Source organism: Panthera pardus, unplaced genomic scaffold, assembly GCF_024362965.1.
Source record: "Panthera pardus isolate Hobbes unplaced genomic scaffold, ASM2436296v1 HiC_scaffold_26, whole genome shotgun sequence".
Taxonomy (NCBI): Eukaryota; Metazoa; Chordata; class Mammalia; order Carnivora; family Felidae; genus Panthera; species Panthera pardus.
The window spans coordinates 7631918-8119504 of record NW_026526832.1 but is presented as its reverse complement, the minus strand read 5'-3'; the positions used below and the strand labels follow the sequence as shown (position 1 = coordinate 8119504).

Here is a 487587-nt window from a genome sequence, read left to right as displayed (position 1 = left end):
AGAGATGACAGCAATAAGTAATAAAAACTTGAATAACCATGACGATGTACTGTAATGCAAGTCATGTGAATGGAGTCTCTCTTTCTGTCAAAGTATCTTATTATACCATACTCACCTTTCCTCTTCTTGTGATGATGTCAGATGATAAAATGCCCACGTGATGCGATGACGTGAGGTGAATGACGCAGACATTGTGACATAGCGTTAGGCTACTATCGACCTTCTGATGATACATCAGGAGGATCATCTGCGTTTGGGCTGCAGTTGACCGTGGGTAATAGAAACTGAAAAGTGAAACCACAGAAAAAGGAGGACTACTGTATTCTTTTATTTTTTTTTCAAAAGTATTAAAGCAGCAGTGATTTCTTTCTTAATAAGAAGAGTTGATCATCGTTTTTACATGTTTAGTAGAAGTGCAATGGTAGGGGTTGGGTTCACAATCTTATAAAGTAAGAGCACCCTATGGCCTCATACTACAGACACGCATAAAGCTTAGATAGTTTAATAATTGGGAATCAAATCCAGGTCCCATGTCTCCAGATCCTATGCTCTAAGCCAGTGCTTTTAAAACTACTGATGCCCAGATCCACCCACCAGAGACTTGGCTCAATCGCCTCAAGTGAAGCTCAGGCATTGGTCCTAAAGCTCCCCTGGCAATTCTAATTGTGGCCAGAGATGCAAACCGTTGCTTCCCATCTCATTACTTTACTGCCTTCTGTTTTGGAAGATGCCACCACATCACACTATTTCGATGGCTCCCCCTGGAGCTCAGTGCAGATAGTGCCCCACGGAGATGGCAGCTGTGTCTCAACACATATTCATTCTCTGGAAAAAAAATAATAAACCCTTCAAATCCAAGACTTTTAATAAGTATAATTAATCGGAATCCTTTGTGTATGTGAAGACAATCGGAGCCTGGAAAGATTTTCTAACTCTTTTAGCTTTATGTGGTAGTTTTTAACAACTTCAGAGATCCTACATATGTGTCAAGAATTACCATAATCGATATATTTATTTGATTAAAAATATAATCAATAGGGGCACCAGGGTGGCTCAGTCGGTTGGGCGTCCAGCTTCTGCTCAGGTCATGATCTCACAGTTCGTCGGGCTCTGTGCTGACAGCTCAGTCTGGAGCCGGCTTTGAATTCTCTGTCTCCGTCTGTCTCTTCCCTGTCTCTACTTGCACTTTGTTTGTCTTTCTGTCTCTCTCTCAAAAAGAAATAAACATTAAAAAAACTTTTTACAAATATGATCAGGATCACAAACACAAAACTGGGTAAAATGCTTTAGCTTCTAGATAGAGCACCATGTCACGTATTACTATTCAGAGCGTTCAGAGTGACGTTGCTAGGAAAAGGTAGGAATGTGGCCATCGAAGTAGGGAAGTTACAATAAGCCGCCATTCTCAATTCTTACAGTTTTCTTAACATTTTTGAAAACTTTCGGCTTCATTTACTCTTGTGAGGACTGCACAGAGCTCCTTACCAACTAAAATTGGTCTGATCTATTGGAAAACCACAACAAAATCAGGACAGAGGTAGGCCAACAGTTTAGACGGAGTAAGCTTTGCTGTGATCCTGGGTGGGTGATAGTGTCATCAGATGCCATCCAGAAGATTCCCGAATACAGGCAATGGGAATGGAACCAGAGCAATACAAACATTAGATCTTATAGAAAGAGAATGGGCACTGGAGACAGTCCAGCCCATTCTTTTTTAACGTTTATTTATTTTTGAGACAGAGAGAGACAGAGCATGAATGGGGGAGGGTCAGAGAGAGGGAGACACAGAATCTGAAACAGGCTCCAGGCTCTGAGCTGTCAGCACAGAGCCCGACACGGGGCTCGAACTCACGGACCGTGAGATCATGACCTGAGCCGAAGTTGGCCGCCTAACCGACTGAGCCACCCAGGTGCCCCCAGTCCAGCCCATTCTTGCCTGATACTTCACTAGCTGTGTGACAATGGGCAAAATAATTAACCTCTCTGAGTTTCAGTTTGCTCTTCTACAAAAGGAGATAGTGATGCTTTCCTTACAGGATTTACGTGAACTCCTAAATATGAAAGGACCTAGCTCAGGGTCTCTTTATTCATTCTTCCTCCACACTGGCCTTGGCTGAAGGACAGCGGTAGCAAAAGCAGAAAGTGCCAGGGAGTGGCAGCCATGGTGGTGGTAAGTCAACGACGATGAGGTGACAATGAGGCGGGTTGGACACGGAGCACAGCTGCAGGATTTGAAGCCTCCATATGGCCACAGACACAATCAATTCCATTTGTTTGCAAAAAAAAAAAAAAAAAAAAGGAACGACCATTGTAATGTTGTAGCCTCCTACCCATCAGGGAATAATTCAGCTCGCCCTGCTTTCGACAGGGTCAGCTGGATACCCTGTAGGGTCTCCTCAGAAAGAGCACAGGCTATGGTCATTTCATTTTATAATGCTGCCGCCTGAGTTTTCATTTAATTAAGAAGCCTGACCTTTAGAAAAAGAGTTTATTTTTTTTTTCTTGCTTTAGCTTAGCTTACTGTGATCCTAATGGAAGCTGAAAATCTGACGGTAAAGAGTGCCACGTTTGCACTGATAAGGCTAACACATTGTTCCTCTTCGCACAGAGAAATTAAATAAGCATAATTATAGATGCATACGCCAAAATCCCTTTCAGAGGAACCTGATCTCAAGTAGATGAGAAGGTGGGAAGAGTAGGAAATGAAAGATCATCCCTAGAGGAATGTATACCTATATATATATATATATATATATACATCCCAAAGAACTGAGGCCCCCAAGAACACATATCCTTGTAACTAGCCTTTACCCAAAGCAAATTAAAGTCAGATTCTTACCCAATCCTTTAAACATCTGGATATGGAAAAGTAGCCACATGAAGCCTCCGTTGTATACAGCATTTGTGGCACTTTTTCGATAAAATGGCCACATGAACCAGTGAGAAAGGAGACTGTGACCTGTCAGAGGGACCACAACAGGACCACATCACCACACATGCTGCATGTGCCAATGGTTGATGATGTCGTGCTCTACAAGGGAAGCAAGCAGATGGAGACCTTCAAGCTTTGATGGAGTCTGGAGAAGTCTCTGGCATTTGCCCTGCCCTGGGTTTATCCCCAAACTCCCCTGAGTCAGTCTCTGCTCAGGAGGACCCATGGGCCTCTGTCCTGACCCGAAAATAGCAGCTACAGCTACTGTGTGTGTGTTCTTCATTTTTGGTGCCCTTTTTTCTTTCCAGTAGAGAATGCATTTTGTCTGGCCTTCACAGAGACTGTTGTCCTGGATAGAATGACATTGTGTTACCAACATAGACTACCTGGCTCTCAACTGAGTCATAGTCATCATTAAAAGCACAACCCCGACACCAGTGACAACTCTTTCGGGTGGTGATGGGCTTGTGCCCCTGGAGTTAGCAGTGCCCTGCTTCCCAGTTTCATCCAATCAGCAAGCAAGTTTTCTTTAATCGGCTACCATTGATTTATTGACAGATGAAACAAAAACAATGCAATGTCGACTCAAACTGAAGCTTTGGTCCCAAGAAATTCTGGTTTGTGTCTCCCCAGCTGTGAGCACTTTTACTTCTGTTCCTTAAGAGTAACAAGGGAATATTAGAGCTGGAGTGTCTGTTTCCCTCTTTTTAAAGGTTGTAAAATATCACTCAACGCCAAATGGAGCAAAGAGATAAAGAGACAAAATATGAATGAGATATTTGAATAAACGCTGCTAGGTTAAGTCCTAAATCCCATCATTATACCCCCTAGTTTTCTTTGTCAGGGTTCATATAGTCAGTAAATCAGCCTCACTTTCCCAGGCATGTTTGCGCTGCATGAAAAGAGAGACTTATCACGTTGCTAATTTAATAGCCTTGCTTCGGAGATTGGCATCACCTTAAATGAAGAAAAGGTCAAGAAAGTATGCGACAATAAACAGTGCTCCACTCACAGCATCTTTCTACCTTCCCAATGGCCTTCCTGCCCTTGAATATTTACAGTCCATTATACGTAAACTCATTGCTGGTCACATAATTTACCACATGCATGAATGAGCTCGAGGAAAGGAGCTGGAAACCAATAAACAAAATTGGTTTTGTGTACCTATTAGTGTCTATTGTTAGACACGAACATACACATGAACGCATGCATAGCCCTCATGTTAACATACCCCCCCCCCCAAAATAAAGGTCGTTGTTCAACTTGAAGCTCTAGTATATAACAGATCCCTTCTCAAGTCAGCTCATTATATACCTTAAGGGAAATTTAAAGCCAAACAGCAAACCTTATGGTACGCTATTCCTTTCTTCCAACAGCAGAGTCTATTTTTATTTGAGCCAGCATGGCATTTAAATGTATTCTCCTAGGAGCACCTGGCTGGCTCGGTCGGTTAAGCGTCTGACTCTTGGTTTTGGCTCAGGTCCTGATCCCAGGGTCGTGGGATCAAGCCCTGCGTTGGGCTTCACTCTAAGCGTGGAGCTTGCTTAAAATGTATCCTCACATATGATAATAGTGGTCATTGCACACATCACAGTGGAAATAAAGTCCATCCACAAGGAGAGTACTAGGTGGAGGGGAAGCATGTCCTTAATAAAGGCTGTGGGGGGAATCCCACAAAGGCTTTAACTTCTATTTTTGGTACGACAGATATTCTCTGATAGAAGGATTTTTCTTTCTCACCTATATTTTTTTCAGGTGTTTGACAACATCTGCAATATTTTCTCCAGTTGATGATATGATCCATGTGGCAGATTTACACGGTGCCGGTCAGTTTGCCTAAGTCCTCCCAGGGAAAAGCGGTTTTGCAAACACGGCCTCATGTACCAGGTAGCAACTATCACAGCTCTCCTGAATGAGTGACACTAGACCCCCTCCCTCCCCAGGGAGCCAGCTGTATCTATTTGAAACACACTTTTAGGTGAGTCTGTGGGACATCTTTGCTGCATAGAAGGGCTCTTAGTAGGATGCAGAAGTTTCTGTTTTAAGTTTTATTTATTTTGAGAGAGAGTGTGCAGATGTGAGCAGGGGAGGGGCAGAGAGAGAGAGAGAGAGAGAGAGAGAGAGAGAAGGAGAGAATCCTAAGTAGGCTGTGTGCTGTCAGTGCAGAGCCTGATGCAGGGCTCAATCACATAAACCGTGAGATCATGACCTGAGCTGAAATCAAGAGACGCTTAACCGACTGAGCCACCCAGGGGTCCCAGGATGCAGAAGTTTCTGAAAAATATAATATTGGCCTTGAATGTACAGGACAAAATTGGGGTTTGTGCATCACTGTAAATGAAGGTCAAGATGATCTAATGTGGAAATACAGTAACATTATTTTCTTTAGCATTTTACTATTAGTAGATGAAGAATATCCAGGGAGAAGGGAAAAGGCTGAAAAGGGTCTATTTTCCTTTCTTGGTAATGGCCACTTGTGACCTTGAATGTGTGTAGATGGACACACAGCTGCAAATCTCATTTTAAAATAAATTTTTTGATTATTTTTTTGAATTAGAAACCTGAATTATTCTTTTATAAATATAAATATTCCATTCTCAATCTCCTTTCTCTTCTCTAATCATTTTTGCTTAAAAAAAAAATCACCGTGGCTTCATCTCTTAATCCAATTCATACCACTCCTCTTGACAAAGAGAGAAAAATAGAAAAAAAAGACCAGGGGCAGAATGTCAAATGTGACAATATGACACCATCATAAGGTACAGTGACCAGGAGAGGGCAAGAAAGGCCCATGGTCAAAGGGAGACATAGCTAAGGAGAATGACAGGATGCAAGAGAGCACAAAAGGTGGCACAGGTGCTTTTGTCTGGCAAGTTTGCATCAAATGGTTGGCAGCTACCGTCTTCAATGCTGTGCTTTCTAATGCTATTTATAACCTACTCACGGACCTTACAAACTGCTGGTGTTTCCGTTGCATCACTTAGGTAATAGCGTATGCAGTTGCCTATCTTCCCCAGTAGGCCACTGGAGCAAATGGTCTTGGCTTTCTCACCTCTATCTCCCCAGAGCCAGCAGAGAGCCCGACACACAATAATCACCTAACAAATGTTTATTAAATTTGTGTTTTTGAAAATCCAGTCAAAACTAGTGTTGACTAATAGAACTCTAGAGGTAAGAAAACATAGATCAAGACCCCAAGTTCCCAGGCCTGGGGCTAATGCCCAAAAGGTCCTTGAATTTGATGAGAATGATTTCTGTGTGATCGGGCAGGGGGTCTGGGAAGAAAGTTTACTTGTTATTCGACATCGGGAAATAGAAACGAGATGTTAAAGAGAAAACACAGGAATTCGTGCAGCAAGATGGCGAAGAAGAGAGGACCCCTAGGAGAGTAGAGGCGTCTGCTTCTTGTGCAAAGTTTTCGGGAAAGACACGTGCAAGAAGACCACGATAAGAAGGGAGATCCCGAGAAACTCACAAAGATTCTGAAGTGAGAGGATAATCTGGGGTGTACAAATGTGTAGCCATCAGTTTCAGAGGGCAAAAACACTGTCTACGTATCCATGGCCACTTATATTGTAGAAATCGCCTAAAAGGGAAAAAAAGGGAAAGGAAAGAAAGCAACTAATGGGGTTGAAGTGGATGCCTGCCATTTGTATAATCTGTGATAGCGAATGGGTGAACAGTGCATACAGGTGGACATAAAGAGGGTGTTGAGAGAGGGAAATTTAAGTTGGGTCCATATATTTTACAATGCAGCGCCATATCTTTTATTACTTCAAATATTTCATCCAGTCTTGCCAGTGTCTATACATTTACTTTTAGATGCATTCAGTTACAATCTTTAATTTATGCCCTGTTGCTATTTTACCACCTATGCCGTATTTTAAAAAGTCTCCCCCTCATTTTCTGAAATACAGATTTGAGCTAACACGAAACTATAAAAGCGTATGTCTGGATTTTTCTAATATAGAGACTTTTATTTGCTAATTTGTAGAGTTTTATTTCCTTGTTTTTCGGAAGTTGTTCTTTCTTCATCATATAACACTAAAATCGTTTCATTACCCTCCTTTTATGATATAATTATAAAGGTTTGACTTTGGTTGGGAAAGTCACAACTCCACTGCAAGCAGCCTGAACCACATTATCTCTTTATCATTAACTTACCTTTTTAACCATATAGACCAGTGGGAGACCAAATATCAAAATAAATTTTTCCTGGAGCACCTGAATGGTTCAGTCGGTTGAGCGTCCAACTTTGGCTCAGGTCTTGATCTCATGGTATGTGAGTTTGAGCCCCGTGTTGGGCTCTGTGCTGACAGCTCAAAGTCTGAAGCCTGCCTCAGATTCTGTGTCTCCCTCTTTCTCTGCCCCTACCCTGCTCACGCTCTCTGTCTCTCTCAAAAACAAATAAACATAAATAAATAAATAAATAAATAAATTCTTCCTTTCCTCAAGAGAAGTTAGTAGCCAGTATTCCTATAACGCAATCGGGATGGTGAAAGAAAATGGAATGTAGTATTGTGGACTGATGTTAGATCCGGTACAGCTAAGTTTTGGGGAGAATTAAGTAATCCATAACCACACATTAAGTAGGGATAGCATTATTTTAGCTACTCTGACTTTATCCTTCTTCCTCAGCTCCGTTGGTTTCATAAGTAGAGCATTTTACTTGTAGTGCAATCTTATCATCTTATTTATGCTTATCTTACAGAGCACAGATAGTCGAATGAGCTCTGGCCATTTTGCTATCACCCTGCACCGGGAGAACAATAAAATGGTTAATGGAGTTTTGGCATTGTCCATGGATTTGCCTAATATTCTGGTTACTTTCTGGATCACAATTTCAGAAAATGAGATAGCTCTTCGTTTTAGAGGCACAAATTTGTTCTTTACCCTAACTCCATTCATTTCATCAAGTTGTTCATTATCAATTGGCTTCTGATCGAAAAGTAAGACTTGGAAAATATTAAGTTTATTTTCTCCCTGTTAATTTGTGCACTGTCTTGTTTTAGTTTTTAGGAAATAAAAAGTTTGAAAATTATTTCACATTTCATTAATATTCTTTCTCAAAGTGAAACAGAAAACTATTCTCTTTGGCTTAGGGCAGATTTTTAACTTTTTAACAATGGAATTTAACTTCAGAGTGAATATTTTGAGTGAATGATTTTTATTCCTAGTTTTTCTCATAGGTAATATTACACATTTTATTAAACATCTTTAAAAAGACAGAACACAGTTCAGCAAATATTTACATTTTTTAAAATGAAAATACAATTTCCTTAAATAGTTGTTCTCTTCTTCTTTTTTTTTTTTTTTTTTTGGTATGGTCTATTTGACACAAATCTTTCCTTTCTTCCTTTCTCTTCATTTGTGAGATGATCATTACTATTGCCATTAGTATTTTTAATTTATTTCCATGGGAAAGCTCCGATCGATTCTCACAGGATCCAAGACTCTTACATTTTGTGAACAGAAATGAAAGAGTACATCAATATGCATTTACTCAATTTAATATTAAAAAAATTGTTGAGAGCATCTCTCTGAGTGTCAGCATTTCTGATGAGTATCTGTTCGGCACTGAGGCCAGAACGTCACTGTAGCCCTGATTTCGGAATCAGGGAGTGAATAAAAACAATTTTGCCTTTTCTACACCTATAGTTATTTAGGACAAAGCTCTGTGCTGGTGTGTGATGCCTTATTTGAACAATATTAAAGTCAGTAGAACTGATGTTTAAAAATTTTTTTAAACTGCTAGATTTTAGTCTTGAGAAGCCAATACCTAATCTAATTATGGCATCAGAATCAACTCAAGCACATTCTGTGTTAAATTTGAATACAGAAAAGTAAACTGATGGAAAGAAGAACCACTGTAAAGAGTTTAAAAGCCCAGGAAAAATAATGTATCAGAAGAAGTAGTTCTCTTCTGAATCCTCAACAAGTTGGTTCTAGTTTAGTATTTTTTTTTCTTTATAAAGATCTGGCATGTGTTCGCTGTTGCTGGATACTCAGTTTGTGACTGTGTTGATTTTCAGGGTAAAGTCTGAATGTTACAATCTTGCAACAGACGAATACACTCTACAACTGATAATTTGAGAAGTCACCAATTTATAATGGGTTTTATTAATAGGATATAGGTGTAAATATAGGCATATTTACAGATCTATATTAGGTATCATGTAATATATAAAATATATAGCCAATGGTCTTTGTCTGAAGAAGCTGCTCATTTTGAGAAGAGAAAGTTCGTTTGCCTGGAATATAACCCAAAGCAATGTCAAGAACAACAATGTTTAGGTCCAGGGCAGGCAAGATCTACGTTGTGCCCGAAATGACGAGGCAAGCAGTGGAACTTGCATTGCATCTCTAAGAAGAAATAAGCTTTGTATAGATGGCGACTGGGGTGGAGAACATTTTAGCCTAAAAGAATAGTATGAATAAGGGCAGAGTGGTATGAATGTGGCCGATGGGTTTTGGGGACTGTTTGCATTAGTATCCTCTGAGCAGAGGATGTAACGTGCATACATACGTGTAGAGGAAGATGGGAGTACAGTGGAGTATTGGAAATAGGCAGTGGATGATTTTGAAAGTCAGAAGGGTCAGGTGGACCTTGAATTTTATTCTGAACTTTATTCTATACATAGTACTTTAAACTCTAAAGGACTTCTGAGCTAAATGATCGGCTCATGTGAAACAGTTTTTTGGAATATTAATCTGACAGTGTTTTGCAGATTGCTTTTGAAAAGGAAGAAAAGACCTCAGCGAGGAAAGCATTTAATAATCCAGGCACAATAGCTACAAACCAAAAATAGTATGGTGGAGAGGAAAAGATAAAATTGCTAAGCGGTGGTTTTAGTTTCTCAGTTCAAGGCGAAGCAGAGAGCTACCTTATGAGATTTGTCTGCTGTTTTTAAAGGTAGCTTCCCCATTTTCTTTCTGCCCATCTACCTGTTTATATTCTGACCTGATACTCTGATAGAGGATGTATTTTGGGATTGTTCTCTGTCTTTCATCCTCATTACAAAGGACTGGCCCAGTGATTGTGATGCCTATAAAACTCTTAGCCAGGCTGAGGACAAAGAATCTAGCTCAGATGAAGAAAAATAGATCTGTCTGTCTGGATGTTGCAAAACATTCCATTTCTAGTGATCTTTAAACCCATTGGGCCACATATATTATAACTGACTTCCAAAAGTTTGGGAAAGTCAAGAGCTCTGAAGTGAGGCTACCTTGTTTAATCCTAGATTTATCCTATTTTATGGATGACTTTGCATAAATGAGAATTTATTACTCTTTGACTTTGAACTTCTAGCTTCTGTCACGGTCTCATCTGATAGTGTTTGAGGACAGACACAAAGGCACGTATAGTAAAGAGAATTCTTTCTTTAGCATGTCATTAAACCTTAAAGAAGACCTGTAATAATCCATCTTTCCCACCCCAAACCTTTCCATAATTCACCAACATCTAAGTAGGAGCCAGCAGGTACTTGCTGATACAACAAAGCGTGTGTTGACAGGAAAAGCTAGGTTTCAGCTGATAATGGGAAAAAGTACTCAACTCTGCTTGCTTCTTCCAGGCATTTGACGGTAGAGCCAGTGGTGGCGGCCTGTGTGAATGGCTTCAAGATGCACAAGGCCTTCAGGCAACCGTTTGGTAGGGTCAGTGGAAAATATGGGACATCATAGGATACTTGTACCTGAAATCAATGTACAGGAAATAGAGGCTAAGTAGTTCCACCCACAGAGTCTGTAGAGAACGGTCTGAAATCTTGTTACAGTGATTTTGGAGTGTAAATCTATAATATTTGATACTTGTGTTTTTGAAAGATACGTCTTAAGCAGCAATAGCTCAAAAAACACAAATGCATGCAAAACTTGAAAATAAGTACTACATTTGCATTTCTTTAGAAACTTAATGATTAGTGCTGAATTGCACAAACTTTTGTCCATGTTTATCATTCTTCACGAGGGCTGTGGTGGTGTCCCTTGACACTTAAAAAAAGACAAATCCGCTGAATGAGCATTTGCATCTACTTCAAAGGCTAACGATTATTTTAAGAAGACCTTACAAAAGAATAATTTTACACGTAGAGCCGCAGGAATCAGTGTTATCTGATTCAAAAACATAATTCAATTTTTAACCCAATTCATAGAATTCAAGTAATGCTTTGGAACTTCATTTAATAAAAGGTGAAATAATTCACAATTATAGATTCTACTGCTAATTTTTGAAAATGAAACTCCTGATTTTGATAGCATTTGTTTTGCAATTTTGGAAATCTTTAGCTAAAGGATTCGATTAATAGAGTGCCAACACTTTTCAGTGTTTGAAGCCTTAGCGAATTGCAAGTTATTGAAAATAAAGCAAGCAAAAACATATTGAAACATTTCCCTACAAAAACAAAGAGGAATGGAAGAATTTAAACACAGAGAGTAAACAGTATATAAGACTGAACATTAAAGTTACATAATTGGGTTCTGGGATAGCTTGACTTTGGGAAAAATCTTCGAGAGAATCTCTTAGTTTTAATTGGATTCATGTCTACTTTGAGAAGACCTTTCACTTTTGTGGCAACTACATTTTGCTAAGTGTTCAAATAAATCATGAATAAAAACCATTTGATGAGTTTTGACTTATAAACATATTTGTCCAAGAAAGTATGTTGAATGGAGGTAAATGATTGTACTTGTGAAAAAATTTGACCTAAAATATTTATGCATTTCAGCTGAAAATTGAATCAAGGCTATTTTTTTCACACAGTTTGCTCTGAGCTTATCAAGTATCTCAACCCCTGCGGCAAGGGGATTTACAATGAAACTGTTATGTTCTACAGAAAGGCGTCAACTAAAGATGCCAACAAACAATTTCACATTCATTAGCTATAAAATAAATCCTTGAAAGGAAGATTGTACCAATTTTATCAAAAATTAGAAGAAGTAAAACAATATTAAGAATGCATTCTTTAGGAAAAAAAATCCCAATGTTACAACGTAAGATACAGCTAAGAAATTTATTTATGGGACACCTGGGTGGTTCAGTAGGTTAAGCATCTGACTTTGGCTCAGGTCATGATCTCCTGGTTCCAGGGTTCGAACCTGTGTCAGGCTCTGTGCTGACAGATCAGAGCCTGAAGCCTGCTTTGGATTCTGTGTCTGTCTCTCTCTCTCTGCCCCTCACCCACTCAAGTTCTGTCTTTGTCCCTCTCAAAATTAAATAAATAGGGAGATGAGGAAGAAGAAGAAGAAGAAGAAGAAGAAGAAGAAGAAGAAGAAGAAGAAGAAGAAGAAGAAATTTATTTATAAGCCTTTTGGAGTAAGTGCCAAAATTAATTATCCTTCTTATATATTTAAAAAATTTTTGACGGGGGGGTTGCCTCGCTGGCTCAGTCAGTAGAGTGTGTAACACTTTTCTATTTATTTTTTTTAAGTTTATTTATTTTTGAGAGACAGAGAGTGCAAGCAGGGGAGGGGCAGAGAGAGAGGGAGACAGAGCATCCAAAGTGGGCTCCAAGCTGACAGCAGAGAGCTTAACCCAGGGCTGGAACTCATGAACTGCAAGATCATGACTTGAGCTAAAGTCACAGATGCTTAACTGACTGAGCCACCCGGGTTCCCTAAGCATGCAATTCTTGATCTCAGAGTTGTAAATTTAAGCCCCATATTGGGTGTAAAGATTACTTAAAAGTATGATGTTAAAAAAGTATGATGTTAAAGTATATATACACATATTTATTTATCAATATAAGTTCCAGTTTTGTTTTGTTATATATGCTATTTTTATTTTCAGAAAGAATTTTGTCTTCAAAAATCGTTGAATACATCGTTTTATGTCCGTGAACATAATAAAACCAATTTGATGTCACAAATATATCAACATGTTGAACAATTTTCATTACTTTTAATGCACCTTTGACTTTAAAAACTGTACTAGTTTGAAAAGATAAATCTCTGGAGCCCAGCTTTCTGGCCCTAACATCTTGCTCTGATCTCACTACCTTTGAGAAGTTAAATACTTATATTAACTATTTCAATGGCCTCAATTTCCTCATTTATAAAAATGGAGATAATAAGAACACAAGTGTCCTGGGGGCATGAGAATTAAATGAGTAACTAATTGAATGACGATCATCAGTCATCATCATCACCATCATTGTCTTCTAAGATTTTTGCCTACGGAGCCTAGTTTTATTCCCTATTTAGAATTACCAAAATTCAAAGTATCTGATAGGTATTGCAAAAAAAGAGAAAGAGGGAAAAAAAAAGGATGCTAAATAAGGAGTAACAAGTTGTAGATAAAATATGGAAAGAATCATTTGGTGATTATTATAACAGGTGGGGTTTTTCAAAAATATGAGCGCTTCTTATTTAACAATGAATGTATAGGGGTGCCTGGGTGGCTAGGTCGGTTAAGCGTCCAACTTCGGCTCAGGTCGTGATCTCACGTTCCGTGAGTTCGAGCCCCGCGTCGGGCTCTGTGCTGACAGCTCAGAGCCTGGAGCCTGTTTCAGATTCTGTGTCTCCCTCTCTCTCTCTGCCCCTCCCCTGTTCATGCTCTGCCTTTCTCTGTCACAAAAATAAATAAACGTTAAAAAAAATAATAATGAATGTGTAAATTTAGGAGCTATTTTTTTCCTTATGTGTGCCGAATGCATGTTTTTAAATCAAAATATTATGTAACTATAATAGATACATCCAATGCTGTAAGATAATTCAGATATTTGAAGAACTACTTTAAAGTACTATTTCTTAAAACAAGAAAAAGAAAAATAGCAAATCACACGTGGTACTTCATAGTCTTTGCCTAAAGGAGGATTGTTTGACTAACAGAGATTTTGGGCAATAGTTACTATTATGAATAGTTGCTTCATAAGAGGCATAAGATATGGGAGTCATATTTCTTCTTTGTACATGTAACAGTTAAGAACACGGATTACTGTTTGCAGTAGAAAGGAACACTTTGCAAAATTACTCCTCACTTCAGAGTTAGTTTCTTTTTGCTTAGTTGCTGTTTCTCTTGTTCAATGGCTAAATGAAATGGTATATGCATTTTACAACTCTAATTAAAATGTACCAGTTTCATATTTCATTTTACAAATCTAAGATTCCTAAACACTTACATGAACTAAATTTTAAATCAAGGTCTTAATTAAATCTTTAAATAATTAGTGTTCAAAGCAACAGTGTGAACAGAATTACTGTTAATTAGATTGTTCGTTTATCTATTCTGTTATAGACAGAGATACACATTTGGATCTTAACCGTAAGTGTTTACAGAGAAGAGACAGATAGTGGAAATTATTTATAAATCTATAGTAAAATATAGCTTTTTTCTGCTAGGACTGGGTGGGGGAGGGCGTGTGTGCCCGTATGTGTGTGTATGGTGTTAAATTTCAATTTTAGAAAAACAAGTTGTAAGTTTTGGGTATGTTCCAATCTTCTGCATCTTGAATATACATTTATTAAGGCACCTTGGATTTCTAACCTAAAAATCTTTCAATATAATGTAATGTCCTCCAAGATTACTTTAGTTCAGTATCTACTTCTTAGTAAAAAAATTGGGAGGGGGTAGGTTAGAAAACTAGAGTTTTTTTATGGACCACAAAAACTGTTCCACTGTAATTTTAAAAGGCTGAAGACTTCAGGTTAATAAGCTCACAGATTTCTCATATGGGAAGGAAACAGAAAAATTATTACATTGAGAACATAATGAAAACAAAGAAAGCCTTTATAAGCTAATGCTGAATTTCAATTCTTCAAAACTTGAGAGAAAATATCTTTTGACAAAATTAAAGTATGATAATTTATATATTTCCATTTATGAGCATAATGTTAGAATAAATTAAAAATAAAGAAAATCACAAAGGGCTGTCTTTTCCAATTTCTTCACGATTAAGATCTTTGTTTCTTCCAATTGATTAGTATACAGTATGTTTATATAACAACAAATCTAATTGCTAAGTGAAATATAGGTGCCATCTATAAAGTAAAACAGTTTTCAAATGAGCATCCAATAGCGTGTTCAAATGAAGGTTGATTCAAGATTCACGCATTTTGTTAACTGATTTGAATTTAGCATAAATTGATTCATACAGTATACTCTTTTGCCACTTTAATTTGATAGAATATCTGTTAGATCCATCTATCGCATATAGTTGTACTTCTTTTCTTTTCTCTATAATCTTCCACTGAATGTGTCTACTCATTCTGTCATTGGAGGATATTTGGTTTGTTTCCGACTTGGGGCTCTTACAAGTAGTGCTGGGATTGCTGGGTCATAGTCTATTCGTATTTTCAGCTTTTGTAGAGAATTGCCAGACTCTCTTGCTGGAGGATTAAACCAGTTAATACTGCCATAAACATTGCATGAATATCTTCATTTTTCCAAAATTTTAGGATATGTATCACACTATGATTTTAATTTGCATTTATGTAGTGATTAATCATTAGTAAATCATACACTTAGTAGTCACTAGTGCATACATCTTATGAAGTGTCTATTCAAGTACTTTGTCCGTTTTTATAATTAATTATATTTTTCACATCAGTTTTTGAGAGTTTAAAAATATATATATTTTGTGTGTGTGACCCCCTATTAAGCATATATGTTTTAGATATTTTCGTCCACTTGCCTTTTTACTCTGTGATGTTTTTGATAAAGTTTTAACATAGCCCAATTTATTAATTTTTCTTTATGTATAATGGTCTTGTGTCCCACATAAGAAAATTTTCTGTACAATAATTTTATAAGATAGTTTTCTGTTTTATGGCCTAGGGGCACTTGCCTGTTATGTTTATTTTTTTGCCATTCATCACTAACTGATTTTGTGATAGTGTGAAATAGGGGTCAAACTTCATTTTTTCCTACGTGGTTATCCAATTAATCCAGCTCCACTAATTGAAAAAACTCCTCTGGGGGCACCTGGGTGGCTCAGTTGATTAAGCGTCCGACTTCAGCTCAGGTCATGAGCCTCTCGGTTCTTAAGTTCAAGCCCCACGTCGGGCTCTGTGCTGACAGCTCGGAGCCTGGAGGCTGCTTCGGATTCTGTGTCTCCCTCTCTGTTCCTTCCCTGCTCATGCGCTGTCTCTCAAAAATAAATAAAGATTTTAAAAAATTGAAAAGACTGCTTTAAATCAAATTCCCACATGTTTGTAAACTTGCTTGTAGATTCTCTATTTTGGTCCACTGACCTATTTTTCTAACCTTGAACCAACAACACATGGTCTTAATTACTGAAGGTCTGTAGTATGTCTTCATGTCTGATAAAATAAGTCATCATATCTGTTTTTTTCTGCAGGGTTCTTGGTAATTTTTTGTTTTTGCATTTCCATATAAATTTTAGAATCAACCTTGTCTACACACACACACACACACACACACACACATCTTTTCAGATTTTGATGGGGAATGCACCGAATTCTACAGAGTGATTCGACCTAGTTAAACTTTTGAGATTTTAAATCTAGGAACCATGTATATTATTCCATTTTTGAAGTTTTTCTTGATAATGTTTTATAGGATGCTTACAAAGCGGTCTTATGCATCTGTCATTAGATTGATATTTTATCTAAATACGGATTTATATAAAATATTTCACATTTTTGATGTTATTTAAAAGACCTTATTTTTTTAATTTTTAATTTTTTAAAGAGTTTTTGTTAAAACATTTTTTAAATGTTTATTTATTTTTGAGAGAGGGAGAGACAGAGCATGAGCAGGGGAGGGGCAGAGAGAGAGAGAGGGAGACCTAGAATCCAAAACAGGCTTCAGGCTCTGAGCTGTCAGCACAGAGCCCAGTACGGGACCGGAACCCATGAACCGAGAGATCATGACCTAAGCCAAAGTCAGAAGCTTAACTGACTGAGCCACCCAGGTGCCCCCTTTTTTTATTTTTTAAAAAATATTTATTTATTTTGAAAGAGAGAGAGCAGGGGCGGGGGAGAGAGAGGGAGAATTCCAAGTAGGCCTTGCGCTGTAGGAGCCTGAAGCGGGGCTCAATCTCAGGAACAGCGAGATAATGACCTGAGCCGAAATCAAGAGTCAGACACTTAACTGGCTGAGCCACCCAGGTGCCCCCAAAATGGCATATTTTCAAATATCTTCATAACTGTTTACTGCTAGTATATAGAAGAACTCTATTTGTTTTGTTTTTCATTACAGTATCCAGCAGCCTTGAAAAATCACTTACTATATATAATAATTCATTATAGTTTCTTTTAGATTTTCTTTTTTTTTTTATTTTTTTATTTTTTATTTTTTTATTTTTTTTTTTATTTTTTAATATATGAAATTTACTGTCAAATTGGTTTCCATACAACACCCAGTGCTCATCCCAAAAGGTGCCCTCCTCAATACCCATCACCCACCCTGCCCTCCCTCCCACCCCCCATCAACCCTCAGTTTGTTCTCAGTCTTTAACAGTCTCCTATGCTTTGGCTCTCTCCCACTCTAACCTCTTTTTTTTTTTTTTTTTTTTTTTTTTTTCCTTCCCCTCCCCCATGGGTTTCTGTTATGTTTCTCAGGATCCACATAAGAGTGAAACCATATGGTATCTGTCTTTCTCTGTATGGCTTATTTCACTTAGCATCACACTCTCCAGTTCCATCCATGTTGCTACAAAAGGCCATATTTCATTTTTTCTCATTGCCACGTAGTATTCCATTGTGTATATAAACCACAATTTCTTTATCCATTCATCAGTTGATGGACATTTAGGCTCTTTCCATAATTTGGCTATTGTTGAGAGTGCCGCTATAAACATTGGGGTACAGGTGCCCCTATGCATCAGTACTCCTGTATCCCTTGGATAAATTCCTAGCAGTGCTATTGCTGGGTCATAGGGTAGGTCTATTTTTAATTTTCTGAGGAACCTCCACACTGCTTTCCAGAGCGGCTGCACCAATTTGCATTCCCACCAACAGTGCAAGAGGGTTCCTGTTTCTCCACATCCTCTCCAGCATCTATAGTCTCCTGATTTCTTCATTTTGGCCACTCTGACTGGCGTGAGGTGGTATCTGAGTGTGGTTTTGATTTGTATTTCCCTGATAAGGAGCGACGTTGAACATCTTTTCATGTGCCTGTTGGCCATCCGGATGTCTTCTTTAGAGAAGTGTCTATTCATGTTTTCTGCCCATTTCCTCACTGGGTTATTTGTTTTTCGGGTGTGGAGTTTGATGAGCTCTTTATAGATTTTGGATACTAGCCCTTTGTCCGATGTGTCATTTGCAAATATCTTTTCCCATTCCGTTGGTTGCCTTTTAGTTTTGTTGGTTGTTTCCTTTGCTGTGCAGAAGCTTTTTATCTTCATAAGGTCCCAGTAATTCACTTTTGCTTTTAATTCCCTTGCCTTTGGGGATGTGCCGAGTAAGAGATTGCTACGGCTGAGGTCAGAGAGGTCTTTTCCTGCTTTCTCCTCTAAGGTTTTGATGGTTTCCTGTCTCACATTCAGGTCCTTTATCCATTTTGAGTTTATTTTTGTGAATGGTGTGAGAAAGTGGTCTAGTTTCAACCTTCTGCATGTTGCTGTCCAGTTCTCCCAGCACCATTTGTTAAAGAGACTGTCTTTTTTCCATTGGATGTTCTTTCCTGCTTTGTCAAAGATGAGTTGGCCATACGTTTGTGGGTCTAGTTCTGGGGTTTCTATTCTATTCCATTGGTCTATGTGTCTGTTTTTATGCCAATACCATGCTGTCTTGATGATGACAGCTTTGTAGTAGAGGCTAAAGTCTGGGATTGTGATGCCTCCTGCTTTGGTCTTCTTCTTCAAAATTACTTTGGCTATTCGGGGCCTTTTGTGGTTCCATATGAATTTTAGGATTGCTTGTTCTAGTTTCGAGAAGAATGCTGGTGCAATTTTGATTGGGATTGCATTGAATGTGTAGATAGCTTTGGGTAGTATTGACATTTTGACAATATTTATTCTTCCAATCCATGAGCAGGGAATGTCTTTCCATTTCTTTATATCTTCTTCAATTACCTGCATAAGCTTTCTATAGTTTTCAGCATACAGATCTTTTACATCTTTGGTTAGATTTATTCCTAGGTATTTTATGCTTCTTGGTGCAATTGTGAATGGGATCAGTTTCTTCATTTGTCTTTCTGTTGCTTCATTGTTAGTGTATAAGAATGCAACTGATTTCTGCACATTGATTTTGTATCCTGCAACTTTGCTGAATTCATGTATCAGTTCTAGCAGACTTTTGGTGGAGTCTATCGGATTTTCCATGTATAATATCATGTCATCTGCAAAAAGCGAAAGCTTGACTTCATCTTTGCCAATTTTGATGCCTTTGATTTCCTTTTGTTGTCTGATTGCTGATGCTAGAACTTCCAGCACTATATTAAATAGCAGTGGTGACAGTGGGCATCCCTGTCGTGTTCCTGATCTCAGGGAAAAAGCTCTCAGTTTTTCCCCGTTGAGGATGATGTTAGCTGTGGGCTTTTCATAAATGGCCTTTATGATCTTTAAGTATGTTCCTTCTATCCCGACTTTCTCAAGGGTTTTTATTAAGAAAGGGTGCTGGATTTTGTCAAAGGCCTTTTCTGCATCGATTGACAGGATCATATGGTTCTTCTCTTTTTTTTTGTTAATGTGATGTATCACGTTGATCGATTTGCGAATGTTGAACCAGCCCTGCATCCCAGGAATGAATCCCACTTGATCATGGTGAATAATTCTTTTTATATGCTGTTGAATTCGATTTGCTAGTATCTTATTAAGAATTTTTGCATCCATATTCATCAGGGATATTGGCCTGTAGTTCTCTTTTTTTACTGGGTCTCTGTCTGGTTTAGGAATCAAAGTAATACTGGCTTCATAGAATGAGTCTGGAAGTTTTCCTTCCCTTTCTATTTCTTGGAATAGCTTGAGAAGGATAGGTATTATCTCTGCTTTAAACGTCTGGTAGAACTCCCCTGGGAAGCCATCTGGTCCTGGACTCTTATTTGTTGGGAGATTTTTGATAACCGATTCAATTTCTTCGCTGGTTATGGGTCTGTTCAAGCTTTCTATTTCCTCCTGATTGAGTTTTGGAAGAGTGTGAGTGTTTAGAAATTTGTCCATTTCTTCCAGGTTGTCCAATTTGCTGGCATATAATTTTTCATAGTATTCCCTGATAATTGTTTGTATCTCTGAGGGATTGGTTGTAATCATTCCATTTTCATTCATGATTTTATCTATTTGGGTCATCTCCCTTTTCTTTTTGAGAAGCCTGGCTAGAGGTTTGTCAATTTTGTTTATTTTTTCAAAAAACCAACTCTTGGTTTCGTTGATCTGCTCTACAGTTTTTTTAGATTCTATATTGTTTATTTCTGCTCTGATCTTTATTATTTCTCTTCTTCTGCTGGGTTTAGGCTGCCTTTGCTGTTCTGCTTCTATTTCCTTTAGGTGTGCTGTTAGATTTTGTATTTGGGATTTTTCTTGTTTCTTGAGATAGGCCTGGATTGCAATGTATTTTCCTCTCAGGACTGCCTTCGCTGCATCCCAAAGCGTTTGGATTGTTGTATTTTCATTTTCGTTTGTTTCCATATATGTTTTAATTTCTTCTCTAATTGCCTGGTTGACCCACTCATTCGTTAGTAGGGTGTTCTTTAACCTCCATGCTTTTGGAGGTTTTCCAGACTTTTTCCTGTGGTTGATTTCAAGCTTCATAGCATTGTGGTCTGAAAGTATGCATGGTATAATTTCAATTCTTGTAAACTTATGAAGGGCTGTTTTGTGACCCAGTATATGATCTATCTTGGAGAATGTTCCATGTGCACTCGAGAAGAAAGTATATTCTGTTGCTTTGGGATGCAGAGTTCTAAATATATCTGTCAAGTCCATCTGATCCAATGTATCATTCAGGGCCCTTGTTTCTTTATTGACTGTGTGTCTAGATGATCTATCCATTTCTGTAAGTGGGGTATTAAAGTCCCCTGCAATGACCACATTCTTATCAATAAGGTTGCTTATGTTTATGAGTAATTGTTTTATATATCTGGGGGCTCGGGTATTTGGCGCATAGACATTTATAATAGTTAGCTCTTCCTGGTGGATAGACCCTGTGATTATTATATAATGCCCTTCTTCATCTCTTGTTACAGCCTTTAATTTAAAGTCTAGTTTGTCTGATATAAGTATGGCTACTCCAGCTTTCTTTTGGCTTCCAGGAGCATGATAAATAGTTCTCCATCCCCTCACTCTCAATCTAAAGGTGTCCTCAGATCTAAAATGAGTCTCTTGTAGACAGCAAATAGATGGGTCTTGTTTTTTTATCCATTCTGATACCCTATGTCTTTTAGTTGGCGCATTTAATCCATTTACATTCAGTGTTATTATAGAAAGATACGGGTTTAGAGTCATTGTGATGTCTGTATGTTTTATGCTTGTAGTGATGTCTCTGGTACTTTGTCTCACAGGATCCCCCTTAGGATCTCTTGTAGGGCTGGTTTCGTGGTGACAAATTCCTTCAGTTTTTGTTTGTTTGGGAAGACCTTTATCTCTCCTTCTATTCTAAATGACAGACTTGCTGGATAAAGGATTCTCGGCTGCATATTTTTCCTGTTTAGCACACTGTAGATATCGTGCCAAGCCTTTCTGGCCTGCCAAGTTTCAAAGGAGAGATCAGTCACGAGTCTTATAGGTCTCCCTTTATATGTGAGGGCACGTTTATCCCTTGCTGCTTTCAGAATTTTCTCTTTATCCTTGTATTTTGCCAGTTTCACTATGATATGTCGTGCAGAAGATCGATTCAAGTTACGTCTGAAGGGAGTTCTCTGTGCCTCTTGGATTTCAATGCCTTTTTCCTTCCCCAGTTCAGGGAAGTTCTCAGCTATAATTTGTTCAAGTACCCCTTCAGCACCCTTCCCTCTCTCTTCCTCCTCTGGGATACCAATTATGCGTATATTATTTTTTTTTAGTGTATCACTTAGTTCTCTAATTTTCCCCTCATACTCCTGGATTTTTTTATCTCTCTTTCTTTCAGCTTCCTCTTTCTCCATAACTTTATCTTCTAGTTCACCTATTCTCTCCTCTGCCTCTTCAAGCCGAGCCATCGTGGATTCCATTTTGTTTTGCAATTCGTTTAAAGCGTTTTTCAACTCCTCGTGACTGTTCCTTAGTCCCTCGATCTTTGTGGCAAGAGATTCTCTGCTGTCCTGTATACTGTTTTCAAGCCCAGCGATTAATTTTATGACTATTATTCTAAATTCACTTTCTGTTATATTATTTAAATCCTTTTTGATCAGTTCATTAGCTGTTGTTATTTCCTGGAGATTCTTCTGAGGGGAATTCTTCCGTTTGGTCATTTTGGAGAGTCCCTGGCGTGGTGAGGACCTGCAGTGCACTTCCCCTGTGCTGTGGTGTATAACTGGAGTTAGTGGGCGGGGCCGCAGTCCGACCCGATGTCTGCCCCCAGCCCACTGCTGGGGCCACAGTCAGACTGGTGTGTGCCTTCTCTTCCCCTCTCCTAGGGGCGGGATTCACTGTGGGGTGGCGTGTCCCGTCTGGGCTACTTGCACACTGCCAGGCTTGTGTTGCTGGGGATCTGGCGTATTAGCTGGGGTGGGTAGGCAAGGTGCACGGGGGCTGGAGGGGCAGGCTTAGCTTGCTTCTCCTTAGGTGATCCACTTCAGGAGGAGCCCTGTGGCAGCGGGAGGGAGTCAGATCCGCTGCCGGAGGTTTGGCTCCGCAGAAGCACAGAGTTGGGTGTTTGCGCGGAGCGAGCAAGTTCCCTGGCAGGAACTGGTTCCCTTTGGGATTTTGGCTGGGGGATGGGCGGGGGAGATGGCGCTGGTGAGCGCCTTTGTTCCCCACCAAGCTGAGCTCTGCCGTCCGGGGGCTCAGCAGCTCTCCCTCCCTTTGTCCTCCAGCCTTCCCGCTTTCCGAGCAGAGCTGTTAACTTCTGACCTCCCAGACGCTAAGTCGCGCTTGCTGTCGGAACACAGTCCGTCCGGCCCCTCCGCTTTTGCCAGCCAGACTCGGGGACTCTGCTTGGCCGGCGAGCCGCCCCTCCGCCCCGGCTCCCTCCCGCCAGTCCGTGGAGCGCGCACCGCCTCGCCGCCCTTCCTACCCTCTTCCGTGGGCCTCTGGTCTGCGCTTGACTCCGGAGACTCCCTTCTGCTAATCCTCTGGCGGTTTTCTGTGTTCTTTAGGCAGGTGTAGGTGGAATCTAAGTGATCGGCAGGACGCGCTGTGAGCCCCGCGTCCTCCTACGCCGCCATCTTCCGGAACCCTAGATTTTCAATATTCATGTGCACGTCGACTGTGCATAATGGCGTTTTTACCTCTTTCTTTTCAATCCTTATATTTTCTTTTTTCTTACTGTTCTGGCTAAGACTTTTAGCAAACTGTCAAATGGATTTGTGAATAATGAGCATTTGTGCCTCACTCCTCATTTCAGGCAAAGAACAATTTATCGTTTATCATTAGTCATATGCTCCAATGTGCTCCAAGTTCTTACCAATTCCTTTTTATCAGATTAAGGACATTCCTAGATATTTCTAATTTCCACAAAAGGAAGTTCAGTTTTCTCGAATGCTTTCTCTGCCTATGTTAAAATGTTGACATGAGTTTTCTTTTTATAAGTGTTACTTTATGGTTGAAATATATTGATCTGGTTGTATTCCTAGCATAAACCTACCTTGATAATGATGTCTTATTATTTTCTAATGTATTCTGATAAAGACTTGTTGTTTTTTATTTTTATATTTTAGGATACATCTATGTGTCTATGTCCACAAGAAACATCACCCTGTAGTTTTCCTATCAACTTTTGATATCAAAATTATTTTGGCCACATAAAATGAGTTGGGGATGTTTTCTTTTTTTTTCTGTTATCTGGAAGAATTTATGTAAGATTAATATATTTCTTTTTTAAGTGTTTGTAAGAGTTAACTTGTGAGGCTGTAACATTGTGGAGTTTCCATTAAAGAAAAGTGCTATTTACTAATTAAATTTCATTGATTGTTATGAGATTTTTCCATTTTTTCCTTAAAAAATTTGTTTTATATTTTATCTATTTTTGAGAGAGAAAGAGAGAGAGAGAGAGAGAGAGAGAGAGAGAGAGAGAGAAAGCACGGGAGGGACAGGGAGAGAGAGGGGGAGACACAGAATCCAAACACAGGCTCCAGGCTCTGAGCTGTCAGCACAGAGCCCGACGCGGAGCTCGAACGCACGAACCGTGAGATCATGACCTGAGCCAAAGTCGGACTCTTAACCAACTGAGCCACCCAGGCGCCTCTATTTGAGTCCCACTTCTTACAGCAGCTCCTCACTACCAGGTTTCCTGCCACGTTGCACACCGCCATCTCTCCCCAATGACTGAAGTTCTACTAGTTTCCTCAAGCACGCCAAGAAATCATGGCAAGGATATTTTCTAAGTCTTTGTATGTTCATAATTAGCCTGGTTAAATATCCTTAAAATTGCATTCTACCCTGTTGTCCTTTGACCAAAGAAAACGAGCCAAAAAAGGCCAGAATTGGACTTGCTATGCATACATTTGCATTGATTTAAATACATTACATACAAGGTCTACCGCGCAATGTAAGAACAACACAGGCAGCAGCATTCTCCCAGCCCGGCTTCTCCTCCCTGACACAGGGACAGGGCCTGGGGCTGGCAGAGGGCTGGGCTGTTCCATGAGTGCCACCCACAAGCCCGCCTTGGCAGTTTGGGTGCCTGGTTCTCCCCAAGTTCACAGTCAAGGCAGCCTTGAAGGAGAACGGCTTCAAGGACAATGGACACATGCCACAAAAGGATCCCCCACACTCTTGCCTGCCAGGACTAGGTCCAGCCCCCTCATACGTTGAACCCAATTTCCTTCTCATCACAGAACTGGTCTGGATGAGGGATAGTCTAGTTAAATATAAAACTCTTAGCTCACACTTTCTTTTCTCATATTGACCCAAACAGCCTGATTTTTCCCCTCAGTCTGACTAAATTTTAAACATGTTTCTTCCTGATGATAGCCTCCTGAATTCCCTTCTCTTAGAGCATTTACTTTAAAGACTTTCAATTGTAGGTTCTTTCTCTGCTCCTTTGACCTGTAAATGTTCTCCTAGCCTCTTTCCAGTTTTATAACCCAGAAATGACCTTCTCAAGGACCTGGGAGCCATCCTTTTGAAATGTGATCATTGGGAAACATAGAGCCTCTATCTCCCTGCCTTTGTGGACAGGTTAGGAGCCTACCTTCATTGCATGTAGACTAGCGAACACAGAAGCCTATGCCTTCACATTGAACATCTTCCTCCCTGATGCCCTTCGGTACTTTTCTGCTGGCTTAGCCTAGTGCTAAAAAACAATCCGACCTCTTGTTTCAATCTCTCTTCCCTGTGGTAATAGTATTGAATAATGTTTTCTTTGCCAATTTAACTATGTCTGGTGAAATGTTTCTTTGACAATGTGTCTTGTAAGTGTTGTTCCACTGTCTCTGTTATCATCTATTTCTGTGAAGAAATCTGAGGTCAGCTTGACTATTCTCCCGTTAGAAATGTCCTGAGGGACATGTGGGTGGCTCAGCCGGCTAAGTGTCCGACTTTGGCTCAAGTCATGATCTCACGGTTCGTGAGTTCAAGCGCCGCATCGGGCTCTGTGCTGACAACTCAGAGGTTGGGGCCTGTTTCAGATTCTGTGTCTCCCTCTCTCTCTCTGCCCCTCCCCCACTTGCGTTGTGTCTCTTTCTCTCAAAAATAAATACACATTTAAAACAACTTAAAAAAATTAAAAATTTAAAAAAATTAAAATGTCTTGAATTTTTACCTGGCTATCCTAATATAAATCTCAATAACTTTACCAAGGCATGTCTCTTGAACCTTTACAGTTCAGTATTCACTGTAGAAAAGTAAATGTATCGTGGAAAAGTTTTCTTAATGCATGGCTTAAATATTTGTTTGGTTATTGCTTTGGTTGTTATCATGATCTCCAATCACATCTACATTTGATCTTGTTTATCTGTTTCCTATTTACCACATGCTCCCTAGTCCTTTTTCCATCTTTATTTCTGTTTTATTTTGCTCTGTTTTTCCATTTTCATACTTCCCTCTCCATGGTAGTTCCCTACAACTTTTTATACATTTATGTGTCCGTTTGTTTTCCTTTCTATTTCACTTTTTGCCGACTTACATTTCAATTTCTTCTATTTTTTTTTTTTTTTTCATCACATTTACCCTGACCTCTTGCACTTTTTGCTTGGGTGGTCTTCTTCTAAAGCCATGATTTCTTCTTTAGTTGAACACATTTTGTGTCAAGATGTTTCATTATGATTCATCTATTCTCTTTCACAATTTCAATTAATTCTACGAGTGATAAAACTATACAAGAATATGTACAACAATTTCAATTTTTATCAGTCAGGGTCCTTGTTTGAAGCATCAGTATTTCATTCTGCCTAAGTTAGGCAGAATGGATTGATTCAAAGGATCTTAGGTGACTAATAGGAAGACTGGAGGTCAGGGATGAGGAAACAGGCAGAAATCAAAGGGAGTTTTAGGGCCAGAGGCACCCTTGCTGTCATACCACAGAACTCATGTATTTAGCACAGTGACACTAATCTTGCAAACAGAAACTGGGGCTATCATTGTCCCAGCTGCCACTGGACACCAGACTTCACCATCAACTGACACAATGAACTGTAATGTATACCTATTTCCTGTTTCCATTCAATGTCCCAGGCAAAAACATATAATTAGTTGAACGTGGATCACTTGCCTGCCCCTGGTTGCCAGAGTACAGGAAGAACAACTATTTCTTTTTTTTTTTTTTTTTTTTTTTTTTTTGAATCCAGGAAGACTCACACATCGAAAGAATCTCTAATTATTTGGTGGGGCTTCAGATTCTAGGCAGTCAAGTTAATATTGGTATATGACCGTTTAAAAAGTTACATACTGGAATGATAAAGATGTGACTTAAAGGGCCAAGCTATTAAAGGAAAATGAAGATGTAAGTTATAAAGAAATGGGAAAGACATACATGAGAAGGTACCATGGGGTGATGAGCATGTATTGTTTTTGACCACTGGCATCAGTTTTTCCTTATTCTGGTAATAGCATCTGGATTTTACTTTGAGAACCACGTCACCACTTCTAGTCTCTATAGGGCAGGTAGGGATAACCCAACTCATTTGGTGGTAGGTCCAGGCCTGGACTTGATCAGTCAAGGCAATCTACCTCACTGGTGACAGACTAGTTCGGAGCTGGGCATGTTACTCACACAAGGCAAAGGAGATCTCTGAAAAGGAAATCATGACAGATCATTTCAGGAACTATTGGAACAGAGATACTTCCTTTTTAGAATGGCTGCTTGTTTGTAACAGAATCTTCAAGCTTCTGGTAGCCATGTTGACTCTTTGTGAGACAGTATCATAGATGGCTACACTGAGGCCAATGAGAGGAAAACTGGCTACAGGTGGGTAGATTTCCTGACCACATTTGTTGTAGTTCATTGCAGTCCTGGCTGAAGTGTGTAAGACTCCTAAGAAGAAAACTCTATTAACTTACTGAAAAATATATAAAAGGCGGCTCGAATTTCCAGTACACATTTTCATTTCATAAGTGAAATCTTACAAATTCTAAAGTTGATTTCCAAGATAATTTGGATAAAAAAACGGCCAGAAAATTTTAATACCCATAAGATGATTAACAAATGCCAAAGCATACAGTAATGCTCCAGAAGTTAAAAAAATGTGACTCTGGTGCTGAAACTTATTAATTAATGGAATAGAAGAAAGTCAAGATAATTCATGCATCCATTGAATCATTTTATAATACTGATATTTCATATTAGTGAGAAAAGAATGGGATTCAATACATAATATTGGGAAAGTTATATCACATGGAAAAATAAGTTAGATCCATGTTTCAGAAAACTAATTTTGTGTAGATGTAAAAATAAAATTCCAGAAGAATTAAATACCTGTTTAAAAGAACCAGAAGAACGCCTTTTTGTAATTGCTATGGACTGGATTGTGTCCCCCACAGATTTGTATGTTGAAGCCCGGGGCATTTAGAAGGTAATTAAGATTAAATGAGGTCATAAGGGTGAGGTCCTAATACACCAGCATTGTTAGCCTTATAAGGAGTGGAAGAGAGAGATCTCTCTTCATGCACAGGCATTGAGGAAAGACCATGTAAGGATAGGGTGAGAAGGTAGTCTTCTGAAAGCCAGGAAGAGAGCTCTCACCAGAAATTGAGCATGGTGGCACCCAGATCTCAGACTTACAGCCTCCAGAAACTGTGAGGAAGGAAATTTCTGTTGTTAACCACAGGCTGAGGCATTTTGTTATGGTGGCCTGAGCTGACTAATGCAGTAAACTGAAATTGAAGATCTTTCAAACAGGTCATAAAGACTGAAAATCAAAAATTTAAGAAGTTTTACAAATTTGATTACATGAAATTTTAAAACTTCTGTATCATGAAACTACCACATTTCAGGTAAAAAGAAGCAATAGACAGACATGGACAAAATAGTATTCATTTTCTCTATATAATAAAATCAATAGCAATCATCTAAGGAGTTTCTAAAATAAAGAAGAAAATGACAGTTCAATAGAAAAATGGACAATTAATGTAAACAGAAAATTTGCAGAAGAAAAAATGGATTAACAAATATAAGACACACTGCTTGACCTCATTTGTTTTTTAAATCTTTTTTTTTAATGTTTATTTATTTTTGAGAGAGAGAGGGACATTTGGGTGGCTCAGTTGGTTAAGCGCCCAACTTTGGCTCAGGTCATGATCTCATGGTTCATGGGCTCGAGCCCCACATCGAGCCTGGAGCCTTCTTCGAATTCTGTGTCTCCCTCTCTCTTTGCCCCTTCCCAGCTCATGCTCTCTCTCAACATTAAAAAAATTAAAAAGAGAGAGAGAGAGAGACAGAGTACGAGTGGGGGAGGGGCAAAGAGAGAGATGCACAGAATCCAAAGCAGGCTCCAGGCTCTGAGCTGTCAGCACAGAGCCCACCGTGGGGTTCAAACCCACGAACTCGGGGATCATGACCTGAGCCAAAGTTGGATGCTTAACTGACTGAGCCATCCAGGCACCCCTGACTTCATTTGTGATCAAAGTAATACATAAGGAAATAATAAAATGCTTTTCCTTGTCAATTTATAAAGAAAGAGTTGAGTGTCAGTATCTACTATTGGCCAGGTGGAACAAAATAGCACTGTTATGTACCATGAATTGTGGTATCTGTTATGCCCAGAATTCACGATCCCCAAAGACCACCAGGGAGCCAAGTCCGATGCAAAAGCAAAGAGCCTTTATTCGAGCTAGTAGCTCGAGCTCAATCCCCTACCTGCACCCATGCAGCAGTGAGATGCCGGAGGGAGCCAGCGAGTTTCAAAAGCACAAAGGTTTTACAGGGGTCTAGGGGCAGTTGGTGAGGTAATGGCTGTGGCCTTGGCCGATTGGCTGGGGAAGGATCGGAGTCCCGTTAGGCAGGTTGCCGGGCGTGTTTTGATCGGGAAGTTTGAACCGGTGAGCGGGAAGTTACTCAAGGGGAGGAGGCGTGGTCTGAGGTTTCTGCGGTTTTCCCGGAAAGGGGGCCAAGTCGGGGACATAGTCACTCAAGATGGAGGACACAGAACACGATGGAGTCGGCCGGGGTAGGTCTGCTCTTCCAGTATCCATATGCTGATATAATGCTTCAGTATCTATTACATTTAAAATATGTATCCCACTGATCCAGCAAACCTCCTGTTCAGAGAGTATTTGACAGAAATGACCTTACTGTGAACAAATATATATTCATTGGAGCATTGTTTATAACAGCACAAATAAATTAAAAAAAAAAAAAAAAACTGAACATCCACCAAAGAAGGTTTAGATAAATTAGGATACATGCCAATATGAACTATTATGCATGGGTAAAAATAATATTCTTTTTTGTATATATGAGGGGAAGTTCCAGTAGGAATTGCAAAGCCTAAAAGTTATTCACAAATACGTGTAGAGTGTGATTCTAAAACCTGTGTGTGTGTGTGTGTGTGTGTGTGTGTGTGTATGCGCACCAAAGGAAAAAAGAACAGAAAGAGAAATGCCAAACATTCAGGTGTTTACCCTAGAGAGGGGAGTAGTATGATGGAAATACTTTTGCTCTTTTAGTCTCTACTGCTTAGCTGTATTACAATGAATAAGAGTTTAATTTTTTAATGTTCATTTGTTTTGAGAGAGTGTGTGCATATGAACGGGGATGGGGGGGACAGAGGATCTGAAACAGGCTCTGTGCAGACAGCAGACAGCATTATGCATGGCTCTTAACCCATGAACCGCGAGATCATGACCTGAGCTGAGGTCACACACTTAACTGATTGAGGCACCCCGGCGCCCCCACATACTAATAGAGTTTAAAACATAGAATTAGCACTTATTCTGGAAAAGTTATGGTAAAAAAAAATGAAAATGTTGGTACCATCATCAAATACTTCTTTTTTGGAAACAATTGATATAGTAAAAACCACAAACTTACTCACATCTGGTTATAAAATAGAAGGAATAGGGTTTTACATATCTTGTTACGTCACTTCAATTCTACTGACAAATTGATATTAAAACTCTGTTTTATCAATGAAAACGACTTAGGCTCAAACATTGACTTCAGTAGGAAGTTAGAGCAGTGCAGGTGGGCACAGGTGTATCCCTATAAAACCTCTTCAGTATATCTGTTCCAGGTTCAGAGTCACAGCCTATGGGAGGGAGGTGGGGAAAGGGGATTAAGTAATCTGACCTTATTGTCCTCTGTGCTCCATGCCTGCCACGCCTCCCACTGGGAGACTCCAACTAGAAAATGGAGGGCTAGGAGCCTGGATGAGACAATCCCTAATGTAACCCAAAGGCAGTTCTGGGCCACAGAGCAGGGAGGGGAAGGGACATCTATGGCTTTGCAGCAGCACAAGGAGAAGAGCCACCCTAAACACCATACACCCAGATGGTCTCCACCACTCAGGCCTTTTCTACTTTCTCTCTTCTAGGAAGGCTCTTCACAGACCACACCTACATCTAATTGTCTTTCAAAGTTGAACTCAGCCAGTCTTTTAAATTGCTAAGGTCAGGTGCAGCACTCCCCAAAGAAGTAGCGTTCCAGGCGTTGGTGTATTTTTCCTATTGCTTCACACCTGGAACCAGCAGCATCCATTACAGCTCCAGGAAGACATGCAGGTACCAAATGAAAACCCTGGAATTTGTGTTCTGAGAACTATGACACAAGAGAAAACTGGTGGACTGTTACCAGTAACCTCAAAATTAAAATAAAAGTAGCCAGCCTCTATGTTTTGTCAAACAAAATTTGCAGGTAATCTTGCAATTATTAAAGACAAGAAGGGGGATTGCAAAGGATTAAAGTCCTCACACAGTTCCGATAGATACATTTTAAAAGAAACTCTACAAGGGGCGCCTGGGTGGCTCAGTAGGTTACGCGTTGGACTTAGGCTCAGGTCCCGACCTTGCAGTTTGGGAGTTCGGGCTCTGTGCCGACAGCCCAGAGCCTGGAGCTTGCTTCAGACTCTACCTCCGTTTCTATCTGCCCCTCCCCTGCTCAAGCTCTGTCTCTCTCTCAGAAATAAATAAACATTAAATTTTTTTTCAAAAACAAAATAATAGATATTCTACGGAAGGCAAAAAAGACTTTTTCTCAAACATATACTCTAGAAAGCTTGAGTATTTATATATAGCTACCGGCCTGCACTATGTCATTATTCTTGTGGGTTTCCCTCTTTTTAATGATGCATGTGCACTTAGTATATTAGCAGGCTTCCCCTTGTTTTTAAAGGGAGAACCCAGCATCCAAAAATAGATTGATTTTATGCTTAAATACTGAAGTAATAGTTCTGGGAATAAGAGCCTTCAGAGTCTCTTAAGTTTCTTTATATCCCTTATTTTATTTGCTAAGAATATTATGGAAACTCTGCCAATACCCTTTGGTAAGGAGCTAATTAACAATGAATGAGTATAGTCAATTGAGGTATTGTTATGTAAGCAAATAGAACAATGCCAGGCTACATCGTTTATTATAAAACATGCCTCAATTAAAATTTCATGTGATATAGTGCATGCAGATTTTCTAGGATAAATAGCAATGTTTTAGAGACTAAAACCCTTTTATAGTGCTCTACTAAACCCTGAGACAGCAAATCAATAGACTATTCAAGTCAAGCAAGACAGTTTCAGAGAAGGACAAACTATTAACCTTAAATGTGAATGCATTTGCATTTATAAATTTAGCTTAAATCAATTTGTGTCTAATCTCCTTGTAATTATATCCTGTTATTTAGAAATGATAAGTATATTTTTAAAACTTTTTAATTGACATTGTAATGATCCAAATGTAACTCAGAGCGGCCTTTATTATATTCTTAGGGAGATAATATCAAATCTGCACATGATGACTGCAACTTGTTCCAACTACCTGGTAAGTATCAGTGATGAAAATTGCTTATAAAATTTTGAGCTCCCTGGATTCAGCTTTTCATGCTTGGTTGTCTGAAGACATTCCCTTCGGTCTTTTATTCCTGGAGATAAAATTCACATATCGTAACATTTATATCCTTTTAGTGTTTTAGTATATCCACGATGTTGTGCCATCATCACTACTGTTTAATTGCGGAATGTTCTCAACATCTCCAAAGAAAGCCCATACCAATGGGTGGTCACTCTCGATTACCCCTCACCCCAATCCCTGGTAACCAGAGCTGATACTCTATCTCCATGGATTTACCAATTCTGGACATGGTATATACATGGAGTCATATAATATGTGGCCTTTTGTCTTTGACTTTTTCAACTTAGCATAATGTATTCAAGGTCATCCATGTCGTGGCACCAATCATTAGTTTATTTCTTTATACGGCTGAATAATATTCCATTATATGGATATATCACATTTTGTTTAACTATTCATCAGTTGATGAACATTTGGGTTGTTTGCATTTTTTTGCTATTATGAATAACTCCACAATGAATACTTGTGTACAAGTTGTGGTCATATGTCTTCAGTTCTCTTGGATATATATCTAGAAGTGGAATTGCTGGGCTGTGTGGTCACTCAATGCAGAATTAAGTTCTGTGGGATCCCTGAAGAATTTCACTGCATCTTTTTAGGTTCTCACCAGCGAGGTATGAGGGTTCCAACTTCTCTACATCGTCACCAACACTGGTTGTTGTCTGTGTTTTTGTTTATATCAATCCTTTCCTTCATGCCTTTTTTTTAAAGTTTAATTATTTATTCGGAGAGAGACAGAGACAGCGTGAGCAGGGGAGGGGCAGAGAGAGAGGGAGAGAGAGAGAATTCCAAGCAGGCTCTGCACTGGCATCGCAGAGCCCCATGCGGGGCTTGAACTCACAAAACCACGACATCAAGACCTGAGCTGAAACCAAGAGTTGGATGCTTATCCAGCTGAGCCACCCAGGCACCCCTTTTTCTTCATTCTTAAATAAAAAATCCAATTAATCCCTAGAATACCTTTTTATATTGACACTGACTATCCTAAATAACTCAGCGATTAAAGCTTTTCTTTCAACTACTGTTTTCATCATTTTGAGCAGAAATATTTTTGATATCTGTGAAATGGAGAAAATGCTACACACTTGAAATGAATTTGTGGAAATTTCATGAGTATATTGGTTTCCTAATGATGCTGTGACAATACAAATTTGGTGATTTAAACAAGATAAATTTATTACCTTATCGTTCTAAAGGTGACTATTCTGACATGAAACTCGGCTGAAATCAAGGTGTTGGCAGGGCGGCATTCCTCTCTGTAGGTCTATTTCCTTGCTTTTTCAAGTTTCTAAAAACCACCCCCATTCCTTGACTCATGGCTTTCTCTCTCTTACCTTCAAAGCCAAGAAGGGCGAGTAGAGTCCTCTGCCTGTTTCCATCTCTTCACCTAGAAAAGATTCCTCACTTGTAAGGATGCAGGATTAGAATGGACCCACACAGACAACCCAGGATAATCTTTCCTTCTCCAGGCCCTTAAACTTTAAAACAATTTTTTTATGTTCATTTATTTTTGGGAGAGAAAGAGACAGAGCACAAGCAGGGGAGGGGCAGAAAGAGAAGGGAGACACAGAATCCGAAGCAGGTTCCAGGCTCTGAGCTGTCAGCACAGAGCCCGATGTGGGGCTTGAACTCACAAACCGTGAGATCATGACCTGAGCTGAAGTCAGTCACTTAACTGACTGAACCACCCACGGGCCCCTCCAGGCCCTTAATTGAACCATATCTGCAAAATGCCTTTTGCCACGTAAGGTAACATGTTCAAAGAGTCTATGAATTATGGCATAGACATCTTTGTGGGACCATTGTTTTCCCATCACAATGAGACAACGTATGTCTCGTCACAGGTACAGAACTGGCACACAATGCTGGATAACCATCTTTTTTTAATTGTTTATAATAGGTACTATATGGTAAAATGGCAATTTAGTACATTTCTACTGTGTCAAGAAGATGGATGGCCAAATCTGAGACAGCTGTACGTAAAGACTTAAAGTTCATACACTACTGTTACTCCCACAGAATAATTCTTGTCATGGGATATTTGGCAGATGAGTATCGTGGCATTAACCACCGGCCACAACTGCCTCATCTTTCCTCTGGCCTGGCAGCCAAGACATCTCAGGGCCATTTGGAGATATTTTGTTTTTGTGATGTGATCATCACAGTCCTTTACTTAAAACTGAGCGGACACTGAAGGGACCTTGAGAGAGGAAAAGAATGTTGCCAGAATTCTAAAAAGTGGACTGTTGGTTCTGTCACCTGTAATGAGTGACGTTTTTCCTTCATTTATTCACATCAGTATCACTAATTTCTGGGTCTTCTAATGCTTGATATGTACCCATAGCTTACTTTTAAAATGGGGAGAGTGGTCACAATAGTGTTTAGCGAGCAAAGACATTATTAGCCGGATAGTTGCTAAAATTCCCTATGATGAAGAAAGTCATTTCCAATATCTCTCTTGTGTCTTTGCTACACACACACACACACACACACACACCAATATTTTCTTCCAAATACCTGGTTCTATGGCAAGAGTTCCACTCCCTGACAACTTTGGGGTTTGAAAGAAGATTGGGTAGCATTAACATAGTAAATGTTCACATTTCATAGTAACATTAATACAGTAATTGTCAATTATCTTAAAAACAACAACCACTACCACCATCACAACCACCACAGGAAATAGACCTCTGTTAATAAAATGAAATAAATTTCTAGCTCCACAGGGAAACAAAATGTTGTGTCATTGGTGGAGACCAGAACCAAAACAAATCACTTTATTCATAATAACTGGAAATGTCATTTTCTCCCTTAGGATTAGCTTTTCTCTTCTGTAACCACAATCACTTTTTGCCTAAAGGAATTGATTCTGAAATTAAGACTAGCTATTTTGTATTACTTCTTGTTTCTTTGATCAAAAAAAGGCAATTACAGACTTATTGAGTTAAAAATAATTCTTGATTTTTTTAAAGCAATTGTTGCCCTGGATAAGATAGGAGTTTCAGTCCAATGCCACCAAATTTTTAAATTAAAAAAAATTTTTAAGATTATTTATTTATTTTGAGAGAAGGGAGAGAGAGAGAGAGAGAGAGATGACAAGCAGGGGAGGGACAGAGAGAAGGAGAGACAGAATCCCAAGCCAATCCCAACTCGAGGCTCGAACTCATGAATATGAGATCATGATCAAGAGTCGGACGTTTAACAGACCACACCACCCAGGCGCCCAATGCCATCAAATTTTTAGTAAAATCATTGCATTGTCAAATGGCTACAAAAGAAATAACGTTTTCTGTATTTTGTGGACATTCCCTAAATGTCTCTAAAAGCTTTGCCAATATTTGCCAGTTTGAAAATATGTTCTAGTAGAAATTCAGCTAGTGGTATTTTAAGCAAATTCCAATTAGAAAGCATTTAGATGTCAGTGATCAAAACATAGGAGGGAGAGTTGGTATCTAACGATGATAATGCACATTTATAGAATACCTTTCCCTGAGAAGATCAGAACAGGTAAGCTCAAGTACTTGTATCTGTTTAACACTGATGCTTGGAGTTGGGCACATACGCTGACTTTTCCAGGTGGGGCTAAGGAGGAGAGCTGTGTATTTACCTTGCACATCTGACAGCACAGGAACAGGCTTGTTTTATTTAGTGGGGAAAGAGCGGATAGCCAGGGGTGAATTGACACAGAGGAACAGATAGCCTCGGTTCAAGCACTGTTTGCCTCTGACATCAGTGTTACTGTTGACATCTTCTGTCCTTTGTTGTCAATCCCTAAACTAAATTACGGATTTTGTTCCCCCATAAAAAGAAAGCTGTAATTCATTGCTTCATGTACGTTAGCAAAAATGCTTCTGCCAAAGGCTGTTTCTGAAATACTGCAATAAAATGACCTAAATCAATAGAGGAGAAAAATGAAAATGATAAATAATAATAAATGAGAGAAAAATTTTAAGATGTCTGGCAATGACATATTCTATTTAAGGGTCAAGCTAAAGGATGTTGATGCAGACCTTAGAAAGGTCTGAATGTGCTCCGGTGCCCACGACTTTTTCAGCTGGTGATTTGCAACATACTTTTAATAAAGAATGTGGGTAAAATAAGAGAAAAGAAAGCAAGTAAAAAACACCTACACTCCTAGTACCTGCACAAACTACCATTCATCTTTTGGTGTATTTATTTTCTTTTTCTGCAAATTATTATACTTTTGTTTGTAAATTTTTATTTTGAGATGATTTCAAATTCACGGAATATTTTCAAGATGCGTACTATAAATTCCCTGATACTTTTAACCCAGATGTAACAACCGTTCAGTTTTGCCTCCTTAGCCGTATCAGGTTCTCTCTCTTCACCTGTGTGCATGTGCACACACACACACACACATACGCACACACACATCTACCTGTGTCTGCGTAAATATTTGTAACCAGATACATATGAAAAAAATTTTCCTGAATCATTTAGGGATATTATATCTTTACTCCTAAATACCTCTAAAAATCAAGAACTTGAACATTGTTGTAATACGTTATCTAATCCATGTATTTAACTTTTTCTAGTTGTCCCTGTAAGGTATCTTATAGTTTTGTCCCCTTAGTACAGCATCTAATCTAGATCACATGTTATGTTTACTTATTATGTCTGGTTGGCTCTATTAATCTGAAGAAGATTCTCAGCCTTTCTGTTTTGTTGACCTTGACATTTTTAAGAGACAAGATAATACTAATACTAATAATACTACAAATAATAAACTCGTAGAATGTGCTGCACCTTGAGTGTTTCTGGTGTTTCCTCATGATGCAATATGAGTTCTATATATATGTTTTGCAAGAATATCATAGATATGGTGATGAGCTCTTTTCACTTAATGAGGCACATATTGACTACTTGCTCCAACATGAGTAACATGAACTTTGGTCATGGGGTTAGGCCGTGCCTGCCAAGAATCTCCACTGTAATTTAATTATGTTTCTATTTATAATGAAGCTGTAATTTGTGGATGGGCACTTTGAGACTATGTAAATGCCCTATTCCTCATCAAACTTTAGCCATTAAATTTAGCAAACACTATTGATTTCTAACTCTATCATTCCTTCCATATTTTATTAGCTGGCATTGCTAGAGATTTCTTATCTCCTCTATTATTGATTCATGTATGTATGTATGTGTGTGTGTGTGTGTGTATCTTCACATAGATTCATGGATTCCTATTTTATTCAGTTACAATTCATTGTTATTGTATTATTATTATTATTATTATTATGCTCAAGTGGCCCTAATTTTGGCCGGTGGGAACCTTTATAATCTTTTTGACTCAGCTCCAAGATTTCTTGAGCATTCTTTTAATTTATGGTGAAAATGTTCCAGACTCATGTTGGATTTTCTCTGCCCCAGGCTTGGCATTAGTATTTACTTCAATGAGTCCTGATTTCTTTACAGTAGAGAATGGCATTTAGAAACTAAAGTCTAGGGAATAATGTACTCATTGCTACTGGGGTGTCATTTCCTCTAGGCCCGCCCGGTAGACAGGGCTAGAAAATATACACATGGACACACACACACACACACACACACACACACCTCTCTATATAAACAGATATACCTATGTATGCCTCTATTTATCTGTTTAGTAGTAGACAGTAACAGTTATATGAGTTGATACTAATTCCAATACCACACCACAGGAGCATGTTAGTCTTTCCCCTTTCCATACTTGTAACTCCCTTTTTCCAAAGTGGAAAAAAAACTGGCTCTCATTATCCTTTATATATATTACATTAAATATTACATATATACTACGCATGCACATATACATTATAAATATAATGGTGGCCGGGCACATGGGTCATGTTCCCATCATCTCAGAGGGGCACTGGATAGTTGTAGGTCATGGCCGGGTTGGTGATGGTGGCTACTTGGCGAAGGGGCTCGGTGGGGGCAAAATTCTAGCGTGGCCTCTGATGGTGCAGGACACATCCAGCACTGGCTCCCTGGTCCAGGTATTCTTGTGGAAATCGTGAGTCCCCACCGGTCATCTTGATCTCAGTGGCAGTGGCAGCCATCATCATCACCGCTAATCCAGAGTTTATCAACCTCTCTCAAAAAAAAAGCCCACACTCATTAGTAGTCACTCCCCATTATCCCTCGTCTAGCCCCCGGAAAAATGAATCTTCAGGTAAATAATAGGTAAAGAATATACCAGCCGCACTTCCAATTACTGCAGAAACAATGGAAAGAAAGAAAGAACGGTATTCATGTCCTGGAAAATGCAGAGGCTTCTTGAAGTGCGCAGGATAGGGGAAAGGGATCCAGCTGGATTCAAGTTTCTGCAGCATCCCAAGCAGCTCCTGTCAATCTAATGAGAGTGAGTTTTCCAGTTGAAAAAAAAAAATATAAAGACCAGATGCGAACCTTCCTTCAGGGCAAGTTTCAGAGCTGAAGTAATTTCATAGTAGAGGTAGTCACTGTGAAACAAGAATGAGAAATCTACTCATGAGAGATAAGAGCAGCTGTGATGGAGCAAATTTCTGAGTATTTAAGAAGATGCAATGCCTCAACTACTAGTCCTGAGCTAGGGGATGGGATGCCTCTAGGGATTCACATACGATGAATGCCAAGTGCCCAGATGCCCCGATGGATTTGGATTTCCCCACACGAGGGGAATGGCTACCCTGCTGCCTGGCCCTTTTCTTAGTGGCTAAGTCTGAAGGAAAAATGGAACAAAAGGATTGTAAATAAATGTTCGGTGGGGCACACTTCTTCCCCAAGACTGATGTTTTCCTCCAGGGAGAGGAAGTTCTGCTAGGATGAAACTCCTGTGCTTCCTCCGTCCCAGGGTTGGAGGAAGGCATCGGTTGGTGAATTTTGGACCAGGAAACTAGAACGCATATTTTGTTGTTCTTTGAGAGCAGGCTTACACATAAAACGAGAATTTTGCAATGCTCTTTCATGCTGAGCAAAGGGAACGTTTTAGAAAGAATTTCTGCCTGGTGTGGTGCCCCATACTGCCTCAGTGATGGTCATTTGACCATTGAATTCTGAGAATCAATATTTGGAGCCCCTTTTCTTAAAAATATAAGCCGAATTCTTCACAGTTCGTCAACATTAGGTGATTCTTTTCTTCTCATTTCCCAACCGGTTTAGTACTTTTGTAGACAAGAGTTTATTACTCGGCCACCCCAACACCTATTTTCACTCATTAGTATCCCGGTGTTGAACCCTCTGAGGCCCAAGTTACTGCGATATCTCTAACTTCAGCTCATTTACTTTTCATTTTTCAGAATTATGCCCAGGATTCCTATAATATTGTCTTTCAAAGTGGCTGTGTATCTCTGTGTTAATGATATCTCTGTATCATTGGGGCGCCTGGGTGGGTCAGTCGGTTAAGCATCCGAATCTTGATTTTGGCTCATGATCTCATGGTCATGAGACTGAGTCCCACGTCAGGCTCTACACTGGGCATGGAGCCTGATTAAGATTCCCTCTCTCTCCTGGGGCACCTGGGTGGCTCAGTCGGTTAAGCATCCGACTTCGACTCAGGTCATGATCTCACAGTTCGTGAGTTTGAGCCCCACGTCGGGCTCTGTGCTGACAGCTCAGAGCCTGGAGCCTGCTTCACATTCTGTGTCTCCCTCTCTCTCTGACCCTTCCCTGCTCATGCTGTGTCTCTCTCTGTCTCAAAAATAAATAAACATTAAAAAAATTTAAAAATTAAGAAAAAAAAAAGATTCTCTCTCTCCTCTCTCTTCCTCAGCTCCTACCCTACTCGCACTCTCTCACCCTCTCTCAAAATAAGTAAATAAACATTTTAATAAAAATAAAAATACTTTATTGTTGCAATGGTTTTGGTGCAGTGCTATCAGCTTGCAGTACAACATGGTCAAAACTAGATTTCCCACCTGGTTTCTGTTGTTGTTTGGCTTTCTTTCAATATTTTAATATTAAAAATGATCGGTTTCTTATTTTTACCAAAATAATTAAATTTCTTTGGTTTTGTTTTTACTTATATTCTATCCTGAGTTACAAAACATACTTACGTGGAGATTTTGTTCAGTACACTAAAATACTTTCTTGCGTTATATAATATATATTATATATGTATATATATAACCCATATATTTAAAACATTCATTACAGCAATGTATCAGTGTAGTATATTCCTTTCAAACTTCTGACTTTTTTCTTTATTCTCTATGTCTCTTTCACTTATTCTTTCTTTCTTAAAATGGGGAAATGGTAGTGATAGGCAAAGGCATAAAAAGATAGGGTTTACTATTGCTTTCTATTGGTTTTTTGGACTATATTTTTGACAACTGAATGTATTCACAGGACAACCCATCAGTGTATGATATTGACAACATACCATTGTGTGTAAAGCAAGATACACAAAATATTCAGCAGTACGAAAAAATGAGAGTATTTCTTGTTTTGAGAGAGATTTTAAAAGTTCCTAAGACCCTTGGGGCACCTGGGTGGCTCAGTCGGTTGAGCATCCAACTTCCACTCAGGTCATGACCTCACCGTTCATGGGTTCAAACCCCGTATCAGGCTCTGTGCTGACAGCTCAGAGCCTGAAGCCTGCTTCTCTCTCCCTCTCCTTCCTTCTCTCGCTCCCTCTCCCTCTCTCCCTCCCTCTCTCTCAAAAATAAGTCAACATTAAAAAAAAAAAGTCAGACACTCAACCAACTGAGCCACCCCAGCACCCATGAATTGTACACTTGAAATAGGTAAATTGGGGGCACCTGGGTGGCTCAGTCGGTTGAACGTGCAACTTCGGTTCAGGTCATGATCTCATGGTCCATGAGTTTGAACCCCGTGTCAAGCTCTGTGCTGACAGCTCGGATCCTGGAGCCTGCTTCAGATTCTGTGTCTCCCTCTCTCTCTCCCCCCACCCCCCACTCATACTCTGTCTCTCTGTCTCTCTCTCTCAAAAATAAACATCAAAATAAATAAATAAATAAATGAATAAATAAATAAATAAATAAATAAATAATTTCCTAAGGGCCTTAAAAATCAATATGCAAAATGAAATAAGCTCATCCATGTAGATTAATTAAATGGGCATAATCATTTTAGAAAGCAATTTGGAGACATATACTAAGATCTTTAAAACATGCACATGCTTTTTTCATTTCTGGGGCATTGTTGTAAATAAAACATTTTTAATTCTTTAAAGAAGACTTTATGCACAACGGTTTTTATAATACTCTTATCTATAACAGTAAACTATGTAAAACAACTAAGCAGTTTAATTAATATAATGATAAATAAAGCATGCTCTATAAACATAATAGAATATAACAGATTGTGTTCCTGAGTCCATTTTAATATGCAGGATATATAAGCCAGAAGAAGAAGAAATTGTACAGTCACTATGAGGACAACAATATAAAACTGAAAAAAATCCAACTCTATGATTACAGAAATACTGAGAAAGAAATAAGGTGAAATATTTATAGGGATGGTCTTTGAATGAATAGATATAATACTTTTCTGGAATCTTTTGTCATCACCATTTCAACGGTTGTGAACTGTCTTGTAACATTCCTAATAAAAAAGAACTTTGTAGTTTAAAAAGGAATGTACGAATAATAGCAAGTGTACAGATTTCAAGATGACTATATGATTTCTTGTACTGGGTTGATCCAAGAAACTTCTCTACAGAGTTGAGTTTAACTTAAAATTTGGAAGTGGGGATACAGAGGGCTGAAAAAAAAAAAAGACATCGTAAGTTCTTATTTGATGCGTGTGTAGTGATTGTCGCTCACAGGACCGTGAGGGGGGCAGTATGGGTTGACTGGCTTTATTCTTTCATATGGATTAAAAATAAATAAATAAAAAACTTCTGTAGCTCAGGAATCTTCCTGTCATAACTATCAGCTTTTATTTGCTGTTGTAAAATGCTGTTTATGGCCCTTACCTATATTTTTCTCTTGATTTTTAAATGCTATACCTCCAAAGCATGGCCAAATACAAACAATACAGTACAAATAATACCACAATTTCTGAAATGGCAAAGAGAATACCTTATATTCTCATACTCCAGGGATAATCTTTTCATGATACATTAATCCTATATGATAATATGTATATATATGCACATGCAATATATAATGCAACTCATTATAGTTAATTTAAAATATCAATAGCACTGCAGCATACCTACTTTTCTCTAAAACATTTTTTATTAAACATTTCCTGCTTTTATTTTCCCATGTCAAAGTATAAGGGGCATCTTCACTGTCCTTAAAAATTATCTTGTGTTTTATTGTGAGAACGAACCATAACTAGTTTCTTTGATTTCCTACCGATGATCATTTAGATCATTTGTAAATTATGGCTTTTTCCTCCATAGTAAACAATTCTGCAATCACTATCCTGGTATATATGTCTTTGCTTTGATTACATTTTCAAAGCAGGAACATTAAATATAATGGAGAGGTAGTTGCTATTGATTTAAGCTTGTGCTATACAAATAAGGAATAGGCAATATATCAAATGACAGCGGAATCAGAGCAGTACAAATCGTTTTATCTTTAGACTTGCCCTTACAGGGATTAGATCATAAGACAATAGTCCAATCAGAGAACTAAGAGATATCTCTGTGATCATCAATCAAGAGAATACAGGTAATCATTATAATGATAACTTGTATTAGAAGATTATGACATCCCAGTCAGTGAATTAAACCATCTTACACAATTCCTACAAAGTCCTTATTAGGAAGATGATGTTATTATGCCCATTTTTTCAATGAAGCATTTAAGGTAGATTAATTTGACCTAGGTCACATAGTGAAATCTATCTTCAGGGCAAGAATTCGGTTTGCATTATGTATAATGGCACTCACAAGCCAATTAATTCTATCAAAATAGTCTGTGAGAAAGTCCCTTACTCATATATAAGTACAGAAAGGCTGAAATATAAGGGAAGTGGGAGAAAATCTATAGAATAACTGAATCATTACTCAATCTTTCTTTAATTATGCATATATAAATATTATCTAACGATGGCTATTTTTTACTAGCTCAGATATTATTTTGGCCACTTAAACAATTTTGCAATGAACCAATAGTGACTGAAGTCATTTTTAAAAAGCAACGTGCAAAAAAAATAGTAAGGATAAATAAATAAAAAGCAAAGTGCATATATTGTAAACTTCCACAACAACCACTTAGGTATTAAGCCAAAACATTTGATTCACTGTTGTTGATTTCCTTCTTCTCTCTTACCTCCCACAACCATAGCGTCAAGTTTGATTGATTTTTCACTTCAAAAGGATCACTTACATCTGTCCCTTCTTTTCTGCTATGATTAAGAATGCTATCTTGATGACAGAAGATGAAGAATGTTCTCCCACTCTGGAGTGGGACCCATGGAAACCAGATAATTTGCACTGAGGTAGAAATGAGGTAAAGGACATGTTTCCTAAATAAGGAACACGAATAGTTGAAGTTGGTAGAGAGAGATTTTAGGGAGGATCAGAAAGAAGCTTCCCTGAGCAACTTCTCAGATCCCTCCCCCTGGTTCCCAGGCAAAGAGTCAAAAAGTAATAGGCATGTGTGTGTATGAAATTAACATGCTTCAAATTCTTAATACTTGTTACTATTAACATTATATTTATGTGGACTCTTTATAACAATACATCTGATTCAGGGCCCTTTGAAGAGAATTTGCCCTGGAATACAAATAAAAAGTTGGATCTCTGTCTCCACATATATCTATATATTTCTATCTATCTATCTATCTATCTATCTACCTATCATCTATCTACTTATCTATCTATCTATCTATCATCTAGTTATCTTTTGTTGGGCTTTTTGTTGTTGTTTTATTTGTTTGATGCTGCTATAGTGATAACATATGTTTCTACTTTGAGCTGCAATGTTTTTGGAGCTAAGGAATAGGGGGTAACATCACAGAACTGGTAAGAGCAAAGTAAATGATCACACTTATTCTTTGGCTCATTTCCATCATTCAAGCAAGGAAAGCAAGCCCTTTAAAGGACGAGAAGCAAAAACATTATGACTAGAGGAAACTTTCCATGACTCTTCTTATCGGCCATGTTTTATCTGTTGGCTGTTTATATTTCTACCCCTTGTGGCATCAGCAATCTGCAGCTTGGGGAAATGAATGTTTTTAAAATGCTTTTGAGGCTCCTCAAACTTGATTTTCCATGTGGAAATGTAGACAGGTTTATCAGGGAAGGACAAATGAATACCAGTACCAAAGTAATAATAACAGTAACCTCCGAATCGATTGTTGGGAATGACTCCTTAACTTTGGATTTTCCTGTGGTCGGAGATGTGATCTTCTCCAGTGTGTGGACCTTCTCTGAGTTGCGGTGGCTGCATCTGGCATTCCATTTTGTGTGCCAGCTAAATTCTCTTCCAGGAGCTTAGGAATGCTTGTTAGGAGAGTATGCATAGGAGTAACAGAAAAGAAGAGAGACAAAGAAGATAGAGGGGAAGGTGGAGGAGGAAGAAAATCTGCGTCTCAAATATTCTCATAACTTTTTCATTGGGGGAAAAAATAGTTTCATTTGAATTACTTTTCAAGTGAAAATTTATCATTAAAAAATGGACTGTCTCCGGGCGCCTGGGTGGCTCAGTCGGTTAAGCCTCTGATTTCAGCTCAGGTCATGATCTCGTGATCCATGATTTCAATCCCCATATCAGGCTCTGTGCTGACAGCTCGGAGCCTGGAGCCTGCTTCAGATTCTGTGTGTTCTTCTCCCTCTGCCCCTCCCCCACTCATGCTCTTTCCCTCCCCCCTTCTCTCTCAAAACTAAATAAATAATTTTAAAAAATGGACTGTCTCAAATATGTACAGACAAAGGAAAGGAACATGATTTGGTTTTATTGTTTTTGGCTAATTTAATTATCCCGGAAGTAATTTAAAAAAAATTTTTTTTTAATGTTTTTATTTATTTTTGAAGGAGAGAGAGAGCATGAGCAGGGGAGGAGCTGAGAGGGAGACATAGAAATTGAAGCAGGCTCCAGGCTCTAAGCTGTCAGCACAAAGCCCGATGCGGGGCTCGAACTCACGAACTGTGAGATCATGACCTGAGCAGAAGTCGGACGCTTAACCGACTGAGCCACCCAGGCTCCCCACCTGGAAGCAATTTTAAACATGTGATGAATTCCATTGATTATTTAAGATATTGTTTTCATTAGGTATACAAAAGTACCGTTTAAATATCCAGAGTGAGTCTACAGATCTCATTTATTCTGTTTTCCTGTTTTAGTAAGATGATACTCTTAAGGGTATCTAGTACAAGTTTCTTCCTTGATTTCTCTCCTTCATTTCCCACAAAGGGTACTCATTTCCATTGTCTTTTATTCTCTTCCTACTGGCATTAAACTTGACTGGAGTTCTGGCAGAAGCATGCCCAAGGTTAGGAGATGCTTAGACAATCCTGCAGCAGCCGCTCTGGGGCATCCCAGGCAATCTGTCATGAGATAACAAGAGTCATTCAACTAGGAACCTAGGGACTTAATGAGTCTGTCACTAGGAGAGTGTGCTACAAAGTATAGGGCATTCCACTTCCACAAAAAACATAATTTGATTTATGAGAAGGCAATAAAATAAGTACATGGTAATCTTTAGATTGTGTCTCTTCCCTATAATGCCTATTAGGTACCTGTTACCAGCCCAAATTAGAATAAAAAGGCTGTAATTCTGTGTCATCATTCTTAGCTGTCTTGTATATTAAAAATGAAGACAGAGCTCAAAAAAAAAAAAAAAGGCTGTGCCCAGGTCTGTTCATAGTCTTTAATTGGAGACACTCTTCTGTTTGTGCCCCCCTAAAACCAGGAGGCATCTTCAGTCTTGGTCATATGGCTGAAGGAATTAAAAAAGAAGAGGCCAACAGAAATTAAGGAAGAGAATAAGGTTATGGGCAAAGCACGGAAGAACACAGAAAGGTAGTTTCTGATAATCCCTTAATTTTGTCTAAGTTGAAATTAAGAGATTTTACTGAAAGATCTTTTTAACTCATGTTGTACTCTTAAGAGTTCTGAACCTTTCACCTTCATTGACTTTGAAAAAGACCCATTCGTTAATTTGGGACATAGTAAGGAGCAGAATTCTCTAACAATAGAGGCATATGTACGTACCTATTGAGTGGCCCAAACCTGGAATACTGACAATGCCAAATGCTGGCAAAGAAAACGAGGAAGTTTAAATGAGCTCCTTTTAAGCAGAATATACGTGTGTGTGTGTGTGTGTGTGTGTGTGTGTGTGCTGAACTTCCTCTTGTTTTCTCCACTGGGCCTTGCTTTACAGGCAAGGCAGGCAAATATCACCATGAATATAATGGAATCAATCTACTGGACCTATCTGTCAGGGACAGCTGCTCATGTCTGAGTTCCAGGCAAGGACCACACTTAGGAAAGGTCTGTTATTTTAGAAAACCGCCTAGTGACACTTGTTTCTGAGGGCAGTGTTTTTGCACTGAAAAATGAAACTATAAATTAAGTTTAGACTGAGTCAAAGACATATGCTTGACCCCAGGCATATATAGTTTGTCATCTAACACACGTGAACTATGAATTTTGGTATACTTAAAAGAGGTGTAATTTGAAATTTTACTTTGTTCCTCAAATGTTACAGAATTGGGAGATTAATTAGTGATCTTGACCATGTGGCAACTTGTCAGCTATGCTTGTAGGGTGGTCAGCATGTAAAGGTGACATGGCTGGAATAATGCAGGCTATTATGAAAGGCGTGCATTGATTCAATGGCCACATCCTGGTTCTCACCCATTTCCCCATAGGTCCTGTGACTAAGTCAGAGTCCACAACATCACGGCCATTAGCAGAGGATTCTCTGACTGATTATTGCTGCCTTTTCAACTTTAATAGATTTTTTTTTTTACCATCAATACCACAGACATTATAGGATCTGCTTGGGGGTAGAAATGCCTACGTGTTACTAAATTGGTGGACGACCCTTACAGAGATGAGTGAGGAAAGAAAAAAACCTCTGGAGTTTGAAAGTGGTTGACATTTGACCCAATTGCCTTCGAAGAATGGCAAATTTTCCCTTAGGAGAGAGTTTCACTTTTATTTAGGATATCACCTTTTCGAGTCTGAAAAGGTCGTGCCTTAGGGCACTGTGCAGAGAAGGGAAAAAGAGAAACAGAAAAAGAAACAGCTTGCTCAGCAAAAGCAAGAAATAATAGTTTTCAGGCTTTGGCTGGTAGGCCAGAGGACTGCAGGAATCAGGAATCCAAAAGAGGAGGCCTGGACGAAGGGTCTATAAACAGTAATTTTCAACCTGGCTGCACGCTAGAATTAACAAGGGGAACTTTTAGAAAATACCCGTTTCTCATTTCCACTCCCCAAAGGTTCTAATTCCTTGGTGGGGAGGGGGGGGGGGTGCTGAGCAACAACAGTTTCATAAAGTCTCTCCAGAAATTCTAATTCTCAGCTGGGGAAAGAATCTGTGGGAAGAAGGTGACCACGTCCCGGGATGGAATTTATGGCAGAAGATAAGACAGTAAGAACCCCAAAGAGTGGCCAGAGCAAAAAAGCTTGGAAATGAGAGCTGGGGGCACCTGGGTGGCTCAGTCGGTTAAGTGTTCGGCTCTTGATTTCAGCTCAGGTCATGATCTTGCAGTTCGGGAGTTCGAGTCCCACATGGGGATCCGTGGTGGCAACATAAAGCCTGCTTGGGATTCTCCCTCTCCCTCTTTCTTTGCCTCTCCCTCACTCATGTTCTGTCTCTCTCAAAATTAAAAAAAAAAAAAAATTAAAAAAATGAAAAGAAGAACTGGATAATATTTAATCTTAAAATTATTTGTTCTCCTAGGTGTTCTATGCTGCCCCTGTGCTAATACTCTTATCTTTGGTGAAATGTACATGCACAATCTTGTATTGATGAGGTTTTAGGGAATGGGAATGAGAGTCCAGTTCTGGTTAGAACCGGTACCAAAAAAGAGAAGCAACTCTGAGAGCTGAAACAAGAGTTCTGCAGAGATCAATCACAGAACAAGAGCTAATTAGAAGACGGGACGGTGTAGGATACACTTCAGAAATCTCTGGGGTTTGGGGCTTCCCACCATATGTGGCATGGAATCTTAGGATTCATTATTTAGAAATATTATCCCAAACAGAGGGAGGAGGTAGAGTTAACCTTTTAATAGTATCAAGAGTCAATTTGAGTTTAATAAGTTTTTAATGTGCTCGTTAGATGTTAGCAACCATTTTGACTAGTCCTTGTTTGAACCATCTTGACTAATCCTTGTTGGAATCCAGATCTCATCCCTTTTAATAGGTGTGCGATTTAGAATTTTACTTATTTTTTCTTGAGTAACATGGGGATAAGTGGTGCAGTTTTGAAGTGTAGGCATGTCTGCAGGGCAAGCATGTTTCGGAAATTAAAATTTAGGCCATCACTTTTCCTTTTAGAAATTTATCTTGAGGGAATAAGCATACAGGTATACACAGGTATTTGGATGATATTTTTGATGGCAAAAAATAAGAAATATTTTAAATATTCAACAATAGGAAATATGTTAAATTAAATGTAGGGCAACCATGTAATGAAATGCTCTGTATTTATTATAAATGACTACACATGTTTATATTTACTGACAAAATGTCCATATTGTTTTCCATATTACAGTTACGTGAAAAAAGTGTGTGAAATAGTCCACTTCTGTGTGTGTGTGTGTGTGTGTGTGCACATGTCTGTATGTATGGGCAAGTTCCTAGAACAATGTCTGGACAGATACATACAGACATGGAAGTCTAATCATTTTGTCAGTTTTATATCATCTTTCTTTTTAAAATGTAATAGGCTGTTTAAGGCAGCAGAACAACAATCTTGCAACAAAACCATTCACACACACTTGTAACACACAGATAGACAGTGTGTTTTTTGAGAAGGTGTGATTGTTGGGGCGCCTGGGTGGCTCAGTCAGTTAAGCATCCAACTTCGGCTCAGGTCATGACCTCACGGTTCATGAGTTCGAGCCCCGCGTTGGGCTCTGTGCTGACAGCTCAGAGCCTGGAGCCTGTTTCGGATTCTGTGTCTCCCTCTCTCTCTGGCCCTCCCCCATTCATGCTCTGTCTCTCTCTGTCTCAAAAATAAATAAATGTTAAAAAAAAATTTAAAAAAAACTGAGAACAAACTGAGGGTTGATGGGAGGTGGGAGGGAGTGGAGGGTGGGTGATGGGTATTGAGGAGGGCACCTGTTGGGATGAGCACTGGGTGTTGTATAGAAACCAATTAGACAATAAATTTCATGTAAAAAAAAAACATAGAAGCAATAATGTTGACTTAGCTTATGGAGTTTAAGGGTGTGCTAACAAACTATATTTCACCTATAAAGTTTAAATAAGTAGATACTACTTAAGTAGTTCAAATAGTGTTTGTTTGCATTTCCTTTTGTCTGGAAAAATCATGTAAGAATTTTATTTGCACTGTACTGAAAGAGAGATGGTAAAATACCTTCCAAAACATCCTAACATTATCCCATAAATAATATATTGTCACGTTGTATCCCAATGATAGAATTTTCCAGAGGCATTATAAGAGTTGCTGTCATGATCACAATGCTCTCAGGCACTCAATAATTCACGATCGCAGGTGCTGCATACCCTGTATGTGAGACCTGTGTGCTCTTTTTGGGACTGAGCTCCACATGTACTCACTGAAGAACCAGCTTAATAAGAGCAAACAAAGCCTCTCTGTGCTTGTCACGTGGTTCCCACATACTCTGCAAATGCATGGGGAAGAGAGTTGGGAGACACGGTGTCTCTCTTAACTGCGTGCACGGCTAAGACTGAAGAGGCATGAAACTCAGAGAAGGGAGCTCGCTGTTCCCCCATCTTCAAGGGGCTCTCTTCCTAGGCCTGGATCCCAAATGGAGGCTTTGCAAACACTGGCCACTTTTTTTTTCAGAACAGCCTCTCTGGGCAGGAGGCCCACTGCCTGATTAATCCTGCATTCCTCAAAACAGCAGGCAACCAGAAAAACATTCCCTGTGGAATTTGAGCTCACCTGCCCTCTGGGGGGGTCAGAGAGCAGGTAGACTGAGGGCTGTGTATGGGAGCATTTGTCCTAAAGTGGATGACACCCCGATGTTGCCTTCTAGAAGTTCTCTTGCTTTGAAGTAAACAGTGAAAGCTGCCTAAGGTAATTTAAAAGATACCAGTTAAGGATCTTCAGGTCTAACTGCAAATAATTATCACATGAGAATCTTTTTAAAAACACAGACTTTTAAAACTGCTGATTTTCATGGCCTTTGTAAAGCCTTCTTGAGTCAGAATCCCCTGGGGTGGGGCCCAGAAATAATTACTTTAATAAAAAGTTCCACTGATTCTGATGTACAGTCAGGTTTGGAAATCATTTCTTAAGTCTGAGCTAAATAAACAAAAAATCAGTAGAAGATTAACAAACCCAAGGGCATAGAGGAAACTAAGAGGGGGTGTGAGGAAGAGAATAGGAAAAAAAAATCACTGCTAAAAAAATAGTGATGGGAAAGAGTGAGAGACATCAACATTTGACAGAAGGTAGTATTAAACTGGCAGCAAGCCGAGCCAACAGTGGTTTGCGCCGGTCTAGAAGGACGGACATGGAGAACGATGTCTCCTCATCTGTAAGAACTGCAATTACCCTTGCATTCATCATTTGTACACTAAAGTCAATAAATTGTAATAAGGCTTTGTCACCCAACAAATGTCTCCTGCTTGGAAAATCAGTGCTTCTGCCCTGCGCCCCCATTTATGCTCCAGCAGGAGAGCTGAAGGTGATCTTGAAACAATGCTCTATTCTCCTGATATTATCATTTAATTGTAGCTCCCTCACACCCAACCTTCTGAGTTTTTAATGAAATATTTTCTAAAACTACATGCCTTTAATAGGAACGTGTGAAATAGAAAAGGAGAAATGTTTCAAATCCAGATGACTAAACACACCATCATAGGTCATGGGACACCCCCCCCCCCCACCTCCCCGCCATGGGGGCTTGGGGGAAGTCATCATGTGGACTCCTATTGAACCAAATCTAGTCAACACTTCAGTCTGAAAATGGTGGGAAATGGAAAACAAATGGGTTTTTAAGATAGAAAACAAAAACCAGAGGTGCTCTCATGTTAAACATCAAAATGAGAAACAATATAAATGAAGCTAAAATTACTTTTATACAGATGATCAGGCAATTCACATATAAGAAATAAAACGGACTAATTCGACTTTCGAACATCCATTTGTGTTGAAAGTTTTGCTTTCTCTCACATCAAAACTCTATCTTTGGCTCTAGTGTTGTCCTTGCAAAGAAATCTGTATTCATTTCTTCCTTAAAATCAAGACCGTCCACCTTTGAGTTTCATTCATGGTCTCTAGGACAAGATAATAATGTAGACTATCCTCGTTAGTAAAACAGGCAAAATAATAATATCTCCTACGTGAGAACTGAGTGAAGTAATGTGTAAAGCATTTGGAAAAACATCTGGCTTTTTGTAAACACTATGCAAGTGTCTATATATTATAAAAGTAAGATTCTTCTATGGACTTTTAAGCTCCATGAACAATTTTTCCCTCCATGTTTCCATATTTCTTCTGTTGATTGCCTTCTAGCAATGCATCTTAGGTGGCATAATAGCTTATATAGTAATAGGTGACCCAGTGGTGTGTCCGGGGTCGTTCCAGAGACCAGCAGTCTCTTATTCCTAAAGTCCCCTGGTGCATTTATGACAAAAAGTATTAAGTAGAAATCTCGTCAACCTTCAGAACATTAAAGATAACAATGGAAAGTCAAACAAAGGGGAAAATGAGTTGAGAGGGACCCAAAGGAAACGTGTCCCTACTGAAAGAACGGCTCTCCTCAGACAAGGTGGAAAGCATCACAGAAGGGAGAGAAGGCGAGGGGCTTCTCATTCACATCAGCCAAATCAACCCCATTGCAGGAGAGGGACAGATACTGCCACCAAACTGCTCTCCTCTCCGAGCTGTGGGGCTCTTTTTAGACTTCCTCCATCCTTTATATGTGTTTTTGTCTCCTTTACTGTTCTCTACAGACTTCCCTTAATATCACCCGTTTGGTAACATTACTTTTTACTATCTATAGCACCCGTAGATTTCTATTAAAAAAAAATTTTTTTTTACATTTATTTATTTTTGAGGGACAGAGAGAGACAAAGCACAAGGGGGGGGGGAGGGGCAGAGAGAGAAGGAGACACAGCATCAGAAGCAGGCTCCAGGCTCTGAGATGTCAGCACAGGGCCCCACGCAGGGCTTGAACTCAATGAACAGTGATATCATGACCTGAGCCAAAGTGGGGCGCTCAACCGACTGAGCCACACAGGCATCCCTGATTTCTATTTTTTTAAATGTTTATTTATTTGTGTGAGAGAGAGAGCAGGGGAGGGGAATAGAGAGAGGCAGACACAGGCTCCAAAGCAGGCTCCAGGCTCCAGAGCAGTCAGCGCAGAGCCCCACTTGGGGCTCGAACTCACGAATCGTGAGATGGTGACCCGAGATGCTTAACCAACAGAAACACCCAGATTTCCCGATTTCTCTCTTAAACTGTTGCTATATCGTCTAACTGACCCCTGGCCTCTGTCCTGTCATAATTAATTGACCTTACTGTTTTGTGGCATCAGAAACAGTGGATGCAGTACGTTTAGTGAAACTGTAGTCAGAACATTGATAATTATGTGCCTCCAATATAATGAACACCACGCTTCCTGATGACACCAATTGTTTCCAAGTAATGTGTGCCTTGCTTTTTAATGTTTTATCTTTAAAAAAACTTAATTATTGGGGCTCATGGATGGCTCAGTCGGTTGAGTGTCCGACTTCAGCTCAGGTCACCATCTCGCGGTTCGTGGGTTCAAGCCCGCATGGGGCTGTGTGTGGACATCTCAGAGCCTGGAGCCTGCTTCAGATTCTGTGCCTCCCTCTCTCTCTTCCCCAACCCACTCGCATTCTGTCTCTGTCTCTCTCAAAAATAAGTAAACATTAAAAAAAATTTTTAATAAAAAAATAAAAAAACTAATTATTATTGCCCCCCCAACATAAATAAGCTTAAAAAACAAAAAAAGAGTTTTTGAAATAGAATATTAAATATTAGGATTGGAAAAAAACCTTAAAGATTATCTAGTCCAACTGCCATTTGATTTTTAAAATCTTATCTATAATTTCCACATAATATGTGAATTTAATTAATCCAGGGTTTCAATTCCTCCAATCATGGGGGACTTAGAACTTACTGAAATAGTTCATTCTGACTATTAAAAGTTACATTAGAAATGTCTTTCTAATTCAGAGCTGGAATGTCTCCTGGTATTTCTAAATACAAAGACACTGGGTATGTATATACAGGTTGTGCACTGTACAAGGGTGCTGCTTGATAGGACATTGTTCCGATCCAACTGTTGTGGGTTTGTCTCTTTATTAAAGTAATTTGGCCAATGTAACAATATAAATTAAGAAAGAAATGCCATTTAAAAATTATTGCAAGGATACAATTTGAGCTAACAGCAGTTCTGCTTTATCATTTGTAGTCAAATTGATAAAAGCCCATCCCTCCTCTCATGGTGACCCTTGGGATATTTTATTTTGATTAGTAGAGTTCCAAGAGCCTGTGGACTCTGTCTCTGAGAGGGACTCAGGATTTCCGTGTCTAAAGCTCAAGCTACTTGCTGGCCAATATAAAAATAAAGGTAACAATTGTCAAAGCATCTACCTACTTAGGACAACAGTGTAATATTTTCTTTTCTCCATCTTTACTGTGAAGTTGCATGTGGAATTGTAACATGTCACAATATTTTTGAAGAATTGGATTATCAATAATACATTTTAAATATAGTAACCTCTTACGAAATTTCTAATATTATCCAGGTAAAACATAAAAGCACTTCTTAGAACATTCCCATGTTGTCACCTACAGTATCATGGAGGTTTCCGTTGTCTGTTAAGAAGAAATTCAAAATAGTGCCTTCTGAAAGATGCTCTTATCCAATGTGTGCATATCAGTAACAATTTAATGTAACTTAGATAAACTCATATTGTTAAAAAAAAAAAAGCTGTTATGATATTAAAATAGAACCTCTCTATATCTTGCTTGTGAATCTCACCCATCTGGCTTTAAAGACACAATGCATATAGTTGATCAATAAAATTTTATCTAACATTTATAGCATAAGGGAAGGAGGATGGGTTAGAAAGTATGGTCACTAACAAATATTTTATTGCACTCTGCCCACCTGTCTTTGGCTAAACCATTTCCAAGTCTTATATTTTCTCTCTAGTAATCTGTATCTGACTTTTTTTTTTCTAGAAGAGGGCTTACAACTTGTAAAATCTTTATGTGTTTATTAAACAAGAAAAAATGAGGCAGTTTTTATTGCAAGAGTTAACTTAGTTCCATAGCATTGTGAACATAGCACATAACTAAAAGTGCAGGTTCACCTCCTTGCCAGGTCATCCATCCAATTTCCCAGAGCCAGTCACATTGTTTTGTTGATCTTCTTTTTTTTACATTTATTTATTTATTTTTGAGAGACAGAGAGAGACAGCACGAGCGGGGGAGGGGCAGAGAGAGAGGGAGACACAGAATCCGAAGCAGGCTCCGGGCTCTGAGCTGTCAGCACAGAGCTCGACGCGGGGCTTGAACTCGCAAACTGAGAGATCATGACCTGAGCCCAAGTCAGACGCTCAACCAACTGAGCCACCCAGGCGCCCCCGTTTATCTTTAAGTCATTTTTTTGTACCTATGTAAGATCTATATTTAAGACACACTAACATTTAAAAAAATTGAATTCATTCATTCATTCATTCGACAAAAATAGAATCTACTCTTTCTAGGCAGCGTTTATTCTTATACTTGGGAATAGATGGATACTAAAGCAAAGAAGAAAATATCAGATAGTTATATGAGGCCAATAAAGTAAGTAAAAGAGGGCAGTGTGATGCTGATGGATGGGATGGTGTTTCCTCAGACTGGTGTGTAGGGAAGGCCTCTCTGACCAGCGGCATGGGGACAGAGTATTCCAGGACAATGAAATAGCTCATTCAAATGAGCTTAGGCAAACACACATTTAGCAATGACAAGGAACAAAATCAAGGCCTCGAGTGGACGCATCAGAGTGATGAAAGAGAAAATGGAAGGAAAAATAATGTCAGAGAAGTAGTATCAACAGGGACTTCTAGGTAGGGTGGGGATCCTGGATTCTATTTTTAAGTGTGATGTAAGCCATTGGAGGGTGTTAAGAAGGGAGATCACATGATCTTATTTTCACAATTTTTATTGAAGTGTAACTGACCTACAGTGTCCTATTAGTTTCAGGTGTACATCATAGTGATTTGATGTTTTTATACGCTACGAAATGATCCCCCAGTAAGTCGAGTTACCGTCAGTCACCAAAGTTATTACAATATTATGAAATGTATTCCTCGAGCTGTATGTTGCATCTGCGTGACTTACTGGTTTTATAACTGGAAGTTTAAAATGATCACTCTGGCCATGATGTGGAGAGTGGATTGTAGATGGAAGTAGAAGTCCATTGGGATTTATCGTGGTGGCAAAATGGCGGTGGTGCTTGGACTGTGAACAGTGGATAGGTAAGAGTACAGGAAGGGAGATGTGACATGAGGGGGAGATGGGCTTCTGGACAGTTGTTCAGATAGAATCACACAGAACTGGTATATGTTTTATGGTAAGAGCACTGGGGTATGGGTGAGATGAGGGAAAGAGTAGGATATTTTAAGGATAAATCTTAGGATGGGGGCTTGGGCAAATAAGAAATGGTGCATTTTATTGAGATCAAAGATTAGGAAAGAGGCACATTTGGCCGTGTTAAATTGAAGCCGCCTCTTAGAAACACAAGTGAAAATTCAAGTTTGTGGTTGGATATAAGAACAACTGGAGGTTAGGGAAATTCAGAGAGTATGGGTTAGAGGCATAACTTAGTCAACATCATTATCAGTACTTAAAACCAAGGGTGTGGCTAAGGAATCCTAGCATATATTTTACTTTTATTTCAGTCTCTTAATTTTTGCTTTATATTTTGTAATTTCTTTCCTCTTCATCTCTTCTTATTTGCTGGTTTTGGGGGAAGTTGAGTCAAGAATTTATTCTTGGCGTTTTTGTCGTTTTGGCATATTTTCATCTATAAATAAGACATATATGTGGTAAAAGAAGTGTGTTTCTAGAAGTACAAATGTACGTAGAGGGAAAGGCAAGCCCCTTTGCCTAACTCTTCCCGCTTGACCCTCACTTCCTCTCAGGAGGAGCAATACAGTCTCCAGCTGTGTTACCCAAATGGGAGTTGATTAAATATATTCTATTATACCTTGTTTATTCACTGGAAGTAGCTGTTGAAAAAATTTCTGCTTGGTGTTCTACTATATGGTGTATCATGAGTTACTTAACTGGTCTACTGAAGAGCATTTAGGTTCCTTTTTATTCTTTTGCTCTTCTCCCTTATTTCCTGCATGTTACTCATTTTTCTGTTTCTTTACTGTCTGTTTACCTCTAGCTACTACTCCATTTTTGGGTTCCATTATATAGCAAATTCCTTAGGTGTGTGAATCACAATCACTAAAATCCTTTTCATTTTCTCTGTCTTATTACAGGCAACATCTTCGTTGTTCATTTCTGGAACGATGGCATCGCTACCTTGAATTCTTCCCTGATCTCTGCCTCTTCAATTGCCTTTCGCTTGCTGTGTTCCTTTTCTCCGGTTTGCTTTACGTCAACGCTGACAACTCCCTTTTATAATCCTTCGTGAACTTTCTCTGTGTGTGAATGGCGGCTGTAGAGTTCTGGTCTGCTCTTTGTACAAGTGAAGATGGCAAGAGGCAGTCCGAACTCTCCAGCTGGGAATGTCTTCTCAGAACATTTCCCAAACAGAGATGTTGTTTCCTGTCCTGGAGACACACATTCCCGAGTCACTCCTCCAGAGGGAGCCGATGCCACAGACGCCAGCGTAGCTCTTTTCTAACATGTCTCACCTGGATTTCTCAGGGCAACTTAGTGTTTACGTCTGCTCCAATTTTGCTAGCAGATGCAAGGTGATGTCTGCTTTCCCTTTCTATCCTGCCTCATTTGCCATTTACTTCTCCCATGAGGAGTGTCTCCAATGGGACATGGTTGACGTCACTTCTTTCTCACCTTTCCTGAAGCTCTGTGCCACGGAATCAAATTCCCACGTTACTCTTCTCCTGGTCAGCCTCACCCCCAGCCCTCATCATCCGGAGAAATGAATCACAGTTCCCTCGGGATCGTATCATTATTTTTCAGAGCAATACAGCTCTCTGCTTGAGAACTAGCGATATGTTTTACACTGTTGGAGGCTTTCTTGAATCGAGACGGATTTGGGCAGATAATATTCTTAGCTTTTTCCTACTTTGTTTATTAAAGGGATTTTCAAAGTTACTTTTGTTTCTTATGTCCATATAGGTTATTTTCACAGAAGAGAGAAAACAAAAGCTTATATTTTTCTTCAGACTTCTGCTGGTGGTCCAGTAACCCACTAATTATTCACGGTATTCTTTCTCAGCAGATTAGCTCATCTGCTATGCAGAGGAAACTGATTTTAATTTCCCTCTCTCCTACCTACATAAGTATCAGTGCTTGTTTCTCCCTCTACAGAATCTGTGCTAACGTTTTGTATGTATCACTTTATTTCATCGTTACCCATTTTGGAGCAGAGCTTATTCTAACTGAGGCACAGATCAGGGAACGGAGGCTCCAATAAATGAAGTATCCAGAAGTTACACCAACAGTTAGTGGTGGAACAGTAAATTGAGCCCAGATTTGATTCCTCACCATTATGTTCCAAGAACCATAAAGACCATATAAATAAAATTATTAGATCTGGGGGCACCTGGGTGCCTCAGTCCATTAAGCACCCAACTCTTGACTTCTGCTCTGGTCATGATCTCACGGTTTATGAGTTTGAGTCCTGAATTGGGCTCTGTGCTGACAGTGCAGAGCCTGCATGGGATCCTCTGGCTCTCCTCTCTCTCTCCCTGCCCCACTCTCCCTCCCTCTCTCAAATCAACTAAAAAAATTATTAGATTTCCCTGATGTTTTAAAATTCAACTGATTATTGTACAGACCACTTACTGGGACCTATCATTGGGAGGCATTTCAAACTTATACACTAAATATGCATGGTTTCTATCATGCAATCATACCTCTATAAGGCGGTTTAAAAATTATGCCATGGTTGGGGGTGGGAAACAGAGATTACCATGTCATGTATGGAGGACAGGGATCAATATCTGAATTGTGAAAATCAGCACGGCATCATGGACATAATAAGAATTTGGGATTAGATACATAGGAGTTTGAATTCCACATTTGCCATAATTAGTTGTTTGGGAAAAATGCTTTGCTTCTCTGAGCTCTTTGTAAATTCTGATTGTAAGGGTAAAATTTAAAAACTTACAAGATTGGGGCGCCTGGGTGGCTCAGTCGGTTGGGCGGCCGATTTCGGCTCAGGTCATGATCTCACGGTCCGTGGGTTCGAGCCCCACGTCGGGCTCTGTGCTGACAGCTCAGAGCCTGAAGCCTGTTTCGGATTCTGTGTCTCCCTCTCTCTGACCCTGCCCCGTTCATGCTCTGTCTCTCTCTGTCTCAAAAATAAATAAACGTTAAAAAAAATTAAAAAAAAAAAACTTACAAGATCAAAAAGAGAATTAAGTTGTATAAGGTGAGGCAAGTATGTGCACAAAGTAGACTTCACCCAATTTCCATTTCTTTCCTAAATACTCATACTGCATCTTTTGCCACCCAAGCTAATAGTTTTTTTTGGTTGTTGTTGTTTTAATCTCTGACACCCAATAAGCTGATATAACACTTGGGATTTTACTGCCATTAAATATAATAGGGGATTTTAAAAGACTAAGAAAATATGATACAAGAAACGTTTTAGTCTCCAGCAAGTGCAACGAGGACTATGCATTGTGCAAAGGGCTTCTGAAAACCTTCTGATAAAATTGTAACAATAAAGCAACTCTGTAAGCACACGTTCAAATACTAACATATTCCACATAAATATATATTAATTTAGCTAATAATTCAACCAAAATGTCCAATAAGAGATTTCTGAAAGCAGAAGAGAAAAAGAAGATAGCATTAGGAATACTTTTTCAAGAAAATAGGAAATTTGCTTAGAGCATTTCAAAGGGCAAATCTTATCAAGGAAAGCTACTTCACTGCTTGAGGATTTGTTATAAGCCCAGTCAAGGAGAAATGAAAGGAAGTGTTAATACATATGGTCTTGAAAGAAAATCTGTGAGATAAAGCACATTTCAATTTTTCATTTAGTATTTAACTGAAAGCTATGTCATATTCATAACCTTAACATGACGGAAATAAAAGAGTGTCTCAGCTAGCCTAGAAGTCTGCCATTTATGGTTTTGCACTTTTATGTAGCAGAGAGTGACAGCATTTAGTCTGCCGGGGGGTCCCAATTCTCTTAGTGCCAATCTCTCATGGACATTGGAGGAAATGCTCCACTGGATCTACCAGTCAGCTCACACTAATTCTGTACTCGCAAGTCCCCGGTGCACAGGATAGCAGATAGAAGTTGCCTTAACACAAAGAAAGCCCACTGAAGACATTCTTCATCAAGGGAAAATTCGTTTTAGTATTCCCATGGTTCATGTTAAACATCCCCCAATCCACAAACACATCTCTTGCTGGAGACCTTCCGTGGGTCTCACGACATTTGCTACTAGATTCTGTCTTGGCATCTCAGATGTTTGGAAAGATCCTTTCAATTACAGCTTCTGAAGGACCTTGAGTAATGCTTTAATGTGATGAGGTATAGGTTATGTCAATGTGATAAAAATCAGAAGCCCACACGGTGTCCTCTTTCTCCCTCTCCCTGGCCAGAGAACGTGAAAGTCAAGGTAGTATATTCCTTCCCGGAAAAATAATATGCTGCACAGACTAAGGTAACTTCTCAGCTTTCTAAAATAGCACCCCTATACTCATGATGAATGAATTAGCTTGGGTTTTCCATATTTTAGTTTATGTTAACTTGAATAAGTTTTATTTTGACCTGTCACTATAAAACAGTGAGAAAGCACATGATGGGGAATTTACCTAATACAACTGCAGTCTCCCGATGACATTGGGAAATATATAGCCATTGAAACGCCAAAAGTATTTGTAATTGCCTATTAGACCACTGTGTTCTTGCTTATAGAGTGGCTCACTGTGGGGATGGGGCTCTCTCTGGTACTTGAAATTTGGGAGGATAGTCCATTCTACCACCTCCCATCAGAACCCAGGCATCTGAATTCCACTTGCTGGATATTGTCTGGATTAGATGCTGTACTGTCAACATTTGTATGTTCAATGTCAATTACAGCATTGACATGGCATTGAGATTCTGTTGCGGCCCCGACTAGCTGGTGCCCCTATTGGCTGACACTTTGAATATATAGTGTAGAGACTTCTGCATTAATTGTATGCTTTGGGCAAGTTATTTCAACTTTCTGTGCCTCAGTAACCCCTTTTTTTCATACTGTTTTAACATATTGTTTTGCATTGCTTTTCACAGGGCTGGGCACATACTAAGAAAGCTTATACACATAGGTATTTTAATTATATACACCATCTATAATGTTTATAAAAAATGGATAGCTTTCAATACACACACACACACACACACACACACACACTATGAAATTCAGTTAAGAAAGTTATTTAAGAACGCATAAACATGTGGCCAAAACCAATTTTTTAAATATAGCACCATAGTTATTTTTACAGTCTTACAAATATGTGCCCTTTAGGTTAGTGTTCAAAAGGCCACATTGATCCTGTGCCTTCTAACCACGTGAGGGAAAAGTGACACTAAATCACATGGTGTGATGTCTGGGGATCTGGGTGGCTCTTGTGCTCAAGGCATGTTAATGTATTTAATGTTACGAACAGTCTCCTGCACAGTATAGCAGTGTGGAAGACATTCGTGAAGGAACCCCAGACCCTGTGATGTGGATGAGGTGGTCTCTTCCTACCAGAAAACAGACCTGTCAGAGACTTCCTCTATCATTCCACCACTAGCTCTAAATTTATTACCATTGTCACTGTGTCCTCTAAAATTAAGAAAAAAAATGGAACAATGATTTACTTGCAAGAAAGACATTAACTTCCTGTAAATCCCTTATGTGTTCTGTAGTCACAGAACCCAATTTAACAAATTCCAACACAATAACAGAGAAAATTAGAATTCGAAGAGTAATTCTATAGTTTGGTGCCTACTGCATGCCCACATAGAAGATTCATTCTGAATAATACATGTTGAAAGTTAATTTATAAATATATAATGAATAACCATTCCATTCAGAATAGTTACCTGTTGTTCAAGTAGTATATTTTTTGACATTTTCGCTTTGTTTCTGAAAAACCAATAGGAAGAAACAGAATCCATATAACCTGGTGAAGGTGCTGGGTCAAATTCTGAGTTCTGGGTCTCACCCTTGATAGTTGGGCAGGAATTGGGAAGAAGGCCTATCTATGTTGGCAAACAGGACAACAGGTGACTAGATTTCCATGGGGGTCACAAATGAATATGGCATTGTGTTGCTATGTACAAACAAGGGTGGTCATGTATGAGGGGAGACAGTTTGGACAAAAATAAGACAGATAAAACTGACCTGGGAAGTTTGAAGATTCAAGGGTCACTTGGCCACTTAGAAGTAGGGCCAGGGGTTTGAGAATGAGCACTCAAAAGAAAACCATCATCGGGAAATTGTATATTTTCCTTCATGTCTCATACAATCCACTTAAAATTCAATGAAAATGTAGCAAAGAGCAGCCATGGACTTTACTACTGGTTCAGAAAGAATTGTCTCTTCCTTCACTCTTCAGCACTGTTTGAAGACGACAAAATAATATTGAAACCCTCTTTCTATTTTCATACCCAATCACAAACCTTATATCACCCCTTTCTTCTCCCCACATCAATTAGCTTATATTTTTTACTATCTGCAGTCGTTCCCAGTTTCCTATTTACAATGTACATTTTCGTATTATTCATTTTGCACTTTATTAGTTAAAATGAGCCTAGGTGGGGCTTCGATCTTGCCCGAAGAGTTCTATGGTTAGGACCATCTTATCCCTTTTCTTTCTTTGGCATTCCTCAGCCCGGTGCTTTCAGCTCCAGCTGTTTCTTATCATATCCCTGAAGCCAATTTGCTGGCCTTGTCTGAGCCGTAAAACAATCCTCCAGATGCTTATGAAAATGTACTTATTGCTTGCTTTGCTCACCCACAGCAATGTTCATAATTCTAAGTTGCAGTCAGAATTTCAGTCTCGGTTGGTTTTCAAACCATGTGTCACAATTTCAAGAACTGCCTCACATGCTGCTTTTGAGATGCTTTTGTTCTTAATTTTGTTAGAATTGAGTTTTGCTTTCAAGAATTTCTGGTATGCTGCTTCATTTCCCTCTTAGTTCACATAAGCTGCCATTGGTTGCAGAGGGCGTTATAATTATATTAAGTATTTAGTGTTCGTGGGTAATGAATACTACCAGTGTATGTGGCAGTTTCAGCAGTTGTGGACTCTTTTCTACCTTCTGTTCCACAGGGTGGGACTCTCAGACCAGTTCAGGCTAAGGGATTTCCATTAGTCATCCCAATACTTCATTCCTCATCTATCCCTTTTCATGGGTGGCTAAATAATTCTCTTTTCAGCCATGGTTTAAACAGGCTTAAACAGGGGTTTACCACATCACATTTAAGCTCTATCTTGTCTAAACCACGATATCATCAGACTTTGATAAAGACTTAAAACATTGATTATTTCTAGGGCACCTGGGTGGTTCAGTCAGTTAAGTGTCCAATTCCTGATTTCAGCTCAGGTCATGATCTCACAGTTCGTGAGCTCAAACCCCGTGTCAGGCTCCGTGCTCACTGCTCGGAGCCTGCTTGAGATTCTCTCGCTCTCCCTCTGCCACTCTCTTCTGCTCATGCAGGTTCTCTCTCTCTAAAATAATAGAAAGTTAAAATAGAAAAAAAAAAAAAAACATTGATTATGTCTGCTGATCTTTCTGATTAGAAAGCCTGTCCCAAAATTGAGAAGTCAACATAAGAAAAAGACAGTCTCTCCGAGCTTCCTCCCACCCATCCTTCCTGTTACTGGGATTATATTTTATATAAATCTTAGGGTTGCCATATTATAACAGTAAGTACTCATCCTATGGGGACCCAGAGGTTTGAATACACCAAGAGAGGGAGGTCAATTCTGATATCAAGTTATCCCGGAAAATCAGGAAACCAATGGAGAAACGTAAGCTAAGAGACTATTACTTTCATGCCCTGGACTTGAACATGGTGAAGGCTAACTGGGGGTCCTATCTAGTGGAAGCCAGAGCTTGGCAGGAGGAAGCCATGGGGTAAACGATAGACTGGAAATAGAACAAAGTACACAATGCAAAGCAGATATTCTAGCAGATATTTTGCCTTGGCTATTCTTCACTTTCAGCAAATTCTTTAAATGACCCCTTTACCCCAACAAAATGCTTTGATTTTAAGCCTCATGTATGCCTAAGCTTGGACTGACATGTTTAAATAAAAGAACAAGCCCAAGAGGTCCATGAGACAGAGTTTGTAGGAACCAGTGAGCATTCACCAGGAGACAGTGAATGTTCAGAGAGAAATTGGGATCGTGTGGCCTAGCTGTCCCTCTCTAAATGGCAATTCCACTTCTAATGTGCATTCTAAAAGTTCTGGGACTCATTTTTACTAAGAAAAGAACTGTAACTTGTAGAAAGACAAAAATATTTTTTTTAATGAAAAGGAGAACAGGTTAGAGAGAGAGAGAGAGAATGGGTTGCAGCAGGATGAATATGCAGCAGCCATATGAATTTCCAGGATATTCTTAGAAGACCAAGCCCTTGTTGCCTTTAACATGCATTCCCCAGCACCAAGAAAATGCTCATGAATGTCTGATGACCTGCTTCTGAAAATTTTTTACTGTCTCTTTGGCTGACCCTTGCTCTTCCATTTGCTTTGCAGTAACTTTCTTCGAATAGAACCTTCCTCTGGAAACCAGCACCTGATGGGAGAACAGTGGAGTCTGACCCTAACAGTCAATTCTCCAAGATGTAAGGACGTATTTCTAGTTTGTGGCTTTGCCTCCAATGATCCGGTCAGTTAGAGGCAACCCTCCTGGGAAGTATCTTTCCAATGAGGATTGCTATAAACATTCCTAGAGCAGTCTGCTTGCCAGAATATTTAGGCAAATCTGAAAAAATAAAGATCAATAAATAAAAAAATCAAAACAAGCTCGTTGTTTGGTGACATACACAAATATGTTTTTTTCACATCTTTTGTATAGTTTCACCTCTTCTTAATAGCCATGGAATTCTAATAATCAATTATTTTAACATTAGATGAGATATAAATGGTAATTTTTAATTCTGGCTTGATATAAACAAATCTGAAATCATACTCTAGAATATTCCTAAACAAATCTCTGAAGTCAGCATAGTGGTTAAAAATGCTGACCGTGGTGTTAGTTCTTCCCCCACCCCATTTCTACTATTTAATCGCTGTAATTTTGTGCAAGGTATTTAAACCTCTGTGTTTTGTTTTCCTCTACTACTTATTTCACACATTAATACAGGTAATTAGGTTAGAAAATGGCAGGTACATGGTAAGTGCCCAATAAATATTGGCTCATATCATTTTAATAGCAGTTTAATTTCATGTCATTATTTTTCCTCATATATATGACTTCATTGTAGCTATCCAATAAAGCTATATTTATAGGTATCTGTCAGATAAAACACTTAAAATAATCTATTCTTGAACCTTATTTCATATGAAGACATAAAATTAAATTTCAGTATATTTGTGTGTTATTCCATGTGAAACGGGTATTTGGGGTCATTTGAAAATTAAAAAAAAAAACATAAGCCCACAGGGACTATACAAAGTTACCTTTCCCTTAGACAACCTAGCTATGTGATGTCCGCTTTTGGAATAGTTGAAAGTGAGTACAGCAAGGTGCCATCTATTCAGAGAGATACATACTAGATATGGGAGCCATAAATCAAAATCTTACATGCAGATGCTTTGGTTGTTTTTGAAATCTGTTTCTCAAAGGGGCAACTCTCAATATAGAACATTCCAGGTGGAGCTGCAGTGGGTGGCCATTGATTAGACATTAGTTAAGTAGTGATTTTCTCAAAAGACACTACTTACAGATGCTATCGGTAAAGAATCTTTAGTAGTGCATGGATTTGCTTTAGCACTATCATCAGGAAAGGTAGGAAGACATCCTTAAATTCTAAGAAATAGAATAATAAAAGTAAGAGCAATATGAATATTTTCAGGTAGGAAATATGACTACCAAATAGGAAAAAAAAAAATGTATGCCAAAAGAAGAAAGACCAGTCACAATGGGGGTGAATATCATAGTCACAGGGGATTTTTCTGTTTCATGACTGCCTTTCTTAGGTTTTCTCCTCATGAAAACTGGCTCAATGTTGTAGAAAAATAAAACTGCTGAAAATAAGAACCTTAGAAAACTTCCTTTGTGCTTTTTTTAGGTATTCAAAGAGAGGCTGAAGAATTTTGGACAGCAAAATTTCATTAACATTTTTCTTATGCATTTATAAATACTGATATTTTCTCAGAGTGTCATTTTTTAATTTTCCTCTTTCTTTCACAACCTAACCCACAAAGCAATAAATATACTTTAATAGAAAAAAAGGAAAGGGTTAAAACAAAATTTTCACAGAAGACCCCAAAAATATATTTAAAAAATTGCCTGTGGTGCCTGGGTGGCCCATCTTGCGGTTTGTGAGTTCAAGCCCCGTGTCGGGCTCTGTGCTGACAGCTCAGAGCCTGGAGCCTGCTTCAGATTCTGTGTCTCCCTCTCTCTGCTCCTGCCCTCTGCATCCCCCCACTCATGCTCTGTTTCTCTCTCAAAAATAAAATAAACACTAATAAAAAAATGTTTTTAATTTCCCAATATCAAAAATAATCAGAGAAATATATAACACTAATATGTTTTCTATTTACCACGTTAATGAATATTTGAGAAAATAGCATTTAATGTTAATAGAGACACAGACATTTATAAATCTTCTGCAGGATAGCAAATTGATACATACTTTCTGGAAATCAGTATGAGGACATGTGTGAATAATCTGAAAAATAGCTTTACCTTTCATTTAGAAAATTAATATTTATCCACATCCATAAAAATTCCTATTTATTTATACATAGAAATAACCAGAATGATGTCAAAGTTTCTTCCACAAAGATGATCATGATAACTTTGTATTAGTATTTGTCTTTTTTTTTTTTTCTGAGAGAGAGAGAGAAAGAGAGTGCATACACATGAGGTGGGGGCAGAGGAAGAGAGAGAGAGAGAGAGAGAGAGAGAGAGAGAGAGAGAGAGAATGAATCTCAAGCAGGCTCCATGCCCAAAGCAGAGCCTGATGTGGGGCTCAATCTCATGACTGTGAGATTATGACCTGAGCCAAAAATCAAAAGGCAGATGCTTAACCAAATGAACCTCCCACATGCCCCTATATTAGTATTTGGATATAATCTAAAAGGTAATGATTAAATTTTATATTTATTAATTTTTTGTGATATCTTATTCTAGGAGGTATTTAAGGCCAACAAATAACTAAATTAAACATAGCTCATGTAATGAATAGTATTCATCCTGAAATGGTATTAAAATGCATAAACATTAATGTTGGAAAATGTTTTTATTGTTAACTGAAAACATCAAGAATCACAGTTCAGTGTATTGTTAACTACAAAATAAATAGATAGTAGAAAAGAATAAATGAAAGAATAAATGAAAGGGAACCAAAGCTGTTCCCTTTGGATGAAGAGATAAGGAATGATCATGTAAAGAACACTCCACACAGCAATAGCATAATACATGCTATCTATACTTTTTAATGGAATATTTACCAAGATAGACCATATTCTGGGCTTTCTAAAAAATGTCACTAAATTGAAAATGACTTAAAGTATACAAGAATAGCATACAAAAATTGTTATATAATAAAAGTGGAATAAAATTAGAAGTCAGTCAAAGAAATGTATCTGTATAATTCATAAATTTTGGAAACTAAATAATATCTTTACAAATAACCTATAGATCAAAGGGGGAAAAAAGTAAAATTAGTAAATAGTTGATATTAAACACAAAAACTCATGGTATACAGTAATTAAAGGGAAATTTATAGCACATAAAGCCTACATTAAAAGCCAATTTAACTACTGGAGAAACCAGTTTAAAAAGGCAAATAATATATAACACAAAATATAGCATAAGCCAAAGAAATGACATAATAAAGACCAGAGTGAAAATAAATGACCATCAAACAGAAAAACAGTAAAGAAAATTGTCAAAAGGTGATTTTTTGAGAATATTGATAAAACTAACAAACCTTTAGCCTAACTGATCAGGAGGAACAAAGAAAACACAAGTGACTAATATCAAGAATGACAGAGGTGACATCACTACAGATTCTACAGATATTTAAAGAAGGACTTAAATAAATAGAAAGATATAACATGATCATTGATCATAAAATTCAATTTTCTTAAGCAATTAATTCTCCCCAAATTGATCTATAGATCTGATTCAATCATAATCAAAATCCAAGTAAGATTTTTTGACATGAATTAATATGCTGATTCTAAAATTAACATGGAAGTGCAAAGGACCTAGAATAGTTAAAACAATTTTGATTTTAAAAGTTGGAGAATTAAGCCTCTCTGACTGACTCCAAGCCTTATTATAAAACTATAGTAATCAAGAAAGTATGGCATTGATATCAAGATAGACAAAGAGATCTATTGGGACAAATGGAGAATACCAGAAATAGATCTACACATAAAACATCAACTGGGTTATTTTACGAAGGTGCAAAGGCCATTGGTGGAGAAAGGACAATCTCCTTGCAAAAAAAATAAACATCTATCTATACTTTGCACTGTATACAAAAACTAAGTAAAAATGAACCACGGATATCCATGTAAAACCTAAAATTATAAAACATAGAAGAAACATAGAGAAACATAGACTCAGAAAATTAAGAACCTCTGTTCTTCAAAAAATCCTGTTAAGAGAATGAAGACAAGCTGTAGTGCAAGAGAAAATATTTGTAAATCACATACCTGATGAAGAATTTGAATGAAAAATATATATAAAAAATTCTCAAAATAGTAAGAAAACAAGCAATCCAATTGAAAAAAATGGGTGAAACATTTGAACACTTGCCAAAGTAGCTCTATGGACGGCAGATGAGCCAATAAAAAGATACTCCACATTAATGGTTTAGAAAATGCAAGCTGAAACCACAATGAGATACCACAACAAACCAATATGAATGTCAAAAAGATTGGCTGTACACAATGTTGTTGAGGGTGTGGCACAGCGGCAACTTCCCATTGGTTTTAGGAATGTGATAAATGGTACAACCACTTTGAAACAAGTTTGATGGCTTTTTTGCAGAGTTGAATATATTGCTACTATATTACCCAGCCATTTCACTACTCAGTATATACATCCACATAAAAACTCACACTTGAATGTTTACAGAAACTTCACTTATAATAGGCAAACACTCAATACAAACATATGAACAAAATCTCATCAACAAATGGACACAAGAAAACTTTTTTTTATTATGGATATAGTCATTACCCTGACTCTGATTATGTTTTTATGGGTGTATACGTATGCTGAAATGATCAGGTTGATACTTTAAATATGAGCAGTTCACTGTAACTCAATTATACCTCAATAAATCTGTTAAAAAAATTTTTTTTAAGTAGCCATAATATTCCTGGAGAAGAACAAACTGAGTGGGCTTGTTCCAACCAGACTTTTTATAATTCTGCTCTAAATAAGATAGTGTGATATTCATGTAAAGATAGACAAATAGAGCAGCAGAATAAAATAGAAATCCCAGAAAAAGACCCAAGCATATGTAGAGTCTTAATTTATAAAGAGAGTGCTACTCCAGAGCTGGGAAAGGAAAATATTTTTCAATAAATCATGCTGGGGCATTTTTGTATCCATAAAAATAAAAATGAAAATTGGCTCCTACTTCATGTCACACACAAAACTCTCTTTTATGTAGAAAATAAATCAAAATGTGAAAAGCAAAACAATAAAGAATCTGTGGAAGACAATCACGAAGAATATCTTTATGACCTTAGATAAGTAAAATATGTCTCAAACAAACCAAAAGCTCTAATCAAGACATTAAGATGAATAAACTTGAGTACATTCAAGTTTGTTCATCAAAAGACTCCATGAAGAGAGTGAAAAGGCAAGCTATGGTCTTGGTAAGGAAATTTTCAACACATAAAACATGGCTATATCCAAAATACTTAAGATCTAAAATAAGTTAAAAAAAAAAAAAAGGTAAGCAGAAAATAAGCAAATGAGTTGAAGAGCCATGAGAATATTGAAATGTCATAAATCCATGAAAAAGTGAGGCAGTGCATTGGTAATCAGGGAAATGGAAAATAAGACCACAAAGACATATTACCATGTACGTCTAGAATGACTCAAATTTACAGTCTGACGTCTGACACACAATGGGGACTCCCATGCACTGCTGTAAGGGTGTACATTCGTGCTATTACTTTGATAAACTATTTGGCATTATTCACCACGGTCGATCATGTACGTAGTTTATAATCTAGCAGTTCCATATATACAGGGAAGTGAGTGAAAAGTTCAAATCAGCTAGTCTGGCTCAGAAAGCCAGTTGTTAAATTTTCAGAAACTTTATAATCTGACTCTTAGAACAGTGGTTGCTTGAAAATGGTCACAGTGATCGTAGTTACATTAGAATCTTGTTGAATGCCGTAAATTGGGTCTTTTTTTTTTTCCTCTGGAGCACCAGTACCTGTGTGCAAAGCAACATAACGTGTAAAGCAATGCTTACGGTAGTATTATTTGCAATCGCCTCAAACTGGAAACAACCTAAATGTCCATCTAAGGCATAAACGATAAATTTTCGTATATCTATACAGTAGAATATTTTATGGCAATAAAAATAGATGAAGTACAGCTACATGCAGCCATAACAATGGTTATCATCAGAAAAAGTGCTAGTAATATCAGATACTTAGTATGTGCCGGGCCATCTCTCTCTCTCTGTCTCTTTCTCCCTCTTTTTAATATACTTAGGAGTTTGCGTCCTTAGAAAAATAATGAGACTACATACTGAAGTGCTATCTTTGTGTGATGGCATTATAGGTTATTGCCTTTTTTCTTTATACTTTATTGCTTTTCTATAATCAGGAAAAGGCGATAGAATTACCTTGGTTTTAAAAATAAAATATAGAATGGTGGTCATGGTGAGATATAATTTCTTACATTGCTCAGATAGTATCACTGTAGATGTTGGAGGCAGATTGGATTTCAAATCTGGTGTATCTCTTATGAGATGTGTGACTCTGTAGAAGTGATTTAACCTTACTGAGATTTGTTTCCTTCAACTGTAAAATTGGAATAATGGCATAGCCTGACTCATAAGGTATTTGTGAAAATAAAAATGAGATATATGTGCATCCAAGTGACCAGCACAGGTGTGCATTATGTTTTATTGAGTATATTAATGTCTCCTTACTTCCAGTTCTTTTAAATAGGTCTTAATCTACGAGCAGTGCCTCTAAAATCATGTATTTGTGGGGCACCTGGGTGGCTCAGTTGGTTAAGCATCCGACTTCAGCTCAAGTCATGATCTCAAGGTTCTGGGTTCCAGCCCTGCATGGGGCTGTGTGCTGACAGCTCTGAGCCTGGAACCTGCTTTGGATTCTGTCTCTCTCTGCCCCTCCCCTGCTTGTGTGCACGCATGCGCATGTGCACTCTCTCTCTCTGTCTCTCAGAAATAAACATTTAAAAAAGAAAGAAATAGAATCATGTATTTGGACTGTGATCAAGATAGAACACCTTTGTAATTAATAGGGTACCGTTGCCATTTAGCTCATAGACACAGATGATTGAAACTCAATAGTAGGATTCTGAAGGTATCAAAAGAGGAGGGTTTAGTTGAAAAAGTAACTTGTGCCTGAGTTTATTCAGAGAATGTTTACAATTGTGTGTGTGTGTGTGTGTGTGTGTGTGTGTGTGTGTTTGATTGATTTCCCTGTGTTAAGTCATTGAAATATGAAAGCATTATGTTCACTGACACGTTCAGCCCTTGGGGGACTGACACATTTCTTTATCAGCTGGGCCATATTGGCTAATTCTCTCCTCTTTCAATGTTCTCTCTAGCTTTCCATTTTGGACAGACACAGCCCGTTGAGCGAGTTTACTGTGAAGGGATTGTTACTATCACTGTGTGTGCAATTTAGTTTCCGTAAGTGTAGGCTCTGACTCATTAAATGCTACACCCTTGCTTTAACTGAGAGAGTGCATTTAACTTTGATTCAGTCAACGAATTGTTAATTAAACGTCCTTGATCTTTGTCAAAAAAACATCCTACCAGGGTACATAAACGGTTTAGTTATTTCAAGGCTTTTACATTTCTTTTAAATTATGTACAGCACTCTGCTAACCACATTAAAAGAGGAAAAAGAAGTATTCCAATGAATATTTACCTATCCATGTGTGCTCATCATCTAAATGAGAATTCTGAAATCCTGGAGTAGAAGTAGATTTGAGGGGATTCACACAGGAAATGTGGTTTGAGTTTTTGTTTTGTCGTTGTTGTCTTTGCTTTAAAAGCAATTAGAACTTCAATTACTGTATTTTAAAGAGTGCAAAATTTAGGGTATACTATAATTTAAAAAAACAAGTGTTGGCAAGGATGTGGAGAAATTAGAATTCTCATACATTGCTGGTGGAGTACGAAACTGTGCAGCCATTTTGGAAGACAACTTGTTGATTCTTTCAGAGTTATACAAAATTACCATGTTACCTTGCAATCCTATTCCTACATTTTGTTTTTGTTTTTTTTTGGGGGGGGGGTTGCAAATACATATGGCTTTATTTAGTGTTTTTCTGCATTGCAGAAGTGTCAATAGTGGACCTCAGAGGACTGCAGAGGCAATTAGGCAGCCCCCAGGCCCTCTGGGGAGGGTGTGGGGGGAGTAGCAGAAAGAGGTGATATCCCTTCAGCCTTCAAGACCAGTCCCTTCTCCAAGCTCCCAGGACAGGGAGAGGATCAGGGGCCAGTGAGGGCCATACATCCTTGAATTTGGGGCCAAAGTATATGGGCAGGCTCTTGGTTATACTAAGGCATGAAGTCAGGCAGGAGCACTCCTCCCACCTAGTGACCCCCCAAAGTGATTGCTGGTCAGGGAGCCATATGCACCCTTAACCCTTGAGCCTGTTTCATGGGGTCCCTTGTGTCTGGGAAAGGCAGTGAGTCATGCTGAGGGAAGGGCTACATTTCCAGTTTTGCCCCAACTTGCTGGATGAAGGGTAAGTCTCTTCTTCTCTTTGGGCCTCTATCTCCTGCTCTGTCACACCAGGAACCAAGACTAGATGATTTCTCAGTGCCTTCCAAATTCTATGGTCTAAGACTCCTTCCCTAACTTCAGGATGCCCTCTGCCTGGGACAATGATATAGAAAGGGAATTTTTAAGGCAAGAAGAAGGGCAGACAAGGGTGGTCTCAGCCCCCAGGGAGATGTTGGGGTAGGCAGTTCTTTACCTTCCAAAAATTGAAAACGGGTACTGAAACAAAGGCATGTGTGTGCATGTTCATAGCAGCACTATTCACAATAGCTAAAAGGTGGATACAGCCATAAGTGTTCATCAAGGATGAATGAAAACATAAACCGTGTTATATACATACAACAGAATATTATTTAGCCATAAGAAATGAACTGCGGATACATGCTACAACATGAATGAACCTCAAAACCCTTATGGTGTCCGAGAGAAGCCAAACACAAATGGTCATGGAAAATACGGTTCAATTTGTATGAGATGTCTAGAATGAACTGTTCAATTTATATGAGATGTCTAGAATAAACAAAAACATAGAGACAGAATGCAGATTGGCGGTGGTCAGTGACTGGGAAAAGGGAGGAAATGGGATAGAACTGTCTGATGTGTATGGAACTTTCCTCTAGAGAATGGAAATACTTTGAAACTAGAAACAAGGTGTTCCACAACATTGTAGGCGTATTCAATGCCACTGAATTGTTCATGTAAAATAATTAATTTTATGTTATGTGAATTTCACCACAATAAATTATTTTTAAAAATTTTCAGAGGCTAGGCACACCTGGGTGGCTCATTGGTTAAGGGACCAATTCTTGATTTCTGCTCAGGTCATGATCTCACAGTTCATGGGATCAAGCCCCATGTCAGGCTCTATACTGACAGATCCTTGGGATTCTTTCTCCCTCTATCTCTGCCCCTCCACCATTCTCTCTCTTGCAGAATGAATAAATAAACTTTAAAAAAAATTCAGAGGATACAAAATATAGGTAGGATTGTAGATATAGAAAAGTGTTCCTCCCCATCAAGCAATTTATTAAGTAACTAAGCATTTATATGGTAATAAGAATACCTGAGTAAGATGCCAAGGAACAGAAGGTAGAATCAGACAAAATGACTTTAATATTCAAATTATATTTTGTTTAATTTTTTTTATTTTTGAGAGAGAGAGAGAGGGAGAGAATGAGTGGGGGAGGGGCAGAAAGAGAGGTAGAGAACCGAGGCAGGCTCTGCATTGTCAGGCAAAGCCCGATAAAGAGGGCATGACGGGGAGGGGGGGGGGGGGCGCGGAGCGTTATTCAAACCCACAAACCCTGACGTCATGACCTGAGCCACCCAGGCACTACTCAAATTATTTTTATTCAATTTATTTAAACTAAAAAAACCCAAAACAGTCCCACCCATTTCTACCACCCCTCACCCCTCACCTATAGCAACCACCACACTGTTATCTATGAGCTTATTATATATACATATATATACACACACACACATATACATATATATTTAAATTCTATTTGATCTTGGTGTACAATCTTTTCAATGTATTGTTGAATTTGGTTGTCAGCATTTAAAAAATTTTTTTTAATGTTTATTTATTTTTGCTAGAGAGGCAGAGTGGGAGACGGTAGGGGCAGAGAGAGAGGGAGACACAGAATCCAAAGCAGGCTCCAGGCTCTGAGCGGTCAGCACAGATCCCCACGTGGGGCTCGAACCCACGATCCAGGAGATCATGACCTGAGCCAAAGTCAGACACGTAACCAACTGAGTCACCCGGATGCCCCTGGTTGCCAGTATTTTTTTTTTTTTAAAGAATTTCACATTTATGTTCATGGCCTGTAATTTTCTTTTCCCGTGGCGTCCTTGTCTGGTTGCAGTATCAGAGTAATGTTGGCCTTGTGAAAAAAGTTTGGAAGATTTCCCTTCACTTCTATATTTTGGAAGAGTTTAAGAAGGATTGGCATTAATTCTTTGAATTCTTGGTGGAATTCATCAGTGAAGCTGTCTCATCCTGTTATTTGTTGGAAGGTTTTTGATTACTGATTCAATCTCCTTACTAAATTTAGTATACTAAAAATTGGTCTGTTCATATTTTCTGCTTCATCATGACTCAGTCTTGATAGGTTGCATGTTCCTAGGGATTTTCCCATTACTCCTCAGTTGTCCAATTTGTAGCTTATAATTATTCATAGTAGTCTCTTTGGATCCTTTGTATTTCTGTGGTATTACCTGCAACATCTCTTTCATTTCCGATTTTACTATTTGAGTCTCATCTCTTTTTTTTCTTGGTGAGTCTAGCTAAAAATTTGTCAATTTTGTTCACTTTTCAAATAACCAGCTTTTCGTTTCACTGATCTCTTCTATTGTCTTTTTAGTCTCTATATCATTGTATTGCTATGTTCCAACTAAAGAAGACCCAAAATAGAAAATTTCTAAATTATGAAGCAAATGAAAACACACAAAATTTGAGTTTATTATGACTATTTTCATTTGTGACAGGCTTATAGCATTACTTATTAATAATTTTAAGCAGAACATCTAACTTTGAGTTGTAGTGTTGAGCTTATAGTAAGTTCATCATTTGCACATGAGTTTCTTGAGGAATCAACTCTGAATTGCTACAGAGAATGACATATAGCAATGGCTGATAATAAATATTTTAAAATAAATCAATTGATCCTCTTAATGTAAAGCATGAAGAATTATAAAAGAATAAACATAAATAAAGTTAAAGTTAAAAATTTTTTCTGTGGTACCCGTCAGTGGATAGTGTTTTTCAATTTATATAAACGTTGTGTTTAGGGGAAAGAGCTGATATTATATAATATATATGATGATGCACCAATGAAATATGCCTAATTATTTAGATGGTCATTTAACAGTGAATAAAAATACAAGCCTTTCTCTGGTCTCCCATCAGGCCAGTCATAGAATATTTTCCACATTGGAAATAGATAAGAATCTGACTGAATATAGCCCTTCATATTTTTTAGTATTGTTAAGGTACTTTCCTGGGCAGTGACTTAATGAGGTGGGCTTAGAATGACTACACAAGCAATGGAAAAAGATACTTTTACTCACTTGGGTGGTAAAATCATTTTACTGAGAGAATAATGTTAGAACATCAGGATTTATGTCTACAGGGTATCTGATTCACAGATCCTGAATTTTTCTTCTATACAGCATGAATCAATGCATCTTTAAAACTTTCATGTTTAAACTGCCTATTAATTATATTCCACTCATGAAATGCAGTAAAGTTGCTTTTTCATCGTTTGATATGCCCATGACTCAGAAAAGAGATCTTAGCAATGGCCCTTAGAACACAGACTATAGCCATACATTCTAATATCACTTACCTTTGTTGAAACAATTTCTCTCTAGGACATTTTACTTCTAATGTGACAATGACGATTGTGTTTGGGGATTTAGCAGAAAACAAGGGTTGAATTGTCACTTACACCACGAAAAGTTGCTAAGACATGTGATGAATCCCTTTTTATGTCTTTGTCTTAGTTTCCACAAATGTACTATGGAAATAATATTAGTCATCTCATAACGTCTTTTTTTTTTTGAGATGTTAGGGGATACACGCATATTTTTTAAGCATCTGGGAGTAAAGGAAATGATATGCAATTTAAGTCCACATAGTAAGAGTAAGACAGTAATAGTAAAAGCTACAACAAACTGCAGGTGGCTTTTAAATTTGCTCTCACTTCTCAGAAAATTTAAAATTGGTGACAAAGAAATTCTTGGCAATTTATAAAAGGAAAATTAATCTTAATGTTTTGCTCCTTGAAGGTAATATTCAATAATAAAAACCAGCCAATATCCAAACTTTTCCACCATGATCTAACTGCCAGAAAATAGCTTGTGAGGTTTTGCTCTGCTAGTTCTTTTAGAAGTGAATTTGCTTATAGGTCTGTGGAAACCTTTTTGAATATAGCCTCTTGCCGGAAGCTCAAAATTATTTAGTGCTGACTGTAATTGCATCTTGGAGGAGGTAAGTGACGGCATGTTGACTAGTATTGCCAAAAATAAGCCTTTTAGGTTTCCTGAGAACACATTTTAAAATACTGGTTTTTGCTTGAAGATTATCTTGCCTGCCAAAGGATCCGTTGGTTTTTTAAAATAAGAAATTATATTTATAAATGTGAGGTGTTGAATTTTCTTTAAAAAATTTTCCAATAACTTGGAAGCTACAAAAATGAGAAGGAAAATGGTTTAAGGTAGTTCAAACCTGTTTCTGTTAATGCTGCGATGTTAATTTCCCTTCGACATCATTTGTAACAATTTCTTTTGCAAACAACACTTGCAAAGTTATCAGGGTATTCAGATCTCTGCAAATATAAAAACAATGGCAGTTTCTTATTTTTGTCATATTATGTCCGATATTCTTTACTACACAATAGTAAAAATCATAATCCATTTTTTTTTCTGATGGCTGATCTGTTTTTGTCTCAGGAAACCTATTCATGTCTGATGTTACCTACGTCCTGGTTATGGTTAGCATTGCATACCCATATAGAAAAATAATCCGCATAATCCTATAGAGTATACAGCAATGGGTTTATCGTATTTCATTTTTATTAACAAGGCCAATTATACACTTAGGAACTAGTAAGAAAATGAATCATCTGCCATCATCACTTTCATGGAAATGAGTGTATTTCCATCTTGAATCCATTTATTCAGTCTAGTTATGAATCATTCCTGGTAATTTTTTGGTGGGTAAGAAATCACAAACATAGGCTGAGCTTGGAAACATAATTTTTATATAAAGCTAGGTCTGGAACTGACCTACCTAGATGAAGTTAATCTAATGAAGTTAATCATTAGGGAGCCATGCTATATTCTATACTTCAGATTCATATCAAATCATGAAATTTATTTTATTTTATTTTATTTTATTTTATTTTATTTTATTTTACTATGTTGGTTCTGTCTGCTGTCTCAGTAGCATACATGACTTACGCATACATGACTTATGCACTATCAGAAATCAGCAGAAGGGCACCTGGGTGGCTCAGTCAGTTGAGCAGCCAACTCTGGATTTTGGCCCAGGTCATGATCCCAGTGTCATGGGATAAAGCCCTGTGTCAGGCTCTGCATGGAGCATGGAGCCTGCTTAAGATTTTCTCTCTCTCTCCCTCTGCTTCTCTCCCCTGTTGCATGCCCTCTTTCTCTCTAAAATACAAAATACTAATACTAATACTAATACTACTAATAATAGTGATAATAATAAAGAAATAAATAGAAAACCTTGAGATTATGTTTTCTAAATTTCTAAGAAGTATTTTGGGTAGTCGTCAATATATCATGCATGGATTATTCACGAAATAAATTAACCCCATTGTATTGTGTTTGTGTGTGCATAAGTATCATTCTTCTCTATTATCTACCAACTATTCCTACTGCCCATTTTAGTGTGCTTAAGGGAATAGAGTAGTAGAAATAGAGACACAAAGAATGAGAAGATACACTGCAAAATATTAGTAATATTATCCTAAACAAAGAGGAAATATGCTGTGTGTGATACTGGCCCTATCATTTATATGATATATTGCTAATTTAGAATTTTAATATTAATGCAAAATTGCCACCTATATGTTCAGAGGAAAACATTATTTTCTGATAACAAACCTTTATCTAAACTCAAATTTGGAAATTATTGTTCCAGTGATAAAAGTTCCAGACGAAAGTTTGCAAAACATCTGCATTTTTACTTTTTACTGGAGTCTCTTGCCATCACACTGACATTGCTACATTTTGAGCTTGAGAAACCACACTGAGTCGGTGAGACTCATATTTTACCTCTGCTGGATGAGTGAATACCATCAATCCTTAACTAGATCACAAAGATAATAATGTGAGAAAGATCATTTCCGTTAATGCAACTTAGTGCTTTTCAAAGAGAAGTATAATGTTAAATGAATCCCCGACTCTGGCCTCAATCCCATGACCCTGGGATCATGACCTGATCCAAAATCAAGAGTCAGACACTCAACTGACTGAGCCACCCAGGTGCCCCAATTTGTTTTTTATTTTTTATTATTGAGTTATATGAGCTCCTTGTATATTTTGGTTATTTGTCCCTTATTGGATGTGTTGTTTGTAAATATTTTCTCCTCCATAATTTGCCTTTTCCTTATATCACTTTTTCATTTTGTTGATGGTTTCCTTTGCTATACAGAAACTTTTTAGTTTAGTGTAGTTCCCCTTGATGATTTTTGCTTTTGTTATCTTTGCTTTTGTTGTCAAATCCAAAAATCACTGCCAAGACCAATGTCAAGGAGTTTACTGCCAGAGTTTTCTTCTGGGTGTTTCATGGTTTCATGTTTTAAATTTAAGTCTTTAATCCATTTTGAGTTTATTTTTGTGTATTGCATAAGATAAGAGTGATCTTTAAAGAGAAAGAGACAGACAGGAGAGATTTTTTGAATCAACCAGTGAGTGGCACTAAATATCACCAATAAGTCCTTAAATATCAAAGTAATATGATAGATGATAAAACACCATCTAAATAACCTATTGTTTTATATGAACTTTGCTCTGCTATATAGTCTTATGACTTATTTTTTTAAGTTAAAAAATGCTTTCACATTTCGAAGCTTTCACATTTCGAACAATTGAGTACATGCCAGGAGTTCATCATTAAATGCCATCATCTTCCCAAGAAATATAGTATTTTTGTTGAAGAATTTTGCTGCATGTTAAAATTGAAGAGCAATTCTAAAAGAGGTAAAGGTAACTCTCAATTTATCAAGGAAGGGTACATAGATGTAAGAACAACAAGACAGAATTTTAAATTAAGCAGAAGGATATATGGTTATGTAAAAAATTAGCTCTTTTATCCAATACATGTATGGCTCAAATTTTAGCCATTATGCACTAAGATTAAAGGTCCCATGGTAAATGTCCCATTTGATTAATATTACATTAACTTGTCTATCGTCTTCAATGGGCTATGCAGTCCTCAAGGACAGGCAGCATATTCTATTTATCTTTATGTACTTCTAGTAAAAAGAGCAATATATTAGGAGAAATAAATTAGACCTTAATTGAGGACAATCCTGTGTCTACAGCCGTCAGACATGGCTACAGAGGAGACACTAGTAGGATGCTCGAAATGTCACTGAACATTTGTTGAGGAAATGTGAAAATCCCCAGTAAAATTAGTTAGGCTAATGTCTATGTAAAATGATGACTGTTATCCAAAGACAAAGAATGGCAAAGTTTCAACAGCTGACATTTCTTTTTGCCTCTAAAACCAAACCAACCAAAGACAATTGCATAAAAACATACATTCACTTAATGGGCTTTCATTTCATCATAACACTATACTAAGAGAATTAAATAACTATGTTCTCTCCCTTTTAGAAGTTCATAAGTGATGGTGCATATCAACTTATAAACAAATGATTGAAGATATACAAATGTAACACAGAATAACACACATTCCTCTTGAGCTTTGTGTCCAGACAAACTTGAATCAGTTAACCTTTGCTCTTATGGTTTTTTTAATCTAAGAGGAGAATGAAACACACACATTTAAGTTATACTAGATTCATCACTTCATGGCAACAGAATTATCCATGTAATCTAAGTGCCTGATGGAGTGCTGAATAAATGAAGGAGTTAACACATAACTGATTTTTCTGTAGATTTCTATATGGCTTATATCCCCTTTTGATCCAGGTATAGTTTTCCACATAGTTTTCCTCTCCAGTGTACCCTGGCTAGCAAAGATGGCCTATAGTTTGAAAAAGACCTTTAAAGGATACTAAGAAGTAATGTGTGAAATGATCACGTACTTTAGATTCGAGAACTCTCCTTGTAGGAGATCTGCTGCATGTAATTTGGATTGCCCTGCATATAAGAGGCGGCACCTTAATGACTTTTAAGGTTCCCAGCTTTAATTATCAACAGTTCTAAGATAGAAATCTTTCAGATAAGTTTGCCAATTTGTCTCATTTTTGATACCAACTAAAATTATTTTGCAACATTTTTTTTTGTTCCAAACAAATTGTGCTTCATATGTCTAAATTTCCTTCCCGAGTACCATTCTGTCAACACAGTCTGTCCTTGTGAATTTTTATTGCAGATTGGTATTGGCATAGTGCAGGACATATTGGAGAGAAGTCAGAATGTTAGTATGCGTTTCTATAAAATATTTCCTTATAGTGCCTCACATCAGCTATAATATTCTATGACTCCAACAGTATTGCAGTCAAGGAAAATAAAATACATGGATATTATTTTTGTAAAACATAATCGTGCTTCTTTAAATGAACGATGTTTCCACGCTTAACCTTTGTATGAATAATACAGAATTAATTTTAAAGAACAAAAAACCCATGGAATAACTTTTGTTTACACAAACGGATTTCAAAAATGAGTCAGCTCTCAGAAACCTCACTTTTTCCCCATATGCCGGTTTGTCGATTAGATCTGTTATTTTTTCCTTTAAGAACTAATTCTCCAGACTTGGTAAGACAATTTTTTGGTAGTAAATAAAAATATTTCCTCCTTGTACTTGCTTTATTCCTTTCCCATATGTGTCTGTGATCTTTATACATTTATTTGTACTCCCTATTTAAACAATGTTCTAAATTGTATTGGAGGAAAGAAAGAAAGGGGCCAGGGATGTGGTAATTTACTATTTCCTTTGTTTTGTTTTCATTGCAATTTCTTTTCCCACTCAGAAACATTTTCCCAGAGTATGATGTTTGCCTAGTTTAAAAAAAAAGTTACGGAACTGAATAATGTAGGCATAGGGAATGATGAAGACAATGTCTCATGGAGAATCCTAACTACCTATTTGAACAATTTGAAGGATTTAAATATTTTCTTATTGAGTAAAATTAGCTCTATATATCTATTGCTAGAAATGTTTATTTTAAACTCATAAAAAGTTCTGCTTTGTTTGTAAAAGTAATACCTGCTGGGCTTCACTGCAATTTTCCTTAAATACCCACAGTTGTTTTGTATATATTATCAGAGTATAAGATTAATTATTTATAAGAGAAATGAAATTTATGGAAAAGTGACAAAAGAAACCAACACTCCCCTATTCAACAGAGCTATGGGGCAGAGGGGAAAAAAATAACAAGCAAGAAATAGGAACGTATAGGGCCCAAAAAGGGAAGAAAAAGGATGAGGCCAATTCCCAGTGAGCTAGAAATCTAAACAGAGGATTGATGGAAATTAAGGTGGGTGGATCAGGGTAAAGACTGGTGTGGGGGAAAAGTTTTTAACAGAATCACTAAGGGAGAGTGGAAATTACAAAACACTGGAAGTGAATGTGGTCACATGGCATAGGGAGCTGGTGCGTAGCATCTTTCGGACAGTAAAATATTTCTCCAGGAATAGTTGTGTGCCTTGCAAGGGTCCTTGCAGACTGCCTTGAATGGGTATTTGTTTTCTGTTGTTGTACAGAACAGTACCCAAATTTAGTGGCTTAAAACACAACCTGTTTATTAGTTCAAGTTCTGTAGGTCAGAAGTCTGGGTAGGCTCACGTGGGGTTCCCTGCTCCGGTTCTCACAAGGTTGAAATCAAAATTGCGGCCAGATTAGGTTCTTATGTGGAGGCTCTGGGGGAAGAGTCCATTACCAGGCTCATTCAGATTGTTGACAGAACCCAATTCCTTGGGCCCGCAGGTCTGAAGTCCTTTTTTCCTCGCTGGTTGTGAGCCGGGGGACACTTTTGGCTCTGTGATGCCATCAGCATCCCTTCTCACATAGCCCCCCTCCATCTTCCAACCAGTAATGGTCCATCAAGTCCTTTTCATGACTGAAATCTCTCTGACTTCCTATTCGGCCACCAGCCACAGAAAAAATCTATTTTTAAGGGCTTACCTCATTAGACCTGGCCCACCCAGGTCTAACCTCCCTATCTTAAGGAAACTGGGACAATTGATCTATAACTTTAATTATATCTGTAAAATCCCTTTTCCAGGTAACATATATAGTCATGGGAGAGATGTTCCATTGTGTCACAGAGGAGAGAATTATAAAAAGTAAGGGCTATCGAGACTCATTCTCAGAAGCCTGACTACCACATCCCTTCTGGAATTTAGATGACTGGATGTTGTCAGACATTTATACTGAACTCCAAAAAAGCACGATTTTGAAAGTTGACGTAACGCAATGATGCTTCTATATGATCAAGTAAGGCTAAATTGTAGATTCTCCTTCAAAATTAAAAAAAAGTAAAATAATAATTACTCTGAACCAGCAATCAACAAAAGAAAGAAAATAGCTCCATACTATAGTCTTTGAAAAATGGTTTTCCAGGAAAAAAAAAAAAATGACCGATGTGTTTACTACTCTTTGTAGCAAAAAAATGACCGATGTGTTTACAGTGGTTACTACTCTTTGCCCATATTTCTTCTCAAAGAAAGAATACATGGTGGAGGTGAAGATAAGTGGGCACAATTTAAAAATCTCACTAACGATTACCCAGTTTGGAGACCAGCTGAAAGGCAGGGTGTATAGAAAAGCTTGGAGAAAATATGCAGATGATTCGCTTAGTGCAAAAGCCGTGCTAGGTCAACTCAGCAGCTTCCCAGAGTCAGAAAATCGCTGTGGCTTGCCATCAGCTTTTTCCAGAATGGGAAGCTGGCTAGAGGGAGCTAACTATGAATCCTAATTGCCCAGAGCTAATTATTCCCGGTAGGAATAAAAGACCTGGCAAAAAGAAAGGAGGAGAGGGAGAATGACTATTATAAATAAGATCCTTCTCCACCATGGAAGAAGAACCTCATATAACCAAAACCCACATGCTTACCTATCATTTCATCATCACGTACCTGGGAAAGGACTGGGGAAAGCTCCCGGAGAGGGAGAGGCAGGTAGTGAAGGAAATTGAGCTTCTGAGGCTGATTATCTCTGTCTGGAGAAGGTTCCATGCATGTCATTGTCATCCTGAATTGGAAAGGATTACAGGAAGTCTGTGGGAAATACCCATACAAACACAACAAATAGGTCTACTGAACACCCTTGCAAAGTTTTAAAACAATTTCAGAAGGAAAAGCAAACACCAAGCCCATCAACCACAACTACTCAGAGCCCTAGCTCCAGTTCCTCTCTTTGTACCGTCAGCAAAGGAAATGCATACAGACCCCAGTCTTCAACCTGAAGATAATCTAAGATAATGAGAAGAGAGGCAGGGGCAATTAATTCTTAAATAAGTAACTCAAGGTCTTAAAGCAGTTTTCATGTTAATCACCAGTAGGATAAAGAATCTGATAGCATTAACAGTGCAAAGTAAGGCAAGTTTTACAGGTTTGTGGCTGAACTAAATACAGTGCATGTGCCCTGTTCTACCCCAGATCTGTTATATACTCAGCAACCTCCTCAGCTGGTCATGGAATTCTGGGGCATTAACAAATGCAACCAACTGAGGTCCTGAAGCCAGTGTCAAATGTGAGAAACAGATCATTCTGCATAATTTCCCTGTGATATTGTATGTGAAAAATGTCCAGCAAATACTTTGCAAATTACCTCACAGCCTTCTCAGCACATGCTTGTTTTCAACCTATCATTATAGTCTGTTGAACAAAAAAATTTTGCCTAACCCTGTAAATCTACAAACATTCATTCTAAAGCATTCACAAACTTAGATTACAGTCAGTGGGAATGAGCAAGATTGGGGGGGGGGGGGCGGGAAGAGAAGCTGTTAATTACTAAAATTAATAAGGTTTGCCTCAAAGACATGTATAAAACTCTGTAACATAACATGTTTTTCTGAGGCACATGTGAAATATTTTCAAGTGTTTATTCTATATCAGGTTTCAAAAAAATCCCAAATTCATAAAAGAGCATTGCTATAGTTAATGCATGCTTTGAAGAAATTTCTTTTCCACTTGATTATTTTGAAGAGAGATTAAGCCCTATATCCATTTCTCAAGTGGTGTTTTCACAGGCATTTGCTTTATAAATTTTCTTAAACTATATATCTGTTTCTTATGCATGTGTCTGTGTAAAATCTTTTGTATATTGTAATTCACAAGTAAAAAAAGAGTGTACAAATGAAATAAATTACAAACAGAATACTTCCAAGTCCGTCACAATTTCACTCCAGATTTAAAGCACATTTATGGAACAGTCTGGAGGAAAAAAAGTTTTTTTTTTTTTTAAATCAGTCTTTCAGATGCTGTAAAAGATAAATGAAGGAGTGATCTTCACCCCAAAGCCAAGAAACATACATTACAAACACAAGAAAAGGTAGACTAGGACCGATTTCTCTCTCTCTCTCTCTCTCTCTCTCAAAAAAGAAGAATATTCTAAATTTTAATCAGTGAATAGTTAGGAACCTTCCTAAAAAGAGCAGACTCTGTCATAGAACATATTTTAGATTTCAAGTAATCAAAAGTGTGTTTTCTTGGTTTATAAAAAGAAGAAAATGATGTTTGGCTACAAATCACACAGTGACACAAGGAAAAAAAAACAAGGCAAAATGACATGATATATAATAATGCTATCTATTTTAAACCTTTCAAGACGATTCTAAGTGTTTCATTTAAAAATTTTTTTAATGTGGGGCACCTGGGTGGCTCAGTTGGTTAAGCATCCGACTTTGGCTCAGGTCATGATCTCGTGGTCCGTGGGTTCGTGCCCAAATAGGGGCTCTGTGCTGACAGCTCAGAGCCTGGGGCCTGCTTGGGATTCTATGTCTCCTTCTCTGTCTCAGAACGTGAGGGGGCAGGGAGAGGGCCAGAGAGAGAGGGAGACACAGAATCTGAAGCAGGCTCCAGGCTCTGAGCTGTCAGCACAGAGTTGAACATGGGCTCGAACCCATGAACAGAGAGATGATGGCCTGAGCCGAACTCGAATGCCTAACCGACCGAGCCACCCAGGCTCGCCTCTAAGTGTTTCATTTTAACAACTTCAACATTCTTAGTGGTATTACAAACATTTAAATTAATGCTGTTAAAAATAAATAACTTGGTTTAGGAGAATGTTGGAACCAATTAGATGATAAATGAGTTGAAGTAATAATACATTCTTAACTTGAAACTTTTACCTTCCCAAGAAAGGTAAATGCAGGACATTTCCTTAGCAAAGGGAGGGACAGTTTGGGAAGCAGGAATGAGTGAGAATAACACTCATGTATTTTGATTCATGTCTTCTATTTACATGATCATATTTTTCTGTTTTGTTTGGAATACATATATAATAAATTATATTGATCAATTTCTTATTGTTTCACCCAGTAACATTTCTGGAACTAGCCTTTCCTGATCTTACTGCAATGATCTGTAGATACTTTGCAAGATTCTATTTGAAATTAAAAAAAAAAAAGTTTCTATTTCTGTATTCACAAGAGATGTAGGTAAATAGCACTTTTTGGTACTCTAATAAGTTTTTAATCTGATGTATGTTGGCTTTATAAAATGAATTGAACAGCTTTCCATTCACTTTTGACTGGAAGTTTTAATACCTTTGGAATGATTTTTTATTTACCAGTTAAACGAAGTTCAATTGTGAACATATCTTGTCCTGGGGTCTTTTACATGTTTAGAATGTTGATGATCTTTCCAAGTTTTTCATGGGAATTAACATATTCAAGTTCTTTCACTTCTTGAGTTAATTTGGATAATTTATGTTTTGCCGTGAAATCACCTATTTCCTTTAGATTTTCAAATAGATTTACAGATAATGAGATCCCCTAGTTCTACTGCTTTCATTAGGATATGTGTTACACCTTTAAGAAAATATTTACACACTTGTCTATTTTTCTATCCCTGTATTTTCTTTAATCAGATTTTAAAGAGGTTTATATAATTCATATATTTAATTCAAATATTCAAAAATCAATGTTTAATTGACTTGCTCATTTTCTGTTTATTTCAGGTCCTATCTTTAATTTTTTTTAATTTTTACTTATTTTTGAGAGAGAGAGACAGAGACAGAGACAGAATGCAAGCAGGGGAGGGGCAGAGAGAGAGGGAGACACAGAATCCAAAGCAGGCTCCAGGCTCTGAGCTGTCAGCACAGAGCCCCACACAGGGCTCGAACTCACAAACTATGAGATCATGACCCTCGCCGAAGTCAGACCCTTAACCGATTGAGCCACCCAGGTACCGCTCAGTTCTTATCTTTATCAACTCTTTCTTCTTAATTTTTTTTGTATCATTTTTCTGTTTTTCTTTACTGCTGAAGCCTGTTACTATTTTCTCTGTAATTTTTAACATGAAGTATGAACCTATATTTATTCTTTTAATTGATTTATAGATGCTTTAAAATTTCACATTTGATTTCCTTTCTGACTCAAGAGCTATCACAAATATTTCTTAATTTCCAAGTACTACTCTTGTTAATTTTTAATTATTTTTAAACTTACTGAATCGTAAGACAAAACCACCTATAGACTCTTCACTTCTTAAGTTTTATCAAGACTTAATCTCCATCTAAACTTTTCTTTCTCTGAGTTGTCTATCTTGCCTGCAGGAGCCCCTGCCCCATCACATGACCCCTCTAGAACTGTAGATTGAATTCATCTCCTTGGTTTATTTAAGGAATTAGATCTGGCCTTGCTGCCTGTGACTAGTCCCTGCCCCTAAAAATCACTCTACTGGTTTCCTGCTAAAACTCAGTCCAAAATCCCAACATTCTTTTAGAGTCTACTAAAACCAAAACTCTCCCTATTGCTTGATTTCTTCACATTCCCACATCTTTTGACAAGTCACTTTATTATTCTGTGGCTGACCGATCACTGGGTTTAATACTCTTCAGGAGACTGGCTCCATTCCTAACAGGTCAACCCTGGGATAAGACCCGAGCATGGGTCCAGCAACTATAACTAGGAGGATGCTCTCTAGAAGAGAAAGGAAATGTTCGTTTTTTTCTGCCATTTTACAGCAATTGCTTATTATCTTCATTCTTGGCTACCAACTTCTTCAGCGGGGTGATAATGAAGCAAGATGCAATTAACTTGAAATCTTTATTTTACTTTTCGATGAGTCGTTCTCTGAACTCATTTTTTTCCAGGCACATGTTGATCTTACTATCTCTGTACTTCATGAATTTGTGATTTTGACCAATGAGGGGAAAAATCCACAAACAAAACAGATTGCCTTGATATATCAGATTTCATCATAAGGCCAAAAAACACAGGAAAACTTCAGTGTTGTTTTGTCCTAAGATTTTAAACATGGACATAGTTACCTTGAGACTAAGTGATTTTGATGGGAATTTATTTTTCCTTATGTCTCTTTTTCTTCAAATCCTGTGGGTTCAGTAATTACTTTTTTTTAAAGAGAGAAGGTAGTTTCAACTGTTATTTTAAACCACTTTGCTTCATTTTGTATATAATGCTTTAATTTAAAAATATTTTTCAAAATATCCAAACTCTGGCCTAGTTCAATGCACATTTTCTGATTCAGAAAACCTTCCCCTGCCACGATAATAAACTGCATTGATAAAAAGGACTTGCAGCGAGCTTAAAAAACACGGCCATATGGTTAACCTGACCTGGTTTTATATGATCAGAGGTTTCCCAAAGTAATATAATACATGTTTTGCTCTGATTCAGAGCGAATCAAGGCTTATTCCTGATTTGGGTCCAGCTCATGTGGGAGTCTTAATGTGGGGGAAGGTAGAGAGATGAGCTGCATTCTAGAAGGCCATAATAAAATGTACATCTTGGGATACTGGTGGCATAATTTTACATCCTTTATTTGTCTAATTTGCTGTAGTTTTCAAAAGTATCTGCTCTTGGGTCGCAATTATACAGCCTTCCTTCCCACTCCTTCAATTTTTATTAAAAAAGTCCTTTATAAATACGGTTTGCACCTGTAAATAACTTATATAACCAATGAAGTAAATGGTGATATATGTATATAATCAAATACGCTGTAATTTTACATTATTATACCTGTGTTTAGAATTACCGGTAATTTTTACTTTTCTTCATTGCAATTTTTTTACTTCCCAAATTATCAATAATTGGCATGTGTTATTTTTGTAGTCAGAACGCATCGTGCTTTGAAACACACTTCATGAGAAATATAGGGTTTAATTTGTTTCCAAATACTCCTACTTGCAAATAGCATGTAAGGGAATATATGAGAAAATGATATACAGTTAATACATTAAAAGCAGTTTATTTGGCTTGTAAATTACTATAGAGCCAAATTTTAAAAGTAATCATTAAGTATGCATTTATACAAATCATTTATTTTTTTACCCTCACAGTAATGATCATTAATATTTTACAGAGTAGATTATATAAATATGTTTAAGAATAAATTATTGTCAAAAATTATCATAAGGTTTATTGATCTTGTGGGCACTTGTTTAAAAATCATATGTCCTCATTGGTTAGAAAATAACATTTAAATGCTTTTTTTATGCCATTTGCTATCTGAATCTAAATTATGTTCCCCCAGCACACCATCTCAAATGGAATCCTAGCATTGCGTTTCAATTTCATCACATTTCCCTGGCAATTTACAAGCCCTCATTCCAGGATCACAATCCAATAAATCATGTATTAATGATACACATACACCATTTCTTACCTTCTCTTCCCTCCTTTGGCCTCCTCTGCCAACAGTCCCCTCCTCTCTCCTTGTTCTTATGTGGTGACTTATCTGGTTTCACTCAGCAACTAGAAGACATCAGAAGAGAATCCCCTTATCTTCCCATGACCACATCCTCTTATGGTCTGCATTGGTGTTCTCTCCTTTCCTAAGTCCTTGCTCCTTTCTACTTTTCACCTTTCTACTGGACCCCATCTGTTCTTGGACACACAATCATTTCTCCTGCAATTATCCACTCCTGTTACAAACACATCATGAGTCTTTCCCTCTTTAGAGTAGGTATTGTTTTCAATAGAAACAAGCAGGAATGGCTTTTATTTACACATGCCTCTCTGGAGGGCCGATTTCTCTTCAGTTACTGCCACATTTCTATTGCCAAGGGAAAAACTAGTTGAAGTAACTCAAGTAAAGGTTAAAGACACACCTGCTGCACATCAGGTTGCATGACCAGGCTACTCAGAGTCAAAGCAGGATTTTGTAGGGAAAGGATAAGAGAGGGGGAGGGCCATGTGGTTTGGCTCAGGTAGCAGCTTTCATTTCCAACACCTGTAAAACTTGCTGTTGGGACAGTGGAAGATTGTTCCAGTTTGTCATTCCTACTAGCTGGTGTGGTTGGCACAATGACATCCCAATAACTGTCAGAACAGTTTTTTTCAAGAGCTGTTCGGTAAGCCTGTGGTTTGTTGATTAGACAAGGTTCGGGGGTGAGAGGTTTAACAAAATGGAGGAAAGGGAAAAAAAAAACCAACACCAGAAAACGGAAGCAATGGTTGAAACCAGGGAAACTGGGGACCCTCTGTCTTATCTTTTTGAATCTTTGCACTCTCTTCTCCCCTGTAGGAGAATCCATGAAATTATTTTCCATTCTCTTTATTGTCTTTAGGGCCTCACCTCCTATTTTGTCTTAAACTAATCAAGCTTTCTTTCTCAACACTCTAGTGAAAATCCCCTTGTCAATGTCCTCAATGACAGCAATTTTATCAAATCCAATATTAAACACTCTAAATTTATTTTCAATATCATTTGATGCTCTACAATTTCTGCCTTGTTTAGAGAATAAGATCCCTCTGGAAAGTGATTTTATTTAAAATTATATATATAAAGTCCACCAAAATAAATCTTTAGGTCACTAATGACCTCATCATTGCTAAATCCAATGGTAAATTCTCTGTCCTTGTCTCACTTGATAAACTCACATTTGACTCCATCGGTCTCTCCCTCTTTCTTGAAACATTTCTTCATCTGTCTTCTGGGATTCCTCATGGTCATGGTTTTCCCGGACATTTCCTAAGGTTATTCATTGACCGTTTCTTCTCAGTCTCTACACCTTTGTCTTTTCTTCTTAACTTTTACATCTCTGAGGTTCACGTTTTCTCCCTTTTCTCCTTCTGCTTTCCCTCACTTTCTAGATGAGCTTACCTAGTGCTGTGGTTTTAAGTAAAAATCTTTGTGCTGATGTGTCACTCTCAAAGTTATACATCTAGATCAAAAATTAACCGTGAGTTCCAGACTCCAGACTTTCTCTCTCACTCCAGAAGGCAGGGCTTTCATTATCTGGTTCACAGCTCTGTTAGTAATGTCTGGAATAGTGTCTGACATATGACATGTATTCTATATATTTTTGTGGAAGAAATGACTGAATGACTCTTCTGTTATTCCTCCAGCACACGACCTATTATCTATTCATAATAGTTTCATTGTGGAACATCCTATCTCTTACCAATAAAGTAGTAATTTAAGACTCTCTCTTTCTGAGAAGTCTTCTGTGCGGGTCAAAGTTAATTGATCATTAATTGAATTGACCATTCCTCTGCCTTTCCACACCACTTTGCATCATTCCATTCCTTTGTCATTCCAAATATCATTATTGGGCTGGAATGTTAGAGTAGTCACTGGTGTATATGTTAAGTATGTCATATCAGGATGCAAGCCATTTGAGAAGTGGAATCATGTCTTATGTACATTTTTGTTCCTGCCACCTAATGTCATGTTTGGCGTATTATAGAGACAATGACACTTTTGTTGACACCATAAATACCATTTTTTTCAGTTTGCATAAGCAGATTTCAAATCTGTTTCAAAATTTCTTAAAGCTTTTCTTTCCCTGGTTTATTAGTGCACTGAGCTAGCTATTTTTCCAGATTCCACAGCCAATTCTTTTTTGTCGATTTGATACTACAAGATGTTTATCCCATCATCCTATCAGCCATAAGAGTCCCATTATAGCCATTTCCGTCTCCTCATAAGAGAAGAAGAATAATCGTTCTGTCTTGGGTTCCATTCTGATTTGAAGACTTGGGTAGAAACCACCACAGAAATCAAAATAGAAAACAAATGTGCATTGGAAGGTTTTAGACTTCTTTGTAAATACAAATTAATTTCTCTTTAGGGTCTGTGGTATTTTTCCCTACAAGGTGCTATCTCCCCACTGGGAAAAGAAAAAAAAATCAGAAAAGCAGGCAAAAATATTTATTTATATATAAATATAAAATACAGAATACCTTGAGGGAGGTGGTTTGAAATTTTGGCCAAATGAGACATAATGTATATATTATTTTTAAATATTTTTAAACTGCAGAAAGCCATGGAAAAATGTTTATGACCAAAGCTAAAGGAAAGAATGAATATATAAAATTGTTTTCCAGTATCGTCTGTTATTTATAGGTTTGCACATGTATAGATGAATAAACATCTTCACATGTACTTATGGGAAAAGAATGCAAGAGAAAACTAGAAAGAACTACATCAAAATGCTAGTTGTTCGCTCTGGGAGGTGATTTTATTTATGTATATTTTTTCCGTATTTATTTTTTCTGTTTTTTTATGTATTTTCCAATTAGTCCAATCATCCTATATGTGTTGTCATAAAAATATATTACCCTATAACGAACTATAGAGTAGACGAACTATAGAGTTCCTATATCTTTACATTTAACTTAGTTAGCTGTTTTAATTTAACACCAACGTTTGCGTTTTCATTTAGAAATTTTTCTCCTGGTTCTCAAAAGTGATACAACTAATAGAGTATCAATGGAAGGCATAGTGAACAGAATTCACTCAGAAAACCTTGACTTTGGTCCATGCTCTGCCACAAACTGAGTGTCATTCAGAAGAGACTGAACCTTTTTTGGCCATCAGTTCCTCCATCTGTGACGGAGAAGGCTAGGGCAGATGACCTCCAAAACCTGTCTTCTCACGCACCTAAGTGCTCATTATATAAATACGATTCTATGAACAATTTTGTACTATGTTACTTAACTCACAATGAGGAGACTATTTCCATGCATTTTTGGGTGCTGTTTGAAATAATGATCTCAGAGTGTCTGGAATTTAGAAAAATCCAATTCTACTTAAATTGTTTTTTTTAATGTTTTATTTTATTTTTGAGACAGAGACAGAGTATGAATGAGGGAGGGTCAGAGAGAGAAGGAGACACAGAATCTGAAGCAGGCTCCAGGCTCTGAGCTGTCAGCACAGAGCCCGACACAGGGCTCGAACTCACAGACCATGAGATCATGACCTGAGCTGAAGTCAGAAGCTCAACTGACTGAGCCACCCAGGCGCCCCTAGAAAAATCCAATTCTAAAAACTGTAGTGTGACAAATATGGCAGAGTTCAACATCAATCTTGAATCTTTGGTTGAGAATTTCTCCTTCCAGATATTCTTATGGAAACCAATCCTACCGGCATAATTTTTTTCAATGTCCATATATGCTTCCGCTATGATTCTGAACTTCCTAGGTACAAGCTACAATTAAAATATGTGTGGGAGGACGTTAAATTGTGGACATCCATAACTGTAATTTCAAACACTTATTTTAAAAGAGACAAAAAACCCAAAAGACTCCAAAAATGTTTCTATAAGATGGACTGCCTTAGGTATACAGGAATTGCACACGTGCCAAAACATACGTGAATAAATGGAGATGGGCTACAATTGATCAGGGCTCATCCATTGCCCACGGCAGGTGGTTAGAAGGTAGCTGCAGGAACTGTAAGGATGCCTGAGGAAGATTTAAACTCCTTGCCAGCTGACACCTTTGGGCTCCTGCAGCGTGGGGGAGAGACGTACAGTAATGAATACGTGCACCAGGCAAACTCTCTTAAAAAAAAAGTGATCATGGGCTAAATCCAGCTATTTTTACTAACATTGCTACTGTGATTTGTTCTTCTGAGATTTCCTGCCTGATTGGCTCCCTCCCTGGGGATTGACCTTCTGTGAGAAGCGGGAGGGTGAGCTCCCTGAGGAAGCAAGGGAACTAAAAACAACAGAAGTGAGATGCCCTGCTTGGAGGGAAGTAAGGAGGAGGTTAAGCGCCTCTGGCAGGACAGTAGAGTGGGTTGCTGCCCACCCACTACCTCCAGGAACACATCAGTGAAAACCAGGGCTCGGCTTTCATAATAGCTTGAATAATAACAGTATTTATAAAACATAGCTCTCTAAAGAACTCAAAGCACTTCCCACTCACAGTCTTACTGTGTCTGGGTGGCCCCAGATCGTCGACCCCAGTTAGGCAGGAAGCATAAGGAAGAGAGTCCCGAGTCCTAGCTTTGGAGGACTTTTTTTTTCCTCCACTGCTGTAGCATCTAGAGTCCAGGGAAGCCGAGGCACTTCGGTGACTTTCTCCTCATGATGACCTTACTTCCTCACAGCTTTCCATTTTTCTTCCCCTTAGGTACAAAAACAAACATTAAAAAGAGACATGTACATTTTCGAAAATTTTGTCTTAATTTTGAAACCTTGTTTCTTAGCCTATTTCTCCCCTTCCCAATGTAACTTCTCTTTTCTCTTTTCCTGGGTATAATTATGCATTGCCTTTTTTTTTTTTTTTAAATATACGTTGCCTTTTGAATGGCCTCAGACACACAAGCTGGGCCCTATAGAGTCTATATTAAAAAGTCACTGTGGAGTGCCTGGGTGGCTCAGTCGGTTAAGTATCTGACTTTGGCTCAGGTCATGATCTCACGGTTTGTGAGTTCAAGCCCCGCTTCGGGCTTTGTGCTGACAGTTCAGAGCCTGGAGCCGGCTTTGGATTCTGTGTTCCCTTGTTCTCTGCCCCTCTGCTCGCACTCTGCCTCCCTCTCTCAAATATAAATAAACATCAAAATTAAAAAAAAAGTTACTCTGATTTTTAATTTTGGTTTTTAAATCTCTTCATTCTCATGCATGCTACACCACATCAACCGCTTTTCAAGAATGAGAGAGACTGATAGAATCCAAGAAAAGATCAATGTTTAAAAATTTTCATAATAAACATGAGCATTACCAATAGCATAGATATAAATAAGACTTCTGGCTTCTTTTTGCAATATTCACACAATCTTCAAAAAATAGTCATCAATAATTTTTTTAGACTTCCATAACCTGACACTCATTAATGTGCTATTCTATTTCTTTGAAATCCAATTTATTCTACTTATTTTCTGCCACCGAAGTGTTGTTTTACTCCCCCATTTGCCCACCTTGACAGTGTAGAAGCAAAGACTACCAAAGAATGGAAATCAGTTCAGGGACTCATTTTCCAAATTCTCCAAATATGCGTCAAGGCATGAATACATCCAGTGAAGAATGTTGGCTAAAAGACGATGCGTGCAAGATGATTAACTTTTTTCTTTAATTTGGCATGTATATATGGCTTAGTAGAAGAGCTCCTATCAATGAGAGGCTTGGAAAAGAAATCATGACAAGTACGGGACACTGCCTGATGGTTTCATTTGTTCTGAGCTCGCAAGTAAAACATTGGGGAACATACAGTATAAATAAGATGTGAAAATGTGCCCACTCACAAATAGCTCATGCCTGTTACTCACCGATTTTCAAATTATGGATGCTGTCTATAAATAGGATTTAAGTTTATGTAAAAATGAAAATACTATCTGTTTATCTAATTAAAGGACACGCCATTTTGGACCCAGAAGTGGTTTTGAAGAGCTCATCAAATGGCCTAATTTTATGGAAATTTAAATGTCTGGCACAGAAAATTACCCTTGTGATAGAAATGTCACTCTCAGCACACATCAAGCTTTATCCCCACAATGTTCTGCCGTTCGTGCGACCACAGGAATGTTGGTGTGAAAATACATAGTTATATAACATATCATGTACTGAGCCATCTTGGAGAATTTTATAACGCACCATTTATTTATTTCTGAACATTTTCCTGGATGCTTTTCAGAAGTCACTGTTAGAGCCAAAGTTGTCCTTGTCCCTAGACAGACCTTGCCCAGTATTCAATAAATAATCATCTAAATGTGAGCATGATTTTTAAAGTTCTAATGCCTATTTCCTTGAATCAATCTGGATGGAAGAAGAAAGTGAACAAAATTGTTCCAGCATGTTATTAACATTCTCATCTTCATGTGGAAATTCTTATTTAAAAATCCTGGAGCCATATTTTTGGCCAAAAAAAAAAAAAAAAAAGAAAGAAAGTAAAAGGGAGCAGATGTATCCAAATTCTCTCATCCTGGAATATGGTATTAGAAAATACAAATAGCTTAAAAATAAAAACTGGAACTTTACATTATGATTCTTTAATTGGGATTAGCAAAATAGTTTTTAGAACTCAAAAAGAAAAAAAAACACGTGGTATTTTTTCCTTCTTGACAATAATATGCAGTATTCAATGTGATTTTCCAAACAAGATCACAACTTCTTGGCTTTCATCACATTAATATCTCTGTATCTATAATAACAGCATGTTCCAGGCATTGTTTTCACAGCAGGGTTTTTCCAAAATATTTGCTTTGCTAGTAACTTAAGAGAGTGTCTGTATTACCCCTTCCTTCTTATCTACCATTCCCTCAATTTACCTGGCTCCCGGGCACACAGCAAGACAGGCTTTTCACTAATGTCTTTCTTCTCTTTGCCTCTCTCTCTCTCTCTATTTCTTTCTATATCTAACATATGACTTATACGCAGGTGTATCTATAAATGTTATAATTACATTGTAACTTGTATATATTATCAGGCATTAGATTATATTATTTAATTATTTAATAATAATTAAAATAGTTTTAATTTTCTTAGCCAAAATGAATCATCTTTTTAGAATTAAGTTGCCATGGCAGTTTTGAAAAAGTTTGATTTGCTTTATTGAAACACGTAATTTTTATGCTTTCACAGCTGGTAGTTTTCAGGCTAGCCATGTGAAATTTCAAAATTAAATTATGCATCTTGCAAGGAAGACAGCTTTGAGTTAAGACCAAGCTATATCCTGAAAATCAATGCCACAATTCATGCAGTTTATTGATTTAAATATGTATTATCATGCTGTGTGTTATTTCTGGTCTGGAATCATGACCTCAAATATTTATCTTTGAAAATAATCTCAGGAAACGCTTCAGGAGAAATCCAAGCAAACTCCAGAATTAGATCACCAAATCATTCATATACATATATCCCAGATTGGGCCAAACAGACTATATAATACAACTGTGAACAAAATATACTGACTGCTCCTTCAGTTAGGTACTAATTTTTTTTGAATTTTGACACTTCCAACTGTGAAAATAATTTTTAAAACACAAGTAAATATTTTAAAATTATAAAAAGTTTTTAGCCCCCTTATTAATATTCTCAATAAGCACTTATTAAATATTAATACAGTTTGAGATGGAAAACTATCCATTTAATCTTGTTTTTAAAACTTTCTCTGAGAGCAACTTTATTTATCAATATTATAAAATACAATTAAATTACTCTGTAAATTAGTATACCATAAAATTAAATAAAAAGTTGTGCTAGATGGCAACCAATTCCTTGACAGTTGAATGCATGCTGGCTTCTTCACTTAGAACTGAATTTTAACAACCACAGAAAATAAGCAAGAAAAAGAACTACAGAAGAGAATGGAAAAACCACCCTGTCTTCATTGTGAGGCAAGCTTTACAATATGCATTGAATAGCAAATGTAGCCGTAATCTTACAAATATATATTGTATAATAAATCTGAATGCTATGAATAATCTCCATTTCAGTAAAAGATTCTCACAAATTTTATAACGTAACCTCTGATGTAAGATGGCAGGTTGAACACAAATATTTATTCCCTCTAGAAATGTCACTTTAGTGTCAGCCAAGGAGAGGATTTTTACAAAATGAACAAATAATCAAAGATAAAAAAATGGGAGAGGACTTAAGGCTCATAAAGTTTCCAAAGCTAAAAAGCAGGTGGCCAAAATGGTCTTGACTCAAGAAGCTTTGGAAATCTGATCCGGCCAGCAGGAGAGTAAACCAAGAAGCAACCAATTAAATACCATGTAACAACACAAACATGCAAAAGTTGATAGCACCTGTTAACTTTGGAAATGGCAATGAAACTGGGATTAAAAATAGGGGGATCGATAAAAAAAAAAACGCTTAAGTAAGAAGAAATTAAAATGGAGCTAAGAAGAAATGTTCAGATTTTCTTCCACACTAAGCAGTGAAGCCAAAGCAGCAGAAAACTGAAGGTTTAGCTTCTGGAAAACGTGAATAGCATATCTGCTTCTGTGGACAGCGCACAGAACTGTGTAGAGACACATTCTGAAAGCTGGGCTATCGACTGACTACCGAGAACCCCCCGCCTTCTTTCCCAGTTATTATGGGCTGAATTTTGTCCCTCCCTCACTACCTCATACTTCATGTGTTGAAGTCCTAACCCTCGTGTCTCAAAATGTGACAGTATTTGGAGATAGGGTTTTAAAGAGGTGATTAACTTAAAGCCATTAGGATAGGACCTAATCAATTTGACTGGTGGTCTGATAGGCAGAGGAGACTGGGACACACAGAGAGATATTAGGGATGTGGAGAATGGCTAATGTGAGAGCAGAACAAGAAGACAGTCATCTGCAAGCTAAGGAGAGAGCCCTCAGGAGAAGCCAAACCTGCTGACACCTTGATATTTGATTTCTAGCCTCCAGAACTGTGAGTAATAAATTTATGTTGCTTAAGCCACCCAGTCTATGGTATTTTGTTGTGGCTGCCCTAGGGAACAAGTACACCAGTTAACTTCAAGAACACTGGCAACTTCTGGGCAAAAAACTGTATGAACTTTCCACAGGGACAATGTTTATTACTGCAACCTCTTAATTCTAATTAAAAAAAAAAAATAGAAAAAGAGTGATATATTTGTCATAACTTGGATAATATGCTCCATTATCTTTTTAAAGTAGTAGATACAGGGGCACCTGGGTGGCTCAGGTGGTGGAGCGTCCAACTCTTGATTTCAGCTCAGGTCATGATCCCAGGGTTGTGGGATCGAGCCCCACATCAGGCTCTGCACTGAGCATCAGGCTTCCTTAAGATTCTCTCTCTCTCTCCCTCTGCCTCTCTCCCTTGCTCACACTCTTCCTCTAAAGTTAAAAAAAGTAAAGTGATAGATACATAATAAATGTATTAGCTAATAAAATTAAGAAAATTCAATTTTGATCAAGTTGCTGATCACTAAATCACTGATTCTTTTATTTCTTTCTTAACATTTTTGTGTTGTATATAAAATTTCTTATGAAATTCTTATGTTATATTCATTTAAACACTTTATTACATTATTTTTATGTATATTTTAGAAATTAAGTTTTGAAACATACTAGAACTTTAAGAATTCCATGTGTCTTTGATAATCTATCAGATATCAGGGTTGTTTGATTAGAAACATTATTTTTTTTTAATTTTTTTAAATGTTTACTTATTTTTGACAGAGAGACAGAGCATGAGCAGGGGAGGGGCAGACAGAGAGGGAGACATAGAATCCGAAGCAGGCTCCAGGCTCTGAGCTCTCAGCTCAGAGCCTGACGCGGGGCTCGAACTCACACTCACAGACTGCAAGATCGTGACCTGAGCCGATGTCAGACGCTCAACCGACTGAGCCACCCAGGCGCCCCTAGAAACATTATTAAAAGAAGTATTTACAGAGCACATTTTAACTCAGAGCTCTGTAGGTCATCTAAACTAAAATGCTGGTCCAACTCTCAATTTAAAGATAAGAAAACTAGGATCAAGAGAAGCATGCAGGCAGAAAGTGGTAGAACAAAATCTAGAATTCAAGTCTTTGGAATGTTAATAAATGGTGGTCTGGTCATATAGAAAAAGAAGTACTCTGTATTTTATCAAAGTGTCTCTTAGTCTTTGTGCATAATGGGTCTGATGTAAATTTCATATGTTTATGTGATTTTTGTTTTTTAAGGATTTATGACTTCCAAAATGTTAAAGATGTTAAAAATAAAAATATACAAAAACTTCATTGTTGGATAGGAATTCTCTGTACCTAAGCACACAAATGTCCACCATTTTCATCTTTGTCTGTTATTCTTCCAGAAATTTATGTACGTTTGTGTCTCCACATATTTTGTGCACTGCTCTATTAAAATTTGCTTTGTTTTTACTTAGTGCTCTCCTCACTAAAATACATTTATTTGTATGTATATCTTATTATGTGCACTATCGCAAACACTTAATCAGAAAAGATATCTAGTCTTATTCATAATTGCTCTCTCAACAGTTTTAGTAGAGTGTTGTTCATAAATTATTCATACAATAGATTACTATATACAATTAAGAAGTAGGCAGATGAGATTACTTGAAGATACGTTATGGACCAGATGAATGACATTATAGTTTAAGGCACCTGGGTGCTGTAGCTGTAACTATTTAAACTAAGGCAGTCAGATTCAATTCATCTCTAGGTGGCCAGACAAATGTCAGCTTTCACTGTCTGAGATGCATGGATGCATGAGAGATGCATCGAGGGCAGGACCATGGAGAGCTCTATGGTTTGCAGTACATTTTTTTCAAGCTGCAATTGCGTTCTTTACCCTTCCAGAGTTAGGTTCTACAGGCTTAAATGTATTCCAGCTAATTAACACAAATACTGGGCCTAATTAAACAGCTAACAAATCCAGGAATCTTTTCTTAAATATCCCAAAACCACCTCTTTTTAGAGAACTTAAGTGTAAAATCAGTTTAGGGAGATGGGTGTTGACAGTCAGAATGCAATTAAGCCTATTTAAAATCTTAACAATGTGTGTGTGTATGTGTGTGTGTGTGTGTACATGTATATGTGTCTATGTGCAGTTTTAATTTAAATAGAAAAATAAAATTACACATAATACACTGAAGGCAACTTATATACCTAAAGATTAAAAAATAAGAGTAAATACAAAACTGATTTCACCCCTTGCTTCCTCAAAAATTTTTAGTATGTCCCTTCTTTCCCGGTTATAGTAGATGATTTAAATCCATTCTGTGTTCTGGGGAAAATATTGTATTATGAGACATTTGTATGTGGCTTAGATCCTCTCTCTCTCTCTCTCTCTCTCTCTCTCTCTCTCTATATATATATATATATATATATATATATATATATCCAGAAAACATGAAGAACTTAAAGAATGTGGATATCAGCCTCCCTTATACATGACCTTTATTTGTAGATGCTTAATGAATGATTTGTTCTGGCTTTCAACTCATGGAACATTTAGTGAGAATCTGCTCTTAGTAGTCTTTGGGAATAACATAGCAATCTTTGACATGGAGATGACAATCACATTTATTAAATACATATTGTGTGCTTGGCTCTGTGGAAGACATGCTTCTTTTATGATATCCTTATAAAGACTGGATTTTAGCAAGAGTGAGATGGAAGCCATTTGGAGAACTTCAAAAAGGAGAATGGTATGTTCAGAGAACATTGTGGTAGTACTTAGTGGTATGAGCTGTAGTAGTGTTAGACTGCCTGGGTATGAAATACCAGGTGTTTTGGGCACCTGGTGGCTCAGTCAGTTAAGCATCCAGCTCTTGATTTCGGCTCAGGTCATGATCTCATGGTTCACGGGATCGAGCCCTGCCTCAGGCTGCGTGCTGACAGAGAGGAGCCTGCTTGGGATTCTCTCTCTCCCTCTCTCTCTGCCCCTCCCCCCTCAAGATAAATAAACATTGAAATACCAATTGTTGAATTTGGGCAACTGTTGAACCTTTACATAGTTCAGTTTCCACGTATGTAAAATGGGACTTAAGATTGGTGTTGTTTTGAGGAGAAAATTTTTATTTATTTTTATTTCTTTCTTTTATGATTTTTGAAAAGTTTGTTTATTTTTGAGAGAGACAGAGCATGAGCAGGGGAGGGGCAGAAAGAGAGGGAGACACAGAATCCAAAGCAGGCTCCAGGCTCCAAAGCCCCATGCCTGGTTTGAACTCATGAACCATGAGATCATGACCTGAGCTGAAGTTGGACACTTAACCAGTTCAGCCACCTAGGTACCCCTGAGGAGAGAAAAAATTTTAAAGTAAAATGCTTACAACAGTGTTATCACATAGTAAACTCTCAATGATTATTTAATATTATAATGTAATCTAAATTTTAATACATTATTCTGACTATTGTGTGCAGCGTAGATTACATGGGAAAGAGTAAAGCAGAAAGATCAGTTCAGAAAGCATCATATGAGTCCCATCCCAGATGTTAGTGGCTTGGGAGCATAGTGAAGAGACAAAAGTGACCTGACTCAAAATGTACTTTTGAGGTAGAACCCACAAGACTTGCTTATGAACTGGATAGGAGTTGAGGGAAGAAGAGAGAGAGATCAAGGTTGACCACTATATTGCCTGCAAGAAGTGTGTGGGTGATGGTATTATTTTCTGAAACAGGAAAGACTGTGGAAGGAACAGGTTTTAGGGAGAAACCAAACTTTCCTTTGGACAAGATAATGGTGAGATGTCCATTAGGCATCCAAGGGGAGATAATACCACCAACCAGAGATTTCAACTGTACAAATAACATCTCACTAAACAAAAGTATTGAGTGTGTTTAGCTTTTAGAAAAAAATTCAGAAATGACTTTTATAATTTACATCTCTGTGTGTGTCTACAACTATTTTTCACAGAGGATAGGAAAAATGGGAAGATTTTTTAAGTCTTAATTAAAATTAATATTTTTATGGTTACAAAATCGGCCTTTAAGAAAAACTCAGAATCATTTACATCAGCATACTATTTTCTAACCATAATTAGTTTCCACAGAAATCATTATTTTATGATGTAGGTAACGTTTACCAAAGTTTGAAGCAACAAAAGAATATGAAGTGTCAATACGTATTTAAAAGCTACCAAATTTATTAACACTAGAAAAAGTCTTATTCGTTTTGGTTTTCAGGAGCATGAGAACAATAAGATCAGGGGACAAAAAAGCTGACTTCCATTCTTAAAGGCAACATTCATAGTCTGGAATTCTCCTTATATAGAGAGGCTGATATTATTTTTTTCCCTGGAAAATGAGATTCAAACCCAGGATACAAAGATGATGGCCATACTAATTTTGAAGCAGACTGTTGTTTGCAAGAACGTTACTGCTGGACACAGGAGGGGAAGGTTGGAAACCACTACACCCTAGTTATTAACACACCAAAATTACCACCTTTCTCATAACTGATTTGCTCCCAGATTTGTCTTATGACAAATGGGAGATCCTCATGAGATCATGTTGGGAAGATGTGACATCTTGATGTTCAGCATAGGAGGGAAATGTGAACCTTACAAATTACCCAGTTTCAAGGAGTCTTTGAAAGGAGTGCTGATAAGATGTCTTTGAAAGAAGGTGAGGGGGCACCTGGGTGGTTCAGTCAGTTAAGCATCTGACTTTGGCTTACTTCCTGATCTCACAGTTCATGAGTTTAAGTCCCGTGTCGGGCTCTGTGCTGACAGCTGAGCATGGAGCCTGCTTCGGATTCTGTGTCTCCCACTCATTCTCTCTCTGTCTCTCTCTTGAAAATAAATAGACATTAAAAGAAAGTGAAAGAGTGTTAAATAAACATGTGTTGAACAGAAGAATGACAGCATTTATCAAGAAAAATGGGAAAGTATTATATTAAAGATCTCTGAAAAGGTCATGATATTTGTTTGAAGGAGTAAAACATTAAAAAAAATTCTGTTAGACTTTGAAATTTTAGATTGTATGTTATGCAACTGTTTTAGATTGGCAGTGATGGAGGAACTGATTTTACCCTCAAAACCTACTGGACACAGATACTTTAAGAAATACTTCCAAATTTTATTGTTATGAATGTTTTGGTATATGGAAGGTTTTTAAATTTTTCTGTATATTTCAGTATATCAATATCCCCCTTGTGGAGGCCAAGGCACAGTAATAAATGTGAGTGCGTGGTTCTGTGGTTGGACAAAGCAATAGGTAATAATGTGTAGACTTGAGTTCTGCTATGTTCTTGCTCCCAGGCATTCACATCAAAGGTCATGAGGGAGGATCATGCCCTTTCTACCTGGTGCACATCTCACTCTGGGCCAGAAGCATGGCCCACTGGCTGCACACACGTCTCCATGAGAAACCAAGAGAGACAATGCAGAGCTATATCCATACACCCCTAGCTTGAACTGAATCCACACCAGCCTCCGAGGCCTGTCCTAGCTCATCGTCTTGATATCTGTATATTGTTTTGAGAATACTTACCAAATCTATACCTGAAGATAACAAAAGTAATCAGCCATGTTATCCCTGGCACTTTTATAGTTTTGTTTTTTAGCCTTTATATTTTTAATACATCTGGGATTTATTTTGCTGTAGAGTATACAAGTCTAACACTTTTTTTCTTTAATGGCTAGACAATTGTTCTAACATAATTTGTTGAAAACTTATTTTTTGCCTTTTATGTGAAATAATTTATTTAATTTTAAATCTGTATTCATTCTTTGTCATTGGGGACTTTATACTCTGTCCCACTGATCTATTATTATATCTGCACCTCACAGTGTTTTGATTGTACTTTTAATATATGTTAGGACACAAACGAAGTTATTAAAAAAGGTTAAGGTCCTATATTGACATGTACTGAACTCTTTGTCATAGAGAGGATTTCTTTATAGCATAGAGATGATTAATTCCTGTGGTGTTCAAATGTTAGCTTTTTTGCATGCTTGTATATTCATTTTCAATACAGAAGAGTTGGCAATGGGGCCCCTGGGTGGCTCAGTAGGTTGAGCGTCCAACTTAGGACCAGGTCAGGATCTCACGGTTTGTGAGTTCGAGTACCACAACAGCTCACAGCTGTCAATGTGGAGCCTGCTTTGGGTCCTCTTTCCCACTCTCTCCCTGCCCCTCCCCCTGCTGGTACTCTGTATCTCAAAATAATAATGATATAGCATACTCTCTAGCTATATCAGTACTTTTAAAACATGTTAATTTAGGTTAAAATGCTTTGCCTTCTAAAGCACGTAAGGTATTAGTATTATTACTGGTGACATGTTGAATTGGGTTCGCTAACTGGCATAATGAAAATCTGACCTCTTTCAGTGCCGATTGCCACCTTGCAGATTTTGGCAGAGCTTCCTTTTCACCTCGTATGAATCTAGATGTTGAAACAAACACCTACAAAAAATGGGGGGAATAAACTTCTGCAATTAGATTTTGGTAAGAATTTGGTAAGTTACAACACAGGTCCAAAATCTACGGACTAGAACTGCAAACAAGTTCTGCCTTATTACAGGAAGAAAATGTACTCATTACCATAGGTAATTTTCAAGTATTTATTGAAGACATTTGAGTTCTTAGGTGCAGGGGAGTAAGATACATCCAGGTTTAAATTTCTACTCCTTATTATCTTGAACAATTTTCTTAATCGGTCTAATTTCGGTCATCCATAAAATGAGGACAGGTATACCCAGCCTATACAGTCATTGTAGGGATAAATGAGAAAATACACATGAAAGGGTGTTGTCCATAATAAGTTCTCATCACTTATATGTTCGATTCCTCCATGCACCCTCATTCTCTCCAGGAAGATGTGTCAGAAGGCCTGTTTGCAATCCCTCTGAGATAACTCAGGTTGCAAGGTAGCCTTTGAGAATGTGAATGAGTCCTTTCAGGGCACCGGGTTGGGCTTACAAAATACTATAGAGCATGTAAAATTTGTTTCCGTTTCCCTCTGTGCCACAATTCTGTGTCCTCACACGACACAACCTGTTCTCTCCTCAAGCATCCACTGGTGAACTCCATTTTCCATCCCTGGTATCTACATGGGTGTATTATTGCAAAATGGTGAAAGTAGGACCTAGTGATGTCTCCATTTATCTGCCATATTGACATTCTAATAGGAAGGGAGTTGTCATGACTCCATCTGTAATCGATACCTATTATTCCCAACAGGCCTCCATTTCCTCATTATTAGAAAACATTAACACATAGTTGGGAGGTGGAGGCATGGTTACATTATGTTTCATTTTCCTTAATGGAAAACAAATACGGTTATTTAAAAGAATTGAAGAGAAATGTGGAGAATTGATAATGACACATTAACTGATAGTAGCAACTAATAAAATGTGATATCATTCCCTTAATGTCCATATATTTCATTAGATTATATAACCTCTTCCATGGCAGGGTTTGGGTCTATTTTACTCTCACAATTTTAATTCTCTACGTCAGACATGTAGGCACAAGATAAGCATTTGTGGAATGAATAAATGTGTTCATAGACACTTTATATTAGGAGTGAATATATATAGTTAGTAAAATGAAACACAAAATAAAAATAATGTGGGATAATGGGTGTCTTGATCTTTCAGCCAAATTTAAAGTGCTGCATGTCTTTTAATATTTTTAAAGATGGTAATAAAATACGAGATGAAATCTAAAATCGATTCTGGCTCTAAATACCAGGTTGAGAAATTGTGGAGAATAGAGGTCTCTTTCTGTAACTTCTAAAATCACATTGTTAGTAATCCCTCAAAGAACTTGCCCTAATAGAGAAAAAGTGGCTTGTCCCACCGTTTCCACAGCTGTAAAAGTGGCTTGTCCCACCGTTTCCACAGCTGTCTTCCAGGTGACATGATGCGAGACCCATCTCGCAACACTCAGGATGTACTTTCCCCCAAGATTGTTTCCACTATGAACTTACAGTTCTAATTTGTTTTCTTATATCAACATCTTCAAAATCTCAGCCTTGATGTTTCTTTCCATTATGGCTTTGCTGATGCAATCTGCCTCTTGTTTTATATGGCAATAAAATCAGCACATTTAGATTGCCATTAATCCTTTTTAAAAGTTGAGGAATACCAGGGAGAACACTTTTATTTTTGTCTCATTTGGTATGTTGTTTGGGCCCAGGAATTTCCTGAATGTTTCTACAGTAACATATCACCAAAAAAGGAAAGAAGCATAGATGTAAACCTTGCCTCTTGCCATTGAGTTACTGACCCTGTTAAAATGGTTGATTCTTTGAAATTAGATTCAAGTTTACAAAGACTTTATCATTCTTCGTTTTAGAAAATTACTCAACAAATAAAGACTCTCCAAAAATAAGAAAATTAGAATTCATTAGGAAAGCTAATTTGTAAATTTGTAAGACTAATTCTTAAAACTATTAGTGTCAAATAAGCTCATCTTTCTGTAAGTGTCTTTGAGTCAAAAATCATTGTTTCTAAATAATTCATTTCAGTGTATTAAAAATCAAAAGTTAAAATTTTTTTTATGGACAACCATTTATTTTAAAGAATTCTATTTTAAAAAGTAAGGTCATCTGAAAATAAGACATTAACTAACATGATTAAAATTAAAATGTGTCTGATTTAGGAGTAAAATAGAAGATGTCAATTCGTGTTGTATCCAATAATTACGTATTATATTAAAAAAATTTTTTTTAACATTTATTCATTTTTGAGAGACAGAGAGAGACAGAGCATAAGTGGGGAAGGGGCAGAGAGAGGGAGACAGAATCCCAAGTAGGCTCCAGGCGGGGCTCAAACCCACAAACCACAGACCATGACCTGAGCTGAAGTCGGACACTCAACTGACTGAGCCACCCAGGTGCCCCTGTCCTTTTAGTTTTTAAACTGCCTTCTCCATCTAAAGAAATGGGGGGGGAATATTATTTAGTAGACCACAAACTTTTTTTTTTATAGGAAAGCACAACTTATGCCATGTCTATGTTTTCTTACTGTATATAGAATTATAAAACAAGTTGAAAAAAACAAAATAAATAATGTAAAGTATTTATTTTATTTTTTTAAATGTATCACTATGGAGTAAGCAAGAGCTATGAAATCTTTATTGCTTAGAAGACAAATTAGGGGCACCTGGGTGGCTCAGTCAGTTAAGCATCAACTTCATCTCAGGTCATGATCTCCTGGTCTGTGAGTTCCCTTGCGTTGGGCTCTGTGCTGACAGCTCAGAGCCTGGAGCCTGCTTTCTGTGTCTTCCTCTCTCTCTACCTCTCCTCCACTCGCACTCTGTCTCTCAAAAATAAACATTTAAAAAAAGAAGACAAATTGTATTGCAAAAAATTATAAAGCCTCTATTTTTTAATCATATCTCTTCACCATGAAAATATTTACATAAAGTCATTCAATCAGTACTACTTTGCTGCTGCAAAGTATTATTTTTCCATAATAACTATAGAGAAAACTAAAGGGACCCTAAGAGTTAAGTTAACTGAAGTTTATTTATAACAATAACAAAGCAAAATTTATACATATTTTTATTACATCAATTGGATGGGTGGGGACATTATTTTTGCACTATGAACTTCATAAGTAATTGTTTTATTATCCCCAAAGTGGGCTTTTAATCTATGGTACCCTATCCATTTTAAGGTAGGTATTAATACATATCTTGATATAAAAATAAGAGTGTATGGTTTTACATTTTTCACATGATCCATATGAAAAATTCAAATATTCCATTATAAGGAAGGTGAGAACAAGCTAGGCAGACTGAAGATGTATGTAAAGGTAGGATAAAGAGAAAAGAACAAAGAAAGTGGAAACAGGAATCTCAGAATGCAATGGGAATAATACATTCAGAAGCAAATCCAATACTGGCCGCGATGTTCTATGGTCAGAAACTCCATCTCATGGACCACATCCAAAGATGAAGTTTTTTGTTGGCCCTTTCCTTGGGAGCTTAAAGGTACCATTTGAATGTTTTCTCTATTGTGGCCTCCTGCCTGAAGCAGAATCTGGTATCATCTCGGCAACATTACCAAGTTATGCTGCTGGCCAAGCCCTCCCAGAACTAGAAAGATAAATTGTGAACCCCTTTATTCTGCTACTGGCAACAATAATATGTGAAATGTGTTAGTCACACAAATGCAAAAGTTTCTAAGGGAGGTCACATATATGAGATGTATTATTTCCTTAACAATTTTAGTGAAATAAAGTTGAGGTTTGATACTTATAAATGAGTATTAGTATACCTTTATATATTCATGAATTGCATTTTATCTACATTTCTGATTGGAACTGGAAAGCTAGAAATAATGAACAAAGGGAGAGGAAGGTCTGTGCTGATTTCTGTGAGAAGGAGGCAGTAAGAACGCTTTTCCTTGTTCCTTTTTTTTTTAATTTAAATTCAGGTTAGTTAACATAGAATGTCTTTTCCTTATTTTCTTACTCTCTTACAACTTTCTTACTAAAGAACTTGTCTCTACATAAGTATTACGCTCTCAGATTCTGAGAACTGCAAAGAGATTAAGTGTTGTCCATGAGATGGAAAGAGCTGGTAATTCAAATCTTGCTTATTTATTTCTTCCTTGACTCATTTATTTGGGGACATCTTAAATCCAACAACAATTAACACTGGAAAATCAGTGCTTATTCTTAGGTACACAGAGGACTAGAATATAGGACATACTTATATGAAAACACATTGTTCCTGTACTTGGAATTTACATTTTCATTTGGTGCCAGAGATACAATTTGAGTAAGATAAAGTCCCTGCTTTCAAGGAACTTGACAGATTTCTGAAGTAGATAGGCAATTAAATTTACAGTAAAAACTGGCAATTACTGGCTATGTGCTAAGGAAAGATAGAATAGGGACATTTTTATTTTTAATAATAGGGACAGAAGTATTTTTCTAACACACAGCTGGGATTATTAATTTGTATTTGTATCTGTGATCAGCAAAATTCCACAAATAGAAGTTGCCAGAATATACCTAATTTTTGTAAGTTAAACTCTATCATCCCATGAAATTTTATTATGAAATGTATAATATAATTGCAGAGAAAGCCAAGTGGGTGACTTGAACTCAGTATACAAGAGGGTTTTCATAGTAATTTAACCCAGTGAATGTGTGTGCACTTTCTATATGTTCTTAGTTCAGGCACCTTAAAAAAAAAAAAAAGTTTATTCATTTTGAGAGAGACAGACAGAGAGAGAGAGAGAGAGAGAGAGAGAGAGAGAGAACATGGGGGCAGGGGGCAGAGGGAGAGGGAGAGAGAGAATCCCAAGCAGGTTCCCCACCATCAGCGCAGAGCCCTACACAGGGCTCGGTTTCAAGAACCGTGAAATCACGACCTGGGTCAAAATGAAGAGTTGGACGCTTAACTGACCGAGCTACACAGGTGCCCCCAGGCACCTTTAAAGCCTATGGTTTTTTTCTACTCCAGCTTGTGGAAACTATCGTGGCGTATATTTGAATATTTGCAGGACACAGTGCTTACAGTATAATTCCCCTCATTCTTAAGCCTGGGTTCAGAAAGAGGCCATGTGGCATTTGTCATATTCTTGTGACCAAAACAAGTCACAAGGCCAGTCCAGATTCAGGTTATAGAGAAATACATACTACCTCTTGATACGAGGGGCTGTGAGGTTCTACTGCCAAAAATGGTGTATACAGGGAAAAGAATGGTTACAGCCATTTGTGCATACAATCTATCACGATTAAATTTTAGACTCAAACTTTCACTTTTCTCAATATAATGTGTGACAAACAATTCTGGGTAAAAATGAAGATCAGCTGTTTTCCCATCTTTCAAGAGAACATGTCATGAGAATATATACAACTGTAATACTAACTCATTGAATACTGTAGTTATTTGAATTCCCACTGACATAGACAGTGAACTCAATTGTTTAAAATTGTTGATTAATAGCTCCTACTTTTTGGATATTGTTAAATTATCTAAGTCCTGAATTAAGGACTGGCTATTGGCTACGAATACAACCAAGGAAAGAATCTGTCTCTAATTTCTTGAGAAGCAAAAAGGCAAAAAAAAATGGATGAAACAAAAAAATATACGTGTTTGACAAATGTAACAATTTTCATAAGCGTCTTTGTGGTACGATTGCATTAAGAGAAACATTTCTGAGGCGCCTGGGTGGCTCAGTCGGTTAAGCGTCCGGCTTCGGCTCAGGTCATGATCTCACGGTCCGTGAGTTCAAGCCCCGCGTCAGGCTCTGTGCTGACAGCTCAGAGCCTGGAGCCTGCTTCAGATTCTGTGTCTCCCTCTCTCTCTGACCCTCCCCCCTTCATGTTCTGTCTCTCTCTGTCTCAAAAATAATTAAAAATTTAAAAAAATTAAAAAAAAAGAGAAACATTTCTGGATTTGCTGTTAATATCTAAATTAATCACAAACTTGTTTGGAATATTTTATTTGGAAGGAGGTAAGACTCTTGAAAGAGAAATTGCCTAAACACTCTTGTGAGTTCAGAGTGTTGTGTAAGCTCAAAACACGTTATTCTGTTCAGCTGAATAGCTGAAGCATGCATGAAAGTATCAGCACACATTGCTAATTGCTTGACAGATTAAAACCTATTTAATGGGTAATATGAAAAATACTAGGGAATACGTGTGTTCGCTCAGTGGGCCCAATTTAGCATTAGTTTTATTTGCTACAGTTTTAATTCCCAGGGCGGGAAATGAAACACATTGTTCCCTTGAAGGCTTTTGACCTTGCCTTTTTCTAGACCCTGGAGAAACCATTACTTGTTGAACTACATTAAAGACAATTTCCTGAAATTGATACAAATTTACATGTGTCTTTTTGAAAGGGCACCGTTTATAGAACCTGTATCTCACAGTGGTGCCACTTGGCATATCAGTGCTGACAGAGCTCAGTGGAGAGCAATTACAGATGTTGGTCTCGACGTAACGTGAATTCCCATCCTCTGGAGTTGCTGTTTCTCTCTTAGAGAAGCCTCTCAAGGGCACACATGTGTAAAATACAGACCTGATTCTCCTCCGTTTCTATTACATTTGTTAGTTGTTTTCACTTAAAAGCTGTTAAGCCAACAAATTAATATTTAAACATAGAAGTGTCAAAACTTCTTTGAAGAGCCTTCTTTAGTTACCTTCTTTAGTTCCTCCAGAGGTAATTTGAAGCCAGGCCGTGTGCTTCAGTATATTTGCACACTGTCTAAGCACAGCCCCTACAGATCTTGAATATCAAGTGATTCTTTCAGATCAGGAAAAAATTGAGAAATAACAAAATGGATTACATACAGAGGTTTGGTACTTTGCTTACACAATGCCATTACTCTTAATTTTCGAAAATTTCAGCTTCTTGGTTAGCCTAATACTTTTAAAACTTGCGTAACTATTTTCTACTCAGCCATCCTTATTTTTTCTTCGTATGAAAATAATCCTTTGACATGAGCGATGGGATCAGCAGAAGGGGACAACTGGCACAGACAGACTCAATTACATCAAAATTGAATCACTTGGATCTTAGGGTGCCAATCAACCTTGGGATGTCCTTGGATTAACAGGACTAAAATTGCTGCTCTTCCAAATTGCCCGAAGAATATTAAAATGGAATAAGAGGCCAGGATTATTTTTTTCATATCCTGATTACCTGACTTAAATGTTTAAAAAATCAGAGCTCACTTATATAACGAATGAGCTGGATTCCAGAAAAGTTTTTGTAAACCACTTATCATTTCAATCATCCCTACTTTTCATTTGATTGCATTTTAAAATAATAAATAAAAGATTTGATCTCTGGATGTAATAAAATTATACAGACAAGGTGCAAAAAAACATATAACTTTCTGATACATATTGGCTATACTTGTCAATAAGATGCCCATATCCACAATAATAGTTGTAGTGATAATTATCTGCTCCTTTCAAAATCTAACAAGATCACAATACTGAAAATGAAGCGCTGTAGAAGACAGGGAAGTCTACCTGTTTTGTATCTTTTGTTCTCACTTTAGAGACTGTAAATCTTTAAGGCCATAGGGATGTGGGAAATTATTTTTACCAATCTTAGGTATCTTAAGACTTCTAGTTTTACTTCTATCCAAGCAATGGAGCATGATGGAAAGAGCAAGGATTTAGGAACCAAAAAGACAATTTGAAGCTCAATCTAAGACTAGTAACTTTTCTGAGCCTCGGTTTTCTTACCTTTAAAATAGAATAGTACCTATCTTGCAGGGTTACTGTCAAGGTTGAAAAAGATAATGCATGTAAAGCCCTCTGAACAGAAGCCATGGCATAACAGATGTTAATTAAATTTACTATTTTATCTACGTGTGGACGTGTGTGTTGTCAGCAACGGATTCCATAGGCAACATAAGACTTTCTGGTACTTCCTATAGTCTTTGAGTGCCAATATTTTCCTTCTTGTCAGGGAACAACATGTACTTTGTAAATAATTTTATTTTCATCTTTCATTTATCACTAAATTCTATTGAGTGCCTAACTGGAATTAAAGTTAGCACACACATGAATGAGTCTGAGTATCTACCTTGACAGAATTTATAGTACAGTAAAATACATATGTACAAATATACCTATCAAACCAAATGTGATATTATAAGCTTACATAGTCACCAGCAGGGAGATGGTACCTGCCATTTGGGGAAGGGATGGAAGGTGTCAGAGTGCATGGATGAAGGCATTTGAGGGTGACTTTGAAATGAAGCTAAGATTTAAGCCTGTGTCTTTGGAAAAAATGGGGATTCCAGACAGTGAGCATAACATGAGTAAAACAAAATAACAAGTATGCTTGACTTGCCTGGATATGAGAATGTAAGGGAAAAATTAAAAGGTTGCAACAGAAGGCTGAGGACAAATAGTAGAAAACCTTGAATACCAGGTAAGGAGTACTGACTTTTTCTTTTGATTGACTACACACAGCGCCTCCTCTTGTTTTTTTTTGAGTTCTCTCTCTAATACTAAAAATGATTCAGGCTCTCCCCTGGGCCGCCTCACTGATGCAATATGCCAATGCTGGCTCTGACTTAGCTTCCTTTGACTATTCTTTGTGTTATCTTTCCTGGTCCCCTCTTGTTTTAGCTCATAGGCTTATTGTGTAGGCACAAAACCAAGGTTGGAGAGAAATATCAACCATCTCTCTTGGTCTCAGAATGAGTCAGGGCCAATTTGTCTCCTTCTTTCTGGATATCCCATAAATGTCATGTCATTGGAACCCGTTAGTCCAACAGGCAGAAGGACAGAGATTATGAAAGGTGTCCAGGAACACACTGTTCTCAGCACAACAAAAGGTAGGGGAATGTTTGGTTGGAGAAATCAAAACAAAATGCATTTGTCCACCTCAGTGCTTTTGTTTTGCTTCCCAGAAGGGAACGATGTGATCTTTTGTCAGTTTCAAATGCCTCCAGTCACACTTGAGGTTAAGGCAGAAAGAATTTTTTTACCAAAAGCAATAAGGTCATATGTGCATAAAGCTTAATAAAGTTTCTCTGCACATGAAACTTCAGAAGGTCACAAAGGACAGAGTGAGAACACCAAGGGTCTGTCATACCTTCACCTGCTGCAGGGGAGCTCAACCTGACTGGTCATTGAAACCACATGGGAGGCCTTCAGACCCACTGACACTAGGGCCTTACCCCCAGATTGGTTTCGTGAATTTTAACCCCACACATCATTGTAAAGACCAGCTGGAGCCGAGAGCCATTCAAACATTCTAAAGCCTCTTGTTTTCCTGTTTGGAAACTGCAGAATCGGAGACATTGAGGTATTTGCTCTCAGCTTATTAATAAGACACCTAGGCCTAGATCACATTTCTCCAGAATACCAGGGTTCTTCCTTCAGAGTTTGTTGTTTCCTCATACATCATGGAATTCAGGGATTTATTATCTATTTATTTCTAATACTAAATTACTCATTGAGGCAGTCCACAAATTTTCCATCCAGTAGTCCAAAATACCATCCACTATTCAAGGAAAAAGGAATATGGCAGAGAACAAAATCCCTGCATGCAATGAGGTAACCTTGGTGATGAAAAGCAAGAAAAGACACCTATCATTAACATGAATGAGAAGGTGAGGAAATAACTTCAGAGTAATATGGGGTGTAGGGATGGTGAATTTGGGTAGCTTTTGTGCTGGGCGCTGTGGTAAATCTTTGATGCTTACTAAACACTAAGGATGTAGTGATTCAAAATAACTCCCCAATGCCAAATAACTGGCCTTGAAGGTTCAATTAAAAACTGCCAGGTAATAAACACAGAAAGGAATTTAAAGCTGAAAGATCATTTTGTGCAAAGATATAAGTTTTTGAGAGACAATGATACCTTGAGAGGGTTACATATTGATTCAACAGTGCAGGAACAAATAATGAAAGAGATTAAGAAAAAATAATCAGATAATGAAGGGCAATATATGCCTTGCAAGTAGATTGGTTGCTTTCCTTCTAGGAGAATGTTTCGCAAACTGAATTGTGTGTTATGTTATTACCTGACAAATTTATACAACTGAAAATTCCTGGCCTATCTCCAGTATCTCTGATCTGGTGATTCTGTCGGTGATGGTCTATACCGCTTTGAGAAATGATGCTCTGTATGATGGGGAAGCATTTAAAGAAATTTAATGTGGGAAAAACATGTCTGGATTTTCATGTTGTTAACAATTAACACTGGAAAAGTATAGAGGATATACTGGGGGCAGAATGACACATTTGATTAAAAATTTATGACAGTACTCTAAGAAGGAGATAATGAGGGCCTTCACTAGGGCAGTGGTATAAATGAAAAAAAAGCAGAAAATGCACATTTAAAATATTTAAGAGGTAAAATGGACAGGTGACAGGATTTAGGAGCAGAGTTAATAAAGTAAGGAAGAGGGTGATTTGAGTAATTGAATGGGAAAATATTATCAGCAAAAAGGTGAGTTCAGATTTGGCCATGGTCAGGATCACCTCGGCAGTCAACTATACGTATCAATGTGCATCTCAGGAGAGAAGGATGCCCAAAGACATTGACTTGAAAACTGTCAATAAACATGTAACCATTGGATTTCCTAAAGATCAAGAAGAAACTACGAGAGAGGTAGAAAGTACAAAAACAGGAGAGAATTTCAAATAAGTGTTCAATTGTGCTAAATACCCTAAGAGGCTAAGTAAGATATTTTGAAATTGGCAATTTAAAAACCATTGGTGAACTTAGTGAGAAGTAAGAATGATAATCTATATTTTGTGAATTAACACTAAAGGGGAAGGTTAGTGGTGGTGGCAACAAATATATCTATATCCAAGAATGAGGGCTGTATACATGCACACGCACACACACACACACACACACACACACACACCTATGCACACATCTTTCTGTTACCTATCATAAAAATTGTTCTTTCTTTGTGTACACTTAGCAAATCGAAGTATGAAGAATGCAAGTAGCATAAAGAAAAGAAAATTCAGATAATGGTGCTAATCCTCATCATCCAATAGAATAGTAAATATTTCTGTAAGAAATTAATGGACTCACAAAAGTGGGTTGACATGTTTTAAGAATCATCTGAAATTTTTGGAATAGGGAAAGCATAAAATTATATACATTAAGTGTTTCAGGAAGAACAAATATCAATATTCAGAATATGCCTAAATTTCCATAAACTTTGGCATGACAAATATTTTCACATCTTAACTCTAGTTCATTACAATACACTTCAGGAAAGCTTTACTTTTCTGTCTGATCCTTTCAATTTCTTCTTGAGGATAGGGGCAAACTTTTCTATACACTGTTTAACATTTCTCCATTTTAATAACGGAATGTATCCTAAAAGGACTTAGTGAAATGCTGTTCAATAGAAATACAATGCAAACCACATATTTAATTTTACATATTCTAGAAGGCACATTTAAATGTCAAAAGCACATAAAAACAGGTAAAACTAATTTTAGTAGTGCATTTTATTTATCATAATATATCCAAGATATTATCATTTCAATATGAAATCAATATGAAAATTATTAATATGATACTATACCTTGTCCCCCTAAATCTTCAAAATCTGGTGTGTCTTTTACTCTTACAACATATCTCCATTAGGATTATCCACAGGTCAAGTGCATGATGGCCATCTGTGGATAATGGCTGCCATACTGGATAGTCAAACTTAAGGAATTCACTGTACAGACTGTGTCTATTATATGTCACCAAACTGAATCTTATAATTACATAGTTAATTTTCACCCAAGTTACAATTTTCTTTGCTATTTTACTGTAAAATTTCCCAGTGTGAGTAGCTGATGTGGGAAGATAAGTACTTGTCAATTAATTAATTATTTCAAAACACTTATTTCGTATCTGTGACAGTATCTTGACAGCTTTTGGAATACAGGGGTAAATAAGACAGCTATGACCTAGAAAAGCACATTTTTCCTAGCAAAGAAGATAAAACCTATGTACAAAACTTGATGTGACAAAGAAATTTGAAATAGCACCTCGTTAAGTTATTGCTCCCATAATGACACAGTAGCGGTTTACGTTCAAGTGCTCTGGATATTCAGCAAATAAAAGGCTCAAATGTGATAGGATTAGAATAATGTTTGTGACTATGACAGACCTTGAGCTAAGCTTCAAAGTTTGGGTAAATTATGGTTTGGTAGAAAATGGAAAATCCTGATACAGGGAACAAAGTTAATAAAATCATGGAAATGGGAATGAGTATGACAGTGAAGAGGAACAGGAAAGTAGTCAGCTGCCTGGAGAGGACGGTTAACAAATGAAAAGTAAGATATAAAAAATGATTGGGGCTTGGACAAAGTAGGCATTTTCCCTTGCCTTGAATGGAAACCTATTATAATACTGTTTATAAAACACTGCTTAGAAGATTACAATGTGGAAATTTTCATGCACTGTTGCCTTGAATAAACCCTTGATGGAAAAATCTCACGCCAAAGACAATATACTTTAAAACAAATAAATATCTTTCGGAACTTCTTGAGTACAGCATGGGACAACTCCATATTTATCACAAATCCTTCGGCTTTATATTGTTGTACAGAAGATAACCTAGAGATTAGAGTAATCCTCCGCAGCATCAACTCTCTAGAGGGCAATTTGTTATTTATACCAAGTATGAAGTACCATACCAACAATCTCTGAAAAATTGTTCCTAACTGTTATATCTTTCCACTGCTAGGATTTTATGAGAAGGAAATAAACAGAGAAATCCACACTGAAGTAGGCACAGGGATCTACTCCATTTATAACAATAACAAATTTGAAACAATGTCCAAATTCAGTTATGAATTCAATATATTTTGGTCCACTAACACTATGTGCTATTAGGAAAATAAATACCATGTTCTCCAGGATTATTGGATTATATCAGGAAATACTCATGATGTAAATTTCACTGAAATTCAGACACTTAAAATTTTTAAATCATGAGGACACAACTGCATGATTTTTTATAACATTAAAACTTGTATAACCGGTGTCCATATCAATAAATAAAATAATATCAGCTCACCAGAAGCTCCTTCTATGCTCCCTTCACCCTTACTTCTAACAGCATGAATTAGTTTTTCTTTTTTTTAATTTTTCTTTTTCTTTTAATTTTTAAATGTTTATATATTTTTGAGAGAGACAGAGAGACAGAGCATGAGCAGGGAAGGCTCAGAGAGAGAGGGAGACACAGAATCTGAAGCAGGCTCGAGGCTCCGAGCTGTCAGCACAGAGCCCGATGGGGGGCTTGAACCTATAAACCATGAGATCATGACCTGGGCGAAGTCAGACGCCTAACCGACTGAGCCACCCAGGCACCCCTCACATTTTTCTAACTGAAATCATGGAGAATGTATTCTTTTGCATCTGGCTTTTGATTTAATATTATCTTTGGCAGATTTAACCCACGCTGTTGTATGTGGTTTAAATTTTTAATTATCATTGATATATAGTAGTGCATTATATGCATGTATAAAACTTTACCCGATTTGCTGTTGAAGGATATTCAGGATATTTTCAGTTTGAACTATTTAGAATAGCTTTTTTAGGGGTGCCTGGATGGCTTATTCAGCCAAGCATCCAATTCTGGATTTTGGCTCAGGTCATGATCTCATGGTCCTGAGATGAAGCCCAGCTCTGGGCTCTGCACTGGGCGTGCACCCTACTTAAAATACTCTCTCCCTCTGTCTCTGCCCCTCTCTTGCACATGTGCTCTCTCTCTCTCTTTCTCTCTTGCCCTCTCTCTCCAAAAAATAAATTAATTTTTAAAAAGAATAGCACTTTTAGAGACTTCTTTTTTTAGTGTGACTTTGTGTAACTTTTAGGAAAGATGTACACATTTCTATTGGACACATATACTACAATTAAACTGCTAGATCATCGGGTCTGAATAGGTTCAACTTTCACAGTTATTGACAGCAATTTTCAAAAGTGATTATTATACAAGCCGTGTTATTCCTACAAGCAGTACAATTTTAGTGGGAAGAACAAGTATTACATTTTGGTTTTCGTTTGAATTTCCCCTAAAGTCTAAGGAATTTGATCACCTTTCCGTAACTGTATTAGTCATTATGAAATCAGCCATGTGAAATTCATGCCCAAGTTCTTTGCACGTTTTTCTTTTTGTGTCTGCTTTTCCCCTTAGTGACATACATTCTGAATATTAGTCTCTTGTTGGATGTATGCATCGCAACGGTTTTTCTTTCTGGAGCTTCTCCTACCACTTCAATGGTATTCTTTCGCATCGGTTACACAGGATTGGATAACGGAAAGTACTGACAAGACTCTTGAGGGGTTACTCATCTAAGGCTTTAATAAAGGTAGAGGCTATGGTTGATCAGGGGAAAGAAAGCACTGGTGAGCAATGGTGTCCCAAGAGTCTTTCAGATTCATTTCTTCAGGGTCCTTTTTGAGTCACACAGGATGTGGGTGGCCTTCAGGTCATGAACCACTAATGTATGTATGAGGAACTTTGTTAAGTGTCAGGCATTACGCTCAGAGCTATAGACACAGTATTAATCAAAGCAGACAAATTCCTTACTTTCATAGAGCTTATTTATATTTCAGTTGGTGACAAGGAAACAAATGTATTAACAATATGATGTAAACTTGTGTGAACAGATCATGTCTGCTAGTAGGAAGAGGAGGAAGAAATAAAAGTTGCTCGATAACATGAGGTGTGAGTAGAGACCTTAAGAAAATGATAGAATAAGCAGTGTAATTATATGTGGGAAGACTTTTCCAGGCTGAATAAATAGAAAGTAAAAATATTCAGTCAAGAGTAAGTATGAACTTTTTAAGACCAGCAAGTGTAGTAGAAATAGAATGAGCTGGAGTAGGGTAAGAGAATCATGAGAGATAAGTCTGGAGGGATGGCAAAATCTAGTAAGGCACAGTAGTCATGGCAATAGCTCATTGAGATGGAAAAGAATCATTGCAGTGTATTAAACCGAAGAGTAACATGATCAGACATATGCTTTGATGGCTGCTGTTTGGAGAATAAATTGTAGGATGGCAATGGAGGAGACAAGGTGTTTTCCTAGGATACCACATTGATAATGTATAATTCAGGAGAGAGATGATGGTGGTTTGGATGAGGAAGGAGTGTAAAGATGTAGTTTGAAGACAGAACATGTATGGTTTGATGATGAATTGGAATCACATCAGAGAGCAGTCAGTGATGAGTTCTAGGTTCTGTTCTATTTTACTGGTTACTGGAAGAATGCAGTCACCATTTCTTGAGATGGGAAGGACTGGGGTGAAGAGGTTTTAAGAGGTTGGGCTAGTTGGTGAAAAGTAATTGAAGTGTAAGAAAAGTGATGCTATTTAAGTTTACAGGTAGGCTACAAATTCAAAAGCGTTAAAGGTGACCTGGATTATCTTGACCAGAAATGAAGTTTAGGAAATTTCCTGGGAATAACTCATATTAAAGAATTCAATGTCAGTTAAAAGGACTATGCTTTCTAAGTTTTTAAAAAATATCCTCTTTTGTATAGAAGACTCCTAAAACATACTTAAAAATGATTCTAAAATTGCCAACTTTTTTTCTCTTTGGAAATGCAATTACTCTGGATTGTATTCACTTTGGTGTCTTCCACATTTTTGACAGGTATGTGGAACTGCCATATCATATAATTTATAATAGTTAATATTTCATGAAAACACACGTTTCTTCCTTTTTATTTCTTGTCTTTTATATGTATCATATTTTATTATAGAATTTTTTTACTGTTGCTATATTTAGTACTTAGAAAAAACATATTTAAAGGATGATATGATGAATAAATGTGTTATTTATTCAGTGATCTCTAATCTCTCAAACTTTTAACACAACTCTGGCAGAAATGTAGTTGTTCATCTACTGGCTGCTAACCACCATTCACTTGGTGAATGGGTAATCATAATTGTAGGCAGAGTACCATAAAGGAAAAGAAAGAAAGAAAGAAAGTTATAGCAAAACAGCAATTCAAAAATAACCCCATTATCTCTAGTCACCAAGAGGGTTGCTGGCTGACTCAAATAGGTCTCTATGTCCTATATTATTTATTTTTAGCATTTCTCAAAATCATTGTACACTTTTAAAGATACGGAGTTCCCTAATTATGAAAGAGCCCAAATGTCCATTGACCAAAGAACAGAGAAAGAAGATAGGGTATGTACCTACAACAGAATATTAGTTGTCCATAAAAAAATGAATCTTGCCATTTGCAGTGATGTGGATGGAACTAGAGTAGTATGCTAAACGAAATAAGTCAGTCAGGGAAAGACAAATCCCATATGATTTCACTCATATGTAGAATTCAAATGAGCTAAGGGAGCAGAAAGAGAGAGAGAGGCAAACCAAGAAACAGACTCTTAACTATAGAGAATAAGTTGATGGTTACCAGAGGGGAGGTGGGTGGCAGGGATGGGTTAAATAGCGATAGGGATTTACATTTATTCATCTATCAATGCAACCACACATTTCACAAAATTTAGTGGGAATCTAATCTGTGCTATGTGCTCTTCTGGGTGTTGGGAATATCACAAGTAATAGAACAGATAAATATCCATACCTGTATGGAACTTACATTCTGGGGTAAGGATAGAGAATAAAAATGGTCAAGTAAATAAGTTCCAGTACAATATGTCCTATATGATAAATGCTATTTTAAGGGAAGAGAAGAGAAGAAATGCCATCATGGGGCACAGATGGGTGTTGACTCCAGTATTAGTATTAGAAACCAATGAGAACTAGATTCCTAGTTGCATACCATATGGTTTTGTATGAAATCATAGGGATAAAGAAAGACAACCTGAGATTAGTCCTAATGGTCTCAGGTGGAGAGCGGAAGCAATGCTGTAAGTGCTATGGAAAAGGAAGGGACAAACGTCTTGCCAGGAATTTGCAAAATTCTGAACGTCACCTCTTTTGTTTTGCCAGGGATACAGAGGCCAGAAAGATGTTCTCTAATTCAGAGCTCACAGATTTTCCCAGCTCCCTTTTGACTCCTGTGAGGAGAAGTAGGGGTCGCAACAATATATTTTCCAATATCCAGACTTTTCACTTCGTTTATATAATCTTTCTTTCCTATTAATTTTTTTTCTGTTCCATGTGCACACAAAAACATTGGAGTTCATCTATGCCCTGAATTTTCTTCCAAATTATGGAGCTCAAGGGACGCATAAACTTTTAGTTCTTTTAGCGAAATACAGTAGATGCCAACAAAATCCTCAGATTAAAATCTCCGTGGAGGAAATTTATCCTTATCAGTGGAGCAGAGAGAAGAACTGCAGTAAGTAAACCAAATGGGAGAAACATTTAGAAACCATGCATGATATTTACACAAAGGTGCACTGCATTTTGGAAAGAGATTGTGATAGTCATCTATGTACAAAATATTTCCCAATTGTACAAAATGCTCCCAATTTTTCGGGTTTATGGTACATGTTCTAGCTTTTTTTATGGCTGCATGGCAAATAATCCTAAAAGTTAGTGGGGTAAGCCAACAACGATTTCATTATATTTTCTATTATGTGGGTCAGATAGTAAAGAAGGACACAGTGGGGACGGCTCATTTTACCGCTGCCACTTTAGTTGGGGTGGCTTCAGTGGCTGGACATAGCTGGGTGATTTGACTGAAGCCATATAGGGGGGGCCTTAGATCAGGGTGTTGGATGGGCTCTTTAGTTCTCCAGATTATGCCTGATGGCCAGGCAACTTTCTCCATACTTCCTCTCCATGGATCTCTCTGTGGCTAGGGGCTCACAGCAGGGCCAGGGAGGTCAGAAATATTACAGGGCAACTGGTTTCTGCCAAAGTGAGTATCCCGAATAGGAAGTGAAAACTGCTCATCTGTTAAAAGCTGGACCTGAACATTGATATAAGGTCATTTCCTTCTATCCTATGTGTAAAAGTAGTCATAAAACCTTACCGGAATCAAAGACAGAGGTCATAGAAACAACATCTCAAAGAGGGAGTGCCAAAGAAAGTATGGCCCCATCAGAACCACAATTTTTGACCCCCTGAGTGGGTACTTGTGACTAATACTGGCCAGTGACTTGTGGGCAGAATGGCCTGTGTCACTTTAAAACTGGAGCATTCATCTCAAATTTAAAACTTTGAACAGTCTCTTTCCCTTAGACATAGAACCTGATAGCATTTGAGATATTAAATTGAGCCAAAATTGAAGATCATGGAGCAGAGGCCTCTGTCAACCTGCAATGGGGATGTGATATAATTGAGAAATATACTGTACCTTATTAACTTAAAGTACTAAGATTTGAGAGTCATTTGTACGTATACAATAACCTAATCCATCCTGACTGATACACAGCTGTGCCTCTGCTTTCCATATTATTCTCCCTAACTACTGAGATATGCTAACCATATTATCAGATGGAACCTCTAATCATTTTTATATGTGGAAACAGATTTATTCAAAGAAATTATTGCTTCCTTGACATATCACATATGGCAAAACAACCAGGGAATAATTCAAATATTTATTCCATCCTCTCTTAAAGCTAAACAGAGAAAAATTGTTTCAGGCAGTATTTATTTTTCCCTAAATAGAAAGCATCTCAAGCAGCATTTATCTCTATTAAATTCTCCTTGTTTTCTTGGCATTGTCATATTCCTGTCAATGTTTGCTAATTCATTTTCCATCTCGTTTTTTCCCATTTGTTGCATCTACTTAAGTTTGCTTAGTGTAGGAATCAATTTCCAATGTTTTCTATTTCAGGATAGCTTCCTGTACTTTTAGGAACTTCAAATGACAAGGAATTTAGTTCAGTTTTACATTTAAAAGTCATTTGGCTGAACAAGAAGAAAACAGTATGTTTTTCAGAGCCACTTTTTTGTGCTTTAAGTATTTAATTTCAGGGGGGTGAAGTGCACAATGACCTCTCTTCCCATATTTTTGCAGCTGAACTTCTTGCACAAGATTGATTTAAATTGTACGTTTTGATCTTTAGGTCAAAAGGGCACCTACCAGATGACAACACTCATTAGATTTGCATTTTTGTTAATGGCCTAAATTTGTAATCCTTAAAGCAGAAGTGAGAAACTAACAAGTAAGCCAAGGCTTCAAATCCTGAACAAGGAATGGCACGTCCTCAGCAAAGATTTGATGCTCATGTAGCGATCAGAAGAATGTTCAGGATGAGTTTTATCAGGTCAGTCAAGCATGGTTGGAAGAGAAACCTTGAATTACAAAATTATAGAATGTCAAAATTGGAATTTACAAAAGTCATATCTCCAGCCAAATCACACATTCGTTGCATAGTTCTGAGTGATGGTTATCCAGAACCTCCTTGAATTCTCAGGTGACAGGAAGATCAAAGGACCAGAAGCAACTCATTTTCTGTATGGGTTTCTTGAGGCGTTAGAAAGTACATTCTTCATTGGTATGGAGTTTGTATCTCTGTCAACAGGTTCTCTAGTTTACAATTTCTGACTCTTATGCAATCTAGAACAACTACATCTTCTCGTGTTTTTAACATTTGAAATGATCACTGCTTTGTCTCCATGGTCCCTAATTATAGCACCAATACAGAAGAGTGTACTGAATGATTCAAAAGTGGGCATAAAAGTAACCACCATATGAAATCAAGACATGGAACCCTCTCAGCACCCAAAAGATATGTATGTGTTCCTCCAATCCCACCCCGTCCTTCATCTGTAGTTACTTACTATTCTGACTGGATATGTAAGAATTCCCTTGTCTTTCTTTGTAATTTTAACACTTACATGGTAAGTGGTTCTTGCACTCAGTTTTATAGTTGTAAGACTTGACCATGCTGCTGTTTATTAGTAATTTGTTCATTTTTGGTACATAACAGTATGCCTTTGTATAAATACACCACCACAATTTATTTGTTTTTATTCCTGAAGCCATTAACCATCATTGTACGTGTTTCTTGAATACATACGTATATAATTCCGGTGGGATATATACCCATGAGTGTAATTTCTCTGCGATAGGATACATGAATCTTACATTTTACTAGGTATTGCCAAAATGTTCTCTAAAGTACTTATTCCAATTTATTCTCCCACCAAGCAGTGCACAAAAGTTCCTTTTCCTTTATATCCTTCCAACATTTATACTATCAGATTTAAAACTGTTGCCCAATATGGTGGGTGTAGTTTCAATTTGCACATCCTGAGCAATTATTGAAGTTGATTATATTTTCCTCTGTTTATTGGCTATTTGAATTTTCTTTTTTGTAATATGCCTTTTTTCTTCTATATGACAGCATTTTAAAATACGGTCAACTTTTAGATTTTTGCTTAGCTCTGTTCTTTAATGTTCATTAAATTATAGTTTCTTGGATCAATTCTTCTATAGGTACTTTAGATAGGCTTCTTCCTTATAATAATGCAACACTGAGAATGAAGCTCAATATTTTTTTTAAAAAATTTTTTAACGTTTATTTATTTTTGAGACAGAGAGAGACAGAGCATGGACAGGGGAGGGGCAGAGAGAGAGGGAGACACAGAATCTGAAACGGGCTCCAGGCTCTGAGCTGTCAGCACAGAGCCCGATGCGGGGCTCGAACTCACGGACCGTGAGATCATGACCTGAGCCGAAGTCGGACGCTTAACCAACTGAGCCATCCAGGCACCCCTGAAACTCAATATTCTTTATGTGACCTGAACATTGAAGAATAAATCATAGTTCTAATCCCCTTAATCTGAAGACTATACTTAGACTATGCTTTGCATTAGCAATTTTAGCTGTTTTGTTAACAAGTCATAATTTATCCCACAGCATTGAAAGCCAGTGTTCTGTTGAGCTTGGTGGTATTCTTATAGAATGATCTGAACAGGTGGGTGAATTTCTCCTATTCACCAAGGTCAATTAATAGTCGTTATAATCTACCTACACACTGAGCACAATTGTCTTTCCCTTTTACTGGAGAGACATATTTGAGTCATGGGTAATTTTTCTCCTGGGTCAAGAAGGGTAGTGAGGTAAAGGCAACAATTTTCTTGTGTTCAAAAGGTGAACAAATTTTAATAGGAAGGAAATTGAGCCTTGATAAGAAATTTTTCAGACAACGTTTCATATGCCAAAAATACAAGTATTTTATATAGAAACGATTATACTAAGAGCATAGTGTCTTGGTTGTCAATGAATATGTAATAATAACATTGGGTAACTGGGTTTCACGGGATGTAATTATTAGCAGCTTCATTATTTTATCCAACTAATACTTACTGAGTATCAATGATGTCAGGCACTATTTTAGAATCTGGGATCACATTTTGGAAACAAAACAAAAAAAAAATCTGTGTCATTACAGAGTTTGTATTCTAGTTTAGATGAAGAAATGACAAGGCAAATAAGTAATGTATATAGCATGTTAGATGATATTAAATGCTAAGACAAGAAAATGTTAATGAACAGAATAAGGAAGAGGACACAGTCAGCAGGAGATGTTATAGTTTTAGACAGAGCAGCCAGGGGAGATCTTACAAGAAGCTGATGTTTGAATACAGACCTGAAGAAGTTGAAAGAATGAAACATATAGTTGTTATGTGAAGAAGATTCCAGGTAAGGTGACCATATTGAACAATTGCCCTGAAGTGGGAATACATCTGGCTTGTGTAAGGTAAGGAGGGAGGCCAATATATTTGGAGGAGACTGAACCAGGAGAAAAATAGTAGGAGACACAGTTAGAGAGGAAAACAGAAGAAAATGCTACATTGTTCAGGTCCTATAAGTGACTGAGAGGAGACGGACTTTTGCTCCAAGTAGAACTTGGAATTACTGGAGGATTTTGATCAGAAGAAAGACATCAGCTGGGTTACATTTTAGTAAGATTATTCTGCTTCTATGTGGAACATATGCTATGGGGCAGGGACACTGGCAAAAACCAGCGACGATTTAGGAGGCTACTAGAATCACCCCAGGCAGAGACGATGATGTCTTAAAAAGAGTGCATAATGAAGGAAGTGGTAAGAGGCAGTCAGAATTTAAATGGATTTGAAAATGAGTTGATGGGTATTCCTGATGAATCAGAAAAAGGATTAAAAATTAGAGATGAGTCAAGGATGAATACAGGTTTTTAGCCTGAGAAACTAGAAGAGAAGATGTGTCTTTTACTGAGGTGAGGAAGGCTGAGGAAGAAGCACATTGGAAAGAGAAAGCAGATTAGGGGTTCAGTTCGGGACATTTTAAGTTGGAGATGCTACCCGCATTTAGGTAGAAACGTCAAGGAAACTTTTGGTTACAAAGTGTGAGGTTCAGTGGAGACTCGAGGCCGAAGATATAAATTATATCCCTGTAAAGTAAAATCCTATATTGATTTAATTTTGTGGTTTTTTAAAACTTTTTTTTATTAATGATGACAATGAACAATAATGAGAAGTTATCTTATACTGTTATTTCTAATAAGTGTTGTGCTTGGAAATACCTAAGAAGCATTCACAATATTAAAACATGAATATCTGAAGAACAAAAATAATCCTGAAAACACAACCCATGAATGCAAAATTCAAGCAACTTCCAGAAGCGTACATCAGCTTGAAGGCTAAGGGCAAAAAAATACTCCTTACTGGCTTCTTCTTTCACTCTTTCATTACTGAGTGCCAGGCCCTGTGCCGTTGAATGGGATTCAAAGATGGGTAACGTGGTTCATGTCCTAAGGGAATTCATACTCAAGGAAACAGACAAAGAAATATCTATGAAGTAATGTGCTAAGAGTTAGAATAGAATAGGTACCCCCAAATGCTACATTAGGCTGATGGGAAGGAAGTCATCTCTAAGAGTGTCTGGAAAGTGTCACAGAAGAAATAATGGGTCTTAATGGCCCATTAGTATTTCAGCAAGCAGAGACAAGAATATTATTATTTTAGACAGAGGCAACTATGAAGCCATGGTATACAAGGACATGCCATTCAGAGAGCAGAAAGGAGCTTGGCATGCTGGAATACAATGATTGAGTTGGAGAAAGAAAAAAAGAGATGCTAGAATAGCTTGGAGACAAATGGTGAGTTATCTTTCTTCTAAAGGGAGATATTGAATCCTGAAATCTAAAAACACCTTTGAATTGTTGGGAGCTGGGACTAAAACCTTCCACTCAGTTGGTGCCCACTTAATATCGCTCATTGCTGATGATAAGGAGACCTGTGCTCTTAAGGTCTCTATTCTTTAGCTTAATTCTTTAGGCTCTCTGAACCTTCTATTCTTCAGCTCTTATAAAACCCTTGAGTTGAGTATGAAAGTCAAGCTGAATAAATGTGCAGTAGATAACATGGGGTAAAAATTGCTTCGGCCAACTCAATTTCGACCGTAGTTGTAGGGAAGTCAGTGCTCCTAGCCGGGGACCCAGGAAATTCTGTGGCACTTGAGGTTGTTGATCGTCTTTTCAAGGTGGAAAGTGTTACTTGCAGGGAATGGAGATCCTGTAGAAGCTTGTTTAATGTGACGCATTCCTATAAAATTCAAGCACCTTAGGGACCTGTAATGCTGCCCCTCTGAGATAGCTTCTGCATGAAAGGAGATACATAGAAAGATAGTAAAGTTGAAGCCCAGGGACAGTAGAAACTTCCCAGGTAGGCTCCCCAGTGCCACTCACAAGATGGTTTGCACCTTGCTTCTTGAAAATAAAGTTTCTGGGGTGGTGGGCCTTGGCCAAGTTAAAAGCCAGTGAAGTTCAAGGTGAAGTGCCACTGAGGAAAAAAACAAAATGCAAAAGGTAGTAATCTCATTTTTGAAATTGTTTTTTTTTTTTTTTAATTTTTTTTTCAACGTTTTTTATTTATTTTTGGGACAGAGAGAGACAGAGCATGAATGGGGGAGGGTCAGAGAGAGAGGGAGACACAGAATCGGAAACAGGCTCCAGGCTCCGAGCCATCAGCCCAGAGCCTGACGCGGGGCTCGAACTCACGGACCGCGAGATCATCGCGGGGCTCGAACTCACGGACCACGAGATCGTGACCTGGCTGAAGTCGGACGCTTAACCGACTGCGCCACCCAGGCGCCCCCATTTTTGAAATTGTTAATTCGGTCTTGCATTATTTAGTTTTGCAATTCAGTTCAAGTGTGGCATTTCTGGAAGTGAAAGATTGATTCAGGATTGACATAGCTATATTTCCATTGAATAAGAAATATTTCAATCACCACATTAAATTGGTTCAGCTGCCTTATTTTGAGTTATTCCTTAATTTATTTAGCTTACTTGTGATATGGATTTTGATGGACCATATATTCAAAAATTATCCTGAAGAGAAAATTCCCTTATTATGTTACTTTTAGTTGGCAGATTGCTTTATTTTTCTAATTGTAGGAAGTTTATATCTGGCAATAATAAGAAACAGATCAAATTTACTACATTCCCTTTAAACTGAGCGTGTGCATGGTGTCATGGCCAATATCACTCCTAAAATTACACTAGTTATTTGTATTTTAAAAAGAGTGCACATAAACACACACACCTACACACAAGTGCTCCTTTTGTTAAATCCATATATATTCATGCTCATATATGGGTGGACAGTGAGTAACATTATTTGGCCTCCGCTGGGTTGTTTAAACACTTTTTGAAGAAGAAATTATCCCCAGACTGGTGCTGTACCTTATTCTAAATGTCATTTTGGCCACCACTGGTTCTTTCATTGTTTTCTACATAGCAATCGCTGCTCTAGTGCACATAAGTCATGGCTATTAATAAATCAAAAACGTCCAGTGGAGCTGGTCTTCTCCTGAGGCAACTTGTACTCTCTCAGGGATGGCCTTTTGCTGTCTGTAATCAAAGTACAAACTGTTCCCTCAGGAGAACAATGGCCAGAAGAAATAGAATACACAGAAAATTACATGCTTGAAAATGCGGAACAATACTAACCGGTACCTATGAGAAACACACGCCTGTCTATACTCCCACACATCCAGAGATGTGAAATAATTAGATCTTGTGGCATCATAGAATCTCAGAGTTCAAAGGAATATGAGAAGTCTTTCTGGCCACAGAGAAGAAAACTGAGAAGGTAAGTGATTTTCACAGTTTCTCAGAACTGGTTTCCAGCAGAACTAAGAGTTAGATGTTGTTTCTGGCCCTCCAAGTCAATGTTTTTAAAACTGTAATTTATTAGTCTTCTCTCTCAAATTTCCAAACTCTAAGGTTAAGGGCAGAAATTATTTGAACAAATGTACAGTGACATGTATACACCATTGTATTATCATACAGAGTAGTTTCATTGCCCTAAAAATCCTGTTTTCATTCCTCCCTTCCTTTTCCAACCCCTGGCAGCCACTGATTTTTTTTTTTACTGTCTCCATGGTTTTCCTTTCTCCAAAATGTCATATAGTTGGAATTATACATTATGTAGCCTTTAAAAACATTTTTTTAATGTTTATTTATTTTTGAGAGAGACAGAGACAGAATGCGAAGTGGGTTGAGACAGAAAGAGAGGGAGACACAGAATTTGAAACAGGATCCAGTCTCTGAGCTGTCAGCACAGAGCCTGATACAGGGCTCGAACTCACGAGCTGCGAGATCATGACCTGAGCTGAAGCCAGACGCTCAACCGACTGAGCCACCCAGGCGCCCCTATGTAGCCTTTTCATATTGGCTTCTTTCACTTAAGTTCTCTGAATCTTTTCTCATTTCTTTTAGCACTGAATAATATTCCATTGTTTGGATGTACCACAGTTTATTTACCCATTCACCTACTGAGGCTGCTATAAACATTTGTGTATAGGAGTTTGTGTGGAGGACATGTTTTAAGACCCTTTGGGCACACCAAGGAGTGCGATTGATGGATTGTATGGTAGGAGTATGGTTAGCTTTGTAAGAAAGTGCCAAACTGTCTTCCACAGTGGTTGTACCATTTTGCTTTCCCATCAGCAATGGATGACAGTTGTCCCTTCACATCCTCATCAGCATTTGGTGTTGTCAGTGTTTTGGATTTTGGCCATTCTATCAGCTTTATAGTACTATCTTGTTGTTTTAATTTGTATTTTTCTGATGACACATGAGTATCTCTTCATGTTTTTTCTTTTTCTTTTTTTTTTTTGCCATGTGTCTACCTTCTTTGGTGAAGCATCTATTAATGTCTTTGGCCCATTATTTGTGTTGAATGATTTCTTATATGAGTTTTAAGAATGCTTTGTATATTGTAGATAATGATCCTTTACCAGATGTGTCTTTTGCAAAGATTTTCTCTAAGTCAATGAGTTGTCTTCTCATTGTCCTAACATTGCTGTTTTGCAGAAGGGAAGATTTTTTATTTTAATAAAGTACAACTTATCAAAGATTTCTTTCATGGATCTTGCCTTTAGTGTTGTATCCAAAATGTAATCTCCATACCCATTGCCATCTAGGCTTTCTCTAATGTTTATCTTCTAGGAATTTAATAGTTTTGCATTTTGCTCTTAGGTCTATAATCCATTTTGAATTAATTTTTGTGAAGGATACAAGGTCTGAATCTAGATTTGTTTCTTTGTATGTGGATGACCAGCTTTTCTGGTACCATTTCTTGACTATTTTTGCTTCATTTTCCTTTGTTCCCTTGTCAAAGATAAGTTGGTATATTTATGTAGCTCTATTTCTGTGCTCTCTATTCTGTTCCATCGATCTATTTACCTATGCCATATTGTCTTGATTACTGTAGCTTTATGGTAAACTTTGAAGCCATGTGCTACCAAGCCTCCAACTTCGTTCTTCTCTTTCAACATTGTGCTGGCTATTCTGGGTCTTTTGCCTTTCCATATGAATGTTAGATTCAGTTTGTCAATATCCACCAAATAACTTGCTGAGATTTTGTTTGAATTGAGAAGAGCTAACATCTTGACAATATTTAGTCTTCCTAATCGTGAGCATGAAAATTTTCCCCATTTATTTAGTTCTTCTTTGATTTTATTTATCAGGGTTATTGTAGTTCCCCTCAAATAGATCTTGTACATACTTTGTTAGGTTTATGCCTAAGTAGTTCATTTTTTGGGTGCTAATTAAATGGTATGCATTTTTCACTTCAAATCCTACTTCTTCATTGCTGCTGTATCAGAAAGCAATTGGCTTTTATATTTTAACTTTATATCCTGCAACCTTGCCATAATCACTCTTTAATTAAAAAAATTGTCAATTCTTTTAAACTTTCTGCTGTTATTGGCAAACAATTTTGTTTCTTCTTTCCTAATCTGAGAACGGGTGTTAAAATACTTCCTAACTGATTCTATGAAGCCAGCATTATCCTAATATCAAAATCCAATTAAAAAAATATAAGACACCAAAGTCCTCAACAAAATATTAGGAAACCAATCCAACAATGTATACAAGAATTATACAATACAACCAGGTAGGATTTATCCAAGATAAACAAGCCTGGCTCAATATTTGAAAATCAATTAGTGTGGGGCACAAGCATGGCTCAGTTGATTAACCGTCCAACTTCTGCTCAGGTCATGATCTCACAGTTTGTGAGTTCAAGCCCCGTGTGTCAGGCTCTGTGCTGACAGCTCAGAGCCTGGAGCCTGCTTCAGATTATGTATCTCTTCCCTGTTCGTGCTCTCTCTCTCTCCCTCTCTCTATGTCTCTCAAAAATAAATAAACATTAAAAATTTTTTAAATAAAAAAATTAGTGACTCCATTACAACAACAGACTAAAAAAGAAAACTCGCATGATCATATCATTAGATACTGAAAAAAAAAGCATTTAACAAAATCCAACACCCATTTATGATGAAAACTCTCATTAAACTAGGATGAGAGTGGAAATTCTTCAAGTTGATAAAGAATATCTGCAAAAAAACAAACAAAAAAAACTATAGCTAACAACTTACTAAGATCAAGAAGAAGGCAACAATGCCCACTCTTCCCTATTTCTTTTCAACATCATACTGGAAATCCCAGACAATGCAATAGAAAAGAAAGGAAATAAAAAAGTATATAGATTAGGATTCTACAGAGTCTAATTAACTATAATTCATAATATTTCATGTCTCATTCCCCTATAACTGAAGAAAGTCCCATAAAAACTTTCTTAGACACAAAATGTATGCCTTATTTCTCCAAAAGTTTATAATTAGAAGAGAGAAAACAATATTAGCCTAGATGTAAAAAGAAAATGTAGAAAAGAATGTTAATGGTAGAGACAATATGTTGTCCTTTTCATTAGGTATTTGATTTCACAAAGAATAAATATTAGATGAATAATTTTTGAAAGAACGTAAGCAAAGGTAGGAGTGAAAAACTAGGTTACATCTTTTGTTAAGGAAGTGTTAGGCTATATGGTAAACTTTTCAGTGAATTCAAATAGGAGTAAGATACAGAATAGACCAAATGAGACCGTTTTTATTTGTTTTGTTTGTTTGTTTGGAAGGGAGGTCATATTTGTCACAGAATTGTCATATTGAGTGTCATTTATATTTGTCTAGGAAATAAAGTGATTCATATGCCATAGTCCTTATTAAGTTTTTTGCTGTAAAAAGTATGATTTTTGTATAACAAACCAATAAATTTGGAATTTTTTACTGAGATACAGATATATACTGGCCATCAAATACTAAGTTAAGTGTTGTCGAAAGCAGCTTGGGGCACAGGAGCAAAGGGTTATGTCTTGGGAGTACCCTTATTTCCTCCCCTCTGACCCTTCTGTAGGGTCAAAGCTACATAAAATCTAGGGATCAAACTTATGGTAGCAGTGGGGACCTGTGACCACTTAAAATCTTACCCAAGCAACTATCTAGGAGAGTGAAGGGCCATGGGCAGAGAAAAAGCATTTGGCATGGACCCTGGAAAACCCAGAAATCCAAGAAGTTGTTTGCCCTCTTGATAGAAAGGCTGGTAGAGGGGTCAGCAAGGGAGTTGCCAAATAACTAGCAGAAATGTCTAAGAAAGATCTGCTTAAAAATCTAGCTATCCTTCACAGAGTAAAGGCCCCTTATAATCGTACCAGCTACAACTGATCTTTTCAATATATGTTTTGCCTCTCTTCTTCTTTCCATTCTAACAGGATGGAAAGTCTTGTTAGCCAGCTTCAGAGGGAGGAAAGAAGCAGAATTTGGGAGAAGAGTGAGGGAATACCACATTCCCTTCTCTCATTGAGAGCAGCCAGCTCATAGGCAGACCCCAGCTGCAGAGGGGAAAAAACTAAACCCAACAAGTTTCAAACTTATTATTTTTTTAAAATTTTTTTAATGTTTATTTATTTTTGAGACAGAGAGACAGAGCATGAATGGGGGGAGGGTTAGAGAAAGGGAGACAAAGAATCTGAAGCAGGGTCCAGGCTCCGAGCTGTCAGCACAGAGCCCGATGCGGGGCTCGAACTCATGGACTGTGAGATCATGACCTGAGCCGAAGTCGGACGCTTAACCGACTGAGCCACCCAGGCGCCCCTCAAACTTACTATTATTAATTATTATTATTTTTATTAGCACTGGAGGTTATGTTTACTGAATTTAGTTTGTGTCTGCTTATTCTAATTAAGTAGAGAATGTCTTATTATTACCTGTGAGTAAATGTCATGAGACAGCTTGAGTTGAGAAAGAACTATTACTCATTTCTTGCTCATTGTTACTGTTAAACAGTGGGAGACAACTATTAACCTGATGTGATGGCATCATGTAAAACTGATTTCTCAACAATGGCGCCGTACATACATGCACAAAGAAATGGAATTAGCTAGCTTTTTGAAATTTAACTTGAAGACAGGTCAACTGAATACATCTCCTTAGGAGGATTAGTTGATTTTACCAGCTCACTGGCTACCTACATTTTGCACCTCTGTGGTGCTTCTAATGGAAGTTAAGCCCTTTGACCAGTCACAATGTATAAAAAGTTTGTGTATTGGAGTTGGAGGTCTTACTGTCCGAAATCCATGAGCACCTTCCTAAAAGACTTGCTAGCATGAAAATTCCAAAGAAAGGGATTTACCTAATATTCACTTGAATGAAACCAAGAGTGGCCAACAGGAGATCATGCTTTGAAAGAATAATCCTCAGGCCACTTGTTAAAATGCATGTTCCAGCTCCATACCCTGTAAGTAGGTGCCCTGTGCTTACCAAGCTTCCCTAGGGACGCTTATGCACATTAAGCAGTCCAAAGCTACTGCATTACTGGAAAGCCCTACTTCTTTTATTCCTCTCTAGACCAAGTAAATTAAAAATATCACTTCCGGAATTTTATTGAACAGGAATAGACAGCAGTGGAACTCCTCTGACTTTTGTCCACAATTCTTCAGGAAGAGGCAAATTTTGTTATAAATTATTCAGAGGATTTTTTTTCTCCCCTTACCTCTGTTTTATTGTGAATGCATTTGCAGGATAAACCCCTACCAAAACAAGGATAAAGGCACATGGTTAGGGTCACAATTGTGTGGGTTTACTCAGCAATTCCTTAGAGAGAATAGTTAAAATTAACTTTTCAGGTTACCATGACCTATAGAAACACAGAAGCAAACACAGAGAAAAGAAGTTTCATGTTGAGTAGCAGTTCTTGACAGCGAGCTGAACACTGTCTCTTAACTTGATATCTTTTCTTAAATTCTAGGTCACTGCAATAGCGCATAGAAGCTAAATTACTTTTACATTCCAAATAAGATTATTGCTCAATCAAGCATTTCTCCACCTACATAATTCTCTACAACATAACTTATTTAGAGTTCTCAAAATGTAGAGAGAATCAGTAGACTTGTTTTTGTTATTATTCAGTTGGCCATTGTTTTCTCAATTCTGCTGAGCTAAAACAGGTGTAAAAACATTGGCCAAGAGCCATGATATTGAAAAAATGACTAGGCTCTGAGAACTTTAATTAATATATTATTTTTATTCACTTATCTGTTAGGACTCATCGAGTTATTGAATTTTTTTATGGAGTCTCATACCTTTCCGTTTTAGGCAGAGAGAGAAAATGATGGGCCACGTGTAACAAAAGGCAGCGGTGCCATAAGTGGAAGCCAAAGCCGCCAATGCTGTTGCACCACATTTTCCCATCAGCCGCGCCCCCAGGCTGAGCAGAGAAGGACAGGAACTACAGCTTGACACCAGGAAAGAAATATGAAGCTTCTTTGTCAAAGACTAGTAGGAACGAGAGCAACTTTTTTTACACATTAAGTTTATTTTACGCATTGTATTTTATTTTGTTTACACTGGCGTTGACATTTCTGTTGACTGAATGTTGAATTTTGCCTAGATTGCATTTGATACAATAAATGTTTACCCAGAACTGGGTCAATAATGATACTGAATAAATACCACAGGAATGGAGTACATACAGTGGAATAGATCACATGCGAGCATATGCTTAACTTCCTGGGTACCACCAAATTGTTTTCCAAGGGTGTATACTTTGGAATATTCTTACTTTTGGAATGCCTACCATTTTATATACCAAACAGCAGTGCTTGAGAGTTCTAGTTGCTCACATCCTCACCAACACTGGGTATAATTAATCTTTCTTTCTTTTTTTTTTTTTTAAGTTTATTTATGCTGAGCGAGAAAGAGCGGGGGAGGGGCAGAGAGTGAAAGGGAGAGAGAAAAATCCAAGTAGGTTCCATGCTGTCAGTGCAGAACCCGACACGGGGCTCAAACCCAGGAACTGTGAGATCATGACCTGAGCCTAACCCAAGAATTGGAAGCTTAACTGACTGAGCCACCCAGGTACTCCTAATCTTTCTAATTGTAGCCATTCTGGTCGGTATGTCAACAGTAGCTCATTGTAAGCATAGTTTGCCTTTCCGTAAATTACTAATAATACTGGGTGGATATCTTTCCATGTGCTTATTTACTATTCAGGTATCTACGTTGGTGTAATGTCTATTCAAATATTTCCTCATTTTTAATTTTTTTCTTTTTTGCCTCTTATGATTAAGTTATAAGAATTCTTTATCTATTCTATAGATAAATTCTTTGTCACATGTCGACTTTCTCAATATTTTCCCCACGCTGTGACTTGCCTTTTTTTAATGTGTCTTTTGAAGAGCAAACATTTTTCCTCTGAATGAAGTTCAAGTTATGTTTTTTCTTTCATAATTCATGATTTTTGTGTTGGCTTAAAGAAATCTTTGCCAAGTCTAAGGTCACTAAGGTTTTATGTTTTCTGCTAAAATGTTTAGGTTTATTTTTGATAATTAGGTCCATGATCTATTCTGAATTAATTTTTACATACAATTTAAAGTAAGAGTCAAAGTTCATTTTCACATATGTTTATCCAATTGCTCCAAAACCACTTGCTGAAAAGATTATCCACACCATCATTTTGAGACTCCAACAGCAAGTATACTAGGCTGTTTCACATAGTTCCACCTAACATGGATACATCATTAATATTTTTTAATGTTTGTGTGTGTGTGTGTGTGTGTGTGTGTGTGTGTGTGTGTGTGTTTCCTTTTCATAGTTTCTATTGCTTGGACTTCAAGCACACTGATATTTTCCTTTATAGTGTCTAAACTGCTACATTCCCAACATTGCCATCCAGTATATTTTTCACCACAGACGTATTTTTTTTTTTGCCCAGAAGTTTGATTTGTATATTTTTTAACATCTTCCATATCTCTGTGTAACCTGCTTGATTTTCTTCTACCTTCTTGGACATATGATGTTAATAATAATTCTTTTTATCTCATTGTTTAGTGGTTCTATATCATTTACTGCATAGTTTTGAAGTGTGGCTAGTGGAATTGAATGCTTACTAATTTAAATCGTATATCCACATGCTACTTATGGCTACTTTATTGGACAGGGAAGGCATAGGGGTCTGAGCTGTAAGGGCTTTAAGACTTTATAACTAGTGTCTATAATTTTTATTTTGTCCATTCAAGAAGGTTCCACACAGTTAACTGATAGTGCTTGACCCTGGCAAATTTCCAAACTGCTTTCTATTTTTGTTTCTAATAAAAACTTTAAAAAAATATATAGTTTTTTTTAAAATAGAACCCTATTAAGAGAAGCCAATTTTCGTGAAATCAAGAAATTCTTCCTTTATAAGAAGCTACATGTGCTATTGCAACAGTGCTTTTGTAAAAAGACATTCCAAATCAAGTTCAATGTTAGCTGTGCAAAGGGATTTTTGGTCCCTGCCATGCATCACAGAGTTAGTTTACTGGATAAATTCTTCAAATAAAGGAGTATATTTATGAAAATCTTTTGTAAGCCACTCTGCATTTAATTATAGTTGGTATTAAAAACCCATAAAGTTAGATAGTTGCTGACTTTTATTACTTTTATTGCTATTAATATAATTAAAGTAAATGTTTAAAAAAAAACCAGTCTGACAGAGTCTGAGACAGAGACCAGTTCTTGTCAGTAGGAATCATATTAAGGTATATTAATCCAGGCTGAGATAAAAGAAAGATTGTAATTGTACATGGGTAATGCAAAACATCTTCAAACCAGAAGAAGTTATAGTCAATCATATGATTCTAAGTAAGAACAACTTGTAAAACTGTTCTTCTCAGTCATTAGGTCCCAGTTGCACTACTTAGTATTTACTAATCCTGGTGACCAAGTAACACAACCAACCCATCTCAAAGTTATAGCTGATTCAGTTGTATTCATGTAGAAATAAAATAAGACATCAGCCAATATCGGGAAGATGAGAAACCTCTACCTCCTGAAAAAGTCATAAAAAAGAAAATGAAAACATAAATATAGGAAGCCAAGAGGCAAAAGCAGTGACTTTTTTAAAGCACTTGTGTCAAAACTTCTAACACACACTTTCTCTAAATAGCACATGCCATGTTATAAAAAATGCATAAAACATGCAGCAAAACAACACATCAGTCAAAGGTTTTGACACAAGAAAGTGCATATACAACAAAAAAGAAAAAAAATATGTGAAGATAATGGTTTACAGACATTGTATGTTAGATAATGCAGGACAGTGATTCTTCAAAGAAGGGAGTCAAACGAGATGAGCCCTATAATTGACTCAGCTTACTACCTAGAGATAACTTCCAAGTCACAGCAAGGAGGACTGGGGTGGGGTGGATGGGGGGAATTAGACCATCTCTCTGAATTGAAGAGACGAAGCTGGGTATCTAGGGGAGCCAATGTGGCCAAGAGTCTCCCTCTAGTCTTCAATGAGAACTAATGAATGTGTATGATAAAAATACCCGAGGTCAAGACAAAAACCATCCAAAAGAAACAGACAACCAGAAGTCTTACACAGGACGAGAAATGGTTTGTGTCTTCTTAGCCAGAGTGAAAACTCCTATAACTTAATGCAAAAATTACTCAGAGTAGAGCTTTTATAGAATCAACTGTTGTTGGTGGTGTTTTTTTTTAAAACTATGTCCCAGAACAAAGCTCAATGATATTTATAAGAATAAAAATGTACCAGATATTCAACAAATTTACAATGTCCATATCCAATAATGAATTGTCACATATATGGGGCACCTGGATGGCTTAGTTGGTTGAGGGTACAGCTCTTGATTTTGGCTCAGGTTATGATCCCAGGGTTGTGGGATCGAGCCCCGCCTCAGGCTCTGTGCTGAGCATGGAGCCTGCTTAAGATTCTCACTGTTTCCCTCTGCCCCTCTCCCCAACTAGCGCGCTCTCTCTCTCTCTCTCTGAATTATATATATATATATATATATATATATATATATATATATATATATGGATTACAAAGTATATAAAAACAGGACAACACAACTTATGATGAGAAAAATCAACTGATAAAATAGACCCGGAAATGTCGCAGATACATGATATAGAAACACTAGACGGTGATATCAAAAAAGCTATTATTATTACTCAAAACCATATTTCCAAAAAGGTAGAAGAAAATCAAGCATATTACATAGAGATATGGAAGATGTTAAAACATGGGTACAGAAATATGTCTGAGGTAAAAAAAAAAAAATGTAATAAATGGGAATGTAGCATATTAGACACTGCAGTGCAAAATATCAGTGTGCTTGAGTCCAAGCAATAGAAACTATGCAAACAGACAAAAAACATTTAAACACTGATAGTGCATCCATGTTGGGTGGAACAGCATCAAGCAGCCTAGTATACCCTTGGACCAGGATCACTGAGAGCTTGCAGAGGGTTTCTGTGTGAGCTAGGACAGAGAAACATTTGATAATCAACTATATCAATATGGGTATAGTCTAGCAAACATTTAAGGTTATTATTATAATATGGTAGTTTGGCCCAGCAAGTACGGTAAAATTCTCCATCTTGCTCAGCCCCCTCTATCCTGAATACCCAATCTGTAGCCTACATATGGTGCTTATTTAGGCACACCTGGGACCACTGTGCCCCTGGGAATCACTGTGCCCCTAGTATTACTGTTCACACAAGCCTCCGTTGACTTTTCCACCCAGGGAAGAAATGCTTGGCCTGGTTGCTTTCTTCCCATCCTCTAAAGGAGGACAAGACTGCCAAAATGGAGCTGAGAGCGAATGAAAATAAAGATGGCTGGAGACGCTTTGCATTTAAAGATATTGTGGATCCTCTCTTTCTCTCCTCTCATCTTCCCTTGGGAAAATAGTATTTCAGTGAAAATGGTAGATAAACATCTACCAAATTGGGAGAGTCTTCTGTGTTCCAGAAGAAATTAAGTATGGATTTCCAGGCTAAATTTCCCTCTTTCTTTGACAGTGATACCTGGTGATAATAATGCTTACTCCTTCTTCTCCTTTATCTGGTCAACGTGTAGGAACTACAAGATCTCGTCATTCTTGTGGATGTGGCAAAAAACTCAAACAGCAGAAGTTCAGTCGAGTCCCTTGGTGTTGCTGGCTGGTTTTGAAATATATGTGTTGGCAAAATCTCATAAAGAGATGGGTAGTATATTTCCAGGGGCAAATACCTTTCTTCTGTTTCTCTTTGTAACGACCCCTACCAACCACGTCACATCTTCTCTTTGTCCCTATCATATCACATTGGTGCAGCAGTGAGCTACGTGAGGCGATATACAGAGTGAAAAAAATTTCCTCTGACCTATATATATAAAACATGCATATACCTTTGTTAAATATTTGGGGGACCATTTGTGTATCTTCACTGGGCACAAGGATGATAAAGTCTCTGAAGTTACTGGAAGCCAGGACAGTGTGTGCATATATATATACGCATGTGTGTATATGTACATATATATATGTATATATATGTGAGTTTTAATACCCAAGACCTCAACAAGTCTTTGAAAAGGAAGCCTTGAAATTAACTCAAGTAAGAAAAGCTATCGCTGCTCCTCTCCCCTAACCCTTAGACCCACATATGCAGGCAGTGCCAACAAACACACACACAATGGCATTTTTATTGACTATGAATAGAATGAGCAGGGCACTCGTCCACCGTTCATTACCGCACGGCAGCCTGCAACACGCAATGCTGACAAAAATTTTGATCAAAGCTTAGGCCTCATGACACTGGGAAAAACCATGGTCAAAGCAAGGACTCAAATTTTCTATCTGCTTCATGGGAAACAAACAAAAGCCACTCTGTTTGATGATAGAGAAGAGAAACATAATCATAAAACCAACAGAGAGAAACTTCTTATCCAAAAAAATAAACTCGCTGAAAAATGTTTCTCAGGGAAGGCTCTGTGCTTAAGTCTGAATTCCTATTCTTTTAAAGGCTTAATGCTTGTTTTTCACTCTATCACCAGCCTTTCTAAGAACATTCTTACTGTGTGCCACATGAAATCACTATAGGCCTCTGTACCAGTTAGGACTGACTTTAGCTAGCAGCATAGAATGCAACACCCAAAAATAAAGGGGCTTAAAGGGAGGGAAGCTTAATTTTGTCTCACAGAAATGGTGAACATAAGGACTCCGGCCCGGGTATGGCAGCTTCACCGGCATTAGGGAATACTGTCCCTCTTTATTTTTCTACTCTTCCTTTCCCAGCATGTGTTTTCCATCACTGAGGTTGCCTCATGACACAAAACGACTTGCAGTTCCAGACACGACATCTCTAATCCAAAAAGGAAGGTTGAGGAAACAGGGAAAGGGAAAGGGACAAATCTCTCTCTTTAAAAAAGTTTCCTAGAGGAGCACCCGGGTAGCTCAGTCAGCTAAGGCTCTGACTTCAGCTCAGGTCATGATCTCGTAGTTTGTGAGTTCGAGCCCCGCGTTGGGCTCTGTGCTGACAGCTCAGGGCCTGGAGCCTGCTTCCGATTCTGTGTCTCCCTCTCTTTCTGTTCCTCCTCCACTTACACTCTGTCTCTCTCTCAAAAATAAAGAAAGATTACAAAAAAAAAATTTTTTTTTAAGTTTCTTAGAGAGGCGCCTGTCTGGATCAGGGGAGCTTGAGGCTGTCCATGTCAGGGTTGTGAGTTTGAGCCCCATATCAGGTGTGTAGAGATTACCTAAAGAAATAAAAGTTTAAAAAAAAAAAAACCCTTCCTAGATACCCTCTCTGATGGGTTCTGCTTATATTTCATTGGATCCAAAGAAGACTGGGAAATGTAACCTTTTATTCAGTTATTTTGTTGCAGTGGATGTGGTCTGGATCTCTTAGTAAGGAGAGGTGCAGCATTGACAATGGATGAGCAACTAGCAACCAGTCTCTCTGCCTTGGCATCAGTTTGCTGCTGTGGTAATAATTACCTTTAAAAAATCTTTATTTGATAATATTCTAGTCCCCAGCTCTCAGTAGGTGTTCGGAAGTGATCAACGTAACAGAACTTAGACATAGCAATAAGAGTCTGAAATTTCTTCTTTTTGATAGATCATCTACTTACATTCCATCCTTTACCCTCACCTACTTTAGTTACAATGAGCAGATTTCTTCTTTTTAATTACACGCAGAGTTTGTATTATGTTTCTCATTTTTGTTCACCTTGCCTTTGAGCAAATTTCAAAAGAAACGTGGCGATAATCTGTTTTCACCACCTTACTTTGGAAATTCTACTCCTGTTATATGTTGGGGACTCTGTAAGGAAGCATCTGCCCCCCGTCACCAAAATTGTCACCCTCAAAAACACCACTCCCCGGCTGTTCTGTACAGAATGCAGAGCACCCAGCACCAATCATCTGTTATTTAAGACTGCAGTATCGCCGATACCCATGTTTGCACATTTCACAGTGTCACAGTGTTAGAAAGTTTTCTTCTGTCATCCATGGGTAGATGCAAATTTAGCCGTGTGTCTTCTAAAGTTGGACCCCAAAATATTAGCAATATTGCACTGAAAGAGAATACTGGTAAGAAAACAACAAAATTTACTGTCTTCATTAACAGTCATCAAAGGGCAACTTTGAACAGAATTGGAGTAGTTATGAGCAGTGTATTCTCACTCAAAAATAATAATCGAACTCTCTGGCTTGAAATGATAATGCAATTTTCTTTGGTGTTGCGGCATCTACTTTAGGTTCCTGTTTCTTCCTTAATTTCTCTCTTGGTACTAAAAAGTTTTCTATTTCTTTTTTTTTTTCATTTTTTTTAATGTTTATTTATTTTTGAGAGAGACAGAGACAGAGACGGAGAGTGAGCGGAGGAGGTGCAGAGAAAGGGAGACACAGAATCAGAAGCAGGCTCCTGTGAGCTGTCAGCACAGAGCCCAACATGGGGTTCAAACTCATGAACCGTGAGATCATGACCTGAGCTGAAGTCAGAGGCTGAACTGACTGAGCCACCCAGGTGCCCCAAAAGTTTTCTGTATCTTGTCATCTAAAGAAAACAGTTGATAAAGTTATTTACCCTAAGGTTTTCGTTATTCATGATTTTTTTTTCTAAAACAATTTTCATTTAAAAAGATAATCTGGAGAGAAAAGGTAATGATGGGTAAGATGATGTACATATACATATACCTTGCCCCCCTCCCCCCGACTATTTCTCATGTTATGTGTCCTTTGTGGGTTGGTCACAGTCTGCTTTATGTCGTCTTCATATCAGGACCCAAGCTGAAAGAAGGCAGGATCTTTCTATAAATCCTTGGTTTGAGAGCAGGAGAAAAGACACATGATGGCGACTACACAATGGCTCTCAGAGCTTCTCAGAAGTTTACATACACCAATTCTACTCATATTCCATTGGCCATATTAAGCCATATGGCCAAGACTTAAGTCAATGGATAGGGATGTGCTAATTTGCTATCAAAGGAGGGTAAGAAAATAAGTTTAAACAAAAATACAATCTACCACTCTCTTACACTTATTTTGGCATGTAAATTTTCTTTTCCTTGGTTTGGCATTGTAATGGGCCTCTGTGGCATGCTGGAATCTGATACTAAATATAGTTCTGGAGGAAATTAGATAGCAGTGATAGAGCATGAAGATAATTGGTATCCCCCTCCAAGGTGACCTCTGAGATCATTTCAGCTCTCCAATAAAGCAGACCTTTATTCAGGAGATGAGTGGATGTTTCCGCTTCCCTGTGAGGCTCTTTGGGGTTTGGGCTTTTAAAAATCTTGCCCTTAGAAAATCATTCAAACATCACATTCTGTTTTGGGGGTTATCATTTTCTCCTCAATCAACTTTGACACAAGGGACCAGTGAGTCTGTGAATTCAGTGTCTTTTGCAATTTAGCATCTCACAGGGTCGGATTTTGTTTGATCTTTGTCTATATCAGCCCTCCAGCTAATTCAGGAAAGAAATTAATTTAGAGGGATCACCGACATTTCCTGGTTCTCTGAGTGTGCTTGAGCCAAGAATTTAAAAACTTGTCTCTATTATCTTCATTTGTATATTATTCAGTATTGTTAGAAACAGCCTATGTCACAGACTTTCAATTTGGTGTGGCTGTCACACTACACTAAGGAAGCCACCACGTAATCTGCCAGAATCATGCATTCAGAGGCGAAACATTTAGCAATGCTTTTAACACTGAGCACCATGAACCATGCATGTGCCATTCTGCAGGGGAAAAAGTGGTATATCTTGCTTTTAAATCATGTCAGAGAAGCAATCACTTTGCCATCCTTAAGAATCTATTACCTGCAGCTGCTTTTACTACCAAATACTTTACCAGGTAAGACTTGGTTTCAGGTAACAAAATCCTCTAGCAATCTTAAGCAGAAGAATATTTATTTGATACGGGGAAATGAGTATTTATAAAATTACTGGAAGGCCTAGAGAAGCAAGTTCCATGCTGGGCCTTCAAAATGACTCCTAAATAGCACTTCAGCACTGGACCACCAGTAGAAAATTTCCTTTGCCGGAATCTGGAAATAGCCATCACTTTTGGTCCCAGGATCATGGTATCTTAGCTGTGTACAAGGATTAGGAAACCACCACTGGGGGCACCCGGGTAGCTCGGTCCCTTAAGCGCCCAACTCTTGATTTCTGCCCAGGTCATGATCTCACGGTTCATGAGATCTGGACTCGTGTCAGACTCTGTGTTGACAGTGCAGACTCTGCTTGAGGTTCTCTCTCTCCCTCTCTCTCTCTCTGCGTTTCCCTTGCTTGCTCGCACATGTGCAAGTGGGCTCTCTCTCTCAAAATAAATAAGTTAATTATTAAAAAAAAAAAAAAAAAAAAGGAAGCCATCTCTGGAACCATTGACTCAAGCTCATGGCCAGAACCAGGAAAGAGCACCTCTCATTCTACTACCTCGGACTCCATTTAATGAGGTTCTAAATCCAAGGCCTGTATGTGCCCATCTGAGTTGTAGGATCTAAACCACATCTGTAACTCTGCAAGAAAGTCTGAGGAGCCATGTACTTTGAGTTCTAATAAAGGAAGGAGCTTAAGAGTAAATGTTAGAAAAAATAATAAATATAAATAAATAAAAAAGATAAAAAATAAGTAAATAAAAAATATTGAAAAGGTCTATCTTTAGTATGTATAGCATTATTCTATTGTATTTTCTTTTAAATATATTTTTTATGTTTATTTTTGAGAGACAGAGAGGGACAGCATGAGCATGAGTGGAGCAGAGAGAGACAGAGAGAGAGAGAGAGAAACTCAGAATCGGAAGCAGGCTCCAAACTCTGAGCTGTCAGCACAGAGCCCGACATGGGGCTCAAACCCACAAGCTATGAGATCATGACCTGAGCTAAAGTCGGACGCCCAACCGACTGAGCCACCCAGGGGCCCTTATTGTATTTTCTTTTAAATTGTTTCTGTTGAGAAGTCTGTTTTCAACTTGTAGATTAAAAAAAAATACAATTTGGTCTGTGGTTGTACTTCATATCTTCTCTTTTTATTTGTTGTGTTGAAGATTTGCTGTCATTTCGACACATGGATTAATTTTTATGTACTCTTGTTGAGACTCATTTTGATTCCTGAAAGAAGGATTTATGCACTTCAATAATTCTTGAAAACTCTCATTATATATTCTCTCTCCCAGTCATTCTGGTATCTCCAGAAAGTTCTATTATGTGTATGTACATACATATATATACACATACATATATATGTATGTACATACATATATACATACATACGTATGTATGTACATACATATATACATACATATATGTATGTACGTACATACATATATATATAAACGCACATATACATATACATATACAAACGAACATATATATATCTGTACATACATATATATATAAACGCACAAAACTTTCTTATAGCCTTTATGTCTTTTAACCTTATTACTATGCGATTTTTGTACGATTTTTTTCATATATGTAAAAAGATAACCAATGAGCTCGGCAGCTGTTCAATTTGCTGTGTAATTCATTCACTGATTTATTTTATCTCAATGGCTCTATGATTTACAACCTGAAGTTCTGCTTTGGTCTTGCAAAACTCGTAGGTATTTTTCCATAGTGTCATATTAGTGCCTCTTTTATCAAAGAATACGATTATTTTAAATAAACATACAATAACTTCTCTGCTGGTTCTATCATCTGAAATTCTTTAGACAGCATAGTGAGTTGAATGGTGGACCCCCCAAAAGATATGCTCTTGTTGTAATCCCCAGAACCTGCCAAGATTACCTTATTTGGAAAAAGGGTCTTTGCAGATGTAATGAAATTGAGGATCTCAAGATGAGATCACCCTGGATTATTTGAGTGGAGCCAACGACGAGTGGTTTATAAGAGCCATACAGAGGAGTTACAGAGAAGAGGAGATGAAGGAGGCAGAGACTGGGGTGATGGAGCCACCAGCTAAGAAGTGCCCGACAGCCACCGGAAGCTGAAAGAGGCAATGAACAGGGTCTCCTCCAGAGCCTCTGAAGACTGCCACCCTGCTGACACCTTGACTTCAGATGTCTCTCTCTGGGAGAATACACTTCTGTCATTTTAAGCCTCTAACTTCATGGCAATTTGTTAAGGCATCCCTTGAAAATTAATATAGAATACAATCTCACTTTTGTTCTCTGCTCACCCTTGCTCATGGCTGATTTGTTCCTTAGGCCAAGGTACTTTGTGCACATCTAATTATTCTAGAAGCCCAAGGAGTATCACTAGCCTGGACCAATTAAAAACAATTTTTTTATGTTAGTTTTTTATAACTTAGAGGCTCTCAGTGGATCCATAGAGTAAAACATGTGATCCGCACCACCCCCCCCCACCCCGACTGTGGGTATGCGCGCAGTTGATTGTGAATAAACTGAGAAGCATTCCTTTCCTGTCCTGGCCATCCCTCCTGTATTGGTTAATTTTTAGTCTATGCTTTCACTGAGGGCATAGCCACTCTCCATCGTTTGAGGAATGAAGGTCATGTCTCCAGGTCCTTCTGTAGCTGCAGTAAAATCCACTTTCATCACTAAAAGAGACTAGTACCTCCCACCTCCACCCCAGCCCTGCTCCATTTCAGCCTGAGAATGTCAAACTCTAGTTTTTATTTTAATCTCCGATAATTCTTCAATTTTATGTAAGAATTATAATTTGAAAAAAAAAATTAATGTTTATTTATTTTTGAGAAAGAGACAGCGCGTGAGCAGGGGAGGGGCAGAGAGAGAGGGAGACACAGAATCTGAAGCAGGCTCCAGGCTCTGAGCTGTCAGCACAAGTCCCGAGGCCGGGCTCGAACCCTTGAACCCTCGAACGAAGAGATCATGACCTGAGACGAAATCAGACGCTTAACCAACTGAGCCATCCAGACACCCCATGAGCAATTATAATTTTTAAAGGACTTTAAAATATTTAACCCAGTATTTATTTCTAAGTAATCTGTAGCATGAAGTATAACAGCTAGGACATATGTTTGCCTTCAGTTTGTGACAGAGACTTGAATGTTGCGTATTCCAAATAAATATTAATTCACGAAGTAAGGTTGTAACTAAAACACACAATAAAATTGTACATTTTCTCGTTGTGATTATGTCACCACTGAAGGAAAATGGCTGAAGGGTTTATAAGATAGCGCTGTATTAATTTGTACAACCGGATGTGAACCTCTAATGGCCTCAAAACAAACCATTTTAAAACTAAAGATGGTTAAGCCATGAACAAGTTTCTATTTCACATAAGAAAAAAGCTAAATCTAGATGGCGGCCGTTTAGGGTTTTATGCTTATTGAGGATTTGGGCTGTTTTCAGCTTTCTGCTCTATAATATCTATATTAGAGCTCTTGGCCTCAAGTCTCAAATTGTACTTGGGTTGCCACATTCTGTTCTGTTCCCAGAGAAGACTGGAGACAGGCAAGAAAGAGGGCATACCTTTCCTTTCAAGAATATACCCCCAAAGCTTCATTTCTTACTTTTTTTTGCCAGAGGTTAGTTATATGACCATACTCTTCAGAAGTTTCCTGAGAATTGTAGCCTTTACTCTTAGTGGCCTGTTACCTATATCAAAATTGGGAGCTTTTCAGGGTATGTTGTCCACATATCATATAGTGCAAAAATCTGTTAGTACCTTTTGGGTTGTTGCTGTTGTTGTTATTTTTCATTTTGGTTTCTTCGGTTTCGTTTTTATTTTTTTTAATTTTTTTGAGAGGAGACTTTTTCAATTTATTTTGAGAGAGACAGAGACAGTGTGAGTGGAGGAGGGGCAGAGAGAAAGGGAGACAGAGAATCCCAAGCAGGGTCTGGACCACCAGCACAGAGCCTGATGTGGGGCTTGAACCCAGGAAACCGTGAGATCACGACCTGAGCCGAAACCAAGAGTCAGTTGCTTAACCAACTGAGCCACCCATGCGCCCCTGGTTTTGTTTTTAAATATAGGGACTTATTTTAATCACTTCAAGTAAGGGAATACTTTTTTTTTTAAATTAAGCTCTACCCCCAACGTGGGGCTCAAACTCACCACCTCAAGATCAAGAGTTGCATGCTCTACCAACTAAGCCTGCGAGGTAACCAACCCAGTATCTTTTTTGTTACAGCAGATCATAGAAGGGAATATTATCAAGCTGTATATATGTGTTTGCTTCAAAACAAAAACTAGACTTCCAACATATATATAAATTTCCTGAAAGAATATCCATAAAATCAAATTATACATTTGTCAGGGTATTAGGAGGCATTAAACTAGCTGGCATCTGCAGAATTTCTAAGTCATATTTATAATTTATTTTTATTATTATTATATTTGGAATGGGTTTTGGGAATGGGCAAACACTGATGTGGTTATATAGTTAGGAATGTAATTTCTATAATGCATTGTTTATAAAATATTAAATCAGCCAGAAAGTTTTATAAAAAAAAATCTATATGGAGCACCTGGGTTGCTCAGTCAGTTAAGCGTCCGATTCTTGGTTTCAGCTCAGGTCATGATCTCGTGGTTTCGTGGGTTTGAATCCTGCATCGGGCTCTGTGCTGGTGGCTCGAGGCCTGCTTGGAATTCTCTCTCCCCCTCTCTCTGACCCTCCTCTGCTCACACTGTCTCTGTCTCTCTCAAATAAAATTAAAAAAAAAATTAAAAATACTATTTAAAAATCTTCAGTAAAAGAGTTTTGCATGCATGCTCCAGGAAATCATAATGATCAGATTCCTGAAAGCTTCAAAATACTAGATTGTGTATACTGCTTTTTCTTCAGAATTCAATGTTTGGTTTAAAAAGAAAGAAACCTTTTTCCTTCATGGAACCTTAGCAATCTGTGCTGCCACTCACTATGGCAACTGAAAAGGAAACAATGGCGGACAGCGAAGTTTGGCATTCTGGGGCCAACACAGAGGGTGTGGGTGCATTTTCTTTCTCTCACAGAGCCAATGCAGTTATTGTTCTAGTTCAAGTGAATTTGTTAAGTACGTTTTTAAATAATGCGAGTGTGGTGCCCTAACATTTAGCAGTTTCTTGAGAGAAACTCATTAGTCACTGGAGACATTGCTTAATCTCCCCCAGCCTTAAACATGATTTTAATTCAAACAAATATCATCCAAACATACCAAACATGGTTACATGTTTTCTCTTTGGTGGGTGAGAAGTAGTAACATGCACAAATCTCTTCATTAGCTAAGTTTTATATTCTTGAAAGACTTATATAGAAATGAATATGTGTTGCACCTGATAATATCCTGTTTAAAACCATCCAGTTTTAAACATACTCTACACATTTGATGTATCAAAGTAACTAAATATGTACAAAAACATGATGCCATTAAGGCAGAAAAAATTCAGCAATGCATTTTCAGCACTAAGCATCTTTTATTTTAATAGATTATCTATCCCATGTGATTGAAATGCCACTTTATTTGATCAGTTCAAGCCTCACTGACTTGATTTAATGCATGAAATATAGTCTTTATTGAGTAGTCTAAATTATTTTCTATATAGACTATGGGAAACCACACAGCTAATTCTATTACTTGTAAAATAAGATTTGGAACTCATTAGATTTTCATCTAGGTATATTCTGGGTATGATGTTTCTAAATGGACAAAAATTCAGTCTCATACTTTTCTTTGAAATACAGCTCTTTTATAAAATACTTTCAGGCTAGTTTCTTAAGAAAAACAACTTACAATTTTAGTAGTGCTTTAGATTTCACAATACAAGTCCATATATATTATTTTTAGTTAAAACAACATTAAGGGGTGCCTGGGTGGCTCAGTCAGTTAAGTGTACGACTCCTGCTCAGGTTATGATCTCACATGTCAGCGGTGCTGACAGCTCAGAGCCTGGAGCCTATTTTGGATTCTGTGTCTCTCTCTTTCTGCCCCTCCCCTGCTCTCTCTCTCTCTCTCTCTCAAAAACAAACATTAAAAAAATAACATTAAAAATCTGAAGAATTTAGTGAAATGAGCATAAGTTTTATACTTCAGGTTACATACAGTGAAGTATAAATGGGCGAAGGGGAACAGAATTTGTCACCCAAAATATGATTTTTGGCATAAGGATGATTTTAGGCAGATTATTTTTAAGAAACAAGAGACATAGGAGAAGCTCTGAAAACTGAGTAGAAGTTATCTTTTTTTTTTTTTAAGTTTGTTTATATATTTTGAGGAAGGGCGAGGAAGGGCGGAGAGAAGGAGAAAATTCCAAGCAAGCGCTGTGCTGACAGCACAGAAATGGGGCTTGATCTTGTGACTGTGAGATCATGACCTGAGCTAAAATCAATAGTCAGACATTTAACTGACTGAGATACCCAGGCATTCCTAGAACTTACCCTTTTGTAAGAAACATTTACATTTATGGGGGAAATCTCTATGTGTAAAGGTATCTTTCTCTCTGTACTAGCATATAATAAATATTCAATAATTATTTGTGAAATTAAAAACTATATATGTGTGTGCATGTGTGTGTGTGTGTATAATATATATATATATATTTGTATATATATAAATATATATATAAATATATATATATATATATATATATATATATATATATATATATATAAATATATATATATGCACATTGGGGAAACCAGGATAAGGCAGCAATCCTACTAAAAGTTCATTGAAATAATCAACACTTTTTTAAAGGACAAATTTTGGAACCTGAAAATAGAAGGACTTCAGCTAAGTATAGATTCAGGTAAATAAAGAAGATATGTAAGACAAACTGATAAATATGTCTCCTATGAAGAGACAGGCTTTTCAGAAAGTAGGCAAAAGCTCACTTAACATCCCATTCTAGTCCCTAATTTGGAGTGATGAGAATAGGGAGACACTTACACGCACTTTTGCCTTATCAAATGTGTTTTTAAGAGATTGGAACGAGATGTCCATGTTACTAAGAAGTGAATATGGTGAACTCATATAAGTGAAGATCCCCAAATTAAAGTGGCTGAAACATAAGGCTACTTCTCTTATTTATTTATTAATTTAATTAATTTATTTATTTAGAGACTACTTCACTTTAACATAAAGAAGTCCGGAAGTAAAAAGTCCAGGGCTTAGCATGAGGACTCCATGGTGATCATGCTCATCCTTTGTGCTCTGGCACTCTAAATGTGTGTAAGATCACCCAATGGCCCATGATGGGTGCTGGGGCCACAGTCATCCCATTTGTACTGTGGACCCATAAAAGGACGAAACAAGAAAAGGACATGGGGGACTTTCTATTTGGGTCAATGCCTTTTAACCAGTCATCCTTAAAGGATGTAAGGCATTCTTCTCATGCATCCCATTGGCCAGCACTCCGTCACGAGGCCACACCTACTTTCAGGAGAGGCTAGCAAATGGTAGTTTTTATTCATGTGTTCTCTTAATCGCTAAAATTTTGGCTTGGTTACTGAGAAGGCAAATTTCTTAATTTACTTTTTGAGACAGATCTATGAGACTGGTGTTACACTGAGACATCTACCCCAAGTGTCTTTAAGTGACTTTTTATTGCTGGCAAAAGCTAGAAAACTAACCTAAATTTCTAAGACTGCCTGAAACCAGGGTTCTTGACATGATCAGGTTTGCAGATCACATTTGACATTTGAATTCCCAAGATGTGAATTCGAGACGGAATCACACAGAAACGGAGATAGGTTTGAGGCCACTATTTTGCTGGTAAAAAACTTATCGGCGACGGTACGATTCTGTATCCAACAGTGGATTGATTCTTCAGCTTTTTGGTCTCAGTGATGCAACAGCTTCACGGGCAGCCCATTTCTGTGACATCATTTCTGGAAGCTTATTCTAGAGTCATTTTCTGCATCCCTCTACATAAGTCTTTGTCCGTGCTCTGCTAACCCCCAAATTGGGAGATTCAATATTTTAAAGATATCAATTCTTCCCTAAACTGATCTACATACGTAAACATCAAAAAAGCACACAGAAGATACCAGGTCCCTGGGTGGCTCAGTCAGTTAAGTGTCCGACTTCAGCTCAGGTCATGATCTCACAGTTCGTGCGTTCGAGCCCAGCGTCAGGCTCTGTGCTGACAGCTTGGAGCCCAGAGCCTGCTTCAGATTCTGTGTCTCCCTCTCTCTCTCTCTGCCCCTCCCCTGGTCACTCTCTCTTTCTCTCTCTCTCTCTCAAAAATAAATAAACATTTTTTAAAAAGGCACAGAGAAGTAGTCATTAGGAAATTACAAATTAAAACCACAGACAAAATATCTATCACCTATTAGAATGGCTAAAATGTTTTTTAAAACTGACAGTATAAGTGTCAGTAGATGTAGAGCAATTGGGACTTTCATATATTGTTGGTAGGAATGCAAATTGAAACAGCTACTTTTTTTTGACAAAGGTAATAAGTCAATTTAATGGGAAGAATGATTTTTTTCTACAAAGCCATAACAACTGAACATCTACATAAAACTCATAAATCTCAATCCTTACCTTACACCATATATAAAAATTAACTCAATACGGATCATAGATCTAAAAAGAAACTAAAACTAAAATTTCTAGAAGGAAAGAGGATGAATCCTAAGTGGTCTTGGAGTGAGCAAGGACATCATCAGTATGATATAGAAAGAACAAACGTAACAAAAAACTTGGTAAGTTGGCCTTCTTCAAAATTAAAAAAGAAAAAAAGTCTGCTCTTTGAAAAGACACTGTCAATAAAATGAACAAATAACCCAAACACTGGGAGAATATTTTGCAAAACACCTATCAAATTAATAATTTCTATGCGAGGGGTGCCTGGTTGGCTCAGTCACTAGAGCATGTAACTCTTGATCTCGAGGTTGTGAGTTTGAGCCCCATGTTGGGTACAGAGATTCCTTGAATAAATAAACAACAACAACAACAAAAACTTAAAACAATAACATAAAAGGGAGGACACGTGGGTGGTCCAGTTGGTTGAGCGTCCAGCTCTTAATTTCGGCTCAGGTCACGACCCCAGGGTTGTGGGATGGAGCCCCACATTGGGTCCATGCTGGGCATAGAGCCTGCTTGGGATTCTCTCTCTCTATCTTTCTCTGTCTCTGTCTTCCTCTACCCCTCCCCCACTGTGCATATCCTCTCTCTCTCTCAATTAAAAAAAAAAAAGAATTTCTATTCAAAATATATAAAAAACTCAATACTAAGATTAACAACCCAATTAAAACATGGAGGACAGATTTGAAGAGAGAGTTCACCAAGGAAGAGATACAGATGTTAAATAAACATAAGAAAATATGCACAACATTATGTGCAAAATACAAATTAATACCCAAACGAAATAGCACTCGATTCTTATGAGAATGTCTAAAAATTTTTAAAAATCTGACATTTTCAAGCCAGAACTTGACGAGGTAAAGAACTAAGATGACTTGAGATCTCATTTGTAGAACAGAAGAAATGTGGAAGAAATAGGTAGAGACGTAAAATAAGTTGAGAAAAGAGTTTAGCAATTTCTCATAAAGTTAAACAGGAAATACTGTATGATTCAGCATTTTACTCCTAGGTGTTCACCAAGAGAAAACAAAGCATATCTCTTGATAAAGACTTGTGTACAAATATTTATGGCAAATTTTTTTTTCATAATGGCCCTAAATTGGAAGCAATACTAATGTCCATCAACTTGTGAATGATGAGACAGAAGGTAGTATATCCCTAAAATGGAATGCCACTCAGCACTAAGACAAGGATGTGCTGACCCAATGCTGTAACGTGGATGAATCTCAAAACCTTTTGTGAAATGAAAATCCAGACACCAAAGAATTAATGATTCCATTTATATTAAATCTAGAAAGTCAAAGTCATAGTGAAAGATGGCTATTTTCTAGGGGCCATGGGCTTGTGGGGGAGGACTGACTGACTGGTAAGAGGCAGGAGGGGACTTGTGGCAACAGACGTTTTCTAAATGTTGATTTCAGTGGCAGTCACACAACTGCGTGTTTGTCAAAACGCGTTGAATCCTATACCTAGAAGTAATGAGCTTGATTGTAAGTAGAATATACTTCAATGGCTGATTAAAATACAAACACTAAAAAACCTTGAAGGAAATTATAAATAAAAATAACAATTGTTGACATACTATAGAAACAATTTTACCTGACTTTTTGGGTGTGGGCTTTATAAGCACTAAATGAGATTATGTATGTAAAATCAGAACAATGCCAGAGAAACACTGAGTGCTCAGTGAATGCTGGCAGTTAATACTATTAATATTAAAACTATTAAAAAATGCAAAACGGGGGCACCTGGGTGGCTCAGCCAAGTAAGTGTCCGACTCTTGGTTTGGGATCAGGTCATGATCTCGCAGTTTGTGAGTTGGAGCCCCGCGTCAGGTTCTGCATGGACAGCGAGGAGCCTGCTTGAGATTCTCTTTCTCCCTCTCTCTCTGCCCCCCCCACTTGCTCTCTCTGTCTCTCTCTCTTAAAAATAAATAAACAAAAAAATGCAAAACCTTCTAATATATTTCAAAGAATTGAAAAAAATTGCAAAATTCAAATATCATAAATGTTGTTTTTCCTTATGTGTATATATTAATTTAAGACAGGGCCCATGAAGCATTATGAAGCATTCACATCTGAATGTAATCTCAGAGAGATTACATAACTCTGGCCTCCTAATGTGAAAGCAAGATTTCTGATGTGGAACACACCCAGCCACCATGCCTAGGAACTCTGGAAGATTTGAGAACCTAAGAAAGTCCTACTTTTATTGTGGATTTTGCCAAAAAATAATCATGGGACAAATGGCCTGAATGGTACAAAACTCCTGAAAGACTGTTTACAGATGGAATAAATATGCCAGGATGCTCCTATTTCTGAGTATTTGTACTGGCTGTTCCCTATACCTGGAATGCTTTTCCCTCTAATATTAGGGAAATATGTGTCATTCCCTTGCCTCCTTCAAGTCTTTATTAAATATTACCTGGGTGAGGGGTATCCTGACCATCATGTGCAAAACCGTGATTCCCAATCTAGCAAGGCATTCCACATTCTGTTTTGTTCCATCAACACTTAGTAACTCCTAACACATCAAATAATGTGATTCTTGATTAGATCTATTCACTTTCCCCTTTGCTAGAATTAGACTTCTATCAGAGCAAGGAAATTTGTCATTTGTCTATTTATTGTTGTTGTTCATTCTTATACCACTAGTCCCTGGCACGTGGTAGGTATTCAGTAAATATCTGTAGATTTAAAAAGAGAGAGAGAGAGAGAGAGAGAACATGGACAAAGAACCTTGTCAATATTAAACACTGTAGACCAATAAAGAAGAAAATAAGTTTACACTCCAAGTAAAGAAGGCATATACCTCCAGTCAAACAGGATTTTCTCACATGCCCAGGAAAGGACAGTACTTTAGATTATGCTTGTTTTTTGCACAATATGAGTCTCTAGTCATATCATTGGACATGAGAACCCCATTTCTTTCTCCGTTTCTCTTTTTACGTGGTTGGCTTAATTTACTCAGGATATGGAAGGGAATGCAATGACTATTCTTCAAAGTTGACTGAACATAAAAGCAGCAGAGTTGCTTGGAGAAGAGAAACGTGTCATCTGAACTGGCAGTGATTAAAACGGCATGACCTTTCTCATTCTAGAGAAGGGCATTTTGAATCAGTTGATCGATACACAACATTTTCCTCACCATTCCAACATTGCTGTTTATATAAAAGTACACCTTAAACTGAAGTACAAGGCGTTAGGCTGATCTGAGTCATAATCAACAGTTCAATGCACAAAATACAGACAGCACCTTTCAACACCCGACTACATACCCCTGCGATACTGATCACCTAATGTTACTGCATTGACTGAAATTTCAGGCCACCTTTTTGCCTTCAAGGCAGAGTTTAAGATCATAAGAGAGCAAAGGGCCCAGGCCATTGTTTGGAATTTGTTGGAGGGGTGTAACACACAGGAAATCTACTATGGAGATAAGCTGGGCAAGAGGCCTGCTACCTTTTTCCCTGAAGAATCTGGGAGGAGTTGTTTTGAGAACCCGATACAATTTTACCCTGGGGTTTTTTAAAGAAGAAACCTTATGGATCAATGAGATAATCGAGCACTTAGACTGATGGGGAAGATGAGAGTGGCCAAATCCATTCAGTCACTTTTTTACTTTCCTACCTTTTCTGAGCTCCTGGGAAAAAACACACGCACTTGGAAATGTGTACTTAATAAGTGATAGGATTTAACGCAGAGAGGTATTTCACACCAACAATTGTTCCTCTGATGACCGTCTTAGTTCCATTATTACACAAGAAGAGTAATTTATAATTCAACTTTTTGGTCAACTGGATAAAAAAATAAGAGTTGCCAAATCCATTCAATCAGTTTTTTATATCTTTCTACCTTCCCCTCTGTGCTTCTGGAAATAAACAAGCCCATATATTTGTAAATGTATATTTAATAACTGAAAGTGTTTAAAATTCATGTTGCCTAACACCACGTAGAATGTAGAAGGACTAACCTGCGACCCAGTCCAAATTAGGACTAAATTATTTACATCCATGTCTTCACATCTACGAGTATTCTCATATTCCTTTTGTCTCCTATTAATTTTTATACCAGTTCAAATCCTCCATTAGACTTTCATTATGTCTACTTACAAAGTCTAGCAAAGATGGGCATAGAAATCCATGCATTATGGTGCTTGCTTAAATCCTTCAGTTTTCCACTCTCTTTCTTTGGTCAGCATAGCCCTCCTAAGAAGATTTTTCCTGCCGTGTAGACTTGTATTACAGAAGTCATGAACACCTGATTTTTTTTTTTCCCCACAGCTGGCTACATATTCAGTAGATGTGATTATTTTTGAGGCTAACGTGATTATACTTCCTGGAGACACTAGGCACACTGATGAATTATGTCTCGTAAATACCAGTTAAGTGTAGGCGAGGAAAAACGTTTTCCTTCTTCTCTTTTGGGTTCTTTGGCTGATCCAGTAATCAAATTGACGTAAGACAGATTAACAGGAGAAGAGTCCAATTCCATATGTATGGGAGCTCATTAAAATATGAAACTCAAAGAAGTGACCAAAGCACTATATGTACTTTTGAGACAAGGAAACAATAAACTTGTGAGGAATTGACAAGATAGTGAAGTTTCGGCTTGGAGTATATATTGGTGAAGAAGTTTATGCAGCCTTCTTGGCCCTAAATTCTCTATCTGTGGTGATAAGGACGTGCCTCTACCTCCTAGTACAGGGAGGGTAACATTCACACAAGATTTATTTCCTGCTTTCAGGGGGGCAAAGATCAGAGTATGCATCTTGCACCAGCTGCTTCTTAAGTAACTTTAATTCAAAATAATCAATATGCCAAAGTGGCATATTGGGGGCAGCGTGCCTTGAACCCCATTATAAGCTAATCAATACAGTCCTGCTGTGTCTCTGTAAACACATTACATTGTTTCTTTGTACCTTCGCCAGAGAAAAAGGAAATAAATAATATTTACCACTTTCTCCCATCAAGGGTATTGCAGGAGTTAATAAGCATGCAGAACGTTCAAGGAAAGATACAGTGCTTAGAGTTCTGTGGACAAACACTTGTATATAAATGCAATATATCACTGTTGTAATGTCTCCTAGAGCCTAATGAAATGAACCCAATGCACTCTACAAACACATTTCTTACTCGGGTTACATCCAACTCACCAAATGCAATTAGTACACAAAACTTTGTCATGACTAAACAACCCAAAATTCTGTATAATGTAGGCCATTTTGGACTCTGTCCACTTAGATATTTAAAGTCCTATAAGGCTTCATTATAAGTCTATAGGGCTGACTTTATCATCAGGTTGCAATGTGTTATTCAGGACTCCGGAGGGGGGGGAGCAGAATTTGCCACCCCAAAATATGCCTTTGTGGCATAAAGATTATTTCTAGCTGATTATTTTTAAGAGACACCAAACAGAGGAAAAACTGAAATGAGAGGTTGTCCTTTTGTAAAAGGCATCTATGTTTATAAGGGAAACCCCTATTTGAAAGGATGTCTCCATCTCTGTACCAGGCAGAGAAGGATGACTAAGTCTCTATAAACTCTCATCCAAGGAGAAGGCAATGATCTAAATCTGCCTAACAATCCTACCCTTGTTTGCTGTGTTTATCCTGATAGCCTCCCATAACTGGCTTCCCTATCCCCAACATCTTCTTTTGTCTTTAGCTTTAGATGGTATTTAAGGTGACGGCTTGGGACATTTTGGGAGTTATTCAGTTTTCCTGAGTCTGCCCTACGTGTACAGGAGGCATGTGCTATTAAACTTGTTTCTCTCCTGGGGGTCTCAGCCAAGAACCTAGAAGAGTAGAGGGAAAATTTATTTTTCCTCCCCCACACTCCAAACACAAAGAGTTTTGTTTGTGTTTCTATTTTAGTTTCGGTTTTGGCTACGTTTTTTTCTAAAACAAATTCAAGTTAAATTCTTGAGGCATTTAACACACATCTTACCAATGACTGGATCCAAGTTTCATAAATGTTCTCTTTCTCATCTAAAAATGTTACCCACTCTGCAGTCTTCTTTCTCTCCTTCCTTTTAATTTCAAACTTGTGAAAAAGTAGTCTTCACCTGTCACTTTCATTTCCTTTCCTCCCACTTCCAATTTAAAAAGAGAAATACCCAATTTACAGTTTCAATTTTTCAGAAGGTTACAAATAATATGCATCGATCCAGAATTCTCTTATTTGTTTGTCTTAGCATCCTCATTCTCTTTCTTATGTCTTGTTTGCATTTTGTAGCATTAATTCAGGTATGCTTCTTGATAACATTCTCCTTCTTTATCTTCCATTCTACCATATTCCTTTCCACTTAGCTCTCATTGTTTCTCTCTACCCTTCGTATTTTTTGTTAAATACTATCATCTTGAGTAATATCTTCCCAGAAGTCCTAAAATTCTACCCTGTCTAAAATTTAGATCTAAAATTATACACAGACTGTGTCTTAATCCATGAGGATTTGCCTTAAATACTCCTTTTATTATGCCAATTACTTTCCTTGCACTGCATTATATGTTTCCATTTATAAAGTCTAGCTGAGTACATGGTGTAAAGTGAGCATTCAAGAAATATTTATTGAATAGGTCAACATTTGCCTGATATCTAGGTTTGTATTATTGCCATTTTTCTGTGTTGTTTGCCCCATTTGGTGTCTCAAATTCTACACTAGTATTACACTATACCTGAGGACTACATCCTAAGCCACTTTTGTAGATAGCACTTAGATGTTTTTCTTTTCTCCAATTAAATGGAAGCCTTGCTCAGGGGTGAGATAACTGGTCACAGATTCTTCTCCAAATGTGTCAATGCGTCAACCCACCTCTGCACCTGCTCCTGGCTCTCTGCTGTCCTCTAGTGGCTATATGCTGTATCCCCCTACCTGGAGTATTACAAATAAGAAAACATTTTTAAATATAGTTAAAAGTCTAGATAAAGATCTAGAATGTCCTGTTCTCAAAACTGAATTAGTTTGGCTGAGCTAAGAGGTAAGAACTGATGTGTCCTATCGCAGGAAGACTAGATCCAGATCATTATGGGCTTGGAACCCCATTAATGTTCTTTCATTGCTATTCAAGGCAAGCTGCCTACAGGCAATAGCCTCCATATTACCCCCTTGGTCTTTCAACATCTACGCACTTCTGTGCATTTCAAGATTGCAATCAACCAAATCCCAAATATGCCTTGTGAACAGTCTCTTTTCAATTGCTCAGCACATTTATACCTTCTACTAAAAGAGAGGGGAGGGTGCTAAACCTGCAGGGTGAAGGACGATGTTGATAGGGAAGAAAGCTCATGGAGTCAGTACTTACACGTGACTGAGCAGAACCGTCTCAACTGCTCTATTTACAAAATTCTGATCAATTCTAGGACACAGTCGCAACTGAGAGTGATAACATTTTAAACTATGTGTCATGGAAAGATTAACCCCCACCCACACCCTTTTGTTCCAGAAGACATATATGCCATGTAATGGAAGCATGTTAAATTTTGAAGTTTCATTTCTAAATGAAAACATGGAGACAACAGTCTCATTCCTCTACAGCTCAGTTATTGTGGGACTAGCTTTAATTAACCTTACTTGGTTTATAAAGTGTATAATTTTATGCAAACAGAAGGGGTTATCAGATGATGCACCGAAACACATTTACTGGTAAGTATTCAGGCAGTTATATATCTCCTTTGCGTGTAGTCCTAAGAAGCTTGACATTGTGAGAAGTAACATTCTTGGATTATTTGACTTACTATGGATTTGTAAGATCTCTTTATATGTTCTGTATACAAATCTTTATGTATATTTATATATATGAAAGAAAGCAAAAACATCACCCCTTGTCTTTACATGTATAACCCACTAGCAGTGGAAAAAGTGAAGTTTGACTTTTCTGCCCTCCAAGGCATGTGGCAAGGTGCAGAGAATCAGAGATATGGGACTCTGTGTCTAGAATACCTCTTTCTGAATGGTAGTTTAGAGTAAGAAAGTTTATTGGATGGGCCGAGAAAAAAAAAATCTGAAAGCAAAGATGTTTCAGTTTGTCCACTATTTGGCCACGTGGAAAGAGACTGTGTCATTCAGAGTGTCACGTGCCAACATGGAGATGAAACGAAGCAGCTAAACGACAGAGGAGCCTAGGCTGACATTTCCAAGCTGTCTTCTGTAGTCACGCGCCCTGGCATGGACCCAGAAATTCCTATATTCTCCAGGAGAGAGGGAAAAATAGTAGCTGTGCATCTGGTTATTGCTGTGGGGGCAAAGTATCTCTGTCATCAAGGGCTACTGAGCAGGGTACTTTGGGCACCAAACTGGGGTGACAGTCATGGCTCAGGAAGATACAGATTTCCTTAGGCTTCCATGGGAATGAGTCAGCAGCACGGGCGAACTGGAGGGTTATGACTAGATCGGGAGGATAAAGCTCATTAATGCATACTAGTAGGATACTTGTGTATCAGAACAGACTAACCCCACCTCAAGAAACTCCCGACTGCACACAGCCGGTGGAGACTAGCCCAAAGACCAGGATAAAACAGGAATAGCCACTAATCCTAATCTCCCAGTAAACACTGTGCCACGGGAGCCACAAGACTTCTCTTATTCGAAGGTGCTAGCTTAAGAAGGAAAAGGGGCATGATAAACAGCCTTAAGAGGACTTGCAATTTTAAACTGTCTCTGTAGTGTCTGAATAGGGATGGTTTGAAACCCAAGGAAATTTTAAAACGAAAAATGGATATCATATCAGAATATCTAAAATTTCCTTTGCTCCTATTTCCAGTGAGTTCTATAAGTGAAGCAGATATATCCTCTCTCCACGTCGAACTAGTGATTTAAATTCTAAACACTGCTATACAGCTGGTAACGGGCAGAGCTAGGTTTCAAACTATGCACTGAAACTATTTGTATAGGGTTGACCCTAAGGTACCACTGAATATCAGTAAAATGTCACTGAGTATTACAAAGCTTCACATGAACCACAGATCAAATCTTATCACCAATAACATACCAACTACGTACAAGTTTGTAGATGCATGGAATTCTAGGCCTAACAAATTACTTTATTTGGTTGAGGGATGTTTTTGTTCAGTAACCACATGACACGTGTCAGGTGAAATGGGACAAATTAAATCATGAAGAGGGCTTTTATACATTTTCTGTCAGAGCCACACAGAACTTGATGTCTCCTGGGGCAAGCGGGTTTCTGGCTAAAATTCAGCCTGTCTTTTCTGTTAGTGTGCCCCAAATGATCCCACAGATCTCCTTTCTGGAGAAATATTGCTATAGGGAGCACATTAGGAAGTAGTCAACTGTGTTAGGTTTCTAATTTATCAAGATGTTCTGGGAAACCACATGACTTCTTACAGCTGCAAATTCCTTACCTGAAAATTCAACACAGACCGTTCTTACAGGTGGTCGGAAGCAACTCATGGAAATAGTCTCAAAAATGTTTTACAAACTCAACAGGGGCTTTAAGCAATATTTTAAATGTGAATGAAGACAGTGTTTGTGTATTGGACAATAGTAAACTACAATGGGGGAAACTGGTTTTGGAACATAAAAATCTCTCAATCATCACAGGAAGCAAATTCTCAATCTGTACCACATGAATTGTGTGCAAAGATACTCTGGAAAGCCCTTAGCTCTCTAGGAGGAAATACCAATCCTGGGTGTCTTTATTTTTTTTTAATTAATTAATTTTTTTTAAGAAACAAACCATCCGGATTTTTAAAATGTTTTTTAATGTTTATTTATTCTTGAGAGAGAGAGAGAAAGAGAGAGAGAGCACGAGTTGTGGAGGGGCAGAGAGAGAGGGAGCCACAGAATCGGAAGCAGGCTCCAGGCTCTGAGCTGTCAGCACAGAGCCCGATATGGGACTCGAACAGATGAACCATGAGATCATGACCTGAGCTGAATTCGGACGCTTAATCGACTGAGCCACCCCAGCACCCCAGAATTTTTTTAAATGTTCATTTATTTTTGAGAGAGAGAGAGACAGACAGCACGAGCAGGGAGGGGGCAGAGAGAGAGGGAGATACAGAATCCGAAGCAGGTTCCAGGCTCTGAGCTGTCAGCACAGAACCAGCTGTCTTTATTAATTGTACTTTGGGGAAACTCTGGTTCTTTTCCAATTGGTGATAAGGTACATGATCTCCATGGTTGAGATTGCTAAATTGTGAGGGAAACCTGCCACCTGGAAAAGTCGCTGATGTCAGAAACAGTCTTGATCTTGCCTGACTTGTGAGCTAATATATGAGCAGTCTCAACACGCAAACTCTGGCAGAAAGATAAAATCTTAGGCTATATGATGGTAGAGTGTCCCTTTTGAAAACAATCTTGGGAGCAAATATTTTTCACTAAATCAGTATGTCAAGGAAACAGATGCTAATGAACTGAGATTTAATACATAACTATCAATTATTTTTGCCAACTTCTACCGTCACTAAAAGATGAGACTCTACTCCAACATATTACCATAATCTAGTAGAATCAAGCAAGGAACGATCTATTTTAAAAGGGGATGGGGGCGGGGCGCCTGGTTGGCTCAGTGGATTAAGCGCTGGACTGTTGATTTTGGCTCAGGTCATGATTTCACAGTTCGTGAGATTCTCAAAAATAAATAAATAAATTTTAGAGAAAAAAAATGGGGATGGGGGCATAAACTCAGTTATTGCCACAATGTGGAAGATTCAACCAAATAACTATTTTAAAAATACCTATTCATTTTGTCATCATATAAACACACCTGTTTCCCAAACATGTTTAATTCTACAGTTCTTTGTTGACAAATTTTATATTATTATTTTGTTTTCAAACAACAAAAGCTTTTTACTGAAGTATAATGGACATATAATATTAGTTTCAAATGTACAACATGGTGACTCAATATTTACCTACATTATAAAACGGTCACCAGGATAAATCTAGTAACCGTCTGTCACCATACTTACACCACGATTGACTCCATTCCCTATGCTGTACATTTCATCTTCTTGTCTTATTTGTTTTATGAGTGGAAGATTATACCTCTTAATCCCCTTCACCTATTTTATCCATCCTTCTACCTCCCTGCCTTCTGACAACAATCAGCTTTCCAACAACAAAAATTAAAATGTCATTTCTGTCTTCCTCACTTTAGCTTTTCATCAAGGTGTTTCTTTGTTCTTACCCACATACTTGATTGTCATTCAGAGTGTAAAATTAGACCTTTTTTTAAAAACGATAAGGCTTTCATAAAATACAAACTGATAGTGAAAGACAAGAATGTGTAAGATTTTTAGGTTGCTGCTGAATTTCCAAGGACTGCAGGGGTTCGAGTGGGTGGGTGTGATATTTTTAAAGTGATTAAATACTATGAACGTCCTTATGAGTTTCCTCCACCAAATGATATGATTGTCTAAATGAATGTTCGAGAGCAGGAGGTATTCTTCTGGTGTGCTGACCTTTTGAAGAAGTGGGAACAGAACTGCAAGTCATTTAGCTTACGTGACTTGTATACAGTTCTAATTTCTTGAATTGTAAAAGTTATCGAGGCAAAGGGATCCCTGAATTTCCATTTACCTGATGAGTTTTCAAAGCAATCTTTTCTGCTCCGGTGAAACAGGTATGAATATGTGCGATATGCTTCCCCGAGGGTTAGGAAAGTGATTTGCCCTTATTTATCTATTCAAGAATATGTGACCTCTTTATGTCTCCATTATATGAAGCACAAAACCTCTCTCCAGTTGGCACTGTTTTTGAAACACCTTGTCTTCATATTTCCATACCACAGTTCATTTTAACCAACCTCACATATTACACGGGGGTATAAAGGACAGAGGGGGAGTCCCGGTAGACCTGGAGCCTCATTAAACTACAGGCTGAATAGGGAAGCTGAAGGCTTTATTATTGTCATGATTCAATGCAGCTTAAATACCGCAAACTTAAGTGATATTGCCATGAAGTAAAAAGTGGAAAGACAGTCAAGCCCTCCTTTAAACCTTAAACCTCTCACTGAATATTTGAGTTAATGTAACATTGAGCACTGCCCATACTTGGGTAGAGATTCCAGCAGAGAAAGAATTAAAGCAGCTTTCACTTCAAATTAAGTCAGAAGGACTGAAAGGTCCTAGTCAACCGACATTCTGGCTGTCATTTTCCCTCAACACTCCTTACCTCCCCAACCTCCTTTCTTAGGTCTTACTAATAACTGCACTTCACTGATTCTTACTGATACTATTATCTATTATCGGCTGTTTGTTTGTATGTGACTCAGGTCTCTGCCACTAAAGGAAATGTAATAGAGAGAGAGAGAGAGAGAGAGAGAGAGAGAGAGAGAGAGAATGCTAAAAGGCAGCATTATGGGAGAGAATGGAGACTCACAAATGTGTGTGTGTGTGTGTGTGTGTGTGTGTCTCCCAATATGAGTTGGGACAGTGGGTGGATCAAATGTGACAGGTGCAGAAATAGGAAAACTGAGCAAAATCAGGATTCTGTGGGGCATGTTTATCAGTGAAGGAGACCATGGAAATGAGAAAACTTAAGAAAAGGATATACTTACTACTTGATAGAAACAGAACAAAGTAAAACAAACATAAAACACATGCAAGATAGTGGGGTGTTTTTTTTTAATTTTTTTTAATGTTTATTTATTTTTGACAGAGAAAGAGAGACAGAGCATGAACGGGGGGAGGGGCAGAGAGAGAGGGAGACACAGAATCCGAAGCAGGCTCCAGGCTCTGTGCTGTCAGCCCAGAGCCCGACGCGGGGCTCGAACTCACGAACCGCGAGATCATGACCTGAACCGAAGTTGGACACTTAACCGACTGAGCCACCCAGGCACCCCAAGATAGTGGGGTTTTTTAATTAATTTTTTTTTTTTAGAGAGAAAGAGCACGAGTGGGGACAGGCACAGAAGGAGAGAGAGAGAGAGAAAGAGAGGAAACTTAGCAGGCTTCAAGCTCAGCATGGAGCCTAATGGAGGGCGGATCCCATGACCTGAGCCTAAATCAAGAGTTGGATGCTCAACTGACTGAGTCACCCAGGCGCTCTGCAAGATGGTGGTTTTAGGCATTATTATTTAATAATTAATAATTAAGATTAATACCACAATGGAACACTGTCTCCATAGTACATAGTTTGAAAACTTCTTAGTAAACATGAAGGAACACTGGGCATTTGTAAGGGAGGATTCCATGTAACATTTAATAAATAATAATTAATAATTAAGATTAATACCACAATGGAACACTGTCTCCATGGTACATAGTTTCAAAACTTCTTAGTAAACATGAATGAACACTGAGCACTTGTAAGGGAAGATTCCATGTAACATAGAAAACACTGGCGTGAATGCATCTGGTTACCCACCTATTGATGGGAACAAATAATTACTGTTTCAACAATCTATATACAGGTGAGCATATCAAAATTATATTTTGATTGAATGGATACATTTTAATTTAAATATTAAAACTAGAAAACTAATTAGCTCTCATTTTAATCACTATTTTATATCAGAATCTGAGAGCCTAACATATGCAAAGATTTTTTCTCCCAGATAATATGTCTGCTTTAACTTATCATTACTCCTTTATCCATTTATCCCACTGACCAACTAAAAAGCTATCCTCTTGCAAAGTGAGTGGTTAGAGCCAGGCAGTGGATGGATGGAGACTAAAATAAACATTACGGAGTTGGAATTGATGGTTTTGGCATAATCAGGGATTAGTCAAGTCATTAACAAGTGACTGAAGTATGTGTCACACAAGAAATCTCTGGTTTAGAAATCTGATAGTTGCCAAAACAAAATAATTAATTAGTAGTTACAAGACTGATTTTAGAAACCTAATAAACTATGAAAGAACTTAGAATATAATTTCAGAAATTTACCCAGAAAGCCATATTGTGTTTAAAGCAATGGCTTTGGAACCACACTGAGATACCACCTCACACCAGAGTAGCTAAAATGAACAAATCAGGAGACTATAGATGCTGGCGAGGATGTGGAGAAATGGGAACCCTCTCGCACTGTTGGTGGCAATGCAAACTGGTGCAGCTGCTCTGGAAGACAGTGTGGAGGTTCCTCAAAAAATTAAAAATAGAACTACCTATGACCCAGGAAGAGCACTACCAGGAATTTACCCAAGGGATACAGGAGTACTGATGCATAGGGGCACTTGTACCCCAATGTTTACAGCAGCACTTTCAACAATAGCCAAATTATGGAAAGAGCCTAACTGTCCATCAACTAATGAATGGATAAAGAAGATGCATTTTATATATACAATGGAATACTACTTGGCAATGAGAAAGAATGAAATCTGGCCATTTGCAGCAACGTGGATGGAACTGGAGGGTATAATGCTAAGGGAAATAAGTCAGGCAGAGAAAGACAGATATCAAATGTTTTCACTCATATGTGGATCTTGAGAAACTTAACAGAAGACCATGGGGGAAGGGAAGGGGGAAAAAAGTTGATGGGGGTTGGGGGAGAGGGAAAAATGGGTGATGGGCATTAAGGAGGGCACTTGTCGGGACAAATAAATACATAATTAAATAAATAAATAAAGTAATGGCTTTTGGTGTTATGACAGATTGATTTATCATGTGGGAATGGATTTAACTCCTTTTGAATTTTCAGGGAAAAGAAACGCTGCTAAAAAGAAGCCATATTTTGCAAAGGTCATCCAGCCAGTTTGTTTGATATGTTCATTAATATGTGGTGGTTTAATGTACTGAAAGTCATCTGGGTTTGCATATTTTTATTTATTGTGGAGTCTTCTAAAATGCATATTAGATCAACTGAATGATATACCAGGTAATTCTTATGTTACGCAATTATCTAAAAGAACTCCCCATACTCCTGTATTTGGAATTAGCCATAAAAAATAACATAAAATATCTTTCACACAAAAATAATAAAATAAAGATTTTCAGAACACTTTCTTATACACTGGACAGCTTTCTGAGAAAGAGAGGCTTTAGTCCAGCAACTTTTAAAGCAGGTGTTAAAAAGATCTGACTGCAAGAGACCCTGTGGGTCTTATACCTTGGCCTCCTCCCTGCCAGAGGAAGAATCACATTCGAGAGACAAAGACTTGACAAAACCAGAACTCAGTCTTCTAACTCACAGAGAAATTTTCTTTTGCATTTACCATGCTCTTGACAATCACAAATATTCCAAGACTTATCCCGAATCCCCACCACTAGTGTTGAGAGCGATCAGTGGGCCTACGTGAGGCATGCCATTCTGCTTCATCACATACAAAATTTTCCACACTGGGCAAAACACAATAATAGGATTTGAAGTTAGCTAAGAGTATACTGTCTTCTTACTGAAAGGTTAAAATGTAACTTGAATTAAGTAGGTACTAGAGAGAGGGCAAAGGCATCCTACATTAGCATTTGCTTAGTTTCCATAGACAAGTCTGAAAGTCAAGTAATTTAGTTCAGCTATTTTAAAATATCAATCAATCAGCTAAAAGCTTTACTAGCTATTAGAAGATAAAAGCTACCAAAGCTTTAATTAAAAAAGAAGGTAAAAAGAAGTATTGAAAACAATATAGAAATATTGCATTCAGCTAGAAAACAAGACAAGTCAGATAGGAACTTATTAAAATGCACACTTTATGATTTTTCTTTAAATTCTCATCTGGTATTCGTATCCCATTTGGTACCATTTTAGGAGTATAAGTTTACTGATAACTATGTTGCTGTTCACATAACTTCTTAAGGGCGAAAATTTTTTTTTTCTTACTAAGTGGCCAGTATTGTAAGAGGCCAGTGGGCAGTCGAGTTCACATTACTTAACAAGGCAGTAGCATCATTTTGTTAGCAATAGCAAAGGAATAATAAAGAAGATCTATGGTTTAATAAATGCCTACCATGGGTCAAGAGTATAAGATGCATTATACTTAAGTACCAGGTAAGAATAATTTCTTCTGATGAACAGGTGAGAAAACCATAACTCAGGGATTTTTAGGTAATTTTCTCAAGCTTTATAAGTAACCAGGATTCAGAATCGGGCTTTTCTGTCTTTCAAATCCATGTTCTTGGAATCATGTAATCTAGACATTTATAAGTTTCAGAGAAGTTATTATCAGACCTATAGACATCCAATCACTATTTCCCATGGTGTTGTGATTCAGTTAAAAATTTCATCTGGATTACGGATTAATTTAGTGCTGGGTTTTGTGGGGTTTTTGTTGTTGTTGTTGTTGTTTTTTGAGCCTAATCCATGCCAGGTCAATAAGGCCAGATTTGTGGAATTTATTTAATAAACTCTTAGCTGCCAATTACTAAATATCAGTAACTGTTTTAAATGCTTCAGGAATATTTATTCCCGTAATCTTCATGACACCCTCATGAGGCAAACATTATTATCTTTATTTGACCGAGGAGGAACAAGCAAAGAGAAGTGTAGTGATTTATCTGAGATTACACATCAGATGAATGGCAGAACCGGGTGTTGAACCTAGAGAGTGTGGTTGAAACTCGTTATTTATCACTCAATAAGCCACCTTCTGAACTCACCTGGTGGACGTAAATGGTGAATCTCCAAGGTCAGCAAATATCTATTTTTCCTCGCCAGCTTTCTCTGGTGGCTGAAATTATCCTTTTGCCAGGTGCTTGGCTTACTGAAAGCAACTAATGGTTACATTTACCAACCATTTGTGTCACTTCCCCCAATTCATTCTGAAGAGCTTTAGTCCCTGAAGATGTGCAGCACCTTACAATTTTCCTAGCAACGCCAGTGTGGTAAATGCTACCAAATATAGTCCACATTTCAAAATTCACAATGCAAAAGTCCTGCAATAAAGGAAACTCGTTTTACTTTGCTTAGTCCAGAGTTTTTCAAAAGTAGTTGAATATGAAAACACTAAAAATATGTGGAACCCAGAAGGATATCTGAGCAATCCCTCATAACAGTAACAACTCAGGATCAGGGTCAAACCATGTAGATTCAATCCTGAATTCTTAGAGAAAAAAACAAACAAAACCAACAACCTTTTCAAACCTCAGTGTTCCCATTGGTAAAATGGGAATCACAACAACCCCTTTCTGATAAGGTCGTTTGTTGGGAGTCGCAACACCAACTAGGTTACTTGAGAATCTCATGTCACAGGCAGCCTCTTACAACAAATGTCACAGACTGGTTTCCAGCTCCAACCCTAGAGCTTCTAATATTTTTAGTATTTTTTTATTTTTAATATTTCTAATCCTCGCCCAACGTGCCTGCCGAAGAACAATATTCCCTCTCATCTTCCAGCAACTTTAACAAGTCATGACAACTTTCTCGGCCTCAGAATTAAAAGAATCCATCTGACTGAGTTGTTGCTGTTGATTTGAGAATTGAAAATCCACCTACATACCATGGGATAGCGCTCGGGTCTGAACTGTAATTGAACATAATTTCTTTGAGGAAATTGTGCCAAACATCAAAAGCTCCAACTTTATTTTTAAATCTCTGTGTTCTCTCCTCAGAAGGCATCAACATTATTCTCCTCAGCACTCATTTCTGCACCTGACCCCTCTTGTTTCAATTGTAAGCCTACCAGGTCACCTTGAGAACTGTTCACCAGCAGAGATTTTTTTTCCCCCAAAGAAATTTCTCCCATGGTGACAGAAAAATGCCACCATCCTCAAAGCCAAATTCTTTAAGCAAAACAAAACAAAGAAATCTTTGTGATTTCTTCTCCCGCTGTGAATCTGATGGATGTGGTCTCCAGACGCCAAACTGTCTTTCCTCTTCTTTTCATCCTCTTCTTGCTACATTGCACATGTCACTAAATTCACGACCATGAAAGATGGACAAAAGTCATGCTCTCCCCAAGTGAATTTGCAAGCAGACACAGAAACTTCAGGCAAAAGAATATTTTCTGGATTCATAATCTAGCTCGGAATCATAAATCAAATGTATGCAGTGAGCCAACATCCCCTACAACCAAAACAACTAGAAAATAACGCAACCTGGATGGTATAGAGGGAAGGGGAAGCAGTGCTCTATTTACAGAATTAGACTCAGCACCAGATAAGAAGAACGCCCCACTGAATGTTCCCATTCATTGCTTTTCTTTCTGCTGCTGTTTTCTTCCCCCTGTCCTCTCCACCAAGTAGATAGTAGACAGAAGGCCTTTCTCAGTGACTGACTGACATAAATGTGGAGGTTACAAGAGCGTCCTGATCCTGTGCCTTTCCTGTCTCATGCATTATGTATTATTTACCTCTAGCTCCGGTACAAACCTCTGCTGAACCAAATGATATTCTCAGGGAATGTTTTTATACCTGTACATGTCAAACTGGGTGTTATGTGTGCACCGGGGAGAAGGCAGGGGCTCTTTAGCATGACATATCTCCTTGGGTGAATAATTTTCCTCTAAGATTTGAGGAGAAATTAACAATTATTTTTATATAATAAGCTAATATGTTCATAATGAAGTAACCTCAAATCCTGGATGCTCTCTTAGATAAAACTCCTTGATGTTTCATGCTTGCAGAGGTCCAGTAAGAGTCAATACCAGGTACTGTTAAAAGTTCAGACTCCAATGCCAGACAAATCTAGCATTTGATAGTTGTTTCTCTTGGGCAAGTTGCTGAGTCTCTCCAAGCTTCATTTCTATTCCCTACATGTAAGATGCAAATAAAAGTAATACATCCTGAAAGTTTTGTCAGGAATTAATGAGATGCAGCCTTGCCTATAGTAAGCGCATGATAAAATTCGATTAATATTATCACTTTCCCAAAGACTTCTGTCCTTACACGATTTCTCTCTTCCAACTTTTAGGTGGGAAAGTTAAAGAAACTCTGTTCATTGGTGGACTTCTTGAAAATGGAGATCCTAGGTGCAAGGTTCAAAAAGCCATTGAGAATGTTAACCTTTCCTATTAAACCTCATCATCATTTACAGCTAAATACTGACTATAAAAGTTTGGGAGAGTATGATAAAAACAGACAAAAGAAAGTAGAGGCCACTAGATGCTGTGAATGGTAAATGCAATTTCTATGTGTTGCTGGAGAAACCTTAAATTTGTTAATATAACTTAATACTCCTTTTTGCATGAATTGAAGTTTTATAAATTATATGTAAAGCAAGTATTCATTTATTTTATTTTTATTTTTAACTTCCAGCTCTGGTGCAAAGGAACCATTCCCAAACTCCAAGGCCCCAGGTGAAACAAAAACAAGAAAACAAAACCTGGGCCTGTATTGAAACAAAGTTCTCTTTGTTGTACTAGTTATGTAACCCTTGGGCAACTTACTCGTGTTCTTTCTATTTCCTCACCTATGAAATGGGCATCGCCCATCTGCCTCACAGAATTATTTTGTGGTTTTTCAATGCAATGTTCCTGGTAAAGTGTCTGTACCTATTTATTTAGCAACTATTTGCTGATCACATAGGCTATACAAGGCACCGCATGAGGTACTGAGAACAAAGTGAGGCACCAGATAGACATGTCCAGCCCTTGGAACTTACTGCTCACTGGGGGAGGCCTATGAATTGGGAATGTGCAATGGCGGAGATATCCATATCCAAGGAGCCACGAAATCCTCTCTCAGGGGCTGAACATGGACTGGGCTCCGAAACCTGCCCTGGGCGAGGGGGATTCAAGTTGGGGCCCAACCCAGGAAGCATATCACTTTGCCTCACCATGCTCCATAGAGAAGTTAACAAATGAGTGTGTAGATGGTAAGCGGGCAAAGGAGGGGCCTGGAGAAGAGGATGCTGCAGACCAAGGGAAAATCATGTGTAAAGGAGCATGGAGAATGTATTGTGTGCAACAAATCTAAGTATGATTACAAAGAAGTATTTTCACTGAAAACAAAATTTTGGCCCGCTCCATGTCTCCGTGTTTGTAAGGAATAGAGGGTAGGACATAAGGACAGCCTTTAGAGTCATTCCTTGGAGTAGAGATGCTCAGGGAAGAATGGACACAGATTTCCAATCTGGCTAAACTATGTACCAACGTTCCTCAAGGTAAGTCCTTTTCCTCATTTGCACCTGCTCTGCTAGCCCTTAGGGGTAAAGATCCCAAGGGTTAGCAAACGGATCCTGCTAGGCATATTATTTTATGGCATTATTCTTTATCGAATGTACAGTGGCTAACCTGTTATGTCAAGTTGGCTTGTAAAGAAGATTTTCACAAAAATTTTATGTATTTAATAATAATAACTAATAATAACAATGTACTTTGTTTGTAACACTAATTTACTTTAAAGTGCTATCTCATATTCATGATCTTAACTATCGTCACAGTTTCTCCTAGCTTTTACACCATTTTTGGATGAGGTAGCTGAGTCACAGGTCTTGAACCCTCTGCTTCCTGGTTTTTAAAATCAAATATAAATAAAATGCTTTTAATTTTATTTATTGATTTTGTTTTTTTTTTTTTCTTTAGAGAGAGAGAAAACTAGCAGGGGTGAGGGGCAGAGGGAGAGAGACAATCCCAAGCAGGCTCCATGCTCAGCACAAAGCCCGACCCAGGGCTCAATCCCACAAATTGTAGGATCACAACCTCAGTAGAAATCAAGAGTCGGACACTCAACCAACTGAGCCACTCAGCTAAACAAAACACTTTTAAAGAATTAATGGTGGAGAAGTTTTGCATTATGTTTCTCTCTTTCTCCCTTCCTCTCCCTCACTGTTTCTCTCTCTCTTTCTCTCTCTCCCTTTCCCTCTTGCTCTCTCTTTCTCATGAGTATGTATGTGTGTGTTGAGAATGAGTGAAATACACTGCCAGAGTAGGCTATTACCAACACAATTACAAATAGGAACAATTTACACTTGTAATTAGTTTTCAAATTACTTTCAAATGCTTTATCATGTCTGATGTGCCCAATAATGTTAAATGTCTCAGGTCTCATCTAGAGTCAAACAACTAAAGAGCAGTGGATCCAGGACAGGAATCAAGATCAACAAATGCCTTTGGAAGCAACCCTGGAAGTATTCAGTTCCCTATTTTCTAAGACAAGCAGAGAAAAAAAGTGACTTGAAGTGGGAAAACGCTATAAAGCATATGGTATTTTCTAATATTCCAGGAGGAAATAGTGCTGTTGCCACAATGGGCGACGATACATGTGTGTGATTCTCGTGGTGGCCAAGACTGACCATGGCTGGGATAAGCATAGAAATAAAACTAGAGGACAATGTCAAAGGTACTTTTCACCACTCAGAAATCTAAACCGTGCCTACTTTAATGCTGTTACATATCAGGTTGTTTCAAAAAATCTAAACGAAAAGCAATCTTTTGTACCTTGTTAATATTTTCTTATCTGTTTATAGGTTTATTAGAAATGCCTGGAACTATTGTTGATGCCTGATAAATTCTTAAAATAAGGGAACCATGAAGTCAAGGTCTATTAAAATACTGTAAGGAAACCCTTGTGCCTAAGAAATTTACATTCCAATGTGCTGATCACATTCCTTTTCTTAATGAAGGAACATTTCCACTCAAGGGTTCCCACAAGAACAGCACTATAAATTTAAATTTTTTTTTCTGGTGGGCAAGAACTTGAAGCTGGTGGAATGTAAAATATATCGATTGATATCTGCATATAATAGAGTCCAGTCTTTATTATCCTTTCTCATGGAGGATAGAAGAGACAATACAAAACAGAGGCTATTAAAAACATATGTATTTTTATGCTAAAATAGTTTTGAAATCAGGGTACCAAATTCAAGGGGCCTGACTCAAAGAAAACTCAGTGTAAAGGTCTAGGTCATTTGAATATATCCTTATCCCATTTATTTGCTTATTATCTGTTTTCTTAAACTTAGGGCTAAAATGATGTACCATTTCACAACACTACAGGAAGAAAAAAAATGAATGATCTCTCTCCCCATCCCCTTTTTCTTTTTACGTACTTATTCACATTTTCTTTAGGTCTAAAATATGATTGTTCTAACCTAAAATGCATCTCTGTCAACAGTCATTGGAGCAAATAAAGTATTTTCTTATGTCAGGGCATGATCTTCTACTTAATACTTTAATGATATTTAATACTTCAATTTTACGCTACTTTACAATTGTAAAGTGTTTTAGCATGTATGGTCTCAGTTCATCCTCACAGCAATATGTGAATAGGATGTGAAAGTCTCATCTGTTGCTCTTTCACTCTAAGTATTGAGACTCAGAAAGGACATGAGCCACGGTCACACTTACCCAGCCAGCAAAATTCAAATGCTCTAACTTCTAGTTTACTGCTCTCTCTATTACTTATATTTCCTTCCTGTGTATTGCTATCTTTATCATTCGCCTAAATAGTCATATCCAAATCTGGACCTGTCATTCAAGATATTTTCCAGTCTAGTCCAAACTTATTGTTTTCACTTTCTCAATGCTCCTTTGAACCATCCAATTCCATCAACGAGACTTCCTAACCCACAGGCATCTCTGCCTCGCCCTGTGGCTACCTGCACCTGGGTGGGATGCCTTCTTCCAGTCCCCAGGCCCCAGCCCGATCTCTCCTGGCCTTCCATCCCCAGCGGTTACCGGGACCCTACCTGCTGCCACAGAGCCTCCACAAACACACCCCAGCAACAGATTTCTCTCTTCTCTGCACGTTCATCTTGCACTGTTTGTACTCTCATTCCTTGATTAGTAGACACTTGCTTTTAGATTTTCCATTCTGTAATGGTTTATGAATATTTATTTGTGTGTCCAACATAGATAAAATGTCGACCCCAAACATTATACCCTTCCTTGCTGAAAAGAATGTGTGTTATACCCTTCTTTTTAACACACTGATTATTCCATGGTAACTGATCCTCAACACGTATATAAAGCATGAATGCAAATGTCAACAAAATAGGCAAACGAAGCTCAAAATCAAGATTTGCTGTAGATAACTTAATTATATTCTGGCAAATCAACTGATATTCCTTATTTGCTAGCATATTTTCTAGCAGTAAATTTAGATGCATACAATTGTTCCAATTCATGGGTATTTGGGGAGATCTAACACGATTTCATAATAGGTGCTTTAAATAGGCATTGAGATATAGAAGTAGAGTCATCAAGAATCTTTTTCCATAAAAATGACCCGCTAAACATTAAGAGTGTGGTGGACAAAAGAATGCCATCCCCCCAAAGAAAAGATGACTTACTATTTCAGTTGCTCTTTAAATGTGAAAGATCAGAGGGAACTTAAAAGACTTAGAGATTTCAAGATTAGATTCAGTATCACTGAATAACACTCATAGCTAAACTGTAATTTGGATTCACTGGTTTATATTTATCTCATCAGCTTGGTAAACAAAGGTAACTCTCCTCGTTACTGATTAAATGTATAATGATTAGGTGCTCGTGGACTTAAGGGCAATTATGTTTGGTATTTCCTATCGGTTTCTTTCCCCATAGCTATTATTATTATATGAGTTCTGTTAGAGCTGATAAGAAAATGTCTAATTAATGACTGGCCTTCCATTTTCCTTGTGTGATTTCACGGTTATCAAATTTGTTCAGGGAATCGACATAGTGATAAAACCCCAAACAAAACAGAACAAAACAAACTGAAAACACTTGGTAGTTAAGGTCCCAATGAAAATTTATCCTTATAATTGAAGCCAGCTCTCATCTCTTCTCAAAGGATACATACTCCAATCTGCGATCATTATCTCTACTAAAATATCAGCATTTCTCAGTCAGGTTAAATAAATTTGGTACATTTCAACAATTCAGCCATGCAGAAATGGAATTGTAGATGTGGATATATTGAAATGACATGGATAACTGTACTTGGTAGATTGTTAAATAACAAAAAGTCCATTTGCAAAGCAATTTATACAGCAACAGTTCCTAATCTTTTTTAGTTTTGAGACTTTTTACATGGAGGACACCAGAAAAATTTTGTGTATGTGGATTATATTTATTCACAGATACTAGAAATTAAAACTGAGAGGCGCATGAGTGGCTCTGTCAGTTAAGCGTCCAACTGTGGCTCAGGTCATGATCTGGAAGTTTGTGAGTTTGAGCCCTACATCAGGCTCTGTGCTGATGGCTCAGAGCCTGAAGCCTGCTTAGGATTCTGGGTCCCTTTCTCTCTCTGCCCCTCCCATGTTCATGCGCCCTCTCTCTCTCTCTCTCTCAAAAATCAACATAAAATTTTTTTTAAAAAAGAAATTAAAACTGAGACATATTGAATACACTTATTAAGTCATTTAACACAACAATAAATATAAATTACTTATAGTAATAACATATTTTATAAAAAATATTCTATTTTTATAAGTTAAATCATAACTTAACTTTATAAAATTTATTAAATTAATTTAGTGAGAATGGTGGCATTATTTTGCATCATGCAAAACTCTTTCATGTCTTGCTTCATGAAGGATTGCTGGATTCTCATACTTGCTTCTGCCTTCTGGCCTCAGTAAGTTCACTCTTGATTGTGAGAGAATGAAAGTGAAGAAGGTAAATAATGCTTTGGATTGTGATGAAATAGTTTTGATGTCATGAACTCCGTGAGAGGATCTGGGAGAGCTTCAAAGGTCCCTGGGCCATACCTTGAGACCCGTGGGTCGTCTGCATCTATATACTTATCTCTGAACCTGTCTGTCTACCTATCGGTCCTCTATCTCCTTAGAGAAAGTTTTGGAAGAATTTTCACTCCTCAAATACTGCTACTACGACTATCACAATATAGTGACAGCATCATTCATAGTGGAAATTTGGAGTGCTTGCTATGTTCCAGACATTGGGATAAACACTTAAAATGGCATGTTCAGTCTTCACAAAAGCCCTATGAGGCACATGATATCATTACAGGTAAGGAAACCCATTTTACAGGTGATGAAACATGATAATAAATACCTTGCCATTTAGCAAGTGGTAGAATCCAGGATTTTCCCTTAGCCATTTCTCTAGAACCCGTGTTATATGTTATCATGATAAATCTAAGAGATAATTAGTTAACAGAGCATTAAAGTGTGTGTGTGTGTGTGTGTGTGCATGTTCCTGCATACTGTTGAGTCTTTGCCTCTTTGCAAATATGAGCCCTTTGAGGGCAGAAGAATGTCCAATAATTGATATTATCACAAGTTGTAAACACATCAAAATTAGTGTTTTTTTTTCTAATAAGTTGCTTTTATTTCCATTGATCTGAAAATATTATTTCCTGTTAGTACCCTGAGTGGAAAAGCTTTATATTTTAAGAACACAAAAATACAAGTTTTCATTTACTTTTAGAAGAAAGACTTTTAAACTCTTAGAATGCCAATAAATATATTTTTATGATTTATTGTAAAATAAGTTATTTGTGTCTATTTTTCCAATAAGAGTTCTGGCTTGTGGAGTATCTGTTTATTTCTCATTTTTTAAACTTAATTTTCCAGGTAATTATTCAAATATATAAATGATTCTTTAATCATTTAGAATAAGTTGTTTTAGATTTTGTAGTTCATCCATATAAACTATCAAATAAAGATGACAGTGATTAGTTTTACAATTAACATTAAAAAACAGATTTGACTTAAAATCAGTCCTAAATCTAGGGTCTAAATCAGCAGTTCATGTATCCCTAATAAGTGGTATATATTTCTGATGTATATGTGCATTTTTCTGGGCAATAGATCTATACATTTGATCAGGTTTACAAAGGGATCAGTGAACCAGAAAGGTTAAAAATCACTCCCTAGGGGCACATGGACGGCTCAGTCCATCCAGCATCTGACTTTGGCACAGGTCATGATTTCATGGCTTAGCTTGTGAGTTTGAGCCCAGCATCCGGCTCTGTGCTGACAGCTCAGAGCCTGGAGCCTGCTTTGGATTCTGTGTCTTCCTCCCTCTCGTTTCCTCACCTGCCTGCTCTCTCTCTCTCTCTCTCTCTCGAAAATAAATAAACATTAAAAAAATTAAAATCACTCCCTTGATAAAAATTCAATGCTTCATGAAAATAAAATTACTTTAAATTGTGTACTGTTCCTTAATTTCTGTCATATCAAGGCTGAAGTATTCTCTTTGATTAAAAAATACTTTTCATAAATAATTGTATATATATCTATAATAGGTAACTTTCACATATATACAGAATCATCCATCACAACAGGTGATTTTTATCAAAAATTTAATAAACCCAGTGGAAATAATAAAGGGAAAATAATCTAAACAGCTAACTAAAACACACACACACACACACACAAACACACACAGACACACCAAAAACCTTGAATTGACAGCTAAGAATATAGAGACATTTGAGATAAATTTCTACTTTAATTTGAAATAAATTATATTTCCCATCATGTAATGGAATTCTGAAATATTATACCTCAAAGAATCAATATTTTATAATTATTTGGTTTGACTAGGATCCATTATGAATGAAGTTATTTTTAAAGGCTGTTATAAATCCCCCTACTTTATTGCTAGGAGAAACTATTAGTTTTATGTTGATAAATGTTCTAATATAATTTTTGAAGAAAATCATCTTTCAAGGTGTTTCTAGAAACACCCTGTCCTTGAAAAAAAAAAATTCTCTTTTTTCAAACCTGCAAGTTAAAGCTGGGGATAAACCCTTCATTTTTTTTTTTTTTTTTATGATCCATTTTAACCTTTGGGATAATGAGTATAACATTTGCCTATTTTTTAAAGTACTATTTAAGAAAGGAGAATGTAAAATGTGGAAACTTCCAATTTTAGTCTCATTTTAACTGATATCCACCACATTTATTTCCACTAATTACTTCACCTTCATTATTCACAAGAGGCAAAGATACCCAATAATAATTTCCCCTCATCAGCCTTGTCTTCCTTCTCTGCCATCCCCCCAACTGATGGGAGTATCAATACCCAATTACACTCCAAGTTATAGATAGTGAAGGGGATGAGGTGAGACTATGGCTTGGTGAATTACAAACATGTATCATTTCCAAAAGAACCTAGAGTTACATAAAATCCATGTTTGCATCCAGGTAAGTTTCCTGTCTCAAGCTACCATTTAGATGTACCATTCAATCATTTAGCTTCAGGACCTATGACCCAGTCAGAGAAGACAATGACTTCAATTTGGAAACTGTCGCTGAAATTGACCTCAAAAAATAATTCAAGGTTGTGGTGCTACAGCCTTTATACTCTCATTCTGTTGTTTTCAATGAAATTTCCCTTGTAAGACTGTTAAAGATTTATAGCAGTAATAACCCAGATTTCAATTATTATTGAATTGCCTTCCATCATTAAATGTTATAAAAATGGTATTTCATGAATCTTTACACTTAAAGAAAATGTAGATTAATTGAAATTTATGCCTACATCTGAGTTTCTTCCCCACATTGAAGATGATGTTATAAAAATAAGACACTATCCCTTGTTTGTGTGTTGGCCACTTTCTTTCCTATTGCCAGGATAAGGAATGAGGAGGGCAGGGGGTACCCACTGGTAGATCCAGGCTTACAGCGCTCAGTGTTCGCGATCTTGAAAGGAAGAGAGAGCTCTCTGACCCACATTCCATACATAAAAGACTGTGGTAGTCATTCAAGAATCTTACAGACTTTGCAGGAAACTTATTGTAGCCAGGGGGATAACATGACTGGCAGCCTACCAAATCCACACGGGTTGTAGGAGGGCAGGCTGGTCAAGCATAAACAACAGATTGTACTCTAACAACCTTGTATTGAAACTGTGCTTTTCTCATAAGCAAGCTCTGTCTTGTTCAGGCTTTCTTGTAGCTTCTTAGACATCAGCAATGTATTCTTTCCCACCCACTCTTTTTCCTCTAATTGTGTAAAGCCAATTGTGTTACACTGGAAAGACTTTTTAAACTGGTTCTCCACACAGTCTGTACTTTCACTACAAACTTCTTTCTCCTCCTTCAAGAGCCTTTTCTACACATATTCAGAACAAACAAATAAACAAAACACAAAAACAACCCACCTCAACAAACCAAGGCCCACTTCTTTTTCTGAGTTTGCAGTCATTTGTAACGATTCTGTAGGGATTACTCTAAGGCATGTTTGAAAAGTTAAGAGTGGTGGATTCCTCATAATATTCCCTAAATGATCAGGGCAGACATCTGGAAATCCTACTCTCACTTATGTGAAAAAAAGCATTCTGTAGGTGGTATAATGGAAAGTGTCGTACTTTTATACCTATTCAGGGTTACCAGAGTACAGCCTACTCAGGACTAATGGATATGTAGAATTATTTCCCCTGTTTTCTTATCACTAATTAGTAAACACATGTATATACTATATTAATATGAATGTTGCAGTTGGAAAAAAAGGAGTAATATACCTATGATTCTCACCATGTAGAGTTATATGTATTTATCGGAGTTCTCTAAAGAAAGAGAAACAATAGGATGCATAACGAACTGACTTACAATTACAGAAGCTGGCAATTCCAAAATCTGCAAGCTGATTTCGTAAGCTGAAGATCAGGAGAGCTGATGATGTAGTTCCAGTCCAAACGCCAGCAGGAAGAACAAATATTTCCTTTTGAGTCCAAAGAGAAGAAAAAGGTGATGTTCTAGTTTGAAGGCCATCAGAAAGAAAAAATTCTTTCCTACTTGAAGGAGAACTAGCATTTTTGTTCTATACAGACCTTCAACTTATTGGATGAGACCCACCCACAATATGGAGGACTATCTGCTTTACTCAGTCTACTGATTTCAATGTTCATCTCATCCAAAATTATTCTCACTGAAACACCCAAATAATATTTGATCAAATATCTGGGTACCACATGGCCTTGGTAAATTTGACACGTAAAATTAACCTTCACAATATACACCCAAGATCTCTGATTTCCCTTCCGTGAAGTACAGATGATTCCCCACCCTCAATATTCTAAGTTTTCCAAACAGAGTTTGCCAGAAAATTTGCAAAAGTAATGCTAAAAAGTATTAGATGTTTTCTGAGAAATCAACAAACCTACAACTCCCAAAGACTCCTCTGTTGCAGATACCCTGGATTCTATAAGCCCAGAAGGCTCAGTGCCTTCTTAAATGCAAAATAGTCGTCCTTGGCTTGCTAATTCATATCATTTAACACAAGCACTTTTTAACATTTAACACACAAAGTGTTTAAATATGACTTGTGCTAGCCTACGGCTTTGAGATCCCATCTCCAGTCAGTACTTTTACATCTCCAGTAGAGCTCGGTCCTCTGCTCCTCAAAACCCAATATCCTCTTTCCCCTTCTAGAATGTGTAAAGTTCAAGGATCATGCACAGATTCACTGACAAGTGTAGACCTTCTAAACACAGATGCCTGGTTTCCATTAGGCAAATGGCTGCCTCTTCTCATTTACTGTATCAGTACGCGTCTCAGTGGCAGATGATCACTCAACTCAGCAAGTGTGTGTTGGGGCAGTGGGTAACACATCACCACATTCTGTGCAACGTATAAAAAAGAATTCTCACTTTAGGGGCACCTGAGTGGCTCAGTCACTTGAGCATCCGGCTTTGGCTCAGGTCATGATCTCACCATGGTTCCTGCATTCAAGCCCCGCCTCGAGCTCTGTGCTGACAGCTCAGAGCCTAGAGCATGCTTCAGATTCTGTGGCTCCCTCTCTCTCTGCCCTCCCCTGCTCATGCTCTATCTCTCTCTCAAAAGTATTAAAATTAAAAAATATATATTTAAAAAAGAAAGAATGCTCACTTTGGAGTTAGCAGAACTGTGGCTAAGTTCTGGTTTTGCCAGTAGAGCTGCTTGGAAAATTAGGCATAGGACATCACTAGCATACCTTTAAAAAAGCAAATGCCTTCCTGTATCAATCTATCTCTCAAGTGAAGTTTAATAAGGAGAAATAAAGGAAAGTTTTTGAACTGTTTCTCTTAAAGATAAATCAGACTAATTTCTTTTGTTGTGGCCAATGAGCCTATTATGATTTGCTTTGGTCTTAAATAACTTATTTCAGGTAATGCTTTGTTACAACATACTACTACTTAAAAAATTGTTTTTCATTGATATTCAGCAGTTTTGACTCAAAGGTAACGTATGGCTTTAGTTGGATAATGTTCATTCCTAAATAAAATATACTTTGCTTAATTCATGATTTTGCTTTACTGTAAGGTCACCAGAAAATTTTCCAAGAGATTTGAGTTTTCTTCTTGTTCATTGCCAACAACAGTACATTTTTATGTAGCATTTTATACTTGCAAAATGCTTCATCTATATGAATTCAAAAGATGTGATTTATAGTGGACAAAAATGTGTGAATCAGGGCACAGATTTCTCCTGGAGTCAAAGCTGCTGACCCTAAATATCTGGGAACAGATGTGTGTCTCCCTCCTGTAAACATTACAATGAATGCTGTTATCTTCCATATCTTTAATCTAATAATCTAGTGAATGATTTGCCCTCACTTGGTGTTGCTTTGAGCTGAATACACATTATCCTTCAAACTCTATTTCCCAGAACAAATCACTGAATAAAAGGTCAGCCTGGCTTGAGTTATGTGAGCTGCTAATCCATTTGCCACTTCATAGTTATCATGTGATGGAAATTTACAGACTTTTCAGAAACAAATTCATGAGGAAAGTGTAACAAGAAGGGAAGGTTTAAATATATGTCACAGAATAAAGATTCAAAATGGCCCAGACAAACTACATCTTTTAGTTGAAATCGAGAAAAGGGATTTGATTTCTCAGAAATTCAGTTGAAAACGTAGGTGTTGGCTGTTTCTGTTACCGTGAGTTAAGAAAGTAAGGTGTTCCCCTGATTTGAACAATAACAAGAGGTGATAAGTCAGGTTTGGGCTTCTTTGGATAGGCAACTCCTTTAAAGGTACATAGACCTCTGGTTTATTTACTTTCCTATTGTACAACCAAAGCCAGAGATGTTTTATCTTTGGGATTTTTGTCCACTGACGGTCAGCCTTGGCGTACTTGGCATTGCCTGGTGTCTAGGCTTTCCACTGCACAGACCAATGTAAAAACACAGTGTAGGTGATGAGGCAAGGATCATTGACACTTTGCTCTAGGGTGAACCCAGCCACAGCTTCTTAATGGGTTTTGACATCTCTTTAAGGTAGAAAATGCTTAACACAGGTGCTTTGGAGCTGGGCTTGCTCTTCCTGGGCCCCAATCTTTTTTTCTGCTATGTCTGATTCCTTCTTATCTCTGCTGGTACTAGCCAGTGAGGACAGAAATCTGGCTTTCAAACCTTGAATACGCTATCGATGAGTAGATTCCCATTCTCAGTGCATTTGGATTACAGATTATGTTCAGACAGGGCTTCTTCCGAGGGCACCTGGGTGGCTCAGCGGGTTGAGCATCCAACCTGCCCTCAATTCATGATCTCATCGTTCATGAGTTCCGAGCTCCAAGATGGCCTCTGTGCTGACAGCTCAGAGCCTGGAGCCTGCTTCAGCTTCTGTTCCCCCTCTCTCTCTGCCCCTCCCTGGCTCACACTCTGTCTCTCTCTCTCTCTCTTTCAAAAATAAGTACACATTAAAGAAAAAAGAACAAAAGAAAAAAAAGGAAAGGCTTCTTCCAGAAAACCAAGAATTTTCTTCCCTTTCTAATCTCAGAATGGTCAGCATCAATGTAAACATTTCTGCTAGCAGCACATTGTTAAGGCTACAAATAGTCAACGCTATCCAACATATTGAAAATTTCCTGCCAAATATCTTAATGTTATAGGCTTGTAGCATATGCTCTGATAATCAAGGAACAATAAACCACTATTTGAGAGAAAAAGAATCTAATAGCAAAAATGGTTGATTTTTAAACTGAGAATGCTCACTTTGCTGTTCCCTCCTAACTGCAACCCATTTGGTATTTAGGACATGTTACATGTAATCCCCTCTTTCTTGAGTCTAATTCTGTTATTAGTTAGGATGTTTTCATTTATAATTAGAGGAAGACTCCATTCCAATCTTTAAAATAATGAAAGGAAGGGGTGCCAGGGTGGCTCAGTCGGTTAAGCGTCTGACTTCAGCTCATGTCATGATCTCATGGCTCGTGAGTTCAAGCCCTGTGTCAGGCTCTGTGCTGACAGCTCAGAGCCTAGAGCCTGCTTTGGATTCTCTTTCTCCCTCTCTCTCTCTCTGCCCCTTTTCTGCTCACATTCTGTCACTTTCTCTCAAAATAAATAAATGTTAAAAAATTTAAAAATAAAACAAATAAAATGATGAAAGGAATTAATTTTTTTCATTAACTTAAAAGCTCAAGTGTCAAGGTAATAATTTGATAACTGTTCTTTTTTTTTTGATTTTTTGATAACTGTTCTGAACTCTCTTTCTTGTTGACTGTTTTGTTTCCCTCATGATAACAAAATGGCTGCAGTTCTATGATTCACACTTATATCTGTATCCCACATTGTCTAGGATGAGAGAGAGGATCGGTTTCCCAGAATTACCAGAAAACAAGCTGAGGATCATTCTGAATATCACATGCTCATCTCTGAACACATGGTCTCCCTTAAGTTGGGTCACATGTTCCTCCCCTTCAGCTTCCCCGGAATGACATGATCTATAGCAGATATCTATGTCAATACAGAGATATCCATTTCATTATAGAGACCAAAAGATAGTGCTTTGTATAACAAGGGTCTGTATATCATGTTCTATAAGGGCTGGATGAGTATTAAGGAGGAGGTGAATCTGTAGACTGAGTTCATGGTTTCAAAACAATATAGGACACATATTGGATGAAATTACAATAAAAATTAATACAATCTCAGGCTGTATACATAAGGTACATATCGAAAACAGAAAAAGTTCTAGCCTTAGTTTTAATTTATGCTGGCTAGCCTCAACTTAGAATGCTATTTTTGGAGCTAGTGTCACAATTTATAAGTAACATAATACAGATTGTGAAGCAGGCGAGTAGATGTTTTAAAAATGTCATGTAAGTATCATGGCCAGAAAATCATGTTTTAGCATTTACTAAATACACAATGCTCACGTCCGTCCAATTTCATTTCTGTGTGCGTGAGTGTAGGCTTCAGCCATACACATATGTCATTTTATATTTTTTTATATATTATATATTTATTTTCTCCACTTACAAAAGTAAATGTATGAAAGACTGCAGAAATTCTAATAATATTCAACTATATGAAGCAAGCAAAACGCTTCTTTTTTTTTTCATGTTTAAAAAAAGTTTATTTATTTTAAGAGAGAGAGAAAGAAGTGTGCATGAGCGGGGGAGGGGCACAGCAAGAATCCCAAGTATGCTCCATGCAATCAGTGCAGAGTCTGGTTCAGGACTCCATCTCACGAACCATGAGATCACGATCTGACCAGAAAAAAAGAGTTGGACGCTCAACCGACTGAGTCACCCAGGCCCCCCAAGCAAGCAAAGCTCTTATTGTTTACAATATAGTTTCTGTCCTTAGAGGTATAAGCCATATACTTATTTTGGTGATTATTGTGTTTTGTAACATTTTATAAAATATGAGAATAATTTATTAAAAACATACGAATTTTAAAGAAACCACATATACAAACCATCATCCAGTCTAAATAAATGTTAACATTTTACAGTATTTTTTTTTCAGATATATTTTTAAAACATAAAAAAAATCCAGATCCTTATGAAAGGGTCTTTTAATAGCTCCCTTGACACTAATCACTTGCCTTTCCCCTAAATTAATCCCAAGCAGATTTTGGTATGTAAGCTTCCCTCGATGATTGTTTTGCCAAAAATTTACATGTGTGTTTTAAAATTTAAACACATACTTTTTAGATTTAGTGACTTTAACCCAAGTAGCTTTTGGTCCATCAATTTTAATTATTGAACACATTCAGCTGTGGGATTATGTCAAAATATACATTGTTCTCCTTCTCAATGGATATTTAGATTATTTATAATTTTTCACTATTTCAAATAACTCAGTTTATCTTACATAAAGATAGTGGACCAATTTGGATTAATTCCAGCAGTGAATGAGAGTTACTGTTGACTCACATGTTTGTTACATATTTGATGGATGTGACTTTAGTTAATTAAATTTTATGGTGCTTTTTACTAGTGAAATTGAACATTTTTTCTTGGCCATTTGAATTTTGTCTCTACGATTCAAACCTTTGCTTGTTTTTTATGTTGTTTTAACTTTTCTTATTGATTTATAGAAGTTAGTTGTATTTGTTGGCAGTTTATCTTCAATAGCTGATATGTATTAAAAATAATTGTATGTGCCCCCAACTTGGTGGCACCCAAATATATAAGTGAATTAATAATAAACATAAAGAAACCCATTGCTAATAATACAATAATAGTAGGGGGCTTTAACACCCCACTTACACCAATGGACAGATCATCTAAGCAAAAAATCAACAAGGAAACAATGGCTTTGGATGGCACACAAGACCAAATGGACCTAACATACATTCAGAACATTTCATCCTAAAGCAGTAGAATATATACATTCTTCTCAAGTGCACATAGAACATTCTCCAGAATAGATCACATACCGGGTCACAAATTAGCCCTCAACAAATACAAAATGATCGAGATCATACCATGCATATTTTCAGATCACAATACTATAAAACTTGAAGTCAACCACAAGAAAAAAGTTGGAATGGTCTCAAATACATGGAGGTTAAAGAACATCCTACTAAAGGATGAATGGGTTAACCAGGAAATTAAAGAAGAAATAAAAAAATATATGGAAACAAATGAAAATAAAACCATGACAGTCCAAACCCTTTGAGATTCAGCAAAGGCAGTCCTAAGAGGAAAGTAAATTGCAATTCAAGTCTATCTCAAGAAGCAAGAAAGGTCCCAAATATACACCCTAACCTTACATGTAAAGAAGCTAGAAAAGAAATACCAAATAAAGACTAAAGCCTTCAGAATAAGGGAAATAATAAAGATTACAGCAGAAATAAATGACATAGAAACAAACAAAAAACAGTAGAACAGATCAAAAAAACCAAGAGCTGGTTCTTTAAAAGAATAAACAAAACTGATAAACCCCTAGTCAGACTCATCAAAAAGAAAAGAGAAAGGACTCAAATAGATAAAATCATGAATAAAAGAGGAGAGTTCACAACCAACACCACAGAAATACAAACAATTATAAGAGAATACAGTAAAACCTTGGTTTACGGGCATAATTCCTTCTGGAAACATGTTTATAATCTAAAGCAATTGTACACCAAAGTGAATTTCCCCATAAGGACTAATAGAAGCTCAGATGATTCATTCCACAGCCCAAAAAATAATCATATAAAAATTATTACATACCGTAATATAATTTAAATAATAAAGAAAATAGAAAATATAAAGAAAAATAAAGAAATTAGCCTGCACTTACCTTTGAAAACCTTTGCGGCTCGTGTGAGAGAAACAAGAAAGCGGAGGGTTATTGTGTAGGACGACTTTCACTATCACTAACGAAATGACTGCTCCATTGACTCAATGGAATCTTTTCCTTTTCGTGCAACTTTAACAAGGAACCTATCCAATGACACTTGCTTTTGCCTCCTTTTGAGGCTTCCTCAGAAATGTGACATTGCATTGTCATTAAACAGATTCATTGCTCACACTGCTACAGCCTTATTTGGGTGGTGCATTTCTACGAAATTTTGCACTGTTTCCCACATTTTACACATCTTCCTAATCTCATTTGAAGTGAGGGGTTCCTCCACCTACTTCTCCTCCTCTTCTGCAGGTGAAATGCAGACATAAACTTCTTATAAAATCTTGCAAATCTGGCCACTCATATACCGTGTTCATATTTCTCAACGATTTCCTTCTTAACTTCCACTGTAATCATTTCCTTCTTCTCCCTGTCTTTTTTTCCAACCTTTGGCTGCATGGGGGCCATTGTATACTCTTGCACGGATGTTTACAATACAGTATTAATCAACTCTTGTCATATACTGTATTTAATGTAACTGGCAATGAGGCAGCAGAGGAAAGGGTCTACAGCTGCAGGCAACCTGAACTACAGTGAAGCAAAGCATTCCTAAGCATACTCTTGTATGGAAAAGCAAAGGATTGTCCATAGGTGCCTTAACGTGACAAAAAATACACTAGTGCCAGTTGTGGGCACCTTCCAACATTCTGAAAAAAAAAATCACTGATTTCTGCCAAACACCTTGGTGAAACTGAGCATCCAAATATGGGAGACAATCACCCACAATCCTGCAGTGAGCGAGAGAGAGAAGAACCACTAGCTCAGTTATGACCATGTGACATTCAGTGTCACGTACTGCCTGCGTTGCAGGACATCGCTCGTTTATCAAGTTAAAATTTATTACAAATGTTTGCTCATCTTGCAGAATGCTCACGGAACAAGTTACTCACAATCCAAGGTTTTACTATAATATGAAAAATTATATGCCAACAACTGGGCAATCGGAAGAAATGGACAAATTCATAGAAACTCACAAACCACCAAAACTGAAATAGGAAGAAATAGAAAATGTTAACAGACCCATAACCAGCAAAGAAATTGAGTAAGTCATCAAAAGTCTCCCAACAAACAAGAGTCCTGGGCCAGATGACTTCCCAAGGGAATTCTACCAGACATTTAAAGAAGAGTCAATACCTATCTGTCTCAAAATGTTCCAAACAACAGAAATGGAAGGAAAGTGTCCAAACTCATTCTATGAAGCCAGCATTACCTTGATTCCAAAACCAGACAAAGACCCCTCTATAAAGGAGAATTACAGGCCAATATCCCTGGTGAATTTAGATGCAAAAATTCTCAACAGGGTAATAGCAAACTGAATTCAAAAGTACTTAAAAGAATTATTCACCATGATCAAGTGGGATTTTTTTTCCTGGGCTGCAGGGCTGGTTTAGTAATCACAAATCAATCAACATGATATACTGCATTAATAAAAGAAAGGATAAGAACCATATGATTATGTCCATAGATGCAGAAAAAGCATTTTATAAAATACAGCATCCATTATTGATTAAAAACCCTCAACAAAATAGGGATAGATTGAATACACCTCAACATCATAAAGGCCATATATGCAAGACCCACACCTGATATTATCCTCAATGGGGAAAAACTGAGAGTCTTTCCCCTATGGTCAGGAACAAGACAAGGATGTCCACTCTCACCATTACTATTTAACATAGTACTGGAAGTCTTAGCCTTAGCAATCAGACAACTAAAAGAAATACAGGGCACACAAATCAGCAAAGAAGTATTCAAACTTTCACTATTTGCAGATGACATGATACTCTATGTAGAAAACCTGAAAGACTCCACCAAAATATTGCTAGAACTAATACATGAATTCAGCAAAGTCATGGGATATAAAATCAATGTACAGAAATCTGTTGCACATTTATACACCAATAATGAAGCAGCAGAAAAAGAAATCAAGGAATTGATCCCATTTACAACTGCACCAAAAACAGTAAGATGCCTAGGAATAAACCTAACTAAAAAGGTAAAAACTCTGTACTCTGAAAACTATAGAAGACTTTTGAAAGAAACTGAAGGGATGATAAAGAAGGAAAAGCATTCCATGCTCATGGATTAGAAGAACAAACATTGTTAAAATGGCTACACTACCTGAAGCTATCTAAGAAGTCAATGCAATCCCTATCAAAATAACACCAGCATTCTTTGCAGAGCTAGAACAAACAATTCTTAAATGTGTATGGAAACAGAAAAGACCCTGAATAGCCAAAGCAATTCTGAAAACAAAACAAAACAAAACAAAACAGGAGGCATAACGATTCCAGATTTCAAGCTACATTACAAAGATATAGTCATCAAAACCGTATGGTACTGGCACAAAAACAGGCACACAGATCAAGGGAACAGAATAGAAAACCCAGAAATGACCCACACTGTATGGTCAACTAATCTTTGACAAAGTAGGAAAGAACATCCAATGGAAAAAAGACAATCTCTTCAGCAAATGGTGTTGGGAAAACTGGATGGCCACATGCAAAAGAATAAAGAAACTGGACCACTTTCTTACACCACACACAAAAATAAATTCAAGATGAATGAACGACCTAAATGTAAGACAGGAAATACTAAAGGAGAACACAGGCAGCAACCTCTTTGACCTCGGCCAGAGCAAGTTCTTACTAGACACATTCACAAAGGCAAGGGAAACAAAAGCAAATGTGAACAAATGGGACTTTATCAAGATAAAAAATCTCCTGCATAGCCAAGGAAACAATCAACAAAACTAAAAGGCAGCCTATGGAGTGGGAGAAGATATTTGCAAATGACATATCTGATAAAAGGCTAATATCCAAAATCTATAAAGAACTTATCAAACTCAACACTCAAAAAACAAACAACCCAGTTAAGAAATGGGCAAAAGATATGAATAGACACTTTTCCAAAGAAGACATCCAGATGACTAACACTCACATGAAAAGATGCTCAATATCACTCATCATCAGGGAAATACAAATCAAAACCACCTCACACTTGTCAGAATGTTTAAAATTAACAACACAAGAAGCAACAGGTGTTGGTGAGGATGTAGAGAAAGGGGAACCCTCTTGCACTGCTGGTGGGAATGCAAACTGGTGCAGCCACTCTGCAGAAGAGTATGGAGGTTCCTTAAAAAACTAAAACTAGAACTACCCTATGATCCAGCAATTGCACTACTAGGTTTTTCCCATGGGATAAAAATACAAATTTGATGAAGGACATGCACCCTGATGTTCATAGTGGCATTATCAACAACAGCCAAACTATGGAGAGTCCATTAGCTGATGAATGGATAATGAAATATTATTCAGCCATCAAAAAGAATGAGATCTTGCCATTTGCAATGACATGGATGGAGCAGAGTGTATTATGCTATGTGAAATGAGTCAGTCAGAGAAAGACAAATACCATATGATTTCATTCATATGTGGAATTTAAGAAACAAAACAGATGAACATATGGGAAGTGGGGGGAAGAGAAAACGGAAACAAAGTACCAGAGACTCTTAATGATAGAGAACAAACTGTGGGTTGATGGAGGGAAGTGGGTGGTAGATAGGCTAGATGGGTAATGAGTACTAAGGAGGGCACTTGTGATGAGCACTGGGGGTTGTATGTAAGCGATGAATCACTAAATTCTACTCCTGAAACAAATGTTGCACTGGATGTTAACTAAAATTTAAAATTAAAAAAAAATTTAATGTATATTTAGTCTTTTTTTTAACGTTTATTTATTTTTGAGACAGAGAGAGACAGAGCATGAACGGGGGAGGGTCAGAGAGAGAGGGAGGCACAGAATCTGAAACAGTCTCCAGGCTCTGAGCGGTCAGCACAGAACCCGACACGGGGCTCGAACTCACGGACCGTGAGATCATGACCTGAGCCGAAGTCGGACGCTTAACCGACTGAGCCATCCAGGTGCCCCAATGTATATTTATTCTTGAGAGAGAGAGAGTGACAGAGCATGAACGGAGGAGGAGCAGAGAGAGAGGGAGACACAGAATCCGAAGCAGGCTCCAGGCTCTGAGCTGTTAGCACAGAGCCCATTGCAGGACTCAAACCCACAAATGGTGAGATCATGACCTGACCTGAAGTCAGATGCTTAACCAACTGAGCCACCCAGGCGCCTCTGAGAATTTTAATTTAAAAAAATGTTCACAAAAATAATTTTATCCAAAGAATAGCTTTTTCTTTATATTTATTTAAGAACTCTTTCCTTGTGAATATGTTTTTTCATGTTACTGAATTGCAGCTTACCAATCTTTTCCTTGATGTTTACATCTCTTGCTCCTCTGTGATACACACTAGAATGAAGTGTGTGTCTTTACACTGCTTTCAATGCTTCTGCCTTTTCCCCCTTGTCATAACACCCAAGGTCAAAGTTACATCCAAAATGCATTTTTATTCATCTTGTTATTTTTTCTGATGCCCCCCTCACGAATGGGCTTCCTGAGAATAACTATAGTTTTAGCAACACTGAAACTTCTTAACGTCTCTACGCAGAAGACAGGGGCCCACCAATTACCTGATTAATATTAATAGTTTCCCTGATATATTCTTGGCTGGCAGAAAAAGAGACTGAAGATGTTGATTTAAGGTGCTGAATAGCTCAGGGTTGGCACTTAGTCTTTTGACAGTTCATCAGCGGTAAAGAAACGATCCCCACGTCATACTGACAAGAGAATATCAAACAACAAGGAGACCTGGACAGGAAAGAATCATTGCGGGGATTACTGATACTTAGCCTTGAAAGAATAGGAGCCTTGGAGGCAGTGGGGCTTGATAGTCATCTGAAAGTAAGTAAGTGATGTGGAAGAGGAAGACCTTCTCTGTATATCCTTAGGGACTTGGAGGATAGATCATTGGGCAGAATTGGTATCAAGGTACCTGCCAGTCTGGTGTCAGAAAAAGCTTTGCTGCCAAAAAACATGAATGAATATGAGTGATTTCAAAAACATCACTGGAAATGGTGACTCAAAGACCAAATGACCTTTTCTTCTGGAGGACTGTAGATTTTGGATGGAGGACTGTGCTATCTTTTTCCACTTTAGGATTACAGAAAAATAAAAGAGCTACAATGTTCAACAATTAAAGGGACTCCCGGGGGGAAGTGAAGAACTCCCCCTCTTTCAAGTATGAAAAGCAAACAAACTCCTGAGAGGTGCAAAAGAGAATGTTTCTCTGGCTTGTAGAATATTTTGATAAATGTAATAATTCTTTCTTCCAAACTCTATTTATATACTCCCCATTCAACCAGTAAAGAAAATAGTTATTCAGGAATGGGTAGCAGGAAATCAGAGAGATAAATGAGTACTATTGTAAACTATTATAAAACAATGATGCCTGCACTGGATACTCAGATTATATTTTATAAATTAATGTAATCTCAGGAATGACTAGGACAGGGGTTAGCTACAGATATATTTTTATCACATTGGACTGGCTTCTTTAGTTCTTCTAGATTCCCTCCAGCATAGATTTTAGTAGTATGTAAATTTACATTCCTTATACTTTAGTACTGTTAGATTAAATTAACTAAATTGACATGATGCTTTCTGGCACTTTAAGGGCTTCAGTTCAGAGTAGCTATACTGTTCATTTCCTAAAGAACGAAATTTTTCATACTCCACTTTTGTAGTAAGTGAATTTAGGTAGAACCCAAATGTATAGCCTATACCAGAACCAAAAATCTAATTTGTTTTCTCACTTCAAGGCACAGCCCTGTGGCAACTAGACCAATGATTTAGCAGAGCTTCTTACTGTGATGGAAAAGTTCCATGTCTGTGCTACCCATATGGTAGTCTATCTCTAATAAGCTTTTGAAATGTGGCTAGTGTTACTAAGAAACTGAATTTTTAATAGTATTTAATTTATTAACTGAAATCTAACTACATATAGCCACAGAAGCTATGCATTGGACAGGAAGGCCTGAACAGATTTCCCAGAGGTCCTTTCAGATAGAACCCCTAACTTTTCCAGGCACCATATCTAAGACTTACCCAGAATTTCAGCACTCCTACTTGAGTTTCCTAATACTTCATATCAACTGGAATATGAAGGTAGAGAAATGAAGTGAATTTTGCTAGTTTCCAACATCTTTGACATTTCAGTGACAAGGTTTTGCAGGCGATACCATATGTGTTTGAATAGACACATGATCTATCAAAAATATTGTCTCATATTTCTCAAGTTTACAGATTAAATATTCTCTATCGCATCCAATTAGAACAAAAATATGAGGTGGGCAAGGCAAGGATTTTTGCATTTACAACAAATGAGAAAATAAACTCAAACAGATATTCTTTCTTGAAATCACATATTTAGTGGTAGAAGCAGGACTGCTTTCATCCATTTATTCAATCATAAAATATTAATTGGGACTTTGCAGTGTGATAAATACTGCGTAGGCCTTAAATATTCAGCATCTAGTGAGAAATTTACTACTTATATAACTAGATATATTTAACTTTGCTTAATTTTTAGTTGGGTATTTACTGAAGCAATTCTTGGTATGGCCTGTGAACATTTCTTCAAATTAATTTTATTACTTTATGAATGGGACAAGCATTAAATGGAATGCTTCCAAAGAAAATAGAATAAGTGAATAGATTTTAATGAGAGAATTAGAATTGTTTGAGTGTTTCTATCATTCTGTTAGTCGTGGGAAGTATAAGGATAAATGACAGAGAACTCCTCTGTAATCCTTAAGATTCTTAAAGGCAAGGACCCTGAAGTTTTCATTATTTTATCAGAATATCTGAACAACAGTGGGAATTTAATACGTTAAACAAATGCATAGTTTTTTACTTCAAAAATGTATAGTCCAGGGTGAAGAAATATTTAAACTATAATAATATGCAATGAGAAAGGCACACAGTCTGGTAGGATCTATTCTCTAAAGCTTTATGTATTCATTAAGGACTGATCTTGGAAAATCTCAGTAGTAGATACTATTTCTTCAACCATCATATATATATACATATATATGTAATTGAATATATATAATTAAACATATATGTTTATGTTTACATATACATATACATATGTTTATGTGTACATATACATATACATGTACATGTACATATACATATACATATACATATACATATACATTACTTACATATGCGATTTCCACCTCTTAATTCTTTTCCACTCATTTTTTAATATGGTAACGGCCCTGTGTTATCCCAATGTCTTATTGGGCAGCTCTTCACAATCTGCCTCTCTAGTATGTCAAGCTAGATGTTCTTAACTCGATTTCTTCAGCTCATAGGAAATCTATTAACTGTAATAGTAAACTTTAAGACAGTAGAGCATTAATCCTCTGAGGGATATTTACAGTAGGTTCATTTGGTCATCAAGACTTTTGTTGATCCAAAGGAATGCATTATGGACATTTTGACATTTTCCATGGGAAACATTTGAAGGCTTTCCTAATGATTCACATATCTCAGGAATAGGTAATTGCTTATCTTTCTTTGACTGAGGCCAGCTCTGGAAAGGGACTTTGAAAACCTGTATTTTCTTTGAGCTCTAATTCATGACATAAGGTCATTAATTATTTTCTGTACTTCAATTTCTCTGTCTAAAATGAGAATCTTATCTAAATTTAACTTCTCGGGGCATAGTGCAGATTAATTAGATAACACACAGTGAACTATTCCTTCAGAAGATTATCATTAGTAAAGGTCTATGTGGGAAATCCTCCCTATTCTACTGCCAAATCACAAATGCATAAACAGATAATTATAATCTGTCTCTATTAAGACTGTGAAGATTTGTCTCCAGTTCTCCAGTTTTGTTCTCCAGTTCTGTCTCCAGGTTCTGATCAAGGACTCAATCAAACAATAAATGCTAATCTCTTCTTGTTAAATTGCCATAGTCCTTAACTGAGAATTTATTTCCATCTACTCATAGGCACGTTGTAATTTTTGAATTTAAGGGTATGTTCTGGGGTGCCTGGGTGGAGCAGTGGGTTGAGTGTCTTACTCTTTATTTTGGCTCAGGTCCTGATCCCAGGATCATGGGATCAAGCTCCATATCGAGCTCTGCGTTGGGCTCTGTGCTGAGTATGAAGCCTGCTTAAGCTTCTCTCTTTCTCTCCCTTCTGCCCCTCTCCCCCACTCATGCTCTCTCTGTCTCTCTCTTGCTTGCTCCGTCTAAAAAAAAAAGTATCATCAACACTTATTCCCAAAGAAAGCAGAAGTTTTCTTTAGTATCTAAATGCTCTGGGTGTATGCATATTATCCTTAACTTGGTCAAAGTAGTCTCTAAGTTTAACAGTGAACTCATTTGCTAACAATTTTTTGTAGCCTTTTCAATGCGTTTGGAGGCCCTACTTCTTATAGAAAACCTCCAAAAGTATTTCCCTCAGTATCTACCTCAAAGGACCTTCATTTTATGAAACAGTTATGACTAACATAAGATCTCATTTCTAATGTTATTTACCTATTAATACATAAACTACTGTATGCATTCATTCACATAGTCATTCTACACACTGGCATAATTAATTTTAATGGGTTTGGTAAAATTATGTGTGATGAAGAGAAGTTCTTCTTCTCCTGCCCCTCCTCCTTCTTCCTTCTTTTTTTCACATCCTTCTCCTTCTTCTCTTTCTCCTTTCACTCTCTCCCCTTTTTAAAACTTCACACAAAGACATTTCTTGATTCAGATAGCAGAAAATTCTGTTATTTCCAGCTTTCAGATTGCTCCCTGATTCTCAGGTCACAACTAGTTTCTGACTCTGCAGTGTGGTCATGAATCCCATGACTATGGTCTCTTGAGCCATCTGCTTTTATTTATTTATTTATTTATTTATTTATTTATTTATTTATGGGAGACAGAGTGCAAGCAGGGGAGGGGCAGAGAGAGAGAGTGAGACACAGAATCTGAAGCAGGTTCCAGGCTCTGAGCTGTCAGCATAGAGCCTGACGCAGGGCTTGAACCCATGAAGCACAGGATCATGACCTGGGCCGAGGTCAGGCGCCTAACCGACTGAACCACCCAGGCACCCCAGTTGAGCCATCTGTTTTTAAAATCACAAACCCCAGACCTTTAAAAAAGCTAAGGAGCACAGAGCTGAGGTCTCAGCTACATTTTAGTGAGCAGAAACCAGTCCTTCTCCTATGGAAAATGAGCATTTGCACAAGAGTTATGCTCTCTGGTCACCTTAACCTACTTAATTGCTAGCTGGATAAACGGCTCAGTGTCAGGAATGGTCACTTCTTGTGCAGTTTGGTACATTTAGAAGGATGTGCAGGGATGCATAACAGACTTGCACTGGAAACTGTGAAAAGAGAGGATTGTATTATTTACTTATGAGCATACAAATTGTAAGAGACAGATTTGAACCCAGGACTATTTAATTTCATAGTTTCCAAGATATACTGATGGGTCTTCAATCCTAGACCTAGTGTACCAGTAGCCAGATGGGGTCTAGCTACTGAATATTTTTCATGATTTGATTTTAACATTGAAATCTCTTTACTTGGGAGGAATCTCCCATTGAAAAAATTCTGGTGGGATATAAGGTCGAATGGAGTTAGATGAGCTATTCCCAGTTCATCTCTCCCCCCGCCCCCAATAATTGGAAGCAGATAAATTGCGTAGGCATTGCTAATCGAATCTGCCTGCACTACTGAAACTAGAAAAAGGATGCAAAAATTAGAGAAGAATTACAAAGTTGTTATTGCAGCATTGGTTGTATTTCAAGTCTGGCAACAATGATGGAATTAAGAGTCCAGGGGTGGTAGCTGGTGCTCAGGTGTGGACATGATGTACATAAATGAGCTACTTAACATTCTTCTAATACATATTTCTGCTTAAGCCAGAATTGGGTTTCATTGGTTAGAACCAAAACCAAGCCTGAATCATAAGAGGCTAGATTTGGGTACCTGCTATAGATCTTGCAGTAAGTATTTTCCTGAAACAAACAAACAGAAAGATAAGGCTATGGAATCTAAGAAACTTCTTCTTATGTTTAATTTATTTATGTAATGAAGCTTTCCAAAGATGAAAATGTTAATCACACGTGCTCATATTTTGGGCTAATTTTATTAAAAAGGGTGAAATAGGTACTATTCTAGACAATTAAGCACATGTGATTTCTATGTACTTAGCATGGCAACATGTGGCAGCATGGTCAAAACAGAATTAGGACATTAAACTAATACTTTAAAGGGTAAGTAGAATTAGCTAGGATGTGAAGACAGTATAATTTCTTCCATATTGATCAGCAAAAGCCCCACATATGGCTGGGACTACAACTGGCCACAATGGAGTTAATGTCCTCAAACCTGAAGCCATCTTTACGAGGAAATCCCAATGTTCATTTCAAATATATCTATATTTATATATACAGATAGAGAAAGAGAATGAGAGTTAGTTTGAATGCATTTAACAACGATAAAAGAATTACTTGAAAAAGAAGTAATATAAAAGAGGGGCACCCGGGTGGCTCAGTCGGTTGGGTGTCCGACTTCGGCTCAGGTCATGATCTCACAGCTCGTGGGTTCGAACCCCGTGTCGGCTCTGTGCTGACAGCTCAGAGCCTGGAGCCTGCTTTGGATTCTGTGTCTCCCTCTCTCTCTATCCCTCCCCTGCTCTCTCTCTCTCCACCTCTCTCTCTCTCTCTCTCAAAAATAAACATTTAAAAACATTTAAAGAAGTAATATAAAAGAATGCATCTTTATGTTAAGCAAGTATAGAAAATAAGTACTGTCCCAGCAAATTATTTATTTTGATAGGTTTTACATGAAGAAGAGACTTTTCACTGCAAACACAATTTTAGTAACTCCCTCTTGGAATTTTCTGCAGAGCCTGTGGCATCACTTAATGGTGGTCTGGTGTTTGGAAATACTCTAATTAATCAGATTTGGAGAATCTGGAGAAGAGGAGTTTCCAGGTTTGTACACATCTTTAAGATCCCACACAGAACCTTCATAACATAATAAAATGTATTTTTTGTGTCTTTAAATATGATTCACAAGGCAAATCTCAAAAATCCATCACAAAACATTTCTTAGTAATGGCTACATCCCTGAAGATAGAGACAGAGACAGAGACAGGGACATCTATAGTTTTTCAAGAGTCTTCTGGAAATGCACTAAGTTTTTAGATATTGGATTATGAATTCTGCTATATAAATTTTGAAAAACAACCCCAGGATCAGTGCTTTGGGTTGGCAGATCATAATAACTAAGTATATGCAGAAATATCCTACAATCTTTTATGACATTTAAGCCTAATTTTTGTTGTTAATTAAAGGCAGAACTTATAAAATGAGAAGCATAAACATTATGCTTAAACATAAAACATACTAGCTGTTCTTTTCTTGGACTGTAGATATACTGATCAAGTCCTTCATCAGATTTTTCTTTTTAAAAATTTTTTTAAAATGATTTTATTTATTTTTGAGAGAGAGAGAGGGAGATGGAGTGTAAGCAGGGGAAGGGGCAGAGAGAGAGAGGGAGACACAGAATCCAAAGCAGGCTCCAGGCTCTGAGCTGTCAGCACAGAGCCTGACCCGGGGCTCGAACTCCCAAGGCATGAAATCATGACCTAAGCCAAAGTCAGACACTCAACTGACTGAGCCACCCCAGTGCCCCTTTCTTTAGATTTTTCTATTTGGCTCATTCACACCAGATTCAACACCATATCTTTTTAAATCAACTTTTCAGATGTTCTCCAGAGTCAGGGTTCTCCAGAGAAACAGAACCAACAGGAGATAGACAGATACAGATAGAAATATAGATATACATCATAGATTTTGGACCTAGATATATAATACATACATATAACAGGCTATATGTCATATATTATGGGCATTGGTCCACACAATTATGGAGACTGAGAAGTCTCACAATCTGCCATCGGCAAGCTAGAGAACAAGCAAAGCTGGTAGTGTAGTTCAGTCCCACTCCACAGGCCAGAGAATCAACGTGTGAGGGCAGGAGAACTGGATGTCCCAGTTTAAGCAATGAGGGCAAATTCACCCTTTCTCTGCCTTTTCATTCTACTCATATCCTCAAGTAATTGACTTATGCCCACCCACATTGGTGACAGCAATCATTTTTATTCAATCTATGATTCAAATGCTGATCTTTTCTAGAGACATCCTCACAGACACATTCAGAAATAATGGTTTTCCAGGTAGCTGGGCATCCCTTACTCCAGTCAAGTTGTCATAAAAAATTAACCATCACAAGTGTTAACAAAACATGTAACCTGTTCATAGGAAAACAATTCCATTTTTTTTTTGCCACACTCACAATATATCGGTTTGTATAATGTTTAATTGAATGAGTAAAAAACCAAGTAAAATGGAATATATATAGGTTGAAGGATAAATATAACTGACTATTAGAAAGCATTGAGTTATACTGCTTGGAATGGTAAAATAGAGTGCCCTTACCTTTCCAACTACAAAGGATATAGTGTGTTATGAATATCTAGCTGCCAATGTCATTTATAGATGACATAGTTAATCCTCTGAGTGAGAAAAACAGAAGTTAATAGAGATTTTTTTGCATCAAAATAGCTAAGCAGAATAATGCCATATGCACAGGTAGAACGACTTCCAATTTGAGTAGCATCCATACTATTAAAATATTAAATTTGGCATTGCATTTCTTCTGTTTTTGAAATTTACTTACGATAAATGGCAAAATACCTTCTGTCATTGACTGATGATTCTTCAGACCAAATACAAAAAGTTATTTAACATCAGCCTCTTTCTGCCTTAGTTTCCTCAACTGTGAGCTGGAATTAATAGTAATCCTTACTTTGTAGGCTGGTAGAAGGATTAAATGAGCTAATATATTTGACACCTAGTGCATTGCCTGGAACCTAAGAGTGCCTGGGCTGCCTGGTGGCCTCCTTTGGTGTTGCGCAAGGCACAGCCTGTGTGGCCATATGCCGTAGCCCTGGGAAGTGCTATTATTCCATTTTTTTGCAGATGCAAAAACTAGAATCAAAGACCTTAAGTGACTTGCTTGCAATCACGTTGCTAATAAGTAGGAGACTCTATTCCAGTATATAAGTACAACTCTCTATTATTCTGCCTTTGGGGATGGTGATGCCATGGACAAGGTCATCACAATATTGTGCTTGCTATCTCTTATCCGATAGCATGAAAGCACATTCTGATGTCCAGCCTTGTGCTAAATTTCTGCCCACCCCTCCTCACAGAAAGGATAGGACTGCTTGCCTTGCCACTCAAACAGAGCATACCACATCTACAGAAGAACTCAGAAAGTTTTTCAAAGCATAAATAAACATATTAGGTTGCAGGTACGTTTACTATGAAAAATTAAAACCACTGTGGTGAGTATTTAATACTGTAGTTAGATATAGTATAGTCTATTTATATGTAGTTGAAAACCATTTTGCAAGTTAACCGATTCAGGTACAGTTTTAGAATTCAAAGGAGAGAACATTTTCTTAGTTTTTATGTTAGTTATGTGTTTAGATAATGTTACTCTTACAAAATACCATTGTCCTTCTGGTGTATTGTTACGATCTCTTTTTGAATTATTTGAAATTGATAGTAATGAGAAGTTACCCTCCCTAATCACAAGTGGTTTGATGCTTGATTTTTTTTTAATGTGTATTTATTTTTGAGAGAGAGAGAGAGACAGAGCGTGAGCAGGAGAGGGGCAGAGAGAGAGGGAGACACAGAATCTGAAGCAGGCTCCAGGTTCTGAGATGTCAGCACAGAGCTGCACACAGGGTTTGAACTCATGAACCCCGAGGTCATGACCTGGGCCGACGTCAGACACTTAACTGACTGAGCCTTCCAGCCACCCCAATGCTTGATTTTTCAAAGATTTTCTCAAAATGTTTTTTTTTTCAAACTTCAGACTTCTGTACTTTACTTTTCCTTTATTTACCCAAAGTAGAACCTCAAATTCATTCCCTTCATTTTCCATTTATGCACACAAATTTTAAATATAAGTCACCGTCATTTCAATTACATAATCTCTCATTAAATAAAGCATTGTCTTATCTCATAAACTCTGTGTTCCAGTGTAGGATTCTTACCCCCCACGAATGGCCTCTACGTATCCCAATACTCAATTTACTCTTTGTTCATATGGTGCCATAGCAATTTTAAATAATTTATTTTTCTACTCTTTTAGGTTCCTTTTCTTAAGTTCCTGTGTATTTGCTCATAATAAGAGTTAAATCAGTCATTGAGTTTCTAATTATCTCTCTTCTGGGCTTCCCCTCCTGAATAGATCCTAATGAACAGTGAATGGTTTTCAGTCAAGCAGCAGAAACAAGCAAGAGACAGAACAAATTCTTGGCTTATCCAATTACTGGATGGTTCTGGTGAATAGGCCACACCATTCACAAGATCACTATGGAGATTCATAAAAGGAAATGGTTTCAAAAAAATACTGCCATATCTTGTACGAAGGAATGAAACCTTCACAGAGTGACGCCTGCCAATAAGCTATGGAACCTAGAATGGTAACTTGAGACCTTTTATTCCTCATTCATTGAGATGTCCTAAAATAAGGCTCTGGCAAGTCAGACCCGATTGCAAAAGGAATCTCTGAACACATTGACATGGTGTTTCTCCAGGTGATTAGAATTTCTTGAGAGAGGTAATCCCTTAAAGGGAAGGTCACAGGTCCCATTAATAGCCTCTCTGAAGACACTCTGTCTTCTAGATTCCCATCACCAGTCCTGTTCTCTGGCCTTTCAGGTTTAGGGATTGCCAGTCCTTGCAAAGGCACTATGCTTTGTGGCTTCCTAGATCATGTCCATTTTTCTAAATGTGCTCTTCTCTAAACTCTTCCTCAGAATTATCCAATTCAGTCGTGCCATTCCTGCTGAGACCTTGACTAATGAGGCTGGTTTTAGAATAAGACTCATCTAGAATTCTGGTTTCAGGATTTACTTGCTGGTAACCGTGAGCAAGTTACTTAGTCTGTTGAGTCTCAAATGTCTCATCTAAAAATTAAACTAGTAAGTTGCCTCACTATGATGGATGAAAATTAAATGAGATTCCACTGGTAAAATGTTTGGCATATTGTTTGATGCATAATAAGTACTCATTTCATTTCATTTCCACCTCTCTTTCGCAACCATTTGTGTGATTGTGTATGCCATGAAGAATTGATGGGTCAGGGAAGATTTTGTCAAGGGAAGGCAAGTTTCAAAGACCTTTTATTCCACGACTACAATTATGAATACTGGAGGTTAATAATTGGTTTTTTACTCCAAACCAACCATTTTATTATCTTTACACCTTACTATCATTTTATTATCTTTACACTTTACTTGATCTTTAGGTGTAAGATTATGTTTTTGTGTTCATATGTTTATGTGTGTGTGCAACAGAGAATATGGATTTGTATGTGTATACTTGAGTGTATATTAGATGTTTACATTACAGAAAGAAAGCAGCTTTTTGTAACTGTGCAAACAAAAAGAAAAAAAATGGAATAAAAAGCGAGAGTTTCTCTTTGTTACAAAGCATTCCATGGTTCAGGGAGCCAGGATGGCGATGTAGTAGGAGGGATCCCAGGCTAGTCTCATCCCTTGAACACAACTAGATAACTATCAAATCATTCTGAATACTCCAGAAATCAACCAAAGCATTCCACTTCCCGCTCCACAGGTCACTGTCACTAAACTGTGGTGCATGTGCTCATACCCACACAGACACATTCTTATTCACAAAAATGAAATCTTGTATTATTTTAATGTTTCATTGTAGAGGAGTATATGAGTGAGATCCTACCACATGAATTATTGTCTGTTGATTTTCTTCACCGGATAATTATTTTTCTTCATTTTTTAGAACATGAAGACATGTTATTTATTTTTAATTGTTTTAATAGTCCATAAAATTGATGCATTGTAATATATTCATTTATTTCTCTGTATGTGCACATTTCCCCCCGTTTTTTACTGATAGAGTGCTTAATAATAACTTTGTGCAAATGTGTAGTTTTCTGCAGGTACATTAGTAGAAGTAAAAGTATTGGGTAAAAGAATATGAGTACTTTAATTTTTGACTGACACAAATTGTCTTCTTAAAGTTCTCTCAAGTTATAATTTCAATATTAGTGTAGGAATATGCTGATGTCTATGCTAGTGTTCCAATACTTTTCTAAATCGTAATATTTTAAATTGTATCCATTTGAGCGAACAATGTATATTTTTATTTAAATTGCATTTGATTATGTCAATACATTATATACTAATTGTCTTTATTCTTCTGTGAAATGAATATTCATCTCCTTTGCCTCTTTGTTGGTCCGTTTTTCATATTTGCATTAATTTACAGGAGACCTTTACATGTTAAAATAGGAGGCCTTTACCTGTTATGAATAAATCTTTGTTCAAAACTTTCTAACCCTTATTTTTTGACTTTGTTTATAATGTTTTTTGTGTTGATATTTTAAATTCTCTTATATTCAGATTTGTTGAATCTTTCGTTAAGATTTCTGGGTCACATATTTTGTTTGGCAAATCATTCCTTGAATATAAGTTACTTCCCCCCCCCCATTAATCTACTTTGAAATTCCAAAGTAAGTTTCTAAACACATTATGTAACCCTTACCATTTTTCCTTACGTCTAGTGAAAGAGATATATTGCAAAATTCAACAGATCAGGAATCTTTGTGTTGATACATAAGAAGCCTTAGAAAATATTTCCAGGGGCGCCTGGGTGGCGCAGTCGGTTAAGCGTCCGACTTCAGCCAGGTCACGATCTCGCGGTCTGTGGGTTCGAGCCCAGCGTCAGGCTCTGGGCTGATGGCTTGGAGCCTGGAGCCTGTTTCCGATTCTGTGTCTCCCTCTCTCTCTGCCCCTCCCCCGTTCATGCTCTGTCTCTCTCTGTCCCAAAAATAAATAAAAAACGTTGAAAAAAAAATTAAAAAAAAAAAAAAGAAAATATTTCCAGCATAAATGGAATATGATAGGCTCTACTGCAAAAAAACAAGAGTTTATTAAGCTTTAATTGGTGTCACCTTGATAAATCCTTCTATGTCCGTGTTATTCATTTTTAAATGAATTATCCACATCATGATTTTAAAACACATGATTTTGCAATAAAACAATATTTCATATATCCCTAGTATGGAAAAAAGTAAATAATAAAGTTACTTGATTGAAGCGATGTGGGTAACAGGTGGAAAACATCAGAGACCTCCCTTCAGTTCCCTTTTACACCCTGCAGTAGCTTCCAAAGCATCTCTGTAGAAACCTCTAACAGGCTTCATCAGAGCCTGTTTTGAAAAGACCTGTTGTAAATCAGTGATTTCTAAAGTCAGTGCTCAGGGTGATGTAGACGTGTTTGGGAATAAAATATTAGAACTTCCATTTATACTGAATATCATTAATAAGATTTCAATCTTTGTGCATGTTTTATAATGCACACAAAATATTAGTGTAGCATGCAGGCATATAATATATAAATAAATATATGTATTGGGGTGTATAACTTTTTAGCCAATTCTAGCCCCAAAGTTACAAGATTCTATGTATTTGAATACTACATATCCTTTTCTGAATGAAGTACCATGAAATAAAACAAATAAACAAATAAAACACCTAACATATATTTCTTTGAAGTGAAGGAGCTCATGTGATTTCAAAGATAATTTTTACCTAGCAGAGAAGAATTAGAGACCTCAGTGTATATAAGTTAGAATGATAGAGAGCATAATGGCCCAGGGTATAGAAGTGTTTAGGGATGATCAACATGTGGAGACTAGTGCAGGACAAAATGGTGTGGGATATTTAAAGAGGATTTGGTACTTGATATGAGTCTCAAAATATAAAGAATATTCAAGAAGCAAAGAAAAGACTAGGAAGGGTACAGGAAATATTAAGAGTGGAGGCAGGGAAGCAGGAATACACTTGAAAATGATAGAGGACAGGAATTGAATGTTTAATGTTATTTATTTTCAAGATAAGGATAGATATATCAAATAGCAAAGTACAAAGCCAGTAAGCTCAGCCTCCTTCTTTAAACTCCTTTCACTTGGGGCGCCTGGGTGGCTCAGTTGGTTGAGCGTCCGACTTTGGCTCAGGTCATGATCTTGCGGCCGTGAATTCAAGCCCCGCGTCAGGTTCTGTGCTGGCTGCTCAGAGCCTGGAGCCTGTTTCAGATTCTGTGTCTCCCTCTCTCTGACCCTCCCCCGTTCATGCTCTGTCTCTCTCTGTCTCAAAATAAATAAACATTAAAAAAAAATAAAAAAATAAAAAAATAAACTCCTTTCACTTAAAAAAAAATTCATTTTACTTAAGATCCCAATCTCAGTTGCATGGAAGGACAAGTACACTTTCCTTAAACTCATGTGTCATTTAGCAGCTAAGAAAGACAGTTAAGGACATGGGCTGTAATCAGTATAACTTTCTCCTGAAGGTGATGACTTATAGTATCGAATATGAGGGACTAGATTACAGAAGAGAGGTAAGGTAGATCATAACAAGACTCAGAGTGTTTCTAATTTGGATTGGGAAGACAAAATGAGCTTTTACTCAAGATTTGAGTTAAGAATATAGCTAAAGTTCATCTGTCATAGCTTTGATTATCTGAGGGTAAATTTGATAAAGCCTTTTTTTTTCAAATTTACATCCAAGTTAGTTAGCATAAAGTGCAATAATGATTTCAGGAGTAGATTCCATTGATTCATCCTCTGTCTATAACACCCAGTGCTTATCCCAACAAGTGTCCTTCTTAATGCCCCTTATCATTTAGCCCATCCCTCTACCCGCAACCCCTCTAGGAACCCTGTTTGTTCTCTGTATTTAAGAGTCTCTTATGTTTTGTCCCCCTCCATGTTTTTATAATATTTTTGCTTCCTTTCTCTTACGTTCATCTGTTTTGTATCTTAAATTCCTCATATGAGTAAAGTCATATGATATTTGTCTTTCTCTGACTAATTTCGTTTAGCGTAATACCCTCTAGTTCCAACCACATAGTTGCAAAAGGCAAGATTTCATTCTTTTTGATTGCTGAGCAATACTTCATTGTATACATATATCACATCTTCTTTATCCATTCATATAAAGGCTGTTAAAATTAATAAAGGTGGAGGTTATATATAACAAGTAAATATTTTATTCTATAACTGTCTTGCGGTTTCTCAGGATTTATTTTATTAAATGCAGAACTACCTGCTGGATCTTGTAGAAGAAAGGGAAGATACCATGGGTGATTATGTAAAGGTCTCCTTGCTAACATTCCTTGAAGTTGTTCTCAGGTTGTATCATCTACACAAAGTCTTTCTTAGCAATTCCAACAACAAAATGTTTGCCATTTCCCTGACTATAGCATTGAATTGTTGTTTGCATGGCCATGGCCCTTCAATGGGTCTCCAATTTTAAAACATGTGAGTAGTTCCATGGTGAAATTCATCTCAAGCTAGCTAGGAGCACAAAGTCACTCATGACAGCATTCTAGAGTGCTGCTTCTCTGCTGCCCTATCATTAAAGAGGTTCATCTCAGTTTGTGAAACTCATTACACACCTACTAAATGGACCTTAGAGAGTTAATGCTGATACCTAAACCTTTGTGTATCCTTGGTTAAAACAACTCTGGTTTTCCTAGCCCAAGAAATTAAAGCTTCCTGCAAATACCAACTAAGAGTTAAACAGCTTACATGATAATTTCCGAAAACTGCAACTCGAAATTTCTAGCACTAAAAACACTAGTAGCTTAAAAGATAGCAACAGATAATCTAATAATAAAATATGGACTTGTCCTAAGCAAAATGTACAAAACCTAAGTGTTCTCATCAGAAATTAAACTAGAGAACTTTGTGACCACTAAACCAGCCATGCAAGAATATTAAAAGGGACTCTTTGAGTGAAGGAAAGGCCAAAAGTGACAAAGACAAGAAAGAATCAGAGAAAATCTCCAGAAACAACAACAAAACAAGGAATAAAATGGCAATAAATACAAATTTATCAACAATTACTCTGAATGTAAATGGCCTAAATGCTACAATCAAAAGACGTAGGGTATCAGAATAGATGAAAACAAAATAAAACAAAAACAAACAAGACCCATCTATATGCTGCCTATAAGAGACTCATTTTAGACCTAAAGACACTTTCAGATAAAGAGTGAGGGAATGAAGAAACATGTATCATGCAAATGGATGTCAAAAGAAAGCCAGATAGCAATATTACACTAGACAAACTAGAATTTAAAACGAAAACTGCAACAAGAGATAAAGAAGAGCACTATATCATAATAAAGGGGTCTATCCAACAAGAAGATCTAACAATTGTAAATATTTATGTTCCAAATGTGGAAGCACTCACATATATAAAACAATCAACAACAAACATAAAGGAACTCATTGATAATAATACAGTAATAGTAGGGGGCTTTAACATCCAACTTACATCAATGGGCAGATCATCTAAACAGAAAATCAATAAGGAAGCAATGGCTTTGAATGACACACTGGACTCAATGGACTTACCACATATATTCAGAACATTCCATCCCCAAACAGTAAAACACCCATTCTTTTTTTATTATTATTACTTTATTTTTAAATTTTATTTATTTGAGATGGGGGAGAGGTGGGGGGGGGTGGGGAGAGACAGAATCCCAATCAGGCTCTGTGCTGTCAGCATGGAGCCCAATGCAGGATTTGATCCCTTGAACCATGAGATCATGACCTGAGCCAAAATCAAGAGTCAGACACTTAACTGATTGAGCCAGCCAGGCACCTTAGAATATACATTCTTTTCAAGTGCACGTGGGACATTCTACAGAATAGATCACACATTAGGTCATAAATCAGGATGCACGAATACAAAAAGACTGAGATTGTACCATGCATCTTTTCTGACCATAACACTATGAAATGTGAGAGTCAACCATAAGAAAAATATTGGAAAGACCACAAATACGTGGAGGTTAAGCAACGTGCTACTAAACAATGAATAGGTCAACCAGAAAATCAAAAAAGAAATAAAATACATGGGAACAAATGAAAATGAGAACACAGTGATCCAAAACTTTTGGGATGCAGCAAAAGTGGTCCTAAGAGTAAAGAATACAGCAATACATGCCTACCTTATGAAGCAAGAAAAATCTCAAATACACAATCCAAACTCACACCTAAAGGAGCTAGAAAAGGGACAAAAAAGAATAAAGCCAGCAGAAAAAAAGGAAATAATGAGGATTAGAGCAGAAATAAGTGATATTGAGACTGAAATGCAAAACAAAACAAAAACAATAGAACAAATCAATGAAACCAGGAGCTGATTCTTTGAAAAAATTAATAAAATTGATAAAACCGTTGGCCAGTCTTATTAAAAAGAAAAGAGAATGGACCCAAATAAATAAAATCATAAACTAGAGAGGACAAATAACAACCAACACCACAGAAATACAAACAGTATAAGAGAATATTATGAAAAACTATATGGCAACAAATTAAACAACCAAGAAGAAATGGATATGCCCCTAGAAACATATAAACTACCAAAACTGAAATAGGAAGAAATAGAAAACTTGAACAGACTGATAACCAGCAAAGAAATTGAATCAGTAATCACAAAACTCCCAACAAACATAAGTCCAGGGCCAGATGGCTTTAAAGGTGAATTCTACCAAATATTAACAGATTAATACTTATTTTCCTCAAACTATTCCAAAGAATGGAAAAGAAGGGGAAACATCCAAATTAATTCTATAAGGTCAGAATTACCCTGATACCCAAACCAGATAAAGACTCTACTAAAAAAGAGAACTACAGGCCAATATCCCTAATGAACATGGATGCAAAATTTCTCAATAAAATACCAGCAAACAAAATTCAACAATACATTAAAAAATCATTCACCATGATCAAGTGGGATTTATTCCTGAGTTACAAGGGTGGTTCAATATTCACAAGTCACTTAATGTGATATACCATATTAATAAAAGAAAGGATAAGACCCATATGATTCTTTCAATAGATGCAGAAAAAGCATTTGATAACTACAATATCCATTCATGATAAAACCCTCAACAAAGTAGGTTTAGAGAGAACATGCCTCAATATAATAAAGGCCATTTATGAAAAGCTAATATCATCCTCAGTGGGAAAAACTGAAACCTTTTGTTCTATGATCAGGAAAAAGACAAGGCTGTCCACCTTCACCAGTGTCATTTAACACAGTAGTGGAAGTCTAAACAGAAAGAAAAGGCATCCAGACTGGAAAAGAAGAAGTAAAATGTTCACTGTTTGCAGAGGACATGATACCCTATATTAAAACCTGAAAGATTCCACCGAAAAATTGCTAGAACTGTTACATGAATTAAGTAAAGTTGCAGGATACAAAATCAATGTACAGAAATCAGTTGCATTTCTATAGACCCATAATGAAGCAGCAGAAAGAGAAATTAAGGAATAAATCCCATTTACAATTGCACCAAAAGCCATCAGATACCTAGGAATAAACCTAACAAGAGTTAAAAGATCTGTACCCTGAAAACTATAAAGCTGCGATGAAAAAATTGAAGATGACACAAAGAAATGGAACATTCCATGCTCATGGACTGGAAGAACAAATATTGTTAAAATGTCTACATTACCCAAAGCAATCTACATACTTAATCCCAATCAAAATACCACCAGAATTTTTCACAGAGCTAGAACAAACAATTCTAAAATCTGTATGAAACTACAAAAGTACCCAAATATCCAAAACAACCTTGGAAAAGCAAAGCAAAGCTGGAAGCATCACAATTCTGGATTTCAAGTTATATTACAAAGGTATAGGGGATTAAAAAACAGTACGGTACTGCACAAAAATAGACACAAAGATCAATAGAACAGAATAGAAAACCCAGAAAGGTGCCCACAACTATATGGTCAATTAATCTTTGACAAAGCAGCAAAGAATACCCAATAGGGAAAAAAAAAGTCTCTTCAACAAATGGTACTGATAAGTCTGGACAACAACATGCAGAAGAATGAACCTGGACCACTTTATTATACCAACACAAAAATAAATTCAAAATGGATGAAAGCCCTAAATGTCAGACAGAAAACTATCAAAATCCTAGAGAACAGAAGCAGTAACCTTTTTGACCTCAGCCAGAGCAACTTATTTCTTGTCTCCTGAGGCAAGGGAAACAAAAGCAAAACTAAACTATTGGGACGTCATCAAAATAAAAAGCTGCACAGCAAAGGAAACAGTCAACAAAACTAAAAGGCAGTCTAGAGAATGGGAGAAGATATTTGCAAGGGTTAGTATCCAAAATATATAAAGAACTTCTAAAACTCAACACCTTAAAATGAATAATCCAATTAAAAATGGGCAGAAGTCATAGACATTTTTCCAAAGAAGACACAGAGATGGTCAACAGACACATGAAAAGATGCTCAACATCACTGATCATCAGGGAAATACAAATCAAAATTGCAATGAAAATAGCACATCACACTTGTCAGATGGCTAAAATCAACAACACAAGAAAGAACAGGTGTTGGTGAGGATGTGGAGAAAAGGGAACCCACCTGCACTGTTGGCAGGAATGCAAACTGGTAGAGCCACTCTGGAGAACAGTATGAAGGTTCCTCAAAAAGTTAAAACTCGAACTACCCAAAGTTCTAGCAATTGCACTACTAGGTATTTACCCAAAGAAAACAAAAATACTAATTCAAAGGGATACATGCACTCTGATGTTTATAGCAGCAATATCTACAATAGCCAAACTATGGAAACAGCCCAAATGTTCGTCAACTGATGAATGGGTAGAGAAGAGGTGATATATATACGTGTATATATATACACACACAATGGAATATTAGTCATAAAAAATGAATGAAACCTTGGTATTTTTATGCTCAGTGAAATATAATGCTGAGTGAAATAAGTCAGTCAGAGAACGACAAATATGTGGAATTTATGAAATGAAACAAAAGAGCATAGGGAAAGAAAGAGAGAGAGGCAAACCGAGAAACAGACTCTTAACTATAGAGAACAAACTGATGTTTACCAGAGCACTGCGTGGGGGGATGGGTGAAATAGGTGATGGGAATTAGAGTGCACTTGTTGTAATGAGCACCAGGTGTTGTAGGGACGTGCTGAATCACCAGATTATGCACTTGAAACTAATATTACACCATACGTTAGCTAACTGGAATTTAGATAAAAATAAAAATAAAATAAAATATATTCTGGAAAATGCTTTATATTCTAATTAGTTGGAAGTCAAATAGAAAATAGCTTCTGGGAGCCTACTAAACTGTTTTAAATAGTCTATGAATAAAGCATTTTTGACTAATACCCATGTATTTTTTAGTAAATATACACAGAGAGACCTGTAAAGTCCCTGAATTAAAGGGCTGACCACTAATATTTGCCAGCATCAAGGGAGTACTTGAGGGATTCCAAATTGTGAGATACCTAAGAACTTTTGTATGATTTCATAGGCTCCATCTTGGCCACTGTATTTACTATGAAAATTGAAACACTGATAGAGGAATTCTACGATCCAACCATTGTCAAAGAGGACATTGGGCTACAATGATTCCATCAGTCTATCCTGTGATTCTTGGCACTCAGCAGCCTTGCAGAGAGTAATATTTATGACCATTTTTCAAATTTGAACTGTAAATTAATATTATCTTCAGAAGATTCTTAATAGCCTCCGCATTCTTAAAATTGCTCATCTATTTCTGGAGTTTCATAGGCTAATTCATCTTCTAGTAACATTTAATTTATAGGGTAGACATTATCTTGGTGCACCTAGTTTTATTTCTTTTGCATGTTTTTATTTAGATCTGTCTAACTTACTTTTTTCATTGTTATTTCTGTAGTTTACAATATCCCTCAATTACACATATGGAGAAAGCTGTTAAGAGTGATATGTAAAATACTGATGATAGTTGTGATTTAGAAGGTCAACTTGAAAGGATAACATGTAGTTAAAGAGTAAGCACAAGCATTAGACAAATACATAATTTAGATCTGTACTTGGGGAAATAAGCAAATCTGGCAGTGGGGTGATTTAGGACCAAGGTCATAAAAATACCAAGATTAAATAGGAAGTACCTGAAAAATAGTGGAAGCTGAGCTGTACTGTACTGGCTTTGCACTCAATGTTGGTCCCAAGTGAAGGTCCTCTGATGAAACATTATCAAAGACAGACTACATGAAATCAATGATGTATTGCCATCACGTTTGAACAAAATATGGTGACCTCTCTGGTAAATCAATTGAATTTTTATTTTAGAAGTACACAACAATGCCTTCCAGTACAAAATGTATTAACTTGATTGCTGAAGGCTAATAAGAAGTGGCCACAACTGCAGAGAGAGCATTCAAATTTACCTTTGCTTAGGAAAGAAAAAGAGCTATGGGCACACTACAGTGAGAAGCCTACGAGTGAGATGCAAAGACAACGACGGATATTATGCTTAGAGGAAAAGGAGGATCACATGACTCCACTATCAAGTGACTTTTATTTTCCTAAGTAGGCTTCACACCCAGTGTAGAGCCCAATGTGGGGCTTGAACTCACAACCCTGAGATCAAGGGTTAGATGCTCAACTGAGTCACCCAGGCACCCCCAAATGACTTTTTGTATAGTTATATGAAATCAATGGCAATAGCACGCTATGTGAAAGAGCATACATTGTATACCAGCAGATAATTTGTTTCCTATTTATATGAACCACTGATATACAGAGCCTGAATCAATTAATAACATATATAATTTGTTTCCTATTTATATGAACCACTGATATACAGAGCCTGAATCAATTAATAACATATGTGTGGTACATATATAGCATAAAAGTACTCAATGGCACTTTATTCTTCTATTAGAAAAATATTCATTCCACCTAAGAATATCACCTAGTTAATGGGAGTGGAAAACCGTTGGGAGCTTCATTTATATTCCATTATGCACAGCAAGGGAGGGAAATTATACACAATTAAGAGAGGTGACACTTTACATGCTAATTCACACATTGCTTTATTCACAGACAATAGTTTGTAGCCCATGATTAACTTAAAAATAGTGAAAATAGTAAGCATGATCAAAGTTGAGCCACTGTGTAAATATGCCTTCCGTGTTCTCGGCAAAGAAACATACAATGAATGTGTGGACGCTAATGGTCCCCAAGATGTTTATGTCCTAATCCTTGGAACTTGTGTGTTTCCTTACGTGACAAAAGGGATTTTGCAGATGTGAGTTAAGGAGCTTGAGGGAGAAAGATTACCCAGCTGGGTCCAATGAAATCATGAGGTTCCTTATAAGAGGAGGCATGAGGGTGAAAGAGAAGTGGCAATGAAAGCGGAGATCAGAGAATGACATTGCTGGAGGGCACCATGAGCCAAGGAAGGCAGATAGACTCTTGAAGCTGGAAATGGCAAGGAATGGATTCTTCTCTAGAACTTTCAGAAGGAAGGTGTTCCAGTCAAGATACTTGGATATTGGTTCCATAAGACTCTTTTCAGACTTCTGACCTCAGAACTGTAAGGTAATACATATGTGTTTTTTTAAGCCACTAAATTTGTGCTGATTTGTTGCAGGAGCAGTAAGATACAGAATGCAAGACAAATTTCTATGCCGGCCACTAAAAGGAAGAGACTTTATTTACCTTTGCCCTTTGAAATGATGACAGCATCAAAACGTATCTACATAACCCTGACACTGTCCGTGAAAACCATTTCAAAGACCTGACATATTTTGCAATATATTTTGCAAAGCTCAAGCTTATTACTTCAGGTTTGAAATATCAAGATTTTAAATGTTGAGGATGGAACATTATGCCTTCTTATGATTAAATACTAATGAAGACAGCAAAGTTTGTGAACTCGGTTCCTTTTTAATATTTGATCTTTGTCTTCGTTCATCAGAGAAAGAAATCAACAACATATCCAGGGCAAACTTAAAACCCACATGTAAATGTAGCATCAGAGTTGACGTATTTTGCAAAGCCAAATGGCAAACAAAGAATGGACTTGGAAACAATTTGACACTACTTCCCAAATTAAAATACTGTGCTCTCCAGCTTTCAAATGTGAAATTATTCACTGAATATCACCTTTTCTTAGTAATTGCTCTATTATATCTTGGTGCACATTTCATATAAACATACACAGAACTCTGCGTCACAATGTTATAGGATACTTCCAAGAAAGCCTCTACACTGACACTGAGGTTTTCTCTGTCAAACTGTTGCATTAAATTTATTTTTCAGTCAACAAAAGTTGTGTTCAATTCAACAATACATAGTAAAAATCAAACAACAGAATTTGCAGTGCAAAACACAAGTCTTCTGTCACACTACCTTACCACCAACAAGATTCAGATCCCAACGAGGTAATAACCTTTAGTCCTTTGGGTAGATAGAATTGGTTTTCATTCTGTAAGTAACATGCTTATAATCCTTTTTCTTGACTATTTTTCCAATTATAGGTATTATACCCAGACTGTCCTAATCAGAAGATGAGAATTTAGCTGTTCTATAATACCCTCACTTTTTTCCTTCCCCTGCTTCCTAACATAGTTATTTTATTCTTTTTGTTTAAACATTCAGGGCTTAAATTATTAAAACTAACTAGATTTCACAACCAAAATGTATATTAACTTCCTTGTTGTGCAACTTTTAAATGAATTTATTTTTCTATTCTAGTTATAATGTTCTCCTTTTTGGTTATCTTCCTTTCCTATGCAGAGATCAATAATTAATTTCCAAACTCTTTGACAGTGAGCCAATTGTGTTTTAATATATTAAGAAGCATAAGAATACAATATAAAAAATGAACTCAAACTGGATCAAAAACCTACATGTAAAAGATAAAACTATAAAATTCTTAGATAAAAACAGGAGTAAGTCTTCATGACCTTAAATGTGACAATGATTCCTTAAATGTGACAATGATTCCTTAAATATGACACCAAAAATGTAAGTGACGAAAGATAAACAGGTGAGTGGGACTTCACTAAACTTAAAAAGTTTTGTACTTCAAAAGGACACTGTCAAGAAGATAAAAAATCACCCCAGTGAACAGGAGAACATATTTGCAGATCACATATCTGATAAAGGACTTGTTTCTAGAATATAAAATCTCACACAACTTAATAAAAAAAGACAAATAATACATTTTTTTTTAACGGGCAAAGGATAAGATTAGACCGTTTCCCAAAGAAGATACATAAATTGACATAAATATATGAAAAGATGCTCAATATCAGTAGTCAGCAGGGAGGTGCAAATTTAAACCACACTAAGATACCACTTCACACTCTCTAGGATGGCTATGATAAAAAAAAAAAAAAAAGATAGTAACAAATGCTGATGAGGATGTGGGAAAATTGGAATCCTCATGTACTACTTGTGAGAATGTAAAATGGTACAAGCACACTGGAAAGTAGACTTGTAGTTCCCAAAAAATAGTCATAGAGAGCGACCATTGGATCCAGCAGTTCCACCCCTAGGTTTATACCCAAGAGAAATGAAAAGATATGGACACAACATTCTGTACAGAAATGTTTACAGCAGCATTAATAATAGCCAAAGGCTGGATACAATCTAAATTTCCATCAACTGACTAATATATAAACAAAATGTGGTATATATCCATACAATGGAATATTTTTCAGCCATAAAAAAATGAAATTATGATATATGCTATGGCATGGATTAACCTTAAAACCATGCTGAGTAAAAGACACTAACCACAAAAGGTAACATATTTTATGATTTAGCTTATCTAAAATGTTTGGAATAGGGACGCCTGGGTGGCTCAGTCTGTTGGGCTTCCAACTCTTGGTTTCAGCTCAGGTCAGGATCCCAGCGATCCCAGCGTTGTGGGATGGAAATTCACATCATGGAGTCTGCTTAAGATTCTCTCTCCCTCTGCCCCTCTCCCCCACTTGTTCTAAACAAACAAACAAACAAACAAAATGGTTGGAACAGGCACATCTGTGGGGACATAAAATAGATTCTCAGCTGCCTAGGATTAAGATGTGTGTAAAAATTGAGGGGTGGTAGCTGATGAGTTTCTTTTTGGGGAGCTGGAAATGTTCTAAAATTACTTCTGGTGATGGTTGTGTAAATCTATGAATACAAACAAATCCAGTGAGTTTATTTATTTTTTTCTTTCTTTTTTTTTAATCTTTATTTATTATTGAGAGACAGAGCGAGAGAGAGACAGAGCATGAGTATGGGAGGGGCAGAGACAGGAGGAGACACAGAATCTGAAGCAGGCTCCAGGCTCTGAGCTGTTAGCACAGAGCCTGACGGGGGCTCAAACTCACCAACCGCGAGATCATGACCTGAGCCGAAGTCAGACACTTAACCGACTGAGCCACCCAGGCACCCCTAGTGAGTTTAATATTTAGTGGGCTTAATGTGAATTGTATGGTATGTGAATTATACATCAATAAAGCTGTTACCAAGAAAGTACATTAGAATCATACTTTCTGGATTCTTCTATCTTCTAATCTGTACTAAATGTTCTCTAGGCCCAATGCTGAACTATCATTCTGGAACTTCTCTTCACTATCGCCATGAGTATTCCTTTCTTTTCTCTCTTTCACAGGATCTCCTATTTCTTGGACCCCAACTCTCCCTTTTTTGACATTTCCTCATCGTTTTAGTGGAGTATAACCTCTGATAGACTGCTAAAAATGAGTTCATGGAAGGTACGTTAAAAAAACACCTGTGAATCTCATAAAGTGTTCATTTCATCCTGATATTTAATGGACAGTTCAGTTGTGAATAATATTGTAGATTTGGTACTATTTTTTTCAAAACCTTCAGACAATTGCTCCATTATTCCTGATACTGAAAAATATAATGAGTGTGTGTGTGTGTGTGTGTGTGTGTGTGTGTGTGTGTGTGTGTGTGTTATCATTTATTATCCTGATTGTTCTAGTCCTTGGTTGGTCCTTTCTATACAAAAACTTATGTCTTTCACTTCTGGAAAATAAACTTGCAATTTTTCCTTGATGTTTTTTCTCAATAATGATCTATCATTGTTAGTTTAGGACACTATAATTTAGAAGTGAAGTATAAGAAGAAAAGTTAACTGAAGTGTGAACTATACCTCAAATTATCTATTAAAAAGCTAGACACATATTCCTTGGTGAAGATATAGTAATTTCATCTCTTTCTTCAACGTGATAAACTTTACTATTTTTAGAAATATTGTTATCATCTTTTAAAAATATTAGCAAAAGTCAATGGTCTGTGGCTATTCTGAAAAAAAAAATAAAAGCATTAACTTGTCTACGAATGTTGTAAGTTTCAGAAGCATGGCCATAACTAGTGTTTTACAAATTCTTTTAAATGAAAAACATAGTATTGTTTTACCTCTGACCTGTGGCAAGAATTGTCTGAATTTTAATAGTGGCTACTTCTCATGAAGAATGTTCCCAGCATCTAAAATTAACAAATGTGATGGACCTCACCTCAGATGTAAGTGATATTCTTATCTAATTCCTGATGTGACCAGCAAGTACATGTCACAGAGTTACTGATCTCAACAAAGAATTCTAGAAATGTTCCCATTGGCTGAGCCTCCTATATTTGCATTGTTTGAGATTTAGAAATTAAATTCTGTTTATTTGTCATCATTGACATACACATGGATCCACCAGGCCAAATTTTAGCCCTTCAAGTGCCCCCTTTGGTGACAACATCTCAGAAAACTCAAATGTCCTAGTATAGATTTGTTTGGTTTCTACTTGAGCCCAGTATTTGGAGCAAAGGTAGGAGAGCTGACAAAGGCCGGGATGCTGCTGAGTGCTTTAGTTCTCTCAGAAAGAGTAAGCCACCTGGAAAAATTTAGCATTTCAGAATATTTAGAACAGTGCTCTTACTTTTTGAATGTTTTTAATGTTTATTTATGTTTGGGGGGGGGGCAGAGAAAGAGGGAGACAGAGAATCCAAAGGCAGCTCTGTGCTGTCAGTGCAAAGCCTGATGTGGGGCTGGAACCCACAAACTGTAAGATATAATATGAGCTGAAGTCAGATGTTCGACCAACTGAGCCACCCAGGCGCCCTAGAGTGATGTTTTTAACTCAATGCTACATCAAATTGCAGCACCATTTGCAAAATTGGAACACTGGAAAACAATATAGAGCACTGTGCTTTCCCCAATAGTAATTACTTGTGGTATAGATTTCTTGAAAGCTATACGCTAAGGCTTTCTGGGGCCTACTTTTTTGTTTTGGAGGGAACTCTGTCTCTAACAACCAACTGGAAATTGATGGGACCCTTCTTGCTTTATGGCACTGACTAATGAATTCATGCTTCTGACTGCTTAGCCTCAGTGCAGGCTGCAATATTTGGTGTATGATGAAGTATTTCTTTTGTTGCTGTATGCTGATGAGCATTTGCCAGCTTCTGTAGCCCCTAAGAATGTTGTCAACAAAAATCCTTCAGATAATATAGCTTCCAGACAAGTCCTTGCCGCTGGCCTCCACTGAGATGGGTTCCTTCTAGATCACAAACACAATGTTCTACTTAAATGCTGAGATCAGGGCACCTGGGCGGCTCAGTCGGTCCTCAGACTTGATTTCCACCAAGGTCATGATCTCACAGTTCATGAGATCGAACTCCCCGTGGGGCTCTGTGCTATCAACACACAGCCTGCTTGGGATTCTCTCTCTCCCTCTTTTTCTGTGCCTACTCCCTCTCAAAATAAATAAATATAAAAAATTAAAAACAAGTAATTAACAATCTAGTGAATGCATATTCTCTTTAGAAATATTTGGTTTGTATTCCTTCAGATGACAATAGGCTGTCAAGACCGAGAAAGCAAAAAAAGTGAAAAAATTTAGAGGGATTTTTCTTTCTCCCAACTCTTTAAACAGAGATATAACAATCATTCTCTTCATCCACTTCTGATGAGATGGCTGAAGGAAGTAGAATTATAGAGGTAAAGAACTTTCAAAGGCAGAGGAAATAGAGTTCATGTTTTTGAGACCTAAGCTACTTAACTTCTCAGAGTTCCTTTACTCCGTTAAAAAATTGAAATATCAATTAATATGAAATTGCTGTTGGGCCATCACAAGATAATGTAAAGACAGAGAAACTTAGAAGGTGCTAAACAAATAGTAGATTTTTTAATGTTTATTTATTTTATTTTTGTGTGTGTGTGTGAGACAGACAGAGAGTGTGTGTGAGCAGGAGAGGGGCAGAGAGGGGGGAAGAGAGAATCCCAAGCAGGCTCTGAGCTGTCAGCATAGAGCCCAATGTGGGGTTCGGACTCACAAACCGTGAGAGCATAACCCGAGCTGAAATCAAGAATCTGATGTTTAACCGACAGGCTACCAGGTGCCCCAACAAATAGATTTTTAAAAATCAAGGAAAAAGGATGACAGGGTTTAAAGAACTCTGCGCTAGGAATCAGAGAATGCCCACCTTTGGCACTGGCCAGTTCTGGAACTGCAGAAAGGTCACTCTACATTATCTGGTTTTATTTCTCTTCTAATTGAGGTATTTAGGAGACAAGGAAAAGACTCATTTGAACATCTAAACTAGTTCAGGCCAAAAGAGATAGTTATTATCCCTCCCATCCTGAAGAGTAATAGATACTATGGCAATTCTATCTATTCAAACCGTATCAAATCAAATTGATCTCACATTACAGAGGAGGCTACAGTTCACATGGCTCACACTCGTAAACATAAACTCTTTGACAGTCATCCCAGAGCAAAAATATAATATATCCAAGCTTTATAGGGGGTTGGAACTACAAAGTGAGGAGGTGGGGGAACTTGTAAGTATCTTAGGTATTAATGACATCTCTCTCACGTCCACTTCTCTTTATGCTTTTGCTGAATTTGTCTTCCCATTCCTTCTTTCAAGACTATTCTTTTTTTTTGGAGCTTACTCCATGGTTGGCATGACCACTCGACTACAACCCTTGCTGCTCCATTACAATCACAGCACTTCAATCGCATCTCCCAGCAGAGACTGACAACAGGGCGGATGTCTCTTTAATCAAATTATTGGAGAAAAAGAATGGTTTGTTCTACCTTATGGACTGGTTTCCCTTAAGTCAGCTGTCCATCTTTAATCAGCTATTGACAGAATGGAGTTGCAAAGAGATGATCTGTAGTACAGTGGTTTGTTTTGTAGGTAGAGTGCTATATTAAGCACCTACGTACAGTACATCATGTATTTCTTGACAAGACGAGGAGATGGTTGATACTATGTCAAGTTCACAGTGAAAGAAACTGAGGAGTAGCAGATTTAAATAACCATTTCCATGTTACATAGCTAAGCTAACATGTCCACTATTTTAACCCAAGTTTGGCTAATCCCAAAGCCTTAACCAATATTCTTCCCTGCCTCTTCTGATGGGTAAAATAATCCCAAACCAAGAGGCTATTTCAGTGCTGGAATAATGGCAGCTTCTGTGTGTTACTTTTACAAGTGGTTGGCTCCCCTAAAAGCCTAAAAGCTGAAGGATCTCCTTCAGTCAGAAGCCATACTAGGGAGACATTAGGGAGGCATGTACTGAATGGCAAAGGTATATGGGTAGAATGAGTGTGCTCTTTCACAATCCCTTTCCAGACACCATGTGTGGTCATGTGACCAAGCATGCTCTATCCTGGCTATTCTGTGGTAGCCCACAAATCCTATCTCCTATTAAAATGGATCCTGTACTTAGAACTCTCTTCCTGCACCTGTAATTACCTTTTGTTATGATGTTGCTGACTACTGAAATGTTCTTCACAATTCCATCTAGTTCTTTGAAGGCAGCTCATAGTTAATAAAATGCTGTCTATTCCCCCAAACCACCTTCTGCCCCATCGACTGCTAGCTGTATCAACCTCATCCTAAACCCTCAACTGCCACCAATCCTGTTAATACCCCTCTGCGTTTAAATTTTTCAGGATAGTTTTTCATCTCTTTGAGTCAGCAAGCACATAGTGTTGTTCTGCAAGGGTTTCCAAGAAATATCTGTACAAGTAAACATTCAGTGGTTTGCATTGTCTGTGTGTTTTAACCTTGTTAACAAGAGCTCACCTGCTCAGGAGTCAGAGACTGTATATAAATGGTATTTACATTATAAGTCATTTCTATTAACTTTTATGATGTTTCCCAATCTGGATGCATTTGTCAACATATTCCCTTGATTTCATAAATGTCAAATAAGATTCATTTAATCAGTGCTATTGGAGAGTTTCATTATTAACTCCTCATATTCGATTGCATCATAGAAAAGCATACCAGAACAGAAGAGCTGAGACTCATTGCATGTCTGTACAACATACGAAGAGATGCCTTCAGTAGGATATTGACTGCATCTGTGGTATTTAAATCTCAACAAGTACAACTATAAGTTATTGATTTTCAAAATACAACACATGCCCCTGTGCACAAGAATTTCAGAAGTAAGGTGGCCAGGAAACAATAATGCTTCAGATCCATTTTATATACACAATTTGCTTCAAGTGTCAGGAAGACTGTTATATTCAGATACCCATTAATATTAACTGACACAACGGGCTTCTACCTCCCACTCTTATCCTGACTTTCTTATCAGAGATGGCAGCGGAAACAAACAGGCTGGAAGGGAGCCATACTAGTCATCTCAAGCCATCTCTTCCATTTGGGCATTTCACAAACACTTTTGAGCAGCTGCGAGGCGTCAGTCTTTCTCTGGTCAAGACAGAGTTGAACAATGCATGGTTTTTGCCTTCACGTAATTTACATTCTGATGAGCGACAGATATTTTTCAACTGTATCGCACAGTATTGTTGGGATAAAAGAGAAAGTGGGAAAGAGCAAGCCGAGAGAAGAGAGCAGAAGGAGGAAACGTGTAGTGCCATTAAACATCAGTTTATGAATTCAGAGTATTTTATAATAAGGGAGCAAAGGGTCCATGTGGGGAAAAGGATGAAAATGAAGTTACAGAGGTTGTCAACAGTCCTGCCATAGAGGTCCTTGGGTGCTCAGATATGACCTTTACCCTAAAGGCCACAGTGAAACTCAGAACAGGAACTCTTAACACTGCCATTGTGTATTGCGTCTTAACAAATATTTTCCCCCCAGTTCTACTGAGAAATAATTGACATACATCACTGTTATAAGTTCAGGGCATACACCGTGATAGTTTCATTTACCTCTATTGTGAAATGATTACCACACTAGGTTCGGCTAACATCCATTTTCTCATATAGATACAATAAAAAGAAAAAAAATAATTTTCTCCTTGTGTGATGAGAACTTTTAGGATTAACTCTCTTAACTTCCCTATATATCATCCAGCATATTAGCTCTGATCATCATGTTGTACATTTCATCCCTAGTACTTATTTGTCTTATAACTATAAATTGTACCTTTGACCACCTTCTTCCAGTTCCTTCTCCACTACTCTCTGCCTCTGGTAATCACAAGTCTGATCTCTCATTCTGAGTTTTGTTTTGTTTTTAGATTCTACACATAAGTGAAACCATACAATATTTGTCTGTCTCTGATTTATTTCATTAGGCGTTATGCCTTCAAGCTTCAACCATATTGACAATATGGTTGACAATATGGTTGTCAATTGACAATATGGCAGGATTTCCTCATTTTTTATGGCTGAACAATATTCCACTGTGTGTATACACCACAACTTCTTTATCCATTCATCTGTTGATGGACACTTCGGCTGTTTCCATGTCTTGGCTATTGTAAATAATGATCCTATGATCAATCATGGAGAGCAAATACATCTTTTTAAGTTAGTATTTTCATTTCCTTTGGATATATTCCCCAAATTGGAATTGTTGGCATATGTTAGTTCTATTTTTAAGTTTTTGAGGAGCTCCATACTCTTTTCCGTAGTGGCTATACCAATTTACAATCCCACCAACAGTGCAAATGGGTTCCTTTTTCTCCACATTCATGCCAGCATTTATTATTTATTATTTATTGTCTTTTCGATGATGGGCATTCTAACAGGTGTAAGATGATATCTCCTTATGGTTTTAATTTGCATTTCCCTAATGACTAGTGATGTTGAGCATCTTTAGTGACATTGAGCATCTTTTCATGTACCTTTTGGCCTTTTGTATATCTTCTTTGTAGAAATGTCTACTCAGGTACTTTGCTCATTTTGAATTAGGTTATTTGTTTGTACACTACTGAGTTGTATGGGTTCTTTATACATCTTGGATATTAACCCTTTATCACAAAAATTGTTTGCAAATATTTTTTCCCATTTCCTAGGTTGTCTTTTCACTTTTTTGATGGTTTCTTTTGCTGTTCAGAAGCTTTTTAGTCTGGTAGTCTCACTTGTTTATTTTTTGTTGTACTGATCATGTTTAAAGAATCATATCCAAAAAATTATTACCAAGACCCACGTTAAGGAGCTTTGTTCCTACATTTTCCTCTAAGAGTTTCATGGTTTCAGATCTTACACTGAAGTCTTTAGTTGATTTTGAGTTCATTTTTAAGTGTTTATTTTAAGGCACTAAAAATAACCATTGTCCTTTCAACAAAAATCAAATTAAATTTTGTGTTTCTGAAGATTTCTGGGATTATTAGAGGACTTAAAAATATTTACTAGGGGGGGTTCCCGAAGATGGCGGCGTAGGAGGACGCGGGGCTCACAGCGCGTCCTGCCGATCACTTAGATTCCACCTACACCTGCCTAAAGAACCCAGAAAACCGCCAGAGGATTAGCAGAAGGGAGTCTCCGGAGTCAAGTGCAGACTAGAGGCCCACGGAAGAGGGTAGGAAGGGCGGCGAGGTGGTGCGTGCTCCACGGACTGGCGGGAGGGAGCCGGGGCGGAGGGGCGGCTCGCCGGCCAAGCAGAGCCCCCGAGTCTGGCTGGCAAAAGCGGAGGGGCCGGACGGACTGTGTTCCGACAGCAAGCGCGACTTAGCGTCTGGGAGGTCAGAAGTTAACAGCTCTGCTCGGAAAGCGGGAAGGCTGGAGGACAAAGGGAGGGAGAGCTGCTGAGCCCCCGGACGGCAGAGCTCAGCTTGGCGGGGAACAAAGGCGCCAGCGCCATCTCCCCCGCCCATCCCCCAGCCAAAATCCCAAAGGGAACCAGTTCCTGCCAGGGAACTTGCTCGCGCAGCGCAAACACCCAACTCTGTGCTTCTGCGGAGCCAAACCTCCGGCAGCGGATCTGACTCCCTCCCGCTGCCACAGGGCTCCTCCTGAAGTGGATCACCTAAGGAGAAGCGAGCTAAGCCTGCCCCTCCAGCCCCCGTGCACCTTGCCTACCCACCCCAGCTAATACGCCAGATCCCCAGCAACACAAGCCTGGCAGTGTGCAAGTAGCCCAGACGGGACACGCCACCCCACAGTGAATCCCGCCCCTAGGAGAGGGGAAGAGAAGGCACACACCAGTCTGACTGTGGCCCCAGCAGTGGGCTGGGGGCAGACATCGGGTCGGACTGCGGCCCCGCCCACTAACTCCAGTTATACACCACAGCACAGGGGAAGTGCCCTGCAGGTCCTCACCACGCCAAGGACTCTCCAAAATGACCAAACGGAAGAATTCCCCTCAGAAGAATCTCCAGGAAATAACAACAGCTAATGAACTGATCAAAAAGGATTTAAATAATATAACAGAAAGTGAATTTAGAATAATAGTCATAAAATTAATCGCTGGGCTTGAAAACAGTATACAGGACAGCAGAGAATCTCTTGCCACAAAGATCGAGGGACTAAGGAACAGTCACGAGGAGTTGAAAAACGCTTTAAACGAATTGCAAAACAAAATGGAATCCACGATGGCTCGGCTTGAAGAGGCAGAGGAGAGAATAGGTGAACTAGAAGATAAAGTTATGGAGAAAGAGGAAGCTGAAAGAAAGAGAGATAAAAAAATCCAGGAGTATGAGGGGAAAATTAGAGAACTAAGTGATACACTAAAAAAAAATAATATACGCATAATTGGTATCCCAGAGGAGGAAGAGAGAGGGAAAGGTGCTGAAGGGGTACTTGAACAAATTATAGCTGAGAACTTCCCTGAACTGGGGAAGGAAAAAGGCATTGAAATCCAAGAGGCACAGAGAACTCCCTTCAGACGTAACTTGAATCGATCTTCTGCACGACATATCATAGTGAAACTGGCAAAATACAAGGATAAAGAGAAAATTCTGAAAGCAGCAAGGGATAAACGTGCCCTCACATATAAAGGGAGACCTATAAGACTCGTGACTGATCTCTCCTTTGAAACTTGGCAGGCCAGAAAGGCTTGGCACGATATCTACAGTGTGCTAAACAGAAAAAATATGCAGCCGAGAATCCTTTATCCAGCAAGTCTGTCATTTAGAATAGAAGGAGAGATAAAGGTCTTCCCAAACAAACAAAAACTGAAGGAATTTGTCACCACGAAACCAGCCCTACAAGAGATCCTAAGGGGGATCCTGTGAGACAAAGTACCAGAGACATCACTACAAGCATAAAACATACAGACATCACAATGACTCTAAACCCATATCTTTCTATAATAACACTGAATGTAAATGGATTAAATGCGCCAACTAAAAGACATAGGGTATCAGAATGGATAAAAAAACAAGACCCATCTATTTGTTGTCTACAAGAGACTCATTTTAGATCTGAGGACACCTTTAGATTGAGAGTGAGGGGATGGAGAACTATCTATCATGCTCCTGGAAGCCAAAAGAAAGCTGGAGTAGCCATACTTATATCAGACAAACTAGACTTTAAATTAAAGGCTGTAACAAGAGATGAAGAAGGGCATTATATAATAATCACAGGGTCTATCCACCAGGAAGAGCTAACTATTATAAATGTCTATGCGCCAAATACCCGAGCCCCCAGATATATAAAACAATTACTCATAAACATAAGCAACCTTATTGATAAGAATGTGGTCATTGCAGGGGACTTTAACACCCCACTTACAGAAATGGATAGATCATCTAGACACACAGTCAATAAAGAAACAAGGGCCCTGAATGATACATTGGATCAGATGGACTTGACAGATATATTTAGAACTCTGCATCCCAAAGCAACAGAATATACTTTCTTCTCGAGTGCACATGGAACATTCTCCAAGATAGATCATATACTGGGTCACAAAACAGCCCTTCATAAGTTTACAAGAATTGAAATTATACCATGCATACTTTCAGACCACAATGCTATGAAGCTTGAAATCAACCACAGGAAAAAGTCTGGAAAACCTCCAAAAGCATGGAGGTTAAAGAACACCCTACTAACGAATGAGTGGGTCAACCAGGCAATTAGAGAAGAAATTAAAACATATATGGAAACAAACGAAAATGAAAATACAACAATCCAAACGCTTTGGGATGCAGCGAAGGCAGTCCTGAGAGGAAAATACATTGCAATCCAGGCCTATCTCAAGAAACAAGAAAAATCCCAAATACAAAATCTAACAGCACACCTAAAGGAAATAGAAGCAGAACAGCAAAGGCAGCCTAAACCCAGCAGAAGAAGAGAAATAATAAAGATCAGAGCAGAAATAAACAATATAGAATCTAAAAAAACTGTAGAGCAGATCAACGAAACCAAGAGTTGGTTTTTTGAAAAAATAAACAAAATTGACAAACCTCTAGCCAGGCTTCTCAAAAAGAAAAGGGAGATGACCCAAATAGATAAAATCATGAATGAAAATGGAATGATGACAACCAATCCCTCAGAGATACAAACAATTATCAGGGAATACTATGAAAAATTATATGCCAGCAAATTGGACAACCTGGAAGAAATGGACAAATTTCTAAACACCCGCACTCTTCCAAAACTCAATCAGGAGGAAATAGAAAGCTTGAACAGACCCATAACCAGCGAAGAAATTGAATCGGTTATCAAGAATCTCCCAACAAATAAGAGTCCAGGACCAGATGGCTTCCCAGGGGAGTTCTACCAGACATTTAAAGCAGAGATAATACCTATCCTTCTCAAGCTATTCCAAGAAATAGAAAGGGAAGGAAAACTTCCAGACTCATTCTATGAAGCCAGTATTACTTTGATTCCTAAACCAGACAGAGACCCAGTAAAAAAAGAGAACTACAGGCCAATATCCCTGATGAATATGGATGCAAAAATTCTTAATAAGATACTAGCAAATCGAATTCAACAGCATATAAAAAGAATTATTCACCATGATCAAGTGGGATTCATTCCTGGGATGCAGGGCTGGTTCAACATTCGCAAATCGATCAACGTGATACATCACATTAACAAAAAAAAAGAGAAGAACCATATGATCCTGTCAATCGATGCAGAAAAGGCCTTTGTCAAAATCCAGCACCCTTTCTTAATAAAAACCCTTGAGAAAGTCGGGATAGAAGGAACATACTTAAAGATCATAAAGGCCATTTATGAAAAGCCCACAGCTAACATCATCCTCAACGGGGAAAAACTGAGAGCTTTTTCCCTGAGATCAGGAACACGACAGGGATGCCCACTGTCACCGCTGCTGTTTAATATAGTGCTGGAAGTTCTAGCATCAGCAATCAGACAACAAAAGGAAATCAAAGGCATCAAAATTGGCAAAGATGAAGTCAAGCTTTCGCTTTTTGCAGATGACATGATATTATACATGGAAAATCCGATAGACTCCACCAAAAGTCTGCTAGAACTGATACATGAATTCAGCAAAGTTGCAGGATACAAAATCAATGTACAGAAATCAGTTGCATTCTTATACACTAACAATGAAGCAACAGAAAGACAAATGAAGAAACTGATCCCATTCACAATTGCACCAAGAAGCATAAAATACCTAGGAATAAATCTAACCAAAGATGTAAAAGATCTGTATGCTGAAAACTATAGGAAGCTTATGCAGGTAATTGAAGAAGATATAAAGAAATGGAAAGACATTCCCTGCTCATGGATTGGAAGAATAAATATTGTCAAAATGTCAATACTACCCAAAGCTATCTACACATTCAATGCAATCCCAATCAAAATTGCACCAGCATTCTTCTCGAAACTAGAACAAGCAATCCTAAAATTCATATGGAACCACAAAAGGCCCCGAATAGCCAAAGTAATTTTGAAGAAGAAGACCAAAGCAGGAGGCATCACAATCCCAGACTTTAGCCTCTACTACAAAGCTGTCATCATCAAGACAGCATGGTATTGGCATAAAAACAGACACATAGACCAATGGAATAGAATAGAAACCCCAGAACTAGACCCACAAACGTATGGCCAACTCATCTTTGACAAAGCAGGAAAGAACATCCAATGGAAAAAAGACAGTCTCTTTAACAAATGGTGCTGGGAGAACTGGACAGCAACATGCAGAAGGTTGAAACTAGACCACTTTCTCACACCATTCACAAAAATAAACTCAAAATGGATAAAGGACCTGAATGTGAGACAGGAAACCATCAAAACCTTAGAGGAGAAAGCAGGAAAAGACCTCTCTGACCTCAGCCGTAGCAATCTCTTACTCGGCACATCCCCAAAGGCAAGGGAATTAAAAGCAAAAGTGAATTACTGGGACCTTATGAAGATAAAAAGCTTCTGCACAGCAAAGGAAACAACCAACAAAACTAAAAGGCAACCAACGGAATGGGAAAAGATATTTGCAAATGACACATCGGACAAAGGGCTAGTATCCAAAATCTATAAAGAGCTCATCAAACTCCACACCCGAAAAACAAATAACCCAGTGAAGAAATGGGCAGAAAACATGAATAGACACTTCTCTAAAGAAGACATCCGGATGGCCAACAGGCACATGAAAAGATGTTCAACGTCGCTCCTTATCAGGGAAATACAAATCAAAACCACACTCAGATACCACCTCACGCCAGTCAGAGTGGCCAAAATGAACAAATCAGGAGACTATAGATGCTGGAGAGGATGTGGAGAAACAGGAACCCTCTTGCACTGTTGGTGGGAATGCAAATTGGTGCAGCCGCTCTGGAAAGCAGTGTGGAGGTTCCTCAGAAAATTAAAAATAGACCTACCCTATGACCCAGCAATAGCACTGCTAGGAATTTATCCAAGGGATACAGGAGTACTGATGCATAGGGACACCTGTACCCCAATGTTTATAGCGGCACTCTCAACAATAGCCAAATTATGGAAAGAGCCTAAATGTCCATCAACTGATGAATGGATAAAGAAATTGTGGTTTATATACACAATGGAATACTACGTGGCAATGAGAAAAAATGAAATATGGCCTTTTGTAGCAACATGGATGGAACTGGAGAGTGTGATGCTAAGTGAAATAAGCCATACAGAGAAAGACAGATACCATATGGTTTCACTCTTATGTGGATCCTGAGAAACATAACAGAAACCCATGGGGGAGGGGAAGGGAAAAAAAAAAAAAAAGAGGTTAGAGTGGGAGAGAGCCAAAGCATAAGAGACTGTTAAAAACTGAGAACAAACTGAGGGTTGATGGGGGGTGGGAGGGAGGGCAGGGTGGGTGATGGGTATTGAGGAGGGCACCTTTTGGGATGAGCACTGGGTGTTGTATGGAAACCAATTTGACAGTAAATTTCATATATTAAAAAAAAAATAAAATAAATAAAAAAAAAAAAAAAGAAGATGTGGTTTATATATACAATGGAATACTACTTGGCAATGAGAAAGAATGAAATCTGGCCATTTGTAGTAACATGAATGGAACTGGAGGGTATTATGCTAAATGACATAAGTCAGGCAGAGAAAGAGAGATACCATATGTTTTCACTCATATGTGGATACTGAGAAATGTAACAGAAGACCATGGGGGAGGGAAAGGGGGGAAAAAGTTACAGAGAGGGAGGGAGGCAAACCGTAAAGACTCTTAAATACTGAGAACAAACTGAGGGTTAATGGGGGTGGGGGAGAAGGGAAAGTGGGTGATTCAGGGGGGCACCTGTTGGGATAAGCACTGGGTGTTGTATGAAAACCAACAATAAATTATATTTAATAAAATAAAATAAAACTAGAAAAAATGAAAAAAAAAATATTTACTAAATGAAACCTGCAGAAATAAACTGAACTGATGCCCAATTCACCATACTTGACAGACAGACAGGACAGGTCATTTGGAATTAAGATATTAAAAAAATGTTTGATATATTTAAAAAGATTACTTTTGGTTAAGTCAAATACAGTAGAAGTTAAAAAGAAAACAGGAGTAAATCATTGAGTGAAAAGGAGGCATCCTTATTTGTAATCTTTTATCTAATTCTTAGAATTGTCTTACAATGTGAAGGCTTTCATTTGTTTATTCCTAAAACAATTATTACATGCATGCTTCATTAACATGATCATGTATAGTTGTGATTTAAAACTCTATAAAAGTGAACTGCTATGTAACCACTCAATAAAAATGTTAAGATTTTAGCTATCTCAAAAACTTGACTCTAGTAAATTAATTAATAATTAATTTGCTGTAATGGAGTGTCAATTTTCACATACAGATAATACCTTTAACTACTCCCAGATGATTTCATTAAAGGTTCTGTCCCTAAATGCAGCTGGTTCACTATTCTGCAAATTCACTTTTCTAATTCTGGGGGACTATTGGGTTTATAATAGTCAAGCACTTTATTGCACTGAAATCACTGTTTCAGTTTATGTCAGAGAGATTTTTATTGCTGATTTTAGAATATTCACTGTTTTGAAACTTCACATTATGGACTATTTACCTTTAAAACTTAAGTGTACATGCAAATGTATAAGTTCAATTATTGAATCAACAAAACTGCCCTTAAATTTATTTTAATTTTACTTTGTGGAATATGTAATTTCTAAGTTTCCCTATATGATAAAGATAAGGAAATATTTTACTCATCTCACATATACCCTTGACTTTCCTCTTGCTAGTGATTATCAGTCTAGTGATAAAATTTAGTTTTAGATACAGTTCCTCTTTATTTGAATTATGTTTCTAAGCAATCCAATTCTATAATACTTACAACTTTTAAACTACATTTGGAAATTAAAATAAAAACCACTTATAAATAATTCATAGGAATTAAAATATATTTAGAGTTGAGTAGTTATAAAGCTAGTACATTTACAAGCTTATAGGATGCAGCTGTAGCAATATTTCATGTGAAGTCACAGCCTACATGTATATATGAGAAAAAAGCAAAAAGCTAAATTTTATTGGGCTAAATATCCATCCTTCAAATTCCAAGATTACTAGCAAACAATATGTATCCTAAAAATGAAACACAGCAAAAATTAAAATAATTTAAGATTTATTGAATTTATTTAAAATTTATTTGGAGGGAGAACAATAAAACCATAAGCTGGTTCTTTAAATTTTTTTAATGTTAAATTTTGAGAGAGAGAGAGAGAGAGAGAGAGAGGAGTGGGGGAGGAACAGAGAGACAGGGAGACACAGAATCCAAAGCAGGCTCCAGCTGTCAGCACAGAGCCCGATGTGGGTCTCGAACTCACGAGCTGTGAGATCATGACCTGAGCTCAAGTTGGACGCTTAACCACCTGAGCCACCCAGGTGCCCCTAGCTGGTTCTTTAAAAACAGTAAACAGTAACAAACAAACAAAAAAACCTCTGACAAGAGGAGTTTTAAAAAAACAACAACACATGAACAACAGCATGAAAGGGAGGTTATAACTATAGATGCTGTAGATAATATCACATATTATGGAATAAATTTATGTGAATCAATTTTAAGATATTTATGAAATAAACACATTTTAAACCATATAACTCTTCAAAACTAACCTGAGAAGTTACAGAGGCTCTATATGGAGTCTGAATAGTCTAAACAGTGTATAAACAGTGATCAACAGTTTAAAAGGACTTACTTATACAAGTCTATGCTCACACAGTATTGGTGATGAGTTCTATGAAACACTTTAACACATAATTCCTACCTTGCACTTATATTTCAGAATATTGTGGGGGAAAAGGGATATTTCTCAGTTTATTTTATGAAGCCAGCATATTCTTGACACCAAAATTCAAAAAACAAACAAACAAACAACAGTGTAGTAATGGAAAATTATAGGGCAATTTTACTCATAGGCATAGGTGCAAGTACCTTTAAAAAAATATTAAGGAGCTCAAGAAGACAATGTAGAAAATTATAATATAGCATGACTTATGCTTAGTTTGTTCAAGTAGCCCATGTTGTGTTAGCATAAGAAGTCCAATATATTTATCATATTAAACATTAAAGTAGAATAGTATTATGATCATTTCTATATATGCACAAGGACCATATGATAAAATTCAGTATCAGTTCCTGACTAAAAAGAATAGAATAGAGAAGAACGCTTTGCAGTTTAAGAGAACTTCCTTAATCTGATAAAGCTATAAAATTTTACAGAAAAATTATATGGTAATGTTGAAACGAATGTTCTAATATTAGGACCAAGAAATGTACCTGTTATCATTTCAATTCAACATTAGTGAAGTAGCCAAATCACTAATGAGTGAAAGGTATATAAATATATATATCTTTAAACACATAAATAAAATAATAAATTAGAAAGTATGAAATAAACTGTGATATTTGTGGGTTATATGATTGTCTACCTAAAAAAACCGCATGGAATCAATCAATGCATGTATGTATGTATATTATTAGAACAAATTGGAGAGTTTAACATTTTCTGGATACAAAATCAATGTACAAAATCCATTTGCATTTCAAAATGCCAGCAACAAAAATTTTAAAAACGCAATAAGATAAATGATTTTTACAATACAATAAAAACATGATGTACCTAGTAATAAATCTTACATAGAACAGGAAATTACTGAGGAGAAAATTTCAAAATGCTTGACAAACATGGAGGGACTTCATGTGGATCTTCACTGTAACATTCAATTCCATAAATCACCAAAGTACTTTAAGTGAAAAATTTAAAGATATGTGAACACATGAATATTCAGTACAATTCTGATAGAATTCCCGGAAGTTTGGGGTTTTTCTTCTGCTCCTTGGGAAAGTGATTGTAAAACGTATTTGGTAATTCAAAGATCTATTAAATGACAAGACACTTGAAACTCTCAGAAAATTCTGAAGAGGCATTACTGATTATTAGAAAGCAAAAAACATTAAGACCACATACAATGGGGACAGTGTTAAAGCAACTAATCAAATGCAGTGGAGGTTTTTCTGTGTCAAATATTAGTTGGCCATACATTTGTCAGTCCATTTCTGGGTTCTTTCTTTTGTTCCATTGATCGATGTGTCTGCTTTTATGCCAGTACCATACTGTCTTGATGATTACAGCGTTGTAATACAGTTTGAAGTCTGGAATTGTAACGACTCCAGCTTGGTTTTCTTTTTAAACATGGCTTTGGCTATTTGGGGTCTTTTCTGGTTCTATACAAATTGTAGAATTGTTTGTTCTAGCTCTGTGAAGAATGTTGGTTTTATTATGATAGGGATTACATCGAATGTGTAGATTGCTTTGGTTAGTATAGACATTTTAACAATATTTGTTCTTCCAATCCATGAGCATGGAATGCTTTTCCATTTCTTTGTGTCATCAATTTCATTCATAAGCTTTCAATAGTTTTCAGTGTATAGATCTTTTACCTCCTTGGTTAGGTTTATTCCTAGGTGTTTTGTGGCTTTGGTGTAATAGTAAATGGGATCAATTCCTTGATATCTCTTTCTGCTGCTTCATTGTTGGTATATAGAAATGCATTTGATTTCTGTACACTGATTATTATATCCTGTGACTTTGCTGAATTCATGTATCAGTTCTAGAAGTTTTTTGGTGGAGTCTTTGGGTTTTCCACATAGTATCATGTTATCTGTGAAGAGTGAAAGATTGACTTCTTCCTGATTTGGATGCCTTTTATTTCTTTTTGTTGTCTGATTTCTGAGGCCAGGACTTCCAGTACTATTTCAAACAACCGTGGTGAGAGGGGACATCCCTGTCGTGTTCCTGACCTTAGGGGGAAAGCTCTCAATTTTTCCCCATTGGGGATGATATTAGCCATAGGTTTTACATATACGGCCTTTCTGATGTTGAGGTATGTTCCATCTATCCCTACATTCTTGAGGGGTTTTATCAAGAAAGGATGCTTTATTTTGTCAAATGCTTTTTCTGCATCTATTGAGAGGATCATGGGGTTCTTATCCTTTCTTTTATTAATGTGATGTATCACGTTGATTGATTTGTAGATATTGAACCAGCTCTGAAGCCCAGAAATACATTCCACTTGATTGTGGTGAATAATTCTTTTCATATATTGATGGATTCAATTTGACACTATCTTGTCAAGAATTTTTGCATCCATTTTCATCAGGGAAATTTGTAATTCTCCTTTTTAGTGGAAAGGTTTTAGAAAATTTTTTTGTATATTTATAAAAATCTTGGTGGAAATTTGATATGAATTTTGTTATATGTCTACATATCAGCTTGAGAAGAATTGACATCCTTATTATGCTGTTTTCCAATCAATGGATATGATATATCTCTTCATTTGTTTAGATCTTTGATTTTTTTCACTAGCATGGTATAGTTTGTAACATACAATTTCTGTATATCTTTGTTAGATGTATACTCAAGTATTTCATTTTTTTGAGTGATTGCAAATGGTGAGTGATTTTAATTTTGGTGTTCACTGTCAGTATGCAGACATACAATTGACTTTTTAATGTTTCTTTTGAATCCTGTGACCTGAACTTATTAGTTCTAGGAGTTATTTTGGTAGATTCCTTGAGAATTTCTACTTAGACAGCTATGCCATATGCAAATAGTGATAATTTCATTTCTTCCTTTCTTGTCTGTATGCTTTCTATTTCCTATTCTTGTTTTATTGCACTGGCTCAAAGTTCCAGCAATATTTTGAATAAGAGTGGTAAGAGTGGACATCTTTGCTTTGTTTCTGATCTTTTGAAGAAAAGCATTCAGTCTTTCACTAATAAGTGTAATGTTAGTTATAGAGTATTTTGTACCCGCTAATTATCAAGTTGAGGAAGTGCCCCTCATCTTATTTTTCTTATTGTTATTAATGTGTGTTGAATTTACCAAATGATTTTCCTCCATCAACTGATATGATCATGTGACTTTTCTCCTTTAGTCTGTTAATACAGTGAATTATATTGATTGATTTTCAAATATTGAACAGCCTTATATTCCTGAGACAAATTCCACTTGGCCATAGAGTATAATCTTTTCTACATATTGCTAAGTTCTGTTTGCTAATATTTTTTAAGGATTTTACATCTATATTCATGAGGAATATTGGTCCATAGTTTTAGGTGCTTTTTTTTTTCTTTTCTTTGTGCATGGTTGATAATTAAAAATCTGACTTCTACTTATAAAATCTTTCAACCAGGATTTTTGTTTCTAAGATCATTTCCAAATCTTAAGATACTGTGTATCTGTAATTGCTCAACATTTTCGATGTTCTGTGACGAAACTGGCATCATTATTATTGGCTTCTCCCACTGAAACATTCAGATTCAGCTCTTTCTTGCCTTCTCCGTAGTTTTTACTTATTTATCATTTTATTTTGACTGCAGTAACTTCTAAGTGTCTCATATATCTGCTGTTGTCTTTCCCTTTTTCTTATGTTTGTCTACCCATTTTTTAAAAAATAGACTGTATTGTTAGAGCAGTTTTAGGTTCACAACAAAATTGAATACAAAGTACAATTTCCATATGTCCTTTAATTCCATATATGCGTAGCTTTTCCATCATCAACCTACTATTGCTACATCATTATCACAAAAGTCCATAGCCTACATTAGGATTCACAGGTGGGGTTGAACATTCTATAATTTTTGACAAACATATAATGATATGTATCCACCACTATAGTATCAAACAGAATAGCTTCCTTGCCCTAAAAATCTACTGTGTTCTACATATTTATCCTTCCTTCCTGTTGTCCCTGGCAACCAATGACTGACCTTTAGGCTTTTTCCATAGTTTTGCCTATTCTAGAATGTCATATAGCTGGAATCATAAAGTGTGTAGCCTTTCACATTGGCTTTTACTTAGAAATATACATTTAAATTTACTCCATGTTTTTTCATGGCTTGAGAACTCATTTTTTTAGCATTGAATAATATTCCATTGTCTAGATGTAGAAGTTTATTTATCCACTCACCTACAGTTATCAAGTATCAAGTTTCAGCAACTTTAAATAAAGCTGCTATAAACATCCATGTACAAGTTTTTTTGTATGTATATAAGTTTTCAACTCATTTGGTTAAATACCAACGAGCATAACTGCTGGATTGTACGGTAAGGCTGTGTTTAGTTTTGTAAGAAACCACCACAACTGTCTTCGAAAGTGGTTGTGTTATTTTGCATTTCCACCAGCCATAAATGGGAGTCCCTGTTGCTCCACATCCCTGCCAGCATTTGGGGTTGCCAGTGTTTGGGATTTTTGTCATATGATGTTGAGCATCTTTTCACATGCGTATTTGCCAGGTGTTTATCTTCTTTGGTGAGGTGTCTGTTCGGATCTTTTGCTCATTTCTTAATTGATTTGTTTGTTTCTTATTGTTGACATTTAAGAGTTCTCTATATATTTCAGATAACAGTCCTTTATCACGTATGTCTTGCAATTACCTTCTTCCAGTCTGTGGCTTGTCTTCTCATAATCTTGATAGTGTCTTTTACAGAGCATAAGTTTTAAATTTTAATAAAGTCTAACTTATCAATTATTCCTTTTCTAGAACATGCCTTTGGTGTTGTATCTTAAAAACATCACCAAATCCAAGATCATCTACATATTCTCTTATATTATCTTCTAAGAGTTTTATATTGTTTGCACTTTACATTTAGGTGCATGATGCATTTTGAGTTAGTTTTTGTGAAGGATATAGACTGTGTGATTCTAGATATATTTTTTTGCATGTGGATGTTGAAGAGACTATTTTTTCTCCATTGTATTGCCTTTGCTCCTTTGTTCAAGATTAGTTGACTGTATTTATTTATGTGTATACATATGTGACTATATTTATATTTGTGTCTCGATATATTTGGGTCTATTTCTGAATTCTGTATTTTGTTCCATCAGCATATTTCCAATTATTTTGCCAATGCCACACCGTCTTCGTTATTGTAGCTGTATAATAAGTCTGGAAATCAGGTCGTGTCAGTCCTCCAACTTTGTTCTTCTCCTTCAATAATGTATTGGCTATTCTGGATCTTTTGTCTCTCCATATAAACTTTTACAATCAGCTCATTGATTCCAATCCTTCTTCCTTTTTATTTGTAGTATTCTGCCATTTTTATTCATCAACCTATGTTTTAATGGAAATTCATATAGAAATAGATATAAATGCCCAGACTTGGTTATGAATTTATATGTAATGAATCTGGCACTGTCAGATTGCTAAGAATTAAAACCCATATAAAACTTTACAAAGATGTAGATCTTTCCTCTGTTTAAAACTATCATTTCTGAGGAATTAAATATCAATTAAGTTAACCATGTATCAGAAAGCAGGATGCTGAGAACATGACACGTAGGAGAGGTAAAAGTTCTATGAGCTGAAGACATCTTAGAAAAGGACCGGAGACAGACTTTGCACTTAAAAAGAAAGAAAGAAAGAAAAAGAAAAAAGAGAACAAACTAAACAACCCAGGTTTCAACACCCAAACTAAAAGAGAAACAAAAAAACTAAACAATATAGGTTTGAGGAGTGAGGCAAAACAAGAGAATTTATACAGCTTGGGGTTAGGCGTGGGAGAACAGTACTCCATTATAATCCGAGAGCAGTAACGAACTAGGAAAGGTGGGTCTAAAAATGAGAAGGGGTTCTCAGAGATGGAGAGAATAGCACCATACATAATTAATTTTCTTTATTTAGCTCCACACGGTGTGATGTGATATTCAGGCACTTACTTTCCCCACCATTCTTTAGTCTTTGGAATTTTCTGTTTCCCTTTTGATTGTGTTAATAATTGAGGAAAAGTCTGCCCACTTAATGAATACACACGTCTCTCTTCCTGTTCTTTTGTTTACTATGGTTTGTGCTTCCATACTGAGTAAAACAGAAACTACTGAATTTCCTGGTAACTTCTAGCATTATCAATAAAACTCTCCTAGTTTCAAAAGTAGGTTGTCCCATAAAGTTTTTAAAAAATATTTATAATTATGATTTCACATATAATCTGTTGCAAATATAATTAAATATATAATTTGACTTATTACTAAAGAGAATCTTCAGCCACTAGAATGCTTCTACTATAAACCTGTGTGATTCCAGACACATGTGAAATTTCTTTGGATAGTGTTTTTTAGGGCATTCTTTTTCACTAGTTTTGTATTAATTTTCCTGTTTCCCAGGTCTCTGCATATACTAGATCTTTACAGTTACCTGGAGCTAACTTTCAGGCTCGTTCTTACTGCAAATGCTGCGGTCAACTCTATCTTTTGTTAAAGAAAACTTAAGAACCTTAGGTGAAGTGTTCTAGGATACCTGTATTAAGGCAATTATGCCTTTGCTGTCTTCTTACATCTAGGGTTCACCTTAGTATTCCATTTCTAGCTCTGTTTTATTGACTTGTATCTCGCTCTCTTCTTGGGAAATCTATTTATCTTCTCTAAGACCTGGACACTTCCATGAACATTCTGAATTCCCCAAAGACTTAAATTGTTCTTAATCCCAGTATTTTTCTAAAAGTCAGCCACTGCTTGCTTTTTTTGTAGTGAGTATGCTAGCATAACTCTGTTCTTCAGGGTTTTAAGATACTAAAGACTATACATTAAAAAAAAAAGTAATATGAGTTTGAAAAATCCAAGAAGCAATCAAATTTATACTAACCTATCACCTAGGCATATACACAACAATGGGGGGAAAAATCCAAAAACTAAAACAGTCATTTTTGAACAAGTTTAAGTTCCATGGTAGTTTGCTTGAGTCCTTTTACACAATGATTTGTTTCATGAATATTCCTTAGCTGTTTAATCATACTTAGTACCTTAGTTTCAAGATGCCTTCCTGGTCCGAACACTGGGAAAGTATTCCCAACACTGGCAACCCTTAAGGTGGAAGAAAAATGGTCAGTTATTTAATTTGTTCTCACTGGAGTGAATAAATATCCACTGATCTACAGGAATTCAGATGGTGCTAGAGGCCCAGAATGTCTGGAAGCTAACCTGAGATGTTATGGTTGCCCTTAGGCTACCAGATTAGGGGCCTAAAGGATAAGGACAATATAAACATCTATCCACTCTGGATTAATTAACTGGGGTTCTATATCATGACTTTGAATTTAATGATTTCCTAGGTCCCTTTACTAATGCTGTCTAGTAAAAAACTAGTTCCAAAAGATCATACTGGTATCCACTAATTTGCAGGTATCACCCACCCCCTGACTCAGAATGTTAGTACTTTAGGGGACTTGAGAAATTAATCCAATTTCCATATGTTTTGTGTGAGGAAGTGTCTTGATGATTGTCCTTCAGAAATGGCTTCTAAATCTGTGCTCTTCTCTAGGCCTACCTCATGAAGCACTCGTTATTTTATTCACCTTTTACAATCATATTGTAAGTAGTATCTTTTAACACACCAGAATGTAGCCAATTCCTGACACTCAGATCCCCTCTTTCCTCCGCTGTATCCTATTACAATAGCTATGGTTCCCAAACTCTTGGAGGGAGTCAAAGAAGATATTAGTTCACTTAGCTTGGATTATCTTGGCAAAAATCACTGCTCTCATGATGACCATTAAGACTATATAAGCAAGCTACGTGCTTGTTTACATCGGAAAACCCCCTTCTAATTCAACTCCCTCCCATCACTGTGACAGCCACATGACATTTTAAGCAGGGAAGTTATTATTCAGGGAAGTACTTCTGTAAATGTGACTGACTGAGTTCTAATTTTTACTTTTGGTCTCATCCATTGATGTCAAGAACTTCATACTAATCATTATTCAAGAGCCCTTATCCGACTCCGGGTATACTTGAACTTTGGACATCAGGCCTACAACTCAGAATTGTAAAAGTGGTCTCTTGCAGATGTAAATGAAATGCTTAATTTCCATTCTACCTACACATTCAGAAATCAGAGATCATGTCAAGAATATATAAATAAATATAAAATAAAAGAAAGAAAACAAAAGCTAAGTTTTGCACATTAAAATGTAGATAAATGCAGAGTAGATTTGGAATACAGAAAACGGATATTCATAAAATCCATCTTCCCAATTAATACTGAGTTTTAAAATATTTTATGATTTCTTCATGCTGTTATAACCAACACACACACTTAGATTTGGTATGTTAGAGTTCTCTCAAGTTTACATTCAAGCTTATTTTTATTATACCAGAACTTTACGAATTTGTTTTGTAATTCAGTGTTTTAAAATAGTGCCCCTTATTCAAATTTATTATTAAAAATCCAAATGAAAGTAATGTGTTTATCTTTTTGCAAAGAGCATGCTATTTCTTACGCTTGCATTTACTTGAGCAAAATATATTTGTCTCAATTTTCTCTCTCTCACTCTCTTTTAAATAAAGAATATATTTCTTAAAATAGTGGCTGGAAAATAATAGGTGCCAAAATGTTAGCTGAATAAATTCTATGTATCACTTAAGTTTTGTCTTCTGAGACAATAAAGGAAGACAACAGGTAATTAATTAGATAATACTGACATGTTGATAATCCTTTATAGAGTTTTAGACACAAGGTCCATTTTAATTCCCAGAGTATCATGTAACGTGGTATCATTATCCTGTTTATTTATAAAAATTAGAAAGTTGAATTTTGGATTTGCCAAAGACCAAAGGACCACAATGTAAATCTACATTGTCTGTCTCTCAATAATAACAACTACCATTTATTAAGCACTCATTATATTCCAATAACTGTGTCAGTGCTTCACAATAATTAGCTTATTAAATCTACATGACAATCTTATTACACAGAGAAAGAATTTAATGTTTATTTAGGTTAAGTGATACAGTTTTGGGTTTTTTGTTTGTTTTTTGTTTTGTTTTGTTTTTGTGAGAGAGAGAACACACATGTGAGTGGAGGAGAGGGGCAAAGGGAGAGAGAGAAAATCTTAAGCAGGTTCCATGCTCAGTGCAGAGCCTGACGTGGAGCTCAGTTCCACAACCCTGGAATCATGACCTGAGCCAAAATCGAGTCTGACACTCAACGGACTGACGCATCCAGGTGCCTCCCGAGTGGTACAGTTTTAAGTGTAAGGCCTGGGTTTCTAACACAGTTCTCTTCAGAACCCACAGCATGTTTAACCCTTCTGGTGTCTTCATACTATTGAATATGAGGGCATTAGAGTGTGGTTTGAGGGAGTGTTTTCAAATCTAGGTATTTTGTTAAAGAAGAAATTAGAAAAGATTTTCTTTTCAAAACATAGAGTAATGGGGTACCTTTACTGGAAATATATGTTCATTGCGCTATTCCTTAATTTCTACTTTTATGACCACAAGGAAAACTACAAATGCTTTGCCCTGGACTCAACCTGAATCTCCCTTTACTTTCACATACAAAGCCTTAAAAGTTCATCCCCTGCCCCCCCACCCCTTACTTCAGTTCCTTAAATCCTCGGAGGAGATGTCATTGCCTTTATTTTATATATTTTTTATTGTATTTATTTATTTTGAGAGAGAGACAGAGAGACGAAGAGACAGATAAACACAGTGTAAATGGGAGAGGGGCAGAGAGAGAGGGAGACACAGAATCCAAAGCAGGCTCCAGGCTCCAAGCTACCAGCGCAGAGCCCGACGTGAGGCTCGAACCCACAAGCCCTGAGATCATGACCTGAGCAGAAGTCAGACACTCAACCGATTGAGTCACCCAGGCGCCCCTGTCATTGCCTTTAAAAACTGGTTCGCAAATAACTTTTCTCTTTCTAACTAGTGTCGTTCTAATATATCCAGCACTCTGTAGATTAGTTATCTGAAAGCACTACTACTACACTGCTTTTTCTGCTTAAAAAATAATTATTCCCAAATGACTTCCATTTGGTTATGAAATAAAAACCACGTTTTTTATCCTGAAAAGTAAACATACGTCAACGTGCTTCTATCACTCTTATCACTCCTTATTCTGAACAGTGTACTTCAGCATTTTTTCCTTTCCTCAAATACTCGGAGTCATTTTCCACTTACACGTAGACCACCTTTTCGCCAGACAGGCTCTAACTTATCAATAACAACTTCACCTGTCCTTCAAGATTGGTCACATACTGTGGTATTAGCTATCTCACTGAACTTGGCCTTCTTTCATAATTATAAGATATTAGGTAGGATTATAGGTTCTTTGGACAGCAAGACACAATGCAAAGATACTCAGATGGATGAAAGTCAGAACTCTGCTGCTTTCAGCTCCAAATGAGAGAAGGCTGCTAGGGGGCTGCGTCCAGGGACAGGGTAACAGCCAGCTGGAGGCCGTGCAAGTTTGGCGAGGGAAGTGGGGCAGCTCAACTTTCAGGGCTCCCTGTGGATAGACTAATGCAAATAATATCACGGGCTCCAGGATATAGAGGCTGTCCCTCATTGTCTGTATCTAGCCCTGTGGCAGTCTGAGGACATGCACAGTGGCCTGGAATTGAGAAAGGCTGATAAGGGAAAAGGCTGGGGTGTGGATATCATCAGCCACTTGAGAAGGAGATTTGATCTGCCAGTACTTGGGCCCTCAAAACTAGATCAAGACAGCATTGAACACAATTACAAATCTATAGAGAGGTATATTTCTGGATCCATCTCTGTGTCCAGGAATGGTTTTGCAAAGTTGTTGGAGTTCCAAAAGAATGCTACATAATGTCCTAATTGTATGGACTGTTACCAAATAGCTATTCTCCTATCCTCCTATACCTGGAAACACCTAAAATCCTGGAGGAAGGCCCTTTCTGCACTCTGCTCATACAGGCTGTATCAGCCCTGCTCAGTTACCCCCCTCCGGAAAGTTGTCTAGACTACTCTCAAAAGAGAGGTCCATAAAAGTCAGTAGATTCAGGGACTTTCCTCTAATTTCTCCAGCATTTGAGAAATTTCACTCCTTTTCTGTAGGTGATCATGGTTTAAGTCTCTCTTTTATCTCTCTTTCTCTCTCAGCCACTGTGATTTCTCCTGGGCCCCTGAGCTCCACAGCAACGTAAAGGAATTGTTTTGTTTTGTTTTGTTTTGTTTTGTTTTGGGTATACTCTCAAATCAGGACCTTATGTAAAAATAAAGAAGGAAAGATATGGAAAAGCCTAGGAAGGAGGAAGGAGCCCAGGGTCAGTGGAGTATTTATTCAGGTTCCTGGACACTTTAGAAGGTTTTATAATGTGTCTCCTCTGGCTGATTTTGTACTTGATTGAAGTTTTACTATGCAGAGTTACTAGTGCTGTTACTAAAATGATAGTTGTAAGAGTAAATAATTTAATTTGATTTTTAAACTTCCAAACATTTTAAATTCTTTTTGACAGAAAGTAGATTTCTTCTTTCAATTTAATTTTCCTGACAATATGAGGATATATTAATGAATGCCCAATTGTTTGTTGTTGTTGTTGTTGTTGTTGTTGTTACATAATGGAATACTAGGTAATGAAAAGTTTCCAGCAGACTTCATATTTTTTAATGAATCATTTTGTAAAACAAAAGTCAAAACTTGCTTAATTCTGCAGCTCTAGGGAGCCCATATTTTTATGCTCTATTTTCTCCCACTTCACTTTTCAGCTTTCCAAGGACTACAAGATACTCTTTCTTTAATGAATTTCAACTCACAATTCCCTCCCAATTTCCAAAAAGAATTTTCAAAATGTTTTTTCCTACTTGCTACCAAATTCAAGATCAGTCAGAATATTATGAATATTTCTCTGACATGGACTCTATGTCTTCTTTCTTTTTTTTTTTTTAACCCTTCTTTATATTTGAGAGAGAGACAGCATGTGAGCAGGGGAGGAGCAGAGAGAGAGGGAGACACAGAATGCGAAGCAGGCTCCAGGCTCCGAGCTGCCGGCACAGAACCCGAGACGGGGCTTGAACTCATGAACTGTGAGATCATGACCTGAGCTAAAGTCAGACGCCCAACTGACTGAGCCACCCAAGCACCCCAACTCTATGTGTTCTTATTTAATAATCTGAGAGGTCAAATTTATGACCTACTACAAAGTTGGTAAGCTTGAAGAGAAGAGCATCTGGTAAATCAAGAGAGAGAGAGTAGAAACTCAGTTAACTCACTATTAACTTGTTCTATCAAACAGTTCTCTCTCCAGCCGTCCTTATGAACTGTTGCCCACAGTACAGGCATTGTAACAAACTGATAAACCACTCTCAATCCACATCCTCAACCAGTGAAAACCTGTATGCTTTACCAGTGCCAGTTGAGCTGGTTTTCAGACTTTTTAGATAGTTGTATCGTTTGTTATAAATTCAAAGTTCAACAAAAGAGAATGTACGTTAATGAAACATTAGTGCAAAAAAGTTGATTCCTCAAAAATGATGTTGAACACAGGGTAAAAACTTGATAAATGTGAGTTAGTTAAACTCAAATTGATGTTATAAAAATTACTGCCATATTAAGTAGAGAAAGACAACTGAGAAAAGATGGGGAGAAACCATACAGATCTAGAAAGATTCTACACTCAGATTGCTTAACAATTGCCTCTGTTTTCACTCTGCTTTAAGGAAACCAACACTAGAAATCATAGATAATGCATGACAAGTATGGTTTATAAAAGAAGATGATGTGGGACTCTATTTAGAGAACTTAAATACTTGAAGTGATTGCCAAGTGTTTACATATTTATATCATTTACATAAAGATAAAATATTCACTGTGAGTTTGACTATGTTTCACTTTATGCATCTATACATACTTATGTGTATTATATACTTTTGTCTTATTACAATATCCCACTTCAGTTTCTTTTCCTTTTTTTCCTTTTTTGCACAGCAGTTACTGGCTTTGCTCATATTTGGTAATAATAATTATAGGTGTTGGAGTGCCTGCGTGGCTCAGTTGGTTAAGTGTCCAACTCCTGATTTTGGCTCAGGTCATGATGTCACTGTTTGTGGGTTCAAATCCCATGTTGGATTCTGTGCTGGCAATGTGGTACCTGCTTAGGACTCTCTTCTTCTCCTTTCCCTCTGCCCCTCCCCTGATCTCACTCTCTCTCACTCAAAATAAATAAATGAACTTAAAAATAATAATAACAGTTGTCTTTAATTGAGGACATACTGTGTGATATACACGATCTTAATTTATATGTATTAACTCATTTCTTTCTCATAGCAACCCTATTATGGCCACCTTGTGTAGATGAGGAAACTGAGGCAGACAGAGGTTAAGTAATTGGTTCATGCTTTATGGCTATCGAATGCTGGAGCTCAGATTCAAACAAGGGCAATCTGGCCCCACAGTCCATGAACTACACCTGCATGTATACTTTATGCTTTTCTATATAAAGATATTGATAAGTCATTGTCCTCTTATATCAATGGACTAAAGGAATGAGTCAGCAAGAGAAACTGAATTGGTATTTAGTAGATTATCCCAGTGCTGCCCAATGAAGAGTCAGCTCTACAGGTGCATCTCGTACAAATAAATCTGCACTCTTGTACAGGATGCTCCTGTATCCATGTACACAGGATAGTTTATCTCTTCAAAAAAATTTTTCTTGCCTATCTTGACTAGCATCTCATTCCAAGCCTCTAATTCCTTGCTGCTGGACACTCTTCTAATGCCTTCTCATTCAGAGGAAGAGTTGAAAGATCTCTGGCATGTCTGGTCTCTCCTTTCCCCATTTTCAACTGCATAAATGCCGTTCAGCTCATTTCCCCAGTTCAATGATCTAAACCCTGACCACAGGAGAAAATGGAATAAAAGCACCTTGACCCAAAATATATCTCCAAATTTGGCTCTGCCTGCTGACCTCCATTATTGTATCCTCAGTCCATATGTTCAGGATGCCATTGAAGCCATCATCCTACTGGCTTGCCTGCCATGAAGTGATCAGAAGATAAGATAATTTCCATTTTCTCTTCTTAAAATCCAAAATGATTCCCTCAAAACCTCTAGAGGTAGACACACTATATTTAACACCGTTAAATTCAAAATGCTCACTGGCAAGTTCTCTGTCTTATAGTCAGCTCTAAAGAGAAGGTTTTCTAAAACCTTGTAAATGTATTTTGATTATTAACAGAAGGAAAATGTCCAGGCAGTTCTCATAATTCAAGTGAAAAGTGATGGGTGCATTAGCAAATACTAAATTGAAAGATATTGGTTTTAATAATCTAAAGTGTACTTTAAGTAGCTATTAGAAAGTATTTATTTTTTCTTCATTAACTATAGGTGTTCTATTCACTTGATACACCTAACTGAGATAGGTAACCCAAGACAAAAGGGAGTCACTCCATTAGTAGCTTACAGAACCATGATGGACCTCTCTCAACTGAGGCCTGCTGAGAACATGAATATATTATGATGGGGAGTGTGTTTCTATAAGAAAATTACATGCATAATGGCAGGCTCCTTTGATTGCATTATTCTATGTACTCCATTTTTCCCATTTAAAGTTAATGACAATTTACGCTGTTGAACTTATTTGAAAAAAAAAGTGAAAATGACTAATATTGTCTAGACTTTTTTCTCCAATATGTATAATTTAATATCAGCTTTCAAACTGCTCAGCCAAGAAATAACTAATGGCAGTAATTTCAGACAGTGAATTTTTAATTTCATAAGGATGAATCCATTCTCCTAAGTTGTTAAGTTATTCACTTTTATACCTATATTTGCTTCTGAACATGTTTGTGCGCACAACGCACGTGCCTACGTCGACAGACACCATATGTAATCATTCCTTTTCTGAGTGTCAAGGAAATTGCACTTAACTTTTTGTAGAAATTGTGAATTTTCAAATTCGGCTTATATGCACTTGTTTTAAAGTCAACACTGGGCATTTTGGTTCCACCTTGTCCTTCCACTGAAAGCAACTATAAAATACGGACAGAATGCATAAAACAGCTACGTGAACTCTGTCAAGTAAACCACAGAAAGCAAATGGGAGAACCTGAATCTGAAGTTTCTTGGAAGAAGTGGTGAACTTACCATTTCCTTTCTTCTAGTCACTCCCAGCCTGAGTGCAGCACATCAGAAGTGAATAGTGAGGCACAGGCTAAGAGGCCAGAAGAGCACCTTAGTTCTTCTGGCTTGGGAAGCAAGAAAGCGAACATCTAATACTCACAGGAAATATGGAAATCACCTGGCTTCTCCCCCTCGCCATCCCTTTTTCTCTGTCCCCTGGTCCCCTAGCTCCCAAGCCCTGGTGGTGATGACAGACACTGGCAACATAATTCTGCAAGACACAAGACCCTGAGGAAAGGGAAATTCCTCTCTATTCAGTAAGCTCCGATTCTAAGAGGATTGGGTGAATCCCATTGCTTCTTTTCTGTCTCCCTGTTGCTTAACCCCAGACACTGGCATAGTTGTAGATGTTCATAGCAGAGTGGGGGTAACTAAAATCTCAGTTTTCACCGTAGGACCAAAAAGAAAAGCTCCATGGAACTCAAAAGCACTGGGAAAATCATGGAAAGGAAGGAGCTCAATAACATGACTCCATGAAGGTTCCCCGCCTCCCCCCCCCCCCCCCACTCATGAGCACATCAAGCTGCTCATTCATGGATATGATACTATTCAGTATATCAAAGATCAAAGTATTAAGAATTTAATTAGCAAGGCTCCTGGGTGGCTCAGTCGGTTAAGCATCCAACTTCGGCTCAGGTCCATGATCTCACAGTTTATAAGTTCAAGCCTCACATCAGGCTCTGTGCTGACAGCTCAGGGCCTGGAGCCTGCTTCAGATTCTGTGTCTCCCTCTCTCTCTGCCCCTCCCCTGCTCACACACACACTCTCTCTCTCTCTCTTTCAAAAATAAACATTAAAAAAATTATGTTTTATGTTTTTTATAAAAAAATCCTAACTTGCATAGGAAAAGACTATCAACAGATTCTAGCACCTAATAGGCATAGATGTTAAAATTTTGTGATATACACTTTAAATCAGGTATTTGTTAAACAATATGAATATAGAATCCTTCTAGATCTTTATGATTTCTCCCCATCTTTTTTCAGTTGTCTTTAATTAGTTGTAGTCATACAACAGTAATTTATATTAATTTGAATTTAACTGACTAACATTTACCACGTTTTTCCCGTGTTCAATATCACTTTCAAGGAATCAACTTTTTTTGCATTCTTTCATTAGTTTACATTCCATTATATTAAAATCCTATTGCTTTGTTAAAATCATATTATTTTGTTAAAATCATATTATCATACCCAAAATATAAAAACACCAATTCAAAGGCATACATGCACCCCTATATTTATAACAGCATTATTTACAATAGCCAAATAATGAAAGCAGTCCATATTGTCCACTGATAGATAAATAGGTAAAGAAGATGTGATACACACACACACACACACACACACACACACACACACACTCAATGGAATATTATTCAGCCATAAAAATAATGAAATCTTGCCATTTGCAATGATATGCATGGAGCTTGAGTACAATGCTAAGTAAAATAAGTCAATCAGAGAAAAACAAATACCATACAATTTCACTTATGTGTGAAATTTAAGAAGTGAAACAAATGAGCATAGGAAAAGATAAAGTGAGAGAGAGAGAGAGAGAAACCAAGAGACAGATTCTTAACTATAGAGAACAAACTGATGGTTACCAGAGGGGAGAGGAGCAGAGGCATGCACGAAATATATGATGGGGATTAAGGAGCTCACTTGTCATGATGAGCAATGGGTGATGTATGGAATTGTTGAATCACTATATTGTAGACCTGAAACTAATCTAATACTGTATGATAACTAACTGGAATTAAAATAAAATAAAATAAAATAAAATAAAATAAAATAAAATAAAATAAAAGATAATAAGTAAAGCAAATATTATAAAAATGTCTCAGCAAGCAATTGTGAATACTGTTCAAGCCAATGGATAAATAAAAAATCTCATCCAAGAAATAGAAGATATAGAGAAGGACCAAGTGGAAATTTTAGAACCAAAAATCACTATGACCAAAATAAAAATTCACAGGATGGTCTTTCAGTAGGTAAATGTATAAATAAACTGTGTGTGGTACATCTAGACCATAAATATTACTCAACACTAAAAAGAAATGAGCCACTAAGCCATGAAAAGATATGGAAGAAGCCAATCACAACAAGCTACATACTGTATGATTCCAACTATATAATGTTCTGGAAAAGACAAAACTATGGAGACAGTGGAAATACCTGTGGTCGCTAGGGGTGGGGCGGGCGAGGAGCGATGAGTAGGTAGAGCACGAAGGAATTTTAGGACAATGAATATACTCTGTTTGATACTATATATGGATACATGTCATTATACATTTGTACAAAAAGAATCATAATGTGAGGTATGGACTTTGGGTGATTATTATGTATCAATGTAGGTTTGCCAGTTGTAAAAAGTGTACCACTCCGATGAATGATACTGATACTGGGTAGGAGGGTGAGGGTGAGCTATGCACGTGCAGAGGCAGGGAAATCTCTCCCCCTTGATTTTGTTGTGAATCTAAAAACGCTCTAAAAAATAAAATATTTTTAGTCATTTCACAGGATGGGCATACTAGCTGAAGGGAGATGACAGAACAAGTCAGTGCATTTAAAGACACACCAATAGATGGAAATCACCCAATCTGCAAAACAGTGAAGAAAAAAAAAAAGAAAGAAAGAAAAATAATTCTGACGTTCCATTGCTCGGTAGTCTTGGGAAATATAATCTAGATTTCTTCCCATTCCAGGAGACCAATTTAAGGATCTGGGAAGTTTATATTTTGCCATTTTATATAAGGGAAGGACCTCCAATCTTGTTTATTTGTTTAGTGGTAAATGATGACTACGCCACCTGCCTTACCCCCATCAGCCCCAGTGACCGATCCCGACATCTTCCCCTCCCCTGGCTGGTTACTCGGGGATGACTTCATCCACACACAATGTTGCTTATGGTGTATAAACCTCTAAAATCACTCTCACTTAAATTAGATCCTCCCTCACCTTATATTCATGTCTCGCACTCTGAAACTCCTGGCTTTCGTAGCCGTTTTTAGATCGTTAGGTTTTTGAATGGCATGAATGCTCCTCTTTGATTTACAGCTTTCTGTGTCCCATTCAGGTTTAGGTCTGTAAATTCCTTTGCTATCTCAGAGCATAAAATCCTTCTTGTGTTCTGGCTCCACAATCCCACGTGCTCAAGTTCCAATTTACTAGCCAAAAGTATGAGTGTTTCATACTGAGCCACCTACCTACCTACCATCCATTTCTTGAAGCCAGGCTTTAGAAAGGTCTATCCACTTAAAATCTTGTGGAGTTTGTAATGTATCAGAATTTTCCTATGCTGAGCAAGGAGTATTGAAGAAATACGATTTTGTTTTCCTTGCTGATTTTGTGACTTTAGAAATTAGTCATTTAACAATTTCACATAGTAGGGTTTCATCTCTAATTGATAGCCATCATACTTCAGCACAAATCCCCATAGAATGACAAAATAGAAGTAGTTTAATATCTTGTTTAAGCACCAGACTCTTGATTTTGACTCAGGTCCTGATCTCACCATTCATGGGATCAAGCCCCGCGTCGGGCTCTGAGCTGACAGCGTGCAGCCTGCTTGGGATTTTCTTCCTCCCTCTCCCTTTCTCTCTACCCTTCCCCCTTCCCTGTGCACTTTCTCTCTCTCTCAAAAATAAGTAAATAAACATTAAAAAAATATTTTAAGCAGACAACCTTTCCCAGAGACTTACTTTTTTACTTGATTTTGAAGCTATAGTTAACACTCCTTTTAAAGCCTCAGGTAACCATTTCCCATTGATCCTTTCTGGCACGTCAGCTTTGTCTTTTAGGTCTATCTTCTCCGATTTCCTCTTCTTTGTTAAACAAGAGGTTTCAAGGGATTTTGATAATATATATGATGATAACCTCAAGTGTCAACTGAGGGATGAATTATGAATTCTAATCGCTCAGAAATAACATGTCACATAAAGCATTATTTTTCTTTGTTTCCTGGTCATTCGTATTCTCTGCGGGTTTTGCCAAGTAAGAACAGTCCTGCTAAAACCTGAAACTCTGTGCCTCCCCTATAAAAAGTCATCAGGGTTTGTAGCATGGTCAGGCCACTGAAATGATACTTGAAGAGCCTTTTTTTTCTTCTTCTTCTTCAGCTTTCCAGCTGCAAAGCATATAGACAATCTATGGGATTCTCTGACTCCTCTGCCTCTCTAAATATTGCAGCAGAATGCAGCAACAGTTGCTTGGTGGAAAGGGCTGCAATTGTAGGAGCCTGCAGTTCCTGAATGTTCTGCAGTGCACTACACAAGTCTAGATATGTCAGGGTGAATAATGGTATAAGCACTTACAAGGCCACAGTCTTACCTTATACAGGAATTAAACTTGAATTTAAATTTTGTGCTTATTCTGTTAGGGGAAAAAAAAAAGTAATACGGGTCATTTATTTCTTAAAAACAACAACAATCTTGATCACAGCTCCAAAATTGCTATTGTGGAATATAGAGTCACACTATATACTAATATGGACTAGCCCTTTGGCACAGTGTTTCTCCTGTGCGAACTGTGATCTTCCAACTGTATGATCAGCATCATCTGGGTCCCAATGCCAAATCTCCTAAATCAGAATTTTTGTGGGTGAGGCTCATTAATTTACACATTTTACATCCTCCCAAGGTGATTCTTCGGGCACTAATTAGAGAATCTCTACCCCTAGAAAAGAGGGAGTTTCAGGACAATAAAAATGATGACCCAATGTCATTGATGCTATGCAATGAATGTCCAAAGGACAAAAGTGCCCATGAAAGACTAAGAGAAAGGAAGAGATGACCTAGAGTCAGTAAATATTTCACCTCAAGTAAAAAAAAAATCATACATTAGCGCCAGAAGGGACTTTAGATATCATACAGTCCAAACGTTACAGGGTATGACTAAGGATACTGACAGCAACAGCTGTTATTTATTGAGTGCTTATTATATGCTAGCCATTGTGCTAAGCACTCTATGTGGAACATTTGATTTAATCTCTGCACTCAGAGCGCTGAAAAGAATGTCATTGGCATAAATGGGATCAAGCTCTAGATGTGGCTAATAGCTACATTCTTGCTTCACCTCACAACTTCTTCCTGGAGGAAAGGTGGATATTGCCCATTACACATGTCCCTTAAAATGAGTTTCAAGTACTTATGTAATGAGCCACACATGAGCAAAATGTTTGCCATCTACGTACGTTTTCATTTTCCCTACAGAAGGAAGAAATACAATTCTCTACACTTGTATACTTTGACCTTATTCAAAGTCCATGCACAAAGTATGCTGCGATAAAATGAAATGACTAGAAAACATCCAGATGGAAAGAGTTATGTGAAAAGCACCACGAATATTGGAATTAGTTTTCTTTTCAATGACCTACTCTTCGTTTTATAATGAAGAATTATACATTGTGATCTTTAAGCAGTAGTTTAATCATACATTCAGTACCGTGTAGGATTTGGGGTAGGCAAATTTGCTTCCTCATTATCTCTAGGGATCTGTTGGCCCGTGGGCTGTGTACATATGTTTCACCCAGTCATTTGTCAAGCATCCTTATATTTTCTATTTCCTACAAGCCTTGTCATTTATTTAAGGTCTATGAATTTGTAAGATCAAAAAGCTCCCATCTTCCTTTATATTCTCTTGTGGCAGACTTCAGACATGGGGACTAAGTAGTTCTGTCTTCACTCTCAGTCCTTTCCAGTAAAAAGGCCAGATAGTTTAGTCTGGCTGAACTTCCACGCTCTAGTCCTGGACTAGACTGCATTTCTTATCATTTTCTCTGTTCTATTACAACAATATTTGAAATTCCTTAAGCACATAACCCTGTCTCATTCACCCATGCATGTGTACATATTGTTTTATCTGCCTAAGACTCTCTTTAACTTATCTGCCTGAAGAACCACAACAAGGTCCTACTCAAATTGTTAACTACTCTGCAACATACTCTAATTCAGCCTCAACCTCCAAGCACAATTTATTACCTTTTTCTCTGTGTTATCTCTAGACCTTGTACTTACCTTGCTCTATCATTGCATTTGCCGCTCTACATTTCAGTTTCTTGTTTGTGTAGCTGGTTTCTTACTGAACTCTGAATTGCTTGAGGGAGATGTTGTCTGATTCTTCTTTATTTCTCCAAAAACTCACAATAATACCTGATAGCGTGAATGCTTATTGAATAAAGGAGATTTACCTTTCCCTTTGTTTTACATTCCTAAACACTCATACCTTCTCAATTCAATTTTCTTTATAAAGATGAAAATCTGTTGACTGGGAAAACAACACTTAGTGGGAATCATCATGTCGATTAGTAGAGCAAACATTAAGGACTGAATCAATTTGCCAATACAATGAGAACTATTATTTCCATAGAGTTTCATAGTATCTGAAGAATCTTCTCATATGTGAACTTCCTTTGATACTACCAAGGTAGATATTCATTACTTAGTGTAACTGAACAAATGAATATCCCACCATGTGTTTTTACTCAATATGGCTAGTTTGTTTGTTTTGTCTGTTTTTGCTTTTAACCTCAAATTGCATGTTCATTCCGGTTGCACAGACAGGAGATATGAATGAATATCTTAGTGAGTACACTTCAGGGAAAATATATAATCATTTTATGGAAGTCTTCAAATTGAAAAGTAATTCTGTTTTCTTAAAGATTATTTAGCATAAATAATTCTCTTTTTTCAAAATGAATGCTGCTCACAAGCATGTATTTTTGAAAATGTGTACCGTGTCTCGGATGTTAAGCTATATGGCATGAGATAATTATTCACCAATGCTGTTGCAAAATTTCAAAAAGACTTGTGAGAAAGGAGAATTTGCAACCATTACAAAACCTGAAAACAATCATTTCTCCCTATGTTTTGAATATGGAAAAGCCAAAAGGAGTATGAGGATACATCTGATTTTTTTCAATAGATCCCTAATACTTATACATACACACACAAGTGACTTATTTTCAATTAATAAAAATTATTATAAACATATAAATAAAATCTGATTTATATGTTGGAGTTTAAATTAATAGATGACTAGCCATTTTAGAAATGGCTATGTTATCGCAGCTTACCATTGCCTTCTGGCTATTTCAACAAGAAAAAAAGGAAAATAAGGCATATTCCCTACTGTGTATTTACTCAACACATCGTCTGAACCAAAATAAGTCTTATTGAATTATGCAGTTTTGCAGCCCAGAGTGGCTATTTTTTCTCTATCCACTTCCTCATTTCTTTCCATAAATATTCTCTGAATCTTAAATGCCTGACGGCATTTCAGAGCATTGAACCACTTGCCCTCGATGCAACCCTAACTCCTATCATCAAAGACTTTGGCCCGAGCTGTATTTTCTAATAGTCACTGAAGCCAACTATTAAATGCTCCCTTGTCCCATTTTTGATGTTAATTTTCATCTTAGTGTCACCAGCCATTTTTTCATGAGACTGCCACTTTAGGTAGTCTTCCAATATCTTCTGAGGTGACCCATGAGCCTGGCCCTGGGTGAGGCGACCCGGTTCTCCCTTCATTTCCAACCTCTATCCTCCCTTCATTTCCAAAGCATGGGCACAAACAACTGGGAACAAATAATATAAATTTAAAGAGGCTTCACTAAAGTTTGAGGGAATAGTGGAAGGGGAATAGAACTCAAGCAATAACATAATAGTCTATTCTGTCCTACCAAACTGGTTCCTTGTGTAGGTCCTCAGTTATGTCCCTCCCAGTTTCTGTCTATTCCCCAACACTAGAACCAATTACCACCTCTCCACATCTCAGAATATGACCCTTTATAGCAACTTCCCACAAATAGAGAGGATATGTCCCCCAGTCTATCTAAATCTGTTTCCTGAGTCCTCATGGTCTTTCTTTGGTTTAATCTCTTCCAAGGATGCTGGAGACTGGGAACATCCATCATTTCCCATGGAAAATCCAACCCCACCATGGAGATTTAGTATGATTTTATGGCCTGGAAGTGACAGTCACAAAGCATTATAACATTGCTAAATCTTCAAAAGCTTGAGTAATTTAATTTTATTCGTGATCACCTTGAGATATCTATGATTATATCTATATTTTATATTTTTCAAACATTCATTTCAATTGCCTCCAGTGCCTCTAATGCACAAGGCACATTTCTACTAGAGGAGTCAAGCATTTCAATGCAAACCTTTAATATTTCTCATTTACTTGCTAGATCATATTCAAACTGCTTAGTTTGCTATTCAAAAACCCTTACATTCTGGTCCCAACCTACATTTCATGCCTAAATTTTTCCTCTCCCAGTGCACCCAATGTTCCACTCAATCTGCTCAATGGAATACGCTGTCTTTGCATTTCTTTCTCACATGGTTGTCCTAATGCAACTACTTCCCCCATAGCAACAAGTCTTTATCCAATGACAGAATTTTTAACATCCTCTTTATAATTCAATTATTAATAAGGCATCATAGAACTCATACCAAAAGAACCAGGCTTTTTGTACTAACCTGATTTCCCTACAAAACTTCTTGTATTTTTTAGTGTATTAGAAATTGTAGTTAAACTTTGTAGTGATGAAAAAAAGTCAGGCATTAATTAAAGGATCTGTACAGAACAAAAATAATCTGAAATAATAATAATGTGCTTCCAAGAGTGAAATTCTATAATGATCTAATTGCACCACTGACCTACATAATTTACCAAGGTGGGCACTGGGAGTTGGGGGGGGGGGGGGGGTGGAGAGTCAAAGTCAGAACAAGCCAGGAATGCTTTTCTAAATTAACTAAAGGAGAGTAACTACTGTTTCCTTTGCTTGTTCAAAAGAAAATAAAAGACTCTATTCTGGATAATCAAGCACATGAGTCACAAAGAGGTTTAAAAAAACACAATTTAGAAAAGATTCCTAAAAGTACTCTCTGAACTAAATGAATGCCAACTCATCCATTTGGGAACTAAAACATCAAAATTAAAAAGCAGCAAGTTCTTTTATCTTTTTGGTAAATAAATCTCATTTCAGTGCATTTTGCTTTCAATGTTGTTTGTTTTTAAAAAGTTGGTATGCATAGAAGCAATAATCAAGCTGGTTAGTAAGTTAATAAATCGGCAGCTCCAGGGATAAGAAAAAACGCCCCTCAGAAGACAATATACGATTTATATAAAAGGCAGGGCTATGTTATTCACTGGCTTTAGGTCTTTCTTTTTTTTTTCTTCCCCCTCGAACAGACATAATGAAATTATCCACAATGCAGTGTCTATGTGATGACTATATATCCGGTGACTTCTGAAAAGCCTTTCCTATAAGTGGAAGACTAACCATTTCATGAGTTGGGAGATTCACTAAGCAAAAGTCAATTCAGTCAAATGATGTTGTGTTAAAGAAAGAGAATCCAAATTACCAAAATAATGCAAAGGAGGAAAGGGAATGATGAGAAGAAGGAAAAAGAGGGGTTAAGATTAAGTGGGTCAACACTGCCATTTCCTTTAAAAAATGTGCTTCAGAAGTACAAATGAGTCTTGCTGGGAAAACAAGTCCTAATGAGAACTCTGTAAGTGTCTGAGTCATGTTACAGGTTGGACTGTGATTGGGAAAAGACTTATAGGTGTTTAAATGAAGGTTATGCCCTTAACCGTTCCCTCATGATAACTGAGGCTACCCTATACATTATTAAAATTTAACAGAGGGGTGCAAAGGTGGCTCAGTGGGTTAAGTGTCTGACTCTTGACTTCAGCTCAGGTCATGATCACACATTTCCTGAGATCAAGCCCTGCTTCAGGCTCTGTGCTGTTAGCTCAGAGCCTGCTTGGGATTTTCTCCCTCCCTCCCTTTTTCTCTACCCCTCCTGCGTGTGCTCTCTCTCTCTCAAAACAAATAAATTAATATAAAAAATGAAATTTAACAGAAGGATATATTTATAAATTGCCTTTTCTGCAATGGTTAACATCAATAAGAAAAGAAAATATTCAATATATATGTAAAGAAAGGCCACAGCCCTTGAAGGTTTAAGTAACTAAAACAGTGGTATTGCCATTCATATAGCTTCGAGGTAATAAACAAATATGGACTGACTTCCCAAATGTAGGTCCATGGTTTTAATGATTGAAGACAAAATAATAGTACAGTTTCAAGTATCAGAGGACTGATGGAGAGCCCCCTTGCAAGTAGAAAGGAGGTCCAAGTGTGGCTTTCTCATCACTGAGCAAGAAGAGGTCCATTAAAAAGAGAAATGCCTATTCTGATAGCTGAGAAAACTGGGGATCCTTAGTACCCCCCTGCCAAAGGAAACTGAGTTTAGTGGACTCTGGATAATTCATATAATAAAAGGACTGCACATCTTGGAAATAACAAAACAATGATAATGGAACTTTACTTTTATTTCTCCACTGCATCTAGTGGAGTTTGGCTTATAAGAAATCAACAAATCTGTGTTGATGGGATGTATGCACCAGAGGTACCTATGATCGCTAAGCCTGAGTTCTAACTGCTCGTTTATTCACAGTTCATTCATGATTTCTGCCACTGACCTGCCATTTTTCTTTACTGCTTTGGCTTGCATGTCCTCCTCCAACCTTCACTGCTCATCTTCCATTGCCTCCTTCTCACTTTGGATACTTCAATGAACCATGTCAGCTAATCAGTCTGATCTAGAATCTGCTATCAGTAATTTATACTAGCTGAAGAGTTGACACATTTTACTTTGGCAATGAGTCCTGGCATATTGAGAGGCAGGATGTATAAGTAGACAATGGCCAGTCCTTACATGAAAATGGATTCACTGCAGCAATTGGCCCAGAAAGGTTAGGACGTGGTCCGGTAACTGCCATTTCCCCAACTTTCGCTCCTGTCCCCTTCTTCTAACTTAGGGTCAGTCAACCAGGGAAAGCCAAATATGTTTCCCAAACCAATCACAGAGGACAGGCCTGCTTCTGTTTCTGGTAGCCTGACTCAAGTTTCTTTATGCCACCAACCTCCACTCAGAGCATATTTGAAGCTTCCTCCCCACCTTTTTTTTTTTCTGTAGAGCTTTCCCATTACCCTACATACTTTAAAATTTTTTTCTAATGTCTATTTATTTTTGATAGAGAGAGAGAGAGTGCACGAGCAGGGGAGAGCAGAGAGAGGGAGACACAGAATCTAAAGTAGGCTCCAGGCTCTGCGCTGTCCACACAGAGCCCAACGAAGGGCTTGAACATGTATACCATGAGATCATGACCTTTGCGAAAGTTGGACACTTAACGGACTGAACCACCCAGGCACCCCTACCCTACCTACTTTGAAGTCTCTGCCCAATGCAAGTGATGGTGTCTCACTCCCTTAGCATAGCAAGCTCTAAATGAATAGTTTTTGTTCTCATTTAGGTGGTCTTCATTTATTTCCACAATATTAACCTCTACCAGTATTTATATCGTAAATTCCTAATTTACAAAAGAATATTTTACTTCTGTTTTAAATGTTTTTTTAAATTTATTTGTGTGTGTGTGTGTGTGAGAGAGAGAGAGAGAGAGCATGAGCAGGTGAAGGGCAGAGAGAAAGGGAGACATAGAATCTGAAGCAGGCTCCAGGCTCTGAGCTGTCAGCACAGAGCCTGACGCAGGGCTTGAACCCTCGAACGCCGAGATCATGACCTGAGCCAGAGTCGGACACTCAACCAATGGAGCCACCCAGGTGCCCCAATTTTTGCTTCTGTTTTAACCATAAGTCAAGCATTGCCAAATAATGGGGAGAAATTTGTTTGGGTTCTTGAGAGATGCTTGAGCCAGATGATGGTTCGGCTCTAATTTCTACAGATATACCAGGACTTTCTGATAGGAAGAAAGCCTGTGAATCTTTTCAAATTTATACATATATATATATGATGTTTTAGGATGTAGCCATGGAAGAAGAAACTGAGGCTCAGAGAATGTAAAATGATTTAATAAAAAATCAGAGTTGACAGGTACCTGATTCATGGTGTGAATCTATCTTGCTCTGAATTTAAAGACCATCTGCTTTCCTCAATATCACACTAGCTCAAATAGCCACTCTTCTTTTTGTGTCTCACATATGGACAGTTATCACTTCTTTGTGAACACTATTTGAAGGATTCAGAATGCAGATGCTCAATATAGGTATAGCGGATGACTAAAAGAAAGTTTTTGGTTTGTTTTATTCTATTTTTAGATTTAAAAGACTTCAGGGATAGGAACTGTGTCTTCTTACTTTATAAAACCCTAGAACAATTCATAATCTATGCCTTAAATTAAATAATCAATTAATTAATTAATTAATGGTTGGGATGAGCACTGGGTGTTATTTGTAAGTGATGAATCACTGAATTCTATTCCTGAAAATAAACAAATAAATATATTTTGATAAATAAACTCCAAAATTTCAGTGGTTTAAAAAAAAATGAAATTGTGATGCTGAAGGGGAAAAGCAAGAATTTTATAGCTGTCTTAAAGCATTTGAAGAACTGTCCTGAGGAAGACAGAGAATTAAGTTCTTTAACTACCAGTGAGCACATATTAGATGCTCAAGAGACATTACAGAAATGAATGAATGAGTGAATGAATGAGCGACTGATTTAACAGAAACCAGTGGGTAGAAGGAAAAGCAAAAGATAGAAGGGACAGGGAAAAAAGTATCACCTTAAGGTGAAGACTAATGCTCTCTTGGCAGGAGCTGCCCACAGAGGTTCCAATCAGCAAATTGTCTCAGCTGGATTGAAAAATCAGATGACAATTAATATTTTTCACCAATATCATTGAAAAGAGAGATGACGGTTCTTACTAAAATTATGCATCTTGCAAAAAGCTAGCCTTTTTTGGAGCTACCTCAAGCTATAAAAGTTAGCCTTCAAACTAGTATTCTTTTTAACTCCCATAAAATGGTGAAACCAACTTTTAACACATGGAAACAATTTCAGGAAGGAAGTTGTTCTGGGAGAGAAAATGTCAAATATTTTTCAATCAAATACGTATTTCCAACTGTTTCTAGAGCAAACCAATATTCACAATAATGATAGGATGGCTTGTTGTCTTTCTACCCTCATCTAGGAGCTGTGCTGGGAATTTCATACACATCTCTAACAATACCAAGCCAGGTCTAGGACAACAAAGGAATGTGGTTTTAGTATGTAAACTCACTCCCCTGAGTTAAAGGAGGTGAGGTAGTTTACTCAGTGCCACACATATGTTAATTTGAGGAGCAGGGATTTAAACTTGTGTCTGTCTTATTTTTTTATCATGTGTTTTTAAGTTCCATGGGTTTTTCCCCCTGCAGAAAGCCTTTTACAGTTGCTTCTCTGAACTGAATGAGTGTCAGCACTCTGTATTGCCTAATCAACACCCTCCAAATAAGATACAATTTATAGCAAAAATAAATCTCAGTAGTTTCATCTGAGTTAAATGATACCTGAAGATAAGTAAAATTTGAGCAAGAGCTTTTATCAGGAAAGTGCTATACTAAAATGCCATTGTCATTTAAGGAAAATGCGAACTGACAGGAAATTTTTAAATTCAATAGCAGACATTCTTTGAGGAGGGCTTTTTTTAGAATCCAAATATGAACTGGTAATAGAGCTCATGCAAGAAAGAATCACTGAAGCAGAGTCTGGTGTGATGAACAGAGAGATTTGTAGATAGTTAGCAAGCTTTGCAATAACCACACTTCATCCAATGGTTTTTAAAATTATTGAAATGGAAGAGTAGAAATGATATCAGTTATGAAATATGGAAAATCCTACAGAAGGCAGGGATCACTTAAGCATGTGCTTTTTTTTTATGGAGACAAGATTTACTCACATATTAGCATTCTGACCATCCCCCAGCTCCTGCAACTAAAAGAGAATTTTACGTTTACACAATGAATTATTCTACCCCACCCTTCATTCTCTTTGGAAAAGTTTCAACGCCCTCTGGGTCCTTGTGAATTGCACTCTCTCCTTCCTAAATACGTATATCCTAAATTCTGTTTATCATTTCCTTGCTTGGCATTTTAGTTTTATCTCATATAAACGGATGCCCAGCAATTTTGTTTTTCTTTGGAATTCAGATAAAATGTTTGAAATACACATAGTCTTTAGTGACTTGTTTTCCTCAGCATATTATTTATGAGAACTACCATATTAATATGTATGGCTAGAGTTCATTCATTTTCATTGCTGTACAGTGACCAATTATATGGATCACCAACTGGTATCTAAAGTGACTCCATCCAATAAAAAACCTCCCACCAAAGGATATGGGAGGTTTTATTACTCTTTAAAACCACTGAATTCAGCTTTATTTCCTTAAAGTTATTTACTTATTTTGGGAGAGAGAGAGAGAGAAAGAGAGAGCACATGCACAGGGGGTAAGGCAGAGAAAGAGAATCTTAATCAGGCTCCATGCTGTCAGCACAGGGCCTGGTGCTGGGCTTGATCCCACAACAGTGAGATCATGACCTGAGCCAAAATCAAGAGCTGGACACTTAACTGACTGAGCCACCCAGGCTCCCCTGAAGTCAAACTTCTTACATTCAATATTGTAGGTGTGAACAGTATCTTCCTATCTTTCTTAATTTGCATTTTTCTCATGACTAATCAAATTGAGCCTTCTTAAATGTTTCTTCCTCTATGAAATATCTTTAAATATCATTTTCCTTTTTTGTTATATGATTTTTTCTTATGGAATTTTAGGCTTTCTTTTTCCAAATTGTCAACAAAGCACTAGCTTTGTTGATGATATGTGTACATATTCTCAATGTTTTGTGCCCTAATTTACCATATTTTGTGCTATAATTGAACTGGTATCATCTAAATTTCACACTTGCTTTGTTCTCATGGTCTTTCCTCCAAAATAGAGTATCTAACCCTAATAGATCTCTCCTATTGAAGAGCTAAATTTGTGATCTGATATTGCTATCAACTCACCTAAAATTGATAATAATTATAAGATACGGCCACTAAATAAACATGCTTCAGTCAACACACACACACACACAAAGGAAAGAAACAGTCTCTCTCCATCCTTGTTCCATCATATCAGTAGGTCTGATGATAGAAATCATACGGTTCGTGTTAGGTAGCTGCAGATCAGAAACATACATGGTTTCTGATCTGCTCTTTGACTGACTTCTGACAAGTTATGCAATACTGTTCTCTACTTTTTCCAAGTATTTCATATTGCTAAATGAATTATGTAAAATCTTGGCAGGGACCTTTGTTTATTTGCCATTTTCCAGTTGAATACTCCTACTGAGTGAATCTGTCTTCTCTTCTTTTTTGAATGGCAATCAAAATTCTCCCTGGTTCCATGACTTTATTGTGTATAAGTATATCCCTATAGAGTCATAAATAAGTCTCACTGTTACTCCGGTTTACATAGTATAACTTTGTGCTATTGTGACCGACACTGAATGGTAAATACACAGAGGAATGTTTCATGTGTTCTAATTATTTACTGGTCATTAGATTAGCTTTCCCAAAGAGGGCAGATTTGGAGTCTCTCAGTTCCTAGTTGGAAGCTCAGCTCTGTACGTTAATGGTGTAAACCTGACCAACATTTACTCTTATTGTGTAAGTTGGTGGTGTCATCTCTGTGAGGGAAAATAATAAGAAAAATATCCATCTCAAAGCTTATTGCAAGCATAAAGCAGGAAGTCAGGCTTATAGCAATGGCTGAAAAAATTATAGTTATCTTAATCATCAGTAACGCTCTTCTTGATAGTAGATATTAAATTTACTGGGTGAGATATAAACAACAGCTAACAACTATGATATCATCATGTCTAAGTTTGTGAAATAAATGACCAAAGCATGGCACAAGGCCTGCCATCTGCCCACCTTGTCCTTCTATCAGACATCATTCATCAGTAACCTCCTCCTTTACTCAGCTGGGGTGTACCCTCAGGTTCCTTTTCTTTTTCTTTCTTTTTTTTAAAAAAATTTTAATGTTTATTTATTTTTGAGAGAGAGAGAGAGAGAGAGAGAGAGACAGAGTGTGAGCAGGGGAGGGGCAGAGAGGGGTTTCTTTTTTTTTGCATCATGAACTATATATTTAATAATTTTCATTGAAGTATAGTTGACATGTAATATTATATTAGTTTCAGGTGTAAAACATAATAACTCAATATTTATATGTATTTTGAAGTAATCATCATGATACATTGTGGGGGATAAGCTTAGGAATTCCCCGGGCTTACACCAATGGGTTGACAAGGCATAAAGAAATACAAAGTCATAAAATGCTCACACCTGAGTTTGGGTAAATCAGATTGGCACCCGATGAATAGGGGGGTGCAAAGACACCCCAAGAATAGGGGGGCACAAAGGTGCCGGGAATAGGAAGGTGCAAAGACACCTCAAAATAGAGAGGGGGTGCAGAGCCCCCAGAATAGAGAGGGAGAGGCAAAGGACTGCAATAGAAATAGTACAAAGGTGCCCAATACAGAGGTATATGAAATGAACAAGATTAGATATTCAGGGTGAAAGCACCCCAATTTAATACTATGGCAGAAAAGTTGCTTTCACAAGAGAATAGGGTCAGGTTAGGTAAATTGGTGAATTGGACTATGGACCACTGCGCTGCAGGCAAAGCAGCCCAGAGAGGAAATGGTTAACAAAAGAAAAGGTGACTATTAACCCTGAGGTTATTTCCCCTATCTGCCTCAACCCCTAGGCTAAGATAAACAGAGGTGCTGCCTGGTGTCCCTGTCTGCTGTGAACAACCCTCCTCCCAACTGCCATGCGCCTGGATTTTGTTTTGTATTAACCCAAACCCCTAACCACAAATATCCTCAAGACCCCCTTTCCCTCACATCCACAAGTTAATGTTCAGAGATTCATTGTCCCTTTGTGCAAGCCCATCGCCCTATCTGTAAGCCTTCTGATCCTAATAAAAACGGGACAAGGACCCTTATTCGGGGCTCTTGTCTTTTCCTGGACATTAGCCATCTCTCATTTCAATCCCGCATCTGCTCTTTTTCTGGCCAAAAGAGAACTTTAGACTTAGAGTCTATGACAATAAATCACCATCTGTCACCATGCAGAGTTATTTCAATATTATAACTATATTTCCTATGCTGTACATTATATCTTCATGACTTATTTATTTATTTATAGTTTATTTATTTATTTTGAGAGAACGACAGAGAGACAGCATGAGCAGGGGAGGGGCAGAGAGAGAGAGGGAGAGAGTGAATCCCAAACAGGCTCTGTGCTATCAATGCAGAACCTGACTTGGGGCTCCATCTCATGAACCATGAGACCATGACCTAAGCCAAAATTAACAGCCAGTCACTTAACTGACCGATCCACCCAGGTGTCCCATGACTTATTTATTTTATAACTAAAAGTTTATAAATTCTAATTCCCTTCCCCCTTTTTGTCCATCCCCCCATAACCCTCAGGTTTTTTTCAACATGGAACCCTAAACTATTTGGTTTTGATCTGTCGATGAATTTAGAATGTGGCTTGTGAAGTTTATTTTGCTGGGCAGAAGGAAGACCTACACTGGAGAGCCTACTTGGAGTGAATGAGAAGAGGAGGAATGGACAGGATGAAGTTTTGTATGACAAAGTCAGATATTGGGTAAGCCACTTCTGAAATGGAAGTAAGGATTCCTCTGAATACCTAATTAAACCACCCATGGCTTAGAATTGATAACCAGGGGCACCTGGGTGGCTCAGTTGGTTAAGCGTCTGACTTTGGCTCAGGTCATGATCTCGAGGTTGGTGAGTTTGAGCCCCATGTCCGGCTCTGTGCTGGCAGGCTGGAGCCTGCTTCAGATTCTGTCTCATCTCTCTGCCCCTCTCCTGCTTGCACTGTGTGTGTGTGTGTGTGTGTGTGTGTCTCAAAAAAAAATAAATAAATAAATAAACATTAAAAAGAATTTTTAAAAACTGCTAAACCATGTGCTATTTGAAGGAAACCTAAGTTGGTAAGATTCTACATAGAGTCTTAGCAATTTTTCATCAAGTGTAAAGGAAGCATGTCCTTATTGACTAAGCTTTTTCTCATCTATTACTATAAGGGATATTCTGTCTATGTTCTCATAGTGAGGTAATGCTACACCTTCAACTAAGGGACTTTTTTTTTTCCCTCAAGAAAGATGGGGACAAAATTCTTCAGCTTTGCACTCATGGTTATAAAGTTGAATTCTGAGGTTATTTCAGTTTCCCATTTCTTGGGTCCATACATTACTTTGTTTTCTCACCATCTTATAAAGAAAGAAAATGAAAAAATAAGGTATCAATGGTTACTCCTTACACTGGAGTTTGAACCTCTCTGTTGTAATGCCAACATTGGTAACTACTTGAAGGTGGATGACGAAAGACAGAGGGTCATCTGCAACACCACAAAGGCCAACATGCATTTTATATGAAATTTCAGTTACTTAAGTTTGACCTGAGTTTTCTTAGTAAAGTTTCCAAGTGTTTTCCAATGCCCTAAATAACTATCTATGCCAAACGGCCTATCAAGAGAGTCTGAAGGACTAAATGTATTACACTATGGGAAAGCACTGTTGAAGAGAGAGTAGAGTGAAATCTCTGATGTCAGATTGACCTACCTAGTCCTCAGGGATACCTAGCTATTTGATATATCCTGGTCCACAGTACACACAGTTATTTAGTTCTTAAGCTGTCCTTCTCCCATTAGTTTACATTTATGAAACATTACATGGATGTCTTTATTAGAGGGTTCAATTTTAGCATAAATCAGACCTCTTTCTATTGGCTTAAACTTCAGTAGCTTATTTGTCTAGAGCTCTTTGTCCCACCGTTTTCTGATAAACTTGTTCATATGGCTCATTTCCTATCTGCCAACTGGCAGAGTTTAGAGGGCAATAACTATAGAAGATGCTGGAGAAGTGGTACAGTGTGAATGGGTACATTTATTCTTTAGGGCAATTCACAAGCTTCAACTGGCATGAACCTTGTCTGGAGAGCATGACTAAATAGATTCCTAGGCTACATCCCAAAAGATCAGATTCTGTAGTTGGGGGATGAGGCTTGGGAATTACATTTCTGGCAAGTTACCAGGTAAAGCTCCTATTAGTTTAGGACTACACTTTGAATATCACTCAATTATGACACCAGTGGCAATTTTAGGATATTTTGTTGACAGATTTTAGAGAAAGAGCTTTCTCCTCAGGTATAATCTTCTTTCTTTGTATGTTCACATTTAAAATGGCAGGTGTATTCCTCAACTAGTAATGATGCCTTATCTGACTCACAGATGGGATGTCAATTCAGTGTTTCTTGTGCAATGATCACATTCTATACATAATTCAAATGTGATCTGATATCAACTGTTATGCACTTTTGCAAACTCAAATTACCATGGCTCTGAACCTGCTTCCTCAATCTACCCAAACAGATTATGTAAGACTCCTAAAAATATCCTGTTATTCCTGAATGTTCTCCTCCCTCCCCCGCCCAGAGGGGACACAGCTTTTTCATAAGGAGCAGGCAATTTCAGTTTCCATTACCTTCTTCCTCTCATGCCTGGGTCCCTACTTCCCAAAGAGTCTCTTATTTAGGATCCTCAGTGCTGCTGATGTGAAGAACAAGGGTGAAAGGAAATAGAGATAGAATTAAATTTCCTTACAACTTGCTGCCCATTGACAAATGCTTGAGACAGGCAGAGTATGACATTCTTCCAGGAACTCCCAGCTGTCTTAATGTTAAAGCTTTGCTAAAGACACAAAGCAACCTTGGCTTGACAATAGCCAGACGTGGACGATCCTGTAAGTTTTCTTTAACGTACGAAAATCCTTTTGGAAACTTCTTTGTCTCCACCCCATGCCTCAATTTAAAAGTATATAACCAATCGCTCCTCACAACCTGAGTGCAGCTCTTTCTGCCCACAGGTCCTGTCCCTATGCTTTAGTAAGACCCCCTTTTTTTTCCCCACACTGAAAACGTCTCAAGAAATTTTTCTTGACCACTCACTCCCAGAGCTCACATCAAATCACATCACTGCCACTCAGGACACTGTCCATCCAAATGTACTATCTGGGAAAGCATCTCGAGCTATCAGTCCTCAAGGTGCCAGAGCTGGGATCTATGCAGAAGCAGGATGAAAAGTCCCACCCACTTCTGCACCACTCTTTAACCACTTTTATTATCCAGGAACCAGGGAAAAGTCCTTTCTGTGCTTAGGATTTTTTAAAAGTCACTCTCGAATAGTTTCACGATTCCCAGATTATATAGTTTATATATATTATATAGTTTCATGATTCCCATGATTACCAGTCTTTCAACTGGTAAATACTTAAACTCAATCAAGAGGATAGATGGTGAGTAAACCTGCTTTACATTTGTCATTCTTTCTATTCACAACCAACAATAGCCACCTTCTTCCTCCTCTAACTTTAAGCCATAGTTCCATGCATATTGATGAAGACCAAATAATGAGAGTTGTCTTTACCAGGCCTACTGATTACTAATTTAGCTTTATGAACACACAATTAGCTCCTCACACAAAAGCTCCATTTTATATATCTTCTTTTTGTCTTGCAAATAATCTGAGGCTATTTTATTATTTTAGGTGAGAAATGACAGCAGTTTGGTTTGGGGGTTGCTGGTGAGGGTGAAGAGTGGCGGTTATATTCAGAGTGTGTTCAGTTTGTTTCTGAAACGATCTCCATGTTCTTTCCCACTGTCTTGTATGATATTTTGAGAGAATTTACGATGTGATGCTATTCACCTTCTCCTGGTTTGTTTTTATATTGTTTTAATTGTCAAACAACCTCATATATGATTCACACAAGTGACATAAATGTGATAGGGTCTGACAAATCCAGAGTCTTGTCCCACCGTTGCAGCAAACTGGGCACTAGAGAGACTCCATTAATGCCCTCGGGGCTTCTCAAATAAAACAAAGATTTCCGAATGAGTTACATTAACTGTTTGCAAAAGTGTTTCTCTCACATTTATATGCAACTTAAACATGTTTCCCTAATTCCCTTTAACAGTCAATCTCTCAGAGGCAAACAAGCCAGCCCTTCCTTCTGTGATGTTTTTCTTACCTAACGATGCAAAATACTGACATTAAGTTGGGAGTCCTGTCCAAGTACCCATTAATTCTTTTCATAGTTAATAAAGTAGGCAACTAATCTTGCCAGTTTTATTTCTGAACTTTTCTGTGATGTATCCTTCCCTTTTGTCATCCTCAATACTGGTTAAGGCTTTCATCATCTATTGCGCCAAGATTACTAAAAGTCTCTTACGGTCTCCCTCCATACTTACTCCTCTAAAATCAATCGTTCCCTACAGAGATAGATTTATCTAAACACACAATTTAACTATGCTACTTTTACTTAGACCTGTATTTCCTATGTTGTAAGGTAAAGATAAAAATCTCTGGAGTTGAATTTTACAGTGGTCATTATTAGGGAACTTTATTTATCATTAGTTTTTCTTTAATTTATTTTGAGACACAGAGACAACATGAGTCAGGGAGAGGCAGAGAGAGGGAGAGAGAGAGAATCCCCAGCAGGCTCCAGGCTGTCAGTTGCAGAGTCCAGTGAGGAGCTCGAACTCACATACTGCAAGATCATGACCTGAGCTGAAACCAAGAGTTGGTCACTTAAATGACCGAGCCACCCAGGCACCCCTATTAAGCAATTTTAGGAGATGAGAACAGTTGGTAACATTCCCAGAAAACAGTGAAACCCTTATAAGTATAAATACATCTTCTATTAAGTATAAGTTTGAAGACATTAATTTAGTATCTTCTCGGGGCACCTGGGTGGCTCAGTCAGTTAAGCGTCCGACTTTGGCTCAGGTCATGATCTATCTCATGGTGGGTTCAAGCCCTGCGTTGGGCTCTGTGCTGACAGCTCCAAGCCTGGAGCCTGCCACAGATTCTGTGTTTCCCTCTCTCTGCCTCTCCCCTCGCGCATGCTCTTTCTCTCCCCAAAATAAATAAACATAAAAAAAAAATTCAGTATCTTCTACACATAAAAAAAAAAAAATACATGCCCTAATTTTCAGTGTTTGCCTTAGCAGTTCAGAAAAAATTATCTTAAGCTAAAAATAAGACTAAACAAAATGGTAGAGCCCAGGAAATGAATCACATTTTGAAAAGAAACCTGGGGCGCCTGGGTGACTCAGTCCGTAAAGCGTCCGACTTCTACTCAGGTCATGATCTCGCAGTTTGTGAGTTGGAGCCCCGCGTCGGGCTCTGTGCTGACAGCTCGGAGCCTGGAGTCTGCTTCAGATTCTGTGTCTCCCCTTCTCTCTGCCCCTCCCGTGCTCATGCTCTGTCTGTCTCTGTCTCTCAATAATAAATAAATGTTAAAAACAAGAAAAGAAACCTGATTTCTATAATAAAAATTAATGTCCTAGTATCAGTGAGGAATCAATATGAAGCAGATTATGCAGGTTACATTGAAAAATAAAAGGTGAAGAGGTAATGAGAAAGGGGGAAATAGTAGTATAGATTTTGAATAAAAGTTATTGGCTGTTCAAAATTGTTTTCAATAATAGAACATAATTTTAAAGTGCCATCCATACATTTAATACTATTGGTCGAATACACTGTTGAATGTCAACTATTCCATGTAACTCATCAAGAACAAATCAGCAGAGAATACATTTTGACGAGTTCAATGGAGCCAGCGTTTTGATGAGGCTGGGGAAGAATGGGGTAATGTTGTGACATACGGATACCCTGGTGCTAGAAGTAGTCCTTCTGTTCCCACATAATGTCCCCAGAATGTCAAGCAATCCCTCTGTCTATACTGCCCAGCCCCAGCAAAACTTCTGTTTGCATGGTGCTGGGAAGCCAGAAAACCTTAGTAATATCAGAAGAGATGTGAGGAAAATACACAAAAAAGCACTCAGCAAGAAAGGTAGATGATACCGCCTATTTTTAAACACGACTGCTACTGACCCTATTCCAGGCTTCTTTAATTTAAAAAACTGATGCGCGTGTTCAACGCAGTATTCAAAAAAAAGAAGCATCTTTAATAGCTCAGAAAACAAGAAGGTTATAACTCATTTCTGTTATCAGGAAATGAGAGAAGGAAATGTTTTGCCTACATCACCCAGAAAGGGTGTCTAATCCTGCTCCACAATCCCCCTTCCTGTTTACCTGTTCTTAAGCTGCTTAAGGAGCTAACTTGAGAAGGAAAGCGACAAGAGTAGATAAAGAAGAACAGCCAGATGTCTGAAGCTGGATACTGCTCTCTCCCCCTCGCATGCTTTGACTTCCGTAATGTTGCTTGCCTCTTGCAACAGCCAACTGCCCGTGTAGCACGACTGATAGTGCCCCCTCCATTTTCCTTGAGCCCCTGCAATACCACCCACTTGTGCAGCCGATAGAAAGTTTCCAAGTACCCAGAAGCTAGCCAGGCATAAGAGAAGGCCAGCACTAGGGCTCAGGGCCCAGCCTTGGAGGTGACTCCACTGGGCTGGCACTGGTGCGAAATAAACAGTCTTCTCTGATTCTCTGCGTACCTGTCACTTGTCTCTTCCCGTGTGCTGCGTATTTGCTGTAACAAACTCTATAGAGAAACAGGTCAAATGCTGGAAAATTTATGAAAATGTAAGACTGGGGTATTTTGAGATAACTGTGAGATAACGGAGATAACTGTATTAGTTATCTATTGCTGGATGATGAGCAAATTACTCAAAATTTAGCATCTTAGAGCAACAAACATCTATCATTTTTCACAGGTTGTGAGGGTCAGGAATCTGAGAGTGGCCTGGGCGGGTGATTGTGGCTCAGGGCTTCTCATGAGGTTGCTGTCCAGCTGCCTCTCAAGACTTGACTGGGGATGGAGGATGCACTTCAACACCCATTCTTGTGGTTGTTGGCAAGGAAGCTTCAGTTTATCTCTCTCCTCTTGCATTTTACTATAAGCAGCAAAAGAAACCAGGCAACACTTTTAACGCTTTGCTTGGAAATCTTAGCTAGATCGCCCAGTTACCCTAGGCAACAACGTTGTCAAAAAGTTCTGCTACTAGAGAACAAGGATCCCCTTTCCTCAAGTTTCCAATAACATTTACCTTACTTTCCTGAAAGCCCTGGCTTGGAGCCTTATCAAATAAAGACCATATGGCTTTAAGGCTTCAATTAACAGCTTCTTCAAGGGCAATATTTGAGTAGGATCTAAAGGGAGTAAGGGAGAGAACCATGCAGCTCTCTGGGGGGAAAACATTCCCATTAGAGGAAGCAGAATGCACAAAGGCACTGAAGTAGGGGTGCTCAACATGTTCAACAGCCCAAAGGCCAGTTTGGCTGCAGCAAAATGAATGAAGGAAAAAGAATGAGCAGCAAGAAAGAGCTAGAGCAAGGAGTCAGATCATTTAGTGGCTTACAGGCTGCTCTAAAGACTTAGATTTCTCTCTCTCTGATTGAGGTGGGGACATAATGGAGGAAATGCAATCCAATTTAAAGTATAAAATAACCACCCTGGGGGCACCTGGGTGGCTCAATCGGTTAAGCTTCAGGCTCTTGGTTTTGGCTCAGGTCATAATCTCACTGTTCATGCGTTTGAGCCCTGCATCGGGCTTGTACTGACAGCTGGGGGGCCTATTTGGGGTTCTTTCTCTCTCTCTCTCTCTCTCTCTCTCTCTCTCTCTCTGCTCCTCCACCACTTGCACTCTTTCTCTCAAAATAAATAAATAAACTTAAAAAAAACTTTAAAATAACCACCTTGGATGCTATATGGAATATAACTGTGTGTGTGTGTGTGTGTGTGTGTGCATGCGCAGGTGTCTGGTATAAAGGTGGACCTGGAAGCCAGCTAGTAAACTTATTACCGACCAAGTGTGAGATGATGCCCTAAGAGTGGCTCATAATAGAATTAGTGAGAAATTGTTGGATTTTGCATATATTCTAAAGAGTCATAGGATTCAAAGGAATTGATGCTCTTTCCAAATTTTAAAACATACTGATGAGTAGTTAAATGTACAGAGAAAACTAGCTTTGAAAAAAGATGCTAGTCAATATGACACTAAAAAGACAGCAAATGTTCCAGATGAATTAATTAACATAAATATATTAGCTTGAATATTATATACAGGAAACAGCCCAAATTGGAATTGAAAGGAGAGGGTAATAAAAACAACTGAAGACAGTATTTTCTTTATCTATGAAAATCTTTTTAAAATGTTCATCTCTAGAATAAGGGAGTATGTGTTTGCAAGACCAATTTCAGCATATCCATTCAACATCTAAATGTTAGCTACACAGCTCCAGAGGACATTCTATCACAGTTCTGGAAGTTATTTCATTCCCTTTGTAAGAATTTACAGAAAGTCAGGCACTCAGGATTTGGGAAAGAGTTTTCCAAAGAAGCAAACATCCCCATCCTCTTGAAGCCTTTCTTCTTGAGGCTTCATATGACATACTGGTGAGAGACGTTATAATTTTGTAACTTTCAAGACTTGGGATCGTTGGCATTTGATTGTAAAACCAAAGGTACACATTCATAATTATCAAACTGTAGTCCTGATAAATATGTAATCCTGATAAATAGATCTTAGGGGCATTCTGCTTTACATCTACAGTTTGAGGTTCAAGTATAAGTAAATAAAAAGCCCTTGTGCATTGCACGATAATCCAACTTCAAAATCAGGCTTGGAAATTGAAAGTTCCTCTACTCATATTTATGCAAGTGAACCAGTTCTAATTTACCATAAAACATATTGATCTAAAGGAAAGGGTGACCCATGAAAAGGGCAGATGACACCTGATAATTAATGGAGCAGTAAAACACAAGTGTTTTGGCGTCTGTGTTTATCAGATAAGGAATAACTAAGCAACTGAAATTGCACATCAGTAGTCTGCCGTTCAGTGATTTTCAGTGCATAGATTACCTTACCATTAACTATGAGTCTAAAATGTATTTGAGAGGGGCGTCTGGGTGGCTCCGTCCGTTAAGCGTCTGACTTTGGCTCAGGTCATGATCTCACGGTTTGTGAGTTCAAGCCCCGCGTCGGGCTCTGTGCTGACAGCTCGGAGCCTGGAGCCTGATTCGGATTCTGTGTCTCCCTCTCAATCGGCCCCTCCCCTGCTCATGCTCTGTCTCTCTCTGTCTCTCAATAACAAATAAATATTTAAAAAAATAAAAATAAAAAAAAAACGTATTTGAGAGTAGCTACCTTAAATTGCATAAGGGCAAAGACTCTGCAGAACCTGAGATATTCTGACCGGGAAAGCTGATGATCTGAAAATAGTATTTCAAAGACAAATTCAGAGTAGATGGTAGTATAGTTTTTATCTCTTTAATCACTATTGCACTGAATATCCAATAGAAATACTTTAAATTCTATCCTAAGGTCTAAGTGGCATAAGACAATCTCTTCTAGCCCCAGATTACTGACCCCCTGGAACAGAAGGTTCCAGGAGCCTCTTCTACATCTATTTAGGCCCAGTTTATTCACTAAAAATTATCCCCAGCACCTCTAGTCATCCTTCACGTATTAATAACTATTAATAATCCTCTCATATGTTCCTTTTGGATACTGTTATGATGTCTAGCACTATAACTTATCTCCATTGTCCGTGATGTAGTTCCAGCCATGCTGTTAGAGTATTTATTAGCTAATCATTAAGTCTACAAGGAAACTTTTCACCTGGAGTTGTAAATATAATCTGAGTGGTATTGGACGTAGTTCCAGGAAGAGAGTAAGACTTGATAAAGTGTTTTTTAATTACAGGTATCATCATTTTATGGAATACATTGGCACTGTAAATCTTTCTCCAATGGCCAATGTCATCTTGACATTTATTCCCTTTACAAAACCAGCACTTTTGTTGCAATCTGAGGTTGAAGAATTGTTAGATGCTGTGCATATTTAAGGGAATGTATTGGCTGAAGGCTAAAGATTATTTTTAAAAAAGGATATTGGGGCACTTTTTTCTTCCCCTATTATAATAACCTCAGCCCCTAGCTGCTGAATTCACACTCATTCTTAGGGACAAAGTTATAATGAGATTTTTTAGGTGGTACGATGTGCCAGTGGAAGCTTCAGATTCATATTTAATTGATATTAATAATAATAACTGAATTCATACTACTTACCAGGCACTGTGCTACCAGACATGATTTAAGTCCTATTACTCAAAGAGGGAACTTGAAACTTGGAGAGATAAAATAACTTGCTTCAAGCATCACAGACTCTGTTTAGATTCAGGTTTTTATTCTCTGCCATACGTCACAGACTCACTTATTATTCCATGAGGAGGATTCACGCCCTTAACCTTTAGTCCTAAGTATCTGTGACAGTTATCATCAGAGACAAGCTACTAATACTATTGTGTTCTGGGTTATTATTTCTAGAATGCCATTTTAGACTGAGGATTGCAAGGGCAAAAGTAAACGCCCAGCTACTTTTCACAATTAGTGATTCAAAATCTTCAACATTCCGGGGCACCTGGGTGGCTCAGTCGGTTAAGCGTCTGACTTTGGCTCAGGTCACAATCTCACAGTTCGTGAGTTTGAGCCCAGCGTCGGGCTCTGTGCTGACAGCTCAGAGCCTGGAGCCTGCTTCACATTCTGTGTCTCCCTCTCCCTCTGCCCCTTCCCTGCTCATGCTGTCTCTCTCTGTCTCAAAAAATAAAATAAACATTTAAGAAAAAATTTTTTCTTAATAAAAAAATTTAAAAAAAACACAAAATCTTCAACATTCCCACAGACAGAGTTTCACTTTTAAATGGTAAATTTTTATTTCAGTTTCTCAGGGGTTTGAACAAAAGCCAAGATTGGAGCTTGGTTTTCTCAAATTGAGTGAGATTAAATTATATCTTGTCTTCATTCTGCCATGCAATGTCTTGGAATTATAAATAGTACTAATACAATTGCCCTTGTTCACTTTGATATACACAGGACTACTAAAACCAACCTAAATTAATTAAACAAGTTTTAATTTGATTTTTAACCTTTTAAGCAGCCTAAAATAAGGGAGATGATCTAATTTGGAAGACAAAGATTCCCAGGATGCCAAATCAAATGGATTAAATATAACAAGCCAGATATTAACTTGACTGGAGACACATTTCTATGGACCAGTTTATGCCCTAAAGAGAGATCAAAAATGCTAATCCTACACCTTAGAGACTTGGAATTAGGAAATGTTTATTGATACACCAAGGAACCTGGGTTCAGGCTCACTTGATGATTCTGCTCTGGGATAGGTACTTATTTTCTATGAAAAGCCATCCAGCTTTCTTTTCTTTACTCTTAATTTATTTTTGTTTGTATGTCTCTCTCTACACCACACTTGGTGGGAAGATTTTACTGGAGGTAGTGTTAGAGGTGGAGAACTTGGCAAAGTGTTTTGAATTACTTAAGAAGAAAACATGTGGTCTATTAATAAAGTATTGGTATTGATGGTGATGTTGATGATGATGCCAACATTTACTGAACGTTTACTATGTACCAGACCCTACTCTAACTTCCTGAAGTATAGTTACTTCGTTAGTATTTATTTCAACACCACAAGATGGGTCACCCTTATCATCTCTATTTTTACAACAAGGAAACTAAGGGACATTTCTTTCCTACTTAACTAAACCCAATTAATGGTAAAGGCATTGTCTTCTGTTATTTGTTTGTTATCACTCAGTAGATCCATGCATTCAATAAATATTTACCGAGAGTTGATTCTAGAGCCATGAAGGTGAACATGAAACATACCATTACCTCAACGGGCTTAAAATTAAACAGGAAGCAAATATAAGAGGTTAGCAGTTCTGCCTATGGACAAACTCCAGGGTACTATGAACGCCCACAGAAGGGACTCATAAGATGTTCTTAACATTCATGTGAAGGAAGACAAACATGCATTAATTTTAAAAACATTATGTGTTATGCAAGAAACTAAAGTAGAGAAGGAGATTACAGAGGTCCTAGGTGGTCATGGTAAGGCAATTTTAAATAGGACTACAGGGGCTGGGGAGGGGGGAGTCCTTGAAAAGAAAAATATTTAAATAAAGGCCAAACACTGATGAGAGAGGCAGGCATTCAACTACCTGCAGAAATGCCAGTCTCATCAGAGAGAAAAAAGAGAACAAATGCAAAGGCCCTGGGGCAGAATAATTCCTGATATGCTGGTGAAACATCAAGGAGGCTAGTGTGGTGGGAGGTATGCGAGTGAGGAAGAGAGTAATAGGAGATTAGATCAAAATGCAATGGAAGCACCAGATTCTTTAAGGATCTGAAAGGTATTGAACATTTTCCTTTCCTTTTCTTTTTTTTATTGTTTGTTTACTTTTTCTCTGAAGTGAGATGAGGAATTATTAGAAGGCTGTGAGTGAAGGAGTAAAATAATTTGTGTTCCATTTTTAAAGTAAATTTTATCTTCTGCATTGAATACAGATTGTAGAGAGGTAAGAAAGGAAGCTGGGATACCAGTTAAACCAAAAGTTAGATTGATGAGACATGGAAGCTCCAGGGGGCAGAGATTAAGGGTTAATGATCTGGAGAGTGATAAAATGAAAATAAAACTCAAGAATCATTTTAATTTACACAGTAGTGATAAGATGATTAAAAATAATTGCAAATGATATAATGTAAAACATACTTTATCTTGCCTTTATTATGCTTAGGCATTCCTATGGCCAATAAGCTCAGTTACTATCAATGAAGATAAGGTCATTGTTTCCTTGCCTCCTGTACTCAATAAATTTAGTCAATACCATTTGCACAATCTGTACCCTATCTAAGGTAGCTATCTCTCAAAAATTTGTTAATGATTGGATATTCATGTAAAAAGATGAGCTTTGACTCTTACCTCACACAGTACACTAAGATTAACTTGACATGGATCATAGATACAAATGTCAAGTTAAAACAGTAAGACTTTTAGAAGAAAACATAAAAGAAAAATCTTCACAACCTAGAGGTAAGTGAAAAATTTTTCAATAAGAGTCAAAAAGCAAAGCCATTTAAAATTGATAAATTGGACATTTTCAAAATGAAAATGAACTGCTCTTCAAAAAATGAAATGAAAGAAACGTTGGGAGACATATAAATCCTCCCAGTATTATATGTACACAATATAATATAACATAACACAACATATAATGTTCTTCAAAAGATAGCATAAAAAAAGGAAAATATAGCAACATTGGGAGACATACATACATACACACACCATATCATATATGGACATACATATATGTGACATGTAGATATATTACATATCAATGCATATATGTTGATTATATTCAATATAATTTTTTTCTTTTTAAATTTTTATTTAATTCTAGTTAGTTAACATATAGTTCAATATTGGTTTCAGAAGTAGAATTCAGTGATTCATCCCTTACCCAGTGTTCACATGACAAGTGCCCTCCTTAATATCCATCACACTTCTAGCCCATCCCACAATATAATTTTATATAGACTAAGAACTCTCAAAACCAATAGTAAAAAAACCAAATAACCTAATATAAAATAAGGAAAATATCTGAATAGACACTTCACCAAAGAAGATACACAAACGACTATTAAGCACATAGAAAGATGTGTAACAACAATGGTTGCCTGAAAATTGCAAATTGAAACCATAATGAGATATGATAGCTCATGCAACTATTAGAATGTTAAGACACACACACAAACACACACACACACCCCCCAATTGTTGGCAATAACGTAAATCAACTGGGACTCTCATACATTGCTAGTAGGAATGTAAAATAAGATACCCACTTTGGAAAACAGTTTTGAAGCTTCTTATAAATATAAACATAAACTTAGCTTAGAAAAATGAAATTACAGGGGCGCCTGGGTGGCTCAGTCGGTTAAGCGGCCGACTTAGGCTCAGGTCATGATCTCTCGGTCTGTGAGTTCGAGCCCCGTGTCAGGCTCTGTGCTGACAGCTCAGAGCCTGGAGCCTGTTTCAGATTCTTTGTCTCCCTCTCTCTGACCCTCCCCTGTTGATTCCATCTCTCCCTGTCTCAAAAATAAATAAAACGTTAAAAAAAATTTTTTTAAAAGAAAAATGAAATTATGTGTCCACCCAGAGTTGCTACATGAATTTTCACTTCAGCTTTATTCATTACAGCTAAAACTTGGAAATAGTCCAAGTATTCATCAACAGCTGAATAGATCAATTAGGGTATATTCATACAATAGAATACAATTCAGCCATAAATAGATAAAAACTACTAATACACAGGAGAACATGGATGAATCCCCAAAACATCATGCTGAGTGAAAGAAGCCAAACACAAAGGACTGCGTGCTGTAAGATTCCATGCAAATGACTCTCTAAAAGACAGATCTAATTTATACTGACAGAATAAAGTTAGGGTTAACCTGGATTTGCAGCGCTGGGGAAGGAATTATTTAGGAAGGACACGGTAGGCTCACCAAATTTAGCAACCAATCAATCAATTAATTAAAATACAGGATTCTCAGTTAAATTTGAATTCAGATTAAAAAAAAGATTTTTGGAGGGGAGGCACCTGGGTGGCTCAGTTGGCTAAAAGTCGGACTTTGGCTCAGGGCATGATCTCCCAGTTCTAGAGTTTCAGCCCCATGTCTGGCTCTGTGCTGACAGCTCAGAGCCTGGAGCCTGATTTGGATTCTGTCTTATCTTCTCTCTGCCCCTCCCCACCCACCCACACACACACTCTCTCTCTCTCTCTCTCTGTTTCTCTCAAATATAAACAAACATTTAAAAAAAAAAAGATTTTTTACTATGTCTCAAATATTTTATGAGACATATTTATTTTTTGAAATTTAAATTTAACTTGGCATCCTAGCATCTGACTGTGGTGATGGAAATGTTCTTAATTTTGGTTGTAGTAGCACTTATGTAGATGCACGCTTTGTCTAAATACATCTAAATATATACTTTATTTTTAAATTATATCTCAATAAATTTGATATTTTAAAATCCTATGCTGTTGCCAACAAGATTACTAGATAAACAAGGTAGATGAAAGCATTCACCATAACCAAAAAAGTTCAACATAAAATTATCATAGTATTACATTTTGTGTCAGAAGTGGAAAATTCATAATATTTGCAAGTTACTGAGGCTCAATCCTAGAATTTCTAGGTATAAAATTGACTTCAGGACATAATTGCTTATTAAAATTCAAGTACTTTTATATTTCCAATTACCTGGTGAACTAGCTGTCTGCAAAATTCTATATTTCTGATTTGTGTTTACATTTTAATCTACGGGTGCATCAGCAGAAAGAAAGGTGAATCTTCACAGACTAGACTGCTGGTCTTGAATTTGGTTTTGACTTTCTATATATTTATGAAGGGGAAAGAGATAACCTAGAGATGGGATTTTGGAGTGGTGGGGATCTGGAGCCGATGGCCAAGAAAGAATTCTTGAGATGTCTTTGGTGCAAGAAAGGTAATTTTACTAAAGCACAGGGATAGGATCTGCGGGCAGAAAGAGCTGCACTGGTATTGTGACTGACTGCATACTGGTAAAAGTGACTGACTGTATACTATGGAGTTGTGAAGGCCAGGGTTGGTGGGGGGAGGGGTAAAGACAAAAGGAAGGCCTCCAGAAAGACTTTCATATGCTAAAGAGGACTCCTAAGATTCCAGGGGCCTTGCTATTGTCAAGCGAAGGTTGTTTTCCCTCTAGTAGGCATTAACATTAAGACTGCAGGGAGTTCCAGGAAGACTGTTATACTCTTTATTTGCCTCAAGTATTTGTCAATGGGTGCAGGTTTTAAGGAAATATAATTTTACTTCCCATTTCCTTCTTGCCTTTGTTCTCCACATCACTGTGGAGGGGAGGATGACGTTAGGTGTCCAGGAAACTGAGTCTGCAGGTTTCTGGAGATTGGGCTATTGATAAGATTGCTTTTTTCTTGTAATTTACTAAGATATTTGTAAACTGGTGGACTGTGATCTCTATCAGTTAACCATTTGGTTTCCTTTCCTTTCCTTTGTTCTTGGGCAGCCAGGAGTGCCCGAGGAATGTAAACTACATCCCACCTGGAGGCAGACGGTGTTTGTGGGGTGTCAGCTTGCCTTATGCTCCCTTCATCACTAGCGCCTGAGAAGGTTGGGAGCCTGGACAAGAAAGCCACATGTATAGTCAGGGGTGGAAGAAGGGAATCTAATAAGTAACCTCCATGGTGAATTTACTAGGAAAACACACAAAACTGGGTCTCAGATATACTGGGAATGTGTTTCATTCTCAATCTTTGCTCTGGAAGGGGGAAAACAGAGTATAGCCCAGAATCTAACTAACTTCGAGTCTACTTTCACATGGGGCATTGCGAACAGAATTCTACTCTTTTCTTAGCCTTGAAAATCCTTAGCAAACTTTCAGTTTAAAGTGGGTCTGGCATGATGCCTGGGAGAAGCAAAAGCATACGCTCTTTGTAAAAACACATCTAGACCTCAAGTCAGACCTCAAGTATTCCCAGGATAAATGTCAGAAAACATTCCAATTTCAAAATTTCAAAATGTATGAGCAAACAAATCACCTTGAGTGAGAGTGAGCAGAAAACAAGCAGCCAGATTAAGAAAGCCTATAGATAATGCATTACCACATGTTGATATAAAAATAGCATGCTGCACATTTTATTTTAATTTTTTTTTAATTTTTTTTTAACGTTTATTTATTTTTGAGACAGAGAGAGACAGAGCATGAACGGGGGAGGGGCAGAGAGAGAGGGAGACACAGAATCGGAAGCAGGCTCCAGGCTCTGAGCCATCAGCCCAGAGCCCGACGCGAGGCTCGAACTCACTGACCGTGAGATCATGACCTGAGCTGAAGTCGGACACTTAACCGACTGAGCCACCCAGGCGCCCCTGCTTCACATTTTAAATCCAAAATTTATTGAAATTTTGATTAAACAAAAATGTTTAAAAAAAAAAAAAAACATGGACAGATTTGTCCAAACAATAGCCACCTTTATAACATTAGAATAATCAAGGCAATATTGGTTCGTGGGTAGATTAATAGAGAAATGGGAGAAAAAAAAAAAAGGGTAGCATAGAACCAGACACAAGTATATTCTTGAAAAGCTAGTCTGTTATGCAGATGGTTCTGTATATCAAAGGTAATCAATAAACTATTTGATAAATTGTGATGGGAAAAAATGTTTACATATAGAAAAAAAAAAGTACAGTACTTGGTTTCATTCTTTGTGCCATGAAAAAATTACCTCCCGAGAGATTATAGTGTTAATTTGAAAGGTAGAAATACAAAGCCATTAAAAAGCAACATAAGAAAAGATCTTTATGATCACAGAATGGGTATAGATTTCTAAAGAATAGAAAAAATGTTTTACTAAAAAAAGATTTAAAAATTGGCAAAAGTCTAAGTTGAGATATACAAGTGTTAATTAGAAGATGTTTGCACCACAAATGTGAGAAATAAGTCCAGTGACCCAAACTACTTTTTTTCTACATGTAAACATTTTTTCCCCAATTTATCAAATACTTTATTGATTACCTTTGATATACAGAACCATGTGCATAATAGACAAGCTTTTCAAGAATGTGCTTGTGCCTGGTTCTATGGACACAGAGACTCAGCACAGTGAAGGGAGGCTTTAAGCACCGTTCTTGTAAGAGCCGGTGTCTGATGGATAGGCACACTGGGGGCAGTTACAACAGATAATTTATCTCCTAGCATGCAAGTCCCTCCCCTGATTCCTCATTGGCTGGCTTACCCGGTCAAGGCCTATGCCCATGTAAGGCAAAAAAGTAGTCTGAGTGGATGTACCTTCCTTGAGGTGATGAAGAGACTTCAGTTCTTGGAAGAATGCTCATTGCAAAGCCCATGAAAATAAGCCCAGGAAATGGAGAGGGGAAGAACCAGGAAGTGAAGTTGTCTAAGAATTTGGGGCTCCACTGTGGGGGTGGGGAGAGTGGTCGTACATTTTCCCATAGGTTGTAAACCTATTTTTTTATGTGTATTTATTTGTTTTTGAGAGAGAGTGTGAGAGCAGGGGAGGGGCAGAGACATGGGGAGACAGAGAATCCCAAGTAGGCTTCCAACTATCAGTGCAGAGCCCAATGTGGGTTTGAACCCACAAACATAGACATCATGACCTGAACCAAAACCAAGAGTAGGATGCTTAACCGACTGAGCCACCCAGGTGCCCCTGCAAACCTATTGTTAATTAGCACAGCTTTTATTTGGTACTTCTGAAAAGGAGTCATCTCCCTTACTTCTCACACAAATAACTGGCCAAGGATTAGTATCTAGAATCCACAAAACTTACAGCAACCAATGAGAAAATAAAAACAGTCAATAGAAAGGAAAATTCAGAACAAAAACTCCCCAGAACAGAAAAACTATTATGTAAATCATCATATGAATCTCATTAATAACTGGGGACATAGAAATTATGGAGGAAAAAAATTATGCCCTCCTGCTTGGCAAAAATTAAAATATCTAACTCAAGCACTGATTAGGCTGTTGAAAGCTTTAGCACTACTTATACATTATTAATGGGAATATATAATTATGCTCTACTTGGGAAATCATGTTAGAAAACAATTTAGAATTGTCTTATAAAGCCGAAGGTAAATATCTTTTATGGCCCAGAAATTTCATTCTTATTTCTTACGTATCCTGGAGAAACCCTTACATATGTGCACTGTGACAATACATACAATGTTAAAAGCAGTGCAGTTCTGAACAGCAAAAAAGTGAATCAAACCAAATATTTTTAATAGCAAAATGTACCAATGAGTTGTTAGACATTCATGTAATGTCACAATATAAAACAGTGACACTGAATGAATTCCAGTTTCACTTATCAATCTAGATGAATGTCAAAAACATAGTGTAAAAAAATAAAATTCATAAAACAACGTGTATTTTTTCCATTTGTAGTAACTCAACACCAAGCAAAAATGGATATGATATGCTTGGGAGATTCATAAATGTAAGACAGATGTATAGACAAGTAAAGGTTCAAGTCTTTAAGGGTACTAATTATGCTAGTTTTCGTAAGCTAGATGTTGGGTACAATGATGTTTATAAATAATTCTTTATCTTGCACATATATGTTATATATACACACACATACATATATGTACATACAAATTATTTACTATTTTATATACATATTTCTATCAATACATGTTTTTAAAAGATCAAGGAAAATATCATAATGCCATTCTTTACAAGAAAGCCATCAAATAACAACATTTTTTTACCATGTACTCCCATCTGGTATAAATACGGAAATTCTTAGTTCTCTTTGTTTCTCTGCCACTGAGGCTGAATGTAACCTAGGCAAACTTTACCATTTCTCTGTGCTTGTGAGATTTTTTTTCTGCAAAATGTAATGCATATTTTTCATTTGCCTTGGAGGAATGCCATGGGGCTCAAAACATAACTGCTTTAAAAACAAAGCTAACAGATTTTTATCTATTCACTTTAGACCCCAACTACCCTAGGGAAAATTCTTAGATTGCTCATAACCCTTTACAATGGTTTTCCAAGGAAATAAATCTTTCCTTTTTTTTTTTTTTTTTGAGCATTCACTACCATCATTTAATAACAACATCTGGTATGCACTTTAGTTTTTCAAAGCTATTCCACGTTTGTGATTTCATTTTTATCCTCATAACACCCTCATGAAACGGTGAGGAAATATTCATACGATTTCACAAAAAGTGAAGGTCACAGTGCTAGCAACATCCAAGATTAGTGGGTAAATCATTTAGCTTCCATTCATTATTCTTTATATCATAATATACACTGTAATTCAGTTTCTAAATGTCTTGAACACATTTAACCAAAGCACCCTCTTTTATTTAGTATATTTTTAAAGAGCAACAACTTTCTAATTGTTGACATTATCAATTATATTGTTTTTTTATTTTTTTAAATTTTTTTTAATGTTTATTTATTTCTGAGATAGAGACAAAGCATGAGTGGGGGAGGAGCAGAAACAGAGGGAGACACAGAATCTGAAGCAGCCTCCAGGCTCTGAGCTGTCAGCACAGAGCCCAACTCGGGGCTCAAACCCAGGAACCATGAGATCATGACCTGAGCCAAAGTCGGATGCTTAACCGACTGAGACACCCAGACGCCCCATCAGTTATGCGGTTTTTAAGTGTCCTTAGAGAACACTTAGATTCTTTCAGTAAGAGAAGTAGTATCTCATTTTGTATCACTAAGTGAAATCTACAAAGATTGAAATTTGCTTACAGTCACAAAATAATGTGAGATCCTAAACAATATTGAACAGCAAGAGCAGCATTGCATTGTTGTTATCCTCTTTTTTTTTTTTTTTTAAGCTAGTTATGGGGCGCCTGGGTGGCTCAGTTGGTTGAGCCTCCAACTTCAGCTCAGGTCATGGTCTCACTGCTCATGGGTTTGAGCCCTGTGTCGGGCTCAGTGCTGACCACTCAGAGCCTGGAGCCTGCTTCAGATTCTGTGTCTCCCTCTCTCTCTGCTCTTCCCCAGCTCATACTCTGTCTCTCTTTCTCTCTCTCTCTCTCTCTCTCTCAAAAATGAATAAACATTAAAAAATCAATCAATCAATAAAATCAATAAAATAAAATTTAAAAAAAAGCTAGTTTTCTAGGGAATAGAATTAAGTGATTGAGTATTTTAGGGAGCTGTAAACAATTTAAAAACTTAATGTGCAACTTCTTGTATTGAATGCCCCTAATCACTAGCTTATCAAGATAAGTGCTGCTTATATATTCCTAAATATTTAGCCTCTAAATAAGAAGAATTCTAGACTTATGCTTTTTCTTAACCCCCCCATCTACTGCTTGATAAAATTAATTAACAAAACTTTTTTTTTCTCATGAAATGGTCTAAAATCTGTCTTCCATCTCCATTTTCCTTTTCAAGATCTCATTACGTATTCATACGAGTCAGGCCTTTCCAGAGAAAGAGAACCAACAGGATATGTGTGGGTGTATATACATATGAGAGAGAGAATTATTTTAAGATATTACTTCAGGTGAACGTGGAAGTGTGGCAAACCCAAAATCTGATTGATTAGGCAGGCTGACTAGAGACTCAAGGAAGAGTTACAATTGGCTGGCAGGAGTCCTTCTTGCTTGGGGAAGGTCACCCTTGGTTCAGTTAGGACCTTTAGTTGATTACAGGAGGTTCTGCTACCTTACAGAGAGTAATCTGCTTTATCAAAGTCCACTTATTTCAATGTCAATCTCATCTAGGAAACAACTTCAATGACATATCCAGAACAACGTTTGAAGAAATATCTGAACACTGTGACCCAGCTAGGTTGTCACACAAAATTAACCATCACAATTTTGAATGCCCTAGACTCCAATTTGCTCTCTATGGTCTCCATGCTTACAGTATACCTCACTAAAAATGCATACTTTACATTTTTATTAATCCATCTAAAATCCATTTGATGTCCACTTTGGATAATTACTATAGACTGAATGTTTTTATCCCACCCCCCCAAATTCACATGTTAAAATTCTAACCCCCAAAGTGAAGGTATAGCAGGTAAGACCTTGGGGGTGGGGTGCTTAAGTGATGAGGTAGAGCCCTTATGAGTGGGATTAGTGTTCTTTTTCCAGAGTCTACAAAGCGCTCCCTTGCTCCTTCTACCATTTGGAGACACAGTGAGAAGACAGCTGTCTGTGCATGACCCGAGAAGCAGGCTTTCACTACACACCTAATCTACTGGCACCCTGAGCTTGGAATTCCCAGCCTCCAGAATTATGAGAAATAAATTCATGTTGTTTACTACCCACCTGGTCTATGGTATTCAGTTATAGTGGCCCTAAAGGACTAAGACAATAATATCCCATTAACACAATTAGAAGAGCTCAAAACTTTTTTTTTTTTTTTTTTTTTTTTTAATGCTTGAAGACACTCAAGTGGTAAAATAGATTGATAAACTTAGGAAGATGTTGAAAAGGGTGAAACTCTACCTAAGGTTCTAAGTATGGCATTTGGGTCATTGTTTTTCCATTGTGGAAGAGGCCAAAGTCAGAGATGCTAAGAGGCGGTAAAGCTGAACAGTGTCTTGTTAATGCTCAAGGGTTAAGAAGAAAAGCAATACCATCCAGATTATAGCAAGAAGTAGAAGCACAAAGTAAATCTTTCACTTTGGGCTTGGACCTTGGAAAGGTTGTGTGCTGCAAAAAATGGTGAATTGGATGGAGGTCCTCATAGGCAGCTCACGCGGATGTCAACTTAAACCCTGCAAGTGATTTTATCTTGTCAACAGGGATAGGCTAAGAGGGCGGGGACAGGGACTTGGGTTATTTGGTAGATTGGTTTTGCTAGCAACAACAGGCCAAGGTTACAGCTACCATATCCGTCTACTGGCTTTTTACATGATGGATTTCAGCTCAGCGAAATCCTCCTCTGGTGAGGCTCTTTTTGTACTTTTTTTTACGTAAATACTGAGAGAGAGGATTTGAAACAACCTCACTTTATAACACATATGCAAGCTCTGCTAGGTTCATCTTGTAGCTTATACATATTTTAGCTTCATTCCTTACTTGTGTACTTCTTTGTTACTTGTGAAAATGGACATCTCTAAACCCATTTATTTTTCTGCCACTTTCCCTTTATTTAAAGGCAGGTAATATTTTCTTGATCACAAATATTATGTAATTATTTTCTCTTTCCTCATGCTTTGTATGCTCTTGTAAAATTATATTGATGCCAATGTAGAGTAAGTGTGCTTTAGGAAAACAGAATTTTTATAGGTTTAAAAGGTTTTGAATATTGGGGATTTCCTTTTGGTGACTTAGTAGAAAGTCATTTGAAAATCTTTAGGTTCTCTGTATTGTTGTTGTTGCTGCTGTTGTTGTTGTTGTCTAACTGCTGGCAAAATGTGGGATTTTTGTATACAGGATAAATGAGTAAATGAAAATGTGTCCATAGAAATTAATGGGGCCTTTGTGGGTTGAAGTTTTCATGTAGTAAGGTACCTTTACAGATAAATCTGTTTAATTTCAAAGGAGTTTGAGGGGGAAAAACATTGTGAAAATAAAACAATGCATGGTTAATCTGTATCTTTTGTTCTTACACCAGTAGGGGGAGGTACTTAAATAAAGAGGCTTCATGCTCTCTCTGTCTCTCTCTCTTTCTCTCTCTCTCTCGCTCTCTCTCTCTCACACACAAACACACACAAACACATGATTGTGTCTAAAACTGCCTTCCAAAAGCAATCGTAATTCTCTATGGAGGAAGATAATATCATTTTAGACCTCAAATTATTTTTACAAAAAATTCTGCACATTTAATAATGAGAACACTATAAAAAACAATGAAATAAAAAGGGACAATACAACAGAGACCAACCAGCATAAATTGCAGGCGACTGATCCAGAACCACAGAGCATCTGAGTTTATTTGAAATAGACCATAAAATTGCTGTATTTACTATGTTCCAGAAGATAAAATACATGATTAAAAACTTTAACAGATAACTGAAAAATATAAAAAATAATGCATTGGAAATTCTAGAACTGACAGATACAATAATCACATCTGAAAATACAACTGATGAGTTCAGAAGTAATTAGTTTTTAACTGATGAGGAGAGAATTAGCACTGTAAGATTGGTCAGAAAAAAAAAAAAAAGCAGAATTCAGCACAGAGAAGCAAAAGAATTAAAATCAGAAGAGAAGTTAAAGAAACAAAGATGATGAGACAGAATGAAACGATCTAATATAGTTTAATTGGTATACCAGAGAGTGAGGCAGAAGTAATATTTAAAGAAATAATGATTTACAATTTTACAATGCTATTGAAATACACCAATCTGTTGGGGTGCCTGGGTGGCTCAGTTGGTTAAGCATCTGATTGTTGGTTTTGGCTCGTGATCTCATGGTTCGTTAGTTTGAGCCCTACATTGGGCTCTGAGCTGACAGTGTGGAGCCTGCTTGGGATTCTCTCCCTCTCTCTCTACCCCTCCTGCTCTCTCTCTCTCTCTCTCAAAATAAATACATAAACTTAAAAAAAAAAAAAAAAAGAAATACACTAATCTGTAGATATGACAAACGTTAAGAACCTAAGCAGGATAAATGAAATTAAGTCCACACCAGGCCAATCACAGTAAAAGTGCGGAAAAGCAAATACAAAGAGAAAAAAAAAAACAACATAAAAATATACAAAGTGATCATCTTTAAACAAAAATAGAAACGAAAAATAGGCAACAAATAGACTAACAGCTGACTTCTCAAAAGAAACAAAGAAAGTAAATACAAATCCCTTAACAGTTTTGTGATCTGTAAATATTCCTTCCTATTCAGCGGTTGTGTTTTCACTTTTTTGATGATATCTTTTAAGCTCAAAATGTTTTAATTGTAATTAAGTCCAATTTACCTGTTTTTTCCTTTATTGTTTGTGTTTAAGTGTTGTATCTAGTAAGGCTATGCATACACATGTATGCATATATGTGCATATATATAAAGATTAAGATTTGAAATAATTTTAAAGTCAATAGGATCACCTGCACTTAAACTTATTGCTAAATAACCTGTTTTTCTCAACATGTTAATTTTTCCACCGAATCATATAAAAACGTGTGCTTTCTATAGATTTTGCTTTATTCCGATTTCTAATTCTATCCACCTTTCTTAAATCACCAAGAAGCTGAAAAGTTGGCTTGTCACTTTGTAGATAGTAAATAGGAAAATTTTTGTCAAAACCAGAGTTGACATCTCCTTATGCCTTAAATCCAGACCGTCACTTCTAGTTATCCACCTCATGCAAGATATTGAACAGTGGTGATCAAATATGTTTGTGAGATCAGTTTTTGGTGAAATATATTTCTTGATATCTTATTTCTTGCTTAGGTAATTGAAACATTATGGTGAAATAAAGTCCTCAAATCAGAATCTCAAGTTGACGAAGACTGGGCTGAAGATGGAAGTGTTAGGAGACAGGGAAAGTCCAGGATTCCAGGCACAGAACAAGAGGAAATCTGGCCTGGATTGGTTGTTATTGTCAGGAAATGGGAAACCTGTCCATTCTAGTATCCTCTGCCATGCCCTATACGTTGCCTTCTGCTCCCACAGCTTCTTGCGGGATTGTGTGTGTTTTTGCTCAAATTCAGAAAGAGAGGGGGTCGTAGTAAGAGAATTCAAAATGTTTGCCCAGTAGCAATGATGACACTCTCTAAGCTTTCAGTATTGTTCAATATTTTTATTCTGTGGATCATGAATTACTTATTGAGAGGTTCTTTTTACCTTTTAGAATAGAAGTAATTACTCAGATGACTAGAGCTTCCTATAGTTCAAGAGATTTACTTTGTAACGTTCAGTACTAAGAACAAATCAGCCAATTCATATTTCCTAGTAAGAAACAACAGAATACACAGTTTATATATATTTTTTCTCCCTCTTAACTTACTGCATAGATGATGATTTGCTAGAAATACTATACTACTGGTTTCAGCTTTTTGCTTTAGGATAAATGATCTTAAAGACTATCAAACCAGTAGTATTTTAAAAGTGTAAATGTTTTATGCATTTTTCAGTGATAGTCCAAATGGATCATTTATTAAGGTATTTATAATAATAAAATCTGGAAATGACTATGAACAGTTCAATCTGACAACAAAATCATTTTAACTCTCCGATAATTTTGAAATTATTTGCTCATTTTTTTTTTTTTTTTTTTGCTTGTTTACCTGAGCCAAGGTCATATGAGGTTGTGGCAAAATTTTAAAAAGTAACCAATCTGTTTATATAGGCAAAAATAAAGGACAGGTTCAAATGTGTACACAAAGAACAAAAAGGAAAGATATGCAACCTTTCTACATTATGTGCAATCAAGTAACCCAGGCTAAAGCAGCATTTAGAAATAGGAATCTATTAGAAGAAACTGAAAAACGTGGAGGAGGAGGGCTTTTTGTTGTTGGTGTTGTTGGTCAAATCAATTTTAGTTAAAAAAAAAAAATGAAAGAAACTGACCAATAAATGTAGGGATATTTTCATCATAATAAGCAAAATTCATAGTGCTGTGATATCATACTACCCATTTTCTAGACAGATACAATGAAAGACTAAGTCATTTTCCTAAGTCAACACTGGGAATAAGCAGTTGATTCTGAATTGGGTTCTCTTTAAAAATTATGACCTGACTGGGGTGCCTGGGTGGCTCAATCGGTTAAGCGTCCCAACTCTTGGTTTCAGTGATCTCATGGTTTGTGAGTTTGAGCCCCATGTTTGGCTCCAATAGTGTGGCGCCTACTTGCTCTCTCTCTGCCCCTCCTGCACTCGCTCTCTGTCTCTCTCTCTCTCAAAATAAATAATATAACTTTAAAAACAAATTATGACCTTACTAATCACTCTTGGAAATTTCTCTGGAGTGGATGATTATTTCCCATAGCTCCCTTTGGCCTCTAGAATCTTCAGTTTGTCTGGATTTTAAAAATAATTCTTTTAAGCCCAGTGATAATTTTCAGACAACATAGTTTTTGCTACCATGGATTTGGGGAATGGAGGAAAAAATATCAGAATGTACAGTCACTGAATGTCAAACCAAAATCACCCTGCCAATCTCATTTAAACTTTCCACCAATTATCTGCTTTTCCAAATACTTAAAGAGGCTGTGGGATTCAAAACTTTTATTTTAATATACATTGTGAAAATGCTCAAATGTTAAAAAATGAAATTTTATTTATTTATTTATTTATTTATTTATTTATTTATTTATTTAAATGTTTATTTATTTTTGAGACAGAGAGAGAGCATGAGCAGGGGAGAGGCAGAGAGAGAGGGAGACACAGAATCCGAAGCAGGCTCCAGGCTCCGAGCTGTCAGCACAGAGCCTGACACGGGGCTTGAACTCACGAACCATGAGATCATGACCTGAGCCGAAGTCAGACGCTTAACCGACTGAGCCAACCAGGGGCCCCCAAAAATGAAATTTTAATACCACAGATATAGTGTGTATCTGTTTATGTAATATATGTATACCTGGGTTTTACATCTAAAAAAAGTACATTTGAGGGGACTCCAAAGAACCAATTTTTGCTCCTCTAAGGGTGTCACAGCTCCCACTGAGGTTATATGATCCACACAATGGCCACTTTATTTCTAACAGGTGCTCATTGGTGTCTTACTTCATTTTTACCTAAAAATCTTCCCTGACATGTTTCTATTATTTTGTCAATTTCAGGTTCTTTTGGACCTAGTTTACCTTTTTATACATCCTGTTTCATTAATTTCTGCTTTTATATTTATTAGTTTTTTCCTTTTCCTTTCTTTGATTTTATACTTGTGTTCTTTTTTCCTAATTAAATACTCTGCATATTGAGGGCTTTTTCTCCAGTATAAATATTTAAGTTCAGTTATATATTGTGATCTTTTAAGTAATATTTTAATTATGGCTAATAGTTACTGAGCACTTACTATTTTTAAAGATCTGATAAAATTTTACATATTGTAGCCTATTCACTCCTCACACCAACACCTTTAAGTAAGTACTATTACTTTCTTCCTTTTCTTCGCAGAAAACAAAGAGAGGTAAAATGGCTAGGTCAAGGTCACACAGCTAATAAATCCTGGAGGTAAGATTCAACTCAAGCATTCTGACTCCTGAATTCTTTAAAATAAATCTCTAGAACACTCATTCTATTGGTTCTATTCCTCTGGAGAAGTTGGACTAATACAGATTCTTTTCTGAAACTTGTCTTGACCTAAATACATATATATTTATATTTATATTATATATTTTTTCCTTTTTCATTTATTTATTTTCACCTTTCATTTACCTATTCACTTAAACATACTCATTTTATAACCTGTGTCTTATTTTTTCATTACTGTAATTATTAAAAGTCTAATTCTCTTGTTTGTCTGCGGGTTTTGTTTGATGGTTTACTCTCTCTCATCATGCCTTGCTTCCTTGTGAATTTAGAGTTTAGATTGAGCTTATGTTTTGTGGGAAATTTATGGGGTCTTGGTTAAGGAAAGTCCTTTCAAAAATTATTTGAATTGGCCCAGGGACCCACAGGAACATTTTGAATTTTTGTTTGATTTGCCATTTCCTGTACAATGCAGGTGAAATAAATTTGAACCTCAAAACCACATTAGACAAGGCTGATGTTACAATGCTTTTAGGAGACTTTATTTCCCACCCAAGCTCAGGCCAAGACAAACATGTTTATTTTATAATCTTCTTTTCCCAGTAAGACATACTTTTTTTCTTTTTTTCACTTTCACTAAAGTGGTCCCAGTCTCATTTATGCTACTCAATCCTGAATTCCCCAACTTGAGGTTAAAGCCCACTCTGTGGTCAAAGTGATGGCTTTAAAAGATACTCCTAGTTTCTGGAATGGTTAACTCCCTCAGGACTGCTACAACCTTCAAATTCCCTCTCTGATTTTTAGTTTATTCGATCTCCATGGGATTTCCTTTATGGTTTTAAAATCCTAGCTATACTGAGAATCATACATATTTTATTCAGTATTCCTACCTGGTTTGTATTTTGCAGAATATGTATGATTTTTTTTTTCTTAGACTATTTAAAATTAATGTCTTTGGTGGAACGAAAACAATTTTAGTCTTAGATGTTAATGTTAGTGTTTTGAATCCTAAAATTAATTTTAAATGTATAAATCCTTTTTATGGATGTAATTATCTTAAAGATAAAAATGAAACAGAACTAGTTCTTTCACTTCACTTCTTCATGACTTACACACTCTCTCAATTCATTAATAGAAGAATTCCTTTCTTATGTTTGGTAATTATTATTTTTTAACTTTAATTTTAATTCTAGTATTAACATACAGTGTTTTATTAGTTTCAGGTGTACAATATAGAGATTCAACAATTCTATACATTACTCAGTGTTCATCATGATAAAGGTACTCTTAATCCTCCCCACCCATTTCACCCATCCCCCACCCCCTCACCTCTGGTAACACCAGTTTGTTCTCTATAGTTAAGAGTCTGTTTCTTGATTTGTCTCTCTCTCTCTCCTTTTTTCTTTGCCCACTTGTTTTGTTTCTTAAATTTTACATATAAGTGACATCATATGGTATTTATCTTTCTTTGACTGACTTTTCCCTAAATCTTACACTCTCTAGCTCTATGTCACTGCAAATGGCAAGATTTCATTCCTTTTTATTGCTGAGTAATATTCCATTATATATATATTATATATATGTATATGTGTATATAATATGTATACATACATATGTATGTATATGTGTATATATGTATATAATATATATGTATGTATATGTGTGTGTGCATATATGTATGCACACACACATATATATATACCATATATATGCGTTATATAATTATAAGAGGTGATAAATATATATCACCTCTTCTTTGTCCATTCATCTATTGATGGACATTTGGGCTGCTTCCACAGTTTGGCTATTGTAAATAATGCTGCAATAAATGTAGGGTTGCATATATCTCTCCGAATTAGTATTTTTGTAATTTGGGGGTAAATACCTAGTGGTATGATTACTGGATCGAGGGTAGTTCTGTTTTTAACTTTCTGAGAAACCTCCATACTGTTTTTCATAGTAGCTGTACCAGTTTGCATTCCCACCAACAGTGAATGAGGGTTTCTTTTTCTTCACATCCTTGCCAACACTTGTTTCTTGTGTTTTTGATTTTAGCCATTCTGACAGGTGTGAGGTGATATATCATTGTGCTTTTGATTTGTATTTCCCTGATGATGAGTGATGTTCAACATCTTCTTATGGGTCTATTGACCATCTGTATTTCTTTTGTAATTATTAATAAATAATGGAGAATATGTATAACATTTAAACTTTCCATTTCTTGGTTTTGAGTCTAAACTTTTTGTGAACACTCTTGTGACTGATTTTCTTCAAAATATCATTTTCTGAATCATTTAAGAACAAACGAAAACATTTTGTTTTTGAGAGAGAGAGAGGGAGAAAGATAGAGACAGAGAGAGCGAGCATGCAGGGGAGGGGTACAGGGAAAGGGAGAGAGAATCCCAAGCAGACTCCATGCCCAGTGTGGAACCTGAAGAGGGGCTCAATCTCATGACCATGAGATCATCACCTGAGGCAAAATCAAGAGTTGGATGCTTAACTCACAGAGCCACTGAGACACCCCTAAAACATTTTAAATTATAGTGATATTGAATATGTATAGAGAAAGGAAAATAAAGGACACAATTTTGAAATTACAGTACTTGCCAATTTCTCTGTTGTGACAGTATGTGTGCTGAGTTTTGCATTGTCATTTTTGATTTTGTCTTACTAAGGTGTCAAGTACCCAAAATAATGGCAAAATTCACTGTCCACTTCATTCTTATAAAGGACATTTCCCCAAAGCACAAGGATATGTTTTGGAGTATCTGTGTAAGCAGGCTCAGAAAGTAGCATCCAAAATGAACCTAACAGGGCACCTGCATGGCTCAGTGAGTAGAGCATGTGACTCTCGATCTTGGGGTTTTGAGTTTGAGCCCCATGTTGGGTATAGAGATTACTTAAAAAACTGCACATGCCTTAGATAAAACAGACTCCGTGAATGAACCTGCAGGACATAATATGCTAAGTGATATAAGCCAGACACAGAAAGAAAAATACTCTCTGATCTCACTTATGTATGAAATATATGAGTCCAATTCATAGAAGCAGAGAGAAGAACAGTGATTACCAGTGGAAGGGAGGTGGGGGAAATGGAGAGATGTTGGTCAAAGGGTACCAAGTTGAAGTTGTAGGATGAATAAATTCTAGACATCTAATGTGCAGCATGGTGAGTAAACATCACATTGTACACCTTAAATATACATAATTTGCTAACCAAGAACTATAAAATATGTCTTTGAGGAATGGGATGAAGAACGACAGAGGGAATACACATGTTACGCAGCATTTTTTAGTCACACAGACACATGCACATATACACAAACATATGCTGGTTAGAATATTGATGAAGCCACATTATTATGTATAAGTGTGTACATACACTATGTAAGAAGAACACATCTTCTATTGAATTTCAATCACTGATATGCATTTTCTTTTTTTTTTTTTTTTTTTTTTAATTTTTTTTTTTTTTAACGTTTATTTATTTTTGAGACAGAGAGAGAGAGACAGAGCATGAACGGGGGAGGGGCAGAGAGAGAGGGAGACACAGAATCGGAAGCAGGCTCCAGGCTCCGAGCCAACTGATATGCATTTTCAATACACTTGACCACTCTCTAAAACATATTTTTATAAGGCAATTGAAACTATCTGAGGATAAACCATCTGCATTGCACGTCAAGAAAAAATAAAGAACAGATCACTTGCATATATATTTTATTTCTTCCCAGCTAGAGACAGAACATCTCCAAAGAGGAACAGAAATAGGAGCAGAAAGAAACTGATCATCTTGAACCACCTTCATCTCTTTAGCAGGTGAACCTTTTCTTTGATGAGTCCAGTAATGGTGTGTGCATTTTAAGTGTTTGTATACTTGGCCTATTGTATCCACACTTTCACTCAGAATTAAATACTCCTTTGTCAGAGATGTGGATAAATGTGATCCATACTAACTTGATTCTGGTGTGACCTTTCTGCATCACTTATTCTGAATTAAATATTCTGATCATGCTAGGCTACATCTTGGTTTGGAGTTAACTTTCTGTGGTATTTACCTGACCGTCTCAACATGCAGATTTAGGTCTTCTTTTATTTATGCAAACTTCTCATTGATTATATAGTTTTAAATATTTTTCTGTTTCATTAGTTTGTTTTCCATCTTCAGGCCATACACTTATACTTATGGTGGATTGTCTTTGCCTGTCTCCCAATTCAACCCTTCTTTCTTTCTCTCTTTCTTTTATTTTCCTGTCACGAAAGTAGTGTAATGTACAATCTCTTAGTCCATATGAATGAGTTCTTCTATGACAATTGATATGACAATTTTAAATTGAGCTACTACAATTTTTAAATTTAATACCTATTGTTAAAAATGACTGTCACAATTCTGATTACACAAACCACAGAAAACGTTGTGTCCCTTTATTCTGGATCACACTTGCTAGCAAATTTTTCTTTCACCCTGTGCTAAGGAGTAGAACACGATACCTAGTAATTGCATTAATTTACATTATTTATTTATCATATATGTTAATGGATTTATGATGTTTATTGGCTGTATTTACTACTTTGTGAATTCTTGTTCATTTGCCCATTTATCTTATTGATTTGTGCGAGCTCTTTATATATGGTTGACATTAACCCATTCTCTTATATATTGAGTATATCTGTTACATATATGTATGTTATATATTATATACTTTTTCACTTGAAAATTTTAACTGTCTTTTGTGTTACATAAGTTTTAAAAATGTGGTGTAGCTGCAATTATTCATTTCTTTCTAATGGCCTTTTGCTTTATAGTAAGTGGTCCTCCTTTTCCTACCTTAAATCATAAATAAGTTTTCCTATACTTTCTGCTAATATTTCATGTAATTTTTACATTTAGATATTTACCACATCAGCAATTTATGTTTGTGTATTTGTGAGAAGAAACTAACCCATTTTATTTCTTCAAGTTAAGAGCCAAAATTTTATGGGGAGAATATTCTTACATATAAGAAACTTTTTCAATGGAAGCCTGCCTGCTTTATTTATCAGATAATAAAATATCAAAAGGAAAATATCATTTATCTGAAAACATGTTTTATAATTTTGAATTTATGAAATGTATATAATATTCTGCATTTTAATTTAATTTAATTTAATTTTATTTAATTTTATTTTATTTTGGAGAAAGATTATGAGCAGGGGAGAGGAGCAGAGGGAGAGAGAGAGGAATTTCAAATAGTCCCCATGCTCAACACTGAGCCCAACATGGGGCTTGATCCCATTACCCTGGGATCACTATCTAAGCTGAAGTCAAGAGTCAGACATTCAACCAACTGAGCCACTCAGGCACCTCTTCTGCATTTTAAGTGAATACAATTTTAATATAAACCTGTATCATACATAATTTCATCTGCTAATTTTATTACCTAATCTTAGGCAGGGTTCTAGTGTACAGAAAATGAGAAGCAAAAGTTCAACCACACTAAGCAGTGACACAACAGTAAGGGTTTGTGTTGATGTGTAGTGACCATATTTTTAGAATTAACACTGTACAATGCAGAATAAAGGACATAATGACACGTTATGCACGAATAAGGGAAGATCTAGGGTCTTTTGCCTGAAGAACAGAAATCTTAGAAGATTAATGGTAGCTATCTTTAAATATTTTTTTAAAATGTCATATGTCAAGAAAATAGACCAATGAATAAGAGGTAGAGAGAGGCAACGTTTAGTGTAATGTTATAGAAAACTACTTAATATGAAAACTGACTAAGCGGTGAGTAGGTGGCCATGTGAGGAAGTTTACTAAAGGAATCCTAACAGAGGGTGAGAGGCTATCTTTCGGGCCACACACAGAGGGACTGGGATTGGACAGGCCGCTGAAGGTCGGACTAATAAATCTTTTATTTCTAAGATACTATTTAATTTTGTGCCACAGCACTTGGAACTTTCATTGTTTCATGAAAACTGAATTATGGGAATATGAACTGAGAATTTTCTAATGAAAATGTAAATTGCATTGGCCATGGAATGAAAGTATAAAGTGAATAATTGGGAACCAGTGTTTATGTAATTTCTATTGGTTGCCGTTAACATACTTCTTAGCACAGACAAGACAGGGAAAGGAAAGAAGAAGTGCAAAACCAAGAGGCTAATGGTAATGAGGAGGGGGGTGGGGAAGGCTGACATTTCTGGAGCCTAAAATATCTTGGGAGCTCACAACTCAAATAACCTCTGCGGTTGACCTATATGTTGGGTTCTCAGCACATTCCAAAACATCTAAGTCATCCCATGCTCCTTTAATCACTTTGATTGTTGCTTGTGAGTGTTCTTAATTTTCTCTCAACACAAGTCAAAATGCTTTATACAAATTATTATTAAGCAAAACATGCTTTAGGCTATATCCCAGCAATTGTTTTCCCAAGTTATATGCGAACAGTACAGAGTTGTATAATTTTTCTAAGAGATTTGGATAAATGCAGGAGCTGGAATTTCAATCTGATAGTGGAAGCAGAAGCCCTGAGAAAGTGTATTAATTCACCTGAAATAGTGTAGGTCCTACTGACTGACTTCATGACCCTGGTATATAAATTTGCAAGCTATATCATTACTCGGGGGAACTAATAAAGTTTATGTGGGGTTAACTACGAGCACATTAGTTACTTGCATGTAGGGCATGGGAAGGTAGGAGGAATTAGGTAACTAGGGTAGCAGGGGGTGAGGCAAAGAAGAGCAAAACCAAAATCCTCCCGTGGATTAGGCACAGTGAGTGCGCATGCGCCGGGACGCTGGGAAGGCGGGGCCAACGGAGTCGCCCCAATCAATGCACATGACTAAGATTATCAATGAAATTTTCTTCTGAAGAAACAGAGAAACAGGAAGCCCATTCGCTTGCCAGAGACAGAAACCACTCTCCTAATTTCCTTTATTATCTCTTCTGGTCTATCTCTTCAGCCTGCCTAATGGAGGACGCAGGAAAACAGAAAGAAATATGTGGAAAGAAAACTGTGTTAAGCTCTTCATTAAGCTTCCCTAAAGGTCAAATAATGACAGAGAGCATTCTGACATTTCTGCAAATGATTATACTGGAGACACTAAAAGAAGAATCCACTTTGTTTTGGTTAAAAGTTAAGGTGATGAGAGGTCACCACACATGCTTCTGGAATGGCATCTACTTGAAATCTTCCTTCCTCTCTCCTTCCCTCCTTCCATGTCTCCTCCTTTGCATCCTTTTATTAGTTTTCATGATTTCCTCCCTGCTGATTTTACTTCAGTACCAAATATACCTAAAATATAAAAATACTAAAGTATAAATTCTGGACTCAGAGTCAAACTAAGGCTGGGTCCCTTTTCCAGAATAAACAGTGTTACCTCCTCTCCTTCTTCCCTACCCTACAATTGTTAGGACATTAGGCTGATGGAGGGGCAATGTGCTGAATGACAAAATAATCTCTGAACACATCTTTTAAAGAAATGCCCAGAACAGTACTCCTAGTACTGAATGCTTTAATTGGCTATTTTCTCCCTCTGGAGCCCAGAAGAAAAATGGTAATCCAATTTTCCAGACACTGTTAGCACTGTTTGGCATTTTCCTAATAAAGCCACAATGCTCCTGGCCTTTTATCATAGCTTTCCAGTAGTTTCTCGAAACCATTCTACCCTAATTACTGTAGCCTGGAAGCATCACCTCCCACCCCCCGCAAGCTTTACTCAGCAATCAGCAATTTGCTGAGAGGAAGGACCACCATGCTATATTTGTCAGACTTTCATGTAGTCAGCCTTCTTTGAAATCCATTCACCTTTCTTTTCAGTCCTGAAGGATGGTCGTGGGGATGCTATTTCCAATTTTCAGAGAGCAATCGGTAGCAATAGGTAGAAATGCCTCCTATGAAGAATTAATTATCAGGTCTGCTAACCTGTAGATCAGAGCTGGACAAGAAACTGGGTGAGGAAGTGCCAATGCAAGATGAGATGTCGTCTCCCTGCAGTCAGCCTGTTGTAATATGATTTCGTGAGCATGGCTTTCCCTTATTTCTGGTTTAGTCTTTATTTAAATGAAAAAGTATTGCCTCAAAAGTGGAAATATCTGGTCACTGACAGTATTGCTTGTAAGTCAAGCCACTATTTTTTTCATGTTAACCAACTGTCTTTTCCCCAATGAAAGGGTAGGTGTGGGGAGTGGAGGATGGGGGTTTGGAGGTGGGGAAGGGGGGTTGGTGGGGGCTTCTTTGTCTTGAGGTTCCTTTTGAACTGCAAAGGGCAGTGTTCAGGAATCACAGTGAAATTGTTTCTTTTTTCTTTGTTTGGTTTTTGTTGTTGTTTGTTTTTTAATTTTTTTAAATGTTTATTCTTTTTTGACAGAGAGAGACACAGCACAAGCTGGGGAGGGGCAGAGAGAGAGGGAGACAGAATCTGAAACAGGCTCCAGGCTCTGAGCTGTCAGCACAGAGTCCGACACGGGGCTCGAACCCACCAATGGCAAGATCATGACCTGAGTGAAGGTCAGATGCTTAACTGACTGAGCCACCTAGGTGCCCCTGTTGGTTTTTGAGGGGGGGATTTATTACTCACACTGCCCTCAATAAATAGAAGGTGTGGAGAATGTATAGAAATTTGAGTTGGACAGGTACTAAGTCATTTATCAGGGGAGAACTCCAAACTTCATACCCATATCCAAGGAAGGAAAGCTGTTTCCACAGAAAAGGGTGAGATACAGGGGTTGAGTCTACGTCAACCTGAGAAAATGCCAATGATTAATACTCGTGGGGAAATAGAACAGAATAAAATCAATATTTCCCTGAAGAAACCATGTTTGAAGAGAGGGAGACGTTAGAATTTGATCATCAATTGGCATGCCGTAGCTTCGTTTGTTTTTCAGAGTAACTCTGAGATGATACATTATTTGCATTTCACCCCCTGAATACTGGAAAGATGAAGAATTGTTCCCCAAATCACAGAGCCAGAAGGGGAACCAGTGAGGTGTGCTGGGCTCTGAGCCCTCTGCCCCATCTACTGTAGCACACTATCTCAAACTAAGAAGCAATGTATGTGTACAGACAAAAAGATGTTTAGGTATTGCTACATAAGTTCTTTAAGCAGAGATATACCATCTTTGTTAAACTGTCTAATCGTTCATTTAACATATATTTATTGGGAGTACAATACGATGTACCTGGGTATATAATAATAACACATAGACAAAATACAGCTTTAAAAACACACGCGGCATTGGAAGGAAAAATATGGGGTGAACAGATAATCATTATTGTGATGGACTTTCTGAGAGAATATTCCTCTATGATATAGAAGGGGCATGGTGCCCCATCTCATCTGTAGGTTTCTGTAACATGGGAACATGGGGGTGAGATCACGCGGTCTGCTGTCACTACTGTATTTTTTAAACTTTACTGAAAATATTAGCTAATAAATTAGCCAGAAATTAGGAAAGGAGGAGATCAAACTGTCTCTCTGCACTTGAAATTATTCTAATGCTGAAAGCCTACCATAGAACCCATTGGAAAACCACACAAACAACACGAAAATGCAATAAGTAGGATATAACATCAATAGAATCAATACAATTCATTATATAAAACAGAAACCGCTTCGATGGTGTAAGGTAAAAAAAAAAAAAGTCCTCATTTATGATAGCAACATCCTGATTAAAAAAAAATGGTAATATGCTTAACAAGAAAAGCACAAGACCCATATGGAGAAAATGTTTAACATACCCCCATAAAAAAAGAAAAGCAGAAACAAATGCAGATACAGATTATGTTCTGATAGAAAGTCTTAAAATATAAAGATGCCAGTTTTCTCTGAGTTAATTTATAGTTCTAACATGATTCAAATAAGAGAACAGCACTTTCTTTTCTTTTTTGCAAATAATCAAGGTGATTCGAAGGATCAGTAGGAAAATAATAATAATAGTGAGGAAACTATGAAAATGAAGATCAGAGAAATAGGCTTAGTTGTACCATTTATTAACATAATTATAAAGTAGAGGTGCCTGAGTGGCTCAGTCAGTTAACCGTCCAACTCTTGATCTCACAGTTTGTAAATTCAAGCTCCGCATTGGGCTCTGTGCTGGCAGTTCAGAGCCACCTTGGGATTCTCTCTCTCCCTCTCTCTGCCCCTCTCCCATTCTCTCTCTCTCTCTCTAAATATAGAAATAAACTTTAAAAATAATAAAATAATTATGAAGTCTAAATAAATAAGATTATGGCCATGTCTCATGAACAGACATGAAAACAAAAGGAATAAAATAGAAATTCCAGAATTTGATCCAAGTGCATTTAGGAATCTGACTTATGAAAGGCACCATATATATCAGTGAAGTTAATTCAATAGTTAATTCAATAAATGATCTAAGGAAAACTGGACAGTCATCTGGACATAGGCAGATTCATACCTTCCACCCTTCACCAGAATAAAATTTCTAATGGATTAAAGTTGCAAATGTAAAAAATAAAACCATAAAGCAAGACCATAAAATAATGCATTCTTAACGATGGAGCAAGAATAATATTTGTCATTTCGACCAAAAATTCAGGGGCCTTTAAAATGTGTACATTCAAGTGATTTTAAAAAGGACCTCTGCATGCCTTAAACAAACCAAAGAAAAGCAAAACACATCAAAAATAACAGGAGCAAAGAAAAATACACATTGGTATATTTTGAATTGATACTACCTATGAAGGGGTAATTTCTTTTTTTTTTTTTTTTAATTTTTTTTTCCACGTTTTTTATTTATTTTTGGGACAGAGAGAGACAGAGCATGAACGGGGGAGGGGCAGAGAGAGAGGGAGACACAGAATCGGAAACAGGCTCCAGGCTCCTAGCCATCAGCCCAGAGCCTGAGGCGGGGCTCGAACTCACAGACCGCGAGATCGTGGCCTGGCTGAAGTCGGACACTTAACCGACTGCGCCACCCAGGCGCCTGAAGGGGTAATTTCTGATAGATGGGTAATCTCAAAAGCTTTAAGAAAAAGATCAGGCTCACAATAGAAAAATAAGCAAAGATAGTTAGAGAGTTCAGTAAAAAGGAAATACAAATAGGTCTAAAAACTAACCCAGGTAATGGCAATTCCATCCTTCCAGTTGCTGAGGCCAGAAAACCTGGAGGGATAATTTACCCCTTTCGGTCCCTTGCATCACATATCCAAAACTTCAGAAAGTTTTGTTCGCTGTATCTTCAAAATGTATCCGGAACCTGACAACCCAGGTCCTCCATGACCACCCTGAGCCAAGTAGCCACCATCTCAATAGGACTGCTGCCTTAGTCTAACCGGCCTTTCCGCGTCCACCCTTGCTCTGTGTGGTCCGTTTTCATAGCAACTAGAAGAATCCTTGTAAAATACGTGTCATGCCCCTCGTTTGCTCAAAGTCCTCAATGGCTTTCCATTTCTTCCAGAATGAAAGACAAGATCCCTTAAGTTGTTTACAAAGCCCTGTGCACTGTGGCTTTCCATTCTCTCCCTGACAACCTCTTCCACTCTTCCCCTCTCTGATGCTGCTCCAGTCACACTGAACTCCTTGGATATTCCTCCACGATGCCAGATATTCTCGCTTCTTGAGGATTTGGGGCTGGTTATTCCTTCTCCCTGGAACTCACTTTCTCCAGATATCTGACTAGGCCACTCCCTCATCTTCAAGTTTTTGCACATATGTAATTCTGTCAACAAAATCTTATATTGACTCTCATTCCCCCTTCACCTTATTCTATTTTTATTTCTTCATAATTATCACCATCCAATATGCTATATGATTTGCATATATGAATATACATAGAGTCACATGCACAGATGATTTTTTTCTGTTCAGTACACTTTTATATTCCCATTACCTAGAATCAGGCTGATACATAGTAGAGACTCAGTACATATCTGTTCAACAAATAAATTTAATGATACTCCTAGCCTTACAGAGAAAGGTAAATTAAAATTCCAACGAGATGCCATTTCACATAACGAATTGGCAAAAATCTGAAGTTGGTAAGATGCTGTGGAAGCATACTCTCATAAATTACTGGTGGGAGTATGAAATGGTACAAACCATATGGAGGGAAATTTGGCAATATCTCTAAAAATATACTGGTACATGTCCTTTGGCATAGCAAGTTAAATACCAGTTACACAAGGACAAAATGACATATGTTCAGGTTATTCACTTTCATGTTGCTGTTAAAATTAAAAAAAAAAAACGGAAACAAAACTAAATATTAATTGATAAAGGACTGGTTGAACAAATTATGATACGTTAATACACTAGAATACTATATGGCTGGAAAAAATAGTAGTTCTCTGTGCATGGATTTGAAAAGCTTTCCAAAGTATCTTGCTAAACTTTAAAGGAGAGAGCAGTGTGTAGAGTAATCTAACATTCCTGTAGTAAGGGAAACTAAGCAAATACATATTTACGTATTTTTTTTACCTATCAACTATGGAAAGACGCAGAAGAAATTAACTATTTGTAGAATAGAAGTAGTAGGAAAAGGAAAGTGGAGAACAAAAGTGAAAAAGAGACATTACTCTTCACATTTTGATTTTTTTTTTGGAGTTTTGAACCATGTTAAAGATGATATATTTAAAACACTGAATATATAAACTGATTTTAAAATTAATACAAGATAGTCTAGACTATAAACCACAAAAGAAGAATAGATAAAAGGACTGACTTTTCAGTCACAGTCTGAAGAGTAATATACGAGCACGAGTTTTCTTCAGAACTTAAACATTTGTTAAACTTTTCAGAATAGACTGCAGAAAATCAATATGTAAATGGATGAACTCAGCCATATGGAAAAACACCCACCTAAGTAATTATTTCTTAGAAATAAGCAGTCCTAATCAAAAGATGAGGGGGTAGTTTCTATCAAAATATGACTACATTAGCATGTTTAAATTGTGACTAAGACAATGCTATTAATAAATTAAAAGGGAAGGATAGCCAGGTTGACTAGAAACAGAAATGCCAGAGTCAGAAAGAGAAGCTCGCAGTTTATTCCTCAGCGTCTCATGGGGGAGGTCCCCTGGACAATGGTCACTAGCTTATGGTCTGCTTAGGATATTTACTGTTATGGACATGGATGCAACAGACTATTAAAATCTGATGTCAAAATCCATTGAAAGTATCTCACTTCACTGCCTTACTTTAATTAAAAACAATCTTCTAATTATTATCAGATGCAGCTTTCAGAGAGTACATAAAAAGATAAGCCTCATGTGAACATTTCATTCTATTTTTTTCGGTGGAAATCAATACATGTGCATTTTGTTCTCTTGATATTTCGGTGAATGTAAATCCGTCTTCTTGTCTTAGATTATCTTAGGGATACCAACAAATGCTATGAAGCCTATGGAACTGAAGGCTAGGTGCAGAACTGATGTCATATCACAAAGGTGCTGCCAGAAGGCATTGTCTGAATGACCAGCCAGTGACATTACTGATATCGCCTTCTATTATTATACTTCTCCTACTACAATGATAAAACCAAAGGTAATTCACTAGAGGAACACAGGATAGGCAGAATGAGGTGACCGAATTAACTCCCAGTATGTGCCAGTTGTTTTTAATGTTATTAGGATGAAAATGTGGGAAAAGTTTTTTGTTTCCCAGGATAACAGACACCATGGTGTAAGTGAAAAAAGATAGAAGATTATCTCTTATTTCATTAATATAGAACAATCATGAAATGCACCATCAATTAATTACCAGGTAGGGCACCTTTCATAAAAAACTGAAAAAACTGAATTCCCTCCTCAATTACTGTGCAAATAAACATTGATAAGAGCTCCCAGGTCTCTTTCTGTTAATGATCACTCATGCAAAGAGAGTATTCCATTAGAAAAAAAAACAAAAACAAAAACCACCTCCCACACAGTATCACATTTTCTTTTCAAAGTATGGATATGGTGACTAATAGGTTTTTTAAGTATAGAATTATGGAGGGAGAAAACTTAACATAGTTCTAGGAGCTCCTGGTCCCCATTATTCAAATGATTTCTAAGGGATTTTATTTTATTTATGTTAAACCACTTCCTATCAAACTTTTGCTCATAAGAATTTTTCTTTCTTGCCTCATATGTTGGATTTTTAAGAGAATCAAGTATTTGTTGAATACTAGAGAATGGATAGAGTAAGAGCCCCAGGAGACCTCTGTGCCGAATTCCTCTGTCCCTTAAAGCTACTTGACCTACTTGGGCCTATGATTTCTTCTTCCTCCCAAACTGTGACCTACTGACTATTGCATACCTTTTGTTTGTTTTTTTTTTTTGTTTTGTTTTCTTTCCATCATTCTTATTCTACTTAATTACTCATTGCTGTAGACAAAAGATGCTCCCTTAAATACTATGTGGAGAATTAAATGAAGCAATAGTTGTAAAGCATATTAGGAGGTGCTCCTTATTTATTTTCTGTACTGGTAAGTACTTCACAAATATTACCTTGTACAGCACTCAAAACCAGCTTCTGTATCCCTGTATTGCGGAGGAGAGTATCAGCAATCACTTTTGATCTCATAGTTAGCAAGAGGCAAGGTCATGTTTAGAACTCATCTCTTTTCTTTCTTTCTTTCTTTCTTTCTTTCTTTCTTTCTTTCTTTCTTTCTTTCTTTTTCTTTCTTTTTCTTTTTTTTTTAAACTACAAGATACATATTCCTCCAAGAAGTGAACAAGGTTAACTGGCTCTCCTTTTTCCTGTTGATTCTCTTCATACAACCCTTTTCCAGCCCCTGTGAGATGGGGTGCTCTGGGAACCAGTTCCGGATTTCTAGGTAGCAACTCTTGTCCAAGGATTGGACTTCTGCCTGGATTCTGCAAAAGCAGACTGATTAGATGATCTCTAATGTTCCTCTGAGCCACCACAACACTGAAACCCAGCCCTGATATCTTAGCTTGGGTTCCCCAGGAAACAAACTCTGAGACAGATTATGATTCAGGAAGTTTACTGGGGAACGTTTGTCTTGGTTCAAGCTGTTATTAGTAGGGTACCATAGACTGGGTGCCTTATGAACAAAAGATAGGCTAGAAAGTCCAAGATCACCAGTGTCAGAAGATTTGGTTCATAGGTAGTCATCCTTTCCCACTCGTATTCTCACATGGGAGAAGGGCCAGATTGTTCTCTGGAGTCTCATTTGTGGGGGCACTAATCCCATTCCTGAAGGCTCTACCCTCATGACCAAATCTCACCCTCCCAAAGTCCCCACCTCTATTACCATCACATTGGGAGTTAGGATTTCAACATAGGAATTTTGGTGAGACACAAACATTCAGTCCATAACAGTGTACTTCATCATAACAAGGAAGTGAAGAAAGCAAGGATTAGTTTCAGGGAGAACATCAACTATGATGCAGCAGCAAAAGTCTCAGGCCCTTAAACAGTGAACTCTTGGAGGTTGCCTGGCCTTTCAGTTTTCCCAGTGTGAGGCAGAAGCTGGGTCTTTGTATTCTCACATCAAAAGTCATTAGATATAGGCTACCTGGGAAGAGGCAGAAATTTAACAAGCAAATCCCTTTATCCTGAGGCAATGCCTGGGGAGGAACCCAGCAGTAAGCCATCAACAGGAGTCACAAGTTAGTGGGTGGGGAGAATGGAAGTCTCCATATCAAAGAGGGAATCTTGATAGCACACAAGAGCTTTTACTACCCTGGATCTCTCTTCTTGGTGATAGTCCTGGGTTCCGGCCTATATTTTGTCTGTCTCTTTGCTCAGATTCATAGTCTAGGTGTATCCTTTATTTCTCTGATTCAAGTCCAGCAGGTTGGTGATGTCTTTTTGGGAATGAAGTCCATGAGATCTAACGTATAAACTGGTCATATACATTGGGTTTTTGAGAACTTCACCTAATTATGCATATATTAACATGAGCTGATTAGTGATTCTGAAATTGAGCTCTCTGTCTCATGTCCTCACTGGGCTTTGGTCCATTCCACATTTCTATAAATTTTGTGGATTTCAGCTTTGGTATGTTACTTGTAAACTGGCCTTTCACTTTCCGGGACTCACATGCTCACTTTGCCATGGGGATGGGGAAGTATTAAAATCTCCCAAAGTTTGTGACGCTGGACATTATAATTTGGCATTTTTGTCAATATTTATTCCTACTCACTTTAATATTTTGAAAGATTAAAAAAAGCTTTTTTAACACAGCCTACAAGAATACAAAGCTCTACAAAAGTCATCTTGACCTGTAGACCATAGCCTTGAAAAAGCTGGCAAGATCCCTATGCCCATGCAAGGCAGTGGAAGTTGACATAGAAGGTCAGGATTCAATTAGCAAGTATTTCTTTATTTGCCTTTTTTCCTAACTCATACTTAGTCCTTTTTTGGCCATTTCTTTTCCTTAAAAAATCTTACTTCCCTCTTGTAAATATGAAATTTGGCAGAATATTTCAGACATGAACACTGGCATTTGAGAGAAAGGTTTAACTGATTGGGTGCTATTATCACTGAAGGGAGAGTTGTAGAGGGAGTTGGGTTGGGTAAGAAGGATAAGATGATTCATGAACTGTAAATAGCTGTGAACAACGTGACCATAAGGCATAGTAGAAGGATTGAAGCATTGTTTTTCAACATATTTTTGGCCTTAATAATTAGGTCTTTTGAGTAGAAAATTGCCGGGGAGGAAGTCAGATTGTAGGGACTTAAGGACAAAGCCAGTAGAAAGAAAATGGCAATAGCTGGCTGAGATCACTTAAGTGTGAACTCACTCTTCTAAAACTAACAGAAAAAAAGACAAGAGCAAAGAACAGAGAGAAATATGTGTTGAGGTAGGGGATAGTGACAATGGAAAATATAAGTGCTATGTGCAATAGTATAAAAAAGGGAGGAGATCAACTCAACTCTTAAGGTTGTAAGATGAATTAAAAATGAATGTGAAAAAGGAAGAGTGAATGGACTTTGTTTTTCAAAATGGAAATGCAATCGTTTGCTTTATTCAAATATATACAAATACCACGACAAAATTGTATTTTGAGCTAGTAAATCTCAATGAATTGTAAGAAACCTAGGTTCTATGGCCCTAAAGTGTAAATGAGGTCCTCTGACAACTGAGTTTTCAGTTCGAATCTTAAGCACTGTGCCCCTGCTATCACTTCCTCCTCCCAATCCTTCTCCTGGTATTTCAGACTTCCTGTAGTCTTTAGTAACATTTTTTTTTTTTTTTCATGCTGGCACCTTTCCAGCAATAGATGACCAGAATCTTACTCCAGTATTGATCAACAAATCCTCCAACTCCTGGAATACAATTTAAAATGTGGAGGTATAATCATGGGGCTCCCTAATTTGCAGGATAAATGATGGGCAGCATTTGCAGTCCCCATACCTCATTCTTTTCATGTCAGTGATATCCTTCCAGAATTCCTACAAATCTATGTAACACAGGTAAAGGTCAATCACTCTGAACACACACTGCAAGTATGGTTAAATGTCTGATCTATCTGGATTTTGTTTTTCAGATTAGTGAATTATAAACCTACTGTTTCCCTCTCCACCCACTCAAAATAAGCAAGCCATTTGTTTCATTAACTTTCAGAAAACAAATCCATTTCCCCAGTGTGTTAAAAAGCCAATTTTACTAAGCATTGAATGCTCATATGTATTTAGGTATATTTTTTAAAATGTTTATTTATTTATTTTGAGTGAGAGAGAGAGAGAGAGAGAGAGAGAGAGAGAGAGAGAGAGAGAATGCACAGGCATATGCTTGCGCACAAATGGGAGAGGGACAGAGAGAATCCCAAGCAGACTCACTGGCTGTCCGCACAGATCCCAACATAGGGCTTGAACTCACTAACTGTGAGATCATGACCTTAGCCAAAATCAAGAGGCAGATGCTTAGTCAAATGAGCCATGCAGGTGCCCCTATTTAGATGTATTTTGATAACTGATCATTTCTTCCATTTCTTCTTCATTTCTTCCATGATCATTTCTTATCATTTAGTATGTTCCCTCTACAATACTCAATTGTTTTAATTACTATATTTTAACTTAACAAGACAGTTTCTCCCTCATTATCCTCTTTCCAGAATATTCCTAGCTCTTCCAATATATTATATTTCTAGGTAAACTTTAAAATTATTTTGCAAATTAATAAAATAAATGAACATTCCTTGAAATAATATTAACTGAGATATCATCAAATTTATAGATTCCTTTATGGATAATATGTTTACAATTTTTGCCTTTCTTAAATTAGTTTAGATGACTCCTAGTAAAGTTTTATGGAGTTTTTATAAATGCTATACATTTCTTGGGAAGATGTAAATTTCTATTTCTTATTTTACCTTATTACTTACTTTATTTATTTTATATAGAGAGAGCGCTAGAGTGGGGGACAGGGACAGAGGGAGAGAGAGGGAGAAAGATAAAGAGGGAGAGAAAGACAGAGAGAGAGAGAGAGAGACAGAGAATCTTAAGCAGGCTCCAAACTCAGCTCAGAGCCTGACTCAGGGCTCGATCTCAAGACTGTGAGATCATGATCTGAACTGAAATCAAGCATCAGATGCTTAATGTTAACCAACTGAGCCACCCAGGAACCGTATTTCTTATATTACTATTTTGAGAGATTATTTTATGATTTTCTCCTTGATTATTATAAATCAAAACTCATGCACTCTGTAGATTCATTCAGTAATTGGCTAAATTATCAAATTGTATTTTTTCCGAATACTTTCTGATCCAATTCATTTGGAGGGTTGTTTAAAAATATTCAGACAAAATGTGAAAGTTGTGCCTCCTCTTTTTTCAATAGGTAGATATTATAAAGTTTGTCTTTTCTAGCTGAATTATGAATTAGTTCAGTAAGGTGTGTATAATCTTTATGTTCCTGAATTTAATAATACTTCTAATGTTTCACCACTGAAATAATATTAAGCAATTTTTCTGATCTCTCATTAGGGATTGTGATTTGATTAAATATTTGGGGGTTATATTAGATATAATTTATATAAATTTACATATATACATTATATCTATGTAATTTAATAAATATCAGATATTTATTAAATTTTCTCACTTTTAAGTTAATTGAATAATTATATTAGTACATTTCTAAATTATAGATTTTCCTTAAATACCTGAAAAAATTCTACATAGAAATGATACCAATTTATCTAAATATCTACCAGAATAAATACATAACTGTAGAATTTTTGCAACCACATACATGCAAAATATTGATCTTCCTTTGCCAATACAAAAATTTGCCATATTAGTAATGGAAGTTTTGCAAGTTTGCCACTGTGGTTTGGTAAACTACTAACAGATTGACTTTCCTGTAGACAACTATCTATAAGCTCTGGGAAATGCACATGCATATGCATGCATACGTGCACACACACACATACACACACACACACACACACACACACACACACACACCTTCCTGAAGTCTCAAGAGTAAACAAAAGCAGAGAGATTCTGGATGACAGTCACAAGTTAAAAGAAGAGACTAGAAAGGCGTGAAGTTTTCTATATTTTTAGCTTTTAATATGAGTCTAGCTGCAGTCAAGATGCCACACACAGCATCTGAAACACTGGTACCCAGGATATTTCTGACATCATGAACCAGAAGTCAAGGATAAGGGTAACCACAGCTGTTGGAGAGTAAGAGGGAATCTCTGAAATGGAATAAACAAGGGGAGCCCTCAATTCTGTGTTTATATTCTGCCCTAAGTATCTGACTGAGCCCTGACCATGCTTGTGTGGAGCAGGGAGCAAACAGCCATGCTGAAGGGGGAAAATGAGATTTAAGTTGCAACCCAAAAGACAAAGACTGCATATTAGAGTCCAATAAAATTATTGCATACTAAAACAAAAATATCAGCGTTCTGTAATAACAGAAATGAATCCCGAGTTTCCATGATACTGCATTCACAAAGTGAAGGATTCAAAAAATAAACTTGACTTAAAGAGAAGGCAACACATTTTCAAGAGAAAATATACTTTCCAGAGGCCAACTCTGAGATGACCCAGATGTTGGAATTAACACAAAAAGACATTACACTTTAAAGAGCTATTATAAACATTCTGAATGTGCTAAAGGGTAATATGCTCACAGTAAATAAAAAGATAAGAAATCTCAGCAAAGAACTAGAATCTATTTTAAAAATTAAATACAAAATCAAGAACTAAAAAATGCAACATCTGAAATTAAAAATTCACTGGATGGGCTTACCAGAAAAATAAAGATGGTAGTCAATAAATTGGACCAATAAAAGTTTCCAATCTTAAGAACAGTTAAAGAAAAACATTTTTTTAATATGTAGAAACTTAAGGACCTGTGGGATATCAAAATGTTAAATATATTTGTAAATGGAGGCCCTGAAGAAGGATGTAAATGCAGCAGAAAAAGCATTAAAACAAACAAACGACTGAAAAATGTCACAATTAGGTGAAACAGGAAAATTCTACCATTTGTGATGGCGTGTGTGGATCTTGAGGACACCATGCTAAGTGGAAAAAGCCAGACACAGAAAGATAAGAATGAGGTGACTGAGGTAACTCCCAGTATGTCTCAGTTTTTTACATGCTGTTTCATTGAATTTGATATTGAGCTTAGATTGAAGTTATGTTGAAATTCCCTATTTGACCTTCATTTCCTTGTTGCCCATGGAGACCAAAGAAAGGCAAATGATGGTAATCCAATACTTCTCCAGCATTTAAGAGATTTTTGCTTCTCACTCATACTATCAACTATGAAAATTAACATTGAGTAAACCAAACTCATAAAAAAATGATGAGAATGAGCACTGCCTAAGTTACTCCATCCACACAGCTATTTTAAAGTTATCTCATAGGATAGATGCTATTCTTTGGAATTTACGTTACCCTGTCCAAAGGTTGCTAAACTGATTATTTGTTGACTCTTACGCAAAAGCAAAATAAAAAAGTTGTTTCTTAGGACGCCTGGGTGGCTCAGCTGGTTGAGCGACTGACTCTTGATTTTGGCTCCGGTGATCATCCCAGGGTCCTGGATTCAACCCCATGTCCAGCTCCACGCTAAGTGTGGTGCATGCTTGGGAATCTCTCTCTCACCCTCTGCCTCTCTCACCCACTCATGCACGCTCTCTGTCTCTCGCTCAAAAAAAATTATTTATCATTTTCTCTGACATTCTCAGCCAGAATTTTCTACCTAGACATTGAATTGGTTCTTCAAATGGAAAAGTTGTTTCATTAAGTCCTCTTAATCAATATCTTTTAACATGTTTAAGCAAGGGTAGGATTCTTTTTCCTAGTATGGCATGCATTGTATGAGAGCTACTGATTAAATATTATATGGTTTCAAAACATGGTGAATGCCACGGACTGAACAAGTTTAATTAGAACATGATTTTGAAATGGCTAAAATATGGGCAGGCATTTGATTTAGTACCTCCATAAGGAGAGGCAAATGTAACTGTTATAATGGGCTCACGTGTATACCATCCAAACTGTATCACCAAAAGTATCCAGTACTACAAAAAAGATAGAATCTGAGTATAATACACATTTTTTTGTTCAAAAGCTTTATGAAATAAGTTGATGACCCTTGATTTTATCCTGAAATCATCACTGAACCACTGAAACTGTCATGTAGAAGAATAGGTCTTAGGGAAGAACAAACAAAAGCAAATGGTGGGAAATATATATATTTGTTAGTTTTTTTTAGACCCTAACAAGAAAACCACATTTTCCTATAAGAGATAAAGAAGCTACCTTAAATGCATGAAATTTTTACTTCAAATCAACTCTTGTCTAAGGAAAAGGGGAAAAACCCTTAATAATGCTATTTGAAGCATAGAGGTATTACAATCTTTCATGGCCCCGCAGGGATCTCCAGGAAAATGACGTTAGTAAGAGTGATGAAAAGTACTACAATTGCCATTCGTGCCATAATAAAACCAGTTGCACAACTTCTCTTCACAGGAGGGTCTGTTGATTGGTATCAAGTCTCCTTATACATTTGTCCTTTGAGAACCACAGCTGAAATGATACTTTTGGAATCTGACTATATTCTACCATGCTATTTAAACAGAATATAGTTCAAGGTGGCAATGAGATATAGTTACCTTCATCAGTTTTGAACCCATTCTTGGAAATATTAACATACAATCTGATAGGCAAACTTGTTTATAATGCCATTTCCCCCCTAAATATTTCTTCTTTCGAAGCATAGATATTCAGGTAATAATTTTAAGCGATTACCAGATAAGATACGTCATTAGGAGATTTTTCCAGATCATAAACATTGCCCTTCAGAGCTTGGTATCTCTTAGTATTGTTGTTTTCAAAATATGCTCTGAGATTCTTCACTGCTGATTTTGAGGGAGACTGAGGACTGGTGAGTGGGAAGGGAAGCCTCCAAATATCACCTGTGTATATTTTTAAATGTTTTATTTATTTATATTTTTGAGAAAGAGAGAGAGAAAGGGGCAGAGAAAAAGAGAGATCAGTGCAGAACCCAATGCCAGACTCGAACTTACAAACCCCAAGATCATGACCTGATCCAAAATCAAGAGTCAGATGCTCAACCAACTGGGCCATCCAGGTGCCACATCACCTGTGTATTTTTTGACTAGAAAAGCTGACATACTTTACATTGGTCCTCCTCTACTTACGATTTCTTTTGGAGAAGCAGACCTTCTGCCTTGAAAAAAAAAAAACAACTTTTTCTGCTTTACCAAGTTAGCTGTTTTTTGGTTTTTTTTTTAACTGGAATTTTTTTTTTTTTTTTTTTTTTTTTTTTTTGAGCTGGAACCATTGACCTAGTGTGCTTTATTTAAATAACTCATTTAATTTCATGTATTCTCTGGAGAGTCAGTAAAAGTGGAGTGAAATGTTTCTTTTATTATTGTTCTTTTCCACAATATTATGAAATTCATCTTCTCTGGACCTGTCACCACTACTTACAGACGCTAACATTCTTTTCAGAGAGAAAGAGCAGAAAGGATAAAAGAGGTGTTTGGTCTGAAGAGAAGTTCACTGTGGCTCTGTAACTCCAATTTAATAAGACTGCTTTTGCTATTTGAATTAAGGAAAGAGCCTTTACATCTAGAGCCCTGGTCCTAGTAACGTAAACGGCAATGTCTCCAAAAGGTAAAGACGATTCTCGGGTGACATTAGGTAGAGGGTGTGGGATGTGTGAGTTGCAAAAAGAAAAAAAGATGATCAAATTCAAAGACTGGAATCTTGAGGAACAAAACGTGAACTCAAGAAGAGAGTCAATGAGAAGATGGAGGTTTGTGAGCATTTAGCAAAAGGGGAAGTTGGCAGCTTGGTAAAAGATGGCTCCAATAAAAGAGAGACCTGCCATGTGGGGGTGGGGGAGGCAATATCTGAGACTGCTTATTAAAGCCTTGCAGTTCCAATACAATTTGGTTTATATGCTTGGCAAGATACTCAGGACTCTTAAAATTTAAAGAGAAGAACATTGAATGCCATCCAAAATATCAATTGAAAAAAAATTTTTTTTAATTTACTTGATATGTGAAGAAAAATTAGATATTCGGAAGTTATTTTTTTATATATATTTGGCATCTGTTCTTCTCTCAAGTAATAACTTTGAAGAAAACATAATTCTGTGATAAGCATAATGTGCCAGAGCAAAGCAGAGATTGTCCTTGGAAACTGAGTTTAGGCATCCAGAGAAGATTTTCAGCCTCACAAGGATGGAAACCATGAAAAATAGCCTGTGCTTTCCTTTTCAGAATAGACCCAATTTTATCTGTCCAACTGAGAAGTTTCCAGATGCTCATATCAGTTGACCCCTGCAGGTCTGTACTGGTTTGTATGGACTACGTGCATAGGTACATACAAACATACATAAACGCATCATGCTCTAAAACAATGGCTTGGATCTTTTCAAAAAACCAACTGAAACCTATATGCATTGCTGATAACGCACACGTTATTGTAGTTACTGTTATAGAACACATAGATATCTCCTAAGATAGTTAGACTCAGTTTTGTATTCTTCCATTCCAAAGATTAACCTAGGTTAGCCTTCATATAATAATCTCTCCTAGAAAATGTGTCTCTTCTTCCACATAGTTTCTCTCCTATCCATTAGAAAATACCTGGATTTTCTGTATTCTCTGGAAACACATTCATACAAAAACACACATTTCCCTTGAGGTCCCAAAGTGAAAAGCATGGTGGCCTGCAAGGGTTTGGCACATCATCGGGGTTTTGACTGACAGGCTGGCACTCCAAGCTAGCTCTTCCCAGGCAGTGTTGCACAGAAGGGAAGCATGGCTAGGAGTCTGAAACTATAAAATCATTTTTCTAAGGATGCCTGTAGTGCTGTAGGATGATACACATTGCACTTGAATTGGCTAAACCGTGCCTTAGAAAGTGTTTTTTCTGCAATATTTATTTTTTTCTTTGTGTTATTGCTGGGGGTGGAGAGGGAAAGAAGATGGAAGAATATGTCTTGTGACAATATTCTGGGAACCCATTATTTCTCTACGGGTACAGCCCTTGGGCACATAATTTTTCCCCAAAGGATAGTTCAAAATGTAATATTTTTATTTTATCTTTCTGTATCAGAAAGGTCCTCTGAACTGACAAAGAGAAAAATCTTGTCAAATGATGCACAAATTGCATCTAATTCATCAAATTATTTCATAACCCACTTTGGGGTAGGGAAATCACAATGAAAGTCTTAAATACTGGAAAAAAATGGATCTGTAGCTACAGAAAATAAACGTTTTTAATGATACCTGTTTTGGGTATTGGTCTTTTAAAACATACAACATTCTCAATCATCTAGGAAACTTAAATATTTCAATAAAAGCTTTTTTTTTCATGAAAATCATTTTGCTAATATCTCTACCTACTGAAAGCTGATTTGTAAGCACAAATGGTCTTAGCACAAAGCACAAAGCGTCTAGGGAGTATTAATATTTTCCTACATGTAACTTAAGGTGTTCCTTTTGGGGGCTAAGAAATTAGTTTTTGTTTTTTAAGACTTTGGAGATCCAGTCTCGTCATTAACTTTCTACATTACTATAGCCATGTAAGACATATTTATGTTTCTCATATGCACAGAACTTGTCCAGAAAGAATAAAGCAATTTGCCTGAGTCGTTTCAGACAGGTTCGTGCTATTCATTCTCCTTGATGGCTTCACAGAATGTTGGTTACCTTTCTCTACCTGTCTTATAATATGAAATACAACATTGCCTACACGTATATTAATTCTACAGGTATTTTTTTTTTCCCCAAAATCAGTCATGGTCTGGTACCAAATTAGGGAAGTTGACTTTTTTTAAGGTGTCAGTCAGGGAGTACAGGAAAGGCAGAAGAATACAATGAGTTGTCAAACTGAAGCGCAGGGTCCTGCATGATCAGGTTATTTCATTTACTATGAGCCGTCTCGTTAGTAATTCATCACCAGTGCCTCCCCAAATCCTAGGGCTGGATCAGTGCTGGCTAAATATATAAATAAATGAATACAAATCTATTAGGTATGTGTCCTTCAGAGAAAGTACTGTGAGCAGTTCAAAGGACATAAATACCATGATTCTTAAACTCAGCCATCAATTGGCATAGAGCACAGGGTGGGTAAAGTGCCAGTGTTCTTTCTTCCGGCATCGAAAATGAACACTTTAAGGCTTAAGGGGGGAGATAATAGTGTGTATAGTCCTTCTTCCAGTTGCCTGAGACCAAAAACCTTAGAATAATCTGTGATTCCTCTTTTTTCCCTACCTACACTTGATTCGTAAATTTATAAATTCTATGGGATCCAATTTCAAAACATACCTGGAACCGGAACACCAGATATTCTGCTGTCCCCCTAATCTGAGTAATCATTTTCTTTCCTAGACTATTGCAAGAGCCTTCTGATTTATTCCACTGCTATTACCCTTGCTGCACACCAGTCTGTTCTCACTCGGCGACCAGTGATCCATTAAAAAGGTAAGCCAGATCATGTCACCCCAATGTCTTCCGATTAGACTCAGAATAAAAGCCCATACCCTTCTACACGGCCTGCAAGATCCTCCTCCACGATCTCCCTTACCTCCTCTCTGCTCACACTGCCAGCCTTGTGCACACTGATCCTGCAGTGCTGGCCTATCATTACAGTCTTCAAAAACCCCAGGCATGCTCCTACTTTACCGGCTTTGTTCTCTATGTTCCCTCTCCATAGACAGCCCTTCACACAGAAACCTGCTTGGCTTACTCTTCCAGCACTAGTCACTGCTCAAATCTCATTTTCTCTCTGGGGGTTTTACTATCTACTCCGTTCGGCTTTGCAAAATGGGCCTCCCTTACCCCATCATCCTGCACAATTCTGAATCTCTTTACCCTACCTGCTCTTTAATTTCTATATAACTTATAACTCTCAAATATAACATACAATTTATGCTTTAATGTTTTTTTGCTTATTTTCTGACTCCTCCATCAGAAGGTTATCTTTTCCAGGGCAAAGAGCTTTGTCTATTTTGCTCACTGGGTATTCTCACAATCTAGAATAATACTCGGCCCCTAATACACACTCAATGGATATTTGCTGAGGAAGTGAATGGCGAGGGATTTATCTATCCCTATTCACCTCTACTACAGAAGAAAACAAAACACATTAAGTGGCAAGGGACTTTGTATGGATGAACATGACTGGTATTCTATCATTTTAGGCATACAAATCACCTTTAAATACACAAGGGCAAGTTAATCAGCACATACTATTGAGAACTCAGTGCATGTTTTACATTTATCTCGATGGTGGGTGTATACAAAAGAAACAGATACTATTCTTACCTCCAACATAACATCTTGGTTGTAACTGGCTAATGAACAAATTCATTTTGTATTATTTAATTAGAAAAATTGCGACTTTTCATAAGGCTTTATGACATTATTCACAAATTTGAGTGTGTATTAGAATCATCTGGAGGGCACATTAAAACAGGGAATACTGGGCTCCATCTGTCAGTCTCCGATTTAGGAGGTCAAAATTGGACCAGAGAATCTGCATTTCCAACATGTTCCCAGGTGATACAAATGCTGCTATACCTTGCTCTGAGAACCACTTCTCCATGCTAAGGGTTCTCAATCCTGGCTGCACATTAAAGTCATCTAAATTTCTATTAATTAAAAATACATGTATTGATGACTAGGCACTAAACCTATAGATTTATATTTAATTAGCATTGGGTAAAGTATAGTCAATTTGATAATAAGTCCATCCACTGAAGCATCACTATTCTAGTACTATCCAGAATTAGAGTTTTCATATTCAATGTGTTGATCACAGAAATACTATTCAAGATGAATAGATGAATAGATGAATGGATGAATAGACCCTTTGCAGTGAACAGTACATTACACTGGTCAATTGATCTCGTTTCCTTCTAGCACAATTTTTAGACTTTGAGGAGGAGATATTCCTTCCACCATAATTTTTGAACTTTAATTTGAGGAAATAAACTAGGGCATTATCTTCTTCTTTTCAGTTCCCATCACTACTCTAACTTATAATAGACAAGACTGGAAAGGAAAATTCAAACCTACAAATCCAGGTGTATTCCCTTCAAGATTCAATGACCTATTGAGCAAATGTTCTTTTCTTTCCATTTTATTAATAAATGCAATTCATAATTCCAGGAAGACCAGCATCTCCCTCCTGATTTTCTATACCCTTAGCCCACAGTTTTTAACGTTCCTCAGAATTGATTCACTTAAATTTTTTAATGCTTATTTATTTTCAAAAGATAGAGTGTGAGTGGGGGAGGGGCAGAGAGAGAGGGAAACACTGAATGTGAAGCAGGCTCCAGGCTCCAAGCTGTATGCATGGCTTGAACTCACGAACTGTGAGATCATGACCTGAGCTGAAGACGGACACTTAACCAACTGAGCCACCCAGGTACCCCGAATTTATTCACATTAAATGAGTAGTATTTTATCCATTCACCAGGAAGGACAAGGGTTGGAGAGCTACTGTGACCACTTTCCGGATGCCATGTTTGTTTGTTTGTTTTTTGCTGCAACACAAAAATTGTCACTGTTGAAAACTGAAGCAACCCTGTCCAACGCATTTGTATTCTTGTGCCTCACAGATGACTTTGCTAGCCCAGGTACCAGTAAAGAGGACAGAAGAATGGCACAGTACTCTGTACTCTGAAGATTGCCAATTCTTCTGGATTACACTGACATGATCAAACATTTCACTTACAATGGAACTTCTCTGTCCATGTGGTTGGGTCAGGTAGGGCTTCCAAGCCCAGAGAGCATACTCTGCTAGAATGAGCTCTCATTGAAGAACTTATAGGGCCTGCGGTTGCCTTTCAGGATAAATTTTAGTTTGAAGTTCTTTTCCTGCAAGGAAATATCCATCTGGAACATCTCAATCTATGACAGAAGCTCTAATAAGGTGGATCCTAAAAGAGGAAGAAATCTGTATTCCTTTTTCTCAAGACTCTCCTTGGCCCCGCATATATTTTTACCTACGATCCAGCTATCACCTCTGTATACCAGGGAAATTTCAGAATAAGAGCTGTGGGTAGCCTCAAAAGTCCTGTTCTTTTTCACAGGGCAATGAGCCCTATTAAAATACTATCCATTTGCATTACTAAGTGTAACCATTCAACTCATTATTTTCCTAGCAATAAAAATCTACTCCAGGTTGATAAATCTATACTATATAGTCATAAAAGGGCTGGCATATTTTTTAAATTCCTCTTTAAAGGGACTTTGTTTTTTGAGCTAGAACTTTCTTCTCCAAACATCCCAAGGAAAGACTATGTTTTATTCATTTGATATTTACATTCGCCCTCCTAGTCTAGCATACCATGTGGAAAGCACTGATTGAATGTTAAATTGAATTAAATGCCTCCCATTCATTCTATTTCTACTTACACAAAATATGTCTCTCTGGTGTTTCTATCCTTCTCATTGGAGATACATAAAATAAATATAATAACTCCTGAACATGAAAATTCTTAAAATGTTTGATGGCAGCTAATTTGTTCCTACCCTTTTGTGTTCTTCAGACCAAACAAAACACCTTCAATTCCTTTCAGTGTTTTCATATTTTAGGGAATTCACAATCCTTAATGCCTCACCACTTGGTCTTAGATCAGAGATTCTTAAAAGTCCATGAACACCTAGGAAATTCATAAATGGGTTTCAAGGAATACTGTAAACCTTCCGAAATTATATATAAAATTCTGTGTATGCATATTTTTTTTTCTGGGGAGATATCTATAATTTCTTTTAGATTCCTAATGAAATATTATCTGTGATCTCCCAAAGATAAGGAATCACTGATGGACAAGTTATTCAGTTTGTCATTGTTGATCTTAAAATGTGGTTCCCAAACTTGTGTATAATGCTGCAGTACAAACAGAGAGAGCACAGAAGAGTTGGTATTTCTCTTGTCAAATTGCTATTTTTCTATTAATGTAACTCAAGCTTCCAGTCACCTCTAAGTGTCATTTGATATTCTTAGTTAACATTAGTTTTATTTGTAAATAAAACTACTAACTCTCTTACCAACATACACATGGACACACACACACACACACACACACACACACTTGCACACCCAAAACTATATATAATCATTTTCAAGTTGATTTCCCCTGCTATTTTAATCTATCTTTTAATGTGAAATGCATATTCTACATTTAAAATTCATCATGTTGACTTGGCTGTTCATAGTCATAGACACTTTCTTGCATCTTATTTCTTACATTAAGTAACCTTTCTTGTTTCTAGTCATTTATAAATTTGATAACCATGTCTTCTCTCTCATCTTCCAAGTTGTTGATAAAACTGTTGACAGCTCTGTATCAGTCCATAAAAGACACTGCTATGAATCCATTAAGAGCCACACTCTTTGGGACTTTATCAGTGGAGTATATTGCTATCAATAAATATTTTCCCATTGTTTTAGAAAATACACTATGAAAGATTTTAATAATGTCTAAATAAAATTAAGGGCTTATTCTATCCACAACATGCAATTTGCTAATTCTGTCACCACAGAAAATCAGGTTAGTTTGGACAAAACCTTACTGAACGTGGTATCATCATTTGACATCCAGTTACTGACTTTTCCTTTTCAAATTTTTAGTTGGTAATTCCAGAACATCATAAATTTGAAATACTTACTGAAAGATCATCCTGTCTAACAATACATTAATCCATAATAACTGTTTGCATAAAAGTGAGCATTTTAGAGTAGTCTAAGGTTTACTTTTACCTTTTAAAATGGATTACCTTCAGAAATTGGTCTTTAAAGCAACCAATTTTCTCTATGATATAGAAACAAGCATTTTAAGAAGAATCATAAAACTGACCCACCTTGGTATAATGAGCTTACTGTCATTCTTCCAATGGCAAAGTGATGATTCTTTATAATAAACACTGCCACACATATCATGGTGACTACAGCATAATATATGGAATTGTCAAAACACTATGGTGTGCACCTGAAACGAATATAACATTGTATGTCAGCTATATTTCAATAAAACAAAACAAAGCAAATAAGACAAAAATATTGCAACACATGATGTTGAATTATTTATGCAAAACTGAACACCATGGGTTTTATGAGATTTTCTTAAAAATGAACATTTTTTCCTTTATTGAATGGTGCATGACTGGAATAAATAATGATGTAGAAAAAATAAATACTTATGAATTGCTGACCATATCAAGTATTTTAATGTATTTATATCACAGGTGGTGAAAAATAATATTTCTAAAACTTCAAGAATTATATATAAATTAGATGCCTTATTAATTTCAATAGTACATAAAATGTGACATTGATTTATTCTGTGAACAATGGATTTATCTACAAATGTCAATAATTTGCTAGAACTAAAAATAAGTTAAGAGTACAGTTTGAATGTTGGGCTGTGGTGCAAGTGAAATAAGAGTAAATAAATAATTTAATTAATAAGAAAAAATATGAAGCATGAAACATATAATTGCAAATGCCTGTTGTTTACTTAAAAATCAATATGTTGCACCGAAAAATTTTTTCCACATTTTAGAAATATAAAAGCACACACACAAAAATTTTAAGAAAAAAATAAAATAAAGTTTAATATGTTTTCTATCAGTTTTTAAACTTTATAAAACATGTTTATAATTAAAACACATTTAATTGTTGCAGGAAAAAAACAGGAACTACTTCAAGAATAACCTTGGTCCTATATAATATCTAATTTTATTTGTTGAGATACAAACCATACTTCAGAATAAAAGGGCTGTCATCCAGGTTCCTAAAAAAGGTGAGGGCTAGAGATGCTAAGGTAACAGGAAATAAATCATGATAACTTTTTTTAATTTTCTTTTTTAACATTTATTTATTTTTTGAGAGACGGAGAGAGAGCATGAGTGGGGGAGGGGCAGAGAGAGAGGGAGACACAGAATCCGAAGCAGGCTCCAGGCTCTGACCTGTCAGCACAGAGCCCCACATGGGGCTCGAACTCATGAACCGCGAGATCATGACCTGAGCCGAAGTGACACTTAAGCAACTGAGCCACCCAGACGCCCCTAAATCATGATAATTTAATTACATGCAATTTACCTCACGTATTTATAGCTGGGGAAGTTATCTGAAAAACTGGAAAAATGATTTGAAAGTTTGAGAAAGCTGAGGGCATGTTTTTAGATCAAGTGATATGTAAAGATCTATTGAGCCAAAGGAACTTTCGAACCTAAAATTGTTGAGTCCTTGCATGCATCCGCTCAAATGATACTAACATCCTTCTCACATCACCTCCATCAATACATTACCGCCTGCCTGCTTTCAAGCACATGTGTCCTGTCCACCTGAAGAATGACTATTTCTGTTAACATCAAATCCCTGTCCTCTTGCTACACTCTGCCTACAGCCTTCAGGGAAGATTCATAAAATTATCAGTCATTGAGTCCTGCCATTCTCTTAAGAATGGAAGGGAGTGGCTCTCTTTGGGTTTTGAATTCTGAGTTTAGAGGTTTATTTCTCCATGATAATGGAAATGCAGAGAACAGCAACAAAAATAAATAACATATTCTACTGCATAAAAGATGGGGATCTTCCGCTTTGGGTTCCATCGCTGGTCCTTCCCCTTCGGAGATGAGAGGTGGCGAAAGAGACTATGATGGGCAATGTTTGAATAAACTGTGTACTGAGCACAGAGGCTTGGCCTGCTCCTTACTAGTAGCACATGTGTACAAATAATTTGTGGTGTAAATTCTGTGGCACACTACTTAGAAATAAGAAATGAACTACTGTTACACTCAACGGTATAGATAAATATCACAGACGTATAGATGAGAAAAAGGAGATGGTCACACAGAATACACAGTGTATGATTTTTTTTTCTATACGAATTCCACGAAGTGGCAAAATTAACCTATTATGATAGGTTACAGAGAATGCTGGTTACCCTGAGTGTGCAGGGTATTCACTGAAAAGGGGCATGATGAGCACTTCTGAAACATCATGTATCTTAATCTGGCCGCTGGTTACCTGAGTGCATATATACACGTAGAAGCTCCTAGAACTGCAGTTTACCACATTATACTTAAATCATTTAAAAGGCAATATTATTAACACAGGCAATTAAATATAAATCTGCATTAATTGCATGTTTTTCTTTTGTTTTTTTAAGCTATTCTAACAGCTCAGCTAACCTACCACCTAAGACATTTTATTTTTTTTAATATTTATTTATTTATTTATTTATTTATTTATTTATTTATTTGAGAGAGAGAGAGAGAGAGAGAGAGAGAGAATAGGAGGAGGGGGAGGGCAGAAAAAGAATCCCAAGTGGGCTCCCTGCTGATACAAGGTTCCATCCCATGTGAGATCAAGGGTCAGATGCTTAACTGACTGAGCCACTCAGGTGCCCCCACCTAAAACATTTTAAATCTTATTTATGGTGCCTCTCTTATATCCCAACTATTGTATCTAATTTTCATTCCACTTTTAATTTAAGCCACCTTTAACTATTTTTTAACTCAATTTAAATAACTTTTTTTAAAGAGGTATATATTAATTTGCATTTAACTAGAATTCTAAATTAGTGTACTTGTAATAAATTTTATGAAGATTCTGGGTTAAGACTTCAGAAACAGGGTTTAGAAGCAAAATCTTATAAAGCCCTTTATTTACACACAAGATTAATTATGATAGGATACAAAAACTGTTACCTTTGAGTTTCTAAAAACCACTGTCTTTTTTCATGATTGGGAAAAAATCCTGATTTCAAATTAAGAAACATTGCATAGTATATCTTACGTAATAACATTTGGCAAGAAATTAATAGAAACATTTTTGTTACAGAAGTAAAATTTGTAGAATATTGTATTTAAATGTTTATTTTATAGTAAATAAAATTTTTGGTTAGGCATATGTAATTCTTCAATCGTGTGGGATGCAGATTAATGAGTCAGGATAGCAAAGAAATTCAAAATGTTGCCAAAACTCTATAATCTAGAGAACATCTTTCTCTCCCATCCAGTCATTTTTATCTCCCATAGTAGGAGAAAGAAAATATAGAAGAAAAACAACATCCACCAATATGTTGACGTTGTTGGAAGACCATGCAAATATTTCATAAAGAAAAGTCATACTTGGCCCCTGGGTTTTGCTTTCTCAGAAAAGGGAAATACATTTTTCTCTTTCTGAAATGTATGTTTCCAAGAAACAATAGTGATTCCTGGAATTAAACAGAAATCTAATGAAGCCGTAATTTTCCTAATGCCACATGATGCATGTGTGTGTTTTCGGTGATACCTTTCTCCCCCAAATGTCACAGAACTACTATGTGTGATGTATCACTCATGCTCATATTTAAATGAAACCTCTGCCTGGAAAAGTACATACTATCTTCCTAAAAATAATTACCTAAGAAGCACATTCCTTCTAATGTTTAAAACCTTGTAGGAATATACTCAACCTTCAAATTTCTTGCGCAGGGAGATTTGTGCTATAATAAGGGAAGTGGGGAATTGGAAAGATAATTGTGTGTGTGTGTGTGTGTGTGTGTGTGTGTGTGTGTGTGTGTGTTGTGTGAGAGAATGCACTAATGCATGCCTATCATCAAAGTCAGGAGAGGAATTTTGTGTACTTGTGACCGGGCAAAGAAAGAGGTCCTGTCATGGTGCTTAAAAAATAAAAATATGGAAGAATTCTTATTTTAATGATGAAACAATAAAGATGAACCTCAGTACAGTAGTTATAGGTGAATTATTAGCAATTTTCCTTCATTATTGCAGGGTGTCAGAATATATGGAAAGTGCCCAAGGTGTATTAGCTTTTAGAATGAATGACCATTGAACTCTCTTCATGATAAGTATAATCGTGGGATATAGTAATATGGGATTTCTACTTCCCACAATCAGGCTCATGGAAACTAGAATTTTTGTGGGATGCCCAATTATTCCACTGCTGGAAGGTCAAGAGGGCACTGATGCTTCCAAAATATATAAACAACCAAGAATTATAAAATTCTATGTTCACCAGTGTAGAATTTTACAGAAATTACTATAATACCTTTTGAAGTTTGTCCCATTTATTCAGAATGTTGAGCAATGTATTCATAAGCTATGGATTCTAAATCATCTTCTCCCATTTCACTACGTAGCCTGAAAATATTCCAGCATAAATGAAACAGACTTTCCTATAGGGTATTAGAAACATTTCCAAATATGATATTTTTAATTAAGTGGAATTAATAGTATGGAAAATAAGTAGATTATTGGTATTTCTATTGACTAGATTGCATAGACAGATTGCTTATGTTTGCTTTTCATAGATCTTCACTTATTAATCTTTTTTTAAAATTTATTTTAAGTTTATTTATTTATTTTGAGAGAGAGAGAGAGTGGGCACCGAGACAGAAGAGAGAGAGAGTCCCAAGTAGGCTCGGCACCATTAGTCCAGAGCCCAATGTGGGGCTTGAGCCCACAAACCATGAGATCATGACCGGAGCTGAAATCAAGAGCTGGCTGCCCAACCGACTGAGCCACCCAGGCGCCCCTTCATTTATTAATCTTTTAAACAAACTTTCTTGCCTTGGGGAAGATTTTCAAAGCATATGAGCATTCTAGCAGTCTTAATAGAGCCACTACCTGAGTTATTGGCAGAACTCAGAAGAACCTGAATTCTTCTGATTAGAAATCAATATATTTGAACTAAGGTAGGGATACTTACACAGTAAAAGCTATTGTTGCTAATTCCCGTCCCCCGCCCCCACTTTTAACACTCATTTTTAATGTTTGAGGGGTATGGAGTTGAACAAATCTCTCATTCTGAATAAAGTTCAATGATCATTGGCTTTTTAAATTTTTTAATTGTTTTATTTCCCTGTCACCATGCCAACACCAGAAAAGAGCTATCTCTCAACTCATGTCTTTGGGTAACTTTCAAAATCAAGGAACATAGTGAAATAGATTAAATAACTCTAAAGTCATTTGTCTTCAAATATTACAAACAAAGAGGTTTAAAAGTCCACCTATGCTACTGTTTTCCTACCTGAATTTTAATTGCTGCTTTTGTGAGAGCATCGTTCCCACTCTTTTTTATTGAAAATGGACCATTTTTACTTTGGCAGTTAAATTAGTGTTTTTTTTTCTTTTTTTCCCCACTTCACCTTAAAAACTGTTTCAATGGAAAAACGCTTTCCATCTCCCAAACAGCCAACTTATGAACAAATATATGCCTCACAACCTGGTTTTACGTGGGGGAACTTGTTATATTAAACATGCCTATCTTTTAGTGACATTCTGGTGTCATCATTTACAGCATTAACAAGTTCTAAATGTCACTTTCCATTGTTAGGTTTAATTCCAGATCTTAGAAGGCACCATAGAGATAATTTATTCTAATAGTTATAAGCACTTAAAAATATATTTGTAGGTCCCTTTTCTCTAAAAAAAAAAAAAAAAAAGTCCACCCAAGCGCATTCTATAAATACATAATAGTGGTGTTTTCTGTTGAATGGGGGTAAGGATGGGGGTGAGGGACAGGTGGATGGACATTCGCTCGGTCATTCTCTATTCTGATCCCTAGGTGCCTCTGAGGTATACTCATGGAAGGTATATTCATGGAAGCTTTGATTGAAAATGTCAGAGCTAGTTTATTCACTTCATTTAAAGCTATAAAATGGATTTGTAAAGGGGAAGTAACTTGCAGAACTCAACACACGGGCCAGTGGATATGAGACGTGAGTCTGATCTACTGAATCACTTAGCTGCCTCATCTTGAATAGTGTTGTCTTGCACACTATTAAAGCAGTTAAGTCACAGAATGAAGCTCAAGTGATATGTGACATGTGAGCCCTTTGTCCCTGTCCTCTTTCTGCAAAATTGCTAAAAATTAATTATTAGGTGGATTTCAATGTGTAAAAATAACTGGCCAGATTAAAGGTATCATTGAATATTTCCAGTTTAAGTCCTCATAGCTTTGATTAGCTTTCTCATAAAAATAATCTACTCTTCCCTAAACCCATCATTGTATGGATTCATTTTGGAAAACCTTCTCTTTTAAAAACAAAGGAATGCTATCTTTGTGTTGACTATGAAACAGAGCTATTCCAATGTCCAAGGCCCACTGTCCAGTCGGTTGCTGGATAGGAACAAAAGGGAAGCGAGGGCAGGGAGAGATTCTAATTGTTATGAATTTTTTTTCCATTACAATTTTTGGCTTTCTCTAATTGGTATTCTTGTTTTGTTGTTGTTTTTCCTGCTTCTCAAGGTTGAGCAAATTCCAGCTGGCTTCCTTGCTTCCACTGGAGGCTTGAGCTATGATTTTCAGGTTTATTGAAATGGAGAACATGAAAAAAAATCATCAGGAAATGCCTTTATACTGGTTTAGCATTAGCTGGAACAAATGGACTCACAGAATTTTCTGTCTCCAGTTTTCTCATTACGTATCCTGGTTGCTAAGGAAAACATGTTTGTTTTTAACATATCCAACAGAGAAATTATCAGATATATCTTATAAAATTCAGCTTTCAAAAAACATATTTTAATGCAGCCAGTTCATTAAAAATCATGCCATACATATCAGTGATCCCAAGTGTGAACTGCTTATGTTCTAACACATTTGATAATTGCAATTTATAAACAGAAATGAGTTTTCATAGTGCCTGAATAAAATCATAGTCACTTATCAAGGCAAGCTAATAACCCTTGTTTAATTGATAATATCACTAAAATATTGTATATATGCAATGAACAACCAGAGCGAATATTATGACTTCAAACAAATAATGCTTCCATATTGAATTTTAATGACATACTACTTTTGATAGACGTAGATTACCAGATACGAAGTTACAACAAAATTAGCAACATTTTCAAAGTGATCTTGTTAGCCATTTCTCAAATTTGAATAATTTTAAAATTCCTTTTAAAGAAAAATGACTTTGAGCTATTCTTATAATAACATTTAACCTGTATGGGTATAAATAACGTATACACGACAAAGTTCTTATACATCTTATACATCTATTTAAAAAAAAGTATAATACAAGTAAAATTAAAGCATTAGAAGGGATTTTTTTCCTCTCACTATTTAAACATGGCAAGCACTTTTGAGTTGAGATGTTAACAACATACCCACTTTGCAGAGATTTAATGATACATGTTTCCCTTTTCTGAGCTCTGCAAATCTTTGCTTGATCAGCACAAATTAATATTCACTTAATGGGAAGGAATAATTCATATAGAAAATCTATACCACTTCTTTTCTGATCATAGCAATAATGATTAGAATACCATGGCACTGCTATGTAGCACCAAAGAATCATTGGCATACCTCAGAGATATTGTGGATTTAGTTCCAGACCACTGCAATAAAGCAAATGTTGAAATAAAGCAAGTCAAAGGGATTTTTGGTTTTCCAGGGCATACAGAAGTTATATGCACACTATACTATAGTCTGTTAAGTGTGCAACAGCATTATGTCAAAAAAAACCATTGTACATATCTTAATTAAAAAATACTTTATTGCTATAAAATACTAATAACCATCATCTGAGCTTTCAGTGAGTCATAGTCACTGATCACAGATCACCATAACAAATATAATAATACTTAAAAAGTTCGAAATATTATGAGAATTACCAAACACGGAGACAGGAAGTAAGCAAATGCTGTTGGAAAAAATGGCACCAACAGACTTGCTCTAGGCAGGGTTGCCACAAACCTTCAATTTGTAAAAAATGCAGGATCTGGGAAGTGCAATGAAGCAAAGAACAATAAAATGAGGTATGCCAGTATACACACAAATGAACACCTATTTGAATAACACCTATCAGTTCAGAGTAAAGAAGCTGTCACCTGTGACGTTTGTCTTTTTAAGTTTTGTGATGGAGAACACAGAATTAAAAAATTATTGTAGAAATCTTTGTGGAAGATTTCTATTGTAGAAAGAATACATTTTGGTGCCTCTCGGGTTTACCACACTCTAGCCTAACCTTGCTGGAATCTTGAATGTCTATGATTTTTAAATAACTTTAGTGTGATAAAATGTATATACGACTCCTGCATTCGAGGAGCACACGTCCATCAGTTTTGAGAGATGTATATGCTGAGAACCCACCACCACAAGATACAAATGATGTTTCTATCAACTACAGAAGTGTGCTTCTGTCCCTCTGCAGTCCGTGTGCTGGCTAGCTACTGTGATATTCTATCACTACGCATCGGTTTGCATTTCAGAGTTTTTATTGGATATGTACTATTTTGTGTCTGATTTCCTTCACTAAGAATAATGACTTTGAGTTTCATCTATCTTGTGGGCATTATCAGTTCGTTCCTTTCTCTTTGCTGTAGAGTTTGAATCTCTGTGATTTTATCTCTGCTGTATATCCTTAAACATTTTAAAATTATTGTTTATTTAATGTTTATTTTTGAGAGAGAGAGATAGAGTATGAGTGGGGAAAAGGTAGACAGAGAGGGAGACACAGAATCTGAAGCAGGCTCCAGGCTTCGAGCTGTCAGCACAGAGCCCTACACAGGGCTCAAACCCACAAACCCGTGAGATCATGACCTGAGCTGAAGTCAGGCACCCAACTGACTGAGCCACCCAGGTGCCACTAAAAATTTCTTTAAATGTTTATTTATTTTTGGGAGAGACAAAGTGTGAGCGGGGGAGGGACAGTGAGAAGGAGACACAGAATCTGAAGCAGGTTCCAGGGGAAAGAAAGGTGGTAAAAAGCAGACAAAGAGGGGCAGCCTGATGTCAGAGGCCAGATACTCCCCCTTGCAAGCTTTTGGCTTCTGCTGTCTTGCTTGCGGCTTGTATAAGCTTGCAGCCAGGAACCAGAATATTGACTGTACTAGCCCCGCCCAAGCAGGAAGCACATATGTATAAAAGGCCAGTAAAACCTAAGCTAGGTGCTCAGCCTTTGGAGATGACTCCGCTGGACAGGCACCAGTGCGAAATAAACAGTCTTTTTGGATTGCCCGAGTGCGTGTTGCCTGTCCCTTCCAGGGAGCCGAGTATTTGCTGTAACACGAGGCTCTGAGCTGTCAGCACAGAGCCTGATGTGGGCTGAACTCACAAACCTGGAGGTCATGACCTGAGCCAAAATTGGACCCGTTTAACCCTTTGCTGTAGATCTAATAACAGTAGAGCTTGAGAATCTCTACGTTGGGCGAGTGGTTCACTGGCAGATGACCTAGAGACATGTGTTTCTGAAGTTGTGAAAAAGGAACAATAAGGAGTTCAACTGGTAGCGGATTCCAGGCCCCACCATCACACCCACGCAGGAGGTGCCGAAACCAGCAGCCTGCCCCTGTCCCCGCCCTGCCAGGAGAGCGGCAAGGCCAAGACCAGCAGCTGCCCACCACCCGAACCCTCAGCGCTGCGGACATCAAGGCCGGCACCTCGACAGGCAGGAGCGTAGGGAGCTACAGCCCGGTGGCCTCACATCGGTAGTGCTTGTCCCCAGGGAACAAAGAAGTCAACACAAGGAAGGTTTTAAGAACACAAAAGTGGTTCAGTGTAAGAAACGAATATGGTTTCATCAACAGGAATGACACCAAGGAAGATGTAATTGTACATCACACTGTCATAAAGAATAACAACCCTGGAAGGATCGTGGCAGGGTAGGTGACCAGGGATGGTGGAGTTTGATGTTGAAGGAGAAAAGGGTGTGGAGGCAGCAAATGTGGCAGGCCCTGGCGGAGCTCCAGGGCAAAGCAGTAAATATGCAGCCGACCGTGACCTTGAGAGATGCCCTCGACGTGACAGGGGTCCTCCATGCAATTCCCAGCAAAATTACCCAAATAGCGAGAGTAGGGCAAAGAAGGAGGGATCAGAGCATGTTCCAGAAGGCCAGGCCCCACAGCGCCGCCCTCCGGCAGGCCACCGTTCCCACCTACCTGCTTGCAGAGACCCACTGGGAGTCAGCCACAGCCTTCCGACCCTCCAGCACAGGGAGAGGTAATGGAGGGAGTGGACAACCAGAGTGCAGGAGAACAAGGTAGGCCAGTGAGAGAGTATATTGGGGGTACAGAGCACAGTTCCGGAAGGATTCTCGGAGCCAACCACAGGCTAGGGAGAATCAATGCAGAAGATATGGAAAATCAAGGAGATGAGACCCAATGTCAAGCAGCCACCTCAACATAGGTACTGTGGCTACTTCAATCCCCTACACAGATGCCGGGAAAACCCTAAGGCACAAGCTGTCGAAGAGACCAGCTGAGAATTCATCAATCAGCTCCCAGGCTGAGCAGGGTGGGGCTGAGTAAATGCCAGCTTACCAACTCTACCATAGTCTGATTTAGTCACCCAACATGAAGAAATTAATATGAAATTCCAGCAAGAAGAAATGAACAAAAATTGGAGCAGAAGATCTTAAGTGCTTGCCTTTTGCTCATGGACCAGATAAACAGGATTATCTGCGTTATCTATGTAGCAAGGGGCTTTTATAATTTTTACCTAAAGACGCCCCTTTTTGGTAATGACAAACATGTTTGTTTGTTTGTTTTTGTCTTGTTTTGCTTCTTTAAGCCTGGTTTTTCTCAATAGGCCTTTTCAAGGTTTCTAGGGGCACCTGGGTGGCTCAGTCGGTTAAGAGTCCGACTTCGGCTCAGGTCATGATCTCACGGCTTGTGAGCTGGAGCCCCGTGTCGGGCTCTGTGCTGTCAGCTCAGAGACTGGAGCCTGCTTCTGTTTCTGTGTCTCCTTCTCTCTCTGCCCCTCCCCCCCTTGTGCTCTGTCTCTCTCTGTGTCTCAAAAATAAATAAATGTAAAAAAAAAAAATTTTTTTTTAAGGTTTTTAAATTGTTTCACATTTGGTCAAGTTGAGATTTTTAAGAACATCATTTTTAATTTGTAATCAAAGTTTACAACTTGATTTTTTCAAAAAAAGTCAACACACACGCCAAGCACCTATTAATGAAGGTTTAAACAATTGTCAAGAAGAAAAACAAAAGGACCAGTACCTGCTGTGTTAACAGAGAGGGGTCTACAGAAACCTGTCATTTTAATCTTGCTGAGTCATTAGCTAGCAGGGAAGATTATTCCTTTCTCAATACTGTCCTTGAGAAAGCACTTTCCTCCTGTTACTGTAGACAGCTTTCTTACTCAGAAATTCAGACAGGATCAACTGAGGAAGAAAAAATAAGCTCTCACCAGAAATATTTTTCTCTTTATTACTGATCAGTTAAGGCCTCTAATAACGAAATTACTCTCAGAGGAAGACATACACATCTATTTCAAATTGGAGGTTAAAACTTTAATCTCATCGGGCACCTGAGTGGCTCAGTCGGTTGAGCGACCAACTTTCACTCCGGTCATGATCTCACAGTTCATGAGTTTGAGCCCCGCATCGGGCTCTGTGCTGACAGCTCAGAGCCTGGTGCCTGCTTCAGATTCTGTGTCTCATTCTCCCTCTGCCCCTCTCCCACTTGTGCTCTGTCTCTCAAAAATAAATAAAAATGTAAAAACAACCAAAACCCTTTAATCTCATCATATACGTAGTTCTTACATTGTATGGTAGTGCAGTTATGTATAAATGACTGTGAAGCCTGAACCTGTGTAATATTAATAATTGATTAGAAAAATGTTGATTGTTCCATGATCTTTAAAGTTTTTGTCAAGGCATTCAAAGCCCTCTTACTATTATAAATGTATCAAAGGATGAAAAACAGTAAAATTAATATTTATTTAGTACACTGCAATTTGTAATACTAGAACCACTGAGAAATTAAAATATTTTATTTCTTTGTAAAAAACTTACCAAGGGACATTTGAACGGTGCTTACCTTACTGTTCTTGTTGTATAATTTATATGAAGCAGAGACCTTTTCTATGCCTTAGCAAACTATCATACTTCTTTCTAAATTTAGATTACCTTCCAACATTTTAGTTTTTGCGCTTTCAATGTCTGAAATATCTTTGAGAGTTCCTTTAACGTAGAATATTTTACTGGCATCCCTTACTCTGGGACCTGCTACCGGGTTATGAACTAACAGGTGAGCAGTGACTACTCATGGGCAGACTTTGAAACAAATGAGAGGACTGGTCGTCGATCATGATGCACTTCTGTTATTTATGCAGTGATTTGTGGGCCAATGAACTAGTAGTGTAACTGGTACTTTATGCAATTATTCACAGTTAATAAACTGTAATTAAAATTTGAACTGTGTTTCGGGGGGGGGGGGCTGTTATTTAACTAAGTCGCCATAACTGAAACTCATGCACGCTGGAACTGTTCAAAACAGCCTCTGTGTGTGTCTGTGTGTGAATCTGTGCATTAAAATTTTCCGATAATTATAGTCAAAACTAGGACTTGGATTCTCTCTGCGTTTGGTAAACAATTCAGTTTTGGACAGTTTTCTCATTTAAAACATATATCCACTGTATATCAAGGTAAATAAATGTTTATCAAGTTGAGTTAACTTGCATTTTTCTACTTCAGGATCAAATAAGTGCTCTTCAATATATTCTCGGTATATATGATATTTGAGAGAATATAAAATTGAGGTTGTCCTATATAGATTTAAGTAAACACTCCTTAACTGCAGTTTAATAAAATAAGCAACATATTGGAACACAGAACAGAACACTTACTTTGCAATTAATTTAATTCACAGCCAGGCTTGTAGCCATGCTTCTGCAGTGCAGTTTTTGTTTCCCCACCTGGGAACAGTCACAGAAAAATTGTGACGCCTTAGGTTCCATGAAATCAGTGAAGAGGTGAGTGCTGGCATGTAGAGAGTGGTCAAAAAAAACCACATTGCTTTTTAAAAAATATTGGTTGAATTCAAATTTTCAGCTCAGTATAAATCTATTTTTCTCCTCATTTTTGCAAAAAGAGTAATTTAAATCATCGTATTTTTTATTATTTACTAGGTATGGAACCATAGACATGAAATGATCTAATAAGCAATTTCCACTAATTCGGGGTTTTTTAACATTTATATAGATGAAAGAATTTTCCAAAATAATCCCTCGCTTTGTTTCTTACTGTATCAGATGGGAACATGGAAGTCATACTAATTTAGTTTAATCCCACAATTCTTCATTTGACAAGAATAACAAAGAGGTTAATAAATATCCAAAACTTCCATCTTGAGTGGAAATAATCTCTAAATTCCCTACAAATAAAAATGCCCTCTTTGGGTAGACAGTTTTAAGGAAGCATTGATTTTCTCCTCTCCTCTCCTCTCCTCTCCTCTCCTCTCCTCTCCTCTCCTCTCCTTCCCTCTCCCCTTCTCTCCTTCCTTCTTCTCCACACCCCTCCCTTCTCTTCTCCTCTCCTCCCTTCTTCCTTCTTCCTTCCTTCCTTCCTTCCTTCCTTCCTTCCTTCCTTCCTTCCTTCCTTCCTGCAAAACACAGAACTCTGTAAAACTTGAGGGTGATGAATGGGTAAAGCAGAAAACCCCAGGGCAAAACAGGAACTCATACTTCTGACTGAGTGTTCATATGAAAGTTTCTGCTTTTAATTCTATATCTGAGTCTATCTGGAGGTCTCATCTTCATGCCAGGTTTATACCACTTTATTATGAGAGTTTATACTTGATGGTCCTCAAGGGCAGAAAAATGGAGGAACTCACTAAAAACCATGACAAATCTCTTTCCAAAATTTAGAAATTATATATTCTACCAATTTCGGACCCTCTAAGGGAGCAAAAATCCATGATGAAATGTTTTGAATGAAAAATTCTACTTCTGTAATTAGAAGGCAACAAACATTAAACCTTACCTTTTTAAAAAAAATGTTTAATTTATTTTTGAGAGAGAGGGAGACAGAGGATCAGAAGGGGGCTATGCACTGACAGGGTGACAACAGCAAGCCTGATGTGGGGCTTGAACTCATGAACCACAAGATCATGACCTGAACCAAAGTCAGATGCTCAACCCACTGAGCCACCCCTGTACCCCAAGCCTTACCTTTTAAAATTATAATCAGTTCTAACTTCACTGCATATGAGGTTGCAAAAGTCTTTATGAAATTGACTTCCAATTCTCTACATGCTGGTATTTAAATTCTAGCCCTCAGAACATAGAATTCTTTTTTAAATAATAGAATGTATGTGCCAATTTCTGCCTATGAGAAACAGCCCCTTCTCTTCATTTAATTGTGCTTAAAATGGAAAATATAACGAAGACAGAAGATAAAACCCTCAGTATTATTTCATTTAAATGTATTTAAAACCAGATTCTAACCATTTCTACTTTTCATATATGCACATTTTTTATCTTAGCAATCCTTGACTTAAAGTGGCACATAAAGTGACCAGAGGAAAACTGCCCTTAATCAGGACAGTCCCAGTTGTACCAACGTCTTTTGCTTTATATTCTATTTTCAAATGCCGCAGAGCCTATTTGGCTCCTATTCTTCTTAACCTTTAGCTACTTTTTTAAAAAAAAATTTGATGTTTATTTATTTTGGGGAGATAGACAGAGTGCAAGCAGGGGAGGGGTAGAGAGAGGGAGACACAGAATCCGAAGCAGGCTCCAGGCTCTGAGCTGTCAGCACAGAGCCTGAACCCATGAAGCACGGGATCATGACCTGGGCTGAAGTCGGACTCTTGACCAACTGAGACACCCAGGTGCCCCAAACTTTCGCTACTTTTAACCTTTAAAGATGTACCTTGACTTCAGGCTGGTATTTGTAATTTTGGAAGTCTTCGCTATAAATCCAAGTTTCCTTTTCTTGCTCTCAGGAAATCTTTTATGCTTCCACAGTAACAAAGCTTAAAAATCTCTGGGGGACAGGTTGGGGGTGGGCTCTAAAGTATCCTTCTGTGTTTCAAACATTGAGTTGGGTGAGGTGATAGAGTATAATCAGTAAGCGTGTGAACTCTGCATGCAACCCCAAACAATAAATCTAAATTCTAACTTCACCATTTAGTATCTGTGAGACCACGGACAGCTACTTACCTGTCAATGCCCTAATCTTTTCATCTGTAAAATGTAGGTGTGTCTAGAATGCCCTAATCTTTTCATCTGTAAAATGTAGGTGTGTCCATGGAATTTAAAAGAGGTGATATGAAAGTGTTCCTCACACATGACATTCAATTTATACTAGATATTATGATTATTATAAAACATTTTACATTTCTGTTTCACGTAAAATCTCCCCAAGAATCTATAATTTGAAGTTTTATTACTCTGATCACTTATAAAACATTCACTCTTAAAACATAAGAAATATGGCTACCCTCAGAGTTCTAGGCTTTTCCTATAGAAATAGAGATGGTTAGAAACAACTGAAGAAGTATTAGAAAGCCTCTTCCAATACTTGAAGAGACTTTAGCTTTCTATAAAGCACCATATGCTATAATTATTTTTGTGACCTGAATGTGACAATCTGTTAAAAATAGTAGAAGTTATATTAAAAATATCTTCTTATTTCTGTGAGATGGATTCTCAGGCAAGCGTGCTCCGTTTCAAATAATTACTTCATATTGGTCATTCTAAATCCCCTTAGGAACATAACACGAACACTTTAAAAAATGCATTGTGTACTGACTGCAGTGAAACGTGTTTTTTTTTTCCATTGAGAAGCAACATTCACCCCACTTAACCCAATATTCTTTTGTTATTATAAAGTAGAACGAAAAGATAATGCTTTACATCATTTACAAAAAAAATCAGAGGAGGAAGGCACAGCCACTTACAGTAATAATCATTTTTTCCTTTCCATACATTACAGTCTTGAAGTCTTGTATTTTAGTTTTCCATCTCTTACATTGAACATAGAAAAGCTGCCCTTTTTTCTTTTCAAATTCATATTAAATGGGAAGAGAAACCATGTCAGAAGCTTAAAGATAAAACACAGCATTTTAAAGGAAGAGACAATGTTATTTTGGTTGGATTATATTTTTTTGGTGTGAATTAAAAATTGAAATCATCCAACATTTGATATGTAGAGAGAGGACAGTTAGTACAGAATAATGAGAACCAGTCACTGTGCCTATATTTGTCTCAGTATGTAATTTTCCAAAACAATATTTCAGATGTAACTTTCAGCCAAATATTTAAAGTCAATTTGGTTGATTTCCCTCTTGGTTGTGGAATATTTCATAATGGACTCTTATAGTTCTTCTGATAAAACATCAACCTATTGTACCATAAATATTTAGTCAACATCTGACAGATGATAAACAACTTATCAGGCTTCAAGAAATTAAAAACTAAGTGAAACATGCAATTCCCTTTCAGGGAGCTCAATCTTTCTGCACGTGTACTTGTATTACAAAACCAGAAACTTTAAGATGCACTATTGAGGTTAATTTTATAGTTGTAATTGTGTTTCCTAATGATATCACCTACTATAATTAGTTTCACCTGTCTGACTCCTGGCAGAGGCATCACTGTATGGCCATCTTGGGAGTAGACTGTTCTTTGGTTGGCCCAGACATGCTCAAAAATGGATCAATGTAGCATTTCACATTTCTCTTCATGACCTCAATATTTTTACATCTCCTTGATTACACTCACCACAAAGCCTTTCATTCCCTTTATTTTCCAGAAGTGTTTTATGGAGAGATATCAATAAATATGATATATATTATAAATATATGACATAATAAAAATTACACTTGGTTAAGGATAAAATAATTAACCCAGCAACCAAGGTCATGCTAAAGGTTGGACAAGTGACATAGAGCATATGGAAGGATCAGAGAAGACATTTTTCAAACAGTTATTTGAATATTTCTATATTGTTATGTTATATAAATAACATAACAAATAATATATATTATAAATAGTCTCAGAGGTAATTTATGCTCTTTAATAGAATCACAGGTTATTCAAATTCAGATCTTTCATTCAGATGATTTTTTTAAGAAAAGAAAATTTAGGGGCGCCTGGGTGGCTCAGTCGGTTAAACATCTGACTTCAGCTCGGAGCATGATCTCAGGGTTCATGGGTCTGAGCCCCATGTTGGGCTCTGTGCTGACAGCCTGGAGCCTGGAGCCTGCTTTGGCCTGTGTCTTCCTCTCTCTCTGCCCCTCCCCTGCTCACTTGCGCACACGCGCTCTCTCTCCCTCTCTCTCAAAAATAAACATTGGAAAAAAATTTTTTTAAAGAAAATGAAGAAAGAAAATTTGAAAAAGGAAGAAAATAATTCGGTTGTATGGAAATAAAAAAGGCTCAGGAAAACTCACATTTTGACATTCAAAAAACCTTATTCGTTTGCTAAGGCCTAATTATTCCCTCAGTGAAAATACTACACAGGAAGTATTCTGTGGTAAATATGGCCAAAAAACTAAAACTAAATGTAGTTTCATTGGAAAATGATGAAAATTAATTAGTATAATCCTATACTATGTTTCCAGACTTTTGTCTTTTTCTTTGTCATAATTTTCAGTATTCATACTACACAAGTACATATAATTTAAACATTATATCATTTTTAAATTATGTTGAATAGAGTAATTCAAATAAATATAAACAAAAATTAGGCTTTAATTCACTTGCCTCGCTTCACATGAATATTAGAAGACTGAAGAAAACATCTCTATTTCCAACTCAACATGGATAGGAAATCCAACTAGAAAAGAAGGCATTTGGTAAATCCTGATATCCTTCAGACAGTGGTCTTCCTTCTGTATTTGCTTTCAAATTCTGCTCTAAAGGAATTTACTAGTTTCTCCCCATAGCCAGTTATCCCATATCCTCCTCTGACAGCTGATTCTCTTTTATTTTTAACAATTTTAATTATTTCTCCCCTTTCTTGTCTAAAAGAAAATACACATGGAAATATTAATACCTATGTAACAGCCCTTTGTACATAAGTATATATATATATACATATATATACGTATGTATATATACGTATATATATGTATATATATATATATATACGTATATATATATGTATATATATATATATATACGTATATACGTATATATATATATATGTATAGCCAAGAATCTGACTAAACAAAATATTTTCATGAAATTTTCCCTTGCATGGTCTTATTTTAATTGGTAATACTTCGGCACATTATACTGAAAGAGATACAAAAATTCTCCATATGTTAAAACCTAAACTCATTATTTCTGGGATGATCTTATTTGAAGGCTCACCTTTATTTTTCTCACCATTTAAAAAAAAAAAACACACCAAAAATTTTTTCCCCAGAAGAAAATAATACATACACTTGGTGGGAGCTCAGAACAAGAGATAACTTCCTTTTGTATTTCTGTTGTCTTCCACTCATAGATTATGAATCTCAAAGAAAATAGCAATGATAATAATAAACTAGTTTGAGTGATCTTAGAAGACTACCAACTCTTTAGGATGGTCTTTGAGTAGGCTTTTATAGGAATTCACTATTGGTTTTCTACCGATTGTTTTAGGATTAGAGAAGACATATACCTAGGATCTAAAATTTAGAAGATCAAAATGTAAAATGTTGAGCATAAATGAATTTATCAATGCTATGGTCAACTGAATAAAATTTTCCTTCTTGTTTCCATGGATGTTTAATTTATAAGTATACAAATATCCAAAGGATTTTTAAATTACAATATTTTTTACAAATGGAAAAATATCTATGTCTATATCCATAACTATATTTTCCAGGAATCATTTCAGATAAATGAAAGCAAAGGTTCACTTGTAAGTATTAATATAAAGAACAGAAGTTCTTCCAGTGTTATACAGGCAAATTTTCTATATTAATCTGAAATTTTTTAAAAATGAATTGCATAAAATATGCTCACTCTTACTGCAATCCTTGTCACTGTTTTCCTTGTATTCTCTTCTCAGTCAATAGTATACTTTTAAAAAGTGGCTATAATAATGTAATAGATGTATGTGGTTGTTCTCTGCTCCCTGCTCCGAAAAGCTTTTTTAAAAATTGTCTGAATAGTGATTAAGTAAATTTATGAAATCACATTGCCTTGTTGTCTAATAAATTATAGATGTGTAAATAATAATACTTATCTAACTGAAATCAATATTTAGGGGAGCCTGGGTGGCTCAGTCAGTTAAGCATCCGACTCTTGATTTTGGCTCAGGTTGTGGGATAGAGCCCCTCATCGGGCTCCACGCTTGAGATTCTCTCTCCTTCTCCCTCTGCTCCTCTCCTCTGTTTGCACTCTCTCAAAAAAATATATACATATATACACATATATATGTGTGTGTGTGTGTATACATATATATGTATGTATATATGTAATAAAATCAATATTGAGATGTTAAAATTCTTGCCATTTCTTACAAATTTGATTTTCTTTTCAAGATTCAGTGGTTCTGAATATATCTTATTTTAGATGGTGGTTTCATGTCACTTTCCTAAGATAACAGTGGATCTGCAGAAGGTAGGGAACATTACCAAATACCTAAACACCAAGTGGTTCAAAAAAAATCATTAAAGTATAACTCTGCTCTTTCAAAAACATCATAAAATGTATAAAAATGAAATGATTTAAAGATGCTCAGTGATATAATCCTTTCTGGTGTTGGTCCTCACTCTTCTCTGAGGAGGAAGTTTTGTCCTATTGCTTGAATAGCATCTCAGAGTTGACCCCATGCCAAAGGATAGAGTTGTAACTGGAATACTAGGTCTTATTTGACTAAAGTATTTTCTTTTGTGCTCTCAATTTTTCCACGCAAATGCAAATGTCAAGTGTTTTGTTGGTTGTTTTCCCCAAAACCCAGTAGATTTAGAGTCGGGAGAATAATTACAGCCAAAACAGTGCATTATAAACAGGATTTGAAATTACTCAATTTTACCAAGAAGTAAACCAGTCATTGGAGATCCTGCCGGCTCCTTTAGATGACCTCTCTTGAACATTAAAATAAAGCCCTTTAGTGTTGGACATATGGTTGTGAATGTCTTCCTGAGAATATGTTTTTAGGTGGACTACTATTCCAGAATAAAGTTGGCTCTTCTCATTTTTTTTATGAGCAGTAAAATGCATTTCCTAAAGTTGAGCACAGTTTTGAAGAAGTGATTTGTACAAGAACAAAGTCTGCCTGAAGTCTCAAGTAAGTGTCATAAAGTGATGTCAGCCAAGAAATTACATTTCCCATTTTATTTTCCTAATAATAGTTATATTTATAGGAAAGTTAGTACGCTCCAGTTAGAAAATAGAAAGAGAACATGAGAAAATTAATGATATCATTCAAAAAAACTGAAAACAAGTCAGAAAAGAGGGATTCATTAAAATAATGTCTATATTTATCAACCCTTCTATTAAGCTGACAAATATTAATTATTTAAAATCATGTCTTTTAAAAAAGTGATGGCTTGAAAGTAAAAGGACCTGAAAGTTCTTCAGTAAACTAAAAACCATGCCATTTTTCACAAAGAACAATTAGAGCGATGGATTTCAATACCTTTTAAGGATAATATTTTTCAATATTTTTAAGGACAATCAGGATATAATATGAACCTCAATCGAAGTATTCAAAGAGGACTTCCACATACACCCCTAGGATCACATCTACCAACCTACCTCTATCTCTGTTATTATGGACAAAATATTAATATTCCCATACATTATTTAACCTTCTCTTGTCTAGTCAGTTTACCCTCCCTCTGCTGCGTTATCAATTTTTCATCCTTGCTGGATCATTATAATTAGAGTAAAAACCCAGTGAAACATATGCCATATTAAAATATGTATTTGTGCACACATTCTGCTCCATTAAAAGCCCCATTTCTTTGCATCCTTATGTAATAAGACTCATTGAAAATATCATCTCTACTTGTTATCCTTCGTTTACTCTTTAGGCCAGTATAATTAAACCTTCTCCCATACCATTCCAACAAACAGGTATTGTCAAGGTCAACCCTGCTAAAATTCAGTGGTTTAACTTCTCAAGAGTTGATTATTTATTCCATCCTAACATCTTTCCTCACTTGATTTTCAAGATATCAATCTCTTCAATTCTCCTCCTACCTCCATTACTGCTATTTTCCTTTCCCAATAACCTGTAAATGTTGGAAAGCCCCAGGATTTAGGCCTCAGACTTCTCCTTCACCTACACTTACTCCATAGGAGACCCTATTTAATCACGTAGTATTATTTATACACTTAAGATTCTCCAGTGTATATCTCTGAAGATGACTACTCCTCTGAATTCTAGACTTTTCATATACAATTATTTAGTCAACATCTATAGCTCAATATCTAATATTCATCTCAAACTTAACATAAATAAAACTAAGCTTTTGATTCCTTACTTCTTCCAACAGCTCTTGCTCATCCACTCTACCTCATTTGGAATATTCTGTTTCCTCTATTTCTTTCATACATCATACCCAATCTATTAGTAAATTCTATTGGCCTGAGCTTCAAAACAGATCTGGAATTTTACCCTCAGAATTTCTACTGCTACAAGCTAACTCCAAGCCATCACTGCCTCTTATCTGGATTACTGCAATAATTTGTAACTGGCATCCTTGTTTTTGCCCTTGCTCCCTACGCTGCTCCCCTAATGGTCCTTTCACCAATGTAAATAAAATCATGTCACTCATATAAAATTCCTTTAATTAATTCCTTTCTCAGAATAAACACCAAAATGCAAACAATGTCTTATAAGACCCTACATGTTCTGGTCTCCCCCACCTACCTTCTTGTTAACTCATCTGCTGTCCCTCTCTCTTGTCCCAAACTCTACTCTGTCATACACACCAACTGTACTTGGATGTGTGAAACAATCCAAGCATGTTTTTGGCTCAGTCATTTCCACTAGGTCTTTCCTTTGCCTGAAACTCTGGGCTTTAGATAAGCTTTCAGTTCACTTTCTCACACCTTGAAGGTCTCTGCTCAAATGCTCTGCATGTAGTACACTCCTCATACACAGCCCCCCAAACTTCCTATTCTCTTTCACCCATTTTATTGTATTTGTCAGAGTTTTGTTATTTCCTTACCTGTTTATTGAATGTCTCCTCTTGCTAAAATAAAAAGGTCACTGAGGGCCAGGCTGCCTTACCTGATGCTGTATGTAACCCAGAACCTCTAAGAGTTTCTGACATGCGGAAGGCATTCTGTAAATCTCTTGAAGAAAACCTCCATGTTTTTTTTCCACCTCAAAACTCAACCCATGATATGCTTTCTAATACATTTTACCATAAACTCTGACTTCTCCATAAAATGTCCACCTATAGGGGTGTCTGGGTGGCTCAGGTGGTTAAGCATCCAACTCTTGATTTCGGCTCAGGTCATGATCTCACCATTTGTGAGTCTGAGCCCCTCATTGGCCTCTGTGTTGGCAGCATGCAGACTGCTTGGGATTCTCTCTCTCCCTCTCTCTGCCCCTCCCCTGCACACTCTCTCTCAAAATAAATAATAAACGTTAAACCAACAAACAACCAAAATTATCCACCTACATTCTTCTAATTTCTTCCCTTGGGACTGATAACTGTTCCTTGTAGGGAAGATTTTAAGTTTAATCATTAAAAAGAAATGTTGGAATTCAGTTTTAAAAGAAAATAAAAGTACAGAAATATTTGATAGGAATACAAATGTAATGAAGCTATCTTATACTTTAATTTTAAATTGAATATTTTAATTTTAAATTAAATTAAACTACTTGTAAATTAGAATAACTGCAGTATGTGTCAAATTCATTGAAATAGAAAGAAGTGTGGTGGTTGCCAAGGGTTGGTGGATGGAGGAAATGGGGAGACACTGGTCAAAGGGTAAAAACTTTAGTTTTAAGGTGAACAAATTCTTTTTTTATAAGGTGAACAAATTCTGATGATATAATTTATATCATGACGAATATAGTTAATAATACTGTATGGCATATTTTAAATGTGCTAAGAGAGTAGATCTTAAGCTTTCTCACTAAAAAAATACTATGTGAGGTGATGGTAATGGATGTTGTAATTGACTTGATTGTGGTAATCATTTCACAGCGTGTGCACATATCAAATTCATCAATCTCTATACTTTAAATATATACAAATTTTGTCAATTATAACTCAACAAATTTGAGGAAAAATAACTTCAGCATAACGCATTTCAGCTGAATGGTTTTTAGAAACGATGCTATGTTATGTTCTTTCTAGAACAAGTTAAAGAAATGCACACATCTAGACCATAATTTTGATTTGGTTACCATCTGATCAAAATCTCTGATGGTTCCCCACTGAGTGTAGCATCAAGTCCAAGTTTCTTACATTGGTATTTAAGGTTTTTAAGTTAATTACGGGCTACCTTTTAGGTTAACTCCATTTCTACCTCATAACCCAACTTTCCGCCACCATCCCCATTACCCAGAAACATGATGATAGTTCACATCTCATTGCTGCTTTGCTCACATGATGCTGTCAGTTATAGTAAGTTTTGAAATCACACAAGTGAGTTTGTATAAATGATAAGTTTCTCTGAATTCCCAAATAAAGTTTATAGGAGTATTTCAACCAAGATACTACGAGTACCTTTGGATCTAAAACTTAGAAAACGTGTGACCTTAGCTAAGGAATGTCACTTAACCACGGTTTGTTTGCTCAGCTATAAAATGAATATCTACTTTATCACTGTTACTATTTTTGAAAACAGAAGGTGCCTAATAAAATGCCTGAAACAAGTAGACATAAAGTGTGCACATTTATTTTATTTCCTTCTTCCAGCCATCAACCCAATTAATTGTCTATACCAAAGCTCTATCTGTATCATACAACTTCTAATTTATCTGGTTTCACTAGTTTAATCCTTGTCTTTTTTTTTTTTAATTTTTTTTAATGTTTATTTATTTTTGAGACAGAGAGAGACAGAGCATGAACGGGGGAGGGGCAGAGAGAGAGGGAGACACAGAATCGGAAGCAGGCTCCAGGCTCTGAGCCATCAGCCCAGAGCCCGATGTGGGGCTCGAACTCACGGACCGTGAGATCGTGACCTGAGCTGAAGTCGGACGCTTAACCGACTGAGCCACCCAGGCGTCCCTAATCCTTGTTCTTGAAATTATTTTTTATACATTACTTATTATATGATTATACCTATAACTAAGGCATACACTCTCCCTGGGTACCAATCTACTATTGTTTTTAAGTATTAAACATGTGATTTGAAGTTTCAAAATTTTTATATTGATAAGGAATTATAAAGAGTAAGATAGCTCCCTAGGAGCCTGGCCTATCAAAAGATGCATTTATTGTGAAATATTTTAAATATATGAGTTTAATATAACCATCAATCATTGTTCAATTTTCTGATTAACATTACTAAAAATGATGTGGGGTGTCATCAAGGGGTGGTAATAACTGCAGAGCAATTAGCTTCTGATATTGTTCACAGAAGCATTAAATAGCTTGCATAAGATTATTTTCTTTAAACATTATGTTTTATTTAATCTTTTTTTTAACGTTTACTCATTTTTGAGACAGAGAGAAACAGAGCATGAATGGGGGAAGGTCAGAGAGAGAGGGAGACACAGAATCTGAAACAGGTTCCAGGCTCCGAGATGTCAGCACAGAGCCTGACACGGGGCTCGAACTCACGGACCGCGAGATTGTGACCTGAGCCGAAGTCAGCCGCTCAACCGACTGAGCCACCCAGGTACCCCAAACATTATGTTTTAAAATAACATAATCTTACTTCAAAATTACTGTCTTTTCTTTAAAGATGCTTAAACTTTTTCATTAACTGATCTAGATAAATAATTTATAAGTCAAATTAAAGTCAGAGCCTATGTTGAAATTAGATTTTCTCTGAAGAAGTAAAAACAAAAACAGTTTGTAGAAGGTTAACTCTGATTAGGTAAAAAGAATTTCTTTCAAGTGATGCTATTTCTGTCACATTATCCAAAATTACAGATTTTCTTCCGGCTTTATAGTTTGTGTTTTTAGTCCCTGTTGGGGCACATTGTCCATTAAGTACTTTTCCGTCAAGGTACTGAGTAGTTGTTCTTTTTAAACACAACACAGCAAATAATTTGTTATCAAATGTCCTGGTTGTTTCCTATTTTTTTAAGTACTAGATTTTTTTTATATGAATTGAATTTGCAATCACAACTATTCATACAGGAGAAAAAGAACCTGCAGATTGAAAAATAGAACAATTTAAAGGAAAGTTCGTTTTGACATTTAAACTTCAAGTAAAAATTAAACTTTGCCAATAGTATTGAATCATAAATAAGACTTTTGTTTTTAATGAAAAAGTAATGTTGTACTATCATCTTCTGTAATTATTCCAGACATCTTTACAAGAAAGAGCAGCATTTCTTTAAATCAAATTTATTAAGACAGGACATGGCAAACCAGCTTGATCTGACCAAATCAGCTTAGCCATAAAAAGAACTGTTAATATTAGGTATATAAACACTTTCCTCAACCAAGGTATATTTCAGTAAGAAATACCTTGCTTAAAACTATATTCCACTTTCATTAAATCCCATTTTCGAAGAATAATATTATCTTCCTTCTTGAGAGATGTTGAGCAAGTCTTTTCTGAGGGACAGAACTGAGAAAAGTGTATTTCCTTCTAACAGTTCTGCTTCTGACCTTCTCCTTACTGCTCATTTCTTTTTCACCAGGAAACACTTAGCAAAATACTTTCCCTGAGAATATAATGAGAATATGCCCATAGGAGTAACTTCTAAATTAAGACTAGGGAAACCAAGAGGGTGTCTGACAGATCCATCCCAAGGCTCTTGAGGGGGCTTTTTAGCCTGTAACTCTATTTCATGTTACATTTCCTTTGCCAGCCATTTCCATTTTCTGAGAGTAGTTCATAATAACTCAAGAGCCTGTTGTGGTTTTAAATTCAGAGCCAAGTTCTCTAGAAACAGTGAATATGATCATTCCACAATTAGATAGAAATAAATATTTTCCCACCAAAATTTCTAATGTGGCTGTTTAATTTCATATATGCTTCAAACTGACCTTTTAAAAATATAACTGTGGATAGTTTCTGCTGCATCCTACTGGGCTAGGATTGGAGAATCAATCAAAATGGTATACCTTCAACTTTCTAAAATCTTCTAGAAACTGTATATCCCAATAAAATTCCAGTCATATCTTTTCCATAAGACTTTTTGTCTCATGGAAAGGATTTCACAGCATGACTCAGAATTTGTCCAATATTCTTTTGAATATAGGTTAATTTCTCTTTTTGGTACCTATTGAGGGTCTTATTATTGGATGAAAATTTTAATTGTAACATCTTCTTTTTAACAAAAGATTTTAAAAATCCAGTATGATTAAATTTTTTTTCTTTTTACGTTTATTTATTTTTGAGAGACAGAGGGACAGAGTACAAGCCAGGGAGGGGCAGAGAGAGAGGGAGACACAGAATCTGAAGCAGGCTCCAGGCTCTGAGCTGTCAGCACGGAGCCTGATATGGGACTTGAACCCACAAACTGTGAGATCATGACCTGAGCCGAAGTCAGATGCTTAACTGACTGAGTCACCCAGGTGCCCCTAAAATCCAATATGATTTAAATGAATTGATTTTATTATTGGTTCTTTTCTGGATTAAGAAAGGTAATAGTTTTTGCAGATATGTATGCTATTCTATTTAAAAGAAATATACTCTCTTACTACATTTTTACCAACAGAGAAAAATTAGTGTTTCTAAAGAAAAATACACCCTGGTAAAAGAAGAAAGGTTAGCTTGAAATCCCAATCTTCTGTAAATTTAAAGAGTATATTATTGGGAACATAAATGAGAAATAAAAGAGTACCAAAAACATATGATAGTGGTTTATATAAACCCTAAACTTGTGATTTATATATAGCCATTGATAGAACAAAATGAAATTTGAGAAAATATAAATTGATAGATTTATTAAAAAGGAGAGAATCTGACTGTATTATTATCTACTGTTGAGTAACAAATACTCTGAAACTTAGTCTCTTAAAGCAAAAAAGATTTATTATCTTAGTCTCTGTGGATCATGAATTAGAGCATTTATCTGGTTGCCTCTGGCTCAGAGTGTCTCAATAATGCTATATTCAAGATTAGCCAGGCTTGCAGTCATCACAAGGCTTAAATGTGAGCCCTGATAGATCTCTCCTGGACCTCACCCGGTCTGTTGACAGGCCACAGGTCCTCACTAGCTATTGGCTAGAAACATCAGTTCCTTGCTATGTGATTTTCTCTGTAGGGCAACTCACAACATGCCAGCTAGCTTCTCATGGAACAAGTAAGCCAGAAAGTGAGACATGGAAGTCCAAGGTAGGGAAAAACAGTAATTTGGTAACCTAATCAGAAAGGTGGCTTCCCATTACTGTTGTCTGTTATTTGTTAGAAGCCAGCCATTAAGTAAAGCCCACACTCCACAGAAGGCATCAATACCAAAATGCAGAGATCACTGGAGACCATCTCGGAGCTACCTACCACACTGTCTATATGAAAATAAAGGTGTTATTATAAAGCAAATTAAGTGTTGCATAGCTTAATTATCTCAAATTTAAAGTTGCTGTAAACATTGCTTCGTTGTATTAGGTAATAAGAGCACTTCAACAGTGATATATTTAGTCTTCCTTCTCATTATCCAAGAAAGAAAATCCAATGCATGAATTGGGAAAAAGTACTGTCAGCTGTTGATTGATAAAATTAGGCCATTAGATTAAAAGCTAAAAATGAAAGAATGACTATATTTGACTTTCTGAAAATCTGGTGCCAATCCACCCCTTTTAGAGAGATGATAGAAAGGAGTCTTAATTTCTTTGATCCTAATCCCCTGAAATTGTTATGTTATTTATCTATTGTCTTGAAGGAAATGAAAGTAATGTATATTTTCCTCTTTTCATTTTTGAAATCCAGTTGGGGGCACCGGACACCCTAATAGAATGTTTTTTAGTCATGCTTAGTGATTAATAACTTGCTTCACTACAAAAAATATGTGTGTGATTATTATCAAATACATACTCTACAATTTTAAAGTCTCACGAAGAGAACCCACACACATCCCCCACATGCATGCTGAGATAATTGACATTGATAGCTGAGATGATCTCAACACAACCTACTTCCCCAAGCAAATAATAAAAAACAATAAAGGAAACAGGAACCTCCTATATGTTTTTATTATCATCAAGGTAAAGTACTGAAAGAAAGTATTACTGATATCTTTTGTTCACGTGGGGAAAGATACAGATATTTGATGAATGGAAAAGAGATCACTTCAGTCATCTATGCTTGAAAATTTAGTAAAATTGCCCTCCGAATGACCATAGATATATTGCACTCTAGAAATGAACACTAGAATCTGAAATTTAGAAATTCATTCCACATTTATAAACCTTCTCTTTGTTTTTGGTTATGTTAAATTCAATGACTGAAATGAGAGCTGCTATGATATTTCTGGCTTCTAGAACCTGAGGCGTCCACATTAGAAGGGAGCTCAGTTTTTCACACGCCTCTGGTCTCTTTGCCACATCAATAAAATTATTCTTGCAATATTATAAAACTGCTACTGCTTTAATAGGGAAATCAGAAATAGGCAATTTCTTAAGAAAGGAGTAGGGGTGGGTCATGGTTAGAACAATCACAGGTGAGAAAAAAAGAAGAATTGGGTGTTCTGGAAAAGAAAATGAGGGCATATAGCACATTTTTTAGAGTAGCTGGAAACACTGATAACATTACAGAAGACGGGCACACAAGGGAACCTGAGTGTGTGGGTGGAAATAAGGAAATTAGGAAGTCACTAGAAAAGTTGTGAGAGATTGTATAGAAGACAGAAGGGTCACTGTGTTTTTAGAGGGAGGTAAAAAAAATACGCGCACTTCTCTAATGTGCATCCACAATGAGGAAGCATAACTCTGCTCCCATCAACTAGGAAACTGGAGTAAAAGACAGTGATGTACATAGTAAATTTAATGAACACAGTTCTGAGGACCTCTCAGCACGGAGAGTTGCTTTGTGTGGTCTGGGGGAATTTCTGTGAAGGGCAACAGAATCTTCCACCCCCAAAATGCCTTTTTGGCATATGGATTATTTTCAGCTGATTATTTTTAAGAAATAGCAGACATAGGAAGAGCCCAGACAAGTGAGTAGCTCTTACCCTTTTGTAAGAGATGTTTACATTTGTAAGGGGAACCTCCATTTATAAGGGTGTCCCCCTCTCTATACCAAGAAAAGGATGGTGCTAAATCTCTAGAAACTCAATAGAGGAGGCAGGACTTAAATCTACATAACAATCGTACCCTTGGTCACTGTGCTTTTCCTGTACCCTCAAATAACTAACCCAACCCCCACATGTTCTTGTGTCCTCAGCTGGAGGTAGTACCTAAGGTGACAGCTTGGGCCATCTTGAGGAGTTACACAGTTTTCCTCGGTATCTCCCATGTAAACAAGAGGTGTACATGTTATTAAATTTTTATTTATTTTCTCCTGTTAATTTGTCTTTTATTATGGATGGGGGGAGTTCTCCCCAAGAACTTAGAAGGGTAGACAGAAGATTTCTTGCCCCACACCTGCATGTGGGGAGGCTTAGAAAGAAGTATATTTTCCAACAGGGGAACATTTCACAGAAGTCAAATGAGTTATGGTTAAATTTTACTAAGAACTTAATATATCCATTTTCTATCACAGAACCCAGAGGAGTAAAGACCATTATTTTGCACATTTTACAATTAAAGAAACAGAGATATAGAGAGATTCAATAATTTGCCTAAAGCAAAAAATAAACAGAAAAATAATGGAAGGGGCAAAGATGTGAATGCAGGGTGTTAGGCTTCGAGTGAATATACTGCACTTCAGAAGTTGTGCCCTCTTCTGTCTCTCTAATGGGATTAAACAACTCAACTGCTAATTAAAGTTTGGGTTTCTTGAAATCCATCCCATTCCAGGATACATGCAAAAGCATCCCCAATTTACTAATGCTAAAGTGATGTATGAACATACCAAAGATAAAGGAAGTTATGTCAACTGCTATTCAAAGCCTATTAACAATTCAGAATCCAAAACTTAGTCTTGCTGTCAAAATCATGGAGCTCAGCGAATGGTACAATTTAGAGCTTGTTTTGTTTTGTTTTCTGCTTGTTAAACATTTACTGGCACATCACAGACAGAAGTTCTTAAGGATACACACACACACACACACACACACACACACATATATCTGTATATATTCTATACATATATCTATATATATTTTATACATATAGTCACGTGAACTGAGGAGACCCTGGGCCCTGAGGCCTCAACCTGGCCTGTCCCATAGATGTCTCCGAAGGCTCTTGGTCTCCTCACGAGAAAGAATTCAAGGATAGACACAACATAGCAGATGAGTGACACAAGCAGGAAAGTTTATTAAAGTAAAGCTACATTCAAAGAGATGTGAGAGCAGATGAGGTCAACAGAGAGACAAGAGAGAACTGTGTCCCTGGGGTTCAGATTTCTATCTTTTATGGACAGTTGTTAAGGGGAAGAATACTCATTACTTGAGGTGGAGATTTCTTGGAAGCAGGATTTTATACTTTTTCTTCCTTTTTTGGTGAGGGGTTTCTGGCCTACTTTGTCAGCCATCTTGGGCCTATCTATTTGATCTGGCTTCTTGTGGCTTTGTTTTGGAGGGCTGCCAGGACAGGCCTCTGACTTCCCCAATAGCTGGCCATGACTTCCTTCTTCTTTGCTGGCTTCCAGACATCCTGTCCGAACCTAACTGCCTCTAACATATATACATATATATCTTTATTTTTTTTAGAACAGACTTTATTTTGTAGAGGAGTTTTGGGAGTAAAGTACAGAATCTCTCATATACTCCCTTTGCCCCCACACATGCATTTCATCTCCCACTATCAACATCCCTCACCAGAATGTCATATTTGTTACAATTGATAAACCTATATTGACACATCATTATCGCCTGAAGTCCATAGTTTACATTAGGATTCATTCTGGGTTTGGTGTATTTTATTGGTGTGGACCAATGTATAATAACATGTATCTATCGTTATAGTATCATACAGAATAGTTGCACTATCAAAAAGATGATCTGTGCTTTATCTGTTCATCTCTTCCCTTCCCTAACTCCTGACACACATTGACCTTTTCACTGTCTTCATAGCTTTGCCTTTTCCAGAATGTCATACGATTGAATCAAACAGTATGTAGCCTTTTCAGACTGACTTCTTTCAGTTTGTAATAAACCTGTAAATTTCCTTCCTGTCTTTACATAGCTTGATAGCCTATTTCTTTTTAACTATCCTTTATATCCTAATATTCCTTTGTCTGGATGTACCTTGGTTAATTCAGTCATCTACTGAAGGATATCTTGGTTGCTTCCAAGTTTGGGCAGTTATGAATAAAGCTGCTACAAACATTTGTGTGGACGTAAGTTTTCAACTCCTTTGGGTAAATATCAAGGAGTACAATTGCTAGGTCTATGGTAAGAATATGTTTAGTTTTGTAAGAAACTACCAAACTGGCTTCCAAGGTGGCTGTACTCTTTCACGTTCCCAACAGCAATCAATGAGCATTCCTGTGGCTCCACATCCTTGCCAGCATTTGGTGTTGTCAGGGTTTTGGATCTTGTATATTCTAACTGGTGTATAGCGATATCTTGTTATTGGTTTAATTTGCATTTCCCTGAAGACATATGATGCGAAGCATCTTTTCTGTGCTTATCTGCCATCTGTATCTTCTCTCTGGTGGGGTATCTGTTAAGGTTTTGGGCCTATTTTTTTAGTCAGGCTGTTTAAACTCTTTTTGTTTGGTTGTTAGAATTTTTGATAACAGTCCTTTGTGACATGTATTTTCTTGCAAATATTTTCTCCCTTATAAATTTTCTTCTACGGAAAAGTTACACCTAAGTTCTGCACTGATTTCAAACCATCTGTTTTACAAGTAAAAGCAACTCAACAAAAGAACTGGGAGGCATTGTTAAAAACAGCATGTGGGGAGCAAGTCCAAGGATCATTATTATGTAAGGACCTTGTTTCAATGGAAGAGAGGAGAGGAATAGTGGGAAAAAGCAGAGTACTTAGGTTTTACATACCCATTTGATTAGATGCTGTTTGAGGAAATGGAAGGTCTTTGAATTCATACTGCCTCTACATCTATTTCTCTTTAGTTGAAATCCTTTAATTTTAAATGTAATTGCCCAAAGTTAAACTGCACTTGTAAAACATATGACTTGGAGAAAGATTAAATTTTATATTTGTGTAATCAGTTCCAGCACGCCATCAGAGGAGGGTAGGAATTAAGCCTCTGAAGAGTAATCATTTCAGAATAGCACCAATAACTATATAAAATAATCAACAGTATATATTCCCCACATTATGGCTTCAAGTAAAATTATTTTTGTAATTTTATAATGTGCTTTTTTTTTAAGCCTCCAGGTGCATGTACCCAATTTAACATTCTCGCAAATATAGCTTTTTTTCCCATATGAAATTATTTTGCTTCAATGGTATATGACTTTTTCTAGGCTGGGAGGAGGGCAATCCTCAGACTGCCTGGAGGATAAACCACATTCTAATCACATAAGCATATGAAGCTTTGCTGGATGCTGGAAACTTCGCAGACTATAAAAATGGACGCATGTAATTTTCCCTCATCCTTTTGACTTCTTCGCTGAGACCCCTATAATAAAAGACTTTAATAAGAGAAAAACAAACAGAAGTTTATTAACATGTTTACCTCATGTATACATGGGAGATACCCAGGGAAAAATGAGTCACCCCCTGATGTGGCTTGGAATTCGGGTTTAAATACCACGACAGGGACAAAGGGGAGAGGATGTAGGATTCTTAAGGCAAATGATTTTTAGGAAAGATGAATGGGCCCTACGAAGAACAAATGGGAGGAATGATCGCTTGTGACAAAGTTTGTGTGCGTGCGATGTTGACTTCCAGTCTCCTTTGCTGTGATGAGTCCATCTTTCCCGGTTGATGAAAATCCCTGGGAGGTCTAGGACAATTGAGTTCCTTTTGGAGGATATGTCTTCAGGTAGACTAACAGGAAGTTCAGAGAAAGCTCCTCCCTACATGTGCTATTTATTTTTCAAGTGTGTACAGCTCAAAATGCCAAATATTTGGGGGTGGCACGTCTTGAATTCTACAGTCATATTTGGCATATTCTACTACTTTTCAATATTATTAGTTTTTCTCCTTCATCACCTCACATCAATTGTCCAATCCCCGCTTTTTGCTTTTTGTTACAGGAAGACCTCTAGCTATGCTCATGCAAGGGCAGGGGGTGGGGGGTGGGTAATTAATCATTTTTTTAAACCTGAGGAGATTAAGAAAAAAAAATCATGTTTCTGCATCATATTGTTACTAAGTCAGACTCTCAACATTAAGGCTTAAGACTTACAATTGTGTTTTTGTTTCTAATACACACTGTCAGAAGACACTGAGTAAAAAGCAAGGAAGCACATATATTCTGCGTGAGAGGAAGAACGTCTTGCCCCCTTCAATATCTCTCTAGCTGGACTAAAAATCAAATTGACATGACAAAAGATTAACAGGAGAAAACCAAATTCGCTTTTGTATGTACGGGGAATCCACACAGACATGAAATTTCAGGACAAGCAGGCAAAATGGGGTGTATATGCCTGAACTAAGGAGAAGGGGTAGGGGTCTGGGACTTCAAAGGGAAAGAATGTAATTCACAGGGCAGTAAGAAGAGATGCTTGATAATTAGATGTTTGCCCTACCATCCGGATGGGTCACTCAGATAAAATTTATCTCTGGCAATAATTCTTACTCTGGGAAAGACCCCCAATTTAGATTCTTCTATGTAGTTAAGGGACGGTCAAAAGTTTCTCTTGAGCCCACAGAGTTGATTGCTTCACCTCAAAATAGTCTGCATGCCAAAGTGCTACATTTGCGGGGGGGGGGGGGGGGGGCTGTCCTGAACCCCTTCCCCTGGAAATGGCAAAAACAGGTGAATAAACTAAATGTCTAGGAAAATACAAAACACACACACACACACACACACACACACACACACACAGACAAAACCTTAAAGTCTTAAAAAAACCCCAACACATCGGTTTTATCATTTAATATGGCACTTTCTCCTTTGTTAATTTTTTCTGTCTCAGTCACTTTGGGATAGGAGGCCATTTAGTTCTGTAGAGTAAAAACCTACTTCAAAACGTTTTGGAGTGAAATCTGTCCCTAGAAAATATTCTGATTACAATTACTCATATATTGTACTTTGAAAGAGAACACAAACCTTTCGTTAAGAAAGTAAAGCTGTTTTCCTGGTTATAGTCCATGATGTGTAAATTTAGCAAATTAACATCCCACCCACCCCCTCCAAACTCCTTCCCCCCTGCCCCCCCCCATCCCCACCCACCCACTGATATACACACTAGCTCAAAAATACACACCCAGTAGCTGAAGCCTCCAATTCTACAGTTGTCTTTTAAAGCTTGTAGCCACTCAGTAGAGGTAATCCAATTAATAATATAGCTCCACGTGTACGAATTACAGATTTTTCTCATTAGAAGAGGCATTGATCGGGGATGATGACAAGCACTAAGCTACCACACAAATATTAATGGTTCACAAAGAGGAACTGGATGCTGACAAAGAGGAAACCCTTCACTTCTCAGCGTTGAGTAAGATCAGGGGTGACTTCAAGCCATGTCTCCTATAGATCCCAATTTGTTTTAGAATTAGTTTTTGAAGAGCGATCCGTATTTTGAGTGTCTGCTGTGTGCCAGCTTTGTTCTTCTATGTTTTGATCAAATTTTCATAATTCTTTAAGATATAGGTGATGCACTTATGATATAAATGAGCAAAATGAAAGCTCAAAAGGTTCAATAATTTATGTTCAGTTATTATTCTAGAAATTCACACTATTAAGAATCAAAATAGGTCTCTCTGTCTCAAAAATCTTTACTCTTTATATGCTACCTGTCATTCCTCAAGCAGGTAGCATAGGTATGAATTATAGTAATTGAGGAACAAAAGATAAATTTCACTATCACTTCTGATACATTCTAGCAATAAGCTTAAAATGCACAGTATGGGATAGATTTATGAGGCCACAGCAGAGTTCTGCTGAATTAGTCTGTCTGGATTTCCTATGGTCTAAATAGACTTAAAGATTTATTAGTACCATTCCTTTGGTTTGGGCATTTGTTCCTTCTCCCAGGCCATAGGATCACGTGAATGTGGTCTCCTGTTCATTGGGCACAAAGCCAACACACTGTGGATCACTACCTCTCCGTGCCGAGACAGTCACTGGCACCATAGAACTTATGAGTACAATTATCTCTTACCCTGATAAATCGACTACATGATTCATGATTTATATATGGATCGGGGGGGTGTAGTAATAAATGAATAATTACCAAAGATTCATGGGATTATTCATATACACATGACTTCTCCAATCCAAGTAGTATTAACCACATCATAAATAAATTGAATCATGTAAGTGTTAAAAGCTTTAAAAAGTACTTCCATATACATGTTATCTATAAATGTCATTTGCTGGAATTGACTTAGTAGTTTTTATTCCATTTTATGAATTTCCAAGTTACATAATATGTGGATTTTTAAGAGCTGTGATAGGATGGTGTTCCCATTACTGACACAAGTGCTTCTCATTAATGATCTGTTAGAAATTCTACTTGGCCTTTACAAAATCTGAGAATTATAGAAGAAAAAAAATATGGTAAACCACAGGTGAGCAGAAGGCAATTTAACAGTGTGTGTTCAGCTTTTGTGTTCTTTGTAAGCCAGAATTGATTTCAGTAATTATCCCAATTTTCCAGGAGCCCTGGCCTCTGGGCTATTTCTGCTTCTACAGCAGGCTTTTCTTTAGGTGTTCTTGGAACTCCAGCTATAAAATGTCAATGATCTGCCCCCTACTTCAAAGTGATGTTGCCTGGATACAGAAGTTTATGTCCAAAAGCTTCATATGGTCTTTAGGACATTCTCTTTAAGAATAAAAACAAAAACGTAGATTCCATTTTGCCTTTGGAAAAAAAAAATCAGAAAAATGCTTGCTTTTGAGAGTGAGCATCATTCAGATGCATTTTTAATCCATCACTGGATCAAATACATTTAAAAATAAATTTTAAACCTGAAAAAAATTATAAATTTTTAAATAATTTTTTAATGTTTATTTTCTTTATTTTGAGCGGGGTGGGGGGAGGGGGATGGGCAGAAATAGAGGGAGAGAGAAAGAATCCCAAGCGGGCTCTGCACCATCAGCCCAGAGCCCAATTCAGGGTTTGGACTCACGAGCCATGAGATCATGACCTGAGCTGAAATCAAGAGTCAGATGATTAGTTGACTAAGCCACCCAGGCGCCCCTAAAACTTGAAAAATTTAATGCTACATCTCAGTTAAGTACTTTGCTGGGGAATCACCTACTTCCAAATTTACTGCTTCATTCATGACCTTCTCCACAAAAATCCTCTACCTTCCCTCATCCAACAAACACACCTCATTCCTCCAAGCCCTGCTGTCTCCCATCAAGCCTCTTCCTGTTTGCTTCCAACAATGCATCAGCGCTTGTCTTTGCATAGGTTTGCACTGTATTTGATTTTTCCTTTTTGTTCTCTTGCAAGAGTTATCCAGTCTCCAATATTATACTCTAAATTCCTTTATGACAAGGGTTAAGTATTCTAAAGTATAGGTTTATTACTAGGTATAGCAAGGCCATAGCTATCAGGAGACAATTGCCATTAATAAGGTAGTTTGTTAAAGTCACAGATTCTGAGAGAAGGCCACACCATGGGAAGAACTAGGGTCACTTAGGAGGCAGAGAAAGCAGAGGACAATATGGGCAAGAGCCTTTATTTTGGTTTCCATGGGAAGGAATGGGCATAAGTAAGCCTAGGATTGACTCATTTGGATAATTTCAGTGGGTGTTGGAGTATAGAGGCTCCCTCCAGTTGTCTGGTACTTGGCCCTGGGGTGATTAGGGCAGGGAAATAGTGACCTAAGATGTGAGAGCCCAAAGGAGATAGTTAGGGTTATGGGCTCTGCATTGGCTGGTGTGCCCAAGAAAAGAGTGGATGAGTGGTTTGCTAAGAATTAGCTAACCCTGGGAGAAGCAGTCTCTCTAGGGTCAGCAAGGCCCCCAGATGTCAAAGGATTAAACAATATGAGCCATGGGTAATACACTAAGGTTTCTACATTATAACTCCTTGTAATACCGTGGAAACCATAAACAGACTGAAACACAGTTGTAATAACAAAACTAACTGTCTATAAGGGAATTATACTCTGCAAGTCGTTTTCTTAGCCCATCTGGGATAGTCAGCATGGGTTAACTTGGCAAATAAACCACCACTCTAAACAAAAATTAGTAAAACCACTACGACCTGTTGGTTATGTCTATTGCAAATGCCCTCCAATCAAAGATCACCAGAAATGCAAGTGTAGTTACACGAGAGGGGGGTATTTCTTATTGTAATAAGGGAGAATGCATCATGGAACTGTGGGGTGTCTTGGTAAGAGGGTATTAGAAAAGATGTGAATTTGGGTTGGTTGGGTGATTCTGGAGAGTCCAAAACAGTGGGGATCTAGTCTGGATCGAGTGCTGTCTGAGAGTAAGGGCAATTCTGTAATTGGTCATCTCAATACATCTTCTTTGTATGGTAAAGAAGCTGCAGTCACTCATGTTAACTCAGAGCAAGAGTGTTTGGCGTGCTGCTCTGTGACCTGGAAATGCTCGTGTTTTATCTGTGCCCAGACACAGTTACAGAGTAATCTTGTTCTTACTTTGATTCGCCATGGTCACAGAGTCACCTTGTCTTAATGCAGATGTTCTGTGAAATTGTTTCTGCCCAGCAGGAGGATACCAATGCCTAAGTGAGTGTCAGGCCAGCTCCTGGATGTAAGGAGCTGCTTTTCTATTTCTCATTATATGATACATATGTCCACTTTCATTATCAGTGAATATTTACATACTCATAGTCACTGTGACCACTGGAGTTAACACATATACTGAAGCATCACTCCTAGGGGAAATACGGGGTTAGGTTCCCACGAGCCTCTAATCCCATTTTTGTCAACCAGTCACGGCATAACCTTGTTTCATGGTCTTTCTGCTTACAGACACCTTATTTAGTAAATATTGCTGATCCATTAACATTGAACTCCCAGCCAACAATACTCAGGCTGGAACAAAGCTTATCTAACACGTGTTTTTTCTATAAGGCACAAGACAACCTTTTTGCATTTAGGAACATTAGACAGTACTTCTTCACCAGTCAGGGGCCATTTGAAACCGTGAAATCACCAACAAAAAGCACAAAAATACCAAAACTGTGGGACTACAGAGACCACACTGTTGCAGTAGGAGATCTGCAACAAGAAGTCAAACATAGGTTTGTTAGAACTCTGATGGCGCATGTCAAATTGTTTGCTATTTTGTGTCTATCCACGTATGACCAGAAGTATAGACATGCCACAAATATTAGCGTTGGGGTTACAGACAAATTTCAGTGAGGAGGCAAATGTACAGATACAGAAGGTACATGTAGTAAAGATTAACTGTATACATTATCCCCGATCCTCTGAAGAACTCTTCTAAGTACAGCACTAAAAAAAATAAATCTGAGGCAAAATAAGGTAGGTTATTGGCAGGTGGTCACAGAGTTAGTGTCTGGCAGAGGAAGAATTTGAACTCAGGTCTGTTTGATTTAAAATCTTGTTGCTGCCATCACCCCACCTGCTCCTATTTGGAATGAGAATGTATTCTCTTTAAACATTAAGACCTTTTCTTGGGGCATCTGGGTGGCTCAGCGGGTTAAGCGTCTGACCTCAGCTCCTGTCATGATCTCACAGGTCATGGTCTCACAGTTCGTGAGTTTGAGCCCCGTGATGGACTCTGTGATGACAGCTTGGAGCCTGGAGCCTGGAGCCTCCCTCTCTCTCTCAAAAATAAACAAGCCTTAAAAAAACAAACAAACAGACAAACAAAAAACCCCACTAAGACCTTTTCTTAAATTTAAGAAGGTCATTGCAGGCAATGTTTATAACATATCAGCATATTAGTAAAGTCAAGTAACTTGGTAGTAAGCATCATGTTCCTTCCTTAATTATTAAGTAAATATGAGTTACTGCAATCCACTCAGCATATAACATAATGCCTGCATGTGTCAGGCAATGTTCTGTAATTAAAGGAGATTGTAATTAAGGGAGTGGCTAAGTTATTTCCTTTCATGAGCTGCAGGAGGCCACCATTACTTATTTATTGAAGAGTTTATTGTCTGAATCTGGAAGTAATGCTAGAGCCTTGGATATTGCATGTTAGTTTTCCACAGGAAATGGGGTGAATTCTGATACAAATATGAGTCAGAAAACTATAGCTGTCTATTGTTATTTGCCTACCAAAGGTTAAGAAACTGTAAGTCCAGACATTTAGCTACATTGTGACAATGTTGGACTTTAACTTATGATCCTGGAAAAGAGATGGTTAAAGAAATCCCCCTGCCTCTGTGTTTCAGGAAAGAGACCAATGCAAATAACCACCTTTCCCCAGATGATTTAGATAAGACTTAGATAAGATAAGACAAGATACTCCCTTGTTCACCTATGACAAGGCCAAAGACCCTCTAAATTCCATTCCTTGCCCTATAAAAGATGAGCTGAACAAGGGGCACCCAGATGGCTCAGTCAACTTGGCCCAGGTCATGATCTCATGGCTATGGGTTCAATCCCCGTGTCGGGCTCTTTGCTGACAGCTCAGAGCCTGGAGCTGCTTTGGATTTTGTCTTCCTCTCCCTCGGCCCCTCCCCCACTCACACTCTGTGTGTGTCTCTCTCTCAAAAATAAATGAACGTTAAAAATAATTTTTTTTAAATAAAATAAAAGATTAGCTGAACTATTTGTCCCCACTGATGAATCTGAACAAAACGGTTGTGAACTTGACTTGACCAAACTCTAGTGAAACTTTTCTCCTGCACACAGGATCCTGAACTTGGAGCCCCACACAGCTTTAGGCAATATCAGAATGAGAAACAGCCCCTTCTTGGCCAGCCCTCCCCCAAATCACTGACACTCCCTGATCAGCTGCCTGAAACCTGCTCTTTCTAGCCTTGTTTCCTCTTTCTGAAATAAGAAAAACCCTTTCCTCCCTGACTTTTTTTTTTAAATTTTTTTTCTTAACGTTTATTTATTTTTGAGACAGAGACAGAGCATGAATGGGGGAGGGTCAGAGAGAGGGAGACACAGAATCCAAAACAGGCTCCAGGCTCTGAGCGGTTAGCACAGAGCCCGACGCGGGGCTCGAACTCACAGACCGCGAGATCGTGACCTGAGCCGAAGTCGGCCACTTAACAGACTGAGCCACCCAGGCGCCCCATCCTCCCTGACTTTTGAGATGCTTGCAGTTCCTATGGCTAGAGCTTTCTCCAAACTGCAGTTGAGCCCATTGCACTATTGCAAAAATCTTTTTGAATAAAGTCTCTCCTTACGTAAGTCTGGGTTTGTTTTTCATTTGACATCTTTATGTCATAAAACTCTGATGATAACCTAAGATTGCAAACAAAAGAGACTGCAGTCTTTGAAATATGCTATTTTCTAGGTATAGCCATGACAAATGACATTTTCTTGAAGTTCTTTTTATTCACACTAGTAAATTTGAAGTTGGGAACTAAATGCACTGCCTTAAGATGCTATATTTCAGAGGAAAAAAAATGTGTCCTCTCTCATCAATTTACTGAAATAACTTTTCATCTGACGTAAATCTAAGTAGGTTTTAGCCTTGGATTATACACTTGAATTTATGACATAAGTAAGCTCAAAGAAGCAGAAATATTGTTTCAGTTTCTAAACCTCTTAAAAAGAACAAATGCAGGACACCAAACAAATTGATGAAAACCTTTGGGTAAAAAACTTAAATTGAAGGTTTCCAGTGTGACTACTAATGTAAATCACATTTGACATAAAATGAGTCTTTACAGAGGATCCCATTCTAAGTTATTAAATTGACTGGAATATTGGTACTGGCCTTGCAAATAGCCTATGTGTGGTACACATCAAACCTTTGTTGGTTCACGAAAAAGAAGCAACTGTAGAATAAACAAGATAGTTTTTGTTAGAAGGAAGGGAGAATGATAGTATTTATAGAGAGTTCAAAGATCCAGACACTGTGTTGACTACTTTCCTATACATAACTTTATTTAACGCTCTTAATCTTATAAGGTAATAATATTATGCTCCAAATTACTAGAACACTGAGACTAAGACCTTGAAACCAGCCTTTCCAACTAGAAACTAGCAGACAGACTGTGAACCCAAGCCTAATGCTATTACGTCTAGAAGTTTTCCCATAGATTATCTCTCTACCAGGTTGGATGAAAACAGGCTTAGAATTTTCCACAGTGCCTTATGACTAGAAAAGCTAAACTTTAGTCACTCAAAAGTGGATTTTAAGGGAGAAATTCCGCAAATAAGAAGGAGTATGGTCAACAATTAAGATTGGTTTTTTTGTTTACTTAAAGAAAGGAGTGTGGTGAGCACAGATACTCTGGAAATGAAAACTACCTCAAATATCAAAGTAATGAAAAAAAAAAAAAGGATGGCTCTGCAAGTCAAAGAGAAATTATTAGTAGGACCTTCTTTCTTGTCATTTATTTGGTTCAAAATTCCAAATCAGTTACATGATGTACACTCTGGTTCAAGACAGGTGTGTGTCCTTTATGGATTATAAAGAAAACTTTACCTGTTTGGTTACTATGAAAGCTGTTATTTTATTTCAAATAAATTTTTACCTATGATAAAGCTAATTATTTATAAAAAGCTTTTACGAAAATTTTCTTTTATAAAATAGTCATAAAATAAGGATGCTAAGATAAATCCTGAGGGAGTATAAAAACTCTCAGACAAATTTTGATGAGGCTTAAAGACACCTGATGCTCAAACATATATTTACCATTGTTAAAATGTATTAGCTTTAATCCTTGAAATCTTTTTTCAAGGTCCCCAAACGATGATTTCCTTCCTCAGTCCCAAACTTGTTCTCTGGTAAGGACTCTGTTGCAGAATATCATGTAACTTAAAGAAATGATCTTCTTAAGAAATTATGAATAGTAAATGCAAAATAGTTGCCGATAGAGGGAAATTTAAAAGGCATGTTTCACTGAGGTGGGGAAAGAATGAATGGCTTATAAATTAGTTTTGGGGGAATATTAAAGTCATATAGAAAGGTTAGTGAAATATGGTCAGTTCTAGTCTTTCATAAGCTTCAGAAATGATGGGCCTTTTTCAGGAGGACAGTTGCAGGAATGATACTATGTATTCACTATGAGGAAATAATAAATTATTGAAATAGAATATGTATCATTTACTTGCAAAATTACACTTTGTCATGCTGCTTTAAGTAAAATAAAATATCAAGAGTACTGTGTCCTCTCATGAGTTTTTAAAATCAATGTATATCCCAATACTTATCTTCTCAAATAATTACTGACTCAAACACATTCAAGGTCAGTGTTAAATTTAAAAATTCCCTTGTCCATAATGCTAAGAAGTGTTATTTCCTCCTCACTTATATGTCCTCTTAATATGAGTACTCAAAACAGATTCCCAACAGGCGAACCAAACTCAGAGATTCAAAGCTTTAATAGGTACAAAACTAAGTTTCTTCATCTATATATTGATATTTTTTGCCTTTAGTTACCCATTCTGTGAGAATAATTCTTGCCTTATCTGTGATACAAATGACTCTTGCTACCTAAATTAAGGTTGTTTTTGTTTTGTTCTGTGTATTTCATCTTTCACTTTTTTCTTACAGTTAGGTGTCCTGATATTTTTCTGCAACAAAATGATTTAAGTAACAGCAACAACAAAAATAACCCAATTCCTATGGATGAAAGTTTCTCTAACAAGGGGTTGTTTTGTTTTCAACAGTTCCAATTCGTTAAATTCTCGACTTTTGTGAATAACTGAGTAGAGGCTATATTGGTAAATACTTGGGGCAACAAATAGGAATATAAATTAGACTTAAATCATAATTTTCTTTCTTATTCACTTCCTTTAGGACAATTCAGGTCTTGTTTCCATATATTAATTAACATAGACTTAAGGGCACCCAAGAAAATAAAGGAGGGCTAGAAAGACAACAGCGATCTCTCATCCTCACTGTGCTATGTTTTTGTGTATCAGGAAAAGGATACAGACCTGCTCAGACCTTTAGTCCGTTGTTTAAATTAGGCTGGCTTTTCCGAAATTATTTTGCAGTGTTTTTTAATACTTTCATTTCATGCTTTCTTTGTTGTTGCTGAAATCAGGTATTGCAAAGATAATCTAGATCACCTCGAATCATCTCAGCGGTTTCAGTTGATAATGCTTTATTTTACGTTTTTGCATTTGTGTCTATATTCTACCCGGAACTGGTTTTTGTGTACAGTATCGAGATAAGGAATAAAGGAAAATCTGTTTTTTGCCTACCCAATGGACCATCATTATAAAAACAAAACAAAAATACCAAAAGAAGCCTTTCTCCACTCCATGCCAGTGGTATTATTGTCATAAATCAGACAATCACATATTTCTGGACTCCCTGTCCAGTTTCTTTGGCCTATTTGCCTATTCCTGTGCTGATAACACACTGTTATTAATTATGTAGTATTACAATATCTTTACATATTTTGGTAACACTCCTTCAAATTGTTCTTACTCTTCAACAGTTTTGAACCTTCATCATTTCATATATGTTTTGGAATCAGCTTGTTGAATTCTACAGAATTAATACTGGGATTAAATTAAATTGAAACTGGAAAAGAACTTTGGGGAAGCTGAATCTTTGTAACAGTTAATTTTCCAACCCATTAACAAAATATAATCTTTCAGTTATTGAGTTCTTTTATAAATTATCTGAGTAATACTTCGCATCTTCTGAGTGTAGATGGTCTGAGACTTTGCAACGGTTTGCCCTATGATTTTTTGACTTTATAATGGTGTGAAAGCAATAAGCACTCAGTAGAAACTGTACTTCAAATTCCGAATTGTATTATTTTCCTGGACTTGCGGTATGTGGTATGATACTTTCTTGCCATCCTGGGCAGAGGCAGCCAGCCACAGCTCCCAGTCAGCCATGTGATCACAAGGGTAGACAACCAATACACTTACAAACCATTCTGTAGCCACACAACCATTTTGTTTTTCACCTTCAGCACTTAATACATACATGAGATGTTCAATAACTATATTATAAGATAAGCTTTGTGTTACGTGATTTTGCCCAGCGGTAAGCTAATGTAAGTGTTCTGAACAAGTTTAGAGTAGCCTGGTCTAAGCTATGATATTCGTTAGGTTAGGTGTATTAAATGAATTTTCAACTTAGGATGTTTTCAACTTAAGTTTATTGGGACAAAACCCCATTGAAAGTCTAGGAAGATCTACAGTTGTTTGAACGCCTTACACTTAATTTATTCCTAGGTATTTAATATTTCAGATACTAATATAAATAGTACCACTCTACATTTTACTTTCTACTATTTGCTGGCCTATATGGAATTATTGGAATTCTATGGAATATCAAAATTACTTTGTGTATATATATTTATGTGTAAATATGTGTATATCTATCTGCACATCAGGATTGATGCTAAAAATTACCCATTAATTGTAAACATTTATCTATGAATTTTTTGGGGGGGTATACACACATAGAATCATGTTATTTATGACAATTAACAGTTTTATTTATTTTTTCATTTCTTCTGTTCGTTGCTGTTGTTGCTGTTTTTGCTTTCTCTTAGCACTTGAGAAGGACCTTCACATAAATGTTGAATAGAAATGTCAATAGCTGGCACAAAAACAGACACTCAGATCAATGGAACAAAATAGAGAACCCAGAAATGGACCCACGAATGTATGGCCACCTAATCTTTGACAAAGCAGGAAAGAATATCCAATGGAATAAAGACAGTCTCTTCAGCAAGTGGTGCTGGGAAAACTGGACAGCGACATGCAGAAGAATGAACCTGGACCACTTTCTTACACCAGACACAAAAATAAACTCAACATGGATGAAAGACCTCAATGTAAGACAGGAAGCCATCAAAATCCTCAAGGAGAAAGCAGGCAAAAACCTCTTTGATCTTGGCCGCAGCAACTTCTTACTCAACACATCTCCAGAGGAAAGGGAAACAAAAGCAAAAATCAGCAATAGGACCTCATCAAAATAAAAAGCTTCTTCTGAACGGCAAAGGAAACCATCAGAAAAACTAAAAGGCAACCAACAGAATGGGAGAAGATGTTTGCAAATGACATATCAGATAAAGGGTTAGTATCCAAAATCTATAAAGAACTTATCAAACTCAACACCCAAAAAACAAATAATCCGGTGAAGAAATGGGCAAAAGACAGGAATAGACACTTCTCCAAAGAAGACATCCAGATGGTCAACCGACACATGAAAAAATGCTCCACATCACTCATCATCAGGAAAATACAAATCAAAACCACAATAAGATACAACCTCACACCTATCAGAATGTCTAACATTAACAACTCAGGCAGCAACAGATGTTGGTGAGGATGCAGAGAAAGAGGATCTCTTTTGCACTGCCGGTTGGAATGCAAGCTTGTGTAGCCACTCTGGAAAACAGTATGGAGTTTCCTCAAAAAATTAAAAATAGAACTACCCTATGACTAGGGTATTTATCCAAGGGATAAATTACTAGGTATTTATCCAAGGGATACAGGTATGCTGTTTCGAAGGGACACATGCACGCCCATGTTTGTAACAGCACTATCAACAATAGCCAAAGTATGGAAAGAGCCCAAATGTCCATCGATGGATGAATGGATAAAGAGGAGGTGGTATATATATAGAATGGAGTATTCCACGGCAATCAAAAAGAATGAAATCTTGCCATTTGCTACTACATGGATGGAACTAGAGGGTATTATGCTAAGTGAAATTAGTCAGAGAAAGACAAGTATCATATGACTTCACTCATATGAGGACTTTAAGATACAGAACAGATGAACATAAGGGAAGGGAAGCAAAAACAATATAAAAACAATGAGAAGGACAAAACATAAGAGACTCTTAAATATGGAGAACAAAGAGAGGGTTACTGGAGGGCTTGTGGGAGGGGGAATGGGCTAAACGGGTAAGGGGCAATAAGGAATCTACTCCTGAAATCATTGTTCACTATATGCTAACTAATTTGGATGTAAATTAAAATAAATAAATAAATAAATAAATAAATAAATAAATAAATAAATAATTCTGCAAAAGAAAGAAAGAAAGACAGAAATGTCGATAGCAAGCATATTTCCTTTTCTCCTGTTTCCAATGGAAAGCTATTGTAAGTTACCATTAAATACAATAATTTTCTAGGAATTTCTAGGTATGATTAATTGAAAAGATCACTTCTATGTTTTAGTTTTCACTTAAAATGATGCTTATTAAATACTTTTTTCTAATCACATGCTTTATATATGTCAACAAGTCAAGTTTATTTGTGTTGTTCAACTGTCCTATTTTCTTGCTACTTATTCTATCAAGTTATTGACAGAGGTATGTTAATATTTCCCACTATGGCTGTAGAATTGTTCATTTCTTCTTACAGTTCTTTACTTTTTGCTTTACATAATTTCAATCTACATTATTGGGTTCATACAGATTTAAAATAGAGATGTCCTATTGAAAATATCATTTAATATATCTAATAATTCTTCATGTTTTAAAGATTACTTTACCTGATATATCATATTTATTTGGGTTAATATTTTCATAATTGCTTTCTAATCCTTTTAGTTTTAACAGTTCTGGATTACATTTCCTTTGTAATTAGCATATACTTTTTTTCTATCTAGTCAGATGGAGTTTGTTCTTAAATGGAATATTCAGTCTAAATGAAAGCTTTTTTTCGTTTGTTTGTTTTTCAACCATATGCTATAATGACTGATATAGTTTGGTTTTTCTCCACCATGTTACTAGCTTTCTATTTTGTCTCATTTATACATTTTTAAAATAAATAATACGTGAAAAAATTTTCCCATTACATCATCTTTCAGTTTTTAAGATACAAATTCTTTTTTTTTTATTATACTATTTACCCCAGAACATGTCTCCTTGCCTTATTAGAGTCTAATACAAATTGGTATCTTTACCACTTTCTAGTGTTAGAATCTTAGAATGCTTTAATCTTTTCCTCCTTTATCGCCTCGTATTATTGTTGCCATTCATTTTTAATTCTACATTTATTTTACCCGATAGATATTATTTGTTTACAAAGTGAGTATTTAGTTAGATTTATGTAGATATTTATCCTTTACATTGCTTTTTAGTCTCCCCTACCTTTCAGTTCTTTTCCATGGGATTATTTTCCTTCAGTCAAGAATGTTTTTTAGGGTTTTCTTTAGTGCAGACGTGCTGGCAACAAATTTGTTAAGCTTTTGTTTTTACCTGAAAATTCCTTATTCGTTTTTAAGAATAAAGGTTTAATTTTTTAAAATTTATTCTCGGGGGAGGGGAGGGGAGGCACAGAGAGAGGGAGAGACAGAATCCCAAGCAGGCTCTGTGCTGACTGTATAGATCTCGATGCAGGACTCAATCTTGCCAACCATGAGATCATGACCTGAACAGAAATCAAGAGTTGAATGCTTAACCAACTGAGCCACCCAGGCACCCCGACAGTATAAATATTCTATTTCATTAAATCCTGGCAGTACTTATTATTTATATTTACACATGAAGAAAATGAAGGTAAGTGCTGTCAATTTGTGTGAGGTTACAGAATTAGTTAAGTACAAAGATGAAATTCAAATCCTATTTTGTTGATTACAAAGCCTATGCACCTTTTTTTTATAAATACTTTTTCTTTAATGTTTATTTTTGAGAAAGAGAGACAGGTGTGAGCAGGGGAGGGGCAGAGAGAGAGAGAGAGGGAGACACAGATCTGAAGCAGGCTCCAGGGTCTGAGCTGTCAGCACAGAGCCCCACGCGGGGCTTGAACCCATGACCTGTGAGATCATGACCTGAGCTGAAGTCGGATGCTTAACCAACTGAGTCACCCAGGCGCTGCAAGCCTACGTACTTTATATTATTACTCGACAACATGAAATTCACTATTACTATCAGAGGAAACATAGTAGGGGGGGAAAAAAGTAAAAGGAGACAATTATAATAAGTTTTGGTCTTCTGACTGAATGTCTCAAACATTTTTTTCTCCAATTTCTGAAAATAAGTTAAAAATAGTAGTCTTTCATTTGCCTGTGATAGAAAGGACCTTTCATCTTATTTTTGTGTCAACTTTTTATTCTACCAAAGTGTACAGAGAAGTGTAGAATATAGTAAGAAATATACACCAATTTTAATTCAATCATTTGTACTTTTCAGACAAAATAAAACCAGACCAGAATTCACTCACTTTAATCCTAAAAGGCAGGAGGGGTTAGAGGTGTGTAGGTGGGAAATATACACACAAACACACTTAAAAGAAAAAAAAATCACTCGGCCTTTATAGAATAAAAATGCCTCTGGAAATCAAACTTCATAACAAATTTAAAATGATCACGTGTAATGTCTGATCACAGATAAAGCATTTCTAGTCTGAAAAGTCACACATTAAGTTTATTCCCAAATGTAGGTCTGCAATCTTTTTTGGAGGATATATCTCCTATCTATAGTTGAGACTATCGTTAGCAACAGGTAGAATGCTAGAATTGTTTTTTTTCTTTTTTCAAACAAGTAATAAAACTTTAAGTATTGTATGTTATTGTAACTTCATTCTTGTATTAGAAGAAACAGCTGCTAAAACCTTCCTCGTGAAATATGAAGAAAGCTACTGCATTGTGTCAGTCACTACTCACATGTACATATATAATATACTGCTTTTCCTCTTAGGCCAAGAATGTAAGCCTAATGTTACTCTCTAGAAAAACACAATACATTGTTGGTGAAAATAGGTAACCAATATTTGGAGGGTATTATTAAGAAATACTACAATATTTTCCAGGAATTTTTTTCATATCATTATGTAAGTACAAGTGTTATCCTTTAGACTATGCTATTCAACTCAGTTCAGTTAAGCATATTTATGGATATCTTATTTTGGAAAAAGGCATTTTCATAGCCTAAGAAAATATGACATTGCTTATCAATATTTAACTACTTGTGTAATTGCTACAGTGCCATTGGTATGTCTCCTCATATTAGAAATGATGTAGATGTAACCAATCATAGAAATACCTCTGGAAAACATTTATTTACAAATATTGGTTTGCATAAACATGAAACATAATGGCAATTCAATCATATTAATGAAAAAATATTACTGTTAAGATTATCTTCACAGGAACTTCACCAACATCCATTTCTGTCATTCTAAAGATAAGTTACGTCAAAAAGGAAAGTATAATCAGAATGACACTTGGTAGGCATGAAATTAGAGAAAGAGAATTAAGTTGATAATGAAACATTTAATGGCTTTGAATCTGATAACCTAATGAATTCATGTGATTTCATTTTATAATCACCCAAACTGCATCAGTTAAGTTTATAACATTTGATATCTGTAATAGTAAGAATTAAAATGTTAAACTGATTTGTGCTCCAAAATGTACATCATATATATGTAATGGTTTTAATATTCTTAGTATGAATTACCTCTGAGCTGGTAAGCACATATTGATAATGATGGTAAAATACAGATATCGGCAATGTTATTGTTTTCACAGTGTGTATAAGCAGAAATCAAAGGCCAATAAAATACACACAACTGGGCATGAAACATGTCTCCAGAACAGATTTCCTATTGTTTCTAATTAAATGGAATTTCCTTAACTTTTTGATATTTATATTTATATCCAACAAACAGAAAGAAAAGACAAGATAAATAATAAAAATACATTTGATTAAGGTATGGGCAGAAAGAAATTTGCTTAATAAATGATTATAATTTCGTATTTCACAAATCTATAGAGCCTAACGAGTCTCAATGGCAGTAGAAAGTAAGTCGCACATTGTAGAAACTTCATGACAGGTGATGTAGGGCTGAGGAGGCTATGTCAAGATTTTGGCTTTTACCCTTAGTGAAGGGTAGTTATTTGGATTGCTTTGAGCCAAAAAGGGGTGTGACTTGACTTCCACTGTGTGATAATGCTCTGGCTTTCCTGTAGAGGGAAATGAAAGAGTATAAATGAAAGAGTTATAAAGCATGATGTGGAAGATTTTGGCTCTGGCAAATGAAACCAGGGAGTTGCCTAAGGTGGAGAAGGAGCAGGTTTAAGGGAAATCAGCATTTTGGTTTTGAACTTGTTAAATTTTAGATGAGTGCTTGAGATTCAAATGGAAATGCCAAGAATCTGAGAATTTGGATCTCAGTGAAGTAATCTGGGCCAAAGATAAAATTTTGGGAGTTCACAGGGAATTGATGGTGTTTTAAAGACTTGAAATTGTAGGTGACCCAAAGGACTGTATAAAGAATGAGGAGTTCCAAGGTCCAAGCTGTGAGCAACTCCAACATATAGAGTTCAGGAATAGAGGAGGATCCTGTGTAGAAAACAAAAAGAAACTTGAAAATTTGGAGGAAAACAAATGAGAAAGTGGTGTCCCAAAGGAAGAAAATTAAGGAAGTGTTTAAAGCAGGATGAAATGATCGAGAGTTTCAAACGCTGATGTCAGATCAGCTAATAGGAGGGCTAAAAAATATCCATCGTATTGACAATTGGAAAGCATTAGTGACTGTGAGAAGAAAGATTTTGCTGGAGTGGCAGGGGTGACAGCCTGATTGGAATGTGTTAAAACAGAGTACAAGTAGGGAGATTGGAAAAAGAAAATATAAATTAATTATTTGAGAAGATTATCTGGAAAGGAAACTGTACAGATTGTGTATTATCTGGAAAGGGAAGTGGGCTAATTGGAGGAGGAGCTTGTTTATTTATTTATTTATTTATTTAAGTTTTTTTTTTTAACATTTATTTATTTTTGAGACAGGGAGAGACAGCAAGAACAGGGGAGGGTCAGAGAGAGAGGGAGACACAGAATCTGAAACAGGCTCTAGGCTCTGAGCTGTCAGCACAGAGCCTGACGCGGGGCTCGAACTCACGGACCGCGAGATCGTGACCTGAGCCGAAGTCGGATGTCCAACCGACTGAGCCACCCAGGCGCCCCTAGGAAGAGCTTGTTTAAAACTCTACCAGCTGTGCAAGTCCCCCTTTTCAAGAAGCAAACTCTGGGAGGAAAATGCTATAAACCTGAACATGTCTCATTGGTCAGACTGTGTTTCATGGCCTCTCCCTCCAACAAGGGAGGGTGGGAAATGACTACTTATCCAAGAACACTGTTTCCCTGAATACAATCAAGATCGTATTAATAAGGAAGAAAGGGTGAGTATATATATAATGGGAGGCAACTAACAGGGTCTGTTTTAAACCCCTACAAAGGGCCAGATGTTATTCTTAATCATGTGCCAGTTTCCTTTTAAATATTGTCATTGATCCTGAATAAGGGTGCATTTTTTGTTCATCTTGTCAGTGCACTTGGCTCGCTCTACCCACTTTTCTGTTATTGTGATTATACTACCACTTTCAAGGTCCAACTTAAAGGGGAATTTAGTTTGGATTTGCAGACACTAGAGTCATATAAAAGCAATTAGGGACATCGGTACTTTCTGTCATTGCTCTTAGGATGCTACTTCCTTGCTCTGTTCCATCTCTACTAGCCCATGATGAGTTGCTAGATTTTGGGTTGCTGATGATTTCTTCAAGTCTTAAGTATGTCACGTAAGGTTCATTGTAATGTCATTTAAACATATGCTGAGGTGTATAGCTCAAAAGGGTGTCTCAAGGACACAGACATGCCCCCCAAGTCCTAACTAGCAGAATATGGGACAGTTGGCATCTCCATTAAGTCTAGCTCCCTCATTACCTATGAAGTTTCACACAGGACAGGTGATTCTCTTCCTAAAATTATCAAAACCAAGTGCTTAGGTTGTATTTCACAGGGGCAGGAGCGGGGAGAAAGTATTTTCATAGGGTGATTCTACATAAAGAGGAAATCCTTCCGCGAATATTTGTACATTTGTGCAAGTCTCAAATCGGTACACTTACTCTGAGCAAGCAGTAAATAAGGTGCTGTTAAAGAGAACATTTCCAAAGATAGATGCATTATTACTCATGTTTCCCAGTCTCTGAATTTATATACATCCCTTCTCAGAATTTGCAGTGTTTTTAGTGAGTAAGAGGGGCAGAATGTGTTCACATGTAACCCCTACATGCTCTTAAAAAGACAGAAATATTTTCCTGAACGTGACTCACTGTTTTAATGTGACTGTTTCTGCACTCAGCCTCAGAAGATTTCTGCATACAGTTTCCCCTGTGAAGAGTAAAGACAGTCCTCAGCCTTGTCTAGAGCTTGTGCTGGGCTTTCATTTTCGTAATTTCAAACAAATTTTATAGACTGTCTACACTGTATCATAGTTATAATAATCTGGGAATATGAAAGTGAAAAAAACAGTTGCGTTGCCCTAAAGAAGTTTCAATTTTGAGGGCAATGAGAAAATGCTGAGGGTACAGGGTTATGAAGAGGCCTGTAGGTAACACGGGAAGTAGTCAGTAGAGAGGTAAAACAGGAGGTGGTGTGTGGGATTAAAACAATTGCATTTAAGGGGCCTTTCGGTGGCTCAGTCAGTTAAGCGTCCAACTCCTGATTTCGTCTCAGGTCATGACTGCACAGTTCGTGAGTTTGAGCCCTGTATTGGGCTGTCAGTGCATTGTCAGTGCAGAGCCTGTTTGACATTCTTTCCCTCCCTATCTCTCCTCCCTCTTTCTGCCCCATCCCCTTCTCATGCTCTCTCTCTCTCTCTCTCTCTCTCCAAGTTAATAAAACTTAAAATTTTTTTCTAAATAAATAAGATTTAAAAAACAGCATTTAGGACCTGATCACAGTCTACAAACACAAAACTACCCCTCTTTGTTTCACTATCTATTTCAATATAAATGTATAATTTTAAGGATTAACTCAAGAGCCAACTAATACATCTATGAAACTATTTGCCAGTTTAACTGTGAAAATAATTCTCAGCCTTTAAACATCATTATTTTCTTGTGGTTTTTAATAGCTCTTGTTTCTATTTGTATTGGCTTCCACTAACGTTGGAACGATATCTTACATGTTTGTGTACCCCACGGTGCCTCAGCACAGGTACCCAGTATCAATTCTCTTTCAAGGTCCCTTTTGCCTCCATTTTCCAGAACACTTGATAGTCCCTCCTGATTATTTATGTGAGCTGCAAACTTTCCTTTGCTAACTCTCCTTCTCTCTATTCCTTTCCAAGTCTGCTACTTTTGTGCATGTTGACTAGAATTCCAATGATGAGCATATTTTGAATTGCTGAAATCCTATGAAATTATAAAATCAATGACTTCAATCTAAGAATACCAACACTAAAAAAAAAAACAAAAAACAAAACTATTTATAGTGGGTAAGGCTGTTTTGCAGCTAACAATTAACAATGTGATACCAAAGTCTTGTTTGGAGATGCTGCAAATTTGAAGCTATGTTTAGATTTTTAAACTCTCTTTATGTTTTACATGTAGTATTTCTGAGAATTAATAACCTGGATGTTCTGATGTTTTCTATGAAAAATTGATTTTCACGTGTCGATGGCATCTTCTCGATCTGAAATTGTGGATTTTTTTTCTGGGTGATTTCAGAGATCATGAACCTCTTAATAACTTCATATTGCAAATCTGGAATTTGTTTCATACAGGGAGAATTCTTAAAATGATTATAATAGCTTCAGATTAATAAATCGATCTTTGGGGAAAGAGTGGAGTCGTGGAATCGACTATGTGCGCATGTGTTCGGAAAATAAATTATCCAAATATATGTTAGTAAATATCACTATGTGTTTATATGCACATATATATGTGCTAATGTATGTGAATATGTACACATTTATGTGTATGCATGTGTGTGCATGTATTTTAATGTATATGTAAATACTATGCTTTTTTATTCCTTGGAGTCAACTAATTTTGACAGACTTTGTTGGGTCATTCTTATTCTCTATAAGCCTCATTATCTTCAGAAAAATAGGTGAGAATATATGTAATGATGATAAAATAGAATATTCTTCCAACATTAACCCTGGAATGTGGAAACAATAATATACATCTTCTACTATTTCTTCATGTAGCTAAGTGGTCCATTTCCATATCTACTAGGATTTTTTTTTTTCCTGGAATTGCATAAGGTGCAATATGTGGGACAGATGGAAACTCCCTAAGATCAACTCCCTAGTTATCTACAACCTTTTATCTAAGTTTTCCCTTCCTGAATCCAAAGTCCCAGAAGTCTGACATTTAGGACTGGGACAATCTTCGTATGTGTGTGTGTGTGTGTGTGTGTGTGCGCATGTGTGTGCACGTGCATGTGTACATGTCTCAAGATATTTTTTGTGCATTGTAGGATATTTAGTAAAAGATATTTAGTCAAAGATTTATGTGATCTGAAGAGAAACCAGAGTATTGTGGGATATTTAGAAACATCCCTGTTACCATCTAGATGCCGGGAGCACCATAGCCTCAATCTGTGACAAGCAAAAATGTCTGCAGACATTGCCACATGCTCCCTAGGGGCAAAATCACCCTGCTTCTATTTCTTGCCATGAATGATCAGACTTGTGCTTTGGTCAGGCCTACACTGTTGACTCTGGGAAAGTCATTAAACTCTAAATTTTTTATGTTCTTATCATTAAAAAGGAGCATTGAATCCTTATTGCCTGCGTATTTATTAGTGTGGCTGCAAGCATTAGATATAAATGTCCTAGTAAAGACAGATGTGGCTGTAAAAAGTATTACTCATGGTTCTCATGGTTCCTTCCCCCCCCCCCCCCGCCGCAATAGATGTTTAAAACAGACATTAAATCCTATTTAAAACATAATTTAAGCCAAAGGGTTAATTTTGCCTGAAATTTCTGTGTAATTGGAGTGTTTTTTACTTGTGTCTTCTAGCCCCATAAGACCAAGATACCCAACACCGCTGGCATCCTGTCCCCATGGAAAGGGCACCCACGGCACTCCACTCAGCTGCCGCGGCTGCCCTCACCTCACCGTAGGGAGAGGCAAAGTGGCACACGTTCTGAGGTTGTTCAGGCAACATGTGGAGAGCCACCCTGAGCACAAGCCGGGAAGAATTCCAAGTTTTCAGCCCATCACGTGGGATACTGAGATCCCCACACACTCCCCTTCACGTCCTATCCCGAGCATGCTTAGCAGTCACTGAATGAAGTTAACAAATCAATTTCAAGCTACCAATGCTCTCGGTCAATAGAATAAACTGCGGCCAGTTGACTGGCTGTATGAGACACCACAATATGACAGGCATGGAAATTTCACCATCGGCGAGACAGGACAGAGTTCATCCACTTGAAACACTGGTTAGAGCTAACCTCAGCTGTGGAAAATTTCTCTGCCATGCAAGATCGCAGCTGTGCTGACCACAGTGCCCTAGTCCAAAAAGTAAACAAACTAACAAAAGCCTTGTCTTTCCACAAAACCCTTTCAATTTTCACTAGTTCTCTTTCGGAGGAAAATAAATTATTCCAAGTTTGAATATATAAAGTATATAAAGATACATGATAGATAAAAATTTATTATATATATTTTACATATATATATATACATATATATATATATATATATATATATATATATATATATATATATACACATAAGTCTCACTATCCCCTGAGTTCTTTATGATGCCATCATTATCCTGGTTGCTCAAGTAAGAAATACAGGCACCCTCCTCCACCCCCCACTTCCCCTCATTCTCTCTCTCATCAATCGATCTGATGGCCATTAAGGCCTTCTTATTCCAATATTTAAAATATCTACTAAATTCACCCCCTTCCCTGCATCCCACTACCATTCCACTCCCTTTTATGCTTCTTACTTTCCCCTGGATTAGTACAATATTATCCTAAATGGTCACCCAGCTTTATAGCATGCATCAGACTGTTCTCTAAATACAGACATGGTTCATTTTCTGCAATGCAAATCTGATAGTATCTCTGCACGCTCAAGACCATTCTCAAGTGAGACAGCAGAGTCCAGCTCCCTTTCTCCCCATATCTACCACAATGCCACGTCTCAGGTGGGAGCTCAAGAAATAGCTGCCGGAACATGTCCTCTTGGAACATTCTCCATATATGAGTGCATTCCAGTAGAGGGCAGTTTCTCACCCAGAAACTTCCAGATAAGGACTTTCCAAATGAGGCTGTTTGGGTTTGAATGCTGACTCTACTTACTTGGTCCATGACTCAAATGGCACATAAGACAGGAAGGAAATTATGACAGAGAACATTGAAATCCACACATGAATATGTTGTAGGTAACTGAAGCGTTCTGTGTCTTTGAAATTACAAGAAACAGATTCAAATAGAAGTCTGCTGCTGTGGTTTTGAGAGCATGTCCAGTGTAGTGGAAAGAGCAGAGAACTGGAATTAAGAAAACTGGGTCCTGAGCCTGAGTCCTGTCCAAATCATTTTCCACCTTCTCTTAGATTCTTCATCTATAAAATGAGAAGGAGGAACACTATGTTACTAAGGGAAAACTGATACACAAAAAAGAAGTGTTCAACTGTGAGCTATTACATATGCACATCCACAAAAAATTTTTTCTTATCATTTGGGTTATTGTCAACTCCCTCAAACTTATGCACAAATTCTGACAGTCCTGAAAGTGACAATTCGACCCTTGATCTCAGGTTAAGAACAATTTTCTTTACAATTTACACCATAATTTCCCGCTTGGCATATCATTTAATCCTGGAGTGTTATATATTTTGATTCTCTCTAATTACATAAGAAATGAACATGAAAAAGAGGATTTAAACCTAATTGAAAAAGCTATATGTGTTTTATTCATCTTCTGTTCTTTAAAAAGGAAAGATGGTTAGAAACTATATCAAGAAAACATTTTTATCTTCACAAATACATCTGAACAATATGAGGATTGAAAACTGGTTTGCCATAAGTGGAGGAAAAAAAAAACAGATTTTCCTGTTTTCCACTGACACAATTACCTCAAATTACCACTGCATTGCAGTAAGTCTTTGTGGAGATCAGGGAGTATATTTAAACAGAACAAAGAAGCTTTAGTCCAGAGTTAAATATAGGATGTGCAGCACTTACAACGAGGCTGTGCAAATCACACCAGCACAAATGTTTAGTCCAAAGAGAAGAACAAAAAAATCTTTCAAAATCAGTTCTTTAAAGCTCGGTGCAGTTTTACACTTCAACTGGTTGTGCTGACATTAGATTTCCTATACCCTAAGAGCAGCACATGTAATGAGGGACTATCGGAAGAACCATTCCCTTTTCTTGAAACGTGGTTAGTATTTTAAGATCATGCTTCATTTTAGGACTCATGGACCTAAAATGACTGGGGTCAGACATTCCACTATTCAACTTATTAGAAAAACAAAACAATGTGGACACAGTGGCATGATGTTAAACTTCCCTAATATATTGAGCATATAACCTCGCTTATTCCTAACCTGGATATCTGTTATTTTATATTTGCATACACTGTTATCTATATATATTCTATGGCTGCCCATGCTCATTAATTGGGAATAAATATTAAAGATTTGGAAGTCAGACAGCTGAGATCTAGAGTCACTCTGAATTTAAGAAAGAAAACAGTTTCCTGATGACTTACTTGTACTTTTGGTCATGGTTTTTTTTTTTCTCTTAGAAATGGGAATACAATTGATCTACCTCCTTCAGCTATTTAAAGAAATCAGACAGTAGAAAAGAATTTAAAGTATTTCATAAACTGTAAATACCATATATATCCATGGTAGTGTTATTATTATTATTATTATTATTATTTGTTCCAGAGAAGGTATGGTAAGATAGAACTAGAGAAAACTTCTTAGATGAACAGACAGAGGTCTCAGGGAATGAATAAGGTATTTGCTTGTGATTAGGTAGATAGCTCTGTGTGATGCCGTTACTATAACAAGAGAATTCCAGAAAGATCTAGCCTAAACTGGACTTGCCTTGACATCGCATGATACTGCCTCGTTTCTGTCACTGCACACCTACATATATTGTCTATCCTGAAACCTTCTCATTTTGTAGGCATTCAAGACCCTTAATCTGCAATTATTTGGCTCTCGGTGATATATGGCTGGGGAAAAGCCCAGAAACGATAAAGAAAATGAGAGGGCTGCTTTCGTAACATAGTCTCTTCACCGAGTGGAAATTTCCTAAGGCCACAGTTAAGGAATGTCTGAAATGCAGTATGCAGTTTGCAAAGCTCTCATATCTGAGCCTGTTTAGAAGCCCAATCACAGATTATGACTCCTTCTCATCATTGTAATCCCGGCAGCCATTACCAAGCAACTGGGAGTTGGCAGGCAAACAAAACCCATTTATCATTCCTGTCCTCGGCTGAAGGTGAAAGCCGCAACCTGAGCAAGGCGTGTCTTCACAGGCAGTTATAACTTTTTTTTTTTCATTAGAAGAGAAATACTGCCATCATCATCTCTAGATCTTATATATACTATAAAATATTGAAGTTCAACCTCTGATCATTAACTTTGGGATGAGAACTTCTTTTAACAGCCACCCACCATACACCACTGATTTGAGAATTCAAATGAAATAGATTGCACCTATCTATCGTTGTCTCTTCGGAATGTTTTTTGCTTAGTTCTTAATGCCTATTGACATGCATCAGATCTCTTCTCCTGTGTGGAAGCCACTGTGAAGTTTCCTTTTGCTGTTACATCATACCATTCTCAATGTCTTAGCGATCTTTGAAAGTGGCTGACAAGGGTCACTGGGAGATGAGCCCCATAAACTAGAGGCAATTCAGTTACAGAAACACAGCCACGTGCCATTCAGTAGCCAAAGAAATTCAGGATGTGTTCTCGGGCAGTCAGTTACAGAATAGGTAATGTGCAAGCCATACTAGCAAAACTTTAGAGTCAGAAGAGAAGGGCTCAAGTTCAGTTCTGCCAGTTACTAATTTCTGGGTTTTAGAGAAAGCCTTCAGCTTCTTTCCACTTTTAATTTAACAGCGAAATAACCATGTGGATACTCTACCGCGCTATCAAGGATTGAGTGAGGAAATAACTGCAGGTGCTTTGTAAACCACGAAGCAGAATAATGGTATCGTGTAAGTTTGTGGTTCACTACCCAGACAAAAGTGGATGACATATAAGGACATTTAAGCACATAAAATAGACTGAAGTCAAAATAAGGAAGTGGCTGGCCTTCAGCCCCAGAAACATATATAGTACAGTCATTGCCTGAGTAAGTCAAATGTTCGTGATAAATCAATGTTTGTGATTTATATGATTTTGTCTTTGTTGTCATTTTCTCTTTGTTTATTAAAAATAGACATATATAATTTACATGTCATACAATCATTAATTTCAGTTTCAGTTCTGTGAGTTTTGACAACTGTATACACCTCTGTACCACGACCCAAACCAAGAGTTATAACTAACGTTCCCACTACTCCTGAATGTTTCTTTCTGTATTGTAGTCAATATATCCATGTTAGCAAAGGCAATCATTTCTTTTAAGTGTTTATTTATTTTGAGAAAGAGAGAGACAGCACGAGCAGGCAAGGGGCAAAAAGAGCATCCCAAGCAGGTTATGCACCATCAGCCCAGAGCCTGATGCAGGGCTCAATTCCAAAAGCTGTGAGATCATAAACTGGGCAGAAACCAAGAGTTGGGGGCGCCTGGCTGGCTCAGTCGGTTAAGCGTCTGACTGGTTCAGGTCATGAGCTCACAGTTCACGGGTTCGAGCCCCACATTGGGTGCCTGAAGCCGGCTTCAGATTGTGTTTCCTTCTCCTTCTGCCTCCCCCCCCCACCTCTCAAAAAATAAATAAACATTAAAAAAAATTTTTTTTTAATACACTATAGTACTGGGGTGCGTGGGCGGCTCAGTCAGTAAGCTCCAACTTCTGTCCAGGTCATGATCTCGCAGTTTGTGAATTTGAGCCCCACATGGGCTCTGTGCCGACAGCTCAGAGCCTGGAGCCTGCTTCGGATTCTGTGTCTCCCTCTCTCTCTCTGCCCCTACCCCACTCACGTTCTGTCTCTCTCTCTCAACAACAAATAAAGTTAAAAAAAAAAAAAAAGAAAAGAAAGAAACCAAGAGTCAGACACTCAACCGACTGAGCCGCCCAGGTGCCCCAAGGGGCAATCATTTCTATCACCATACATTTAGTTTGTTCCTGCATTTTGGGTTTTGTAGTATTCTTTTGCCTCTAGTCTCTTGTTCAGTAAAATGTTGGAGCCTCATCGGTGTTGGAGGATATCAGTAATTTGTATGTTCCCTATATTGCTTAGTATTCCATTGCACGAATATGTGAACATTTTTACCTTTTTTTTTTTTTTTTCTGTTGAAGGCTTTTTGTCTGTCTCTCTCTCCTTCTGTCTCAAATTAAAAAAAAAAGAAAGAAAATTTACAAGTTGTGCTCTAATATGTTTGCACAAATTGTATACTGTTACCGATACCGTATGATTTCTAGTCACCGTACATCCTAACCAACTGTGTCTGAGTTGGTAATTCATTCACCTTCATTTGGCATCGTCAGGGTTTTTATTTGTTTTTGTTTTCTAATTTCTTCCATGTTAGTTTCACGTATTAGTACTTCATTATTTTTAATTGTCAAGTGGTATTTTATTATCTACTTCTCTTGTTGATAGACAGTTGAGCTGTTTCCAGATTTTGACTGTTGTGGATAAAGCTGTTGTAAGACACCAGCATACACATCTAATAGGCCAATATTTTGATTTCTCGATTTAAGAGGGGGATTTCAATGAATTGCTTAGATCAAGGATTAGCAAACTACTCTCTGTGGGCCAAATCTGGCCCACTACCTGTCATTTATTTATTTATTTATCTATCTGTTTATTTATTTACTTATTTTTAAATTTTTTTAAATGTTTATTTATTTTTGAGAGACAGAGACATGGCACAAGTGGGGGAGAGACAGAGAGAGAGGGAGACACAGAATCCAAAGCAGGCTCCAGGCTCTGAGCTGTCAGCACAGAGCCTGAAGTGGGGCTCGAACCCACGAACCGCGAGATCATGACCTGAGCCGAAGTCGGACGCTCAACCGACTGAGCCACCCAGGCGCCCCTACTTTGTCATTCTCTTAATGGCATCTTTTGATGAACAAGAAATTTGTATTTATAGGAGGTCTTATTTGTTACTCCTCATTTGTGAAATGAGGTCTTATCGGAAAAATCTTTGCCTATTCCAAGGCAGCAAAAATACTCTGCTAAATTTTTTAAGTAAGTATTTTTAAAATAATTTTTTACAAGTACATTCCATCTCATATTAATTGTTGTGTCTGGAATGGGGTAAGAAGCAAAATTTATTTTCCTTCCATGTGGATATCCAGATGTTAAGGCACTCCGCCCCCCCCCCCCCACCCTTTTTAACTGATTTGGAACCTTGGTCAAAAATCAAATGGTCATATATGTTTGAGTTTACTTCTGGATTGTATACTCCACCCATCTATTTGTCTATCCTCACACAAACACCATACTGTCTTTACCACTGCAGCTTTATATGATCTTGAAATGAGTTAGTATAAATTCTCCAAATTTTTCCATCATTTTAAAATACTGTTTTAGTTTTTTAAGTTTTTGCATTTCAGTGCACATTTTAGAATAATGGTGCCAATATCTTCAAAAGAACACCTGGGGTTTCAACTGAGATTGTATTGAATCCATACATCGACTAGGGGATAACAGAAATCTTTTTTTTTTAAGTTTATTTTTTATTTTTTGAGAGAGATAGAGACAGACAGACAGACAGGGAGGGCTAGAGAGAGAAGGGGACAAAGGATCTGAAGCAGACTCCATGCTGACAGAAGAGAGCCCAATGTGGGGCTCGAACCCAAGAACTGAACTGCAAGATAATGACCTGAGCCAAAGTCAGATGCTTAACCGACTGAGTCACCCAGGCACCCAGGGATAATGGATATCTTAACAACATTGAGTCACAATAATCCATGGACAATCCACAAGCCATATATTTAGGTCTATTTTAATTTATCTTGGCATTTTTCTATTTTTTTATATTTCTATTTTCTATTGATCTTATAGATATTTTGCATATATTTCATATTTTATATCTAGGCACTTTAAGTTTTACATGTAAAACATTCAATTCCTATCATTTACTTCTCATGTACAGATATACAGTTTTACACATAACTATTTATCTCTAATTTATATACATATAATTAGTTTTATTAGCCTGACCAGGCTTCTAATACTAACCTATGCTACAAACACAGACAATTAAAGTAAGTAGTATCACACAGTCAAGGTTTCTCTCTTTTTCTTTCTTTCTTTCTTTTTCTTTCTTTCTTTTCTTTCTTTCTTTCTTTCTTTCTTTCTTTCTTTCTTTCTTTCTTTCTTTCTTTCTTCTCTCTCTCTCTCTCTCTTTCAAGCTCCTTTTGGGTCCCAAATGGACCAAGAAGAAAAGAGAGATAGCTAAGGTGTCCACATATCCTGCTGGAAAACTCCAGTGATGAAGTGATTATGCAGCAAGGGTTGTTGGTGAGACTTCCAAATCATCATCAAATACAAGTCATTGCCAGACAGACTTCAAGAGTCTATAATAGCGGTTGAGACTAATGGTGGTTGAGTCATACCTCTTGACCCAAGTTAAAAATAACCAGGCTATGTTGTATCCTGGCCACATATACCAAAAACCTCACAACCACACAATGGACAGTGTCCATTGATCAAAGAAACAGAGGACATCCTTCATGAGCACCTAATCCCTGTTCCCTGCCTTACAGGTAAATGAGCCAAACCCTGATTCCTTCTCTCTACACACTGTGACCCCATCTTAGGGAAAGAAGAGGGAAGAGAGAATTCCCTGAGGCACTGAAAAATGGTAGCAAAGAAACAATATATAATTGAACTGAGGTTAGGTCATTTATAGATTCCCTCACCTTAAGTTTATATATTCTCTGTACATAAGAGTTATAGTGTGAACTTTAAAAATCAATATGCATATATTTTATGAAATATAAAAATATATATGATCACATAAATGTTTGTATATATTTCATAATGTATATATCATATAGTTTCTGATACAACTAACACTTCTGAAGTGCTTAATATATGCTTTCTATAGTATAATACAGTAAGTATAACATGAAGGATATAACATGTAACATAAGTGTTTTATATGTGTAACTTCATTGAATTACCTGTGAATTCTTATGGGCTAGAAACTCCTATGGACTTCTTTTAGAAATTAAAAAAACTGAAGTCAGGGTATCTGGACGGCTCAGTTGGTTGAGCATCTGACTCTTGGTTTCAGCTTAGGTCATGATCTCCCAGTTAATGAGTTCAAGTCCCATGTCAGGCTCTGAGCTGACAATGTGGAACCTCTCCCTCCCTCTTTACCTCTCTCACTGCCACTTTCCTGCTCATTCTCTCTCTCTCCCTCTCTCTCAAAACAAATAAATACACTTAAAAAAATGAAGTCAGAGGAAGTGGATAGGCAGGGTAGGATGTATCAGGCAAGGTCCTCGATACATACTCCTATCTACTCACAGAGTGAAGTAATTACCACCTCGCAAAGAAATCAGCTATAGAACAGTAAAAGTGTCTACATGTAAAAACTGTGACATTTGAAAAAAGGAGTAGGACTTATTCCAATTTCTAGCTCAGGTACTTCCTAACTGAATGGTTTTTTTTCAATTCATTTTACCTTCCTGATTTTTAATAAAATTAACCACCCATGCACATACTGAAAATTCAAGGAGATAATGTATATAAAAGTACATGGTGGGCAGTAATTTTTTTTCCTCAAATAGCCAATAAATCTGAGTAGAATATTAGCAATGAAATAGAAAATACAGTGTTTGACTCCTATTTGTACCATAGACGTATTTAAAAAATTCTAGATGTTTGTTAAATATGTTTCCTACTTCTCTGGTACCAATTCTGAAGTAAAAACTATATAAAGGCAGATCTTCATGGAAATTTCAAATGCATTTATTGGCTAAGATTTAATAAGTCTATTTCTGTTTCACACTTAATCTCTTTCAGTGAAAAACAATCTTTTCTGCTTCAAGATGAAGTGTTTTGAAAACGACTAAAAGAATATGTAACACATTATTACATGGGCTTCTATGTGTAATACATTGTTGATCCATGCACTTTTGGTACGATGTAACTGATTCGTGAAATGGAAATAATTGCTTACATTTCCCTCTCAGGATAAAGTCATACATAATAACTCTCACAATGAATGGAGACCCCTGACTATAGTAAAACATTGGCACAAGTCTCTGGAAAATTTATAAGCTCAACTTCTTGGGAGGTTGGTTTCTGTTTCAAATCTGTGTTTCCTTAAAACTATTGAACAGGATAAGATCTCGCATTCCTCATAGGGGCATTGTTTTCCACCCTTTGACATTTCTATAGCAATGGTCACTTCAGTTCTCCCAGCTCTGTCAGTAGTCTCCCATTCAAGCTAACTTATAAGATGTTAATGGTACCTGTAAAACAGTGATTTCCAAAAGCTCTTTATAAAGTGAATCAGGGCACCTGTGTGGCTCAGTCAGTTATGTGCTGGACTCTTGATTTCGGCTCAGGTCACGGTCTCACGGTTCATGGGTTTGTACCCCGTGCTGGGCTCTGAGCCGACAGGGCAGAGCCTGCTTGGCATTCTCTTTCTCTCTCTCTTTCTGCCCCTCCCCCTCTCAAAATAAAATCAACTTAAAAAAAAAAGTGAATCAGATAGCATGGAAAGAATCAATGTACCTGAAACAGAAAAAAACAAAAACAAAAACAAAAAACAAACATTCATTTAAAATTTTAAAAGAGTGTAAAAGCTGGCAACCTCTCCCTAACTTCTCCACAGGGCTGACTCCCATCCTTTCATTTTGAATCTATTTTTCTTTCCTCTCTTCTGTTCAGAGTTTTCCTCCTTGGCGGATTGTCAATGATACTACCACTCATGTGATGGAACCCAGGGTGCAAAAAATTAACAACAGTTACCTCAAATTATCTTAGATGAAGGATGAAAACTGTGTAGTATCTTTCAGCAAAAAGCAAAACAACAAAAAATACTTCCACTCTCAAAAACCGGAGAGCTGAACTCCTCCTGAGAGTTCAAATGTGAAAGCTTTGTAATCAAACTCTCCTCACCCTTGTTGAGAAGATAAAACCACAGTATTAATTATGAAATATACTGAGGTGATTATAATGATAATGTATACTCTCTTCTCTTCCCAGTTGGGAATCACCGAACGTACTCCCACCCTGGCTTCAAGAGACAGGAATACAGAAACTCCCCCCTCTTCTCCCCGAGGGTCCCAAAGGGATCTTAAGTTGAAGGTGGGGGATTCAGTGAGGCATCCTCATTGGATAGCCAAATCATGTGGTATCCAAAGCCTGAAGACAGACCCAGAGCATTTCTTCCACTTGCACAAGATTGCACAACTTCCAGACAGAAAAGACTGACCTCAGGCAAGCCCGTGTCCCCTCAATTGTGACTGGATAACAGAAGACAAAGGCAGTTCTCACACTGCCCTAAGGCCTTTTGTCTCAGAAGAAGTGCTTCGATTGCTTCTCAGATCCAGCACCATTCTTTAGAAATTTCCATGGCTCTAGCAGTCTTTCCATACATGCCTTCACACACTATCTGGGTGGTGGACCCACTGTGGAACCTCCCTCAGAGAATACAAGTCCCACCATGCCCTTCCTGTTTATACGACCTTCTGGGTGTGCAGCTGTTAGTTCCCATAACTACAAGAATCCATCTCTCCCCTGTCCCTGCAGACAATTCAGTTTCAATGGCTTCATGAGCACTGACACAAAAAGTTTTAGAACTTCCTATCAACTGTCAGTGGCTCCTTTACAACCCAGAAACATAAAAATGGTAGTTAATTCTCTTGAGGAGAGACAAATTTACTCCTTATGAATAAGACTTGACTACCTTACCAGAGATGGGATTGAGAGTGCTTATTATCTTGCCAGGGGTGGGGGGTTGTCTATGGTGGTGAAAAACAAGAGGCAATTTCATTTATCAACAGGTTATGTGGCTCCATCCAGTTAATGGGCTACCCCAATTTCTAACCAGATCTAAAATTTACCGAACACCGGTGGTGTTACAGGAATTATTAAAATTAATGTTAAAACACAACCCTGAGCTGTGTACCTTGTTATAACCGAGGAGAGTGAGGCTTCGTGAGGTTACATGTCCAAGGTCACACACTTAATAAACAACATGGCCAGAATTCACACTTCAGTCGTCTAATTTAAGACCCTCCACTAGTCCACTCCACCCCACTACTTCTAAATTGGTCCGGATTTCTGAAAGTTGACTATTTCATAACAGCAATCTCATGAGTCATCCCATCATTGGTGCCTCAACTGTTTGACATAAGCCTATGTACAAACATAATACATCAGATTTGCCAAAATTTACTTTTAAGAAGAAAAGAACCCAGGGTGCCTGGGTGGCTCAGTCAGTTAAGCATCAGGCTCTTGGTTTTGGCTCAGGTCATGATCTCACGGTTCCTGGGTTTGGGCCTACATTGGGCTCTGCTCTGCATGAGCTCTTCGCTGGTGTGGTAGAGCCTGCTTGGGATGCTCTCTCTCTTCCTCTCTCTGCCCCTTCCTCATTCATGTGCGCACTCTCAAAATAAATAAATATAGGAAAACTTTGGATTGTGAGTAACTTGTTCTGAGAGTGCTCCACAAGACAAGCAAACGTTTCTAACAAATTTTAACTTGATAAATGAGTGATGTCTTGCAATACGAGTAGTACATGATGCCGAATGTCACGTGATTACAACTGAACCAATGGTTCTCTCTCTCTCTCTCTCTCTCTGTCTGTCTTGCTGCAGGATTGTGGGTGATCGTCTCCAATGCTTGGGATGCTCAGTTTCAGGCATGGTGTTTGGCAGAAATCAGGGATTTTTCAGAACACTGGAAGATGCCCACAACTGGCACCAGTGTATTTTTTGTCACTTCAAAGCACCTAAGGACAGTCCTTTGCTTTTCCATCCAAGAGTAAGCTTAGCAATGCCACGCTTCATTCTAGGTCAGGCCGCCTGCAGATATAGACCCTTTCCTCTGCTGCCTTACTGCCAGTTACATTAAATACAGTATATGACAAGAGTTTATTAATACTGTACTGTAGTCAACATTCATTAGTGATGAGTCCTCCTACACAATAACCCTCCTCTCTCTTATCTCCCCCACATCCGCTATGAATGTTTTTAAACGTAAACGCAGGTTAACTTGTCTATTTTTCTTTATATTTAGTATCTTCTGTATTATATTACGGTATTGAAATCATTTTTATATGAATATTTTTGGGTTGTAGAATGAATCATCTGAATTTCCATTATTTCTCATGGGGACATTCGCTTTGATATACAAGTACTTTGGATTACAAGTATGTTTCCAGAATAAATTATGCTTGTAAACCAAGGTTTTACTGTAAACTTAAAAAAAAAAAAAGAAAGAAAAAAAATCCTCCCTCCCCTTATGTGGCAGGCCTATCATTATTAAAAATCAAAAGAAAAAAATTTGCATGGCTGTGATTATTAATTCAATAGATTAATTTCCTTTTTCAAACGTGTGTTTCTGAGCTGGATAGGTATCATTAGCTCAGAAAGCCTCCTCTGCAAGCCTGTATCCTTGATCATCAATCCACATTTAACTTTAAAGCTATGGTTAAAAGAGGTCTGGAGTGCTCAATCTCTGATTCATTTCAGGAGAACAGCTGGAGTCAAGAACTTGTGGCTATTTTTTTTTCTTCCAGAATTTACTTCTGTAATTATTGCTATATACTGTGGGCTGTGAAATATGTCTTTTTACTCAGAATTATAGGAGAATTTGCACAAGGTCACCATAAAAGTAACTTAGGGAGTAATTACTAACTTCATTTTCTTCCTTTGTCAGTATTCCCTAAGAAAATGTGTTCAGATAAAGTAACATGGTTGGTTTTACCAGAATCAGTCTTGTTTCTCAGCCATATTTTATGCTCAGATTTTATACATTTGAATTCTTTTAAATTTCACACATTGGCAAAAGAAGAAGAAGAAATATGGAATATTTAATTAATGAAGTCTAGTTCTATCCTAGTATCCAGAAGCCATTAAGATACTGTAACTTCAAAATGTCCTATCTGGAATAAGACCATGTATTCAAATTTGAAAAGGACTGTTGTGAAAAGATATTTGGCTGTCTTGTTGCCACTGTAAATCTCCCACTGAATAGAACTAAACATTATTAAACTATGCTCCTCAAATTTACTTTTACACTTTGGAGTATGACCGATCCCCTCAAGCCTCAGTACTTCTCCCTCACTAAATAAAAGCATGAACAGATCAGAAACAGTGAGTATTTCTGCTCCAATATTATAAACACTTCTGAAAAACCTCACTTTGGAAAAATCAGAGTTTATGGAGAAAACAGTATTCAGGAAGACTACTCAAAACCTATGGAACTTTGTAACCAGAATCTTAACAAAAATGATGATAATCTTAATAAAAAGTACTAGGGGCACCTGAGTGGCTCAGTCGGTTAAACGGCCGACTTCGGCTCAGGTCATGATCTCGCGGTCCGTGAGTTCGAGCCCCGCATCGGGCTCTGTGCTGACAGCTCGGAGCCTGGAGCCTGTTTCGGATTCTGTGTCTCCCTCTCTCTAACCCTCCCCCATTCATGCTCTGTCTCTCTCTGTCTCAAAAATAAATAAACGTTAAAAAAAATTTAAAAATAAAATAAAAAGTACTAGCACAGTTATTTTTTTAAGTTTTTTTTTTTTTATTTAATTTGAGAGAGAGAGAGAGAAAGAGAGAGAGAGAGCAGGAGAGGGGCAGAGAGAGAGGGAGAGAATCCTAAGCCGGCTCCGCACTGTGAATGCAGAGCCTCATGTGGGGCTTGAACCCACAAACTGTGAGATCATGACCTGAGTTGAAACCAAGAGTAGGTTGCTTAACCAACTGAGCCACCCAGATGTCCAAGTACTGGCACAGTTATATGCAATTTTTTATATCTCAATTCATACTTTTCTTTAAGATAACACAAAGTAAAATAAGCAAACAAACAATAAAAAACCACCTGTGACTTGCATATCATATCAGTCCTTAGACACATAAAACTAACATTTAAGGGAAAAATAAATGGAAACTAAGGTAACTGATTTGGAATATTTAATAATGTAATAATCATCCAACGAGACTATTTTGAGTCTAGGGTTCTGATTCCATTAAAAATGAAACTGGAAATTAATTAGGGAACTGTGAAAAACCTGTTTCACATTAAGAGAAAGTAAGAACAATCTGAGGGGATTTTATAATCTAACAAGTTTGTATAAATGATGGCAAATACAATCTTGAACATGCATCAATTTTCCCCACGCAATTCAAAAATACGTGTGTAATTGTGTATAATATTAATGCCATATCAGATACTTCCTACTCTCCCAAACCCTACAACTCAGTTTTTAGAAAATCTCAAATAATTTTAAATAATCACTTGAATACAAGTTTTAGAGTTATATACAAGATGAAAATGATCAGATAAGTGGATTTTTGTTCCTGTTAAGATAGTGACTAAGGAGGAAAATCAAGACTACCTAAAGATAATTGCGTGGCCATCTTTCTGTTGCTGAGAAAGACCAGAGAAAGCTTTTTCTTGGACTGTGTGAAACCACATATAAATCCTAGCACTGAATATAGTGCTCTGTGACCTGCTGATGCATAGTAAATGCTTGTTCTATTGCATGAATTTAATGGCCTGTAAATAAGCTACCAATTCATGCCTTTAGCAGCATTTCCTCTTGATATTCAAGGCAGGTTGTATACATTTATGAATTTAAAATCAACAATTGGATAACAAATTATATATTAAAAAAACTATAGAATTATAGCGTTAAAACAGACCAAAGTCTCAGTTTTTTTAAATCACATGCAAATTCTCATTTCATTTTACTTGAAATCTTTGTATGGAGTCATGTGCTAATAAATTCCCATTCTTCTCCAGCCAGTTAGTTACCCCTAGTTATAACCCTTGACAGGCGATTGGCCCAGTAAATTTATTCTGCATTCTACAATATACATCTACGTAATCACACACAGTGGTGATAGAAGAAACGAGTCCTATTATTTGACCAAAGAAACTAGAAGAATATATAGTCTAAACCTTGTTCAATTGCTTACTATTTTTAAAAAGTAGTTTTTCTATTGATAGTAATCATTTATATCTATATCACATAAAACAAATGTATTTCTACTATTCATGGTGTTGGAAGCCATAAATCCTAGACCACTTAACAAAAAAACAAAAAACAAGTTTGAAACACTTCACTCTACTTTCCTGGAACTAATCACAGGATAATATTGAGCTTATAAAGACCGGCTATGGATGTACCTGGAACATTCTAGAACTATCTCCAATACAGAAGTTAGTGATTTACCACCATTGCAATCAACTGTTTAACAGGAGCACTATGTGCAAAGAAATTGGCTATTTTAACAACAATAAAATTTTTCTAAGTTCCCTTCATTAAAAAAAAAGTTTTCATCCTGAAATGGGAAAAAGTGAGGCAGGCATATCCAAAGCACAGTAGCAGTAAATAACTGAGTAAAGACACCCGAGTAATACAGAACTTAGTCAAATGCCCAAAGTACACAGCATTGGTTTCAGTTTCAAATGATCTTGAATTCGATTTTTCAAGTGAAAAATTTTAAATCATAGCATTGTTCTCTAACAAGCAACATTTTAATTCAAAAAAAGTTTACAGGAGAGGAAGATTTTATCGATTTTATTTCTTAAACTAGAGAACAGAAGGAGTCATGCTACTTAAATTTGCACCTTTTCTAATGCTACAGATAATATGTTTTTTTATTCCCGTCAGAAAATTTTGTCAACAATTTTAGAACATGTCTTCTTTTACATAGCTTTGCTGAATGCTGTGAACACAGGAGCCAATATAGCTAACAGTAATAAAATGACATTTTTATTTTTATTTTATTTTATTTTAGTTTAGTTTATTTATTTTGAGAGAGCAAGCACATGAGCAGGGGAGGGCCAGAGAGAGAGGGAGAGGATCCCAAGCAGGCTCTGCATTGTCAGTGCAGAATCCAATGTGGGGTGCAATTCAAGGAACCATGAGATCATGACCTGAGCCAAAATCAAGAGTCAGACACTTAACCAACTGAGCCCCCCAGGCACACCATACAATGACATTTTAAAGTAGAAAACTCAAAAGTTTCAAAATTCAGATTTAAAGAACTTTTATATAAGTATTTCCGAACCTTTATCCAACCTAAGTTTTCTGAGCATACTGCTCCCCTTAATTGGTAATATACTTCAAAACAGTATCTTTGAGGGACCAAAAGAGATTGAACAAGGTCTATATGTTTAAATGTAAGGTGAGTGCTATGTGGGTTTCTTACTCTTAAAATAACATTGCTTATTATTTTAGTCAATACATTAACAATATTTGCAGAGCAGTTTAAACATTTCAGGGCACATGTACAAATCTTGGATGTGAGCCCTGGAAATAACGTTATCTCTAATTAAATGAGGAAAATTAGAATGAATTGTAATGACTTTTCTTAACTACCTCTGCAAATTAGAAGGTCCTGAATTCAAGATCTCCTACTTCTCAATATTTATGCTCTTCCTTGTGCTTTTCATAACCAAAAATATTTTTGAGGTCTCTCAGCCCCAAACACCACTTTGTTTTAAGAAAAGTTTCTGTTGTATAATTAGGTCAAAAAAGCTAACGAAGCTCCCTTGTGAGATTTTCCACTCAGACAATGAATTATAGAAATGCTCTCTGGAGCTGTGGATGGACCAAAAAGCGATGGCTATATTCAAGACAGCACTTTAATCTTCATTGTTAGAAAACATGGGCAAAGTGATCCCCGTTCAGAGATTATCGTGTTATCCAGTGACTAGATTGTTTTCCACCTTAATTGACAGGTCTTAAAAGAGCTTGTTAAAGAATGCCCACATTGCTAGTGACATTATATAAATATAGAAAAATTTACACCGTCTAAACAGCCAAATAAAGATGGATAAATGAGGAGCTGGCCTGTGGATCTTAATAATAATATTTTGGTAGGAAAGACAGGTGGTTTTCAAATAAATGGCTAAAAGCTGCTCCTTTAGGTGTGAACTACTACCAGAGTTCCTTAAGGACGTTCTCTTGCAATCTGTTCTGCATAACATACCTAGAACAATGTAGTGCCACATGGGTTGGTTGAGTACCTCCCTCCTTTCTCAAAAGTAAACAAGGGAGAGATAGCAAAGGAAAGGGAAAGTATATGGGTTTATGTTTAAGGTAAACATTCCCCAAACTGACCATTTATTTGCTAACTGATCTTGTGGACGTTATTTCATTAATTTTCCTTGCCTTACCTGAAATCTCCTGAAAATGTCTCGTGTTCTACCACCTCAATCTTTTGCTGGTACATTTGTCTTTCTGAAATCCCCCCTCCTCTATTTCTGTTTACTCAAAACCACCCAGTCTTCAAGACTCAATTCAAATATCTCCTCCCCTGGAGCAACTGAAATAAAAGATATTTATTCCTATTCTGGTCTTTAATACTTTTAAACTTGTTCTTGTTATACAGTCTTTAACTCATACTATTTAAGCTATGTATACTTTTTTCTAGTAAAGTATCATAAACGCAGCAGGAACTCAGCAATGCTCTGACAGCTACAAAATGTTCATAGCATCAATGATTGTATAGTTAGAAATATTAGTAGCTGATTAACCAAAAGACCAACTGATGGCATATTGAAATGTAAAACCAAAAGAAAATCCCATATGGAGATGTAAAGCCCTTTCACAGTCAATATTTTTATAACCTTGAACAAGGACATCAATAGAATGCTCTTTACATCTACCAGTAACATCACATGAAAAATAATATGTAACACACTGGAAGACAAAATCAGTACTCTATTCAATGGCTAGACTTTCAGACTCATATGCAAATCCAATTAGACTCTTTTTTAAAGAATGTTTCCCACACAACCACTCAGCTATTTAACATAAGTTCCACGTATTCTATTGCCTCTATAATCAATTCTTAGAACACTGACAAATTCTTACCAAAAAAAAAAAAAAAAAGCTATATAGAAGGAAGAAGCCAAGAAAAGTTATTCTTTACAACCTTCTTCTCCTTCAGATTAACACCCTCTATCTTTTATCTTCAGAATAATTATATGACTCTTCATCATTTCCACCAAATGTAAGGCTGCAAGACTATTACCTCCTTTCTTCTCATCTTTTTCTCTTTGGCATGCTCTCTCTCGCTCTCTCTCTCTCTCTCTCTCTCAACTGGTACAGCAGGCCAGAAGAGAAGTTAACTGATTTAGGACAGGAAGGGACTCTCCCCCACTACCTTAAATCATAACATTTAGATGGCAATACTCTGATTTCCCATGAAGCTTCCCTGCAGTCACATTTTTGTTTTTTTAAATAACATTCATCACGAGAACAAATACTAGAGGCTGGGTTATCTAGTACTAAAAAGTTCTCCAACTAGACTTTTCTGTTTTCTTTGAATTGACTTCTGTCCATTTGCCTTTTCTTATTTTCCTACTCTCAAACACAATGTGACAGATCTTTTAAAATTATAACCAAGCTAAAAAACATTAACATAACATTCAATGATGTATCTCTGGTTTATACAAAAATATTTACATAATAAAACATTTTGTTTTATAAACATAATTTATTCCATGCTAGCTTCCAAAGAACAGTAATTCGAGAAGGCAAACAAAACATAAACAAAAATAACAAAATAAGTAAAGGGAATGTGTAAATTAAACTACAGTAAGAGAACCTTAAAGTCATATGGAATTAATCCTTTTTATTTTATATAAAATACTCAAATTATTGAATACAAGTATTAAAAAACCCATAACCTTTAACCCATGATACAAGCACAACCCCTGCTAATATTTTGCTAATTCCTTATAGTTCTTTTCTAAGTATCTTTTTTAGTCCTAATTATGTTGTATATATAATTACACATTTTTTCCACTTCGCACAACCATATGAATTTTAAAAACAAAATCCTACAATGAACTCAAAATAACAGTTACTTCACTGAAGTGTTCTGCTTAGTTATGAGTTTGCCATAAGAAAAAAAAAGCACAAAACAAAAACAAAAAGTAAGCAATCGGGTAGTCTTGAATTTTATCCTTGTCTGATAAAAGATATCTTATGATGTCAATAGGGGCAGTAGAGTTTTCCTAGTGCTAATTATTTATTTATTTATTTATTTAATTTTTTTTAACGTTTATTTATTTTTGAGACAGGGAGAGACAGAACATGAACAGGGGAGGGTCAGAGAGAGGGAGACACAGAATCTGAAGCAGGCTCCAGGCTCTGAGCTGTCAGCACAGAGCCCGACGCAGGGCTAGAACTCACGGACCGCGAGATCATGACCTGAGCCGAAGTCGGCCGCTTAACCCCCGGAGCCACCCAGGTGCCCCTTTAGTGCTAATTTTTAATGGAAAGTCACATGGTATCTTACATGAGACCAGATAAGAGAACACAATGAGGAGTCCTGCTGATTCTGTGTGGTCACTTCTCATGAAATCAAAGAAAAGAAAGAACTGTATAGCTTACCCTTACCACGGTCCCATTGTTGACTAGACTAAGTCGCCTTCCTTTTGGGATAAACTACAACTGTTGCAGTAGCTTTTTCACTTGAAGGGAGATCAGATGTGGCCCAACTGACCATGAGTCTCCTGACAGACTGTCACTGCCATAGGGAAAACACCAGTGCCACTCTTCACCTTTACACAACTGCACACAGGACCACCTATAAATATAGCAAAGCTAAGAAGCCAATCAAGTCGCAGAATAATGCTGTCTATTTGGAGGAGCATTTCTATGGCCCTGCATTCTTTCTTGGCAGGGCTTTCAGAAGTGACTAAACAGGGACAGGACAATAGGCAAAGATGGCATCAGTGAGACTCTCTGTCTTCAAGCAAGACCATTGTCTTTCACGATTTAAATCCTCCAGGACTAATCATATCTAATATCAGGTACTTATTCTTGTAACAATATTAATGAGTTATTATTGTCCCTATTTTTCAGGTGGGAAACTGCAGCCCAAACAAGTTAATTGAATGGTCAAACATATGGCTATTAAATAGAATCAAGGTTCAATCTCAAAACTGTTTAATTCCATCTCATTTCTTTGTATAGCTTTAACAGATGCTTTTCTTCCAGGCTTCTATTTGCTCTCCATTCCCTCTCCTTCCCTTCAGTGCTTTCATTGTGACATCGAATTTTTATCTCTACATTTCCTATCAAAGAGCTCCTTGAACTCCTTGGAGTTTGCCTTCTGATCATCATCATGCCAATACTCCTCTTTTGTAGGTTAGTAGGTGAATTCAGTGGCTTTCTCATAAACCTGAATTCTTCCCAGTCTCTTTCATAAATGCAATGTTGAACACCCAATCTTCAAATTTTGCATTACCTTTATTAAAAAGACATTGCTATTTCTTTACTCCTCTCCAGAACTACAATTAGGTGTTTTTTTTTTTTTTTAATTCCCTGTCTTAGATTTTGCTAGAGTGTATTATTGGTTAAGTAATTATCTAAAGTAGAACCAGATTCACGTCTCCACTATATATTGCCTGTGATCTTGTCCAAATGTCCTAATATCTCCAAGTCTCAGCCACATCACTTATAAAAGATGGTTTATAGAGATAAGGGAAAAATTGCTTATAAAGCACAAAGCACACAGCACACAATGGAGACTCAAGACATGCAGACTCACAAACATAAAGGTAGCACAGAAAAGCATTTCAAATGAATTAACTGTTGTTTACAATAGTTATGTTGTATGTGCCACATCACCTCAGAAGGTCCCTAAAAGGAGGGCATCTTGCTAAAGAATAGTTCCTCTTGGTGCACAGCACCATGAAATTGCAAAATAGATATTAAAATTACAAAAACAATATTAAAAAGAAGGCACTTCAAACAAAAGATAAACCCACTTATTCTGTTAATTCTTGTTGATTATTCTGATAAATTAAGAAATAATAATAAGCAATATATTTTGGTGCCAAAGAACTATAACCCAGAAATAGGGAATCACATATGAAATAGAATATCTAATCCAAAATTCCTAAATTAAGTCAAAGTATGTGAGCATTAGAGAAAATTCAAGTATGAGGCTTGTCTCTGGAAACCATATCAGGAATGTTCCCTTGACTGATGATTATAGTAAGCAGAATGATTATTCCTTCTATCCCCCAAAATGTCCATGTCCTAATCCCTGGAACCCCTGAATATATTATATTACATGTCAAGGAGGAATTATGTTTATAGATGGAAGTAAAGTTGCCAATTAGCTGACTTTGACATTGGGGGGGGGGGGTTACCATGGGTAGATCTAGGTTACCTGGGTAGATCCATTGTAATCACAAGGGTCCTCGTAAGTGAAAGAGGGAGGGGAAAAAAGTGAGGGTCAGACTCAAAGATATGACAAGATGCTGGCTGTATAGACGGAAGAAGGGGCTTTGAGCCAAGGAACGCATGCCCTTCTACAGTTTGGAAAAGGCAAGGAAACAGACTCTTCTCTACAGCCTGTTGAGAGGAATACAGCTTTGTACACACCTGATTTTAGTCTTTGGATTTCTAATCTCCAGAACTGTAAGAGAATACATCTGTATTGGTTACATCATTAAGTTTGTAGTGATTTTTTTAATGACAGAAATAATAATGTAACTATTACATAAAACTATTTTAAACTATTACTTAAAGTTTCCCTGTAGCAACTCTTTCTGGGTAAAAGAAATAAACAGAAAAGGTTAGCAGTTGAATTTTCTCCAGGGAATAATGGTGGTCCTTGAGAGTGCCACTCCTAAAAAAGTATTTTAAATTTTAGGTTTTTCAAAGAACTAGAATCAGGTTTGAGTGGGTATGTTCCTGAGAAATAATTGTCTTTAAGAAAGAACCACCAAACACACACACATACACACATACTCAGTCACACACAATTCTAAACAGGTCCTGATGATAATGGAATGTTTTAGATAATAATCCCTTCTGAGTCTGACATCAGCAGGTAATTCAGGCTTCTTTGACTTTGTTCCTGACGGTCAACCCATATGCCAGAGAGAGAAAATCTTAGAAAACAAAGTGGCTTCCTAAAAGTAATACATCACATTAGCTTACCTTATAATTTTGACAATGTCTGTGCTTTTATGATGCTATGCCCATAGATACAAACAAAAAATAGTAAATTGATTATACACAGTGATAGCAGTTAGAATATTTCTTAAAAAACAGGTTACTACACTTGCTAACTTAAATAGGTCATACCTTTAACCCTGGCTTCTCTACAGCTTAGTTCATTTGGAAATAAAGGACAATATAAACATTTCATGAAGTGGAACCTAGTTGCATATTCGTCATAAGCAGGAGATATATATGAGACTAAGTCTCTTGATTTGAATGTCTCTAATGAAATAAATTAGAGTCTTAGCTAGGTCTTAATTAGACCCCTCCTTAACTGAAGGTTGTGATAAACAACTATTCAAGTGGTGCTTCCTTAGCCAGACAGCAAGTTGCTATGATTTAAGAATTATTTTCATTTTGTGGTTCCAGGAAGCTACATCACTTTACTCCTATGAGATTCAAAGTTTAAGTGAGAAAAGTATGATTTATACATCCAAACATCCATCTTTGGGAACAGTCTCCAAAATCAAATGTTATTCTTTTTGTAGTTAGAGCTGCTATAAACAATTAACTAGAAGGCCACATGAGAACGTTAGAAAAGGAAATGTGTGCGCCATCTGAACATCTGGGGTTGTTTTTTCTCCTGGCTTGAGGAAAGCTCCATGTTAAAACCTCAAGCAATATTTTACTATCATTCTTCATCCAGCCTCAATTAAATAGGACGTGGTTTTATACCTTTGGTGGTTTTGAGGTTTTGGCATGGCTTACACACTTGGGGTTGGATCTTTTTCCAATTTTACATCTGTTTTCAATAAAGACATTGAAAACTAGAGGAAATGTACTAACTTTACTGCTTTACTGAGTGTTGTTGATTTTTTTTACTTTCCTAGCACTTGCTTTAGGTGACCTGTTCTAGATTAATCCAAAATCATTCTTTCGATACACTGAGTTTCCTGTCAAAATAGATATAATTTGCCTGTGCATTAGTAGTCTCTTTACTGATGCAAAAATACATTTGAATCTTCAGCTACAGATGAGTAACTTTGGTCACGACAACCATAAAAGAAATAGAATGACAGATTTTAGTAGGTCTTTCAAAAACGGTAATGAGAGCTATATCTACAATGTATATATAGTATCAAACTAGCAAGTTCTGATCCCTCGCCTCCCCCCGCCTCATCTGTAGTATCGTAGGACTTTTGTTGTTGTTGTTGTTTGGAAAAATCACCAGTCACAGAGTCACAACTGGTCATAAGTCACCAATTTCAAGACATTTAGATTATTTTTTAAAACTTAAGATATAATATCCCGTACTGGGATTTAAGTAAAGCCTGAAGAATAGAGACAGCAACGATGGTGATAGTAACTGAATAAAGTGATATAATTTTTTATTAAAATTTCAAAGCCCTTTTATGCCTGGTACTTACTTTGTCATCTGTGAAGCAGGCTGTGTAGGATTATTAAACATTTTGGAAAACAAGAAAAATGAAGTCCAAGGAAATTAAATGTCTTGTGTGAGATGACACTTTCATGAAGTGGAAAATCCAGGTTTCTTGGATTTAGCCCTGCAGTCTTTACTGTCAGCAATTTTCTTTACTAGTTTCTCTTGTGACTAGAAGAATGATCTGGACACCTTTCTACCAAACCTTTCTGGAAAATACATTAATGAATTTGTAAGGAATTTCTGAACATAGTGTTATTCAGGGACCCAGTTAGCGTGTGGTATTTTGTGGTTCCTGTCATCTAAAGAGCAAAACTATCCTTGGCAAAAGGACCTAATATTATGCACTCATCATTATAAAAACTCATCTTGAATTTGGTCCTACTAGTCTGTGCATGCATAATCTGAAAAAACATGACACAACTATTGTGGAGGTACAATGGGGACAATTGTTTAGGGGTAAGAAGTATCCCAAGGATTGAGTGCATCCAAGTTTCCCAGAACTTTTTTATTTCTTCAAGACAAGAACTACTAACTACGACTAATTATTCACTCACTTTATAAATAGCAATGGACTATGGAATAACTAAAAAAAAAATGCTAGCAAAAAGCTCTGCAATTACAGATTTTAGTAAAATGCCCAAGTATAATTCTTTATTTTTCAGAGCACTGCTACAACTAAGGAGGGTAATAAAAATACCATAGCGCTTTACATATTTTTGTTCATTGAATGTCTAGCCAAAACTGAGATTAATCTAATACATGTGTTCCATAAGAATCTCTCAGGTGAAATTAGTTGTGTCCAACTAGTCTTTATTTGAACAATTAAAACATCAGTGTTAACGTAACACAATGTAAAAGGGAAGTTGTGGTTGATGTACCATGAAGGTAGATACCACATTCCAATGAGAGGTGAAAGGATGTAATTCCAGAAGTGTCTTTCAACCAGTTATGACTTTTAAACCTTCATCCCTATTAAGGAGATGAAAGGGCTCGAGGTCGTTAGAGGTGGTGCTATTTTGGCAAAGATAATTGGTAGATTGCCTATCACAACATCTATTGAAAAGGGCCAGAGGAGGGCTTGTCCCTCACCTCAAGCATAAGAAAAGGAATTTAACTGGGAACCACCGGAGCATCCTGTATGGTTCCATCTTAATTTGTGGGACAGAAGGAACTGGTGTTTCACACACAACAAAGAAATCTAAAGGTACACTGAGTGACTAACCAATTGCTTTGATGGTGGAGAAAAGGAACGCTTTTCATTGTGTAAGGATTGGCCTGAATTCACAAATTTTTCAGGATTTCATGGTAGTGAAAGCATGTATGCATGGAGAGAGAGGGAGGGAGCGAAAGGAAAGAAAAGGCACGCACACAGCCACATTGGGTATTTTTTAACATATCCAAGTTCTCAGTAAAAAGAAGTTGAACATGATGACAGTTGCCTAGGATATGTGAAAGAAATCACAAGGGAAAAGTGAGACTAGAGAGGAGTTCACCACTGCTTAGGGAACCCCAGTTGAGTGGTCAAAGTGATGGGAAGTTTTCTAGAAAGACTGAGCTGAAACTTCTGTCAAGTGTAGAGCAGTAGATCTCCAAGTGACACCAAATCATTAGAAACTTTCTTGCTACCATTTCCTCTTTCCCTCCCACTGCTCCAATCACAATGGGGGCCCAACACTGTAATTAACAAGACAGAGAACAAGGAATAGAGGTATTTTGCAGAAATGGGAGGGGAATACATACTCCTTTCTCCATCTTCTCATTTATAGTAAGCAAGTTGGAGAAGTTTTAACTTAAAAGCAAGATGGAAACAATCACTATTATTCAGATCTAAACAGTAGATTAATAAATTGAAACTATGCTATGTGAATTGAAGAGATTGGAGAATAGTTTTTACTACCTAACATTAACCAGAAAAGCTGTTTAGACCTGCCTTATATGTCAATCAGGGAGCAGGGGAAAGCGTAGGCCCTCAGCGTAAATTTAAAGGGATTGTAGGAGGCAAATTGTTATCTAATAATATTCCATTTAGTCCTGTGTGTCCAATATTATGCAGACTGTTGTAAAACCAGTAACAATAATCACTAAGAATATAGGAAAGTTCCTTGAATGGTCCACAATGTAATTCATGATTTTTTATTTTCCTTCTGACTGAAGTTCCAATGCATGTTTTTTAGATTCAGAATGTTTCTTTTGATATCTATTATCTACTTCTGTTCTCAAGTTTCCATTGTGTTTCTAAAAATATTCTAATGTAAAGCAAGAGCCTCTTTTTCCTACCCAGCTGAGAACATTTTGCACCAGGTTACAAAAAAATAGTATTCTAAACAGTTTTTAAACTACAGCACTAAATACCGGCATTTCCCTCTTTTTATGAAAGAGCAGGTAGTGATAGAACGAGTCATGGGAAATAAGTATTAGAATGGTAGCTGGCTAGTTTAGACATGTTCCTCTCTAGTTGTGTGTTCAAGTTAATGATGCAAGACCAACAGTATTATGCGGGAATGGCATTCTCCCTATTGTTTTTCAGAAGCGCACTCATTACACCACAGCCTTCTTACGCTCCTTTAATAATCAGCTGTATAGTTAGTAGCAATATAAAAGCACTCCCATATTTTATAGTAACTAAAAATCCCTGCTATCTATAATTACAGTCAGGACTTGGACCATGGGGGAAAGACTAATTTTCTTAATGTTTTCATGCATGGAAAAACAATCAAGTTTTCCTTTTTATTTGTAATTGCATTGACTGGCCCTAGCTGGGTTTACTTTTCCGTATTATAAGCAAGCCAGGCTATCGAGGTGTTAAAGTCTTTAAACATCTAGCTGTTATCTTATTTTCTATAGTCCTAATGGCAGTGATAGGAATCTTTCCAAGTCACATTTATCTGTTGCTCTTTCTCCCTCAAGGGTTAGACTGACTCTATTCATTGACCTTAAATCGTGATTAAGTTTTGGCTGGAAACTAATAAAGCTGAAAACCGGAAAATGGAATAGTCCGTTATTGATGGAATTTTGCCTTAAGAAGCAGTGGGTGAAGCAATAATAAATGTGCTTTTATTAAAGATTGTGCTAAGCTAAAAAGGGTCTGATTCTGTCAAGTTACTAACAGATTCAGGGTAGTTGAGTACACAGTGCTCACAGAGTGAAAAAGAGAATGGAAAGAATGAAGGAGGTGAGGTCTCAAAAATTTTACTTTCAGTCCTTGTTCATTTTATTGATGGATACACAGCTATTCTAAACTTGGCCCTGATGTCAACTTTGTATCATATCTAATGTGTGATAATGCTGAATTTTCACTCTTTTACACTATAACCACAAATAGAAGAAGATACCATATTCTGTTATGTAATAAAATAATTTCTTTTTCATAGACCTTAGTTATTGCATAAGAAATTTTTGAGGGAACTCTTTTCACTAGTAATATTCATTTTCTTATGTTTTATGTTCATATTATATCGATTTTTCCATCTTGTTCTATAAAATATTAACTCTGGTTCAAATCTCCCCTGTAATTGCACAGTTTACTATTTCTTCTCATAGATCCGTTATTTTTTGCTTTCTACATTTTGTGGTCATGTTTTGTGTATATATAAATTTTAAATGACTCTAACTTCCTGGTACATATTTATCATTTGGAATTCCGCTTACTGTTAATATTTTTTTCTTCACTGAAGCCTAGTTCATCTGATGTTAACATAGCTGAACAATCTTTCTTTTGGATATAGTTCATAAAGTGTTTCTTTTCTCTCAACTTACTGCTTTTAGTTTTGTATCAATATATGTGCCTTTTGTAAATAACTCATAGTTATATTTTAAAACTTTAAATGCAGTGTGAGGGGTGCCTGGGTGGCTCAGTCAGTTGAGCATCCAACTTTGGCTCAGGTCATGATCTCAGGCTTGTGGGTTCAAGCCTCGCATAGGGCTCGGTGCTGACAGCTCAGAGCCTGGAGCCTGCTTCAGATTCTGTGTCCCGCTTCCTCTCTGCCCCTCTCCTGCTCTTGCTCTCTCTCCTTCTCAAATATTTTTAAAAAAATTGAAAATAAATAACAATAAATGCCATGTGAAAATATTTGTATTTCAAATGGTACATTTAGAACAATCACATTTTATATAATTATCAGAATATTTGGGCTTATATAGGTTTGTAACTGCCAGTTTATTTTATGCTATTTAGCCTCCCTCTCCTGTCATTTTTACTCAACTTTTTTGATTTGTCTTAGATTGTGTGTATATTTTTATCATTGCATTTTCTCTTCAATAATTGACTTCTATCAGCAACTTTTATGTATGAGGACACTAAGTCATAGAAAAGGTCAGCCAATAGGAAAGGTCACTCAAGATTTGAAACCCTGTTTAGTGCCTTCAGGGATCATGCTTTTTCTATTATGCCACTGATCCAGAAGTCAAGATGAGATCATCATTAATCCCACCATGTCTGACCCAATGTTAAATCCATAAAACTAGTATCTTTAAACTGAATTCCTTTACTTAAATTCTCTCTCTTTTGGTTTCTATATTGTGATTTGAAACTCCAGGCTCCTAATTCAGCATTAGGAGAGTAAGGCAAGGAAACATAAGTCTAAGGATAGATTATATATAGTCAACTCTATGAATTCCAGATCATCCTTGCATTGCAGAGCCACATTTTCTTTTTTTAAATTTTTTTTTAACGTTTATTTATTTTTGAGACAGAGAGAGACACAGCATGAACAGGGGAGGGCAGAGAGAGAGGGAGACACAGAATCGGAAGCAGGCTCCAGGCTCTGAGCTATCAGCACAGAGCCTGATGCGGGGCTTGAACTCATGGACCGCGAGATCGTGACCTGAGCTGAAGTCGGACGCTCAACCGACTGAGCCACCCAGGCGCCCCAACAGATCCACATTTTCAAGAGATACATTTGGAAAGCCATAGTAATGCATTAAACTATCTTTCAAACTGTCTACAACCTTGAAGACAACATAAAGATTAAGTATCACTAATTCTCAATGAATTTATGTTTTGCTCTGTGCATGAAACCAAGCAGATGAGGAATCAGAAAGCTGTTTGCATGTTGTCATGTATCTTTCAATTAAGATATTTTAAAAGACAATTTCAAGGGTTCTTTCAATTTCCCAGTTTTATTAAGCATTCCCAATTGAGTTGCTTAGTTTGGATGTATTTGTTTATGGTGATAAGAGGGGGATTAGAAGTTAGCAAAGCAGTATTAAAGAAGATGGTCATGTAGAATTTTATTTGGTTGCCATAAAAAATTGATAATGAAAATACTTTACTTTCATGAAGTGCATATTTTATAATACTTCTGAATTAAAACAGATCACCCAATTATAATGCAATATCAGAATGATGTGGCTGAATTACTGTTCTAATATTTATAGCTCATATTTCACTGGCATTTTCATTTTCATTTGGCAAGGCTAATTTTTCTTAACTTTTGAAGTTATTATTTATGAAGAGCAATACAATTTGCTTTAGAGAGTTTTGTTTCCCATACAGAATTGTAAACAGAGCACTGAGGGAAACTCTTCAGAATCAAAGACTGACATTTTCACAATAACTTGCACATAAAGTCAAATATAGTTTAGACAATCTAAAAAGCGTGTATGTGTGTATGTGTTTGTGTGTATCTGTATGTGCGTGTGTGTGCGTGTGTGTGTGTGTGTGGCTGGTACTGTTACTGTTGTTTTCCTCAATGGGGAAACTTTAAATTGAAGTAGATTCAACCTTAGGATGGTCTTGATTGCTTTTTATTTGTTTGTGTTTGTTTTCTTCTTACATTAGTAAATTCAGTAGACTTAACACAGACCAAATAAAAGTATTGAAAGGAAAGCCTTCCAAAGCAAACTCATTCAAATAATTCCCTTTGTGCAAAACATTTGCAATATGACAAAACTTTTTAGCTCTTTGGATTCCTTCCTGGCAGTTATGTATATTATAAACTCAGATTGGTTTGGATTTTTTACTCACGAAGTACCAACATTATTCCATTGGTTCAATTTCATCAGAACACATTTTTCTGGTAGAGTTGGCTTTATGCGTCTTATTTTAAAATCTGGGAGTAACTCCAATGCTATTAAATGAGGTCTCAGGAAGATGAAAGAGGGAGAAGGGACATGGCAGGGCCTACAAACAAATAATAAAAGCGACTCTCATATCAAATCTTGTATATCAAAGTGAGAAATAATTTATTATTTAAGGTGTTTCTACTCTTCAAAAAAAATTTTGACATACCATATTTGGTGTTGCTAAAAATTAATTTTCAAAGTATGAAAGAATATTAACCTTATCACTTTATAATCTCATATAATTTTTAGCCAAATACAATATTAGGCATACCGATCACCCATTCTTTCTGTCAGACCAAGTTCTTTTTGCCATTTATTTCTTTTTCGAAAGCAAGTCTTCCTTCAAATTAGAGAAGGTACACTGCAAAGAATAGTCAAACTTCAAAAGGTAAAGGTTTGTATTTCTTTTTTTTTAACGTTTATTTATTATTGAGAGACAGAGAGAGACAGAGCATGAGCATGCGAGGAGCAGAGAGAGGAGCAGACACAGAATCTGAAGCGGGCTGCAGACTCTGAGCTGTCAGCACAAAGCTCGATGCGGGGCTGCAACTTACAAACCGTGAGATCATGACCTGAGCTGAAGTTGGACGCTTAACTGAGTGAGCCACCCAGGCGCCCCAAGGTTTGTTTTTCTATTCTTGGTCAACATGTAGCAGTGCTGACAGTACTGACTCCATCTTTGGCCCTCCACCTTGTTAATGTTTGCTCAGTGACCTCTCTTGGGGCTATGGGTTCCGGGCTCCTCAGAGATTAATATAAATGTCTTAGGGGAAGGAGAAGGAGAAGGAGGAGGAGGAGGAGGAGGAGGAGGAGGAGGAGGAGGAGGAGGAGAAGGAGGAGGAGGAGGAGGAGGAGGAGGAGGAGGAGGAGGAGGAGAAGGAGGAGGAGGAGGAGGAGGAGGAGGAGGAGAAGGAGGAGAAGGAGGAGGAGAAGGAGGAGGAGAAGGAGAAGGAGAAGAAGAAGAAGAAGAAGGAGAAGAAGAAGGAGAAGAAGGCGGCAGAGGAGGGGGAGGAGGGGGAGGAGGAGGAGGAGAAGGAGAAAGAGAAGAAAAAGAAGAAGAAGAAGAAGAAGGCGGGAGGGGGAGGAGGGGGAGGGGGAGGGGGAGGGGAAGTGCCTGCCAGGGCCAGGATGGGGGGAAGCATGAAGCATGTTTTGGACTTCCATGAATCCATTAGAGATAACATAGTCTTTCCTCTTTCTGATGCACAGGTGGTGTCACAAGATCTAATTGAAGGGTAGGTGTCAATTAGGTGCATGCAAGCTCTTTGAGGTATGTGACAACCCCTTGATCTCACAACAGCGCCCTCCTGCATGCCCCTTCATTCTATAAAATCTGTGGACTAAGGTCCAGATTTTGCAGAGAATAACTATGCAGCTGCTGTGATTCATCCTTCACCCCATCCACTCTGGCACTAAGTTACCCTGAATAAAACTCCGTGTAAACTGTTATGGAGTGCCTGCTTTGTTCTCCGGTCTCAAAGTGTCATCTCAGTTTGGGGGATACTTTACTGTGTCTCTTCCGCCTTCTAGCACAACAACAGTGCCTAGAAGCCTGCGTGCAATCTAGTAGGCGATCTATGATTCAGAAATATTCACTTAACTGAATTTAAAGAACACAGTTCATCTGCATGGCTCAGTCAGTTAAGCACCAATTTCACTCAGGTTATGATCTCATGGTTCCTTAGGGAGTTCTGATAGCGCAGAGCCTGCTTCGGATCCTCTGTCGCCCGCTCTGCCTCTCCCTTGCTTGTTCTCACTTCTCAAAAATAGATAAACATTAAAAAAAAATAAAACAACTACAGATTCCAAGTTAATCTTTGTTTTTAATTCTTTTTTTAACGTTTATTTATTTTTGAGACAGAGAGAGACAGAGCATGAACGGGGGACGGGCAGAGAGAGAGGGAGACACAGAATCCGACGCAGGCTCCAGGCTCTGAGCCGTCAGCCCAGAGCCCGATGCGGGGCTTGAACTCACAGACCGCGAGATCGTGACCTGAGTTGAAGTCGGACGCTTAACCGACTGAGCCACCCCGGCGCCCCCCAAGTTAATCTTTTTAAATGGGTTCAAATTGGTACTAATTTGTGACAGTATGAGTGGGTATATCTTAATTTTGACCTAAGATTTGGTATTTCTAGCCTAGACTGCTCAGGGTGGGTTATACAGCTCTCCTCTGGGATGCCAGGGTACTCTGGATGCCTTGCTTTCACAGCCTGCTTCACACTGCAATTCCATGGTCTACTCTCTATCTCAAAGATACAGACTATAACCTCCTTGGTTGCGGAGGCTGTGTTCCATTACACGGTGTCCTTAGTACCTTTTACAGTTATTGCAACAAAGCAGACACTCAGTACTTGTTGTATGAAAGCATTGTATGCTTTTAAGACAAATAGAGAAGTTAATGAGTTTCTGAGAAGGGTGCTGACCCATTCAGTTGAGTCTTTGGACTTGCTACATCAATAAGCCTGTGCACAGGACAGTACTGCTCCAAACAATAAAGCTGAAGTCCTCTGAGATGCTGAGGTGTTGTAAGGACAATTATTCAAAATAATATGCTCAAAGGGAATATTTATTATAATATCTGGAACACAGTGGTGGTAAATGATAGGAACACAAGCATATGTGCAATATCTGCACAACACATGCACTTTTTTTATTAAAAAAATTGTTAATGTTTATTCATTTTTGAAAGACAGAGAGACAGAGCGTGAGCAGGGGTGGGGCAGAGAGATAGGGGGACACAGAATCCGAAGCAGGCTCCAGGCTCTGAGCTGTCAGCACAGAGCCCGACGCGGGGCTCGAACTCACAAACTGCGAGATCATGATAAGAGCTGAAGTCGGATGCTTAACCGACTGAGCCACCCAGGTGCCCCGATGCTTTGTATATGTATGGAAATGAATCATAAAACTGGGTAGCTCCTTTTCCATCATTCACCTACAAACTGGTTGTAATGATACTGGTATGTAATGACATAATTAAATGCAAGTAGAAATTATCGAAATAATATCGCTTAAAAATTTTACAAAAAAACACCTCACAAAGTACAAAATATATATTTTACGATTCAAAGAGCTAGTAATTCCTTAGAGGTATACCAACTACCTTAACTTGCAGTTGATGCAAAAGGGAAAGTATGTCACACTCTGAAAGTGTTTATGATCTTAGAAGCTTTACCTAAAACCCATAAACAAGAGTTAAACATTAAACGGTGATTATAAACATTAAAGGCATCCGGAAAGAAAGGATATGAATGTGGTTTGGAGAATCCAGAAATGGGATCCACGTAGAAAACAGAGTTTGATTTCAGTAGAAAAGAAAGGCCGGGATTCAGATAATCCTAAATAAGTGAGATGGGATTCCTGACTGAGGAGAAGGGTTGAGCTCAGACACGGGTCTGAGGATAGGTATATAACATGCTAAAGACGAAGTTGTGGAAGTCTGAAATTTTAAATGGTAGTATGGAGCTAGCAGTGGGAGGAGGGGCAGAAGAGGGAAATTTTATGAAGCTTGGGTAGGATACCGAATCACAGAGATATTCTGAGATCTGGAAGAACCTGAGGAAACTAGTGTGCCTTACAACGGTTGTTCTGGAAATGGTCCGCAGGATATTCGTGCAGATGAGGACACTGTTTCAGGAATGAGATATTTGCTGCAGCCACCTTGTGTTTCAGTATCGAAGCCTAGGGCCAGGATGAAGGGACTAAAATCAAATTGGACTAAATCAAAGAATCAAATTGGACTAAGATTTTAACTGAAAAAATGAAAACACTTACTATAAATATCCAAGCTGAGAACCACAGAGATAAGAAATGGGACTTCAGTGTTTTGGGCCGGAAAATTGATAAAACGGCTATTATTCTGGAGACAAAAATTTCTTGCAGTTTAGTCTCTTTTTATTTCGGCTTAAATAAAATGGATTATCTTTTAGTATTTGCATGCTTCATTTCCAAATGCCATTTCCCAATTAGAAATCAGAAGCCTGGCTTCATTTTTCAAACAATTTAATATGACCCATATTCAAGACTTTTAATACATAATGTCCAGTTCCACATGGAATTTCCTTAAGGTAAACAACAACAAAATTACCATACTTAATAAGCCACTTGTATGGATAATCAGATTAATTATATACATTTTCTCAAAGTTTGAGTTCTACCTCAAATGATAAGGCCAGATAAGAATAACTTGATAAGCCTCTCGGAACACTGAAACAAAAATAGCATATGGCTATTCATGAATATTGAGCTATTAATACCCAAACAAAGACAGTGTTAGAATGAAGTGTTCTTATTTCCTAGTTCTCAATTGTGCGAGGCTGAAAATCAACTCCAGTGAGGGTGGGGCTCGCAGAAAGAAAAGGAAAGAACTGTGAGATGCAAATTTGACACGAATTGCTTCAAAATTGATTTTAACATAGATACTAAAGTAAACTACCAGTATTGGTAAGATAAAAATGGGTTATAAAGAATGTGGATCCTGGAATCAGACTGTCTGATTTTGAATTGTGGTCTTGTAACTCAGTAGGTCTGTGACCCTGGGCAACCCACATAGCTTTTCCAACCCGTTTTCCTTTGTATGAAATGAGCATAATAATTTTACTTTCAAGATATACATGTCGTAGGTATAAAGGAATTTCCTCCATACAATGCTCTTGATACAAAAGGCCTAACACATGGTACAGGCTCAATTTTGAAACATTTTTAAAAGAGGGAATTGCTGGATTGTCTGGTATTTCTATTTTTAATTTTTTGAAGAACCTCCATATTGTTTTCCACAGTACTTGAACCAAACTGCATTCCCACCATGAGGGGGGAGCGTGAGGGTTCCTTTTTCTCTACATCCTTACCAGTGCTTATTATTTCTCTTTGATAACAGCCATTCTGACTAGTGTGACGTGATACTCATTGTGGTTTCGATTTGCATTTCCCTGATGATTAGTGACCTTGTGTATTTTTTTCATGTGTCTGTTGGATACCTGTATGCCTTCTTTGGAAAAATACCTATTCAGGTCCCCTGCTCATTTTCTAATCAGACAATTTGGGCGGTCTTTTGGTGTTGAGTTATTTAAGTTCTTTATATATTTTGGGTATTACCCCTTATCAGATATATCATCTGCAAATATCTTCTCCCATTCAGTAGGTTGCTTTTTTGTTTTTTTGATTGGTTGTTTTGCTGTGCAAAAGCTTTTTATTTTGGTGTAGTCCTAATACTTCAGTTTTTGCCTTTATTTCCCTTGCCTGAAGAAACATATCCATAAATATGTTGCTAAGTCTTTAATCCATTTTGAGTTTATTCTTGTGTATGGTGTATCCACCATGTTACGAGTATCCACATGTTATGTGTTTACCACTTCCATTTTTCTTTATTTCTTTGCATAAATCCATATTTCCATCTGGCATCATTTCCTTCTTCCTAAAAGACTTCCTTTAAAATTTCCTGTACAGCAGGCCTACTGGTGGATTAAATTCTTTTAGCATTTACATGTCTGAAAAAAAATTTACATTGCCTTTATTTTTAAAATATATTTTTGCTGGGTACAGATTCCAAGAGATTTTCCTTTTATCTTTAAATATGTTGCTTCACTGTTATCGAAGCTGTACTGTTTTCAAAATAAGTCTGTTGTCATTGTTTTCTTTATTCCTCTGTATGTATTACATCTTTCTTCTCTTGTTGTTTGTAACATCTTCTGTTTACCATTAATTTAAGCCATTTGGTTATGATATGCTTTAGTGGAATTTTCTTCATGTTTCTTGTACTTAGTATGTACTAAATTTTCTTGATCTCTTGAATTTTCAGTTTTCATTAAATTTGGAACATTTTAGTCTTATTTCTTCAAATATTGTTTTCTGTATCCTTCAGGAAATTCACACACATATTTGGCCACTTTAAGTTGTCTCACAGCTTACTGGTGCTCTATTTATTATTAATCACTATTACTCTTATTATTAGTCTTTGTGTTTCATTTGGCATAATTTCCTCTGCTATGTCTTCCAGTTTACTAGTCACTTTTTCTGCAGTGTCTAATTGTGTGTTTATCCAGTGTCTTTTTTATATTAAACGCCAGTTTTCTTAATATTTACAAATCCAGTTTTAGTCTTTATCATATGTTGCATATGTCACCTTAATGGAGTCATACTTTTCTCTACATTCTTGAATATATCTAATATAGCTACAATAATCATTTAATGTCCTTGCATATCATGGTATCATCTATTTCCTGTTTCTATTCATTTTTTTTTCAATATGTCTTGTATTTTCTTGCTTCTTTACATGCCTGATAATTTTTGTTTGGTTGTCAGGTATTGTTCATTTTATTTTGTTAGATGCTGGATACTTTTAATCCTTTTAAATATTCTTTATCTTTGTTCTGAAATGCAGTTGATTTCTGTTGAAACTGTTTTATCCTTTGGAGATTTGCTTTTAGGATTTATTAGGTAGACTCATAGCAACTTCTGATCTATGGATAATTTTTTGATCTGGTACTGAAGCATGACTATTCCTTGGGTTTTTCTAATCTGTTTTTTGATATGGATATGTTTCCAAACACTTGATTACAAATTTTAAACATACAAAAAAACTAAATAATGTTTATAGTAACTATATATCTACCACCTATCATCTATGATTACCATTTATAGCATATAGTTAGATGTATTCATCCATCTATCCACCTCTCACTCCATCTGAAGTCTACTTTATTTGATATTAATCTAGCCACTCCTGCTTTCCTTTGATTAATTTTTATATTGTATATCCTTTTCCATCCTTTTAATATCAACACAGATAGTGTTATATTTGAAGTGAGTTTCTTGTAGACAGAATACTATTTAGTTATATTTTTAAATCCATCTGCCAATCTCTCTTCTTTAACTTGTGTTTACCATTTACATTAAATTTAATTTTTGATATATTAAATTTAATTAATTAATTTACTTATTTATTTTTATATATTTTTGAGAGACAGATATAGAGAAAGAGACAAGAGAGGGGCCGAGAGGGAGGGACAGAGAGACACTGACAGTGCAGAGCCAGATGAAAGGCTCCAACTCCTCAACCGTGAGATCATGACTGGGCTGAAACCAAGAGCTGGACTGTTAACCAACTGAGCCACCCAGGTGCCCCTTGATATATTCAGTTTTTATTCTATTCTATTCTATTCTATTCTATTCTATTCTATTCTATTCTATTCTATTCTATTCTATATTTATTTATTTTTGAGAGACAGAGTGAGACAGAGCACAAGCAGGGGAGGGGCAGAGAGAGAAGGAGACACAGAATCCGAAACAGCCTCCAGGCTCTGAGCAAGCAGTCGGCACAGAGCCTGACCTGGGGCCTGAATGCACAAACCGTGAGATCATGACCTGAGCAGAAGTCAGACGCTCAACCAACTGAGCCACCCAGGCACCCCTATATATGAAGTTTTTTAAGTCTGACTTTCTATTTTTGGTTTCCTGTATGTCCTATTTTTGTTTTGTTTTGTTGTTTTTGTTCTTTTGTTTGCTTTTTCAGCATTTCTGTTAGTTGGAGATTTTTTTTAATTTCCAATTTGCTTTTTCTATAGTTTCTTTGAGTGTATCTCTTTGTATATTTTTTAGTTTTTGTTCTAGGTGTTCCACTATATATATATATATATATATATATATATATATATATATATATATATATATATATATAACTTATCTCAATCTGTTGGTGTCAACATTTTATTAGTTCCAGTGTAGAATCTCCATATCCCACTACTTCTCCTGTTATATAACTGTCTTAAAGATTTCATTTATGTGGGGCACCTGGGTGGCTCAGTTGGTTAAGTGGCTGACTTTGGCTCAGGTCATGATCTTGCTGTCCCTGAGTTCAAGCCCCGCGTCAGGCTCTGTGCTGACAGCTCAGAGCCTGGAGCCTGTTTCAGATTCTGTGTCTCCCTCTCTCTGACCATCCCCCATTCATGCTCTGTCTCTCTCTGTCTCAAAAATAAATAAACATTAAAAAAAAGATTTTATTTACGTATATTGAGAATCACACCAAAGATTGTTATAAATTTTGCTTCAACTGTCATCTGTAATTTAGCAAACTCAAGAACAAGGACATTGTATTTTTCTATTGTATTTTATGTTTGCTCTTTGGGTTGTTCTTTCTTACTTCCTGATGTTTCAAGACTTTTTTTTTAAACCATGTGTTTTAGGTTTAGACAACTTCTTTTAGCCATTCTTTTAAAACAGATATGATGCTGACAAATTTTTTTCATTTTTTTTTCTCATTTGAAAATATCTTGATCTCCTCTTCAGTCCTGAAGTGTGTTCCCTACGGATACAGAATTTTGATTTGACAGTTTTCTTCTTTCACTATTTGAAAAATGCGATGCTCCTTCATTCTGCCCTCCATGCTTCATTATAAAAACTCTGGTGTCACTTGAATTGTTTTTACTCTACAGATAAGATGTCATTTCTCACTCATTATTTTCTCTGTCACTAGGTTTTGTTAAGTTTGACCATGATGTATCTTGGCATTTTTTTTTAAATCCTGTTTGGGGTTTGCTCAGCTTCTTGAATCTGTGGTGTAAGTTATTTGCCAAGTTTAAGAAATTTTCAGTTATTATTTTCTTGAATACTTTTTCATCCCAACCCTATTTCTCCTTTCCTTTTGGAATTCTGATGATGCAAATGATAGAGCTTTTGTTATGGTTCCACAAGTCCCAGAGGTTTTGTTATTTTTTTTCCCAGTCACTCTTCTCTCCATTGTTCAGACTGAATAATATCTATGGTCCTAAATTCAACTTCATTGTTTCCTCTGTTCCCTCCATTCTGATGTTGAGCATATCCATTGAGGATTACTTCGTTGTTATTGTATTTTTAACTCTAAAGTTTCCATTTGGTTCTTCATGTATTCTATTTCCTTTGTGAGAATTTCTATATCTTTGCTAAAATTCTAATTTTCTTCATTTGTTAAAAGTATATTCATAATTGTTCACTGAATCAATTTTATAATGGTTGTTTTAAAAATTTTTTAAGTGTTTATTTTTGAGAGAGAGAGAAAGAGAGTGAGCACATGTGTGCACAAGTGGAGCAGGGGCTGAGAGAGAGGGAGACACAGAATCTGAAGCAGGCTCCAGGTTCTGAGCTGTCAGTAAAAAGCCGGACACAGGGCTTGAACTTAAGAACTGGCGAGATCATGACCTGAGCCAGTCAGACACTTAACTTACTGAGCACCCGGGCACCCCCGTATAATGGTTGTTTTAAAATCCTTTTCAAATAATTCTAACAGCTACAGGATTTCTTTGATTGCTTTCTCTCACTCAAGTTTAGATATTTCTGGTTTGGGGTGTGAGGGGTGATTTTCAAATAAAATCTGGGCATTTGGGGTATTATATTTTGAGACTCTGGATCTTATTTAGGTATTTTGTTTTGGTGTCCTTCCTCTGATACCACTCCAGCAAGTAAAGGGGATACTCCTTACTTCTGCCAGATGGAACAATGGATTGAAATCCAGGTACTCTACCTGGGACTCTACTGATACCCTAGAGCTTATACCCACATGGCCACATGTAAAGAGGTGGTCTTACTGCTGGGTGGTCATGGAAGTTCTGAATCTTCAAAAGACTTCCTCTTATACTACCCCAGCAAGGAGGCATGATGCTTCATTACCACCATGTGGAGTAGAAGTCCAAGCTCCCTATCTGGTCTCCACTGACAGTATGCAAGAGCGGCTTTGTTTACCACCTGGTGGAGGGTAAATGCCCCAGTCCCTACTGAGCCTTCTCTAACACCACCCCAGGTAGAGTGTTGGTGCACCTCATTATAGCCTGACCACGGTAGAAATCTAGTCTCTTCGCTCAGCCTTTGCTGCTGGGAGTGTAAATTGGGCCTCAGTTTTTCTATGGTGTTCGATTTGAGTGCAACGGTTAGTATCTATTTTGGTACTACAAATTCTTGGGAAGAATTTGGTACTACAATTTCTTTAGTTCTACAAATTCTTGGGAAGTAGAAAGCAAGTTGTGGGACTGTCAGGTTCATTAGGATATTCTTTATGTTTTTACAGAAATGACAGGACGTTGAGGGGAAGCATCATATTTTTAAATGTTATGCACTGCAATTTTGAGCAAAACGTCATTGCAGTGTCTGGTTTTTTATTCCTTTATTTTCCCCCTTAAAAGGAGACCTTCTCTGAAGCTGGAGGATCTTCACTGTTGCAAACTATCCACACTTCTTCCACCCCATTTTCACAAATATACTACCTTTCCAAGAACAAGAAGAAAACGGAGGGCCACCAGCTAGGATGCTCTTCTTAGGGTACACCCCTAAGGATAACCTGGGCTCATTGTGGAAGCAGCCAAAAAGGAAAGCCCCATGTCGGGAATTGGATGGGGTAATGGAAGAAAGAGCACACCCCAATGGGAGAGTCCACAAAGCTCTTAGATGCTGTGGAGGTTTTGTGCAGATGAGCACCTTGATTTAAGTATGCTCTGTGCTTGTTTAGTCTTTTTTTTTTTTTACTTGTAGAAAAAGGAAGAATTGTTCATCTCTGTGGGGGATTGGATGGGGAGGCATTATCTGGTCTAAGCTCTGGAGTCTCTTTGGTTCTTACCGCAGGAATTGTTACTAAATGAGGTATAGGAATTAATGGCCCTCCAAATGGTCAGAAATTTCATCCTTTTACTAACAGTTAGAAATATAACATAAAGCAATGGCAAATGCCAGTGAAGTGAAGACCATATTGTACAGACTACTAAGTTTTGCTGGCACCCAGAAATGTTATGAATTACTGTAGTAATAGAAGCCAATGTGGCATATGGTACATGGCAAATTTTTAAATGTTACACATTTTAATTTTGGGCAAAAGTTCACTGCAGTGCCTGTTTCTTCATTCCTTTTTTTTTCTTCTTCTTCTTCTTGAAGACAGACCCTCTCTCAGTAGCTGAAGAAGGCCAATTGTAAGATGTCAATACAATGTTATGTCAATTGGCATCCTTTATAAAACATCTCAGTTTAGTTAACAGAGCTACCGTATACATCAAAGAGTTATAAAATAGGATACTGTGAATATGTTTGTTACACAAATACACATACCAAACACACATACACAGAAACGTACATGTCGATGCTTCAAGGTGTTGCATGTGTGTTCCTAGTGATAGAACACTAGCTCTTATGTCAGTTATCTCTGGATGCATTATAAAAATAACACAATTTAACGATTAAAGACAAAAAAAAGTTATAATTGCCTATGAGTCTATGGGTTAGCTGGATGGCTTATGGTTTATCTGATTTATGCCAGCTTGTCTGATATTTATGGTGAACAGGAGTCTCAGCTGGGGTTGGATGGCTTAGGATGGTCTCAGTCACACATCTGTTGCTGGCAGGCTGATTAATCTAGGGAGTCTCAGCTGTGATGGCTCATTTCTGGTCCATATGATCTCTTATCCTCCAATAGGCTGTCCTTCTTCACATTGTGGTCTTTGGATCCAAAAGAGCAGCAAGAAAGGGTAAGCCCCAATTCTGAAGAATATTTCTGCCTCTGCTAGCATCACTTTTATCAATGTGCTGTTGTCAGAGCAAAACACATGGCCAACGCTTGATTCAAGAGGTGAAGGAATGGATTCCACTTCTTGAATGTGGAGGAGTTGCCAAATATTCTGACAATTTTGCAATCTACCACAGCTGTGAACTTTGAGAGACTACTCATTTTTTTTTATAGATCTATAATGTTAATCCTACTCTCCTTGCATATGAATATAGAGGTACCATGAAAATAACATGTTTTTGTTTGTTTCCATTTTGGAAAGGGATTATACTTTACTCATCTTTGTTGTTTTGGCACAAGGTCCAATGTTTGGGACTTGGTTGTTATTTTGGGTATTTGATGAACAAATAAATATGTAAACAAAATGAAGATATGCATGCACAGAAATAATATTTAACTATAATTAAATAACAACAGAGTATAATAAAAGATGCAACATATCTCAGATACTTGAGGTCAAATTTATAGCATTTACATTACTTTCAAAAGTACCAAACAGGAGTGCCTGGGTGGCTCAGACAGTTAAGTGTCTGACTCTTGGTCATGGCTCAGTTCATGGAGTTGAGCCCTGCATCCAGCTCTGCACTGACAGCGTGGAGCTTCCTTGGGATCCCCTCTCTCCCTCTCTCTACCCACTTCCTGCCCTCTCTCTCTCTCTCTCTCTCTCAAAATAAATAAATGAACATTTTTTTTAAAGTATGAAATAAACTTATGATAGTCTATCTCAGGAGTCAGCAAGCACGTGGCAGGCTGCCTGTTTTTATAAAGGAGTTTTTATTGGACCTCAATGAACAGCCACACCCACTCTACTCTCCATACCTGCTTTTGTACTATAATGGCAGATTTGAGTAGCTGGTGCCAGAGACTGGTCAGCAAAGTAAAAAGAACGATTTAATATCTGACCTTTCAAGAAACTATTTGCTGACTATTGTAGTATTTGAATATTTGAAACCATTAATTGATATAGCATTTTCATTGTTATAGTTAGTAGAATATCCTACCGAATATACATATTTATATATGAACCCTGAGGTCATGACCTGAGCCAAAGTCAGACACTCAAATGAGTGACCCACTCAGGTGCCCCATGAGTGGGGATTTCTAAAGAAATATAGAAGAAGTGATGAAAGTGAGAAGATAGTACCTATAAAATTAGATCAAGACTTTCTCTCAATACAGAAGTATTACATTCCTAGAACTATGATCAACTGTATTGACTCAAGTATTGAGTGTCCAATTCTCAGTGTTGGCAAAAGTCTTCCTATAGTCTTTCCTGAGTCTCCTGGCATTTTGAGTGAGGAGGGAAGGATGTCTGGGAGGACTTCTTGCTTATTCAATGAAATTAACAAATGTGTAAAGATTGATCTTCCCCAGAGTAATTTTTAGTAAGGCTTAGTAATTGAATCCCCTTCTTTAAGCAACCATGCTAGTTGAGGAAATGAAAACATAAATCTCAAAACAGAATGAAAGAGAAAGAGAAGAGACACAGATTAAGTAGTTACAAAAGCAGGAAAACAGGGATAAATAGAAAGATAATTAGAGTGTCAAAATGGCCTTAAATAATCCATGCAACCTTGTAATATTCCTGTGTCGATTTTATAGCTACTTAGAAATAAGCATAGGATGGTTGAAAGCACATGAAAGTGAAATGATTATAAAGGTAAGATTTTGCCTTGAGCACAATCATTTCATTAAAAGAACCCCCCAACATGAATGGATTTAATTGTATCTTTGGACAATAAATTATCATATAACATATACCACCCATGACATACATAGCTGTTAATTGAAAATCATGGATTTTTTATATGGATATATGTCAGGCAAATTTACTTTTCTATGCCTTGCTTAGTGTGATTTTTTTTTTACAACACATATTCATGGGATAATGCAAGATAAAAGAATGAAAAGCTGCCATACTTTATAAATATAAGATGGGTATATTATCTGTTTTATTCCATTTTTAATATTATAATCCCACCAGTAAATAAAGTAATAGTGTCATTTATTTAATGTTTATTAGCTGTCATGCACAGTGTTAAATGTTCTAAGTGCATTAGTTTATTAAGTCACAAGACAACAATGATACTATTCCTGTTTTATAGTTAACTAATAAGAGTTTAGATAAATGACCCACAGTAGCTCACGCAGCTCTTAGAGGTCAGGAAATTAGCCCAGTTCTTTCTGAGTCCAAATCACCCTAGATACATATGTAACATCTTTGATTTAAAAGAATTTTGTTTTATTTTGTCCTAAAAATCACACCTGAGATATAAAAAGGTGAGTTCTATAACACTAGGCATAAACATCATCTAACTTAGTTCCCAATTGTTCTTTTGTGTTTGTTTTGTGTTCCCTAACCAGTTGACTACCTCAGTATCTTTGGTTCTTTGAGCTTCTTTGTTCCTGTGATCCCCCACAGATACTACCTAACCTCAGCATGTAGCATATAGCTTTGGGCATAAAATTTGTGTTCAACTAACATTTTTCTTTTCTTTTTAAATTTTTTTTAATGTTTATTTATTATTGAGAGACAGAGAGACACAGAGCGTGTGCAGGCGAGAGACAGAGCGAGAGGGAGACACAGAATCCAAGGCAGGCTCCAGGCTCTGAGCTGTCAGCACAGAGCCCGACGCGGGACTCAAACTCATGAACCGTGAGATGGTGACCTGAGCTGAAGTCAGATGCCCAACCGACTGAGCCACCCAGGCACCCCTCAACTGGTACTTTTCAACTAATTAAAAAGAGCAGATATTGCTACACTGACTTCAAACGCAGTAAACTGGCTTACCTATATCCATACTGTTATTAGTCAAAGTAGTATTAAAGTCCATCCATATCCTAACCTCTATTTCTCTTTCAGCTAGGCAAAGTTGTTTCCAAGATTTGAGATTTACTGTATTTCTTAACAGCATATCCCTCTACAGTTTTGTTTAGCAGAATATTTACTTTACATTTGGTGCCATTCCCTTCTTACTGCATTTTTGACTCATCTTCAGTGAGAATCATATTTATTTGGTAACAGATTTATATTCATATTATTTCCAGGTAAACGTTAATTATGACCTCATGCTGCTCTAAACTCATCTGTAATTTTCATCTCTTATCCCATTTATCTGTCATTGCTGGATTAATCTTGCCTATCACCCCTAGGGCCCTGCATCACTGACCCAACCATTCCTACCCTAATTCACCTCTTTCAATCTTAGTCATTCTTCCAGTGCTATAGTCAGTTTAGAGCATAAGATTTACTTAGTTTCCACCTTAACCCTAGCATCAGAAAGAAAGAAAGGAAGAAGGAATGAAAGAAAGAAAGAAAGAAAGAAAGAAAGAAAGAAAGAAAGAAAGAGAAAGGAAGCCACTCGAATTTAGAAAATCAACTACTTCAAAGTCTTGTTAGATCCCTGTCATATCTGAAATTTGATTTCTCTGAGTTCTCCCATCCATTTTCTTTCCAAAATCAGCATATATTAAAGCTTGATTCTGTGATTTCTGTTGTTATTGGTTCTGTATTAACTGTTAGGAATTTCTACCTGCCAAATAGGTTGCTCAGTCAACACGAAGAGTGTGTCACATTTGAAGAATATTCTGCTACACTTTACAACCTAATGGGACTGAGCCTTTTCACCCTACTTCCTGGGCTTTGCTAGAGAATGATGTTTATATGTTCTGATAACAAAAATTCCCACATATCCTGTTGCTAACAGCTGTTCTGTGAATGGAGCAGTGAGTAGGAGGAAATGGCAATTCTTATAAAATCAAGCCCTTTTCCCAATCCAAGAACAAACTGCACTTGGTTTCATAGGCCTCATGAGAGCCAAAAGAAATACTGGAGTACTCTTTCTTTGCTTGAGCCGTAGAAATAAATTGAAATTTAAATAGATAGCATACCCTGAAAACCTTCTGTTTCTGACACAAGCCATTTAATTTATACAACAATTTGTCAAGATGGTAAGTTTGTTTCAGCTTTTTTTTTTTTTTTTTTGTATACAAGTTAGCACCTGAAGTTGGGATCTACTAACAAGGTCAACAGCTGATTTTGAATTTTCTCTGAATCACTTACCTCAAAATAGTTAAACTTAAGGGGACTGCATTGATGGCTCAGTGTCAGGACAATGGAAAGAAGTTGTTATAACAGTGCTGGAGCTCTCTGATCTGAAGCACAGTCTTTCTTAGTATATGGTATAATAAACAGTTCAGACGATATAAAAGCTGTACCAATCAAAGCTCCAGACGACATAAAGTTTCAGTTGTGTTAGGTAGATCTAGGTACCTTAGAAGGTTTAATTATGTTGCATACCTCTAAATTACACCTATCAGGTTGACAGAGAGATCCCATATCATCTGCCAGTTTAGCAAATGACATATTAGCACTGCTTGATTCTATATTTAAGTCATACTCATTAATGTCTTCTGTCAGTGCACCATTGAAAGCTTGCCTTAAAGTTATTTTGATTAGGAGTGTCTGGGGCAATTGGGGTTAATACATTTTATTACATTATATCATCAAGCATAAAATTTGGTTACCATATCGGGGAAACTGATAAACTGGAAAATAAAAGGTTAGAATTAACATTGTATATCTAATATTACAGGATGACTCCAACTACAAAATAGAGACTAACTTATTTTTGAGAACTTATTAGGTATTTTGTTTTACCTACATATTATTTAATATAAGGGAGTAAATTATCTGAGTTTTAGTGACACTATCTATGGCTGTGTGTTGGTTCATCCCCTTGAAGTAATTCCTCAGGATTCATGGAATTGAATTTTTCTGGAGTTCCAGCCCATGTTAATATTTTTCTCTTGCACAAATAAAGTTAGCCAAATCATAAAGAAATGATTCTTTCTCAAATCTCTAAAGTCTAGGTAAAAATAAATGTACTTTTAGTAGACTAACAGCATTTATTAAATTGAATTAGGTGTAATGAAATAATGAAATAATTCAGCAATGAATTTAACAATATCCATTAAAAATGTAAAGCAACTAGTATTTCAGAGGCTAAGTGCCGTATAATATACCAGATGTTATGGATGTTACTTCTAATTCTCACAACCCCCTTCCTTCTAGTTTAAAATTATCATCCTTATTTAGCTATATAGGGACTGAAAAACTAAAGAGGTGGATTGGCTTTACCAATTTATTAGCTGCGACATTCAAACCCCACGTTTCTGGCTCCAAGTCCCCCCTCCTTACCACTACAAATATTCATTGAGCACCTGCCAGATGCAAGATATCTGTAGGTCCTACCAGGAATTAAATATGCCCTCAGATGGGCAATACACACATTTGATATCAAAGATACCAAAACAAAACAAAACAAAACAAAACAAAACAAAACAAAACATAGAAGGTTCAGTCATTGTCCTTGGAAGAACTCTTGGGAATGCATGTTTCTAAGACTTCTCTCCAATGGTAATGAATACGGCAAAGGGTGGGTTTAGATTGACACTCTGTTGTTGCAAAAGTGTAGTCAAAATGTACGACTTTAGAGACTGCCTTCCTGAGTTCCCAACTTTTGTGATTACCCACCAGGTGTGGTTAATTATCAATAAAATTTCCCAAAGAAAAGTCATAGGGGATGTAACTCAGTTTGAAAGGAAGAGAGTAATGATGAATACACGGATGTAATTGGACCTATAGTAAGTAATATCCTCCAGAAAAGTTGTTATTTTTATATTTATTTTTTATCTACTTACTCTCAATATCTAAGAAGAACCCATGGAGTTGATACTGCTGGTGGAGAAGTTGGCTTTTAGGATCTCCTCTTCCCATTGCAAAATGTGATCTGTTTTTGTTAGTTTTTTAATTTGGAATTTTGTATAAGAGTTCAGGTTTATGGACTGGGAGAATAAATATTATAATGTCCAAGCTACCCAAAGCAATCTACAGATTGAATGCAATCCCTATCAAAATATAAACAGCATTTTTCATAGAACTAGAACAAAGAATACTAAAATTTATACGGAACCACAAAGGACCTTGAATAGCCAAAGAAATCTTGAAAAAGAAGAACAAAACTGGAGGTATCACAATCCCAGATTTCAAGATATACTACAAAGCTCTAGTAATCAAAATAGTATGTTGCTGGCACAAAAACAGACACATAGCTCAACAGAATACGATAGAAAACCCAGACATAAGCCCACAATTATATGGTCAACTAATCATCGACAAAGGAGGCAAGAATATGCAGTGGGGGCAAAAAAAAAACCAATCTCTTCAACAAGTGGTGGGAAAATTAGACAACTGCATGCAAAAAGGTGAAACTGGATCACCTTCTTACTACACCATACACAAAAATAAATTTAAAATGGATTAAAGACTTAAATGTGAGACCTTAAACCATAATAACCCTAGAAGAGAGCACAGGTAGTGATTTCTCTGACATCAGCCATAGCAATATTTTTTTAGATATGTCTCCTGAGTCAAGGCAAACAAATGCAAAGATAAAGTATTGGGTCTACATCAAAATAAAAAGCTTCTGCACAGCAAAGGAAACAATCAAGAAAACTAAAAAACAACCTCCCAAATAGGAGAAGATATTTGTAAATGACATATCCTATAAAGGGTTAGTATACAAAATATATAAAGAACTAAAGAATTCAACACCCAAAAAACAAATAATCCAATTAAAAATGGGCAGAAGACATGAACAGACATTTCTCCCCAAAAGACTTACAGATGGGCAATACACACATGAAAAGATGCTCAACATCACTCATCAGGGAAATACAAAACAAAACCACAATGAGATATCACCTCACACCTGTCAGAATGACTAAAATAAAATACATAAGAAACAAGTGTTGGCAGGGATGTGAAGAAAAAGGAACCCTCGTGCACTTGAAAGGGTTGCAAATTGGTGCAACCACTGTTGAAAACACTATAGAAGTTCCTAAAAAAACTTAGAATTATCAGTAATTCCACTCTGGGTATTTACCCAAAGAATACAAAACACTAATTCAAAAAGATATATGCACCCCTATGTTTATTGCAGCATTATTTACAATAGCCACATTATGAAAGCTGCCCAAGTGATCATCAATAGATGATAGGATAAAGAAGATGTGGTTATATTGATTGTCACTTGGGCAGCTTTCATAATTTGGCTATTGTAAATGCTGCAATAAACATAGGGGTGCATACATCTTTTATATCTTATATAAAATGTTACTCAGCCATTAAAAAGGAATGAAAGCTTGTCATTTGCTACAACATGGATGGATCTAGAGGATATTATGCTAAGTGAAGTAAGTCAGAGAAAGATCATGATTTTATTCAAAAGTGGAATTTAAGAAACAAAACAAGTGAACAAAGAAAAAGTCTAAATACAGACTCTTAACTCTAGAGTACAAACTGATGGTTACCAGAGGGTAGGTGGGTGGTGGGGATGGGTGAAATAGGTGATGGGGATTAAGAGTACACTTCTTGTGATAAGCACTGGATAATGTATAGAATTGTGGAATCACTATATTATACATCTGAAACTAATAGAACACTGTATGTTAATTAAAAACAATTTTAATAATGGAAAAGTTTACGCTGAAAAAAATAATGTGAACTACTTCTAAAAATTTAAATTTAAATGATGACTTTCCTAGGACTTAAGTGTTCAGAAGCTTTTCCATTTGGTTTTTCAAAGTTTTCCTCAACTAAAATCACTAGAAATGGATGACAATGACTAGTTCATGGCTATTGATTTTCAAGGGTCTCCATGAATCAACAGAGGAATGTCTGACAATAATTCTCTGTCTCTCGGGGCTTCCATTGGCATCACTCTGAGCCACCTGTTGGGTGTGATCTGTCATCAGTATACATTGCTTTTTGTTGGATCCATTTGCAGAAGTCTGTTTCTTATAAATCTACTTAGAGACAGACACTCCTTCATACTGGAGCATATCAGATTTGAGAATTTTTCCAACAGTCACAGGAAACTAACACAAATCTTATTCTGTTATCAAGGTACATGCATTGTTAATTGAATTTCTGTTCCAACAGTCCAGATTTCTTATTGATATAAATTAGAATAGAATCACACTAATCCAAAGCCTGCAACAACTCCAAAATGATTTTTATTCTTTAATAAATTAAACTTCTATAGGAAAGGGAAAAATCATTCTATTTTTCCCCTATCAATATCTTCACATAATGCATTTAAAAAAATGCACTCTGGGGCACCTGGGTGGCTCAGTTGGTTGAGCGCCCGACCTCGGCTCAGGTCATAATCTCACGGTTCGTGAGTTCGAGCCCCGTGTCGGGCTCTGTGCTGACAGCTCAGAGCCTGGAGCCTGTTTCAGTTTCTGTGTCTCCTTCTCTCTCTGCTCCTCCCCCACCCATGCTCTGTCTCTCTCTCTCTCCTTCAAAAATAAATAAAAACATAAAAAATTAAAATAAATAAATAAATAAATAAATACACTGTATGTGTAGAAATGGAAGGGGGGTTTCTGAAGAATACTTTGATGATTAGCCCCCCCCCCTTTTTTTTTTGTTTACACATACATTAGCAAAATAATGTGAAGAAATTATTCTTCCCTTTATTTTGGATCTGGTTTTTACCATAGGACAAAAGATTTGAATAATTTCTAGAAAACTTGGGTCTGTAAAAGAGATACTGTCCAAAAGGGGGAAGGGAAAAATCACCAGTTCTACCAGATCAAAAAAGTAGCAAGACTCATAAAGGAACTCACATCACCAGGCTCTCAAGGACTGGTCAATGTAAGATAGAACTACAGGCATGAGGGTCCCTTTGACCTATCCAATGGGCAGAGACTAGTAAATCTGTGGAGATCATCTTTGTACACCCCCTGGGGCAACACTGACTCACAGGGAGCAGAGGAACAGAACTTAGTCTTAGACTTGTGGAGTTTTACAAGAAGTTTTACAAAAGTTTGTTCTTGAATTGGGCTCAATGTTTTTGAAGCTATTTTATAGTGTTCTGACCTTATAAGATAGCTTGGGCATCATCTGTACTTCTGGCAGATGACATGTGTCATCTGGGTGGATTATGGTTCATCTTGATAAAGAATATTTAGTTCTTTCTGGGTTTGTTGAAAGCTAATTCCTCAGGGCTCAAAAGTCTCTTCTTTATCTACCTAGTTTCACCCATCTGGCTCTCCACTAGTAGGTAATAAATGGGACCCTGTAGATCTTATAGATATGTCATGGTGAGAATTTTTTATTTAAACACTGCATTCTCAGACCAATAAAGATGACAGAAAAGCATCATAGGATTTTATTCTCTTGGCTCTTTTCTCAACCCCATGTGCCTTTTATCATCTGTATTATAGTTATTCTTTGCATGATGCTAAATAGAATGCATTCTTTTTTTTTTTTAATATATGAAATTTACTGTCAAATTGGTTTAGAATGCATTCTTAAAGAGATAGCAGTTGGCACTGAAGAACATAGGGGATGCTTAATAATGCTTCTACTATTATTTATGGGTTTAAGTAGCTATGTTTATGAATATTAGAATCAAAGATGTTAACTCTAGTTGCATTAAGAATATTTAATTTTGGGGCGCCTGGGTGGCTCAGTCGGTTAAGCGTCCGACGTCGGCTCAGGTCATGATCTCACGGTTCGTGGGTTGGAGCCCCGCGTCGGGCTCTGTGCTGACAGCTCAGAGCCTGGAGCCTGTTTCAGATTCTGTGTCTCCCTCTCTCTCTGCCCCTCCCCCGTTCATGCTCTGTCTCTCTCTGTCTCAAAAATAAATAAATATTTAAAAAAAAAAGAATATTTAATTTTACTAGCACATATGAACAATAGAAGTATGGTTTTCAGAAGTGGACTTTTTAGTTTGATGTATGAGACGACTAACATTTAAAACTGATCTTAATCTCACTAAGAAAAAATGAGTGATACATAAGTGATATTATAATTTTTGCATTACCCATGGCTAACGTAATTAAATGTCATTCAAAAATGTATATGTGCTGCATATTGTATCCTGAAGTATGGAACAGTTCTCTATCTTCTTTGTGATGTTAGTTATATGAATCTATGCATTATAAAATTGCATGGAAATACACACACACATACACACACACGTGTATGTAAAACATACATGTAGAATCTAAATAAGCTTTGTGGATTGTGTCAAAGTCATTTTCCAGGTGTCAATATTGTCCTATAGTTATGCAAGTTGTTACCACTGGAAAAAATTGGGTGAAAAAAAAAAAAAACACAGGACCTGCCTGTATATATTTTTTTGCAACTTCTGATGAATCTATAATTATTTCAAAGGAAAAAGGAAAAAGATTTAAAAAAGAATAAAAAAAGGTTAAGAAAGTGAAAAAGTAAGCCAGAGACTGGGAAAAAATATATATATAATACATATATCTAACAAAGGATTTGTATCTAGAATATATAAAGAACTCAATGATAAAAAGGTAGTCCTCTTTGTTAAAAAAAAAAGTTGCTTAAAGTCTTGAAGAGATATCTTCAGGAGATATCTGAGGCAATAACTACCATATGAAAAGGTGATCAAAATTATTAGTCACTAGGGTTATTAAAAATAAAACCACAATAAGATAGTATTCCATACTCACCAACATGGCCAAAATTAAAAGACTGATCATGTCAAGTGTTGACAAAAACACAGAGTCACTTGAACTCTAATATATTACTCATGGGAATATAAAGTAATAAACAACTTTGGGAAACTGGGAATTTCCAATAAATTTAAACACACACTGCCAGATAACTTATGAATCCCAAACTTAGGTAAATATCTTACTAAAATTACATAAAGATATATGTCTATAAAATATTTGTGTAAGAATACCCAAAGCTGCTCTACCCTTAATAATAAAAAACAGGAAATAATCGAAATGTCATAAGCAAGAGAATAGATTAAAAAATTATGGTATAGTACAAAAACATAATACTAATCAGAAGTAAAAATAAACTACTTATATATGCAACAAAAATACTGTTGAGTCTCAAAAATACTGTTGAATAAAGAAGCCATAAGCAACAGAATACACATTGTATGATTTCATTTATATAAGATTTAAGAATAGAAAAAATATTTATTTAAATTTTTAATGTTTATTTCTCTTTGAGAGAGAGAGAGAGAGAGAGAGAGAGAGCATGAGTGGCGGAAGGGGCAGAGAGAGAGGGAGACACAATCCGAAGCAGGCTCTAGGCTCTGAGCTGTCAGCACAGAGCCCAATGCAGGACTCAAACCCACGAACCATAAGATCATGACCTGAGCCGAAGTTGGAAGCTTAACTGACTGAGCCACCCAGGCGCCCTGACAATGGAAAAACTATTATATAATAGTAGAAAAAAAAATTAAATGTATTATATCTGGTTGGGGTGGGTTCAGGATTAACTAGGAAGAGCCATAAAGGAACTTTCCAAGGTTATGCAAATGTTTTTTAAAAACTTCAGCATTGGGGCACCTGGGTGACTCAGTCAGTTGAACATCAGATTCTTGATCTCAGCTCAGGTCTTGATCTCAGGATCATGAGTTTGGGCCCTATATTGGGCTCTGTACTAGGTGTGGAGCCTACTTTAAAAACAAAAAACAAAAAACAAAAAACAAACCAAACCAAAAAACCCAAAACTTCAGTATTAAGCAATATAATTAAAAGAAAAAAACAAAACAAAACCCTGAACAGCCTATCAGTAAAGACATTAAAAGGATAGTTATAAAAGACAGAAATCATCTGGTAGTTATGTGAAAAGTACCTCTGCTCAGGAAATTACAAATCATTGTGGAGAAAAAACAAAGAAGACCTAAATAAATGGAATTGTAAACCATGTACATGTTGGAAAATTCACTAGAGTAATAATATCAGTCCCCTCAAATTGATCTATATATGTAAACAAAGCCCAATCAGGATCCTAGAAGTTTTCCTTTTGTGGAGGTTAGCAATTTAATTCTGAGGATATGTAAATATAAACTTTCAAAGATAGACAAATGGAACAGAATAGACCTTCACATAAATGATCACCCGATTAATGGCAATAGTGTTATACAATACAGTGGGGGAGAGGAGGGTTTTTAAATCAAAGGTGTTGACTTAATTAAATATTCACACCGGGGAAAAATCTGGATCATTACCACACGATCCAAGAAATTCTCCGGTGGACTAAAGAGTTGGACAGATTGTAACAACTTTCTTTGCCTTTCTTCATACTTTCCCCATCTATCCTGTTTCCATCAGATTTCATTTTGTTCCTGAAACTTGGTTCTACATCTCAGCTACAATCCTATTCCTGGCTACACTTGACATTTTCTGTTTCTCTGTCTTTTTGCTGGTTATTGGCTCCATCTAAAGGACTTTAGGCTGGATTTCTGCTATTAGTGTTCTTTACCTCTGTGTTTGACTTAAAGCTCACATTACTGGACTTTCACAAGCAGCCTTTATTGACAATAGATACGTTAAAAAAAAAAAAAAAAACAGAATGACTAAAAGCTATTTCTTTTGGTTACATCTAACCTCTGAAGGCAGACTGAAATTTAAAACCTAAACTAGGGGTGCCTGGGTGGCTCAGTCGGTTAAGCGTCCGACTTCAGCTCAGGTCACCATCTCACGGTCCGTGAGTTTGAGCCCCGCGTCGGGCTCTGGGCTGATGGCTCGGAGCCTGGAGCCTGCTTCCGATTCTGTGTCTCCCTCTCTCTCTGCCCCTCCCCCGTTCATGCTCTGTCTCTCTCTGTCTCAAAAATAAATAAACGTTAAAAAAATTTTAAAAAAATAAATAAAACCTAAACTAAACAGTTATTATACATAGTATGTAATAAATATAACATTATAATTTAGACGATATCCAGTAAATTAGTATAAGAGCCATTGGAAAAAGGTGAAGAAAGGTATGCAGACATCTAACAATGTGGAGAAAATAGTTAATTTCTGTTGCCACAGGATTTTAAGATATAAAGAAATTGATAATACACGATAGAATAACATAAAACACTGGAATGTTTTCTTCTGTCATAAATGCTACAATTTTAAAAAGCTTAGAGCTGCTTGGAAGGCTTTCTGGTAAAGGTAGGACTTAAACTAATCTTCCAAGATTGAGGGGGATTTGGAAATGTAGCCTTCAAGATAACAAAACTAAGAAAACAGCATGAGTAAAGCCTTTTGGGATCTGAGTTTATTTATGACACTTCCATGTCAGCTATAAATACATCCAATATTTCTAATATTTTATAAGTATCACTTTTATATTTCACCTTGATACAGTTTCTGTTAGATTTAGAGAATTATGATGACCGATTAATGACCTTCTCTTCAAAGGCGCATGCCAGTGGGTCAAATGGACACTATTTGTTTTTCAGAAAGTCAATCTCATACTTCAGTGTCTGTTCTAGACTCCCCCACTTTCTTTTTCACAGGTTTCTCTACACTCGAATTCTGTACAATACTTTCCCTCCTCTAGCTTATGTGTTCTTTGTTTTACGAGACAGAGGGAGAGAGACAGGTAAAATGAAAGCAGGAAAGAAAATTCAAGTTCTTTCAAGATGGGATAACAGAAGCCACATTTACCATTCCACTGGAAACAATCAGAAAAAAAAAAGAACAAAATATGTGAAAGCTGGCTTGCAAGCATTGTACATCAGGTAACAAAGGTCAGCAATGCTAAGAAATGGGAAGCAAACAAGGTAAACCCTATTATTGCCACAGGCTCAAGCCTCAGTGCTTTAGGAATGATGGTCTGAGAGGAAGGCTGAAGTTCTCAAGTCTTTGCAGAGTCTTCAGCTGTCAAATCTTCAGGTCGCTCTCTTGTAAAGCGCTCTCGCTCTCCTCCCTGGCACTCTGTCCTGAGAACTTCAGTCGTCTTAATCACAAGTATCATTTACAAAATAGATAGCTGCACAAAACATGCAACAAAGTAAAAAAGGTAATTTTAAAAAGACATCAGTTAATGTTCTCTTTCTTGATTTGATGCTGGTTACACAAGTATGTTCTGTTAAAACTCATTCAGCTACACCCTTTTGATATGAATATTTTTTTGTATATCAATAATTTTCTAATAAAAGGCTTTTTAAAAATAGGCACTATTTACAATAATAAAAAGCAAGAACTAAAAAAAAGTGGGAACATTCTGACAAAAGGTATATAAAACCAATATTTAAAAAATCTTACTAAAATTTAATAAGAAAGACAAAAGGAAAGAGGTCCTGTGTTTATCAATGAAATTATAGTTGTAGAAATAGCAATACTCCCTAAATGCTATAGATTCAATGATACTGTAATAAAAATTTATTACCAGATTTTTCACTAAGTATGACACAGAATTTTCACTTCATACTTATATGGAAAGGTACATGGCCATAAAATCTCAAGATTCAGTGAAACCTTGGATCGTGAGTAACTTGTTCTGCATGTATTCTGCAATATGAGCAAACACTTCTAATAAATTTTTTTGATAAATGAGCAATGTCTTGCAATACAAGTAGTACTTGATGCTGGATGTCACATGATCACAACTGAGCCAATCGTTCTTCTCTTTCTCCCCACCCCCCAACCTTTTGCTGAGGGATTGTGGGTGATCATCTCCTATGCTGGGATGCTCAGTCTCAGGCCGTGGTGTTTGGCAGAAATCGGTGATTTTTAAGAACACTGGAAGGTGCCCACAACTGGTACTGGCGTATTTTTGTCACTTCAAAGCACCTATGGACAGGCCTTTGCTTTTCCATACAAGAGTGAGCTTAGGAAGGCTTTGCTTCATTCTAGGTCGTTAGATAGGTTCCTTGTTAAAGTTGCACTAAAAGAGAAAGATTCCATTGAGCCAATAGATAGCAATGACTCTGTTAGTGAAAGTCATCCTATGCAATAACCCTCCTCTCTCTTGTCTCCCTCACACCAGCCACGAAGTTTTTCAAAGGTAAGTGCAGGTTAATTTGCTTATTTTTCTTTATATTTTGTATTTTCTTCTTTGTTTTGTATTTATATTACAGTATTGTGATCATTTTTATATGAATATTTTGGGTTGTGTAACGAATCATTTGAGTTTCCATTATTTCTTATGGGGAAATTCACTTTGGTATACAAGTGCTTTGGATTACAAGCATGTTTCTGGAATGAATTATGCTTGCAAACCAAGGGTTTTGCTGTACTTTTTTAAATTTTTTAACATTTATTGAGAGACAGAGAGAGACAGAGCTCGAGTAGGAGAAGGGCAGAGAGAAAAAGGGAGACACAGAATCTAAAACAGGCTCCAGGCTCTGAGCTGTCAGTACAGAGCCCAATGTGGGGCTCGAACTCATGAAATGCGAGATCGTGACCTGAACCAAAGTTGGACACTCAGCTGACTGAGCCCCTGCTGTACTTTTCTGAAAGGAAAAATAAATAGAGGGAAGCAGATTACCATATCAGATATTAGCACTAATTATAAAGCCCTAGAAGTGAAGGCCATTTTGGCATTTGGATAGTAGACTGATCCATCAAAATAAATAGATAATGGAGAAGCATATCTACAAATTTATGGAAGTTTGATAAATGACAAGTGTATTGTTACAGATCAGAAAGAGAGATGTTATCCTATAGAAGAAAAAGGAAGTTGGATTCCAAATTTTTAGCATACACAAAAATTAACCCTAGGTGAGCTAAGAACTTGCATACATAAAGCAAAAATTTTTAAAGGAAATATAAACATCTTTTATATGCCTGATAAACATAACTACAAAAATCCTCAACAAAATATTAGCAAACTGAACTCAGGAATACATTAAAAGCATCAGACACCATGATCAGATGGGATTTATTCCAGGGATGCAAAGATGATTCAATACCCACAATCATTCAATATGGTACACCACATTTACAAAATGAATGGTAAAAATCATTTGATCATCTCGATAGATGGAGAAAAAGCATTTGACAAAATTCAACATCCATTTATGATAAAACCTCTCAACAAAGTGGGTACAAAGGGAACATACCTCAACCTACTAAAGGCTGTATATGAGGCCTCACCTCAATGGTGAAAAGTTTAATACTTTTCCTCTAAGATCAGGAACAGGCGAGAGTGTCCACTCCTACCACTTTTATTCAACACAGTATTGGAAGTCCTAGCCATAACAATCAGATAAGAAAAAGAAATAAAAGGCATCTAAATCAGCAAAGAAGTAAAACTGTCACCATATGCAGATGACATAAAACCACACATAAAAAACCCTGAAGACTACACACACACACACACACACACACACTATTAGAACTAATAAATGAACTCAGTAAAGTTGCAGGATACAAAACTAACATACAAAAATTTGTTGTATTACTATACACTAATAAGCTATCAGAAACAGAAATTAAAAAACAATCCCATTTACAATTGCATAAAAAAGGATAAGTTACCTGGGCATAAATTTCAGGAGGTGAAATACTTCTACTATGAAGACTATAAGACACTAATGAAAGAAACTAAAGATGACACACATAAAGGGAAAGATACACCATGCTCATGAATTGAAAGAATATTGTTAAAATGCCCATACTACCCAAACCAGTATACAGACTCAAAGCAACCCCTATCAAAATTTCAATGGAATTTTTCACATAGCTAGAACAAACAATCCCAAAATTTGTATGCTATTGCAAAAGACTCCAAATAGCCAAAGCTATCTTGAGAAATAAGAACGCAGCTGTAGGTATCACAATCCCAGATTTCAAACTCTACTACAAAGCAATTGTAATCAAAACAGTATGATAGCGGCACAAAAAGAGACACATAGGTCAACAGAACAGAGATACACCCAGGCTTACATGCTCAATTAATCTATGACAAAGGAGGGAACAATATACAATGGGGAAAAGTCAGTCTCCTCAATAAATGGTTTTGGGAAAACTGAACAGCTGAAGAATGAAACTGAGTTACTTTCTTACACCATATACAAAAATAAACACAAAACAGATAAAAGACCTAAATGTAAGACTGGAAACCATAAAACTCCTAAAAGATGTAGATAGTAATCTCTTGATCATTGATCTTAGCAATAGTTTTTTGGTTCTGTCTCCTCAGGTAAGGACAAAATAAGCAAACAAAACAAAACAAAATTGGGACTACATTAAACAAACAAAAAAAAATTATACAGCAAACATCAGCAAAAAACAAAAAAAAAAAAAACCCAAAAACCAGTCTACTGAATGGGAGAAGGTATTTGCAGATTATACATATGATAAGGTGTTAATATCCAAAGTATATAAATAATTCATACAATTGAACACTAAGACCCCCAAAGAATCTGATTAAAAAATTAACAGAGGGGGTGCTTAGGGGGCTCAGTCAGTTGAGCATCTGACTTCAGCTCAGGTCATGATCTCATGGTTCATGGGTTCAAGCCCCTCACTGGGCTCTATGATGACAGCTCCTAGCCTGGAGCCTGCTTCAGATTCTGTGTCTCCCTCTCTCCTTGCCCCTCCCATTTGTGTGCGCACACACTCTCTCTCAAAAATAAATAAACATTAAAAAAAAAAAGAAAGAGGGCCTGAATAGACATTTTCCAAGACAAATAAATGGCCAACAGACACACGAAGAGATGTTCAATATCACTAATCATCAGAGAAATGCAAATCAAAACCACAAGAAGGGTGGTGTCACACCTAGTAGGATGGCTATTATCAAAAAGACAAGAAATGATGAGGGTTAGAGAAGATGTGGAGAAAAGGCAATCCTCGTGCACTGTTGGGGGTAATTTATTTGTTGCAGCCACTATGGAAAACAGTATGGAACTTCCTCAAAAAATTAAAAATAGCAATACCATAAAATCTAGTAATTAATTCCACTTCTGGGTATTTATCTGAAGAAAACAAAAGCACTAATTCAAGAAGATATATGCACCCCTATGTTTACTGCAGCATTATTTACAATAGCCAAGATATGGAAGCAACCTAAGTGTCCATTAATAGATGAATAAATAAAGAAGATGTGTGGGGCGCCTGGGTGGCTCAGTCGGTTGAGCATCCGACTTCGGCTCAGGTCATGATCTCACGGCTCGTGAGTTCAAGCCCCGCATCGGGCTCTGTGCTGACAGCTCAGAGCCTGGAGCCTGTTTCAGATGCTGTGTCTCGCTCTCTCTCTCTGACCCTCCCCCGTTCATGCTCTGTCTCTCTCTGTCTCAAAAGTAAATAAACGTTAAAAAAATTACTAAAAAAAAAGATGTGTTATATATTATAATGGAGTATTACTCAGCCATAAAAAAGAATGGGATCTTGCCATTTGTGACAACATGGATGAATCTCTATGGTATTACACTAAGTGAAATAAGTCAGACAGAGAAAGATGAATACTGCAAAATTTCATATTCATGTAACATCTAAAAAACAAAACAAACAAAAACAAACGGACTCACAAGTACAGAACAAAATGGTGGTTGCCAGAGGGGAGGGGCATGACAGAATGGGTGAAATGGGTGAAATAGGTGAAAGGAATTAAGAGGTACAAACATCCAGTTATAAAATAAATAAATCACAGGGTGTAAAGTACAGCATAGGGAAGATAGTAATGACTTTGTATGGTGACAGATGGTAACTGGACTTACTGTGGTGATCATTTTGTAATGTAAATACATGTTGAATCACGATGTTGTTACACCTAAACTAATATAATATTGTATGTCAACTATACTTCAATATAATATCAACAATAACATAAATCTTTCTTACCACGTAGGCAAGGGTTTATTAAGCAAGAAACAAACCATTAAATATCAGCAATTATGAAGTTAACAACCTTAAAATTAAAAAGTCCTAATCATCCAATTCCACCTTAAAGAGAGAGGACAAGTTATAAGCTGTGAAAAAACATCTCAAAAAAACATACCCAAAATGTATAAAGAACTCCTAAAAATGAATGAAAAAGAAAAAAATATACATATTAGAATAAATTGGTGAAAGACACAAACTAGCAGTTCTTGAAAGGCAAAATGCATGTGTCTAATAAATACACAAAAATAAATATGAACATCATTACTATTTGGGAAATGTAAATCAGAAGTGATGGAATAATACTTGCATTTAGTTGGCCAATTTTAATGTCTAACCAAACCAAATTTAGAGAGTAGGAACTTTGCTATTAAATAATTGCATATTTTATGACAATACAAATTGCTAGAATCATCTTGAAAACAATATGCTTATATATTTTAAAACAAATATTTATATACACAGAGAGCAATTCCATTCTTGCATATGCCCCCCAAATACCCTCACTTATGTACAGAAGGAGACAAAGTTCATAGCAATTCTTCCTAAAAGACCCAAGCTGAAACAAACAAAAAGAAACAGTGATCAACAGAAACATGAATAACTTATGGTAGATTCACAAAATGGAATATAATGCACAAATGAAAATGAATATTAGTACATTAGTACTGATGTTAAGTGAATAAAGAACATTACAGAAGAGTATCTAAAATATGATCACTGTTTACTAAATTCAAAAATAACCATATGGTATTTGTCTTTCTCTGACCAACCTAACTTCACTTAGCATAATACTCTCTAGCTCCATCCATGCAGATGCAAATGGCAAGAGCTCATTCTTTTTTATGGCTGGGTAATATTCCATTCTGTATGTTCACCACATCTTCTTTCTCCATTCAGTGGAGACTTAGGCTCTTTCCATAATTTGGCTACTGTAGATAATGCTGCTATAAACAGCAGGGTGTGTGAATCCCTCTGAATTAGTATTTTGCATTGTTTGGGCAAATAGGGTACTTCTATTTTTAACTTTGAGAGGAACCTCCAAACTGTTTTCCAGAGTGGCTATACCAGTTTGCAGGCCAACCAAGAGTGCAAGGCGCTTCCCTTTTCTCTATATCCTTGCCAACACTTGTTGTTTCCTGTGTTGCTGATTTTTGCCATTCTGAGAGGTCTGAGGTGATATCTCATTTTAGTTTTGACTTGCTTTTCCCTGCTGATGAGTGACGCTGAACATCTTTTCATGTGTCTTTAGACCATCTGTGTATCTTCTTTGGTTAAATGTCTATTCATGCCTTCTGCCCAATTTTTATTGGATTATTCATTTTGGGGGTGTTGAGTTTTATAAATTCTCATATGTAGAATTTAAGAAACAAAACAAATGAGCAAAGGGGAAAAAAAAAGGGAGAAGGAGGCAAACCAAGAAACATTTTTTTAATGTTTTAATTTAATTTTGAGAGGGGGGGGGCACAAGTTGGGGAGGGGGAGACACAGAATTCAAAGCAGGCTCCAGGCTCTGAGCTGTCAGTGCAGATCCCACTATGGTGCTCAAACCCATGAACCAAGAGATCATGACCTGAGCCAAAGTTGGTCGCTAAACCAACGGAGTCACCCAGGCACCCCAAGAAACAGACTCTTAACTACAGAGAACTGATGGTTGCCAGAGGGGAGGTTGGTGGGGGATGGGTAAAATAGGGAATGGGAATTAAGGAGTGAGTGCACTTGTGATGAGCACCAGCTGGTATATGTAAGTGATGAATCACTAAATTCTACTCCTGAAGCTAATATTACACTGTATATGAACTAACTGGAATTTAAATAAAAACTAAAAACAAAAGAGTAACAACATATACGTTGATAATAAAGATATGTGATAAAACCATTAAAAAGAGCAAGTATATTAAAATGGAATTTAGTGGAAGAGAAGGTTTTAGGATCAGAGAGAAGTGATTGTTAATTTTCTAGTTCCAGGGTTCAGTAATGTGGTCACAGTATGCATTATATCATTAGAATAAATAAAGCAAAAGACCCATGCATCCGATAATTATGGCAACACATCATAAATTACAGATTATATTAAAAACGGTTGTTGGCATCCAGGAATCAATATAAAGAAGAGGAAGAAAAGGAGGAGGATAAATAAGGAAGACTTGCAGAGGCTGTCAAAATGGAAATGAGGGAAATTAACATAAATAACATTTTTGTACGTGAAATGTACATGAATTATTGAAGAACTAAATATATGGTATGAAGTAGAGGTCAAAATTAAATCTATTTTCTCATGTACATAGGAGTGTAAAATGGGTAATTCAGATGTAAAAAGGATAAGGACATTCAGAGGTCATTTTGCTCATATTGAGTTAGAGAGGTTTACTCTCTGTACAGGCAGTGATAATAAAAGACAATTTGGAAGTCAAGCCTGGAATTTCTAAGGAGAACACGGCTGGTGATTTAGATACGGGAATTTCCTACATATTAATTAATAGGTAAGATGACCTACGGAGAGAAAGAATTCATTTTACTCGGTGTAAGAATTCCATTTCTAATAATCAGGGCTGTCAGATACTGACATGTATTGCCTTGAAAGGTACTGAGCATTCAGTTAGCTGATGTATTAATAGTCATCTGACATGTGTATTTTAGGAAACCCCTAGACTGAGTCAGATATTCATCACTATGTGAACCTTAGGGTTAATGCTAAGATTTTATGGCTTATGATTTTTGCTGTTGGCATTTACTGCTTCATGTTCTGCCACATTCTGTTTATAAACCCACGTACAAATTTAATAATTTTACATAAATAAACATATGCAAACAAGCTTTTTACTTTAGAATAGTTTCAATTGACAGAAAAGGTACAAAGAGGGGTGCCTGGGTGGCTCAGCTGGTTGAGCAGCCAATTCTTGATTTCAGCTCAGCTCATGATCTCATAGTTCATGAGACTGAGCCCCACATCAGGCTCTGTGCTGACAGTGCAGAGCCTGCTCGGGGTTCACTCTCTTCCTCTCTCTCTGTCCCTCCCCTGCTCAGGCTTGCTCTCTGGCGCGCTTTCTCTCTCTCTCTCAAAATAAATAAATGGACATAAAAAAAGAAAAGTTACAAAGATAGTATAGAGTTCTCATACACTTTACATTGAACTTCCTCGATTATTCACATGTTTCTATGCTACATCTGTTACAACTATTTATTATAGAGCCCTGTTCTTAATGCACAAAAAATTTCACAGCCAGTCTAGATTCACAGACAATTGTTTTGTCAATGAGAATTGAGGTGCTCCATCTACATTGGTATGAGCCAATTATTTGTAGCTGAATTATACCAAATCCATTTTAACTGATTCCCTTAATCATATGAGAAATTCTCAGGGGAAATGTAGGCAATTAGGTTGATCATTAAGTCTGAAAATTATAGCTGCTTTTCAAAACAATCTTATGATTTTATCTTGAACTTTTGACTGCCAGCACTTTCCCATTTTAAGGGGAATAAATATGTGTATCAGTGAAAGATAGAAGGTAGCAATTTGAGTTTTAGGAAAACGTCCCAGAAAAAAAACAAAGAAAAATTTGGTTATGGTAAATATAGTTAACTTTAGTAAATATAGTTATATACAGTAAATATAAATATAGCTATATAGTTCACATAGCAAATACAGTAAATACATAAAAACATTTTTAAGTAATCAGATGAAATAGGAAAGCTCAACACTGCTTCTCTTAAAGTACTCTCATTAGAGAATGTTTAATTATTATGTTGTGTTAGATTATTATTTTCTAGAGGGAAAGAGAACTTAGCAAATTTCATCCCATGTAAGTTTTCAAAATCTTGTCTGTTTTATATTAACAAATTTGCTACTTAAGTGCTTACTATTTAAATAGGGCAAAGGAGATAATATTGGGATTGAGCAGACAGAACCCATAAAAGAGAAAATAGGTACAATACTACCTCAAAGAGAATCTTGGAAAAGCACCAGACCATATTCTGGTGTCTGGTAAAAAACACCTAAGAAATACTTTTTATCTTTTTCGTATTGAATCCTGGATTTAAGAAACTCCAAAAACCCTCTTCTCTTTGTTAATGGATGAAAACACAAAAATTATGGTTTACGTGTATACTTAGAGTTTAGGGAATAACAGAGATAAACCCGGAATAAAACTAAGAAAAAGAAATCCACCAATCATCTCCTAATATTATTATTATCTCAGCATATATGGATTTCTGGATTTATTCTGTTCCTCCTTTTTTTCATATTACAGGTTGGTATTAGTATGTGGGAAGTATAAAAAGTATATTTCACATATATTGTATGTAACATAGTATATAGTCTTTGACCATTCACAGCAACGTGAGTATATATTATCCTTATATTGCTGCCTAGGTTCTGATGTAAATGTTAGAATAGGGATCCACCTGGAAGGTTGACCACTGGGTCCTTGGTTTCTCCCTCTTGTTTCGTAAGTGACAGTGCCATAAAGCAGATTCACTGTATCATCTTCAATGCAGAGAAGACACTCACACCTCAGTTGGCTTCAGCAAGACAGTGAGCAAGATAGTTCAGCAATGGAGATAACTGGCAATAATGTAAAGCATCACTATCTTAGTGCTATGTAAAGAGCCTCCAACAGGCAACAGACTGGCTTGGGAAATCAGGAAGGTCAGTGAACTATCTATAATTAAACTGAAGCAACCTTCAAGTATTCTATTCTGGGCATGACTCTTTAACATACCCATACTTTCTGCTGAAGCCATCAAAAATTTGGCTGAATTTAGTTAGTGACCATTTTGCCAGAACTTCCTCCCACACACCATGCTTCTTCTCAGAAATAGTGTTTTTGTGGTATTTATATAAGGTTCTTCTCTAGCATAAATCACCCTATTCTGAATATGGTAAAACTATTTGAAGTGAAAGGAAGTATAGTTAATTCTCTCTTATCAGGAAAGGACTGAATTCTCTTCCCAATTACCTCTTCCTTGCAAAATCGCCCACTGTGCTAAATGCGTCCTGTTTCATGAATTATTGCATAAAATCAAACAGGCTTGGGACCCAAAAGCTATTCTATGACAACAGATTTCTTTAAAGTTAGTTATAATCTCCCCATTCTTTCCAGGGGTGATATAAAATATCACCCACTTTAAATTTATCAAACATTTAAGTGACTGCTTTTTTGCCAGGCACTGTAGAGCTACAAAGTAAAAAAAAAAAAAAAAATAATAATAATAATAATAGAAAAATTAAAAAAAAATAAATGAGAGAGAGAGAGAGAGAGGGAGAGAGAGAGATTTAGATCCTACTCTTAAGAACTCAGTGTTTAGTGTGTACTAGGGCTACACATTGGAATTAGATTAGGTGTCATTTAAATCTACTCTTTTAAACAAATAATTACTGAGTTTCTAGGAAAGCTCTACCTGCTGGGGGGTGCACTAAATATCCTCTGTCTCACGATCTTAAATTCTGAGAAAGAAAGATGAGGAATAGTGTCACAAAGAAAAATAACAAATCAGGAAAAGGATGCAGAATTTGCAATTTTATGAAGGGTGCCTGGGGAATGTTGTGCTGAGAAGATTGCATCTAAATAATATCCTGAAGAAGATGAAGGAGTAACTCAGTTGGGTGCCTTGGAACAAAGTGTTCCAGGAAAACAGAAGTGGAAAGATGGGAGCATGGCTGTCATGTTGAAGACATGTCATGTCAAGACAGCAAGAAGAGGGGTGCCTGGGTGGCTCAGTCGGTTAAGCAGCCGACTTGGGCTCAGGTCATGATCTCATGGTTCGTGAGTTCGAGCCCCACGTCGGGCTCTGTGCTGACAGCTCAGAGCCTGGAGCCTGTTTCGGATTCTGTGTCTCCCTCTCTCTGACCCTCTCCCGTTCATGCTCTGTCTCTCTCTGTCTCAAAAACAAATAAACGTTAAAAAAAATTTAATAAAAAAAAAGACAGCAAGAAGAAACCTATTGGAGTGGAACAGGTAAGGCACAACAGGAAAAGATGAAGTCATAGAGAAAATAGGAGCTTTGCACCATTAAAATAGGATTTGTCAAATTGTTAGTTTGAAGTCCTCTCTTAGAGGGATACATCATATTACAGATGACTCTCAACATTTCCTCTTTTCCCTGTGTTCTCAAATAAGTGGACTGAGATGTGAGGGCTTAGGACCAGAAAAGGAACTGTGTTCACAGAGTACCTTCTGATTGGAATACAGCAGTCATTATCATCAACTTGGCGAAGGTTTTTATTGAATAGTGGAATCGTTGTTTACAAATTATTTTTTATGATTCTCATGCTCAAAGGAATTTTCAAACCAGTGGGGATAATTGGCTAGCTCTCATGTTTTCTCTGACTATGGAAAAAAACCAACATAATAAAAATTCACTGGGAGTAGGGGCACTCTAAGTTATTAGAACTCACAGTAATTAAAGTGAAAATGCACTGATTTCCTCCTTCTGCCCCTTCTATCCAAATTCACATAGTGTCTTGCCCATAGAAAGCCCTTACTGATACCAATGTGAGTATATATACCTGTGTCTGTGCTTGTATTGCTGTCTAGATTCTAATGTAGATGTTAGAATAGGGATCCATATGGCAGGTTGGTTTCTCCCTCTTGTTGCATTAGTGACAGAGCCATAAAGTAGGTTCATTGTATCATATTCAATGCAGAGAAGACACCCTCAACTGAACTGGCTTCCACAACTCTAAACCATCTTCAGTCTTTGCCTTCTTTGAGTGTTAATGTGGAACAGAGAGAAAGGGCCTGACACTGTTCTAGGTTCTGGGATTTGGGGGTGGATAGCACTGAACACCTAGTCCAAAAACAACAAAATCTCTGCCTTGGGAATTTAACTTTCTAGTGGGTAAAAACAAATCCTAAAACAAACAAACAAACAAACAAACAAACAAACAAAAAACCCTATATTATTGATGACATAAGGGAGTTTAGAAACAAGATAGAAAAAAGACCAGGACCGGGCAGTGAGGATTACAATCCTGAAAATATTACCTATTAGGCAAATCAGAGATTTGAACACAGATTTATCTGTATAATGAGATTAAAAACAATGCCTACATCATGCACTGTGATGAGAAATAAATGAGAAGATAATGTGTGAGGAAAAAATATTCATTGAATTTTATGTTCATAAAATTTAAGAAACATGGGGTGCCTGAGTGGCTCAGTTAGTTGAGAGTCCAACTCTTGATTTCAGTTCAAGTCATGATCCCAGGGTTGTGGGATTGAGCACCCCCGTCTTTGGACTCTGCACTGAGTGTGGAGCCTGCTTACGTTTCTCTCTCCCTCTCTCTCTCTTTCTCCCACTGCCCCTCTTCCTTGCTCATACATGGTCTCTCAAAAATTTTTTTTTCCATAAACACATTAGTTTGATTGAAACTTCTTACCAATAGCAGCAACAGAGAGATCGTTATTTAAAAGTCAGTGATTCCAAACACTAGAAGTTTCTCTGTGGTTTCTATAAGGTCTAGTAAATTTCCAGTTAGGAAAGGAGTTGAAAACACACACACACACACACACACACACACACACACACACACACACAACTAAACAATCAGCAAGTTTCTTTTAAATAAAGTTATATCTGAAGTGATTAACAATATCTTACCTATGGATGGCAGGCAAAATAATGGACTCCCTCCCAAAGATGTGTATGTCCTTTTTTTGTGTGTGTGCATTTTTTATTCTTTTTTAATTAAAAAAAATTTTTTAAAATATAATTTATTGTCAAATTGGTTTCCATACAACACCCAGTGCTCATCCCAACAGACGCCCTCCTCAAATGCCCATCACCCACTTTCCCCTAAGATGTCTATGTCCTAATCACCAGAATCTGTGAACATGGCAAAAGGGAATTATGGTTAAAAATGTAATGGTGGTTGCTAATCAGATGGCCTTGAGATGGGGAAATTATCTTAGATTAACCAGATGGATCCAATATAATCACCAGTCCTTAAAAAGTGTGAACTTTCCCACCTGTGATCAGAGGGGGACTGACACTGGAAGAGAGGCATATTGCCAAAGGCAAATGTCAAAAAGGCATATTGCCGGTTGATGGAAGAAGGGGGCCACCATCTAAGGAATGTATGTGGTCTCTAGAAGCTGCAAAAAAAAAAAAAAAAGCAAGGAGAGGGATGTTCCCATGGGGCCCCCAGAGGAACCGGCTTTACCAACACCAGCTGTGGCACTTACAGCCTACAGAACTGTAGGATAATAAAGTTGTGTTGTTTTTAACCACAAATCACCACAAAATTTGTCATGTAGAAAACATGATTATGACTTTCCACAATTTCCTGCAACAAACCTCCTGATCATTGATATCTGTGTTAATACTATGTTTACATCTCTAGCTGGATAGAGGCAAGCTCGGAAATAAAAAATTTGGCAGCAAGAGTTTCCTTCTCTTTGCAAAAATGAAAACAAACAACAAAACAAAAAAAACAGAGAATGAGAAGAAACCTATTAATTTTGAAAGAGATGGAAACATGAGCAAAATTATTCTTGAAACTTCTGTCCCAAACTAAGTCATAAAAAAAGATCCTTAATGGTATAAACTTCCAGTTATAAAATTAACAAGTTCTGGGGATCTAATGTGCAGCATGGTGATTGCAGCTAATAGCATTGTATTATTTACTTAAAACTTGTTAAGAGGTCTTACATGTTCTCACCACAAAAAAAGAAATGGTAATTATGCGACATGGTGAAAGGATTAGCTAAGGATGACAATCATTTGGCAATATGTAAGTGCATCAAATCAACATATTGTATACTTTAAACTTACACAATGTTATATGTCAGTCATATCTCAATAAAGCTGGGGGAAAGAAGGTATCCTTACTTATTTCCATGGTTCATAAATATTTTCTATCATTTAGCTTTTCTTATCAGTCAAGGAAGACATTTACATAGTATCTGAACATTTGAAAAGCATTTTCAGGTCAAAGGTCATTACTTCCTTTAAACTAAATGTTGATTTCTTTTTTATTTCTTTTTATTAAAAATCTGTTTTAATGTTTATTTATTTCTGAGAGAGAGAGAGAGAGAGAGACAGACAGAGCATGCGTGGAGTGGGGGCAGAGAGAGAGGGAGACACGGAATCCAAAGCAGGCTCCAGGCTCTGAGCCATCAGCACAGAGCCCGACACAGGGCTCGAACTCACAAACTGTGAGATCATGACCTGAGCCGAAGTCAGACACTTACTTAACCAAGTGAGCCACCCAGGCGCCCCAAATGTTGCTTTCTTTTTAGAGAGAAACTCATATTTCCAATTTTGTGATTTTCTTTCTCAGATAGGATTCTTCTATTAATTACTGTTTTTGCATCTTATAAAGCATCTCACTGTATGTGCTTCATCAAACACGCACAGTATATGTTATTTTCCTCTTCTTTTCTAATTTTTTTTTAACTCCAGCTCTTATATTAGGGCATTCTTTAAGGCTGATCCTTGGCTTTTTATCTATCATTTATATATACTCTGTGATTTTGTCCACTACTGATAAATATTAAATTTACACAGATAGTTTAACTGCAATATTTTTCATGGTATTTTACACATCATCATCATCATCATCATCATCATCATCATCATAATAAAGCACATTCCCAGTATCTCCTATGTGTCAAATACTGATAATAAAATTAAAAATGTCTTCTTGGATTTCCCACAGTCACCAAAACCCATTAGATGATCCTTCCTTCTAAACCAGGTTTTCCTCCTAGTTTCTAATTTCTGTCAAAGGCAGGATTATCTTCCTAGAAATGTCTCGGAAGAAATATGGCATTATCTTGAAATCATCTTTTGCAAACTTCATTTTAAATCATTCACAATGTTTCTTTACTGTTACGTAGTAATAGCTTCTTAATCACCATGTTGTCTTCCTAGCTTATAGCTGTCTTTTCAGCTCTTCAATCAGCCATGTGACCCATCTCCAGATTAAACGGAAAAGAATAACGAGCAGCGTCTGTCTTCCCCATTATTTTGTCCAATGGAGCTTTCTCTAGAATTCAGTCTTTTAAAAAAGTTCACCCGCAAATGCCACATCTTCACAAAATGAAGACACGTTTTGTTTTTTTTTTTTCATTTTCTCGTTATAAAACCAATGTACGCTTACAGAATTTCCAAACAATAAGTAGGAAGCAAAAAGAAAGAGGACTTTGAATTAAAAAACAAACACCCTGTGGGAGAGACAAGGACTCAACAACAATGGCCAGGTCCCTAAGGGCTCAGCCCCAACTGAAATAATGATTGGAGAGCCGCTACAAAGATGGAGAACTACGAGGGGTAAAAGTGGGCACTGGCAACAGATGAGGGAAGACCTCAAAGGAACCCTTTTATTTCACAGTTGTCTTCAGAGTGTTTGTTCTCTGTGGGCTACTGAATAAAATGTGCCCTAGTCAGATGCCAGGCCCCTTCTCTCTGCTCTTTGACCTTTACTCAGAAAAAGAAATGTCATCACAGAGACACATCAAAGATCTGTGATGGACCCGCACAATATGACTGTTTGTGATCACCACAAAGGAAACGGATTTAAAACATAAGTATCTCAGGGCACCTGGGTGGTTTAGTCGGTTAAACATGGGACTTTGGCTCAGGTCACGATCTTATGGTTTGTGGGTTCAAGCCCCGTGTCGGGCTCTGGGTTGACAGTTCAGAGTCTGTAGCCTGCTTTGGATTCTGTGTCTCCCTCTCTGTCTGCCCCTTCCCCCACTCATACTCACTCTCTCTCTCTCTCAGAAATAAACATTAAATTAAAAAATAATAAAACATCAATATCTCTAAATACCTCTTACTGTGAGAAAACTTATTCCTACTCAGCATGGAGAAAATGTGAACCTTTTAAAAATGTTCTCAAAAATGTCCTTAATTTCCTACAGAGAATGAACAACAACAAAAAAGGTTTTAATCACCATCAAGAGAGATAAGACAACAACGATTTCATCAACTAGAAAATGGAATGTTTGCCAGGCACTGTACCACGCAGAAATTAATTGGATTGAAATTCCATCCACATACCTTTTTAATAAATTACGTGATAATTCAGTTGTAGTAATGTAGACGTTTGGTCATCATTTCCACTGATCACACAACGGATAAACATGAATTTTCTGTTTGAAGTAGTCCTTAATTTGAGATTATCCTACTTACTGATTTCTATTTCTTAGTGTAACATGTATGCTGAAAGGACTGAAAACTCGAAAAATTTTAAAACAAAACCTTTAAAAATCACGATACTCTTTTTTCTCCCCCCCTTTCTTTGACAAGAATCTTTTTCAGACATTTTTTTTTCTAACAAGACATAGATACACATACCATGCCTCAGGTTATAAAAGCTAAACATTTCAACCAAAGTTTGAAGTATTTAATCCAGCCCTCTACTTTGCGGAGACCTGAGGCCAGGGGAAGAACTGAGATGGTCACATGTGATGGGCACAGTGCTTTAGAATGAGATTTGGACGTGGAATCTAGAGACCTGGACCGTGCCCAAAATCCAATGTGTTCTTGGCTGTTAATTCACAAAAGTCATTTACAAGGGTTTAGCCTCACTTTCCCGTCCCCTTAAGTGACTGTGATGAAATAGCCTATCTGACTGACCCAATAGGAAATGTCATTTGAATCAACAAGGACTAGTCTCTAGCAGCTAAGAGCAAAGAGTGTAGTCAGGAAAAGGAATAAAGAACTTTGTAAGTGTCTAAGCGCTACGTCAGCGTGAGTTATCACGAGGATGCGGCAGCACTCTGCGGCACATTTACCCAGCACGCTTGAGTTGATACCAGAGGAAAGGGACATAGCTACACTCAGACCTTCAAAATGCCACTGCTTTCCAAGCCCCCTGCTTTGTCACTGACCAAATATGAATATATACATCTCCTAGTACACTGTAATTTTTTTTGTTTTCTGAAAGCCACGTGGCTACGAACGGTGGAGAAGTTTATGGCTAGCCTGACACAGAGAAGGAGTGGGAGAGAGGGATCTTGTTCTCTCAGTTATAAGTAACACAAGGTGCTTTGTGGTCTGTCCCTTTCTTTTCCTTTCTAGTCTCTGTCTCATCCCTTGTTTTCCTTCCCCGTCCAGCCATACTGCACTTCACTTCCTCAAACACTCCAGACATCTTCTGCTGCTGGGCCTCATAATATGGTCTTCACTCTGTCTGGGGTGATCGCTCCACATTCTCATTTTCTCTGCTAATGTGACTCAAACTTCATATCCAAGTTTGGGCATCGCTTCTCCTAGGAAGTCATACACTGGATGCTGAGTTATATGACTGCCATGTGCTACTAAGCATTTTCTGCTTTTATTATTACAGAACCTATAACATTTATTGTAATTACTGGATGAAAGCTCTTTTTCTCCAATGGTATTTAAGCTCTTTGAAGGCAAAGTTTAAGTCTGTTAGGCCAGGGGTGCCACTGTACTTCTAGCCCTAGCATAGTTCTTGGCATATGGAAAATATTGAACACATAATTGCTGAATGTATGATTGAATGGGGAAGTAAATGACTGACTGTCTCTACATTTCTTTTTATGTGGTCTTCATAGCTCAGTACTACTATTCCAGAGGACTACAGAAACCCACTCCATGGTTAACATGAACAGGTTCTGTGATTGCCTCTCTGCTTGCTGCCTTGTGAAGTGGGTCATGAAGCCATACTCTGTCTGCAACCCAGTTCTGCATGAGAAATTTAAGGGGGTAAAGTAGCTATAGCTAAACCACTAGACAACGTCATAAGCTAAGTAGGGTGAAGAAACAGATGGGTATAAGGAATATAAATGTATATTTCCATATGTCACAAGCTAGGAGAAAACATAGACGAAGTTTAGGCAACTGTTTATGGGCTGGCAGACTCAACAATTATCACAAGATATAAACAAAGGGGCATCATATCTTCAAGTAAAAGGTTTCTTTTTGCTTATTTTTATTGGTAGTTCAAAGCAAAACACTTTATCTGTTGGAACCACAGAAACTCATTGCCAATTCCTTTTACTAAGTTGCATCACCTAGAATCAGAGCACCTAGAATCAGTTGCATGAGAATTCTCGTGCAAGTAACTTAGTGAGCGCACCCAACGAAAACTTGTAAGGAATGGAGGAAATGAGATATGAGGAACCTGGGCAAAAATGAGGATTCACCTGAAGCCCGCAGTCAGTCTGACCCCAGGTGAGCTCTGGAGCACGAATAATAACACAATGTCCTGCATGGGCAAGGAGTGACCTTTTGTATTCCAGTATAAGTCAGTCATCAGCTAAGATGACCCATTGTGGAGACAGAGTCAATTCCCAGGCCAAGTGGCAATTCTCAGGTGACAGGTGACTCTGAGCTGTTAGCAGCCAGTACTCAATAGGGGCCAGGATACTGTTGTACCAGCAAGGGAAGAGGAACTGAGCAAGGCACCAAGCATGCCTACACTTTTCAACCCCTAAAACAAAAGTGTTTCAGGGCTATGCCAACTATTCCAGAAAATGATTTAACCCTTCTCATATCAGTATAATAACTGAATAGGGTCCATCCTCTTGACTGTGCCATTTCTTACATCTGAAACTTCTGAAAATAGATCAAACTAATTTAATGTTGTTTGAAGAAAATGTGCACTTTTTTCTATCTCTAGATTCCCACTAAAATTAAGTTAGATAAATGTCAGCTCTATAGAATTTTTCTTGAACTACTCCAAGAAGAATATGAGAGAAAAGGCTCAAACTACAGAAAACGAGATTGAGTTTGGACATTTGGAAGACAAAGTGTATTACTGAACTCCAGGGCTTACTCACTCTGATAAGAACTGTTATGAAGTAGGGGCACCTGAGTGGCTCAGTCATTAAGCATCTGACCGGCTCAGGTCATGATCTCTTGGCTCATGGGTTTGAGTCCCACGTTGGGCTCTGTGCTGATAGCTCAGAGTCTGGACCCTGCTTCAGATTCTTTGTCTCCCTCTCTCTCTGCCCCTTCCCCTCTTGCTCTCTGTCTCTGTCTCTCTCTCTCAAATATAAATAAATCAACATCAAAAAAAATTGTTATGAAGTTACATTTATTGGAGTTTTTTGAAAATAAGAAACATTTATAAAGACTATAAGCTTAATTACCTTTTAATTCCATTATCTATTTATGTCTCTTTGGATGAGAATGTTAAGGAATTAAATTTAAGCTTCACAGAAGGCTCTACGTGTACTTAACTCTCTTAAAGAAAGCATAACACAGTAGAGCAAATACTGAATTGGATACCCATGTTATGGCTCTCTATTAAATTAATTGGTGTTAAAAAATTTTTTTTAATATTTATTTTTGAGAGAGACAGAACATGAGCAGAGGAGGGGCAGAGAGAAAGGGAGACACAGAATCCAAAGCAGATTCTGGGCTCCGAGCTGTCAGCACAGAGCCTGACACAGAGCTTGAACTCATGAACTATCAGATCATGACCCGAGCCCATAACCTGAGCCAAAGTCAGACGGTGTAACCAACTGAGCCACTCAGGCTCCTAACTGGCCTTTTAACAGAAAGCCCCTGATTGGCCTTAACCTCTCTAAAATCAGTTTGCTCCTACTGTAAGGTGATGACGGCGAACGATGCAATCTTTCTGGTTCTTTCAATAGTCTATGCTTTTATTTATTTGCTAAAAGTAAAATATTTGTAAAATGCATGCATTGGAGTCAGTTGCTTCTTTTTTTTTTAACTTTTTATTTATTTATTTTTTATTTATTTTTGAGACAGAGAGAGACAGAGCATGAACGGGGGAGGGGCAGAGAGAGAGGGAGACACAGAATCGGAAGCAGGCTCCAGGCTCCAAGCCATCAGCCCAGAGCCCGACGCGGGGCTTGAACTCACGGACCGCGAGATCGTGACCTGAGCTGAAGTCGGACGCTCAACCGACTGAGCCATCCAGGCGCCCCTGAGTCAGTTGCTTCTAATACAACACAGATTTGATTTTTTCCCCAGGTTACTAATGTATTGGACTATCAATATGTAGCGAATAACTCATCTTTTCCTCGCTCATTTGAAATGTCATGATAATTATATAATATATATTTATAATTTTATCAACTTCTGGCTTTTACTATTCACCAATGAATCCATTCATTTACTGAAGAACTATTTTTTTTTAAATAGTTTTAACGTTTTATTTATTTTTGAGACAGAGAGAGACAGAGCATGAACGGGGGAGGGGCAGAGAGAGAGGGATACACAGAATCCGAAGCAGGCTCCAGGCTCTGAGCCATCAGCCCAGAGCCCGATGCGGGGCTCGAACTCACGGACCGTGAGATCATGACCTGAGCTGAAGTTGGATGCTTAACCAACTGAGCCACCCAGGCATCCCTGAAGAACTATTTTTCAAGCACCTACTGTGCATCAGTCACTGCACTAAGTACTGATGTAACCATCAGTGATTATAGCAGTATCAACAGTGGTTTAACTGCTGTATGGCACATTTCAATGGAAAGACAAATTCTCCTTAATTTTACCTCATTTTCAATATTTTTACTGGCTCATCTCATCTATTTATTACTCCAAATCAAGAACCATTTTGTCAAGTTTCAAAATTCCATTTGAAATTCTATTTGGATTTCAAGTAGTGTTCTTAATTTCCTAAAAGATTTGAACAAATTACTCGTTCTCTTCCCTTCAAAGTAGGGACGACTTGTGGGCATTTTAGAATATATTGTCACTTTTTGCTTACATTGGGAAGGTGTATATTATATCTGGAGTCCTTTTTCCAATATTTTCAAAACTGTATGGTGTTTAACTATATAACGTTTGTATGAGATTGTAACAATTCTTGAGTTACAGTTTAAAATGAGCCTCATTCCTTGTAATTGGTTCATTTATTTTCATTTCAAGATGACTGAGTAAGGTGTAGGTAATTATATATTTACTTGACCATCTTTCCTGGGAGTTCATTTGCATTCTCAGACAGGTACTTATATCACAGGCTCTGGTAGTTTATCAAAATTCCATTTTCCCTTCTTCCTGGGCCCCATCTAGACTACCTTTCCCAGCCTCCCTTGCAAGTAACTGAGTCAGGCCAGTGGAATGTGAACAGAAATGATGTACGCAATTTTTAGGCTACAGCACTTTAGGAGTATTATCCACTTTCCACTCCTTTTTCCATTCTGCTGTCCCCAGGATGTAGGTTATGACAACACCCTAGGTAAGCTGGCCTATGAAAGGAACACTGAATCACCACAAGACCCACTTACCTATTCTTTCATGGGAAGAAAATAAACTTCTATAGTATGTGAGTCTTTATGTACCAGGCTAGTTTTCTTTTTAAATCACAGACCGGCCTGCCTTAACACCACTTTCTAATTCTCTTACCTAGGTTAATTCGTGGCACCGTGGTTTTTATTACAAATAAAGCTTATTTAAAAATTTGCAGATAGGGGCACCTGGGTGGCTCAGTCCATTAAGCATCTACTTCAGCCCAGGTCATGATCTCATGGTTTGTGAGTCTGAGCCCCGCATCGGGCTCTGTGCTGACAGCTCAGAGCCTGGAGCCTGCTTCGGATTCTGTGTCTCTTTCTCTGTCTGTCCCTCCCCTACTTGTGCTCTGGGTCTCAAAAATAAATGTAAAAAATTTTTTTCATAAAAAAAATATAAATCATCATTCAAAACTCCACGAACAGTGTTCTTTCTACAGTGAGAATTAGAATATGATGTAGTGTCTTAGATTGGGTTGCCTGGAATCAGATTCTGAGGTAGGGAGTTGTGTACAGAGGGTTTATTGGGCAAGGAAGTGAGAAAAGCAGGGTTGGGCATAGAGAGAAGCCAACTCACAATGTGGCACTAACTACCTACTCAGTCAAAGTCTGACAACGACTGCTGGAGCTCGGGGGTGGCCCTTTGGCGTTATCCCAAAATGAGTCACGGGAGCCAGGCCTTTCTATTTCTACATGAGCTGGTAGCCATGAGCAGCTGCCTGGAGAGGGTTATAACCTTGGGGGAAACAGTTTTGTGTGGCCTGGGACATGTCCCAGTGAGGGAAAAAGCTAAGATCTGTCAGTATCTGCTATTCCTGGCAGTTAGTGTATTGACACTTGAAAACAGGATGGGTGAGGAAAGGAGAAATCCAGGACAGCAGGCACTAGATCCCACAGGATCCAGTAGATGTAGGCATGTAGGTAATAATTTATTGCAGGATTCTTTTTAAGAATCCATATTGGGTAATTTAATAAAAAGAAATGAAGGGCCCCTGGTTGGCTCAGTCAGAAGAGCATGCAACCCTTGATCTTGGGGTCATCAGTTTGAGCCCTACACTGGGTATAGAGATTACTTAAAAAAATAATTAATTAGTACCTGAGTAAATAAAGCTTTCCTGCTAGAGGGGATTTGATTACGTCAATGTTCTCCAATGTATGGTGTATGTACCGCAGGATATGAGCAATATCCATGGGTCATTCTCAAAGAAAACGTGAATGTGTGCACATAAGATACTTTTATATAGATATTACATAACTAATTGATAAAGACTACTAAAACAGCTAATATAGACAGGTAGTACATGCATATCATTTATAAATATCTGACTTACCCTAATACCTCATATTTCATATAGACTCTAAGATGAGGCCAGTCATAACATTACCATTTTATGTAACATTAGTTAAGAAAAATACGCTGTTGGAAAAAATCCTAAGACACGTGCTTTTTAAAAAGAGTCCAGAATAGCACATAAATTGGTCCCAATAAATGCTTGTCACTTTGGAACTTCTTTAATCTATTCTAAGGTACTCATACCTTTTCAGCTGTCATCAGTTGCATTACCTGGTGTTTGGTAAGAATTTTAAAAGATAATAACACAGCTTTATCTGCTTGGGAATATCTTGCTTCCTTAGGATATGTAATATATTTTGTTGCTCTGTAAGAAAATATGGAATTGAAGTCATTGCTTCACTTTATCATATTTGTGCTATGCCACCATGCTTTCAGGCCTTGCTGATTGCACAGTGTCTTTTTATTTTAATGTCCAATTGCAGGATAATCATGTTGAAGACTTTTAAATGACAATTAACCTCAACATGCACAGAACCATCAAGGCACATAAGTTGAAAACATTAAACTATGAGTAGTTATCTCACTGTAATTGGGAAATGCAGTTTGATTTTGGAAATGTTAAAAAAGTGAAAAAAAAGCTCATTTTAGAATTGATGAAATATGTAGTGTATTATAGTTGTGTATTAATATTTTTATTAACTAATGAATTTACACAATAAAATTTTTTGTAGAACTGTGGCTTATATTGAGAGAGGGTTATTTTTGAAAATGTTTAATAAATGGTTTTGTTAAATAACAAATTTCTCCAACCATTTAAAGGATTTTTAAAATAAGAACCTGAATGTGATATAAAATAAGGCAGACTTAACTAATATGGATTCCTGAAGTTATTAAATACCATTTTCCAGAGAATTCCATATATCTTCTTGACTTTGAATAATTTTGACAGACTGCCTTCTTTATTGCTTGGTTTCATAAGCTTCTGTGTCCATTTAAGTTTATTAATTTATTTTTGAAGGAGAGAGAGCCTGAGCACGAGTGGGGAAGGGGCAGAGAGGGAAGAGAGAGAATCCCAAGCAGGCTTAGCACAGAGCCTAATGCGGGACTTGAACGCATGAGCCATGAGATCGTGACCTGAGCTGAAATCAAAGTTGAACGCCTAACCAACTAAGCCACACAAGCACCCCCTACCCATTTTTTAATAAAACTTTCAAGTCAAAACATATCCACTGTCTAGTTTCCTACTTTTAAAAAATTTGTTCTGTCCCTCACAGATTCTTGATAGCAAATCATATATAAATAAAAAAATTTTTCGCCCATTTTAAAATATCACTATTATAGAAGACTTAGAACCTAGTAGCCAAACTTCATTTGTGTCAATATTTCCCTTTACTTGAGTTATATTTTTTCTTTTGTCACTGGCTTAATTTTAAAAACGAAGCACAAAAACTGAAAGAAAAATGTACAAATGAGAGGAAATTCTTAGGTTTCAATATCTGTAAATTCATGAAACAAATAACATTTTTGGTTAAAAAAAATAGTAGCCTTGGCCTGAAAAACAACTTTTGATTGTGCTTATTATTAAATATGTTACACCAAAATATAAATAACTGTAACATAAGTTTCTTAAAGAAGATATAAATTATTCTTGAACTCAAAATTCATTAAAAGAAAATATTTTACATAACTATCAAACAGGGAAACTTTCTTCCTTCCAATGTTTAAATTGGTTCCAAAGCTTGTTAGGAACTCTTTCCCATCATATTCTCACCCTGACAATGAAATAAACAACATTGCTTTTCAGCTCGACTGGCACCTTCAAGCACTGGCTCAGAAATTGTAATTAGAAACAATTTAAAAGACTGACTTCACAGTTTACTCATGGGAAGAAGCACATCTTGTTCCAATTCCATTCCTAAAAAAGCCTCCCACACTATTACTGAGAAATTTTCGAAGGTCATGATGAAAGTAAGCTCCTACCTCGTTTTGTGTGTGGTTCTATATGACCGACTCATCAACCATATTCCTAAACTATATCACCAGCCTCATTTCCCAGAGACAGGCTCATGTCAGCTTCTGAACTCCAGGGGAGATTTTGGACTCTATCTCTTTGAAAACCTCTGCCAATATTAAAGAGAAATAAATACAGACTCTTAACATGAGTACATGGTTTGGCAATCTAATCTTCCAGCCGCATGGCTATTAATCTCATCCAAACATACGTCACTTGCTATTCTGATGCTATCAATAATAATATAATGGTTTTAACCCTGGTGTGGAGTAAAAGCATACAAGAGTTAAACAGCAACTTCAAGAGAAATAGACTAGATGGAGATGGACTGATTGTCTTTTAAAAATGAAAAAAAAAATCATACCGAACAGAAAAGGCACAAACAGCCGGATTAAAATATGTATTACCACAATTCTAAGAATCAGTAAACAGAGGCAACTACTGCATAGATAAAAACTGTATGGACTTGACTGCACAAAATGTTAATGTCCTAATTTTCCTTTATGTGTTTTTTAGCTTTCCTGAGGCAGAATTGACAAATGAAATTGTAATAAAGCATATGCCATGATAATTTGATATACATTATACACTGTGAAAGGATGCTGACCACTGAGTTAATGAACACATCTATCAACTCATATACTTATCTTTTTTTTGTTTTTGGTGAAAAAAATTGAATTTCTACTCTCTTAGCAAGTTTCAATGATACATTTCAGCATTATAAACTATACTCACTGTACTATACTTGTTTTAGTTATTTTTTAAAATCCCAGCTCTAAGTGATAGCATGCAGTGTTTGTCTTTCTTTGTCTGGCTTATTTCACTTAGCACAATGCCCTCCAGGTTCATTTATGTTGTCACAAATGGTAGGATTGCCTTCATTTTTAAGGCCAAATAACATTCAATTATGTATATATATACATACATTATATATATTTGTCCAATCATTTACTGACAGACAGTTATGTTGGTTTCAGACCTTGGCTATCGAGAATAATGATGCTGTGAACAATGAGCACAGAGACCTCTCTGAGATAGGAATTCAGTTTCTTTTGAATATATACCCAGAAGTGGGATTGCTGGATCATATAGTAGTTCTATTCTAATTTATTGGGCAACTTTCCTATAATATTTCATAGTGACTATGCCAGTTTACCTTCCCACCAACAGTGTACAAGGGTTCTCTTTTCTCCATATCCTCAAAAGCACTCATCTCTTGTCTTTCTGCTAACAGACATCATAAAGGTGGTAGGTGGTGACACATTGTGGTTTTAACTTGCATTTCCCTAATATTAGTGATGCTGAGCATCTTTTCATGTACCTGTTGGCCATTTGTATGTCTTCTTTAGTTGTGTGAGTTCTTTGCATATTTTGGGTATCAACCCTTTATCAGATATACGGTTTGCAAATATTTTCTCCCATTCCATAAAACGTCTGGACATTTTGTTGATGGTTTCTTTTGCTGTGAAGAAGGTTTTTAGCTTGATGTAGTTCCATTTGTTGATTTTTATTTTTGTTGCCTTTGCACTTGGTGTCAATCCAAATAATAATTGCCAAGACCAATGTCACAGAACTTACCTCCTATTTTCTTCTATGAGTTTGATGGTTTCAGATCTTACATTCAAGTCTTTAATTTATTTTTAGTTGATATTTGTATATGGGGTAAAATAGGAGTCTAGTTTTGTTCTTTTACATGTGGATATCCAGTTTCCCAACATCATGTTTTGAAGAGGTTATCATTTCTCCATTGTATATCATCTTGGATCCTTGGTCAAAAATCAGTTGACCATATATGCATGGGTTTACATCTGGGCTCTTGATTCTCTTCCTTTGTGAATCTATGACATGTTTTTGCTTTGTGATTACTATAATGCTTGGATAAAATATCTTATAATTACAGCAGTTTATTTCAGGATCTAAATGTAGCTCTTTTAAGAGTCATCTTTTTTATACTCTTTTGGTTTCCTGGATCTGGATGTCTGTTTCTTTACCCAATTAGAAAGATTTTCAGCCATTATTTCTTTCATTAAGCTTTCTTCCCCTCTAGCTCTCTTCTCTCCTCTTGTGACCTTTACGGTGCATATATATTCGCCTGTTGATAGTGTCCCATAAGTCCCTTATGCTATCTACACTTTTTTTCATCATTTTTGTTTTTGCTTCTCTGACTGGATGAATGCCACTACCCTGGTCTTTGAGTTTGCTGATCTCATCTTCTTCTTGATCTAGTCTGCTGTTGAATGCTTGTATTGATTGTTTTAATCTGGTTATACTCTTTCACTCTGTAATTTCTTTTGGTGCCTTTGAAATATGTTATATCTCTTTGTTGAAATTCCTACTTTGTTTATGCATTGCTTTCCTGACCTTGGTGAGCATCTATATGACCATTATTTTGAACTCTCTATCAGATAAGATCTGTTTCATTAAGATCAGTTTCTGTAGATCTATCTTGTTCTTTTGTTGGGAACATGCTCATTCATTTTTTATTGTCTCTATAAAAGGAACAGCTGTTTCAGGGTCCTGATAAAGCTCTACCAGTAGTCCAGCCACCTTCTTTACTTCAGGCTGATGACTCATGTGCATATTAACCAACAAAACTCAATAGATTGATTGGAAATGAATTTCCCTTATAATAATTTCTTAAAAATGGAACAATTAAAAGCTTACAAATGGGAAGGCTTATAGGAGGCTCTCTATGGTTTATTCGTGGGTAAATATCACAAGGAAAAAAGGTGTTAGTAGATCCATCCTATATAATCAACTAAACTGATCCAAAAGATACATTAAAAGAAACGTTTCTTCCTTCAGTCCATGATGCTTCTTTCAGTCCAATATATCACAATACTACCTGCACAAATAGTATCTTTGTTATTGGAAAAGTTCATGTATTTAGTTTCTCCCTCAAGTACTTTGAGTACAAGAAATAAAATCCATAGGCGGAAAGGCTACAACACAACTATTCAACTTCAGCCTAATAACAAGTGCTACTATTTTTTTTTTTTTTGGCATTTGATTTGCCAACTGCTGCATTAAATACCTTATATCATTAACTCACTTAATCACCATATATATTCTACTACTATTTTTGTTTTCTGGATGAGGAGACAAAGCCTCTGGTAGACAAAGTAATCTGCCTAGTGTCATACAGCCAGTAAACGGGATGTCATTTCAAACCCTTATTTTGTATGGTTCCAAAACTTGTGCTCTGTATTGTTACATTACACTTTTCGATCTCAAATTGTTCAGAAGGTAAGCATTGTGTGATAGGTCCATAGAAATAATAAGACCAGGAGTTGCTAAGACTGGTTTTAAAATTTATAAACAGCTAGGTTCAATGTGACACTTTGTGTGTGTCAGAATACGTCCACCTTTGTAGATATAAAGAAGAAATTATAGACCAGTTTACTGGCATTATATCCAACTACTTATGAGGACTTTCCAAATGTATTCAAATATCTCCTAGTCTCTCAGCTGTCAAACAAATACAAATGGAATTATTATCAACTTTCTATAGCAATGTAAGTATCTTTGTGTGTGTTTATTACTTTATATTTGCTCCCACCGTGCATTCTGGTTCAATCTGCTGGCTGTCACTCTGAACCTCTTTGATGGAGTATTTCTCTAATCCTGGAAGCAAGTAAAGGAGGCTGAGACATAAGCAATATAATTATTTTTTTTCTATTTAATGTCTCTATATTAACCTCTAAACAGGTCAACATCTATCCTGGACAGAAAATGTATCTGTGCCATTTTGCGCAGCTGTGAAAGTAGAATAGAAATTAATTTGACTACAGAATTAGCTCTGTTTAAAAAAGGCCCCTAAGCCCATGGAGCATGCTGTAATGTGGAAGCACATGAGGAGATTTTGAAGGCCTAATGGAGTTTCTCCTTACCTTTTAATTCTGTTTCTAGACATATCAGGAAACAATAGTGAAATACCTCTTCCATGTTGAGTTCAGGAAGTCCATAGGGCTGTATGATTGATATAATCAAATGTTAGGATTAAAATACAAATAGGGGCGCCTGGGTGGCTCAGTCAGTTAAGCGTCCAACTTCAGCTCAGGTCATGATCTCATGGTTTGTGGGTTCGAGCCCCGTGTCGTGTTCTGTACCCTCGGTTCAGAGCCTGAAGCCTGCTTCGGATTCCATGTCTCCCTCTCTCTCTGCCCTTCCCCCGCTCACGCTCTGTCTCTCTCTCTCAAAAAATGAATAAACGTTAAAAAAAATTAAAGAAAATACAAATAGAGACGCTTAAATATGGAGAACAAACAGAGGGTTACTGGAGGGGTTGTGGGAGAGGGGATGGGCTAAATGGGTAAGGGGCATTAATCCTGAAATCATTGTTGCACTATAATTAACTAATTAACTTGCATGTAAATTAAAAAAAAATAAACATGGTTAAAATTTTAAAAAATACTAAAAAAAAAGGCAAATAATTAGATGTTTAAATAAAAAAAAATTAAGGAAAACTGCATTCTTCTATGTAAGATTTTGTTGAGGGAGTAAATGTTTCCAGAACAGGTCGATTCATCACAACTGATGTGTACCATGGCATAAATGCATAAAGGGAAAAAAAAAAGATAATGAGAATTAAAATGCAATGGGATATGCAATAGGCTCCAAACTAAGCAGCTATCATATATTTAATCCCATTTTCTTTCTTAAATCATCATGTAGATATGAGAAAATCATTTCACCTTAGTTCTCCCCTATGGGAGAATACAAGTGCATGAGAAAAATGAGGGGAGGTATGACTCGTGGAAATAGTCACAAAGCGTTTGGACAGCTAAAGAGCTCTAATATGAAAAAAATCATGATAAATCTACATTTGGGTAGATTAGAAACCTTTTACATAATTTGCTTCAGATGAGAACAAAAGGTAGGTTCAAATCAATACAAAGAGAAAACTGTCTTGGTAATGACGGTGACGTTAGAAAAGCCTCTATTCCCTGGTGGCCGAAGTGGTAAGAATTATAAAATGAAAATGCATGTATGCATGAAACTACAGCCACATCAAACCACTTGCATTTTTCTAATTACAAATGTTCCCTTTCCACTGAGGATCCTTTGTTTTCTACTTCTTCTTTAGCCTACGACTCTGGTATCATCTTCTCAGCCAAGTTTCACTGGATACCCTGAGGAGAGCTGGGATGTTCTCTTTAGTGTTTCTGGAACTCTCTCCGTGCCGTCTCTTGTAACTTATCCTACTCTAAACAGAAAACTGTTCATTTTGTTTCTCTCTTCCCTTCATCAGACTGAGAGTTCCTTGGGGTTCGAATTTTTGCTTTGATTATTTTCAGTCCCAGCACCTAGCACAAATCTTAATGCATGACAGGTAGTGATGAAAAAGAGATGGAAAGAAGGAGACAGGGGGGAGGGAAGGGAAGAGGAAATTAAATGGAAGAAATAAACATCTCAAAAATGTCTCTAAAGAGTGACAAAGAGTAACCTTAATCTCACATTTTTTTTTTTTAAATAGGACTGTAGTCCCTCTTTTAAAATAAAAGGAGAGAATTGTCCAATGGAAACCTCCTTCTTTAGGTTTTGCTTCAAGCACAAAATGTAAAGCATAAACAAAGGGAATATAGTGATTCTATTGTAAAATTATTGAGTCCTATATGTAAAAATGCCCAATCTTCCAACAAGCATGTGGTAGATGAGCTTATCCCTTAAGAATAATACAGAAGATGTATGTAACGCATGTGTTACATATTATGCAATACTTTTTGTAGCACTTTTCATTTAAAGTTTCTAGATTAAACATCCAAGGCTAAGAAATAAAAATATGGGGCGCCTGGGTGGCTTGATCGGTTAAGCGTCCGACTTCGGCTCAGGTCATGATCTCACGGTCCGTGAGTTCGAGCCCCGCGTCGGGCTCTGTGCTGACAGCTCAGAGCCTGGACCCCGTTTCAGATTCTGTGTCTCCCTCTCTCTCTGCCCTCCCCTGTTCATGCTCTGTCTCTCTCTGTCTCAAAAATAAATAAACGTTAAAAAAATAATAAAATAAAAGAAAAAAAAAGAAATAAAAATATAATGGAAAAATAATATATGTATACACAGACATTTGATATATCTCTGCTCATATGAATGTACATATGGATTAGTATAGTATATATTTGAATGACAGGTTTGGTATTAAGCATGAGGTTTTAGTCTACGTGTGTATACAGGTATATACACATTTCTAGGATATGATAGTATAGATGGGGGAACACATATTTTTGTTGAAGCAAAAACTGTAAAATAATAGCACTATACTATCATCCTAGTTTTACATTTAAAGAACTTGAGACAATTCTTGTTTATCATAGAGTAGTAACCAATATCAAACAACTTTTCCCTGTTTTTGTAACTCAAAAACAGAGAAAGTAATTACAATCAATTATTGCTTAAGAGGAAATAAAGCCCATCTCAAGCTAACTGTTGGAAAGAAGAAACAAAGTCATAAATGTGCTGCTTAATTATAGGTTTTGACACTTTTTGGCTGAACTTCAGTTTTCTGAGGACATCACTGAGATATCTGTGCCAAAAATTTTATTCTCCCTTTTGAGGGATCAAAATGGTGAACCAGATGCTTTTTTGTAATTACAAATTGTTCTCCAAAAGAGTTCCATTAACTTATTGTACCATAAAGCAGAAAATTTTGAAATAATATATATTTATGGCTGTAACTCTTAAGTTTACATTTTTGACCCATTTTGAGTTAATATTTATGTATGATGTAAACTTCATTCTTTTGCATCTGGATATCCATTTGTCCCAACACAAAAGACGATTCCTTCCCATTGAATGGTATTGGTACCTTTACTGAAGATCGGTTGATCTTAGAAAAGGGGCTTTTACTTTTTGTCTAAGTTAGATTATATATTGCTAACTACTTGTGTTATAGGAGAATAGTTTCAAGGAAAAATTCTAATAAACATTCTAAGTAACAACTGGTGACAGACTATTACCAACAGAAAATTCAGTCCCAAAAGTATTTAAAAAAAAACACAGCTCTAACTATTTTATTTTGGTGACTTATTCTAGGACAATTTACTTTGGTGACTTATTCTAGAAGTTAATTCTATAAGAGCAGTAGACAATTAGGTATGGACAAAATGCAGATCTGTGCTCTTGACCAAAAGATTATATATATATATATTTTTTTTTTCTTTAAAACTAAAAGTGAATGTGTCTGTAAACTAACAGTAATGTGGTCATATTCAAAATTTTGACCCTCAAGCAAGGGATATATTCCCTCAGAGTATATAAGCAACTCGTGTAATTTTTACTGACAGTAAAATTACAACAGCACAGATCTCTGCCAACAATGTCATGACTGCTTTAAATGTGAAGGTCATAACACAAAATACAAGGTGACAAATTAAATGAAACCATCTTGATAAATATGTTCCACCATACTTCACTAAAATCTGAACACTCATCAAACTGCTGCCATATTTAAATTAGAACCAATAAGCAAAATTTGAATCTGTTTCCTCAAAAGAATTCCTGGAACTATTCTTTATGAATTAATCAATTTAATTTGTATGAATTTGCTTTTCTTTTTATATTCTAGATTCTCCAACTGTAGTTAACATCAAAGTGAAATGAAACTTCTATTCTCCTTAATCAGAGAACTAGGGAAGTAACCTTAACTACTCTCTGGAATAATGTTGGGTGTGTGTGTGTGTGTGTGTGTGTGTGTGTTGTGTTTTAATTGTTATCACTATTGGCGAGTAATCAAGACTGGTTTAATAAGGAAAATAGAGAATTGTATTTGTTTGTATGTGTTTATATGCATGAGGCCATATACCAAGAAAAACTCAGTAACAGGTGATTAGGTTGGAAACTACAGCTCCTAATGGAGATTCAAATATTTATTAAGAAAACAGAGGATTTTAAAACTAGTATATATTATTTAGGCATAACATGGACACATTCGTTATCTTAACTACTTCTAATCAGCATTAATGAATGTATTCACTGAACACCTACAGAAATAATACCTCTTACCAATTTGCTTGGATGAAGTAACTATTTCATTAGTCAAAAATTAATGCTCTCTCACTGGTATGTAGAATTGGTAGTTAATAACGTAAAAAAAGCAACACTGCCACCAAAATGTCTTCCCATATGGAATCTGGCAACTGAAATTGCTATCTAGATCCTGAGACAGTTTGAAGAGAAAAATCACAGGTGTTTGCTTTTCTCAAGTTACTTTTTTCTATTTTATTCTGAGAGAGAACTTAGTGATACAATTCTTAGCAAGAACTGAATAAGCGGAAGTCAAAACATCTACTCAATTGTTTAAAAGTCTGAAGTTCTTAAATATTCTTGCACTTTTAAGAGGAAAATGTCATTTCTTCTATCCCACGTATGAAGTGATCCTTCACTTAATCTAACCCCTAAGCCTGTGGCTTCTGATGTGAATATCAACAATCTTAACACTGAATTTAAGCTTTGTGACTTGAACTTGCCTTCTTTTTTAAAAAAAAAAAATGTTTATTTATTTTGAGTGAGTGAGAGAGAGAGAAAGAAAGAAAGGGAGAGAATGTGAGTGGGGGAGGGGCAGAGAGATTGGGAGACAAGAGGATCCGAAGCAGGCTCTGCCCTGACAGCAGAGACCCCGATGCAGGGCTCGAACTCACAAACAGTGAGATCATGACCCGAGTCAAAGTCAGGCACCCCTGAACTTGCCTTCTTAATTTCATTCCAGATATTAGAGTTTAGGAACAAAGGAAGTTGGGGCGAGGTGACCAGGAGAGAGAAATTGGGTGATAGACTAGGCTGACCAATTTAGTCCCCCTTGGTCTTCCTTGCAGGCAGTGGCAGCCGTATGCTCAAGATGTGGACAATGAAATGTTAAAGAAAATTTCTGGGGGTGAGGGGTTTCTGGGAAAGCTTTATAAAAGGGATGAACTCAGCTGCAAGGAACTTTGGATTTTTCTCTTTGATCTCTGTCTACTCATTTTTAGTGGAGTAGGCATAATGCCTGTAGAAGCAGCAATCTTCTTGTGATCATGACAGCATATACTAAAAAAAAAAAAAAAAAAAAAAAGTGGCTACACAGGAAATAAGAAACTAAGTCCTTGGGCATTTGCAATCACTTTGGAGTTCAACTCCAGACATCTTGTTACTTAATCTTGTTAATCTCTCAGTTTAAGCAACTAGAGTAGAGCTTTATGTTTCTAGAGCTAAATATAATTCTAAATTATACAAGAGATCAAGTGCCTGTCCCCAATATATTTAAAGACTTTATTACAAAGCTTTTCATAGTAACTCCAACTTTCATCTCTTTTCCGGCACGAAGGTAAAAAATTGCTTTATTGCTTGGTCTTGCCCAGTTGAGACCCACAAAACTCTTCTTGTACTTACTACTCAGTAAAGGCCTCAATTTAGGGAATAAACCAACTGTGAGGAGGCAGTAGAAAGAAGCAAAGTAGAATATGGCAAAGTAGGAGTTCCCACAGCATCCAGCTTTGAAGATCAGCAGGACTTAAATCTGGGAGAGCTAGAGGGGGACAGGAAACTGAGTCCTTGCCCTTAAAGAGCCAGCACACTAAATGACTCAGCCCTAGACACAGTATGGGAGCAATAGCTTGAAAACCATTTGGGATATACATGAAGGAGATTTATTCACTAACCTTAAAATGTGTGCTAAAGGGGCAGGGATGTGCAGGAGATTTCCCCAAGAACAAAAGTGCTGGCAGGTGCCATTTTTCTTACTCTCCCCCAGCCTAGGTAGCTGGGTGTTTGTTGGAGCCAATTTTAACAGCTTCCATCTACCTTGCTAGCACCATCTGACCCACCCCACACACATGCCCACCTCAGCAGACATCCCTCCACAGTGGCTCCTGCACTCCCCACACCTGGCAGGTAGCCCCAGCCGGTGCCACTCCAAAGTGACTCCTGCCCTGGGGAGCGGGAAAGATAGCCCCGAATGTCAGCACACGTGCAGTTGCTGTAGCCAGGCCTATTAGCTGGCCGTGCAGGTTGCAAGCCCTGCCCTTTGGTATGCCTGCATCTGTGGCAGAAGATAACTGCAGACAGCTAGACTAAGTGCCAGCACCACCCACCAGTAAGCCCATGACAGCTGCAGCCAGGCCTCTCAACGGTGTGGGGAGCAAACTCTGCCCAGCACGTTCACAGAAGGCAAGGCAGATCATTGTAGCTGGTTGGGCTGAAGGCCAGCCCCACCTACCAGTATGCCTACAGCAATTGCAGCTCAGCCACCACAGGAGGGTACACAGAACCCACACAGGGGACATTCTTGGAGCACCAGTTTTGGTGATGGTGGGAATGGGTGCACACTATAGGCACACAGGCCACTACTTTCAAGACAGAAGACACAGCTGACCTACCTAATAACACATAGAAACAAACACAGAGTGAGACAAAATGAGGAGATAAGTATGTCTCAAATGAAAGCACAAGACAAAACCACAGGAAAATAGCTAAATGAAATGGAGGTAAGTAACATGCCTGATACACAGTTAAAAGTAATGGTCATAAAGATGTTCACTGGACTAAAGAGTGGATTAACTCAGGGAGAACTTCAATAAAGAGACAAAAAGTATAAAAAAGAACCAGTTAGAGCTGAAGAATACAATCACTAAAATGAAAAGGACACTAGAGGGAATCAACAGCAGATTAGAGGATGCAGAAGAACAGATCAGTGATCTGGAAGACAGGGTAATGGAAAGCAACCAAGTGGAACAGCAAAAAAAAAAAAAAAAAAAAAAAGAAGAATAAAAGAATGAGAATAGGTTAAGGGAACTCTATGACATCATCAAGCATGATAACATTCACATTATAGGAATTCCAGAAGGATAAAACAAAGACAAATACTTTATGATTTTATTTATGTGTAGTACTTAGAAAACAAACAAACAAACAAACAAACAAACAAAGCAAACAGACTCTTAAATGTAAAGAACAAAGTTGGGTTTTCATGGAAAGCTCTATCACTTCCATATTACATCATTTCTCCAGATATGGGGAGAAACATTTTTGGTCCACTCTTCTGAGATCCATGTTAATATGATAGCAAAATGAAGATGAAAAGGGATCTGTAACTTCAGGTTATGTTCCTTTCTCTCTCTCTTCATCCCACTCCCCACCTTTACTTTCAGTTCCACTATCTCTAGACTGTTTCTATTTTCTATCTCCTCTTTTTCCTCCCTACGCCAATTCTAAAATTATATCAAAGATCAATGTAGAATTTAGACGTGGCCTGATTGGCAATGCTGGAGGGTCTTTACCAAGAGCTTCTAAGTTAATGGGGAGAACAGAATTATCAATAATGTGTGAAACAAGCAGATAGGTGAGCTACAAACTAACATGACTTCTTATAGCATCAGAATAATACCACAGCTTCCAATGTTAGCCATCCATTTGTAGCCTCCTGTCTGAATTTCTGAAGCCTAATTCTTCCAAGTTGTACAACTGATGGAAGGAAACAAACAGAATCATGATTTCGACCATAATTGAACATTGCAATTGCCTGGGGGTGTGTCTTTAAAAAAATGATGCCTGAGCCCCCAGTCTATACCAATTTTTTTCTGGTTAAAAGCATTTTATTGATTATAATATCAATTTACAGCGACATTTCACAGAGATATGGTACAAATAAAGGAATGAATCACTGTGCAAGAAAGATCCAAGAATGCTGTTAAATCATGGTACAAGTCCATAGTTTGGCTTAAAGCTTTTATAAGAGTTTTAATCTACTATGTTCACCTTTCCCATAGTCATACTACTGACATTCAGAGCCAATTGGCTACAAGTTTGTAGAAACTACTGTAGGTGAAAAAAAATTAATCAGCTTTAAAAGCCTACTTATATGGGGATGCCTTTGGATAAGAATATGCAAGCGCATGTGTTCAGATGCTTCTTTGAAAACAAGAGAACAGAGCACAATTGTGTAAAAGACAGAAAAGCCTTCAAATACAGTATTTATTTAACTATACCAACTTTTATATGCTTTTTCAGATGGTTTCCATAAGCAGATAAGGTTGAGAACCACTGAGATAGAAAGAAGCTAGAAAGGCAGTTACTGGAATTCTTGGCATTGGGCTAAAGGTGTAAGTACAGATAATTATGGCTTTCGGAGTGTTAGACCACGTACCTATTAAGTGTTTCCTGTCATGGTCTGCTTAAAAGTCATCCATTACTTCTAAGATGATAAAATTTCTAAGAATAATTTTCCAGTCTCTTTATTCTCCCATAGGGAATTTACGATGCAGCCATTCCACACTGTTTCTTGTCTTATCTGCCTTCCCCATACACTGTTAGCTCCTGGAGAGCATACCCAGTACCTTCTTATCTCTATAGACGTGCTATACACCAATGCCAGGCACAACGCAGGAACTTAAAAATGAATCCAGAACTGTGCGGGTTTCTAGGATCATTTCAGTTAGTCAGTAAGCCAATCTGAAATGAGGCTTATATAATACATTTTCGTGGACAACTCGCAACTTAAAGACATGGATAGATGGATAAATAGATTTACTCATTCAACATTTATTATGAAACTTCCACAAAGCAGGTATTGTGCTGAGACCTGAGGACACACTATAAAGAGGATATTAGTTGCCTCTGGGAAACTCATATTTTAGTGCACGTCACTTATACATATTGGAAAGCATGCAAAGAGGTGTGAAAAACATGCTTTGTTCAGCATAAGAAACGTTAAATATGGACACTAGATTAACTGTTTCTTAATTATCATGCAGCATAATACAGATATTGTCAGACATATGTTAGATTAACTATGCTGTAAGTCCTATGTGATTAGAACACACACCTCTGCTAATATGTGTTTAGTGTTTTATTTCCCACATAGCATGGCTGTCTGCCAACAAATTGATTCAACTACTTATTCCTGGGGACTCTTCCTTAATTCATACAGGGAATTTTACCCCTTACTTAAGAAAGGATATTTTAGAGAGGTTAAATAAATAAGAAAGATGAATTAAATGAAGTATCCCAGGAAGAAAGATATGGAATTTGATGATGGTTACATAATGTGGTTATAAAAAACATGGATTTGGAAAAATTAGGCATACAGGACAGGAATTTTGCTCATGGACACTAAATGCCAATTATTTAAAGGGACACCATGTACTATTTTTAAAAAGGAATATTAGGGGCACCTGGGTGGCTCAGTCAGTTGAGCATCTGACTTCAGCTCAGGTCATGATCTCGCGATTCATGGGTTCAAGCCCCACGTCGGGCTCTATGCTGATAACTCAGAGCCTGGAGCCTGCTTCAGATTCTCTGTCTCCATCTCTGTCTCTGCCCCTACCCCACTCATTTCTGTCTCTCCCGCTCTGTCAAAAAGAAACAATAAATAAAATTTTTAAAAAGAGGAATATTAAAGGAAAAATATTTTCCTCCCATCATGAATTATTCCTTTTCCCCTCTTTTTAGCCAGTATGCTATAATCAGAGCTTACAATGATGATGGTTCTGACTTAGTTATGGAAAAAGTGAAGGGGTAGCTAAAAGAAATATTGAAATAGTAAAGTAGATTTAACAAATGCAGCTAAATATCAGATTGTCTTTGGCAATAAAATAGTTTATAGCTACCCAGAGTCATGCTATGTGTAATAGTTTGATAAATGTGGACAGAATCATCTGAGGAAAAAAATAAATAAAAATTCTCTAATATTTCATGACTAGAAATGTATCTCTTGAATAAAATACTGTGTGTTTTAGTTTTCAAAGTTGTGTCAATTTCCACAACTTTTTGGATTTGCATCTCACAGAATCAAAGCTCCGGATCAATGGAAGCGTGTAGGGGCAGAGGGGACCCCGGGCACCACAGTAGTAGAGGACAATCCAAAGACAAATGTGCTTCTCTGGGCAAAGATCAGATCTCTCCCTAAAGGGAAAGCTGACCTCCCACACTAAGACCTGCAGCTATATTAGCTGCTTGCTGCACGTTGACAGATCAAAATCATGAACCAAACACTCTAAAATGGACCAACCCAAGCTGCCACTCTGTGCCCTCCCAGGGCTGCTTTTGATTGAAATGAATTTCTTTAAAAAACAAACAAACAACAACAAAAACACTACATAACGTAAATGTCTTTGTCACTAGCGTTGGCAGTACAGCTCTAAAATGTGGGCTTGCTCTGGGTCTGGTATCTTTCGAAACATATACAAAAGGATACAAGAGTGAACATGCAGGGTCCGGTTTCACTCTGAGCAATATAATTTACTCTATGGGAATCATGAAAGCAAAATTAGAAAGAGATGAAGGTTTGGGATAGCCTGAGAGGCCTGCCTATCCTTCTGTTGATTAGTTTGCTTTTCATTTTCTGAAATACAACCTAGGGCCTTATAACCAACTTGCTATTGCTTCAGTTGAAATATGCTCTTGTCACTAGGAAATGTATTTCCAATTCCCAAACAGAATTTGCTGGACAGTAGGACAATTACATTCTGAAGCAACCTATACATTTGACATGTCACAAGTTGAAAGAGACATGTTTTTTTTTTCCCTCTTGTGTTAAAACAGAATTGAAGCAAAATATGACCAAAGGCTTATAGATAATAACAAGGAAGTACCTGGTCAAACTCTTGTTCTTCCCACAAAATCCATTTTAGGGAAAATAAATCAGAAATTACTTTCTTTCACAATAGAGATCTGTTGCTTTGTGGAATTGATTCCTAAGACAACAATGGAGCCCCAAATAGATTCTGTAATACACATGTAATGGATATAGATTTCCTGACCAAGGAGGTAGACTCAACAAACATCATCAAGTGACATGGGCTCAGGTTGTAGTTTGCTAGTCGCTAAGAAACCAGCTTGTAAGTGTGAAGTTTTTGGAGAAACTGGACAAACTTTTCAGTCAGCTGCTCAAGTTTTACATCGGCAGTTAATAAGTCATATTGACAGTATGTTCCTTTGATATGACCTGATCAGAACAGCGCTTTACTTCTGCGGTCTTCTTCCCCCAAATCCATAACCTCAGTCTAAAACTCAGGCAATTCCCAAATGAGGGATATTCTATAAAGTACCTGACCATACTACTCAATTATCAAGGTCAGGAAAACAAGGAAAATCTGAAAAACTGTCACAGCCAGGAGGAGCCTCAGAGTTCATGAGGCTAAATGAAATGTAGTGTCCCAGATGGGTTTGGCTCCTTCAACAGCAAAGGGCACTGACTGGGTAATAACTCAGGAAATCTGAATCATCATGGACTTTGGTTAATAATAACAACACATTAATATTGGTTAATTAATTGTGACCAATATATCTACCATATTAATGTCAGATGTTAATAAGAGGGGAAAGTGGATACAGGGTATATGGGGAATTTCTATCTTTGCAAGTTTTCTACAAGTCTAAATCTATTCTAAAATCAAAGGTTTGTTAAATGTGAGCCTTTTAATTTTTTCCTATACTAATACTGTGTTGCTTTGCAAAATTCATTTTACAGATGAGAAAATTGAGTCATAGAATTTAAATGGTTTTAGACATAGAACTGCATCTGTATAGAGAAGAATAAAAAGCTGGAATCAAGTTTGTTCATTTCCAAGGGCAAAATTCTTTTGACCATGTTTAATGGCCAAGCTTACAACAGTTTGGAAATAGACTTTGACTGGAAACTAACAACAGTTTGGCTCATTAACTCACTTCCTTCAAGTATTTGCTCAAACCTCACCTCCCCCAGTGAATCTATTCTGACCACTGTATTTAATAGGGCATGAAACTCCCATTCCCCTTAACTTGTTCTGCTATCTTTTCCCATAAAGCTTTCCATCCTCTAACATATAAAATTTACTTATTACCATGCTTGTTGCTTATTATGTGTTTTCTCCCACTAGAATATAAACCACAGAAGATGCCAGGTCTTTATCATATATAAAGATCACTAATTATATATATGTTATATGTATTGGTGTTATAGATCACTAATTATATATGTGTTATATATATATATATATATAACATATATATATAATGTATATAAAGATCACTGTATTGTTATATATATAATGTATATAAAGATCACTATATTATTATATATAATTATTCACTAATATATAAAGATTCACTAATATAACCAGAGCACATAAAACAGTGCTTAGCACACCTAAGATTCTTAACAAATGTCTGTTGAATGACTGAATCACCAATCTTAGCCCAGTCAGAATTTCTGGGGAAATACCTTCTGCTCTTTGAGTAAGGACTTGGCATAATCTCAATTCACATGATTCATTCTACAGAGGTAGGAAATTACTTCATTTTTTCCAGCCTCTTCATTTGAACTTATCTGATTTAGATTTTAACATGTGCCCTGACCATCTTTCCCAGATCTCAGTCATTTTCTGTTTTTGACATTTCATTCCTCTGAGTCTTGCTCCTGAACTGGCAGAGCTAAAATTAACTACACAAAAAAGACAAGAGATAACAAGTGTTGGTAAGGGTGGGGAGAAAAAGGAACCCTTGTACACTGTTGGTGGGAATGTACATTGATATAGTCATTATGGAAAACAGTATGGAGGTTCCTCAAAAATTTAAAACTACAACTAGAAATCCTACTTCTGGGTATGTATCCAAAAGGAACTGAAATCACTATCCTGAAGAGACATCTGCCCTGTCAAGTTCATTGCAACATTTATGAGAGCCAAAATATGGAAACAACTTAAATGTCTGTCAATGGATGAATGGATAAAGAAAATGTGGTCAGGATACAGAATGGAATATTATTCGGCCTTAAAAAAGCAGGAAAACCTGTCTTTTGCAACAATGTGAATGAACTTGGAAGACATTATTCCAAGTGAAAAACCAGACAGAGAAAGACAAATACTGTATGATCTCACTTATATGTGGAATCTAAAAAAGTAGAAATCACAAAAGCACAGAGTAGAATGGTGGTTGTCAAGGGCTAGGAAAGGAAGGAAATGAGATGTTGGTCAAAGGGTATGAACTTTCAATTATAAGATTATTAAGTTCTGGGGATCTAATGTATAGCATTATGATTATAGCTAATAATTTACTATATACTTGAAATTTGCTAATAAAGTAGATCTTAAGTATTCTTACCGCTCACACACACAGAAAGGTTAACTATGTAAGGTGACAGATATGTTATGAGCTTGATTGTGACAATCATTCCAAATGTATACATATATCAATCACCAAACTACATACCATAAATATATGTAATTTTTAATTGTAAATTATACCTAAATAAAATAAAGCTTTAAAATAGAAATAAATCTAACATCAGTATCAGTAATAACTGGTGCTCAACTATATTAGCTAAACTCTTGTTATTCTGAAATACACTTTTATAATATCAAATATCTTTAACTTTTCATATAGCCTGCAAATTAAGAAACCAGATCTCATTTTTTCTATATAGTCCTTAAATATCTGTCTGCAGGGATTGATATTAGCACAGTATTACTTGAGGAAGTCTAAAAGGATCTCCAGTCTTTTCTTTCATTCATATTGCATTGTCTTTATTCTGCTGTTGAAATTAAAGAATGTTTTCCAGCAACATGTCAGCCATTGTTATGCCCCTTTTTCCCTGATGCACACACATCAGAAAACCATAAATCAGTGTGGCCAAATATGTTGTAAAATGTGTATGTCTAAAGGGATTAGCCAAATATGTTGTAAAATGTGTATGTCTAAAGGGATTAGCCAATATTTATGCTATGTATTATCTATCTATTTCTGCAGTTGAAAAGAAGCAATTTGGGTTTAGAGGGAGGAAAGAACCGTGTCACCTCACATTGCTTGATCAGAGAAACTTTATGGAGGCTGTTGCATTTACATACAACTTTAACAATACTTTAGGAACTAAATTTGCATCTGAGATTTGTCTCCTGTGTAGTCCAGGGTAGTCAGCTCCCTGTGGGTGTGTGTATTATCAAAGCCCCTCCATTAACTGTGTAGAATCTAAAATTAGACTATTTTGGTATAGGGCAAGGCTAAAATATAAGACTCCCCAGACTGCCCATGGAAACTAATGATGTATAAGATCTTTTTCAACTGTAATATTCATTTTCATGCATTTGGCAAGTGGTTATTGAGAAACTACTATACAAAAGATTGTGAAAAGCACTATGGGAGATATGCAGATAAAACAACGAGAACATTACCTCCAGGTAGCATACATGGCAAATCTTCACAAATAAAGCAAGGTAGAAAGTCATGCACCACAAACAGGACAAAAAAAGTACCATGTAAAGTATCTCAGGAGGGAGAGGAGGAAGTGAGGGACACCTACTGGAGGAGTTTGAATAAGACCCTGAAATATAGCATGAAATCAGGGAGACTGTGGTATGGAAAGACTAGAGAAGCATCCTCATGCCAGAGATACTTATTAGACATGAATGCTTGGGAGAAAGTGAAGCCATGTGAGTATATGTTTAACACAGCAAGGAAGCCTATGTAGATGAAGAGGAGAATGGGTAATTGAGAGCTCCATGAAAAATATCACATTTAAAAGAACAATAAAGGAGTGGACCCAGTGACTAGGCCAAAATAGAAGGCAAATCAGAAAAGATTCATTTCCTGTGCATCAAAGGAGGAGGGAGTCTAAAGAATGAGATCAGCAGTGCTACATGCTCAAAAGGAGTCTATTTAGTGAGCAATGAAATGAGCCATTGGATGAATGATTTTTAGTTCACTGGGGATCTTACCAAGGTTGATTTCAAAATTAATGACAAATTTAAATTGAAATGAATCGAAAAACAGAAGCTAAAGAAGTGAAAAATAATTAGAGGCTTAGCTTAAGTAATGTGTCAGTGAAGGAAAAGAATAACAACAGATGGTGGTGGCTTGGGTGCAGGAGAAGGTTATAATGAGCTTTTAAAGGATGAAGGCAGTTTGAACAACCTATAGACAAAAAGAATGGAATCACAGAGAAGCAAGAAGACACAAGATTAAAGAAAACGTCTGAATCAAGGGTTTGGGGAAACTGAGAGGGATGACTGATTACAGAGGTGGAGTTAGCAATTTGGGGAGGAGAAGCTACATGGTTTCCTCTGAAATAAGAATGTAATGTATGTACTTTTAGGGGAGGGGAGGGACAGGCACGTTCTAGAGTCCCATGCAGATTACATCCATTTTCTTTCTGAAGAAAAGGAGGTCTTTTTTTTTTTTTTTTTCAAACAAGGGATTTAAAGGAAGACAGAAGGGTACACGAATATGATAAAGTTTTGTAGTAATCCCTGGGGAAAAGGCAGAGACAAAGCTACAGCATGTCTAAACTTCCTTTATGATCAACACTCAGAACCTCTCTTTGGGAAGAGTATTTCTCAGTATGATGTGCTATGAATTGGCTAGACTTAAAATGAAGGGTCATAGACAAGTTAGAAAACTATTGCACAGTACATACAAAATGCAATGAGTGTTTTATTTGGCGGTATTAGTTAGTAATAATAAGTTAAAAGGAATAGGAATAAAACATGCAGCATTTGGTAATGATTTTCTTATGCAAAATTGTACACCTGATATTTCATTTATTTTCACCTGTCAATCTGAGAAGTTGATAGAATAAATTTTGTATAACCCATCCTACAAATAAAAAAACAAAATAACTTTCTAAGAAAATACAAAATCAATTGTAAACCAGAGCTAGGACAAACTTGCCCTTACTGCTTATCCATAAATTCTATCATTAAACTACATTAAAGTCAATGTCTATCTTTTAAAAGTCATTTTCCCATCTCTGAAACAGAGGTTTTGATTTTATATGGCACTCATTGTGCAGTAACTAGAGGCAAAAAATTCAAAATTAGCCCTAACCTGTTTCCCAAATTTAGACATTGTGACATTCGTCTGGATTTTTTAAAATATAAATTTGATCTTTGACATATATTCCTCTTTAGTAGAATACAAGCTGGGTTTTTTTCCTTCAAGCACAAGCAAAAGTGGTAGAATAGTTACCATTTCAAACAGTTGAGGAAACACCAAAATCACCCCAGTCCAGCAGAAAAGCAGTGATCATCTGTAACAAACAACCACACATCGTAAGCCAACTAAACTTAGCAAAAAATAGTTCAAATTTTACCTTTCCTCTTGGCCAATTCACACACAAAAAATCTCAGTAGTCTTCTGTGCCTTGTGAGATATAAGGAGCCAAAACAAATCAGGATTGCAAAAATAAACAGCCAAATTATTAATCCTTATCAACCTTACCAACAAATCATGCATCTACTTAATCTCCACATACCTGAACATACTTTGTCCTACGCACATTATACTGAGCTCATCGAGCTCTAGAATGGGCATACTACCTGTTTTGCTTGTTTATAATATCACCAATTGTGGAGTTTGATAACCTCAGTGGTACTGTTTCCAGTCTGCCTGGTATTTCCGGGAATTTTCTGGAAGCAAACTCTGCCCTGAGAAGGGGTTGGCAAGGACCTAAGATTCCTTCTCCACAGATTTTCTACCTGGAGCTTATAAGGAAGCTCCCTTCCTCTTTCATCTGAAAATGTAAATTCAAAATACTAGGAACATAATCTCCACTTAAGAAACATATAAGACAGGGGCACCTGGGTGCCTCAGTTGATTAAGCTGTTGACTCGATTTCAGCTCAGGTCATGATCTCATGGTTTGTGGGTTTGAGCCCCACGTCAGGCTCTGCACTAACAGCACTGGAGCTTACTTGGGATTCTCTCGTCCTCTCTCTTTGTCCCTCCTCCACTCTTTCTCTCAAAATAAAATTTAAAAAAATTAATTAAAAAAAGAAACACATAAGATAAAGCCCAAATAGGGAAGCAAATATTAAAGGACAGACACAGAGAATCTGGCTGACACTCACTTCTTAGTTCCAGTTGTCCCCAAACCTAACTTCACCCATTATTTTCCCATAACTTCATGCATCAGTCTTTCAGTGGATATCTAAGACCAAAAACTACCAAATAAACCTTCCCATTTGGACTCACTGATTAGGAATAGTAGTGGTAAATCTGCTGAAATTTGAGGGGAATTTACTATAACTCACCATTATATTGCATAGAGCTCAAGAGCACAATCTCCATAGGTGCGCAGACAATTTGAATCTGAACTCTATCTTCCATTATTTCTTTGGTTTGACAAAAACTATTTAACATCTTTAGTCCCCACTTTCTCTCTTGTAAGAGACGGGTCATGATAACAGTACCTATCTTGTATGCTAATTAATGAGATAGTGATTTGGAATTCTTATTAGCGTGTTTTACATATAATAAGTATTTAATAAAATGTAGCTATTATTTTCTATTATTATTTACATTGGTTGTCATTAGTGTTATTATTACCAAGTGAGAAGAAAACCAGTTATTTAGGAACTAACATTGACATTGCTGCAATAAAGGTGGTGCAGCTTTGGGTTAGGAATTGTAACAAAGAGGACCCTTCTTGCATCAGTTATGTTTTACAAAAAAGACACATGATGGACAATTTTAGTCTCTCCTTATGTTAAATATTTTTAGATCTAAGTGTAAAGTAAAAAAGACAATAAATCTAGCAAGCTACACCTTTTCATATCCCTTTTTAGTAACGTGCATAAAGTTTGCCCATTAAAAAAAATGAGTTGGCTTAATTCATTGTGGAAGTTCTTTATTTATATTTAATGTAAGTACTTTTTAAAGATATGTACGGGAAATATATCTTCCCACTCCACTCTGTGGTTTGTGTTTTTACTATCTTAATGGTGTCTTTTGATGAAGGGAAGTTCTTAATTTTACTGATTGCAATTCATTAGTCTTTTCCTTTAACATTATTGCTTTTGAGTACTATCTACAAAATCTTACCTACCATAAATATAAGAAGAATTATAGTTGCTAATCTATAGAAGTTTTGTTTTTTTAATCTTTTTTCTACCATCCATCTGCAACTGATATTTTTTTCTGGGTGATGTACAAAATAGAGTTAAAAGTTCATCTTTTTTTCTATATTGATTCCAGATTGATTTCCATTAGATTTCTTGGTTATTCTTGGTTCCTTCAATTTCCATATAAATTTTAGAGAGAGCTTTTTAATTTCCATAGGGGGAAGTGTTTCATGATTCTGAATAATATTGCAATGAATCTACTAGCAACTTTTGGGAATTGTTGTTCTATAATATTTGTTTGTCCAATCCATGAACCTAGTATGTCTTCCATTTATTTAGGTCTTCTTTAATTAATCTCAATAGTGATGTAGTATTCAGTTAAATTTCGTGCATAAATTGGTTCAGTTTATTCCTTCATATTTGATTTTATTGATGTTGCTATAATATAGTACATTTGTTAAATTTATTTTTGTAAATTGTTGCTGGTATTTGTAAGGGCATTTAATTTTTTATTTTGACCTTATATATAGAAAACTCGTAAACTCATTTGTGAGTATAAATAATATATATGTAGATTCTTAGTGGAAAAAAAAGGCCTTTATTAATTTACCAGATAGTGAATCTAAAAGGCATCAGAGACTTCAGACATTTCAAATCCATTTTCTATTTCTCTTTTATTCTTTTTTCCTTGGAAACAGCAGCATCTCCAATCCAGAAACATAGTAGTCATCTATGACTAAAGGATCTATAGATTCCTTTTCTTCATATGACCCCAAATTATCCTTTCCATATCTTCCCCCACACTCTTGCTTTACTTAGTTTAGATCGTGTCCTGCCAGGATACTTAAAAGAAGCATCAAAATAATTCCTCTTCTTCCATTGCATCCTTTCCATGAAACTCTTGTCATGTTTGTTGAAGAAACATCAAAATTCGGCTTTTATTTATACATTTTTTTGCATTGATCTGAATGCATATTCTTAGATGATAATTTGTTTCCTGAATTAGAACACCATTTCCCATAAGACTTTGTTCAGAGGATATTGACTAATGCTCATATCCATATTTATGTTAGTTAAAAAGCCTTATATAGCAAAGTATAAAATTTAGGCAGAGACATATGCAAAAGAGCCAATGCTTTTGATTAATTTGTACTTTTGTTCATAAACCTGTTTGATGATCAGTTAAGGGTAGATTTCCTTTTAAAATTATGAAACTTTTCATTATTTGGGTTTTTTTTTTCTTTTGATGTAATTGGTCTTCATGACCCCTGCAGTGCAGAGAGAAGATACATGAAGTTATCGATAAACTTTAAACAATATTCCATTAACTCTGTTGTAGTTAGCAAGAAATACCTGGTCCACTGATTGAATAATGTAAAGATTTTGAATAAGCACATTGATTGAACTGCTTGAAGCCTTACACTGAACTTGTGTTTATCCTAGAGTGTAGAGGCCTGACATTTAATTCCAAAAGTCTCAGTGACCTTAGAGTGCTAAGCCAATAAACAGCTCAATCTGTTTCTTGCATTAACAGTAATATTACCAATATCTTTGGTATTTACAGGGAGAAGGACTGTTGAAAATATGTCTATATATTTTTAAATGGAGTGTTTCTCTCCAGTGAATACATTTCTAATTTGTACTTTCTGAAGTATCACCTGAGGCAATTTTATCTTCTATAGATCTGAAATATGTCCATTAATAACACTGCTGACTAATAACTAAATGAAAAATACTTTATGGTCCTCGGCACAATACATTAACGTGACTCAAATAAAGTAATCTTGATCGCCAGTGCTGTATTTGTGGAAATGTTTATGGCTTTTCTCTTTATGACCTTTGCTAGCATATTTGAGTAACAAAATTGACAAAGATTAAGACAATAATAATTTTTCCAATTGGTAGAATTTCTGGAATTGGCGGAAGCAAAATCAGCATATTAATGGAACATTAATTTTCATTGCTTCACTTCCTCTTAATTGATTAAAATTCCCGAGATGACACATAAAAAACCCTCCATTCTATTCTAGCTGCAGGCATTTCTGCTAAATTAGTCCTACCTTACTCTTCCTCCAAGAACAATAAGTGCATCAGATCACAGCTAAAGGCACTGGAGAAAACCAGTGCTGCAAATAGAAAAATCTCATTCACCATTTCTTTGATCACAGTCTTTAAATTGAAAGCAGAAGTCTCCTATGCTTCTGTCAAATCAGTTGGAACTGGTTTGAAAGCCCAAATTGAAGTTCATATACTCAACAAATCAAAGGCTAAATGAACTGTCTGGAAGTCTAACAGAGTGTAATGAAGAGCAGTGTAATTTTTCATGTGAGTCGGTCAAGTTACCCCTGCATGATATGCTACAACTGCTATAGTGCTTTATATTATCCTCCCACTCTTACTTGGTGACTATAAAGTGTTTTATGGCACTCTTAGTAATAGTAGAACTTCTAGAAAAAGCAAATTCCTGGCTTGCATAAACATCTATGCTTCTCAATATATCCCATACTATTTTCTCAGTTAGAAACCACAATTATGCATCCATTAAAAATTTGAGGGAGTTCAATTTTCTTAGTGTGATAGCCCTATGAAGTTTTGTTTGTATTGTTATTTTGCTTACACCAAAAGTACTTCCTGTTGCTCTTAAGAGTCATTAAGAGCTTCTATCCATCCAGTAAGCTAGCATTAGTTCAAATCTTATATATTCCTCTAACTACCTGGATTTAGAGATATCTATTTGTAAGACAAGGTAGGCTACTGTTCCATGTATTTTCCAAACAGAAGTTTGGAGCAATTTCCATAGCACCTCCTTTTAGGAACAACAATAAATAGATAAGCAAGGAAAGTGCTCAAGGCCCTATTGTCCTAATCATACTCCATAAGAATCCCCCTTGTTCATAGTTCTTTAGGGGCCACAAACTAGGCACAGTACTCCCAGTGTGATCTGACCTGAGGAATAAAACAAAACTATTATCCTTTTGGTATAACACTTGCAAAGCAGCCTAGGTTGTATTATTATATTATTTTATTAGCGGCTTAATAGAATTCTTCACTCATATACACCAAAATCTTCTTTTAGAGAGGAGTATTTTTAATTCAGGTTACCTTCTTCCACAGAGGTGATCTGTGATCACATCTTCAATGTCTAAATCTCTAGCAGAATTTCAGTTCACTGAGGCCTAGAGATTTAAATTAACTCAGCAGAGCTATCACTCACCTTCATTTTTCTCCTCAAACTATACTTATGCTACCCGCACACCTTCAGTCATATTATACCTAGCTCCATCATTATTCTTATTTTACCTATCTTGCACCTCATTGAAGAATGTCATAACAATTTTAGGGCACAAAGATTTCTTACAATTTAGAACTACTTCTGGATTATCTGTTCATTCCACTCCTTCCGCATTAATAATACCATTTATAATATCGTACATTAACTTTCTAGGTCTTTTATTTACTTTTTTAGTACCTAATGTGTCTTAAGCACAATCTATGATAAATGAAAACTGTTAAACACAGTGTGTATTGAAATACTATTATAGTATGAATCAGATAATTGAGCTCTGGTCCTTTGAAGATCAAGGAAGAGCCACATAACATCGCTAGGCCTCTGTTTCCTGACCTATAAATGGCTGAAATTTGACAACATGCACTTTAAAAATCGCTTCAAACTCTAAATGCTCTGACTAGTGTAATCGCCTATCAGCTCCATAAAGGGGGAGGTATATGTATCCCTGGGTGTTTAATATAGTTAAAAAGCATATATTCATTCATCCAATCAATGAAATTTCATGGTTGTATAAGCTACTTTTCAAGGAACTTGGGCTAAAGAAATAAATCCCTTTCTTCTTGTATTGTCTAGTGAGGGGAAAAAGATAAAGTGTATAATGTCAGAAGTTTATTAGCCGTAAATACAGCAGGGAAAGATGATCAGAAGTGTCAAGGTTTGATTTCCAATTTTCAATATAGTGGCCAGTGTAGGCCTCTCTGTGAAGGTCACATTTGAACAAAGATTGGAAAGATATAGGGGTGAGCCATACAAACACATGGAGAAAGAGTGTCCTTTGAAGCACGAAAAGCCAGGGCAATTCCTGATGTCGTAGTTGACTAACCAAGAAGGGACCAGAGATATTAGAGCTCTTCTCTGAAGGAGGCAGAAAAGTAGCAAGGAGCCAGTAGATCATGTAGGGCCTTGTAGGTCATTGTGAAGAGGCTGACCTTGACTCTCTGTAAGATGAGAAGCCCTTGGACAGTTCTGAACTAAGAGGTGGCATGATCTGATTTATATTCAAAAGATAGCACTAGCTTCTAGGTTGAGATTAGACTGTCGAGGAACAAGGAGAGAAGCAAGGCTACAATTTAGAGATGATGGTGGTTCTGACAAACAGAGAAAGTAGTGGGAAGGGCTGGCATTACGGATATATTTTGAAAGTAGAGACAACAGGAGTTTTTAAATGAAAGAAAAATCAAAGATATTTTTGGCCTCACCAACTGTAAGGATGGAGTCACTATTAAATGAGATACAGTACAGCAAGTCTGTGGGGGATGACCAGGAATTTAGCTGGAATATATTTGGTTTGTGATGTCAATTAGGCATCAATAATTACTCAATAAACGTGTGTTGACTGATTATATTTAACATGTATAACATATATTCTTTTATTTATATCATATATAATTAAAAAATATAAGTTATATCGGGGCGTCTGGGTGGCTCAGTCGGTTAAGCGTCCGACTTCGGCTCAGGTCACAATCTCGCAGTCCGTGAGTTCGAGCCCCATGTCGGACTCTGTGCTGACAGCTCAGAGCCTGGAGCCTGTTTCAGATTCTGTGTCTCCCTCTCTCTCTGACCCTCCCCCGTTCATGCTCTGTCTCTCTCTGTCTCAAAAATAAATAAACGTTAAAAAAAATTTCTTAAAAAAAAATATAAGTTATAAAGCTGGCTTTCAAACCCTTTCTTCATTCTAGATTTTTTCCCTCCCATTTTATAGATATTGCCTTTCTTTGTGCAATGAGGACAGAGGAGAACAGATTAGAGGAATAGATAATTTGATATGTGCTGATTAAACATATGTTATTACCCCAATATGCAAAGGGAAGGTAAATTTCCATTATATTCTTCATTTTATAGATCAGCTTCTATTTGAGATGAATATCCATTAGAATACACAGTCTGCATATATTTTTTATTTAGAAATACAATGGGTGAAAAAGTTGCTGTTAGTGAAAAATTTTGAGAACTTCTTTGGGCATTTGGAAACATTAGGATATCATACAAAGGTAAAAAGTACTGTTGCAGGTAGTAAAAAACATTATTGGACCCTTATCATACTCCATATAAAAAAACAACTCAAAACAGATTAAAGACTTAAATATAAGACCTGAAACCATAAAACTACTAGAGGAAAACAGAAAAAAAGCATCATGACATCGGTCTTAGCAATGATTTTTTGGATATGATCCATAAAGCACAGGCAACAAAAGCAAAAATACACAAATTGGATTGCATCAAACTGAAAAAGATTCTGCACAGCAAGGAAACAATGAACAGAGTGAAAAGACAGCCTAGAAATAGTAGAAAATATTTGCAAACCAGAGACCTCCTAAGGCTTTAATATCAAAAATATAAAAGAAACCCAACTCAATGGCAAGAAAACAAATGGCATGATTTAAAAACTAGGTAAAGGACATGAATAGACATTTCTCAAAAGAAGACATACCAATGGCCAATAGATATATGGAAACATGTTCAACATCACTAATCATCAGGGAAATGCAAATCAAAATCACAGTGAGCTATCACATCACACCCGTTACGATGGCTGTTATCAAAAGACAAGTTATAACAAAAGTTGGCAAAGATACTGAGAAAAGGGAATCCTTGTTCACTGTTGGTGGGAATGCAAATTGGTATAGCCACTATAAAAAGAGTTAATAATACAAAACAGTTAATAATACAACTACCATATGATCCAGTAATCTGACATCTGTATATATAGCCAAAATAAATTAAATCAGGATCTCAAAGAGATATCTGCACTTCTATGTTCCCTGCAGCATTATTCACAATAGCCAGGGTCTGGAACCAGCCCAAATATCTGCTGATGAATGAATGGATAAGGAAGATATGGTATGTATACATATATATGTATGTGTACACACACATATGTACACACACACACACACACACACACACACACATATATATATATACACCAACTTAGCCACCCAGGCACCCCTAATGATCCTCTTTTTTAAATCAGTTTATGCAAATTCTTCACTTAAGCCATCTAGAAGAGAAAGATTATATCGAGAAAAATGTTTAAACTTATTTTTATCTGCAAATCAAAGGTTCTTTTTAATGTGATCTTTAACCATTTTTGATTATTTTAATATCTTCTTTAAAAATGTTTCTCCATTACAAAGGCAGTAAAACTCATGATTTTTAATGTTTATTTTATTTTTGAGAAACCAAGAGACAGAGCACCAGCAGGCGAGGGGCAGAGAGAGGGAGACACAGAATCCAAAGCAGGCTCCGGGCTCTGAGCTGTCAGCACAGAGCCTGACGCAAGGCTCCAACCCACAAGCCAGGAGATCATAACCTGAGCTGAAGTTGGTCGCTTAACCGACTGAGCCACCCAGGCACCCCAGCAGTAAAAATAAAAAGAGAAATAGGTTTCCATTGTACCCATTATCACCATTAACAACCCAAAATTACATTATTGATGTTATCCTAGCCCAAGTATCTTTACCTAATTAGTAGGGATCAATAGGGTTCAATTCATGAAGGACCTTTAAGTTTGTGAAGTAAAGATTTCTTTGCACCTCTCCAGGTACTGTGTATATTCTTCTCCCTGTACCAAGGTGCCCACTCCAACTAGCTAGCCATTCAGAGATCCTTAAGAAGTGTCTCATTTAAGTTAACAGTTCATTTATCAGGACTTCCTACCCTGGATTCCAGATCAAAATACACCTGATCAAAATATACTTGTCCTGTATTATTACAAATCCATTCAGCATATTAAAGGATTTTAATAGCATAGGGGGTTTTTCTTCTTAAGAAATACATATTTATGTCATCAGCATCACCTGGGAGACTGTTAGAAATGCACAATCTTAGGGGCAGAGAGATGGAGACAGAATCTGAAACAGGTTTCAGTCTCTGAGCTGTCAGCACAGAGCCCAATGTGGGGCTCGAACTCGTGAACCGTGAGGTCATGACTTGAGCCAAAGTTGGACGCTTAACCGACTGACCCACCCAGGTGCCCCTTTCTTTTCAAATTTTTATTTAAATTCTAGTTAGTTAGCATACAGTGCAATATTGGTTTCAGGCAGCATTATCAACAACAGCCAAACTATGGAAAAAACTCAAATGTCCACTGACCAATGGATAATCCATTCATCAGTTGGTGGGCTCCTTCCATAGTTTGGCTGTTTTTGATAATATATATGTATATACATGAATACAATGGAATATTACTCAGCAAACAAAAAGAATGATATCTTGCCATCTGCAATCAATCACAAGCATTAAAAGCCTTGGTCCTAAAACTGTGTTTTCAAATAATATGTCTACTGTATCTAAGTTTTGTAATTTTTTTGGCATTGCTGTACTCTTTATTACCATTTTAACATATGAAGTCTCTGTCGTGATATAACATTTCTTCATTCAAGATATTGGCATTTTCTTACTAGTTTCTCTCTCTTCTCTCCTTTTAACTTTGGTCAGTTTTTCTAAGAGTTTACTGATCTTTTTGGGAACGAGCTTTTCATTTAAAAACTTTTCTCTGTGCGGCACCTGGGTGGTTCAGTCGGCTGAGCCGCCAACTTCAGCTCAGGTCACGATCTCGCAGTTCATGGGTTGGAGCCTGCGTTGGTCTCTGTGCTGACAGCTCAGAGCCTGGAGCCTGCTTGGATTCTGTGTCTTCCTCTCTGTCTCTACCCCTCCCCTGCTCATGCTCTGTCTCTCTCCATCTCTCAAAAATAAATGAACATTTAAAAAATTGTTTTTTAAGTTTTCTCTGTTGTTTTTCATTTTCTATGCCATTGATTTTTCATCTTATATTTATTTTTTCCTTTTTCTAGCTAATTATTTTATTTTATTTTGAGAGAGAGAGAGGGAAAGTGTGAGTGAGGGGGGAAGGGAGCTGAGAGTGAGAATCCCAAGCAGGAACCATATTCAGCATGATGTGGGGCTCGATCTCACAACCCTGAGATCGTGACATGTGCCCAAGTGAAGAGTTGGATGCTTAACCGAATGAGCCAGGAGCCCCACTAGCTAATTTTTAAAATCACTCTTCTTCTCCTATTTTATGGTATTAGATCATCAACATTCTGTT

The 487587-nt window shown here is 37.0% G+C and overlaps 2 long non-coding RNA genes and 1 pseudogene across 2 annotated transcripts; 2 read left to right on the top strand and 1 right to left on the bottom strand.

Annotated features, from left to right (window-relative positions):
- Positions 1-9053: 9053 nt before the first annotated feature.
- Positions 9054-323258, bottom strand: LOC109265354 (uncharacterized). Its single transcript, XR_002079145.2, has 6 exons — positions 323135-323258; positions 181539-181650; positions 93841-94042; positions 89351-89439; positions 83636-83776; positions 9054-10626 (listed from the first exon to the last, which is right to left on the bottom strand). It is a non-coding gene; the product is annotated as an uncharacterized LOC109265354 (long non-coding RNA).
- On the top strand, positions 12155-58154 carry LOC128773661 (uncharacterized). The gene is made up of 3 exons (XR_008418033.1): positions 12155-12242; positions 32257-32308; positions 56984-58154. It is a non-coding gene; the product is annotated as an uncharacterized LOC128773661 (long non-coding RNA).
- Positions 323259-332196: 8938 nt separating the features above from the next.
- Positions 332197-333492, top strand: LOC109259282 (Y-box-binding protein 1-like; annotated as a pseudogene).
- The last annotated feature ends 154095 nt before the right edge of the window (positions 333493-487587 follow it).